This window comes from Botrytis fragariae (genome assembly GCF_013461495.1).
Source record: "Botrytis fragariae strain BVB16 chromosome Unknown tig00000797, whole genome shotgun sequence".
Lineage (NCBI taxonomy): Eukaryota > Fungi > Ascomycota > Leotiomycetes > Helotiales > Sclerotiniaceae > Botrytis > Botrytis fragariae.
Genome location: NW_023501013.1, coordinates 454,111 through 1,008,868, shown reverse-complemented (window position 1 = coordinate 1,008,868; position 554,758 = coordinate 454,111). Strand labels below are relative to the sequence as shown.

The window sequence follows — 554,758 nt, the reverse complement described above, 5'->3', positions numbered from 1 at the left end:
ATGCTGAATGTAGTTTGTTTGCCTCATAGTAGAAATGCATAAGGACGTATTCGGCCGATAGACCAGAGCTAACGTGTGAAAAAAGTTGCTAATCTGCCAGCCACTTCTCGAATGGTAAGCTTTCACGAGTTTGGCTTGACCTGATGTTCGTTCCTGCATGAGCTAACCAATATTACAACCTCAATTGACCCCTACTCACCAGTACTCGCACAAGCAACAACACAAGAGCTGCACCTGCACTTGAAAGTTTTAGACTCAACCGCCACATTCGCTCACTTATCCCACGCCATCGGGTAATGCAGTTGACGATATCAAGTTTTCTCTTCTTGAGGCCGATGTCGTTGTATGGTTTTCAAGGATCTCAGGATGAGAAGATGGACTCTGATGGAGTAGAGGTGAAGAATCCTGTCATGGAAACTCAGGGGTCTGCATTAGTTAGAAGGGTTCTATTTTCTTTAGCATATCCGTTGTCAAATGTATGCACGTAAAACTATATATTGTACCCTTCCTTTTTTCAGAAGGTGAGAAGACAGATAGACGAAGTATAAATTGTACCGACATCCCCCCCAACGGTGAGAGAGGAAGTGGGATGATCAATCATTGAAAAAGTTGTTGATCTTCTTCGTATACACGTACGTCTATTGTATATATTGCTTGAGTATTAAGGCCGAATCTTCGAATCTTCGAATCTTTGAATCCTCACATAGTCCAATTCTCTTCCTACATCTCACACCACCAGTACTCGAGTACATATCTCATATATCGGTCAGTCAAAATCTCCACTGTTGTCTTTCTTCATTTCGTTAGTTAGAAACTGTTGAGGGGAAACCTTACCACGAATGGCGTGAAGGGTGGTGAAGTGGACATGGGATTGTTTCCTCTCTAGGCCGGCTACCGATTATCGGGCTGTGTTGGCGGTGATCTAGCGGGAAATTGGGATTATTTTGTTGATACAGATAATCAAAAAATTCGATATAAAGATAATAATTCTTTATCAGAGTTTCCCCCTATTTCTCTTCGGATTTTTTACTTCTATTTCTATTTGGAAGGGAACAATCTCTTCTTTCTAATTCACTTGCGTTCCTAGTATTTTCGAACAATACTAACATCAATCTTTGTCTTCAGTCTCGTCAATTTTTCTTGACTGTACATACAAACGATATTTAAGAGCTTGCTCTCTAGATCCCTTTTTATCTTATATCTTCACATCAATCTTTTGAACTACACACACACACACACACACCGCCCCTCGCAATCATGTCTACTCGTCCTCAAAACATCGGCATCAAGGCCATTGAAATTTACTTCCCAAGCCAGGTACTTTACCAGATCTCCCTTTTCCACTCTGCTGCAAAATCCCGTTTGTTTATTCGGAAAACTGACTTGTGTGCTTTTCCCCCACCAGTGTGTTGCTCAAGAAGAACTCGAGAAATTCGATGGCGTTAGTGCAGGAAAATACACAATTGGTCTTGGTCAAACCAAGATGAGCTTCTGCGACGATAGAGAAGGTAAGAATTTGTATATCCGCAAAAGGTGTTCTGGTTTTTTACTTATGCGTGGCATCTTGCAGACATTTACTCTTTTGCCTTGACCGTTACCTCTCGCCTTCTCAGCAAGTACAACATTGATACCAAAACCATTGGACGTCTTGAGGTCGGTACAGAGACTCTTCTCGATAAATCGAAATCCGTAAAATCAGTTCTTATGCAATTGTTCGGAGATAACTCGAATATTGAGGGAATTGACACTGTTAATGCATGCTACGGTGGTACCAACGCGGTTTTCAACGCTGTCAACTGGGTAGAGTCGTCTGCGTGGGATGGAAGAGACGCCATTGTCGTTGCTGGAGATATCGCTTTATATGCTAAGGGTGCTGCGCGTCCAACTGGAGGTGCCGGAGCTGTTGCCATGTTGATTGGCCCAAATGCTCCAGTTGTTGTCGAGCCTGGTCTTCGCGGAACATACATGCAACACGCCTACGACTTCTACAAGCCAGATCTTACAAGCGAATACCCAATCGTTGATGGTCACTTCTCTTTGAGATGCTACACCGAAGCAGTTGATGCCTGCTACAAGGCATACAACAAGAGGGAACAAACTCTTAAGCCCCTAGCCAACGGACATACCAATGGTGCCGTCACTGAGGAATCAACAAAAACTCCTATTGATCGTTTCGATTATATGTCTTTCCACGCCCCCACCTGCAAGCTCGTTTCCAAATCATACGCCCGTATGCTCTACAATGATTACCTTGCCAACCCAACTGCGTCAGCTTTTGCCGATGTACCAGCTGAGTTGAGGGATATGGATTACGCCAAGTCTTTGACCGACAAGGTTGTCGAGAAGACATTCATGGGATTGACCAAGAAGCGTTTCAATGAGCGTGTTCAACCCAGTATCCAAGTCCCAACATTCTGTGGAAACATGTACACTGCCAGTGTTTATGGTGGATTGGTTGGTTTGTTGAGCAACGTTGATAGCGCTACCCTTCAAGGAAAGAGAATTGGTGTTTTCAGTTACGGAAGTGGTTTGGCTGCAAGTTTGTTCTCATTGAAGATCAACGGTTCCACTGAGACCATAGCAAAGGCCTTGAACTTGCAAGAAAGACTCGATGCTCGCAGAACCGTCGCCCCAGAAGTTTACGAAGAGGTGAGAATATGTTCTGAAATTTACTCCTTTGATTTCAATGCTAACATAAAATAGTTCTGCGCTCTCCGCAAGGAAGCCCATCTCCAAAAGTCATACACACCTAAGGGTAGCCCAGATACCATTGCCGAGGGTACCTACTACCTCAAGAGCGTTGACGACATGTTCCGCAGAGAGTATGAAATCAAGGCATAAATTCTCAAAGTCGATTTTAATTTTGCAGCGATTCTTTCTGCTTGCCACTTGCATAGATTACATGGGACGGCTACTTTCTTTCTTTGAATTGCATGTTTACGATTATCCTCTACACAGAGCGCGATATTCGCTTGCACATACTCTTCACGTCTAAATAGACCAAGAGTGTGGTAGATACAGGTTCCGGGAAATGAAGGGGAGGGACGGGGATGGAAATTTCAATGCCTGGGATGATTTCAATGAAATAGGAATTTTAATATTTTTGATACAAATGATGGAAAGATTGGGAAGGACAAAAGCAAGATTAAAGCATTGTGTGGATGCTGGTTGAATCTTCTTAGGTTTTGACCTAAATATGGATGTAGACAAGCAATGATAGATATGAGAATGATAATTTTGGATCTTGGTTCATGATTTTCATCACTTGCCCATTTGTAACAATTGATTGCGACTACTAACTACTAGGTACTAAACGGGCATTTCGCTTCAACAGAATTCTTCCCCCTCTCTTCTCTCAGCCTCTTAGCCTTAGACCTATCACGAACATTGAACGCAAACGCACAAGCTTGCGAGACGAAACATTTCATTGACCAGTCCCAATCCGTTGAATCAAATATATACAACCAATATTAATGTACACGTTCTGAAAATTGATGCATCAAACAGCCGAGGTTCATTACAAGCGTATTAGCGTCGCATGGGGAAGGTAAATTGGGATCAATTGAGTGGCGTTCCGCAATATCATGTATTTACCCTAATCTGAATTGTATTCCCGTGTTTGATGTTGGCTTGAAGATTTGGTATAAAGATTTGAGCTGAATCCAAGTGGATTCATAGTAATCTCTTCCAAAGAATCTATCATTCTGGAGACAAATATATAAGTCCAGCCCAACAGTTGGTCCATCTATATACTGTCCATTTTCTTCACATCCGTTGTTCCTGTTGTGCCATACATTTCTCAACACCTCCTCGCATTTGCCACCCAGACCAACATCAATCATGGAGACGAATTCACCCCTCTCCATAGCAAAACTTATGCTCCCAAAGATGCCTATGATAGGGAAAACCCTTGTTTCTCACACTCTAGGCATGTCCCCCCATTCCACCCACTGGGATCTCAAAACCGAACTCACAGTCAACATTCTCCGCTCTTTCCTGTACGCCGCCCCATCCCCCATTTCCAAAATCCAAGCTGTGACACTACAGGATTCTGGAATCAAAGGCCGGATCTGGATATCTAAAGTCACGCTGGCAATCCCCTCTGAAGATGATGTTCGTCAGAAGTTATTCAAAGTTATAGAGGACATGAAAGTCCCACTGAATTCCGGACAATCACCACAAGATGGAGGATTCCAAAAACCAGATTTATTCCCCGTAGAAGGCGAATGGACCGGCCATCGCGGCTATGCGCCTAAAAATGCCCCAAGACTTCGAATTTCAGAAGCTCAACAATACGTTGAGATGATGAAAGAAGTTACTTCTCCCGTGACAATCCTCTATATGCACGGGGAGCACACTGGCTTCTTGATCCCGCCAGCTATCGCGGCCCATGCAAGAAACTCGCCAAGATAACAGGCGGCCGAGTTCTCTCTCTTCGATATCGACTTGCGCCTCAGAACCCCTTTCCGGCTGCTTTGCTAGACTGTCTAGTCGCATATCTGCACCTCCTCTATCCACCCGGAGACTCATTCCACACCGCTGTCCCCGCCGAAAACATCATCCTATCCGGCGACAGCGCAGGCGGGAACCTCTCATTATCGCTTCTCCTCCTACTTCTCCATCTACACAAAACATCTACCCCCATAATTTGGAACGGTGTATCACGGCATCTTCCATTACCAGCCGGTCTAGCGCTTAATTCTCCCTGGACAGATCTCCTACGCTCCTCACCTTCCATGGAAACAAACAGTAAATACGACTACATACCCCCTCCATCTCTCTTCTCCCCCTCCCATTCCATCCCCTATCCGCGGTGTAAACTCTGGCCTGCGCCATCTCCGCGATCCAATATCTACTGCGAGGATGCGATGCTCATCCATCCACTTGTTTCGCCGCTGGCGGCGCAGGCAAGTGCGTGGGAGGGGAGCCCGCCAATTTTGTTCATGGTGGGGACGGAGTTGTTGAGCGATGAGAATAAGATACTAGCGCGGAGATTGGTGCGATCGGGGGTTAAGGTGCGATGGGAGGAGTATGAGTGGATGCCGCATTGTTTTGCGTTGGCGCTGCCGCATTTGAAGGGAACGAGGAGGTGTTTTGAGGGGTGGGCGGGGTTTTGTAAAGAGGTTGGGGGAGGAGGGAGGGGGAAAGGGAGAGGGAGAATGGAGGGATAGAGACCGGGGGGGTGATGATTAGTGGTAATGCTAAGGGGACTAAGGAGACAAGGATTGATGTGGAAGGGTTGTGGGAGGAGAGTGATGAAGCTGTGACTGAGAGGATGAAGAAACAGGCGAGGTTTTTGGAAGAGGAGGGCAAAGTGAAGGAGGAGAATGGGAGCATAAATGGTGGTGGAACTAATAGGGCACGACTCTGAGTATATGCTGATAGAAATTTATAATAGAATAGAAACTAGATGATATTCTGGTCTAAAGTGCTTGATATCAAACATAAATTGATGATAAATGTACAGGACTACATGAGAATGACCATTGTTCCTCCTGGTCTCAGACGTTTCAGTGTACAGTTAAATGAGTTCTTAAATGACTGATAAACCTAGCGCCAAATAAATAAACTTCCCTGCCGTTGACCGAAATCTAGGCACTCCCTTCGTATAATAGACCCAACACAGATACTTATGTTTCATTATATTATATTGTTAACATCCTACGCGATATATTCCAAGATCTCCGTCTCCAATCATTAACACCCTAACGCGCCGTTCCATGCAATTTCATTGACTCCAGATATGCCGATGTTGCATTTATGCCTGAGCTGACCCGCTTGCTTCTGGTGTTCCATTTGTGGTGGTAGTTGTTGGGATAGAGCTAGTGCTCTTGGTGGCAGCTGCCATTTGCCAAGCTGGAATCTTTGCTCCTCCTGCTGGCGCACCAGTACTGAAATTGAATGGAGTGACATTTCGACCTTGAACAGATGCTACGGCTTCAGTACCTGAGCTGGTACCGACTGATGCTGGTCTAGGAATGGTGGTTTCCATGGGTGAATCCGCGGCAGGAGTCGGGTTGCTAGGAGTGGTAATCGAAGTGATTGGAGAAGGGGTCGATGGTAAAGCTGAACTTTGAACTCTGTTGTATGGAGTCACATTCGAGGGTGGGTTAATTGCTGAGGTTGGATTCATTCTTTGACCCATCAATGTCTTCAGACTCTTCATTTCCACAGCCAACTCTTTCAATCTATTGTCTGTCACTTCCTTCTGCCCTTCCATGGCTCTGGGTATTAAATCCTTGAGCCCCCTGACCTCATCGCCCATACGTCGAGATTCTTCATCCCTTCTTCGGCTCGCAGATTTCAGTTCGTTAATCACAGTCTCTACTTCGGTTAAGGCTATGTCTAATCGTTCTGTTCGTTCTTGCTCGGTTGTCTTGAGAGTTTCGGTATCTTTAGCTAACTGATCAAGAAGAGAGAATGCTTTTTCAAAGGAATCGTCAATCTCCTTCTTGTCTTGCTCCAGTTGAGGAGGTGTGGGAGGAGCGATTATTGGATAGATATAACGCTGATTGTGTTAGCAGACTCGATGCCTCCGAATAAGCTGGACCTTTACCTTAGCCAGAAAATATGCCCCGTATCCTATGCCACCCGTTACCGTGGCCATGATAAACCAATCTCTCCAGTCTCGTTTTGGCACTTCGGGCGGGGGAGGCTGTTGCCAGGGATATTGTTGATAACCCCCATACCCAGGTTGAGGTTGTCTCACGAGCTGTTGTTGTGGTGCATAATTCGAATAGTTTTGTGGCGCTGGCGATTGTTCGCCGCTGGCTCTTCCTAAGGCCGCATCGACTTCTTCCTGTGTAAGATTTTTTGATTGTAAAAACGCGATTCGATTCTCTAAGGGTGATGCAGAGACACTTGGGTCCTGAAGAACTATTGACATGTTAGAAATGTTGAAGCCATCTCAGCTGGAATATTCTCACATGAAACCTAGTGAAGCATCAGTATTCGGTTTTAAACAGGAGTTAGAATAACTTACAGCAGACACCACGAGTTCCTCACGAATCGCCATGTTGAGTATAGATGAAAAGGAGAAAAGGAAAACCAAACTTCTTCTCACCGTCAAACAAATACCAAGCTGGGAAATCTGGGGAACTGAACACTAAAATATGAATGGCCGGAACCGAGGTACCGCGACCTTTGCTCCCTTTCACCTTTGTTCAGAATCCCTTGATAACACGTGATCGTCTTATCTGATTTTGAAGCTAATCCAAATTGAATTGTTTACTTTCCCCAAGCGTTGGCCCTTCGATACACCAAACTCAGAAGTTTTGTTGTCGCAAATCTGCATGTTTATGTAAATAAAAATACTTCAGATAAACAACCTTTTACGATCTTCAATATCATCTTTCATATAGAAAGAACTCATCACATATTCTTCATAAAGGGAAGCCTCATTCTGGAGGACAATTATTGAAAATGTCGCAAGACACTGGTCCTTTCTCCGTGCGCCGACCCAGAGAGGTAAGGATCCTTATACCCCCCCTTCAAATGTTTAATTTAGATTGTTCCATTGCTCATTCCGTGTAGACATTAGGAAGCATCAACTACAATTCGAGTTTACCACAACCAGCATCTGCCATGAAACGATCGAATTCAATCGGTGGTTACAACAATGCACCTTTTACCGCCAGTCATGTTCGTAGTGCTGGAGCCAGACAATCTCTTGCACCTTCGCGACCAAATCAACCTTTATTCTCACGATCATCATCGGGCACAAATTTGGCAGATATAGGAACTTCATCTGTAAAAAGGACTTCATTTCAACAAAGTGGTGGCCGAAAAAGTTATGCACCTCCTCAAATGGGTCGCGCATCTGGTGAAGGAGCAGAACGTCGAAGCAGTGTTTATCGAGCCCGAACTTCGACAAGTGGACCGATGGGACATCAAAGTTTCTTTCAAACTGGACCACAACCAGCTGGAGTACCAAAAGATCCACGTCCGTTGAGAGACCGAGCTTATCAAGGAAAGATTGGTCAAGAGTTGCTAGAGTATATGGCGAACAACAATTACGATATCGAAATGAACCACAACGTATCGGCCAATACTTTGAAATCGCCAACCCAAAAGGACTTTGTCTTTATGTTCCAATGGCTTTACCACAGGATTGATCCAAGTTATCGATTTCAAAAGGCTATCGATCAAGAGGTACCTCCAATCATGGCTCAGCTACGTTATCCATACCAGAAAAGCATAACTAAATCTGCATTATCCGCGGTTGGAGGCGCAAATTCCTGGCCACTCTTCCTTGGATTGTTACATTGGATGATGCAGCTTGCTCAGATGCTGGATGGATACGGCACCGATCGATATGATGAGGCATGCGCAGAAGCTGGTGTTGATGTTAGTGGTGATCGCATCATCTTCAACTTTCTCAGTAGTGCATACCGAGATTGGCTTTCCATGGACGAAGATGCCGGAGACGATGATCAGGACCAAGTTCTTGCTCCCCATATCCAAGCTATGGCACAGGAATTCAACAGAGGAAATTCGAAATACCTCGATGAAATGCGTGTCCTTGAAGGAGAGCACGAAAGATTGCAAAAGGAAATCGAGACCCTCGAGAAGACTGGCTCGGACATTGCCACTTTAGACCGCAACTTCAAAATTATGGAAGATGATAAAGTGAAATTTGAAGAGTTTGACAATCGGATGAATCAAAAGTCCGAGAAATATGAGTCTCGGATACAGTTCTTGCAAGAGGAGCTCGACAAAGTCTTACAAGAACTCAAAGAAGCATCTGATGAGCGATCAAGACTCCAAGAGGAAATAGATAGTCGAGGAATGAGTATGCAAGATATTGATCGTCTGAATTCTGAAATGGAACGACTTCAGAAGGGACACGAAGCTACGCAACAGAGATTGGAGGAAGCGAGAAGAAAGGTTGCCGAAAAGGAGTTGGAAGCGAGTCGCAAGTTGGAAGATCTGGAGAGAACAGTGGAAAAGTACAACAGTCTAGGATACCAAATAGGACTTATCCCATCCACTGCAATCAACGCCAAAGGAAAGAATTATGAACTCCAGGTTGTTGTTAACGAAGGACCCAATTTCTCGGCATCACAAATGGCAAGTTCTCATGCTGGAGCGAGAGACGGCGATAGACTTCTTGCCGATCCCACGACAGGTTATCAGCCAGCTCATATCTTGAACCTGGATCTTCGAGGTCATGTGAAGAACAGCTTCATTAGCCTTAGAAAAGAGATTTCCGAACGAAGGACTCAGGCCGTTGAAGAAATGGAGAAGCACAACGACTTACTCGACAACATTAAAGAAGCCATTGACGATAAGAGGAGTGAGGTGGAAGCTTTATCGCACCGTGTTAGAGCTGCGGAGGATGAGTATGAAAAGACGAAAGAGGTAAGATCACCAAAAATCACCGAGTATTCAACAGTAGTTAATATACCGTTAGGTTACGACAACTCAAAAGCTGGCTTCCGATGCACAGATTGAGAAGATGGAGAAAGAGTTAGCTAAGATGCGAGCTGGTCTCACAGAATCTGTGCAATTAATGGAGCAACGAGAGATGAATACAAACATTGAGTAAGTAAACCTAAGATAACTCGATGCCTTCTCACACTGACATGATGTAGGTATGAACAATTGACTCTCCGAGCCAATACTCTTCGCGAGGAATTGCATACAGAGATTGAGAAGATGTTAAACGACATCATCAAGTTCAAGGTTCACATTCAAAAGAATCTTGAAGACTATGAAGGATTTGTTGGGGATGAGGTTGAGCATGAGCTTGGAGGTGATGATGAAATCCGAGATGATACCCAAGATGTTGAGATGAGTGGATGAACGTGTTTATTGTATCTCTATTCTTTGATGGTTTTGTTGGAGTCTTACGTCAACGGGGTCTTTTGCATTTCAAATGGGAGCCTACTCTAGTGAATAAGGAATGGGGTTTGATGAGCAAGGAGTCAATTATGTTTTGGATGAAAGAGTATGGTGTTATTGGTTCACTCGGCTCTCTTTCTTTGGAGTTCTTGTTGGCAGAGGGTACATTGGTACTATTATGAGAAATGTTTCAAATTCAAAGGCTCACACTGTTTGAGGAGTTTTGTCTGTGGTGTTGATGGTGTTGATAGTAGTTGATATTATGGTCAGAAAAACAACTGGGGAGGGGGGCTGGGACGGGGTGGGGGATGAAAAGAAATTATGAAATTGTTGAATGTAATCTTTGCATGCAGCAATAAGGGAAATCGTGAGGGGAATCTGTTGAATGTAATTGGATGAATTTGAGGTAAGAAGCAGTAAGAGAAGTAAGGGAGAGGGAGAGATATAATGCGGTGAAAGGGACACTTGGAGACTAGGGACTGCCTTCTGCTCATGTGACTTTGACTCTTTGACTTTGCTATTTTCTTTGGGTAAAGTATTCGAGTAGAGAATGAAGACACTGGAAGAAGTACTTTATACTTTATTGGATGTTTGACATGTTGATGATACCGGTCGGTAGTTGACAATGATTTGACCTATCGCAACAATGAGCTTCTTTTGAACGATAGGCTCGATTCCTGCAATCACTCCGTGCTTGAACATCTGCTACTGCGTAAGAACAGAGATATATCCATAAACCGGCTGAGACAGGTACATAAATACTAGGGAGGCACAAGTAGATACCTGGGTGATGAACCTTAGGTCAGGAAATGGTCGAAGCGTTGAGAATCTTCTGGTTACCCAGACAATTTCTTTTACCTTGAAACGAACTGGGGTAATCGGGTAATGATTAGTCAGAGCCGGGTGTGTATGTAACAAGGCACTCAAATTGTTTCATGTGAAAATCCATAATTGAACACCCGGCCCGGTTTCTTGGAATTTCTTATCAGTCGGGTGAGGAGCGCGTTGCACACAATCATTTGCCCGCATTATTAGCTTCACCCCTGGAAACATGCTATTCTTACTCACCGCACTCCCGTACACCTATCGTACTGGGTAATTACATGGTGCGCTAGTCCTTCCTTCCAAGCCTTCTCTCCAATCTGAATCTAAACTCATTTTTCCTTAAAGCCAAATTAGCCAATTCATTCAAATCTTTGCATTCTCATTCATCATCCATCCATCCACCTTTTTCCCAAAATCCCCACTTTCTTGCGCATATCATACCCAGTACCTGATGGTTAAGGTAGCTGCAGCAAGCATTGATCAATTTACATTTACAATTAATTACACTTCGCGTTTGATCAACTGCATTTAAACATAATCCCCCGGAGTAAAAAAGAGATATTCTTCTCGTTTTGCGATCGCGACGACGGCGTTGGTCTCAATCTTATTAAGCTCCCGCTTCCCGAAGTTAAGAAAAAGTCGAACGCCGAAAGTTTTCAACTATCAACACCCTCACACTACCCAACTATCACATCCATCGACAATCAACCTCTCAAGTTTTAACAACATCAATTACATCAAGATGACAGAGGTTTCCTCGACCAGACTCTACCTGGGAAATCTCCCTCGCAGTGGTAAGCTGATTCAACATCTTCAATTGACATGCGACACCCAAACAATCCATTTACTAACCATTTCCATTTCTCAATAGCCACCAAAGCTGATGTTGAAGCTCATTTCAACACGCACGGCACTGGCGAAATCACCGAGATTAAACTTATGAATGGATTCGGTTTCATTGAATACAAAGATGCAATGGATGCGCGCGATGTCGTTCCTGGTAAGGAAATCAACAATCACACCAAATCATCCCGATCCCGAACATAATTAATAACATTTTCTTCTTCACAGCCTTCCACGGTTCCGACTTTATGGGCGAACGCTTGACTGTACAATTCGCTCGTGGTACTCGTAACAGAGATACCTTTGCCAATAACCCTGAGCGAACTGCTCCTCGTCCCAGACGTACCCCTCATCGAATGCAAATCTCTGGACTTCCAGGTGAGACCAGCTGGCAGGTCTGTTTACCCCGTTCCTTCATCCGGACTCATGGATCTCAATCATTGCTATTTGGACTATATACCACATCATAATCGTTTTGGACGCCTTCCCTCTAAACATACCGTCACTGGCCAAGTTACCATTGTAATCCTGGTCAGCGACGCGCTTGTTATGGAATTTGTATTTTTCATGCCATAACAATATGCAAGTGCATTTGCGCGGGCGACTAGGATTTCATGGACACATACAAACGTTAATCGCTATCCGCCCTTTTTATCATGTCACGACTTCCTTTTTGCTATCATTGCTTGCTATTGCCCTTGCATAACCGGATCATGGTCATTGTGGCGCTGGAAAGATGGCCTACCTCTGGAAGGTGAATCTGCGCTATCTTCATTAAAGAGAGATTCCTGGCTACTAATTCAAGGGCAACATCCATCCTTTGGCATTCATAAAGCTCAACAGTCCAGGACAACAACTTACGTGGATTTCTGGATATAGGATCTTAAAGACTTCGCTCGTCAATCCAGCCTCGACGTCGTTTATTCGGAAACTGGTCGCGACCGTGATGGTAAAGGGTAAGTGACTTCTAGATAATTTAGATTGGATGACTATTAACTTTTGACCAAACAGAAGCTTTGTCGAATTCGAAACTGCTGCAGATCTAAAGACTGCCGTCGAAAAACTCGACGGCCGTGAATTTAAAGGTGCTCGAGTCACTTGCACTGCTGATGTGAGATGCATTCCATTTCCTACTTTGCACATCTTAAATTACCATTCGCCATCGCAGGCCTTTTTTTTGATGATGATGATACTAACGAGATTAAATAGACCCAACCTGATATCCCTCGTGATCGTGCTAGATCTCGATCCCCAATGCCTCGAGGACGACCTTACCCCATTGATGATTATGATCGACGTGGTCCACCCCGAGGTTATAGTCCTCGACGTGATGCCTATCGCGATCGAAGCCCACCTCGTCGTGCTTATTATGATGATGATCGTGGTCGTTACGGTCGTTCTCCACCACCTAGACCTCGTGGTCCAATCGATGATTACCCACCACCACGTCGTGGAGGTTTTGATGATCCTTATCGTCGTGATTACCCTCCCGCTGACCCATACGTCAATGGACATGGTAGACCACCTTATGATCGTCCTCCTCCAAGAGATTACCCACCAAGAGATGCCGGATATGCTGATGACGGATACCGTCGCGGCCGCTACTGGTAAATCATCCTTTCCAAATCGGTTGCAAAAGTAACCATTTGGATTCTGCTCACATAACATAGATTTTTAACGACAACCGGGTGGGATATGAAATGTTCTTCTATTGATGATTCACAGTGAATAGGCCCAGGGGCGTTTTGAGGTAACGTCTTTAGGGCTTCTCACGTAAGGTTATGATGTGAATACACGGATTTCGCTAGTTGGCTCTATTCAATCTTGTTATTTTTCTTTTGCTCATTCAAAAGCATACCCGGGGATCGTTCTTTTATCATTTGTAACACGAGGACATGCTTTTTCTTTCAAGGGGTGGACATGACTTTGAGTTATGATTTTCACCCTTATGACATGTATTTTAGAAATCAATGGCTATTTTATTTGCGAACTTTATGTGATTTGTGCCTTTTGAATTTTCTGTGACTGTCATGTACTTGATCTATGTAAGATGTATTCAGAAGGCATGCCTATTACCGGTATGCACTTTGAAAAGATATATAAATTGTGTAGAGGAAAGGAGTTTCATCTAAACCATGATGGACACTTGCAAGTACAGAGAACTCAGGAAGAGGATTGATTGAATGAGTAGAGCAGGGGGATAACGGATGAAGGATCAGCTAACCAAGATGCATTTATTGTATTCACTCAGTGTCCAGCAGGTAGATAGGTGAGTAGACAAGTGAGTAACAAGTAAGTGTGAGTAGGTAGGTAGGTAGGTAGATAGGTAGGTGGATGGGTATGTATACTCGGAAATTGCTTAGGTGCCTAGACAGATAGGTTTTGCGAAGATTTGAGTGTTCATTGGATGGATGGATGACGTTAGATGCGATGAGCTGGATGAGTGAGTTTGATGGAATAGTATGAATGAATAAGACGAGATGGGATGGAATGGAATGGGCTATTCGTAAAAGCCAAAAGAAACTATTCAGAGATCATTCTTTCTCTCGACTTCGGGCCTCGGGAGATGGAAATCTCCATGTCCATGTCCATGATGTGCCAAAGTACCGTACCGTAACCTTACACGTGCCTTGCTCCATTTTAAAGTTTGGAAGAGACGGAGATAAGACGATAAGACTATTCCACCGTTCGCATTCGCATTTTTTTGGTGGTCCTTGCTTGTGTCTTGAGGTGATGATGTATGTACGTAAGTTATTGTAAAGTACAATCGCGTGAAGTGTAGGTATGGAATATACATACAATTTAATACCATACCATATGATACGATACATACCTGGTAGCTAGCAACGCAATTCTTGTCAGCCTATCCATCTACCTGGGTATTGAGAGTAAGATTGATTCAGATTGGGAAGTATCCTTTTCCATACATTTCGTATAAAACTCATTTACTTCTTCCCTTTGTTCATTTCTTCTCTCTCTCTCTATACATACAAATGCGCATCTCTCCTCTCCATTCCCTCCTCAAGCTTCGGCATCGTCCACGACAACTACCACGACCGCGCAAAACATCATCAACATCACCATACTCTTCTTCTTCTTCTTCTTCTTCTTCTTCTTCTTCTTCCTCAACCAATCCCAATTCATCCACACCCAATCCCAAATACACCCTTAAAGCCATGTCAGGCTCTGTCGTAGGCGCAATGCTCTTTGCAGCTAGTATGAGTAGTCCGGCTGCGCTGGATAAGATCCCGGAAAATGCGAAGGAGAAGAGACATCATTTGAAGGAGGGAGAGGGGAAGGGGTTTACGAATCCATGGGATTCGTGGAAGGAGATGGGGGTGTTAGGGATTGGGATGGCTATGGCTAGGTAGGTTTTTATTTTATTTATTTTGGCTTGGACAGTGGGAGATGGGCGGATGAATAAGTAATGGTTCAATTGGATCTATGGGAGATCAATTGAGGTGGGAGGGCTTTTGTGTTAATGGTTTTGTTGTATTGTTTCCACATCACATCCTTCTTCCATGATAATGGTCTCAGGTGGATGGACAGAATATGTTGAGGGAAGTTTCCTTGTCAATATTTCCATTACTTTTTGTGGCTCGTTCCAAAATATTCTGCCTCCACGGCAGTGGCCCCCGGAGGGCCAGCGGAGCGTCGTTTTGAGTACATGGAGAATATAGAGATTCAATTGGACTATCGAAGAATTATCCATTTACCCAAACTTTTCACCACACTCTTGCTAATCACATTGTTCTATCTTGCAGAGCCAAACTATCCGGAGAATTCGGCACACCAGATACCACTCCTCCAACGGTTCCCGTCATAAAACCTACCTTCCTACCTACTCGTACTACATCTTCCCTCCGCGCAACTTGGCTCGGACATGCCTGTTACTATGTCGAATATCCCTCCGGTCTACGTGTACTCTTCGATCCTGTCTTTGAAGAACGTTGTTCACCATTTTCATTTATGGGCCCCAAACGCTATACACCTATCCCTTGTAAATTATCCGAGATTCCAATTGTTGATTTTGTGGTTATAAGTCATAGTCATTATGATCATTTAAGCCATCCTACAGTTATGGAAATACATAAAAGTCATCCGAACGCTCAATTTATTGTAGGACTGGGATTGAAGAAATGGTTTAAGGAATGTGGAATTGAGAATTGCGTGGAGATGGATTGGTGGGAAGATATCGATGTTACTTTATCTCCTGTTACAGGAGAGAAACTTATTTCCACTTCCTCTCAAACGTCTTCCAAGAATTCTCCACCACCTTCGTCCCCTTCTTCGTCTCCCACATCCATATCTCCCATAACAGCGCGCATAAGTTGTCTTCCCTCCCAACATACATCCGCGCGTACGGCCTTTGATAAAGGACATACACTGTGGTGTTCGTTTGCTGTTACTTCCAACTCGAAATCTGTTTGGTTTGGTGGAGATACTGGTTATCGAGCTGTTCCACAAGTTCCTAAGGGAACTGATGATTATGGACCTGAGTATCAACATTTACCTGTCTGTCCCGCTTTTAAAGAGATTGGAGAATTAAGAGGTCCTTTTGATTTGGGACTTATACCTATTGGTGCTTATGGTATGTTTTGGATTTTGTGTTGTTTAACTCCTTCGCTTCTTCTTTTTGTGTGGAAGGATGACAATGTTAATCTTGCTTCCTTGTCATACTTTACACACTTTTTATGGCTTCCACCCTCCCCTCAGAGCACTAAACTAATATCCACCCCTAGAACCTCGTCACATTTTCTCTCCCATGCATGCTAATCCTTTCGATTCGGTCAATATATTCCTTGATACCAAATGTAAACGTGCTATGGGGATCCATTGGGGAACATGGGTTTTGACACCTGAAGCGGTTATGGAACCACCTCAATTATTGAAGAAAGCTTTGACATGGAAGAACATACCCGAGACGGGAGTCTTTGATGTTTGTGATATTGGGGAGAGTAGAGAGTTTTAGGTTGAATCTTGATTAGAGGGTAGATGTCGATGTTGATAGAGACGATGACGATGACGATGATGTCATTTGTAATTATCTAAATCGGCTGTAGGGCAATTATTTAATATGCAATTTAAGAAATACATTTGAATCTAAAAATTTCAATTACCTAGTATTGTAAATAGCAATAGAATTAATTCATTTTATATTCATTTTATATCCTTATTTTAAAACTTAAAGTCTCACATCATACATGATGGAACAATCATCAGGTAATTAATTACGTCGGCACCTACCTACAGCTAACAGTTGGAAACCAATCTACCCCGCATGTTCGATGATCTCCCGATCTTTCGGTATTGCCTCCAAAAGCTTGACATCATTCTTGAACGGCGATAGGCATATCACGTACTTTGTATGGACTACAAATGTGATGTTGTCATCAGATTTATCTATGTATTACTACTACCTTGCTATAAATTGACCTCATTTATTTTATTTATTTATTATTTTTATTTATTATTTTTATTTATTATTTTTATTTATTATTTTTATTTATTATTTTTATTTATTATTTTTATTTATTATTTTTATTTATTATTTTTATTTATTATTTTTATTTATTATTTTTATTTATTATTTTTATTTATTATTTTTATTTATTATTTTTATTTATTATTTTTATTGTACTTAGAATATATACGATATATACAATACCTATCCTTAATTAGTTCCTTATCAATTGAAATGACAACTCTTGCTCCATTGAAATTCGTCGCTCTTCTCCAAAACCCGAGACCGACAGACTGAGAGCTTTATTTCTAAGCAAAAGTTGCTTTGTGACCCTCTTGGATTTGTCATCGTCATCATTATACATACCTAGTAGCTACATAGTTGTTTGTATTACATAGATATTGGCATAGAACGGAATAATCCCATGGTGAGAATATCTACCTATATAAACCTACCACACTAAAGCTTTTCAATCTTTTGTTTCTTTCTCCCTCCTTCTTCCTTCCTTTCCTCATGTTCAAAACATCTTTCAATCGACTCTTCCAATCTTCTAGTAAAAATTACATTGCTTCTCCTTCTCGTTTTACAACTACATTCCACACCACCACCACCACCACCACCACACGAGCCATGTCATCCTCCGACTCCCCCAACAGACCAAGCGGTCTCATTGCCACATCCGGCATCGAGCTCCTCACGTGGGGAACCCCCAATGGACATAAAATCAGCATTTTGCTCGAAGAGCTCAAAGCCGCCTATGGAAAAGAATACACGTTTCAAGCGATTAACATTATGGAGAATATCCAAAAGGAAGAATGGTTCACGAAGATCTGCCCGAATGGCAGGATTCCGGCAATTGTGGATCATGATCGCAATGGGTTTGCGGTGTTTGAGGGAGCGGCGATTTTGGCGTATTTGACGAGGAATTATGATGTAGAGAGGAAGTTTAGTTTTGAGGAGGAGGAGGATAGGAGTAGAGTTGAGCAGTGGGTTGCTTGGCAGTGAGTTTTTGTTATTTTTATTTTTTTATCTCTTCATTCCTCTATTCATCTTCCTTCTTTAAATACGTCTTTCTTCTTGAGAAGGAGGAGGGAACGCCAGGGTAACCAGATAAAAAGAGTACAAGCAGCTAACAAAATCCAGACACGGCGGTCTAGGCCCCATGCAAGGCCAAGCAAACCACTTCTACCGTCTCGCCAAAGAACGCATCCCCTACCCAACCCAACGCTATATTGGCGAAACCGAGCGTCTCTACGGCGTCCTCGATGCCCAACTGCAGGATCGCGAGTACATCGTCGGTCCCGGAAAGGGAAAGTATAGTATTGCCGATATTGCGAATTTCAGCTGGGTCAACGTGGCTTATTTTGCGGGGGTGGATTTGGCCAAGTTTGAGCATTTGGAGAAGTGGTGGAAGAGGATTAGTGAGAGGGAAGCGGTGAAGAAGGGGATTAGTGTGCCGAGTGAGAGTAAGTTGGTTAATGAGGCGTTTAAGAAGAGACTTGGGGAAGATAAGGAGTTTAGGGAGGGGGAGGAGAAATTGAAGAAATTGGGGGAGGAGGCGAAGGAGAAGTATGGCTACAAGTATGCTTCGCCTTGATTTTGTCTTGGTCGCAGGTGGATAGATTATTCGCATGCATGGAATGTTAGATCTGGAGAGAGAAAGAGAATAAAGAGTCTATTATTATAATACCATATTATATAGATTTGATCTAACTCCTGAATGAATATCCATCGCAGAAAATCAAGCAGCGAACAAACGTGATAATCAAGTATAGAGTAGACTAGACCCATCTACCAAACCAAACTATATTAAAATTCGAATTCAAAAACGCAATCATTGTCATTATTATAATCAACTTGACTAGTGGGGGCAAGCCCCCAAACCCCCATTTGCTCGCTGCGCTCGAGAGTTGGGTGTATGGTATGTAGTGTAGTATAATGGGGTAGAATGAGGAGAACATATTGTAGAATATGGCAGGGTAGAGTAGAGTATAGTAGTAGCATTCATACATGTTATCGCATTGTAGTTGTAGTCGATAAAGATGCATTGCTAAGTGGATCTGTTATACGAGTATATATATTTTCATTTTTAGATATTAAGCGTGATGTTGTGCGGAGGTGAGGGAGTTGTTTTCTGGGTGGGATTTCTTTTGGGGGAAAAGGGAAAAGGGGGATACGGTATGATTTTTTGTGGAGGGTAGGTAGTTTCTTGACGAGGAGATAAACAGCTACTTGAGTGTTACTTTGGTAGAGAATCACATATATGAATGTATATATGGGATATTTATTTAAGTCTTCCCTCACTCTTGTGTAGAATTATGTATAGGTAGGTAGGAAAAGAACCTTGATTTGAGATTTGAGGTTTGTGCATCAGCGGAGCCTTTTTTTATTGAGACTTTAGAGGAGGGCAGATCACTCAATATTGATAAGAAAATATATAATGGAATACTCGAGCGTAGCGAGGATATGGGGGTTTGGGGGCTTGCCCCCATGAATATGGAGGGCCGATTGGTAGAGAAGTTGCAATGCTGGATGGAGAAGAGAGGGTAGATGGTTGGTTTAGGGGTACCGGTATGTTGTGTTTATCTGGATCATGAAGTCTTCATGAGGGAATTAACTACTATACTGCTAGATACACGGGTTTCTTGGTTGAGAAGTAGGATGCCAATGATGTATCCTTGTGATTATTCATCCCACCCCATTCCATCTTTTTCTTTTCTGTTCATTAACATATCCATCCTCTTTTATGTATGACTCTCATCTTTATAGAGTAAATCAGTAAATCCACCCGAGGCACCGCACCCCGTCAATTCGCGTGCTCGAGTATTTTTCGGCTAAAACACGATTCATTTATTCAAGTGCTGGGTACCCCGCAATATCAAACCCACCCACACTACTCGTGCAACAAGGTTGTAGTTCCGATGAATACTGCAGAAGAAAAGCTTATGCACACATGGCAATTGAGTGGTCATTCTCCAATTCAAATTCTCTAGACTCATGTCGACTTGCTGGGGTTTGTGTGGCTGGATTGCGAAATCCTTCACATTAGCTCCCGCAAGCATAAATGGTTCGTGCGGCATGAATCAATATTGATTTATCCCGCTCCGTGCATGGATATGATCACCCGCCATCGCGTTGTGCTCAGTCTTCATGATTGCCGAGTTCGGCAATTTTAGTTCCATGGGTCTAAAATGATATGCATGGAATGGGGATGACTTAGATTTGTCGGTGTTTCTTCTTTCCTTACGTGGAATGCACAAATCGAATGGATTGTGTAGATGTATGGGTACAGTTACATATACAGTACAAGCAAGGATTATAGCAAGTGCTACTTTAGATCTTCAGTATGATGAGAAGTGTTTTGTGCGTGTGTAGAAATTTTTGGTATAGCTAGTGGCTTGTATGTTTGATGGGATAGCGCTTGAAATGCTTTTTGGTATAGACTTTCCAAATCACCGCCCTTGAACATTTTTCATCGGTTGTATGGGGGTGGCGGTGTGAAGATTTTGAGCATTCAAGGACTTTTTGTCATAGTTCCCATCGGATTGTCGATACGAGTCTCATATTATCGCTATTCACCATTGTATATCACCCATACATACATGTCCACGTGTTCAGACTCACCTAGCAGGTGATCTCCCCTCAAACTACTCTTCTCCTTCTCGAGCCTCAAGTCTTCCTATTTGGAGAATCTTCTAAATACACCATATAACGCCCGTCTCAAATCATCTTCTCTATCCTCCACCAATCTTACGTACGTTGGCGTTCCACTACCTTTCATCTCGCTCTGGTTGGGCTCCCCTCAAACGAACATACTGAACATTCTACGTATCCGCACTTATTCAAAATGTTACTCGAACTGGCAGTCGCAGCCTGCTACCTTATCACAACCGCTATCTCATCACCAATCCAAGCTAGAATAAAACATCAAACTTCTCTTGTAGATCTAGGATATGCTCAATATCAGGGTACCTTATTAAGCTCAGGAATCACTCAATACCTAGGAATGAGATATGCATCTCCTCCTCTTGGTGATTTAAGATTCCGCGCTCCTCAACCGCCGCAAAGCTTAGATGGTGTCCAAAATGCTCAAACGGTATGAAATTGATCACATGCCAGATTCGATATTCACTAATATTCTCTTGTAGTTTGGACCGATTTGTCTCGCTACTGATAATGGACCCACCTCTTCACAATCGGAAGACTGTCTTTTCGTTAATGTATGGACGCCGAGTACTGCTACACCGGCCTCCGAACTTCCAGTATGGGTCTTCATACAAGGAGGTGGATATATATCCAATTCCAATGCCAATTTTAATGGCTCGACAGTAGTCAATACATCGAATAATGAAATTGTCTTTGTCAATTTTAACTATAGGGTTGGACCATTTGGATTTTTGACAAGCGAGAAAGTGAGAGGGAATGGTGATTTGAATGCTGGACTTCTTGATCAACGTTTCTTGCTACATTGGGTTCGAGATCACATTGCTCAGGTATGGATGTGTAAACAGCTGATTTACAGATACATGTTAATGAAAATATAGTTTGGTGGTAATCCGGATCATGTGGTGATTCACGGAGATTCTGCGGGTGGTGGATCTGTCGCACTCCACCTTACTGCATAGTGAGTCTAAACATCTACTGAGATACTCTTTTACTAACCCCATAAAAGTGGAGGAAGAAATGATAATCTCTTCATCGGTGCCATTGGCGAATCTCCTTTCTTTCCAACACAACCCCTCGTACCAGAATTAGAATGGCAATTCGATCGTTATGCAAATTCGGCTGGTTGCGGATCAGCAGGTGATGCACTCGCGTGCTTGAGAACTCAAAGTACAGCGGTTCTTCAAGCTGCTAATGTTGCATCTCCGTATCCCGGACAGAGTGGAAGTCCGCTCTTTTATTGGACGCCAACTATTGATGGAGATTTTATAAGGGATTATCCTTATGTTCTTTTTGAGAAGGGATTGTTTGTTGATTTGCCGATCATGTTTGGAGGTTTGTCGTTACATCTTCTTTAACTTTCATAAGATATATACTGATCATTTGAACATATAGACGTAACAAACGAAGGTTCAGTTTTTGCCCCCAACGCCGCTTCTCCAAACGACACGTCCACATTCTTTAAAAACAACTATCCCGGTCTCACCTCCACAGATCTCGACTCTATCAACACGCAATATCCCCTCACCACACCCCTCCCAAAACACAACGCATATTTCCCCTCTGCTTCCGCCGCCTACGGCGAAACAACCTTCTTCTGTCCCGCCCTCTTCATCTCCACCCACCTCGCCACCTTCAACACCGCAAAGCAGGTCTGGTTCTACCGCTTCAACGTCCAAGACACGGATAACATCTCCGCTGGCCTCGGCGTCCCGCACGTCTTCGAACTCCCAGCCATTTTCGGACCCGGAAATACGCAGACCGGAGACGGAGGTAGCTATCTGAGTTACAATCGACAGATTGTGGGGGTCACGATGAAGTATTGGATAGGGTTTGTGAGGGAGCTGGATCCGAATTGGGGGAAGGGAGCGGGGGCGCCGCATTGGGAAAATTTGGGAGAGGTGAGTGCGGCGGGGGCAGACTGAGGAGGTTGAAGATTGAGACGAATGGGACTGTGATGGAGGAGATTGATGGGGGGTTGGTGGAGAGGTGTAATTTTTGGAGAGGGTTGGCGGGAAGGATGGAACAGTAGTTTTGCATGGGTTATGGGGCTTGGGGTTAGGATTCCGGAGACTTTGGATGGTGATTGGATTAGAAAGAAGATTTATGGGTGATTGTGCAATGGGTTGAGGTCTTCGGAGGGGCTTCACTATCATCTGATTGGGAGATGAGATACACTGATGCTACACGAGAATAGGATCAGGGAATACGGTGGTTTTACATGGACGCTGCATTGGATTGGAGTCATTCTATGAATCGGGGACACCATTACATTACATTGCTGGCATGCATGATATTTGTACTTACATATTGATAATCAATGGTTTTGATTGTAACCACATGTGATGAGTTCGAATCAACACGGTGCGAAACGAATCGATAAGACAGATGAGACAGAGACAGAGACAGAGAACCTCTACATAAATACCCATACTGGTGATGAGCGAGCATTTAAAACGGATATGAGTCCTCAATTCTTGTAGAGATATATGAAGAGCTCACTTTCACTTACCCTGTATATTTCTTGCCCATTCCCATTCCCTCTCCTCTTTTCTCGTCTCACATTTGCAGCACGTGGGATTCCCATATATTACCGAACTTGGGATGTGTGTGGCAGGTAATATACCTGTATAGGATTTAGTGAGCCAACGAAGAGGTATAGAATATAGATGGGTTATCGTTGGGTTCTGATGATTCTGGGTGCTTTTTATGGGCTTGGGATGATGGGATAATTGTGTATTGGAATGGAGTAGGTGGCATGGTGCTTGAAGTATGTTAGAGGAATGATGACATTTGACCGTGATAACTATTATACACAGGGCTTAGTTGAACAGCAATTGTATAAGTGTCTATAGGATAACAAAGCTTTTTCATCTGAAGTGGAAGTCTTGAAATCAGTCTAATAAAGCTAGGAAAATAGTGTAGTTGTGGGAACTCCATGATCGTCTAATACTTACTCCTACATCTGAAAGTTCACCACTACAAATTCATAATTCACACTTCACAGCTTACTCCCCTCAATCTTTGCTCCAGCTTTCTTTGGTGGCCCCCCCACTCTTCTCTTCCATTCTTCGGTAAATGTCTGTTTCTCAATCAAGCCCTTTTTAGTCCATTCTATATACTCTTCCTGTTCTCTTCTCCACCTCTTCAATTCTTGTCCTATCCAGGGAGTCAAAGCATCTGCGCATTGTACCGTTGCTTCTTGCGCCACAAGATGACCTATTCCTTCCAGCACGACTTCTTTAACTTTTCCTTCTTTAGCCCCTCCGCTTCCTCCGTGTCCGGTGCCCGTCATAGACATTTTTTCAACCCGAGACTGGGGATAACAGACGTCACTTGTAGCACCGTAGATATAAAGAACCGAGGGACGGAGTTGCGGAAGTCGTAGAAGTGTATTGATGGGTTCTGGGCGATAGAAAGGATATTTTGCTGGACTGGTCTCGTGTAGATCCGGGATGAGATCTGGACGAATGATAGTTTTACCATCTTCGGAGAAAGCTTCCCAAGTGGGACGCATGAAGGAGAAGCATTCTTGGTGTTTGGTTGTGGTTAGGGTTGTGCTGCCTGATGGCTCATTGGGGTAGATGGTAGTTGGGGTTGAGCGGATGGCATATTGACACCAGCGGTCTAGGACGCGGGGATCCCATTTGGAGTATGCTTTTGATTTTCGGAAGGAAGCTTCGGCGGCGGCACGGGAAGGCCAGAGGTCACGACGGAAGGTGGAGAGTTGATTGGGTGAGGTAGTATTGGAGGGGGTAGATGCATATTGTTGGATTACGGGATCGAGCATTATCAGGGTGGTCAGAAGACGGGGGTGCATGAGGGAGAGGTTGGTCAGCATATTGGCGCCGAAAGAATGGCCGATTCCAATTATGGGAAGAGGCATTTGGGCACGGTAGGTGTTCACCATATGGAGGAGATCCCGGGCATGATCTATCCATGATGCTGGAAGGTGTTAGAGAGTACTGGATATGATAAGGACTCGTAGAATCAAGTTGAATTAAGTAAATGAAAGAGAGCCGTGATGTTAGGGACATATATGAATTGTGGTTCGGGGTTACATGTCAAGGCCCTAGTAGGGATTGCAGTCTATGCCATAAAATCGACTTCTAGGTGTGCAACTTGCAAGCCCTCCGCCCACTCTTGTAGAATTCGAAGGCTTCAATTTCTGGATCATAGCTGACACCGCCGTAATATAATAAAAAACAATCTGTCAACCAATAAAACTAGCACGTACGATCATTTCCTAATAACTGCTCATTTAGAACGCTACTAGCGCCTTCGTGAGCTAAATCTGCTATCCAAATACTTCGTATCTTAAAGCCATTGGCTTTTGCGCGTGCATGAACATCTTCCCATAATGGCTCATATAATTCCTGTACGTCTTTAGCTGGTGGGATTATTCAAACGCGTGGGGAAAATCTACCTTTGGATAACCATTTGCATGAGCACCAATTATAGTCACATCTCCTGGTTGTGGGTTGGGATTATCTCGAGGGATATATTGTTTGATTGCTAGATGTAACACATCTTCTTGGGTATTTGAAGTGGCACGAGGGTATTCCCTAATGTGTTGACATTCGAGAGAGTGTTCCTTTACCTCAAAGACTGTGGAGTGCATGATGGGGTAAATGTGGGGGATGAACCCTTATTTTGATAGGTGAAAGGGGTATATATATATATAGGTTGAAGGCACAGCAAAGAGAATGCAGTATCGATGCTCTTTGAGTTTGATTGGAAGAATAGTATGTAAAGAACTGAACATTAGGTTCTATTCATGGAGAACGAAACATACACAGATTTGAGTACCAAGCCGGTATGCATCACAAGCCTCGGCCCCAGCCCGGTAACACTAGGTTAGCGGAAAAGGGGGAAGCGGGAATTATCCTGTAGTTTTTAGTTTTTAAATTTTAGTTGTTAGTATAATTGACCAATTATCATTTGGCTGAAACATCTCGATACATCTCAAAAACAAAGTTCCATATTAATGAAGTTTTGTCGATATTGCGAAAACCAAAGGCCTGAAACGGTTCTCCCCCGAGATCCCTAGATTTGTAAAGGTTGATCGAAGTGAGGGTGCAAGCTCACACGTGATTACCTGTCAAAACCAATCAGTTGACCCCTGTCATTTTAGCGTGTTTTCTTAAAGTACGTGATTCTAGAAACGCGCATCAATCCGCGTAGGTCGATTTGGTAGATCAAACACAATTTCAACATTTCGACATTTCAACATTACATCAAGCAAACATTGTAGCAGTACTTATTAGCCAGGCCCTCGCCAATTTACTGCACTTGTTGCTACGTTTCATAAACTCTTTCTATTGTGCATGTAGATTTGTATCTCAACATGACTGAAGTAGAAAGTGGCGCCGCTCCCCTTCCCCTCTTCGATAGCTGTGCTATCACTATTATTTTGAGCGAAGAGCTTCCAATACCTCAAGCAAGACAGGTATGCCTCAAAGCAACCATCCATGATATCTTATGTGTGTACTGACACAAATCGGTAGTTAAGAGAAATTCTTGAGGACAATGGTGCTTCGGCAGAAATTAAGAAAACAGACGATAGCATGAACTTGGAGGAAGTTACCCATATTATCTCTACTACCACCGACTTCGCATGTTACGATAAAGCAGGTCTCTTGCTTGTACCAGTCATCACACCTGAATGGGTAACACAATCTCTAAGCAGACGCAGACAAGCACCAATTCGTCCATACACACCAGATGAACGATATATCTTTTCCAATGTCCACCTTACGTGCGCAGATATTCCACAGGGCGACAAAGTTGCGATAATTGGTGCTACATGTGCTATGGGTGGAATGGAAAGTAATAGCTTAACTAAATTGGTCACTCATATTTGTGCTCTTAGTATGGATCATCCAAAGTGTCAGGCGGCGAAGGACAAGGGATTGAAATGCAAAATCGTCCTTCCACAGTGGTAAGTGTTTCGACTTTGGCAGATATTCTCAACTAATCAAATGCAGGTTTGATGATTGCTTAAAATTAGGAAGACGCATAGACGAACGTCCATATTTGCTCCCAAATCCCGAGATATTTCTCCTGAATCCTGAAGATAGTCTGCCAATACCTTCCTCCTCACGACTTGAAGGTGCTACTACAGCGCACTCAGATATGCTCGAGACTCCAACTGTTTCCCCAATACAACGTAAACTGGATGTTTTTAAAGATAAGAAGGTGATGTTGTCTAAAGACCTAGACCTTGGAAGCAGACTCACCAGATTACTCTCGGATCTCGTCGAACATGGGCAAGGTACGATTACAAACTCAGTACGTCAAGCTGATATGTTTGTTTGTAATTACCGGGAGGGTAGAAATTATGTCATTGCCTCTCGGTCACCTTCAACCCACGTGGGCAATCTTTCATGGCTTTACTATATGATTGCTCATAACACATGGACAAATCCTACTCGGAGACTTCTTCACTATCCTATTCCGAAAGGAGGTTTACCAGGTTTCGAGAATTACAAGATAACTCTCTCCAATTATGGTGGTGAGGCTCGCATCTACCTTGAAAATTTGGTAAATGCCGCTGGTGGAGAATTTACAAAAAGCATGAAGCAAGATAATACGCATCTGATTACCGCTCGAAAGGCTAGTGAGAAGTGTAATGCAGCTGCTGAATGGAATATTAACATGATCAATCACCTTTGGCTTGAAGAAAGTTATGCTAAGTGCGAGGTTCAGATATTAACGAATCCTCGTTATATCCATTTCCCTCCAAGAACAAATCTTGGTGAGGTTATTGGCCAAACTCAATTTGATCAAAAGGCCTTGGAGAAGAAATACTTTCCCAAAGATCCCATACCAGGTCCGAATAGTCCAAAGCCGTCCAAAATGAAGAATTTGACAATTCGAGATCGGGATGTAGATGGAGAGGGAGATCATGATATGGATGGCGAAACTGAAGGTGAGGGAGCTGAAGTAATTGCACCTCCTCCAAAACCTAAAGCCAAAGGCAAGGGGACTTCTACAAACTCCACAGTCTCTACAAATGTTCTTTCTACACCGGTTGGCAAGAAGCGCACATCTTTGGGCAAAGAAAATGATACCCCTTCATCGACTAGTAGCCGAAGTGCTAAAAGTAAAGCAATCGATGCCCTTCATCAATTGGCCCCTGATATTGCAAAGTACGAATTAGAGAAGAAGAGAAAAGGGCATGTATTTGGGGGTGATCGGGCTGCGAATAAAATCGAGAAGGAACGAGATTTGCAACGCAATTCGAGTCCAGTGGTAAAACATCAAGAAGATGATGAGGATAGTGACAGTGGTAGCGAGGAGGTTGATGTTCGCCCATCAAAGAAGGCGAGAACTGCATCAAAACCAGAAGTCCAAGTTCGCATGCTTGTCACTGGTTACAAGGCTTGGTCCAATCCAGATGCGCCAACCAAGGAGGATACAGATACTGTAAGTTGGTTCATCTATTGTGTCACGGCCTTTACTAACCTTCATCAGAAAAAACTACGTAGTCTTGGTATCTCTCTATGGACTGGTTATGGAAAAGTCAACATCATGGCTGCGCCCAAAATGGTTCGAACTAGGAAATTTCTTGTCGGTCTCGCACATGGACCTACCGTCGTATCAGAGAAGTATATTGAGGCTTGTATCAAAGCCGGAAAGATGCTGGACGTCGAAGACTTTCCATTGGTAGATGTAGAAAACGAAAAGAAGCACAATGTCAAGTTGAAGGATGCTTTGAAACGTGCGACAATTAACAAAGGTCGACTTCTGAACACAATTCCAATATACTGTACTGTTGACATCGACAATGGCGTTGAAACTTATCGGGAAATTGCAGAAGTCAACGGCGCTACTTTTGGTACTTTCAAAGGACGTCCAACTATCAAACCTACCAAGCCGGAAGAAGATGATGGACCCCCAGAGCCAGTTTACTTAATCAGCAGCGACAAGAGATCTGAACAAGCTCTCTATTCGAAGTTCGAAGAAATGGCCAAGGCGGGAAATATGGAACCGAGGATTGTCAAGGTCGAATGGTTATTAGATGTTGCTATGTCTCAACAAATCAAGTGGGACAAAAAGTATTTGCTGAAGCGTTAATTCGACGAAGTGGGTGGTGAAGCATCAATTAATGTTCTCGCTGGCGATTAGGGATGGCGATGTATTCATATACCTTTTGGGCTTTTTGGTTGGACGGACGGGGTACAAAAGAAAAGAAGCGATGTCCTTTGCAGGCTGGAGGTATTTTGGGAGCTAGATGTAATATTGATATGTAGGGTTGTATTTTAGCTTATGAGATACGTATACCATTAATTTTGTGCAAAACGAGTGTTCTTGATGCATTGCTTCTTCTGAAAGATTTGTCTAGAGAGATGGTACAGAATCTTCAAGGGGTTTTGTTGAATTAAATGTCAATATATTTGGGGTATCATGGTTCGTATCTTTCTATGTCTGCAATCTTCATATTCCTGACTCCGTAATTTTCTCAGAGCGCTCGATGCTTAAGCCCCAAATCCTGCACCAAATGACGAGAATTGCATCGTAGCTCAAGTATGCGTGTGCCATAGAATATCAACATCACTCCTAACTCTTTTCACTCCTTTCCATCCATCAACGTCGGCGTAGGTACATCCCCCAATCCCTCCAAAAAAGCATCCGCCTGTTTCTTCGCCCTCTTCTCCCCCAATACCCTCCTCCTCTCCTCAATCTCTCTCTTCCTCTTCTCCTTTAGCCCTTCCCTCTCTTTCCTCCCCCTCTCCGTCTCCCTCCTCATCCTCTCCAAATTCTCCATCTCCTCTTTCCTCATCTCCTCATCCTTTGAAAAACTATAAAACCCTTGCCCTTTACTCCTCACCTCCTTATCCGCCTCATAATGTTTCATCTCCGGCGGCGTCGCACTCCTATCCCTCTTCTTCGCCAACTCCTCCATTTTCTCCGCGGTTTCGGAATCTAGCGTCGATGTAAACGCAGATGATTGGATAGTATCGCCGTAGATGAGTTGAGCAGGTTGAGCAGGACGCGCGGACATACGCTCGAGTTCTTCTGCGCCGAGGAGGGCATTCCTACGTTGGCGCTCGAGACGCTGCGCTTCTTTCCTGGTTACCTGACGCAAACGACCGAATTCGTCTTCATATTCGACGAGTTGGTTATCTTCTGCGTTTGAAGCGCCGCCACCAAAAGAATCATCGCTATCGGAGTCTTCGTCCTTTTCACCCCCTTCCACCCATTTGCGATCGAAATCTACAAGTCCTTCCGCTTCTTCATTTTCATCTCCATCTCCGTTTCCGCTTCCGTTTCCGAGTCTATCGTGATCACCGCGTTTTAACCGCGAATAAATCTTTGCTTTTTCAGCAAGTCGTTTTTTACTCCTGTGAAGCGTGCTATCATCTATTCTTTCTCCCTGGCCAGTCTTTCGAATCTGGGTGTATATATTTCTATCCTCATCGTCTTCTAAATCTTTTGCGGCGCGTTTCTTGGTTCCTTTGTTATGGGTTTTGAAGATGTCTTCTTTAGCTTTTGAAGGACGAGGACGACCGCGGGTAGCGGATGATGATGAAGATTCCTGTGTCTGAGAAGCGAGAAGAGATGAGAGAGTCGAGGAGAATGCGAGGTTTGTGGATGAGGATAATTCTTTAGCAGACGAGGAGTGAAGTTTAGGTTTTTTGAAATTGTAAAGATTATTAGGGTCGTTGGACATTTTGTAGGAATTATTGTTGTGGTGGTTGAAGGAGAGATGGAGGTAATGCGATCATCGATTTGATTGATGTATATTCTCGTAAGGCTGAGGGAATCTGGGGAGCTCGAAATCACGGCCTCGTCCATCTGTGATTGACCAATGGAAATTAGTAAAGTGGATATCAGAGAGAGGGGTATCAACATGTGCGAGATCGGATTAATTGTGCATGGAAACAACCCCACCACCTGCAATCCTTCCGTGATTGCTCATTATTCATAACATTTTGATTCTTCAGTACGAGCAAGACATTTAACCTTATCTAAACCCAAATAATCTGCAATTGATCAATCTTCAATCCTCAATCTTAACCATCCACAAATCAAGTCAATATGGTAGCTAAGGAAATTTACGTGGCAGTCATTGGTAGTAATCTCCAATCTTTGATGGTTTGACATGAGCTCTAATTAGCTAATACTTGGTTAGGTGCTGGTGGTGTAGGAAAATGCTTTCTATCTCAACTTGAAGCTCTTTCTCAACGATTTACCTCGTCCAAAATATCTCTCATCTTCGTTTCAAGAAGCAAGAAAGTTCTCTACAGCCCAAAATACACTCCTCTTTCATACTCCAACCTCTCAAATACCCTCGCAGACTCCACACAAGAACCACTCTCTTTGCCAAAGATCATTGAATACTTAGCAGCTGCACCTGCAAAGGTCGTCCTTGTCGACAACACGAGTTCGCAAGATGTCGCAGATGCATACCCACAAGTTTTGTCCAAGGGCATCTCGATAGTCACTCCCAACAAGAAGGCGTTTTCTGGATCATATAAATTGTGGCTGGATATCTTCTCCGCAGCTTCCTCATCCGGAGCTAAGGTGTATCATGAGAGTTCAGTTGGTGCTGGATTACCAGTTATCTCTACTTTGAAGGAATTGGTCGACACAGGTGATTCCGTAACTAAAATCGAAGGTGTCTTCAGCGGTACCATGTCCTTTTTGTTTAACTCATTCGCTCCTACCGAAGGTTCGGGAGGAAAGTGGTCTTCCGAGGTCGCTAAAGCAAAGGAGTTGGGTTATACCGAGCCAGATCCAAGAGATGATCTGAACGGTCTGGATGTCGCCAGAAAGTTGACAATCTTGGCAAGATTGGCAGGTCTCGAGGTGGAATCTCCAACTTCGTTCCCGGTCCAAAGCTTGATTCCCAAGGAATTGGAGAGTGTTTCAAGTGGAGAGGAATTCCTTCAAAAATTGCCAGAGTTCGATTCCCAAATGGAGGAAACAAAGGTTGCCGCTGAGAAGGAGGGTAAGGTTGTAAGATTTGTTGGTAGTATCGATGTCGCAAAGAAGGAGGTGAAGGTGGGTTTGGAGAAATTCGACAAATCCCACCCAATTGCTGCCCTCAAGGGAAGTGATAACATCATCAGCTTCTACACGAAGCGATATGGATCCAATCCTTTAATCATTCAAGGAGCTGGTGCTGGAGGAGATGTCACAGCAATGGGTGTCACAGGTGATCTTATTAAGGTCCTCGAAAGATTGTCTTAAAATCATGTTATAATACCATAAAAGTTGTTTGCTGTTCAATCGTCTACTATCGCGCCGCTATCTTTTCGTGGTTGCGCTGCTTCCTCTATTCCCTTCTTTATTCCCTCAGCTGTTTCCTCTAATATTCCTGCTATATTGACTGTCCCATTCACTGAGGGCATTGTTAAGATTCTCGGTCGTCCTTGGCCATTCGGTCGTTCGCTCAAGCTCGGTGCACGCGGTCGTGGTCTATCTCTTGCTCGCCCACCAAAATAAGGCATTTCATGATGTATTAAGCGGAAAAGGTAGAAAATAATATCGAAGAGGAGAGTCAATAGCCAGGGTCCTATGCACAGTATACCCAGTACAAACTATGTATGATGTTAGTTCAGTGATCGAAGTACTTAGTACCAGATACGTACAAACGTGTTTCTAGCCCACACTTCGACAAACGCTAAACTTTCAGGGAGAATTGAGAACCACGGCATGTTATATGAAAAGACTCCCAGGGAGCGAAGATAAAAACCCCCCCTCTTGACGTTAAAAGATCGAATGGGCGATAATGCTGAGAAACCGTATGCAGTTCGTGTTCCTCTCCGGAAGCTGTAAGGAAATGCTTGTTGGCCGAAATGTAGTCGCCAAGTACGATCTTCTCGAATCAGGATGATATGGGAGTGAAAAGTGAATGGTCGGTCTTTTCACATATCGATATATGGAATTTGAGAGGAATGGAGAGACAGTAATGAGGAAGAATGAAGAATGAGGGATGGAATGGCTTAAATACTTCAATGCTTATGGTACAAGCACATACCTAAAGAGATTGAGTGCAATTGTATCAGCCTCTGGCCAAGAGCTGAATTCAAGTAATGATATTGGTAACGAATGTCGATTTCATTCCTTGATGAAATTCTCGAGGTTTATTGTAATTTATTGTAATATTGTAATTTATGGAGGTCGTCTTTCATAATGTTTGGATATAATATCCTGGGGATGAATAATGTTGTTATCGCAATCAGAATACTGCGGTGGCCCAAGATGACGATTAAGGTTGCTAGGGGTAGGTATCATTGTGTCAATCATACCTACCCATGGACCTTGTAGCTTTGTATCCACAAGGGTTTAATAATTTAGTTAAAAAAAATGCTAAAAATCCATAAACTCACGGCCTCTGATTTACTAAAATGTATTAAAATGGACTAAAATAGAAATTAAATAATCCACCATCCACTAATATTTTATTTTGTGCATTTGAGGTTCCATGCGAAAAAAAAAGTTCAGCCTTGAGCTTTTCCGTCATGCTAAAGCCTCGTTTGAACTACAACCACAGCCTCCCATCTTTTCGGACATTGCTTATTCCATTATATCAAGGTAAATATCATTGACTGTCAAGAAGTTTTAGAAGTTCTACAATCAAAATGGCAGGCCCACCGAATAAAAAGCAGAAAAGGGAGGATTATAGAACTGCGAGAGAAAATGGCGAGGAGAGCAAGGAATTGCCAAAGAAGAAGTTCTACAGACAGAGAGCGCATGCAAATCCTTTCTCGGATCATCGTCTGGCATAGTACGTATGCTTGCAATTGCCATTGTAGGAGGGTTCATTGACTGGTATTAGTCCCGCTTCCCCAGCTCAGATGGATTGGGCTTCGCATTACCCCGCCTATGCAGAGTCCGCAACGGCTTCTGAAGGAACAGAAGAACCTTCAACAGGTGCAGACTCTAGCAGCGTCAAGAAGATGAAGCAAGATGTTGAAGTTGCAGACATTGGTTGTGGGTTTGGTGGTTTGACAGTAGCTTTAGCTCCCAAATTACCAAATTCTTTAATTCTTGGTATGAATCACTCCTTACAATGGCTTCACACAACTCTAATCTTTTATAACAGGTATGGAGATTCGAGCACAAGTCACAGAATATGTACAAGAACGAATTAAAGCTCTAAGAGTTCAAGAAAAAGAATCTGGTCTATTTCAAAATGCTTCGTGCATACGAGCCAATACCATGAAATTTATGCCAAATTTCTTCAAAAAACATCAACTCTCAAAGATTTTCCTTTGCTTTCCAGATCCTCATTTCAAAGCACGAAAGCATAAGGCCAGAATTGTATCGACCACATTAGCCGCTGAGTATGCTTATGTAGTTCGACCGGGAGGAATCATATATACCATTACCGATGTTGAAGACCTTCATAATTGGATGGTCACACATTTCAATGCACATCCTACTTTTGAGCGTGTTGTAGAAGAGGAGCAAGAAGCTGATGAATGTGTCAATATAATGAGAACGGAGACTGAAGAAGGAAAGAAGGTTACGAGGAATAACGGACCAAAATTTGTTGCATTATTCAAGCGTTTGGAAGATCCTCCTTGGTAAAAGAGGGGTGCAGCAGATATTACAATATCTAGAGGGGATGCCATTTACACAAAAAATGGCTATAGAAGCCAGCCAATGGGAATTTATGTTTATTCTATTCCTGACGAGGGTTGCGATTGTCGAAGGTCGAATAGAGGAAGCAAATGAAAAAATAATTCGAAATCATGCCTACATTTCAATTCATAAATTGTCCATTCTCCCATTGTGAAAAGATTGATATGCTCGTCGACCGTGACTGGTCATATTGCATGTGAAATGGAATGGAAAGATTACGCGAGGACCCTGAAAGCCGAAAGCTACAACCATTGTGAGACCTTAATAGAGCTCCCAAAAAAGTTCCCACCAAAAATGCTGTTCATAAATACAATTGCCCTTCACAGATTATGGCCCTGAGTCGTCGGGATGTGATCTTAGCTGGTATTGCCGTATTTTTTGCTTGGGGATTTGCTACCAATTGGATCCCGACCTTGCGCTGGATTGGATATGCATTTGTCGCAGGACTGATTGTACCCATCGTAGGGCTCATAGCTCTGCTACTTCTTACATCTAGAGGTTCCCAATACGGAGAAGAACATATTGTGCGCCGACCAAAAGGACCTGCATTTCTGGCAGCGGCGAAATGGAAGAAGGAAATAGCCGCGTTACGCACACGACAAATGCATGTACGAAAGCCATTGTTCCCAGACTCTTTTATGGTATCATGCGCCCTCGACGATTTCTTAGACCTTATACTTCGCGATTTTGTGGCTTCGTGGTATGGGAGTATTAGCAGGAACCCGACATTTACCAACGAGGTCGACAAGACGATAAGATTGGCTCTTGTCAATCTGCGGGATCGATTACTGGATATAGATTTGGTGGAGGTTGTGACAACCCGTTTTGTACCTATTCTGACAGGGCATTTCAAGGAGTTCCATAATGCGGAGGTTGCTATTAGAGGCAAGAATTTGAATCGAAGTGTTACGGAATCTGATGAGTTGGACCTTGCGATAGCGGCGAAATATAATGATGGGAAACTACATTCTGCGGCTTCTTTGGCTTTCTCGGATACAAAGCTGGTACAACAAGAATATCTACGGGATTTGACACAAAAACTGCTGCCGGAGATTCTACCAGAGAATGCTATCGGAAGTCGTGCGGTGGGAGTTTTGATCAGGGAATTGGTGGCTTGTGCCGTTCTTTTCCCCATAATGCAAATGCTTTCTGATCCGGATATGTGGAATCAGATAATGGAGGCATATGTACATATCCCGAATTATCATCAATTTCGAGATTTGCGCTAACACAATATAGGGACGTTCTATGCTTCAAGATAGATCAACTGTGCGAAAACTTCGAGCTGCACTAGATGAGCATGCATCACCCGCTCCTAAATCGAATCGTACTGCGCAGTTTCCGAGATTGTCACCGGGAGATCATGAAAGGAAGTTCGAAAAATTCATTCGCGCGATCAGGAAAACAAACAATTTGTCCGATGCCAGAAGGTTTCGAAGTGAGGTATCTAGCCAATTCAAGCGAGATGCTTTGAAGGATGGACAAGATCCGGTATACTTGCGACGACTTGATATTGGAAAGAGAATACTGGATGAAAGGGTTAGCCAATTGGCTGCCACAGGTGATCGCGGAGCTCTGATCTCGCAACCAGGCCGTAATGGCGTTCAAGCATCAAAGCTCGAAAATGCGTCACTTGTAGATCTCTTACATGATCCTTCTGGTCTTTCATATTTCATGGAATATATGGACAGGCAAAATTGTATGTCTCTTGTACAGTTTTGGATTGTAGTTGATGGGTTTCGAAATCCTCTCGAGGATGATGGTGCAGAAGACGAAGAAGTTCCGACTACTATTGCCCCTTGGACTGATGCCGATAGAACGGATCTTGCCCAGATAAACGATGCGTATCTTTCCAAGCCAGAACTCAAAGTCCCGGATACTTCGAAACGTATTGTCCAGGAGTTTCTCAAGGCGGGTAATAAGGCAACTTCAAAACAATACTTTATGGCTAGAAGAGCTATACTACGCGCTCAAACCTCTGCACTGGAAGTAATGCAAGATAAATTCTTCCCACATTTTAAAAGGTCAGATCTTTTCTACAAATGTCTCACATCTCAAGAAGCTTCGAAAGTTCGCCAACCTTCTCCAGCACCGTCACTTAATTTGGAGAATACAACGCGCAAACCGTCGATAGCTCCCAGATCAAATACTACCATGACAGTCAACACACGGTCCCCTTCTTTCTCAAGAGGTTCATCAAAATTGATTCCAAAGAGGTCAGATTTACGTCGGGCTGCCATGTCTTTCACTGATTTAACCACCCATCAATCAGACCCTATGTCAAATTCTCGAGCCTCTCTAGATGAGGAAAGTCCCCTATTTGAAGATGACGACCTGGATAGCGATGCAATGGCAAATTCGATAATGAGTCTTGATCAAGAGCCTGGCGTGATTGTTCCAGATAACAATGTTGTGCAAGCCATGGAAGCAGCGTTGAATACGATCATGGAGGATAAGCCTAACATTGATGATATTCGAAGCTCACTATTTGGCCCTAATGATACCCCGAACTCACCAGTTCCAAGCGTTAATTCCACGTCGAATGACATCTCAAACAGGAGTTCAAGTGATCATAAGCGAGCGGATCTATTTGGGCTTGAGAATGGTAAAGGGGCTGACAGACACGAACGAACGGAAAAGCCAAGTATAGCATCACTTGGACTTGTAAACACTTCATCTAGAATTGGTGTATTTACAGATAACGATCTATTTGGGGATGAAGAAAGGTTTCTTTCCGATGAACATGACGACCCTGAGAAAGACGACGATGAAGATAATCAAGATCAAGTCCACGAGGCAGCTCCTGGCGATTTGGGTCTAGCAGAGGCTATCACTCTTCTCACTACTGACATTGATCGCCTTATAGCTCAAGACGCTGTGGTTGATTCATTAACAAGAAAAGCCGACCTCACAAACAATACAGCCGAGCTCAGGATCCTGCGAAAGTCCAAGGCTAGTTTAGAAAGAGAGATTCGTCGTAAAGAGCTTCAGAGACAGCAATATGTTATTCAAGAGAGTGACAACAGTCTTTATGGACGTTCCACGATCAAAATCAAATCGATCATGGTTGGAAAAGAGGACGACGGTCGAGAGTATGCTGTTTACGTTATCGAAGTACAAAGAAAGGCCGGAGAACAGATGCCAGCTGCAACCTGGACCATTACTCGACGTTACAGCGAGTTTCATGAACTTCATCAACGACTGAGAATCAAGTATCCATCAGTAGGACATCTTGATTTTCCTCGTAGACGGATGGTTATGAAGCTACAAGGAGACTTTCTTCAAAAGCGACGTGCGGCATTAGAAAAATATCTCCGAGAAATTCTTCTGTTACCAGATGTGTGTCGAAGTCGAGAGTTGCGCGCATTCCTTTCTCAAAGTGCTCTGGCTCCAGAATTAGAAGACGCAGGTGCCATCGACAATAAGAAGGATATCATGACAAGATTCTACAACTCAGTAACAGATGGAATGGAAGATATTCTAGGAAATATTCCAGTTCTAGATCAACTTTCAGTCGCAGGGCAGAATCTCTTATCAGCAGCAACCAACCAGCTCATCACCATGCCCTCAACAATAAGCGAGGACCCTCTAACAGCAGCCGAAGCAGAAGCAGAACTGAACGCCTTCGAAGATAAAGAGTTAGAACCCTTCGTAAAACCTATCTGCGACATCTTCCTCGAAGTCTTCGAACTCAATCGTGGGAATAATTGGTTGCGAGGCCGTGCTGTAGTGGTTGTTCTTCACCAACTCTTAGGTGGAACGATAGAGAGAAAAGTTAGGGAGAACGTAAAGGGGTTTATCCAGGATGATATGATCGTGAAGTATATTTCAATACTTAAAGATTCCATGTGGCCTGGGGGAGAAAGGAAGGTGGAAGGGAAGACCAGAACTATGGGGGAAAAGAGCAAGAGCAGAAAAGAAACTAGTTTGATGTTGGCAACACTGATACCGGATTTGGCGGGGAGCGTGGTAGGAAGGGTGAATGCGCAGGCGGCTAGTCGGAGGATATTTGCTACGTTCAACAATCCGAGGCTGAAGTAAGTGTTTTTTTTTTTTTTTTTGCTTTCTGAAATTCGAGTTGGGGGGTGCGGGTGGTGATGAAATTGAATGAAATGATACGAAATGAAGTGAGACAAGACTAACGTATACATTTAGTGCACATCTTACGTTTACGCTGTTAGATGAAGTTATTGATGCTTTGTTTGGGGATTTGGGTTCATAGCTGACTGGTTGCATTTGAGTGTTTGACAGTTTAGCAGAGGCGTTGGGTTGATTTTACTGAATGCATCATTGGTATGGAGTTTGCAGACGAATATTATATTGTCTTGATGAATGGCAGATTCGGTGGATGAAACGATCGAGTGGCTATGTTTGGAGAGTAGAGAATGTATGATGTGATCAGTGTTGTGGTGTGATGTATATACGAGAATTAGATTGGATTCATGGATACATAGTGGACTCACAGCTTACAGTACTCACATGTGGGAATCGGTATCCGATGTAAACATGAAGTGCGAAGTGAGGAGAAGTGCAAATGAAGATTGAGATCGGAATGAAGATATGCGAACATGAAGATATTTATTTCTCTTGTTGAGAGTGTGAGACTCGTGAACAGGACAGATGAAAACCTGCGTTAATTGTGTTACTACTAGCTTTGTGCTGAAATCATCTCTTCTGGGAAGTATCGGCAGAGACGCAGGAAGAGAAGCATGGAGTAGAGGGATATCCCAAGCGCTCTTCAGGTTGAAGCTGAATAGCGAGAACTTCATGTGAAACCAAGCCCAGAGAGGTCTTCATTTATGCGTTTCTCAAACGTGCGATAAACAGCTGAGGTCACAACGGCTTGCGATTTATACAAGGGGAGAAGTGAGGGTTGAAAAGGGCAGAGTGGTTCCGGTGAAGTCTAGAGAGCTTTGTTTCCATTTATATCTTGAGCAGATACAGATATACATGCAGGAAATCATTTGAGAAACACAATGATAAAGGAGTGAGGATAGATAGTCAGTGAAGAGAACTCCTACCTGCTATTATCTCATCCCATCTCATCTCTCAGTTCCCACCAAAAAAACATCTCCATATAATATTCACTTTCTCCTTCCCTCTTCCCCAATTAAAGAAATCAAAACCCCAAAAATAATGCCCTAACTTCTCTCCCCTCTCTCAAGCCCCATAAATTATCTACCTCCATCCAATCCATCCATATCCCCCCCCTTTCTCTCCCTCTCTCTCACAAAAAAGGAACCAAAACATCAAGCCCCACTCCCCAAACCAGCAAAAGCTTGAGAGCGCGACGCTCTCAAACCCCAATGACCCGCCTAAGTACCAGCCCCAGTACACCCAATGTTGTATGTTACACAGGTGTGGCGGTACCCCAGCGTCACTGTCCGATTCGAAGCCCCGCCAATTGCGAGTAGAGAGGCGGACAAACATTTATTCGGAAATGAGTGAACTCTACCGCTGCGCCATCGAGACGTTGGGGGTGCTTGTTGTGGAAGGTGAGTTTGGGGATTATATTGGTGAGGTGAGGTTAGGAGAGGCGAGGAAGGGGACGGAGATAGGGCGGCGGGGGGTGAGGTGGGAATGGCGAGGTGGGTGGGTGTTTGCGGTTCGCACAAATGGTTCCTATGGAAGTGAATGGCTTGGTGGTGATGGAGTTGGTATGCGTCTCCTTCGAGTCGCAAGCAACTGAATTTGCTCAAGTTTGAAGGGAGAGTGTTGAATACGGCTTATTGTTGACAAATATCTAATGAAACACTGGACTGTACCACATGTCGAACCTAACATTTGTGAAAAGACGTTCATGTCATATGGCAACACAGCGACACAGCAATTTCCCTGTAAGAACAAATCAATCAATTCTTCATCTAAGATATACATTCCCTGACCTCATACCCAAATCAAAACTCCTCATCACTCGGCACCCAAATAAGTAATCCCTCCTTATCACTCTTCATTCCCTCCGTCGGCGCAATCTTTAACACCTTCTGGAAATACCTATCTCTAATCACACACCTGATAGGACCAATCCATTCCCCTCTAACCGTCGGCAATAATCTAAATTTTACCGTTCTTCTCGAAAGCGGCACTAATTGCAGCGTACTCTGTTTGACTCCTGAAAATGCAAATTGTTCACTAGGATCCATTGTGATTGCGAATGAGAGGAAATGATGTGAAGGATTTTCGATCGTGACGTCGAAGTGTATCATAGATGGGATAGTCGAAGAATAGGTTACTGCAGCTAGGACTCTTGGTTCGCTACTTGAGACGAGCAGTCTTGGAACAGGTACTATACATGTATTTATGGTGGATCCATCTTTACTTCTACGCCATTTTATGACGAGAGATAAGTCAAGAGTGGCTGTGCCTCGGTCATCCAATGAGTATTTTTGCGTGAAAGTATCGAATTGAGCTTCTTCGAGTTCATTCGGACTAATTCTTATGCCGCCTTCGGGTATTGTGGTTAGTCTCTTTGTGGAGCATTTGATGGCACCCTGTAAACCGAGGATTTCGACATCAACATCTTCGACAATTACGTCTTCTGTTGCGAATGAAGCAAAGCGAGTCGTTAGACACCATTTTTGTGCCAATCCAAACGCTTCGCGGTCATTATCTTGTCCATCTTGGCTGATTTCCAATGATTCTTCATGTGTAAAGAAGCTCGGCCAGGAGTCTGGATGAATTCGAGGAGAGAAATCATAGTTGGCCTCAAAGGGGTTCAAGATTGAAAGTTGTGCTGACATCGCTTGTGAGATAGGTGTTTCCAGATCTGTTACGAGGTTGTATGAAGCTTTGAGACTAAGATCATAGACTGCTGGTAGATCTATCGATGAGATGATCATTTCCACTGTGATAGAAGAGCCACTAGCAATAGTACCTAGTGATAGTTCATGATCTTCTTCTTCAGATTCAGTATCGCTTGGTGAACTCGTTTTATCGAGACGTCGTAAGAAAATATTTGATGGAATGTTTTCTCCAAGAAGACGGGCCTCTAGGTCTACAACAGAATCGGTTTCCTCTCCATTTTTCACTTCGAGATGTAAAGAGACAAGTTCATTTGTATAATACTGCTCCTGGAATTCGAGGATACGTAACTCCAGCTTAGGTGGTTTGGGAAGTACGTGAATGGATGATGGCCTGGTACGAACAATCTTCTTCTTTGTTCCACTATCACCATACCACATTTCAGGGAATGATGGCCTGTCAAATGAATGGACATAATCAAAATCGAAAAGCTCAGAGGCAATCGAAAAGGTGACCTTCAAAGCCTTTGCATCACCTGCTTCTCGAAGTAGATTAACAAATTCGAAGGCTTTAACCTGACCAGGACTGAAAGTAAGATCCTCATAGCTTGTCAGCGTGTGTCGAGTAGGTGGATCTTCGGGATCATGACCCTTTTCCACAGTTGATTCGTCAATCAAGGAAGTTTTCTTAAACAAGACGCTAGCTTTCAAAGTCTCGGAAGATTCAGTGTTTACTTTATGCCGTAAAAGAATGGTTTTCATACTACCTGTAAACTCTACGCGTATTTCGCTAATGGTTACAGGCGTCGACGAAGCTAGAGCAGAAGACCTGATTGCTAGTTGAGACAATGAATGCTCACCCACCTTCCCTTCAGACTTCTCGAAAGCATATGACGCAGTCAAGAAGGATTGAACTTCTTCAGCATGAAGTACAATGGCGGGCTTCACCTTGACTGTGTTTAAGCCGTCTAAAGACTTTTCGATATTGTAATGCCAGTTCGATTGACGAGCAAAGCCTATGTTGAATGTTAACAAATGATAGAATTTTATATGTCATGATATACTGACAATTATGTAGAAGTTCCCAATCCACAGCAACAACTGTGCCTCCATCGCCGACCTTAGCAGCAGCCTTTCTCAAAGTCCATGCAATCTCCTCAACTACAATCCACCACCCCTCATTCCTGTACGTCATTTTCTGCCACAGGGCACGAAGAATTCGTAATGCATCATCCCATGCTTCCCTTTTCATATGTTCTTTTCCACATTGAAATAGGAGCTCTTGCACTAGACGGTGTTGTCCTCTCGCCTGAAATTCGGTGATGGCTTTGTTCAGGACGTCAATTACAAGACTTGCATGATCAACGCCTGTCCGACCTGGTAAAGGGTTTTCCTCGTGAGGTTGAGGGCAAAGGTATGTATCATAAGTATAAACTCTACTCGCAATTTGTGAAGCGGGAGATGATCCAGGCGGAGACCTATCTTCCTCTGGTATTGCTAAGGCAAGAGCTCGACGAGCCATTAAATGTTTAGAAGCCTCGCGATACCAATAACCTGGATGATGAAGATTCTCCCATGGTTGCACCCCACTTGAAGTAACTTTGTCGAGTGGTAAATATACGGTCGAGTTAGATTGAGTAAAATCCGCGAAGTTAACTTTCTCAATCATCTCAGCCATGATAGTTGCCCAACGAGCTTCCCATGCTTGCCAGCCATATGTTGATGAACCTTTACCTCTACGATCCACAAAGTCACGTATCCTATCCCGATGTATTTGCCATCTGCGGACTGCAGTTGATGAATGTCCATTCCACAGTAGACAACGCAGTATTCTGATTGCAAATACATCGGCGATGAGACGCCCTTCGTTGAATCGAGGACTCCATGTAGCAATGGTTTCGAGGACCTCTTCACCCAACAATGCTTCGTAGCCACTTTCATATGAACGAACAGCTACATCCATTTCCTGCCTGAATTCGGCAAAGACTCCAAGCTTAAAGTCATATCTCACATTCCACCCTTGTCCAGTTAATGTTTGTGAAGTTCCTGACGTGGGCGGAGCTGTTGGAGGTGGAACCACACCTCTATTGCGCTTCCTTCTTGAGTGCTTGCTCAAGTCACGATAATATTCAACACAAAGCGGGTATATAGTAAAATAGATCGTATCGACAAATGCTTCAATTTCAACAGAGGAGCTTTGTGGAGGCAAGAAAAACAAGGAAGTTTTCGAATCAAGACCAGTTGCTTTACGAATATTAGAAAGACGCTCTTCTACATCAGGAAGTGGCACGCCGGGTGTTTCGCTCAATAATGCAACTATAAGCCGAGTTTTATAACCCGATTTGTTCAATATATTTTTTATATTGTTGATATCCGTTTTCAACTGATTATCATGTAAAGTTGCCAAGTTCGGATCAGATGTAAAGCTGTAGAATGAAAGATATGCGCTTGGTACGAGATCTTGGTGTTTGTCTAACCACTTTGTATCCAACAATCCATCTGGGAAGACCGTTGATCCAGGGTCAGTGGAGATAACGGGGAGTGCAAAATTAGTCTAGAATTAGGAACAGGGCTCCCAGAATCGGGGGAATGCGAGGTATTCGTTGGAGGTGGAGCTTTGCGACTTGGTAATATATAATCCTATGAACCCTTCAGTGAATGACTCCAAGAAGAGTGGTCCATCTTTAGCTACCCGTCCAATAACCTTCACCCTGAACTTATTCTTCTCACTATGCTCGTGTCCGTTCCATGGTAGATTTTCCGCGTCACTCTTTTTGAAATACTGTAGAATGAAGTTTGCATCCTCTGATTCCAACGGGGCAATATCAGAAGTGATTAGCACCCCTCCTTCCTTCAATCTGGCATTGGTCGACGATGGATCAGCGCCCAAGCCGGAGACTATGAGCAGTGGTAAATTATGCGCAATATATGGAGTCGCATACCCATCCATCTTGATGGTCTTGTGGTCTCAATAGCTCCATAAGACTACAGATGGAAGTAGTCCAGGATTCGTTGCTAGACAATGTTATTTCGTAAACATAGATTGGTCGATTGTGGAATGAATCGTTCGAATGTGAAGATAGGCAAGGCTGAACTCAACGATTAACTTGGATCTGAACGCAGCCTCTTGAAATATCAAAGTATTGGTGGAAGAAGATGTAGGATAAGACTGTTACTCAAATGCAATATACTGGTGTATTAATTTCAATGCTTCCATCTTACAGAAATACACAAGTTCACAACTTCAGACCATGGATACCTGCGAAAGGCTGATTATTTTGCGATGCACGGATCATTCTCTAATATAAGCACCGACATGCCGATTGATGTAGCCTCGCGCTGTACCCTCCTAGCAAGTACAAAGCTTCTTTAGATAACTTTCATCATTCTCGACTCTATTTCTATTGTACATTGTAAATTCCTCTCTGCCCATTTCTTGCCCTCCTACCTCCTTCTCGATATAAGAAACTTGGGACCCATCTTGTTTCCTATAGTCAAGGATAAGTAAACCGGCGCATACACTCGAATTTCCCACAAACTCATTGCGATCAAATACCCTCCATAACAACCCCGTACTCAAGGCACCCCAGATTCAGCTCTTGGATGCTTTTATCGAATGCGAACAATCACGGCATGCTCGTAGGACTCTAAGAATATAGCTGCCATAAAGATATTGTTCTCATTTACATATCTCGAAAATTGTCACAATGGCTTCGCAAGCTGCTATGATCGCGGATACAATCATTGCTATGAAAAGAGCAGTCAAGAGAAAAGCATATGGTATATACTGGTCTACACTAGAGCAATAAGTTGATCGATATATCTGATATAATTTGGCAGAATCAGATTCCGATGCTTCGATCGAAAGACTTACAAATCGAGGAAACAAATTACGAAAGAGGGCAAGATACGTGCAGCAAGGTCAATTGGCCCCGCCAAATGGTCGACATATATACAGAGAGGTAATGTTTGCACTTTGAGGATAGTATCGAGAATCTTTGTCTAATATTTGTCTACCAATAGACAATTGAACATGCCGGCTACACGAGAGATATTATTAGTAGGAAACCCCCGCTTATTGACGAAGACGGCGAGAATATCGATAGCGACGAAGAAGATGAAGAGAAGATTTCAATCGCGAAGGCAGCAGCAGCAGAATTCGACCCATATGCAAATATAAAACTAGAAGGTTCGTGATTCCAAAATATTGTTACTTTGGAAGTCTCTCGCTAATTCTTTCGAGTAGAACTCCTTGCACCTCTAACCTCTGCCTCCGATTTACCTGACCATCCAAAATTATCGCAGCCCTTCACATCCAAGGTTTTAACAGAATTAACAAAAAATGCGGGGGAGATGCTTCAGAAAGAAATGGCATCTTTATGGAAGATTAAACATCTCCTAACTCGACTCAGTGGCCATGATACTTGGATGCCGTGTGAAACTGTCGAAACTGATTATGACGCTTCTTTCTTTGAGACAGAAACGGAACGTCATCGGGCTCAGGTGAAGAGGATTGCAAAACAGCACGCGGATATGATGTCGAGAGTAGCTCTGGCTTCTGACGACGATAGCGTAGCTGCTTCAGGATTGATGATTATGGGTATCGAGAGCGATGCTGCCTCTGGAGTCGCTGCCCTTCAGGCTTTGAAAGGGAAAGGAAAGGCATTGGATGTTGACAAAGACATGATATCTAACTCGGTAAATGGAGAAATTGCCGACACATCTGTCGCAAACGGCACTGGCAACGATTCAGAATTGGCACATGGTTTAACACCGCCGCCAGACAATGTTGAGATGGACCAAGAGGGTTCGCAAGGGCCCGGGGATGCAATGGATATCGAGCCAATGGCTGGAGATAATGAAGACGATACGGTCATGAATGCTGTTCCTCGCCGTATGAGGACTCGCGCCCAAGCACAGGCGGTGTTCGACAATGCGACTCGTTCGAGGTCTATCACACCCGATTTGAATGGCGAGCCTTTCGTTCATCCTTATTTTTTGGCACCTGAGAACTCGTATCCTGATCGAGACCTTTATTTACCTCATGGAGAGGCTGACGAATTGAGGAGATTATTGGTACACTATATTCAAAAGCAAGAAGAGATTATCCGAGGAGCCCAGAAAGTGTACGACGGATTATTGAGAGCCGATCGTATGCGCCATTTGGTTTTGAAATGGACAAAAGCCGAAGGACATGTCGGTGACAACCGTGATATGTCAGATGGTGAGGATTGGTATGATAAAGACGAATGGGGATTGGATGAAGACTTGAAGAAAGGACAAGATGAAGAAGAGGAAGATGCTGCAACGACAGCCAAGAAAACTAGAACGAGACGACAGTGATCTGACATACCGAATCATATCATATCATGGGTAACATTATTTTGGGTCAAGGGAAGGAAGGCAGGCGTAATGGGATATGGAAATTGAACAGGAATCCAGGGGATAAACTTACTGTATGAAGATACCATGACCTTGGGGGGAAATCATGATGGCGCAATTAGGAAAGATTGCATTATATTATGCATTCTGTATTGAATGCAACAAATGGAGTGAGTGGTAGACAATGAGCAAATCGAAATTTATAGGGAAATTTAGGTATATTAGTCGGTATGAAATGCAAATTATATTATTCAACCATTCATCGGTTATTATTATGATTCCAGAGTAGGAAGGTAGGAAGGTCATGATTTTGGTGGAAATTCTACACCCAGGTATTGGTGATGTACGTGCTTATTAAGCTTCCTTTTCTGAGGTCACTCTTTTGAAACTCGCTTCCAAAAAAAAGACGTCATGAGAACAGGTAAGGGTACGAAGGGTATGTACATACATAATGATTTTGTTGAGCCTTTCACGTGAAAGATTTCCCATACCTTTTTTGACAACCACTTTTATAGAATCTCATAGAAGACAATCTGTCCATTTCTTTTCTTTTACAATATCTGTCTTTTGTGGAATAACCTCAATTATCACATCTCACATCTCTTCCTATACACTCTGCAACCATGACGAGTTTCCTAGGTAATAACAAAGGTCTGGTCGACTTTGACCAGAAAAGCCTCGCAAGTATGTCGATACGGAACGACCCCAGCAATAGCTTCATAAAATACTGACCAGAACTTCTAGTTGCCGCAGCATCTATTGCGTTCAACCCCATTTTCTGGAAGTAAGCTACACATTCCTCTCCTCTCTCACAAGAAATGACAAACTAACTCAATCTCTCAGTACCGTCGCTCGTCAAGGTACATTTGAAACAATCCCACTTATAGCCCAAAAGCACCTATTGATATAATTGCCCAATTTTCAGAATACCATAACAAAATCCTCACGAAACTCTTCAATGGAAATTCAAGATATGGATGTTACTTCCTCGCCGTCACCATCTTTTCCCTCGGTATCTTCCGCGATTTCCTCTATGAACGCGCTCTTCGCTCTCAACCTACTCATCCATTACTTCTCTCTCCTCTTGTCCAATATGCATCTTATGCACTCCTTCTTGCCGGTAACACACTTGTCTTGAGTTCGATGTGGGCTCTTGGTGTCACGGGTACATATCTCGGTGATTATTTTGGAATCTTGATGGATAAGATGGTGACGGGCTTTCCGTTCAATGTCAGTAGTGCCCCGATGTATTATGGGAGCACAATGAGTTTCTTGGGCACAGCACTTTTGTGGGGAAAGCCGGCGGGCATCTTGCTCACGGTCGAGGTGTTGGTTGTTTATCTTTTGGCACTGAGATTTGAGGATCCATTTACAGCTGAAATTTATGCCAAGAGGGAAAGAGAAAGGAGTGGAAAGAAGGGTAAGAAGGGATTGTAAATCATTTGTGGGAGTCATGAGAGACGATTTGTACAGGTGTGAACGGACATGATAGAGTGCGGGGAATTAAGGTGTGAAACCGGGGAAGTGTGGGTACGGGGTAGTAAGTGGCATGGGGTAGTGCAGGTAGATCATGGTGATGGCTAGGAGAGATAAAGTATTTTGCTATTTTTTGAAAAAAAAGAGCTGAGCGATAAATTTCAGATCAGGGGCTTATTTCATGGGTACGGATTGATGATTGAATGGAGCATATACATTTGGAAAATGGGTTATCAAAAACGGGGTTCAACAATGGACAGGATTGGTTGGCATAGATATCAACTACTTTGCATCAAAGGGCTTTATGGTAGGAAAAAAGAAAGCGGTGTACATTTTTAAGATTTGTATATTGAAATTTATATCTATTATATGTCGTCTATATTCTATTGTTAGCTGTTCATTACTGGTTGTTGACTTCGCATTTCTCACTCAAAAACATCACTAAGTCAATCTATCAGCAACCACCCAAATAAATTGGAAAACACACAAAGCACTCACGTTCTGGCCATCAACGGCATCTTTTCCCTCGCTTCCCTCACTTTTCCCAAATCAATCCTCGCAATTCCCAACTTTCCGCTTGCAAGAGTGCTCTCTTCTCCTTCGACATCCCCCTCCCCTCCCATATCCAATACAACCCTGCCCAGCGGATCAATAACCATAGAATGTCCGTAACTTTTCCGTTTGACATTATGAGAACCGACTTGCGCAGCGGCGACGACATAAGATTGGGTTTCGATTGCTCGGGCGCGGAGAAGAGTTTCCCAATGTAAGAGGCCGGTGGGAATGGTGAAGGCGGAGGGGTAGGTAAGGATTTGAGTGTTTCGAGTGCGGAGATGGAGGGAGGCAGTGGGGAAGCGGAGCTATGAATGGGGGAGGGGGGTTAATTTTGGGTTTGAGTGGAAAGGGGAGGGGAGTTTGAAGGAGGCATGGCTTAAGGAAAGGGGGGAGTGATCAGGAGAAGAGAAAGAAACGAAAGAGTCACCTTGATACTGAAGACCGTTTCAAAGGGGAATATCAACTATGATATCTCCTTTTCCAACCCTTCACTCAAAATCGTACAAACTCAAGTCCGCGAAACAACCAAAAAATCATAACTCACATCAAAACAAATCAACAATCCCACCTTCCCTACGCACGTCTCAACCGGTCCTCCAATCTTCTTTCCAGCTTCCACACTATCACTTTCCTTCAGCCCCGCAGCTGCATAATCAAATAGATGGACTTTATCATATTGTCCCACTATGTCTCCAGACTCAGAAATCCAGATCGATCGATTAAGGACCTTGTTTCCAGAAGCATTTGGAACGTGGATTCCGACGTTTATAGCTAGGGAAAATTCCTTGGCAGAGGATTGGAGACCAAGAACGAATGGGGATGTTTTCATAGGGAGAGCGAGAGAGAGGGAGGTGGGTGGTGAGCCGGGGGTGGTTATGTAGTCTGTAGCTTCAGGGAGGAAGAGTGCCTAGGGTTAGTGTGAGATAAGTTGAGATGATAGAAATTGATATTTGAGGTTCGGGTATTAGGAGCAAAGGAATGGAAGAAACAAACTTTTGCTCCTTGCTCTGATGCTTCTTTGGCAAGTTTTTGACATGTAAGAAGATTTTGTTGAATGTCTGCTGTGGAACATAATTGTCCTATTCCCTAGGGAGAGTTAGTTGTATATTGATGTGACTTGGGATGATATCTTACGATGATAGTTTCTGTGTTTTGATCTTGATCCATACTGAAAGACTTATTCGAATAATTCAAAGAGGAATTGGTGAAAGATCTCGTGTTCTTGGGAAAAGATACTCTGGGAGTGTGACGTGATATTGATATTGATATTGGTCGATACTGCTGACAAACGATGAAGCTTCTGATGGGATGGAAACGGATTTGAGCCAGGACGGGAAAGTGGGATTGTGATTTCAGATGAAACATTATCATTCAGTTCAACAATTGTTATCTGAATACATTAGACGATTATATATACGTAATATCTGTATTCTATTTCAATGATCAAGAAATTCAAATCCAACATCTTCACTTCATTTCCTCTTATCGCGTGAAACCATTGTGATATACTTCCTCACCACCCAAATTGATTGGACCCCCCCCATTCCCATGCGGAATTCCGAAAAAAAATGACGTCCATCAAAGAAATCAAAGCACCCGAACTTTTATCGAAACATTTTTTGAACAACCCCCAAATCCCTCCACTCTCACAGTACTGCAACCTGACGTGAGCAACTTTTGGATTCATAAAAGAATCCAATTCTTTCATCGATTAGCAACCGAAATGCCATTATAAATTTAGGAAAGCGAAATGTCAAATGGAGGAAATGCTGGGAAAAAATCCTCTTCTTGTATGTATTGCTCTAGCTAGGATATATTTGCCCCGCCACTTCGAGTATATTTCACCTACAATCTAATTCGATCCAATCCAATTCATTCCAGTAAGAATATAAGACTAACATCATGCTCCTCTTCCAGATTTCCACTTCGGAGCAGGATTAGGATCAGGAATTCTCTCCGCAGTTCTCCTCCAACCCGCCGATCTTCTCAAAACCCGCGTGCAACAAAGTAACCATGCCTCTCTCTACACCACCATTCGCGAGCTCTCGCGGTCACCAAATAGCATCCGGTCTTTTTGGCGGGGAACCGTTCCCTCTGCTTTACGCACCGGATTCGGTTCCGCCATTTACTTCACCAGTTTAAATGCTCTGCGACAGAATGTCGCAAGATCAAATCTCCTCCGGACAATTGGGGTCGTGGAACAGAAGACCATGATCCATTCATCCAGTCTACCCAAGTTATCGAATCTAGCGAATTTGTCAACGGGGGCGGTGGCGAGAGCTGGAGCCGGCTTTATTCTCATGCCTATGACTATTATCAAAGTAAGATATGAATCGAATTTGTATGCGTACAAATCGATTGTGGGCGCCGGACGAGATATATTTCTTACTGAAGGGTTCCGAGGATTTTTCTCTGGGTTCGGAGCCACGGCGATTAGGGATGCTCCGTATGCGGGATTATACGTGTTGTTTTATGAAGAGTTGAAGAAGAGATTGAGTCATATTGTCCATTCGTCTCCTCAAGTTGAGGGCTTGGCTGAGAAGGTCGATTTGGGGTTGAGCAAAAATATGAAGGGGAGTACCAGCGCTTCTATCAATTTTGGATCGGGCGTATTGGCAGCAGGGCTGGCGACGGCGATTACGAATCCTTTTGATGCGATTAAAACGAGGATCCAATTGCAGCCGAAAAAATATACAAATTTGGTTATGGCGGGGAAGAAGATGGTGGGGGAGGAGGGGGTAAAGAGTCTTTTTGATGGATTGGGGTTGAGGATGGGTAGAAAGGCTGTTAGTTCCGCTTTGGCTTGGACCATTTATGAAGAGCTTATTAGGAGGGCCGAGTCGGTTTTGAAGGGGGAGAAAGAGTTGATTGTTTGATGGAAGAGAGAAACATGAAGGAGTATAGACAGACTCGCTACTCACATCATTTGACTTGTATTACTACTCTGCAATACCCCCATGGAAATTGGAATCATGATACCAACTTCACTTTTGCATGTTTTGCTTGATTGTTTTTATTATCGGAAGTAAAATATCGTTGCTAACGATCCGTGTCGTGGGTATTGAAGCTCAGTACATAACATAGAAAAAGAGATGAGAGTTCATCTAAGAAAAAAAGTTTGAAAAAATCGTTAAAGCAAAACAGACTCATTAACCATTCCACTCCAGGTATTCATCAATCGTCTTTCATCGTCATCTTTCATCCAAACATCACATCATCAATTTCTTATTCCACCCCCCCCCCCCCTCACGATTTCCTTCCCTTCCATCTTACCTGCCAGCCGCCCACCTAACAAAAGGACTCGGACTTCTACTCCCGCTATGACTATGACTATGCTTATGCTTCCTCTCAATCACCAATTGCAAATCATCACCCTTGTGATGATGTTTCTTCTTGTGGCGATCTTCCACGACGTATTCCTTGACGTACTCGATGGTGTGTTGTTGATTGTGGGTGTGGGGTGGAGCACGTGTTTCGCGGAGTTGACGGGTGTGTGTCCAGAGGATGTCTTGTTCGTCTTCGGGAACCCAGCGTTTGATGAGGAGGAATTCGGGGTCCTGGTTGGAGGGAGGGGAGTTAGTGGGTGGTGTGGGTTGGGGGAGGGAGGAAGGGAAGGGGAAAGGGAAAAAGGAGAAAGGAGATAGATGGAAGGGAAAAAGAAGAAAAATGGGGTAAATACCTCTTTGTCAAATTCATACGAAATTCCATAAACCCTCAAAGTTTCAATCGACAAGTGTTTCCTCGACATTCTCGTATACGTTGGTCTCGGAGCCGCAGGTTGGATTTGATATTGCGGAGGATGTTGAACGGGTGGCGGTGGCGGAGGCATCTGAACCTGCGGAGGAGGAAGAGCCTTTCCAGCTTTCACCGCTCCGATTTGTTGTTCGTTCAAACCCGCTTTATGCAGATCTTCATGCAGACGCCTCTGGTATTCCTTTTCTCTCTCTTCCCTCTCGTGTCTCTCACGAGCCAAACGATCCGCTTCCTGCTTCTTAAACTTCTCGATGATTTCTTCCCGTTCTTTGCGTTCGCGAGCAGCTTTCTCGGCTTCTTCTCGCTTGTACTTCTCGATGGCTTCATCGCGTTCTTTTTTCTCGCGAGCGTGTCGCTCCTGTTCCATTCGCTTCATACGCTCGTATGTATCACGAATTTCCTTATCAGCCCGCTCCCTCTCTTCCTGCGTGCGCTTTTCCTTCTCCATGCGCTTCTTCTCTTCCTTGAGAGACAGCAATTCAAATTCCTCCCGTAACATGCGTTCCTTCTTCTCCATCTCTTTCTCGGATCGGATGCGCTCCAATTCTCCTTTCGTCATGCGCAGCTCCACATCTTCTCTCAACAACCTCTCGTTCTTCTCTCTCTCGCGCTCGCGCTCCCGCTCGGACTTGTACCGTTCCAATTCCCCCTTCGTCATGCGCAATTCGATATCTTCGCGCAGCAATCTTTCATTTCGCTCCCTCTCGCTCTCCGCTCTGTAGCGTGCTAACTCCCCCCCATCCCGTACCAATCTCTCACTCCGCTCTCTCTCCTTCTCCAACCTGATCCGCTCGAGCTCCGTGCGCGTACGCTCCAATTCAAAATCATCACGCGTGAAGCTCGGTCGGCCAGAGGACGACGGACTGTGACTGTGCGACAGACTCACATGACGACTGTGGCTGCGACTGCGATGTTTTCGACGCCCTCCCACTTCACCCACGCTCAAGCGGCTTCGCGCGCGTCGGGATTCGTAGGCGGAAGAGGAGTCGCTGTCGCTGTCGTAGTCGTTGTAGATGCGGCGGGAATTATCTACGATGATGGGTTGAGCGATTGGAGTGGGGGCCGCGGGGGGAGGCGGAGGAATGGGAGAGCGTTCGCCATGACTGGTTGATCTGGAGCGGCGGATTCCAGAGGAGATTTCGGGAGTGAGATAGGTGCTTGTGCCGTAGCGGTAGGCGGGGACGGGTGGGTGCTGGGGTCGTCGGTAGGGGATTGGGGCGGCGGGGTCGCGGGCCCGTGTTTCGCGGGAGATGTGGATGTCGAGTTCTTCGTCGTCGTTGTAGTAGTGTCGTGCCATTTTTGGTTTCTTTCTTTTTACTTATTTATTTTTGGGAGTTGGAAAAAAAAAAAAAAAGAAAGAAAGAAAAAGGAGTAGAATTCTCTTGATGTGGAGACAGTACTCGAAATGGTAAGATGCTATATATGCTCTGTGACTTTTGAAGAGTGATTTGACTTTTGGATAGATGGGCCGTTTGGTTTGGTTGGGTTGGTTGGTTGGTCGGTCTGACCCCGCGATGAAGCGACCGAGGGGTTGGGATATGTTGATTGCGACGTTGAGATAGGATGAAATGTGGTGCGATAAGCTTTTTGAAGACCGTCTACGTCTTGCTAGTTGAGTTGCTTGGTCCTTCAAATAGAGCTTCTCGTTTGGGGATCTTCAGTAGGATATCCCACTGTGTTATTCTGTACTGAGATACTGGATACCTAGGTAGTATGTTGAAGAGAAGTAAAGAGAAGAAGGAAGGAAGGAAGTAGTCGTAGGTAGGAAAGACAGGAAAAGAAATCAAGCGGGTGTCTTGTCAGCAGGAATGGGCATGGGCTTATTTGAGAGTCTTTTACTGGATTAGATTGGGGGGAATTACTGCATCTGCATTTATTCAAGGTGTGTCCCGAGGTGTGGTTGGAAATCCCCCCTCACTTCCCTCCGAGGAGCGGCTGAATGACTGATTTACTTGGACTTGTGGATGTGGTTGCCTTTCCCCTGTATTTATTTCTTGCGTTACTGGGCTGTTATAGATACCTAGTCTCTATCTTTGAATCATTTCCGAGTATTATTATTTACAGAGAGGTGAATGATCACGACGGGTTTGTAGAACACCCTGAGTTTATCCCAAGTATACACACCATGGTTCAAGAAGAGCAATTCTCACTCCTGTTAGTTATCCCATGTACTCTTGTACGTACAGCCCTAACGATATTAGTGGGGATGCTCTTGCGCTACTGCATCTTTGAAGTCAATTATATGCAGCTAAGCAGCTAAACCATCGAATCCAATTTAGCTTTCGTAAATTGATCCTATGGTGAAGGGGAGTTAGTGGGTAGGGATAGACGATATGCTTGGTATTGTAGGGTGTTAATAGAGAAGTAGGTACAAGTGCTCATGCTAATGTCAATGCTAATGCTTGATGTAAGATTGGATTAGGCTCATTGTAACACTATGATTGAGGAGTTTAGACTTTGATCACTTGAGGCTCTGAAGGATATTTCCCCACTGTAACGTAACCGAACGTTGAAAAAGCGTTTTAGGTTTTACGTGGAGTTGTGGTTCGTTGGTTGGTGAAGAATCTAGAAATGTATGAAGGGAAAAGTAAAGGGTGGGGTGGAGGAAAAGAGTATGGAAGACAAAAGATACACAAATTGTTGGGTTGGGAGTTTCGCGATACGCTGTGTGAGATGAGATGAGATGAGGATGGTGTATAGATTGGGCATTCGAAAAAGAGGGATCGGAAAAAGGGGAGGGGTTGGGTTAGCGCTTAGATTTCATTCGCTTGGGCTTTTTAGCCCCCAACTTTGGAGTAGGTCGGAGTAGAATCGAGTTCCATACCTTCTTTTCGGATTTTGAATTATTGGATGATGAGTTATGATGAAAGAGTAGGCAGAAATTAGTGCTGGAAAGAAAGTTGAGAACGGTTTCTATGGTAGGACCTATTCGTCCATCTATTTTGAGGACTGGGTATCTAGTAAATGCTTGATACCCGTCCGTGTATGACAATGCCAACGAATCATATTCACCAAAACTAATTTTGTGTTTTGTATCATCTCTCCACATGACATTGAATACTACCTAGTAGGTAGTTACCCGTGTGAACTCAACAACTTTATATCCCCCTTATTCAAGCACTTCCAAAATCACGTCACTCTTGTTCCCTCCTCCTAAATGATGTGAGAGAGATTCAGTCATACACCACAAACTATTATTCAATAGATAGAGAGAGTGTGATATGAAGTTTTTGAGCTTGTTTGTTTCTACGGCATGTCTCTAAAGACTCGGGAGTTCATATGACCCCTTCACACAATTCATATTCCCCCTCCCCACACCCTCCAATCCCAAATCCCACTATCAGTCAGTCAATCATCCATCCCAAGCCAAATCCTTCCAGAGAAACGACCCGGCCATTAACGAGAGCCGACTATCATACCGATCACAGCTTTTTCATAAACTCTACAATGCAAATGCCTCGAGAATGTGTCCAACATGTATGATACTTTCCATCAAGCACGACCACCACTTTGAAGAATCCTCGTAATATTCTCCGTACTCTTCTCATACGTCGTTTCTAAATATTGCAGTTTCTTGCCCAAATTATCAATATCGGATTTCAAGTCTTTAGTCTCGCGATTTAATCTCTTGTCTACATCAGCTGTAGGGCTGAAAACAAACCTGTCCAATTATTAATGCTTGTTTGTTATATCTCGTGAAGTGATCATGTGTCTAACAACCAAGAAAAAGTAAAAATGACGTGAAGTGAGAGGAAGAACCGGTGGAGATGAAAGTTGGACAGAAACGGAAGTGGAAGGAATATAAATACATTTTACCAACTCCCTCATATACATTGGTGTCAGGTGGTAACGTGGATACTTCGGTGGATGTGAGTTCGAGTTTACGGATTTCGCGTTGCTTGAGAGAAATTTGAGATTTGACGACACTGATTTGCTGCTCGGCTTGAATGGCTTGAGATTGAATCTCGTTGACTAGCTATGGGAATATTAGTGATATCCTATTTTGAGTTTGATATAGCAAGATTTGGGAGGGAACAGGAGGCCGGAATGGAATGGAGAGTGTCTTCTTGAGTTTCACCTTTTGTAAAGCTTCGTTGGAGATAGACATGTTTGTATAAGACGTGTGTGGAAGTGGGCGTCAAAGAGTTGGATCTAAGATGTGTCTGATTCTTCACCGTTTCCCTCAATATATTTGCTTCGTTGAATACTGACTGGTAGCTGTACTGTCTGCTAGTTTCAATATGCGTGGGGAACTATTTTCACCAATATCATGTGGTTTGCTGATAAGGAGTTGCGATAAGAAAGGCGGTGAGATGGGAGGCTGACGGCAGAATCGGTATAAGCTTATACTGTCTCGAGACCATTTCTATCAAGGTTTAGCACATATTGAGATTGACTGTGAGACCAACAGGTGTATACATGAGTTTGATACCTCGGTAGACAGTATAGACAGTATAGTATAGACAACATAGACAACATAGACAACATAGACAACATAGACAACATGCCCAAGTATATAGTCCGTAGCTCAAGGCATTGATGTAAATACTCCCCGGTAGACATCATAATAACCATCCTATACCTTGCTTTCCATGTCGGCGTAGCATTAGCTATAGATAGACGAATCGATTAAGAATTTACTGCTAGCATTACTTATTGCTTTCTACCTTGCTTGAGGCTGTCTCTCTCATTATTGATCCGTTGCCTATTATACACTACACATGTAATAATACGGAACATATCTTCCAATCAAGGTAATCTCAACCCTTTCTATCAATCTACTCGAGTAGTTCCCGTAGCTTCCGGTCCAGAAAGCTCGAAATCATCGTATTTGATCCACCTTGACTGGAATGACGACTTGCATTTTTAAGCGTTTCTCACATTCGACCAGGGTCGACCCTTCACTTCCTGACACACTTCAAGACCTGGGAAAATAGTTCGAAGCAGTAAAGAAGGTTACCGGTACTTTAATAAGTTCAAAGTCAAAAACTCACCCAATGTGTGTGTGTATGGGATCAATCTAGATATTTTCAATCTTTTTGAACGTTTGTCGTTCAGTATTCAAAACATATTCCGTCTATCATTATTGTCTCTCATCGCTGCAGTATCCAATCAAAGGCCCCCCCCCCCCGCCCTTGTGCGATCAACCATTGGATATTGGATATTGGATATTGAATATTGGATATATATCCTCCTCTTCACTACGGGCGATCATTGCAAAAATTCCTCCTCTCTGATTGTCACAATGGGCTTCCATCTCCCATCGATTCCATATCCTCCTGCGCGACCAGAAGAAGGTTATTGGGCTCCTGTAACCTCGACCATTAATTGGTGTGAAGGCAATACCTCCCAAACTCAGACTTTACTTACTCTCGTCTAACCTTGAATGATAGAGGATTATTATGCCACTATATACTCTGCCGAAATCGTCAATACTCTTACCAACCTACTTTTTATATGGCTGTGCATCAAGGGCAGTCGGAACTGTTTGAGATATGATCATGATAGTGTATTCTTGGTGGCCTTTCTAGGTTATGGAGCTGTAGGAACAGGTGAGCTAGTTGGTTGATCTTGACATGAAATCAAGCTGACATGGCTCCAGGTTCATTCTTGTTTCATTCAACTTTGAAGTGTAAGTTACATCTATCCTACGAAAGTGTTCAATTATTGACATGATGCTGCTTCAGATCCTATGCAACTCGTAGATGAACTTTCTATGATTTATACTACATGTTTGATGTGTTATGCGACTTTCTCCTTCTCTCAATCCCGCATCTTCAGACAAGCATTAGCATTTAGCTTGATATCTCTATCTGTATTCATAACGGTGAGCATAGCTTCGTCCTCGGAAACTTCACGCTTTTATACTAAAGTGAAAATATCAATAGCTTTACTACCATTATCTTCAAGATCCGGATTTCCATCAGAATGCATTTGCGCTTCTCACAGCTACCGTGTTATTCCGTTCCATGTATGTGATGGAAGTTAACATACGTCCTTCTCTTCGAAAGAAATATGCTACCACAGAACTTTCTCACGAACATCCGGATACTTCCCATTCCGATCGTGTAGCAAATGAGAAGAGACAATATGAAATCCTTAAAGAAATGTGGTTGATGGTCGGCTTAGGTCTTTCCATATTTCTGGGTGGTTTTGGTATATGGTCTTTGGATAATCATTATTGCTCGACCGTCAGACAATGGAGACATGAAATTGGACTTCCATGGGGCTTGTTACTCGAAGGCCATGGTTGGTGGCACTTGATGACGGGTATTGGATCATACTTCTACTTGGTCTGGGGTATTTGGCTGCGACATTGTTTGAATGACAGACAAGATGAATATGTCTTGAATTGGCCACGTTACTTCAGTCTTCCGGAAGTCACTACACGCCCTGAGCATAGCAAGATTTCGAATGGAAGAAGGAACGGACATACAAAAGATGAGTCTAGAAAATCGGTTTGAAAAAAGGTATTGGTGATGGTTGGTTATGATCCGGGCCAAGAATACTGTCTGTGTCTCTCTAATAATGTTAGAATAGAGTGTGGAATCGAGTATGAGTAGGTAGATGACTGTCTCGTTAACATTAACGGTGTAGCAGCATACATATTGATACCCTTTCCCATAGAACATGAAGATGAATATGAATATGAATCATTTTCAAGCTCAAACTTTTGCTATTGATTGATGAAAGTATATTGTTTTTGTCGTTGATGCTTCAATTCAAATATCCACCAGATCTGAGGAGACCAATCGAGCCAATGAAAGAAATAACCCCGACCCCCACGAAAAGATAGCCTCGCCTTGCCCAGAAATGTCATTGCCAGCCTTGCGCAGATCCAACAGGGTTATTTCGTAATTATGATTGGTTAGATAATCAAATCGTGTCCAGTATCAAGGGAAGAGTCTCAGCCACGGCAATACGCAAGCAAGATGCAAAAGTGAGTATACATTTTAATGAAGTATACGTACTTTTTTTTCCCACGGATAAATATGCGAAGATACCCAAGGTATATTTCGCAATACTATCCATCCAATTCAAGGGCTGCTGGAAGTTAAATTTACCAAAATCAAATTCCAGAAACCGTTTCGTCTTACGAGGCTACATCCATTTCCTATTGCGGGCTCACGAAATGCAATGTATGATCTGATCATATTCAACAATCAACGGAAGCAACGTGTTTCAATTGGGAAGATTGAGCAATCATGACGAGTCCGGCGAAACAAGGTTCCTCGAGATGGGGGTTCTTGTCACAAGCAGTAGGAGGATTGGAATCAAGGTTGGATATCTTATTGGCAGAAGGTCAGGAAGGTCAAGCAAACAAACCAACTCCTGCAGCTGGCAATACAAGTGCTGCAAAACCAGAGACGGGTATGTAAATTCATTCCAAGTCCTTGACATACGCATTGATCTAACAGTTCTAGCAATTTCTCGAAGCGCATCAAATAGTAGTAGTAGAACAAACGATCGATTACAAGAACGTCTAGCGAGGGCAGTAGCTGCAAAGAATGCACAGAAGGCTGGCGCACAGTCAACATCTTCGAATGTACCTTCGAGGACCGGAAGCCCAATTACGGTCGGCGAAAGTCCGAGACAGAGTTTAGATGCGACTTCTAATCTAGGAGGGGATGAGGCGACGAAACGAGTTTCTCAAGACCTTGGGTCTACTACAATCGCGAATACTATTGAATCGGATACACCTACGATACCTACAGTGGAGGTTCAATCGAGTACTCCAATCGTCGAACCAACTCCAGAAACGACTACAGAACCGCAGCAAGCATCACCCAATGCAGTTGTTACCTTGAAAGCCGAACCCACGTCTCGATTGTCAACAGATTCCACTACCTCTAGTATACCCCGGGAATCTCTTGACTCTATTCCACAAAATGATACGACAACCAGTTCGTCCCTTGATGAACCACCAACAACTACTCCAGTAACTGATGCGGTTCCGACATCAAAAAGTCCGGCGCAACTCGAGGCAGCTCTTAGTCAACTACAGTCAGACTATGAAACTTCAGAATTACAAAGGCAAGAGGAAGTTCATGGTTACATAGAGCGCATTGATGCGCTTCAGGCAAAACTAAAATACTTGGCAAAAGAAAGTCTAGAGTCAGCTAGCAATGCTAAGAATGCTGCACCATCTGGAAGTCTGGAGAAGAAATTGGCCGAGAAAGAACAACAAATCATTTTACTCATGGAAGAAGGTCAGGCTTTGTCTAAGAAAGAATTAACTCACATGACCACTATTAAAAAACTTCGTGCCAAAATTCTCGAGGATAATAAAGAAGTTGCGGAAATCAAAAAGAAACAAGAAAAGGCCGGAAAGGAAGCTGCATCTCTGGCAGAGCGCTTAAAACGAGCCGAGGGCGCTGAGAAGAGTCTCAGTGAAAGGAATAATGTAATCAATCGACTTAGAAAAGAACTCGATGCAGTCAAGATTGAGAGGGATACCAAGGATACCGTCATCGCCAACCTCAAAGCTCAACTCGAAAATGACGCGGCTGAAGAGAAAGAAGCAGAAGCAAAAGTTGCCAATGAGACCTTGCAAGCCGAGAAGAAACGTGTTGCTGAACTGGAGGACGATATTTCGAATCTCAAAATCGAGAAGCAACTCGTTAGTGATAGAGCACAAATACAGATTAAAGAGCTCAGAGAGAAGATGGATAGAGAGGCTGAAGATGCTCGAATTGCAGCTCTTGAAATGAAGAATGAGCAACAAATGTTGGAGAGTAAATTAGAGATGATGAGAGCGAGAGCTGAGGAAGTTTCAACTGGTGCAACTGGTGATGCACAAGCGAAATTGTTACGTCAGATCGAGACTTTACAAACACAATATGCTGTTGCCAGTGAGAATTGGCAAGGTATTGAAGCTTCATTGACGGCACGTGCGATTAGCTTAGAAAAAGAGAGGGATGAGGCGACTAAGCGAGAAGCTGATGTTAGGCGAAAAGCTCGTGAAGTGGTATGTACTAGTGTTCAATTATTGCCGTGGAATATAACTAATCAAATCTAGACACTCAAAGCGAAACGTAATGAAGATGAATTGGAAGAAACTAGGTCGAAATTACCAAACTTTCAACAAGAACTTTCCCAACGGACTGCTCAATTAGATGATCTCAAGAAGCGTGTTGAAGAAGCCGAATCTGCATTGGTTTCAGCCAAAGCCGAATTCGAGGATGAGAAACAGACATGGAACTCTGAGATGCAACAACGACTATTAGAAGAGAAACAAAAATGGTTGGAAGAAGTCTCTCTTAATGGTCGTGGAGAGTCACCTGTAGCATCAAGTCGAAGAGGGTTGACATCGGAATATCTGGGTCTACAAAACATGCAGTCAAGAAGACCATCAGCTAGATCTACAACTGGTGACTTGGTAACATCAGAAAGATTCGTAGGACGTCGTCAATCTGGACAACCGACATCGAAATCACCAGATCCGGGAACACCCGTCAGACATGACTCTACGGCTTCCTTGACACATTCTTTTTCATTAAATTCCATTGCAACTAATGGGACGGGTGGAAGTGAGTTTAAGCCACAAACTCCAAGTCTTCACACGTTGGATCACGATGACTTCTTTGATACTCATCGTTCTTCTTCTCCTCAACAAACTATTCATGACATTATTTCGACTTCGACTGCTGGTGCCGGTCCAACAGTCCAATTGGTTGAGAGAATGAGTTCCGCGGTAAGGAAATTGGAGAGTGAAAAAGTGGCGACGAAGGAGGAGGTTGCTAGATTAATTGCTCAGAGAGATGAAGCGAGAACGGAGATTGTAGCACTGATGAAGGAGGTTGAAGTTAAGAGGGGATTGGAGGAGAAAGTTGAGGCGTTGGAGGAAGAGATTAAGGGGATTAAGGAGAGGTATGAAGTTACGCTTGAGTTGTTGGGGGAGAAGAGTGAAGAGGTTAATGAGTTGAGAGGGGATGTGGAGGATATCAAGGCTATGTACAAGGAACTTGTTATTAAGAGTGTGGGGTAAAGTGGAATTGAATAGAGGAGAGGGGATTGGGTGGTGAATCCTTTGAGAGGGCCTTCATATAAATGGGATTTGTATTTCTAGTGAAACTCGGAATTCTAGTCAGTCTGTCTAGATACAAAGTTTGTGTGTGATTACGCGGTTTGATTGCGTGGTGTGATGTGGCGATGAGTGGGTGAGATGAGGTGAGGTGAATCGAATGGGAGTATCTTGGTTGTGATGCTATGCTATGCTATGCTATTCTGGGCAGGCAGGGCAGAGCAAGTAGGTATATAGGATGTATTTACTTATGTATAGTTAGAGATGAAGAATACAGTAGGGGTGATTGATATGAAGTTAGATAAATTCCGGGGAAAGGGAAAGAAAATATCGATGTGAATAGAATGTGAATAAAATGTGAATAGAATGTGAATGAGATGAGATGTGATGAGTTTTCTTCCTAGAGATTAGCATTAGAGAAAGTTGCAAATGAGCATGAGTTGTTTTTTCGCGTGTGGGATGTAAACGGATGGATGGATGGATGGATGGATGGATGGATGGATGGATGGATGGATGGATGGATGGATGGATGGATGGATGGATGGATGGATGGATGGAGAGATGGATGACGAAGTTGAGATTTGAAGTTTGGAATTGGAATTGGAATGGTTGGAAGTTGTATCTTTACATTTGAAATTGGTAAATGTAATGTGAGTGGGAGAGAGGGAGGGGGGAGGGAGTGTATGTGTATGTGTATGTGTATGTGTATTGGTAGAAGAGGGGGTAAGGATAGATGATAGATTTGATTTGGGTATTAGAGACGCATCGGTATGACGGATAGATGTACATCCTTGTGAGGATGCTGTAGATAATATGATGATCTATCTAAATCCTGGATTCTGGATTCTGGATTCTGGATTCTGGATATTGTATTATATTATGTTATGTTATGTTAATCTATTTCTTTTATTCTTAGGGTTAGAGTTGTGAATATTGAATGATCAGTTGTGTGTGTATTGAAAGATGAAAGATGAAAGTGATGAATAGTTATTTCTCTAGGGACTCATAGTTTTATGCACTGATTACATTTCATTCCGATTGTATATCATCTACTCTGATGAATGTTCTGATCGTCCTGGTTTATGGAGTGAAGTGAAGACTTGTAGGTTATAGGTATAGAGGGAGGATTATGTATCTACCTACCTACCTATGGATTTATATAGTCGCTTCCACTGCGACGTAATGCTTGTTACTTATTTGAGTAGATAGATGAATAAACAATTTTTACGTTGTATACCTGTTCTCCTGCTAAGTTCTATCATCGGGTTGGAGATTTGATTTCTCTGGCTTGATTCGATTTGATTTGATCTATTGCGTGATTGATGTGGATGGGTTGGTATATGGTGATTTAGATGTGGAGTTTTGAATTCTGTTTTGCTTCTATACCACTTCTTGTTTTGAGTTTCTTTGTAGATGCGGCTGGGATGGGATGGGATGGATTGGAACAGATTGGGAAGATACTCATGGCACGTGTGAATTGTCAATCCTGTTCAGGCTCATACGTATATGTGACAGCAGATCTTTCCATAAAAATGGAAGATGGTGATTAGTATTTGGATGATTTGATAATGCAGGGACTTGTCCGTGTATATATGGATGTAGAAATGAGGTGGGGATTTCGTTGAGGTTATTGGAGATCTGAGATTTGGGGTTTGGGTCGGAGAGGGGGGAAAGGGGAGAGAAGAGAAGAGGGGAGAGGCTAGATGCAGAATTTTGGACGCCAAACCATCTGAGATTCAAGGGATTTGTGAGAACTGATGAGAATTAGATGAAAAAATAAGATAGGGGGTACAGAAGAGGAAAAAAGATTGCAGGAAGATGGATAGATGCATTGAATTGTTGTCTAAAAGTCTAACTATTCTATTTTTCTACCTCTCTCCCTATGTCGGATTTTGATTCGGGGTTGAAACCAATTCATCACTCCCATATGTGTATGTTGATCGGGTAGGATATTGGTCGCGCTCTCTTCAATGGTTAGTATTGGTTGTATCGGCTGTATCGGTTGTACCCGCAGGCTCATGAGCTCAACATGCACAGGTTCGATACCCAGAAAAAGGAATCCAGAGCTATAGATCTAGGTCGAAGCTTGAATAAGAATAGTTTCAATCTGTGAGTCATCATGCCGTTCATTTACTAGCATGAAAAACGGCGAGGGTTAGAACGACAAATTAGCTTTCTTTCATTGTGACAGAATCTTTGGCTTGGAACTTTCTCGGAAGGAGCATAACATAGATCGCTTGAAACAGACCTGACTATCATAGGAACACTCCACTCATCATCTGACCATCTGACCATCTGACCTTCTTCATGAAATCCTGGAAAAGTAAACGCGACTAAGTGTAGGTCTCTGTAGATAAAACGAGCCATGATGAAGTAAGAAGGGAAGATAAATACCCAACACTTCCGAATTGTACTCAATCTTTAAAAACAGACTTGGATGCAAACCAAACTTTTAGAAGAATAAGTCCCTCTTCGATCTAGTTACTAAAAGCGACCAACAACTCATGGCAACAGATATTAGACCACTGGAATGACTTCTTGCCCTTCAGCTTGAGAATCTGTGTATAGCTAGTGAATAATCCTAATTCCATATTTCATCACCAGGACCAGATACAACCACTTGGTTTTACCACCATAAACACTCATCATTACATCCAGTCCAATGCTCAATCAAGTAAACGTACAGAGAAGTCTTAATCTATATTGTCGTTCAACATCCACTCACCACACCGCGGGGCACATAGCTGACTAATCACAAACCTCACCTCACAAAGCTCCATCCATCACCTCACCTCGAAATAAATAAAGTTATTTCCATCTCACCACTCATTTCGCACTTGAAGCTCTCAAACTCTACCATCTTCTATCCGCATACCTTTCCACTTTCCACTTTCGAACTTTCCCTTCCGGGCTTTCAAAAGAACCCGTAAAAATGGCGCAAAAAGGCCAACAAAGTTCGTTTCCCCTGCTCTTCTTCTCCCCTCTTCCTGCCCTCTTCCTCCCTTCTGCAATGCTCTCTCTCCCCCCTCCAAACTTCCAGCCCATAAACCTAACAAACAACAGTCGACCTCACTTCCCTCACCACCGCTCAATTATCCCAAGTCAAGAAACAACTCGACGACGAACTCGAACATCTCACCTCTTCCTTCCAACAACTTCGCGCTGCGCAGAGTAAATTTAGAGAATGTTTGAGGAGTATTAGTACGGGTGTTGGAAAGACTGTTGAGGGTAAGTTTACTTGTCATTCTCTTCATTTGTGTGTAGAGAAGAGGGAAAGAGAGAAAGGAATGGGAGGGTAGATAATGAAAAGAGGAGAGCGAGCTTATAAACGGGAGCTGTAGAGATTGAGCTTGGAGGAAGGAGATATCGGAGGGGAGAGCACAAGAGATTGAGAAATTGAGGGGCCTTCAAGGTGCCGAAGAAGCTTTACCAGTCTCATGATTCAAAAGACGGGCAGGATACCTTGCGCAGCTTCTTGTATTTCTACTCTTCTCCTCTCTACCCTCAATCGCCTCAATCATTTCTCCTCTCCGCACCCCTCGCCAACCAACCAAATACCTCAGCCCTTTCCTCTTTCTTCTTCCTCCCTCCCCTCTTCATCTCTCCCTAACCCCCAAAACTCTACAAGCCTAATTCATATCTACACTATACCCAAGCTAATCATCTCTCTCAATCCAATAGGCAAACCAATCCTCGTACCTCTTACAACATCCCTCTACGTCCCCGGCGAATTAGCAGATACAGAAAATGTAATTGTAGATGTTGGAACTGGTTTCTATGTTGAAAAGGTGCGATTATTATTTTCCTCCATTATCCTTCTTCTTTCCTTCATCCTCCCTTTGCACTTCACTTAACTTCGTTTTACACATTCATTCCTTTCCATCCTAGGAATGACATGTGCCCTATTTAAACTCACACACAAACTTACACACAAACTTTAGAGCACCAAAGATGCAATCAAATTCTACGAAGCAAAAGTTGAAGAAATTGGAACCAATCTGAAGGATTTAGAAATTATAGTCAACAACAAATCAAATAGTCTACGCGTGGTTGAAGATGGTATGCTTCACTTTATTTTTGGTTACAAAATCAATGAATTTCGACTAATCTCTAAGTACAGTTTTACGCCAGAAAGTTCTTAGCTCAACTCCAGGTGCTGCTTCAGCTTCAACATCTTGATATCTCTGCGCTATGGATGGAAAAGAAAAGAAAAGAAAAGAAAAAAGAAACGCCAAAACTCAAATAATCTCGTAAAGAATTCAATTCGTTCGAGACACCACTAAAATCGGAATGGTCATGTCGAGGAAAATACCAAGTCTGAAGAATTTGCTGCAGAGTGCAGGCTGTATTTAGGCAGAGTGAGATTCCGATGATGATTGCTCTCATTCGAATATGGCAGCAAAAAGAAATAAGAAAGAGTTGGCGTAATTAAACTTAAAAAGTGAGATCGGAGAGGTGATTCCTTCGAAGAGACTTGTCAAGTAAATTCAAAATAGTAAAATTATAAAAGCACTTGATGTGTAGTATCGATCTGGCGATTAGACTCTACTTCCGTTCATTGAATGATGGAAACTCGACAGGAGTTCATCGAGCTCTTCGACAAAAGCTTTGAATCCCCCGGCTGGAAAGAAATTACTCATATCTCTCTGCCAGTCGCGGTCCATCGTAGTGTGATCATTTGCCTCCATATCTGTATCCCAAAGATCGTGAAAAACTGTGACTCCGGCACAGATATCTGGCTCTGCTACAGTGCTCAAACCATTCCAGTTTCTGTTGATGGTGAATTCAAGGCAGTAACCACCCTTTTGAGTCTTGAACCTATAGATGCTCTGAAGTGTAACCTTCTCGACACGTAGACCAGCCTGAACACGGGGGGTAATTCTAGGATATGCGAATCCATACTTATCTTTACGCTCCTCCATTCTTCGAGTGTTCAAACCCGTGCGAACATATGGTTGCAAGCAACTTTGAACCAAGTCTTGAAATGAGCTGTCGACTACGGTGCCGGCTGACTCACTAATGATTTCAATAGTCCAATCAACTTGTCTATGGGTGTCTCTGTTAGTAGGTGATCAAGAAGTCAAGGATCATCAACTTACTCAATGTCAACAGTCACAATCTCCACGCACTTGTTGCGACGTTCTTCCTCAACAACTTTGACTACGCCACATTGGTATCCGCCATAGACCGTGTCAATGTCTGCCTCAATCTGGAACATCTGGCCTGATGAATTTTGTACGATGAGGATCGCAACGAATTTTGGTTTCACGTCCTGCAAGTCGTAGTCTGTGCTACTCCAAACCATGAACTTGTTAAGTTTTGACTTCACATCAGCCATCATGTGAATGACAGCTCGAGGATCAACACTAAGTAAATACATGTCAGCTCGTGAATAAACTTCTGGTACACCATAAACTTACGCTTTTTCGAATACGCCCCTAGTTCCTTTACGACTCATCATCTTTGCAAAAGCATCCCAATCTTGCTTGCCATCAGTCAGGACTGTTTGCCAGCGTGTAAGATGTAGCTCTCCAAAGTGTACTCGCATCTGCATACGGTCTTTGATACGAGTAAGCTCGTTAAGATACTTGCCCAACACCTTACGAAACTGCTCGACGGTGGCTTCTACTTTTAACGAGCGACGGGGGCTCTGTTTCTTCAACTCTTCATTGGAAGACGTCTTGGAAAACTTGATACCAGAGACATGCTTTTGGCCTTCAAAGCTGGTAGATGATTCGAGGAGAGTAGACTCGGTAGAAAATCGTGGCGGTACAACAATGAAAACAGTATCTTCCATATTTGCTCTAACATGAGCACTATCAGCAGCTTGTCGAATACCTTTTATTACTTCAATGATGGTGGTTTGACTGGATGGTGACGAAGCAGAGATTACTAGCCAGCGACGGACATGATTCCACTGGATAAAAACTTTCCAACTGGTCTTTAGATGGTCGAGGTCCTTCAGTTGTTCGCCAAATAAATGCTCTGGGTTTACCCCACGCACTGGCCATTGATAGAATCCCTATAGTAAATCAGTATCTACAACCAACTGAAGCAATAGATAGAAGGGGCTTACGATGGCTGAGAAAACCTCTCCGTCAGCAGGTTTCTTCAAGAAACGTGCTGTGTTGGTGCGCGAGCTACGGTCATGCTCAAGTTGCAATTTCTTGGCTTCAGTCATGAGACCAGCTGGGACGGCCCAACCAGTGCTTGAATTGAGACCTGGCTCTCGGTCTTTTTTAACCGGACGGCGAGGTAGTTCCTGGTCGGCACGATGGTTATCTGAAGGTACATGGCCAGCAGAGCCAGTACCACCGCGAGAATGACCTCCCCGAGGAGCATTCTCGACCAATCGTCCTAATAGTTGTTAGTATTCTTCATGGAAATATACTTGTCGATTGTGTGACTTACCGTTACCACGTCCCGTGGGTACGGAATGGTGCCCGCCACGGCCAGCATTGCCCCTCGAATTACCTCGAGTGACTCCGCCACCGCGGTGGCTGCCATTTCGGCCGCTAGCACGACCAATTGTTCCACGCCCGCGTCCACGAACATTGAAGTCGGTCCCACGACCACGTCCACGGGTAGCATTGTTAATGCTACGACCGCGACCACCTCCACTGGTGTCGGCTCCTCTGATTACCGAAGTCGATCTAGAGAATTCCTGTCGGATAACAGGAGGTCTAACTCCGACAATATTTGCCGGGGTAGGTACTTCTTCGGCGTCGCCCGCCTCCGATTCTGCACACCAGGCGGCGGCATTGTGGGTTTCATAACTAGGAAACATTAGCTGTCTACTCGATTGGAATAACACGATGAGAAAAAAACTATGCATACGTCGCGAGCTTGTTCGAAGACATCTTGTCGATCTGTATTCGATACTTCTTTCTTTGAGAAGAACAAATACGGCGACGAGGAGTTGTAAGAAGTGACACACGATCTAGCACACTTGAAAATTGTAAGAAGATCGGACTGGTTGTGAAATGTAAGATTAATCCAATTCAAAACAGAAAGAGGGGATTGAACTGCGTGAAGGAAAGAATTGAAGGTTAGATCGAAAGGTTGAGGTAATTTGAAGAATAGTTTGATAAGAACAGCAGTAATATCAAGATGGAATCAATTTCTCGATTGCAGAAGGAATTTAAGAATCAGAAATTGTGGTTATTGTTGTTGTCAGAAAGAAATTGAAGAAGAAAGTGGAAAGTGGAAAGTGGGAAATGGGAAAGTGGGAAATGGGAAATGGGAAATGGGAAATGAATTGAAGGTGGCGAGATTTTAGGTTGACAATAATATCCCATGGTAACCAAAGAGGAAGGAAGAAGGTCAAGCTCTTTCCAAATTTCAATGCAGAAAATTAGGCGAGTGAAGAACAAAATGATGGGAACTTCCTACTGCCTCAAATTCACCGTGAATATCTAATGTTAAAGCGGTGAAGAGCCAGAGAGGAAAGAAGAAGAAAAGTGATTCGAATTGCCATTTGTAGGTATTAATTCTGATCTTCGAATATATGACGAGACTTCAAGTAATAACATTCGTTTCAAGTTCCAAGGTGAAATGTAAATATTAAGAAGTGAAAAAGGTTGTCTATTTCTCTTACCTCAACAGTCCAATTTTCAATGGCTAAACTTCCCAATTGACCTCTACAGCGGGGGAAAACCCGGCGAGAATCCAAAAGGAAAGAGACCTATTGTACCATCAGTGAATTGTTATTGAGATGTTGGTTACTTCTCCAAGATTACGCAAGTAACAGAAATATTGCATCAACGATGTGAGTATTCTTGACTTTTGGCTTGCGTACTTCAACATGAGAACATCGATAACTATATGAAAAGGAAGTGTTTTCAGATGAGGGTCGCTCTTGAAAAGCTGTCTCGTATGAAGATCTACCGATCGAACAAACGCACATAAAGTGCTATGTGACTCCAATGCACATGCATCTATCCGCGCATAAGCACAAACGCTTAGCGTGAATCACTGAGGCCACATGCATGAAAGAGAAGTCCTGAGACATCTGGCAAAGGGTATCTTCTTTAAACCAATCATTGTGTTTGACTTTGGTCCAAGTCCACACATACGAATTCAATTTGTATACTTTGACTTCAAGCATGCATATGCAGTCCACAAGATATGAAAGTTTGATGATTGACGGTATGTTTGTTACCTGCCAGGTAGTCTGGCTTGGTAAATTGAGTACAGAGATGCATGTTTGCTGATCTCTTTGTGCAATGTTCGAATGTGACCGAAAGGAATTGTGCAAGAACCTACAACAAAAGTATTTGCTCTCTTACCTATATCTCTCGTTAGTCGATGGGTTTCATGTAGGATACCCAGATATTGTTGCTATGAATCCCAGGATTGAAAAGGTTGAGGACTTACTTAGCAATTGTCGGGAGAGAAAGTTCTCCTCCGTGGCTTGTCACAGCCAAAAGAAACCAGAGTCCAGGAGGACATCTTTCTTTGGAAAAGAAAAGTCATTGTAAGCGGTCATATAAAGAAGAATCTTTGAATGATGGGACATATTTTTGAGGCCTCAAATGTTGATACATTATTATACAATGTGGAAAAGATGCGTTCAAAAATAGCAAAATAGTAAGGATTGTGGGAAGCAGGTTCTTCGAAACGAATGTAAACTCAAGAGGAAATTGTTGTTAGCTTAGCGTCGGAGGAACACGGGAGATCGGCCGCATCTGAGCTAGAGGTTGATTCCTGGTTACATGTGATATGGACCATTCATATTGTTTGTCGCCCTTGAGATGACTCTCTCTGCCTCTGTTCTCGAGATGAGAAAGAAAAGATCAAGAACTTCAAGGTCTTTGAGTTACACGTTTAGTAGGTATGCATTGGGCATTCCGCAGTAGTTCTTACATATATGAATTATCAGTTCACAGATATCAAAAAGGCACACGTGTTGGTAGCGAGGCCGATGTGCTGGAAGATGACATTCATTTCCTACCTAGTCAGGACTTTGATGGAATACTTACGTCGCCCACCAATCGCTGGTCTGTCTGTTGTGTCGTTATTTCTCAAGAACTGATGATGTTGGACTTGATGAGATGTGACCCCTGAAAAGCCATCAATCAATACCGTAGGGATGTAGTAAGCTTTCCCCGCACTCCACTAATTTCAGGTACAAGGTTAAATAAAACATGGAATGAAATGTTCAAGCTTTACATTACATTACCTAAACTCAAAAAGGTCAATCAACAACACATGCCATATTTTTGCTAATCCGATGAAGGATACCAATATTTAAGATGTCGCCAACTCCAATACTACCTCTGCCGAAAGCAATCCTTCCTCCTTCAAAGGCAATTTTACCTACAGATGCAAAAACACGATTAAAGAAAGCCGAGAATGCTAGAAAACGTTTGGTAGCTGGTCGCACGGTGAGGGAGGATTCGGATGAAGACGAGGACTCGGACGAAGAGGCTGAATGGCAATGGATATACGACGACGAGAATTCCGAAGAAACTGCTTCGCCCTCGCAGAACAATGCTAAAGGAGGCGAAAGTTCATCAGCTAAGAGAACGCGTCGACTCTCGAAAGGTACAGGAGCTAGGAGGATTGTCGGTGCCAGGGCTGGAAAGACGGTCTGCAGGATTGCAGATTGTGTTTTAATAAATAATGATACTTCGAATACAAATTGGGTTGGAATTATCTCAGGATTTGAAGAAGATGAGGGCTATGACGAGAATGCCGAATCATACCATGATATAATGAAAGCCAATATCTGGTGGTTCTGTAGCCCAAATGATATTCACAATAAATCGAAGAAGCGATCTGATTTTCTAGAAGTAAGTAGATCCAGTGCTTGCATCTTGCTTCTTGCGGCTAACAACTATAGAATGAGCTCTACATATCTTCTGATCTCGATACAATTTCACTGGCGACCATCAATGGCGTAGCTACGATCCTATCCGAAGAAGCATTCAAAGTCAAATTCCCAACAGGGAAAATACCTAGAAATCGAAAAGAAAATGGGAAAACGTTTATATGTCGCCGAGGATTACACAGCAAATCTGTCACATATACAGCTGAATTCGTGTGGGATGATGTATACCATAATACAGAGGAAAGTGTTGAACAATTGATCGAGAAGATCGAAAATAGCGTACCAAGTAATAAGAGAAAGAAGCCTGCCCTTCCTATTCCCAAGAAGAAGAAGAAGAAGCTTGATGATGATGATGACGCAAGCGTGGCATCTGAGCATGATGATGATTATGAAGTAGATGAGGAAATCTTAGCAACACCGAGAAAAAGGCAAAAGACTACCAAAGCTATAACCCCTCGAAAACCACGCACACCCTCCAAGCTACTTACCCCCAGTCACAAACGGTTCGTCATAACAATTGGTCAAAAGCATTCCCAGCTGACAGTATTTGTAGGATTGTCGTTAAGAAGCCTCTAGAATTCACGCCCCTGGGAATGCGTATGCTCTCACCATCAGTTAATGCTTCTCCATTTCAAACAGCTCGATCACGACTTCACGTTTCATCCGTTCCTGATACCCTTCCCTGTCGTGAAGAAGAATTCTCATCGGTATATACACATCTTGCAGCTGCTATTACAGATGGTACTGGCTCATGTATATATATCTCTGGAACTCCGGGAACAGGAAAAACTGCAACGGTACGAGAAGTTGTTGCACAGCTTAATGCATCTGTTTCAGCCGATGAATTAGATCCTTTCATTTTCGTCGAGATCAACGGAATGAAAGTTACAGATCCACATCAATCATATGCATTGTTATGGGAAGCTCTAAAAGGAGACCGTGTGAGTCCAAGTCACGCATTGGATTTATTGGAGAGGGAATTCAGCAAACCATCCCCGAGAAGAGAGCCATGCGTTGTTTTGATGGACGAATTAGACCAACTAGTAACGAAGAACCAAAGCGTCATGTATAATTTTTTCAATTGGCCTGGTCTGAGGCATTCCAAACTGATCGTACTCGCTGTGGCCAATACCATGGATTTACCCGAGCGTACCCTTTCCAACAAAATCTCTTCACGTCTCGGTACGTCGAACTGTCCTTCCATCTTCGTTCAACTGCAGCTGACATTAAATTCTAGGTCTAACCCGTATAACCTTCCCCGGCTATACCCACGAGCAACTCCAAACAATCATAACTTCCCGTCTAACCGACGTTCCCGCCCACCTAATCCACCCCGACGCAATCCAATTCGCTTCTCGCAAAGTCGCCTCCGTATCCGGCGATGCTCGTCGCGCCCTTGATATTTGTCGTCGTGCCGTCGAAATCGCCGAATCGGAATCACTCTCCACTCCGGATACACCTTCTAAAACACCAGGCAAAGAAGAAAAGAGGGGGAAAGGTGTGGTTAGCATAGCGACGGTCAAGAAAGCTATCAATGAAGCGACGACGAGTCCATTACAGCAATATTTGAGGGCATTACCATTGGCGACAAAGATGTTCTTGGCTGCGTTGGTATTGAGATTGAGGAGGGCGGGGACAGGGGAGTGTCTTGTGGGAGAGGTGGTCGATGAGTGTAGGAGGATGGCGAAGCTGGATACAGGGGGCAGTGTAGTGGGGGTTTTGCTCACGGGTACTGGGGCGGCTGGAAGCGTTAATAATGGAGACAGAATCAGAGGCAAACAAGCTGGAAAAGGAGCAAGAGTTCAGGGAATGGGCGAGGCGGCAATGGAATTAATGGAGGCGGGGGTTATAGGAATAGAAGTGAGAAAGGCGGAGAGGATGGGCAAGGTTCGGTTGGGGATTGGAGAAGAAGATGTCAAGGTTGCTTTTAAGGATGATCCGGAGATTAGGGGGTTGGGGTTCGTGGGATAGGGGCAAGGGTAGGAGTAGCGAGAGTTTTGGAAAGGAAAATGTGTTAAGATAGATTGGATTGGGATATGTAGATAGATAGAAAGACGGTTAAATTGATACCCAGCGCTATCACACACAACAAATCAGCATAGCATAGTAATGACAAGAAAGAAGCAATAATCTCAAGATGGAAATTCCCCAAAAATGGGTATCATTCATGTAGCAATGGTATATGTATGCAATAAGTATCTAAACCACTACGCACGCCATTTCATAAAACGCCAAACACGCCCCCAGCTAAACTGCCTAGTCTCATCTAGCTTTCGCCCAAATACCTTTCCGATGCCTTTTTACATTTTCATATTGTACATATGTGTATTTAGAATTTTCGTCGTCCAAGCTCTGGTTTCCATTCGAGGGGGTGGGATTCGGGGGTTGCGAGCTCGTCTTGTTTCCATACTTTTACTATTGGTGAAAGGGGTGGTTAGCATTCATTCCATATGAAAGGGGGTGTAAAGGGTGCTGAGGGTAAGATGTAAGAAGAGAGGAAGGAAAGGAAATAGAGGCACATACTAGTTTTATCCGCCTCTCCCGTGATCAATCTCAACCCCGTCTTATCGAATAAACTCGTGAAAATTCCTGCCTCCGCATCCAAAGAACCCGGTTGGGCGATAGAATCCAGCGCTTGATATCTATGACCCGTTTTCCAATCCCAAAACGCCATCGATCCATTGTCTCCTCCGGAGAACAATACGTTGTCTTCGTTAACGCTGAGTGTATTGATAATAGCATTTTGTCCATCGAAGTTTTGCATAAAGGCTCCCTCGGGACATTTCCATTGTTTGATGCTTCCTGCACTGCCACTTGCAAATGTGAATTCTTTGGGATGGATGGCGAGTGCGCGAACACCTTTTTTGTGGTGGGTAAGGGCTCCCATACTTTTTCCAGCAGCTAAATCCCATAGGCGGACTGTGGAATCAAGGGAGGAAGTGATGACTTGTGGATCGGCTTCTTGGCACTTCAGATCTGATACTGTGCCTTTATGTCCAGATAATACGTGAATGTTACTCCTGGTCCTCATATCCCATACTCGTGCTACACCATCTCTTCCTCCCGTAACCAGTACATCCAGAGTAGGGTGTAAAGCCAAAGTATAAACACCACTCAAATGTCCATGATAATGTCGAATCACTTTGTTGGTTTCCAAATCCCAACACTTAACCATCTTGTCCTCTCCACAACTAAACAAATATGGATGTCGAGGACTAACTGCCAATCCTCTCACAGTCGATATGTGTCCCGTCAATGTAAGTTTCAGTCCTCCAGTCGCCAAATCCCATATCTTAATTGTACGATCTCCAGCTCCAGAAGCAAACCAGCGATTCTCGGGCTCAACAGCCAAAGCACGTACCCATCCCAAATGTCCAGATATCACGCGCATAAGTTTCCATGGAGCATGCCATTCGGGTTTTGCTTGGACGAAATTCTGTTTGCGCACTAAACTGCTAGATGGCAAATTACTCTGCGCAGTAGATATCGAAGGACCGTTCGCGTTAGGTGGTGCATCTTTGCCTCGGATTATAAGACTGGTGCTACTTCCAGCTCCAGAACTCTCAATTCGTGATGGGATTCCTTCGATCATCTTCATGGTATTATTGTCTGCAGCTGAGTCCCCATCTGTAGTTTGTAACTTGGCCTTCTTCCTCCTGTTTCCAGCAGCGGCAGCTTGTTTTGCAGCCAAGGCAGCTGGTAATTCTCGAACATGATCGTATTCGGCGTGGACTCTTCCTACCAATGCTAATTTATCTGCGGTTTCTGTAGATTTTGAATCGGGGATTGATTCTGTATCTGCGAAAAGAGAACGTGTTCGTTTGGCATTTTGTTTTATTAGAGATTTAATTTGATCGTCCGAAGGTAGTGATGCGACTGCGGTTGCCATAATGAATGGAGGTGGTTGATGTTAATAAGTTGCGCGTGTGAGGAGTTGCGATTTGGAAATTTATCGCGATAAAGCTTCAGGAACGTGAGCCACGGACCGTCAAGCCACCGTACTGGCCACCACACTAGCCACTAAGTCGTTTATTGGCTGTCGCTTTGTATTCCAGGCTCCTCCTCCACGCCATCATATGATATCCAAAATAAATTAATACAATATTTCTTCTTTCAATCAATCTTTCATCAAAATCATATTGAATACATTGAAACAAGATGGAAAAGCCTTCAGAAGATAAATACGCCATTCATCAGGCTTGTCGAGATGGTAGAAGTACGATACCCTCTCCTCTCCTCTCACCCTTTGTTACTAATAAGAATCTAGCTGCTATCGTAGAGTCCCTTCTCAATGTAGGAGATCCCCAGACTTTCTACTGTGGAAAACTTGGCTACATGCAAATATGAGTAGTACTCACAAATTGTAGGCCAACCCAAAACTCGCTTTTTTGAAAGATGAGGACGAAAGATTGCCTATTCATTGGGCAGTTTCTTATGGACACTTGGACATTGTCATATTGCTTTCCAATGTGAAGAATTTTGATCCCGATGTACAGGTGTGTATATTCCATATCGTCCCTGTTCAGGCTATGGGCAACGTTGTTGATATAAATTGTAGGATGGATCTGGATGGACACCTCTTATGATCGCTGTCAGCCTTAAAGAAGGTGATGATATTGTGAACTTGTTATTGAAGAAAGAGGCTGAAGTAAATGCCAAGAGTATGTTTCGCCCTTACCGCATTGCGATTCTGTTCAACTGATGCCCATCATTTCTTAGATTTCAGCGACCAAGTATGTCATTCAAACTCTTTTGAACACCTCTACAACCAACCATCTGACTAACATTTAGACCGCTCTCCACTTCGCTACCTCCAAAAACAACCTCCCAGTAGCCAAACTTCTACTATCGCAAACTCCGCCTGCATCCTGTCGAGTTAAGGACAAGCGTGGACAGTATGCAATTCATCGTGCGGCAGCTATTGGATCCACCCCATTAGTTGAGTTATTGTTGAAGAATAAAAGTCCATTAAATTCTACGGATGTCGCAGGACAAACACCACTTCACCATGCTGTTGCTGAAGGTCACGGTACGTTGATTTTGTTCACTTGCCTTCATATATCAGATTGAGAGATATCCCCGATTGGTTTTGATGATTTTGCTACGAATCTTTCAGCTTACTAAAACATACACACAGGTGACACTGCAGTGGCTCTTTTGAAGGCCGGTGCGGAAACAGACAAGAAGGATGTAGATGGTTGTCTTGCGTTGGACCTTGCCCCTGACAGTCAGGTTAGTGATCATTATTCCCTCATATTATGCCGTACCAAGCTCAAGACGTTTAGGTCAAGAAATATATAGTTCAATGGGCCGAGATGGAGGGCATCGATTTATAGCATGCCGCTGGCAGGAAATGAGTATGATTGATAAAAACAATGAAACCCAATTGCATCTCGTCCCCTTCTCACCTAACCTCTATAGATATTTTAGATCCGAATTCCAGATTTAGAGCCTTGGTCAAGCAGTGCCGGGGTTGAATTTGGCGTTGAACATTGGCATTTCCTTGAAATAAATGTTCGTCTAGTCTAATTCATCGCAGCATGTACTTCTGCAATTCATGTGCCATTTCCTCATTTGCAAGCAAGTCGAACGTTTTCACGACTCACTTCCTTGAGCGTACCTCTCAAATGAAGTAGACAGAAGACTGTAGGGCAAATCAAAAGTCTACGTGGCAATGGCAATGTAGTATTACTTGGTTCTTTCTTCTCAACTCAAGTAAAACGTCCTCATCTATGCTGCCTCTCTGTTTATACACATTGGCCAACTTCATATGTACCCAACAGCTGAGTGAGGATGAATCACACCGACGAAGGAATGACAGCTCGGAACCGATAGACTGTGCCCCACTCTTGCAGATCAAGCTTTTAAGTCCCCTATTAATCCGCTCACTCATTGGTTGCATATCGCCACTGTATCCCTGACTGATCAGATTGATAAGATAAAAATTAGTTTGGGAATCGCGTCGTCGTAAGCTGCGTATGCGTACCCGCAACTTTATTTTTATTACTTATTATTGCTTGTTATTGATTGTCTTGGCCCTTGAAATGATAAGTACTTGAGTGTTGTCCGTCCTCCTCTGGTTCTGAATTTATTCTTCATTTTGGTCATTGTTCTTCCTGACTTGAAGGATAGTAGCCGATATGAAATCGAGAATGCTTTCACCGTCTCTAGTTCTTGCTCCGCTATTGCCCCTATTGGTTAGCGCTAGTGCAGTACCTGATCAATCACCACTGTTACTTCAAACATCCAATGGTCCTAGTATAGAACATGCCCGCGCAAATGCACCTGAGATTTTTAACACAATTCATTCGTCAATGCGACAATGGGGATCTTCTCTAAAACATAATGGAATGTCCTTTTTCCCAGCAACAGTACCAGAAGGGACTCTCTTCTACCATGGAACCCACACACCCGAGCAGGTTGAGGGGATGGAATGGTTAGCTTTCGAAATCGAGCATGCGGAAGTATTTGCACGTCCAAGAAGAGGTCGTGGTCCTGGAGGTCCTGGAGGTCCTGGAAATCATGGTCCAGGTAAAGGGAAAGGTCCTGGTGGGAAACCTCCTGGGGGACCGGGAAGAGGTCCTCCTCCGCATGCACTAATGGACAGTCATCCCAGACCCAAATCCAAGCATGAGGATGATGTCCATGACTCAGAAGACAAAGAAGAAGATAGCCATGGCTATCTCCACACCTACCGTACCTCCAAGCCCCTCACTAAACTCATCTACATCGACGGAATGTCCGCCGGAAAAACCAGCATGGGAACCCTTGATTCTACAGATTACATTATTCGCAATCTTTCTGCCACATCAACAGAGCCAAACAATGATTGGATCCGTGCAGCTGATCTTTGTAAGATTGGCGAGGAATATGGCATCGAAGGGTTTCTTCGCATGGAAGCTGGATTTGAAATTATTCTCTGTAGTTTCAAAGATGGGCTTGAGTTTATAGGTGCCTCTCAGAGAGACGACAAATCTGGTGGGTTTGGGAATGGAGAAGATGATGTGGGACATTTTGAATATGTGAGGGCCCTGGAGTATAGGTATCAGGGTATCATGGGGGGAAGAGTAGAAGTCGATTATTCTTCTATGATTTCTGCCTTCTTTTATCCTCTCAACATTACTAACCCCGATCCTTCTCGTTCTGAACTTCCTAGATTAGTCGAACCTTCCGAATCAGGTGATTTGAAGAGAATCCGCTCTGATGTTCTAGATTTGTTCAAATCTGGAGAATACGAGAAGAGAGAAACGATCAACTGGCAAAATGTCGTGGATATGATTGTTACGAGGTATTCTGATCGTCTCAAGTTTATGGTTCAAAATGAGACGTCAGAAGCGGCGTTGTTATCGGAAATCAAAGTGCTGTTGGATGCGCATACAGATTATAAGAAGATTGATATTCCTTCCTCAATTGAGAAATGCGCGAATCACTATCTAAGGCCGGTGACACCGAAAACTGAGGCAGATCATTTCATTCATGCTGCTATTCTCAAGGTGTCTGGTGATATTTGCAGTACTTTGTTTAAAGTCAGAGAGTTAATAGGCAGTGATGGAAAGGGTGCCAAAGAGGAGGAAGGAAAACAATTGATCAGAGAATTGATCAATGAATTAGATTGGACTACTTGGCTGGAATGTGGAAAGTGTGGTTATGATGAGGTATGTTTCGTGGCAATCTGGCCCTGGGGAGGTTTGGAAGATCACGTTTCTCCTGGGTGTATTAAGAGGGGTGATATGGGTGATAGAAGGGGATACTGGGATTGGGGACATTAGCGTCGGGGGTAATTTTGGAGAAGGCTAGATAGTCGTAGAATTTTGATTATTTGACTGAAGAGAGTGGATATATGGGCAGATTTGTATTATAGTGACAAGATTCGGGATGTATACACAATTGAACTGGTATATAATATCTTGCAATTTTACAAAGATCGGAAGATTTCATGCAGTCCCTCGGTCTATTTGGCACACTACTCATTGTTCTCCGGGGTGACCGAGTAGTTTCTCCATGCAGTGAAGCCGCCGAGTTCTCAGTCCTCGCGTGAAAGCTCTCACAAACTCATCTCTCTTTAACAATCTGAACATAATCTTTCTCCCTAGATCATGCGTAGTCATTTGACAAATTTTCGACGAAAGCAGCGGCTCTCGTGTTGCAATAGGTCAATTCGCCGTCCATCCATCTGCAAGATAATATCAGCAGAATCATCGGCAAGTATAATCAATTCACGTCTTCATAGTACTGGGCTATCTGTATGACTTTCCATTTGGCATTTTGTCTGAATATCCTCTCATTTCATCTGACTTCTCTCTCTTGGGTGGGCTTGATCTGTAGTAATCGCGGTTTCAGTCAGCGCTCGAGACCACTTCGAGTGGTCTTGCAATCTTGATTGCTGAAGCAAATTTCTGCATGTGCCTTATATTGCACATGGACAATCACATCTTGATCTGTGGTTCAAACATATTTGCAATCACACCTGGAATAGGTACCTATCGTGTAGTTGCTTCTAAACGAAAGCGAATCCTGGGGATTATGGTAATATTAGGGAAAGTGTTTGTCAGGCAAATGACATAAATATGATGAAAACTGTCTTATCAGAGATCTTGTCACAAAACTAGGTTCTTTTAGTATCAATAAATGTACAAAATATAATGAGCATGCAGAGAGAAGATTGGCTGTGGAATTGGTAATGTTTTAATTCGTCGTGGACAACAATGCATCGATGCCTAATTCGGACTAGAACCTTCTTCCGTGAGTGCCCGAACTTCTTTTTTGCGTCAACTAGAATAGAGATGATAATTTTTCTAGTAACTTCGCAAGCTTTTACGACAGAACTAACTTCGAAATCGTGCCATTTCATCGACCAGGACGGAAATATCATCGGCGCTTAAATCCCTTTAATTTCAGATGTACACATCACAATTCCAAAGGGCAAATTCATCTTAGGACTCATGATCGCTAGAATACCGTGATGTTACGAGGCAAGATATTGTTGGATCAAGCCGAAATGAAGAGCTTTCGCAAATGTGATCAAACGTCTTGAGCTCCAACCTTATCGATGGCAGGAAGCGCGATCATTTTTCAAAACATCAGTGCTCTAGCGGGGCTGCAATGCCAAGGACTCGAGATGTTCTATGGAAAAGGGTTAGCGATAATCTAGGATGGTATTTGACTCCTGATACGGGTCTTGGTGGAGCTTATTCTTTTCTTTAAAGGACAATTGCGCTTAGGACTTTACTCGTGCCAAACAAGTCGTATCTTGTAATGCAATCGAGAAGGAAGCCATAAAATTGGAGAAAGGATAGAAGCGGGTGATTTTTGATCAAAGTCTCTGGTCAACTCCTGCATGGATGTCCTGTCCTTGATGACCATGAGGGAAGGCGAATGAACCCTGAGATTCTCTCATTTGCGCAATCATCTACCTCACATTGTCATTCATCTTTTTTACAGATGTTTTTCCCCATGAAAATCTCACAGACATTCTCTAAGCCATTGGCGTAGCTTAGTTGTTACGAAGTGGTTCGGAGGCTGGATCCCATCTTGCTGTTATTGAGACCAACGTCAAACAATCAGATTGACAAACACGCCATGTGCATTGCTACGACTCATGCACCGAAGATGGTATAACATCGTGTGCCGTCGCCTTGCATTTTTATTCTTCAATTTCTAACTCAGTAAGCCGAGGGCGGCACCGGTTCAAAGATCTGAGTACAAACAGTTAAAGTTCCATAATCCGCCCTAGGCGATCGCGTAGTCTTGAGATGTATATATTCGAATTCCCTTTGTTCCTCAATACTGTAACTTCTTTTATTCATGATTGCGAGCGATTCTTGAACTTCGCACTATTTATCATTTCGTATCTTGATCATCCATGATCCCACCACCCTTTCGGTGCCGAACTCCGTCCATTTTGGGTGAACACCCCAGCACAAGCATATCGGTAGTCCGGCTATATGCAACCTTTGGCACTATACCTATCTACGTGTCAATCATTCACAATAACCCCTCTATGTTCGGATCCCCATATCTGAGAAAGTCATTTCGCTTTGATGATGAACTTTCAATTTCTCAGCCTTCTCAACTCATTTTACTCACCGGCTCACCGCATGTTTATGTTTTATTTATCCATTCTACAGTCGCAGATCAGGATTGCTTATACATATGGATAACATGCAACTCCGTGCATGTATCAGGCAGCATATCCTTATTTTCTCATTCTTTTGACCTCTAGTACCTTCATATGACCATTGCACAGCCTCTATTCTCTTGTTTCGACTGCGAAACACTTCTTGCAATTTGAAAATAAGAGTTTCGCGACAAGATTCCGTCATAGGAAGTCCTCGAACTTGCCATGCTATCGTCCTTGAAAGCTATCGTTTCCTTGATATGCTAGGTCTTCGAATCCTTGGCAATTATCGGGCCAATTTGCAATCTCGGTTCCTCAGTACGGCTTGGAATCAAATTCTTGATGAGTGAGCTGTGGTGATGGTACGGGGCGCAGTGTCGTTATTCTTGTGTCACAAACGAGCAGAATATACTATGGTTCTGCCTGGATGCCCTCAAAACACCCCTTTGAGGTGGCATGTCGTCGGCCAACCATTGAATTTTGGATTCAAATCCATAAAACTTCGCCTCCTTATTAGCTTCACTGGCTTTATGTTTCCTGGAGACATACCATTGATTAACATGATCGCAAGATCTGTACCGCACATGGTCAGTCTCCAATTGTCTCATTGGCGTCGTCTTTTCTTATCTGCTTGATGCACCACCTACCCCTCAACACTACATATTGCTGAGGAGCCCCTCCCAAATCGCAACAAGCTTTTACGGGACCAGTGCGAGTTTTCTCTCCTGCCAGGCTCTTTAGAAACACACATTTCTCCCCAATAACGACCCGATTGTCCAGCTCTTATACTTATTCAGAAACGAACCTAGGCGCGTTCTTTTACTTCAAATATCACTTGTCTAATTATCACAAAATACCTATGCCGATTCCATCCAGGTTCCATTATATCAGCTCTCTACCCGCCGCGAATCCCACCGGTACCATTGCCCACTGCGAGGAGGTTATAGGATACTTTTCGAAGCTAGGACACGCAAGTAGCCTATACAAGACTGAAGGCACTGGCATGGACTTCGCGCAAGAATATTACAGCCATCCATCGGCTCAAATACCATTGCCAAAGAACAATGACAACAATGTTGGACACAAAGAGAGTTGCAATTCTGATGTAAAAGTCGAAACATATATATCTCCAAAGTCCAAGCATCCTTTTTATATTCATGGTGACGTGCCTCATGACTATTGGTCTCTACAAAATCTAGAATGGCCTTTACATAAAAGTTTACGCACTTCATTGCCTATTCGTTCCTTTCAAAACGATATGGCAAGCAGTGCATCTCCGGCCTTTCGGTCTCACGATTCAGGAGACGGTGCAAATCTAGTATCGAAATTCCAATCTTTCACACCTCCTCCTTCCGATCTTGAATCTTGTACGGATTCACTTCAAGGTGATTCTGAAGGTCGAATCGACACCAGAGTCTATCAAAAGTGGCAGTTAGCGAACAACTCGATTGCGGAAGTCAATTCAAACCGAAAAGCCTCTACGGTGGGTCAATTTAAAACCCAAAGCTTCTCACTAAGCTCATCTCCTTGTGGACCTGTAAAGTACGATCATTATGGTTCTTGCTCTGCCGTTTATTTCAGGCAAGACGGCTCTGAAAATTATCTGGCACAACCTCCTCAAGCACTTGCATCATATTATTCAATCATGAACGCGGCACCTTTGGGCATAGCACCAACCTCTTCAGGTACAAACAGATCGGATGTTTTGACTGTGCGCCCCACTGATCTGTGGAAAGAATCTCCTGAAGTCCTGGGCCCGCATTGGAGCGGGGCTATTCTGTCCAACAATTTGTCGCATCCATCGAATATGTCCGTTTCATGCCAAGAATCTCAAAGCTATAATGACGCAAATACTTCGAATGGGAACATATCCGCTTCGAGCTTTTATCCTTCTCATGCCTCTCAATTACCTTTTACTCAAATTGCGTATCAACAACATGGTTCCAATCACATAGATTCTCGTTCACCAACACCTTCTTTTCCCTCAAATGGCGTCCAAATTCAAGAAGAAGTTCATAATATGAGACGAAACAAAAGCTCAGACATTGATTATGTACGTACTGTAGCAATTGATCAACTCTGCCCGAGAAGCTTTCCAGGCGTATGTCTGCATCCTCAGTGTCAATGCAAGCGAACAAATAAGCCCAAGTTGTACAGTAGATACAAAGACTGGCAAGGCCATTTTAAACGTGCTCACCACAAGCAATATCTCTGCGGCTTACCGGGTTGTCCAGATAGCGAAAAGAGGTACGGCACAAAAGCAGAAGCCAAGCGTCATCGGCTCTCTGTTCACCATTTTGGTAAGGAAAATGCTAAACACTGGGACTGCCAGATCCCGACTTGTCAACGGAGTACCAAGGTGTTCACGAGAAGTGACAAGTACAAAGATCACCATGATAAATGGCATGGGCCATTCCCATGCCAGTATCAAGGCTGTGTAAGAGGGCTTGATCATGGATTCAAGGACCAAGATGCACTTGATAAGCATCGTCGAAAAGGGCATAGACGAGGCTGAGGTGCTTAGTTTTTGACCCTTTTGTGTATATATAAACCTGTATGAGTATATCAATCTGCTTTGCCTACCTAGCTGCGAATTCCAGATTTCTTTTCCTCGAAGTGTTTCCTGCTTTCCTTAGGGTACAATTGCATATGAATAGACTTTTTAATCTGGGGAAAATTCTGTGTGTATCGAAGCTATGATCTTACACCAGGGACAATACACCTTCAGGCGTTTACTGTATGTATTAGCAGGGAGACATACTTGAAAGTGCGTTCAATTTCTGCAGCTCTGGCTCTATCTCGCTACATACAACTTTTAACGAAAACTGAATGTGCGTGACTCCAAAATTCGAATCATCTTGCACGACTGTCTACTATTTCAGCCCCGTGAAAATAATTCGCATATTGATAAGAAGTCCGAAAGGCTCGCAGCCTCCCTATTCAGCACTTGATATCCCGTACCGTAGCACTCGGTAAGATTAGCGCCATCTCTCACCGGCCTTGCTGAAAGCGTCCTTAGACTGGGGTGTAAGCACGCCTATGTTAGTTGATTTTCTATATGTTTCCATCATGCGGCTTTTCACAAGTGCATTGGACAAAGATTCAATCGTTTTCGTAGTATTTTATGCCCCAAGCCTCATCAACCAGGACATGGATTCAGGACATGCTAGCGCCCTCTCTAGCCTCTGGTGGAATTTCAGGCTTAATCACTTTTAATTTTTAACGATACACTCATGCAATTACAGGGAGTATGACGCCCCATATGCAATATTAACAAATTTTGGAAAGAATGGCACGTTGACTGTAGGCTGGCCGGGCGAAATGTATGAAAGAGATTATGCCCCGTTTTAACGCGATAACGTTATTTGATTGCATGTCGCAAAGCTCCATTTTTGAGAAGTGTCGTTATCGAACACAATTGAGCCAAGAAATTGAGCTAAATGTTTGGGGCATTTCGTCTAGATCGCCCTGAGAAGGGCGAAAGGCCTAGTTTCGACAGATGTGGCCATCATTATATCGTTTGGTAATTGTTGGAGCCTTGGAGGACACTTGAAGTAGGCTATATTCTAGTTTCTATGCTTATTGGTGAGCCGTATTAGCCTCGGTACTACTCATCATCGCCGCCATGGTTTGCGTTCCTCCCTGTTGGGCGACTCTTTCTCAAGCACTGAGTATCCAGATGCTTCTATCCACCGAGTTGCTACGCCTTTCCAGCCCAATAAAATACGGCTTTTCGAAATATATATAAGGAATCTTGATGCTAACATAATATCACTTCTTCAGGGAAAATCATTGTTGACTCTGACACGGAGCGAGATGTTCTTGCCGCAAGTCTTTGTGTATTCTTCAACTCTCGTTTGGCTTTATGCATCTTCAAAGATACCCATAACATACACTTTCGCCTTAGAAGTCAGGTCATTCTGATTCTCGCCAGTGCTGAAACGGCAGATTTCTAAGAGTCTGTCCCCAGATTACGATACTGATTGGTGCGCTAGGCAGCTAATTGACTCAAGTATGGCTTGGACCGAAAAGACTCTGAGGGCTGTACAAACGGAAAGAGATATACCTATTGTCCGAAGATGATACAGATACAACTCCTGCACAATCTCTTACCACATATTGCAGTCCGTCTCTCGGTCCGTGTTTTTTGAAAAAACGATCATCCGAATGGGTCTACGTATATCCAGATGTGTGTCCTTTCCGGAATTTAATGTATAAGTAGCAACTTACTGTTTTGTCCAGAGTTTTGAATCATAGGCTAATCAATACACAGAAATCTTTTAGTGGGGAGAATTCGAATATTCCATTTCTTGTCGGTTGAGTTCAGGGGAAACGAGTCAGAATGGTACTGATATAGACTGCTTATGGTGAAATAACTGCAAAAAAAAGCAATACTAACCCTTTATTTTCGTTTCTTTCTGAGCTCGATGTGTTTCAAACCAGAGCCTTTTTAGGCTCAAGGCTGGCTATCTACTCTAGCGTTTTAGAGAGCCAAAATTTGGAGCAAAGCTCTCCCCTACTCCAGTTGGCTTATCTGCCTTATCTGTATTCCATTCAGTAGCTAGACTTGGACAGAATCTCAATATTACACAGTATTTCTAGAAAAGGGTTCCTCATCATACATTTTCTCCTATGTTATGAGCGATTTCCTGACAATCTGCCTTGCTTTTTGAGGCTTCTGCAATGCTCCAATCCAATAGACAAGGTATGTAGATTGCCCCAGAAGCTGCCCTATTTGCCCAAAGTATTCCCCATACCAAAGTCACGATCTTAATTGGAAGTACGAAGCACTGCTTCTTTCGGTGAGCTTAACTTACTTCAACTCACACTGTATGTTCGAAGAGCTTAATCCTCTTGGTATTATGCCCTTTGGTTACCCCAAAGATGCCCTAAATCTTCCACTTGGACCTTATGGAATATAGAATGGCCTTAATAGCTCGTCTTTCGTTGAACTAAAAGGAAGTATTTAGAATTATTCTTTCTTTGAATGACTGTGACAACATCCGGTGGTTTCTCAATTCTTGACTAAAGATAGCCAAAATGGGTGATCACGGCGACCAATTTACTAGTCCTTCTCAGGATGAAGAGTATATTGAAAACTATGACACTTTTACACCTACGATTACCGAAGCTACCATCTATCCTGAGTTCGCGGTATCTCAACCATATCCATGTGTGTACACCGACGAAGTTTTGCAGCTCGATAACCAAATTCAGCAACATAACTCCGAGTCTTCGCACTTTGTTCGCCCGACCATTTCGGCAGGCATCATGCCTCAGGGAATTTGGCAATCGGAGAATCATTACCAGCAACAGATCATTTACACACCTATATGCACACCCACGTACGCACCTGCTAGCGACATCCCTTTTGAGCAACTTGCAGTCAGTCATTTCCCGACTCATCAAACTACTACGCAAATCAATGCCTCGTATGATGCGGATGCGAGTTCAAACTTCTGGAGCCCGGGTGTCTGTCGGCAGGCAAGTTGCCTTGCAAAGCCTCTAGACAAGCAAAATAACTACCAAGAATACTCGGATTGGAGACGTCATTGGTTTCGGGTACATGAAAAGCAATACCAATGCCTGCTTGATGACGCCATGTTCGGAACGGCCAAAGATCTCGAGCGTCATGATGATGCTAAGCATCGAACGGGAGCCAAAAGACATTACTGTTACATTGCAGGATGCCAAGCTCGTGTGAGAGAGTTCAACAGGAAAGACAAGTTTAAAGAACATAACGACAGGTGGCATGGACCCTATTTCTGTCCAGTTCTTGACTGCGGTCGAGGAAATGGAAATGGATTCCAAAAAAATGGATCGTTGACGAAACATATGCGCACTTGCCATGGTTTGTGAGACTTCTTGTGAAAGATGGCCATGAGAGAAATGATTAATGACAGGTATGAAGACTTCTTTCAGATAAAGGGATGCATGGCTGACATCATATTTTCTATCTTAGAATTATATCTACGGGTCTATATATAAGGTGCCCCGGTGGCATAGCGCTAGGATTTTATTCCGTGATGGTTGATGAGGATCTCGTCACTGGCGACGGTTTTGGTTGTGTTGAAATGAGCTTTTTGTGTTATATTATAGGGAATCGTGTTTGTTGCTGACCATATCAAAATTGTACACGATGTTTAGATATCGGTCTTTTGGATTTCTCGTTGAATTATTTCGGTGGACATTGTTATTCTCTCAAACAATTACATATATAATCCTTCTCATGTATCTCCAAGATGATGTCCATCATGTCGTGAAGATTAACAGGCCCCGCCAAGAAAGCTTGTTTGCTAGGCCATTGTGTAGGGCTTCTGGCGATGACTAAACCCTAGCAGGATTTCGGGATATCAGCAGATGTTTCGAGCAGTGACCTGGTGGACGATGTATAGTGGATCAATCAAGGTATCCGACGGTACTAATAATATAATGGGACCCTACCCAGTATATGGTTCCTGAAGAGAAGCTCTTGCGGTAATATTGGTAGTGGGTTTATGTTACATTCCATATTATCGGTAAACAGCGTCAGTTCTAGACCTCAAACAGGAGAAAATTGTGTATTGGGATTGGTGACGCAGGAGACGTCGTAACAACAAAAATCGACTTATATACGGAAGACGATACTATGTCGTTGGCATTGAAACAAAAGGACAAACCTGTAGTCTTGGCAGAATAATGAGAGTAAACAAGTATACTTCAAACTTTGTCTGCCCCAAAACTTCAGATATCTGTCCGAATCATGCTGCAACACAAACTTCAATACAACCTAGATAGGCCCACGTACAAACCTTGTGAAGCCGATAAGCCACTCATGTTAATTCATTGAGTTGTCGCTCAGAATATACTTAGGTAATGTAGATTGGTGATTTTGGGAGAACTGGTGGTCCGAGACCTACTGATTGCACCTGCTAATGTAGTGCAAAAAGTAAAACTCGCGCTAGTAATTGACCTCATCCGCATCTCGAGTTTACAATATTGACGCCAGCAACACTCTGGGCACTTGCACAGCTCTCGCAGCCGCCATAATTTGGTGAATGTGTGCAAATAGTTGATTTCTTTCGCATAACTCAATATCAATTTCTCAGACGAATTGCCAGGGTTCAAAATTTCCGAGTTGCGTGTTACTTCCCCCTGCGCTGGCCAGGGTCTAGTATGATGGCTGCTGCTGGATAAAGAATTGCCTCTGGCTTCACTGACATTGATTACAATGCCTGTATAGGGCATTTTTCAGTTGCTGCGATCAGTGTCGCAGTAGTGTCAACGATCTCTGTGCTTCACACCGTTTGGGTGCTTGTGCTAGGCACGAATTTTTTGAATTTTTTGACATTTCGGGAACAAACTTCGCACCTAGCATACATTCCATTTGCCCAGATCAACTTAGACGATAGAAATTATATGCCTGGCCGATTAGAATTCACTTTATCGGACGTCTTGGATTCACTGAAAACCGAATTGCGTTGTTGCTTATGGGGAAGCACAACTTTTTATGCGTGGCTGACCTGTAAGCTCGGTGACCTAATCCTCATATAATCGCCCAAGGCGCTTTAAAACCGTGAGACAGAGAACAAAGTATGTTTCTTGAAGTTTCGCAGTACCATCTCGCCGCAAATGTATTCGCCCCAGGCGATTCAAAGAAATGAATATAGAAAGGTAGAAAATCCGCTCGTCTAGAATTGAAATGCTTCAAAACTGTCGATTATTATTGACCTCAGTCTCAAGAGTTAGAGAAGACGGATCAATTCGTAATACGCGAGCTTATCAATGGCATCGGTATTGCCAGTATCTCAGATTTGGACTCAACTAATAACCTGGGTCCATTGCCGAATCGATCGGTCGCTACAGAACTACATTCAAGGACAGTTTCCTTCAAATCGCAACGCGAATTCTTGTCATTTGACAAATTTGCCCACGAATGCCCATCATGTAGAATTACTCCAACACTTATGCACCAGCAATCACAGGGAAAACACCCTCATTCAATATGCATCAACCCATTCACTACTCCTTACAATGACTGGTTCTGATTCAAGCTTCATTAGGCCGGCGAGGAGAAAGCTACAATGCAGGAGGTATCTTCTACGATTTCCCTACGTCAGCCTCGTCATATCCTAGGATGTGCACTGGATTTTTGAGATGTACTTTATTTTAGGAGTATTTTCTATTCTATAGATGCAAATTATCGATTCCATTCTAGTTCTAGCGTCTGTCTTGTTCCATTTGATTCATTGAAGTTGCTAGATCATGCTTTATCCCGCCAGCAAATTTTTATCTTCAATGTTCCATCCTCATGACCATCAGCCTTCCCTACCAATTTCCGATAAGACGTCTTTTCTTTCTATGTTCTTCTGCCATTTTTCCCCTTGTACACATTTTGCACTGCCTAACGCTGAGAATCTTCACTATTCTCGGGATGAAAACTGCATTGACCGACTTTTAATCTGCGAGGCCCCAATTGCCCGGCTTCAGGCTACCAATTAACACCAGTCGCTGTTCAACTGAGGCGTATAGGGATGGGTTGAAGCTTTCACATTGCCTTCTAACTACAAAGTCACCCACAGCCGTAATGCCCTCTCCTCCATAGTATAATGCTCAGCCATACTTGCCCATCATCTAAAAAGCCAACATGATGTGTATAAAAATCTTTCTATTGCCTATATGATATCCATAAATAACATGTCAAGTATCTGTAAGGAATCTGAGGCCCGTCACAAATCTGTGTTTTCTCATTTTAATTTGGAAGCACACCTAGTATGACAAGCTCTGCACAAATCTTCACATTCTTCAGTCAATAAGAACTATAAGCTCTCGGTGAGTTTTCTCAATGAATGCTATTTATTTTGGGCATTTGAAAGTTGTGTCTTTACTGATGGTGAATTTCCGCAAACGTAGATATTCATTCAAGGGTGCTGAAAACTGTTTGCGAATCATTACCTCTGTTTGACAAGTCGCCCATGCTATTAATTCCACGATTTGTTTGGAAAGATCGCCTAAGGTACCATAAAGAGTCATACTGTGTAGGATGTGCCGCTTCAGGGAAGACCAATGCTGTTGTCAGCATGTCAATCGGGATTTACCTCACGAACCTGGTTACGTGACCACCAACTACATTCTTCCCTCTTATGGCTGTTCAAACTTAACCCATGAGGCCTATAATATCAATCTCTCCCATTATTCTCAGTCAGGAGAAGCGAGTCCCATTGGAAGCGAATCCACACACCAACTTCAAGAGCCAGACATCGCCTATTTCAATGGTTACGCACCACCAACTCAATCATTCTACACTTCAACTGAAAAATTACATGATTCCCCGTCTCTCTCTCCCTATCCAGGAGCCTTCACCAACAATGCGCGTTCACATGGATTAAGTGTTGGGTCGATTAAACAAAGCCATTTAGGCAATGAAGCAATTCAATCCAGCATTGCAAAGCCAGGGCAGTCAATTGAGCCAGGACTAGGATGGTCAGGCTTGGGGAATCCAGATGCGCAACGCTCGCTCAATATTACACACCCCTCAAGCATCAATCTCGCTTTGATGAAAAGCTCGCAAGCATTTCCACCTAGTGGATGTGATTTATCAGAATATGCAAACAACTTGAAGCAAGATCAAAGTCAGCAGAACAACTTTGTGGCCTCAGTAAATGAAGGAGTACAAGTCGCTCCAGAAGATAATAGCCGAATAAACCAGGCAGACATTGTTCTGAGAGTTCCTAGGCCTTCTGACACATCGGAGGCTCATTATCTTTTTGTCAATAGGGCCCCATCTCAATATTCCTCTTCATATTCGAACCATAATTCTCAAATCCAGGAACCTTTTACCGTAGTCGCCACAAATCAACAGCCAGCAGATTTGGACAACCAAAACCAATACTCACCATCAGGCGCTATAAGCGATACGCGTCAGTTTCCTTACAAGTGTCCATATGAAAAATGCAAGAGCAAGGACAAAAAGATTTTTACAGGGTATTCTGACTGGCAAGCCCACTGGTATAGAGCGCATGAAAAGCGATTCTCGTGCTCAATGTGCAATGCAATATTCGGCACAGATGCGGAAGTCAGGCGTCACTCGACGGCTATTCATCCCAATGGCCCTAAGGAATTTACTTGCAAGGTCCGACGTTGTGCTGGCCGCTCGCAGGAGTTCAACAGAAAGCATCGCTTGAAGGAACACATGGAGAAATGGCACGGCTATTACTACTGTTCTGCTATGTATTGTTCTCGGGGGCCTGGGCACGGTTTCAAGCATCAGACATTACTGAATGAACACCTAATCAAATCCCACGGTCATGGCGGATTTAGGTAAACATGTCGTCAGAAGTTTCAAGAGGCAGTGAACTTTAAAATTGACCTTTCATTGCGGAAAGAGATCAATGATGTCAAGTATCGGGCTCATACGAAATTGAAAAAACGGTACGAAATCACAGCACCACACCCTCATGAATGTTGCTAAAACTGTTTAGATTTATCTAAGTCAAACCGCAGCCTAGCCTCAACTCACGATATGAGGAACAAGATCGGATGAGTGGGTAAATAACTCGTGTTAGTCGATGTCATTATTTCGAAAGTCGGGATCGACACCGATGTCGACACCACTCAGACATTCAAATGTGCCATTGAATTAATCTCTTGCGAGAATGAAATTTGCATTAGATATTCACATACTATTTGACGAGTTTATGATGGATTATGATTAATAATTTCTTAATGATGGATTGGAAGCTTTTGGTCTTTGGTTTCTAATGTTTTGAACTTCTATGTAACTGGTTCTTTTAAATTACAAAATCTTTATTCTATTCATATCCAATCCACCTCTACCAGACTGAGAAGTTATTACGCAAAGAACGCGGCTCCAACTATTCAGTGTGGTGTGTTAGTGTAAACACGGTAAACTATGATTTACTAAGATGACTTAGATGGGGCTGGAGCAACCACTTAATCGATCCGAATTCTGAGAGTTGGCAAGTAGCCCAAATATTTAAACCCATAACTTTCCCCCTTAGCAAAACTGTTCAAGATGCAGAAAAGTTATTCATTTCTTCTTACCTTTCAGCAATTCCTCACTTGTGGCCGAGTAAAGAGCCCCCCATCGAGATTAAAAGCCGAAGATTCTGCCTCGAAGATTACCTTGAGAGCCACACAGCCATGACTCGAAGAAATTTTGATCAATCAAATTGCGACAATTCGGGACACGAATCAGCCTCGCATCGCACATACAGCACTTACAGTAGTGCATACAGCGATGGACAATGCCCCAATTCCGCCAAAGTTCCAAGGTCCTGCTTCGACAATGATGTACACGGCAACGTCGTATTGAGAGACTTTACCAGCAGTTTGCCGGATCTTATCGAATTAGATTGTGCCTACTCAAATCGGGGCATTGCTCAAATTTTGTGAGTGACCACTCCCCGAAGGACGAGCCTTGTTGTGCTGACAGGGCATTTTCGCTAGTCCCAATGAGGAATGGTTCCCGAATGCCCCAAACCTCCCCTCTTCCTCAGCCGATTGCGAATTTTCGGTGTCTAATTTTACATGCGATCCCACAATCCAAAGTTCGTTTGTTCCAACGATTTGCGATTCTCAAATATTTGAGGATTTTGATTTTGACGATTCTTGGTTGGCTGGCGACATTTCTTCACCATCGCTTCCTTATGATGAACAATTTCAATTTTGTAGCCAGACGTCGAGTTGCAAGAACCTGTCAAACATCTCAACAGGTGCTGGAACATCGGTTCAAGGTAGCAAGTATGCTGAATTTTTGGAGTCTAATTTCTGCGGACCAGCTCAGTGCCCTTGGGTCGAATGTACTTCAAGGGCAACATTTGCCACGCTTAAAGCTTTCAGCAAACATTTAAAGAATATACATTTGAGGCCCTTAGTCTGTGACCATGATGGTTGTGGCTATCAGAAACCATTTAGAAATAAGTATGACTTGGAACGGCACCGCCAAACTGCACACGTTCGTGCACGTAATCACGAGTGTCCTTTTTTGCACTGTGGAAACATCGGGTTCGCCCGCAAAGACAAACTATGGGTTCACATCCGGGAGTGTCATGATAAACCATCTACTGTCAGTACGTGTCCTGTAATTCACTGCGGGAAAGAAGTCAAGACGCCTGTTTCCGAGCACATACAGAAAGAACACGGAAGTTTTGAATGCGGGTTGAGCACGTGTGGAACAAAGCAAAGTCGCTTCACGGATATTCAACTCGAAAGTCATTTGAGAAGCGCGCATGGGTTGAATTTTGGGGAAGCTTCGAAAGCTGTTGGGGCGGCCAAGAAAGCTTCAGATAAAACGATACGAATAAGGGAGCTCTACACAAAATCAGAGATCAGAGAATGTGCCATTTGCAGTCCCTGAATGTTTGTTCGACTGGATATACAGTATATGGTGATACGTTTAGGGGTGGTGCACACTGTAAATGCAGGAGACAAGATTTTATATGGGCACGAATGTGTTTATTTCATGCATCGATTTACTAGGGCTTCTTATATCTGATCACTTTCTCATATTATAGACGACGAAGGCGCAAGGGGCGATGTTCAGCGATAGTTTTACAATTCTGCTTATATCCATAGCTTATCACATCTCAACTTTCCCAAAACTTCCCCCGTACAAAGGACCCAAATATCGGGCAATTTAGCACAGTCTTCAAGAAGATTTTACCTTATTTCTTGATAACTTGTATCTTGTGAATTTCACACTGGATCTGTAGATACCAGAAGAGCTTTTGACATCATGCAAAAGTTTGCGACCTGTCTGCAACGGGTCTCTTAGTAGTAGGTCCGCCAGTTGTTCTCCCATCCGAAGATTTCTTTTCTGAAGAGTTCTTAACATCACTATGCTTGGTAAGTTTGTCCCTAAAGTCGCTCTGCTTGGAAGGTGCGACCTTGGAATCACTCTTACGGGAAATTTTGTCGCTAGAATCACTCCGCTTGGGAGGTATATTTTTGGAGTCACTTTGGCTAGGAAGTTTGTCCCTGAAACCAGGCTGTCTGAGAGGTCTTACCTTGGAATCTCTCTTTCTGGAAACCCTTTCCCCGGAACTACTCTGCCTAGGAAGTTTGTCCTTAGAACTACCTTGGCTGTGAGGTTTGATCTCCCCACGCTTTCCTTCGGTTTTGCTAGTGTCGGAATCTCTACTCTCCGGGTTCTTCTGCAGCACTTTTGGTGCACTCATAGACCCATTCACAGGTGCAGAAGCCGTTCTGGTTGGCTTTGGCTTTCTCTTATTGAGATCATATGCCCAAATGAATTCGTCTTCCTCATTTAGCACGGGTCTACCACTCGTCGGGCAACACAGCATATGATCCTTTCTCTTGGAATCATATAGCCATCCTTTCGTAGGATCCACTATCACATCAGTCGAAGATGGAAGCTTGAAGTCCACATTTAAGCCCCTAATCTCGTGAGCAAGCCTAAATATGTCGTCTCTGAGCCCCTGCTTCGCAAAACCGGATATCCAACTGTCATAGCCTGTGTAAGTTTTTTTATTTATCCGAATTTTTGAGCAAACTTCAAAAAGTTTCAATTTCGCCGATACCTCATTGTCGGTACTGTACAGCACCCCCAGAGTTTCTTTAATCCTAATTTCGTTGAATCGTACACGAATAGGGCGATGAGCCATATCGGCATAATAACGAATGTTCTCGGTATCTCGAGATCTAATTACAGAGGCCTTCTTCCCTCTCTTTTGACCAGGTTGTTCTTTTAAGCATTCATAGAACCATACATAATCCTCGGCCTCAGTACACATAGTGACTTCGTTCGTCACAGGATCCCTAACCCTTTCAGCGCTATGGACGAGCTTAAATGCGAAAGGTGCGCATATTTCAACCAGTTCGTCGTCTACTGTTAAAACGGGTTCTATGGCGTGTTTCCCAAGATCAAGAACAAGAACTTTTGAAGTCTCTATAATCGTGGGCCCCATGTTGTATCAATCGAGATGTGTATAAATGGTAAGCTAGTTGTGGCTCGGTTTATCCAGTTACTGACGTATCAATTCTAAACCCGTACTCATCGAAAGAGTGTAGGGGATGTTTAAATATACACTCTCACGGCCTTTCTCTGATCGACATGTTGCAAAAAATTCATGCTTGTAACACAAACAAGGTCGACTATGCGGGGATTCCCCAAATTTCTATCTTGGGAGGTCATTCTTAAGGCCATAGAAAATGCTTCTTTATCGTACCACAAATCCGGAAACAAAGACACGGAAAGAAAGTGACGTTGTAGAAACTTCTAACCTATCATAAGCCTTCAAAAAAGATTCTTGTAACGTTATCTGATATTCGTGTGTTGGGGTCTAGGTTAAGCAAGCACCAGGCGCTTGCCAACGAAAATTGAACCAACTTTGGGGGCCATTCAGCAAAGATCTAGGATCTAGATCAATGGAAAGGCGCAATAAGTTCTGAAACAATAGCATGAAGAATGACGGTAATAAAATGATGATAGCAGTGGTTCTTGTTTGTTGTGATGGCCGCGGGTTATCACAAATAAGCGCTACAGCTCATCTCGGTGTTAACATATGCTGTTCAACATCTCATAAACTTAAACGAGATAATTTTCAAAGTAAAAGTAAAATGCGACGACGAGAATGTTTGGATTTTCGCTAGTGGTAAATATTCATCTGCATATCAAACCTGAAGTATCGACGTCTGTAAGACTTGCTACGGGCCTCGAAAACACGCGCGAACCTATGAAGGCGAGTATGAGATGGACTACTGACTACTATCATCTGCAAAATCGCATTCATGTGGTATTTGCAGGTCGCATGAATGAAAGTGTCATATAAATTCAACTCGCTGGATACAAGACACAAAAGTACGCGTGCACTCCCTCAAACTTTCTACATTTCGTTGAATAATACAAGCCCAAACCAAATTAAACGGAGCGAAAGGCTGGGTCTATTTCTGCGTTTGAGAAGCTGAAGCACAGTGCCTTTTTCTCAATTGCGATGTTGAGATATCTGGTTCAGACAAACAAACTAGACACAATCTTTCGATGTCTCACAGTATCTAGATTGAATGAAAAAATGCAATCCAACATTCAGCAGGTGCCAGAGGTAGGCAATGAATTCTCGATCCCGTTTCGAACTTACGCTCACTGCCTTATACTTACAGCAACTCACAAGCAGATTGAAACAGACACCAGCCCATCACACGCACATAGTCTCACTACACTACCTCGCTCCCCTCGGCACACGTAAAGCCCCGCGAACAGTCTCAGTTATATCGTTGCTTGTACCATTTCCCCCCCCCCCCCCAAAAAAAACCTGACCAAGTCATCATCACAGATGCTAACTATCCAATAACATCGTCTATAAATATCAAAAGTCCCAAAAAAATCCAAAAACAAGAGTCCGTTTAACACTGCATTGCATTCAAGATGGATTGCGCGATTAAAGCGTTCAAACCGACGATATACATTTCCTTGGTAGCGAGTCAGAACCGCCGTATCTTCTGTATCAAAATCACTCTTGTAACATCAAAGTCACTTTACTTTGCTCGACCAAACGGGATCTTCAACAGTTCAAAGTCCAATGCCTCTCCCTACGCAAACCAAAAAATCGCCCAAATTAGTAAAGATCGAACAGAAGTTCATCCGATACCGGGTACTCATTTTCGAGAGGATCTTTTTGACATTATGCTAGATTGAGATATCGATGGCCTGTGTCATCGCTTCAACCGGTATACGCATGATTTTCTCGCCCGTCTTAGATTCAAATGTACGACGGTACTCCCATCAGTGCAGGAATACCCTAGAGTTTGCACGGCTTTACCAAATGTGAGCGTCGCCCAAATATCTTTAATCTCTTGAATCTCTTTCTAACGCATCATTCTTCACTTTCCATCTTTCTTTCTATTTTCTTCTTCTTCGAGAAAGACATACCATTTAAATCCGCCATTGCTAGTGCACCGGGCAGCTCCTGTGTGAAAAAGTTTCTGTGGAGTTGTCCGTGAGAGGAGGTCTACTCAACCTCTGCTCCAGCCTCTTCGCTCCCTGGTCTCTGCCATCAAGTCTACATACATATGTCCCGGCAAGCGTGGACAGAGATACCTCGGGTGTGGTAACACCAACAGTGGGGTTACCATATTGCGTAAAATAAGTTTGATATAGAATGCGTTTGTCCTGTCGTGTTGCATAAAAGGCCAAGTCACTGGACTGATGCACCTTTAATTACTGACTCCCTGAAAGCACGGCTCAGCTATGTAAGTCAATGGCGTCTTTCCGAGAAAAGGTGAATGTTCTACATATAGCAAACAAAACTATTTACCACCTGAGTGCTGTGTTCCATGTGATGCAGTGACATTCAACAGCTCAAAGGTTAACAAGCTGATGGCTTTCACCCAACCGTCATTAATGTAGCGCCGTGTCTATGAAACGCTTTCAGCCATATATTGAAAGTAGCTTTGAGTCTTCTGGGTCTTTAAAATATCATTTATTCTATCGTACGATATTTCTTAAAAGCTTCATCAATCCACATATATTATTCACAAACACATCATCGACATGGTTGCTCCATGAACTCTATGACAACCAACTCTCACAGAAGTAACTCAACCACCACGTCTTTCCAATCAACATTCCACGCCTGCTGGTAAACACACATCCCCAGCATTCAACATCATCGAAGCATACATAAACGCAGCAGACTGCTGAATAGCCCCGAGAATCCCCGCCTGTCCCAACACAGCCTCAGCAGTGGTGAACGACGGCATATCTAACGGTCCTCTGGTCCGCGCTAGTTTCACAGCGACTTCGTAGATAGCCTTTTGACGAGGTGTCACACTTGACGGACAGTCTCCCGCTAGCATGGCTCCAACTTGTGAGGCTGTGAGGCCTGCTTTCTCAGCCAAGATCTTGTGCGCGTAAATTCCATATGTCGCTTTGGTGACTGATAAAATGCCGAGAACAGCACATTCAGCTTCGCTTGGGACTAGCAGGCCAGCCACGGCTAATTGCAGATTTACCCAAGGCTGTACAACCGTTGGCGTGTAACTGGTTTCCATATTAATTTGGGTATTTAATCAAAGCATTTCCAGGACAATACGAACAGCAACATGTTGAAGGGTCCTTGAAGTGATCCATCTGCGTCTTCTGTGACAATAGTATTTTTGTACACAGCCTTTGTGATATTTGCCAGATAATTGTATTGAACAAGTTGAGCCTCATCGAGATTATCACTTGACGGCGTGAGAGGGGGAAATCTGATGGCTCCTGTACAAGATGGAGATGTCATATTGCGGGATCGAGACGAAGCGGAACGGGGTATTTTAACGGATACGCCAAGAACTGAGGATACGCAAAGTGTATGATTGAAAGCAATACTCACATATTTTACTGGAACAAGCCAATATGTCGAAAGAGGGGGGTTATATAGACTAGAAGTAGAGAGAGAAATCTGACATGTACATAAGAAATAATTGAAGCATGGAGATCACATGTGCATACAAGTAGATAAAGAAATTGCATTGTGATTCGGTGGTCAAATAGAATCACCCCTGTTCAATATGTGCGGTCGCGGCGCAGGATCACTAGCAAATCTTTAAAAAGCTCCACATCTGATATAAGGATGCTGTCGTAATACACTGCACTAGTATGTCATGAACTCTTTAGGTCTATAAATGAGCCCAGGGGTTAGCTAAGCTGATAACGACTGTGTCAAATCGACCTCGGCTAGCATGAGATACATATTGTACCAAATACTAGAGCAACATAATTGCATTATATACAGCTATTGAATGAGAAACTAATCTTTGTGGCATTGAATGCATGATTGTTCTCAATTTTTTCATGATGGCTCACTTCAATCCAGGGGGGAAGCGTATCACTAACTTCCATCCCAGCCAATCGTACCGCCCTCGAGGCTTAAAATTAAAAAAAAACGCAGAGGGTATCGAACTTTTCCTTCAAAACAAAACACTCAAATTCATCACATCTCATATATTATCAAGGATATTTTTTCCTCCTTAATTGTGTGTAACATCCCCACTTAGATATATGCAATGCTAATGTATCACATGCTGTGTATAGTACAGCCAATACAAGCGCAGTCATCGCCACAGGGACAAGTGTCCTTCTCCCCAGGGCAAGGGATATCTGGAACGCGATGAATAGTGCAGCCTAAACATTGGCAATCATCACCGCAGGGGCAGCTTTGAGTTTCTCCTCCACAGCCATCTTCCGCGTTGAAGGGATAATTTACGAAAAAGAAATCCGACGCCGAAAGGCTCTGCTCTTCTACAGTTCCGGAAGTAGTACTAGACGGAGTAGCAGGAGGCGGAGAAGTAGGGCTCTCCTTGATAATATCCTGTGTCTGGATGGAAGTAGGTGCAATATTCCCATTCGAGTTGATACGCCCATGTGAGTGACCATTGCTGTACAGGTCCGGTTCGACCCGCATCGATTCCCAAGCTGAAAGGACGTATTGTCTTGTCGCATCGTTGTATGGATGAGCTGCACAGCCAACACATTGGCAGCCATCACCACAACCACATGTATGAACGGTTTCGGGATTTTGGGCCATTTGAGTTGGATCAAATGTCAAAGGCGCGTTAGGAATAGAAGGTTGTCCTTGAACATGTCCGTAACTCATATCGTGGACACCTTGGCGCCAGGCGGATGGCTGTAGCGGGTTTTGATAAGAACCATATGTAGCAGGGTATGTAAATACGGTAGGTGGGTATTGTGAATATATGGCATTATTCATGGGAAATCCATTTTGTGGTATTTGTGGGTTCATCATGGGAGTATTTGTTTGGGAGTTTTGAGTCGATGAAGGCTTCTTCTTTGAAGAACAACAACTTTTAGGTTTAGGTGTAGCTTGCGGAGGTTCTGACATCGTACTGGCATTCGAAGAAGTGTGACTGTGGGTATTATGTTTGGGCGCACAGCATGAACCACTACTCGTAGCGACATTATCGATATGAGGTGGGGTTTCTGGAGTCGATGGCGCACAACAAGAACCGCCGTTCATTTTAGGAGTAATCTGACCATTCTTCACTTCAGTCGGTGTTTCGAGAGGATCTTCCACAACTTGATCCAAGCTGCTGAGCCCATTCGTAAATCCACTTGTTCTTATATCTACTATGGGTCCTCCTAATCCATGCATAGGTGGAGGTAGTTGAACAGGGACGGTGCCATATTGTTGTTGCATGATGGAATATTGTGGTGGACCATACCCATAGGGTTGAGGAGCAGTCGACATATGATATGCATTTGGGGGGATGATTTGCATTCTTTGGGTATGTTGATCGAAGGGAACGATATTGACTTGGTTTAAATCCATCCGTTCCAAATTTACAGGGTCAAATGATTGTTTCCTACTCGACTGTGGCTTTGATGCTGTCTTTTGTATTTTAAACGTGAGTTGCGTCGGGGAAGTAGGGTCGGATATGGAATTGACTCGTTGTATAGGAGCCGGAGGAGTCGAGACAGGTGTGTCGGTACCACAGTGACACGCTTGCTTCCTTGGAATGGCAGCAGTAACACTCCCACAGTTACATGGTTGATCTTTCGAGTGAGGGCATGCACTGAGTGGTCTTCCGGGCTTCCTCACCGGTACCATCAGTCTCTCATTCGCGTGTGTACATTTTGTTGATCGATGGCCTCGAATACATGGCTCACTATGGTGATTTTATGTTAGCATATCGAAAACAATTGATAGATGTGTAAAGTATATATAGGTGTGTGTGTGGGGGGGGCTATATATCTTTGGTTTGTGAACCACTTCATATACATAAATTGATGAACACAGCAAGGGTGAATGGGTCTCGACATACCAGGCCATCTTCAATCCATTGATTAACGGCATCTTTATAACAATTGAATAACTCTTGTAGTAGATCCAAGACTAAGTGGGCTGACCCGAATGGATAGACTTGAAGTGTAGATAAATTCTTTCAGACAACCTTATCTCGATGTTGATTGTGTTCCGGGAATCACTATCTGCATGCGCAACGACCGCACAGAGGGGAAATCGGAAAGAGGATCAGCGTCTGACTTGTGCGACTGATACGGAAATGGCTCCTGCGTGTTTCCGAAGAATCTTGAGTCCCCAAAGTATGGTTCGCGGAGGCGGGGGGGGGGGAGGTTTCAAGATGGAGTGAATTGTGATGAATCGATATCATGAGAAAAAGTCGAGGTCCTAGTAGGTAGTATCGAGCCAGTGAAGAAAAGCTGAATTGAGCTTGATTTATTGTACTTCGGGTATAATAGGATAATAGGGTGAATTGAATATTTCTGGTCCAAAGTAGTGAGGAGAAGTGTTTGAAGCGATCCGAGCTGATGGTAGAATAGGTCAGGTAAAGTCAGGTCAGGTCAGGTCAGGTCAAGGTAAGATGTTAGTAACAATGAAGCCTTGTTTGTTCTTTTTGACCAGTTTTTATTGAGGAATTGTTAAATGATTTTTCTCGAGTTTGTTTGTTCTATTCGTAAGGACAGAAAGAGGATAAACTTGGACCGTTTGAATAATAAAGCTTCCCAAAGAATATTGAATGGAAGGAACTTGAGTTACTCATGATATCGTAAGATCTCAATATGGTAGGTAGTAGATGTCGCGTTGACGGGGTAGTATGTAGTATAGTGTGTAGTGTATAGTGTAATAAGTGTAGTATACTCGGTATGCGGTGCGTAGTGGGGTGAATATATGTGTGTGAGTGTGTGAGTGAGTGTGTGAGCGTGTGAGCGTGTGAGCGTGTGAGAGTCAATATTGAAGAGTGGAAGCGTGTGGAGGAGTGAAGGGGAGTGAAGTTTGGAAGAAGAACCTTGCAAATCAATGAGCAAGTTTTGATTGGTGGCATCTGATGGCCGTGCGTGCGTTGAATCCTTGTGAATACTCGAATACTCGAGTGTTGAGTATTGAGTATTGAGTATTGAGCATTCTACCATTGCCATCTACGTCTACTCCGTACAACATCAATACGAGATTGCTTACTACCATATCAATATCCACTCAACTAATAACCCTTCGTATCTGGGGCCAAGCCCCCAAACCCCCATAGCTCGCTTCGCTCGAAGATGTTTTCTATATAACAAGTATCTAGCTTTCAGTGTGAAAATGGCCAAATAGTCTGTCTACTAGTCTGCCTCCACGGCAGTGGCCCCCAGAGGGCCAGCGGAGCGTCATTGGTTTCATTGATGTAAGTGTAGTTCCTAAGTATCTACTGTCAAAATATGTGATTTTTAACTTCATCCCAATACGTAGATGTCTGCTATGTAGCATTCTGTACTTGAGAAATTCTGTCCATCAAGGTCATGTAGATCAACTACTGGAATTGGTAAACTGACTGATACACTAAGAGCAAGCCATCTCGGCCATCACCCGTGCCCGCATAAAAGATAGATCTAATTCAAACCTTCAAGGGACCATTTTCATTCTTCATGCAAGCCACATCCTCTTCCGTCACTCAATACAAAAAGACAATACCTGGCTCTGGGTTCGCTTATCTTATCAGAAAGTGTATCTATTGGCTGCCTCAACAAGTGGCTGGGTAGCTGGGTGGCTGGGTGGCTGGCTTTTGAATAAATGTCCCAAGTTTGCATAAATCTACTAGCCGAATCTGCATAATGATGGTGGGGTAATATGAAAATATATTTTGCAATACTCTCTGGGTATCATAAATTCCAGAATATTGGGAGAGAAAGAAAACATTCAGAAACAACGAGACGACGAGACGAAGAGACAACGAAACAACTTTAACTCAAAGTTACAGTTCTCTCCTCTTCCCAAAAGCAAGCTTTCATATATCAAGGTAAGCAAATTTGACTAAGTACACATTGGGGTTGTGGAGCGAGTCTCCTAACTCTATCTCCATCTCCATCTCTATCTCATCCATCCATTCATTCACTCATTGATTCATTCATTCATTCAAGCATCATGTTTCACTCAGAAACAGGTTGAGAAGTTGGGTTGGAATGAGTTTATTCAAGCGGATATTGTCAAACTGTAGGGATTTCACAACCCCTCTGACAAATCTTTCATCTCAAGCACTTCTTATCTTTCGCCATTCTCTCAACTGTCCCATTTCGTAACTAACACATTGACCTCGTTTCGTCTAAGAAGATTTTCGCACAAACATCATAACAAACACGTGATTACTTACTCAATTCTATAATCTATCATGGCTGATTCGGATTTCGAAGATGGTCCCGATCTATTCGCCGAGCCGGAAGATTATTATCCTCCATCACCGAAACCAACCACAGAAACCCATACGCTACTTTCCGGTCAGACACTTACTCTGCATCTGGTCGGTCACAATCCACTTTGGGGTCATCATCTTTGGAATGCGGGTCGCATAATATCCAACTATTTGGAAAAGAGTCCTTCTCTAATTACGTCCAAATCAGTATTAGAGCTTGGTGCAGGTGCAGGTCTTCCGAGTCTTACTTGTGCTTCTCTACGTGCCAGAAATGTTGTGGTTACGGATTATCCAGATTCGGACCTCATCGATAATCTCAGAAAGAACATTTCGGTATTCTATGAGCAATTCCCTGAACTGAGAGTAAATGACAAGGAAAGCCTGGTTGCTGAAGGCTATTGCTGGGGCGCTGATCCTTCTCCGTTACTCTCACTTCTACCTTTAGAAGAAAAGGAGGCTGGTTTCGACGTATTGATACTCGCGGATCTTCTTTTCAATCATTCCGAGCACGCGAAGCTGTTGGATTCTATTAAGAAGACCCTGAGAAAGAGTAAGGATTCTACGGCCTTGGTGTTCTTTACCCCATATCGACCTTGGCTATTGGAAAAAGACATGGCATTCTTTGACTTGGTACGAGAGGGAGGAATGACTGTTGAGAAGGTCTTAGAGGAGAAGATGGAGAAAGTAATGTTCGAAAAGGACAGAGGAGACGAAGAACTGAGAAGGACAGTTTTTGGTTTCGTTGTGAAGTGGGCTGAGGAAGACAGTAGTTAATCATCAGCATATAAATAATTGATTCCAACAGCTCAGCAGGAAACTTGGAAATCAGCCCGCTAAGCTGTACTTCGCTACCCAATTCGGGCGGATTAGATTTTCTCGCCGTCAATCACGGACCTGAATACTGCAGATGACAATCGATATTGCCTGCCATATGTGCGACAGTCTTTATGCCACCTACAACCTACTGTTGGCATATATTGAATCGGGTAGATCGCAGAAGTCATTGCTGCAGAGTAGATCAAAAATCGCTGGTTATTCTGCTACCATACATGAGTAGTGAAGACTCTGCATTTGCGCAACAATCATATACATATACCCAAAACCCCGTCTTCTTCAGAATGACAGTGTATTCCCACTATCGTCAAATAACAAATTTTCAACAACAACTTGACTGCTTGTATTGAAATATACACATCACGAATTACGAATGGAGGAGCATGGGTCACATAAGCATGGGTTCCTGTGACCGCCGATGTCAAGCGGATCCAAACTCGACGCAATGATTCCTTATCCCCCAAGTACATTCCTCCACTAGTCAACTTGACTACCTCCCAACTATAAACCCATTCTTCCGGCTCCCCAACATCTCTCATGAAACAAAGTTGCACCTTTAGCGCAATTTCTATAATATACTCTTACATCTTCGGTGATCAATCCGTGGGAGGTTAAAAGACGTGACGGAAAAGGCAAACGGAGTTTCCGTTTGCTGAAACACCGGTGATAATGATTCGCTCTTCCAATTTATACTTATTTCCTTCTTTGATTACAGTCACGGTCTTTTGGGTTTTGGTTCTGTATCTATAAAAACATAGAAGTGAGTCAGTCATAGTTGGACTAGAAAGTAAGCGGGGAGAGATGATCGCTTTCGTTTTTTTGGTATTCGTTCAAGTGGATGAAAGAGTGTACTAGTTTTCCAATAAAATTATTTCTATCTACTTGGACCTTGGGCAATCTTTATAACATTACCCTATGTAGTGTACGTGGTTTCTAGATATCAATACTAGAGGTTGAGTCGACAGATTGACAAGCAACTCCACCTTGGTTCCCCACGTGTGAAGATGGAGAATATTGCATACATATCAGACGTACCCCATACCAATGATTAATTTTACAGTTCATCGGTGGTCTTTTACAATATTCGTAAACAGAATTGTGCAGTACCTGGATTCGATTCAATTTCATGCCATATCCCTAGGAAATGATAAAGTGGTGTTCGCAAACGGCAAGCCAAACATCATTGAATGGGGTCTATCTGCAGTCATCAGAATCTCATGGGAGCAACAGAAACAAATGACTGAGGTTTGCTTAAAATTATTTTCAGTTAATTGTGAGAACATGGACAGTGATTATTCATTTCATCGAAGATATCGCAGGCATAGAGGGGTGACATGATGTCCGCATGCGTTTGTAACAGTGACAGTCACAGTCACATTGGAAATCTCAAAAAGACAATTTTTTCCAGGTACGTACGTGGTTTGAGTTCGTAAGGAATACAAGTGTTGGGTAACTGTTGAAACCCGATTTTGCAAGATTTTTCTCGTTAAAAGATTGACATATCTCACATTGCAAGCGTTCTCCTTGGAGTTTTTTTTATAGTTTCGAGTGAACGTTTCTTTGTTCCAAAACAAGCGGGTATCCGTACGAAAAAATGTGTTTTCGTATCAACTTTCTTAGAATGTCCAAAAATATGCTTCTTTGTCCTTGAAACTCTCGAATAGATCTTGAATACGAGTCTTACGATGTATCTTCCACGTTGGCCACTGTTCCAGTAATTGAATCCATCCACCTCGCACAAAATATGACATTCGCATGTGCTCCGTCGATGAGGAGTACGTCCAGTGATTCAATTGTTCTCGATGAAAGCATTGATAGATAATTGGACAGATGGCAAGTCTCTCAAGAGATTGCTTAGCTCGGTGTTCATTAAAGGTGCTCGATCAAAGCAGATATCTGATTCCACAGCCCAGCCTTTGCCAACAATCAATGCGGTTTTTGTTCCTGGACCAACTCAGACAGCAACAGCATCAACTTCGGCACATCAGGACTCGAGCAGAGGAGAGATCTCTTCAATCTCTACATTCGGAAGCGGATTTTGGAAAAGAATAAGAGCAAGTAGAATAAGTCCCAATGCGGATAGTCCTCTTCGAAGAGCGCCCCTATCGCCTTCCAGCGTGGTGTTAACCGATGCCACATCGCTTTCATCTCCGCATCCACAAAATCTTCGAAAATGCCGTACATGCTCCTATGAGCCGCCGGCATCAACTATTGATCAGAGAGAACCACCGGAGCGAGCACCTCTAACTGCAAGGTACCCCGTGATATTCACCTACATGGGACGAAATGGTGTCCCAAATTCTGCTCTAGCTTTGACAGATGATATTGTGAGAAACTTGAACGAAATGTTCTACCTCGAGGGACAATTCAATGATCATACGAGGATCATAAGTCGATTGGACGATGAATATGAGTGTGTTGAGATGACTTTGAAAGAACTCAATCAACTACTTTTATCATCAGGTACCACAGTTCAAAGTGATCGAGATGTGAAATCGGAAGAATCAAAATATCTTTCCAATGTTTCCACGCGTATCCAAGAAAAAAGGCTGGAGTTACAGGAAGCTGCGGAACGCGAACATGAAGAACTAAGGGAGCAAAGAAATATCTTATTGAACATGTTCAGGGACGTCTTCAGGAATCGAAATCTTCTGGATATAAAAGGAAAGAGTTCACGACCAAATCAGTTCTATCGCATGCCGACCACACAACTCGTACCTCTACACAAAACACCTCGAGTTTCCACCCACGGTGAAGAAGCTCGAGAACGAGTCGAAAGGGAACAGCGAGAAGCTGTGGATCATATGAAGGACATGGGATATCGCCTAGAAGCAACGCATCAGCGGCTCGACAATTGGAAACATTACTATGAAGACGAGTATGCCGAATATGCACGTGCGGTTAAGAATGGAACAATGGAGCCTGCGAGGAGTTTCTTCGATCTGACTCTATTGCAAGAACACCAGGGGGCAATTGAGGGAGTCATCGAGGCGGAGAATGACTATGAGAAAGCGAGGGGACGAGTAAGGGTGTTGGATGTGGTGCTTAGTGACATTTACCAGTCCAGTGGATTTGCAAGCTGTCCAGATGATGGGTACAGGATTTCGATGGAAGAGGCTATGGTCGGTGATGTGGATAGAGAGTGGATTCTAGATTGGATGGAAAGGAACGATGACTCAGTAGCATTTCAGGCTGATGAAGACGAATGGGAAGCAAAATCGATTGGTTTGGACGACAGTGTCAGCGTGGTTGCGAAAGGTAGAGAGAGAAAAAGAATTGATGGGTGGGGAAAGATGTGTATGGCAATTGGGAATGACTTTCCAAAGTTGTCGAAAGTGGTGGTGCATCATGATCCTGCGTCTGAGCCCAGCCATACGAGTTTTATTATCGCAAATCAATGTTCCAGGTAGCGGATCCTAGACTTACTGCTACTCGATCCATCGCTCTTATATATCTAGTTTTGCACATAAACCAAGGACAGCACTTCTTGAACCAGTCACAATCTGTTATCTTGTTATCTCTAATTCTGCCATGCGAAAGAATCCCGAGTTTCCAGTCTTCAATGTATTCAAACTGTGTAGTAACAATATATTCACACTATTATCGGCGGTATGAGTATCTGAGACTTGGTACATACGTTTGCCATGCGAAAAGAGTGTAGTGCGGTTTACTAGAAGACGCCGGTTTGCATTCAATACTTTCCACTGAGTAGAAAAAGGAATTAAACTTACCTAACCACGATAAGAGAACTCGAGAAGTATCAGCCATTTAAAAGAACAACTAGTGTTTGATTCTCTTTACCTAGACAATCTTCAGAGAATTTGCAACTCAATCAACCATGTTCCGATGACTGATCAGTTTCGGGGTAAAGATTGGATATCTGTCACGGTTTTCCAACTCGCTATTGATTTGGATTGTGAAAAGAAATTTTCTGAGAACATTACATAAGTGCCCACAGATGTAGACTGATATCATACTTTTACACGTACTAGTGAAATTAAGTAAAACGGGATAAAGATTTGATATCTTCTGTACTGATGTATACCTAAAGAGTTTCATCGTCCTCAGACTGAATAGCTGGTCATAGATCTAATGGATAATGGCTGATATCAATCTTATTGGGCTTCCCATTTGCTACGGTTTTTTGCATCTCGGTTAGCCCTTATGCCCAAGCTCCATCTATAAGTAGCACTCATGCGAGTAAAACCCATGCAGGTTTTGAGCGAAATAAAGAATGGTCAACTATTATCGAATTTAATATTATCGGAGGCCTAAAGATATTGGAAATTCTTGGTCATAAATCTAAATAGTGACATCCAAACCATTTCATTGCCTAATTGTTGCAGTCATATATTTCAATCACAAATTTATTGAAAACTTAGGCTAAGCATACACAAAGTCTGTTCACCTAGATTAGGCAGCATGGTCCTGGCAAGAAACCCATGGAATGGTGAGTTTTGCATCAGTGCCTTTGAATTTGATACTAGTAGAACAACCAAGTTGAATATATTAAGCAATATAACAACGACATTATGTAGAGAGCTTTCAAGGTGGGGGAGCAGCCGGGGCAGCCTCAGGTTCTTTTCCAAGTTTCTCTACTTCTTGCCAAGTTGGGCCTGGATCAACCCAAGTTCCGGCTTCTATTCCTCTGCGCCTGACCATTATGTATTTGGTAACTTCATCTGTGTATTCGAGACACTCAAAGTCTTCTCCCCTATCGAGGATATTCCCATTCTCTATCTCTCTCGGTAGCCATTCTTCGTAAAATAGCTCAAATGCTGTTGGATTTTCGTCACCCAGCAAATTTCGTGCCGCCTCTCGTTTCCTCTTTTCAGCTACTTCTTTTTTCTTGGCTGCTATTTTATTCCGTTGTAATAATTTCTCTGCTTCCAATCCACCTGGTTGAAGTAATTCCTTGAGCCTTTTCTGGGAGAAAACATGTTCTTCTGCAAAGTCATTTATCTTCCTCGGGATAATTTCGTCTCCAATCCATTCAGGCAATGCCCTGAACAAGTTCATATTGAGCCCTCTTTCTGTTGCCGGACCTTGAAGTTCTTGTAACAATTCTCTAGCGGATGGTCTTTCCTTGTGATCAAGCACTAAGGATCTTTGAAGCATAGCTTCAAATTCACCACTGTACAGATGATCGATGGGCCGGACTCTTCTGGGATCCATTGTAATCAGTTTCTGTTGTTCCTCCGTCAGATCTGCAAAACTTTTGTCTTTGGGAACACCTAGCTTAGTGGTTGTTCTGTTCCGCGAAGTTAGCGAGTATATGACTGAGCCGGCACGCCAAATATCGCTTTTGGCACTCCACCAATTTAATTCGGGGGATTATGCTTGTAATCAATGTCGGCTTTGTCGACGATGTCCTCTGAAAATCCATCTCCGAAATCAACAAAATTTGCTGCTTCAAAGTCTCCCAACTTTATGTCTGGATACACGTAACTTTGCGACCCGCCCTCGGGCCAGGAAAGATATATATTCCCGGCGTCAAAGTACGGCATGATAATCGACTTACGCCCTTTGTGTAAAGGGTCGTTCTCGTACTTCGGATGATCATTGTGAAGGAAAGCCAGAGCATCAATAACCCCGTGATAGAGTTTCCACAAGAATGCTTCGGGTGGCCGTCCTTGATGGGCGTTATAAACAGCACGAAATTGTTTCACAGTGCCAGCGTCACAAAGCCTGTAAAACTGGGCCAATATGAGTTTACCCCTTTCATTGCGGTATTGATGAAAAGCTTCAAGCTGTTTGATGGTTTCATGGCCTTTCTTAATAAACCGAAGATAGACTCTTATTTCGGTTTGGCGTTTAGCATTGTAGCTTTTACTGGCGATCTCGCTTGGTGAAGTTGCTGCGTCTTCGCTGGCTGGAGACAATGGGGGAGAAGTCCTATCGCCTGTCTCATTTGTTATGACACTCAGCTTGAGGTCGAACTGAGGTTCCTTTGGATGCCGCGTATCTGTGATTCCAAACTGAGTAGTTCTACCATAGCTGCGCAGGTGGAAATCAATTTGGATATCCTCAAGCTGCAAGGCAAGGTTTGGATTGTGGGGGTTTTTTCGAAGGTTGATCGTGGGAATGGCGCGTAAATAATTAACGGCCTTGCTCTCGATTGCAAATGGTGGAGCCATGATGTTGATAATTATTCAGGATACGAGTTATTCCATGACAAGTATAGATATTCAAGTTTGATGATTTCTACGTTCTTTGAGGATAAAGGCTATTCAATCATTGAATGAGCGATGCGCCTGTTATCAAAGAACTTTGGTGTACAAAATCCGGAAATGTCGAATGTCCTTTGTTGTTTGATCACTACCTACCTGGAAATATTCCCAAAACAATGAAACTTATACATGATAGTATTCGTCTCGATTATCTTTACCAAAGCTTTAAGTAACTATTAGTTTGAGAAGGATACGAAAAACATAGTACCTACGAATTGTAGGTTCTAATTATCTATATTGTATTCTGTCTAAAGAGCTAGCTATGTACAGAAAGTAGTAGGCCTTATATAGGCACTACTGAAAGAGCTGGTCTCTTTCGCATTCGCCTAAAGCTCAATACAGTAGCGATTGAATTGAAGTCATTCAACCACGTTCATATAGTAACATGAGATAACATTAATATTTTCTTTAATCTAGTTAATCTTTACGCATGCCCGGTGGAGTGTATATATTAATCGTATATAGCTATTCATCGATTCTAAAAACTAATTAAAAAAAAATTGCTTTATTTGTTATCATGAAAATAAGAATACTCATAGTGATTATATTAAATTGAAACTTTAATTATATTATTATAGTATAAAAGATCATTAAGAATTATTTTAGTTTTATTTATTAGAAGAAAATTAAATATATAATAAAATTAAAGATAGTAACCCTATAGAGTAATATATCATATATAAATACCTTAACTAGTGTATAACAAAACAAATTAATAATATTCTATGATATAATTGTTAGATTTATAAACTAATAACTTCTATATTTCATATACTACCTTTAAAGAATTGATAGAATAAAAAGAAAAGAGACTTTCTTATTAGTTAGAACTTTAGGAATCTATTTATATGAATTTTACTTTATTATCTCAAAATTGTAGAAGAAATTGATTATATTGAGAATTTAATTAATTAATTAGAGTAATCTGATTTCAGTATTTGTTTCTTTTAATCGAAACTATATTATATTAACTATTAATTTTAATTTTTAAGATCATTTAATAGGAATTATATGAATCGATTTCTTAAATCCGAATTAATAGTTATATTATTAATTTTCTTGTTTTATTAATCCCTATAAGATTATATATTAAATATAGAGTTTTTAGGTTGTAAATTTAATAATAGTATAACGTGATTCATATACGAGTGGATTTTAACACTAAATAGATTACTTTAAAATCATACTAAAACTAATCTTTTCTTAATATTTATATTTCAATAATTAATCAATATTTTTTGAAAAAGAAATAAAATTGAAAGATAAGAAAAATTTAGATAATTAAAAATTATAAATATTTTGATTATATTCTAAAAACAATCGAAATGGTCACGATTTTCATCAGAAAAACACTATTTTTATAATAATTAATTAGAAATTTATACTATTTATATAGATAATTGTAATATTTAGAGAAAAAAATTAAATTATAGTATATATGGAAAATCAGGTTATAATTTAAGAATTTATTAAAATAATATAATAAATTCTAAATTATTAGACTTTTAATAATTTTAATTAATTGATTTAATAATTATTAAATAATATAAAATTGAAGGTGTTAATTAAGATAAAAGTAGCCCATTTAATGATATAGCCCACTTGATGATAAACTACGTTATAGAAGAGTTTGATTCATAATAAGTTATTCGAGATTTAATTAGTATTAATTGAAAAAGCGTTTTTGTAGGATTATAAGGTATTTAAGAGATTCAAGAATCTGAATTGGGAAAAGGAGAAATAAATATATAAATTTGAATATCTAATTTAGAAAGTATTATTTTAGGATTAAATAAAACTAATCCTATTCCTTGAAATCCTGATTTCATATTCTGATTTATAAATAACCCTTGTATACTTTAGTTTTTTATTATTAAATTCTATTAGGTTGTTTATTCACAATGAAAACTTATATTTTGAATATCTATATAATTGATAATTATATAAAATTTTGAGGTATTCTTCATAGAAATTTATTTTCCTAATATAATAAATCAAGTATATAATATATCGAAGAAAACAAAAGTAGATTTATTATCATCTTGAAGAAATCAAAGATAAAATTGTTACGACGGATTAGTAACAGGCTATAGAATCACTAATGTATAGGCTATAATAGAATAAATAGATTTATTCCTTGTACTAAATTTCTATCTAATAATAATTATTTTTCGAAATTAGAAGAGGATATTATTATTTAATATATAATCGATATAGATTTGAAAGGTTTTGTACTTAAATATAAGGAGATAAAAGATATAACTAATTATATTCTTGATTTCAAAGAAAAGAAAAGAATTGGAAAATAAAAGATATATTGATTTATAAAATATAATAAAAAACTAAGAATATATTTAATTGTATTTATAACTTTCAATAAGCTTTTTATAAGGATTCTAAGCTTATTATAGATTGATTCTAGCTTTTTTCGAATATACAAAACAAATTTGGTATTTTTGATTACAATTTATAGAATTTCAATAAAATAAGCTTTATAATAAGGATTATAAATATTAGTATAATTATTATTAGCTTTAAAAGATTTAATAGAAATAAAGCTATATAATTAGATAATTGAGAATGAATAATAATAATTATATATAGAAATAATACAAAAGAAATCATATCTTTATTTCTAGTGATATAAAAACAAATATATCTTTCAAATTGATATATAGAAACTAATTTTTTTATAAATTGGATTATTAAATCTATAAGTAATAGGTGAACAAATAATAAAGTAGGCTTAGAATAATTAAAATACTTCAATAAATATATAAGAAATCGAATTAAAGATTGATATAGAATATTAATAATAAATAAATATAAAAACTGTAAATTAATACTATTCCAGATTTATTATAAAAAGAATAATATTAAATATATATATTTATTAATATATTTAAATTATTTAATTTAGCTTTTTGATATAAGCTATTTTAGTATCTTAAAATAAGAGTATAATACTCAAATTGAAAGTTTTATAAAAGCTTATATCAATTATATCTCAAAAATCAAATTCTTTATAGCTTTTAAAGTTATATATAAAAAATTAATTATAAATCAGAATATAAAAGCTGAATTTAAAAAAACTAAATTAATTCTATTTAATCCTGAAATAATACTTTCTAAATTGGATATTCAAATTTATATATTTATTCTCCTTCTTTTTAATTTAGATCTTTAGATTTCTCAAATACCTTATAATCCTATAAAAACTCTTTTTTAATTAATATTAATTGAATCTCAAATAATATATTATTAATCAAGTTTCTTTATACTTATATTTAATATTATATTAATTCTAATTAAGAATATAAAAAGATTAGTATATAAGAATACATTTTTGAATATAGAAAACTATATATTTCGAAAAGCTAATAAAATATTAAGTTAATATCGATATACAAAAAAGATATAAATACATTAAGAAAAAGTATTTACTAAATAAAAGACTATAGATATATTATTTCAATAAAAAATCGATATTCAAATTCGATATAATAAATATCAAAATAAAGAGAATTCTAATAAAAAGATATTCTCTAATTAATATTATAATAATTATGAAGAAATAGATTATAATATAAGAATTAATTAGATTAATAAAATAGATCTTAAATTACTAGATTCTTAATAGCTTTAATTAATTGAATCAATGATTATTAAATAATATAAATTTGAATATATCAATTAAGATGAAAGTGATCCACTTGATGATATGATCCACTTGTATATGAATCATGTTATCTCTTCTTTTCTTTTATTCTCGATTTTTATAAGATTACATATTAAATACAGAATTTGTCAATATATAAATTTGACAACAATACAGCAAAATGTTGCTAGTTTGCTTTGTCATATACTAGTTGAGATATTACCATGTGGGATTATTATTATAATAATGATAGGCCCACTAATAATTCATATAATAATGAAATCATTTAAATATTTTGTTTACTTTTTGTTATTACTTCGAAAAGAGAATTTGAAGAAATATTTAGTTTGAATCCTTCCGAAATTAACAAATCTAATAAATCTAATAAATCTAATAAATCTAATAAATCTAATAAATCTAATAAATCTAATGATAGATTCAATAATGATATAATATTTTGTGTGATACTTACTTCTTATCTGGGGCTCGAATAGAAGCACCGTAATCGTTATTAAGCCCAAAGTTGTAAAAGATCATAGATCTATTAAGAAATCTATTGATCGATCTATTGAATCTCTGATAAATTTCTCATAAATCTTTGATAAACCTTCAAATCTACGATATCAATAAGACCCCTCATCTCTCTCACTGTACGCACTGAACTTTTGAATCAATCAGTAGTATTTTGATTATTTTTTAATCTTTGAAAAGCTTTAGGACTTCAATTTGACATTCGAGCTGGTCTGTTTGGTAAAGAATAACTAATTGATGTAAATCTCTTTATGTTCAATTCGAAAAGGTTTCATTTTTGGTTCATTGATTAATCAGTAAAAACCCCGAATGTTATTATTTTATATATTGATATCTCAACTAGTATGTGATAAAACGAAATATCATTATTTTGTTATATTATTGCTAAATTTATAGACTAACAAATTTCGAATCTAGTATTTAATCTTTTAGGAATTAATGAAATGAAAAAAGAAAAGATAAAATTATTAATTAGAATTCAAGGAATTCAATTATATAATTTTTTCGGAATTATCTTTAAAATAAGAATTAAAATCTAATATAATAATATTTTGGTGATAAAGGGATTAATGCTAAAACTTAATTACTATAACAAAACTAGCTAGAAAATTATTAAATTGAAATTTAATTTCAGTTTTTGAGATAATTCAAAATAAATTATTTTGCTGAATTCTTTGAGCTTTAATCAATAATTATATATTTTTTTCTTTTATTTAATCAATCCCTAAAAGATTTTATATTAGATTAAAAGATTGATAAATATTATAAAATGCTAGTTGAGGTTACTTTAGTTATAAATCTGATATTTGAGGTATCAATACATGGAATGATGACATTCGGGGTTTTTATTGTTGATTAATTCATCAGCTCGATTAAGCGTTTTAATTTTATGCTTCTATGTAGACCTTGAATATCTTTTAAATCGGTTACCTAGTTTTCATTTATGAATAGTGTGTTAAAATATGTATATTAGGATGGTTGTTTTAAAGGAAGATACTTAAGTATAGAAGAATATTATAATGACTATAGTTCTTTATATTGAAAAGATATTATGAATAATTATCATCAAAGTTGTGTCGAATAGAGTAATATATTAATCGACTTGGAGATTCATTATTAATATATATCTAAATGGGAAAAACAGGCATATGTAGTAGTATAGTCATGATATTAGCATAATTCTAGTAATACTAATATTAATGAAATAGTACTTTCATTGTTTAATGATCTTTTTATAGTTCCTGAATCTCTAAACAATTTTCATAGCCCTATATAGTATTAATACCTTTGTGCAATATTAGTAATGTATTTAATTAAAGATTAAGGGTGGAAAAAAGCTTTGATTATCATTTTATACCTTCGAAAATCAATTTATAATAAATTTTTAGAGATTTTTGTTTATGATTTATGTATTTTGAATTTACTAAATTATATATCTATAAATTTACATATATATATATATATAATACTTTTCAATGTGAGAAAAATGAATTATACTTCAATTAAAACTCTGAAATAATACATACCAATTTTATTTTAAAAAAATTAATTATAAAACAATAACTAAATTGTCTATAGATTTATAAATGTAAAGTTTTTAAAAATAATTATAGGGTACATAGGATTTGATGAAAGGAATCAATTAGTAATGTTTTAACAATATTTTTACTGTATTCTATTGGAAATAGAATTTAAACACTATGTCCAGATTAGGTATTGTATAGTGTAGGGATGTTGTAGGAATACTGTTCCACATTCCCACTTGTTCCCTTGAGGTAGTTCAGATAAAGAAACTGTAGAGTTTTAGTTCTATTAGAACGCGTGATTTCTTTATGCTATCAATAAGAAAAGAAGTGATTATAGTAGTTGTATAATTCTTCCAAGAATGAAAACTAATAGACTGTTAAATATTTATAGAGAACTTTTAATATGAATAGTTATATTTTTTTTAAAGACGGAAATCAAATAATCATTAACTATTCAGAGCAAATATTTAATGTAATATATAGTTACTTTTGCTCTGATTGTTCACCCTAAAGTATGTTTTTCAAATTTAGATTTATAATCAAATTAGATTTTTAAATGTCAAAAGATTAAGTGAATATCTATAGTCTCGATAATTGTGGTTGATAAAATGAAGAGATGATCATTTATAATACAAACTAAATCTCTATTTTGCTCATTTTTGTTACAGGAGCTGCCTCTAGGGTTATATGGAAGTGGCTAGAGATCTCTCAAGGTAGTTTAGACTAGACTTCAAGTAGGAATTCAATAAAATTATAATTGATTATAATTCTTGTAATTATAATAATAAAACTAATAATTGTTTTTGAGTATAAAGTTTTATATTATAATAAAATCTATTTCTTTATACAAATCTTTATTTTATTTAAATAACTAGAATAACTAATTACTTTTAAAATACTATTATTTCTAAACTATTTATTACAGAATATTAATTCTATAATTTTTAGTATTCTAGCTTATTCTTTTATTTTAAAATTAATCTTTTAGAATATTATTAATTTTAGTAAAGCCTTTTTATTTATTATATTTTATTTTTTCTAAAATCTATTATTCTAGGAATTATATTCTAGATTTCTAGGGTATTCTATAACTAATATTATATATATACTTGAGGCTTTTTTTGAATACCTAGTGCCCCCTAGTATACTATAACTGAGTCACTAAGGCCTATAATACTATAGTATAATATTATATATAATATATTATATAGCTTGGCAGATTATTGAATACTGAGTTTTTTGTTTTTGTATATAGCCTTGATAGCTAAAAGTATTCGAGCTTTATTATTATTTGATTATATATTAATTGATTGATAAAATGCGTGTTGAATTGAGAGGTGAATATTTGAGGTGGAAGTAATCCACTTGATGATATGATCCACTTGTATATAAATCACGTTATAATGATTATTAATTCAAATTTATAAAACTGATTTAGATAATTCTTACTCGATAATTTCAAAAACTGAAATTAATATTTGAAATAACATAATTTAAGTTATAGAGAAATTGTTATTAAAGCTTGATTATTATAACTGATAAATCAATTTCTCTATTTAATTAATATTTATTTCAATTTTTGAAAAGAAAATTTGAAGAGAAACACATAAATCGATTTTTGGTAATCTAATCAATAATTGTATGTTTTTTATTTCTTCTTTATTAATTCTTCAACAAATTCTATATTGAATTAAAGATTCGCTTAATATCAAAAATACTAATTGAGATTATTTCAATCAAAAATCTGATATTACAGCTATTAATGCTTGGAATATTTTTTGTTCGAGGTTGTATTGTGGTTATTATTATTATTAAATTATTAAAAGCTTAGATTGGATCTATTTTATTTAAATGAATTTAAAGATTATTATTACAAAAAGCTGAAGAATTTTATGTAACTTTGAAAATTGATTTCTCAAAATAAAAGAAATGTTATTCATTTTAATTTTCGTGTTTAAGTATAAATATAGATTTTAAGGGATAGCAAAATCAGTAATAATAAACTCGAATATTTTTATCTCATATATTAATACTTTAATTAATATAACGTTTTTTATTAGTGGATAAATCATATTAATAAATGAATTACTTTTATCTCAATTCACTTATTCAAAATCATATTATTCAATAACAATTAAATCAATTAATTGAAATTATAAAGATTTTAATAATCTAGGATTTATTATATTATTTTAATAGATTCTTATATTATAATCTACGATAAAAACCCCGAATGTTATCATTCTATATATTAATACCTCAACTAGTATATAACAGAACTAAATATTATTATTTCGTTATACTATTACTAAATCTATAGATTAATAAATTTCAAATCTAGTATATAATTTTTCAGAAAGTAATAAAATAAAAAGAAAAGTAATACAATTATCAATTAGAATTCAAAATTTTTAATAAAACAATTTTTTTTCAATTATCCTGAAAACTGAAATTAAAATTCAATTTAATAAAATTTCAATAATAGAGGGAATAATACTAAAACTTAATTATTATAATAAAATCAATTGAAAAACTATTAAATTAATTTTAATTTTAATTTTTGAAATAATTTAAAATAAACTATTTTGTTGAATTTCTTAAGCTCTAATTAATAATTCTAACTTTTTTTATTTTATTTTATTAATTCCTGAAAGGTTTTATATTAGGTTGAAAGATCAATAAACATTATAAAATACTAGTTGAGATTATTTTAATTATAAATCTAATATTTGAGGTATTAATACATGAAATGATAATATTCGAGGTTTTTACCGTATAATCTATTTTACTATATTTACTATAATATTAATTAAAAGATATTTCCCTACTAGAATTCCTATTTTTTAATGTTTATCATATTAACTTTGAATATTAATCTTTTATTGAGATAATGTATTAAATGTTTTTTGTTTAATAAGTATTCCTTTTGATATAAACAGATTTTCTTTATATATTAAAATTTGCTTAACTTCTTATTTATTGTCTAGAATATATAAATCTCTATAGTTAAAAGTGTATTTTTATAAATTAATCTTTTTGTATCTCTAGCTAAAATTAATATAATCTTAAATATATATATATAAAAAAGCTTATTTAATAACGAATTATTTGAGTTTTATTAAAGTTAATTAAAAAGAGCTTTAATTAATTATAAGAAGTTTTAGAGATCTATAATTCTGAATTAAAAAAAAGGGGAATAGATATATAAATTCGAATATTTAATTTCAAAAGTATAGCTTTAAAATCAAAAGGTATTAAATCCACTTCTTCAAATTCTGATTTTATGTTTTGAATTATAATTAATTTTTAATATATAACTTTAAAAACTATATATTCTTTTTATAATAGTTTTGAAATAATATTGATTAATAGTTTTTATATTTATTTAGTATTAGGATTTTATGTTTATTTTTAATTCAATTTTTTACATATTTATTAAAATATTTCAATTATTCTAATTCTATCTCATTATTTATCTATCTATTACTTATAGATTTAATACCCTAATCTACAAAAAGACTAATTTTTATATATCAATTAAAAAAATATATTTATTTTTAAACCATTAGAAACAAAGATATAATATTCTCCTCATTATTACTATATATAATCACTATTACCCATTCTCGATTACCTAATTATATAACTTTATTTCTATTATATTTTTTGATATTAATAATAATTATACTAGTATTTATAATCCCTTTTATAAAGTTTGTTTTATCAAATTTTTATATATTATAATCTAATATTCTAAGTTTTGTTTTTATATTTAATATTAATTAGAATTAGTTTTTAATAAACTTAGAATTCTTATAGAAAGCTTTTTAAAAGTTATAAATAGAATTAAAATATATTCTTAATTTATTATAACACTTTATAAGTTAATATACCTAAAGCTTTTTAATATGTTTTGTATTTTTTAATTTGAAAGTATAATTTGCTATATCTTCTACACCTTTAGTTTTAAGTAGAAATTCTTTTATATTTAAATCGATTATATATATAATAATAATTTTCTTTTCTATTTTTATAAAATTATATTAATTTGCTCAAGTTTTAATATAAAAAATAAACCATTTATTTTATAACTAAATATTATATAAAATACATTATATAGTTAAAAAGCTTTTCGAATACTTAGTTTTTTATTTTTTTGAATAGTTTCAATAGCTAGAAGTAAATATGTCTTATTATTATTAAATTATATTATAAATAATCAATGAAATATATATTGAAATTGAAGGTATTAATTGAGATGAAAGTGGTCTACTCAATAATATAGCTTATTCGACGATAAACTATATTATCTTTATTTGAAATTATATTAGTTTTAACTAAAAATATAAAAAAACTAATATATAAAAATATACTTTTGAATATAAAGATTTGTATATTTCGAAAAACAATGAAATATTAAGTAAATATTAATATACAAAAAAATCTAATTATATTAAGGGGAAATATTTATTAAATAGAAAACTTGAATATATTATTTCAATAAAAGATTAATATTCAAATTTGATATAATAGGTATCAAAGTAAAAAGAATTCTAATAAGGAAATATTCTTTAATCAATACTATAATAAATATGGAAAAACAGATCATAATATAAGAATTTATTAGATTAATAAAATAGATCTTAAATTATTAGATTCTTAATAGTTTTGATTAATTAGATTAATAGTTATTGAATAATATGAATTCGAAAGTATCAATTGAGATAACAGTGGTGTACATACTGATATAATATATGTACTGATAAACCACGTTATTATAACTTTATTGAATCCCTAATATAGTATATAATAAGGGTATTAAATGGTTATTCAAAACTAAGCTGTTTCATAATATTTTGGAATTTTGTCCCCATTTCTAAGACAATAAACTTTTTTAGACCCACTATGGAGGCATCGTAATCACATAATATTATAAGCCTATTCATTTTTTAAAAATCTGTTTATAATTTTATAGCTATAGAGCTCATAAGCCTAAGTATAGTCACTATGCTTATAGATCATAACTATTAAAAATAATAAATAGTACTTTAGTTATATTTATACTATATTGAAAATATATACACTTTATCTATTCAAAAACACAACTCAAATATCATATCCCGATTGAGTAATATATAATATCTTCATACTATAGAGATATTATTTTATTTTTCTACTTATTTTCTCAAAATACATTCAATCTTGGTAATAATAATACTTTTAAAATACTTGTTTGAAGCTAAATTCTGTTAGAAAATTTATAGATCTTTTAATTGCCTGTAAGATACCTACTTAGTTTTATTGAAACTGAAAATTGTAATATTCTTTATCTTCAGAATTCAAGAATCGATTTATTCAATTAGAATATTATTTTCACTCAATTCTATCAAATTTATATGATATGATTTAGATAAATAAGTATATTCTTCCAGGTAATATTATAAGTAAAGAATATAGTTCGAAGACTAATAATATTTCTTATGATTTAAGATGGTTTATATTACTAATGAGAAATTGGATGATTAGATCTATATTCTAATAGAAAACGCATATCCCTAGTATAGCATTTTAAAAGAGGACTTACAATAATCTCTATAAAACTCACACGAATGGATTCATCATAAATCTAACAAATCTAATGTATTATCATAAGTTGGAATCATGTGGTTTCTATCTTTAAACTAACATTCATATAAATATTTGATAGAGTGATTGAACAGGAAAAGAATTTTAACACTGAATGATTCACGAGAGGATTTATTTTCAATTGTATCAAAATTAATTGAAATTTGATATATCCTGATCTTATAATTTTATGTCATTCAATCAACATTATTCATAAAAACAAATTAGATGATTTTTCGGAATTAGATTTTATATCAAAGATAAACATCTTTTGCTATCTTTTACAATCTTTGAATTCAAAGCTTTTTTTTCAATCATAAAGAACTATTTATGAATAATTTGTTCATTTTCTAAATTATTTATATAAATATCTATCAATTATGAGATGTTAGTATCGATATGAAAAAGGGCTGATCTTTTACTACATTCGGAATCAGATAAGTTTCAGTACAAAAAGACCTTGTGGGTAAACTGCATATCTTTAATTCAGAGAGATTGCAGCTAATTGAAGGTATATTCAATCAAATATTTATCTACCAACCCTGACATTACAATGGAGTTTATTCCTTTCTTTATACGAAGTTCTTAATAAATTTTCAACTTCATAGTATTATAGACTAAAACAAATCTGTAGTAGATTCTTATCTTGTATCAAAAAGTACTATTGAATTCATAGATCTGTCTTTCTATGTATAAACTATTTTCGGAATTGAGAGGTATTTTTTAGGTGTATAAAGTTCTATGAGTATATAGTGATATAACAATGTTATTTCAAGGCAATATGTAGGAAAGCTAAATAATACTCCTATGATATTCTTGTACATTTAATCCGCAATCGAGATATGATATTGTAACTATGTTTGCCAGTATGTTTAATATAATGTTAGTATCATTAGAGTTGAGTTTTGAGAGATTTATAAAGAATTTTATACATTTGATATTATTATATAAACATATTTTTTGAAATATAAATTTGTAATATTTGTTCGTCAAAACTTCAGAATTAAATGAATTAAGCATTAAAACAAAATGAATTTCATTTCATTCAAAGAAAATCGGTTTTGAGATCAGATATAACAGTATTAGACCCCTACACTAAACAACTTTAATACAAAAAATACTAATTTGCTCATTAGTTTTTTTAAAGAAAGATTAGGGCTCGAAATTTGGAGGGAACTCTCATTTTTCTGTATCATTTGCTGGATATCTCGAAGCATTAAAAAGGAATTCGGATTATAATAGAATTATCGAAATCTGGGTTTTGGGAGTGAAATTGTGCTTTACACACAGCGAGTCTCACGAGCCCGTGCACCCAATGATGGGCCATACCCCAAACATTCTTTTCCTTGCCTATAAATGTGCCTTAAAAATTTCCCTTCAAATTTGTATTAAATGATTCTGTTGACTTAATCAGCTAAACATCAGTGAACTACTCTGATATTATTAAAAATGAGTTTATTAGTTTTTGTACTATTGAAATTGACGTGAATTTACTTTTACATTATTTAGATTCTATAACGACTAGAGTTTATAGTTTTTAGATAGAAATTTAAATTATTCAATAATTAGTATGTATACTGTAAAACTGATATTTATAAACACGGCGAAAATCTATAACTAAGAAATGGAATTCAAAATTGATAAACTAGATACATAGTTGATTACTCTTAAGCTACTAACTGCCTAAAACATTGCTTTCACATTAAGAAAAAAGTTTACTATCGAATTTCTGATTTATTATATTTATGATCTGAATATAGGAACAAATTCTTGATTCTAGATTCTTTATTTTCCCATGTGAATTCTAACTCTAAGTTCCAGAATCTGTTCTATCGAATCTGGAATCTAGCTTTCAAGTACAGATTTCATATTTGAAATCTAGTTATCATACAGTTAACATCGTGTAAAAGAAAATCTAAGTCATTATTAATGATATAAAGGTGAAAAAATTAATTTATAACTATATGAAAGTAATCTATTGTAGATTCTATAATTGAAAAGTAGGATCTAGAGTAAGAAGTTAAAATTCAGAGTTGGAAGTAAAAGCTTTAAAATTTGTATATACAAATCATAACGTGATTCATCACTGAGTGGATTATAATATCAAATGAATCACTTTCGATTCAATTAATATATTCAAGTTCACAATATACAATAATTAGAATTATTAAAAATCTAATAATCTAGAATCTATTATATTAATTTGACAAGTTCTTATATTGCAATCTAGCTTTCCATAACTATTATAATATTGGTTAGAGAATATCTTTTTATCAGAATATCTTCTATTTTGACATTTAATAAATTGAATCTAGGTATCAATTGTTTATTGAAATAACATATCTATGATTTGTTGTTTAATAAATACTTCCTCTCAATACAATTGAGTGTTATATATATATATATATTTACTTTTACAAATACATGAATCTCTATATTTGAAATTAGGTATCTCTGTGATACTTTTTAAAAATTTTCAAATGAATTTACTATCATATTAAACAAAAATATAAATTAACTCAATTGATAATTGGTTATTCGAGATCCAATTAATATTAAGAGATATTCTTTCTTATAGATTATGAAGAATGTAAAAGATACACAGATTTGAAAAAAATAAAAAATAAAGAATAAAGATACAGATCTGAGTATTCATTTTTAAAGATACTTTTTCAGAATTAAATAAAACCAATACTACATCTTCCACTCCCTCATATTTTAATCTAAAACTTCTCATGTTTATATTAATTAAATGTTGAGTAATAATTATTTATTTTATCTTTAAGAATTATTATCGTTGTTTAATAAAGATTTAATATAAAATATGAAATCATTTATTTTATAGCATAATATTATAAATAATATGTTATTTAACTTAGTAGATTTTCCGATATCAAGTTTCTTGTCTTTTTGAATAATCTTAATAATTATGAATAATTGAGTTTTATTATCATTTAACCATATAATAATTGATTAACAAAGCACACATTACGATGAATTATAAATATTTGCGATGATAGTAATTGATTCGGTGATAAATTATTTTATATATATTTTAAATGCAATCAACAAACTTTTTAATAGGATGAAAATAGATATAGATTGAGTTTGGTAAAATAAAAGTGAAAATTTAGACTTCTGATGGTATAAGAGTAATTTATTATTATTTTATTATTTTGGAAAGCTTGCCCTAAAGATGACTACCTATCTATATATGTAATAAAAAAACATTCTTAATTGTTTTGATCTAATGCTCACTTTCAGCAGTTTTGATTATTCATTTAAGGTTCCAGATTGTTTTGACATAATCTGATAGATCATTTTTTCTTGCTGGATCAAAGCAACCCAACTCTAAGCAATCGAGAATTTCACACATTACTTGTAAAATCAAAAACGATGTCATAAGTCTACACCTAGGTAAACATAAAATTATTATAATTATAAGAATGTATAAATACTTAATATAAAGAACAATTGTCTCTTACTTGATTCATAAATTCATTATATTCAAAATATGAAACACTGTATATTTATTTTGTTAAATCATAGAGGCTATAATTATCGAAATAAATAAACAGAATTGTAAAATTGTAAGAGAATCAGTTGAATACTCAAAAAATAGCTAATTCATATTATCTTATCAATCTTAACATTCTTATTGAAGTATATGATTTGGATAATATTCTAGCATTCATTGATTCACTTTTGATTTTTTACAGAGGTTATTGTTTGGATAATTCCAGTTTGAAAAAAATTATAACCGTTTTTGGTATAATCTAAATATAATCTAAATGAAATTGAATTATACTATTATAATTTTGATCCAAAGAAATAAATTGAAGGATATCGATATCCTTTTATGATAAAAGAAAATTTTAAGTACATTTATCGATAACATCAATTAGTTCTCTCATTTTCATAAATACAATCACGAAAATTGAGACTTTTGAGACCTATGTTTAAAACCAATTCCTTTATAAACAAAGAATTTAAATATATCAGATATAGTTTAGAAGTTGTGTTTGCCGAATATCCTTTTATTGTTAGGTATTATACAAAACGGAATTAGAGTATCTGAAAATGTTATTGTTTATAGAGATGATATAGTTCTGATTGAAAACAATATTCTTAGTTTCGAAAATGATAATTTGAACATACAGAATTATTGATTCTTAGATTAATCATATGATACCCATAAAAGAATCGATTTCGAGATTAATACAGTTTTAACGAAATTTTAGCTAGGGAAACCATTCAATATAACAACTATAATTAGTTCAATCAAATCAGATATGATCAAACAATAAAAACCCCGAATATTATCATTTCATATATTAATACCTCAAATATCAGATTTATGACTAACGTAATCTCAATTAATATTTTATAACACTTATCAATCTTTTAATTTAATATGAAACCTTTTAGGAATTAATAAAAGAAAAGAAAAAAGTGTACGATTATTGATTAGAGCTTAAAAAATTCAATAAAACAATTTAATTTGAATTATTTAAAAAACTAAAATAAAAATTCAATTTAATAGTTTTCTAATTAGTTTTGTTATAATAATCAAGTTTTAATATTAACTACCTTATTATTAAAATATCATTATATTAATTTTAATTTTAATTTTAGAAATAATTCCGAAAAAATTATATAATTCAATTTCTTGAATTTTAATTAATAATTATATTTCTTCTATTTCTATTTCATCAATTCCTAAAAGATTATGTATTAGATTCGAAATTTGCTAATCTGTAAATTTAATAATAATATTTTGCTTTATTATACATTAATTGAAACATTAATATATAGCATAATAACATTCGGGGGTTTTACAATATATTTAATGATATAAAAATGTTATATAATAACAATATATACTAAAATCACATTAAAAGTAGCATTATTTACTTTAGAATATAAAAAACAACAAGTATCTTCACTTCTTCATCGTTTTTTTTTCTAAAAATTCATGGAGAAGAATGAAATGATCAGAAATCTTCTAATTATATAAATGATAGATAACGAAGAATGAAAAATACACTATTTAACGGTATTATTATAAAAACAATGAATGTAGTATATAAAGAGTTTTTGATGTATACTTCACTTCAATTTGAGTCTATAATAACAGATCTCATGAATTTGAAATATGGTATAAATTTCTTGAGAACATTGAGAACTTTATCCTTCAAATATCTTCTAAATGATTTACATCAATGATTAGTTTTATCCGGTTTAAAGACTCGTTGTGAAGCATGTTACAATATTATCCTTTTAAAGATATAACCCAATACTGTGGCTTGAATATTTTGTTAAATGCAATAATAAAATTTTGAATGCCTTTTTGACATATAGTAGAAGAAAATATTATGAGAAGATCTTACTTGCTATAAATGTAACTCTATTCTGTTCTTGCTATATAATCTGTTTATACAGATACAAACAGAGCATCCGGTTATTAGGTATAATAGATCGATTCTATATAATATTTGTTTGAAAACGCTGGATCTAGATTTGTGATAGCTCAGATATGAAACGGAAATTGAATAGTTTGAAAGAAACAAATAATAATGTACTTACAGAGTATATTCCATCTTTATAAAATCTATTCGTAAATGAATAGATTTTTTTGGGTTTAAAGAAAATCTAATTTTGTATAATGAACTTTGTTCTCTCATTTTAAAAGCCAATCTATGATAATCCGGATGTATTCTCCTCCTCAAAAGGTAAATTGTAGAATCAATTATTTTATTTTAGAATTTTCTCCCCTCTTATAAGGTCTATTACTTTTTCTACAATAGATTTTGAGAATTATAAAAGTAAGTTGCCTTTCGATTTCAGGGCATGCTAAGAGTTAGATTCCTTTCATAAGCTTTGAGAGTAATCTATTATGATGAATATGAAGCTTCTATCATGGTTGAAATTACGATTTTTATGTATAGGTGATGAAATCCCTTATCGGTATCAATATCATATAGAGTCATAAATCTTTTATGTGTATTTGGATTGAAAAGTCATCAACATCATTTTTTTTTAACTTACTGAATACAAATGTCTATTGTATACATTGCAAGACTTGATTAATACCTAGAAGCTAAACATTTCAGATTGTATCATCTGCATGTAAAGATGTAAGACTTCAAAATTGGAGCGAAATCTAGTAAATACGTATTTATGTTTCTATAAGAGAGTAACCTCGTTTCGTTTATTCAATATCAATCATAATAAACAAGGTGGCATCAAAAATCACCATTTATCAAATAATCTGAAACCCTAAGATATAGTAAAACTTGAAAAAATAATCAGAGAAACAGCTTGAACCAACAGTTTTAACTAATTTTCGGCTTTCAAGCAATTATAAGAATTAGAATACTAGTTGATAAAAATAAGTTTTTAGATCTGAAGATTTAAGCTTATAGGCCTATGGAGTTACAGGTTTCCAGATTTATGTATTCAACAGATTTGATAGATTCTACATATTTCACAGATTTCCCTTATACAAAACCTCAATACCTCAATACAAACTTGAATCCAAGAATTAATCAAGTAAATATGATCATTATATCATTTTTACACAAACAATCAATTTTTTCGTTGTTGATGTGTCGATGATTAATTTCTCTATTCTGTATCTCTATTTTTTTTTCATTTGTTCTTTTCAAATTGGTCCATTTTGAACTCATCATTACTCAACTTTTTAATCTCCTTCGAATGTCTCTTATCATAAAGAATGATATAGAATTCATTGATGTAGATTGATACCTATCAACATGGTCTCCCCAAAATAGTTTTATTCTTTTAATGAGTCCAAAAAGATTATATCAATAATAGAAAGGTAAGCTTTAAAGAATTACTTATCAGAATGTTTTAGTCGTAAAATCATATAGAGCTTGATTCCTATTTCTCAGGTCTAATTAACTAATCTATTGTTCTTCGCATTAAGTCGTTTTTCTTCTTGAAAATATACAATTGAATGACTTTACTAAAATGTTGATAATAAGTCAAATAGGAATTAATTGTTGACACATACAATTAGAAGATGCTAGGATTCCCATTAAAGTATAATTTTATATATCTTGTAATAATATTCAGTCAAAAAAAAAGTTTAATCATAGATCAACTTATCAATAACAATTCTTTGTATATATAGAGAATTTTTATCATAACTCTAATAATAAGCTACATTACTTATTAAAACTGGCTAAGTAGACTCTTAAATCGAAATAATATCAATATTTGATATGAATTTTTGAGATTAAAATTTCTAATCCTATATCAAAGTTTTGATTTAATCATCGTAATACAACTAAAAAAGAGATATTCTACTAGAACTCTAGTTTTAAATTCCTATGTCATATCCAATGGATATAAGTATTCAGAGAGGCTACTAATACTAATAATAAGTATTTAATAGATCACAAGATTTCTATAAAGTTATATTACTATACTCGATCAATTTCTATCTTCAAAGGAAAACTGTAGAACATACATCCCATACAAAATATAAAGTCACGATTGTATATGTTTTTTTGAATCAAAATACTATATCTCTTGTAATGTTCTAAAAACAGTTTATAAGATTAATTTTATGTATAATAGTAATTGTATACTCAAAGAAACTTACCTTGATAGAATCAATAGGGATTTATTATTATATATTTTGAAAGAATAAGTGGAAATATGAAATGATGTCCTTATAATAGTCTTCTTTTGTTTAGTACCAAATCAGAATATAGTATATTTTTGATTCAATATAATAAAATTATTGCCAAAATATTATTAACTAATCTTCAGAACTCAATACTATAAGACCTATAATTATACTTAATAAATCTTATCACTATAAATCTATGAATAATTCTCTATATTTTTTGATATTCTTTAAATATAAAGTAATCAGTAATATTCAGAATAGATTTAAACTAAAATATCCTGTTATTTCCCCGAAAAAAAGGAAAAGAAAAATATTCTAAAATATTATAATAAAGCTTATTCTATAACTAAGTTTTTTATAATGAATCGTTATTACATTAATATTTCAATATTATATAACAAATTTTATAGATTCGAGATTATCATATTAATATATTTCTATAAACCTACAACTTTTGAAGTCCAAAACAATTAAAATATAAATACAAATCCCTTGAATTGTTACATAAATTGATTTTCAAAGGTATGGAATTTTAATCAAAACGATCATCAAAATTTTCACTTTTTATATCAATATTATAAAACTTATATCATTTTAGTATAGATTTTTTATTATATTTTGAATTGAATATTAAATTTATTGAAATTTATATGAAAGCTTTTTTTTTCTAATTCTCTAATTAGATAATGAATAGAGTAATCCTTCTGGAATTCTAATAACCCTAAATAGTACCAATTTAAATAAAATAACAAATCTAAACCTCTCTTCTTTATTATCAAATTATAATCCTAAAAAGAAACAATTTGAGAATAAAACTATTCAAAGAAAAGAATTCATATATTAGAATAATATAACTTATATTATTCCTTTCATTAGAGGTTGATCATTCTTGATTAATTAGTATTAGTTATTTATGAGCCATATCTTTAACTCAAGCAGAATCGTTTCTTATTTTTTTTCAAACACCTAAAACTTCAAACGACTAATTCCCTTCAATTTGTTTCTTCAGATAATTGACTTTTTTCATGAATAAGATCTTGTCGGCGTAAGATTAACGTACAATTTCAAAGCTTTTTTTAAGTGATAATTTTATTCCTTTCGGGTTCATTTTCTATATCTCTCATTGATAGTTCATTGATATTAATCGAATCTCAAATATCAATGTTTGCACATATTAGCAATCTATGTCTTTCAGAGTAAATTAGCTTCCAGTTATGGATGCTATTTTGAAATAGATATTATAGGATATGTTAGCAGAATCTTATTTATACTCTCGCTAATGTTCTTGTTTATATTTTGTTTACTCTTTCTCTTTGATGTATCTGAATATTGATTCATATTCTAAAGTTGAAAAATATCGGAGTCGCATGAATCTTAAACATTCCCAACTCAGCTTACAAATTATTTTCGTAAGTTCATCAGTGGGTGCACAAACTCATGGGACACTCTGTGTAACTTCAAAACCCCCAAAATGAGATAATATTATGATTAAATAGCTAATAATTATTACAATTTTTATTACATATGTTTTCTTTTAATATTTTTTGTTTTTAACAAATATTAATTAAATCACTTAATATTATTATAATATTAAAGAGACTATTAATGATAAAAATAACATATTATTATTATATAAATTATAAAAGTCTAAAAATATAAGAAAAATAAGATTTAAGTCTTCATACATTATATAATTCTATTATATAATTAGATAAAGAATTCTTTATTAATTTTTTATTAAAAAGCTATAATTTGTTATTTTGAAAAATTTGATATACAACATATGAACTAATCTATATTCGGCCCGATAGACAATATAATAAATTTTTTTTATTATAATTCTGATTTTAAATCAAAATTAGATTTATAATTAGAATTGAAATCTGATTTCAAATCAAATACAATATATACACATATTAATATAAAATATACAAAGGATTGGAAAAAGTATAAACTAAGAGTTTATGTTCCTACAAAAAGGATTTATTCTAATACCTACTTTCTAATATTCAAAACATAATATATATTTAGAGATCAATTGAATCGTACTATAAATAATAATACTATTATTATATTCTACAAGCCTAAGCTTTTCTCATAGTTCCCAATCAAGCTTAGTTTATCCTATACTAAGCGCATAGCCTGCGACAATATCAATAACAGTAAAAACCCCGAATGTTATCATTCCATATATTAATATCTCAACTAGTACATAACAAAACAAAATATTATTATTATTTTGTTACACTATTACTAAATTTATAAGCTAATAAATTTCGAATCTAATATATAATCTTTTAGGAATTAATGAAATAGAAAATATTATACAAATATATATATATAGTAATAAGCTACCAGAAACCGATCCCTGATACTACGCCTTTTAGACAAATTATATACATAGTATAATAATAAAGCTCACAACTCCTATTATATCTAATTATATAATAGAGTATCAGGAATCTTATCTTGTGGATATTATTCTGGGATCTCTAATTAAAGCTACTTTGATTAAAACTAGATTAACAACCAATTGAAAAAAAGTGGGTTAATTAGAGGCGAAGATATATTTACTTAATAATTAGATATTCTAAATTTATTAATAATAGATCATTAATAATGAGAATATTGAATAATAGATGAATCTTTTATTATTATAAATCATTTGGTTGATTATATATTATAAATATAATAATCTCTTAATTAGTCTTTTTGGGATGAAAAGATTAAAAGGAAAGAGCTTTATTATAACATAACTTATGGTAAACCGAGTCATATAGGGAACCGGGTTATATTTAGCTCATCACTGACTTCAAACCCCAATAAATTTTGCTATACATATTGAATCACTTTTTATATTTTCTCAAATTAAAGAGAAAATACAAAATACTATTATTGCATTTCAATTAAAGGAATTTAAATCAATTAGAAAGATTACAAAGTATTTTGAAGTTTCTAAATTAATTTTTATAATTAAAATCGCTAAAAGGAAATTATATATTCAATTCTATAAAATAATTTAAATTCTTTTAAATATAAAAGAAAATACTTTTATATAATAAATTTCATAATTTACTATTACTAGATTCCCTATTATATCTATATTAATAAAAAAAATAACTAACAAAATTCATCTTCAATACATTCAAATCATATCATTTCGAATTCCTATCTTAATAGAAATTCCATTTATAAACTATAAATAAATCTATAAATTCCAAAAATAATATTCAGAACTTAAAATATATTACTTATATTAATTAGAATCTAATTAGATTAAAGAAATAATATCAGAGAATATTCAAGCTTAATTTAATACATTTTATATATATTTTATTAAATAAAAATATAAATTAGATAATATATATAATATAAACAAAATCAGATTTAAAATTAGAATTACTCAAAGTATATATATTATAATCAATTCTATTCAGAAATCGAATTGGAAAGTTATAGCTAATAAACAAAAATGGATAATTATATTTAAATATATCAATACAATTAAAAAGGCTCTATTACCTATAATTATTTTCAAGATTCAGAATATAAATTCTATATAGATTTTAAAGGACATATTTCAAAACTAATAGTTCTTTATTAATATAAATAAATAAACCTTAAATAATTATAGATTAGAATAATTAAAAAGAGTTTTCAAATTAGAATTCAAGAAAGTATTAAATAACCGATTTTGACTTTTAATTATAAATAATTATTTAAATTATATTACAAATAGTTTTATTGCTTTCTATATATAAAGAAGAATATCGATTTATTTATATTATCTTCTTATTATTCTTACTTATTTCAACCACTTGATATTACAATATATAGATTAATAAAATAATATTATACTTTAAAAATTAATTAATATTCTCGAATTAATATAAAGCAAATCCAAAGAATTGAATAAATAAAGCTCTTTCAAAATATTAGAAAAAAAGCATTAAATTCTTCTAATATTAAAATTAATTAAAAAGAAACTAGTTTAATATCTTTTACTCTACAAAAAGTATTTGATTTATTATTATTTAACTCCTCCTAATAATCTTCTATTCTATAAATGAAAACCTTCAATTAAGATCTAGATTTATCTATATTTAAAAGCTTTTTTCTAAATAAAATAAAATTAAGATAAACAAATCAAATCTTTAATAAAACTCTAGCAAATAATAATTCTTTTGTATTACTAATTTATTAATATATTAAAAAAATAATTAAACTTATAGAATCTCAAAATACTAAGATAACCCTATTTCGAAAATAGTTCACTAATATTTAAAAAGTAATTGAGATTTAAAAGAAAAGAATTAAAAACAAAAAATTTAAATTATAAGGTTAATTTGTTTTTAATAATAAGAAAATACTAAAAATAATATATAAGACAAAAGAAAAACCTTAAAAGAAAAAGCTACAAGAATAATCATATAAATATCCAATTAAAGAATTAGAAAAGAAAACTAAAAAAGAAAAGCTAAAGAATAATTCAAGTGATTTAGAGTTGGAATTAAATAAATGTATAGCTTGTAGAACAAGATTATATAGAGAGAATTGAATTTTATGATCCGATTCCCCATATGACCTGGTTCACCATAAGTTACGTTATAAGTATATATATATAATAGTAAGCTATTAGGAACTAATTCTTGATACTATGCCTTTTGAATAGATTATATGTATAGTGTAGTAGTAAAGCTTATAACTCCTATTGTATCCAATCACGTAATAGAAAAAAAAGAGATTTAATTATAATTAAATTCAAGAAATTCAATTATATAAATTTTTCAGAATTATCTTCAAAATTGAAATTAAAACCTAATATAGTAATATTTCAAGCATAAAAGAATTAATATTAAAGCTTGATTATCATAATAAAACTAATTAGAAAACTATTAAATCAAATTTTAATTTCAATTTTTGAAATAATTCAAAATAAATTATTATATCAAATTCCTTAAATTCTAATTAATAATTATATCTCTTCTTTTTTTTTTTTTTTCTAAAAGATTTTATATTAAATTAAAAAATTAATAAGTATTATAGAATATCAGTTAAGATTATTTTAGTTATAAATCTGATGTTTAAAGTATTAATACATAAAATAATAACATTCGGGTTTTTTATTGTATTAATAATAGTTTTATATTTCTTGAATAATTCGATATATCTTTTTTGAATTTCCTTTTGTATAATCTTACTTTATTTGTTTTGTCTAATCTTTTTTAATATTTTCTATTATCTTTTTTGAATTCATTATTTTGATATATTCCGATTATTTTTTATTTGATTCAGATCGAATAAATTAGGGTAGTGAAATAGATTTTCGAAATTGTACATATTTTTAAAATTTTATTTAAAACCATATTTAAGGAATTTATGAGAACTATTACTATTTTTTATTAAAAAAAAATTATATGTAAAATCTTTTGTTTATAGTTTTTTAATTATATTTAAATAGATTGAGAATAATTGTTCAATATAGTATTTTTGTGTTATATAATATCACTTTAAGGTTTGATATCCATAGAATAACGCTTTTTCCCTTCTTGTACACAAATTCAATTTTTATAGAAATCATAACTTTTAGTTATAAAATGTCTTTTAGATTTATCTATATATTTCTTTTTATTGTAATAGAATTCAAGATTTTCGGCTTTTTTGTTAAGAGTAATTTATACTTTACAATTCATTTCATTATTCTTTAATAAGGAGTATTTCATTATATTCTTTAACTTTTATTAAATCCCAATTTCTCTTAGAATCTTTTCTTTTCTTATAGAGATAGGATTTATATATATTTCATTTGTGTATATGATATATTTCCAGAATCCTTTTATAGTCTTATATTTATACATATTATTGAAAATAATATGTTTTCTATAGTTTTAATTATTAAGATGCTTTACTGAATAGATAGCTTTATAGTACTAGTTTTGATTTATAAATCTCTTCAAATTTTTCTATAATATTCATTGTTTTATTTTTAATTTAAAGTATTCAATTGTTACTTTATAAAATTTATTTATAGCTTATTTTGAGAAGGCAAAACAAGTATTTTGCAAATATTCTTGTTAATTAATATAGGCTCCCTTAGATTCTTTAAAAATTTACAAATCCATCTATAAACTCTTTTTTTCAACAAATCTTTTTCTTAAAGCTACTAATAAATTATAGACTTTGATATATCTAATCAAATTGAGATAGAGTATGTATTTTCTTTTACATAATATTAATCAAGTTTTCTGTAAAACTTTCATTTTTTTAGTGAATTATATTTTTATATAATTCTTTATTAACAGGGATGACCTTGTATTTGATTGATTATGTGTTGAGTAGCATTGTAAAGTTGAATCGATTATTTTGAGGGCATTTTCAAAAAATGTGTGTCCCGTAAGTCGTGCACCTATTTGTGGTTATTTCAATTAATCCTTTTTGATTGATTTATTGATTCCATTACTACTGTGAACCTTGTTCTAAACTTGATTGAAAAATTCTAATACTTTTAATTACCTTAATCTAACTATCGCTCTGTCAGTTATTTCACCGATTCTTTAAAGATTATACATTGAATCAACATACTGTGTATTAACAAAAAAATTAACGCTAAATCAGTTCTTAACTCTCTCTGATGTTTTTACTGTTCTTTAGTAATTCATGCTTTGTCATATATATCCTAACAAACATACTTTGGAATATGTGTCACAACTGGAAATTGATTGATTTAAAAAAAAGTATAAACACCTCATGTGTATAATCGATATGATAAAACTGATTTAGAACAATCAATGAACTAATAAAGTGCATACATTTTTCCAACAGAAGAAATCCCAAAGAGATATAATTATAGAATGCATTCATTTTTTTAAAGAAATATGTTTTTATCTCAATAAGTTGCTCCTTGTTAAAGGAATAATCAATGAAATAGTGAGATTGAAGGTTCCGAATTTTGAAAGCAATTAAAGAATTACAAAAATGATTTAGATGTTTGTGAGAGATTTCAGGATTGGAAGGATATACTAAAATGATGAGAAATCTTATGATTATTATAGATGTATAGATTTATTAGATTTATTGTTATCAGATGTATTGCTACTAAGTAAATTACCTACTATTAGATTTACCATTATCAAATTTGTTATTATTAGATTTATTACTATTATATTTGATTCCAAAACTTTACGGAGAATCCTATTTATATTTATCCCACTCAAGTTCAAACAACACGTAAACTACTTTCTCGAAAAGCTTTTGGTCTTCAGAGAGCTTCAAATTTCTTATTTAAATGATAAATTATGCTTTAAGTTCAGTAGTTTGTTAGCTATTTAACATAAATATAGATATAGATCCTGAATAATGTTAAAAACAACTATGAGAAGCACCAGCGATTTTGTTATCCTTTTTCGCATACTTAGGTAGAAAAGCCGAGAAAGCTCTCAAACCAACATGAAATAGGTAACTCTTTTATACGTAATGTTCAATTTCTCAGGATTCAAACGCGGTAGAGTTTAAAACTATCGTAAAAAGTATATAATTTGGGATTCTACAATCTAATAAAACACTTATCAACATTTCTATTTTTAATCGAGTTTTATTTATCACCTAACTTACGATTGTAATAATAAGAAAACCTTGTGTACGTTCTATATTTAATTATACATTTTAGAAGATTTAATGACCTTATCATATAACATACTCAATGCCAGTAACTCTAAAAATCATGGAAGCTTTATTCTCAGAACTTTAATATCTTAATAGAATAAATAGGAGCATATCATAATTTAAGCATGACTTTAATACCAATAGAATAATACTTATATATTTTCAGTATCTCTGTATAATTTTTGAACAGCATATAATAGCAATAAATCAACTAATATCCCACAGTATATAAACTTTTCATCATTCTTCTTAGATTATAGAAATGCTATATTTTATAATTATATATAAATTACTATTAGCTTGAAGTAGATTCATAGACCCTTTTTTATATGCCTTCTTAAGCTTAATATTAATTGATCATAATATAGTACTTATACTATACTCAACTGAGGATTCAAAAAGAACCCTTCAACAACTTTTAAAAATCTGATATTCAGTTTTTCATATAATATAAATGATTTATCAAGTCAATTATAGAATCACAATATTCCAAAATTCGTAATAAATAAATGAAAGATAAAACTTTAATACTCCTTTTAAGGTAGTTTTGTACCTCTAAAAATCAATCGGTAGTCTTATTTCAGGTACGATATATAGAGTTTGTAACAAAACTAAAGCTCTCTTCTTTACAATTAAATTATAACCCTAAAAAGAGACAATTTAAAAACAAAAGTTTCTAAAGAAAAAAGCTTATATATTAAAATAGTATAACTTACTACATCACCTCTTCTATTAGGGATTAATTATTTGTAGAAACAAATTAGATTATCAATAAATGCAATCTCATTCTAATTCTTTAATATCTATTTTCAAATAGGTATATTCTTTGAAGTCATTTAATATCAATGAATCTGAATCAATTTCAAACCCATTTATCAGAAATATACTTACTCCAATATAACTTATTCTAGAGATTTCAAATCCACTCATTAGAAATATATTCTTTCTAATATAAACTTTACAAAAAAAAAAAATATTGTTTAACTTCTAAATAATATAACAAGCCTAAAGCTCTCCTTTGAATCTTGAAACTATAATCTCAAAAAATATAATCTAAGAATAAGAGCTCTTAAAGAAAAGAGTCCATACGTTAAAATAATATAACTTGTCACATTGATAAGAGATAATTGATAATCTTTAAAGTAGGTCTAAAATATCATAAACTATTGTATGAAAAAGAAATAAATAGTATTTGAAAAAAACTTACAAAGCGAAGTTACTAGTTAAAGGTCTTGTGATATCATTAATTATTATGTTAGGGTTTGAACAAAAATATGGTGACTTTTATAAATTCAAAATTATTACATAAATATATAATTTACAAAAACTAAAACAATTATATTATAAATTAATTTTCAAACGTATAAAATTATAACTAAAAACTTATCGATTTTTTTACTCTTATAAAGTTTGTAATATTTAAAATACACAAATACCTTAATATAAATCTTGCGTTATATTTTCGATTTTATGTTAATTTAATTGGAATTAATATAAAAACTTTTTTTCCAAGTCCCTGATTCAGTACAGTACATGCTTTACATAAGAATATGAAATCATTTAGAGGTTTTGGAGCTATACAAGTACTTTTAGAATAATGTAAGTGCTACTTTCTTAGTACTAGTCTCATTAGAATAATAGAAGTATTATTAGAACTATCTTATAATATGCCCCTATTTGTCCCGTTAAGGTATTCTCAAAACTTCATTACAATATTGTTTTAGAGATTGTTATTTGTATCATAAGTTCTTCAAATCTCATAAATTGTATACTTATAACACTCTATTTATACAATAGTTTCGAATTTATAATGTATTATGACTTTATTTAAATTTCAATATGCTGAATAGTAATATTAATGAATATTAAAGTACTATATAAATGTCACTAGATAACATTAACCCTGGCCTATATCCTATCCTACTATCCTACTATATATATAAGAGTAAAATGGACTTTCTATTTCTACCTCCTTGTCTTTTGATTATTTTAACTCAGCTGTAAAGCTTCTTGATACTCCTAAAAGTAATCTTATAACAATATATAAAATTACTCTCAATTATATATATAAATATATAAGTGGCTTATTAATAGCTTATAGGCCTTTACTGATCTAATGATTAGTATATATAGATTCTATATGTCTATCTACTCAACCAAGCCCTTATCAAACATAGATATAGAGATTATACCTTAAGCAAGGGGGTAATATTATAAAATAATATTAGTCTTAGTCTATACCCTATTCTACGATTTTACTATATACAAAAGAGTAAGGTATAATCTCTAATTATATTTTTGTATTTTTTAGATTATTTAGCTTAACGATAAGACTTTTGAATACTACCAGAAGTGATTCTGAAATTTTTGTGTTTCTTCGAATAATAATTCTTTTTATGAATTTACTTCAAACATTATTAATTACTTTACGCCAAAAGGCGCTTAGATTTATTCAAAAATTTATTCATAAACCTATAATTATAAAACTTATATAGTATAATCAAAGGATTTGGGAAGTATAGTTATAAAAACTGATAAATAATACTTTGACATGGTTCATTAGTACATGTATTATATTGGTACATACACCACTTTTACTTTAATTAACACTTTCAAATCCATATTACTTAATAACTATTAAATTAATCAATTAAAACTGTTAAAAATCTAGTAATCTAGGGTTTATTCAATTATTTTAATAAATTCTTATATTATGATCCCGTTTTTTAATTTCATTATAATACTAACTAAAGATTATCTTTTTATCAAAATTCCTTTCATATTGATATTTATCATATTGAATTTAAATATTAATATTTTATAAAAATAATATATGTATAGCTTTTTATTTAACCTTTTTTTTAATCTTATTAAGTTTTTCTTGTATATTAATATTTATTTAATTTTCTATTTACTTTCTAAAATATATAAGTCTCCATATTTAACAGTATATTTTTATGTATTGATTTCTTTATATTTTTAGTTACAATTAATACGATATCAAATAAGAGTTTAGAAAAAAATAAATCAACAAGAAGTTATTCGAAATTTAATTGGTATTAATTAAGAGAGAATTTCTATAGAATTATAAAAAATTCAAGAGATTTAGAAATCTAAATTAAAAAAAAAGTTGGTATATTAAATCGAATATTCAATTTCAGAATCAAATAAAATTGATTTTGTTTTTCAAAATTCCAATTACGTGTTTTGATTTGTAATTGATTATTATTTTATAACTTTGAAAACTATATAGAATTCGATTTTTGAGATAAAGTCAATTTATATACTATAATTTTATTTTAAAATATCAAAATATTTAATATTCAATGTTAAAAAATTCAATTAAATATTCAAATGTATTAATAACCATATATATAAAATATGATTCTTTTTATGGTAAAACCCCTAAATATCATTATTCTATATATTGATACCTTAATTAGTATATGATAGAATAAAATATCATTGTTTTGTTATACTATTACTAAATTTATAGGCTAACAAGTTTTGAATCTAATATATAATCTTTCAGAAATCAGTGAAATAAAAAAAGCAAAAATATAATTATTAAATTGAATTTCAATTTTAGTTTTTGAAATAATCCAAAACAATTTATTTTGTTAAATTCCTTAAGCTTTAATCAATAATTGTATCTCTTTTTTTTTTAATTCCTAAAAGATTTTGTATTAGATTGAAAGATTAATAAGCATTACAAAATACTAATTAAGATTATTTTAATCACAAATCTAATATTTGAGGTATTAATATATGGAATAATAATATTCGGGGTTTTTACTGTTCTTTTTATAATAGTTTCCAAACAAAATAGATTTAATAACTCAATCTATAAAAAGATATATTTTTACATATTAAATTGAAAGCTATGTTTATTTTTAAATTAATACAAACAGAGATATAGTTATTTCCATTATATAATATTTTATAATCTCATAAACTTAGAATTTTTGAATTCTTTTTGTATTTAAAAATCAAAAATGTAATTCATTATATTTTCTACCTTCTCAATTTTATAATTGAATTCTTAGTTATTATTCATATTAATTATATATTATATGAAAATATTCTTTTCTAATTGGATAAGTCTCTATTACATTAATTAAATTTTGATTATAGAAAATACGTCATTTATTTTTTAGATAAATATTATACAAATAACACTGTATAATTAAATGAGTTTTTTAAAGGATAGCTTTTTGTTTTATTAAACAATATTATCACATGGTGGTACTAGCCCTAGCCTATACCCTGTCTTATTGTCCCGTTCTATTATATATATAAGAGTAAAATGAAACTACTAGTTTTATCTTATAGTCTTTTAGATTGTTTAGTTTAGTGATATAACTTCTAGATGCTTCTAGAAATGATTCTGTGACAAATATTAATAACTAAAAGTATTCAAGTTTCTTTATAAGTCAATCATATGTTAGTTGATTAATATATCATATATTATAATTAAATAATATTGATTAAGGTAAAAGTAGTGTACATGCTAATATAATACATATACTAATAAACCATGTTATTTATATTTTAATTATACTTAATTAGCAATACAATCTAGATATTACATTCTGATCGAATATTATATAGTATAGTGATACTATAGGAGTATTATTCAGCTTTTCTACTTGTCCCCTCAAGATAATTTAATTATCCTTACAGTATATTAGTAATTTATTAATATTCTTTCAATGAAAGAAACAATTTTTATGTAAATAAGATGAGATTTCTTTTCAAAAATTAAGCAATTTTTCAACTTTTATTTTTAAGATTAAGTTATTTTATTATTGATTATTATCATTTATCGATGTTAATGAACAAATAAACACATTTAGTTTCATAACCATTTTTCATTTTCATAACTTCATATTTGTATTTTTAAAAGAAAATTATTACATCGAATACTGATTCATTTTTTAAAAAAAATAATAATCATATATCAAGAAGAAAAATAATCAGTTTATAATTTTATATTTAAATCTATTATTGAAATATTTAAATTAGATTAATTGATTATTAAATATTGAATTAATAAATGATAATAAGGAGACTTATAGTTATATTGAATAAAATAAAATAAATATTTATTTGAATAATAAAAAATAATTGTATAGAGAATTCTTTTGTATTTTTGTATTTCAAATAATATTATTTTGAAGAAATAACAATTTCTTAATAAGTTCTCAATATTATATAAAAAGATTCATATTTATTTATTTATTTCTAACTTTATTATTGATAGGAAAGATATATTCTTTATTTTTATTTTTTAATAATGAATTTATAACTCGTTATTTGTTTTTTCAATATAACTTAATATTCTTTCGAAAAGTTTATTCAAAATAGGCATTTAATATTATAATAATTATTATTATTAAAATATATAATATTTCTTTAATAAAAGAATTATATTTATTCTTTAAATTAATTAGATACCCTAGAACACTTCTTTTACCCATATCTTCAATTCTATATTTTATTTATGTGTTAGATTATAAAAATTTAAAGTTTATATAGTTTTAGAATTTTCATATTTAAAATTCCAGTTCATGTTTCAAAAAATTCTTTTGTAACATGATTATTATAATTAAATTTTTTGATTAGTTGTCGATGGAAAATTTCAAGTTATCCAATAAATTAGTATTTTGCTTCAAAATGGTTTCTTGGAATTTATTGTTTCTTTTGAACAAATTTTCATAAGCATAGATTTATAGGATTTTAAAAATTGTTTGTCCTTATTATGAGAACTATACTATTCAAGATATAAAGTTATTCACTTATGTCAAGTACATATAAAATATGATTTCCCTATAATATATATACTGTGTTTGTTTCTACCAGAAAATCACGAATGCTTTTATTATTTATATGATTGAATCTTATCTGATGTATCTTTATATAAAAAAAACCAACTTCTCTTTGAGAATACTATTATTTAAATATATTTTATCTAGTATATGTTTTTGTCATTAATATAATCGATCGAAAAATTTGATATTAAAAGAAAATATACACAAATTATTTGAGAATAGTTCGTCGGTATCATCATATAATAATAGTATGTAAATCATATATAAAAAGTCTATAACAAAACAAAAGAAAAACTGTGATATAATAAAAAACAAGATTGAAACTATTCAATACAATTTATACGATTATATTATTCGGCAAATTACTCTAATACCCCTCAAACATCATTTGATTATTTTTATATTTTAAAATACCATATATATTTACTTCCATGCTTTTTAGAATCTATATAGATGTCATGGTAAAATCTATTTAAAACGTACAGATTCTGATTGATAATAATAATAATAATAATAATAATAATAATAATAATAATAATAATAATAATAATAATAATAATAATAATAATAATAATAATAATAATAATAATAATAATAATAATGATAATAAAAGACAAAGAAGTCTTAACGAAAAGAAGTAATATATTTATAAAATCTATTTTTTCTTTTATAATTCTTTTTATGTATAAAATCTCTTTTTCCTCCAGAATCCATTCCTCTTTTATAGAATTTATTCTTTCTTTACTACGGAATTTAATTCAAGATGATTAGAATATAATTTAAAATGGATAGATTTTCTCATCCAAAAGATACAAAAGTGAATCATTCATTGATTTTGAGACCAAAAAAAGTAATTGAATCAAAAATGCAAAAAAGTAATTTATTGTATATAAGCACTCTATGATTCATTGTATTTGATGAGAGCCTTTTTTTGACCTGTCGTAACTAAAAATAATAACAAATTTGTTAGTACTACTTATAGTTATTTTTAGTATCATTCAAAAAATCTATTTATACTCATATTCTACAGCTTTCAAAGTATTAAATTTGAAAACTTTTTTCATTATTTAGATGAGAATTTTAGATGTATTTGAAACTTTGAAGCTTTTTGAAAAACTAACTTTTATATTGACTAGGATAAGTTAATGTTGATTCAATCCTTTGTTAATTTAATTGAAACGATTTTAAATTGAATAATAGTAATTCGAATTACAATAAACATAAATATAATATGATAATTCATATATTTCACTTGTTTTTCGCCTTCAAATCAAATAGGGGGCCGAAAGTGCTATCAATTGTAAAAAAATCAAGTACGTCTAATAAGTCAACTATTAGTACTTTGAGCAATATAAAATCCGATGTAGTCTTTAATAAACATTTTAATAAACTCCTCAATGGATCTTCCAATAGATCTCCTAAATCTATAAATCTATAAATCTATTAATCCAATTGATTTCCTATCTTTTGAGGGTTATAAATTAGCTGTTTCTATTTTTTATACCAATCAACTTTTAATCACAAAACATTTTCTGAACCATCTGCATTAAATTTTAAGGTTTATCTTAATAAAAATGTTCAAACAATAGTCATGAAAATCATACTCATCAAACTTCTTTTTAATAATACGAGACCTGAAATTATTTTTTATTATATATTAAGCAATCATGTGATGAATTCATCATGAATTTTTTTTGTTTCATATCTATAATAGTATTCAATAATCTCTTGATTAATAGGATTATTTTATTCAAATACTATAACATAATATTTAATTATAATCTTAGAAAGAAGAAACCATTCAAATAATTCTTATTATTTTGTAATTGAAAAATTGAATTCTGACATTGAATTCCTTCAAAACGGTCAGTCTAAAATACTTTTCTTCCAAAAAATAAGTAATTTATTTGTTCAAGAAATATTTATCATTCAATTTCAAATTATCATGATTACATAGAAAAGAATTATTAACAACAATTTACATGTTCTATAGAATATGCATAGATTTTTCTTCTATTATATTAATATTCAAAAAACCAAATCCAAGATTCAAAAGTTAAAAATAGAACTTTTCTCAATACAGATTCATTTGGTATTTAATAAATTATAGTCTCAATTCTCATTATTGATAATCTTAATATAGTATTGTTATATTATAATTGAAGCAGAAATTATATAAAGAAGTATTCTATATAAAAGAAACGACAATCTCAAGCTATATTTAACAGTATGTTATTGGTAAGCTTATCATAATAATATTGTAATTAAAAAATCGATGATGTATAAGAATGTTTGTTCATAAAACAAGAAGGAAACGGTTTAAAATCATTTTAAATTATATAGAAATCACATTTTGTTCAAGGCTTTTATAAGCTTTAGTATTTATGTCACAAATATAATTATTAAAATTAAATGGGTTTGAAATTCTGAGTAACTTTTTAATTAAATTTCGAAAAGTATCTTAACCTTAAAATAATCATTCTGAGAGGCTTATTAAGAAATAAACTCTGATTTTTAAATAATTCTAATACCATGTTTTATGGTTTTTATTTCGAGCGGATTATTAAATTAATCTTCTTAGTTGAAAATATCGAATATTACTCAGAGATTCATGATGTATTCCTTATGATTCTAAATCTTACTTATCTTATTTATCTTATTCTCTATAGATATAGAAAGGCTAGTGGATTAAGCAAATTGACGATTTTATTACTGATTTCTATTATTTTAATATATTTAATCATGGAAATATTAATTAATGTTTAATAACCGTCAAGAATATTTCAATTTATTAAATAAATAGAAAATACAATAATGACCACATATAATAACATTCCATAAATTGATACCCCAATTACCGTGTGATAAAATGAACTATTATTATTTTATTTTTTGTTATTAAATTTATAGGTTAATAAATCTTACGTTTATTTTGCAACTTTAAAATAAAGAAAAAAGAGATTGAAATTTCAATTGTTGAAAGCTTTCAGACCTCCAATTAAAGATCAATTCTATACTATGGATCATACTTTGAATTAAGTTTTTGGATAATATTATCATGATTGTTGAGACTTTGAATTTGAAATATTATAGATTTAATGTTAGGATTTCCAATTTTAAACGTCGTAGATTCTAGCCTAAGTGTATAGATTCTAGTTTTCATGAATTCAAATAGTAGAAGAGTAAACTCATAGTCATTTTAGTAGTATGAGAGTGGATAACTTCACTTTTCACAGCATCAGGTTATTATACTGAGAAATACAATGAAACCAATAAAGTAAATTTTTTAGTTTATAAATTAAGAATGAAAATCGTATCTCGTACGGTCGAAAAGATAGATTTGTTTTCTGAATTAATGTTCTCTTAGTTGTAAACTCTTAGGGTTTTTAGAATCGAAGAGAAATATCAAATAATTCGAACAGTACTAGAACTTGTAGATGTAACATAAATAGCTAGAAAACTAAAGTTTAATATATAAATGTATCTGTAGATACAGCGAAAAATAATCAGACCATTCAAATCCCTTGGATCTTTTGGATTTTTTAAGATTTCTCAAATTTCTTAGGTTTCTTGAATTTCTTGTATTCCTTACGTTTTATGTTTTTGTAGCCTTTCCCCCAACTACTAATATTATCACTAATATGACCGTATATTAATCGAAATTTAATGAAAAACATAACAAAACTAGGAACTGGCTCTCAAACCTTTGATCTTCATTATGCTCCGGCTTATCATTTTTACTATCAATTATTTATTATAACAATATAGAAGATTACTACACTTTATATTATTCTTATTCATTCTATTTGCTATTTTTATTTATATTCCGACAAGCTATTTCCTGATTCTTCATAGCTAAAAATAGTCGGAAGCTGGTAGATTAAACCTTTTCATAATTATTTTTAATGTTATTCAGAACTGAAATATATATTATTTTATATAAACTTTGACATATTAAATTTTCAGAAGATTTCTATTATTTGTACTGGAATTTCGAAGTTATTCGGTTACCTAATTTACATAAAATAAACCTGCTCCACTTTTTCAATAATAAATCTAATAATAATGGATTTGAATGTAAAATATCATTTTATACACTTTATGTTCGATTTAAATCAAAATAGTTAAATTTTTTTCAAATTTTAAAAACCCCAAAAAATCTAAGGAATCAGAGAAATCTAAGAAGTTTCAAGAAATATGAAAAGATTTCTCATTTCATAACAACTACTCTAACATATAAATTAGCTACCTTTATTTTTGATTTAAATATAAATACTAAAAATGTTATTCAATCTAAAATCTAATCAATCTAATAGCTCTAATAACTCTATCAAATCCACAAAATCTATCAACGTAAATCTAACATTAAATCTAATATTAAATCTCCTAAATCACTCTTCAATCTATATAAACCTATAGGTCTATCAAGATATGAATTTACAATAATAAGGTTTCTCATTTCTCTCATTACACACTCAAATTAATCAGAAACATTCAAACAACTTTTTTAATCCTCGAAAGCTTTACAACTGTTGAATCAATTGTTCATGAACATATATTGCTAAGCTCTTGATTTATATGATATTAACAACTCTTTCAATATTGTCTTATCGGGAAATTTTTTTCAGTTTATTGATTCGTTGAATCTCCTCAATCAAGGTTTATAATTCGATTGTATTTACAAAGCTTTTAGAGAAGTTCCTCAGATTTCGCTTATTTTACTATTAAATCCTAAATCACTATATTTCGAATCCATACAACATACTCGACAAATCTTTCAAAAATCAACGATTCATTCTTTTGAAATCCACAATGAAGATACAATCGGATTATGTAGATACATGTCACAAACTTACATTCAATTCTATCAAAACGTATTAGTTCTGATGATGATTTTTGTTGTGATTTAGGTGGTCAGCTGTTATCTGTACACTGTGACTGTAGCACATGTGTAGGCAGCTTAAGTTCTAAAGAAGATCAAAGCTATTCTATTCAAAGCTATATTCGAATTACTTTTTCCTGTCATTCGAAAGGCATCGCATCTAATTACAACTGATACTGACTTGACTCTCTCACCCAACCAACTCTTTATTCCTCTCCCTCTTCTACTTTCACTTTTCCTTCCTCCACTTTTACTTACTCTGACAGACGAGAAGAAGGACCAAGCAAAGCCAATTTTCAATCGTTTCAATCCCAAGTCGAAGACGCCACTATAGCTTAATCGGCATCAATTCCATTCCCAACTCCCCATTATACATCCCCAATCCAACTTTCACCCGCAACCGAAATTCCATCAAAAGCAAGCACAAATTTAGCCCCTCCCCCAACCAACTGAACTCCCCATCCTACCCCAGCAATCCCTACCCGGAGTTCTCACACATACACAACCACACCCACTTCAACCTCAGGGTTTGAGGTTCTCAACTCATTCGTTAAATCAATCTTGGGACTCAATGTGAACACAACCCGCACCGCTTTCCTTGCCGTCCATTAGAACCCGCTTCTGGAAGAGATCTCTCGCATACCATGGGTCCGTTCGATAGCTGGAGGGTGGGCTTAGGAGGCAATGCATAAATACACGCTTATCAACATGCATAATCTTACACCTCACGGATCTCTCAGTACCCCAATGTCAAGTAGTGGGCCCTCAAAAAAAGGAGGGGTAAAAAGGCGACGGACGAAGAAAAATGAAACTGCAAACAAAGAATCATGTAGGAAATCCATAGAGTGGGGTGCATTTCGTATATTTCATTTGTTGATAAGCAACTTGTGAATATTTCCTGAAATCCAATCTTCCAGAAGGGTAGAAAAGATGACAAGTACTAACTAAGCTAGCTAATGTATTGTGCGGGGGTTAAAAGAAAATATGTAGCAAATCAAATGCTGGAAAAAGAGCCCCGTTCAATCCTGTCGATCCAGTCCATATACTCGTAATCCCATTTAGTCGTGAATCCATCCAGTCGTCAAGTAACATAGGAAAAACAACAGGCAAACATCGGTATCCCGATGCACAGGTATCATGTGAAGGAGCCCAGACCGCAAAGATAGATGCAAGTAGATAGTAAAACCAAAACCAAATAAAAAAGTGATGCATGCAAGTGAACCCAATATCCATCTCCAACAAATTATAAATTCCAACCCTTATCGTCAAAGCCATTATCGTCAAAGCCATTAGTATCCATATTCCATCCACATGGTTGACTCGCCTTCTGCGAGCAATGTTCAAACCGCAAGCAACACCAAGCCAAATCAAGCCCCATAACTACCATTAAATGCAAAGATAAAAACACCAGTAATTAAAAACACAAATGCGAAGCGAAAAAGTGCATGCAAACTGGTAACCAATTCCTTGTTGCTTTGCCTTAAAAACTGTAAGAAATTCTCCCACACTTGAACAACAAATTGCCCATAGAACAACAGTATGGATTCCTCATTGTCCGAGATCCATGTTGTATTCATCCTCTTCTTTGAAGCCACCAATAGAGCCAGGACCGCTACCTCCACTGTTGTGTCCACTCCAGTATTGACCTGGACCACCCATACCAGTTTGACCAACATCTGTACTGCTATGGTTGTCTGGGCTCAGAGAGTTATCGAGCTGAGAGAAGTTGGAGCCACGGTCTGGTTCACCTCTATAATCGGTATGTTTAGGTACCCTTAAACCTGTGCCTGGACGTCGGGTGTATTCGAAACTAGCTTCACCATTCTTCGTCATAGCATCCATCAATTCGGTATGCATGCGCTTCTCATCTTCAGTTTTCTCGTATGGCCATGTTCCTCCCAATTCAGCGATGAGATTGGCTAGATCTTCCATTTGTTGAGCCTGATGATGACACATCCACATAAGATCTCTGGTCCAGCTTACGGCACCATTGAGAATGTCGCCCTTATTTGGACCCTTGTCTTTTTCCTCGATCGGAATACCGGTAGTAATATTACCTGTGGCCCTCCTGGCACCAGGGCCGGCAAGACCCGAAGTAGCTTGGGGAGGGCTTATTCCATTTGGTGGTTGCGATACAGCCGTGAGGCTTGGAGACAAAGGAGAGTTGTTCATAATGGCCTTGCGTACTTTCTCATCCTCAAGTCGATGCAAGGGAACAAGATGACTCAATTCCTGAATGCGCTCGTTGATGTTATCTCGCCTTCTTCTCTCCACAAGGTTGTGTGATTCCCGTCGGCGTCTTCTCTTCATTTCTTGGGATTGTAAACCAGGTGCATTCGCTGCCCCGTGACCATTGTTGAGTTTGGTTGGCATCGAAGTACCCTTGAGAATGTCGGAAATTTGAGGGTTGGGATGAACTCCTTGGATAGGCGAACCGAACTCAGAACCTGGGAAGGAACCAAGGCTATTCGGTGGCTGATCCCATTGATTGGACGAGGTTTTTTGGTGTCGGTGGGCATGATTGGTGCGAATTGGCTGAGAAGGAAAGCTCGAGTGATCCGTCGATCCAATATTGAGAGATGATATCACAGGGGTTTTCGGAGTCAGTGGACTTCTAGTGCTCGATTGCCTTCTTCCAGATCCCACTTGACTCAGTCTGGGCCGTTGTTGCTTGGTAAAGTTGCTGTCTCCAGCTCCATTATGCAAATCCGCGCCGCTCAATGGCGAACCTGCGTAAGAAGCAGGGGACTGCAGCGACGAGCTAAAGTTGTGCTGGGATTGCATATGCCTAAATTGCGCGTGGTTGAAATTGTGAACAAAGGGACTCTGGATAGGATCGCCATCTGGAGTATTCGAATAGCCATTCATGTTTGGGTCAACAGCCAAGCCATTTCCATTATTGCTTGCATAGATATTGTGTCCGTTGTTGAAGTCGAATTCCATGCCAAAGTCTTGACCTCCGTTCTGCATACCACCATGGGTGTTCAAGGTGTCTAGACTATCTAGCAATTCGTCATCGCCAAAAGTCGAGATGCCCTTTGAGAAGCTTGCGCTTGGGTTCGATGGCTGAGTTGTGAAGTTGTTCTGGAACGAGGTACCGTATCCACTGTTTGGAATGGACATGGCATTACTACCGACATTCAAGTCATTGGGATTGATGCTGCCTCCATGTGAGCCGAATTGATTGAAGTGTGTCTGCGTAAGACCGAAGCTTTGTGGGTTCGACATGAATCTTTGGTTGTGGGAGGAGAAGAATTGATCATCCGGCTCGTCTTTGATAAACGGGCTTAATGCACCCGTGCCAGCCATTTTAGCTATTTTGACGCCTGACTATAAGGTCTTTGAGGAAGTTATATGTCTTGTACGTGGTTGTTGGTTTGTATTTGTACCTCTTTTTAACAAAAGGTGATCGTTATCTATGTGTGTGACAAACGTTAGCCATTGTCAAAGGCTCAAAAAAGCCAATTTCGAATGAGAAACAAGCATAAACCCAGATTTGCCACGGAATTGACAAAATATTTGTTCGCATAACCAATGATCATGCTATATGACCACAATGCAGAGTATTTTATTTGCCAAGTCGTCATAGGGGGAGGGGTGAACATGCATATATGGAAAAAGGATGCGCACTTACATGCGGGCAGACGGTTGTCGAGTTTCGAAGATGTAAGCGGCAATGAAGCTGATGCTGACTCCTGAGTAAATCAATCGTATCGCTCTTCTTGCAATCCTTTGAGCTTTGTTGTTGGATAAACAAGGGCCACGACGGTTATGTGGTCTTTGATTTGGCTGATAAGGCAGGTAGGGCGAAGTGATAAATTTATTATCGCGAGGGGCCTTGTCCGATAGATTGTTAGTATTCTATCTTTCTTCTTCCTTTGATGAGTCCTAGCAAAGTAAAAAAAAGATGGGAGAAGGATGAGTGAAGGATAGTTGAGTTGTCAACCCAAGAGGTGAAGGAAGGTTACCTTTTCTAGAGTGCGCTAGAAAAAGGCGGAGAAGTTATGATTGGGGAGAGGAATTTCCCAAAAATGTGTGCCAAAACAGCCGTTGTGTGGGATAACTCACGATATTTCGTTGAAAGGCGGTGGGGGAGGGAGGGATAACCTTTTCTTTCTAGCTCTCGGTAGTGACGGCCGAGGGTTGCACGGGGTGATTTCTCTTGACTGATTGATTTAATAATGAGTCGAAGAACATTTAAATTCTTTCGTTGAGAATGAGAAAGAGAATGATTTTGTGTGACGAGACCAAAAATCGATAGGAAAGAAGTTCTTGTAAAATATCGAACGAGGAAGAGGGCGAGCGAGGAGGATTGTTTCTGTACGAGGGCAGGAAATAATTAAAATATCCTTTATTGAATGAAATCCTTTTTAGCGCAGCGCAACGCAAGGCAGTGTGAGAGAAAAAAGACTAAGATGGAATAATTGTTTTGAGTTTTTTTCCCTGAAATTTCCCTAAATGTTCAAGTGTGAAGGTTAGAATTGAATAGTACTAGGTTGAGGTTGAGGCGTACATTGATTGCGAAATTAGATGTGCAGTGGAGTGCAGTGCAGTTGTAGGAGGGAGGGAGGTAACAAGACTTGGGGATTTTATTTACCTAGGTATGGTATTCTGTCGTCTGTATTCTGTACTGTACCGTGCTGTACTGTACCGCACCAAGTATTAATTCACTAGATTCGAATCCTTTCTTTTTCTTTTCTTGACCGGATTCCTCTTCTTGGCCTCTTTTCCCGTTTCTGAATGGATTTATTGGTTCGGATTCTTCGATAGTGAGCGAAATGAGATTTTCCTTCCTTTCCTTCCCTTGTTCTTTGGAAATCCGGGGTGGGATGGTCGGTCAATTCGGGACTTGGCGTAATGTAATGACGAATGAACCGCGTCTAGCGATGTCAAATCTGGAAATGGAAGAATTGTTCGGTGAATTTATTGATTGAAGAAGGGAAAGAAGCTGTAAGTTGTCCGAGAGGTATCGGATTGCTGTCGGATTACTTTTTGATTCGATCTCCCTTGATGTTTCGCAGAAGTGTAGGTGGTAAGTGGCGAGTGGTAAGTGGTACCTTGCTGTATGTATGTATATGTGAATAATGGTAGGAGCGTGGTGTAAGGTGGAATGAATTATGTTGTTATATGCACATGTGTGTGGATGTGTGTATATGTGTGTATCTGTATATGTTGTAGATGTGACTACATGAGTCAAGCAAGTATTGATAGGTTGAGAGGAGGTTGATCGGGTCGGGTCCCAAGCTTCTTCTTTATAGATACCTAGCAGAACCAATCGAGGGGCGATTTCGGTGGAATCAATGGCATAGAATTCTTAACTTAATACGGAATAGATACCAGCCTTATTATTATCGGTCATATAGAATCGCAGAAATGAATAAATAGCATAAGGGTAACTCGTCAGTACCAAGGCGATCAAATGCTCGCGTGTAATAATTTGACCGACCGAGAGTGAAAGATGGATGGACTTTCTAACATGCAGGACAATCTTTTTTTCAATTAGTTTTCTGATTGGGTCAAGAAGAGAGAGGGCGGGCTTCTTGATCACTTCTTGTCAAACGTGGTACTGGTTATATACTTTTTTGCTTTTGCCAATGCAACGAATGAAATAGCTGGGAAGCTAAGGAAAGAGAGAAACGCAAGCAAGCAAGGGGAAGGAAATTGGGAGTCAAGTACCGTATTTACCAAGAATATGGAGCTCTTTGCGAATCAAAATGGCAAAGAAGGAATGCAATTTATTATTCCGTCGCCAAAATGCTTCCAAGGAGCGTGTTTTGAATGGCGGGGTAGATAATTGATAAGGATTAGATAGATAGATACCCAGTCGATAGAGAGATAGATAGATAGATAGATAAATAAAGCTGATAAATATCTTCTCCGCAAAATCCGATAATGTTGTAGTAAAGGTTCGTAGCGGAAGAAAAGGGTCGAAGGATCGGTTGTTTCCTTGTTTCCGTGAAAGAGTAGGAGTGAGATCCAGAAAATCCAATAATCTGATATGTCGCCGACAAGACCGGCAAGACGTGTATTAGAATGGAGTTCAGCCTGTCCGGTGAAACGGGTGCAAGCTTCCACTTCTGAAAACCTCGAGGAACTCGGCCGTTGATACAAGCAAATGAGATGAGATGGTACAACCGACAGTCTTACACGATTGGGTAAGACGGGATAAAATAGGTAGGTAGTCCAATCCAATATCGAAGAGAGGAGTGAAGCGAAGTAGGGTCGATAGTATGTGTGTAGTGCGTAGTATGTAGCTTGTAGTTTGTAGCTTGTCGTACCAAGACCTCGGCTTGAAAGGTAGCGAAGGATGGTTGATATCAAAGTTGAGTTTGAGGTTATTGATCTTGTAGCTGTTTGTGCAAGTGTACACAAAGGTTATGCAGCCAGTATAGAAGGACTTCAGGCTGAATACCTAGGGTCGTAAGTAGGTAGAAGAAGTAGACGGTGGCTCAAACTTCGGTAATTTGGTTGGAAGAAGTTGAGAGGTTCAGGAGGCGAGGATATCCTTTTATGTTCTTCACTCGTGCATACAACCTCAAGTCACTTGACTTCGCAGAAAGGTTTGAAAGTAGTCTCTACCAGGTTTTCCAAGATTTTAATAAAAGGTTGGGGAGGTTTCACTCAATAATCAGAAGTAAATGGTATCGAAGACTCATACTTTCCCATCCTCTCGAACCTAGCGAACCACCATCCACACCTTTTCATGCCTCTTCACACCCTCTCGCTCCTACATTCGCATCTTTACAACCTTAATCAGATCTATTGATCCATGTCCGGTATTTGCTACCTTGCCCAAAAAGATTGCAATGGAGGGTTGAATGTCTCAAAGTTGAACCACACGCTAATACGCAAGCTCGATAAGATATGTGAGGTAGGGAATCATGCAAGACTTGCGGGATTCCTATGGCCTTGAAGAGGAATAGGCTACTATGCATTGTACTGTATGTAGGTAGACATCTACTCTAAGACTGTGCCACAATACTATTTTCGGATACAGATATTTCGTACTCCTCCTGCGCGTAAATGTATAATAGAATACAGTTGCGTCTTTCCACTTAGTTCTAATTTCATGGATTCAGATTTCACCAGATCTGACTACACTATACGCGACTAGGTGAATTAAATACTGTGTGACCTGATTATAGTAGTGAAATCGTTCTTGTCACTCATTGACTGGACTGGCTGGTTCGTCAAGGGCGTCTGTGTACCGGTACATTTCCAAACCCCCTACCGACTAGCGGCATATTATGTGAGATATTTTAGCGTCAAAGCAACAACTTCCCATCATCATAAGCTTTCGCATGATTGCCTATCAACAATACCACCTACACCCAAACCTGACTCTTCCACCACCATCAGCGATAAAAAGAACCCACCATAATAATTCCAAAGCAAAATACAAGGGCTTATCGCATACAACTTGAGCTCAACGCTAAAAGAGCGCTTATTGCTCTTCATTCCGATCAATCCTTAGAAGCTATACCACCACACCCCATTCCTGCTGACTGCGACAAACCGTCCTCAGATCCCACCTTCATCAGACATCCATTATTCGATTTCATCATCAAGAGCCTCTAGAGTGATCACGAGGAGATCTTTCATTGCATAGCGATATTCCATTCAACCAAAACCCTGTCCGTTGAATAGGTCATTGGACACCCCTTTTCAACATTTGCAAAGAAACCAGTCGCATTCTTTCCACGAGGTCGATTAACGCACGACATACCTGCAGACAATTTATACTGAGTAGGACACAAACGGCCGTATTTTCTTCAACAAAATACCCCGAATCGATCGCATCTCTTCGGTCCATCTCTAAACTAGGTTCTTAAACTCGGATCAATTGCCTACCTTATCTTGAACATTCACGGCATCTGCGAAAGAAACGACAGGGGTGGGGAAACAACATCAGTACTACATACAGCCATAACTACCGAAAGATCATCGCGACCATGGCTTCCTCCTCTTTCAGAGATTCCATGAATTCCTTAGGCTGGTCGCGTCGCGACCCGGACCTACCCGTAAACACTGCTCAGCAGACCGGTGGCCTATTATCCTCGATAAAATCGCTGAATCCATTTGGAGATAGTGGCTATGTTCGACTGCCTACCACAGAGGGTGCGGGTGCGCCTCTACCTGGTCGAAATCGCCGCGAAGAAGAAGAAGGATGGTTTGCCTGTAAGTCAACCTCCCTAACTTTCTCACTTCCCCACACGTTGCACTGTCCCTGCATCCGCCGCCACCTGGTGCGACGTACAGTGGCGTCGTTTACCAGTGTGGCTTGACTGTCTTTTCGTGTTACTTCCAAAAATTGCTTATTCGAAGGCTGACTGACTATTGATTTTCTTATACTCAGTGAGTAGGTGGGATCGACTTTTATTATTTGCTGGGTTTAATATCGGTGCATTGGCCTGTTTTGTTATTTGTTTCGTCTTATTCCCGTACTTGATCGTTCTTCCAACCAAGTTTGCGATTTTGTAAGTCTCACTTTCCTTGCCATCTGAAACACATGTCCTGCAAGTTTCGTCAAATACGAGTCGCAGTACTCCAAACTTTTAGCAATATCGCGTCCATGCAACTACGCGTCGGGCATTGCGTATGGAGCTTAAAGTTTGTCGATCAGTCATGATACTACTCAAGCATCGATGAATGGTTTAAGACTTTGAAGGATTACGAAGTTACGATATATACATCTACACCCTCAAAACTAACTTGGAGCGTGTGACATCTAGATGGACCCTAGGTTCAATGTTATTCCTCGCATCATGGGCCGCGATGATGGGCCCGTGGACGTACATGAACCACCTGATATCAGCGCCACGCCTTCCGTTTACCGCGACTTATTTTGGATCTATTGCGTTGACCCTATATTTCAGTCTAGGCGTAAGTATTTACATAGATGTTTCTTCCCACCATCTTCCAATAATCTAATCTTGTGTGTAGCTTCGAAGCAAGCCATTGACCTTGATCTCGGCGATTATCCAAATAATCTGCTTGACTTGGTATCTGGTCAGCTATTTCCCAATGGGTTCTAGTGGTCTTCGACTGGCGACAAACTTTGGAGTTAATAGAGCAGCGGCGTGGATGTCAGGTTAAAGCAGCGGAATCACATCAGGCATTCCTTTGAAGCGGCAATTTTGTAGATCTAGCACATACCCATTTTCATGCCATAGTAATTATTTTGACGTCTCTTTCTATGAGGTTTGTATCAGCGTGTCAATGTACGTATCAAATGACGCGGATATGTCGGAAGTTATCCGTGAACGAAGAGAAGCTTTTGTAACCTTTCACTTGCGTGCAGCATCTCGTTTGAAGGACGTGACATAATACGTTCTCCCGAGTTATGTAGTGGTACCGACCTTCTCTCTGCGTATATGCAGGAAGAGGAGTGGTTGCAGACAATGGTGACACAAGATCTTCTCATATGCTTGCAAGTGTATGCGAGTCGACCGAAAGGACATGTATCGCTGGCGCGGAGGTGACATTTCAGGAAAAGCGCTCATTACATAGGGATCTCAGATGTCGTCATTTGCAGATTAGATAGTTGGCTTTCACGAAAACGGGGAATGAGAGATATCGTGAAGAGAGTGTGGGGTTCGGTAACCCGGTGATTGGGATTTGCACTTTACGAATGAATATCTCGGAGCTGGCTCCTTCGTCTGAAGATTCGATAGAATTGCGGTCTGGATTTTGGTAATGTGATGTTGCTTCATGATAGGTAGGTAACTAATGTAAGATAACTTTAAAGTTTGAACCTTAAAGCACGGATGGATATAAATATCATCATCGTGGAGATGTTACTTCACATTAAATGAGATGGCTTGACATCTTTGAATCAGAAAGAAATGAGATGGCTCTGGGACTCTGAATCATAGAGTACAAAAATAAATGTAGTCATCATAGGTGTATGTGCTTTCACCATCGTATAAGTTGAAGAAGATGTTATCACCTCAAAGATCTACTTGCAATCTTTTTCCACCATAGATCTACCAAGGACATTCACCGCTTGTATAGTGGGTAGCCTTTATTTCTTTCCATAGGGCTGCTGAACTCTTTTGATGAGACAATCAGATGCAGAGATAGGTCATCATAATTCGACAGCATGAAATTTTCACATTGGTAAGATGGGCCAGAATGAGGGGGCGGGCGTGGGCATGATGATTGCCAGATACGATCAATGATACGGTGGCGATGACCAGGTGGATACGATACCATTATCTCGATAATGGAGGGGTAATTTTTTGGTGTGGATACACTGACTTACGCCCGCACACCTTTCCTCCATTTTCTTCGGATGCGATGTTTCTTTTATTGTGGTAGGCGCGAGATCCAGCTTGATCGATTACAATGTGGTCATTTCGATACCGAATTCCAGGTCCAGATACTCCGCGCTGTATGTAAGTAAGTAAGTAAGCAAGTATGGAGTAAGTACGTATGTAAGACTTGCTTTGGGTTTCAGAATTCTCGGGGAAGGGATGTACGGCATGTGTGTGTGTTTTTTGTGGGGGAATGAAGAATGGGAGATGGTCAGTGGAAGTTCATGAATGTGAGGTTAAAAGAGAAATGGGAAGGTTTAGAGCGTCGCCAAACCTCTCCAATGGCAAGGCGGGAAAGTAGATCCACTCTGTATGCAGGTGAGAGAAAGAGGAAATCACCTAGGTTGACATTGACAAAATTGAATGAAGATTTTCAACCCCTCATTACATTGTGGCTGGATTTGAAGATGGGGACGAGGGCAGGGAAAAGAAGGGAAGGAAGTATTTACCAGGTTATCTTCGGCTACCTACCAAAGAGTTGTTGTGAAGGGATGGCTTTGGATGTTTATTGATGAATAGCCAGAGCAATAGCAAGGGCAGCAATGTAATTTAATACACTAAAGAGAATGACTTCATTCATGCACGGAGTAGGCACATATATTGTGACAGCGTGATACTCGAGTACAACTCTTGGAAGTTTGTAGAAAAGAGTGAAGATATAAAACCATTGTTCGCACGCCCATCTAAATTTAAACGAATGTGAGTACTTCGGCCACGGCAATGAAACACGACAACATTGATGCAGGTGTTTCATGTGTTAACACTCGCAGTAATCGTGATGAACTTATGTCATGTTGGAAGGGCCATATTTGTGTTGTTGACTGGTCATTATATTGAAGGTAGACACTTGATATTGTTAACACTGGGTTTACAGCTGGGTTTACAGCCCTGATGACTGAAGTGCCCTAGGTAGTACCGGGTATATAGACAGGTAATGTGGTAATGTGGTAATGTACCTGAGTGATGTAATGGAATGGAATGATATGTGTGATATGTGTGATATGTATGATATGTATGATATGTATGATATGTATGATATGTATGATATGTATGATATGTATGATATGTATGATATGTATGATATGTATGATATGTATGATATGTATGATAGATATGATAGATATGATTGATGATTGATCCATGTTTCACCCAAGACCGAGGTTTGCATGTGTACCTAGTGTACTCGTATATATATACACACACATATATAACCAAATATAACATGCCTCGAGGCAGTACCTAGATCTGGTAGGTACGCACTTATTTCTGGATGAATGGACTGTTGTCGGTTACCCAAAGATCTGGGTAGGTGGTAGCTAACTCACACACATACTTACACACAGGACCCGAAGTGTCTACAGTAGTAATGTCACCTTAATTCGAGGAACAATCATCTTCATCATAGATCGTCTGTATAATTGATTTTCTAATCGTCCAAATAAAATCGGTCTCAATGTACCAAGTCTCTTTTGCTGTGACTTTTTCTCTCCAAATCCAAAATCATACCAACGGAACTTTCACACCAGGACCTTCCGTGAAGCCGTTCACTTCATTCAGCCTTCATCAGAGAAATTTATTCTGACTTAACACTTAAATTTCTCAGCCGAGAAAATAAAAATCCACTAAATACTGAATCTAACAAAAAATTATTCCCTTCCATTCAACCCTAAAGAATCTGCCTTCACAATTTTAATCTCCATTTTTTTTTCTTCCTTCAACATCTTCTTCCCTTCCGACCCCATTTGGTACCTCTTCTCATAAAAGTGGTGAAGAGAACAAAAGGTCTTCTCTCATTCGAATACTTACTTTTCTATTCCAAAGAGAAAATTCTTTACTCTGAGTTCAGAACGACAACTCCAAGATAAGATTTCAGAGGCGAAGAAGACAGTAACTGACTGTAATAAATTCGTCAAACACTGGGGATTTTACAACACTGCTGGCTCATTTTCTCCGAATTTGAATAGTAAAAGACTGATCTTACAGCATTGATCTTCTGCTATTTCTATTCTCTTCGAAAGGTGCGTGGGGGAATTTCGATGTTCTATTTATGACATTTACTTTTGTGCGGCTTTACATCTGCGCCATTGCAGATCGGAATACTACTCGAAGAAGCTGCGTCCCATGTCATATTGATTCACAGAATTGGTCATATCATGTTGGAATCATACAGCTAACATCCTACAATAGATCATAGTTTCCATTCAGTTGTTCGAGCTTACTTTCGCGTCGCCGCCAGCACCACCTGTGCCATCAAACAAATCTTCCGTTTCGTTCCACGACGTACTGCCCACAGTTCATAAAACGTCGAAACTTGTCGAAACGTCGGTCCTTGATTTCCTTCTTACATCTTCAAGTAGTTTCTTGGACTTCGATATTTTGCGAAACTTGCGCGACGAAATAAGTCTTCACATTCACGCAGATACCCCTCATATCCACCACAAACCAAGTTTCAGCAGCGATCTTCCCAATCCCCATTTTCGCGGTCTGTACTGAGTCGCTTCGATATTTCTTGAGACGTGATATCTGATCAGCGCATCGGGATAGAAGTGCGGAGAGGTCGAGTCAACCTCTCCGGACGTCCATACTGAGGGTGAAATTTTAGTCACCTCTGTATCTACTTCAAGAATTACAGGTACCCATTCGCAAGAATTGGACTTGCTTGATTGAACGAAAGAGTCATACTTTGTGTGATACAATTCATAATGTCATCGGCAACATCGAAATCCGAGGGCACCCCTACCCCGCCTACATTTTCATATGCGATGGCCGCAAAAGGTCGCGTAACTTCAACTGCAAATTCCGCTATGCAATCCAGCCAGGCATCAGCTTCTGGTGTCAGCACACCTGCTAAGGAGTCGAATTCCGTATCGAATACGCCTTCAGCGTCGGTGAATGGGGCAGCAGCATCTGAAAACGGAGATCGAAATACCAATGGTTCCACCGAAGTTCCTAGTAAGAGCGATCCGCTAGGAGTTGGATTAAGCACAGATGCGAACCCAACATCACAAGTAAGCGCAGGTTCCATTCCAGAATCGCCAAGTGTGGTTGCTACTTCAACTGCAACAATACCAAAGGAGGAGGAGCTCGCTTTGAATGTAGCTGCAGATGATTCTGAGCAAGGATGGGAGAAAGCTGGGCGAAATAGAGAAGAAAAGCCTTCCCCGGAGGCGATCGAGGGCAGAAAGTCTAAAAAGTCCAAGAAGCAAAAGAAGGACGACAAGGAGGCAGAAAAGGAGAAAGAGAAAGAGAAAGAAAAGGAAGAAGTGAAGGTGCCAGAGGTTCCTCTGGTGCCAGCTCCGCCTCCGGCTGTAAATTTCTGGGATCAGCGCAAGGAGGCACAAGCCGCAAAGACAAAGTCGAGCCCATCAATACCTCAAACAGCAAACTCCTTCGGCGAAACCTCAAGTTCCACTTCAACTCCAAAGGGTATCGAATCTAGACGAAAGGGAAAGGCTTCTGTTGAAGATGAAAAGGCATCGCAGACTGGCAAAGATACCGTCTCTAAGCAGGGCCAAAAGAAAGGTACAGATAGTCTGACTAAGGGAAAGGAGGATTCAGCCAAACGACCTGCAAGAGGCAGTAGGAGCTCTGAAGACAAAGACAGGAGTGCTGCCAGTTCATTACCCCCTCCAGTCGAGGACTCTCTGGCATGGCCAACACCGGAAACTGCACTGGAAGAGGAGAAGCGAAAGCTTCAAGAGGAAGATAAAGTAAAGAAAGATGAAAAGGATGAGAACCCCTCCAACAAACCAAGGACGAAGGAGAAGTGGGTCCCAGTACCATACACTCCATCAGTCACATTCAATACCCCGCTACCTGTTCGAGGTGGTCGAGGACGAGGTGGTGCTCGTGTAGGTCGTGAGGGTGGACGTACCAGTCATGTACCAAATGGTACTGCGGGAGAGAAGTTGCCAGGAGGTGCCACTAAGCCTGCCGAGTCTGGTGAAGAACCCGAAAAACGTGGGGTCAGATCATCATCACTTCCACCAAACTCTTCTAAGAGACTTTCAAATGAAGATGAAGTCAGTCGTGATGCACGCAAGCATACATCAAATGCAGAGAAATCAAAGGGGGGTGCCAACAAGAATGAACCTGTATCACCAACTGACAATGGGCGAACTTCAACTTCTCCGCAAACCGATAAGGATAATCAAACCAGCCAGAAAGGACAAGGTGTTGGCGAAGGACAATTCCCAGCAAGATCTGGCTTTGGTGACCGCAGAAACGATGGCTCCGGAAGCTCTGACTTCAAGAACGGAAGCAAGGATCAGAGAGCTGAGGGTCGAGCAGAAAGAGGCCGTGGAGGTTATCGTGGCAGAGGCTCTCACAATACTTTTGCCAATGGTCATGCTTTTGCCAATGGCCATAACACGATTCCTCCTTACCAAGGGCGTCAAAACTCAACACCATACAGTCCCCCACCTCAAGGACCCTTTAGCCACCAATACGCACAAGCTTCTTCCCGTGGCCGCGGTAGCTCGAGATCACAATCTATTCCAAATGTTGCCATGTATCCAAGAGGTGGCTTTACGAATGGTAATCAACAGATGCCAGCTCTTCAAACAATGTACGACTATGTACCAATGCAGGCCATGAGCGCTATGCCATACGGTCCTTTTGACGGCCAGTCTGCTACTGTTTTGTCAATGGTGAAGATGCAATTGGAATATTATTTCTCGATAGACAATCTTTGCAAAGACGTCTTCTTACGGAAACACATGGACTCTCAAGGATTTGTGTTCCTACAATTTGTGGCCGGGTTCAAGAGAATCCAGTCTCTTACATCAGACATTGACATGTTGAGATACGCTTGTCAACAGTCTACTGAGATAGAGATAGTCAAGGGCGAGGATGGTGTGGATAGAATTAGAAGACGCGATGGTTGGGATCAGTGGGTCATGCCATCTGAGGAAAGAGAAGAGTCAATGAAGCACAATGATGGGCCAACTACACTTATTCGCGATAACCATGGACCACCAAGCCATATGGGCCAAATGATGATGCCAGGTCAAGAGATAGGCTCACCAGCCTTCAGCCCCGGTGGAAATGACTTTATGAGATATGGAAACGGAACCACCCAAGCGCCTTTGGCCAATGGCAACAATAACCACTATCACGAAGAAACACCACTTTCAGCTGCCGTCCCTAACTTCACTCCTGGCTTGTTACCATTAAACGGAAATACCGTCCCTTCGCCCGATCCTTTAGCACCAGAAACCACGTTCACGGATGAACAGATCGAGGATCTAAATTTAGTGTTTGCACAATCTTCCCGTAAGACGAGCGATCAAAAACCCGCTAGGCACCCATACCACAACTCATCTTCAAGAACTTTCTCCAATGGGTCAATCGATGGTAGGTCCATTAATGAGGAGTTGTCCGAAGAGCGCCAAGGTCGACCCTTGGTCAATGGGTCAAATCCACAAGAAAGGTAAATAATTATATGCCACCCTGATTTCCACGTTGATTTGCCATTCTGACTCGTGTCATTTTAGCTCCTTAGAAGGCAACTTGAGGGCAATGTCTCCCCATTCAAACTACAGCAATGCCCCAACAGTCATGTGGGTCAAGGATCAAAGACGACAAGCAGCCATCTCCGAATCCAACACCATTGAAAAATATGCCATCTTCCGTGAGAGAGCAACCAGACTCCGAGAAGCCAGCCAGCCTGGCGAGACTCATACTGACATGGAGCTTCTTTACAAATTCTGGGCCCACTTTTTGTGCAGAAATTTCAATCCAGGCATGTACTACGAGTTCCGCAAATTGGCACTTGAGGATAGCCATAACAACGCCTCTACCGGAATGGAGCAATTGATTCTTTATTACGATGAAACTCTCAACAACAAAAAGAAAACTATCAACGAGGTCTTAGCCGGTCATTATGTTGATGTTGTCAAGGGCGACGATTCTCCAATCCAGCGATCCGCATTTGCGAAACTTCGAACTTCTTTACGCAACGGTGCTCTCGATTTGAAGAGCCGAAAGAGGATCGACAATCTACTGGATGCTAAGTTGAAGGAACTACTTGAGCAATAAATTCCTTCGTAATCTTCTCGATTTCTGTCTCGATACCCTCGTAGCTTGGAGTCATGCTTGGCCACCGACCTTGAAGTTACGTACGTGGTTTAACATCTATGTTCTACCTATATCACTTTTACCAAATAGCCCCATATCTTCTGAATCGCTTTAACGTGGCACGACTGTTCATCGCTCCAATTCTGCAACGTTGGCTTTCGCTCGTATGACATGTAGCGATACAGATATTATGATCTGAACAACTTACGTTGACTGTATTTACGAGTTTTGACATGTGGTTTCTACGGCGTTTAATAGGAGCTATCAGAGGATTGGAGATCTCTGGGCATCAACTACAACTTGAGCTACGAAGCTTCAACCTTCCTTTTTTTCTCGGCAGAGTATTGGGTGGGTATGACGAATGATATGGCTTTCTCCTTCATTCATGTTTTGCTTTTTACATGTTCATATTCTGGCATAGCCACGGCATACTTTTTAGTTTCACCACCACCAAAAGTCTTCGACAGAAACGCTGTCAGTCGGGCGTATTGCTTTTTACGAGGAAAATTTGGGTTTTATGCATGCGATTAATGGTTACAGAAAATGGCTTTTACACTTTTGGCATGTGCATTTGGCAAATACAAATTACATGTTGCATCCTCTTCTTTTGAATGATAGGAGTGAGGTAACCAACCAATTGTTTGTTACATAAGATAGAAAACACAAAATTTGCTGCTACTTTGTATCATAGAAAATTTGACAGCAGCTCTATCTTATATTTGATTGCAGTGCTGACATAGCATAATGTCGTGTGTTCTTGTGATATGATATGATATGTTGAACACTCGAAATGGCAGCAGCAATGGTGCACTGAGGTTAGTGAGTTGGTTGGTTGTTGATGTGCCTTCCATGTTTGTCAAATCTTGATGGGAAACTTTTTATGAACTTTGTTTGATCTCAGTGTAATACATTAACCATTCATCTCCCCCCGTCAAGAACCTCACAAGAATAATCGGTTTTTACAAGCTGTCCCTTAGTACACCAGTTAAGTTCATGTATAAACAAGACCATCACATTGGATGCTCACTACCTTTTCAACAATCTCAAACAATCTCGAGTGGTCTTGCTCTCTTTTTGAACCATCTTAACATCTCTTCCTACATGTTCTCACTAATTCAACCTCACAATATACAGAATTTATACTACTGATCTGATTCCAAAAAAGAAGACGGAATCCGGATAAAGCTATTCATCTTCCAGGAGGGTCCTCCCCCTCGAACTTTCAGTTTCTTTTCGTTTATTTGGTCAACTAAAGACAAAATAAAAGAATAAATCTTTGCCATTGAAACAAGAGCACCTTGAGGTTCACCTTATTCTCTTGTATAATCCAGTTTCCAATTTTCACACTCCTTTTTTTCTCTTCCAAACATCAACGTCCTTTCAAATATTTGTCTCACCAGCAACAACTACGCCAGTTGTTGATATCTATCAACAATCTCCTTTCAATCATGAATCCTTCGACCAACGATGGCTTTCTCCTTTCTGGTGATCTTGATAGCTTCAAGAATAAACTAGCTACTTTGAAGAACAATGGTAAAAATCTGAACATCGAGGATCTCTCAAAAGAACTGTTCGGTCTCGCCCTGGAAGACGCATCAAATGATTTGGGCATTCGTGATGGTACGAACGGAGAGAGACCCACGAAGGCATCACAAATGTTGAAGGTTTATTTGATTTTGTCAGATGAGGAGTGCAAGAGAGTTGTGGAGCTCCGCAGCAGGGTAAGATATTTTTCGTTGGCTTTTTAAGGTTCATTGCTTCAGTGCTGTCTTGTGCCGTGTTAATTACACACATGCGTTGACTCACAGACTATTGACTTGAGCCTTTCTACTATTCTTCTTCACCTCGTTGATTCAAGTTGATGTGCGGCCACTGATTAGCGTGTATAGGGATGGCATGACAACAAAGAAGACGGCGATGCGCATTTCAAACAACAACGAGAGCGTGCCGACTCAACCACACCAGAGGGTGAACGTGGCTTTTACAAGATGATGCAACAAATCGGAGAGGAAATGCACAACGCTTACAGCATCTTCAACATACCTTTCGTTCCAGATGGTCAGGTCAACATACTCGATCTCTGCATGGCACCTGGAGGTTACACTGCAGCAGCTCTCGATTACCGCAATAGCTTCAAAGCATATGCCATCACATTGAATCCTGAATCTGGTGGGCACAACGTTATAATCGACACGAACCGCCTCCAGGGTCTTAGATACCATGATATCACAATGTTCAAGGAGTTTTGTCCAAACGGCAAAGACATCCCTGAAGATTTCAAGTCGAAATTTAGTGATATCAAGCCCTTCACGTTTATAAAATATCATCTTGTATTTGCCGATGGCAAGACTCTTCGTACGCATGATCGCATTAAAGACACCTACAATGCCAACCTTAGTAAAGAAACAGTGCGATTGCAAACTTCGCAACTGATTCTTGCCATGAATAGGATGCACAATGGAGGTACTTTGGTCATGTTATTACATAAGATTGATACATGGCACTCAGCATTCATATTGTATACATTTTCGAAATTTGCTAAGGTTGAAGTCTTCAAGCCTGTTAAGAAGCATGCTACAAGAAGTAGTTTCTACATGATTGCGAAAGATATTAAAATCAATCATCCAGAGACAATCAAGGCTATTGAGGAATGGAAGGAAGACTGGGTGAGTCCATCAAATTTCTGGATATCATACTACGCTATCTTGCCCATAAATTCGCGAGATGACCCTTTGTGGAATCTTATTATATCAACACGACTAACAAATTACCCACAGTTTTATGCCACATTTGGAGGTCCAGATAACATGGGTTTAGCCAAGGAGGAGCCAACAAACGAAATAGTTCAAGAACTACTGACGGAATTCGGACCAACGCTGATCGAATTGGGACACAAGGCTTGGATGATCCAGGCGAATGCATTGAGTCACACTAGTTACGCAGGCTCAACGACTGATGGTAAGCTTGAGAGAGTTTCTGGTGAAATTAATGAGATAAACGAGAAGCTTAAACTGGAAGTGAAGGTCGAGGAGATTACCGTGAGCTTGGAGAATTTGATGGACAGTGAAAACGCAGCGAGGCTTGGGAGATTGATTGAATGATATTAGTCGGTTTTAGCATTGCTTTCACGTTGCTTTGTTTGTTATCCCGGGAATATTTACTAAGATTACTCTGCGTTGCCTTAGGAGTCAAACAAGGGTTCAGGAAGCGAATTTGGTGCGGAATAAAGGGCGTTTTTAGGGACCATCATGAGGGGTTCAAAATGGAGCGTGGTGTGGGATATGCTCCAATTGGCGGTAGGGGAGCTGGCTGCTGGTCAGTGGCCAGCGATGGTCAAGTTATTCCTGGTGGGAAAGCAAAAATCGATGATGATGAGGCTACCGCTCGTTGCAACACCGGTACATATGGGGACAATCGAGCCATTTTCATGATGGGAGCTTAGTGCGTTGCCATAATTGTGATCGATTGACTTGTTCTGGGGTGGTTGAATCTCATTTGTGTGTCAAGATGACTGGGATCATAATAGGACGGACGAGTAGTTGGTAATAATCTGTTCAGCTGATGTTCACATCAGCCTCGCATGTACTCGAGCAATACTGTTAACTAATATGAGACTATGGGATGGTGATTGCTATGCCATGTTGCTTTGTAAACTAGTAAGCTCAATTCAAGTGTATGTTGTAATTGCACTTGTATCTATTAATTGCAGTGAGGAGGTCATTCTCTGAAATATCCAGATATCTGGAAACTACACTTCGATCCCTAATACCATCAAAATATATCACCCCTCTCATCCCATAGGAACGCTATACCTGAGTACTGTTGTCCCTGCAGGATTGATGAGCATGCAAACAGTCTATTCTCTGCCAGTTAGACTTGGTCTGGAAATGACGTAATGCATATGAGTGCATTCGAAGAGACTTATTCGTTTCAGGCGTTACACAAATGATTCTACAGCATTGAGAATGGCTCTCAATCTGGGCTGGTTATTATCCAGTGATACTCCGATTCTTGATTATTAGATGCTCTATCATTAACACAACCTTGATGGGTAAATTTGCACCCCTTCAGCGAGGTGCATGCACTCTCAATACTGAAATCAAGCATGCACTTGATGCAGATATATTGTATGTTATGTTTTATTAGGAATGTCTTGGTCTTTGCGATTAGGTTTCGTTCGTTATCATCATCGATTGCCACTTTGTTTAATTGGAGTTATGGAAGTGCGACACTGCACCCTTATTTTACTTTGGTTGTCCAACCAAGTGGTGAGTTCTCTGAGAGTTAGGGACTTCCCTTTAATGCTTATGTGTGACGGAAGTGCGGGGGAGAATTGTAGTCGGATTAGTACATGTCTATCCTACAAACCATGCGAATCTTACCCTGAGCAAACATAACGCCCTCTCGATACAACGAAGTGCGCGAGAAACTATACATTCACCGTCATGAATATCGGTAGTGAGGCAGAGATATTCTCGTTAACTGATGATCCCGCTATCAACGTCTATGTCTCCACTGCTGACGAGATAATCGCTTTGCTTATCTTTTCACTCTGTAAATTGGTAACTGGGAAATCCTCCAGCGCGATCATCACATCTTCATTCTTCTCTCCCCTCAAACGAACAGACGAAGACCCTTCTCTCTATTACCCTACCCTATCATCTAGTATCCTCAACGTCCAAATCCCTCTCTATAGCGGGTCTATGAAAATAATCTCTTCCGCCAGCACAAACGGAATGAGATTTACCAAGTTCCTCCGGCCGGGGTAGCGCACTCTCTTCTCTCCTCCCCCTACAATGTTGTTTCCAACTTCGCAGCTCTCACATTCCTGTACTTGGATCCCATCGACTCGGAAGATGTAATACCGATTGATACTTTTGCGTATTTCATGGACAACAGCCTATGATGCAAGGACAGATTTCACATCACCAGTGTTCACAGCTCTAACATAGTGAACTTGAAGAATTTGACTTGATTTCGAAGTTGGCTGGGGATATGTGAGTGTAGTGGGTGTTGATGAAATTGTGGCTAGGGTTGAGAAACAGGGACGGGTGTTTAAGGTGGGGAATGGGAGGTGTGTAGTTCAAGTAGTTTCCAGATGGGACGAGATCAGGAAAGAATGATTTGTTGGCGAGATGCAAGGACTCACTATTATTAACTGATAGTGAAAGGAATGTTGGGTTTGAGCTGTTCTCTCAATTTTTGAGAACAATCGTACACTCGTACAAATTGGATGTCCCGTTCTTGGCAGAATGGATATGCGTTTGTTAAGCGAAGCGAAAAGGAACAAAAGTCCTTCTTCAAGCTGATGACAAAATTTTCTCAGAGGCAAATATCACATAGACATAATATAGATTATTCAAGATTGTCTGATTGAATGTTGCTTTGGCCAACCCGATGCTATTGAACAAATATCCTATTTTATGAACAGATACAGAGAGGAATAAAACAACTCGATCGATATTCTCGAGAGTGTATTTTTCTTGAACGCCGCCGTCCAAACCCATTTTCTTCCCATAATCAATTACCCAATCCATCCCCATTGAACGCCATCATCAATTCGTAAATTCGTTCAACCATATCCCGTTCGCCTATCCATAATTTCGACCGACAGATTCCTTCTAGCATCTACACTCCAGGTTGAAATAATGTCACTAATCCCATCGCCGCCGCCGCCGCTACACCCCCAATGAGAACCATTTCAGCAGCACCCCAGCAATTGCCTCCTATACATTTCGCTTGGAAACCTGTTATCATGCCCGTCTTGACATATCCAAAGATAAATAGTGTTATCACCATGACCCCGACAGAGATATACAATCCCTCGGCAACTGTAGATACGAAAAAGTAAGGCAGTAAAGGCAATAAACCACCGAGGAAATATCCCATCGAGATTGTAAGAGCAGATGTAAAAGCGCGGGATGTAGCGGGTTCTTCTTCACAATGTTGGAATTGCATTACGTAGTCGGTGAGAAGCTCTGGGTGCATTTGAGCAAGATGAGTTGATTGACCGGTGATAACTTCCTTGGGAAAGTCGTATGGTTCGTATTCTTCCATAAGATCGTTTAAGACGCCTTGAAGATCGGTTTCTATTCGTTCTAGAGTCTTTTCTCGTGTAGCATGATATGATGCACTAATGTAATTATTAGTCAGTCTGATCTTGAATTTGATGACACTCCGTTGGCCCTCCGGGGGCCACTGCCGTGGAGGCAGGCCCATTGATGAAGACAACTTCATTCCTTCACTGGATGCAATTGTGGGGTACACTCACAGTTCACTCTTAGCAGCAAGATATCCACCCAAACCCATAGAAATGGCCCCTGCAATCAACTCGGCCATTCCTCCCCCTATAACGATTTTCGAATCGTTGAAAGCCGATAATCCAGCCGTCAATGCAAATGGGACTGTCAACCCATCACTTAAACCAATGGTTGCATCCGAAATAACTCTCGCATCGATTCTCCATCCCTTCTTCTTCGAGGACTTCTCTGATCTGGAATCTTGAGATTCTAAATCTAAAGTACTTTCATCATCATCGTGAGTCCCGTCGACCGATTCGGAGTTGTGGCTTGTGTTGCTATTTGGTAAGAGAGGTTGTCTAGATGTAACGAAATCGATTTCTGGTACTCCTCGTTCTCGATTTGATTTGGGCGATTTGGGAGTGACGGATTGATAGAAAAAGATATTTTTAAGGACAGCTAGAACCATGATTTCGGTTGGTGTTGGTGGTGGTGGTGTGTGGCTTTAAGTTATGTTGGGTTTCTTCTTAGGAGACGTTGTACTTGACTTGTGATGTCATTCAACGAAGAGATGTAGTAATTACTATCTCTCACAATTGTACTTTTAAGGGAAACGAGGTTGATGGGGGTTTGATATCAAGATGGAGTCGAATTGACTGATTTTCTGGTTAAGTTTTGGCTTATGAATGAGAAGTGAAATGGGAGGACTTCTTGGATCTTTATATGTGTTGGATGGTATGGTGGTAGTTATATTCTAGATGCCATTCCCTACCTATTTGGAAGCTGCTAGGTATTTAGGACAACATTTCCATTTATATTCAAGGATTATCTCAGTTGGTTTGATAGTTAACCACGGGCTTCATTCAAAGGTTTCCAAGCTTGTTTGAATATTTTAGGATCTTGCTGACCATCAATTACCTTGATTTTGATTCGTCCAACGTGGGTAATATGACAACAATGATTGGCCGATTGGTTGATGGATTGATTCAATGTCGATATTCATTCGATGGGGCTAATCAATTGTTGGTTAGTTCCTTCCTAGTTCCTTCCTAGTTTCTTCCTAGTTTCTTTGTGTATGGAGTATTTCCGTCATATGGCGCTTACCCTGAAGGAGTTAAGAGCACACAATCTTCCAATAGCGGGGAATTCGGCGATAGCGATACCAATACCCGTACAATCAATCTGTGTACTCGTTTTCTCACTGAAAAAATGTAGATGTGGAGGTATGAAAAAGCCTCAATGGGAGATTGTGATATCTCCTATATCTCTTTGGGATTATCGGGAACGGGAACCGGATTTGACATTGTTTTCTTCCTTTCCATGTTCAAGTGATCATTGCTATCCAAACTTTTTCTGCTCTGGTTCCTTGACTCCATGGTTCATGGTCCAAGATACTACACCAGCAATGTCCACCCTTAACACAAACGCTTTGATCAATCCGGAGCTTCAAATCAGAACACAAACTTCAGGGTTTTCAGACGTCTAGCAGCTAGCTTCTCTGAAGCCCCGTCTTGGTTGCTAATATCTGTGGTTTCATTGGCCGTTTCAACGGCTTTATTACAACGTCGGTGACTGGATTGGTTGAAAACATTCACGCACACAACCTCAAGCTTTCTATGTCGTAAATAAGGGAGGGACGGGCTCGAAAATTGGCCGAGAGGGCTGACACATCCGTGCTTTCTAGAACATTTTTATTATGAATTGAATTTTTTATATCCTTACCGCTGCAATGCTATAGCAAGACTAAAAGTACGGTCCCGAGATAGATGCTAGGGGTGTCACTCCGTAACTCCGAAAGGCCGGAAGTCATGAGGGGGAGCAATTATTCGGATTTCACTTGTAAGATGACGGAGATGCATAAAGAGAGAGGGGTGATATCATTAATGCTATATCTATGCAAGATCCTCGAGACATCTTAATCCTCCAATATCGTTGCTTGCCTCTCGATAGTTCCCCGATGCCACTTCATTCCTGATTTGCCACTGAAGAAACGTGGCAGAGAAGTCTCTCCATGTTGACGTCTTCCTGTTCATCCTAAGCACCACCTTCTCTCTTAGCATACTCCTCCTCGATTCTTTCCTCGTACAGTCTATCCGCCTCTAGTTGAGCCTCGGTCTTCTGTACTGTCTCGGTAGATTGATTGGAGGTGTCGACCGTAGTGGTGTTTGGGGCCGTATTGGCTGTGGTTGAGGGGGTTTCGGTGAAGGATGGCATTTTGTATGAGGGGTGGTGAATGATTGAGAGTGTCTTTTCTGTCTCTCTGTCTGCTAATGATCTCTTGTAATATTAGAGAATGAATGAAGTGGCTGTATGATAGATAAATTGGGCTTGAGTTCTCCATGAAGAGCACTTCTTATGTGTTGGGTGTGGCGGTGGCTGTGCACTGTGGCACGAGAATCATTATGTAATAACGAATGATATTTTCATTCCACGTGCTTCTTTTCGAGTGAAGTCGACAATCTCGCTCTCCATGAGTCACCGATCTCTCCCGCGGGTATCATATGATGGTGCATTAGTTGACTTCATTTGATCCTGTTGCCTATAGCTATCAGACCCATGTTAAATAGAGTTACATGTACATTTCGCAAGCAGGAGATGAGGAAAGCGTTTGCGTTTTATATCTTGCGAGAGGAATGTTTAATTGTATGTACCCAAGCTTCTCCTATAAACAGCCGTATAACGCCAATAATGCGGTACTATATGTACAAATGCCACCAAACATCGTGCTCTCATTCTTGCTCTCACCCTAATATTAGCCTGAAGTATTGTCTGCGTATCCTTCCTTTCCTTCTATTCGATGCTGAGGAGTGACCTCTCCATCTTGTATATGATTGACTTGACTCCTTCTCGCCATTCTGTATATGATTGACTCGACTCACCCAGCCCAGGCCTGCTTAGTGCTGCTCCGTCGTGCAGTTCTTGTCATTCACATCTGGAAGTGGCGTAGCGGCAGCGTTCCCCATCTCCTTATGGTAAACCTTCAAGAGCTTCTTGTGGAAGTAACTTCGCCTTGATGAAACTCCCAGTACCAGAGACCAGGTTAAATGTCAGCCCATGTTGTGGAGACACTGAGCGATATCTCTTTGCCTGGAGGGCGAGGGTCTCTTCTTCGATATTGTGATCTTTTCGCACTACCTTCAGGCTTCAGTATCGAAGCAACAAGTTTTTCGAGATCACCTGAACGAGTCGATATAATTCTGCTGTCAAGACTGGTATATTCTCTCCTACAAGATGATATAAATATGGTGAATATCAAGATTGAGATTGGTCACGTCCCGTTGAAGACACAAGACAAATAAAACTAAGTCATTATAGCTTGTTGAGATAGTCTATCGGGATGATAGAGTCCAGTCTTTCTTCTAATATAGTCTGTGTAGTAGATTCTTAATAGCAATAATACACCTTGATGAATATATTTCATCAAAAGATTCGCGTTTGAGAAATGTGTGTTAAGCTATTTCATGATTACTTTTGAAGCAACGTAGTAATATATTAGGTATTGTGGAAGAAACAGATTTACGGCTAATTGTGACTGGACTTGTAGTTTTCTAGAATTATTAAGAGTATTCTAATAACGAACTAAATGGAAAAGAACTAGAGAGAGAGAGTTGCAGGTTTATTATGAGTTCAACGAGATTGCTCTAGGGCATAGAAAGTATGATGGTAGCAGATCCTCATATCTACAAACAGTTAATTGTCTAGTGTGACGGCTCATTTTCTCGTCTGTGTCACAGCAAACGACGAGCATTGTGTAACATTCAGTCTAGCAAACAGGTCTGAACGCGCAAGGTTACAGCTAATAGTCCAAACCAAAGCCACCTCCTACTTGGGCAAAGATAGGTAACTTGATGTAATCTTCAGACTGCTGCTATTATATTTCAGATCGAAAACTTACGAGAAGCTAACTTACTGATCATTAGGATCATTGTATCGAGGATGATGGAGGATGGTAGGAAATCATGCCTGAGATCCGTACGTTCTGAATACCACAATGAGGAATGTTATCCTTGGCCAGTAGTTTTTGCTGCATATTTCAAAGTAACTTCCCGTGAGTTGACTTTTTCCAAATTCCTCGTCATACAGCTTAAGGGTTGCCTTCCGTTCGATTTGTGATGGATGACGCTCGCGTGTCTGTAATCTGTAAAACAAATGACCCAGGTATCTATGACCTGTTCTGTCTTAATCGCATAAGGTATAGCTTTAGTCGTGTAGCCCTTCGATTGCATTTAATGTACCGACTCATATAGTCAAAGCTAGGTAGATGTATAGATAAGAATTAGATTATACGATCGTAAGAACCAATCCAGGTCTGGGAATGCACATAACCACTGAGAGGCAACTAGTGGATGGAAAGAGCGATGACACAGCTGGCAGGTTGCAATCAACAAAGAGGTCCGAGGACCTTCTTAGTTGTATGGGCGGAGACTTATAAGCGAGTCTGAAAATTTGAAGGATTTATGATATGTCATACAGAAAAGGTGATTAAAGTAAAACCACCTATTCGAAAACATTTTCTTGAGATGAACTATCCAATGTCTAGATGGCAAAAAGAGAACCTCATCCCGTCCTGATATCCCAGGATGAGAGACTGCAAGAACAAATGTATGCATACAAACAGCCCGGATCCAGCAAGAAGTACCACGGTAGACATCACTATAAGCTTTAACTAATTATTTGAAAGGTAAGCACCCTTATTGGGTAGAGCTCCAGGCGGGTAAATCGGCATGCTCTAACTCTGGATGAGTGACTTGCAAAAGTGTATACTCGATGATTGTTTGTCGAGGAGTTGATGTTGGGATAATATCTGTACTTCGAGACAAGAGATAGGGAGACCAATCTCCCACGTCTCAAGTTCCCTCTTGTGATCTTCAAAAAGTCCAAAGTGTTATACGGATTCTTGTCTTTCTCATCGACCGATTTTGGATACACAGGATCCCCTCTATCACCTGACTTCCTTCTCATTCTCCATTTTAACCCGTGCAACGCCCTTGGATATCAAAACACGACTTTTCTAGGAGAGGAAAGAAGGAACGAGAAGCTACAACAATTAGACCTTTCATGATAGCTCCCCTCAATCCATTGCACAAATGTGAGTAACAGAATACAAGATGTGGATCCCTTCCATTTCGATGAGCTTCCACCCATACTAGTATCACACCCCTCCAAGAAAAATTCTAAATTCACATCTGTGCTCAACTAACCGCAAACACTTGGGAGTAAACCATATCTACAAATCTCAGAGGGATTTGAGATTCTTGACTATCACTTAATCTTACTAGTATGTCAAAGATGGCTTCTAATGATGGTTCACTTCCAGTCCAAGAATCCGTACCACTATGTTCCTCTCCTTCTTCTCACTCTTCACGACATTACTGCCCACAACATCTGTGCCTACTTAAGCTCTCTCAATACAATTACAATGAGCAATAACACGAGTGATGAACTACATATTCTCCGGTTTGTACTCACAATTCACCAACTTCCAAGTGTGTCAAGTGAGCAGGACGAATCATAAGCGAGGAAAGAGATGCGAGGAATCACAACGATATTCCAAGCACGAGATAAAATCATCATGACTATCAACTATTTATCTGATCTCGTCTTTAGCTTCTTAAAATAGGTACAACCATCCCGCTTCATTCCTATAGCAAATATACTCTTTCATTCCTTGCAACGTTTGTATCTTTTCCCTCCACTTCAACCTCCCCCCCCCTGAACACCCGAACATAATACTCTCCCGTAGCCACCACCCAAATTATGACTCACAATCACCCATTCCACCGAATCGGAGTAAACCACCCATATGCAAAAGTCGATGCATTCTCCTCGCGCTCGCTCATCACACATGTAAGAAACAATTAAGCAAGCAACCGCATGCGCTCGAATCCACCAATATATGTATGTGAGTTGGTTTGCAAACACAAGCCGTATGATAACCATAAAAGCCAAACCATCTACTGTATCATCCATCCATCGCCGCGACGATAAAAAGCACCTAAACGCCCCTACGTCCACCTCTCTGTCTTTTCATTCAAGGTTATGCTACGAGAAAATCTCTCCGTTGGCTTCTACGCTCATAGGGCTACCTCCGTTGTTTGCCACTGCTCTTGGATTCCTCCTCCGTGGCTTGAGTCGAGCACTCGCACTGGCGCCACCAGGTGCAACATCAATACCCTCATCACTATCCTCGGCATGCTCCAGCGCATATGCGGTCGCTTCATCCAACTCTCTAACCTCATCTGGTCGTTTCCTCAACCAGCCCATTCGAGGACCGCTTCGCGCTCTCTCAGAAACCTTGAATCCGTAAATTTTAGGTTCGTAGACTTTGCCTTTGCCGAGACCAGGTGCAAGGTTTGATGCATTCATGCCGTTGATCTTTTCCTTTTCTTCATCGTTGGAATGTTGTAAACTTCTGCCTCCATGCCCACTTAATGCTTCTAATCCCTTCTTGCTAATGTCGTAATCGGGGAATGTGAGGAGAAAGAGCGCCCCAAAAGTTCGTCCAAAGTAGGCACCATCGACCGTTTGAAATCGGGAATTTGGAGGAACGTATACATCGAGACAGGAAGGACAGAATAATTTGACGGTATCTTCGCCTGGTACATCAGATAGTCCTACAGGTAAAGTACGGACTTGTTCGCAATGTGTTCGTGGACAGACACCAAAATGGGCTAGGTCGTACTTCTCGGACATTTGTTGTATACCAGCTCGAGAACAGATAAATCGTTGATGGATAAGACCATATAGCATCTCTGCGGAGGATTCTATAATTGATAGATCGCTTGCCATTCGTTGATGTCTTCTTTCGGCTGCAGCTTTACGTCCTGATCGATCCTCGCCCTCAATAGATGCATCCTCATCCTCATCCTCGTCCTCGTCATCTTCGTCCTCATCTTCTTCTGGCTCGACATCTAAGATCATCTAATAATAGGTTCCCGTTAGCATGTTGTCAAGATACATGAGTCATGTATTGAATTACCTCGAGTGCTTCCTTATACATAGCTACTTGTGTTTGTAAACCTGTCAAATTGAAGTCATCTTCTATGAATTCCTCCGATATTTCTGCAAAGTATTCATGTCCCAATAATGCGCAGAAAGAAGAGATCCAGGATTCTGGAGTACCAGAGGAGGAAGACATCTTGTGGGGGGTAGCTGGGTAACCTCGAGTAAGTTAGGTTTAAGTTCCAAACCCAACCTGATGTTGAATGTCTGTTGACAAACCGTGGCAACTAGTATCAAGATTGACGCAGCAGGCTTGCCAGTTGAGTGAAACTGAAAAAGATGTGACGTGAAGCTTATGATCGCTCCAATATACCAAAGCTCGAATGTTTCGTAGGAAAGGCACTCTTAATGACGCGCTTGAATATATCGCACTTCCTATATTGATCCAGAAAACAGTCGTGTATACTGGCAGAGACTATCCAGTAGGAGGTATCAACGTGGAGCTGTGGGTGTGCGAGTTGCAGATTACTTGGTACTTTAATTAGGTATCCCACTCGAGAGAATTCGTTGTATTGCGCTGGTCCGTCTTTGCGCACGGTATGTTGTTGAACTGGTTTGATAGGGGGTAAATGCTATGTATTCTGATGATAGAATTTCTTCAAATTACTCTCGATCACAATTTGAAGATTCGTGGTTTGATACGGTTGTGAGGAAAGTCCTTTCAGCTAGTATCTTCCAAAGTGGAAATCAACTTTCGTCCGCTGTTGACCTTTTTATCAAAAGCCTCGTCTTCGAGATTAAACTTCCGCTTCAGGCATCTATAACCCCGCTAGGCAATAATTTCTGAGCTTTTGCAAACCGAGGTCAGCCCGATCACGTGATTTTGCCCAAATAAGACATGCATTTGATACCTATTTTCGTCGAAGTATTCTCTTCCTGAGGAGCTTTTTGGTTTGCCTTCAATCACTTTAACAGGTAAGAAATCATTCAAAGTTTAAAATACAGTAGTCTGATTGTATCTAGAAACAGTTTCGCGGATTCGAACGTCGAGAGCTATTTTCATATGGAGTCTTCATATTCCCAAACTCCGTCCTTTCATGCCATTTTTCAGCGCTAGAACTCCAAGACAATGCATCAAATGCTTCATAGCCACAACCTCTCAATGATACGACACTTCAAGTAGCATATCATCATTATAATTCACCAAGCAATAATAGATTCTCTTTCCTCTCTTGTACCATCTTTGTTCTGTAAGGATCTCTTACACTTGACCATAATATAACGATCTGGCATATGGAAATCCACAACTACCAATTGAAAGCGCTTATCTTCTGGTACCATCCAGACCCTTTTTTCTTGTCGAGGCATTGAGAAGTGTTCTCTGATGGGCGGTGTATGAGCTTGGGTATATGGCGAAGGAATTCGTGGCACTGAACTTTGCCTTTGTGATGAATAGGGTGCAAAGTGTTCCTGGACCAAGTCTCTATCCTTAATTATTTCGCCATTGTTCCAGTATCCTGGCGATAGAACACCGTCGTGAAATTGTACCGATTCCCCATATTGGAAGCTCTGGTTGCCGTAGTCTGGCTGTGTGTTGGGAGGTTCGAGTATCTCGGATACATCCAATCCATCTTCTTCGCAGCTCATTATCCACCGGCCAATCCTAGCACTTAGTACACCATCCCACATTCCTTCCTGCCTTGGACTTCTGAAAAGCAGATCAATTGCTTTTCTTCTGATGTTTGGTTCCCTACATTTGGTCGCTACTACATGTAATGGCGGAACAATCCCGATATCAAAGCTAAATCGTGATGAACTGATAGCCGAAGGATTTGCCTCGCATGTTGTAACGAGCTTTTCCGCAGCTCGAACTATGTATCGAAAGTCATTCAGGAAAGAGTCATAAACCATTTCTGAGGTAGACGTCACAGCCGATAGTGTTATGGCTGTGGCTTTGAGATGTGTTATGAGGACAATAGCGGCCTGATTAAGCACCCTTCCTTCGGGGATATTGACAATCTTAATATGGGTTGGAAGGCTTGCTCGAATTCATCTAGCCCGGTGACATAATCCGCATATTGCTGTGCTATTTCGCTGGGAGTATCACTTTTCGCACTAGCAAATTTCCTGTCGAACAGCGTTCTTCGATAGTATTGAAGTGTTCTGTCCATTAAAAAGTCCCAACAGTGCTGAGCTTCAGAAAAACTTGTGAATACTTTTGGAATGGGAATGTGATGTGCAGAATGGATGTCCCAAAGTAAGGGGGGAATACCCGGTGTCATACCGAAGAATACTACAATAAGAAGACAGTCAGCATGTGGCAAAGTATAAAGTTAAGTAGAAAAAAGAGTTGTCCAGATCTGTTCAATCTTGGTTGAACTGAATTCTGGGAAAATATTGTGAACACGGAAGCATACTTACATCCTTGCCCATCCAGACGGACGAATGCTTGTATGATATTTTCCTCCAGCGTAAAGTCGTTGTTTAAAATGGGAGGAGTAGGACTTCTCGATTGAAGAGGCCGCTTTCGAGGATTTGTGAGCACAGGTGGGGATTGGGAAGATCTATAGGTTGTAGGCGGTGGTGTATTACCCATCGAAGGGGGTGTATGAAGTGACTCTGGAGTGCGGATACTGGTAATTGAATGATCGGATGACGGTCTTCTGCCAGTGATTGCAATTGGCATCGCAATATTGGGCTTTTGTTGTTCGTTCGGGGATATATATTCACTAGGGGTATGGTACGCACTCGGATAATCTTGAACCGGTGTACCTGATAGAGAACGTTGCTGTTCCAATGTCAAGCTTGACTTGTAATGTGATGGAATGGTCATGACATCGAGTCGTGGACTGTAATCCCTTTGTGGTGGTGTAGGTGTCCTATCTATCGTGGGGGTATGCGCAGATTGAAGTGGCGGCTTTTCGGTTTCCAGATACTCTTCGATATGTGATGAGATAGTTGCTGATTTGGAGGAACTATCCATACCTGGACGACTGTGAACTTTGGCTATAACCTTATCAGTCTGGGTGTTCGTATTGAACCCTGCTGAGATCCGCCGCGGAATCCAAGGTTTCGATCCAGGCTTTCCAGCATAATAACTCCTTAGTAGCTTCAGGCCTCCATAAGTTTGCTGCACCGACGAAGCATAGCTTCCTTGGATGGTTTCAAAGCAAACAAAAAGTAAACATGTCATAAGCGCTGTTCTCAACTGAGGACCATTAGAGCTAGATATGTACTGGTTCAAAGCTTGAATGGCCTTGAGATGTTGTATGACGGCAAATTCAAGATGTTTTTGGTTTATGTCTTGAATGACGTTAACTTTCAAATGTGGTCCAGGGGCTTCTTCAATGGCTTTGTTAAGAGCTGCAATAGCGATTACTGCATGTCGAATTGGAGTGACATTGTGGCTCTCTCGAAGAATAATATGACTCCAAAAGGTGGGATCAAAGAAACCAGGCAATTGATACGCTGTTCGATCACAGAAATATTGGAAGTACCGGCCTTCCTGCTCTGTTGCTGCAAGAGAAATACTAGGAGTATAAATATCTGCCGTTAGAATTCTAGGTTGGATTGGCATCATGTTCCCTCGTGATCGAATCTCGTGAGCGTAACCATCGCATATTCGTCCGAACTTTTGACATCGAAGACATTGTGGTTTCGTTTCTGTTGATTATTCGGAAGGATTAGACGTAAATTATGTAAAATTCTAGTAGCTTAGGAGGAAAAATTAAGATGCTGCTCAATTCTGGTACCTTGGAGGAAATTGTGAAAAGTCCATTGAATTTAGAACTGCGAAACAACTCACCGTCACATTTAACACGACGAGCCCTGAGAGATCAGTGTCAGATATCTGCGAATATATGCCCAAAAAGTAGAAACGTAGATCAGAAAGCACTTACTTGCATGTAATGCAGCCTGACTTAACTTTAGGTTTGCTCGCTCTAGCTCTTTTGGACGGCCGTAGTCCATCATCCCAAGCCGATTGCCGTTCAAAGTCGTCGGGGCTGGTATCCATGAATGAGACTTTGGAATCCCGTTTCATCGAAACCGGTGCAATCGAAGATCTAGAAAGCGCCATCACAAGGCAAAAACCAGTCTGGAGTGATGTGTTTGATGGGATGTCTAATTGGGTATAGGCGAGAAAATGACATTGGGTTTGAGAACTGAATATACATGGAATAATTGTTAATGTTTCTTGAAGTAGTACCTTTATCTTCCATGACGATATTCAAGAATGAATATAAGGAAGAAATGATGTCCATGATGAACTGTTGGGGTCCTAATTTGATGTATCCGAAGGGTCGCTAGTTCATCGGACCCACCGATAATCTATTGCAGAACTGACCACTGAAGAGTAAGATCCGAAGCCCTGTAATGATCGTTAGTAGACCCGAATTCCAGACAGAGCATAGACCACAACGTGGAAAATGCAAACAAGCCCCGCGCTCCAGACTGCCGAACGTCACCCTACACATGCACGATCCGGGCGGAGCAATGCTCTCTGTGGCTGGGTGAAGTAGTTCTCACATATTTGCAAGGCTTCTATGGTATAAAGGGAGCGTTCATCATCAGCCCTGTGGGATAAGTAATCGTCTTTTGTGGCTTTGAAAGCTACTAAGGCAGCTACAAAGTAGGCACATGTGTAACATTCATGGGGTCTGGGATCAAATAGCATATTTCGATTGAAGCACCGAAGAATCACCCTGGAATTTGTGCCAGTTGTCATGTCTGATTTATGAATTTCATAAAATCGCCAATATTGGAACGAGCTTCCCCGCTCGCCCATACCCTGGTGTTAACAAATAAATGCACTGATATCGAAATCGAGAATGCTCTAATTGGCCCTTTATACGGCATCGCACGCTCATTCGTGGAAAAGGGGCGCCCCGGTAATTTAATCACCCTATCATGCTTCATACCTGCCGTTATTAGATCCGAAGAATAGTTGCTAAAATTGAGCCGCAGGTTATAACGAGCCTGATCCGATGTGCATGGTAATCGTGACGATATTATAATAACGATCGATATCATGATGATGTCTGAGAGTTCGTTTACCTTCCAATCCAAGGCGTCCATACCCGATGGTAATATTTCTGGAAAAGTAACTGGAAACTACTTTTTGCGTATAGTTGCCAATCAGAACGCTGACATCAGATTTTCTGTACATAAATGTACGGTAATATGCCCGATGCTGTGCAAGCCCTCTTGATCGGTATAAACCAGCCACAAGCGGGTAACCATAATCATATATAAGGACCAAGGCCGAAATTTCAAAAACTATGGATAGGGATTGGTAAGGCTGATGATATTCCGGAGTGATCGAAAGTTTCGAGAGGGAAAATGGCTCCTATTGGCAGATATGACGGAAACGGCTTCCAGAATCGTGTCAGACCTCCGCGTTTCATCACCACATTTTACCCCAAAGAGAAGTATTGAAATCTGACAGTGGGATGCCTATGAATCCTTCATGCACGTCGTTCTTAAAATCTGACATTACCGAAGAACCAAGGAAATCTGGTAAGCTGTAAGGATATCATAAATAAAAATAGTATGGCACACCTTCGCACTCAGTCACTGACGTATGTAAGCATAAGTCGAGCAAAGCGACATCAAAACCTTTAATTCTTATGTGTTTTGACTGAAGTATAGAAACTCCCAACTTTGCTGTGCAAATTCAATTGACAATTGGAACTATCGAAGACCCACGTCGATGCAAATGACGAATCGGGGATCAGCCAGCACGGGCTCAGCCGTTGTATATCCAAGCCCTTGATCAATAAGTGTTGTGGAGTCGTGGTCCCATTCAAGTCAATAACGAACAGGCCTTGGAATGTCACATTCGTTGATAAGGTAGCAATGCTTCAGGATTGCAATGAGACAGAATTTCCCGGCTACAGTTGCCTCCAAGTAACGTTCTCAAAACTTTGAAGAGATGGCAAGTATTTTAAGATTACTTCCAGGAGGATATTAGATCGGGTAATTGAGGAATTTACTCTCCTCTGAATACGAAATGGCAGTAGTATCAAGAGGAACACACGCAAGTAGTAAGGTTACTTTCAAGGCTCGAGCAGTGTGTATAACCTCCCGAGAGAGTTCTGGCGGAGACAAGTGTGGACAAGTGTGTTCCGTTCCCGAAAAGCGGAAGATACCTTGCTTAATAATCTCCGAATGTGTGAGCAGAGGTCAATTGATACTTTTGAGAAGCCATATTGATTTGCAAATGCTGGTATTGGTAATCTCAGATTAAAATGGTGCGAGGAAGCAAAGAACGAATCTTTCTAATGATTGGTGATTGATTACCGAATTCTTCTACCGGCTGACATATCATAATTGGTCACCAAACTTGCACCATTTTTGTGGGACCACTGCCCCTCACTAAAGGTATTAATTATAGCCTCATCGTCTAGATTGATATTGAAAAAGTATACTTTCTGCATTTACCAGCCACTCAATCATCTTTTCACACATTGACTTTAGAGAACAAAAGTCTATCAAATTCTATACTGAAATCGTTACAAACAGCTCGTAATCATGGCTGACCCCTCTCTCTACACCTATCCTTCACCTCTTGAAGGCTATGAGAACTTGGCTCCTCTTGGAACTGAGGTATCACCTGACGGAAAAAGCCTTTTAAACCCGGAGACTGGAATTAAGAGCAAGAGTTATGAGAAGTTCACAGAGCCTTTGGATAGTGGAATCCGGGGTGCGTTGTAGGTTTTCGCTAATGACCATGCGCAATAAGAACGAAGGCTAAGAGGATCTAGCGATGTACATATCTATTATTTCCAGAAGAACAAGGAGCAAGCCAAGTTTGCTAGAGAGTTATGGGAGAGAACAAGAAGAGAATGTGGGATTCTATCTCTATAGTCAGTCCCGTGGATTGTTGCGTTCGTACTGACTCAGGATATAGTTCCGGAGCTTCGCATCTACAGATTCTGGGAAGAACCAATTGGGCCTCATCCTGTTGCGATGTTCGAAGTGAATCTCTTCACTCCAGAACAATTTGGCGCTTTCATACCTTGGCTGGTGATTAACAGGGGCCCGTTGAGTGCGTTAGTCCACCCTAACACGGTTGATGAGAAAGGAGAGCCGTTAGATGAAGAGAGAGACCATACGCAGAGAGCGATTTGGATGGGGGAACAACTTCCACTGGATTTGAGTCTGTTTAAGAGGCTAAAGCAGCGGAATGCAGCACCATAGGAAGATATTGGTGGTCAGAGATAATAGGTAACAGGAAATATCTGTGCAACTGAAGGTTAATCTGCAAAAGGGGAATGCGAAAAGCATTAGCGACAGAAAGGAAAATGTATTTGGATACCATATACTTCACCTAAACCACCAGTTCACCGATGCATTAATTCCACTCTCTGAACTTCTTATGCTATGCCACCATCCTTTTGGTATGAACAACGCATCCCCGGGGCCAACCTCGACCTCGAAACCCTGGTCTATGACCTTTTCTCCCCAAACACGATCCTCGAGTAGAGACCTTTCTGGACCTTCCATCATCTCCTCACCTCTCATACTGGCAATTCCCGATGCACCAATACTTTGTTGTACGTTATGATATATTCCTACACCAACAGCTGGTGGAAACAACCGGACCATTTTCTTGCTCACTAACTGTACAAAGAGATTTGGATTAGGATCTTTGTGTAATGGTGTATAACTTGTTGATATGCCCATCCATATATTAGCATCGTAAACATCGCCTTTCCCGGCTTCTTTCACCAATTTGGGTGTAGGCAAGTCTCGTTGTAATTCTGTCGGCAGATCCGCTATTTGAGCCTGTGCAATGTAGAGCGGGAGAGAGCATGCCGGATGAGTGGCTGAAAGAAAGAGAGAAAATGGTGCGTAGAAATGATAGAATGACTTTTTGGAATCGTAAGGCTCTAGTGATTGGCGTAGTTGCTCCGAAAACATCATGTGGTATTGATTGCTAGGCTGTATAAGCCGCTCGAGTCGCTTTCGTAAGGCGTCAGAGTCGACTGTCAATTCGTAAGGGAGGACAGTGTCTGCGAAGCTATGGAGGTATTGCGATGGCAGAAGAGTGCTAATCTTAGGAGGTGGAAGCACTTTTGCAAATTGTGTCGAAGGAACGTGCTTGAACCATTTTGCCATTACATCTATAGACTTTTCTCTCCCTGAGCTCGTCGATGCTTTGTCTTCCAAGGATTTCATGAATATAGGCTTCATGGGAGTGAAGGCTTCTTGTCTGAATTCGTCGAGATTGACATCGTCAAAAGAGGAGTTGATTGTCTGAACAGACGGTAGACTGTGGTATTTGCGCATAGCAATTGATGAAGAGGGCCCTCGTTTGCATTTTGTTGTTTGACATATTGTACCAACTAGACGCAATCGCATATTGTGTGGTTGAGAGTCTAATTGTGACAATGCAGTTGAAGATTGTCGTTTTGTTCGTAGGGATGATCATCCATCTCAGCACGGCACTGCAAGTTTGTGGCCAATGCACAAGCTAAGTGACAGGTTGCACAGACCATTTGATTTAGCACAACTGGTTGGCTCGGGCCGGTAATAACATAATTACTAGGAGACCAGGTAATCAATATAACGTTGAGTCTTCCTTCTATCAAAATAAATATCTCTCTTCATAACCTATGTGATTTGAACCTTTCCACTCATCAGAAAATGAAGTTTTGTGTTCCCAGAAGCCTGTGTGCCTTTATCATAATTAATTCTCTAAGGTCTTGTCGTGAACTTGAAAACACATTTACTAAATGGCTTCTGCTTCTCCAAAGTGATGGTTTTGCACATGTGCTGTTGAAGTATCCATATATGCATGCGGTGCTGACACCTCGGCCCGCACACTAAACAGAGACAGGAAGGTCGTATCAAGTGGCTGGCTGAATGCCGAAGCTTTCTCGCAGACCCCGCGCGAGAGCCTTTCTGTTTCCTCTTTTACCCTTAAATTAAAATGCTTCTTCGTTATTGTGTCAATTAGGACCTTCCACAAACTCAGCTCCTACTTCTCATCGATTTTAACATACTTTGGGAGATCGCCCGATCTACTTGTGCCAGTGAAATCCTTCGTCTACTCCTCACTGAAGCTCTGGAAGAGCCATTCACTAAACTTTCGGAAGTAAGCCTAATTGATACGGATATTTAGGTCAAAATGTCTACTCAGAGTAAAGGAAATGTTAGTCCTGTCGTAATGACCCCTGCTTGTCTTCTTCTTGCCAACGTTGAAATACAATAATAGCTAACCTATATTGCATCCATATCTAGTATGGGAATGTTGTCCGAATCAATCACGAAGCCCACGAGTATACATATTACCCCATTGCTATCATTGGTGCCGGTGAATCGGGTATTGCGATGGGATGTCGTTTGAAGGAAGTCCTAGGTTTTGATCAGTTTCGCATATTTGATAGGCAGTCGGGAATTGGAGGGACATGGTGGATCAATCGCTACCCCGGAGTTGCTTGTGATATGTTAGTTTCTCGCCTAATGAGATTATATTTGGCAATAGATTCATGTTGACACTTTATGATAGACCCTCAACATTCTATTCATTCTCGTTCTGTCCAAAGTACGATTGGTCATGTTTTCACCCAGGAGGCGCAGAGATGGCCGAATATCTCCAGAGTGTTTGCGAAAAGTATGCAATTGTGGATAAAATACAAGTCAATACCGACGCCAAAGAAGCACGCTGGCTCGAGAACGAACAAGTTTGGGAAGTAACATTACAACACTTGATGGCTGGTGCTGGAGATTTGAGTGAAGAAGATCGAGCACTCAAGGTCAAAGAGCAAGGCCACAGTGCCGTTTATACCTATGAAGAGAAGATTCGATGCAAAATCTTAATAAGTGCTGTTGGAGGTCTCGTCCAACCAAAATCGTGGCCCGAGAGTATTCCTGGAAAAGAAAGCTTCAAAGGAGAAATCTTTCACTCCGCTCGTTGGCGATTTGACGTCAATCTTAAGGACAAAAATGTGGTGGTTATAGGAACTGGTTGCAGTGCAGCACAATTCGTGCCGAAACTCGTGACCGAGTATGGTGCAAAGTCTGTCACTCAACTAATGCAATCTCCACCGTGGGTTTTGCCCAAAGTCATACCGCCATTGGGAGAGAAATTGTGGAACAAGTGGTCACCAGCACTGAACACATACATACCTGGCTTCAATAAAGCCATGCGTTATTCATTAGGCGCAGTACTTGAATATGATTTTCGAATATTTCGATCCGGCTCTTTCGGCGAGAGGGAGCGTAGAAAGGCGGAGGCTGATTGCTTGGCCTACATGAAAAGTAAAGCGCCTGAGAAGTATCACGAGATTTTGACTCCAAACTATGGAATTGGTTGTAAGAGGAGAATTTGGGATCCGGATTGGTACGCATCTCTGAATGACCCAAAAATTCATCTGACAACGCTCCCACTGAAGAGCCTTGAAGAAGATACTGTGACTCTAGGACCTGGTCGTAACTATCCACCTGAGGACGTAGCAAGCTCCGTACCAACTGACAAAATTACCATTCCTGCTGATGTTATCGTTCTTGCAAATGGGTTCCAAACAACGAAATGGTTCCATCCATTCAATGTCTACGGCAGGGAAGGGCAAACATTACAAGATGTGTTTGAAGAACGGGGTGGTCCTCAAATGTACATGGGGACTGCCATGGATGGGTTTCCAAACTTCTTCACTTTGCTCGGCCCGAATTGCTTCACTGGCCATACATCCGTTATTTATACGACGGAAAGTGCGGTAACTCAAACACTTAAATTTATCAAGCCTTTGCTCAATGGTGATATTACCAAGATAGAGGTCAAACAAGAATCTCAAATGAATTGGACTACTCAAATACAGTCTGCTTTGAGAAAGATGGTGTGGGCAGATACTCGTACGAAGAATTGGTACCTCCGCGATGATGGATGGAATTCCAACACTTACCCGTATGACTCTTATTTTTCTTACTCCTATCCATGAGCTAATCGATTACAGATACACTCAACTCGATTTTTTCTATCGCTGTTCATTTCCAACTTGGAGACACTGGAACATTGCATATACGCGGAAAGGTTTCCTCAAGAAATGGACGAAGAGAACGTTTGTTCTTTTGGCTTGGACCGTAGCTTTTATCGATATTTATAAGAAAAGGATGTCAGGCGGTGGGTTGGGGTTGAATGAATTAATAAACAGATGGTTCAAGAAAGGGCTTCTGGTGACAGCTTCTACGCTGACAAAATTAGCAAAGAATATACAGTAGTAGGCTGTAATAAATTCTATCACATATCGTGGTAGAAGTATTCATTTTGAACGCATCAAGCATATGCCAAATTTAATTCCATCAAGATGAGCCTACTCAGGTGACGAATATGAGATATATATATTTCTATACTGCCATCACCTCAATTCTCATATATTCTGGATTTTGCAACTTCGGACTGATTTAATTAATAAAATTGAAACCGTTCTTGTGGAATGCAAACCAGCCAGTGCCTATGATTATCCTTGAACATCTAAACTCTACACTACTACATTTCTTGCTGAATGGATCGTAGAGGAATCTTCGATGCACTGCTCCAGAGAATAAACACGTACAGACCACTGGACGTGAACCATCGTTGTTATCGAAATCTTAAAGGTATTTGACCGCTCAATCTTCCCTATTAGGGTGAAGCATTACTTCGGCACCTAGATATCTCGATATGTGCTTCTAAGCGCTCACTTAATCATGAACACTCAACAAATGCTTGGGTCAAGACTTGAATCAAACCGTACAAATCATCAGCGAATAATTGATTTGCATCATATCCTGCCACACTCTCACTTTGCATGGCCTCTACGGCTCAACGTGAAAGTTTAATATCTTGCAATGCAACAAGTTCCGGTTATCGTGTACGGAATCGTTTATTCTCGATTGTTTAAGTACTCAACTCAACAACTGTCTGAGATTACTTGTCCTTCATATTAGGAACAACAACATCTTGAATAAGAATTTTATCTGCAACTTAAACCATATTCTTTACCGAACTCAGGAATCTAATTGCTAAAAGATCATCCCACACCAGAAGAGAATCTTTACTACTGTCTCTCATATCAACCAATAAATATGTCAGATATCCAACGCCTCTGTGAGGCCCTACAACGCTTGGGTGATCTACGAAGACGTAACCGACCCAATCAACGGCGAATTTACAGTCTTAGACACACTTCTGAAGCTCGCGACGTTAACATATCTTCGCGTGCAATCACCGCTTCTGGAATTAGAAGATTTTCTCTCACTACCTCCAATGAGACTAAATGGATACGCGAATGTCGAATAGTGCGTGAGGTTGTGTATGCTAGAACGCAAACGCTACTCCGACAAGAATTATCGGCATTACAGCGAGACCAGGCTGAGACGCCGGAACCAGGGGCCGCTACAAACGATGACCCTACACCATTCACCGGCTACCCTCCCCAAAATCGAGAAAGTCTCGATTCTGATACAAGCCAGGATACTCATGTCAACAGTTTAGAGTGGTATTTTCGCAAAGCTTTCGTTGATGCATCTCTTCGTCCTACTCAGAAACCCTTGGAGGAAATAGACCCGTGCTTTTGCAGTGGCCCCTACGCGGTCGAAACTGCCAATGGGGAGTGTCATGAAGCTGTCAAAATGCCAAGGTGCTCGCATATTTTTGGACGCTCTTGTATTGCAATGTGGCTCCAGGTGAAAGATACTTGTCCGATGTGTAGGCAGAAGGTTGTGATAATACCTTTGATATGATCATCTTGTAATCGACTGAGTACCGGTGTTAAAGGGGACCTTGACTATTCACGTCAGTCACTTGATAGAAAAGGAGGAATGGATACAAAATTGGAAGTGGACCTTGTAGCGCAGGCTTGTGTGGAAAATTGGGATTTCAGTGTTAAGTCACATGGCAAGGATTGAATGCACAAAATCATACTGAACAGTGATTAGAAAAAGGAGGAACAACATCTACTAGAGTTATTAGATTTGGTAAAGGTTTAGGCGTTACCAGACGTAAGGAACTGGGGAAAACACATCTTGTATATAGGGTATTGTTTAGGAAACCTTATTTGTTGGCTATCAGCAGGGAAATATTTGGATTTGATTATTGAGAGAATGTTTAGAATTCCAACATCACATGGAGATTTTGAAACTGAATTAGCATGAGAAACCAGTGAGAATATTTACAATGGGCAAGGCCAAAGCCTAATAACTGTCAAGTACTTCTTCTAATGAGCCAGATTCACGAGTCTGATATTCTCGCTTCTTAAATATTTCTTTCTATGGTTCCTTTTGATTGTTACAAACTAAAGTAGATACTAGAGCATGATCCGGTTCCCTGTTTCCATCAAAAGATAGTTATTATCTGGCTCTTACTTTGGAAATTCTTGGCATTTGAATTAATGATGAAAGAATAGAGTTGGAAATAGAAGCGCAATTTCCATCATTGTTCGCGATACGAATGGTACGACGACAAAAAGGTTGTTCGTACGCTTCAAAGTTGGTGACTGAAGCTGTATGGATGATGCCGCACCTCAATACACTGTATTGCAAAACCGCCGTATTGATGAGTGATGTACTGATTTGATTACTATCGTCTATATTATTACTATATATATTATTCTCTAGCTCGTCACATCCTCCTTTATTAGGATTGAATCAACTGTTCGAAAGACCTCTCAATCAAAATCATTACGAATATCTCCATAAATTAGACAATTCACAACAACATCAACATCACCTACAAAGATCTGTCTTCTCGACCGCACCAGCTTTGTACAAGTTTCGTGGTGTATCTTGTTACTTTTCCAAAGCACGAGGCTCAATAAGAGAAACCGGTGAACACGTCAGCGACTGAAAAATCAAAAAGTATCAGTCAATTCAGAAAAATACTCCCAAGAGACGCGATCCACGCTAGCAGTCCAGTACAGATATTTCCACCGGATTAAAACCCATATTACCTCCATATAACACTACCAATGGATCCACTTGACGTAGCACAAGCGGAAGGCACAGCTCCTATCTTCGTCATCGCAGAACGCGAAGAAGGAAACGCGGCGGTCCATCTGGATCGATATTATCTTCTTGGTGATGATTTAAGAATACAATTGTCAAATACAGGAGTACTGCCAGACCGCATCCCAATTTTCTCTCTCCCAGCAGACGTCGCTAATCGCATGCGACAAGAAGAAGAAGAAATCCAAGACGAGGATATCCCCGCCCTCGAGGAGGAAAGAAGCCTCGAATCTACAAATATGAAAAAAGATGCAATCAGAGCAGTCCTGAAGCCAGTCGAGAGGAGTACAGACGAACTAAGCCCTTGTTTCTGCAACGAACCATACGCAGATTCAACGGCAAAAATCGACAACGACTCGCACGAACCGGTTAAGATGCCAGATTGTCCACACATTTTCGGAAAATGTTGCATCGTACAATGGCTGGGCGATAACAACCCCTCGACTTGCCCGATGTGTAGGAGAGTGGTTAATTTACCGAGGGATAGGCCGGTAACGCGAAATGAGACCGATGATGTTTATAGCATCATTGACTACCATTACTGAGTCAGAAAGGCATGGTGGGTAGGAATTCAGGCAGTAGATAGTCATTGAATAGATCAATTGATGAAATGGCGGATTGTATCAAGTTTGGGGCCAGCGGGTGAAGGTGCTCCCAATCATCCAATTCTAAATAATCAAAACTATGTCGACAGTCTACTGTAATACTCAATAAACTTCAAAAAAGAGCCCTCTTTTGCTGTTTTCCTGCTTACGTAATTATGATGCTTGAGAACTTGCAACTTGAGCCAATATAGCTATTAGAAAATGTGTCTAGCTTTCTTGGCACCATTGATGATATGACTCGTTACCCCGTTTAAAAATTGTTAGCGAGTGAAAACGATAGCAAGTTAGCACAAAGAATTTCAAGAGTTACGGCGGGGAAGCAGAGCACAATGAAAATTTAGGTACGGTTATAATACGTCAAAATTAAATTATGGGTACGGCTATGCTACATTAAAAGTAAATTTTGTGCCGTAGCAATTCCTAACTGCTATGCTGTACGAACAGCACCATGAACAGTACTATATTGAAGGATTTCAGAACGGCTTCTGACGCTAGCACACTAGTACTGGCCATCATAGAGCTTTATTTCACATATAGGGAACAGAATGTTCCTCCCAAAAACATCCATTCTCTTTCCCTATCTTTCTTCTACAGATTAACATCTACAATAATATCTTGACCACCTCCATTTATCTGGCCTTGACTTATACAAGAAACTTTTAATCTTTAAAAACCTTCCAAAAATTTCCACTTTAACTTTTTTACTTAAACGAATTTTACAACAAACTCGTTCACCATGACTAAATTCTCGAATTTCTTTCGTGACGTCGGCGGATCCATCACTGGCGCTTTCTACCACAAGGGTGCCAAACGCAGCCGCAAATCTAACCAAATCCCTCGCCCAGACACTCCTCCCAGCTATGAAAATCTTTTCGGACCACTAACACAGCTTTCAACAGGCTTGGACGAAACTGCAGAGCATGAAGCCTTCTTGATGCGAATGGCACGCGATCCATCAATCCTTGAACACAGTTCAGACTCTGATGAAGATTTCCCACAAGACACATTGTTGGACCGAATGGCACACGACCCATCGACCAGAGAACGCCGTGTACGCTCGAACCAAATCACAAACCATGTTCCTGTCGTTTCTCGCATCTACTCAATGTCACCACAGGTAATCATTCCTGTTTCACGAGCTGAGGTAGAGCCGCGCGAAGCCATTCCTCCACCATATGACCATAGTGACAACTTGGTTATTCCAGAGCCACAAGTTGATACTGCTGAGCCATTTCTACATCTTGTCGAGGAAGCTATCGCAGCTTCATCTCCCCAAGCCAGAGTAGTTACTCCTGAGCAAGAAATCACTCGTCAGGAAAACTCAATTGCTGCCAATTCCGGCCATCAATCAAGAGGTGATACTCATCGTTCATCCCAAGGTCGCTGTATGAGCTCGAATAACACCGAAGATACCCAGTTACCGTCAAGAGTCGTCAGTAACCCAGAGCCACGCGCCTCAGTATCCAGGCTTCCAGTTGCAATTAGATCCACCTCATTGCAAGATAAATCCACTGTTCCTAGTCACCCAAGCTCGCGACCAAAACTTTCTGAATCACGCCGCGTTGGAGGTCAATCAGCTGCTTGTGAACATGGTCAGTCGTCTTCCGTAGAGCCAAGAGCTGTAAGTGCTCCTCAACCAGCCACACAATCATCTACTTCAGTTGCTGTTAGACAATCTTCAACGCAACCAAGAAGTGCCCTGGATTATGGAGATATCATTCAACGTCATGCGCGTGTATCGGATCATCATACTAGCTTGGTAAGATCCACAGAAGATACAGCACAGCAACTGCCAATGCCTAGACAGCGACCACATCCTGTTGTTGATCAAGATGAGTCGGATGAATTGACAGGGGAAGAAAATCCTGTTGAAATTCAAGATTTCCTGGCTCGCGATCGATCCGGCTCTAGTGATGGCAACCAAAATTCTCAGGGAGCTTCATCTTCAGGAGATCTTACTACTTTGAGATCACAACATGAATCTCATCGGGATACCGCATCTGGTACTCAAGTTGCTCATCAGCGAAGCGCACGCAGCAATGAAGCCGCCTCAAGAACTGAAGGTGGCAACCAATCATCGAATAGTCACCGTCACGAAAACAGCGATTGCGATGGATCCAATACTAGATCAAGACACGCACCTGCTAATTCTAACAGATCCGGAAGCTCGAATGTCGGAACGAATGCACAGACTAGAGAGACCACTCCGAACTTGTCTAGGCCTAGCTCTTCTGAAACTTTAAGACCTCAGCCTGAGCAACGCGATCCCGTCCACCCAGAAATCACTTCTCCCTTGTTGATCGCAGAGCTTCACCATGGTCGAGCCAACGGCGCAACTAGGCCACCAGTTATTGGCCAACATCTTGCTGAGCGACTTGACGCTGCACGAGCTGCACGTGGTCTACCTAGGTCGCCACGTATGTGGGATATCCCTACACCAAATGATGAAATCAACAATCCCATTCATCCAGCCGACTTCCGCGAAAATGGATACCATCCAACTAATAGGGACCCAGACTTGCGCGAGGGACGTCCACCAGCTCGGGCAAACAGCACAGTCCATGGCGACCACAGACAACGCCGTGCGAGAAATCAAGGCGCTGTTGATAGTATGCGCAGTCGAGAGATGGAACTTGATCGAGAGCTCCAAGAGATCCGTGAGCAGGAGAGACAGAGAGCCAGCCGAGAGGTTGAGGAGAGAAGACAAGAAGAGCGAGAGAGACGACACAGAGAGAGAGCGCGCAGAGCAAGAGAGAAGAGAGAGCGCCAACAGAGAGAAAGAGAGGATTTAGAGAGAAAGAGATCAGAGGCCGTTGATAGTATCCTCCAACCAATCCACATCGATCGTTGTTTCTGTCTTGAGAAATTCGGAGATGGTGGCTCGCCGCATGAGCGTGTAAAGCTGGCGCAGTGTACACACGTCTTTGGAAGAAGTTGCATCAAGAAGTGGTTGATGAAAAGTGATACCTGCCCACAATGCGTGGCTGCGCATGCTGCTCTGAGTGCTTTGTCGCAACAGGCACGAGAATTGAGTATCCGTCAAGAGGACTGGTAAAGGTTGGGGGAGGATCATTCGACGGACGCACTATGGGCGGGGTTGAAAATGACGATTTTGAGGCAGATGGGTTTGATAGGAGAGGATTAAAATTCTGGGAAGGTAGCTTGCGATGGCTTCTCACCAGTGGTTCTCTATTGAGTTAGCGCTTGCTAGAAACCAGCAGTTACCATTTTATTCACAGTGGGGAATTGTGATGGGGATGGTAACAACGCGCAATTAAGCACATGGGAACAAGATCGGCGAAATATCTTCTTTGATATATGGACATAGCTTCTGGATCATGAAGGTGAAAATCGGTATGGATGTTGACACCGATTTTAACAGCACATTATGGCTTCACTGGGCCTACAACAGTTTCTTTGCACTACCTCCATTCTAACTTAGGATAATATAACAGCATCTTTAGAAAAATTGACTTATGTGCATGTGCATGAGGCACAATGACTACATAGAATTACAAAGCCGCTCGTGTCTATGAATCTGTGAATTACAACTGCTTCCCCACTTTGTCGAATCAATAAACAAAGTGAATACTTCGTATCACAATCACGAGAGAGTGCATTATGATAAATATACAAAGCAAAACAGCTTTCAAGTAGGGAAACTCAAAGCATGAATACAAAGTAGAAAACAATGTTGCGAAGACCAACCGATGTGACTTTGTGCAACAAAGATTAGGATTAGCAAAGCAACAACTGGATTGGGTAATGAAAGGTACTATTTTTTTTATCTTGAGTATAAAATGAATTTTAGGTATAAAAAGCTTACAGTCGCTGAGGATAGTGGGATGTTATTATTGAATGTATTTCATAAATATATAGAGAACTTATCACTCAAATTGCATGACTGCATGACTGATATCTTCCATATATGTTCTTTGTGGTCTCAAAATCGAGACTGCCAGCAACTGGCATTGCCCATACCTTCTTATTGTTCTCATATTAGCTACCCAAGATACCGTGACTTCAGTACTACTTGAGCATCTTGCAATCGTAAGGTGAGGTCTACAATGTTTTAAGCCTACCTAGACAGTTGCCTGTTTAGTAGGATATTCCCAGAGGTTATTTTCTCAAAGATTTAAGTCTACTACCTAGGTAATTTTGACATTATCCAGATGAACTTTCCTAGTGAAGTTGTCAGATTCATAAGTGCTTGACCAGCAACTTGTAGTCTTTGAGATACTCAATTCTTGTACAAACATTCACGTGATTATTTCAAGCTTTAAGCAGATCAACTTCAGAAATAAATGACTTTGTGAATATCGAAACTTTATCGTATTGAATACTTCGTATATAACGTTAATGATCATCCAAAGTATCGCTGGAAATCTAAAATCTTCTTTGTGGGCTATATTCAAATCTTTGATCACTAATCTCCAAGCCGCCTTAAGTATTCACTTTTATCTATTCATTTTATCAGCAACCAATATAAACCCTTGTATACGTGTTTCGAACCTAAAATTTGATCAATATATGGCATAAGAAATTTAGTAGACTGCTGTACTAAAAGTCGCTTGTTGTATATCGAATTCTTTTTGCGACATTTACGGATCGTTTGTTATGAGCGTGGTACTTTCATCTTCTTTACAAATATCTCTCGTCATAACATTGTCTCGGACTTCAAGTATCTGAACCATCGATTGAACACTTCAGACTCTCCTGGCAGCTCAAGAACTGTTCGAGATCAATAAATCTACAATAAAACCAGGAAACTAAACTTTTTTTACTCTTCAACTTTTGATACTCCACATACAGAAAATTCCCATCATCATGTCTTCTGGACAGAGTAATATTTCGGCGACCGAGGAGCTAGAAAGATCTAGGCAACAAAACACTTCTGGAAATGCTGGATCTCCTGTTGCTGAATCACTGGCACTTCACCCTCGTCACCAAGTCACTGTTCTGGTGGACGGCACACCGCAAGTTACAGCTTCGCAAGGTACATTTCGACAAGACGTAAATTCTCAAGAGTTTGCTGAAAATATCGGTCCTGTTGATATTCTTGAAGGGGAAGGGCATCCTGGTAATCTCACAGAGGCAGGAAGCCAGCTGAACAACCACGCTCTCACTCTGCAGGAAGATATTCTGCAAGATGAAGTTCCAGCAGACATCACTTCTTATAACACCCCTGGAGATACCGAGCGTAGTGCCCCTGCCGACAACGAAGAGCTTTCGGGTGGCCTTACCGATGACGAACGCTCAGGGACCCCTCCACAAAATGTTGTGCCACAAGATGCTGCTGTTGAGGATATAGAGTCCATTCATGCTGAGATCCGGACCCGATTCAACCAGTATATTCAAATCAGGTTCCCAGAAGGTCTCATGGATAGTCGGCATGTAGTGGAAGCTCTCGTATTCTACACGCAACAGTTGAACGAACGTAATGGCAGCGGCACCGCTCTAGCTTCGACAATTGAGATTCACGACGGAATCCCGGTCCAAACGACGTCTATAGAAACAATGGATTCTTTCCACGATTTCTATGCGAGCATTAGACCACGTCAGTCGCACGCAAATATCCAAGAGAACCACAGAAACCAGGCCATCGACGAGCTTTTGACTCCAGTACTGATCGATGAAACTCAAACGGAATCGATACTATGCCCAATCTGCAACGAGAAATACGACTCAAGCACAGCAAATGGTATTTCTCATGGCGCTTGCATGGTACCAGGATGTAAGCATGTCTTCGGGCGGGAATGTATCAACATGTGGCTTAAGGAAGAGAAAAAGAGCACTTGTCCGATGTGCCGCGCTGAAATCGACATTCCCACTGACTCTTCGGATGATGATGATGATGATTGATTGGACGTAATACCTCATAGTTGGAGGAGGTGGAGAAGTTATTGAGGAAGGATAATCGAGGATGATAGCCATCTCACAAAATTGACAAGCATTGGTAATCTCAGTGGTCACTTGTAGCATTCTGGTGGGACGGAAGCGAATGTTCTTCTTTTCGCATGCATAATTGAGGGATTGAGCGAAGGCATCTCAAGATAGTTAGATAAAAGAAATACTATTCAGTAAAAAAAAGCCATATGAGACAGACTTGATTTTCAAACTAACCTTACTTGGCAAAGTGAAATTTTAACCGTCGATCCGGAAAATGACTTCTTTCACTACTCTGACAGCTTCTTGAACCAGACTAAGACTGGCCACTTCAAGGATTCAATTATTTGACAGTGAACCTGGAATCTAACGTCACAACCTCGCATCATATGCTAAGAAGTAGTATGAGACCTCGTTGCATTAAACGGATATTGTGATTACCCCTATTTGAAACTCTTTCCGTACTTTTTGTGGATCTATTGTTAGCTCTTTGGGTTTTGGCGTTCGAAAGTAATGTATATATATCATTATCGCCAGATATTGAAGATATACTACATATTCCGATCGATGTATTGAATGTAAAAGGGGAAGGGTGAGGGGGAAAGCGAACAGAAAAAGAAAGAACCTTCAAAGCTTATCTCGACCCCTTCCATGATAAAATTCAGAATGGGAATGGAATGAAACATAATTTTATTGAAGCTATGTAGCTTCTCTTCCAGACTCTCGAATTGAAAAAGCTAAAGAGAACCAAATATAACTAGTAGCCCATGTAGTAGTCTCTTGGCGCCTGTGATCTTCCACCCTAGGATATGACTAGAGAACATTTTCACGGGACTACCACATCATCACAAATTTAATAAAATCAATATGAGTATAACCAAAAGTTATGGTAGAACAATCATAATACATTGTATCATTTTGGGACATCACACGAAATGGCGAAAACCAAAGCAGCTTCCCGATCTCGTTCACTACTCGATTGATAAACTTAGTGTGCGCCCTTAAAATAAAGAATTCGAAGAGACTGGATCATCGTGTCAAACTAAACTTTAAACAATATGTAGATTACTCTAGTGCTTAAGTCATTGGTTTGAGCCACGCTGGTCATTTTCGAACAATATAAAAAGATTAAGTATATTCTACAAAATTTTCACACAAATCATCTCTGTAATAAGTTGGAGAAACATTAACACAGGTCAAAGAACCTCAAATTCTATTCATTGCCACTTCTCATATTCAAAGAATACAGGAAAAACTCCCCCAAAAACGCACTCGACTCAATTACGAGTATCTTTTATCAACACACAAAAATCATGGCAGATAATCCCTCCCCGGAAATCCGGTCATGGTCAGACGCCCAGCAAAATGTATTTGATCACCACTCTGCTTGGTTTGATAGCTTCATACAATCACAACAAATGGCTAATATTTCACAGAATTCAGTACATGGTGTCAACGGAGCAACTCGAAGACCGACGTTAGGATGGTTTAGAACACGTCGAGAAGCATGGCAGTCATCTGAAAACCACGCGGAAATAGAAGTGGGTTCTCAAACCGAGGGTGAAGAAGCACGGCAGTCATCTGAAAATCACGCGGAAACAGTAGTGAACTCTCAAGCCGAGGGCGGAGAAGTTCGACTCCTGGAGGATGAGGGTCAACCTAATCCTCCGCCCTCGATCTTTGAAGATGACACGATGATCAAACGCAATTGTTATGAGGATTTTAGACTTGAAAATATTGAAAACAAACTTCTTCCAGTATCTGACTGCCACTCAGACCACTGTCCTATTTGCCAGGAAAAGTACAATACAACCTTAGATGCTTCTACTGTGGTCAAGGACATACGTTATTGCGATGATTGCCAGAGATCGTTTACTATGAAGCCCGACACCAGCAACTCTCACAAGGCTTGTACAATGCCAAAATGCTCGCACGTATTTGGCAGATACTGTATTATTCAGTGGTTGAAGGACAACTCGACCTGCCCTCTGTGCCGTGATGAGGTAGATTTCCAATAGAGAAATTTCATCCATGGAGGTCTCCAAACGGGCCGGAATATGTATTTTAGCGGGGGCTTTTCTTTGACCGAAATGGCTCAGTGAGATTTCGGACATTTGTAATGGTTCAGTTGCGTGCGCAGGCGCAATGGAACATCAAATCAGCGTTTGGTTGGTGCACTTGGCGATGGATTCTTAGCGATCAAGCGGGATATTATCCAAGGGTAATTAAAATGCGTAGAGAATTAGAAACCTACAAAATTCAAATTTTTTTACTTATAGAGACATCAAAAATTACAACAAGTTACTGTCATGCCCCTGGGATTCGTAGATTCTATCATAAAATCCGAATAGAGTTTATCCTAGACGCCATGTAAAAATTATAAGTTCTTGGTGTTCCAATAATCATAGGCTAGAATCTAAGTGTTAAGAAAGAAGGAAGAAAGGAAGACACATGATCATCGATTTTACCGTGGAATCTATTCTCTTGACATGGAACCTACCCCTATAGAATCTAGCGCCCCACCACGTAATATGAAATACATTCTTTCACTACATGATCTAGCCTCTCATTATATAATGTGGCCTAGCGACCTAGATTCGCATCGTAGAATCTTAACTAATGTAGTTAGATCAGACTTAAGTGGGTCACAAGCTATCAATGAGACACGCTACAACAGCAACTAGTAATTTGAGATATAGGGCTGAACGAATTAACCATCATTTGAATTGTAAGGACGCACGGATCTATAGTATACGTGACCGGATACAGTTAGCTCCTTTAGCCTAGTTGATCGGATGAGTTCGAAGCTAACCTTCGAACTTTCTTTTAGAACCATCAGTAACTAGCATTGCTCCTGCTAAACTCGCTTCAATTATCGTTCTTCGCATGAATTATCAAAATTGGAGCTCTCTGGCTCTTAGTAGGCCTGACAAACACTCTAGTTCCATTAGAACCAGAGACCACGTGGCGATACCCATATATATATGTATGTATATCATCCCCCATGATCCGACTCGGTCTCGGCGTGTGTGATCCAAGAAGCAGGTACACGAAAGTAATAGATTTCCCTTGATAAACTCACCACTTTTCCATCCCACTGATTCAAAGTGCAAGATCATTTGACCTTTCTTTATCTCAAAGTAAGTAGTAGAATTCATATTTTGTCCCCTGAGGTGCATGCACAACATGATGGACCGTATCTGCACTTACCATTTCCTGCATTAGACAGACCGTATCGTTGATAATAGTGGAACCGTATGAACATAGTTGCCAACTTATTAACAAGTCTTGTAACTTGGTTTCCTCGTTTCTCTCTTCCTATTAGTTCATCAACAACAAGTAACGTTTTCCAACCACCTCACAACACTTTCTCGACATTGGATCTTAGAAAATCATATAGCCGATCTCTTTTGGAAACATAAACACTCACCTAATACCAACCTGCAAGAAAGATATAACGAATATCATTCCAACCTCCAACAAACCGGATGCGCCATGCCTCCTCAAAGACTTGATTCGCGCCCGCACGGCATCCCACCCCGTGATTTCAGAATTTCTGAGAACACGACAAGACCGCACACACCAATGACACCATTGACTTCGACCTCCACAATGATATCAACTATGGTTGCGACACGTGGAGTCACAATCGAAGTCATTTCGCTCAATGGCGACATGAGCCGTACAAATCCAGAGTTCGAGAACATCGTAAGAGCCGCCGTTGATATCGCACATGGCGACGACCCGAGGATATCTTCTGGCGAACTTCTCATTGAACACGATTTGGATGAAGATAATCGATTCAATGCAGCTCTACACTATCACGATAGGAGCATGAGATCGCTGAGTGTAAAAATAATATTCGATTACACGTATCGAATCAAAGCTATCAACGAAATGATCGAGTTGGTGGATATTGAAACTCTTGATTGGGATACTTGCAGCATTTGTATTGAGTCATATACCACGGCTACCACTCTAAGTGAGCGCGATACAGTGGTGACTACTCCAGAAGAGCCTGATACTTCTGACAATACAAACGGTTTCGAAGATTCGATCGATATTTCAAACGATACTAAAGATTCGATCACTATTTCAAATGAGCCGCATCACGCTGCAGTGAAAATGAAGATATGTGGGCATGTCTTCGGTAGGCGTTGTATTACACAATGGTTAAAAGACAACAATACATGCCCAATGTGTCGTCGGAAAGTGTTACTACCTATTCCATTTCACCTACAGATGTGGGTAGCTTAGAGTTCAAGAATGGTGAGCATGAGGAACATTAGGCCAGGGACTGATAGGGATGGATATTGAAACGTCATATAACCCATTTAAAGAGATTAAAAGGCCTCAATATCAGGACGATTAGTTGGGAATACTTTCAGCCCATTTTGAACTTCTGCCTATGAAGCTACTATGAATAATAGAGCTCAGTCAGTTTAGTTCGAGCTGTAATGTAGAAGATAGATATTTTCGAATGTATTAATAAACTTAAAGAAATTATTTGACAACATCGAACAGTGAAATCCTATCTCAGATACATGAGTGAAAATGACAGCTTATGCAAGTGATCCATAAATATAGGCGAGCAAACGCATTTGCGAATAGTCATGCAATTGAATGTTCAGATGAATATCAAAATTGTGAATGCAAATCCTTAGTCAATGTCTCCCTTAACATTTGAATGGCTTGAAAATAAACTATAAAGCTTTGAATTAAATTCAAGTAATCTTCTACTAAATCAATATCAATGCTGACCCGAAGTCTGTATTAGACTGCGCAGGGTCCCCGATAGCCCGGAAAACAGTCTAATAATAAAGATTATCGAACCCCCAAACGAATCAAAACATTTAATCATTTGAGATATTGAGTTTTATTGGAATATTGAAATATTTGAAGATTTCTACTTGCTTTTAGATATTCAACCCTCATATTGTTGGACTGCAGTCTAGACTATTGGATATACTGATTGTCTGTGAACTCCCATATCTCTTTTACAATATCATATTTATTTAAACCCGATATAAAGTTAAGCTTGAATCAATAATAGATTGTGAAATTATTTGTGTTGAATCTGTTGGAATTTCTCAATTGTTTGCTCTGTAGGCGGACAGGACAATCCGCGGATTATCTGTAAAGTCAACAATCTACTCTACATGTACTTGTCACGCAGTCTAGTCTGTATACGAAATTCAAATAGGGTTCAATTTCTAACTCACCAATACGGCGACATTGTCGTCGCATCTCACGCGAGTGAATAGACAAAATTAACAAGAAAGATAATGGTGAAGTCAAACAACAACATGAAAAACCGTAATGGAAACATATCTTGCACCGTAGCAGCCGTAACATTTCCAATATCATGTTCCAACGACAGTAATAAAACTTTGTCACAGAGTGTCCAAATGATGCCGTAAGAATGATATATCCAGCTTATAAGGAACATCTGTGCCAGACAATAGGAGTTTCTATCTTTCTATAGATTCATCACAATAACCTCCATCATCCAATAAGTTCAAGAAGTCGACAGATAACAACTTTCAGAACAGTAACCAGCCAACCTGATCAAACTCTCAAAACGAGCCGAGTTTTCAGAAAAGTCAATCTACTATGTCTTTAATGGAAATCATGCTTTCACGATTCCGCAACATTCGCTCTTCGTCATCGACCAAAAACACCTTCTCACAGAACATATTCAATCATCTTAACCTTACAAGACCACGAAGACACATGGATTGGCTAAATCTTCCTGCTCAATACGAAGAGTCTGGCATGACCCTCGATATTGTGTCTACTGGAAATTTATCATTTACGGGAGACGATTTCGATAGTCTTGAGGATATAGTAGATATTGAACCGGAGGCAGTCCCATTACTTTCAACTGAAGAACTTCGGAAGAATCCCAATTTGGATAGGCAGAAGCGATTTGCTCTTCTAGGCAGTGCAGATGGCACGATGAAGTTCATTGTGGTGGAGATTAGGAAGAACTACCACGATCGAACCAGAGCCATCAAGGATATGCTGCCACCAGTCGACGCTGCGACATTAGACTTTGAACAATGCGGTATCTGTATTGAGTCATACGCTGAGGCTACCATTCCCCTTGAGCCCAATCATGAGCCTTCAAAGATGCCAAAATGTGGACACGTATTTGGCCGAGATTGTATCGTTGAATGGTTGAAGAAGCATGATACATGCCCCATGTGTCGGGATGAATTGACGCTTCCAGTTGCGTATAGACTACGGGTGAAGACGAATCAGAATCGGGAACAAGCTAGATCCAATGCTTGATATTTCTGTCGCCCATATATCGAGGAAGATATGAGCGGCTTTTGAGTACCCTGTATCTAGGTGCGAGGATCAGAGGGTTTCAGATAAACGGAGGCATACAGTAATTTGAACTATCAGGAAGAAACAACTGCAGACGTTTGTAGTCTCTTTTGTAGATTGATTTTGGGAGCTAGTGTAAAGCACGGGGTATATCCACTCGTCGCAACCGTTCGAGAAGGCGATCTCAATTGTAGTATGAGAACGCCAATTGAGGGCTAAATCTAGAACCTAGTTATACATTAAGAACTCTGTAATTTAATCCTGGTATATCTTGGTGATTTTATCTTGACTAAAATTTGAAAACAACCTCTTGAATTCTTTGAAATCGCTATGTGAGAATGAGGAATTAATATGTAACCATAGTTTAGATGGTAGGGTAGCTACCCCCCCGAGTATGAGAAATATCTTTTAATGTACTCTAGAATCTGATCCTAAACTATAATATAACTAGAAAATAACATAATTCAATTGCGGAGCTTTATATATATCAATCGTATGTATTTTTCTCTCGATATAAAGATTAGTATGCCACTCCAAGCCTAAACCCTCCGATTCGACTTCTCCAGCATAAATCTCTGACTTGCTTACATGAATCGCTCACACAACACAGCTACTTCTTTGAATAAGCTTCTTCATCTCAATACTTACGTGTAGAAGCTTGAGATTTATGCGTTATCGTATAGAAGACGTTTGCTATTTACAAATTAGTACTGACCGTATGCAATGGATCATGTCGATAATGCCCATTGTTCTCAAATAATTTATAAGAAGCCGTATCATACTTGCTTGTATCGTCTGTTAGTATCGGGCTATCGCTGGAGCCTAATTCCTCTAAAGAATAAGAAAATTGGCATGAAATCAGAGCAAAGACTTTGTCGATAACATTTCCATCAAACCTTTCATCAAACCACCAAAGAGTACCTATCAATATGCATTTACTAGATCGTATTCAACACAGTTTCAAAGATCGGGTCAAGCAGAGGCGTCAAAGCCTGAATGAAAGCAAAATCTTTGGAGATGGAGCGCCTTCCACAGGGGGAGTTCAAGAAAGAACTCCCTCTTTTTTCGGAACCGTCAGGCTATTCGAGGCGCACGCATCCGAAAATCTTAGGCCTTATCCATATGAAACATTAGATGATGTCAATGATGATGTTGACGATGACGGCGATAGCGTAGAGAGCGGTTTTACCAATTTTTTATCAGAGAACTCTGAAGTTCGTTTTGTTTCAGATAGTATATCTCCTGGTTTTTCAACCGCTTTGTCTCCTCGTCTGCGATCTCTGAGTCATCGTATTCAACAGGAGACTACTTTTGGCGATCAATGTGTGAGCGACTCTCAGCGAAATGATGATCATATTCGCTTAGATAGCGACAGCCGTACCTCGGCAGAAGACCTAGAAATATTTGGTTCCCCTCTAGAGAGAATTAAAGCTGGGAGCTCTTATCCAAGCTCGGGCTGGGGAATACAAGATCAGATTGATCTCCAGATGAGAGAAGATGTTGAACAATCAACTCCTAGCTCCAGACCCAGGAATTTGCATTCCAAAGATAAGTTCGTTGCCGTTAACTCTACTAGAACGGATAACCTACATCTGCTCTTTAAATTGCAAGAAGTTCAAATGCCACATCGACATAGAAAATCTAAGCGTATGATGATACCCAAATCTTGGTGTCTTCCATCCGAAAATCCTCATCGTCAGGTCGGTTTCTACAATGGCATATTCTTCAATCATGCTTCTAAGAATCTTCATTTCAAAGACAATGTTCGAGATAGTGCGATTAAGGGAATCTAGTGGATAAGTGCCTCCAAGAGACCCTCGAACTATAAGGTTGGATTAAGCGAACCTTCATTCCAACAACCGCCACGAAGAGCAGTTTAGGTATTATATGCCAAGACCGCTGCAGTATGGGAGAACACTGTATCAATCAATTCCAGATATGATGGAATATTGTCGAGATTGCATTTGTTTGAATGTCATGATCATGTCACGCTTAGGACAAAAGGGCGAGGTTTTGATTTAAGTAGCTGGATCAGAGGAGAACGATTGGAGCAGACCGAAAAGAGTGTCTCTCAAAATACTCTATTAAACTTGGAGAATCAAGCTTTCGTGATATTAAAATCTTACACGACTTAGCGCGTTCAAGTCCTTCGTTCTGATGCAGCGTCAAAGCTATTCAGAGACTAAGAATCTTAAGACCTATCAATAATGTTTAAACGAGACCCTGTAGGGTTTCCAAAACCATGTCAACAAGTACGAGAACACGTAAATAGTAACTTGAATGATGCAAAGTGGAACAAAAGAGAGTGAGGATTGCAATGGATCGTCCCGAGAACACATTCTCCGGCTTCGATAGAAAAAAGAAGACCATCAAACTATCGTCAACCGTGGCCAGGTTGAAATAGAATCACACCAGTACAAGACGATCTGGCATGCAGTAGGACTGTGAGATCATTTATGATCATTAATAAAGTTCGCGTGACCCGTAGAAGCTCAACTCCCACTAGAGCGTTTGGGGAAGCCTGGAATCGAAGCCGTAAACTTTCAATTAGACGAGAAACTATTTCAGACATTGATGGCTGTGGATGTAAAAATCAGGTTACGGTCATCATAAAATAGAAGATCTATGATCGTATGAGGATTTAAAATAGCTGATTATTACGTCTTAGAGAGCAGTGAATCACTTGATACTTGATAGGAATCATTGCGCCCAATCATTCTACGCTGAAGAGATCTGTTAAAAAGTCTACCCCATGGACTCGGATTACAAGTCACGTTATTCGGCACCGCCTGGATAGACCTTTCCTAATATAGGTATGCAAATGAACGACCGATATAAAAAGCATAATTTGCACATGAACGTATTTTGTACTTCACTGACCCTCAAACAATGACTGTCTCAATACTGTCACCCGATCACTAACCGATCACTAAAATCCAGCAGCGAGGTACGGTTCAGCCGTATTGAACCCGTACTGAACCGCACCACTCAGTATCTACTTAAGCTATCACCTTTGCAAAATCCTCAACTTCCATATTCCTTCTTCCATTTACAATAACTTCTCCTACAAAGTTACCTCACAGTCAAGGTCAAGAAACATCAAATCTTGATATCCGAATTTCAACCACAATTTCAACCACACAAATCTTTCCACCACAAGAACCTCAAACTTATTTTCTACTACAATCAACTTCCAAAAATTCAGGCCGATTCTCTACAACAATCTTAATCATGCCGCGAATGCTTGACTTGCCGGTTTATTACACCGACGTTCAATGGCGCGCATTGAAATCCAGTACGTTTAAACTACTTCAATCACTAATCCTCCATCTCAATTCCACAAGACCCAGTGAAGCAGTTCATCTAACGTGAAATTAGAAGCCAGAAACAACCATCCATCTATCTCACCTAGGAATGCGGAGATCATCATGGAGACTACTAGAGTCTACGATGCTATTTGTATGTTGCCCTGCCAATGCTTTCGTCGCATATCTGTTGCAACCTCTGTTTTTTGCGGGCAGAAATAAAATTGCCAGTCCGAAATAACTTTTGTGCGAAATTCTAGTGAAAGATGAGGATCCGACACCTCTTCCTCAATTTGCGGATTCTATCACTTATAACAAGAGACAAGTCAACAAGTTTGTACTCTATGATAGACGTATGTATCTCCTTTAGTTCATTTCAATATTCCGCGTACAGTCTAGCATTCTACCTTGCCCCGTTGTTTCAATCAGTCAAGATATCCGATAGTTTGGATTAGCAGACTTAATACGATTGCTCAGTGTTTGAAAAGAGCACATCATTCAAAATGAATCCAGCTTTTCAGACTTTCAACCATGATATTGCCTTGAAAGATTTTCATTATTGGACTGTAATCTAAACTATCGGTGGTCCTATTTCTGGCCTAGATGAATCTCGCACGTCTTGCCTAGTCTCCTACTAACTCAATAATAGATGCAAAACATGGTCATATCACCGTCATGAGTCCTTGCTACCTTCCTAAACGTCGCCCTGAAGCTCGCGTTGGCAAAGCTCCGAAGCAGGTTGGCACGATTATCAAACCAACAAGAGATCCTAGAGGATCCACATTTGGCTTTATTAGAGGTCCCGAAGTTGCCGTAATCGAAGAAGAAAAAGAAGCAGAGGAATTGACTGTAGGGGAAGATAAGGCTATCGGTGGGAAAAAGGTTTCGACCAAGAAAAGCGGCCCGGCTGGGAAGAAAACTCTTGCTGAGAAGAAGAGGAGTTCACGTTTGAAGTCGAAATTGGGCGCCAGCGACGATTTCGTTAGAAGAAGCTCGAGAAGAATCGGTGGTGCCGTCGCCGCGAGTGCTGATATCGACATTGTTGCGGGGACTCCCGAAGCAGAAATTGTGACTCGGGAGATGAGAAAGCTTGCGGATTATAACTCTCCGGGGTCAAGAGAAGGTTCCTCTGAAGGCGATGAGTTGGCCAGTAACTTGAATTTCATAAACGGTCCTCCCATTCCGTACAAATCGCCATACAGTCATCCTAAGCTCGTCTACCAGTCTCCATATGCACCCATCCCAGACGCCTACGAAAACGTCGCAAGCCGCGAAGCCAACATATCAGCTCCACGCACCATTACTCCCGACGCCGAAGACAATTTCTCAAGTCGCCAAACATCCACATCAACCCCACGCGTAGTCATTCCATACGCCGCCAAAAACTTTCCAAGTCGGGATACAACTGTCTCGTATCCACATGTAGTTATTCCAGATGCTAGCGACCAGTTTTCAAGTCGCCAAACTACCATATCAGCTCCACGGTCAGTCATCTCAGATGCCGAAGACAACTTGGCAAGTGGCGATACCACCATATCGTATATATCCCAATAGTGCTAGTTCCATGATTCTAGAATCGTGATAGAAAACCCGTCCTAGATAGTTTACTTGGCTCATATGCAGAGAGGTGGGCAGTTAGTCGTAGGTTAAGAAGATCAGTCACTTTATGTAGTCACTGAATCTTGGGTGCATCAGATATCCTGGAGAAGCTCGAGTCAAATCTTGAGCACATACTATGCAGACTATTATTAGATAGCTAAGCATCAATAACCAAAATATAATTTGAATATCAGTCATTAAAATTCCACTTCGAGTTGAAGACCTTGAAATTGAACTGCCCCTTCCCTGTTGATTTTGTGACTTGTTCGTTGATGTTATCTTACCTCTCATAAATCCTTTAGCAAACCACAATATTTCGCTTCCCATAGAATTCTAAAGAGTCAATAAAATGGCACCATCTCACCCCTCAATGATTGGATATATCCCAGAGCAAAGACGAAGAGCACCTGTTAAGAGAGAATCAAGGCAAGACAAACCGACTCTTCAATTATCTTACCCATGTCCATGAATTTCTGACGAAAACCCGGAATTGTTTTCACTGACGTATGTATATTACAATATCCGCATAGAATAGCGACAACAAATATATTCTGAGAACTTACGGCTCCATCAAGAAAACAGCAGCGAGAAAAGATAATTTGACAATAAGTACCCAAATTTCTAGTACACAGCAAACCTACCAAGGCTGAAACCTGACGCACAAGGCAGTAGAATTGCAAGTGAACGAGCAAATAGCTTCACAATCCCATAAGAAATTTTGATGTATCATGTACTGCTATCCCCCTAGTTCAAGTACAGCACCAGAGCGAGGTATCTATACAAAAGCATTTCTCCATCATCCAGTAAATAGCTGAGAGATGCATGATCCAACAACCTCAAAACGATTCTCACATGAAAGAATACCTTACAAATCTCACCCGACTCACTATCTGAACATCTCACGCGGACTGGATATCATACCGTAAACAAACCTTGGTCAAATGGATTCCAAGACCACGTGTGGTTTCTTAAACCATGAAGTCCCTAGTAACTACTTACCAAATCAGTGATTTGGTAAAATGACCTTCACCCCCAAGACAGATAGTTCGTTGTCTTTCTTGATCGTTGAGAGGTCGTCAAATCTACTGATAATAAACCGAGGCGAAAATCCAACATGACAGTGAGAAATACGCTGAAATGATGAGAAGACACCCACCGAATCAAGGCATGACGAAAAGAAAGCGCAGCGACAGCGAGAAAAGAAAGTCAAGCGAGCAAAGTTACCAAAGAGCTTTGATGGACTCCCCTTAAATAGCCTACGTGAAAAACAGTAAATGGAAGAGTAAATGAGATAGTTTTTAGACCAGTAGACCTAGCCCTTTTTATTTGGTGAAATTGTAGCTCGTAACTCTTGAGGATTTTGAAAGGAATGTGTGGCGTATTTATATAACGAGAGCTCAACATTGACCGTCCGTAAATAAGCGGTATGTCACCCGGCCTGGGTCAGCATCACATAGAAACCATCTGTGTATAGTGTAAATAGGTGTACATATTGTTTTCATGCGCTTGGATATCTAAGTCATATAATATTTTGGTCCCCCTGAACCTTCCGGGACACTCCAATTGATATCCTGATCCGGCACCTTAATATCACATGTTTTACAATGAATACAACTAAGAGGGATTAGTATCAAGGCAACATATTGAGATGAGAAACTTACTTTTGCGCATTGATTTGAAACCTCACTCCGATATCCTTTGTTGAATCCTCAACATACTCGTACACACCAGCCGGGCAGAATCTGTTTTCAATACCCTTGTACTTTGGGTATTCCATCTCCGCATGCTTATCCCAATCCTTGACCTGCAAATGAACTGGTTGATCTTCCTCGTGATTTGTACCGGTACGACTAACACTTGTCAAGATATCAAATGAGATCTTACCATCGGGTTTCTCATATTCAATCTTTGTACATTGGTCGGCAAGCTTGGTAGCCGCAGCATCAGTGGATTTATGCTTCAATGTCCAGGGAACTTTACCCTTGAGAACATATGCTTCGAGTCCAGAGTACATAATACCACCATATAGCTTTAGTGGTGAATGGAATGAAGGCCGCATATTTCGTACCTCCTTCAATTCTTTCCAGATATAGGATTTGCGCAATGAATCTTCATAATCATACAAGAAAACCGACGCGTCGTCGTTTTTCTCCAATGCAGTCCATGTTGCCTCTGCAGCAAGCATTCCAGATTTCATAGCGGTGTGGGTACCCTTGATTTTTGGAACGTTGAGGAAGCCTGCAGTGTCACCAATCAAGGCGCCACCAGGAAAGGCGCATTTCGGTATCGATTGGAAGCCTCCTTCATTAAGAGCACGAGCTCCATATGATATGCATTTGCCGCCTTCTAGAACATCTTTATAAAGTGGATGATGCTTCATCTTTTGAAACTCTTGATATGGTGACATCCAAGGATTTGGATAATCGAGTCCTACCACAAGTCCAATACTCACCAGATTGTCACCAAAGTGATACATCCAGCCACCACCATATGTGTCTGCTGGGAGAGGGTAGCCCAGGGAGTGAACAACTTGGCCCTTCTTGAACTTTTCAGGTTGGATTTCCCAGACCTCCTTTATGCCGAGGCCATAAGTTTGTGGTTGACTATCTCTACGGAGGTCAAATTTCTTGATGACTTGCTTTGTGAGACTTCCATGGCAACCTTCTGCGAACAGGGTTATTCTTGCGTGAAATTCCATTCCTCTCTCGAAACTATCCTTGGGTTTGCCACTTCTCGAAATACCTAGATCATTGGTAGCGACACCTTTGACAGATCCATCCGACTTGTATAAAACTTCTGCTCCTGCAAAACCAGGATATACTTCAACTCCAACCTCTTCTGCTCGATCTCCAAGCCATTTTGTGAATTGATTAAGACTGACGATGTAATTGCCGTGATTGTTCATCTGGGGCGGGGCAGGTATAGGAATCGCGCTACCTTTGGTAAGGAAACGCATCTTGTCACCCGAGACGGGAGTAACATTTTCGAATCTATTCTCATTGTCCTCCGCGAGCCAATCTGGGAATAATTCGTTGATAGCCGTAGGTTCAATGACCGCGCCAGAAAGGATATGTGCCCCAATTTCACCCGCCTTTTCTAAGAGTATCACCCTAAAATCTTCATTCCCTGCTTCGTTTGCGAGTTGCTTTAATCGAATGGCAGCACTTAAACCAGAAGGACCTGTGAATGTTAATAAAATCCCTTGGCATGTGATAATATTCTTACCTCCTCCAACTATACATACATCAACCTCATCCGACTCTCTCTCCACCGATTTTGGATCAAAATCATCTTCGACATCTGCCAATCGTCGAGGGACTGTAAGAGAGAAAGCGCGTCGTTGACCAGCAATTAATGATGAAGCAATGCGGGGTCGCGACGTGGGATGTATGAATGATTGTTGAAGAATTCGCGGACATTGAGTCGCAATCCTGGAAGCATTTTGTCGCGCGACGTTACGCTGCAGACATGCCGTGACAGCCCTTGAAGAAGACATGATTATTGTCACCTCATATCAATTGTTCTTGCTTATGTTTAAAGTACAATTCATTTGCCTCTTGACTCACGAATGCGCTCAGAGTTCGAGTTCGGGTTCGGCGAAATTCTTCAAAGCTTCTCGTCTCGGCAATACTGTAAAGCTAGAACCTCGGACCAATCATGTGTCACCCGATTGAAAGCCATTTCAGCTGTAAGCAGCCAATTGAAAGCAGTAAATTGATTCAACAACATCAACATTATCACGAAAGCGACAACATTGTTATCGTTGCAAGAGTCAGGGAATTGTCTATCATTACTATTCGGAGATTGGGTACTTGACAATCTGGTGGATGCGGAAAGACTAAAGTGTTATTTTTGGTAACGAACGAAGATACCTAGCCATTCTCGGTATTGTACTGTACTTTGTGCTATATCCTCGGAAGCGGTTCAGCGGGGTCGCAATCGGATCGGAACGATAGCCCCTCACAAATATGTGCTAGTGCTTCACGAATAGTCTCATCTCCAATGTCAGCATTGTTTACCACTGGTTGCCTTTCTTCAAAGAGTACCGCTTCGTCCATCATACATCGGACTCATGCCAAGACATTAGAACTGTGGGTGTAACTTACGAACGTTGTCTTGTTTGCTCCGCGGTACTGATACATGTCGTGGAGAAGATCGTGATAAACAGAGTCCAAGCATAGATGTTATCTCCTAAGACTGGATCTTTAAGTCAACTGGGTATTTTCATTTACTTACTCAACCATAATATCAATGTTCTGGAAGAACTTGCGATGCGTGGTCGAATGGTCCATTGGCACAAAGCCGCAGAGAGATCGGTTTGAAGGACCCGTCAAGTAAATTTGCTCAATTCACCATCCGTTCAACGACTCCAGTGCACTTCCGTATTCTTTTTCGAATTGAACAAATTACGACTTCCATCAAGACTTCCATTAACCTGAGAACTTGGCGAAATATACGTGCCAAGGTATGTTTCTCATATACAAGACTTGGGATGAGAGCTTTTCCATTATTCAGATGATACCAAGCAATTGAAGATGATACAAACAACAGTTTACGTCTCTTAAAATAGGACACTTGATACTGTGCTACCGTTACACTTTCATTTTTTTGGCGCGGTAGTTCACACATCCGATGATCTTTGCTGGGGCCCACCCGTCTCGGAAGCATTTGACACCTCCTTTTCGTTTGACGCTGTAGCCGAATTGGTTTAATCGACAGTTTGAAACCCCGGTTTCTACACTACCGAATTGAGAACTATCTCAATTTGGTACAATTGTCCACCCCGATTTCCATTTCATTTTTACGAGAGATCCTCAGATTTGGTTGCAAAGATACATCCCATTTGAGACGATTGATGCTTAAGAAGCTTATTTTTCGTCTGGAACTATATTCCCGACGAAGCTAACCTGAATTCTTTTGTAGTTCACTCCCCATGGGCGTGGGCGTGGGTACCAGAGAATCAGGGGTTTGTAGAATAAACTTTACATCATACAACATCTACTGATTCCCAGATTCTAATTATGGTGCCTTTCATGGTTCTTGCGTGAAGACCGATACTCGTAAAAGGTACGATGGGGTGTCTGTCAGCATACGATCAACAAACTAAACTTTCAAATAAAGTAAAGATCAGACGGGCTAAGCATGAGCTGATTATCTTCCTTTCCATGGCGTCTTATGGTTTCAAGAAGTTCGAGATTCTATGAGGTCCAGATCAGCCATTGTTGTCGAACTTGAAGATAAAAGCCTCGAAAGCCTCATGAATTATATCTTTATTCTACATCAACACTTTATCTCTTCATCTCTTTGTGTGTCTGTTTTATTTCCCTTTACATTTGCATTCTATCAAGAGGTAAGTCTCCCTATTTTCATATAGAATTGGAAAATAATAACAATTTATAGCTGTGCTTTCTTACTTCATTACTTTTTCTTACATAACTTGACAGCTTGACGCTTATTACCGTACACATTTCATCATGAAGGGTTTCGGATCTATCTTAGCATTTATTGCTATCTCTGCCACGCTCGTTTCTTCTCGAGCTTTGCCAGAGAGCGAGTCTGATCTCATTGCTAGAGCACCAGTTCCAAATGGTTAGTCAATAGCACCTCACAGGGAATAGGCATAGCTAACAAGATCAGTATTTGAGTTCTATGCGCGATCACCAAAAAATCAGCAAAATAACGGTGGCGATGACGAAGATGACAATGATGACAACAATACCGACGACAACGACAGTGCTGGTTAGTCCTTTGGTTTCATCTTATGTCTTTCATTTATACTGACTACCACTTCTAGCTAATGCAACAACCAATGCTGCCGCAGATAATCCAAAGGCAAAGGGAACTGCCAGTCTCAATGTGAACGCCGCAGCTTCAACCGGAACCGGAAAGAAAGGCAAGGCAAGCAAGGTTTGTCCTACCATATACTTATCCATATGTCTCACAATACTAACTCATCCCAGGGAAGTGCAAAGGCAACAGGTGGCGTAGCACAAGCAAGTGGTGCAGCAAAAGCAACTGGCGCAGCAAAAGCAACCGGCGCACAAGCAGCCGCCGCTACCTCTACCACAACCGCCTCAACCGCCAAGGCAGGCAAAGGGGATGCCGATCCCGCTGCAGCCGGAACTAGCACCGGCGACCAATCTCTCGCCGGTGAGATCCAGAGCGAGCTCAGCTCACTAGGTCTCCGTGGTCTTCCTATTCTTGAATCAAGAAAAAAGAACAAGAACGGTACCGCTAATGCCACTGGTACTACTGGTGGTAACAAAGCTGCTTCGACCGGTACTGGAGGCAAGAAGGGTAAAGGTGCTAAAGGGGCTGCTAAGCCTACGGGTTCTAGTGTAGCTTCGAGTGCTGCTGCGTCTGCGACCAACTAGTTTTTATTTCATTTTAAATATAGTTTGGGGTGTTTGAAATGGATTTGGGAGGGCTCGGTTGGACAATAAAAATTGGACCAGGCGGTTTGATACCAGTCAACTGGATTGATGTCCACATGTTATACTTTAGATGATATGGAGTTCTGAGCTATAGACTGAATGAAAAGCAATTTTAATTAAATATGTTCTGTTCGTTGAGTGAAAAGTTCTAGTCTTGGATCATCCATTTCTTCTCATCATATTGCACTCAATTTCTGTTCAAGTCGAGTTTGAGTTTGAGCTTGAGCTCGAGCTTGAATAGCTTCACCATGTGATAATAATGAACTTTCTACTGTTTTTTATACTCCAGTCGTGGTAGTCTTCTTACAATAGGAATTACCCTCGTGCTTTACTCCATGTATCACAATTATTACACAGTACTGAGCCAGTATAATGATACGTCACCATGATGAAAACCCATTTCTCATCTACCGCACATATTGACAAGAGTCACCAGCCACATCCCCTGGGGAATATAAAATAATCCTTTCATCCAACGATCACACTCCAAGCTCTATACGCATCGCGCTTGGGAGAAATTTTATGTGACTTTGGATATGGATTGCTAGATGCGACTTCCACACACAGTCATATCAGTGAACATCGCTCGAAATCCAGCGAGTGCAAAAGAATCGGCAGATACTATCTGATTTTATATTCCTTGTCGATGATACATATTTTTCTGCTTACTGCAGGTCAAATCCACCACTCTTAGTAGCTACTACTGCTTATCACGACTGATACCAGAAGAGTATAGCCAAAAATGCATTTAAAGAAGGGCCACAGAATATTATAAACCAAGCAGAATAAACTGTTCTAAACGGCACACCTAGCTTCCATTCTAGTGCTGATTAGAATAACTTGTTAAACCTGTTTCTGGGGAGTCATCGGGGGAACCAAATACTCATCTTCACTACTAGACTTCAAGCAATGACACCCCAGCTTTCCATCAGAGCTTTAGAGGCTGGGGGTTTCAAAACTAAATGCCTAAAGTGACTCCAGATCTCTGGACTATTGCCTTTTCGTTTTTTTCCTGTCTGCAGCAACTGAGCCGAATTAAAGCTGCGAACTAGTCTCCCGATCGTAAGTTGCTTGTATGTTTTTCTTATTTGCGTATTCAACAAGGCCTAACAAAGATTCACTCACTTCCAGTACTCAAGAAACACAAAATCCGAAAGAAGCTTACAGCTCAGACCGATGTATTTTCATTCTCTCGCTGTATAAAGTACCATCTCTACTGATTCTGACCTTGTCAACTGAATGGAAAAGGCTCCTGGTAACGATGTCCTATGGAGACTTTGGTGACTGATTGGAAGTACGATATCTTCTAGTTGTAGATCGTCTGCCTGATATGGACTCAAAAATTTGGCACTGGTGGTTTGGGGCGTGAAATTTGTTCTATTTGTTCGTATGGTTCTATTGTCGTTCAATTCACTCTTGTTGTCACCGCATTTCTTCTTGTTCCTCTAAGCTGCGATATTGAATGTCGAAAAAACATCGATAATGTTACCGGGTGAATCTCATACCTAAATAATCAACGGCAAATCCACAACGCAGTTTAAGAACCAGATTACAAAAAGAAGCTCTCTGAAACTGAGCATGTTTTTGACAACGGTCATTTTTCTTTAATTTTCAAAACTATGGGACCCTGCTGTCTTTGAAAGGTCTCTACATAGATTATTCTCAGCCTCCAAGTTCGAGCTTCTTCACCAGCATATCATCATCTCCTACTGGCCCCACGCTCTTTCTTCGTCTAGTTCCTTATTCACACTGCCACATTCACTTACTACTTCGATTCAAAGTTCGTGTTATATAAATCTTTTTACATCCTCATATACCGACAAGCAAGCATCTACCTTGATACTTTTCGACTAATGTACACTTGCAGGACAAGAAAAGCCCTGGAAACCGCTAGTCAAGAGTCATTAAAATTGCTTAAAATACGACGTGTATCGTGTGTGAGATACTTGGGAAAATACCCCGAAGTAAGTTATTACCATAGGTGTCGAATGTCTTTCGCCGGTATTGGGTATTACTGTCATCGAATGCTCAACTGAGTTGTCGTTGTCACTGAAAGATTATCGATTTCCATTTATCAAGCAGACGCTTGCCCAGCCACCTTGCTCATGGCCGCAGGTACAAGCTGTGTGAAGGATGGGTAATGCTGTGGTATGGCATATTGCTTTCAAATCGACAAAACTGCTCCTTGCTTACGTCGTACTTGTTCCTTTGTCCGCATTTTGTGCTAGAGCACTATTTAACCAAGTCTCATATATTTAAACCAAGGAATATGAAAACTTTTCATGGGATTCACTCCATTGAAGAAGATATAGACATCAGCTCTGATCATTGCCCCCTCTTTCGAGTTTTGGCTCATGCGTGGACAGTATCCACTCCTAGCCCGTGGATTTTATCAAACTCATCAGGTCCGGTTTCTCTCTAGCTTTACATAAAAGGCTCTCTGTGGTTGATTCTTCAGCGACAAAATTGCTCAAGAATCAATTTACAAGGAACTCAAGAACTAGATGAGTCTACTGCCGGTTGCGCTGTTTGTCAATTCTGGGGAAATCCTTCTCCAGACACAAAATTACTGTGGAGTTTCCCCCGAAAATAGCTTAAATACAGTGGATAAATGACGGTGATTCTCGCTCCGACAGTCAATTTCCTAGGAGATAGCTTTTATTATTTTCATTGATTGGGCAAAGTTATTTCTCTTGTAACTATAGCTACACGACAACTGCATCGAAAGTTCAGACCAAGATTATTGGAGTCACATTGAATGATGAACGAGAAGCATGCCGAGATGTGTCTCTTGTTGTACACTAAATTATGGCTTGTAAATTGAGGAGCAATGATGATATAAATACCGGGAGAACATAACTTCATCACCTCGCGACATTAAAAGTTGATCTAGAAGCCTCGTCTATTCTTGGAAAGATGTCTTCTCCGTTGATTGGTCGATCTTACACGTAGGTACTCATGCTTGCTCCATGGTTATTGACTGCATCTCGAGTCTTCGTATAGTATCTTCACGACTATCACCAACGACAGAAACCAATGGCTAAGCCTTCAACTCGGTGCAAAAGAGGGTTTTTTAGGATACCACCAGAAAATGTCCAAGGATTTATCCTATTGCTGCCTACTACTCGCAACTTACACTTGGCGGCTTCACATCACTGGAGCATGATACTTTCATCCTTGACAGGTAAATATCGTCGAACGTAAATCTTATCGTTGAATATTGTTATCACTGTCATAGAAATCGATTCTCCAAACTTTCTTCTTCCACCATACTAGTGTTAAATATCAAAAATCCAATTGCATCGACATAGACACTTTCAGATTAACTTAGGCTCCATTATAGTGCGCCTCCTTGTTGGGTGGACTAAGGCTTGCTGGTGCTTTGAGTTTGGCATTTTATGCAGTGAGAGAGACTCTTTCATAAGGAACCCATGATTCGGTAGCCCATTGTCCATCTTATCTAAGTATTGAATTCTTCGCCATGCTAAGCCTTGTGCTCACCTCTTTGTTCCCGCTGTTGTTTAACAAGGTCTCACAAATAAACTATAAAAGCCCCATTCGAGTGACCAACTCAGTTATTTCTCAAGCAAGGGAATATGGACGGCCGCCACTGCTTCACGAAGTAGTTGGTCAACTTTCCACCTATCATTGAGCATAAAGTGGGTTTATATTCACCTGCGGCTCGTCAGCAACTTTCCATCTCTTGTCATGTAGATCCGAATCAATTTATCAGATGTACTCTTCTCATTTTTTGTCGTTGTGTGAAAATATATCGGCGCTGTCACGAAAAAGCGTCAAGAAAACAAGAGTAGTGAGTTCAAGAAAATATATAGTTGCTGTTAATTTATCACAACGACATTGGGTTAGATCTTTAGAAGCCATCTTTTAATATTAGGATGAATTACCTAGTCTGGCTCATTCTCCAATATGAACCGGGGCACATATACCAATTTCTGGGAAATCGTTGCATAATGAATGGTTGTTTCTCCCCCTATTCTTTTTCCGTGGTACGCTTTTACACATATCTGTTACCCTTACTTGGAAGATCTAAAGGCTCCTTATATATCGAATAATGAAAGAAAAGTATTCAAGACACCCAACGAGACCCTGAAATTCACCATATTCAAAAAATTAGAAAACTATCAAGGTATCCAATGATTCACACATCCAAATCACTCAGCCGTTTTAAGAAAAGGCAATCAATGCACATCGCGCTTCGGCGTCCTGAATCTTGATTCCAGCTTCGGATATAGAAACTGTCAATGTAGCAATTCTATACAATTCAAAACAACAAAGAACGACGATATGAGGAGGCCCGAGGGAACATGTCGTTTTTCTTGAGATGTTAAGTACCTCCCCAGAAAGTTGGTATATAAACATTTTGAACAATGAATCCTATGAGCTAGTCCCCGCTATATACGACAAGAAAATAAGGGGAATATTTCGTTTGAGATATGAGAATGAGTGTTGACTTTATGTATGGGAATATGACAACAATACGACTAATTTGTCAATCTTGGGATAGAATAGCAATGCTATGTTATGGGAATCACGGTGGAACAATTTTATTGGAGTATACATTATAGGATAACTTGCGTTTTCGTAGTCTATTCAATATTGCTATTGGTATCTACTGCCGCTGAAAGATACTTTCATGGTCAAGTGCAACTAGATCTTATATTCGGGAACAGCCCCCTAATGTGTACCCCCAGAACCACAAATCTGGAAAATCGTGATTTTTTTCAGATTCCGGGCAAGAGTTACGTGCCATCCTCTGACTAGTCTTAGAAATTTCCTTCTCCTCGACTCGGTTGTATCTAGAATTTCAACTACACTAGATCTAGATTCTTATATAGAAGGTAGCTATGTAAAATTCTCAGCTCTTGGATCTTCGGAACCACTGCAATGAATTGTCAATCTACACAAAAATGTACACCCTCAACTTCTCTACCCTTTCCATTTTTAGTACTCATCACTCAGCCCACTCACATTACACTTCTGATACTGTATTATAGATAGTACACTTGATACCATTGCATAAATAGCAGTATCAAAGCTATTCGTCTTCTCTCATCTCAAGCACCAAACCATTAAAGGAGAAAAAGCGGGAATCAGGCCCGTCTGACTCTTAAGATAGCAAGTGGCAATGGATTGCCTTCAACGCTTGTTATTCTGAAAGCGAAGAGCTAGGTATGATCAAGAGGTTCTCGTTGCTTGGAATTTTGAGTTGTCATTTATGATCAAAACGTGCATGGGCAACAAAACTTTTCACTGCCAATACTTTCCCAAGCATTGTTATCAACAACTCATATCCCACTTCATATGTCACACCGCACCAGGGAAGATGCTGCCTTACAAAACTTCCCAGAAATAGCGTAGAATGATTTCGGTAGTAGCACTTCTTTGACAACATCCTCAAAGGACTTTGAGACAGTTCAGTATGTGTTCACGATACCGAAAAAGAATACCAGAAGTCTATTTTATGGACCCAGCCACTGAGATCTAAATAACCTACATCAGTCAAGCTGTTATTCACTTCCTTAACCACTTTTTCTTTCCACAAAACCACGATAGCGAATGTAAAAATTGTCAGATGTTCCTAGCCTTTCCAAGCGGGCGCCAAAGTAACAAGTAACTTGACGATGTCACAAGTTGAGTCATTATCTGGTAGGAGATGTAGCGACCGCCAGCTTTCTTCAAGATATTGCACACTCGCTATCAACACTGATCTTGGTGGTCTTACTGTCCTGCTCGATTATGACCCAGATTAAGTTTGATTGTCGCTTCTGCTGTAACTTCTGTCATTGCCATCTTTGTTATTGTCGATTGTCCTAGATGTAAAAGAAACTCTACCTCCTCCTCAACATTGAATCATTAATGTGGTCAAATGGAAACACAACGTACGGCTAGACACAGGGACTACCGGCCTTTTACAAGCGATTTTCACTCCCTATGAATCTTGGAATATTTATTCTACAGCCACAGTATATACCCAGCTACAGCTAGATGGTTTATCGCACAGAATTCAAGTCACAATCTGACTGTAAACGCTTGATCAGTAAGTACTGTATGATCCTCAGGTACAATTTCTGACCAAAATTTCGAGTCACCAGCATTCCTTGTCCCCATGTAGGGCATTACTTACACCTCCTTACTTCTCCTCCTTCTCTTCCCATTTACGACATTTTATAGAACTTGATTATCTTCACAACTAGATTCATTGCATCCCATCATCGAACGTAGAGACAAATAAACGCACAATTATCAATCTGGACCAAGAAGAAAAGCGCCTTGCTTTGCGGCTTCGTTCTCCCCAAAGATTGTAAGTATTGCACTTTTGATTCTCTTCCAAGCGATAACTGATGTAATTATACGCGGAGGTTTAAGGCCCACTACATCGAAACTCTATTCAACTTTCAATTATCGAAAATCCATACTTACTACTCCCAAGAAATTCCCAACGCTCAAAAGCTAATACACTACCATCATCATCAGCCACTGGCACGATGGTATCCTTTTCCAAACAAAAAGGCAGATTCGTGAGATCCAGGTACTTTTCAAGTGGGTAAGGCAGAGTTCAATAACGGAAATGCAGGACATATACTCTCGAGGGAGCAAGGTGTACCTTGAACTCCGCAGACAAAATGCCCAGCGCGCATGAAGTCAATGTAACCAAGAGACTCTTCCCCCAATAGCTAGAGTTCATGGGCTGGAGAGATAGTAAATTTTGAGCTGTGTCTCCGCGATTTTGTCGCGAAAGTTGTTTCAACGGGAAGTTGTAAACGTGTGACACGCGAGAAAGATGACACTTTGTTGTAAGTCCAGCAAAGTCGGCCTTTGTAAGTTATGAGGCGAACGAATCCATTGATTTACAGACGCGTCTTTGGGATCAGGATCGGCCTGGATTTTGATTTCCTAGGCTCCTTATTATGGAACTGCGGGTAGACAGTGGTATGATACCGATTGTGTCGTCGGATTCATTGTCACTGAAAGAAATTCGGTCGCGAAGTGGTACCTTTGCTTGGAATCAAAGAACTTAGCATTCAAGTGGCTCACTAACCAGATGCTCAAGGCATTTGGTAGTATCAGTATGCTTACTATCATTGATATGGCGTTTAAACCAGTGGTCGATGAGTGTTGCCGGAAAGGTCGTGCGCGGGAGCATAAGTAATGGCGCAAAGCGATTCGAAACTCTATGCAGCATGCTTTGTGAAATTTTGGTTTAGACTAGCAAATCTTAAAGAGATCTTCCTAAGAATACAAACCCGTTGATGCTCGACATTTCATGCGAACTCCAAACAATGAACGATGAATAGGCGTTATAGCACTGGAGTCAATCAAAAATACAATGGCACGGAAGTCCGATGTCCATGTCTTTGCCCATGGGAGGACACAAAATCACGAGCTGCTAGAAAATCAGACTGTTAATGTGGGTAATCATTCATACAGTTTACCGATATCTACCTTGATGTCCATGTGACAGCAATGCGAGAATTGATGATGAAATCTAAAGGTCTTGCGACATCTGCGGAGCTACACAGCTTTTTTTGTCAAACTCAAGATCAACCTGCAATGATCCAGAGAACTCCAGAGGCGGCAAGAGAAAGGTCCTGAAATTACTACCTAGAAAGACTAGACAACATGGAGGTAGGTGTACGCTGAATCATAGCAACATTGAAGACTGTACTTTAAGTAGTTCTGCGTCGCAGAAAGACTGAGAGAATTGAGCGAAATATGCATTGAAGTGTGCGATACATCCACCGAAATGCAGCAGTTGCACATTCGGTATTATATCCAGCAACACTGTTGAGATAGTGTCTGGCTTCAAAGGCAAGACATACCAACAGAGAAGTAAGCATGATTTGAAGGCTGAAGCTAAGACCATGGACAGTCGTTCCCGAGAACCATCACCATATCACAGTCTGTGAAGGTGATTATCTCGGCGCGCCGAGAAGTACTAAGGATTTCTCCCACAGATAAATTTCCAGATCAGTTCCAGAAATGTCCTCCCAAAAACAATCTCAGATCAACAACCTTGAACGAACCCAATTGGACTCTTTTCACAACCATTCCTTACAAATACCTCTCATCACATTATTTCAAAGAAGTCATATACAAAACCATCATGAGCGCTCCAAATGAAATTGTTTGGTTGGGCAAACTCTTTTTGTTCAGATTGAACAACAAAGTCGTCGACACCTATGAATCTTGCAAGAAGAAGATTTTGGACAAGGTCAATAACAAGAAAGTTAAGAAGGTTGAAGTTGTTGAAGAGGTTGAGGTTCAGCAGCCTACCAGAATCATTCATGTAAGAATGCAGATTACTAAGACAACCTGTCCAATTTGTGGAGATCGTTTTGAAGTTGTGGCTCAATTTCGGGAGAGACTTCAAGCAACCGGCGGAGCGGAAAATTAGCGTCTTGGCTAAATATTACCGACCATCCCTCACAACCTCATCATCACCACCATCGCATCAACAACTCCACCAGCACTCTCTCTTTTTCTCGCAAATCGTCACATCGCAATCCGTTTTTCCAATTATCGCGAGTCTTTCCAAAATGTCTTTTACACGCGCCATTCCTCGCGCTACCAGCACCATCGTCCGCACACAATCAGCAGTTCTCAACCAAGCACGAAATTTGTCCATCACCGCAGCCCGAAAATCAGCAGATCATGGTGACCACTATGAGCCACCGAGCGGATGGTTATTTGGAGTGAAACCTGGAGAGAAGGCGGAGAAGGAGGGATGGGAGAATTTATGGGTGTACGGGTTTTTTGGAACTTGTGCTTTTGGAATTGTGGGTTATGCAGTTAAGCCAGATACCTCGTAGGTCTTTTATTTCTTTATTTTTGTGGGATCTTGGTACAGGTGAAACTTTGAAGGTGAAGTGGTTGGCTCCGGGGAAAAAATCGGTATGGGCTGAAAGATTAGGGATTTTAAGAAGAGGGGTGGAGGGGTTGTGGCAAGAATGGAGCAAGAGAAATTTGGACAACGGGTTTCTACTGATACAGAATCACGCACAAGGTACAAACAGCTGCTAACCATCATTCGCAGGATACAAACATGGGCATTAGAAGAAGCACGCAGAAGGCTAGAAGCCGAGGGGATCTTGAAGGAGCCAGAAGACAAATCATAAACCATTATACTATTGGGCAAGCAATTCACAATGGAGAATCTGGAACTGGATGGAACGCTCAAGGACGAAGGCTGATGGAGCAGGGGAGTTGTACATACGAAGGATTGATGATGGAAGGCTATGAACATCTTGCGCAGAATTCCAAGATGTACGGGTTGCACGGAATATTATGCGTGCTAATAGAACGAAGGAATGTTATTGAGTTTCTTTTCTTTTCTTTCTTAAGGAACTTGGTACCAGCATGAGCTTACTGTGAATTTTGTTCGGTATGTGGTGAATAAAAAGTGAAAATTCTGGAACTCGATGAAAGACCCGCGTACCGCTCTTGAGAGCAGGATTGTTATCTAGTCATCATTGGATCTGATGATTCTTCAACTTCGATCATGTGTCCGTTCATCTGTTCAAACTCCGGCAAAAGATGGTATTTCACAATGGGAATTTGAAAGTTCAAAGTATGACTAATATATATCCCATTTTTCGCTTTTCCATCCATCCGACTCTATGAATACATACACATATATAGCTCGTTAATTAGGTACAACATAACTCCACTCATGCTCTTCATCACCATATTGTCTAGCCTCGATCCATTCCTTCATCTTCAATGCGATCTCACCAGCTTCTTGATCTGGTCTCAATCCACACTCGACCAAATTGCCCTTCCATGAGATGTTTCTCACTGGACTGACGACTGCTGCGGTTCCTGCTCCGAACGCCTCTAATAATCTACCTTCTTTTGATGCATCTGCTAACTCACTCATAGTGTATTTACGTTCAGAAATGATCCATCCATCCTTAGTCAGCTTCTCGCGAGCTAAAGATAGAACAGAGTCTCTTGTGACACCTTCCAAAATTGTACCGTCTAATGGAGCGGTAACCAATTCCTTTTGGCCTTCCTTATTCTTAATAGCCACAAACATGTTCATGGTTCCAACCTCGGTAACATACTCCTCCTCGCCGAATAACCATAAGTTTTGGTGGAACCCTCTCTTGGCGGCCTCTAATTGTGGCAAGATACACGGAGCATAGTTCGCACCCAATTTCTTGTCTCCAACTCCTCCAGGCCATGCTCTTACGGCATAATCTGTAGCTTCCAAGGATACAGCCTTGAATCCAGTAGGGTAATATGGCCCAACTGGAGAAGCAATAACATATAGTAAAGCGGAACCTGGTGGTCCAACACCCAATGTTCTTTGTGTTCCAATCATAGTCGGTCTCAGATATAATGAATATCCTCTTTCTTCTGGAATGAATCTTTTCTCCATAGCAACGAATTTTGAGATCAATTCAATCATAGCGGATTGATCAAAAGTCGGCAGAGCAATACGAGCGGAAGATTTGTTCATTCGTTCCATATTCTTGGTAGGTCTGAAGAGCCGTACCTTTCCGCTTTTATCCTTGTATGCCTTCATTCCTTCGAAACACTCAAACGCATAGTGGAAAACGCAAGACGCGGGATCGAGGGAAAGGTTCTGGTAAGGTGTTATGCGTGCGGGTAACCATCCATCTGAAGCTGTCCATTCAATGCTAAGCATATGATCTATGGGCGGTCAGCAATTAGCAATGTTGTGAGATCTCCGAGGAGCTTGCCTGTAAACGATCTTCCAAATACCAATTCAGTGGGGGGAAGTAGTTCACTAGGAGTAGTGTTCTTCGTTATAGTCAATTTGGTAGGGTCGATATCTTGTAGCTTCGTCGTAGAAGCAGCTTCTGCTTGTACGCTGTATAATCTCGAAGAAGCCTCCCATCGCCTCAACACTCTGGAGCTTGGCTTTGCGAAAGCTGCCCCTCTTGGGAACAATTGACGGAGCATTTTGACCAATTTCGAAGAATAAAAAGTTGGGATGAACTTTGAAATGTGAATTGGGAAACTTGAGCTTCTTAAATGTGTAAGATCCCACCTATGCTTTGAAATGGTCCTCGGAGTCAGTCATTCAACTCTCAATGTCCAAAATAAATTTAAATGTTGTGACCACTTCCCGGCTCCGAATTGCGGAGTGTCAGCATAATCTTGTCCCATCCGATTGCAAGGATTAAGAAGATAACATTCAAATCTTATGCAGACTTATGTAAGCAGTATGTCCCTGAAATCACAAGCTTAACACTAGATGTGAGAGGTCAAATTCCAGAGTAGACGTCCCTTTATTATTTTGACAAGGCTTACGGTTTTTGTACACCTAGAGGGAGAGAACAATTGCGAAACCACAACAAAATCATTCCACCGCCTATGGAAAGTCTAGGGGGAAATCAACAACAATCACTAACGAGATCATACCAGTCTAGATAAGCTTCCTTACAATATAATTATCAAGGGTTTAAGGTTTATGCGCCAGAAGTTCGGACAATCCTTTGATACTCTAGTGTTGGTGGGAGGAGAGTTGCGAAGATGTTCAGTTCCGCGTTGAAATCCTTCACTTCGAATATCAACTCGAACTACTCTGTCTCGTCTACGCCCAGTTCATACTCGGGACCATGGAAAATATACGATGCGAAGAAGAAATCGACAGGAAAGACTGCTTCAGTCTTTGTCCTCGATCGCAAAGCCTTAGACGCACATGCAGGATCCTTGGGACGATCGAGTGCTACCTCGATGAAGCGTGCGACTGAGGAGGTAATTGAAAGATTAAAGAAAGAAGCTTCGTCTTTGGCAAGGCTGCGGCATCCTAGTATTCTGGAACTGGTAGAGCCGGTGGAAGAATTGAGGGGTGGAGGACTGCAATTTGCGACAGAAACCGTAACGGCTTCGTTATCTGGCCTACTACAGGAAAAAGATGAACAAGAAAGAGCTGGTGGAATTGGCGGACGCTCAAGTCGATATGTCACCGAGGATTCGGAAGGTGGCAGAAGGAGGAAAGAAGTTGAGATAGACGAATTGGAAATACAAAAGGGTCTTTTGCAGATTAGCAAAGCATTGGAGTTTTTACACGATAATGCTGGCCTCGTACATGGGAACCTGACTCCTGATGCTGTGTTTGTGAATGCTAAGGTGAGTTTCTTAAGCATGTTTATATTTACTGCGACTAATTATTGTAGTCTGATTGGAAACTTAGTGGACTTAGCTTTTGCAGTCCGCCAGACAATTCGACTAAAGCATCTTCAGTGCAACCCATTAACCTCTCCGAGGTTCTGAATATCGATCCTCGACTACCCCGTTCTGTCCAGATCAACCTTGACTACTGTTCCCCAGATTTTGTCCTAGACTCGAATCTAAATGTTTCAGCAGATATGTTCTCACTAGGTCTTCTCATCGTCGCTCTCTATAATTCGCCTCACACATCACCACTGGAGTCTAACAATAGCGTATCTGGTTACAAAAGACTATTTACCTCATCTTCCACCATCCCCTCATCTAGCAATACCTTCTTATGTAAAAAGCCATTGCCGAGAGATATGACTGGCGAGGTACTACCGCGATTGATTACTAGACGTCCAGCGCAACGTATGACCGCGAAAGAGTTCCAGGACAGCGCTTATTTTAATAACATTCTGATATCTACAATTCGGTTCTTGGACTCTCTACCTGCTAAAACTCCTAATGAGAAGGCCCAGTTCATGCGCGGTCTATCCAGGGTGCTGCCATCATTCCCAAAGAGTGTCATGGAAAAGAAGGTTTTGCCGGCTTTGTTAGAAGAAATGAAGGACCGAGAGCTGATATCATTGATTTTACAAAATATTTTCAAGATAATCGAATTGTTACCCTCCGGAAGAAGGCCCTTTACCGAAAAGATCATGCCTAGGCTTAAAGAGATATTTCTGAACAACCCCAAACCTCCTGCCGAGCGTGATGCTGCGAAGGAAGCTGGGCTGATGGTATTGTTGGAGCACATTCAAGTAATATCTGTCAATTGTTCGGGTAAAGAGTTTAAAGATGGTAAGATGTTCGCCAAAGACCAGATGTATTGTGCTAATTGCCATAGATATCTTGCCCATTGTAGCGATATCGATAGATTCGCCAACGCATGCACTTGTAGACGCTGCTTTGCGAAGCTTGAATGTAGTTCTTCCTATCCTTGATTTTTCTACTATCAAGAATGAATTATTCCCAGTCATCTCTTCGGTGTTCACAAAGACCAGTAGTCTAGGAATAAAGGTCCGAGGGCTAGAGGCTTTTGTTGTTCTTTGTGGTGGCTCAAATGATCCAGCTTCTGGCAATGATGGTCTCGATGGCATTGGGGGCGCTAAGAAAAACACATCCACCCCCCTCGACAAATATACCATGCAGGAGAAGATAGTACCTTTAATTAGGGCAATCAAGACGAAGGAACCTGCTGTTGCAGTCGCTGCTCTAAACGTTCTGAGACAGATAGGTAATATAGCTGACGCAGAATTCGTTGCTATGGATATTCTCCCGATATTATGGAATATGAGTTTGGGGCCACTCCTGAATTTACAGCAATTCCAATCTTTCATGGAACTCATCAAAAGCTTATCCGTTCGAGTGGAATCTGAGCAAACAAAGAAGTTGCAAGAGCTATCCGGTACTAACGGTGCAGGTGTAAGGGCAAATGGTACCGATGATTTTATGTCGTTTGGCGCCGCCTCAGCCTTCCCATCCGCCGTGGGATCAGATGATCCTGAAATGGATTTCGAACGACTTGTTAAGGGTGGAACTGGTGCACCTTCATCAAACAACGCCTTAGATTCCAGCTGGGATGCCAATCCCACAAGCCCCCATGCACAACAACCACAGTCGGCGCAACCAAAACCATCTTTTGCATGGTCTACTCCATCACCAACAGCGCCTACGTACCCTTCCAACTCAATTAATAATGTCCTTCGACCACAACAAGCGACGTCACGAACAGTCACTCCAGACCTCTCAAGCTTTGGTGCCCTAACACCATCAGCTACCCAATTCTCACAGCCGCTTCAGCCGCAACCTTCATTTTCTCAACCCCAACCCTCCTTCTCACAACCCCAATCCGCGTTTCCTCCACCCAAACCTTCAACCTCGACTTTGAATTGGAACAGTGCAACTGCATCCTCAACTCCCAACCCATGGGGCTCTACGCCTACAACTTCGACCCTATCACCCATCTCACCACCTCCTTTGAACTCTTTCTCTTCAATGAGCAACTCAATGTCTTCACTTTCTATGAATCAAATGAACCAAGCTAGACCCGCCTTGAGCAGTTCGCAGAGCGCCTCGAGTGCGTTCTCAGGATTTTCATTACCTCCACCACCCAGTGCGGGGACTGGGGGCGCAGGGAACTACAGTTCCTTTGGGGGTACTAGTGGAAATGGGCTGGGAAGTGGCGGAATGGGCATGGGTATGGGAATGGGACAGCAAAGGCCGGTTGTGCAGCAGCAGCAGCAACCACAGAAGAAGAGCGGCTTGGATGCATACGAGAGTTTATTGTGAGGTGGTGCGACTTCATATCGGATATGAGGTTAGAACTGGAAAGTATGGAGGCATAGATCAAACAGGGATCTGGAATCAGCAGACATACACGGTGGGCACAGGATGCGACGTTCAATTGATGGATTGAATGAAAATGGTTGATGGGAAGTTTGGAAGCGCCTCAAAATTGGGTGGTGATGGAGTTATGAGTGTAATAGTAAATATATACCTAGCGGGCAGGAAAATGGATAGATATCGAGCGAGCATGAAGTTGTTTCGGCGAGTTGTAGTCAAATATCTAATCTTTCTGAGTAATGTGAATTTTCGTGATAAGTATTTCGTTTACATCGAATGATATCTCTTGAATCTTAAATTCTTTGTAATGCCCTCTAAATCTTTCCTGTGCTTCTATTCAAATGATATAGATACCTATACAAGGGTAAAATGGCCCACTCATTTTTTTCATTCTCCGTCCCACCTTCACAACCGGGCGAACGGATCTATAGTCCCTTCTCTGCGCGCATCTTTCTGAAGAAATCTGTTACTCCGGTGAACACGACAAGTAAAATACCTCCACCAGGTCCTAATCTGAGGACCTTTGGTAAGAATCCCTTGTATAATGCCGCGAAACCTTCCTCCTTCATCACCGTACCGAGAGCTGGCCATGCCCAGTTGTATTTTGGTGCTAATCCGGCAACCTTGGGACTATTTTGAATACGCGATTTGACGACATCCATTGGTGTGTTGAGAATTGTACCGGTGGTACCACCGATTGCTCCGGAAATCATGTTGACCATCATTTCTTGCTTCTTGTTCTCGGGCTTGGGCATTAATGCCTTGACTTGGAAGATACATCCAAAGTATCCGGCGTTCCATAAGATATGTCTCCACATTGTACTTTCCAGTCCGTTGTAGAGAGCCAATGGACCCTCGGCCTTTACAATCTTGCTAACGCAATCAACCATTCCGCTGTATTTTCCGGCAGAGGCGCGATCTTGCAGACGGATCTTGACGAGTTCGAAGGGGACGACTACGAAGGATTCAGTAGCTCCAGCGGTAGCTCCAGTGAGAATGGAGAGAGATTGGTTCATTTTGGCGACACCGAATATATCACGGTAAAACTTTCCCCAGGATTCGTTGGCTGCAAATTTAGTGGCACGTTTAGGAGCTTCCATTAGAATTGGGGCTTCGATTCCGCGGTATAGTCGTGAGACACTTTGAATGAGATATCAGTACCTATCTTGAGATTAATGGGGTAGTATTATTGGGGATTTTATACCCTTCATTCTTAATGATCTTTCTGAAGCAATCCACCATGCCATTGTAGCCATCTGGCCCTGCGGAGCTGGTTTGCAACTGTCTATCCTTCCATCAACATTCTGTCTGACATCTGCTCAATGTACTGGCGCAGAGGGACTCAATACTTACACTCTAGTCTTTACGACATCTAACGGGTACCTGCATGAGTCAGTAAGATGCGGTAGCAAATGCTTGTCTTCTGTTGAGGGGCACTTACATAATAAGAATCTATCGCAATGGCACATAATTTAGTTCCGTGGTTCTGTAAGTTTCGTACGATATGCAACAGAAAGAACTTACTTCAGATACACCGGCGATCGCACCTATATTGTCTCTGTAAGTCTCAATTTCATGATATGGGGTGAGGGGTAAAACGTACCAGCAGCGAACTGGTAAACGAAGGGAAGAGGCTTTTCGGTCGACATGATTGCGATTGGGGCTATAAAATGGTTAGAGATGGATATAATGTCCTTTGTAGAGGGTTGTATTGAATATGATGAGTTATCGGTACAACATACCTTAATCTAATCACCTATTATCTGAGCTGAGCTGTCGCTGTTGAGAAATTATTTTGATCTCGTGTAATCTGTGCGATGACAATCTTATCAACCCCAGGGGTTCTAAGCTCTTCCGCTACTTCTCCACCTTTAGCCGATAGTCGGAGGGTCAGAGATAAAATCACCGAATACTGTAAAGACAGGGGTAGAATGATAAGATGGTTCAAAACACGCGCTAAGACTAGGAATATACACATAAAAATGGAAAGCGCGTCTCTAAGTCGCGAAGTCGCGTATTCTACTCCACAAAGTGCAAGAACTATCAATCAATCTACATCCCAGCTACATTTAACACTTTACATATTGCTTTATGATTCAGATTGCTTTTGATATTGCTATATTTCCATAACATAACATCATCTTTCATGTACTTTACCAATTCATATTTTGTGAAAATATAATGCCTCTTCAAAAGTCCTTCTCTGAGACTAATCATTCAGGAAAAGAGAATCACGTACGTATACATTCTAATTACTGTGAAATTACACTACAAACAAATGTTCATCATATAAACTAATTTGGAAACTAATTGAATCACAGTCTCGACAGCCATGGCAGAGGAATAAGAATTACCAGAACCAACAACAAAAGCCTAACGTTCCCGCGAAACCATTAGCAGAGAAACCGCCGGTACCCGTTTCTACAACTACGAAGAATATACTTAGCAACTTTCAATATCGAGAACAACCTGGGAAAGGAGATGATTCGAAAGAAGTTATAAACTTAGTATCATCGGAGACAGATAGTAGAATTGCCACGCCTTCAAAGAGGCGGCGGCAAGGCTCATCAAAAGATGAGAAGAGTTTTGTGGAAGAAGATGTCTTTCTTGACGACTCCAATTCGGCAGATGTACCTTTAACGCCATCAATGGGGTTTGATCCCACACAGAATGCCGATTTCAGACGACCATTTAAAGCAGTATCACCTGACGATCGTATAATTTGGGATACAAATAAGGATAGTCAACAGCTACCCGAGCCAGAGAGCGGCAAATTGGGGAAGAGGAAGAGGGGCGATAATGACATTGGCAGAGCACAGAGTTCTTCACCTATACTAGGTCATTCTTCGCAAGCAGATTCTTTTCCTAGGCCGGGGCCGGAAGTCGAAGTATGGATGAAATTGGGTCAGACTAAGGACATTAAACTCTCGCGAATTATGGAAAACGCATCTCCGCAATCATCGAGGGAAGGAAACACACCTAGAGGATTGATCAGATCAAGAAGTCTTGGCAATCCATTGAAACCCAAGAGACACCAACCAACCAGGATAGGAAATAGTAGAAATATCGATACGCCGGGTTTGATGAGGAGATTGCAGGAAGATTACAAGCCCAATGAGATTTCTAGTGGTCCTTCGAGCTCATCACCTCTTCCTGATAAAGGTCAATTTCAATTTGAAGGACCTAGTTCTCCATTATGCACAAAAGGAACTAAGAAGAGGACATCGCCCTTAAAAAGGAGACTCGAGTCGCCCTCTTCACCAAGTACGAATGTCGAATCTAATGTTGCTTTACCGAGTCCAAAAAGACCTTCCACTGCCGATTCAGATTATGGTTCCGATGATGGTCTAGACGAAATTGGTGGAATGATACTTTCGGCTATCGAATCACAATCGCAAGCTCCTGCAGCTTCAATGTCACGACCAACGTCACGACCACGACCACTACCACTCAAAACATATGAATCGCCAATTAAGCCCAGAGCTCACTCTACGAATAAACCTCAGATTATGTCCAAAAGCCCTGATCCGTCGAAAGCATTGGAGGACGATAGTAGCGACGAATTTGGTGAAGGTTTGGACGATGATGACTTCGATGCCGCATTTGCAGGATCAGCTCCGGTCGATGATGTGGAGCTTCCGCCGTCAAGGCCGAGAGGTGCAGCAGCTAAAAAGGAGGAGTCCGATGATGAATATGGCGACGATATAGACGATTCAGATTTTGCGGCTGCAGAGATAGCAGCAACGCAGTCACTAAAACAATCAACAAATAGCTTAATGCCTGTACGTCCGAGAAATCCATAGCAATATATTTTTAATTCAATGCTAAGAAATGTCTAGTCTATGGAAAAAGTTCGCGCAATTCAAAGATATCTTGTCACCATGATAGATGATAATCAGTATGAAGGTGTTAATGGTAGAATGCAACCAGAAAAGGTAAACTCTTATGAACTCTTGTCATGATTTAGCTAACCACCCACAAGATACTCTATCTTCAACCTGAACGCTCAAAAATCAAAAGAATGGTGTATCTAAGAGGCACCTGGATTGATACTCCTGTGACTACAAAAGCTTTTGTTCATGTCATTGGCAAGTTTGATACACAGGGAATTTGTGTCATAGATGATAACTCTGGCTTGATCATTCTTCACCCGGATCATCTTATCTCTGCGCTTGTAGTAGCGGATTCCTTTGGGTGTACTCGTCGTGCAGTTCTTCAAGATAGAGTCAAAGCTACTGGTGAAGCATCTCCAGCTATGCTTTATGGAACAATTCTTCACGAGATATTTCAAGCTGCAATGCTTGTCAATCGCTGGGATAGAATGTTTCTTGGCGAGCTTATTGATAAGCTTGCTCAAAGACATCTTGAAGACTTGTATGTTATCAAAGTTGAAATACCCCAGGCTGTAGAATATCTGCATAGTAAAATGGGAGAATTACAAGCATGGGCAGAATTGTTTGTGTCGTCCCAACCAAAGGTATGTGAAGCAATCCATTTTTCGTACTGAATACTAACCTGGTTGATCAGCCTGGAGCTCTAGTAAAAGCTGGAAATGGTGATGCTGTGGCTATGTGTGTCAGTAATCTTCTCGATGTTGAGGAGCATGTTTGGTCTCCAATGTATGGTCTCAAAGGTAACATTGATGCTACGGTACAAATCACAATGAGAGACGAAAAAGGGCAAAGAACTCTCACTGCACCCTTTGAGGTCAAGACCGGCAAGAATCCCAGTGTTGCCAACCGTGCTCAAACAGCACTTTACAATCTTCTCATATCTGATCGATATGATGTTGAGATTGCTTATGGAATTTTGTACTACATGGAAACTTCGGAGACCATTAGAATTCCTGCCATTCGTCATGAACTTCGCCACATGATCATGCAGCGGAATGAGCTCGCGTGTTTTGTCCGTGAGAAAAATGCTCAACTCCCACCCATGCTCAAAAAAGATAACATGTGTGGAAGATGTTATGCGAAGAATACATGTTTCATCTATCATAAGCTGGCTGATGATGGAACTGGAGAGACAAGCGGTATGAAGGAGAAGTTTGATGAAGTGGTAAAGCATCTTACTCCAAGGCACAAAGAATTCTTCCTCAAATGGGATGATCTTCTTACAAAAGAAGAGAAAGACTCCTTGAAATTTCGTCGAGAACTATGGACTATGTTGAGCCCCGAGCGAGAGAAGCTTGGTCGATGTTTTTCAAACGTTATAATTGAGGAAGGTTCAGCATATGAAGATCAGAATAATGAGAAGATCAATCGATATCGATACACCATGATCAAACCAAAACATACCGCAGCTCCAGGGTTCTCCTTCATGGACTCTCAGATTATAGTAGGAGAACCAATTGTTATCTCAGATGAAAAGGGCCATTTTGCTCTCGCCAAAGGTTATGTTACGAACGTGCGCAAAAACAGGATCACAGTCGCTGTTGATCGACGTTTACACAATGCTCGCATCAGACAGCCCGGATTCGATGAGGTTAATAACCAGGTCTTTGCTAGTATCATGGAAGTCGCCGCAGAAGGATCCACGCAAGCTGACTCTATTGGCAAAATTAAAGAGGATCCTATCCTGTATAGGCTCGATAAAGATGAATTCAGTAATGGTCTTGCTACCGTTCGGAACAATCTCATCCAGATCATGACCGAAGGTCCATTTGGATCACGCGAAATTCGAAGTCTAGTCGTTGATCTCAATCCTCCTCGGTTCAAACCGCATTCCACTCAGTACACACTCAAAGATCGATCTTGTATCAATGTGGATCAACGCCGTGCTATCGAAAAAGTCATGTCCGCACAGGATTATGCTTTAGTACTTGGTATGCCTGGTACTGGAAAGACTACAACCATTGCTCATATTATCCGAGCTCTTGTTTCGCAAGGGAAATCCGTTCTCCTCACTTCTTATACTCATACAGCTGTAGACAATATTCTTCTGAAACTTCGCGATGACTCAATCCCGATCCTACGTCTAGGCACTAAAGCTAAGATCCACCCTGACGTTCAAGAATTTGCCAAACTCGCTGTCGATCCTAAAGAGACCATGGAAGAAATTCGAAGTGTTTGGCATGATACACCAATTATTGCCACTAGCTGCCTCGGTATCAACCATCCCATCTTCAACGAACGTACATTCGACTACTGCATAGTAGATGAAGCTTCTCAAATTACACTACCCGTCTGTGTTGGTCCAATTCGCCTCGCTCGCACATTCATCCTTGTCGGAGACCATAACCAACTTCCCCCCTTGGTTAAAGACGAAGAAGCCCGCAAAGGAGGTCTAGATATCTCTCTCTTCAAATATCTCTCCGACGCCCATCCTCAAAGCGTCGTCTACCTCGAACATCAATACCGCATGAATGCCGACGTAATGGCTCTCTCCAATACACTCATTTACAATGGCCGTCTTAAATGCGGTAGCACTTCTGTCGCTAATCGTAAGATAGTTATTCCCGATATGGACGCTTTGAAAGTAAATCATCACACACCCAGTAGTATCTTACACAGTACACAAAAATTCATTTGTCTCGAACCGAAGAAGGGAAGATGCTGGTTACGAGATCTCTTAGACCCGGATGTTACTGTAGCATTTGTAGATACTGATGGCCTCGGCGATATGGCACGAGAAAGTGAAAAAGGGAATCGAACGGTAAATGATGTGGAAGCTAGAATCGTAACACAACTTGTTACTTCTCTCATAGCGGTCGGTATCGATCCTACGGAAATAGGAGTCATGACACATTACCGCTCCCAGCTAGCTTTACTTAAAGATAGTCTCCGTACTGCTAAAGGTGTAGAGATGCATACTGCAGATAGGTTTCAAGGGAGAGACAAGGAGGTTATCGTTTTAAGCCTGGTGAGAAGTAACGAAGCGGGAAGCATTGGGGAGTTGTTGAAAGATTGGAGGAGGATTAACGTGGCGTTCACGAGGGCGAAGACGAAGTTGTTAGTTGTGGGGAGTAGAGGGACGTTGAAAGGGAAGGGAGAGAAGGATGGAGGAGATAGGAAGGAAGAAATGGTGAGCAGATTTGTAAGGCTGATGGAGGAGAAGAAGTGGGTTTATGAGTTGAAGGAAGAGCAGTTGATGGGACATTGGTGGGAGGTGTCGGGGACTGCGACGCAAGGAAGTGTAGGATTATCGCAGTGGGTCAAAGTCGAGAGTAATATCGGGAAGAGGAAGAACACTGATGTGATGGATATCGAGGGAGACGAAGATGGAGACAAGGAGAATGTGCGAACGAGCGTGATACCCACCAAGAAAGAGCCGATGGCTGTGAAGAGCAGCAAAGGAAAACACCAGCCTAAAAGGATTAAAGGAGGATTAGCTATGAATGATGGGAATATAAGGCAAGGAAGCGTTTTGATGGATTTGGTTAACGATATGTCATGATCCATTGGAATTGGGAATAGGAAATTGTAGGATCATTATGATTAGGTGTTCTAGGATGGGGATGGTCTTATGGTTCATGTTTTCGTCTTGAGAGCATAGCGTTAAAGTGGGAAATAAGTTTTAGTATACCTTTTGTATGGATAGGGATGATGTTTTTAGGGAATAGGTTATTGCGCAGGAAACGGTATGGTGGTGCTTGGGTATATTCACAGGGTAGAAGAGAGAACGGACTTGATTTCCCTCATAGCATGTACGAGATGGCGTTTGCATTGTTTGGTCAATATGATACCTATTTCCATTTGCAGATGTAATTGAAGGGAAAGATACCTAGTTTTGAGTGATTAATGTGGAAATCATGTATGAACATCTAGGAGCCAAAACTTCAAGATTGCCAGTCGTGAGCAATCTACGATGTTTCGCTGCTTGTTACTTCTCTGGATATAGGCACTGGGTCAGCAAATGTGATTTGTGAAGTGTGTGAGAGAAGAGCCAATATAGAAATCATGTATGACCATCTGGGATTTCAAACTCCAATATTACGAGTATTGAGCAATCCACAATCCCTCCATTGTGCATTGATTTTCTAAATTTAGGTATTGGGTCTGTAAAAACGATATGTGAAGTGCGAGGAAAACCGAACCTTGAGTATATAGCGCTTGTCTTGTCTTGAGTTGGTGTTGGCGTTGATGTTGGTTGTTAATGTGTTAGTGACTGGAAGGGAAGAAATTGTACTTGGATGTCTGGTACGTATCATGTCTATGCCCTCTCAATTTTCTGGATTACTTTGGATAGTAGGTCTTTGATGGTAGATTGGGTGTTTGGATTTACTGCAGAGGGTAGGTGACACTTCGGTGAGTCGAGTGGAAGCTGTTTGTTTGTTCTTATTTATCTTGGATAACTAGGGGAAGAAATTTTTGATCCTCTCTTCTTGCTTTAATGAATGTACTTCACAAGATGCACGCAGAAGTTTGTTGTTGCGGGGGTGCTAATCGTAATCCAACATCGTGTTGCAAGAAGAGACAAATAGGAATTATGAATTATGTGAAGCACATTCATTCAGTTCACATGAATCGATGATATTTCAAGATACAAATCCTACGTAAGTTATAACTCCATCTAGGAGAGAATGAAATTTGCATTTTGCAATATCTCTATTCTCCAAGTTTCTCCAGAGGTAGACCACAAGAAGAAGACTGCACGGCCTACTATCTCCCTACAAGCGAACCCCTTTTCTCTTTCTCTCTCAACGCCCTTGGACATCTTCATGCCACCCCACCAGGACCAAGAACAAGAACAAGAACAAGAACAAGAACAAAAAGAAACAATCGCTATCCAATCCTCAACTCCAACTCCAAATCCAAAATCGAAACCATCCTCTAAAATTATACTTCAAGCCCCAACCATCCTCCCTCCCCTCCTTCCTAACTTCTCACTACCAAAACAAACTCAAGCATCCCATCCCCTACATCCAATATACACAAGCCGGGCGCGAACAGACGTGATACTCATTGCTACTGCGAGACCGAGTTCTGCTTCTCCTTCTCCGTCGCTATATGTGTCGGCATCTTCCTCGCCGTTGATCGCAGTATTCGTTTTGGGCTTGAGCTGAGAGGAGGTGCGGAGGGATGCAGTATTGGATGTGGTGGTGAATGTAGATGTTGATGTTGATGTCGATCTGGGTGTCATCTCTAGATTCGTTGTTGTTTCCGGTATCGTGGGATTCTCAAATCCTAATTCAACGATTCCATTCCACGTGTTAATTTTTCATCTCTCATTTTTGTCAAATTTAAGAATTGAAAGGAGGTATCGAAAAGCTTCTCGAAACCCCAGGAGAAAGAAAAATACATACCACCCGCTCTCAAACTATGTCGCCTCACCCTCTCAATTCCCCAATTCACTACTCTCGGAAGCACAATTGAATCTCATCTCCGCGGTAGAAGACGTCGCAGTACCCCGGTTGATGTCTTGGACGCCGCAGGAAGAGGTTTTTTTTCTAGTGAGGAAATTTCGGTGAGGTGTTGAGGAAGATGACTGGTAGAGCGAGTGGTGCGATGGCTTTTTCTTTGGGGGGGGGGGTTAGTTGTTGTGTTGGATTTGGATTTGTAGTTGATAATTGTAGGAAAAAGGATAAAGGGTAGAACTCACGACCTCCTGAGACCCATGGGAGATGTCAATAGTCTGGAAGACATTTTTTGATAGTGGGTGCTTGTGCACTATATGTCTCGAGTTTGTTAATCTTGGGGGTTGAAAGTCGAGAATAATTGAAAGGGAAAGTAGAAAATAATTGAATATTCCGGCAGGATAGAGATTGATTGGCGAAGGGAGAAAAAATTTCATTTTCTTTCGTGTGTGTGAAGGGCGAGTAGTGAATTGTGAAAAGAAATTTGTAGCTGAAATTGTGGGAAGAAAGCAATATTGCATGAATAGAATTGTATTGGTAACATCTTGAGAGAGATTGTGAGTATATCCCCTTCTCTACTGAGTTATTAGAGTAAACAGTAGCAATGACTTTTGTTCAAAACGCGTTCCCCATTCTGGAAGTTCCGATTTCTCTGCATCAAACTAATAGATGAAGGTAAATGATCATCAACTCATTGCGCTGCCAAAAGTCTAATCGATCGAAAAGGCGACCAGCCAAGACAACTAGACCTTCGGAATCCAAAGTACCCAAATGTAAGAAAAGAAAATCCACCAAAATCACACAAACAATACGTATAAAGCAAAAGCAAGAGAACCACCTAGTAGATAGAATATAATATAATTTTACTCGAGATAGCATCCGGATCTCCAACCTCCAACCCCCCACAGCACCCACCCCTAATAAACAACCGCACTAACCACCTTCCCCCTACACTCACCAAAGCCCACCTTCTCCCCCTCCTCCACCCCACAAGTACCCCTCAAAGTAATCTCATCCCCATCCTTCAAAAATTTCCTCGTCTCCATCCCCACCAACCAAATATCCTTACTTCCACCCCACGTCATCTCCAACAAACTTCCCATTTCCTGATCGCCCTCCCCAGTAATCGTCCCACTACCCAACAGATCACCCGTCCTCATATTACATCCTCCACTACTATGATGCGCGAGCATTTGTTCAAAACTCCATATCAAATTCTTCGCATTCACTTTCCCAATCGTAGTTGTACTTCCATCTGGAGTCGTGAGATCAATCTCTAAATTAATATCGAGACCAGTATTATTACTCTCTTCTCTCAGATAATCCAACAACTCTCCCGATTTCGAGGCCTCCGTCTCTAATTTAGCGGTTCGGAAAGGCGCAATAGCGTCTTGGAGAACAACCCACGGACTAATACTTGTAGAGAAATTCTTTCCATTAAAGGGACCCAATGGGACATATTCCCAGTTCTGAATATCTCTTGCAGACCAATCATTCATGAGAACATATCCAAAGATATTTTCTCCAGCCTTGTTGACCTTAATAGGTTCTCCGAGTTCATTTCCCGTGCACAAGAAACATCCCAGCTCAAGTTCAATATCGAGTCTTCTAGAGGGTCCAAATACAGGTTTCTTAGGGCCAGCAGCTTTTGGATCCAGAATTATTTGACCGTTGGGACGTGTAATTTGCGTTCCAGAGACGACGACCGAGGAAGCCCGACCATGATACCCAATTGGAACATGTGTGTAATTTGGCTGTAGTGCATTTTCCGCTCCCTAGACGTATCTATCAGAACACAGCATCAAAAACACTCTGATACACCACAGGTGAACTCACTCTAAACATAGTTCCCGCATTCCTAGCATGGTTGATACCCGCAAAAAAATCCGTATAATCTCCAATCCTCATCGGCAGATGATTCTTCCAATCTCCCTCCTTCAGCAAACACACTTTTTGTACTTCTTCATTATCCTTCAATAATTCCGGATATGGTGTATCCTCCTTGAGAACCTCTTGTATATATTTTCTAACTTCTCGATGAACAGGTTGACCCAAAGCTGCAAATGCATTAAGCGTTGGTTCTTCGAAAACAGAGAGATGATCTTTAAATGAAGGGAGTTTCTGGAATCCGGACGATTTAGAAAAGGCGAGGAGATCTAAGACATGGTCGCCGATTCGGATAGCTGGACGGTGAGTAACCTGCGAATTGCGAGAGGTAATAATACCAAAGGGGATATTGAGGATGGAGAAATCGCTATGAGGAGGAATTCTCAGCCAAGACTTCAGAGGAGGCATGTTGACAGTAGCTAGCGAGGAATCTGTACACTAAAGAATTTGATGTGAGGTTAGAATTGAGATTTGTTAATGAACGTAGAGGAGAAAGGGACAATAGCTGTAAGTAGAAAGTCGATTACAATTCACAAGTTCTTCAATCCGAATTCAATAAACATCAACCAAAGCCGATAATTCTACAAGCCGACGTCAAGCTCAAGCTATTTCGAATGGAGGGGTAGTGAGTGCAAAGCTTCCACATTGTGGGGTCATCCATACATAGCCTTCGCGGAATGAACATTTTGTGGAGCTGAAGTTCGTCACTCTGCCGCACGGTATTAATTCCGTCCTGAACCTCTCCATAAAAATTGTAGCATTTCCGCTGTCAGATATTAACGATGGTCAAAGATCGTGGCAGTGATGTATCAGATGTGATTCAATTTGTATTAAATTGTGTAATGATCGAGGGAGTGTAATTCTGGATCAAGATACCGGTCTATTCAGTAATACGTCAACCCCGGCGAGACTGATCCATCTGTCAGTGGGATTCTGACGTATTAGTCTCGGACAATGAGAAAGGTCAATTGCTTACACAGTGCTCGACACTCGTAATCATAAGGTAGAACAGACTATGGTGTTCGATTAATAACGGAAGAGGATATGTAAACTAACAGCGAAGCTGTGGGTTTTCAGCCCTATGTTCAAACCACCCAATATCAACAAGATCCGCAATATTTTGTCGCTTCAATATACACAGTAATACAGGCTCCTTATATTACAAACACAACCGTGAGCTTGATCACCCTTAAAACAAATCCCTTAACTGCCTAAACAATTCATCACCTTCTCCAAAAGCCGGACCAACCCCTCCCACATCATCCCCCACTCCCGGTGTCCCATCCATCCCATTCCCAACTCCATATCCATTATGTCCATTTCCCATTCCCAACGCCGCCTCAAATAGATGCGTCATCTCATAACTCATTTGATTTCCTGTCATTGGACTACTCCCTGATCCCGTACCTATTCCTTGTCCATGTCCGTTTGTATCGTATCCTCCTCCCATCCCCGCAATTTCATGACCTGCCAATCCAGCCATTGCAAGTGCCGCACTACTATGTGCATCATCCGCTCCCAATGCACCATTATGATGATTATTTGAAGTGGGGGACAGCCCAAGTTTTGGTGCTACTTGTTTTAGACTTTTGATTGTTTTCCAAAGACGCTTCGATACGAAAGATTTATTCGAGAAACCCTTCACTAAATCGAGTGCCATATAGAATTCGTCGCGACAAATCGAGCTGAAAGTAACTGGAGCATGACAACTGGCTAGAAAAATGACAGCCAACGCTGAGATGAGGAAATAATTGAAGCAAACTTGTTGTACGCGGTAAATGTCTGTGGTTTGATTAAGATGTGTGAGGGCGCGAATTGTATCTTTCGCAAATTCGACAACTGTTGACGCATGTTGAATGTGTTCTTGTATAGAAGATGCGGAGTGTAAAACAGGGCGATAAATCAGGATACGCATTTGGTTGGCACGAAGGTAGAGAAGTATTTGTAGTCGATGAATTGCGCGAGAGGAGGCTTGAGGGGCAGCAGCAGTTGGAAGTTGTAAATGAGGTGGTATCGTTTTTTGCCATTGTGTGATCTGGTAATCTAGATAACTCAACTCCTCGGTGATTATATTCGTTGAGGGTGTTGGGGAGAAGGAGCAGATTGACTTCCAAACTTTAGAACCTATTCTTGAATATGATATCATGACGTGTAGATAAGGGACCGTATTATCCTAAAAGAATTAGCAGAGTCATCGGGGAAAGTATGAGATTACATACAGGTTCTGGTAAAGAAGGATCGATATCTGAATCTTGTATAGCAAAAGGCATGCCTGTACCGAAACTCCATCTTCGATCAAGTACATAGATTGACCAGAAAAGTTTGGTAACAGCAACCCGTTCTCGTTCATCAGTCACAACTTTGAAAAAAGAATCACGTCTATGCAGACCTAACTCAATTGACATTCGTACGACCTGCCCAATTATGCGCCAGGCTAATGCTTCTTCGTCACAATGAAAATGGAATATTGCCTAAGGGTTATGTTAGTTTGTTGCAAAGAAGTAAATTGTCTCTCAGTTCGCAGATAAGAAGAAAAGCGAACAAGTTAGAATTTGAAGAAACCCGAGAGTAGAACACAATGTAAACTTTGACGTAGAAAATGAAAAGACCAATCGCGACATGGTTAATTAATTCGAGACAGCTGAGGGACAAAACGTCGAACCACGGCTCTGACGCATAATATATACATCAATCAGAAGGTCCACAAGTAGAGACGGAACGAAACAATATTACTCTGAACAAGTCATCTCAACCAACAAAAACAAAAGGGCCTTTGGTGTAATTGGTTAACACACTGTGTACCTTCCCGGTGAAGCATTCCAGAGAAGCGGGATCGAAACCTGCGAGGTCCAAATCATATTTTTGGAATTTCTTTTGCCTTCTTCCTCGCTCAGTCCGTAAGACACAACTCCTCCTTAAAGTTGGTGTTCGATTTTGATTCTCGGGACAACCGAATAGCCAGCACTGCCTTTGATGAGATGAGGTTTTTATGGTTCTTCGCTTATCCTCGATAATGAAGAACCACAAATGTTATGGAATCTATAAGGGATGAGAACTCATGAAAGAGTCGCATACTTTAGAATCCATAAAGATCGATATCAACACGACTATAGTCTGCATGGTATGATACCCAATGAACGAATGGATGAATCAGATAAAGTTTGTGATTGAACGTTGGAGTCGCAAAGTTCCAACTGGAGGTGGTATTGTGTGGGCTGATTCCTTCCCAGTAGCAAGTATTATTCCGACTTTGATCCCTTGGGCCAGAAGCAGATATCGATTGGGTATTTTTCGTGATTTTTCCGACCTCCAATTCAACCAAGCATAGCAAGATATCATTGTTGTGGCTTTTTGGATCCGCAATACAGATAATAGCATGGGTCGCATGTATTTGAAGCCGATGACAAATGCAATAAGTGGCCAAATGCAAGAATACATAGTATAGGCCTTGCAAGTGAATAATAAAATACGACATCCTCGGCTTTCATGTAAGATGTAGAAGTAGGTTTGGTCCCTTACGAAGTCAATGATCGTTTTGAGATTTTTACCTGAGCCAACGTGCCAAGGCTATGCAGTTTCTTCCATCCTTCGTGGACTCCTAAACTCAGCGATAGGTAGGTTGTTTGTGCTTCAACTATCATATGATCGATCCATAATCGGATTTCTAATATGATAATCGTACCAGTGCAACAATAAATCATATAGGCCTTGTAGTTTAATGGTAAAACATGCCACGCTCTTAAATGAGCGGAAGCAAGAAGGTTGTTCGATTCCTCCCAAGCCCAACTTTCTTTTTTTAAACATTTTCCTCATTGTGGTGGCCTTCCTCTCCAGATATCCTTTTACAGAGTTGTACCTCTTTTGTGCCATATAAAGTTGAATGCGTCCATGATACCAACCACATGTGCTCGGCGTCCCGCATGAGTCCCACTTGGCCAAATGCAACATTATAAGTTGAATTTATTTCCACTTACTCACATGGCAACAGTAACTCATGAGTCTCGAAACGACCAGTACCAAACTGGGGGAACCAAGAGAAACTTCTCTCAAATCCCGACTCACTAGAGTTTGTGATTTCCTTTATTCTCCACAACATTCAAGCAAACATAACATACAACAATAAATAAGGGGTAAGAAACAAAAATCCATAACTCACCACAAGTACCAAGAATGGCAAGCTTTTAACCTCCACAAATTCATCATGCAATGCACGATCCGCAGGCTCTCTAACACTCTCAAATAATCTGAAGGCCAAGTCACTTTGCCCACTTCCCTCTGTGATCATTGAGATAGCCATGATAGTCTTCAACATACAAGAATTGATATCATTAATACCTTGAGGGTTATTGGATGTGGCAAGGCCATTCCTCACTGCGGCATCGATGAATTCAAAAAGATTGGAACCATGGGTGATTAATTCCTCTATATCCACAACAGGATACATCAGACCCATTTCTTCTTCATATACCCTACACAGTCGAATCATTTCTTCTCGATTTACACTTCTCAATGGATCTGGAGCTCGAACGCCATTCATATTGATGGATGGTAATGCTCTTGGCCGTATTGGAGGTGGTGATGGTACCGGAGTAGGATCCTGAGTAGCGATGCCTTCATCTGCCAATGATTGATATCCCATGTTATGAAGTGTGTTTTTAGCCACATCTAGACCAAAAGCGGAACTGGTCGGTCCACGAAATGAAGGATGCCTGGGTATAGGTTTATGGTGAAAACTCAAGGGAGAAAGTCCTTGTACTGCGGATTGTTGTGATATTGACAGTGATCTTTCTGATGATGCGCCATACGATACGCTACCATCACCACCTCCACTGACGCCACTATGGCGCATGGCATTTAGCGTCGAATACAGATTATCCACTTGTTCTTGCAATAAGGCGAGCTGTGAATTCATTCGACGAAACTCCTCCGATTCCTTGAAGCCATTGGTACAACAATTCGGAGCATATTGACATTCGAGGTTGAGGTTTCCGCATCTTTGACATGGTGTATTTCCATTACATTTGATTTTCCTTCGTTTGCATTCGTTACTATATCAATAGATGAATTAGTATCATTCAATGGAGATTCCGTCCTCAAATTAGCAACTGTGTGGGATTGATTGTCTGCAGGCAGAGTCGGGTTTCTGACCCCCTTCGGATTTCCTCGGGCGCATTTCCATCAAATCAACCAAGAGGCAATTGAACATCAACCAGGATCCCAAGCAACCACATCAAGACATACACATACACATGCACACAAAGACAAATAAAAAAAGGAAAGAAATCAACTTACCAAGCAATAGATATATATCTATTTCTCTTTGCCCTTGTATGTGCAGTGCCTTCCTTATTTCCATTCAACGTTGCGTCGCCTCCTTCACCCGAATCATTTTTTCTCTTCTTTCCGCTCTGAGCCCCAGTATCCGCGGGTGATTCCGAAGACTGTAGTTGCTGTTGCTGTTGTTGACCATTCATGTTATCAAAGACCGGGATGGCAATGGGAGACTCTGCGATATAATTTAGATCATTAACTTGTGATTCGAGTATGTTCATTATCACATTGAAAATCAGAAGGGTGGATATATGTCTTTGCGCATGTGGCCGGAGATGTTGGAAGTAGTTTTTATTAAGTTTTAGATGAATCGATGAGGTTTTTTTTAAAAAGGTTAATTGACTCGGACCAAATAGAAAATGGCAATCCAGTCCAGTCGATTGACACTTTCTAACAAATGAGAGATGACGGATTTCCCTTGACCGGATTTTTTATCGCATGCGGGGAAATTTAGTGTGAAGAGAGGTAAGAAGTTATGAACCAACAAGACAAGGCGGACAAGGGTGATTTGGGTATTGGGTAGGACTGGGTAAGACTGGGTACGTACTTGGTAAGGGACGGACAGGAAAGGGAAGGGAATGATGGAAGATGGTTGTACACGTGATGTTGAAGATGGGGAATTGTTACATGCACCATTATCCAATTCTGGGACAATCCAGATGATATAACTACATCTATAACTACATTTATAACTACATTTATATATACATCTATATATACATCTATATATACATCTACATCTACATCTACATCTGCATCTGCATCTACATCTACACCTAGTCGTCAAACATATCCCTACACGTCAATTGATATCACTTCCTCCTCCTCTTCCTCTTCCCCTTCTCATGCCTACAGTCCCCTTTCTCGAGTCAACGAGGTCAACCAAGACTACTAGATACGATAGTACGAGAGCACAAGAGCACAAGAGCACGGTAAAAGATCCGGAGAACTCCTCATCACTATCCCTTATAAACTACCGGGACCTTATCTACCCGTGTTCATCTACCGGCCACTCCATCAATCCGTAACTCATCTACCGAGTCCTCAAATCCAATACTTGACAAGTGACTCTTGATCGATTCCCTCGAACGATCAGCCAACAATCTTCTCTCCTCGGAAAATCCCCATCCATCATCGTGAGGTTATCCGAAGCGGTGAACATTGCGAGTTTCAGTGGGCTCGTGGGCTCAGAATGTGGGTACCAACTATCGTTAGATGCCTACAGGTAATTGTTTATTTTTCAGCTTCCCGAGTGTCCTTCGCACACCCACCACCAACATGTATTGAGCAGTATGATGATCGTTATTTAAATCATATCTTAGTAATTAATCTCCTATAAGATCTTCTCCAAGCTTTCAATAGCTTCACGGTGGCTAGTTTGAAAATCATGGTCTAGTTTTGGTCTAATGTGATAAGAACGTCAAAGCATTCACGTTATCGTATCATATTCACGTATTGTATCATATTCACGTATTCATGGAAATTCGATCTCATGCCCTTTTGAGATCTATAACCTTTCATGCTACTTGTCCAACTCTCATTCTGTAGACAGAATCAATCTTACTAATCTTGTAATCTTATAAAGTAGACATCAACAATACTTCATCACACACAAGATCACCAAATGTCCACTTACACACAGACAGAAACGCCCGAGTTTCCATCTATCCCCCTCCACACCATAAATTTATAGATCACTGGTCAGCAATCCCATCTCCAATCCCAACAAAGAAAACAAAATCCGACCAACAATCACCAACTGCCACCTACCATCTCCAATAACACTCCCAAATATACATCAAAGAATCTACCCGGCTCTTCCGATCGTTCCGAAATCAATAAATACAAAGTACAATCCCCCAATTATCCCTCTCGTGTGATACTCTCCCTGCTCATTCATTCCTTATCTTATTCCTCTTCCCCCTTCTCACTTCCGAGTACGTATATATCGCTCGCACTATAGATTGCAATATCAATATCAATATACCAATCCTCAATCCTCAGCTAGCATAGAGTGCGGGAAGGAAGGCAGAGAGTGGAGTCTTCATACATCATACATGCCAGTGTCGTATCATACAGTGGGTTTTCACACCGACCCACTACCGGTAGTTCGAGAACCCCCTTTATATGGATTTTATCCGGGGATGGAATCTTCCATCTTTTGTCGAGAATTTCGAGTATAAGTCATAATGGATAGAGTGCTACACATGTATAGATCTAGAATTGCGAAAAGCAATATCATCTTTATCATATCAATATAAATCTTCCAATCTACATTCATCTACCATAGCACCCCTTACCGAGTTCACATACCCATCTCGATTCTCCCATGTTTTCGTCATCTCTTCACATATTCAATCCTCATTACAAACACCCATCGAAGTACGATGACATAAATATCAAGAAATAACAACAAATACTCACTCACCCTTTACATTCTATATTCACCATTTCTTCCAGCACGAATTCGCCCTTCGCAATAAGAACGGAAACCGTGTTAATATATAAAATAAACCCTCCCAAAAAGTTTAAGAAATTTATACTTCACATACTATTACCATCACTCGGATCATCATGACTTAAGAGTCATTTAACATTTCTTGTGATATTATTAACAAAATCTAAAAAGAGATGGTAAATTCGAGATGTATATCTATTTCCTATCCTTACTTTCATTCCATTCCTTTTCTCATACTCCGCCGGAAGATTAAAAAAAGGGGAGAGGGAAACTCAACCGAAAACACACCTTCTCCTTGTCAATTTCCTCTGCAAGGTCCAGATTGACACAGAAGTACGCATAATATCTCAAAGAATCTCGAATCTCGAATCTCGAGTCTCGGATCTCTATATCTCACAATTCCAAAGTAACCATAAGTTCCTATTCCTATCTATACAAATATATTCATTCATTTTTGTTGATACACCATGCTGTGCTATGCCATTGTGTTGCTTAATATGCGATTTGATTTCTTCTTCTTTTTTGCTTCCCTTTCTACGTATTATATATCTGGTTGGATTTTGATATGTGTGGTTGGGTTGGGATTGGGATTGGAATTGAACTTGTGAGGGATATCTAAGTATGAATTGAATGATAAGAATAACAATAACAATCATAAAATCAAACCAGCAATTTAAAAATCAAATCAAACTCCCAAACTTTTGTCCCAATTTCAAATCCAAACCCCATAAAGATATAAAGAAATCCCAATAAACCATCTCAAGACCCGTTCATAACATATAATCTCTACCTCTACATTTCAGTCTCCCGATTCCGAATATCCATTATATCTAGTATCAAAATCTCTCCGATCTGTACTTGGAAGGAAATCTTACCAATAGACTGCTAGTCTGCTAGTCTGCTAGTCTGCTAGTCTATCAAAAGGAAATTCGGAAGAGATTACGAGATGAATATGAATATGAATATGAATATGTAGACTTTAGAGTAGGGATTAGGCATATTGTACTTTTCTGTGACGATGATGATAATAATAATAACAATAGAAGTATATACAATCTACACTCTCAAGACTCATCTATAACGCGAAAGATGAGGAGGAAAGTAAGGAAGAAGAGGAAAGAAGTAAGGAATCTTTCCTTTTTTACTTCCTCACTTGTGAATACTCACACACTCACTCTTATTTTCCCACAACAATTCTTTCTGATCCACCCCGCCCCTTTCCCCTCCTCGCGTATTCAACTCAGATCCATTCCATCAACATCATTCATATCATCATCCATCCATAACGTATACAAATATCCAGAGTCTCATCCTCCCATCTTTCACATGTCGCTTATGACTTATAATATCTTATTCTCTTCTCTTCTCTCATATCTCCATATGGGTATCCTTACTCGCAATCTTTCATACATAGGATTCTCTTGTTTTTGGGGCGCCGTTGTTTGCGTATTTCTCTCCGTTAATCTATCTCAAATTTTCTGATCCTCTATTCATATCATGACCATTCCCATTTCTTACCTACCATCTCCCACAGCCCTAACCCACCTCCATCTCCTCAGCAGCTTTACCATCTCCAGTAGAATAGAAAATGCAATTCTAATCCTAAACCCTATCCCAATCTCGATCTCACTCCTACCCTTCAGTATCATCAACAGATGAATAAACCACTAAGATACCACTCACCATACCCATTACCCAACACCCATCCCTATTCCAAATCCAATAGATTTCAATGAAGCAATCATCTCTCCTCATCACCTCCCCATTATTCAAATCTCCATTCAAATCTTCAAATCTACATTTCCTCCCTCTCATCACTCATCACTCAAATCATCCACCCCATCCCATTCACTCATCTCTTCCACTTCCCTTCCCTTATACTATTCCCATTTTTCTTCTTTTCATCATCCAAATCTTCAAATCTACATTTTCTAACTCGCATCCCTCAAACTACTCAAAATAATCTACCCCATCCGCTCCATCCATTTACTCTATCCACTTACTCCATCCATTTACTCCATCCACTTACTCCCTTCCATCTCCTTTTCTCCAACCCCTCTCCTCTATCTCTTCCCTTCCAAAACATATACATCCACCCCTTCCTCATACCAATTACTCATACTAATTCTCCTTTCCCTTTTTTCAATTCCCAATTCCCTATACCCAATCCTCCACCCCCCCGCTTAATCAACTCCCCCATCTAAAAATACTAAATATACTAATTTCTCAAATCCTCTATCTTTCCATCCTTCTCATCCCTTTTATCAATCCCCTCAGCCTCTTCTCCTCTCCATCTTCCTCTCTCCATCTTCCCACGATCTTCCCACGACCTTCCCACTATCCCCTTTCCCTCTTCTCCTCTTTATCCCCTCTCCATCTCCATCTCCATCTCCATCTCCATCCCCATCTCCACATCCACATCCACATCCACCACCTTCCCACTCCACCACCAATCCAAACCAAATATCCATCCCCCATTCCCCATTCCCCATTTTCTCTTTCCTCAACTTCCCACCCTCTCCTCCCATTCCCCCTCACCATTCCCCCTCAAATCCAATCCCCTTTCATACACACTCAACCCCCTTATTTTATAACATCCCAACAATCTCAAATTCGCAAATTCCCAAACTCCCAAACTCCCAACTCATTAAACCCCCTCCCTCTCCCTCCACAAACACTAAACACTAAATCCTAAAAACTAAATCCTAAATCCTAAAAATGATAATAACATCCCATGAACAATCCAACAAATAAACACCAAACTACAAATAAATCCCATTCCCACCACAAAATCAATCCAATTTTCTTCTCCACAAACTCTAAGAACTTCACAATTGCTTACTTACTTTCACTGATCCATTCACCCACCCACCACTCACCAGATAGATACTTCCTGACTCACCATTTACTTACCCCACCAACTCCCAAGCGAAAATTTCCCTCCAACAACCTCAGAACCAAAGAGAAGTTAGTAAATTTACACACTTCACACACCAAAAATCAACTCATCCTCAGAAAACACACACCAAAAAAATGAGTCGAAATATTGAATTCTTAACTAGTATACAAATCTACCAGCCAGTCAACCAGCTTCCAGACTCTGATTATCTCTTGAAAATCTCATAATAGCATAGCATGCCAGCTAGCTCAATAAATATCACGTCATGTGTTGTAAAGCCATGTGTGGCGAGAGAGAAAAGAATATCATGGTAAGCACCTAGTACCATATCCGAAGCCATCCATCCATCCTACCATCCAGATCCCAAGCAAAAATTCATCAATTCCGTAAATAGCAAGAAAGCAAAGCAAAATCCATCCATAATCACGCACGCCATCCATGCTCTATTCGAACAACAAGTGTAGTCTACGAGTAGTGCAGAAAGGGAGGTGTAGCTGAAGGGAATTGTAGTGTGAGGAAACTACAATTCTTCTCCTTCTTTACCGGCCTTCTTACTCTTCTTCTTGGGTTGTGGTGCACCTTCTTTCTTGCAGTGAACAACGAGACGAGTCCACGATTCATCTTTATCCCATTCAAATCCTGCGAGGACGGGAGTTTCTAGTTCGTCATCGGCCTGGTGGTAAAGATATGTTAGTGTATTGATTTCGAGAAGATGGCAGATGGAGAGCATGAGGTTTTGGCGGCTGAGCGGGGAAGTGAGGGGAAAATGCAAAGGGATAATATACCTTCTTACGGAATTGCTTGTAAATAGCATCTACGGCATCCTTAATTGTAACACCCTTCATGTTCCTCGCGGTGACTTCCAACCCCAGTGGGAAATGTAAATCAATCTTCTTGACTGGTGGTGTGGTGAGAGATTTCTTAAGGTAACCCTTTTCTGGATCATCAAGAGTCATTGGTGATTTATTTATACGCCTACATGGTAAAGATATCATCAGCCATCATTCACAAGGAACATGTAAATATGACGTGATAGGTGATGAAGTGGACAAGAGTACATACCAGTTCAGCTTTTGGGTTTCTTTCGCAATCTCTAGTTCTTTTCCCTCTTTCTCTGTTGAGATTGTTAGTATTTCTTCGTTGCATCAAGGAAGATTGAATGTGGTATCCATAAACCAAAGAAAAGATTACATACCCAAGTCATTAATATTCCATACGCCAGGAGCACTTGAACTTGTTCTCCGATGACCCATGGTCTTCTTTTCATCAGTAGGACTACTCGATAATCCTTGAACTGCAGAATCAACCTTGGTTAAAGGTATGGGATCAGCATCATTACCAGCGTTTGCTGTATTGATGGGTTGAGTTGCTGTATCGGCAGACATGATTGGAAGGTAGGGTTGTTTGTTTTACTTGATGGAGTGAAAGGGTAGTTAATACGATATCTCACGATATTGATCGAGAGACAAAGACAGCGTTGGAATGTTGGGATCAAATAACCCAGATAGTTACTTGGAAGTTGTGTAGCGGGGAAGAGAGACTTTCTTTGATGAATTGATGATCAAGAAAGATGGAGTGATGTAGATTGTCAATTGTTTGATGTGATGGATTCAGGTACGAACAGATTGATGTGTAGATATTTGAGTGATTTGAAAGTGTGAGAGAGTTTTGATGGTGAATGAAGAACAAAGGAGGGAGGAAGGAGGAGGTCATTAGATTTTCCAAATGAGGGGAAATGGACAAGAAGTCACACAACAGACAGGTGATTGGTTGAGGTTATCCGAATCAAAAAGAGGTAATAATTGTATTTACGACCATCAGGTATTAATTTGAATAGTAAACCATGCAGCTTGGACATCATTAGGTGTTTTGGTAATTTCCATTTGTCAAGATTGTTTTTGATTCTTCTGTTACTTCAATTGTATTTCAATTGTATTTCCATTGGCTTCAGATCATGCGTCAAATCACACTTCACATTACACCTTCATATCTTAAATCATACCTCACCTTGTACCTCACCTCGTACCTCACCTCATACCTCACCTCATACCTCACCCCATACTTCAAACCACACTTTGAGAGAAATCAATCAAACATACAACCTTAACAAATCCTCAATCTTCAATCTTCAATCTTCAATCCTCAATCTTCAATCCTCAATCCTCAACCCTCAACCATCCGACATCCTATCCCTTCCACTTCACATCACTCCTCCATTCCATACTAAAATCTCATATCAATATATCACTCCATTCCCCATGTAGTATCTTCCCCTGAAATTTCACACCCAAAGAAGCCTAGTCTCCGCAACTACTCCCTTGTCCGGTAAAGCGAAGGTCCGACCCTCTCTGCCCTCAAAACTGGGGAAGTGGGTCATACCCCAGGTTTCGCCCATGGTATCTGCTGACTTACCACGTCATGTATGTTTTGGAACATCCGTTCATTCCTTTGTTGCGTCGTCATACTGTTGATACAATTCATTTCATCACGTGTGCGGACAATGAGATGGAGATTGTAAATGTGAATTGAGGATATACTTTATTAAATGACGATCATATATTTGCACTGCATCGATACAAAAACCCAAAAGAAAGAAGAATCAATTGACTGAAATCCAATCCAATCCAATCCAATCTCACACAAGTCACCCAATCAATCACTCCATCAATCACTCCATCCCTTCAATCAAAAGAGGGGGTGTACAATCATTCCATTGGCCTCTTCGTGAGGGGTAAATGCCACTAACGACGTACCTACGTATCATCACCACCACCACACACCCCATCAAATCATCCAACCACACCACATAACCCAGACCATCATTCTCCAATTCCAATTCTGAATATCTAACCTCAGGATATCCTTCATTCTCTCCTCCTCATTCGTATTTATACTTTTCCCCATCCCAGCACACGCAAGCCAGCAGGTAAACCATGGAAAGTAAGAAGATGATCATTCTTGATCGAGTTAGGGAATTCACGCAATGCACCTTCTCTGTAATGTTAGTTGAGGCATTTAATTCATTTGTTCCTTGCACGGGGGATGAGATGATGACGAAAGGAGAATGGATAATGGATGGATGGCCTGAGGTATGAGTACCGCATGTAGGACCTGGGAGGGAGGGAGGTACGCTTCCTTTGATTTGCTAATTATGTCGTGCCAATGGGAAAGCTACAATAGATGTACCGGTATGTATGTATGTATGTATGTATGTATGTATGTATATATGTATACATCACACCATACCAAAACATCAAGGCATACAATACAACACACCATATCAATAATGTCCACCCCAATGCTATCCCATCTCCTTTTACCACCCAGCAGGAAACAAAAGGGAAATCCACAACAGAATATCATACCCTCTCTCCGCACGATTCGTCTCTCTCTCTATCTCCATCTATCCATTTTCCCATCCCCATCCCCACCCCCCCTCTCTCAATCCCACACACACATAAACATCAAACCTCCCTATTCATCAATCCACACCTTTCCACATCTCTCCTACCCCCCTCCCCAAACTCACTCCCAGATACCCAAAATCACACAATCACACACCTTCTTTCTCCCCCAATTTCCGCTTTCACAAAATCCAAATCAGATCAGATCAAATCACCCGATATTCATTATCTTGAGATAAAATACATACATACATACCCAGATACCTCTTTATATATCTATCTCTATCTATCGTGATACTCTTACGAGATAGTTTATATATTATATATTATATTTGTATCTGTATGATTTTCTGTTTATATGTATATATATAACATATGTTGATGATATGTTGATGATATATTGATGATATAATATGATATGATTTTAAACAATTCACATTATCCACCTCTCTACCTACCGACCCCTCCCTATCTACCTACCCCCTCCCTATCCACCTACCCCTCCCCTCAACCCCCAAACCACCACAAAAGTTTCGGAACTCCAACTATCTAGAAATCACCGAATGATCTAAGAGATTAAATCAAATGAGACTAGTGAATGAAGTCGGGATTGATATAATCCGGATGGTCTGGATCAGATCAGATCATTTCGATCATGGTTGTATTGATTGGCTGATCGATTGCATGATATGATATGGTATGGTATGATTTGGGATGGCACGATATGATGACACGACGATAAGTCATAACATGAGATTGGTATATTCATAAACTCGTGATGAAGCGCATGTAAGAATGCCGTTTCGAAACTATCTACTCCCTCACGCTCAAGTATAATGCGGCAATGCCCCTTCATTAATTTCCTTCTTTGCTCCCTCGCCACCAATACTCTTTCCAATGTCAATAACGCCCTCAATCTCCCCCGAGACTAAATGACTAATTTTCTTTACTCCTTCTGGGATCTTAAAATGGGCCGGTAACGGAGTCCAACTTTCTTCGTTATAATTTTCCTGAACCTTCCTACATTGTTTTAATCCCCACTCCGTAACCCCCACCATCAAACAACTCTCAAACATAAACGCCATGCTTCCTTCTCCAACCTTTGCCGGTTTGAGCGGGGCATTCGATGCTTTGTCGTGAGTACCTGCATCAGGACCATGAGCTGACATGATATTATGTAGAGAAGCGCCTGCGGGTTGGAAACCTCCTCCTGTCTTTGCATCATATTCGCCGCCGATGAGACCCATGAATTCAGACATGGTGTTGCGATGATACCAGGGCGGTCGGAATGTATCTTCGCCTACGAGCCAGCGTGGAGGAAAGATGACGAAATCCGCAATGGCGGTACCGACATGATCGGAAGGAGCAGTGAGGACGGTAAAGATACTGGGATCGGGATGATCAAATGATATACTACCGATGGTGTTGAAGCGACCGAGATCGTATTTGTAGGGGTAGTAGAGACCGTGCCACGCTACAACATCGAATGGTGTGTGTGTTTGAGTAGCTTCAAAGAGGTGTCCATTGAACTTTGACAAGATCTTAAATTCGCCATTGGTGTTTTGTTCAAAATTAGCTACTGGAGCTTGGAAGTCCCTCGCGTTGGCTAAACAATTCGAACCAATGGGTCCCAATTCTGGAAGTTGGAAATGTCCTGAATATAATTCCAATATGTATCCTCGAACAGGTCCTTCTGGAAGTTCAACTCGATATCTAATTCCTCGAGGAATAACACAAATTTCATTTGGTCGAACGAGGAGGTTTCCGAGCTCGGTCTGGATGTCCAGAACTCCATGTTGTGCCACGATCAAGAAGTCTCCATCGGCACTATAAAATGCTTGGTTCATGTCCATGCTCTTTCCGGCAGCGAAAATAAAGATTCCAATCCCATGTTTCAATGTTGGATCACCGGCTCCAGCTACCAGTTTCAGACTGTGTACCCAATCCACGGTCTCATCTAGATCGAATGGATCCCATCTCAATTGATTTGGTATCTGATGTAATTTGTTGCCTTCTGGATTTGTGTTGTAGGAAGAGGTCTCGCGAGGAGTAAAAGGTTGATGCGATGCTGCTGGTAGAATGCGGTAGAGCCATGATTGTTGATTCTCATGTCGGGGTGCGGTAAATGCTGTACCGGACAGTTTTTCGGCGTACAGGCCATAAGGAGGCTTTTGAGGAGAGTTGGCACCTATAGGAAGAGCACCTTCGACAGCTTCGGATCTGCGAAAGGATTAGGAAAATTGGGAAAAGTGATGAAGGGGTTGTGGAAATACGCTTACTCATGATATGAGCCGAAGCCATTTTGATATTTGTACTTCTCCGGTGTATGAAACTTTGTAACAGGCATTTCGAAATGCCTAGGGATGATATGTATGGAATTGTCTTAATGTATGGAATCCTTTGAACTGATCAAGAAGATATGAGAGATATTAAATTTAAAATTAAGTTTGCGAAATCCTTTTTGAATATTTATCGATCAAGTAACTCATGAATTGTTATACCGCTCATGACGAAGTGATTTTCCCCGCGTACAACCGATAGGATTCTAAAAAGTCGGGGTCACCAAATCATTTCATTCCGCATGCGGGGGTGAATGTGAACCACCAAAATTAGTCATCACATTTCATCATTTTCTTCAAGCGGAATTTATTCCGTCACATCCAGATCTGTGCAAGATGCAGGACAAAGTCAAATCGGATAATTCTAGACTAACTCAAACTTCACTCCATACAAACTTCACGATTGATCATCATGCTTTCAATTCTTTCTTCACTCTGGATCTCATCCCCATATTTTCAGGTACGGAAGGGAACCCGCGCGGAATATAAATGTCTGGGGCTGTACGATCGGGTCCCATTTCTCCACACATTCTCCCTACGAACCAATCACAATCCATTATTCTCAAACTTGAAGATGCATTCACGATTTTCTTCACGATTTCCCGATTACCTAGGTAATATCTCACAGCTCGTACGGTCAAGCCTGGGAAATGGGACTCATATCTCGCAAGGACAAGTTTGAAAAAATGGACTCGCAGATGAGACATGGAATAGAATCTGATTGCTTGGACTTCATTATATATCCACCATTTCTTCTACAATCTTACCTCCATTCAAACTGACTTTCTTACTTCACTCTTCTTCCACCTTCTCCTGCTCCTCAACAACATCTATATTATCACAATGTCTCCTCAAACCATAGGCATTGCGATTATCGCCACGGTTTTCTTCATTGTGCGATACCTCAATCGTACCGATACTCCAAAGATTAAGAATTTGCCGGAAATTCCTGGATATCCTCTCTTTGGAAGTCTGCTAGAATTTGGTGTCTCTCATGCATTGGTAGCCAAAAGATTGGCTGAGAAGTATGGTGCTGTCTTCCAAGTAAGATTAGGAAACAGGGTAAGACATGTCACTATCTCCGCGGAAATACCATACTAATTGTAAATAGCGAATTGTATTCGTCAACACTTTCGATGCTGTCCGCCATTTCTGGGTTACCAATCAATCGGCTTTGATTTCCCGTCCTACTCTTCATACTTTCCACAGTGTCGTATCTACTTCTCAAGGTTTCACCATTGGCACTTCTCCTTGGGATGAATCTTGCAAGCAACGAAGAAAGGCTGCAGCTACTGCTTTGAATCGTCCCGCTGTTCAATCTTATATGCCAATCATCGATCTTGAATCTAAGGTTTCCATCAGGGAATTACTCAACGATAGTAAGAATGGTCAAGTTGATATCGATCCTATCTCTTACTTTCAAAGATTTGCTCTCAACACCTCTTTGACATTGAACTATGGATCAAGACTTCACGAAGTTAAGGATAGAGATTTACTTCAGGAAATTTGTGATGTGGAAAGAGCTGTTAGCAACTTCAGATCTACGAGCAATAACTGGCAGGATTACATTCCATTGTTGAGATTGTTACCAAAGTCGAACACTGAGGCTATCGAATATCGCGAAAGAAGAGACAAATACTTGAATTTCTTATTGAACAAACTCAAGAAACAAATCGATGAAGGAACAGATAATCCTTGTATTACCGGAAACATTATCAAGGATCCTGACGCGAAGTTGAATGAGAGTAAGTTTATTGGGACCTGTCTATTGCGTAATATGCTAACCCGCTTTAGATGAACTCAAATCCATCTGTCTGACAATGGTTTCTGCTGGTCTCGATACAGTTCCTGGTAACTTGATCATGGGTATTGCATATCTTTCTTCTGAACACGGTCAAGAAATCCAACAACGAGCATATGAAGAAATCATGAAAGTTTACCCAGATGGAGATGCATGGGAACGTTGTCTTGTTGAAGAAAAAATTCCATATGTTACTGCTTTCGTTCGCGAAGTTCTTCGATTCTTCACTGTTATTCCTATTTGTCTCCCAAGAACCAGTATCAAAGATATTGAATACAACGGGGCTACTGTTCCAGCTGGTACTACTTTTTACATGGTAAGCTTCCTCTCTAAGTTCATAGGCTTCCAACTCATACTAACAACTATCTAGAACGCATGGGCTGCTGACTACGACTCCACCCACTTCAAATCCCCCAATACCTTCTCCGTTGAACGATACCTTGATAACCTCGAAGGAGGCGGAACACCTCACTATGCTTACGGTGCCGGCTCCCGTATGTGTGCAGGCTCACATCTTGCGAATAGAGAACTCTTCACTGCATTTATTAGATTGATCACAGCCTTTCAAATTGTGGCTCCGAAAGACCCAAAGGATAGACCGATCCTAGATGCTTTGGAATGTAATGCGGTTAAAACTGGTTTGACAACAGATCCTTATCCATTTAAGGTCGGCTTCAAGGTCAGGGATCAAGGGAAGTTAGAGAGGTGGATGAGTGAGGCGGAGGAGAGGACGAAAGATCTTCATTGAGAAAAAAGAAGTGGTAATAATTTTTGGGAAAGATGAGCCTGGCTGGAACGATGCATAATTTATCGATTTACGATGGGGGACATTATATCATGATTCATGACACGGAACGAAGCGTCATAGATATTAGCATGGCTTGGTCTTTTGTATTGCATACTGCATAGCGAGTTTTTTTTTTGGTTTTTTTTTCCGGCATCCAGTTTTAGAAAATTCAAGAGATAAAATAAATATGAGAAAGATATTATGAACCTTTTCGCCTGCGGTTGATATCATGTAAATGTTCATATTCATTGGATGGTAGTTCTACAATGTTTATTTTTTTATTCTTTTACAAGTTGGTATGAAATCAGCGAAAATCGTCGATCTTTATTTAATTTTCTTCTTTGAATTTTGGAATTGGAACATCAATTGATGGCAATTTTTAGCAAATCGTGGAGGTTAGAGAAGCAGATATCTAGCAGAAATTTGATGGATCGTAGAGATTATCGATGGTGGGTAGTTGTTGTTGTTGTTGTTGTTAGTCGGGGACGATGTGATGGTTGTGAGATGAGATTTAGAGATCGATGCTCTTATTTTTTGGAGGGGATCTGTTGGCATTACTCTTTCTCATACCTCGCGTATCATGGGTCATTCAGCATAGCAGAAGATGATGTGTGGATATATGTAAATCAATAAATCACGCTTGGCTTTCTTTTGATATCCTCCCGTTTCTCTAGTGAGGGTGAGGGTGGAGGGAACGGGATGGTCTGGTTAGGAGTGTTGTAGCTTGTGCTCTGGATTTGAAGGTTGGATGGCGGGGGGAATGAGAAGGAGTGGTTGGATGGGTTTTTGGGGGTGTGAGATGGGGGGATGGGAGTATGTTTTGTGTTTTATGTTTGCAGGGAGGTGATGAGGAGGGGGGTTGCTGTCTTATTTGGGGTTTGGGTTTGGGGTTTGTGGTTGATTTTGATTTTGATTTCGAGAATCTGAGTCGGGGTTTAGTCTTAGGATGGGAATGTCTTTTCTTAGGAAAGAGTTCTGTGGTTGCTGGTTTAGCGTTGTATTAATGTTACTTGTGGTTCTTAGGGTTTTTGTGGGATTTGTGAACATTAGGTACCTCGTTTGATCTACTAGGTTTCTTGGATGCATGTCTGTGTTGCATACACTTTTTGGGGGGGATTCATGTCATGGTTCTCGTACACTTATCGCGTGGATGATGGGTACCTAGGTAGATGATGTGCATTTGTAAGTTGATCAGTGAGCCAACTGCGCAGAATGTATGTAGTTCATGGAAATCGGGCCAGAAAAAGGGGGTTTCTATGCGGGGCAATGACGGTGACGGTAAAATATATTGGGAGTCGATATGATGCTAATAGGATATCTGTGATAGATTAATCTACCAACTGCGGTTGCGGAAGAACACAAGAATTTCTGATGCTGGATGTGAAAAGTATGGGGTTTTGGTTATTTTGGAATGTCGTCTCTACTTGGAACATCGAACATCCTGAAATCATGGGGGTATATTCGAAATGCGAGATTTGAGAATATGGAGTGCGTATTCATGTATGTAAGGTTACTTAGTTGTAGTATCTTTTCCTCATCTTCATCATTATTTTGAATAGTCACCATCGAGTCGACTCTACCTTTGTTGACTGCCATTGTTGATGGGGATGAACTCCTACTGTCACTATTCTATTATCTTATCGAAGGATATACATATGCACTGTATCTCGGATGATTAGACTTTGTGGTGAAATTCACCCCTTCTCTTAGACCTGAGAGTGGAATAGTATAGAAGCGGAAGAAAATCCTGAGAGGCTTGGTTGATGTCATATGTTAATTTGTAGTAGATCCAAAAAGCTGAGCTGGGAAGCGGGAATTATATGTACGCTTCCGGGAGGGTCATATTGGGAAATAGAGAGAGAACGAGAGCTGTGTAGATAAATTATCACTGACTTGCGGATTGGAGACAAGTGTTGATCTTACATGCAAATTACTCTTGACGCGAGATGCGGGGAGGGAAGGAAATGGAGGGAGTTATGGAGAAATAGCCGAAGAACTCTGAGTACAAAAATGAATGGATCTTGCATGGTTTTAGAGCTTCAATTGTTTCAATGGTCGTAGCCATAGAACAAATAACCATGAATGGGGAATTCGAAATGAAGAATTGTAGTCACTGGAGTGGTAACTGCCTCTTGCTTAGATTCTCGCACTAAGGCTCTGAATATGAGATATCTGAATACTTTAGAATCATGTTGTCGTTCACACGGAGCTACTGACAGTAAGTATGGAACGATATCACGACAATGATGTTTGCCGGTGGCAACGAATCTCCATTCTCCAACGCCTCGTATTGTATCCCCTCTGTCGAGAATTACAATTATCATGCATACTCGGGGAGTTGCGATTCAGTAAATAATTCCATTTCCAATCCTTGCAATCTTTTGTGCTTGGCTCTCGTTTGGCCCTTCCCACATAGAGGTTTCAGTCCATTCTTAAAAGGAAGTATCATTGTGGTTGAAGTTGGTTTGGATTTAGATTTATATACATATCCAGAGGGAATGGATGTATGCGCTTGCATTTGCATTAGATGGGTTCCAAGTGAATGGGTATCTTGGGTATAGTCTTGTATGTATGCTCATAACTATCTAAAATTTGGAGTAAACTCATCTTGACCATACATTGAGCCTTTGACCTAATTTAGATGAGATAAATGAGACTAATATGATTTGCTGGTGAGAAATTTCAAGTTATTAAATTCCAACACCGCCGCTACATATGTTTTAAAATAGTCCGACACATACGAAAGCAGGATGTATATGAGAAGAAAATCTCTTCGATTCACAATTTTCCGGTAACGGCGATCATGGATAATCCCGTAAATTCTTCTGAAAAAATGTTCAAGGTTACCAAACAACCGCTACTTCAAAATCAAAAGATCGCGATCCCAAGAATCTGAACCTTCAAAACAAATACTCCAAAACATCATCTCAGTTCCTTCTTGGCACGGGAATCGTAGCATAATAAGCCATGGCTGCCATATTAATCTCTGGCGTCAATTCCTTTCCATCTTCTATCATCTTAGCGAGGAGTTTGAAGTAATGGATGTAAAATGCCTGGGATATCGCTCTTGTTAGTCGAACTCTCTACCCATATAATTCCCGTCTCTTTTTGTGTCTTCCTATGATTTTTCATGTCCTCTCTTTTCTACTCTTTTGAGCTTCCAATGACCGTCCATCATTCTCCCCCGTTCAAGCCCATCCCCAAAACAAGAATCCCAGCTGAGGATGTGACACAAGCAAAAAAAATAAAACATACCGGAGTAAAAGTATTAACAAATTTCGCTTCCTCGTCCGTCTCATTGCTAAATGTATGAGGAGCTTTAGTAGGTACAACCACATAATCACCTACTCCTGCATCGATCCTCTTCTCGGATTCGCCGGTTGAGGGATTGGCGGGAACTTGGAAGGTTATTACTTGAGGGTGTCAGTAAAGCTGGAATGGAAGTAGTGGGTTCTGGGGAGGTGATGATTGGAAGAGAGAAGATTTAGGGAGAAAGTGGGAACAAAAGAAGTGGAAGGGAATGAGTGAGCAAGTAAACAAGAAAGCTTACCACCTTGCGTTACCAAAAAGCATTCATCATGCATCTCGTGCCAGTGCGCTGGAGGTCCCTTTAAACCCGCAGGAAGAGTGCCCTCAACGGTTGAAATTCGGTTATCTATCATTTCAGTTAATATTTCATGATGATCCTCTATCACTCTATTGACCATCTCCACATGTCTCCCATACCAATTCCCTATACGTTGAATATAAGAAAGAAAACCCAGGTAAACCGAGAAGGAACAAAAAGAATAAACACATACCAGTCCTACTTCCATCCTCCAAAATTCTCAATTTGACATTTCCCAGTGTGATAACCTCTCCTGTCTCTGCTTTGACATAGTGAACTGGAACATTTGGTTGAGGGGTAATTGGTGCTGGAGGACTCATTTTGGCAGTGATATATGTTTTCTGATGGTGTTTGTGAGAACAATTGCGATTTTCGTCGATTTGAGCGCGGTTTGTGCGTTTGCGAAATGTGATGAGTGCGTAGAAAGGATCAATGGAGGAAGTATGAGTGAATTGCGATATAAAGTGCAACGAAGAGAATCTGAAGAGGCACTGGCACTACATCTTTATATCTTCAATCTTTACTCCGACCTCTTCGAAGGATTCATTATCAGCTACTATAATAATACAAAAATAAAGCACAAGTCGGGTAATATCTCTCCGATTTTTCTGGCCTTCCAATCTTCATAGTTTGATCTGATTGGTTCGCTCGCACCAACGGGCATGAACGAACACCCTGAAAGATTTCGGAGTAAGCAGAGGACCGAAGTGCGCTTGCGAATTCTGCGCTTAGTAATGACTGCAGGATGCGGACTCTGACACTTGATCAATATGCCGAATATTAAATCCGTAGTATTGAATGCTTTATTGTATGAATATACTAATATCTCCGTCTAGTGCGGAGATAATAGATGAGAGTGATACGGGTGTATTAGTGGAAAGGCTTGCCAAAGGCGTGTGCTCTCAATGAAGTCTGTATAGATAGATAAGAGACTATGTATTCTCTTAGTTAACTAGCTATAATTAAAGTTCCCAGATGATTGTTCGAATTAGATTTAATAGTCTCCATTTCCTGATCGAGTTAAATAGAAACACACTTGACCTCCTTCATTCAAAGATACAAAGAAATATCTATTGAATCATTCCCAATCAATTCTCCAAAGATCCCCCCGCGTTTCTGAATCAACCCTGCCATTGAACCTTTCCACTTCTAACTAAATTGACCATCCCAGTGGGCAACAACCCCTTGTCCACAACAGCCAATCCACCAAATCTCTCTATCATTTCTTCCCCATAAAGCTTCACAACCCATTTCCAATATCCCATGTCCATCCCCTCAAACGCCGAAGAAAGGCCACCTTCAATTGCCTTTGCCTGAATCATATCAGACTCATCCCAATCCGCCGATTCTTTGCTTGGTTGCTTGAGTAGATTCTCAAAGACTTCAAATAGGTTTCCTTCATGAAAACTACCAGCTTTTTCTCTGTATCGGGTGAACTCTTCGAAAGACATAAAGTCTTGTAGATCAGAGAGATCGCGACCGTCGTATTGCCAATGACGCGCCATTGCCACATTGACTTGAGGAGCTCTCTTTTCGAATTTATCTTTAGCCACTCTATATGCTTCAATCTCCGACTCGAAGAAATTATCCATCAACGTTTCCGGAGCTTCATATACCCCATCTCGTAATTGTAAAAGCCCAATGAAGGGATTGTGTAACTCAAGACCGCCAAGACTAGTCGGGAAATAAAGGTATCCATCCGGGACGTTATCGATCCCAAATCTCTCTTTCAAAGTATCTTTGAGATATGAAACCACGTTTGTATTAGTGAAAATGAGATTTTGAATGTGTCGGAAACTTGATAGCATGGCGTCAACGTGTGCACGACCAAAGGAATTCGATGGTTTTCCAAAGTTCGAGGTGAAGAAGCGACCGGCATAAGTATTCCAAGCTTGGATCCACGAGAAGACACTTTTCTTATCGCGGAGCTGGGATTGAAGTTCTGAAACGTGTTGATCGACCATAGGTTGATCGATGGTAAAGTGGCCGGTGGTAGGATCTAGTTTAAGAAAGCCCCAGCGAATGTCTCCGACAGGAAGAGAAGGGTCTATGGGCTGCTTGGAATCACTAGATGTGATGCGTACAGAGCCGGTTTTACCTTTGTTAAGCGTAACTCCCATGATTTCCGAGAATTGGAGAATCGAGTTCCATCCTTTGACAACAGATTGGTGAGAAGGCGACCAAATCCAAAAGTCATCATGCATTCTGTAGAGTTGAACTCCATCTGTGCTTTGATTTACAGCGTAGTCAAGACAGAAAAGAATTGTTTCCCCGCAAACAGCAGATAAAGCGTGAGCACTGGGAACACCACGCTTCCGAATGCGAGCTTCCGCGGATATATCATCATCGACAAATCTCAGTGGAGCTTCAAGAAACTTTTGAAAGAATCTCGACCACTTTACCGACAAACCAAAGAAACCAAGAACACAGAAAATCGTGGAATGTGGCAATGATGGACCAAATGACTCAAATTCGGAGCGAGCACAGCTTATCTCGCCATGAAGCTTTGTATTAATGTTAATCTCGGTTGACAGTAAATGAAGTATGAATTGCTTGATCTCCATTGGCGTTTTCGGCAAATTATCGGAATCCCCTTCATCGGCGGTTAGAAATGAATCGAAATCAAAATCTGCAAGTGAATTTGCAGTACAATCGAATCCAGTTGCCTGTGCCTGCACCTTTGCCCTCTTTCGCTTGGGTGCAGGAGGCGGAGCTTGCTGTGTTTGCTGTGTTTGCTGTGGTTGCTGTGGTTGCTGTGGTTGCATGACGTTACGGTGAGACATAGCTGGTCCCCGCCTTAGACTCAAGCGCTGTCCGGGTAATTCAAGCATATCATAATTAGCTTCTTCGACTCCGTCCTGATCTGCTTGCTCATCTTGTTCCGAATCAGGAAGCTGAGACATGAAGTATATGGATTTGTAAAGTTCCTCTCGCTTCTTCATAACACTTCCCTGACGGTTGTATGATGGTCCCAGGTAGAATTCTCTTCTTATCAGATCAATTGGGGGAATAGGTTTGTTCATTTTTGACCATGCTCCATCGAAATTGGAGAAATCTATGAAGGCTTTTTTGAAGAAAACAGACCATTTAACGCCAATGTATTGAAGGAACAGTGCTTCTAGGAGATCTTCGTCAATGAACATATGATGCGTACCATTAAGGTGACGTCTTTGCTCAACAGCAATGTCCCTGTTCCATTCCCAGATATCAATGGATGCAAGACGCATGTTCAGAACATCTGCAACTTCTGTAAGAATGACGGGACTGGCAAGAAAATCCTTCAGCGCTGCACGCTTTTCATCTGATAAAAGACCGGAAGATATAAGGCCATCGATAGTCCAACGTAAAACAGTAGGATTAAATTGACCTGGGGCAGACAAGGTATTGCCGAATGTCTCAACTTCTTTTCGTAGAGCAATTAAGGCTTTCTTGGCTTGCCCATTCTTCCCATCCATTCCAAACAAGGTAGCCAGGTATGCCGTGATCACCTTATCATCGGTTTCGAATGGTTGAAAGACCAAATCTTCCCAATTTGCTCGACCCTCAGTCCTAGCAACACTCTCCTTCTTGACTTTTTGAAATTCTTCATGAATTTCCGAAGTGTCATTGGCAACATCGACGGCTTTCTGTTGCTGCTCTGCTGAAAGCCATTCTGTAACCAACTCTCCATACAAAGTCGCATACTGGTGTTTTGATGATTGCACATCAATGTGACGCACCAGATATTTTTCCCATTGCTCTAGAGTCTTATCAGAGATGGATGGGTCATATTCAGCTTGTGCAATAAACTTCTCGAGATTCTTGACAAGTAGTTCAAGCGGAGATAATTTAATGTCATTGTCGTGACTACGCTTCTTCGTGATTGATGTCGTAATTGCAAAGCTTTGTTTCACACCTTCCAATAATAGCTTTAGTCTTTTTCGTTGATCGAGTTCATTGCTTAATTTATTGGAGAGAGCATCCTTTTGGCTTTCAAAATGATGGCGCTTTTTGGAAAGTTCGGTAAGCTTTGTAGTAGTGATGGATTGAAGTGTCTCGGAGAAGACACCTCCAGACATGATGAAGATGGGAAGTTATGGAAGATAAGGCGTTCTTTGGAGGATAGGAGAATATGGAAGGTGCGGCCTAGGAAATCCAAAAACGAGGAAAATTTTGGAGAATGAGTAAAAGTACTGTGAGTGATGGGTATTTGAATAACGGGGGATCATGCAGTGATATTTATAATCGAAAAGCGAAGGCGACGAGGCAGTGCAGGCAGCAGTGCAAACCACCCCACGTCACGTGTTTTATGTTACACTCAAAACAAGAACCACGTGCACAAAGAAAACTTCATATCAACCAAAGCATGAAATAGAGTAGGAAAGCTCGACGGTCATGATAATCGAGTGAGCGAGCAAAAATAAATTTTGACAGAAGCAAGTTTAGAGCCAGAATCGCACCAAGCAAGGCGGGAATAAAATGCGTCACATCCAAAGGACATCTTTGCATCTACCATTCGTACGTACATCTGTGAAGTCCGACGGCTTATATGGACGTAATGGATGCGTAAATTTGCACTGGTAGTGAAACCCTCCAAATTACCACAATCCAGAACTGTACTGATGGCATATGTATGGATATATCCACAGACTTGATGACGTACACGGAAACCTTCGAAAGTCTTTACTACAATGACTTGATTTATTATCGCGTCCCCTACTCGACGGTGAAAACAATGTCTTTAAATCAGTCTGCGAAACTATTGCGCATGGCTGGTAGACGATGATGCCAGGCATGATTGGCGCAAACAATATACCATGAAATTCATACTCAAAGGCAACAGCTGGAGCCCAACTCTTTGATCACATTACACCACCTCCCGGTAAGTCTGTCATGTAACTTTATATATTGACATTAGAGAAGAGGTGTACCTAGGATTCATTCGCCTATCCGCAGCTTAACAAGTCAGAGATCGCAATACATGAGATATGAAAATGTATGTTTTCGCAGCAGGAATTCACTAAGATCTTGGAAAAGACATGAGTAGCCTGGAGGAAGAAAGTATAACATTGGGCTCCTTGCGAACATTCAAGGGGTGGCCGTGGTATTTGAGCTCAAAAGATTCGATTTGAATTTTGAGTAATTAATGTGCCAATTACAATCTTCCAGGGGGATTCTGCGTTGAGGTTTTGTCTTAGTCATCCATCTTCTTTCAATCACGAAGTGTCATATTCGGCACAACTTCGGTGATAGACAGCTCATGTCTCCAAGACCAATCAATAACCAGTATTTGAAATTTCTCGTGACCTGCTCTTTTGTTGCATATCTCATTTTTCGATTAGTATAAAAATGCTAGCCACCAAGGCAGGAAGTAGAAAGCAATGCCAGAAACACAAAGCAGGGCTTTTTCAATAAACACGAAACTTTGTACTTGGTAGATCAAGCCATCTTCGATTGCTCAATCTGGCAGCTGGAAGACAATGAGCATATACCAATAAGACGTCGCAGACTCTAAATGAGTTGAAGCAGTATATCGTATGAATGTTTCTCCTGATCTGCTTTAATATTCAATTTCCCGGCTTCCCTCGATTCATACCTCTCAGAACTAAACCAAACCAAACCGAACCGCAAACCGAACCGCAAGCCAAGTCAAGCAATCGTACATTAAATGTAATTTTCCCAATTTCCCAGGACGAGGTCATTGCACACGGCAAACCTCTGTACAGGTTTCTTCAACGCATTAACATTTATTTCACTGCAAGCTTCGAAAAAACATCGCCAACAGATTCCATGTACAGATCAGAATATAAAGACAGGCGAAAATAACAAACAATGGTCTCCAAAATGGTCCTCTTAACTTTCCACCTGGTGTAAGACCCCTCGAATACAAGAAGAACAACATCCCTATCTCATCCCCAAACATGTCTTTAAAGGTATCTAAACCATACTGATAGAAGTCTGATCCCCGGCCATATACCCAATAAGACGCGATCTCATTCGCGTCCTTAACATCACACTGGTGGTTTTGAACAAGGAGGCTCGCCAGATACTGGCGGATATCGGAAGGCGACATATTTTTGGGTCTTTTACGATGAGTTAGTCGACTTTGCCTGCCAATTTCCGTATTTGGAATGATACAAAACAAAGGGAAACACTATTTCTAGATAACCTGAACTAACATTGTGAGATATTTATCCGGGCTTGATTGGCCCCTATACTGAGGTAACGTCGCTACCATGTTGATGTCTGAAAATTGGGGGATTGTCTTTTGCTTTGGAAATTGTGGGTGCGCTATTCCCTTGAATTTGATCCAGGTAGACTAATCATTGAAGTCAATGATGAATGCTGATATACTCACATATGAACCAGCCGAGAAAAGTGTCGATATCAAAGACCTCTATTTCTTTCTCCAGCCTACAAAGAATTCACGCGCCTAAGATTTTCGCTAACAATGCCAGAAACGGCGTTCCACCTTTGTCTTTAGTTTCGTCCAATTGTGTATTCGAGCGGAATAATAGTCTATGCTAGTTTATGTCCCTCTACACAAGAGAATCTTGTCCTTCTAGATTGCTTTGTCGAATCAAATCGGGATCTCTTGAGTGATACTGGGACCCTGGCTGTCCAAACTTTATACCACTAATAAGCATCAAAGCCAGAAGGCGAAAGATATGGTCATCTAGATAATGGGGTTCCGTTTGATGAGATACGAATTGAACATTCGTGAAGTCGGTTCTCTCTGGGAAAGGGAATCTAGAATTGCCTGACATCGAGTGAAAATGCTCAACCATTTGAATGCCGAATGTCGTCCTGGATTCCCCCCATCCTGCCCCATCCCGCTTTTGTTAACCCCAGCTCTTGAAACATTCTTACACCAATATACTCATTCAGCTTATAGGCCTGATGCCCACAAACTTCGCCAATCAGAACTAACTCTATTAGTCAGGATTCATTGTTCCCTCTTAACCTCGGCTGATATATCTAACATGGCCAGTCATCTCCCACTTAGAGCCAATGAAGTTGAATTCTATGAGTTTGTTGCATACCTATGAATGCAATTTACAGGATTCATTCTGACAAGCGCAATTACCAGTTCCAGACCCATTTTCCGGAACAGGTTGCCGTTTTCATCGCTTTAGTAAAGTGGACTTTAAAAGAAAGAATGCAGATGCTTGTTGGTATCACAGTTCCTATTCAATACTATACGTAATCCAATGCCTTTTTTATACCTTCGTTCATTCTCAATCTGAGGTCTCGAACTCGAAGAAATATATTCATTCTACACATCTACCCGAGAAACTCATCAAAGTCCTCTGGTAGCAGCCGTTCTAGCCAAGCTCATGTAATGTAGATGTTGCTATGGCGATAACGAGCATTCGTCTTACTGTGATATGCCACTGATCATAACCACATAGCAGAAGGTTTTGGGTTGCTTTTGAATCCTCCCAAGCTTGGTCACCAGATTTTGCTGCAGGTATTACATATTGAGTTGTCTATTCGAATCAAGCGTTTCTCAATACTTCTCAAAATTTCCGCGTTGAGATTATGCGGAGAGAGTTAGGCTCTAGGGCATTCTGGGGTATTTGTACCCAACTATACCGTTTGAGTTTCTGCCGTTATGATCCATTATCCGCTTTTGTCTTACTATCATCAATTTCATTTCAAATCCTATCGAAGCTGTCTTTTGAACTGATACTGACTGTTTCTTCGTTGATCAGGGAGCATCTCTTGCATCTTGATACGAAGTTTATGAGCAGTGATTGTTCATTTTCCAGATCTTCGGTCTTCTTCCTCTACGTGTGAAATTTTTGTTTTTTCCACGTTATCGATCACATTCATCGTTCTAGGAGTAATCTTAGAAGACGCATCTCTACAGTAATGAACAATGAGAATCACTTCAAAAGACGTAATCAAAAATTATCATTAACTGTCTTCAATCTAGAGAATAAAACGATCTCTAATTTGAATAAACTATTTTACCATACCCTCCTTTTCATAGCCTTCATGAAATATTACATATGTCATAGCGAGCAACACTCTATAGATTTAAGTCTCGCATGCATCATCATCATCAGCACTCTCATCGCTAGTGTCCCCATCAACCGCTCTGTCCACTGCACTCGATTTTCCAGTCTCAATCGTAATAGCGGACTCAGAGGTAGTGCTCGTGGAAGCAATGCTGGTTGATGTGGAGGTGGCGTTGCTCAATGGATAGCTGGCGGAAATAGTAGCTACTGGCAGAGAATATCCAGAACTGACACCGGTAGAGATTGCGGCAATGGATACTGATGTGACTTGTGTGTAATGTCCAGTACCGTTTGTCGCACTCGATGGAGCCCCACTAATGTATGCACTCGCAGTCGCAGTGCTCGCTTTACTAACAATCGTCGAGTATGCGCCGGTCAAATTGAAGAAAGCGGATTTGGTAGGTAAGACATAAGTTGCTGTAGCATTAATAGCAACAGTCGCATTCGTGGTAATATTGCTGCTCATAACAGGATCCAAGCAGCCGTTATACAAACTATCACACATGCTCACGAGAGATTCGTCCCCGGAACTGCGGCACGTGTCGAGAATGACTCCGCAGTCATTTTTGCAGGTCGCGTAGTCAGAATTGCAGACATTTGGGGCTTCGAGACCAGCGAGTGAACAGGCGTAGTATTTCGAAGAGCAATCTTGACCGGTAGGAGTGGTATCGTTGGAGGAGAAAGATACGAGACAGGAGTCATAGAGTCGAAGGGCTTGGGATGCAGTAGTGGTTGAGTTGTCGGCAGAAGTACCAGTAATATCGTAAACGGAGCTGCACTTGTTTTTGCAGCTGGCCATTTCCTATGTTCATGTTAGTGATATTCCATAATCAAGATTTCTCACGAGAATTATTCGTACCGAAGAACAAGTATTGTCGGCCCCTCCATTATTTCTACATTCAGTGAACGAAGCCACACAATCCTCTCCAATGGCAGCAGTTGCAGATGTGAAAGAAACAAGGCAAGACTGATATTGTTTTTGACAACCTGCGGTGAGAGCTGGATCTCCAGAACTTTGACAAATATCGAGTGCCACGGAGCACGTGTTTTTGCAACTGGCTGCATCGGCAGCGCAGGAGTTTGAAGCATCGTCGCAAGAAAGGAGACTAGTAGCACAATCAGGGGTCGTAATGGTGGACTCGAAGTTGACGAGGCACGAATTATATTGCATAAGACATGGCGCTTCGAGGGATTTGTCACCGGAGCTCAGACAGGTTGAATAACTTGTAGAGCACGCACTAAGGACCAGAGAGTCAGTAACCAGAGACTTAAGATAGGCTGCCAAATAAAGTTTAGACTTACGATTTGCATTGAGCTGCCTCAGCATTGCGAGCATTGTCCTCTCCGGTAGATGACATATATTTGGAAACACAATCCTGGCCAGTAGTGGTAGTGGTTGTTTCCCAGGCAAAAGTCACAAGGCAGAAATTGTACTGTTCCAAGCAAGGAGCGTAAAGAGCTGGGTCACCTGAACTGAGACAAGTGGAATATGATGTGGAACAATCGGTCTGCATTAAGATTTTGGTGTCAGTAAGAGCCTCGGTTTATATCGAAGAATAGAAGGATTTTCAAAGAGCAAAGGGTAAGGAGCTATACAAACCTTGCAATTGGCGTTATTGCTTTGACATAAGCTGTCTTCATTTCCCTCATTTTCACATTCGGTGAATCTGGAAACACAGTCGGTATTGTTCAACAAGGTGGTAGTGTTGAATTGGACAAGAGCTGAATTGTATTGTTCTAGGCATGCCGATTCATCAGCCTGACCGCTAGAAAGACATGTGGAATAGTTGATGCTGGCCTCGTTCTTGCAAGTTGCTGATTCAGAAGCACATGTATTCGATTCGCCGCCTTCATTTCGACATGCTGTAAAATTGTAGAGTTAGCAATTGCCTATCCGGAAGAGTTGTGTTGCTAGGGCAGGAGGAAAGGATGTATGTTTGGAAGTAGAATGAATATACAAGATGTGATTTCAAAACATCTATCAGACCGGGGAATAGGTGAGTATCATGAAAGCAATAAACAGTTTAGCTTACATGTAAAGCTGCTGACACAATCCAGGGCAGTTGAAGGCGTGAAGGAGTCTAAGCAGTTATTGTACTGATTCATGCATAATGAATCATCAGCGCTTCCACTACTAAGGCAAATCCCATAAATCCCACTACACTTGTCCTATAAAAACGTAAAGTTAGTCATTGGCCATCAAAAACGTCGATTCTCAATAAGGGAGCGGCCGGGGTGAATGGAAGAGGTCATGGAACTGCTAAATTCTAATAGTTTCTCGAAATGAGAATGGAAGGGGCGTTGGCTTAAAAAACAAGAAAGGATGAGGGGTGCGAGGAGGACAACTGCCTGTGCCGCATGATTTTCCGCGATGACCGGTACCCTTCACGTCCGCACTTGATGTGAATCTTCAAATGAGATTTCTAAATAACAAGATGAAAGAACAGGAAGAAGAAGAAGATGAGGAGAACAATCAAATGTGTATTGGAATGAGAGTTTTGAGATACGCGAGGATACACAAGACTGAGAGAGAAAGAGAGTTCGCGGTAGACATCGCTCACGTAAAAGAAATGATGGTACTCACTTTACACTGTGCTGTGTAAGAATTGCATGTGTTATCGGCGGTGCCATTGGCTCTGCAAGCCGAAAATTGGGAGACACTATAAGATGAAGGAATTAGTTTTTTCTGCATACAGATTTTTTTTTAGAAACCCAAAGCCATGAGTTACGCGGCAAGATACCAAAACGTAACATGCAAGGTGGAAAATAGTCGCAAAGTCTGAAAAGGGGAATCGAAGAAGCGAGGAGAACTTTATGATGTCTGATCTGATATCACTTACCAGTCGAGGTTGGATGAAGATTCTCTAGTAGAGAATACACTGAAAGAATCGAGACAATTGTTATATTGCGTGCTGGCTGCCGAGGAGTCTGGGGATCCACTAGTAAGGGCCGTGGCATAAATTGTGCTGCATTTGTCCTTGCCTGGTTCCATTAGTCTTTTATTCCAACTACAACCTTATCATATGAAGGCACCCTACATTGAGCTGCATAGCTATTGCAAGTATTATCTGCCTCTCCCGAGTCGTGACAAGCCGAGAAAAGAGATGCACAATCCTTTCCAGCCGAATCCTCTGGTGTGGTGAATATGGTGAAGTCGTTCAAGCAAAGATTATAGGTATTCATGCATGATGATGTATCTGACGACGAAAGACAAGATCCATAGCTGTCGGCACATGAATTTTTACACCTTGCATTGTTAGATTGGCATGTGTTGTCTGCTCCGCCCTCATCCAAACACAGTTGATAAGAGGAGACACAAGATTTAGCACTGGAACTCGAGCTTTGAGCGGCAACCAGAGTCAAGAAACCCAGGTTGATAATGGAAGAGACAGTAGTCCTCATTTTGGCAAGGAACGCCGGATTATGTTAACGAAAGTAGTTGTTTTAGTTGCAATGTTCGACTGGAAACGACAGACTAGATAAGTTGGATGGAAAAAAAAAGATATAGACAGAATGACAAGAATGGACATGGGAATATTAAATAAAAATAAGAAAGTTGATGGCACTAACCACTTGAACAGGCCATCGTTGACATCGTGTATACTTTGTTTGGTGGAGCTGGTGGATATACGATAAATTCTTAAAGTTATGGAGTAACCATGCAAAATGATCATCCATAAATAGATATGTGGTCCACAACAAACCCAATCTTTTCATGTCGCCCTCAATATTGGCTATTGAGAACGATTGAGCGTTAAAGGGAAGTTCAATTACATTACTAGTTACAATTCGAAGACATCTTCAGTGCTTCATTGCAATTGAAGTTGCGGAGTTGTATAGTCGTGATCAATGAACGATGTGGGTTTGAAGTTTCAACGGTTCATCCGATCTCTCCGCTCGTGTCGTTCAATCTCCTTAATTTCCGACAACCGCCAAGATTCGCGTCCTCTTCGGCTTGGATAACCAATCTCGGGAAACTAAGCGGAGCAAGGTGTTTCCTAGAGAGAATCTCTAAGGGGAAGTGGATTCCAAATATACGAAGCCAACAAAGAAAACATGTGTTGGTGTGTGCATCAGTCCCAGGCTTGTAGTTGCTCCATTGAAACATGCCAAATATAGTTTTTTAGATAGTGTACCTGCCATGCGATTATCAATTACTGAACAGTCGAATGACGATGAGAATTGACTTGACTTCCGAGTTTCCGAGAGGCATGAAAAGCTTATCATGAATCTTATGATCCACTTGAGCAGAGAATTTCTTACAACCTCACTGTTGCATTTCCAATTCCCAAATTTCAAGGGAAACATGAATTGGGAATTTCTCTCCCATGTATATTGCACTTGCGTGTGGCTTAGATGATTTTTGATGGAGCTAAGAAGATCGCTCAAGGACTGTGAGATTTTCGTATGTGCTAGCACTATTATCACGTGTATATCACGTGAAATAATGATTCAATCGATCTCAACGCAAGAACTTGCTGGTATCTAGATATCGCCGCAAGGGGTTCTAAATCTGCACTCACGCACCTCAATCATGACTGGCATCTAAATTGTTCTTAAAAGCTCGCGACTATTCCTGCCACCAAGATTTTTACCTCTAGACGTGTAGCAAGTAAGATAACCTTGACCAAGGTTGATGGCAAGCAACATTCTCAAGAACAGAAGTTCTCAATCCAACACCATTGAAAAGTACAAGACGAAGAATGACATGTGTCTTCTCTTATAATTTCCAGATTATGGTTTAAGACATGTAAACGCACGGGCCAATTCTCAACTTAATTTCGTGAGTTAAAAGATACGTTTCTCTGTACTCTGGTAAAATTGTACGTGTCGGCAATAGATATATTGGTTTATATGAGATACACTCACGCCAACTATCCCTCCTTGCTTATTCAACACTGTCGTTGTTATATTTTGCAGTTCTAAACTTCCACTCAAAAAGTTTCTCAATGAATAACAGACTATTACATCATTAGCTCATCTCAACATCCCCAACAAAATGTCTCTTTCGAAACTTATCGGCTTCACATACTCAAAGTCTCTCATCTACTTTCTTCTTTTTACTGTCACATTCTCGATTTTTTCTTTTTCGCAACAATCTTTTGTTCTCGGAGGGAGATTCCGTCCCAGATTTTCACTCGAGTTCATAGACTTTAGAGATCAGGGGATGAGGTTGGCGAAGGAAGTTCATCTATGGAGTGTTTTACGTATGCCTGATTGACAACATTTCTTTCTTCCATGATGCAGATTGTATAATGTGTGAGGCTTGAGGTGTACAATTAATTGTATAATATTGCTACAAACATTGCAGAAGCAACTCGGATATCAAAGTGGTTGCAGCTAACATTGAATCTAGCTGCTGGAACCCTTCTCCCACTTCAGTTTCTTCCGATAGTGAGGAGAAAGTACGTGGGCTTGCATAGATATTTGGGAAGAGCCTTGTTTTTGATGCTACTGGTTGGCAACACATGTTGATGAAACCCCTATCCTTATTGTCTACTTCTGCTAATCACACAAGAAGGTGCTTTTGGGATTGCTCATAATTCCTTCGGAGGGACTCTCGAAACTAGAATCTGGGTATATACCCTTGGTGTCATGGTATCTTTTGCATTACTTAAATCCTGGGTTGCGATTAGACAGAAAAGAATTGCAGAGCATCGAGTTTGGGCTATTAGGACTTGGGGGTGGACAGGCTGTGTAAGTCAAGACTATTATTCCCTCCTCTCTGCGCTCGTTCTCAATTATGGCCGAAAATTCAATCGAGCTCATGTCTTTTATCAATCTTATATCATTGTCAGGAACTAAAAGTTCTTCAGATCTTCACTATGCGCTTGTTCATGTTCTTCCTTGCTCGATTTATTCTTTCACCACACACCCGCGATTTTTATTCCGTCACCACTTGTTCCATTCTCCATCAATTATACACCACTCATTCGCACCCCCTTGAGCTTATTTCACAAAACTATCCTGCATGTGAGAATACATTGTTGGGGCTATCAACACATGAAGTACACATTCCAGTTCAACTTGGATACTATCCACCAGAACGTATGTCGATGACTTTCGTTATGGTATTTGGGACGTCAGGATGGCTGGCAATGGTACTACATATGGTGATCGTGGAGTGGTGGTTGCACTGGAGTGCTAATGAGAGCAAGAAAGATGCCATGAAGGTGAAGAAATGACGAAACAGTGGGCAATGGAAGTTCAGTAAATTTGAAGTCTGATAACACATCTGTACTTTGAAAATGAACCTTTGGATGATTGACACGAATAATCGCTTGTTTTTAGCTATCTGCCGATAAGTTCTGCCTTCGAAGGGTTGCTGGGCTAATTGTTACCTACGGTTGAAGTGAAAGGAGGAAGTAACGCTTCACTTTGAATGTTCTTTCTTTCCACAGTCAATAGAGTGTAAAAATAACAAATTTTCTACATGAGGACCTTTTATCATGAAACACATCTCCTTCTCGACGCCAATCTTAACGAGTTAACACTGATAAAAACATTCTTCCATTGTTTCAAATACAACCATCAATTACTCTGTCATCGACTAAAGATAGCAGCCATATCAATTTCAAGACTACAAAGTCAGGCAAAGCGCTTGAATCAGAATGTAGGCCTTGATTTCTTTCATAGAACAATGTTTTCTGCTTGACCCAAGACAGAGTCTGATTTGTGTACAACGTGTCCAGGCCTCATTTTACGACTGGAAATCTAGAGAAAATCGACTCCCAGGATGGATTCTTGGGAACCGTAATGGGAAACGAAGCAGCTATCAAAAAGGTATATAGACTCGCGATACTCCAAGCCAATATACCGATACATTTCTAGAGAAAACCTAGCAAAAAACATGTTTCGGAGAATGGTCTGGATAATTCAGTGAAATTCAAAGAATTGGAAGTGAAGGAGGAAGCCCAGAGTGTAAGTTGTCATTCATTTGTTTCGAAAAGGAGGATTCAACTAATTACTTTAGTAAAGAACGGAAACACATCGATTGACTTTCATCCACCAAAACATGGACCAGAATCCATTGAATCTAAACGTGAGCGTGGGCGTTCTTCGAGCACAACGCAGCGAGCCTTACCTACAGTACGTCGTCACTCACCTGCAACACATCCTTGCTTTGAGGATTATGAAAATCATATGGCCTATCAGCCGAACCTCCCTCGCTTGCAGAAAACTCAGTTCATCTGTTTTGACTCCATAATGGAGTGGCGTGAGTCAGTGCTCGATGACTACAATACCTTCACTGAAAATAGTTTGAGGTGGGGCGTAAATGAATTGAAGGTTGGACGAATCCCAGACGATCAGTCACAGAGTCTAAATGGTGGTGCATCTGCAAAGAATCTCGAAACTATCAATCATTACGGCACTGTATTCTATTTGAATATTTACGAAGAGGAGATGATGGCGGCGTGTCTTACATTAGTTGAGTTGAGCCAGCCTAATAAAGAGAAATATTTGAATATTTCATCAGAACACGATCGAGATTTGATCTTATCGACGGAACAAGAATTGGATGCATGTTTTACATTAATCGGATTCAAAAGGGAGCGTTGCTTCTTTACTTCGGATAAAAGGGCAGACCTGTTTGGTAGAGCAAAAAAACTGCGGGGGTTTCAACGTGGATTTTGTGAGTTTATCTCTGGATGGATTTGTGATACAATGACTTACATTTTTCTAGTCGAACATACATGCGAACAGCACTCTATGAGTAATCCAAAAGCAAAGGAAACCGTCATATCTGACACCCGGTAAATGTCAAGTGATCTAGTTATTAGGAAAGAGGACGAGGAAAGGAAAAAAAATGTGGCTTGGGAGAAACAGTTGATCAATGTGATCATGAAGAACTGAGTTGACGAATTGGAGCAAAAGTCCAAGGGAGTAAACGAGGGTAGGATAATTTTACGAATGATTGAGCCTGAGGTAATTGGGCATGCGTACGACTCGCAGGATACTCACAGTGCAGTGATTATAGTCCAGGCATAAGATGTCTTGATGACCTACATCTCTCGAGGTCTTGACTTCATTGAAAGCATTCAATCTATTGTTAGCAACAAAACAGGCATAATCATGATGATATCTCTGAATGGTTTCTTTGACTTTCCCGACATTGACAATGATCGAAGCTTTGAGAAATTAGATCGGTTTGAGTTAAGATCTAGATGCGAATGTGGGCAGGTCGCAATGCCTCCTTTTTTGCATAAGAAAGAATGGGCGAGTGGAGAGATGAGTCTGTGGTACTTCCCAGAAAGTTCTGATAAATATCATATTTAAAACAAAGGAATTCATAGTGATTTGAGATGGACAATAATAATGCAGTATTGTGTCATTCAGTATATTCCTAGATTGATGTGCCCCGAAGCATCATCATGTAGTATCTCGTAATCATTAACCAGTAGCTAAATGTAACCCAGAGACCGTATGCTCCGTGTTGATAAAGAAATCGAAATGAATCAGTGTACCGTTGCTGTTCCTCCGTTGTACTACGCCATCAAAGAGAACTCCAAGGTGTACAACTACCAGAGTTGTCCACGTTATATTACTCGATTATCGATGGGTGACCTTCGTCGTCGTTGAGATCGAATTCTAGTTTGAAGAGTCAGCTGAGAGCGCAAGTAGAGGAAGATGATGTGAAATACTTCGTAGTGCGTTTTGTTTCACCTGCTGTCCCTCACTTGGCCTGGCCATCTAGAGCCCTTCCATTGTATTCATCATCATCATCATCATCATCATTAGGAAAGACAAATTCGGGATTTTGAGTAGCTTCTGCTAAAGCAACGGCCTCCTTTTCAGCCTCAATGACTACACATAATCCGTGATAGCATGAATAGGCGCGGGCGGAGAGCCCATTTCTGCTCTTGGGGACGTGCTTGTCGGGGAAATGCTCCACGTGAATAGCCTGAATAGCGTTCCATGTCATGTTCTTCGTCTTCTTTAATTCTTGAAGTGGTGCGTAATCTACATGGAAAAGAAAAATTGTATTTAGTAAATTTCTACCGATCGAGTGCCGCCAAGTAACTTTGACATGAATAGGAAAGAGGATGACTTGACAAGAAGTCATTTGACACTTACAGTTGCGGTAATAATTATAATATTCCAAAGTCTTCTCATCTTGATATAGGAAGGTTTCGGGCTCGGGAGGCTCAATCCAAGCAAGATCGCCACCTTTTGAGGATTCCTTTCCAAGAGATTCGACGGTCGTATAACTGGACTTGATTTTCTTGTTGGCGTCTTTCTTAAACTGTACCCTGACTCTGCTAATAATTGTTTGTTTACAAATATCGATGATTCTTCGAGAAGCAGCGCTCTGTGTGTATTTGCGAGGTTTGGCGGGTCTCTTGGTAGTGGCCATTCTTTGATCGGGTAGCGGGGTGCGCTTCATTGTAGTTTTAGCTTTGACTCTTGTCGTTGTGTTATTTTTTTCAGAGAATTTTGGTATTGTTTGCTTGGTGACCTAGATAAATGGGTTTCTTGTAGGGTGGAGGTGGGGTGTAAAGCTTGCTTTGGTATTCAGGGGTCGGCTAGAGAACCAATTAAAATTGGGCCTGTTTTAAAGTTATGTCTAGCTGGTTACTAGCGAAATGATTTCAATACTCTCTATTGTGCGAAACGTTAGGAGCTAAAATTCCAGTATATTTTTATTTACATGGTGAGAAGCATTCTATCACGGGGAAGAATCACAATTAAACAGGCAAAATCGGGATTCACTCACAGATTTAATCAAGATGAAGCTTCGGAAGTATTCAATACATCCAGTAGTCATTAAAAACCGTATTGTAGAGTCAGAAAGAACCATAAGTTCATTGATTTGAAGATTGTTTGCGCATTAAAACTACTCGCGATGCTCTAAACTAAACACCATGGAACCCCATTGCAACAAGATTCATATAGCGCATCGAGATATCTAAGTTGTGTTGAATCATCCTCGGCGAGCACTCTAGCCCAGCTATCATATACCATATCAACTTTGAGCTTAATATCGACGATTGCCAGTATTATTTTGTCATAACGCTATTTAGGATGAAAGATCCGTTGTCAATATCATTAAGGGCTAGGTTGCCAGTCAGTTCAGAGCTGCAGAACTGAAGCATATTATGATATTAAACTTACTTGATATCTGTATCAACCTCCAAATTGAGACGCGAGCGCACGCAACTGAGCCTCAGCAGCAAGGAGTTCGGCAGCCATAGTTTTGCATTGATCAGCAACGCTATGTAAATAAACGACAACAGCTCTAGTAGTGAACTCTTCAACAGTAATACCTTCAGCCGCAGCAGCCGCAGCAGTTTCCTCCATTTTGTTCAACTTGGCAATTACCTGAAAGAATCTGGCATATTTTAATTGAATTCCTCCGAAGCTTTGACTTGATTCTTCTGCAAAGTGAGATCTGTGGTGTTCAAGGATCTCTTCCCATTCGAGATTGTCTACGTGACGTAGATACTGGATTAGCTGAAACCCTATATTTCGAGCAAATGGAAGATTTGCTTAGCTTTGATCCCGTCAATGATGATTTGTAGCGTGTAGATTAAATTGATAAGGATTTGCTATTTTATAAGGATTTGCTATGATGAATGGCCACTTATAATCGCTGATCAATCTATAGCACTCTCTATGGTCCTCAATCAAATGTTTGATGTCTTCGGGGTCGCAATTAATGAATAGGAATGTGCTGCTGGGCTGATGAAGTTTGGATTTCGGCTCGACGTCTCCGAAGATAACAGTGCAGAGTTTCTCGATACGCTTGTTTCTGCTTTTGGTGTTGATGCTCTTAGGCTTGGGTTTCTTCACTCCAGCTTTGGGAGCCATCTTCTTTTCAAATCCAGGAAAAGATATGCCACCACTTCCTGTGGCCTTTTGCTTGCCTTTGTCCTTGGCCATGATATTTTTGCTTTGATGTTGTTGAATGATTGAGTTATTATTTGTTTTTCTGTAGAATTGCTGTGTTGTTCAACTATTTTGTGAAGTGAGGTGGAAAGGAGCTAAACGAAAAGAGCTAGGTCATTTAGGGGGACCAAAAGAGAACCACCCAGCCGTAGTAACCTGAGAACTGTCTCTTATTGATTGCTTAGAAGAGAATAAAGAGATTTAATCTATTGAATTCAAAAAATTCCAGGAACTTTTTTCGGGATGCTCACTCATTCTAAAATACAAAAAGCAAAAAGCGGAAAGTATCATTACAATTAAACACTCAGGCAGGAATCGTTCATCGTATTATTCCAGAGCTTCCTACGATAAATAACCATGATCTCTACTAGCAGACTTATCGAAGTCATGGAAAGTAACAATTTGAATTTGACTATGAAAAAAACAACTACTATCAATCGCCCATTCTGGTCATTTTTGCAATGGACGAACTAGATGGGTAACCGAAGCTGACATGTAGTTATGGCTCATCTTCTAATATGCAGTATTTTGCGAAGCTGCCTGCAAGAGCGCAGACCAAAGTCGCAGTAGTTCAGTTGAAGTTGTGACTCCTACAAGGTGAGAGCTCAGAGTTGGTGAAGAACCTACTTAACAGACATGATAGCTACTGAGAGCGGTCATCTCTATATCAACGACTGGACCACCCAAGGTTTCTTTGAAAACTTATGCCCAGACTTTCTCTAAGCATCACCCCATAAGAGATCAATAAAGTTGATTTTTCCTCCGCCAGTAGCAGCAGGCGCTGCGTTGGTCCGCGTAGTCAAACCCGTGTTTTCCTTTCTCGCAGACCTCGATTTCTCCTCCTTACACTTCTCTTCACTTTTGCGTAGTGCTTCCCGAATTCCTTGCTGATACCGTGTATTTGCGTGAGCAAAAAATGCGGCATCTTCTGCGCCCTCGTATGGATCAAGAATTCCTCTATAACGGCGTGGAGCTGGTACGTATCGTTTTTGGGGAGCCTGAACTGGAGCGTAGCTTTTCACAGGAGCTGTTACCTGGGGCGCAAGACCAGAAGATGGACGATAGATCGTGGTGTCGCCGGTGTGAGTCCCATCTGTGTAATAGTCATCGTCCATATATGTGTCTTCACTCTCAGTTATATAGCTCCAATTCTCATCAGACATAATCAAATCTTCTCCAGAGAAAGTTTTCTCTTGTTCACGGAGAATATCTCGAGAACCCGATCCGCTTTTGTGCACTTTTTCTGGAGGTAAATTTTTTGGATTGGAAATGCTTCTCGAATCGTATTTTGGTAGCTCCATTGAAGTGAAGTAAGGTATTTTATTATAAATCGACGGTACGTGAAAATTAATTCGTGGGTTACGAAGGGATCAGATCGGAGAGAAACAAGAAATCCTTGCAAAATATTTGTGAGTGCGAAGCTTATTCTTTTCGTATGAAGTCGAAAGAATGTTCATGTGCTTTTCTAGCTGAAGGAGACAGAAATGGTACAAAGAACTTCTATGAAGACCGTATGAATGCCATTATCTATCCTTGTTTTGAGGCAACTATTTTTGGAAACACCCTTTTGGCTTTTTGGTGAATTGTGAGTGAAAAAAGTGAGTGAATTTTTTGGCGTGAAATTGATAACGCACTCTCGATCTGTCGCGCCAAAGCTATCTTACCTCACCTTATCATGGGATATATGCGAGTAATTGCGTATTTCTAATGTCGAAGGTATGGAAGACGCTCTAGATAAGTTTCACAATACAGGTGTTTCTACGTTTTTGATATCGCTGTTTTCTCAAACAGCTCTAGTTGATCTCATGAATTCTTGTGAGTAATTCTTGAACGTGAGCTTACTACAATGTCACATATTCAGAAGTTCAAATGCATATGAAGCAATCCTTTGGGTGAAAGATTTGATTGAATGTTGATCATGAAACACCTACAGCATGTAATTGTAATTGCTACATGGAATATTCTTCAGGAACAATTAGAAACGGGTCATCATCCAACTTAGTTAAATTAACACCATAGAGTCTCCATCTACTCCTTCATGTGCAAAACGCACAAATATTGTAGCACTAAGAATGGAGATTCTTCGGATATCATAGAATGTACCGGCGGAAACTCAAGATTGTGCCCCGTCTCTACAGCACAACACCATAAGATTCTCATACAAAAGCAACCCAGGAACAGCAAAGAACTAATTTATCACGAACTACAACAAGACAAAAGTGACACGGTGTCTTTCTGGATACCATATCCTCATATGACTTCCCAGATCAGTGTTTCTCTGTCAAAAGCAAGGAACAGAATGTTAAAAGCTATCACGATCTTCCTGTTATCCAGCATGATTGGGCCACGGATGATAATTTGTCGATTTCAATTCTACCCATTCCTACGTACTGTTAGTTAGGTCAAATAGATCCATGATGAAACACTTTTATCATATCTGTTGTCTCACAGTATGTGGTTACTTTGAAGATTTCTTTGCCCAGAATCTATCCTCCTCGTCACTGGAATCCTCGGATGACTTTTTAAAGCTACCTGATTCTATCTCTTTAGACTTTGTGTGCAAGCTCTTGCTGCTTGGTAGTCCAGAAATTTTACTCCTAGTAGCTTGCTCCTTGCGCTCTGTGTCTGCAAGGGATAGCACACTCTGAAATCGCTCATTCATATCGTGTGAGCTGGAAGGCTGTACGTTGTTCATAACTGTGTCTTTCTCAATGGATTCGATCAAGAAAGGTCCCAGTGATGATCGTTGAGTCGCTCGTCCGCCAAACAGACGGTCATTTACCAGGGATCGGTTCCGGTATACAGGCACACGGTCTCTTGGGGGTGAACGAGAGCGTATGTTTCTGCTATTCTGTCCTTGACGTGGTCTTGGAATGCACATTCTGCCAGTTGATCTACCCCTTAGGTTATGGGAAGTTCTGAATGCTCCGTCTGATTGCGGGGCTACTTCTGGGCGAAGGAATCGGCGTTGATGTGGAGCTCCCGGTGGAGATAGCATGCGTACGCTCGGAAGGGTGTTCGGTGTGCTATTCTGCGACATCTCCTTGCGCAGAGCGATCTTTGGAGATGAAATAGGACCGGGGGTGGAGAAACTCTGCGTCTTCATGATCGCTGATCCTTTCTTGATAGGATTTTTGAGATGTTGAGAGGTTGTCAACTTGGAATCTTGATGATGCTTAATTGATGAAAGTTTATCGGCGGAAAGATTCACAAATGAAAGTTTTGTAAGGAGAATAGATAGGAGGAGAGGAGTTTCTCATTATTATATATCTACCTGGTGTCTACCAATACGATCACGGTTATGTGCGCAAGTTCATGAACGCGATCAATGATAATCAGAACACCGTAATGATTATTCTGTTGTCTTATGTCTTGTTACTATTCTTTGAATTATAAATGTTACGGTTTTTGTCATAAGAAAAAAAAAAGTGCTCCGGAAAGAGATGAGCAGAGCAGATAGACTCAAGTTTCGAGGTGGAGAGCAGATTTTGTGATTTCAAAAGAGTTTTCACAATCTTCAAAGTCACCTCAAATTCAAGGTTTTAAAGTAAAAGCTGAGTAGTGGAATTGGATTAATTGAAATGCTACATTAGAATATTGTTACAAGGTTATTTTGTGCCTGATATTATATACAGAGAGTTCCGCACCCTCAAAGAATACTAAACTTGGTATAGCGCTTTTGCAATACAAATCATTTTATGAAATTAAGCTGATTCCGTGGGAAAGAACAACTTCATTCGCTATCTTCACATGCATGGTAATCATTGATGTGATTCACTATACACCGAATTTCGACTTTGTGAAGATTGCCGAATTGACATGAGATAGGTCATAAATTAATGAGAGCAGACTTTGACTAATTCATTTATTTTATACTATTGTCAATTTTTTTGGATTTTTTTGAATTCGACATCAAATTGAGTTTAAGGCTCCCGTTGTGACATGAAAAATGAGTTTCAAATAATCAGGGATATCATCCCACGCAGCATAACAAAGGCTACGAAGTGCATTCCTGTAGACTTTAATTGAATAACGCTATAAATTGGATGATCGTTGTGATACTAGAGAGGGTAAACTGAAATGTAATGAGACCATAAAGATATATTGCATACAATTTTGATGTCCACAGATCGGTTAATCCTCCATGTATACGCATCATTGAAACATCTCTGTAACTATCACTACCAAAAGACGAATCTTCTCTATTCCATGAGACATATAGTCAGTCACTACTTAAATTAAATAGTTCTGTTTTTTCTTTGTTTCGCACGGAATCTTGAGAGAACTCTTGCACAGCTGGCTAGTAATAGCTCGTATACCTCCACAATTGTGACCGCATTGTGACGAGAAACTTTTGGTGCGATGTTAGACTCTGGAGAATGTAGAGGCTCGGCTCCAAAGCCAACTTTACCGAGTTTCTCTCCCGAGCTTACATTGCTAAGCGTGTTGCGCTTTCTCATTTCGTTGTCTGTAAGATGTGTCTCTGATTCAGCCTTTTGATTACTCGCACATTCGGATCTTTGAAGATTCTCGCTTACTCTGTTAACAGAACGATTGCGACGGGAGGTGGCGAGTATTCCCCAAAATCGTGCATTTGGATCATCAGGTCCGTAGTAAAGGGCACTCCTGTCTGCATGAATTGTGTTAGATTAGACGATACTAAATGAATTTTCTATACTTCCGGTGTAGCTTACGATGTGCGATATCTTCTTCCAGCCGATCTTTTGCTGGCTTTTCCTTTTCGATGGGACCAGACTGAGGGGTCTGTGGTGATTCCTGGGGTGCATTAGACGCACCTGAGACGCGTTTTTTGTCGTTTTCTACCCCCTGTGATGCCCTCGGCTCCGTATTATCATTGGAAATATTACTGTCTGTCATTTCGGAAATCTTTGTAACTAAAAATTTAAAAGCACTGTAGTTGCCGAATGGGTTTCAGTGGAGAATAAAGTGAGGAATTGAAGATCGACTTTATAAAGTTATGTAGTTGTGATGGCTCTGGTGTAATATCCTGTGAGCTAAAAAATCAATATAATTTATAGCATATTCTCTTCTTCTAAGGCCACAATCAGTACGGCAAGATTCCGAGGATCATGAAGGAACCGAACAAGTAATGAACAGTTCTTCAAGCTTCGCTTCATTCTTCTATTTTATGATACCGTACCCAAAAGGTAAACAGATGAGAGGCCGATAACTCAACTAGTTATAACTTTAAGATGCTTGGTAGTTTCACGTAGTAGTAAGTAGGCTACTAAAGCTTCGGGTGTCTCCATGGCAATTACCTTTGGATTTTGGAACTGTTAAATGATCGCATTATTTTTCTGCTCTCCCTCTCACCCAATATGTTATGGAAAGGATTCGAACCCCATCATTTTCGAGTAGCTACCTATCAAACACCGTTTATGAAATTATGTGATACAGCCAACTGGGACTTTGCGCCGACTATCCTTTCCAATGTTTCAAAAGACAACTAATCCCAAATCCCTGTATACCTCATACAATGGAAATTGTCAATGCCACAAGATAAAGTAATACTTAACTTGGACCGTCGGGAAATATAAATTATACTATATAGAAATAGTACTAGATGATATAGATCTCATTGAAATAACCAAAAATTAGTCTAACAGTCAGCGAGGCGTAGGTTTATCAGCGGCTAGATGGCATAGCTAGCTAATTCGGTGGTGAATTCAATAAAGCTACACTTAGCAGAGAATGAAACCTCTGATCAGGAAAGCAATCTTTTTTTAATGCAAGGATTGAGAGGAGTTTAAATACTTCGGCTGATGAAGAGTTGTTTTCGAAATTGCCACTTGCTTTTTGCAGACATTAAACTGAGTGATCATGAGGCATCAATGTCACCCTCCATCGGCGAGTTGAATTGATGATTATGTAAGAGTCTGCACATAAGTAATCTGCTGCCATCTTACCTCCTTGTATTTATTTTGTTTTCACATTCGTATTTCATTAATTTCAAATTTTGTTCTGGATATTCTGTTGTTATTTTTTTGTTTTATTATTTGCCAATGAGAGTGAGATGCAACTTCAAACTAGAGAATCATGTCCAATTCTAATTGCTTGATGAGCACCAGTGCTTCCTATCAAGATATCTATTAGCTGTCAGTACTCAAGGGAGGTAGAGAAGAGGAAGAAAATTGGAGAAGACTTAGTGTAGGCACTTTCTTATCTCGTTTTGTGAAGTTCAGTTCTCAAACTTCTTCATCAAGCCTTTCACTCTTTCACTGACTTTTCGGCTGACTTTGGTTGTACCTGCTCTGGTAAGAGGTGTGGCTGCCGTGGTGTTTGACTTGGCCAATGCGACGATTCTTTCACGGGCGGTTGGTCTTCTCTGAATTTTGATTGGTGAGTCTTCATTCAGTTCAAGCACCAAAGTGCCTTCGTTGGTTTCTGTAAACGGATAGAAGATGTGAATCTTTTCAATCTGTTTCTTGCCCAGCGTCTGAGCATGGTCCGCGCATAGCATGCCAAATGGTCTGCCATTAGCAGTTCCCATCAAGATCTTGAGCTCGAGACTCATCGATGAATCGACCGTGAACCTGGATTTCTGGCCTGCTGCAAACTCGGGAACTTCCTGGGATGTAAGTACGTCGCGGATTGTCCAAAGAGTTCCAAGATTGACAATAGGACCGCAGATGATATACTTGAGTTTTCGGAGTTGCGACTCATTCGTGGTACCATTTGCCAACTGCGCAGTGCATGCATCGCGCCATCCTTGGTAGAGGAGCTCGCTGTTATACAAACGCTGTGTATCGACGTCGGGGATATCAATATCAGCCGCTGCATTTGAGAATGTCATGATGGCAGTTCCAGCTTTCGGAGAAACGAACATCTGTGCAACACTATCATAGTCTATCAACTTATTCACATCATCTGCAGCATCGGTAGCTGCTCTAGAAAAAAACGTGAAGAAGGACCAATGAGCACCTGCGCTTTCAATTTGCAATTGTGGATCTGAGAAAACTCGGTTGAATCCTGCGAGATCTGGAAGCACTTGATTGTGAAGCCTGTGGACGTTTACGTAGCGGGTACTCCAATCTGGATATGGAACATCTCTCGCTGGGTTATTATTGATTGCTGTTTGTATAGCGTTAAGAATTGCGGTACCGCGCTCGAGGTATGTTTCTGGGGAGAGAATTTGAAACATTCCGGAGTAGTCGTTTGTCGCTGCGAGGCGAGATGGTCGGTTAATCTTGTCCATTTTGGGACAGAAACAAAGAACTTACTGGTTAAGATACTTTTACTTGAACTAGATAGGTTGGAATCTGGTTAGAGTGATGAATTCTTTGATGGATTACTACTGCAGATGCAAGAGGATGGGAAATAAAAGAGTTTACAAAGGCTTTGAGGACAGCTTTTTATAGCCGAGTGTCTTCTTTGTTTTACCTTTATTCAGTAGCTGTCCTGTGTTTATGATGTGTTTAGTTGTTGTTCTACTGGTCTTTCCTAAGACATAATAAAGGAAATCTCGAATAATATCAAATTCTCAACTTCAAGAAGAATGGGGTCTCAAAAGAGAGAAGAAGCTTCATCAATACCCTGTGGTGGCAGAATCCGTGGTTGACGAAGTGATCCTTTTGTAATTGTCATAAATTCTACAATATCTTTATTATATATTGAATAAATCGTTTTTAAAATATTAATATAATTAATCTGATTATTGTATGTAACAAAAGTTTTTTATTTTAAAGGTATTTCATCATTTTCGATAGAATTTATTATCCTTTTTTATATTCAAATTCAAATATTATTATTTTTTATTATATTTGAAATATATATTTATATATAAATCGATTATTATATTTTGAATTATATATTTATATAAAAATTTGAAAATGTATAAATTAAGATCTTATATAAATCGTAAGATTACAAATAAAAAATATGTAAAAATAGTACTATAAGTTCTATAATTAGTTTATCCCTATTTCTTCTTATTCCTTTTTATTTTTGAGATTATGATATCTTTATTATCAAATTTCTAGATTATATATTTACTCGATTTCTTTTTTGTATTTTAATATAATTATTCTTCCTTTATTTGATATCTAGGATTATCAAAATATTCTTTTGAATCTCCTTATTCTTTTAAATCAAACTTCTACTTTGATTATTTTAATTAAATATTTTAAATAAAGAAAGCTCTAATATATTATAATTTTCTTTTATTATATTATAATAACAAAAGTATATTATTCTTTAATCTCTCTTTATTCTTTTCAAGTACAAATTATTATATTCTTTTTGTATATATTTCCCTTCATTTTCAAAAGGCTTTTTATTAATACTATTTTATTCATTAATACTCTTTTATTTATTAATACTATTCTATTCATTAATACTAAATTGTTCATTAATACTCTTTTATTTATTAATATTTTCTTATCCATCAATATTATCTTGCCTTTTGATATCTAATAGATTCTTAATTTCTAGATTGCTTTCTTTGAGATTGTAAATAAGTTAGGGTTATAATAGTAAAGTCTTTAATAAAATTGGTATTGCTTTTATTAAGCTTAATATTATATTTGATTCTTGAATATTTATATTATTAATATCAAAAAGAAATGATAATTCTGTTTTAATAGAATATATAATATTTCTTCGAATATTTTGATATTGTTGATCTTTGAAATTAAGTATTAAATCTTTATTCTGTTTAAATGTTTTTATAGGATATTAGATTAAATAAAATCTGATTTCTTTTAATACAAAACTTACTTTTTGAGAAGCTTATAGAGTCTTGATTTTAATATCTTTTTTTCTTTAATATTATAAGTCTTTTCTTATTACTTTGTTTATTTTATATAATAATATTACAAATAGTATTTATAAATTATAAATTCTTGAAATTATTTAAATTAGGGAATTTATTTAGAATATTATTTCAAATATATTATTGAAAAGTAAATAATAATATTTTTTAATTATAGAAATCGTTTTGTTTTTATATATACTTTAATTGATTTTATATATAAATCTAGAAGTATATAAATATACTAAAATTATAATTATCTTTAAAATATTAAATTAGATATCCCTTTACTATATTAAAAATCACCTTGAAATCTATTATTATTCTTTTTTTATATTTAGATATTATTATATTCAATATCAAAACAATAAATAATTTATTAATAATAATTATATAAATTGAAGAATTTTATTACTCAAATTGATCTTTTCGAATTAGGGTTTGAGATAGGATTTTATTATACTTTATTAAGGTAATAGAAAATTGTAGTATATTGAATATAACTTTGTTTGATAATCTTTAAATAGATTAATAATATAAATAATATCAAACTATTATTTGAAAGAATATCTAATATTTTTAAATATATTTAGAATTATTATCATTTTGTATCTATATTCTAATACTTATTCTAATTTTATTAATATTCTTTTAATAATACTTTTGCTTATATTTAATATTCTTAATTTACAAAAATAAATAAATGAAAACAAATAAAAACAAATAAAAACAAGTAAAAACAAATAAAAACAAATAAAAATGAATTTAAAAAAAAATCAGTTTTTATATCCTCAAAAACCTTTTTGTATTATAGCAAGATTAATATTATCAATTCCTATAGCTTTTTTTAATATTTATTATAATAACCTAGTATCCCTCCCCATAATAATAATTCGTTTTGTATATTGTATTATATCCTATAAAACTATATATTTTAATATATATTTATATAAAAGAAATAAAGATTTATTATTAAAACAAATAGCTAATATTATTTTTATAACCTTTTATAGTACTTTGATTATTGAAGATTGAAATTAAAGGTTTATTCTAATTGTTTGAACTACTTATCATATAAGCCTTGTAAATACTACTCAGAATATAAGATTTGTTTAAGTATTGATATAAAACTTAATCTCTTTTAATAAAAATTTTATATAAAGTTAATTTGATAATTCAATATCTAAATTTAATAAACAATTTCTATTCACTTAAATCACAAACTTTCTTTTTATTGAATAAAACCTTTCTTAACTTATATTTGAAAATGAGTATTTTAGATTTCTTAATGTTTTTTTTAGCCTTAGGCTTTTTATTAATAATAAACTTTCTTACTCCAATATTTTTGATTGTTTTATTGCTATATTAGTCTCTTATATTATTTATATAATCTTTAGATTTAATAGAGGAGGAAAATAAAGCAAAGGAATTTTAATAAAATAGAGTAAAAGATTACTTTTGAGAATGTTTTAAAAAGTGAAGGGAAAAAGAATCTGACCTATAGATTAGAGTATTCTGAAGTTTTTATAAAACTTTTTGATTTATTATATTCTTTAATTATCTAATAATCTCTATCCTTTTTAATCTAATAAATTCCTATAAATATTATTTTTGTATTAATATTATAAAATCTCTTATATTATTAAAAAAAATTAAAACATTTTATATATAATCTTAAACCTTTCAATAAATAAAAATATTAATAGTATTATTATAATAAAGTTGGGAGTTATATATACCAAAAAAAGTGATTATAATTATAATCTTTTTATTATAATATTATTTCAAATCAGAAAAGAAAAGTATTTATATAAAGAATTCCAAAATTTTATTTGTAAAACAAATAAAGTAAATATGATTATATAATTTAGTATATTATTTATACCCTTTTTGCTTTTTAATATTAATCAAGATTAATATCTATAACCAATTACTATTTCTTAAATCTTTTTATAGCAAAAACTTATTCTTTCTTTTAGTTTAACTTATATTTCAAATATTAATTTAATTAAATCAAAACAATTGAAAAATACTTATATTTTCTATCTAAGATTATATCTTTTAGAAAATTAAAGATATTATAATAATCAAAAAGTGTTAATAATAAAGCTTCTAATAAATATTATAAAAGTATAAATGAATATTTATTTAATTTTTATTTTATTTATAAACAAAAAAAGTAATAGAATTTTCCTTTTAATATATATATAATATATAAAACCAAAAAGAATATAAAAGTTAAAGTTATTTATTATATTAATAAACTAAAAAAATCTTTATTATATTAAAATGCAAATGAAAATAATTGAAAAGTATTAGAAAAGAAAAAGAAGAAAGAAATTCTTGATTTAATAAAAATTGAAAAGTAGATATCAAATTGTAATAATTATTAATTTATTTATTAACTTTTAATAATTTTAAATCTAATTCAAAAGTGAATGAGCTTATTCTAGGTGGGGTTGATTTGTTTAATCCTTTAATTGAAATTGGTAATAATATTGATTTGTAATTTGAAATAAGTAAATAAAAGAAAGATAATGATCTTTTTGATTTTGAGATTATTAATAATAATAATAGGGATGAGCTTAGTAATAATAATTGTTTAAATAAGAAAAAGGAAAAGGAAGAAATAGATAAAAAAAAGGAAGGAAAAAAAGATAATAAAATAGAAATGGATATTAATGATTTTGATAAAAAGGAGGTAAAACGATTAAAGGAAGAAATAAGATTTGAAATTTCTAATAAATAAAAAAAGTATATTGATAATAGTATTTAAAGAAAACTAAATAAAATAAATTATCTTTCTATAGATTTTTAAACTTTAATAATTTAAACTAATAGTAAAATAGATTATAGTATAGATTTATAATCTTTTATATTAAAAGGATTATTGGAGTAAAGCATATTATAGATTGGAAGCTATTTTATAGACTTTGATCTTTGGTGTACTATTATTAGGTTATAACTAGATGGTTTGTTAAGGGATAAGGTCAATTATTAATAATAATTTTTGCTTTTAAACTTGATAATCTTTTTACTTATACTTTTTATTTGCGTTTTTTATTTATACTTTTTATTTACATTTTTTATTTGCATTTTTTATTTGTATTTTTTTATCTACCAGACAGATATTTTGGAATTTTTATTAATATGCTTAGGTACTCCAAGAAATTACCATATTAATTATTCGATTGCTCGCAAAAAGCTGTTTGGTGGAATCTTTTTATATAAACCCCAGAAAAATTAAATCAATTAATAAACTAACCAAATTCTAATTATCTTTCCCTTCCTAGCCCATATAGATAATAGATCTATTTATGGAAAAAGTATAAATATAATATAAAACAATATGGGTTCTAGTAATTAAAGCAAATTATAATCCAAAGAAATAAGGATATATAGAATTTACTTTTTTTCCCAAAAGAGGGTGAGAATTCTAAAGAGTATACTAAGCTTCTATACATTTTTTTAAAGTATAATATAAAAAAACCGAACAATTATTTTCATTTATAATTTTCAAAATAAGAGGAATATATAGTAATAATAGTAATAATAATAATAATAGTAACAACAGTAATAATAGTAACAATAGTAATAATAATAACAATAATAATAATAACAACAACAGCAATAATATTATTATTAATTATAATATAGATTCGAGAATTATTTATACAGGTATTGTTATAGTAAAACATAATCTTTAAGGATTATCAAAAAATATATTAATAAAGAATATTATATTGATATATAAATAAATAAAAATAATTAAAATATTTGTTTTTTTAAATCAAAGAAAGTATCTAGTTATTAAAGATATTCAACTAATAAATTAATTAATTGAATTACCTTTTATAAATATAATCAAAAGGAGCAGTCTTTTAGTATTTATATTATCAATAATAATAATTGATATTCAAAAGAGGTATCTAGTTTTAATACAAATAATAAAAAAAATAATAATATTATTTGAGAATATATAAAGAATAAAATCAAGAAAATATTAAATGAAATTTAGATAATGGAGAACTTTTTAAATAAAAGGGAAGGGGAGATATAAGAAGGTAGTAAATTAAACTGGATGTAAATTTAGAATTTATAATTCAAGAGTTAAATTGTATATAATATAATTCAAATAAGGGTCTGGATAATGATAATATGGATGGTAGTAATAGATTTAATAGTAGTAATAAATTAAATCAAATAAACTAAAGTAATCTAAATATTTATATTCTATTTAATAATAAATTAATCTTTAATAAATATCGAAATATTAATTAATTGGATTATACTCAAAACACAAACTATATATATTGGATAATAAAAAATAATTGAATTTATTATAAAATATAGGAATTATATTATTAATACCTTTAATTCTTTTTTAAGTATTTGAAGGAAGAATATATAACTTCAAAATAAGATGGGTTTATAATCTGAGTGAATTAATTACTATATTAAAAGCTGTATAATTTATACTAAAAGTAAGAGTGTAGATGATTCCTATAGCTATAGATTATATAGGGAATTCAAATAATATAAAGGAATAAATAAGAGAGAAGAAAAATATTTAAGAAAATAATATCTCTTTTTTCCTCTAAAAGAAAATTAAATATATAATTTAGGTTTTCTAAAGCTAAATATTTAACAACTTATAGAGCCAATTTTAATAGAATCAAAAATCGAAATAGAAATAAAGAATAGGGGATATCTTTGATAACAATTTATATTAGAATTACTATAGAAAGAAACTTAATCTATTTTAAAAATAAAATACCCCTATATTTTGCTTTTATAGATTAATATTAATTAGAAATATAGTAAAAAATATAGCTCTAATGTTATTATAAGATAGTGTTTAGATAATCAAAATCAATAATTATTATATATATTTTATTATTCTATTCAATCTTAATCTTTTTTTAAATAAATAAATAAAGAAATAGAACTTTTTATTATTTTATTTAATATTAGAATCAAGAAAAATTAATGATTTAGATTCTTTTCTGTAATTTATAATAAATGAAATACTGATTCTAAATAAAAGTATTTATAATTTAAATAAATATAATAATTCTAAATATCGGCTATATAATTCCTTTATAAAAAAGCTGTTTATATTATATATATAAATTATTATTATATTTAGAAATAGTTTTAGAAAAACTAAGATTATAGGATTAAAGAAACTTAGTAATATGTATTGTTTATATTATTATTATATAATCTATAATATTTATAAATCTAATAGTAGTTTTTATTATATTTTATATACTATAGCTCAATTATGAGATAAGGGTTTAGAATTAAGGAATAATGTTTGATTTTAATTGAGAAAATAGGAAGGAATATAAGTGAATAAAATAATAAAAAATAAATATTAGAGGTTTATATATAATTCTATATTATTCAAATTTGAATTAATTTATTTTATAAAAGTATTAGGATTAATATAATATATTGTATTTTATAGAATATAATATAGGATTTTTATTTTTTATAGGAAGATAAATGGTTTAATTTGGATAATAAGAAATTCTATAAAAAAAGGATTAAAGAATTAAAAAAAAAATAGAAATAATAAGAAGATAAGATATTATTATTAATATTATAAGGAGGAAATCTTTTATTATATAGAGTAAGAAATATGATTATATTATAGATATTAGATTTAGAAAATATTAAATACAATTTAGAGAATTAAAAAAAGAATAAATTGAATAAAAAAATGTTTTTAATATTATATATTATATTAAAAAAAGAATAATATTGATTAGGTACTATTTAAGAAGAGATAAGATATATAATTCCCTTATAATTTGGATAAAATACTAAATATATAAATAAATATTGAAAGAAATATAAAACTGTAGAATAAAAGAAATTCCTAATATAAAATAGAATTATTTTTTAATAAATCTATTAGGATTTGAATCCTATTTAAAAAACTTTATTCTACTAAAAAATATATATATTTTATATTACAAAAGATTAATATCAAAAAAAGATATAAATAATTTTGAATAGAAATCAAAGGAATTCATATAAATATTTCAAGAGTTATATTATCAAAACAAAGAAAATCATATAAAAGTATATAAGATTAATTAATACTTTTTGTTTTATTTAAATATAAAAATTCAATTTCTCGAATTTTTATTTATATACAAATAGAAAAATTCTAATACAAAATAATAATACAAATTAAAGATTTAAATCTAGGATAGGTATTTTAAATATAACTAATAAAAAGATATATTAGTATTTATAAAAGTATAGTAATTAATATGATTAATATGAATAAGGTTTTATTAAATCAATTAATACAAATAGAATATATAAATTACTTATTAGAATCCAAAAATCGCTATAAATAGAAGAAAAGCTATTTAGAGTAAAACCTAAAATTCCTAATAATATTTAGGGTATTTTTTGATATAAATCTAAGTTGTGTATAATTCAATCTAATTAAATAGTATTTTAGAGAGGAAGATTTAAAACAATAATTAATTAATAAGGATTCTATAAAGCTCTTCAAAAAAGCAAGAATTAATATCAATATAACAATAAGAACGAAAATTGGGTAAGGTATTTCAATAAAAAATCATAATAATTTATATATACAATAATATTTAAAAAAAAGAAACCAGAGAGTGATATAGAAAAATACAAATTATTATATAAAACTACAATTAGAAAGAGATTATAATAATATAGAAGTTTTACTCTATACAAAAATATAGGAAATAGAACTTTTTAATAATTGATAAATCTACTAATAAAAGATTTGATAAATTGAAGACTATAAAATTGAGAGAAATAAGGGATATTATTAAAAGAATAGAAATAATAAAAAATTGTGAAAATTATTAGAATAGATTTATAACATTGATTTTATAGAATAAGCTTTATTTTGATTAGAAAATAGAAAATATTTTATATTACAATAATATTACTTTTATATTTATTTATAATTGGATTCCAAAATAATCAACTTTATAACTATATTTTCATTTTTTCTATCAAAATTCAATAATAAACAGGTTACAAAAAGAACCGATTTGATTCGTTAATGATAAAGAGCTTTATTCATTATTAACGAATATATATATCAATATTGTAATATACGAAATAGAAATTTGTATAGAGGTTTATATTGAATTTCTCTTTGTCCGGAATATTAACTTTGCCACCACAGGGATAGTGCGGGCATCTACAAAAACTTGTGGTTTTATTGAAAGGATTTAGAGATCCTTGAGGCTAGCCAACATAAACAACTGAGCCCTCATTGACCAGAGGTATCATCGAAAGATTTGTTTACCCATAAGATATCAACTAATGCAACGCAACAAATCTATCCATGCTGAGCTTTTTACTATCATGTAATGAATCAATTTCTTGGTGACCAAGCTTCTTTGAAGTTTGAGCAGCCTGCTTGATTTTCGTACCAGCTATTTCATACGAAGGAAGCTATACCGTCCTATCTCTCATATGCACTTATCCCCACCTTAGTGCCAAGCCTCTTAGCTGCTATGGGATGATCTTCCTCGGATTTCATCAGCGCTAATCTCATTATGAAGTAATGGGAGTTATTGTTCAAAGAGTTGATTTATTTATCACCTGGAAAAACAAAATGTTTTGATATCTTGTCGTTTCGGAGGCGTGGTCGGCGTGATGCGCCTGATTCCGAAGGCGCAAATAAGGTAATTTATGCTCCCTATATTGATTGCAATAATTATTAGATTTCATTTGCGAGGCTCTCCTCATAATTCTGACTATTGGTAACTATTTTTGTGTTGCATTTTATTGCGGGTCACATCCGTTCTCTGGGGAGGCTCGATGGAATCGCAAAGAGATGGATGGGTGGATAGTTGGAAAATATATTCGCCGCAACTATTACTAGAACTGCACCTTAGTTTTCGTGAATGAGAAGGCCATTATATGTAGTGGACTTTAATCTGTATTTTTTGGCGTTACTGGCCATTTGCCATCTTGAATTAAAAGGACATTATGCTAACACGAGGTCGAGTGAAACTTTCCTTCAGCGCTCCGACAGAATCCACATAGAATGTCAAAAGCTAGACTTTGCGTGCCTATGAAGGTAGAAAAGTGATTCGATAGAAGGAAATGAAATTGAAAGAAAGATTTGGGTCGCGATCGGCACCTGATAGACTGGCGTAGATCAGCTCTCATAGAGCTGCGAAAAATGACTGTGCAGGCTTTCTTTCTTTTCATCGTGTAATGACATGTCATAAGATATTGTCTACCTGCTAGTTGTCACTAGCCAATATTATGACCGATAATTTAGTTTTTCTGATTCTTTTTTTGGGTTTCTAAGCATAAAAATACCCGCGAAGCCCCTTTTGATATCAACAAAACTATAGACTAATAAGCACGGTAAGTTAAGGGAAGTTTCAAGTCATATCATTGGTCATACACTACAAATAAATTGACACTTCAGAGGTTGAAAACAGAAAGTGCAAATTATACACAATCATATTGCTTGAGCTCAAGTCAACTTGTTCACGCATGAAGTTATCACATACTCAGCAATTTGCATTTCATTATCTAACTTATATTTTAGAAGAAGTAAAATCTAGATATCGCGAGAGTACCAAATCATCAAATCGATCTCTCATTTAGTTAATCACGCTGTTATCTGCTGATCAAGAGATTTTAAAGGGAGTATGGCCCAGATCCCCAGAGTCTGATAGTTTGTTTGATTCACCAAAACGCAATCGATTCTGCTTGTTCAGGCTGGCTCAAAATCACGAGTTGGCGCGCTTCCTTGTCATACCCATTGACTCGTCCGTGGAAATGTCTTGGCCCAGCTCAAAAAAATCTTATTGGGCTTCATCTCAGCACTAGTAGGGGATATAGCACAGGTGCTTTCATTCTAGATTTCTGGTTCTCTATTTCGAGATTGAAAATGGTTGGCTTCGATGGGAGACATTTCATCTTCACTCGTATCATCTGCATTGCCCTGCGTATTATCACCGCCCTCGATCCAGATTTTGGTTTCCAACTTCACCATTCGATCGTAGAGTTGATTTTTGGCGTTATTCTTGTGAGGTTTGATGCTGTTATGTGATGATTGCGAGACGCTGTCTTGGAATTTAACCCGGCGTTGGGAATCATAAGGGGCTTCTTCTAACATTCCTGCTCCCGCTTGTTCTCCAACATTCGCCTCCTTCCACATCTTCGATTCAATTGCGACCATGCGATGATAGTATGCTTCCGTCTTGGATTTGTGAGTGACCTCAGCGCTCTTACAAGCAGAGGTCTTAAGAGCGTCAGAAAATATAACATGATTCTGCGCACCGTGAGATTCCTCGTCCGACAGATCTATCTCAACATTCGCATCGTGTCGGATTTTTGTTTCGATTGCTACCATTCGTTGGTAGTATTCTGCGTTCATATGATGATGTTGATGAACAGTCTTCGTCTCGGGTTCGAATTGGATATGGCGTTGTGCTTCACAACGCTCCTCTTGATCTGACATCTCCGACTCATCCTGTGATGTCATGCTAGATTTGATCCACATTTTCTTCTCTGCAAATACCATTCGAAGGTAATACTCGTCGTTTACATGCTTGCGGGTAACCGTTGGTCTATTGCAGGGAGACTCGGTGATACTGGTGTCAAAATGGACTCGACGCGAAGCGCCAAAGTGAGAAGAGGCAGGCATTTTGATAGTGATTTCGTATGTTCTCAAGATATGATTGAAATCAGAGATCACTCCCTGCAATAGATTTTAGATCACGTCTCTGACTATTGATGTTCAAACTAATGGACCAAGAATGTAGATTTTGAGTGGCAGACTGAATGGTTTTATCTATAAATGGATGCACTGAATTTAAGTTTCCATCAAACCCGATACGGCCGATTGAGTAACTTCTAATAAGACATAGACGTATTGCAATAATAAGAGCCGTAATATTACATAATTACTGGGAAAATAAGCCTTCTTGATTCAATCGGATGTGTAGTAAAACAACAAAAGCTCATGGCTGCCTGACTCAGTAATTTACGGCAAAAAAAGGTAACTGTACAAATTCAAAACCGTACTAGGAATCTGGAGATCTGGAGTAATCTACAACGCTTAGCTATTAGCCGAAACCCACACGCACCCACACGCAACCAGATATTCGGATATGCGGATTCAGAAAATGCGGAGAAAACAAATACCCAAGTCATAGGCACGCCCTAATCAAAATTTTATGTACTTTGGGCTAGATTAGAAGATTCTTCGCGTCTGAATTTGACTAAATAATAGAGATTCAAAGACCACCAAGAAATGTTGGTAACTGGCACCTAAATTTTGATTTCCGCATGCAACAAGATCGGTAATTTGAAATTGAACCAAAAAAGTCACAATATGTCTCAATGGTGATAGTAAAAATTTCAATTCCTAGCCTAAAATTTGGATTACTCAGGTATTACGACCATAATGGAATAAGTGAATAGAAATCCCATCAAGTTCTCGAACCATCCCTTCGCGCCCCTCCCCGCCTCCCCCCAAAAAGATCTAGTCATTCGCTAAATCCGCTAGATCCACTAATCGAAACGCCTTTCGAAGATTCCCTCACATATATGTGTAGGCAGATCCTTTGCCCATTATTCTCAGCCCAATCACATGATGCCACATGAGTTGATGCATAACTAGTATTCCCTTGATCCTGTCTCTCTACCACCAGTCAGGATGCTTTCTATTCCCAGAGAAACAGCTCCTGAGCATTGGTATTTTGGTGTGACTTGACAGGATTTCACTCCTCAGGAGTGAGCGATCCAAAACACAAAGCTTTTTTCGCAACCGCAACGCCCTTGGATACCTTGTCTTGGTGAATTTTTTTCACTGGAGAAATAGGACGTTTAAGGCCGCTGCGTTTATTGTCCGAGGTTTCTTTAATTGTTTCTTCACTCCATTCAATATGGACTGAGTCGACGTCATCTTCGGAAGGCTCATCGTATGTCCTGTTTTCATCTTTATAGCTTGCCTCCCATCTGAGTTTGTTCCATTGCCTAGGATACTTTTTCTTGTATTGTTCGAAAGCACCCTCGACCAAGTTGTCGCGTTCCATTTTCTCTATGAAATAGAGTCTATCCTCGGCATTTTGATAAGTGTTGTCGAGATTTTCTGTGAACCTGCTTGGGCGCTGGGCACGAGGAGTCTTCTTGGCGGAAGAAGTGCTCTTCGAAGTGTTGAATAGGTCTCTGAGTGTCATTTTGGATGCCATTTTGGATAAAGAAGACATCGTGGAAATAAAATCAGGTAACGATGAAAGTTGATTCTTAAAGGGAGTTGTTTGGAGATGTGCTGGGTTGGTGTTCAAGTATTGAAATCTTCAAGTCTTCAAGTCTCTATATTCGTGCTGAATGTTGATGTCTTTCTGGATTTGTAGATGAGCGAAAGACTTTCTTTTATCTCTCGTCTACGCCCCGTCTTGAATACAGAAACTATGATTCTACCGTACTGCCCGTACTGTCTGTAATCTCAAAGACGCAACCCTACCCTAGTTTGTGTATCATTAAAAGATGCTCCTATCATCAATGAGAACCAGCCGTACGCCGTTATGGCTGTGTGAATATAGATTCAAGATCTTGAGTCTAGCATTGACCGTAGCAGATCCATGTGGAGACCGCATACTAAGCGATCAAAATAAGACGTCACTGAGGTGAAAATATACGGAAAAGGCCTTGTTTCCACTATCATACTTCACAATCTGTCTCAATAAAAATGCAAAAGAGTTCCACGGCAGTCCTGGTTGAGAAGATGTGTTTACTAACAACACATGTAATTGTATCAATGTCCATGAGTTCTGCAGCTTCCGCTCACGTAGCTGACACTGTAGGGGCCGTCAAGTGTAGTAGAGGACCAGACCATCATTAACTAAGTTATCGGCAAAATAAGCCTAAACGAATGTTATCTCTAATTGAATGCAATCAAAAATATTGCGGAAGCACAATAATGCTCTGTGGAATGCCCATAATATCATGAAACTATCAAAAGTACAGAAAATAACGGGCTCAAGGCTAGTTTGTCTGCTCTTGTTTTAATTGGTAGTTTATCCACCTCCCCAATATATGTCGGAGCATCTCAATTTGCAGCTCGATAGTGAAGATAACATCGCAATATTTCACATGAACTCTTTGAGTGACTTTGGTCTTAAATGTGATTCTATCAGCTTCCAATTGACGTAAAAGCAGATTAGGACAAACTTAGTACCTGACAAGTTTCTCGCCTTTTCTAGTTCTTAATTCCTCATCGGCGAGAAAACCAATTTCCTCGGGTGGATATTTCCAGAGAATATAAATCCAATCGTCTAACATCTCTACCCACTATTTTACACATCTCTACTCAAGCTGGCTAAAGCTTGCCGCAAAAGATCAGGAGAACAAATCAAGACCAAAACCTCCTCTCCGCTTCCTTCTCAGCCTCACTCATCTCGACAAACCCATCATTCGCCGCGTGCCACTCTATCGATCCATAGATTACCTGTCGCCTACAGGTAGACGACTTCTCGCGTCGATTTTTAGGCTTCGCAGTGACTGAAGAGACACTGACCGATGTCTGGCTATCTGTCGAGACTGCAGTTTTTGGTCCCTGTTTCACATTAAACTTGTGCCCAGTTTTCTTCTCAAAATCTTGCGCGACGAGGGTAATGATACTACCACGATAGCGATCAATAGATCCTCTGATATTTTGCTCCGTTTCGACAGAAGCTCGAATGGCATCTCGAAATTTTTGGGGACGAGGCGCACTTGGTGGTGAGGGGGGTGATCGAGGAGATGAAGAGATCGGAGTCGACGGAGGCGACATTCTTGTGAATCGTATGTCTTTGTAAGGTTGCAAAGGTAGTGGATACTCTTGGATGATTACGAAAGATTGTGAAATGAATTTTTGAAATTTTCACCGACTGGCTTCGATGATTCCGATCTTCTTGATCACTGAAATTAGAGTATTATGTCGACTGAACTCTTACGACTTTCGAAACCAATGGCCCATATATATTAGCAATCTGAGCTTCTTCATTTTATACAGCTTCACTCTTGCGAGTGAAGCTAAACGCCCACGATACAACACCTTCGCCGTACACGAAGATTTACAATATGCGATCGTATTCACCACCTCTTTCGAGACTTTTACTGACCATTGTCCCCTGTGTGACAATCAATCATCAATGTAGAACATCGTTGAAAAGAGAACCGTTAGTATGTGGAACGATTGGAATAAGATGATTTATGCTACGGGCTGTATCAATAGACCAAAGAATTGGAACAATTGAGCTATACTATGATGTATCTCGGCAGAGAAGACAGAGTGCTTCAGATTGGAAGGTTAGACCTGTTATGATCTTACATATCGGTCTCAAATGCGCCTTTGCCGGCAGTCTTATCCAAATTGTGATATTTTCATCTTGTAAAACTATGACACGCTTATGTTGAACATCTGACAGGAATGCAAGCTTTTTGCATAAAAGCATGTGATAAGAAAAAGAAAAAGAAAGAGAGTTGAAATGCAAAACGGGGAAGAGATATTACAATATCACAAGCTGCATGTAATCTGTGATCACAGCTCTTTTCTCAGAATACCCAGTATACATATATCAGTTGAGTAGAAATAATGTAATAAAAAAAAGGCCGTCCGAGATCGTCTAAACAAACATTTCCCTTGAGCTTTTCCTGCCCAGTCTATCCCAAAATCCATCCCAATCCTCATATATAATCAATTCGCCACAAATGGGTATACTACCAGCATATAATTCAAACACAACCCTCTGGTGCCTCCCAAGCTTAGGCGTTGTTTTCCGTCAAAAAATCTCTCGAATTTACTGCTGATGAAGAAGCCTTGGTGCTCTTCGACTCACTCGTTGACGTTGACGCAACGCTCACACATTCCGAGTCCAATTCATCGGCTCTTACAAGTCCCCAACCTCTTTCTAGAAAGCTTTCCCTTTCCATAATTGATTCCTCGTCGGCATGCTCAAGCTTTCCATCACTAATATGATGCGGTATCTCGTTGGGCGATAATAATCCACCGACATCTCTCGTCTCACCTCTCGCGCCATAAAGTTCCTTCTTCCTGCCTTTGGTTCCTTCAACCCACCCCAAAGCATTCTTCAGTACTCGTTCCCTACAGTATTCTTTGAACTTGTTGTCTCCAAAATATACAAGATTCTGAAGGAATGCACTTCTTTGTCGTTCCCGGTGTCGACGTTTGACATTCTCCACTGCAAACGCTCGGAGCGCTGGCCTAAGCTCCATTGTGCCGGCTAGCTTGCGCCTAGGTCTATGAATACTTTCTGAGGTGAGCTGAATATTTTCGCTTTGTGATGTTGACGGTGGAGATACCGGAGGTGAAATTGTTTCGGCGAGGGAGACAGCGTCAAGAAGAGCACAGTTGGCGCCCTTCCCTAAGGTCGTCATAATGCTTGAATCCAATGTCAGTCACATGTCACCGATATTCCTGATGTCTGGAGGTAAAAGGTACGTACTTAAAGACTGCATCCCCTATTAACGTTACACTGGTTGAGTCCCATGGCTTTACCGAATCACACTTCTTCACCATATGTAGATACGCCGTGCTTGTCAAACACATCTCAGCCAATTGTAGAAAGTTGGGGTGTACATTTCGATCGGTTTTTGAACGAGCAATGATCTCCGTCTTCAGTTCCACGGGAGTAAATTCCTCGGGCGGTTTTGTCTTGTTGATGAAGGCGCTAGCTGGGCTGCCGTAACCATACATGATAAATGATTCAGAAGGCTCGATCTCATCCGCTGTATATTCTGTTGCCCAAGGCTTCATTGGATTCTGCCAAGAATGCACCAATATATTCTGATTTCCAGGACAAAAGGCCTGTATTTGGGTCAGTACTCTGTAGAAAGTTGCTTTTCAGAGGCTTGGAAAGACTATACCATAACTCCACTATGCGAACCTGCTAATTTGAATGTTTCCCTTGTCAATGGGATTTTGAAATATATGACTGTGACATCCGTGGGTCGTATTCTAGAGAGCGGGAACATTTGCTTTCTTACTTGAGAATTAATACCGTCTGCGCCAACTAATAAATCGCATTCGTCTATCGACCCATCTGTGAAATGTACTCTTACTACTCCATTTGGTAATTTCTCATATCTGTCGAACTTCTTCCCGAAACGCGCAAAAGATTCGCTCCAATGCAATAGTCCTTCCCGGAGGCGCCAGCGCGATACAGAAAACTGATCTTGTATTTCCTCTGGCAGCCACGTGAATATCGGATCGCCATTGCTTTTCACAAAGTTCATCTCCTGGCCCCCACCAGGTTGAATACCAATACTAGGCGCAATTTCCTGCCACACATCATGCTGCAGTTTTCCCTTAAGATTTCGGAGAACAAATGAAGATAACATAACACGATATCCCGAAAGCCTGTCAGTCGGACCTATGCTACGCTCATAGAGCGTGACTTTGATACTCGGCACATCTGTAAGAAGTTGTCCTAATGTTAGACCACTTAGTCCACCACCGATGATGATGACTCTAAGTGGCGCGCTGTTTTCGGTTGTGGTCATTGTTGATAATTGAAGTGTAAGTTAATCTTGTAAGAGGATTGAAATTAGAGGAAAACAGAAATTTAGTAAAGGAATTCTGGGGCAAAGATGTATTGAGAATAAATATCAAACCATTGTAAATGCATCAATTGCTTGAATATGCATCGGCTTCACTACCGAATTCCCCTGTCTAACATCATACTATCATACAGACACTTCCATATTACATCACGGAACGCTCAACAAAAGTAAAGCATTGTCAAAAAAAAGTATGCATAAGTAGATTCAGATGTTTGAAATCGTATGGAATTCGTTCATTGTAAGAGTGTCCGAAATAATTATGAGACGATAAATCATGCGATTTTAAAAACAGACGACCCATTCAGTGGACTGCCAAGATGTAAACGAACCAGACTAATGAAACGCAAAAAACATGTGTCAGATTTCAAATCCCTGAACAAAAACTTCCGATAATTAGCGGCAATTTTTTTCTTCATGTCGGTAATATAAATGTTGGTGTTGTAGATTTCCCATTCTGCAATGTTCTTTCAGCGGACGTGGAATGAAGGCCCTATGGGACATTGCCGGAGATGCCCGGCCGGTTAAATTGCAAATCCAGATAGTATGATAATGAAATTGAAAAGTTGCTTTATGTTGTCGGGTCCAAATAATTTTCATTTATTACGAGTCAGTAATGCTAATTTGCGGGATGTCGGATGAGTTGAAAATGATTCCGCGTGATTTCCAAATGACTAGTATGACAGTACTAGCATTATGGGTCAATCATTCTAGAAGAAATCACGACACCCATGCATACACCTCGGAATTCTGTGACTTTTCTAGGTAAGGCCTGGTGGGTCTCAAAGACATCCGCTCCCGAGTTTGCCATGCAGGGACCTACGTCAGACCTGTGTCCGTCTTAAATGCTTGAACGGAGCATGTGATAAAGTTACAGACATCATGTTTCATACCACGAAGAACGCTATTCTGGAAAAAGTGTGTTATATCTAATTTCCTTTGGACGTGTGCAACATATTAATCGTATCAAAAGAGCGAATGCATCTCAGTCCGCGGACATTTCATAGAAGATTTGATGTAGACTTTCGGAGGGTAATCCTGTCTCCGTTGTACTTTGTTCAGGTGTAAGGTATTGTTGCAATTGCCGTATCTCTGTTTGCCTTTGTGCAATGAGTGCAGCAACATCTTTCGAAACCGTGGGTGGAGGGTAAGAGTTTTCTGAGGGAACTTGTGGGTTATCAATAAGAGCTTCGAGCTTGGGTGTAGTCGTATTTGCAGATTCGGTCACAAGTGGGGAAACTTGAGATTTGCTTCTTTCAGCGCCTCCATCATCTTGGCGTGGAGAGAGAAGTAGGCCTGGCGAAAACTCTAAGGTGTTTTGAAGTAGAATATCAGTTCCACTTAGCTCAATGGGTCTGAGGCCCCTGAATATAGATCCTCCAAGCTCCTGCCGCGGAATCGATGAATCGCTTCTGTATACGGTACCCTTCTGCCCACGGCCGAGTTCTGCTGCAGTACTTGATCTGTATTCATTGTCTTTACTGTCCTCACGCTCATGATAACGTCTCTCCATCTCATCAAGCAGCTTGCGAACGCGGTGTTTGCGTTCTTCTGATATATCAGTGGTGTCAGAAAACCCAATTGTTGCAGGCATCAATAAGAATCCCCAGCCATGTGAGTCTTCGCCTTCATCATAAAGTTCTGCTCCTGCTTCCATGAGTATCTCTAAAATTTCCGGGTGCCCATAGTAAGCAGCATATCTTAAAGGTATGTAACCAAATTCGTCACGTTCCTTAACAGATGCGCCCTTCTTCATCAGTAGTTTAACAAGGTCGAGATGACCAGCTCTAGCAGCAATACACAAAGGCGAGTCTTTATTTGGTCGATCTCTGAAACGCATTCTGAGAGGCTCATTGTACGATAATAACTTCTCCACAATTTGGACATGCCCTTGACGACAAGCAATGCAGAGTGGTCGATCACCACCAAAGTCCCGCTGATCAATCGCAATTCCCTTACCATGCAGAATTTCCACGATACGCACTGATCCCTTCGCAGCCGCAATATGAATTGGCCGTCGACTCTCGCCCTTAGTCTCTTCCTCAGCATTTGCCCCAGCACTGAGTAGCAGACTCACAATATCGGGGCTATCGGACCCGCAGGCATAATGAAGAGGCGTTCGGCCTTCTCTGCACCGACGGTCTAAGTTTGCTTTTCTTCGAAGTAGCAACTCAACAACGCCAAAATGTTGGCCGATAACAGCAAGATGAAGCGGTGTCAAGCCATCAATATCACTTTCATATATTGACAGTTTCCATTCAAGCAGGTAATTCACTACTTCAACATGGCCGTTGCGAGCAGCATAGTGTAGAGCATTAGCCCTCTTTCCATCGGTGCTCTTCGGATTAACCTTTCTCTTCGAGAGATATTCTACTATTTGTAATTGACCTGTTGCGGATGCGCAAAGAAGTGGGGTTTTGGAATTGTTGCCCGGGACTTCAATGTTCGCGCCTTTCTGGAATAGGTAGTCAACCACATTTTGGTGACCATTCTCACAAGCATAATGTAATGCAGTCATGAATTGATTTTCTCTGGCTTCCATGTCAGCGCCATTACGAAGTAGAATTTCAATCATCTGCTTGTCTCCCTTCTTCGCTGCTGTATGCAGAGCCGTGCATTGATCATTGGATCTTGAGTTGATTTTTGCACCTCTTTTTGCCAATAGCTCGACAGATTTGACGTGCCCATTATATGCAGCTGTCCATAAAGGAGACCATCCGTCTTTATTCCTTGATTCTATGTCAATGTTTTCATTGAGAAGGAGTTGTAAAGTAGAATAGTGATCCCGAGATGCTGCTAGATGTAATGGAGAGTCTAGATTGACATCTCGAGTAGTCAAATCTGCATTGAATTGAAGAAGAAGATCAACTGATTGAGTGTTACCGCAATGGGAAGCGACTGCTAGAGCAGTTCTTCTGGTACCACCATGATAGGCTTCTATATTATCTCCATTTGACAACAAGGCCTGGATTTCTACACCAGATCCTGCCTGGGCTGCTCGGACAATCGTGGGCGTTTGGAGTCCATTTTGTGAGCTAAAATCAATGCTTTGTTTGAAGTTTATGTCTTGTCCTCGTTTCAATCGATTGACAGTAGGGAAACTCGGGCTGGTGGACTTCACTCGATCGGGGCTTGATAATAAACTAGCAGCACTGAAAGTGTTGATCTTTCCAAGCCGAGTAGGCCAGAACCTCTTCCTTCGAGAACCATCTGATTTATCTTCTTGCGGTAATGATTCTCCGGAAGAAGAAGATGAGGATAACCATCGTTTGACCATAGGCTCTGACTTGGCAGAATCGGACGCAACGCTGCGACTACGATATATGTTGAAATTATTGAATTCCGGTAAAAGATTTGTTTGACCAAGGTAGGGACGATTGTCCAAACTGGGGCGATGGCTTGAAGATACTGGGGATCGTGGTTCAGACAGCATTATTCCTGCTTCATAGCCTTCGTCAGTCGCCGCAGTATTGTTTGTTTCTTCTGGAAGCTGATTTATTTTGTGTGCGAGAGCTCGAGTTCCCTTCACTGAATCTGTGTTGTTGTATGGTCGAGAATCTTGTAGTGTGGGATCAAATTCAAAAACCGTTCCGCCAATACTACTCCCCAATATAGATTGACGTGCGCTTCTCGAAATTTGTGATCCGGCTGAACTCTCACGTAGTGATCTTGTATCGTCGGCAACTTTTTGTATCAATCTTCGGTTCTCTTTGAGTGCTAATAGAGACTTTTGAGTTACTGCATCACGACTAATACCATGAGCATATTAGCTAGAATATTGGAATTTGGACGATTGTGATCTTACCATTGTCCTGCCATGAGAAGAAGTTGTAATGCCTGCACTTGGCCATGTAATCTATCTTCGTGAGCCTTCATGGTATCCTCGCTCCATACTGCTGCCACTTTTCCTCTGACTCCAAGTACAATTGGCATTCCATCGTTTGAGTCCCTCGTAGCCACTGTGAGATCTTTGACTTCTTCGGAAAGTACATCAATTGCAGCCTGGCATCCATCGAGTGCGACATGAAGTCCATCCATGAACTGCCTTTCCATTGGGGAATCATGCGAATTGAATTCCGCCCAATCTCTAATTTGGAAAACAGCAGCTTTTATTGTGGAAAGTTTGCTGATTATGAGGCGAATTGTTATATCTGCGTCTTTAAACTTTCCCCGCAGAGTGTGAAGGCCTTGAATCGTCGACCCAATGAATTGAGCAATCTGCAGGGCCGATGCCGCGACACCAAGAACAGTAACGGGATCCATTAAGTATAGGATAACTTATCGCGATGGCGAGTCCCAGGCGGAATGAAGATGTTCATTGAATACTGCGACAAATGAAACCGTAGAGCATGAAGAATATTAGTAGTAAGAGTGGTGGATGTTGCACTGCATGCTTGTTCTCTCGACATGCTCAGGAACACTGCAAGAAACACAAGCTGAGCCCCAAGACCCATAAGATGGAATAACGACAAGGATTGAACACAAACACATCCAATTACTTTTCAGATGTGTCCTGAAAGGCCCTGCAGCTTACATATGAAATCAGCCTTAACCTCAAACTGCGCCCACCCTTGTGGAAAATCACGATAACGATGGCAAACATTTCACGAAGGAATTGAGTTCAACGGAAAGAAACTTCATTGGCATAACTTTCCGAGTTGAACCTGTGCCGATGGATTCACACTTGGATGAAGGATTCCACCAAGGCGGCCAGCTGTGTGACTTTGATATACATTATCCTGGGAAGATGTGTACCGTTCACGATTGCTGCACGGGGTTCCTCCAAGCCTCTTGAAGCAATCATGGTAACTACCCGTATCGCTATACTACTCACCATAGAATTTTGAGGTAAAACATCTAGTAATAACAAAGAAAACAAAAAAGCTGTCAAAGTATGGGTTTTATGAAGTAATTCGTATTTCGGTGACTACAAAAGTAAATTTAAACATTGACGGGCTAGGCCGAATTCCCCGGCGCTAAATTTTGATAAGCTCACCGATACACCGCACTTCATCGTGTTAGACACAACTCGATATAACGTCAAATATTACCGCAACCTGGTCCACTAGAGCTTCAATGACGACTTTCAAAACACAACCTATGATATCGAATGAATGCCAGTGACATGCATGAATTGCCGTTGGTCATTGGATACTTTCCCTGCAAGACAAATCTCAAATGTCTCTCCACCAAGCGGTGGAGGATAAGTTAGATGCTCATGTCGTTATCTATCTAGGTAGCCAAGCAAATAATCCGATTTGCTATCAAGGTCTCTCTTCTGGATCCTGTACCATGAGCTCGAGTGAGGTGGAGAGAATTAGTAAATTATCATTCGGTCGAAAACTTCGGTCAAATGAATATCAAATCGTCTCTACATTTCATTAATGATCAAGATCGTTGTGACTGGAAATTTTGACTACCTACCCAAACACAATCGATCTGATCTTCGTCCACGCGAGGGTGCATCAAATGCCAAAATACCAAATTTCTTCACTTCATACAGAAACTAGTAGCATCTTTCCAGCTCGATCCCCTGTGGTTTTCCAAACAAGACCAGACCAGTGTCTGACGCCGGAACTGATCGTTGAACTAGATCCCTATTGACATTAACAACTGGACACCTGCTTCACTGATTTGCGTGTTTCATATCTTTCCTTTTGCAAAGAACTTGCAGATTAATGGAGAGATAAAGTTACAGAATTGAAATGAAAAACACAGACAACTTGATTGCCGATGCGTACATTGTATACCATCTGTCAGGGTGATATCTGACCCGTATTTTGCAGAGACTTCAACATTCTTCTTCCTGCATCAGTTTAAAGCCTGTCTTATCTCTTCTCAGTATAGCATCACGAAAAATACAGTTATATCGAATTCAATGAAGATACGGAACCAGGATTACCATCTACGGGCTATACAAGTAATATAGACCTTTGCAGTATACTATGGGGATCAGATGATCTAGTCCATTTGTTTGAGTTCTTTCTTTCTTCATTCCATGTACGATGATTTTTAAATACTCCACCGCATTGAACACTAATCGTATCCAAGTATAGCCCCATCATCCTCCAAACTGCTCAACAATAGTATTCGTTTCTTGGCAACTCGACTACCCATTCACTCTCCATCTGCTCCCTTTCCAAAATTCCCTCTACTGGCTTTCTTTGAAGCCATTCAAACCCATGGTTAAAACCGACTCCAAAATACACAAATTCGCTTAAGTGGCCTTTTTCTTCGAAGAATTCCTGCATCGCTTTGTTCCAGCAGCCTATGTTCACGCCGCCTGGCATCTCGAATCTTCCTAGGTAAACGATCTCTTGACCATCTGCGTTCTTGAAAGGCAACGCTGCCATAATCTGTTCGTAGAGCTTTGCCCAAAAGCCGGCAGTTGCTGAATCATCATTGTATGTCCAAGCAAATACAAGGGCAGCAAGCAAATTGCTCACATCTCCAGTCTTGTCGTACATCAAGTCGAGACAGCGTTGAATGTAGGGAATAGCGTTCTTTGTGTGACTATAGTTCGGATTGTAGTAAAAAAACTCGGGCCAAAAGGTTGGATCCTGGGTAAGATCAAAGTATGGGTCGCGATGCGTCAGGGGTATTTGGAAATCTAGATAATATGTCTTGCTGAATCTGATGGTACAAAAATTCATGACATATCCCTTGGGGGTCATCGTACTCGCTATTTCAGTTGGTTCTTCGAACATGCTGGTATCGGTAGAGGTAGAGCTGAGTGACGAAAGTGGAGAGGGGGACCTTGATAGATCGAAAAGGTCGACCAAAGGTGTATCATCTGTACATGTGATTATCGAAGAGAAAGCAACGCTTTCCATTGGGTCAGGAGGCGGTATTGTGGTTGAAGTAGAGACTGGCAGGGGGGAATTAGGACTTGAGCCAGCATGTGATTTAGATTGTTTGGTTCTTAGTTCTCTGAAATCCGCTCCTAACTCGGACCATACATCATCAGTATCGATGAAAAGCCGTTTAACCATGGCGAGGATATACCGAAGTCTCGAGCTTGTGTGCATGTTTGTTAGAAGAAGTCATGAATAACTTTGTGATGAGGGGATAAAGTGAACTCTTACAGTAACAATTTAAAGATAGTGCCTGGAACTTGCTGGAATTGGGTAAATCTTGTTCAACGGCCCGAATACTTATGTAATCCAATCATGAACCAACCGATTGTCGAAATATATCCAAAGATGAATGTAAAGTTTGGGCAGCATACGAAGCATGCTATCAAATTCGAGAAGGAGGCAGAATTCTCTTTGAAACCTTTGTATGATTGTTGTGAAATTTTGCGGAGGGAAAAATTGTTATTTCAAGTGCTGACCGAATGTTGGGCTATGCCATTGTCCTTCAGCTAAAGAACAGTCATCGTTGGTACTGTCTATTTATTAGTCTGTTATTTTATTGATGATAAGCGAGTTTCTAAAAGCCACTAAGGTGAACTTTATGCCGTACTTTAAAATTTGACCACTCAGGAAGTCCCAAGAACTGGCGATGCTAGACTTTCAGTTCGTCTTAACCCTGGCTTTCGAGTTGGTGCTATTGGTCTCTGCAGATTTTGTTACAGAATCTTTCACATGATCTTTGTCCTATTTATTCACCAGCACTAACTGTAACAACTGCTGTAGGCAGATAATATTGGTATACATCATAGAAGCGACCATGTGTAAGAGTCAATAATAATATTTTTGTTCCACTTATGCTCCATAGACTAAATAGTGAATAGCCCAGCAACCATTAAGGAAAAAAGAACATATACCATTATTATTACCCTTGGTTTTTTGCAGTGGTCGTCACAAATCCATAAGCTTCCCCCACTTTCCTTTTTTGATATTGACGCAAGCATTCACTAGACTGTCAACACCACAGCACATGAAACTTGACTCTATTTAAGAGAACAGATCTAGAACATCTATTACAACTTCTGATATCCAAAGAGCTTTTTCTGCTGCTTTGAAGATCTTTCATCGCATATCTCTTTAGTATTAGTACTGATGTTCCTAGATCCTTTGTTATGATGTAGTTTATACAATCTTCTTAACATCATCATTTCAACTTCTGCAAAGTAAGTTCAATAACAACAATAGACTCCATGCGCTTGACTTAAGTCAACAACAATAGATTATTTGTACTAATGACGGTAACCAATCCTACCGTAACCATTCCTATCTAGCTCCCTCGACGTTTCTCCTCTTCCAAAGCTTATTTCCTTACAAAATTCAATCTCAGAATGTGCTCCAAATGTAATACCCGCAGAGCATCTGCAAGCTTCTTATACCTGGTATGCCTGAGCTGCCGTCTCCAGAACTTCCGAAGATGCAGTTCATATATGCGCTGCTTATTGATGTTCTAGTGGGGCTCGAGAAAGAAGACACAGAAATTTTAGGTTGGTATGCATGCGATGGTGAATGTGAATATGGAATTCACTGCCTCCGGGCTGTTTGTAAGGTATTATTCAACAGCCTCATTTGACTGGCAGGCCATCTTATTTACTCCTCCTCTAGTAGGCAGTGATAATTGTTTGCTATTGCACTAATATCTGTCCATAAAAGTTATTCACCATTCAAACTTAACCTTCAAATTTTTTCATAAGAGAAATAATCAAATCATGAAATAAAGCCAAAATTCGAAAGAATATCGCCCTCTGAGTTCACCGTAGATCTTTACTAAAGAACGAGACGAATGCTCAAGACCGGTTATATGGAACTACTAGCTACCAAATCTATTTCTACTGTCTCAACAAATGGTACTCCTATCGCTAAAATTTTCACCATCAATAAAAACTTTGGTTATCACCTGATATGGCTTCCAATCCCATACCGTCACCTCCTCTGTCTTTCAGAAATGACAGCACTTGATGATCTGTCTCAAAGCTCTTCTGGTTGTTGATATCATTGAGGTCTAGAATGAACTCCACCTATTCTCAAAGTTACAGCAGTGTACTCAAGCGTACCCTTACAATATGCCCTCCAAGATTTACAAACACTCCTGCAAGAGTGTTTGTTCTCAAGTAAACGAGTCCCTTGAAATTTCAATTACCAAGCTGTATCCACTGATCAAAACGCAGACAATTCGTTCATTTAACTCCATGAACTGACATTCACCAACCCAAATTATCCCTTCTGAGCCTTCTCACCTTGTTTCTTTACTCTCTAAGCATAAAACCACACCAATCCATCCTATTCTTGCTCTCTTCAACTCGAGGAAAGCGGCGTCGACACAATCTAAGGAACTTCTCACCTCCCTCCTCCCAAGACCTAACGCATGTCGAACAAGGAAATTTTGCAATTCAAAGCCTGGATATTGGGTTTCCACATCTAGAATCTTCTGGAAAAAATGTTTCTTTTATATTCCTTACTATGCCCCATCGATAAACTTCAAAATCAACAGTGATAGCACATAAAAACGCCAACACGAACTCCTCCCATGCCTGAGTATCTTGCCAACTCAACATCAATACAAGTCGTTGAGAATCGCGAAAATTTTGAGAGAACAAGTGGAAACTCGCGACTACCTACTGACGACAATACTCGTGAAATCCAAGAAACCAAGGATGTGTTCAAAACAAGAAGTTCATAGCGTCGGTCAAGAAAAACTTTTCCATTTAACCAAACGATGTCGCCAAGCCTTTCTGGATAGTGGAGAATGAGGGGGTGGAGAAGAACACTTCACTTAATACGAGAAGTGGCTCCTGATCGGAACTCCACTTAGAGGATCAAGGATAACAGACCTGGGACACGAGAATGACGCAAGGCAAAATACTGTGAGCCCCTCCGTCTCGCTCATCATATTGTTTTTGAATAATATTCTATTGTTAAGAAGTGGCTCTTTGTAATTTTCTAACATTCCGATTCTATCCCATCCCATCCGCTTCCAGCTTCTACTACTCCCATATATGCAAAAATACCATTGACTCGCCTCCTCGTATCTATGTTGACCAATCCCAGTGATTCCACTCATTAAACTCCATATCATTACCTAACCCATCCATAAGTATTCAAAGCTTTCTAAGCATGCGCCTGTTCCGTGTAACCAGGAGTACCTGCCTCGTCCCTCTCGTCTGTTTACTCCTCCCTAGCGAGATTCTTTGCCCAAGACCTGTGGTGTTCCATGGCCTGCTGATCCCCAGAAATATGTGGTTTCGTTATCGGCCGACAAGCGAAATGACAATTTTCATTTCCATTTGACCCGAAATCAAGGTTCCAGATATATTGCTTATCTGCCCCCCATTTCCTCTTACTACAACTCCAATCCTTTATTTGATCACCACTTTTTCGTATCCCGATCTTTCTAGTCCGCCAACAGCCTTCTCAACCCTCACATAAGCACCACCGAGTTCGGTCACTCTTCCCTCCACAAATCCCACAAATCTCCTTAGACAAAGTCTCTCACTTCTACTCGGCAACCCCATCATTAATCTTTCATCCCCACAACTTCCTACGATCCCCGCTCTGAGAACTTCATCTAACCTCCTTTGCATTGCAATATCATCTCTGAGAATTTGTAAAGCTTCTCTCATTTTAGCCTGGACTTCCAATTTCGTCTGTGTTCTCGAAGTTCCAATAATTTCAGGGCTGAGGGCTGGCTCGCTTGTTTCGGAGGGGGTTTCCAAAGCGGTTTCCGAATGGGTTTCCGAAGGGGTTTCCGCAGTTGGTGTCTCTGTCTCCACACCAGAATCCCGTCTTCGACTTGAGATAATAGCTTCCACAGCCTCCCCCAATACACTTCTGCTCCTCCTCACCAATCCCATCTTGTGAACCATTGTTTTCCCAACCAATTCCCTCAACTTTGTCAATGTAATAATTATTAACTCCTTAGTATCATCACTCAACTTTCTTGTCCGCCATATTGCCATTTCTTTCTTACCAAATAAGAAGGCCAAGTTTGTTGAGAAACGGGTAGTCAACAATTCTTGATATTCGAGTAAGAGTATAGCTTTATTGATGCGGCGGATGAGATGTAAAGTTAGTGATGGAAGGGCAGGCGATAGGGAGGATGAAGAGGTACAGGCTAGAGAAAAGTAACCGGAATCGGAGCAATTGAGTTTTTGGTCGGCATTGAGAGATCTTCGAAGAGGCGATGCAAGTTCTGGGAAAGGAAAAGGAAGGGAGGAGATTTGAATTCTGGTGTAATCTATTGGTTCATGGATGTCGAGAGGTGGGACATCAGTTGTGGTTGTGAGAGCGGGTAAATTCGGTGGGGTTTCCACCATAAAGACATGGTGGACTTGCGATAAGTTACGAGATGCAGGTGTAGAGTCTTTAGGAGGTGACTGAAAAGAGAATCTACGGAAGATTTTTCTTATCGTTTTTCGTCGAGGTCTTTTGGTTGATTGGGGCAACTGCTCAACGGATACATGACTTGACTCCTTGTTGTCCTCGTTTTCCTCAGTAATCGTGCTCGTAATAATGACTTCTTCCGATATAGAAGGTGGTAAAGAAATAGGCTTAGAAGAATCGATATCAACAGTATGCATGTCTTTCTCAGGCAGCGGCAACGAAGGTGATGAGGAAAAGAATTGGGAAAGACGGCGTGTGAAAGGCATCTTCGGGAAGGATTCGGCCTTTCTTTTGACTCTTTCAATCAAATGGTGAGTGGGTATCCCTCCACAAACTTTGACAACAGGTTCGTATGGAAAAAAAAAATGGGTGCCCAAGGTAACTCGTGATGGACAAACGACGAAAATAGAAGGTACGAAGAAGGTATCAATCAGTATAAATCATAAATATAAAAACACAAAAGAAAACAACGTATATGAAAACTTTAAAGCGAGAGTATGAAATGTGTCAGTGAGCGAGCGCAGCAAGCAGGTAAAAATAGAGAAACGGTCAACGATTGAGATAAATGATTTTCCAACAGTGAGTGAGCAATAAGAGGAAAAAGCAACGATTAAGATCAACCCTATCCCGAAAGTAATGTGGCCAAGTCAAAGACTCGGTGAAAAAAGGGAGTGCGGGTCAAGGAGATAATAAAGCCCCTCTTAAAGTTATGTTTTCTTCAAACAACAACAAAGACAGGACAGCCAAACCGTGGAACACGGCAGGTGGGATTGTGGATCGAGGAATTGCCCTAAAACTGGGGACTGTGAAGGAAGCACAAAAGAAGTGGTGACGTGAGCGATCGTTATAGAGGAAAAGAATGACGGAGAAGACAGGGAATGAATGAATGTTAAGAATAACAACGTCTGCTAACCGCCAGGGTACGTTTTGGCTGAATGGAAGTAAAGATTGTCGTTGTAAAAGATTTTATGAGGATTTCCTAGGCAAATAAAAAGTGTTTGGTTGGGTAGTGAATGCACAGGTACATCAACAGATAGATGGAATTGGTGGATATAGAGTCGTGGGGGGGCTGTTTCGACTAGGGTTCTTTCTCACTGTCGATCTATATCTTAATCGTAGGGTTATAAATCCCTGTATCGATTGTGATAAACGACTTGATAGGCTTTTTGTATAGCTCAAGAGGAAGTGAAATAGATGATTGGAGATTCGCCGCGGTAATCATATGATGCGATACGATGTTTTATTACTCGAGCAGGTCGTAAGGAATTATGATCAATAGATGGAATAGACGGAAGGAAAAAAGATATACAGGCACCGACCCAAGTGAGGGAGGAACCAAAGCACGGAGTGGGAAAAAAAGAAATAATACCAGATCTATTCAGCCGTCTTGCATAAAAACGACGCCATTAGCATCCAGTAGGGACTTTCTCGATTACTAATATGGGGAAATTTGAAACAGATAGTCATCCATGATAGATTTGGTAGTCTCGGATGAAAATCTGTTCCTTTCGCATGCTCTTCTTAATCCAAGAGTGCAAATTGCGGTGGCTATCAGGTATACGGAGTTATCGTGAAGGAGTAATCAAGCTAAGGACTTAAAAAGTTACCTCGCAATATAAATAACATAAAAAACGCACCAAACCATTTCATGCCGTGTCTTTAAAGTTTAGACATGCTTTGCACGCAGGCTACAACCCTATCAAACAGACACAAAACGCGGTAGTAAAGATTAAATTCTCCACTCTAGCGATAGTGGTACAAGTGGTGCAAATTTCCCATGTGCTTGGACGATGGTAGCGATAAATGAAATTGCTGGGTCGGTTCGAGCATGTCCTGGCTGACCAATGGTGGAGTCCACTAATTATGATAACAGATCACTGAGGGAAACAAGAATATAACAAGAAAAGCATCATTAACTGAGATGATGAGATGAAATGAGGTGTAAGTTCGGATTTCGGTTAAGATGAAGGGGTCAAACAGGCTTCAGCAGGACGGAAACCCCGGGAGATCAAATCGCTCAAATGAAATTATATATTGAAAATATAAACATTTTATTTGCATTGTACCAGTATGATGATACCAATTTCTGATTTGATATCAAATGTGGAAAATAGTGTGTGTATTTGATCTCTCGGTGTTCCATCCTACTCGACATAGGTTTCTTTTCTTGGGGCTCAATCACCGCCTGAATTAAATCGAAGAGACATTGTTATTAGGTAGTTGACAATGGATGTCAACAATTATAAGTGCGGTCAAAATTAAGATTGCAAGTAGGATACCGCTATTTCGAGTGGCTAGAAGTGCGACTTGGCTCCAAAACTATCTATTTGTACTATCGGCGCTCTATCTAGTTGCAGCCGTAGGAATACGCCAACGATACGTGGTGCTCGTACTCATTTGCTCAAATGTCGCCAGTGCATGGACTTGACGTCAATGACAAAAATTCGTGCTTTTGTGGGTTGGGATCACTGTTGAAGACCAAAAATTCAATGGCGACATCATGACAATTGATGGGGTTAAGAAGAGAATATATAGAAGTTCTGAAGAACTAGGTCGACTTAGAACAAGAGAATAAAGAAAACAACTACATCCACACAACAATTTTCATTTCGCCCCCTTTTGTTCCCTATTACATCTATCCAAACCAACTAGATTGCCAACTTCCTGTTGTTCTTCGGCAGCCCATAAATTACCGTCCAAAAATCCATCACTCATCTCATCCATTCATTTCTTATTTCGCATCCCGCACGGTCTCTAACTTGAGGTGGATACACCGCGCATCGTAAAAATGATATGACGATAAGCAAGCTTATCTACTCATCATCTTCATCATCAGCAACAGCTTCTGGAACTTCATCCAGATTTTCCTCTTCAGGAACAACTCCTCCCTTTATTTCAGCAGCTTTACTGGTAGGTCCAGAACCGCCAACTGAATCCTCGGCAGCGGAATCTTCTTCATCTTCTACTCCATCATCATCGGGTTCGACTTCGGCTTCGGCTTCGTTGTCATCGCCATCTTCGTCGTCGTCGATAGGAACAATTTCATTTTCATCGACAGATACGTCGTTGGTGATGACTTTGCGCTTTTTCGATGGTGGTGCCGTTTCTATACAAGTATTCGTTAGTATGTTTGTAAGAGTTAATGGCTATGAAGGGATGAATTTTTGCAACTTGTCGCATCGCCCCGCATACCTTGAACTTCCTCTTCTTCTAATCCTTCTTCGTCCTCGTCACTATCGTCCTCATCTGATGCAGCAGATACTGCTGCTGCGGCTTCAGCGTCGGAGTCTTCATACCTGTCAAAATGCGCCAATTAGTTACGATTTCATCAATGAAAGAATGAGCAACCAAGTATATCCAATCAAGCGATGCGATGATCCGTAAATTGATACCAAACGAAAAATACAATGTCCAAATGTAACTCATGTATGATCCAATCAACTAACACGCAGCTGACGACTAGATATCATGGATAGAGCTCATTGAGAGTTCTATGGGAAATCAATGAATCGAGGAGAGGTGCAACACTTACTCCTCTTCCTCCTCGCTCTCATCCGAGGGAAGAGCGACGAGCTCCTCGTCTTCAGCCTTTCTCTTTCTTGTACTCATATTGAAGTTGATATATTTCGATGTTTTGTGACAAAAATACTTTAATAAATATATGGATGAGTGTACAAATATATGATGATTGTTTGATAGGTATAAAATTGATAGAGATGAGATGGAAAGCGAATTGAAACCTGTAGAACCCGAACTTGGGGGGGGCAGGAGCTTCAGCTGGGGAAAGAGGAGGCGCTTACTGGCTAAGACTACATTTACACTCACCCCCAGAATTTCATATCACACTTGTTCTCTTGTTCCTGTAAGCAGGAAAGAAGCTTGGACTTGAGCTTCTCAAGACAAGCTTTTTGAGGAAAGTTAATGATTGGGTGTTTACTTGAATAGCATTGAAGCTAGTAGATATAGGGATTAGATATATGCATGTATCCATAGTCGGACTAAGATGATGCAAGGAATGCATATATAATTGGAAAGCAGGGGAAGAGTAGTGATTGGTTCAAGGGGAAATCCGATAGTACACATTGTATGTAAGGAAAAGAGTACATATCATCATTGGGTCAACGGCGGCTGTTGAGAAATCAAGAAATACTGGTAGAGTGTCTGTCGCAAGAGAGTTGCGATATCTTAGGTAAGCATGTGGAGACTAGACCCGAGTTGAGAAGTTTCAGTTCATTTTGTTGTCAACATAGATGTCGAAATTGGGATTTCACTAGCTGGTGTCAAGAGATAGGAGCTTTTAAAATGCTCGATGATCATTCAAAAGAAATTTCGCGACTATCAGCCTACTAACTAGACGTGGAATGACAACGTCCACTATCATAAAACATTTACAAAACAGAACATCAATCGCAATTTCGATCCTTCAATCTTGTTACTGTTAATAGATAAAATGTTCCGGTTCATAGGGTCTTCTTATTGTTAGTGCTTTTCTCTTGATTCCACAAATTATATCTTGATTGACATCTACGCACACGACATTCTTTAGAACTGACAGATTCACGAAATCTTCCAGAAAATGATTACCATGATAGCAACAGCGAGCGCAACAGCATGACTCCTTCTTTCATTACATGTCAAAGAATTGTTAGAACACGTCCTCGAATTGTTGTACACGCAAATTTTTCCTTTTGCATACATTCTGGGACGAGTGTCCGATAGTTCGGGCCAAGAGATAAGATGTGAACTAGCAATTTCTAGAAACATTTCACCATTATAATTTTTATCAAGAAGTTGAAGGATTTCAGCGTTCTAGCGAGTCTCAATAATAGAATATCAATTGTTCTCGAACTAGACTATTGGAGACCCTAGTCTGAGACCAATAGCTTTAGATGCATCTTTCCGTGACGGTTCCCGCCTCCTTCATTTCCAGTTCACATAGACATATCATATTGAGATAGAACACAATCGATTGTGCAATGAATCTAGCGGTATAGCGATGTTTAAGTTGTAGCGTGAATCCATTTCATACTATGTAGACCCTGGACATAGTTAACTCATATTCTGTAATCCACAATGCACTCCGTCGATCATTATCTTTCATTATATCCCTCTGCCTTCTCTCTCAATCGATAATTTGGTTGATTGCTGAACTGTAACTTGCAAACGAACGGTCAGTAACCTGGAACAAATCATGAGACAATTACTTCTGATGGAATCAACAGGCTGAACTCTATGTTTCCCCCATGATATAATATTTGCAATCATCTATTCATACATGGGATCTATTCAACTACATAATGGAATTGTCGGGCTCTTCGCGGATAACTTGTTGTTAGCAATACAGAGCAGAGCTATATCAGTGGCAGCGGCAGGTACAAACTTCAATGGAAATCATTAGAAATAGTCGACTATTCTACCTCCTTGACTTATCACAATTTGGAATGGGTATATGCCCTTCACTCCATCAGGGATGAGTCATACCTCTACTCGTCGGGACGCACAGCCAAGATAAACTCGATGTCGTAGACATAGCTAGGTATGGATAAATTGCAAGAAAGAGACAGTATAATCTACATCTTGGCTAGGAACGGGAGGTTTGAGGAAGAATACGGGTATCAAATCTCGCAAAACTTATGATTTAGAACGTCCGTTAGGTCTGTATATGTATCTTTTATTCTGAGCCTGAGTATATTGAATCCGTTGAAATCCAACGCAAATAATTTGGGAGTTCAATGGTATTATTCTATCTCTTTACTGTATATCTTTGGCGCTTATCGCAGCAGAGGGAAACGTCGGGACTAGCAGTATCTAAAACTTGAATAGGCGGTGGCAGAATTTCGAGACTTGCAACATTGGAGTTCTTGAAGCTAGCAATACCGAGCTAGGAAGGAACTTTTTGAAACACCCAGAAGCACTTAGAAGCCCTACAATGATATTCGACAGTAATTTTAAACTGATGAAGTGCAGAATGGATATCATTCCTATACCAATCAACTTGCTAGGTAGCCCAACCTCGAGTTCCAAGGTTGCCATTCTATATCTATTTAATCACTGAAACCTGCTAGAGGAACAGCTTTCTTACTTATAAGACTTATATAATTTTGCCTCAGGTGGTTACATTGAATCATTATATAATGTGTAGTAACGTAGAAAGATGACTTCCGTTGACTGTACGTAACCCGAAAGTAACATGGCGAGTCATGCATGAACAGAACTATCTACTAATTTCCAATAACATATGATTCATCATGGGTTAGGTCAGGAACTGATTCACTAGTGATACCATAAGCAACTCTAGCACATGTAAATATACCCACATTACCCCAGATTTTCCCATTCCTGATGTAGAATAGAGGAAAAGATGAAGATCAAATGAAAACTCGTTATCACACAGATAAAGTATTCATATTACAAGAACTGCTATCAGATATTTTGATACCTCATCCAAGGTATGAGAGGGCCAAGGAAGAGAAATAGTCACTCCTTAATCGTTGGCCAATTTCCATCCCAATATCTACTCCATAAGTTTTCGTTCATGGCCAAAATCAATCACCGAAACTAGCGGCTCTAGTGCAAAGAAACCAGTTCAAATTCACCTGTCTAGCCCTAGATACTGTTCATAGCACGACTTAAGCGTGAAGGTCCACACTCTTTCAGGTTAGCGAGTTTCCGAGTTCAGCCAAGCGCCGTGTTTTAAATCCAAGATATCAGCACATGACGCGATGTTGGGGATGTAGAAACATCAGATGAAGAAGCGAATATGTTTAGCGCAGCAGTAGTACATGCCTAGCGTGCAATAACGTAGCTTTCACACCAGTTTTACAGTATACAAATTCTTCTCTCTTGCCAATTCCACTCTCTCAATTATACATTCAAGAAATAAATTGATCTTCATAAAGCCACATTACCATCGGATATCACAACTCGAAATCCTGAACAAAAATACATTAGAAAAAATCTGCAAGCAAAGGTAAGCCATTCTATAAAATTCTGCTTATTCAGATAATTTCGAAGTAATTTGAACTACTTAGGTGTTTCAAAGACTCACTTTCTTTGAATGTCTTACAGTCTTTCTTTATTAGACTGCAAACCAAAAAGTAAGTAAAAAGGATTTTGCTAAATACCAACACAGACAAGACTTTCTTCACCATGGCTCCATCAGCGATCGATCCTCGAGAGGAACAAAAGAGAAATGTTACCAGCGCACGAGTTCGTACCAACGGTATCACAAAGAACACAGCAACCAAGCCGAAGATGAACAAAACCACAGAAGATTTAGTCAGGCCGATTGAAGGATTGGTAATAGAGAAGACCGCCAATTCATCATCGACAATAGAAACCACGAATACAGTTTACAACGATGTATTCTCCAACCTTCGCGGTCATTTCCAGAAAGCAGATATCGTCAAGTCTGACGTCGCCAAGTCTGACGTCGCCAAGTCTGGTAGTACAACAACTGCTGTTAAGAATAAACTTGCAAAAAAAATCATTGATCAGGATGAGGATGCCGCCTACAATATGATCAAAGCCCACTTTAGTTCCATGAGCTCGGGAGGCAAGGGGCGCGCTAACAAATGGAGCTTTCTGATGTAATGGCATGCTAACATTTATTTGTCGCTATCCCAGGCCTTTATGAATATTTCTGATAAGCATTTTCAGTCAAGAATCTATGATTGGAAAAAATGTTTCAAGTATCTAATTGATAACACCCCGATAACTCTTCCAGCGAGGACATTGATAATTCTACATATATTTATTGGCATTGTTAATGGCAAAGTTATTCACTTTCAGCATAAGCTGTACCTGCACTTTGCTATGGGACTGGATTCTATTCTGACTTTGTTCACCGTTTTGACGAATCAGTTTTGAACAACCATGGAATTTTTTGTGAGAAGTTTGGAATAATATCTGAACAACGTGTCTATTAGACACTTAAATAGGTGGCCAATCTGTGTCTCTGTACTAGTTCCTTATCCACAGACAACTTTCAGAAGCAATTACCTACACTAATATCACATCTAGCCAGATAAAAGCTTCAAATACACACTTCACAGCCTAATCAATCACCGCAAACATGCCAACAGAAATAACAAAGCAATCTCGCTGGGGCCATAGCGAGACGGCTTATCTTGCAAGTATCATTATGCACACAGTTGATGGGCAAGAGGAGAGACTAAGAATTAAGTCAGTTATTTTTCAAATGACAATTGAACAAGCGAAACATCACATTGGTGGTGTCGCGTTTGCGCAGGACCCATGGCCTATCAGAACTTATACCATTGAAACCATCAGGCAACGGCGGAGACGCATTTTCAAGGCACGCAAAGCAGCTGATCGTCCTGGTGTCGAAAGACCCGCTCAGAAACCCGCTCAGAAACCCGCTCAGAAACCAGCTAGGAAACCAGCTCAGAAATTACAGCCGCAAATCGAACGATTTATCGTACCTTCTGGTGACTCAATAGCATCTCATGACTTTAACATAGAAATGCCTGTAGAATGGCAACAAGAAATCGAAGAAATGATGGCTCCCTTGAAACAGATATGGGCTGAAGAGGACCGCGCTAAAGCCTCCGAATACCAAGCAGCAGTAATGGCCGCAGACCAAGTTCTAGGAGCTGACTTCTGGACTCAGTACGAGGAAGGTGTTGATATGGAGTGATCATCCTCGGATATGGTGGCGGAGGATATGTATACACACATATCAGCATGAACTAGTAAGTAAGTGCTAAAGCGAGATTTAGCTCGAGGCTGGCCCTCGCTATTCAAATTGACATACATTTCCTAAATTAAATCTTATATAAACCCCAAAAAAATTTCCCCGTCTTTCTTTGTGATACAGTGAGTGACTGTGAGTGAATAATTCCTTGTAATAACAAAGGATTCGTCTTAGATAATCTTTATTCCCTTGAAAGATAAACTCTTGTAGGTTTACCGAGGCTTGCATTGTAATGACTATCGTATTAAAGACTATCGAATAAAGAGAAGATACATCTCTTGATGACTAATACTAGGCTAGTATAAATAAGGACAGTCAATCCATTCAACATAAACGAGCAGAGATTACTTTGTTAAATACCATTGTTCTTAACCCTTTCTCAGTCTTCATCGCTCGTCTAATAACTGAACAAAGAAAAGTATTTTTAGAGCAGGTTAACATAAACAATGTAGTCCTACTAAGTGAGCACCAGGCACAGGATCCGTTTGGCTACCGATATTCATCTTGTGAATTAACAAGGCACATCACTTATGCCGTCCTGACTATTATCATTCCGACTACCATCCTAACTGCAATCCTCAACTCACCATAACAGTAAAAGACTATAACCACCAGAAAGAAACGACATACTTCCCCTTTCCAACCCAACAATCTCCAAACTCAACACAAAAAGTTTCAACCGACCCACCAAAATCATCTTTTCACGCCATTATCCATCAGGTATACCAACCTCACAGCGGATCTTCAACGCATACAGTATCTCCCTTGAAAATCAATAAAAAAACATCTACAAGAAATTCAAAGACATCATATTTCGAATGATCCTCTACTAATGGGTATACAAACCGACAGGATACCGCAAAAATTGACTTGACAACATCTTTTGAAACATCAATCCGAACCCTTTGAAAATTGTATTCATGAATTATCATAGACTAAGAAAAAGAACGATGAATCCCAATATCAAACAACCTGAGAATCAATATCTTGCAACTTTAGAAACTTGAGAAGTATCCCGTTAGTTCATGTATCCATATATGATTCCACCTCCCGATGATTGGCGAGAGAGTGCTTTTATGCTTCCCATACAATTCATATTCAACCTATACATATCCTTCATCTGCACAAGATAGACACCTACTCTAATCCCGACCAACAACTAACATCTCAGTTCAATCCCCTTTTCTCAGATTCCTTAGATTCCATAGTAATAACAAAAATATACAAATCATCCAACCATTAGCATCATACAATTCCATCATTTCCCATACTGAACATACTATCCCATACTCCCCCATTCCATCATATCATTTTCAAAAATCCTCATCCTCATATAAACCCCAAAGCAACTATCAACTATCTCCACACCCGCCTCCCCCTTCTTCCTCAGCACTTTCCCCAAAATCCAATCCCAAACTCAAACTCACCACCTCCCCGTATATCCCCGCATATCCGTTCTTTCCATTTTCCATCTATCGTCAATTCATTCAACACCCAGACAATATGAAAAAACATGAGAAAGAGTCATCCAGTCAGCAAAAAAGTCAATCGTTCCTATCTCCTCTTTCCCCTACCTCCAGGATAATATAACATTAGATACTACAATCTCAACTCATCATTATATAATCCCAAGTGCTGAAATTCGTCGAGAAATTCATTTTGATATCTTCAAGTGTTTTTTTTTGGCAAAAGAATTCCAGGTTATCATTAGAGTGATTTTTCTTCTTCTTCTTATCATATTTTTCTCAAATTCCTCGTCGGTGGTGGTAATCGATCCAACCCCTTTCAAACATCGCTGGAGCTAAGCCCGCAGGATCGGATGTTCAGAATCCTCAACCATTCATAGATCGATTCATCATCTATCCACCCAAAATCTCACCAATCCCAAGCTCACCATGGCGCACATCCTAACCTACCACACCCACGGCTCGACCCGCACATTCTCTCCCGCCATCTCAAACCCCTCTCCCCCTCCCTCTCCCTCTGCCTCCCCCACCCAACACCCCCCCAAACCTACGCCGCCTACGCCGCCCGCTACACGCACGTCTACCCCTCCCAGTCCAAAATCTACTCGGGGATCCTCCCACCCACCTCCCGCCACCCAGTAACCCCCATTCGCGCCACGTTCTCCTCCATCCTCCTCGCGCAGCGCTCCGCCCTCAAGCGAATCGAAACCCTCAAAGCCACCAATTCCGATCCAGACACCTATTATCTCCCCATCAACGCCGAGCCAAAATTCCGGGCCGAGCTCAACGACGGAGCAGGTTTTTATCTGGACATCTATTCTTCCTCCGAAGAAGTAATTTCGCTTCTGCACAAATGGCCATTTGACGATGCGACGAAAGGGATGATTCCGAGTAAACGCTTGCCGTATGTAGATTTAATCTTGCAGTTTGACCAGTTGAATGAGAAGTTGCATAAATTGGGACAGGCGAGTTTGGGATATCATGTGAAGTATCATTGTATCCCGAGGAGTGAGAATCGAGCGGTGGAAGTGGATGTCATGGCGGAGCTGGATAGATATGCTGCTAAGCTGGAGAGAATCATGAAAGAGGTGGTGGAAGATGATGAAACGGAGGAAGAACTGGAGGAACTCCCAATCTTGAAGACAACGCCGATATCGAAATCAGGGGGAAAGTCAACACCAACCCCGGTATCGAAATCAGGGGGAAAATCAATACTAACCCCGGTATCGACCCCGGTACAAAAGCCAAAGCTAAAGCTGAAGCTAACATCTCGAGACTCCCGGCTTCGTCAAAATTCCGCACCGAAGGCTCCCGAATGATGATCTGGAGATGAAAAGCCGGCTGTTTGTCCACAGAATCAGGACACACTACTTTTGCACCCATCTCGACTCAGCCATTCACAACCCGGTTCTGTGGTCTGATATTTTATATCCTCCGTTCACGCTATACATCCAGAAACACAATCAAGAACCATAGCAAATTACCAGATACACATTTTAAGGAGACACTGCGCGGGTACCCGGAGTGAGGCGAGTGGCACACCGAAAAACACAACGAGCCACACAGCAAATCCTCAAACCAACACTCGTCAAATCAACACCTCACTCCTCGCCTCAAACCGCACATATCCCCAAAGCTAAGCAAATATTTCCCCCAACTCCCAGCGTACCAAGGACTTTTTCCTTTTTCAATTTCCCATAGTCATAGCTAGGAAGCTATCAGCAATCAAGACAAACAACAACCAGACCTCTCCTCTCTTGACCATTCTATTCCATTATGCAGCTGTGCGCCATCCTATCCCCGTAAAATATTCATATTCACATACCTTGCTCACAACCCATAACCCATAACCCCATACCCAGCGATGCGAAACAGATAAAAGGTAGAAAATGTCAGAGTTGAAAACTATACCATTATTCGATATATCCATTCACTAACATAGGTATGTAAACTCTACACATTATACTTAATGTATCCACCATAAACTCTCCATCTCCATCTCTATTTATATTGCCACTCACATTTTCCCCAATATTCAAAAAAAAAGACAAAAATTACATCTCACAACTGATTAAAAACCTATCAAATAAACTACAGGAATGAACCTATCAACAAAATCTATATTGCTACGACTTACCCATGCTTCGCGGACAAAGCAGCTAGAAGAAGGAGGAAGAAACCTACCACCTACCTTTGATTTCTAATCCGACTCCACCTCTGAGAAATCCGCATCATCCCCAGGAAAATCTCTCGCATGTTGCGCTCTCCTCATCCTCTCTTCCAACCTTGTCTTTGTCAACACCGCCAGCGCCCGACTAACCTGTTCCACCTTCTCATCCTCTCGTATACGATATTTGAGGCCCTCGGGATCTGATACTAGGGGAGCACCATAGAAGTACGCCTGCGCCGGACAGCCCAGCCACATGAGAAAATCAACCGTACTACAGTCATCTCCGGCGGTGCCAATGGGCTTTTCGACATCGCGCCTGAGTAGCTCGTAGAGTTCGTCTTCGTCTTTGATAAGACATGCTTTCTCCGTGACTTTGATGCAGAAGTGGACCCAATTGAGCATGACCTCTGGATCTAGAGTTCCGGGATGGAGACGGAATTCGATGGTGCGTTTTTCAGACTCGTACGGGAGTTTCAAGTTGACCAAGTTGAATGCAAGTCGTCCTCCAACGCCCGCTGTCATGTCAGTCCAAAATTGTTTCCAGTGGTCTTGGTTTTGGTAGGAAAGAATGTGGTTGAGGAATTCGAGACGCGTGACATCTGGGACATTCGTGGCGAAAGTGCACCAGGTAAATGATCGGCAATATTCTTGTGAAGTCTGCACCCGCTCGGCGGAGACCATAAGCCGAATCTGCCGTTCGTAAGTATACAAAATTGCAACCAGGTTGCGGAATACAGGGAAAGAAAACCCATCATACTCGTTGCCAACGTGAACGTGGAAGCCTGCACTGTCATTAACTCGAACTAGATAGTTATTTCTTAACGTCTCTAAGACTACTGGAATAAGTTCTCGCGAAGCCTGATCGTAATAGTAGGGTGGAGATGATATTTCCATACCAAATTCTCTATAATTTGGGTGAATTCGCTCTTTTGGGCTGACACTCGAATCAGATTTAAATTGCCATTTAGTTCTTAATTCTGCATCACTCGGCGATGTATCTGCATTTCCCCACACAGTTACTGCTACTGGTATACCCTTAGCCTTGAGTCTTTCGCCAATGTTATCATTAGCTTCGTCTATGCTACTTAATTTCTTTCCATCTTTCTCACGTGGATCCTTTGGATGAGGAGCAGGATGAACGGGATGAACAGTAGCTAAGAGATATTCGATCTCGATACCAAATGTGAGCCTAGTCTCAGACTTGACTGCTATCTCTTTGGTACTTTCTATTGTCGAGCTCGGAGACATCTTGGTCAAAGGCTAAGGGTTGTGATTGTGCTACAGTAGTCAAAATGTGTTTAGGGTATTCTGGGAAGAAGTTGAGTTATCTAGAAAATGTGTGAGCGATACGAGCTAAAGAAATGCCTACATATAAGAACTACAATGCCATTGTTCCTTGATGATGTTAGAAGTGTATGAGAGAAATCATCTTCCTTTTCAAAAGTTCAAAAGTCCTTTGAGCCCGAATAATTCTTTGTACTCGAACAATAAGCTGTTGAAGGATTGTTTAAGAACATAGAAGCTCCACAAAGTTGATACAACAAGTTTGAGAACCAATGCTAGAAAGTAAGATTTCAACATAAAATCAAAATGGAAATGCTACGTTCGTGATGGTGTTGAAAACACTCACTTGATCCATGTGTAGCATGAATGAAACTTTCATCCCCATTGAAAAGGACGGCTAGAACAAAATGGTGTATATTCCTATGGTATTTTATGTAACTTCATATGAGATCCAAAATTTCTCCAATTTCATGATTTTCCCCAATTAGTGCTGATTCCTTATTTGTTGTCGCGAATGAATGAAACGAACTCCTCATCTAAAAGAACAGAATCTCGTTAGTAATTGTGCAAGTCTGGAGAGGTTTGAAGAGTATTTCAAGAGGGGGTTTCGTACAATCTATGCTTCCGTCACCATTCTTATCCACCTCCTTCACCATACTCTTGATCTCTTCTTCTGACAAATTCTCCCCCAAAGATGCCATCAACTTGTAGATTTCTTCTGGGGAAATTGTGCCACTTCCATCAACATCGAATACTTGGAAAGCGCTGCGCATTTCTTGTTCGAAGTCAACGCCCTTTGTTTCGGCAGTCATCATCTTGAGGAATTCTGTATTTCGAACAAAATATGGTTAGAAGAGTTCGAATGAAAGTGTTGACGATGTGAAGATGTGGGGTATTCGTGGTGTATCGCGGTGTAACAAACCGTCAAAATCGACTGTTCCAGATTGATCAACATCAACCTCATTAATCATATCTTGAATTTCCGCATCTGATGGATTTTGTCCCAAAGATTTCATTGCTTCTGCGAGCTCGGCGGTGGAAATGGTTCCTGGTTAAAGGTAGGATTGTTAGAAAAGGATTGCGAAGAGCAAGTGCGGGGTTGAATTGCGCATACCATCACCGTCTTTATCCTGTATATGAGAGTAAGCATTTTGCGCGAACATTCAAATCAGAAGTTTGACTTACGAAAATAGAGAAAGCATCTCTATATGCTTGAATCTCCTCATTGCTGAGACCCTAGAACAGAGGAGGAGTCAGCACTGGTGAGTACGCGTAAAGTATGCATATCAAGACATCTCTCGTGAAGCTTTCAATTTTTGAAACTTACTTTGGCATTCTTTAACTCCGACATTCTGGTGTAGTATGTATGGTGCAAATACTTTAGATACTTGGCAGATGTAAATGATTTGGCGCAAACAATAAATATCGATTTCAGATGAACGACTAAAAGGGGTTGAAGGGGTTTGACCGTTTGAGAGGGGTGATGATATAAAGTGGCTCGAGATGTTTTTTGCTAGAACCGTTTCATAAGGCGAGATCTTTATTTTGGACCTTTACCCGCAACGAATCGAGCAAATCAAGCAACGCGGCCTAGAATCCCAAAAATTGAGTGGCAGCTCAAAATTCTCCACAAATGACAATCCTTTCCATTGGTAGAGAGAACCTTTCGGTAAAAATGGGTGATCACTGATAAGAGCTCCAGTTCCGTCTCATTCCATTCCCACACCCAAAAAGAAGTTTGGAATATTGACCAATTTGTTGCTTCAATAGCTTCAGTATCCTCAACACACACACAGAAAATCGAAATCAAGGGTCCTGTTTCATGATAATGTTGATCTATTTTTGGAACATGAAAGATTTCTCATCATGTCCCAAAAAGCTGGGGAATATTTATCATGCATGGAAGCCATGCCTTTAATTGATGATGTCGTGGCTGTGTTAATCATTGAGTGGAACCTTAAGAAGCAATCCCGCCGCATGGCAATATAATAAATACGTGAGGAAACGATGGATTGGATCAAGCTGAGGTCTTTTCTCTTTTGGGAATAAGTTACGCTGTACGGAGTGTGAGATGCCAAGAACAAACGAGTCCCTTACTCATCATTAGATGAACAGACTTCATATTTCTATCGACCTAAGGTCAGTATCTCTGTACGTACACATGAAAGATTTTGTGGCTGTGCAAAGTCCAAAGCGAGTGTCTTCCATAGGCAACAACCGACCTCACCTCACTTCACGACTACATTGAAAAATACCACGTCGCCTCAAACTCACAGGTTTTGTCCATCCATTGGAACGATAATCTCGCTGGTGATCTCAAAGGAATAACGATATCATCAGTCGACGAGATCCGCGGCCCTACATCGGGCACGACGAATCTGCAATATGGGGAAAGAAACGCCACAGCCCTACAAGGCTGATGCTCATAGAGATCTCATAGAAGTTGGCAATGCTGCTACTTCTTCGGCAAGCTTTCTTAACAATATTGATCAAGAATACCCCGAAGAGGATCTTCCAACTTATGAAGAAACATCCTCATCGGCACCTCTTCTTTCGCGAGCCGATGGCCCATCTGCCAGCAATTCCCACTCTACCTCTGGTGTAGGTTGGTATATGTAAGAATCCCTTATCAAGTGTGCCGTGCAATTTAAACTAACTTACTCTGCTCTAGCCCTCCTCCCGATCTTCCTTTCTCTTCGCACGACTACAGTTCAGCCGATTTCTGGACGAGATTCCCAAATTATTCCACAGATCCTGATGCTCTTCGTCAAATGATTCTCGAACAAGCTCAATATGCTCCGACCTATTATGTGGAAGTATCAGGGACTCATAGAGAAACCGAGCGTCGACACAAAAAAGACTCAACGGAAACTATTACGGATTTCCACATCCGACTGAATCTAACACATCTGCTCACGACCGGAATAAGAACTGGAGGAAAACTAGAGATCTTGCCGGATAATCAGAAAGGATATCGAGGAGGAATAATCAAGTCTCTCGAGCCCTCCCTCTCAAACTGTGATATTGAGTCCGGCTCAACAGGGGATGAATTACAAGCCTGGTGTGAAAAATTCGTTTCCGATCCATCCAGCATGAAATGCTTCATATTCGAACGCAAGATCATAAATCACGATAAAAGTCATCTGGAGTATCTCTTACGACGTATTGTTACATCTACAAATTACCGTGGTCAAGTGCATGTCAACTTCCCCACGTCGCATAAACGAGTAATCGTTTATTCGCCACATGTGATCAACGGATGGCGAATGACTACTTGGATTCGTTGGTTCTTTTATCTCACATTCCTCTGGGTAGTTTCCTGGCCAATTCTCTTCTTGGTTACTCGTCGCTATGAGGTTGTGAGGTGTATATATCAATATGCAGACAGACGTGCGGGAACCGGTGTCTCCCCCCGAAAACCAACTGTGCAAAGCGAAGATGATTTTGTCAATCATTGGGAAGCTGCCTTGAGATCTGCAATTATGGGACGAATGATCCGAACAGATTCTTGTCTGGATGAGGATTATAGGGTACAAATATTGCAAACGGAAGTTGCGAGAGGTCAAGCGGCTGCACGTGCTTTAAGTGGTACGGGTAATGCTTTGGCGGATGGAGCGATTGGAGTTATCGCAGCAGCGACGAGTTTCGTGAGCGAGTATAATGATGCGAGAGGATGGGGTTATGATTCTTGAATATCATTTTCATATAGATGCGACGAGTAATACGAGTCAGCGTGGAGTTTGAATAATTTGTATGCTTAGAATAGCGAGTCAGTATACCAATTTAGCAAGAATGAGCGTTTATTTGGTAAGAATTACACCTATTTGAGACGGAGACTTTTGTCTCTCTTAACTACCACGATCAATGAAAACATCAATTGGTCATTCCCAACTCCTTCAAAAAGAGTCTATTATTTGTGAAATTGTACCTCGTGCTGGTTACATTAATGCACACACCCAGGATTTGACACCAGAAACTCGAATTTCTCGCTAGCGAAGATCAATTTTACGTTGAAGACAACTCCTTCGTTTCATCGACTTGTTTTCTTTACCCGAGAGTTCCCACAAGTGTCATGATTCAATTCGCATTTTTTCCGATTTGAATCTGACTCTCAAGACGATGACACGGATCTAAAAACCTCGAAATTGATAGGTTTTGCAATCTAAGACTCGTGACGAGTGTTGATTCTCTTGTGAGTTGTCAACAGCACTTGATGGAGATGGAGATGCAGATGGGATATCAATCTCATAGAATCGTTCCGTAGGAATTTCGTCTGTGTGCACCGTTTCGATCACTTGGCAACCGTAACCATGTCATGTATGGTATGTATGTGTGGATGGAGAGAGGGAGGGAGGTTCTTGAGAATGCTGGTATTTTGGGGGAGCGGGTTTTGATGTGTTGGATGCTTCATACTTGATAGTGTTCCTCACACAATGGACTCAGCTGGGATTCTGAATGATGGATATGGAGGTGAATGATTGTGCTGATTGATAGACGCAAGTGTGCTTTTTGGGAATTATGTATGTAATCTCATGAATGATTTTTGTTACCTAGTAACTTCTTTGATTTTGGTTTGTAGATATAGGATGGTATGGAGGTTTTTTGGAAACATAGGTCAGTGGAACTATACACCTAGATAAGTCATGTAAGTTGGAGAACGATTGGAAAGAGTGCAGATGTTCTTTGACTTCAAGGAATCTTTGATCTTCTGAACTTGTAGTTTCTGGTAATAAAGGGGTTTATTGCGATTGTTCTTCTTCTATATGCGGGGAGTTGGCAGTTGGCTTATACACTGAATTATACTTCGCGAGAAGAGAAGCTTCGAAATGAGACTTTGTGGGATGGGATACCGCCAGCAGGAAATAATCGGAGACTGACGTTTCGAGAGATTATTGGAGAAGATACTTTACAAAAAGATACAACTCAGAGTGAACACCAAGAGAACACTTATCAAGGTGAAAACCACGCTTTTTCAAGAATGGATTTCGAGAAAGCTCATGAGAATCTTGCTTCGAATAAAGACTCACCCAACAAAACACTCCTCAAGAGAGCACTCAACAAATAGATTTAGTTGATTCCCAACTTTTCATCTGTAATAACTGTGAGTTTCATCCCGCGGAATATTGCTATCACGAAAGCTAACAGAGCCAAGAAAGTGATGGTTGAACCACAATTTTAACACCAAATTCAACATTCGAGGTGGATATACTCACTTGAAGTTCCTATACTTGGTGTCGGCGGGGCAGATCAATGCATGCGTGGACCATGGGGGTAGATATATGGAGCGGCCACTTGTGCTCTAAATAATTTTTGTGATGGCGAGAGATTGCCTTGCAGAAAGTCTCAGTTCATTCAGGAACTCATTATCAAAACCACATGCTTTACTGAGAATTGCCTGCAGTGGGTACTGAATGTCCAACTAACGAGAAAGATTCGAGAGGGCACGAATTGGAGACTACACCATTCTGTATCCCGAAATTTTCATTCCTTCCACAGCAGTTCAATGTTCTAAGTTTGCATTCCTCAAAAAACATTCTACGTTTCTATTCCGATGTCATTTTGCAACTTTCTCGTAGTTGGAAAGCTAAAATAAAGTTTACAGGTATCTACCTTATTCTGTGCCGCACAAACGTTGTTAGCAAGTTCTAGGCGCTTCAGAGCGATGATTGGTTCAGACTTACTTCACCCTCTGTCGTATTGAATCTGACGCTATAACCTTAAATACTTACCTACGTAATTATCTACTTTATTTATATGATATAAAGTCCTTTTCTTCCTCCACCTCTTATCTTAAGCTTCGACAAACAGTTTGCATGTCGCTTGTGAGTGAAGCTATATATCCTGACACAATCGCTTCGTCATCTTTTGGCAAGAACCTCATCATCATTCTGAAAGCTTTGTGCCCATGAAAAGTTTCAGAGTACTGCCCAACTTCAACATTAGTACTTGTATTATTCACAACTTTACCTTTCAAATTTCACGATCACGATGCATGCAGGAAGGGAGTTGAACCAACGCTCGAAGCTACATTTCTTTGATCTTGCCATTGAGATCCGACTTAAGATCTACAATGAACTACTCATCGCCTCGGAATCTCAACCTATTGAGATAAAATCCTCCGAAACAAGTCCATCGCATTTAATCCTAAGCAAAGAATATCATCTCTGTCCCGCAATTCTACGAATCAACAAACAAATCCACTTGGAGGCATCTCCAATTCTCTACTCCAGCAACAAATTTGTGTTATGCCGTCTCCAATTCTTCTATGTACCAGGTTATAGGATTATCACTGGGTTTCTAGCACAAATCGGAGAGCGGAATGCTCTTTTTATTCGTTATTTAGATATCTATTTCCCACTGTTTCCAAATTCGATTTTTGGACCCGGCCAGCCATGGCCAGCTGGAAGAGATATTCAAGTTATCGATTTTGTTATTAATAAATTCACAAATCTTGTAACATTTAAGATATCTCCATGGGACAACTTACGATTTGGTGGTGGCAGTATAAGGCTGGCAGTTAATTCCTCGAGAAACTCCGGAAGCATTGATTCCTTTGAGTCTATTGGTTTGGGATTGAACGCATTCGATGAAAGATTCAAAGCCATGCCAGCTTTGAAGGAGACCATGGTAGATTTCCATGTGTCGAATGCGTGGCCAGATGATTTAGTGGATAGATTTTTGAGGAAGAAGATACACGGTAATAGATGGATGTGTCAAGTTACCAGAGAAGACAGTCTGTCTGAGTCGGACACAGTTGGCTGTTACTTTGGATTATTCGCCTAGTCCCAAGTTAAGGTCAAAGATGGAAGAGTCAAAATTGACTTCTTGTGAGAAGTTGGCTGAGACATTGGTCACCATGCTCAATTAAGGAGAATGAAAAAAGCGCAATATCGAATCCATTGGAAAGCTACCAAGAAAAAAAACGTTTCGCAAGGCATGACCGAAGAATTAAAATCATATGGGTAAAGACCGAAAACAAGCATATTTCGTAGATCCTGAGATTGCGATGCTTGAATACAATTTTTGGTCCAGGTCAAAATAAGGTTTCGCAAAAAACCTTAAATATTCATACCGACCACATCGAACCATAATTTCCCCCTATAATCCTAGCTACACGAGAAATAGACTTCTTCAGATATTAAATCGAATTATAAATCGACCGCAGCGCATGGAATTTGAACCAAAGGACATTCATTTTTTTTGAATGCAAAGTCCGCATCTTGGTACAACCCAGCAATGGAGAAATTGTAACATACAATTGTCCGATATAAATGTTAGACAAGGTAATGTATGGTACTTCTCTTGTAAGTAGAAGCAATCACTTTCATTGAACCGTCACTCTCTTAGAATTTTCATTCATTTCATCAAAATGCCTTCCGTTGGCAAGATTCTACTTGCCGCTGTCAACTTGTCAGTCCTTGTTAATGGATTAACGTGGACCTCATGTGGCACCGGCGTAGAATGCGCAACCCTTGAAGTTCCGCTCGAATATGGCGATGCGAAGTCAACAGCAAAAGCAAATGTCGCGCTTGCTCGTTATCCTGCCACTGTAGCAGCGAGCAAGAAGCTCGGGTCTCTCTTGATCAATCCCGGTGGACCCGGTGCCAGTGGTGTTGGATTTGTACAGTCTGGGGCCGGTGCCGCCGTCTCGGCACTGAGCGGCGGATTGTACGATGTTATTGGATGGGATCCGCGTGGAACTGGTGCTTCGGCTCCTATCTTGGAATGCTTTCCAAATGCCAGTGCGGAGTATGATTTCAATAACGCACTTCCATCCGCTCCAAATCTTTGGCTTGGACAATTTGCGAATGCTAGCGCCAGTGCTGCTGTTAGCTCTGCTATCACATCTTTTGACACCTCTGTCGCAGCTCTCGCAAAAGCTTGTGTAGCTCAGAAATCTCCCGCTCTTTACACCTCAACAGCGGCATATGTTGTCCGAGACATGGCAGCGATAGTTGACGCATTGGATGGAACTTCTGCAAAACTCAACTACTGGGGTTTCTCATATGGAACCATATTCCTCGCCGAGTTTATCCAAACTTTCCCAGGCCGTGTAGGAAGAGTTGTTGCCGATGGTGTCTTTGACGCAAAGGCAAACGCCCTTACATACGTCAGCCAACTACCGAACGATCAAGTCAGTGTTCGTGCTTCGTTAAACGATTTCGCAGCTTTCTGCACCACCGCCGGCAGTAAAGGATGCTCTTTTGCTACCGCTCCTACTGGAGTCACAGGTACTGTGGCCACCAGACTTGACAATATAATGGAGAACATATTCAAGAATCCTATTGTTGCTTCTGGCTTAAGCATTAGCTTAGATATCCTCAGTCCCACTCTTGCTTCTCTTCTTAGAGTTCCAACAACATGGAAAACACTTGCATCTATCTTATCCGGTCTCGAAACCCGTGACGCAACTGCTCTTATCTCACTACTTGGATCCTTAGCAGCGAGTGCACCAACCGATGGCTCCGCAGCAGGTGTCGGAACTCTTGCTACTTACCCACTTAATTGTGTTGATAATGCAGCGTCAAATGGAATTACATTGAACACTGTCATTTCTCTCACAAAAAGCATTTCAATCTCTGAAAATACTCCAATTCTAAATGCTGATCTTATCCCCATCACATTTTGCCGCAACTTTCCCTCCACACGTCCGATCGTTCCAAACGTAGGAGCAAGTTTAATGGCAAAAACAGATACTCTTCTCGCAACAGCCAAAACACCAATCCTCATTGTCTCAGCCGAGAATGATCCGACAACACCTCTCAAGTCCGCAAAAGCACTCCGCAGTCTACTCCCTACTTCATCCACTCTCGTATACCGCGGAGGAAGTGGACATACCACTATCTCACATACATCTCTCGGAATGGCTAAAGCGATCTCCAATTTTTTCGTAAGCGGTACAATGCCCAAGGATGGAGCTCGATTCGCAGTGGATCAGAATATTTTCCCCACCGCTGCAGCAAGTGGTTTAGTCACACCAGCAGCTTTTAACGGAACCTATACTACGCAAGAGCAGAGTATCCTAACCGCAACATACAACATTGGCCTTGCATTTTTAGCAATCGCATAAAAACATCTCCATATAATCATAGACCATTAGATAATAATACATTGTAATCAAAAATGCTTACCATAAAACCCCATCCCGTGCAATCGGACCGTATGCGTGAATAAATTTTTAGTGATACCCAACGGATCTTCAATGTAGAGCCAAGACCACAACATATTAAATGTCATTCTTACATGCATGATATTGTTCCACAGTACCATTACCCCAGAATGCACCCCAGAAACCCTGCACCAGGTCAGCGATCACAGGGCACACCACGGGAATTTAACCGACTCGTCCCCCCTTTATCCGATAAGCATGTTGGTTCCACAAATTGTGTTTTCAAAGGGAGTGACGGGCGGAATCTGTGCGTCCTATCAGCACTTCCGGAGAAATTACCCTTAGGTTCATCTCCCGGATTCTGCGGTTTTCGCGGAATGGGGTATGGGAGTGCCAAGAAAAATGATGTATCATGATGAATAGGAAATGGGAAGGGATGAAAGTGTTGATAGATTAATATATCATCGACTCCATATAATGGATACGGGATGATATAAGAGTCATGAATTCAAGGTCACCAGAACTGAGCTAGAATGATTGGAATAAGAGTTTAAGATGTCGTAATACCCGCGCTGGTACGTCTGTATTGAAACAGTTCCCACTTCAATACATACCATATCGGAGCACAAATTTTGTATCTACTAGTCGTGTTGCTCTCGACAAAAAATAGATCTCTAACTAAAACTCCAAAATGTTCAAATATCTCACTGTGCTCCCCATCTTCCTCGCACAGCTCTTGGCCTCTCCAACTCCACTACCTCTAACAGAGACCACTCTCTCCACTGATTACACATCCCAAGGTTATCTCCTAGCCCTCAACGCATCAGCGCCTTATTTTGCAGGAGCCGGTCCTGTCACTGGCTGCGTAACCTCGACTTTCACTTGGACAATCGACACTACCGCCTGTGGTCGCTTTGATGGCACTCGCACTGTATATAACCAAAGTATCGCCATGTGGATGTATGCATTTAGAAGTGAACAGGGTACATGCGGTTTAGTTGAGGGTGGTCGGGTAACATGTTCGGAAACTGTAGTCAAGAACCAGGGAAAGTGGAGCGCGGTACGTTTGTTTCTGTATGAATCAGATGTGACTCAGTCAGAAAGCTGTTGGAAAAGAGAGGGGACAAAAAGCTAACGTAATATGCGAATAGCCCAACTCTACGATATCGGGTGTGCCGTTATACATGATGGGCTGGGCAAATTGGCCGGTTCAAAGATGGCCGAGCAGTGGAGTAGATGTTGATGTTTGGAATACTTTAATGGATAATCCTGTGCCAGGAGTTTCTTTGGATGGGTTCGCCAGATCTTTTAGTGTGAGATGGCAGGCTGCATGATCTTTAAAGGAGTTGAACATTTGGATTTGGCGTTGGTATGGAAGGGTCAAGGTGAGAGATAACACAGTCTGCATGAATACTTCATTTCAGGAAAAGCAAAACTGGTCTCTTGTTTGGATTTATGAATTGTTTTCTTACAAATGGGACAGAAAAAGAAGCAATGAACAAGGGTGGAGGAACTGTATTCATCGCTGTATCCATCATAGATATAGGGAGTACAAATCTGTCAAGCATTCCATAGAATGATTCAAAATACTTTCGATAACGTTAAACAAAATGAGAACTAACCGCAAGACTGTGCTGGCAAGGAAATATTACAAATTCTTCAACTGAAAGGCTTTTGTATGGAAAATTAAGGAGAGTTCCTACCGAAATATGCTGCCCCTGAAGTTCGCGTTGATATCTGAATTGAGGTTTATGTTTGTTGAAGAAAACACGGCAGGTATATAATACAACAAAATTCGAAGTTTGTGCGTCTTAAGCACTCTGAGATCTTGGTTGTTACCCGCAGATTACCCTTCCACACAACAAAAGCTTTTTGAAATCGGAGATTATTTTTCAAGTGGCGAAAAATGGGTATAGCCCTTGATTTATTTTTGGGTGTCCTACGGCGCGAAGAGAACACATTAATTTCCGGAAAGCTTTGCTAGCTTTGCCTCAACAATGCGCTCCACCATTTTTTCCAAGATGGCAATATCTCCACCAGTTCCTTGGGCGAAATATCCCTCCACAGCTCTCTCGACGTATTTGCCAATTTGATCCACTTCGACGTTGATATATTCTCCTTCTTTCTTGAGAGCTGTGACTATTTTCGTTTGGGTATATGCGATCAACATAATCTCGAACCACTCCTCATCAACCTTGGTGATCGTCAAGCTGGCTCCGTCAAGCGTGACATATCCTTTCTCTACAATATATCTCATGACCTGCTTGTCTCTAGGCTTCAATCTCAGGGTCAATGCCTCTCCATCCTCTTCTCTCTTGATCAACTCTGCGACAGTATCCACATGTCCTTGTACGAAATGTCCTCCCATACGTGTGTTCGCAGAAACGGCGCGTTCGAGATTGACTTCGGAGTTGACTTGTAGAGAACCGACATTTGTGCGGCGAAGAGTTTCTGGTGCGCAACCAACTGTGAAACTATCCTCCGTGAAGGTTGTGACTGTAAGGCAAATACCGTTTACGGAAATGCTGTCGCCAAGTCCGCAGTCTCCGAGGATTGAGGAGGCATTGCTGATGGTGAGAGTGGCACCATATTGACTGTCGAGTTTGATGTCGGAGACAACTGAAATTGTTAGTGAGGTGACATTGTGTGTTGGAGATTAATTACGAACCTCCTTTGATCTCAACAAGGCCTGTGAACATCGCGACGGCTTTGAAGAATTGAATGAGATTGAAGGTTGAGCTAGGCTGATAGCAATAAATTACCCCGCCATGACCAATGATATCAGATACTACACCACGCTAAGCTCCTTTTGATACCTTACATAATACACATTGATTTCTTTCGAACCTCATCTCAAAACTTCGTATTCGAATTCGGGAAACAGGAAAATATGTTCTGCCCCTTATTAATCACTGCTATTACTCTAGGTACGATCCACATCCACATTGTCGTCCCAAGGTCTAGTATCGGAAGAAAATACCCCCCCCACCCGAAAAAGAAAAAAATCGTTTCTCATGATATCCCATTTGTATGTAGAACAAGAACCCTCCATGATTGAATATCAACCATCTCATATTTCTGTTTCTTCTGTGGCGTGAAGTGCGAGGCATTTGGGAAATCTTACTAGTCTCCCAAGTAGTCCAGTGTTAATGCTTGATCGAAGCCATTAGACACATCTGCTTTCCCGTCGATGAGATCCGATTTCTGAAATTGTACATCCAACCGATGCATCGGGAGACGGGAAGCCACAGACGGGAGAAGGTCCCTAACAAACCACTAGGTAGCTCATGCTTAGCATTCGAACTAATGCAATGCGTCACATTTTATAGCATGGACTGTGGATGTTCTACGAAGTATTTGGTGTGATTATCGAATTAGATTTCTTGTCACAAACCGATTATCCGAGGTCATTCCAATGATTACATCCTACAGATCTCTCATCTACACTCAATAAAATCCAGAATCTGTATGCAAACACTTACAATCAGGAAGACCTTTAGAGTGTCTCGTGTAAAGCGTTATAAACGTCATGACAAGCAATCGTACCTTGATATGTCAATCTACCGGGGGAGCTACTGCAAGGCGGCTTTAGCGACGCTCGATGCTAACATAGCGTTATTCCTGGGGAAGTTTATGATGTATTGTCGTTTGAAATGATGATTTAATTGCTGATGATTTGCTCAAGAGTCTGGAAATGTCTTGGAAAGTTCCAATGATTCAAGATACTTGGGGATTTATTAAAATATTCATGATATCACCGTCTTCCAGCCTCTTTTCTACATTTCGTCACACAGAGCTCTTCTATTTCAAGCTATAGCTGAGGTAACTACAAGTAGAGCGTTCTTCCACACAGTTTCTCTCAACAAACAAACGAACTCAAGTCTCTGCAAAGAAACCAGTCCAGAAAATCGCCAAATCCATCATGTCATCCTCAGAAATTCCCCAAGGAAACCCCACAGACAACGATTATGTCTCCCGTCCTGGCCACAAGCAGGATCCAATTCCAGTTCTAAGTGACGAAGCTCCCATTGAAGAGGGTAAGTTTTGTCTGTGTTCTTGATGATTGACTTGAGCTAATAGCAGCGTGTAGAAACCGCTGACAACGTCGCTGTCGACAAAAGCAACATCATCGATGATAAAACCAGACATGCTGCTAAGTCTGCTGAGACTTACCGAGAGCCGGGGGACAATGAGGGTTTACCTGAGGATGATGGGAGGAGTGCTGTTGCCCAGTAAATTTGGTTGAATGCATTAAAACAACTTGTGCGAAGGAACGAATTAAATGTAATATTGAGGGACCATGGCAATGCAACTGATTTCCATGGCGCCTTTCTCGGACGGATATATTGTTGGTGCTGACGTTATTCAAATACAAATACAATAATGACACCATACTACTACCTGGAATCTCTTTCCAAGCTCAAGCTGCTACCTTGATCCCATTTTCGAGAGTGTGAGGCTCATATATTCTAGGTATTAATCCCTCAACCATATCAATGGCTCCTTCCATGCTGTCTTTGTTGAACACAAAAAGTCCCTGTATAGCAGCCATACTGGTATGGAGCTCTGGCTCTACAGCCTTACCTTCTTCATTAGCAACAAGTCCAAGACTTTCTAGCTTTGTCAAAAATCGCAATTTTCCATGTCCATCCTTGTCAATATCACCGTAAAATCTATCCCACATCTCCGCAGCTTGATATCTCGTAGCTTCACCAATTCTCTCGATCATATCAACTCGTCCGGGCCGTATTAGTGCAGCGTCAAGTCTGTCAATATGGTTTGTAGTGAGGAAAGCAATTCTTTCTTCCCCAGCTGCCACTCCATCCAGTGCATTCAATAATCCCGAAAATGTTACTGTTGCGCCTGAATATCCTTCGGAATCTACCTGTTTCCGGTTTACAAACGCAGCATCTGCATCTTCAAGCAGTACTAGGGTTCTCGGAGGTAACTTTGTGAGGAAATGCGCCAGTTTGTCATCTGTCATTCCCCGCTCGCTCAAATTTATCATTGCGACTCCAAAGTTCAGTTCTCCAGCTAAGGCCTGTATAAAAGAAGTTTTACCACTCCCAGGCGGGCCATATAGAAGATAACCTCTGCGATAAGGTATTCCTCGATCCACATACCATTGTTGCCGACCCAGAAAATCTGTCACATCATCCAGAATTCGCTCCTTGACTCCTTCGTCTAGTATTACAGAACTTAATGGCCTTTTTCGTCGCGCATCTCCGAATTGTCTCCATTCCATTCCGGAACTCTTGTAAACAACAGTTTTCCCTTCTCGCTGTGTCGCAGCTAATACATGCGCTTCTGCAAAGATATCTGCGAATATATGTCGATGAGCGTATAATGTTCGCAGAGTAATTGTCTCGTGCGGTACACCAGTATTCATATTGTGACTACTTTGCTTTTCCCGCTGGACTAAAATAAAAGCATTCTTATGCTGAACAACATGCCTACCATATCCCGGCTGCGCAAGAAATGTCGCAGATGATGGACCGCCCTCAAGTTGTTCGCCAGACGTTCGCATAGAATAGTCATGAACACGGGTGATTCTGGATGCGATAAATCCTCCAGGCGGTCGAGGAAGACATAGCCATGCTAAGATCCATTGATATGATGGATCCTCCTTACTGATTTCGAGATTCACCAAAAGACGTCGTTTGATGGTGGAAGCTCCCAGTATCATGAAACGTCGACCGATGGCGGCAGAAGCTCCGAGACCTGCAAGACCAATGCCTCCGGCAAAAACGGGATTATTGAAGAGCGCATCGAGAGTTGTCAGTGACGTTGTTGATGGGTCAGGCATTTTTTGGTGATGGGAGTAATTTTAGGATTATCGAGTCGCCTGAAAAAAGTTCTGGAAGACCCGATAGTAACCGATGTTTGCGGGGGGATAAGCTTATCAAGCTTATATCATATCAACTCGATAAGAAGAAATAAAAACTTATTACAACAAAAAACTAGCCATCTTACATTCACATCCTACATTGTCATCAACATGTGAGATACCCCCGAGACAAAGAAACACAGATCGCAATAACGTTGGTTTAAAGCAACATAGCAGGTCGTTGATGGCTGGGGCATCCAGAGTGCCAAAATCTGGATTACACTACAAGACCAAATCCCACTCAAGGAATGCCTGAATTCTTCTGTACAAAATGATAACCCAAGTTCTATCAATTTTGTTCCCCGGGTTATCAGTACTTCATTCACGACCCTGATACATGTCAAACGAGCTTCCTCTAATGGGCTAACCTGCGTCGAGGCAGTCGAGTGATTGGGCCACTTTGATTGCTTAGGGGAGGGATCCCATTCACTGATTTCAGCTACACATTCAGGGGAAAGTTGGCGCAGTTGCCGATGTTGTTTACAATATATTGTCAAATTCCTGCATCGCTCCTCATTTTCTACATGCGAGAAACCTTATAATCTGCTCATGATAAGTATTCAAAACTCAAAGTTGAGTGTGTTTGATGTGTAGTATTCCTGAAGCAATTGTTAGTACAAAGTTTCACGAAGTTCTCTATCTGCTTGTTGGAGTGCGATGATAACCCTGTGAGGGTTTTTTTTTCGCGACATAGGACTAGTAGATGGTATTAACATTTATCGTCTCTAACCAGCCTCGAGCCAGCAAAGCGAGGTTTGTATGGGACTTCGAGAAAGGAATAAAGTGCACTAGTTAGGAGGCGTTCAAGACTGGACAATACAGGTTAGAGTCAAATCTGACGATCTCCCTGAACCAAAAATATCAATATTCAAAACTGCATGGAATCTATAAGGCTATTCTAATATCAGATCATCGATTCTGTTGCTTCACTTCTTTACGAAATCATAAAACATCGGTAAAACCAGTGAAGCTCCGTGCGAGTATCTACTAAAGAGGGTATTCCCAGGTTCACACGTGTTTCAATGTTCCATCCATGTACGCATTTTTAGAATATTTGTTACCCCGGACTTTATTACAAGTCCGTATTTCAATTATCGGCTGTAGTTGTTTCTGTACGTGAGGAAGGCCTCCTTGAGATGTTGAGGTTGTACCTGTGTGATTGAGCCACACCAAGTGATGAACGGCTGCTGCTGAATTCTTATCTCCATACGAGTACGAGAGTTTATATACGTTCTCAAATCTACCTCAGCTCTACCTCAGCTCTACCAATATTGTACTTTGCAACTTAGTGTGGTTACTCTCTCCATGTATGGGATCTCTCAAACACATCGAAGGTCCTGGTCAAAAACTGCCACGCTCAGACTATTGTGTCCGTTCCTGAAACTCCGGTGCTACTTGGCAGACTTTTTGTTCTATAGTTGTTAAGGCGACCAATCGTTTTCATTTTATGATAGTTTTATTCCCTTACACCTATCTATTCTAGACTTTATCCAAGTTCAGTTGCCTGACCCAGCCACGTTTCCCGTCCCGAAAGTCAAAATTTCATCAACATGATAAGATGAGAACAAAACCAGTTGTGGATCTGGCCACACAATGCAAAAAAGTCCGAACCTTAAACGGCTCTAACAAAACCTCATCGACTCCCATCATCATGATGTTATTCGTAATTTTCTTGTATAAAAGTTTGCGAGGCCGGCCCCCTCATGATTCACTTATTCAGTTAAACTAGACTCTTCTTCTGCAGTGACTGCGGGCAGTCTGAACCATGGGAAAGATAGCAACAAAACTACGGGAGATCAAGGAAGGACTCAGAAACGATGATAACTTAACTCGAGGAAGAAAGGGCTTTGTTCGAGGAATGAAAGCATTACCGTCATCGTCAGGAAAATATTTGGTCCGGAAGATTCCTTTCATACATTGGTTCCCGAACTATGCTCCAAGATGGCTTGTGGATGATATGATTGCTGGAGTAACAGTTGCATTGGTCTTGATTCCACAGGCCCTGGCATCTGCAGCGTTAGCTGGCATACCATTGCAGCAAGGACTCTTTGCTAGCTGGCTGCCATCAGTTATATATTTCTTCATGGGTACATCGAAAGGTATTACTTCAACATGATTCAAGATTGCTTAATGCTAAGAATTGTAGATATTGCTACAGGCCCTACAACATCTTTAAGTCTACTTACCAACGCCGTTGTGTTATCGATTACTGCCCAAGATCTTCCCATACCGCCAGCTCTCATTGCCTCCGGTCTCTCTTTCTCGATAGGCGCCTTTTCTCTATTATTCGGACTCCTGAACCTTGGATGGATCCTGAATTTCGTCACTATTCCTATGCTAGTTGGATTCCAAATGTCGGCAGCGTTGATTATCATTCAAGGCCAGATTCCATTGATACTAGGAGAATCGGGTGTGGGCCAAAACTTTACGCAACAAGGAACGCAAATTCTCAAAAACATTGCAACTACTCAACCTTTATCTTTGGCTGTTGGCGTAGCCTCAATAGTGATTATCATTTTATTGAAGCTCATGGGTAAAAGGTGGGGGAACAAGAGTAGCATCATCAGGATCTTGTCAAATCTACGGAACGCTTTCGTTATTATGATTTCCACTGCGATATCCTTCATTATCAACAAAGATCTGATCATTCCACAATTTCCCGTCGCTGGGACGGTAGCGCTAGCCCTACAATCTCCACAACTTCCGACTAAAATTGTTCTGCTTGTCGCCCAGAAATCATTCCCCGTGAGTCAGTCTAAGATCAATGCTTAAAGAGCCGGATGCTAATCTTCTAATCTTTACCTAGGTTTTTATAGCTGCCGTAGCTGAGCATTTGATATTCGCCAAGTCATTTGCTCGTGAACACAACTATGAAATTGATGAATCGCAAGAACTTGTCTTCCTGGGGACCGCAAACATTGTAAATGGGTTTTTTGGTGGGATGCCAGTATCTGGATCTCTTTCTCTGTCGGCAGTAAATTCAACAACTGGAGTGAGATCACCACTCAGTGGACTTTTCTCTGCCGGATTTGTTTTTCTAGCCATCAATGTATTGGCGGAAACATTCCAATGGATACCAACTGCAGCAACCAGTGCGATTATACTAATCTCTGTAGGAGAAACATTACCTCCGAATACCATTCCAATCACATACTGGAAAGGTTCATTTGCCGATTTCATAGGCTTTTTTGTCGTCATGAACGTGGCGTTGGTTGCAGGCCTAGAGTCTGCACTTGGGCTTGGAGTAGTCTATATAGCGCTCTACACTCTTTTACGCACATTATTCTCCTCGATTAGTCCACCAAAGCCCCATGATCTCGAAAACAGATACAGTTTCGAAAGCGTAGACAGAATGAGTATACCTCTTCAGGGAGGACGCCTAGTACCTCAAGGCACGCAACTCATTACGTTAGAAACTCCCCTGATTTACTTGAACGCGGAGAGGATAAAGAAAGATATCCTAGAAGCTATTTGGACCTATCATGAGCCGACTCCGTACGGGCCAACCGAACGAAATGGATGGAGCGACTATCGAGTTCGAAGAACTGCCGCTCTCCGTCGCAGGAGTAACGTTAATACACCAATCAGATTCCTTCCAAGGCTTGAAGTCGTCGTATTCAATTTCACGCGAGTCACATTTATTGATACTACCGGCCTCACCTATCTTCAAGACCTCAAAGACGAAATTATGGCCTACAGTGGTGACGCTGTTGAATTACGTTTCGTAGGTATGATTGACGCTGTACAGAAGAAATTCAAAAGAGTGGGATGGCCGTTGGGCACTTATCAAGAATCACAAATCGGTCTAGTCGCGGGAATCGACATCGTATTTGAAGATCTACATGATGCTGTTGCAGCACCTAGAAGTGTTAGAGCATCTATGAATGGACTGGATTTTGAGTTTGTGAATTCGAGGAATGACATGGAACAATTTACGGATGAGGAGGCTTTCAAAAAGGGTGGGGTGAATATCATAGTTACAAATGTTGTGACAAAGGATGGGAGGGCGTATAAGGAGGAAATGTAACTATACCTTTGGGTGCTTTGGAGTGTTTTGTGAGCGATGATTGCCGTATTCATGAATAGAATAAGAACTATATAAAATATATATATATGTGGAGAATCATTGCGGGAGAATGCTTTTCTGAACTATATAGTCAAAACCATGGAAGACGTTCAGAAAATCACCATATCAACTCATAAGTCTCAAGCGAAACATGATCTCCATTCTGATTTCCTTGTCCTTTCAACGGGGCCAATTCATTCACTCGTATCATTGCTATTTCGGAAGAAGAGTTGATTGAATGGTCCGTGCGTCATTTCAATTTCCCCCAACTGTGGTGAGGACTTTCCCCGCATTTGAAATTCCCAACAAACACAACGACAACGCGATGCGAAGCAGCGAAGGGCATCTATCCTTCCCAAGCTGTCAGGCGTGGCTACCCCAGAAATTCAAACTATTACGACGATTTATCATTGGATTCAGTTGATTGATCGAAAGACTTTGTGCCAACTGCTGTACCCATCATGATGAGTTTCTTCGCGACACGATGCATGCTCGAGCAACTGTGCCCAAATACTATGATGATATAATCATAAATACACCAAACATGGCATTGCATGATATGCAATATCTGTCCAAGTATACATGGATTGTTCGATGCACAATGGCGCAGCAATACCTTCCACGCACATTAATCGCGCGATATTAGGATGTTGGGATGAGGACAATTACATCAGAACAACTTGACTCAGGCTTTTTGGTTTCTAAGGCTTTGGTTATCATCGGGCCATTGATAAGAGACGCTAATGGGAGGTTAAACTCCGGCAACTGTGACGAGCATTGAGTGTAGGTGTAACTCCTTGGACACCATCCGAAGAATCGAAAGAATTCTTTCCAGATTGGGACAATGTTCCTGGTTTGATTTTGACAGCTTTGCCACTTCGGCACTTTCATCCTGAGAGCAAGGATTCGAATGATCGAATTTTCATTAATGTTATTGTTGCAGTCCATGGTTTTCTCGGAACACTAACCTGGCTTGACTTTAACGTCATTTCTGACATACCACATAAATCATTCTTTTGCAGTTGTTGGTGCCTGGAAAGGGCCAGCATCCCAACTGTGTGCCATGTGAGCAATTACATGGTCAGAGTAAAGGTTCAGGGAACATCAGAAGAGGAAGAAAAGCCGTCACTCCGAAAGTCAATCTTTCTCTGGGTCGTGTTAGACACAAAGTGGCCTCATCTCTACGTCTAGCCTTCACATCATTCCGTCAATTGGTAACAGAATAACAGGCTGGACATCAAGCGCTGAACTGAGATTCATCTCGTCTCGGTCAGTGATAATCGAATCAACGGCGCACTGCTACCTCATTGGGTCGCTTTGGGACCGATTTTGACATCCCCGGCTAGGCGATAACTCACTCTCTTCTTACCCGGTCGATCAAGGACGATTTAAAACTTTCAATGTGCGAAAGGCGCCGTCTCTTCGCATCGGGCCGTGTAACCAATTACATCATTTTTTGGATAGAATACAACGCATGTTCCGCGGAACTGACTCGGGAGGCTTTTCATGTAAGTATGAAGCAACAAATGAAGAGATTCATTTATCATTGTGGAAATGAATCTTCGGGTCGTTAGCCCACTTTGCGACATCTTCATTGATCTTACTGGGGACATTCCCTCCTAGGCTTACGATATTTTCATTCAGCACGGCCTCGGTCTAAATGAAAATATGTCTCAGAGCTCTCTTTAAATTTGCATATGCAGATTGTTATTAGCGGAAATTGCAAAGTCCTTCGGCTCTTGAGGCTCCGATGAACACACCAATGGATTTCCGATTTTTCATGTAGATTGGAACCGAGGCCAAATTATCAAAGAAAAAAGAGAAAAGGCAAAAAGCCTGCGTGTGGTGGAATGTGATCTGGTAGAATTCTCGCGTTCTACAAAATTTACTTGCCTCAAGGATTAAAAGCCAATGATGTTCAGATTCGGGAATTTCATATCCTGGTATACTGATGTTTCTTTGGCTTCTATGGCTTTCAGGGCAGGCTGGAGAAGATTGGCGACATCTCACGAATCTTGTCAAACCTTGTAGCTGCATCTTTAATATTACTTTGGTTGTAACCCAATTACGGCATAGTTGTCATTCTGGGGTGATCACGAGCTTCCCCACAAGCCACCACCCCCAACATCCCCAGATTCTTACCCCGCCATAAAGAGCATGCAGAATATGCAGAACTTGCAGAGAAAATATGCAGAGTCTACAGATTACATGCGAACCACAAGTTTAGCCAGGCCCGTGGTAGTTTGTACGACTATAGGTCGGACCGGAGAACGGCCGTTACCAAATTCAGAAAATCTTGCTATGTAGGAACATCCTTAACTTTATCTTACACGTGGTAAACTTGAAACCTCCTTCCGTCTTTGTATGGGCTCGCTCGTGGCTTTAATTGTCAGAATTGCCTTAAATTCTCTTGTCGTGGTAAATCTAGATTTTTGTTGTTTGGGATTGATTTTCTGCTTGGCCGAATTCTGCTCACAAGGCCACTTTTCGGCAGTGATTCGGAGCATTTTATCCAGAATACCACATCACTGGGCCCGCTTGTTGGATTATTCCGAATCCCAGATTCTCTTAATCCGCATTGAGCACAAGCTAATATCAACCACATCTCATGTTAAATGATCATGAGGCTGGAAACCCTCACATGTTACTGATGGGGTCCGAAATTGTACAAGACGCTCCCGTCGTACAGAAAGTCTTGTAAGGAAGCTCGTGATAATGCCCTTGAGAAAGGTCGGAAAATATACAGAAGTGTCTCAATAATGCTTTAACTAATACAGATTAAACTAAGCTCTTACTCTTGCAGCGGCTTCATCTTCTCCTTTTGGACAAAACACAAAAATGGTGCATGTAAGCACAGTGAATATTTTGCACATAAATGATCGGTGATTTCCCATTGATTACCCTCTACATCCTCTTTCAGTCTCAATCTTTTCACCACACAATTCAAGTCTTCATCATGGTGAACGTGATTAGAAGCGTAGTCTTACTTTCCCTGGTGCTTCAGTCATCATGTATGCAGTTCAAGATACCTCAGGTTGAAAAGGTAGTGGCGAAGGTTATGAACAAGTTCGCACCATATGTGCACAACAAAGGACAGCACTCCGATACCGCAGTCATCTCAGCAAAGGAAGACATGTCCCAGATCATTCCTCGTGCGACCCCTTATTGGTACGAACAAATCTCACATCAAGGAAAATCCGCATGGGGTCCTTCAGGATACCAAGTTTACCGCAACGTGAAAGATTATGGAGCAAAAGGCAAGTCAATCCATATACCGAGGGTCCTTGCTAACAATATCTAGGTGATGGCGTTACCGATGATACTGCAGCTATCAATGCGGCTATTAGTGCCGGTGGAAGATGTGGTCAAGGATGTTCCTCGACATCAACTACACCCGCAGTTGTCTATTTTCCATCTGGAACCTACGTGATATCATCATCGATAGTAGACTACTACTTCACTCAAATCATTGGTAACCCAAACAGCTTACCGACTCTTAAAGCCACACCTAATTTTGTTGGTTTCGGTTTGATCGATGCAAATCCATACTACTCCCCTGTCCTTAATTGGGGCTCCACCAATGTATTTCTGAGGCAAATTCGCAACATAATCTTTGATATGACTAGCATTCCAGCTGGAACCACGGCTACAGGTCTGCATTGGCCAACTTCCCAAGCAACAAGTTTACAAAATGTTGTATTTCAGATGAGTTCTGCTCCAGGAACTCAACATACTGGTCTTTTCTGTGAAAGTGGTAAGTACAAACGAAAATCTAGAGAGTTCCATGCTAACGTTGAGAAAAGGTTCTGCTGGACTTATAGTTGATGTTACCTTTAACGGCGGTCTTGTTGGTGCTGCTATTGGAAACCAGCAATTTACCATGCGAAATCTGGTTTTTAATAACTGTGTTACGGCAATCAGCATGTTCTGGGATTGGGGATGGTTGTTCCACGGCATCAGCATCAACAATTGTCAAAAAGGAATTGATATCTCGGCAGGAGGTTCAAGTGCTCAAACTGTGGGATCTGTCATCTTGATCGACAGCTCAATCACCAATACCCCGATCGGAATCATAACTGCTTACACACCTAATGCGACACCGGATACAGCTGGTAGTCTCATACTTGAAAATGTGGTACTCAGTAATGTTCCCACAGCTGTTACTTTGAGTGGTGGATCGACGATATTAGCTGGTACAAGTGGAAGCACGACCATTGCTGGGTGGGGTCAAGGCCGCCAATATGTTCCTAGTGGTCACTCTGATTTCCAAGGCGCCATCACTCCAAACAGTCGGCCTGCATCTCTACTCAGTGGAAACAGATATTACACTCAATCGAAACCTCAGTACAATGGCTTGTCAGTCTCATCATTCACGAGCGCAAGGACAAATGGTGCAGTAGGAGATGGTACGACCGATGACACCGTTGCATTGCAACGCGGAATCAACAATGCAGCAAGCGCTGGGAACGTGTTTTTCATAGATGCAGGTACTTACAAAGTGACAAGCACAATAACAATCCCTCCTGGTTCAAGAATTGTAGGCGAATCATATTCAACCATCTTGTCAAGTGGCAGTTTCTTCAATAATATGAATAGTCCACAACCTGTCGTACGAGTTGGAACGGCTGGTCAGACGGGACATGTCGAATGGAGTGATTGTTTGGTTTCAACACAAGGTCAACAAGCTGGTGCAACGTTAATCGAATGGAACCTCGCAAATTCCGGTTCGACGCCATCTGGAATGTGGGACGTGCACACACGAATTGGTGGTTTCACGGGATCGAACCTACAAGTTGCTCAATGCGAGAAAAATCCAGCCACTACCACGATCAATTCGAACTGCATTGCTGCTTATATGGGCATGCATATTACAGCAGGTGCCAGTGGCTTGTACATGGAAAATTCGTGGATTTGGACTGCTGATCATGATTTTGATGATCAAGCTTTGAGACAACTCGACATCTATGCAGGAAGAGGTCTATATATCGAGAGTACTGCAGGACAAATCTGGCTGTAAGTTTATCTTCCTGAAAATATCATGGAGACGTTCTAACAATTGGCAGTTGGGGTACTGGAGTTGAGCATTTCACTTTTTACCAGTATCAATTCGCCAATACAAAGAACATATTTGCGGGCTTTCTCCAGACCGAAACACCGTAAGATCCTTGATCCATTGTTCTTATGTAATCTTAACTGATGATCTTTAGATACTATCAACCACAACCGCTTGCCCCAACACCCTTCGGCGTTGTCTCATCTCTCAATGATCCTAACTTTAGTACTTCTTGTGCAGGTTATTCCGGCAACTGTGCTGCAGCTTGGGGGTTGAGAATCATCAATTCTCATGATATTCTTATATACGGAGCGGGACTGTACTCATTCTTTGATAATTATTCTACCAGTATGTCTTCCACTGAATTTTATGCTCAACTCCCATGAACCATATAGAATATGTACTAAAACCTCACAGCTTGTTCCAACGCTGGTGGCCCCGAAAACTGTCAAACCAATATCTTCAGTCTCGAAGGTACAATCTCAAACGTCAACATCTACACCCTCGCTACTGTTGGCACCACAAATATGATTACGAGAAACGGACAGAGTCAAGCGGTGTATAGTACGAATATCAATGTCTATCCTACTTTGATTACATTGTATAAGTCTGGTTAGAGTATCTGGCGTTTTTGATGGAGATTCTTTGCGCGTTGATATGCGAACATGCAGATTGTATGGGTGTAGGTGTAGGTTATTGAAATTGGAATTGGAATGGATACTTTAAAGTGAGTAGATTGTAGTTGGAGTCTGGCAGTTAGGTGTGGATTCGGAGGAAGCGATGCTTTATTCTTGCTGCAGCTTTATGTCTATCTATCTTTCTTTTTTGGATAACATGAACATATATATATTCCTTCCCTGCGCGATATTTTATGACTTGCACATATCAAATACTGAACTTACTAAATGGATGATTTGAATTCGTGAATAGCTAATGCTTTTGTGGAAATCATCATGAGTGATTTAGTCAATTGTTCATCTCATCCTCCACATCTACATTCATTATAACAATCCATCCAGAGAGAACTAATATCCTAAACATTCAAAATCTACCTAGCGCTTCGTCTATCGCTAGCCTATCACCTTATCGATCTTTCATAAGTGGTGGAAATAACCTTAAATTCCATCACATGTAGATCCCTACATTCAATTCAATCCCTGTCTTGCGAGCCTCCTCCGTCATTCCTCATTTGAACCTTGTAATCGCGATGAGGGGTGTGACACAGCAAGGCTTGGAATTGATATTCATGGTGGATGATTCTGGGGTCAGAATGGATAGCACTTAAGGGAAGGGGATTTCATTGTTGAAGCGTAAGTGTAGAAATCTTTTATTTGTGGTTATTGAGAGGATAGGGAGAAATTTTGATGAGGGGAATGAATTTTAATCTGGAGAGGAAGGAAATGGTTTGGGGTCTGAGGAGCAACGCGAGTAGCAAGCCTAGGTGCCTGTGATAGATGTTAAAGTTTGGCTCTTAACATATCACTCTCATTGTTTGTTTCACTCTCCACAATACTACAAACCAAGGTTTTACAGTATCTAATAGTGGTCGTTTATCTTAACTTACGTCTTCGCTGTAAATCACTTCTTCTTCTGGACTGTTTGCAAAATCAACAGACACAAATTAATCATTCTTGAAGACGCTCAAACTCGACTCTAGTACCGCTCATGGCTTTCTCGTAATGCCTTCCACAACTTTCCTGCAATCTATGATCTATGACTAGTCAAACCACCCAAATCGACCGAGCTCACACTCATATTCCTCTTCCTCCTTCGTAACCTGAACCTTCCAACCACAATCATGTATCAATTGTCTCACCTTGTCATCAATTTCCGATATTTCCCATGGACCCCAAATACAAAAGTCGAGGCTGATTTCTCTCAGCGAAGAAGTCCTCTTCAATTGCGCATCTATTCTCTTCAAATCTTCTGCAAAGAGGCTGCTACTACCAGCCTCGTCCAATTTAACTCCCCTAGAACTTCGATCCAGATTACAACTGTTCCACAGCAAGATTCTCACAGTTGTAAGACTAGTACACTTGTCGTGAATGAAGTCCAGAGCTTGAGTCTTCACCGGGTCCGGGTCGGAATCGTTCCTAGTCAATGGAAAATAGATTCCCAGATGCCGAATCAAGCTTGCGTTATAATTTCCCACCTGGGTGAGAAATTTAACAATGCCTTCATTGCACGGCATCAGGCGATCTCCGAATTCTTTATGCAAACGTGATAAGTGAAATCGATTATTGCCATATAGAAGAGGAGTCGCTTCGTGATGGAATTGCTTACTGACTCGCAGTATTTGGGGAGAGAAACAATCGCTATCTTCTCTGATGGCGATTAATTGTGCTGGATCATCTGGGCTTGAAGTAAAAATAACTGATAATGGTTCTGGGGCCACTAGAAGTTCCTCGTATATCTTTAGTCGAATCTCGATAGTAAAGTCGAGAAAGTTGAGTTTCGAGGTTTGCGATTGAGGGAGTGGTGGGGATCTGGGCTCATTCTCGACTTCCATTGTAAGAGTACAATCTTGGGAGATAGAAGGTGGGAAAGATTTGTATCACGATGAAAATCTTTGGAGGAAGTTACTTTGATAGTGAAGCTTGCAGTTATCAGTAATTAAATATTGTGTGGAAGGGGGTTTTTGACATACAGACAACTTTTGCGCGCACGAATCTTTAGAAATTTTGAAGAGGGAGAAAAGATAAGGATATAAAACTAGGTAGTTAGATGGAAAATACGACTGACTTTTTGAGATTTGATGATATACGATGAGTGAGGGGTAAAGATTTAAGATTATATGGAGATGCATAAATGGAAGCACATATTCTTCTTCGCCACCGGGAGGGACCCTTGCACCTGATCAGCTGTCAAAATTTCTCGTCAGTGGTTCTTGTGTTGGTGACTCGAACGGTGTATACTTATTCCTAAGAGTCATGAAGTAAAGGATCGATATAATTCAATCCGCTGATATCTATCTCTTACACATATTCAATCCGATATTGAGCGTACAAAGAGATACCTACATGAGTACCTACTAGTCGAAGAGTGCTTATATAATCAGAGCCTATACGATCGATGTTAGTCTGAAATTCAAACTACAAGAATAAGTTTCGCTCATTCAATACATAGACTTAATACTTGATTATAATCACATTGTCAACTCTCTTTAGATAAGCATACTCAAAACACAACATTCTATACTCGAGTAGACTTTCGAAATATGAAATATAAAATCGTGAAGAAGCTACCTAGGTAGGTATACATAGATGGTATCTAGCTAGCGAGACGCTACGCTCCGAGATCTTATCTATATCATGCATAGGTACTACCAGCTTTTTATAAGTTCAACTATCACAAGAATAGTAATAATCATAGAATTATAAACTGGAGTACCTACTCAATATACTTTCAATCCTCAAGTTGGCTTTGATGTATATATCAGAGTGAGATTAAGAATGATATCGATATCTAGATACAATATCATAACGAACGGACAGATTTTAAGGGGGAGCTTTATATCCATTGACTGTCTAATTACTTACTATATTTGATATTCATTTCATCACGAATACCCTTCCTTCCTTAGATACACAATAACAAAGCAATAAAATCACAAAGAAACAAAGCAACATCGAAACCCAAACATAAGTACAAAAACCATCAACACAATAAAATCCTCACAAATTGCTCGCAAACTTCTCATGTCAATAAACACAGAGATCTATATAGTATACACTATATCTAGGCTTCTAGAGAAGAAGACCCTATCACACGTCACATATCACATATTCTACTATTACTTGTCACTATCACCTTCATGATTTTTCAGGTCACGATCTCAACAAGAATCACATTAATTAATTAATTGATTGTATTTTTTATTTTTATTATAATTTTATTATAAGGAGATTTGATATGAGGAAACTTGACACAAGGAGATTGAATGTAAGGAAATTGAATGTAAAGAGATTCGAAGTAAGGAAATTCAAGTGCGGATAAAATAGACAGACAAGAAATAAGAAACCTACCTCCCACCTACCTACTCTCTAAACCGTCCCAAACCCCCCTCATCACCCCTGTCCCAACTATTATCCGGTGCCGGCGCCGCTCCAGTTGTATTTTTCTCTTTCTCTTCCTCTTCCTCTTCCTCTTCCTCTTCCTCCTCATTCTTCTTCTTCTCCTTCTCCGCAGCCTCAGCTCTCGCCTTCAAAATCAGCGCAATACCAAATTCCATCCTCCTCTTCTTCTCCGCTTCTACACGTGCCATTTCCTCCTCCAGCTCCCTATCCTCCTGATCCTCCATTTCCTTCCTCGCTCTCAGATCCGCCAAGAATATATCCCTAAACCCCCTTCTCTCCTCAACCCTCGGATCTCTCGGCACCATCGGCGCATTCGGGTCCGTCTCCGGACCAAAAACCACCGCTCCAGGACTAATATCCTCCTCGGCCTGGGCCTGTGTTCTCGGACCCGCAGCAAACGGATTCTGTACACCCTCAGGTTCGTAGAGATACTGACGATCACCTATGCTCCACGCCTCCAGCGTTTCCAGCGCAGTCAGCGCAACATCCTCATTGGAATTCGCCGCTTGACGTTCCAGTTTCACAATCTCCCCTTCGGCGATTTGTCCGCGCCACCAGCGATCCTCGGCCGCTTCGAATCCCTCGACATTATGTGCGCGCGCGGGAAAAAGTCCATGGAGTTTCTTCCCACGAGTGTGATGTTCGAGAAGGAAATTGTACCCCAAGAGACGCTTTTTGATAGTGGGCGAGACTTCGTAGAGTTGGTGGCCGCGCAGCATGTGTGCGAGGCCTGCGGAGCGGGTCCGGAGACCGTGGTCCCAGGTCCAGGGCTCACCGAGGGTGCTGGTGAGGGCGTCTTCGAGACCGGCGGCGAAGTATTCGTTCATGAAGGGGCTGGGGCCCGGGTACGGGTTGCGCTTGGGATCCATGCCGGCGCCTGAGGGCGCGTGTTCGAGCCAGGGGGTGGAGGGTGCGCGAAAGGCGCGGTGGAAGGGTCGTCCGAGGAAGTTGGATGTGTTGGGGGCGAGGGCTTCGATTTCGGCACGAGTGGTGCCTTGAAGAAGATGCGAGTGTTGGTTCTTATTGCGTTTGGTGAATTTTATAGGGCCGGGGAGAGTACGGAGAGGGGGATGACGAACCGGTCTTAGATACCCGATCCCGGGTCTGAGATTACGGATGCTTTCTTCCCGACGTTCTTGCTCTTCGGCGCGTCTCTTTTCTTCTTCGAAGATTTTCGTCTCTTCGCTTACCTCTTCTCCCTCTACACCTCTCCATCCCTGTGGCTCCCATACTTCTTCTTCCTGCGCCCCCAAGTCCTCAAAATCGGGTGTTGAGCCTGCGCTTCTTTCGCTCGTGGCTCTCTCGCTTCCGATATCCATGCTACTCTTTTTTCTATTTTTTTCTGTCTTCTCCTCAACTGCTCTCTTTCTCTCCTCTGACTTCTTCTCCGCCTCTTCCTTCTCTCTCTTCCGTTCTTCCTCCCAATATTTCGCCATAACCGCGCGAGCCTTGACGGCTTCGCGTTCATAGTGAGATAGAGTGAGGGAAACTGATTCGGTGCTAGAATCAGTAGTTGAAGAGGAAGAATCAGAAGGAACTTGGAACCCGGTGCGTGGGGTGGGAGTAGGTTTAGGTTCCGAGGTATTTGTATCTGGCTCCGCAACATCTGGTTTCTCGGAAGAAATATCAGAAGCGGCGGGATGTACCTCGATAGCTACTCCAGCGTCTGGACGCATAGGAAAAGAATCGGAAGAATCGGATTTTTCGCTAGATGGTTTCGCCGATGAGGGTTGAGGTTGGGGGTGGGGGTGACTTACCTTTGTTGAAGGGGAAGAAGAAGGATCGGAAAATCCGACATCGATGCCGAATTGTGATAGATCAACCGGTGTTGTTACCTCACCTTCCGGTTTCTTCTCGCCAGGATTCTCATCCGGTTTCGCAGGAGTAATAGGATTAGGACTAAAAGGATCGAAACGACCGGATTTCGAACCCGAAGATGTTTTTGATGAAGGTGAAGACTTGTCATCTTCTCCATTATCATTATCATTATCATCATGATCCTCATCAACAAGTATAACAACATACTCGCTCGGAGCCTGCGTATACCAATGATTATAAACTCCATTTTCCAACCACCTACCTTTTCTTTGCTCATAGTACAGAGCCGGACCCTCTAGTTTCAAAACTCGAAGTAAATCAACCAAGCGGCACCACTCCTCTCCAAAAACAGGTCTATACATAACCCCACCGGGTTCATATCTGCCGCTCCCCGCAATCCTCTGATTCCTCTCCCCTCTCTCCCACTTCTCCTCCTTAGCTCTCGAAAGCAACTCCCCAAACCCCCAAGGTTCAGGACTCCTCGAGTACTCGACCAACCTCACCAAAACCTTCACCCAATTCCCCACCACCTCCGCATCCAACGACGCCTCGTGTCCCCGAAACTCAACCGTATCCGGTAAACACTTCTCGTGCGGTCGCGTCTCCGTCCCCATCCGATCAAAATTCCACGCCATTTTATGTCCCACAAACGAATACGCACCTGCGGCCCCCTCACTCGCTACACACGTGCGAAAAGCATCTCTGCTTTCGCACGCTAGCAGCGTCGCGATGGTTTCGAGTACGCGCGGGGATCTTCCATGATCCTGCTGGTATTTCCACTGGAAATACGTGTTTCCGCGGAAAGAAACACAATAATCGTTACGGGAATCGATGCGATGTTCAGGATGAATGGAATCGAATTGCGGTTCGAAGGCTTGGATCATAGCGGCCAGACGACGAAGATGCGGGAGAGTAAATCCCTGAGTTCCGTAGCCGACGTGGACGTGGAGACCGCATGATTCGTTGACGGTGACGAGGTAATTTCTGCGCATGATTTTACAGAAATCGGCGACGTCTCGGAGCGCATCTTCGCAGTAGTAGTATGCGGGAGTGCGGATTTCGATGGGGTAATAGGTGTAAGCTTGCCAATCGGCGTAGGCTTTTTTGTTGCGACGGCGAGGGGGTTTGGGAGGCTGGATGGAGCCGTCTCTAGTGACTTCCCACATGGCGAAATTGGAATTGGCCTTTTCGGGTTCGGTGGGGAGACCAATGGAGGCGAGACTGCGTTTGATGTGTGCGTAGATGGACCATTCGTTGGCCCAGTCTTCTTTTCCGACGGGGATTTGGAAGTAGGCTGGGGCGTTATCTTCCGGGGTGGGGGGGAAGTAGACGGTTCGCGGATCGGAGGGGTTGGGGTTTTCGATGGAGGGTTGAGCGAGAACCGCGATGAGGAATTCGAATTCGATTCCGAAGGAGGGGGTATCTGGTGAGACCGGAGTCTTCTTGGGGACGTGTACGATATTCATCTTTGCTTTGTTTATATATCTCTATATATGTGTTTGTTTTGTAGTGATCAACCTATTGATCGTGTATATCTATGTGTAATGTGAGTCGATGAAACTCGAATTTGAACTTACTAGTACGAATTATAAAATGTAGAATAGCCAACTACTTGTAATTTTAGCTATAGTGTTTAGATATTTAGTTCAATTGATAGAAGGATATGATAGAATGACTGTTGTGAAGTTTTCTTGGATTTTTGAGTGAAGGATGGGGACGGTAAGAGTTTAAGTACTCGAATGAAGATGATGAAGACAATAGGTTTGTGAGGAGAGGATAAAGAGACGAATGAAGGTTGAAAGAGAGAGGAAATAAGATGAAAGATGGAGATATTCATTGTTGATAGACAAAGGTACTATAGGAAGAAGAGATCCATCACTCACTGGAGGGAAGATGGATAGCTTTCCATTGTCAATGGACAAAGACATTAACACAAAGAATCAATCCTGTCCATCGATTCCCTTCAAAGAACAAGAAACCCGGGAAGAAAACTCTCACGGCAATCACTATCTCTCATCCCTCATACCTCACCCCAAGTATCAAAAATAAAACTACTCCAACAAGCCCTTATCATTCCTCACAAACAACTCCCTCATCTTCCCTTCTCATCTTCCCTTCCCTTAATCCACGTCCCTCCCTCCTTCCCTTCCAAGTCCACCTAATTCCTAGCCCTATCGCTCAAAATAAAACTCACAACTCACAACTCACAACTCCACAACTCCCCTCTCCAACAACCAACCCCAAACCCACCCCCAAACCCACCCCCACCTCTCTCAAATATCAATTCATCCCTCCATATCCGCCATTTACCCGCTATCAACCACCATCAACCACCATCAACCACCATTCCCCCTTCACAGCCCTAGAATAGCATATCCACCCCTCCTCCTCTTCATACCCCAACACCCTACCACTCCAACTCCCCCCCTCCAACACCACAACACAATACACCCACATCACCAAATCCCAATATCACAATACCAGACTCCCCACGAAAGAAGCATCAGAACCCTCTCAAAACATAGTAGATCCAATTCACTCCCTACCTGCAGAGTCATAGATACACATACATCACATCTTCAATTGTAGCGGTGATTGGACACCCCATTAACCTTCCTTCCTCCCCCTTCACGCCCGTGAGAACTTGCGGAATACAACAACTCTTAGAGGAAGACAGTGGAGTCGATGAGAACAAAGAGATCAATAGAAAGCATATCTCGAGATTCCACCGAGATTTTGCTGAACACTTGTTTGCCGTCATCATCACAATCCCAGGCTTGATCCCTCGTAGAGTGAACAAAACACAATCTCACTCAAGTCAAAAGGTAATCAAAAGTTTCTGACACGCACATTCGCATTATTATATATACTATGCTATGCTACGCCAGTATATGAATGTGGTATGTATTGAAGTCGAGCTCAATCAGCTACCATCCTCCAATCTCATCTCAATCATTAATCATCCCCCTTGACCGTTATTAAAATATCTGCTATGATAAAACTAGCAGCTCAGCCACTTCTTACATGCCTTCAAAGACATTTAATGGATATAGATCGATGTAGAAACGTGAAAACCACGAGCCATAAACACCAATGCTAATCAGAAAAAGAAAAAAAACCACAAAAACACGCGCTAAAAACATAAACAATGAGGTGGAAGCGTAAAAATTATACACATAATCATCATCGGATGATTCAAAAAAAAATCTCATGCTCTTTGTAGAGATACAAAGATCATTGTAATTATTCCCAAATCCATCGTCCGAACTTCCTGTTTAAAGCATCAAACCAAAGACAGCAGCAACACCTGCCGCGAAGATGCCGGTACCATATTCACGACCAATGTTCAAAGCTGAAGCGGCAGCAGAAGAGGTAGCAGCGGCAGAAGCGCTGGTAGCGGATGCAGCGGAAGTACCAGTGGCGGTTGCGGAGGCGGTCGAACTTGCGGAGGTGGTGGCAGGAGCGGTGTAGTTATCTGGATCCAATTGACCGCAGTCCTTTGCTTCGGTCTCCTTGCAAAGCTTTTGAGCGGCGGCATCGTTCTCACCTGCGGCAATGCAGTTTGCGTAAACGGTTTCGCAGATATAGGTTGGCAAGGTTTGTTTGTAGTATTCAAGACCTGGAGTGGATCCGTTTGAAGAACATGTGCAGGTGTAGTTCAAGGAATCCTGAAAAGAATATGAGGTCAGCATGTGTACGCTGTCCAACTGGATATCGAGCAAGAACTCTAGTGAGAACGGATTTTACTTACAGTGTCACAGGAATTGGCGTCGACTGCACCACTGCACAGAGTACCGCAAGTGTTGATCTCGGCGGTGCACCATTGGGCTGTGATTTGTTATCAGTACACATGTATCATGAATGTCACAGATTCAAAAGAGAACGTACATCTTGTGGGGGCGTCGATAGTGCTTGGATCAATGGTATCGTTGGACGATTGAGCTGCAACCAGAGCAACAATGCTAAGACCGACGATTGACTTGATGAACATCATGGTGGAAGGTGGTGGGATGTTGTTGAGAGTGAACAAGGTTGATTATTAAGTATTCCTGGAAAGGATGAAGGTCGAGAGATGGAAGAGAAGTTGTTCGGAGATCTTTGGATTTGACGATTGAGAGAGAATATGGATTGTTGAGATTTATTAGAAAAGATGGAGGAGGAGGAAGGGAACAGGAACGGGAATTGGCGATGGAATTTATTATTTATTTATTAAACAATTAGAGAAGGTGGTTGGGGTGCAGTATTAGATTTTATCGTGAAAATGTATTGGCACTGGTGGTAGATAAAAAGAGGTGAACGTGAACAAATGGTAATAAATAGTAATAAATAGTAATAAATACTAATAAATACTAGCATGAGGCAAGTCCCAATGGCAAAATTCAAAGGTGAAAAGCGACTAAAGAGGTTACCATCGGAGAATACTAGGGATGAGAGAGGTGGAAAGCGGGAAAGCCATGATCGCATTGGGTTAGACCATGGATCCAGCAGCAGCGTGAAGACGAATCAATGAATTCTAACAGGGGAGCTAACGGAGATAAGGTTAGCTCGTCAATCTATCTGGATTTCCTCCACGTCAATCCTTGCTCATGTATTGCATTAGTTTGAGTGGTTTGAGTGTTTTGAGTGTTTTTGGTGGTGACTTTGATAACTTGGATGTCTTTTGGTACCTGGCGCACCAGATGTCCTGCCAAGCTTATCATATCTACTAGCTACGGTCACACGTTCTTCAACTTTGATCCAATCAACCAATGAGAGATGAAACTCGCATTGTTGTCATTGTCGTCGCTGGCGTTTTGTTGTCGATATTACTGGTACGACTGGTATACACTTTCTTGACTTGTTAGTCTCTCTGCTCGTGTTTTCTTTAAGCTTACTCTCGTCGTCGTCGTCGTCGTCGTCCTCACTATTACTAATAATTATATCTTCTTTTTCGGTACCGACTGATGCAACGACTGTACCGACCTACCAAAGTAATAGATAAAGTACACAATCATATGTAATACTCCCCCTCATTTCATTCCTTTTTTTTCCATCAAGGGGGTTCATTCTCGGGACTAACTTAAATAAGTATTGCCTTCGGAGCAAAATGGGAAAATGGAGTCTTGAGATCCGTGACCTGGTCAAAAATAAAATTACTTTGCAACTTTTTCTTCCCTTTCTTCCCGGTCTTCCCTGTCTTCCCTTTCTTCCCTTTCTCCCTTCACTTCATCCACCCTTCTCTATCCTTCCCTCCCCTTCCTCCTTTCTTATCGCTTTTTTATCACTCAAAATTCCCATCACAAACCAAATCGTTCCTGATTTGAGACGCTAAAAAGCTTGTTATGTTCATTCGACAAGGATTCAATTGATTACTGGTATTGGTTAAAGTGGACTGGTTTGAGCATGAACAACGTAAGTCGATCCAGTTTCTACCTAATAAGTCATTTTCCTTTCCATTCTTATCGGATATGATTAATCGTCGGCCCTAAAAAGCGTTTTGTCTTATTCCTTCCTCTATCGAAGTCGTTGGTGTTTGATGTTTGATGAATGTGAAATAGTAAGTGAGTAAGTAATCAGTCTGATGACGCTCCGCTGGGCCACTGCCGTGGAGGCTTCTTCGCTTCGCTCTGCTCTGATGATCGGATCTGATAGAATCTGCGTTCAGCATCTCCTCAGCATCTACTCAGCATCCATCGTAATTGGTTCAAGAGTGATACCTTGACTACATTTTCACTGAAGCAACCGGGAAGCTGCTCACGGCAATTGTGGCGACTCGGAGCTAATATAGATCTGGTTAGATTGAAAATATCCACTTCTTCGCGACAGTTACACCTTTTCCTCTGTTTACATCCGAGATCTCTTCAAGGTACAACACAAGACTCAAGTAAGTGCAAAGTCACAGTCACAAAGGGTACAAATAAATGCACAAAGGGATGCAATATCTTCAAATACGACCCGTCCTTATTTTATTATCAAGGAATGTGAATTCTTTACATATATCTACAGTATGCACAGCATCATACACATGATATAATTCATTGTCCTCTGCTGTCTTCTCTCCATTTGAAGCCACCCTAGTACCCATTGTTACATTATGAATCTTCGCTTCTTTGAACTCCTTCCCTTTGAAGCTCCTACTGCTCCACTCAACCTTCACTTCTTCACAAAGATCATGCTTTCCTTCATTTCTAGCCAATACCCGTTGCTCCTTTTCCTTACACTGTCAACCTAACGCTCACCAAATCTACACCGATCGTCAAACAATCTGCATAACAATATCATTCATCTCAAACCATCCAAGCTAACCTAAGAAACCCTCTTTCAAGTTCACGGACTACGATTTTCTTTTTCTTCGAATCAAGAAGCTCGTCCCAATTGACTAATGAGCTAGCTCAACGGACTATTTCCGTTTAGCTGGATACCATCTTAGTTTCGTCGGGCTCTTCCTCAAGACTTATAGTCACAGACTCACCACTGACCACTTTACTGTGTCTCTATGACAGAAAAATTATGGTAACGACTAAAAATTAGCGACACTTGGGGGGTTTTTTTTCGGGACCGGTAGCTCCGGATGTTCGGCGTAATCTTCGTTCATTCGTCAACGGTGAGTCAAAAATGTTGAACTCCTCGATAGAGACGAACGAGTGCCAAGACCCACATGTGATCTACGAACACATGATTAGGAGGTTTTCGAAATTGAAATTGCATTTGGCGATGAGGAAAGCTCTTGGGCATCATTTCAATTTTGAAAGTGTTTTGGAATTGGAGACTTTGTTCTTCTCATTCATCTTGACTTTCCTTCAATTATACCTCGGGCTCGTGTGGACCTGAGTACGAGATATTAATTTGAGTGAACTCAATTTCTAGCGAGGCCTCTTTCTTAGACAAGTTCAAGTATCAAGGGGGAGTCTCCTGAATTTTTACAAATTATCCCATCGACCGACTTAGGGTCATGTATGAATGAGAGCACCAAATTGAGAAGTTTCGCCTGAAATGACTCAAGCACAGATCAAGGTCCCCTTATTGTCCGAAAAGTTAACAGCCAAGGGTAATCAATTATGAAGTCCCCTGAGCCATTGGTTAAAATAAGTTTATATACTCAGATCGCTTTGCTTCCACTCCTATTCGTCGCTTTCTCCTATCAAGTCATATTTTCGGTACACCTCCTGTATTCGCAGTCTCTTTTCACAAAGTTACTCCCATACCCTTCAAATTACACACCACACCCTCTTGACGCCTCTCCCAACAATTTCCAGCAAGATGTCATTCAGAGATGTCTATTCGAAGATTTCTGAATCAAATTTGTCTTCGGCTAAATCATCTTATTTGACCTGATGAATACATTCGGCTTTGTGGTATTGTTCCCAACTTTGTTATTCACTGCTACACTAATTTTGGTTTCAATATCACTTGCAAGATTTGTCAAAGTCTATTCTATCTTGCTGTCCGGAGATAGCGGTCGTATGAGTGGGCGTGGGGGGTGAACAGCAGAGAAACCCGGAGACGTAGAGGAAAGGGAAATTTTTAGAAGAGGGATTTGGGACTGCACGATGAATTCATTGCTGGGAGGGATGCGCGATCGTTGGTTTGCTTTCACTCAAATCGACATCTGAAGAAAGCTTGATTGAGACCGATGATGTGTAGTTCACCTCCTTGGTGTGATTGTTGCGAACGAGTGTTTCACTCTGCATCTCAACGTCTATTGCTTTTGTGCCCCAATTGTATTGTCTTATCTTTTGTTGTCAATCATGGGACGATCGTCCTTGATTTGTCGAGAGTTGTTGAGATTGTCAATTGTGATATTCATTGAGTTTATCATGATTCAATCCTTTAAAACCGTCATTTCAATATCCGCCTCGCAATCCGAACCACAACTCCTTTTGTCCGCCGCGATATAATTATCTTCCATTGGCGCGAAACAGTCGCTAGATTCAGATATTATGTTATTGGTCACATTTGGAACCTCCATTCCGAGAGACCTTCATTGTGAAGTCATCGTATTCTTCGTGGGCAATGAAGTCTACCATCTCGATATCAGGTGAGGCCAATGTTGTGATTGTTTCGTGATCCATGATTTTCCTCAAAGATGAAGAATTGGGCTCCTCTCTCAACGTGCGACAGAAACCCACTTCTTTCCTTTTCGTCATTATACGACGATGAGAAAATCATCAAACCGATATCTTTTCGGTAATCCTGCACATCATTTATCTTTTTTTGTTAATCGCAAATTCTCTATTTAATAGGAAGATAATGTGATGATTTTCGTCAGGACATGGAAATACTGGTCGGATAAGAATTGCGACCAATTCAATGAAAAGAAGTCTACCACGTGTGCCACGACTCACAAGTTTATGCATCATTGAGCCGCTATCTAGCACTAGGTGAGATTCCCCACACGCTAACATTCTTTCCCCAGATTGGCACAATTGAAACATGTTTATATCAACACATGCCGCGTGTGTACTAACCCTTTTGTTCTTAATATATGAAAGATCATGTTGCCTAGGGGATTATGGACAAGGGTTGAGGAGGAGAAGAAGGAAAGGTAAGGTGAAAGAGACAGACCAAGAGCAAAGCTCTGATCCTAGTTGAAGTGCCAAACTCTAAGTAGGTTTTAGCACTAACTAAAATCACTTACAAGTTACCCACTTCGAATAATTTGACATTTTGACAGTTGCCCAATGACGATACTGCGGAGAAAACTTGCCATTACTTTCATATCGCAGCGCATGCTATCTAGAGTATGATGAGCAGGAGGAGGTGGAAGAAAAGAGACGAAAATAGGAAAGAGAGAGAAAGGTTTTGGTTAAAGAGGGCGTGATGCTTTTCATTAACTATTTGGGGGAAAATAATTCCCCCTAGGTTGATGAAATTTCGAAGTATGTTCACATCTATGTTGCCTCTCCTCTGATCAAATCAACATATTTGACAGCTTTTCAATAGCTTATACGATTTGACAGTCTTCTCTTCTGATTGATTGAATGGTGTCGCTTCTGACAGGGGGGTTTATAACCCGTGATTTTCAAACGATCAAACGCTCAAACGCTCAAACGCAAATCGGAAGCCGACTTCCGTCTTCAATACCAACCGCCAATGAAGATGCAAGAATTTAAGCTTAATGCATCAATCCATGTTCATCATAGTTTTGCACCGATAACACACAGACTGACTTTACGATTTCTTTGGTACTCGTATTGAAACTCTACTTCATAATTAGACAACAGTATTTCTTACTCTCATGAGCTTCTTCATACAATTATTTCGGTGCTAATATAGTTAGTCACTAGTTCAATTGATAGAATTTTGATATCATCAACGAGTATCGCTATGAAGATGATATAATACTTCTCTCTTCGACTATCTTATCTTCACATTTAAACAGAAAACATGATTCGGACCTCCGATCTCATCATTGAACGGACCCCGCCATTACCACAAACGAACAATAATGAGATGGTGAAAGATGGGAAAGAAATGGATTATTCTCAAGAATCCACTTCAATCAATTACACCATTGAAGTAGAAAAGAACCAGAGATTTTCTATGATAAAGGAGAATAAGATTATACAGTTTTGTTGGAGTGTGGTTACTTATACGCCGAAGAGATGTCGATATGATGTAGATAACCCGCCAAAATTCAGTTTGTGGATGAATTTGCTATTTGCTTTTGTAAGTCTACTTCTTGATTTCTCTATGAGAGTTTATGATCTTGTAATTTTGCTAATACATATTTCATAGGCTGGTACTTTCACGGTGGCAAATCTTTATTATAGTCACCCTATTCTCAATATCCTAGCGGCAGAATTCAATGTCACCAATGAACGTGCATCAATCATTCCTACTGTAATGCAAGCAGGCTATGCGTCTGGACTGTTGCTTTTATGTCCTCTGGGAGATATCTTCAAGAGACGTGCATTCGTATTAGTATTGGTATTTTTTACTGCGACTATGGTACGTTTACTTGGAAAGACTTTTATAAATAATCTTCATGATGAGGAGTTCTCAATGTGCTCTTTTACTGAGTGAGGCTAACCATCATAGTGGCTTGGTTTATGCCTCACAAACTCGTTTTCAGTGTTTGTTGGAATATCTTTCATCACAGCACTTACCACGGTTACTCCACAACTTATGCTTCCTTTAGTGGGGGATTTAGCACCGCCAAATCGTAGAGCAACTTGTTTGGCTATTGTTTCTTCTGGTCTACTACTTGGTTTGCTGATTGCTCGTTTGCTTTCGGGTATTCTGACACAATATACTACTTGGCGAACAATCTACGTAGGATCCTCCCCCCATATCGCTTATTATATTCACTGACAATTTTTCAGTGGTTTTCCTTCGGTGTCCAATATCTCATCTTCATCCTTCTCTACCTATTTATGCCGGATTACCCAAGCACCAACCCCGGATCTTTCAACTATTTCTCCCATCTACTCAGTATCCTCCGCTTGCTCTTCAAACACCCCCTCCTAGTCCAAGCATCTCTAATCGGCTTCTGCACCTCCACAATCTTCACCTCCTACTGGACAACCCTCACATTCCTCCTCTCCTCCCCTCCCTACTCCTTCTCCCCAGTCCCCATCGGTCTCTTCGCTCTCATCGGCATCGCGACTTTCATCCTCGGCCCCATCTACTCCCGTCTCATCATCGATAAGTTCATCCCCCTCTTCAGCGTCATCCTCGGTCTCCTTTACTGTCTCATCGGCGTCGTCATCGGTACCTATACTGGGGAATTCACCCTCGCGGGTCCGATTCTCCAAGCCGTTTTCATGGATCTTGGGATCCAGACAGCGCAGATTGCAAATCGTAGCGCCATTTATGGGATTGATACGAAGGCCAGGAATAGAGTTAATACGGCGTATATGGTGTTGGTTTTTTTGGGGCAGTTGACGGGGACGGCGGTGGGGAATCGGTTGTATGCGAGGGGAGGCTGGGTGGTGAGTGGGAGTGCGGGGGTAGGGTTTGTGGGGGCGGGGTTGGGTTTTTGTTTTTTGAGGGGGCCGTGGGAAAAGGGGTGGGTGGGATGGGGAGGAGGGTGGGGGGTTAGGAGGAGGAATTTGGGGATGGGGGGAGAGAAGAAGCGAGGGGGAGGAGAGGGGGAGGAAAGGATGGGAATGCTGATGGGGGGGTTTTGGAGATGGGGATTGGCGAAAGGAATGGAGAAGTTGAAGTTGTACCTTCTCGTGTTGGTTCTATACGGGAATCGAAGGTTGAGAGTCTGGGAGATGAGGCGAAATCGGATAGAAGCCCAGGGTCTTCATCGCGAGTATCTTGAGTATCAAGATACTCGAAGTCGCGAAACTGGATTATATATATTTTTCATTTCGATACGATATTAGATTCGAGAGAAAAGCATAAGCCAGAGGATAGGAAGAGGGATGAGGAGAGACAAAGCAGAGTATACAAGTCTGCGATGTTGAGGAGATTTATATATGATGTATTATGATATCAATATATACATAGTCGAATAATACTATAATTCCCACAGTCGATGCGAAGAACAAGTTTGTGAGTTTCGAAAGAAAAATGGATTAGTGGAGGGGATGGAGAAGTACATAGATTGAATTAATCATGTGAAAGCAAACAAGATAGGACAAAATGAAATAAAAGAGAAGAGAAGAAGATGTAATCAAAGATGTAAAACGTATAAAATAGAATACCATCTAAACACTCAACCCTATCAATTTCTTTCTTGTATAGCATTGAATAAGTGAGAAAGATTTTTGATATCACTTGTGCCTTTTTCGATTTGGGGATGGATATTCTGACCGGGGAATGGGAAATGGGAAACTTCATGATTGGTGATGAGAGCTGGGGTGGGAGATAAGATTTATATGGGTTTACATATATCCGTGATCAGATGTGGATGGTGATTTTGATGCCTTTTGCTACATATTTAAGGGGGGAGGGGAAAATGTTGATGCGGGTTGGGGAATTGGATAAAGTGAAGTTTGAAATCGAGATTTTCTACATTTGATACGTTCCTGTGCCGAAGTACTTTGAGGCTCTCGATTTGCGCCCAGACCTCATACTGTCAAATCTTCCAAGGTCGTTCGATTGAATATCGGTATGAAGGACACTTCACCCCATCTTCATCCCATCTTCATCAATCTTCCACCAGCGATCAGTTTTGATAGACTGCTTATCGTTGGTTCAACGGGATGGACTGGTGCAAGTCGATGCTTGTCGAAAAGTCCGCCCACTCTTGGGGATTATCGACACTGGAAAGCTTACACACACCTCACAACTCACCCTGTGGTTCTGACAAGATACCTGTTAATCTAGCTCGATTTGATATCCATCCACGAATGATGGTCATCCACAGTTGAGATCGGTCGAGCCGATTGATTTAAGCCGATACCTATAGTCAGTACCGAATCTCGTTGGTTGAAATGTTGTCAGCATGAATACTAGAATTTGTGCCTCGTAACTCTCGTCAGCCATAAACCAGTGAATGTCTTTGAAATTGAGTAACATCTACAAATGTCAGAACCTTTCCAACAAGTGTTGGTGTTATTCTTACATATATTAGAAGCCCACGTCTGAGGCTGAGTACAATGTGAGCAATTTTCCCCGCACTGGAATTAGTGAGATTCTTCTATTGAGATTCTTGTTTCTTCGTCTCGTCTTCCATTTCTTATTTAATCTGTCCCCGAATCCACAAGTAAACAGTGGTTTGCTTACACGCAACTATCTACTGTATCTTATTCTTCATTTTTGAACCCTATTTATATCGAAATAATCATTTGGCCCAACCAACATGGCAAGAACTTTCGAAGGAGCAGAACCTACCACCTCCAGTACGAAGGAACTTTTGCCCAATCTTGTCGATGCAATCGCTGCAACGGAACCTGAAGCTATCTTCGCCGAATATCCTGTGAATCTCGTCAGTTATGAATCTGGCTATCAAAAGTTTTCATATGGGTCGTTGGCAAATGCCGTTAATGGTATAGCATGGTGGCTTCAAGAAAAACTTGGACCTGGGGAAGACTTTCCTACCTTGGCTTACATTGGTCCCAATGATATTGTCGTTAACGCTTTCTTATTGGGAGCTGTCAAGACTGGATACAAGGTGCGTAGTCTGATGACTCCGAGACCATGTTTTGAACAAGCAATTGATATCTGCCACTTATCTAGGCCCTTCTTATATCACCAAGAAACAGTATACGTGCGCAGGAAAATCTGCTCAATTTCACCAAATGCAAAACTCTGGTCACAACAAGCCCCCAATCAACCCAGCTACAACCCATGATAGCTGCCCTATCTTCAATGGGTATTCAAATACTCGAATTACCTAACATTCTAAACCTGATCGGAAAACCTCACGAAAATTTCCCATTCAAGAAAACTTTCGAAGCCGCTAAAGATGAGCCTTTCATGGTTCTACACACTTCTGGGACCACTGAGCTACCGAAGCCCATCGTGTGGACTCATGATTATATTGCTACGGGCACAGCGCGGATTGAAGCTCCTACCGGCTATGTTAATCAAATGGACTTATATGCTGGGTAAGATAGCGCGCTGACTTTTTGATTCTGTGGTTTTAAGCTAACTTCGGCTCAGAGTCCGTATCTTTAATACATTTCCAAGTTTCCATGTAAGTTATGTTGGATTCCGTAGCCATGGATTAATACTGATTAGAATAGGCAGCCGGTGTCTTCTTCGGTTTAATCAACGGAATCTCCAGACGGAGTATTTCAATATATCCAATAGCTGGTCTTCCTTCAGCTAGTCTTTTGATTGACGGCCTCAAGCATAATAATGCTGATATCGCGGTTCTCGTCCCACCCTACGTTGTTGACCTTGCCCAAAGTACGGAAAGTCTAGATTTCGTTGCCAAAAATCTAAACCGTATCTTTTATCTTGGAGGTGCTATTCCACCGGCCGCTGGAGATGTCATCTCTTCTAAAATTGAACTTATCGGCCACGTGGGAGCCACAGAGACGGGGCTTTACCCTTCCCTGAAGCCAGTCAACACACGATCCAACTTTTGGGGTCACCACCAATTTGATACCTGCGCAAATATATCCTTTGAGCATCAGGCTGATGACCTTTATGAAGCTGTCTGGAATAGAAACCTTGAGCCGGAAAAATTACAACCTATCTTCAAAACATTTCCAACGCTCCAACAGTGGAGATCCAAAGATCTCTACTCGCCACATCCTACGGAACCAGATCTCTGGCTTTATCGCGGTCGAGGAGATGACATTATCGTTTTCCTCACCGGAGAAAAAACGAATCCCATTTCCATGGAACATCGACTCAATCAACACCCAGAGATTCGTCAAGCAATGATTATTGGTACATTGAGATTTCAAGCTGCTCTCTTAATCGAACTTGTCGATCAAAGGCCAATGACTGCGACAGAAAGAGCAGAGATTATTGAACGTATTTGGCCTGCTATAGAAGATGCTAATTTGACATGTCCGGCACACGCCAGAGTTGCAAAATCTCATATTCTTTTCACGGAGCCAGGGCATCCAATCCTAATGTCCGCGAAAGGAACTATACAACGAAGTCCCACATTACGAGAATATGCTTCTGAGATAGAGAAGTTATATGTTGATGCTGACAGGATGTCTGCATACATTGCGGGTGAGAATGACGAAAATGAGGAGCATGTCGATATCCACGATATCGAGGCAGTACATAAACTCTTACGTCAGACTGTTCTCAAAGTCTCTAAATGGGATGAGGTCAAAGTACGAAATGAAGATAATCTTTTCGTTCAAGGAATGGATTCTCTGCAGGCATTGCAACTCATACGAAATTTAAGAAAAGCTCTAAATAAGCCCGATCTCGCCATCTCTATCTTATACACCAATCCTTCGATTGTCCAATTGCTCCAATCGATTATGGCTATGTCTAAGGACGATTCGAACACAAATACAGTAAATGCATCGAATCGTCGTCATAAGATTGAGGAAACCCTCCAACAATACGTTCAACTTGTTGACAGAATCTCTAGTGAGCATGAGTTTGGAAAAAAGTTATCCCCGGTCAATGAACATGTAGTTGTCTTGACAGGCTCAACTGGTTCTCTTGGATCATGTATCCTAAGGACATTGATGCAAGATAAATCTGTATCGCATATTTACTGTTTAAATCGAGCCTCCTCTGCCCATTCCCGTCATCTGGAAAATAATAAAAAGAACAACGAATCCACGGATTTCCCAAACTCAAAAGTCACATTTCTCAAGATAGATCTCTCTAAAGCTGACTTGGATCTCGACGACGAAACATACAAACGAATTCAAAATTCTGCAACAGATGTCATTCACAGTGCATGGCCAGTAAACTTCAATCTCTCTCTCGAAACATTCAAGCCACAACTCGATGGAATAATCAATCTTCTGTCTTTCGTCTCCACGATTCCACATCGTGTCTCTCTTCTATTCATATCATCCATCAGTTCAATTCTGGGTCTCGAATCAACACCCATACCCGAGGCAATTATTGACGATGTATCGGCACCTCTTCCAATGGGCTACGCAGAGAGTAAATTCATTTCCGAACGTATTTTCGACCATGCTGCTAGGAAGTTGCCCGTCGATGTAAAGATTGCTCGTGTAGGTCAGATTGCAGGTCCTGCTTACACATTTGGTGTATGGAATAAATCTGAGTGGATGCCTAGTCTAGTGGTTACTTCTTACAATATGGGCTTCTTACCAGAAAACCTTGGTAGTGATGAGATGAAATTAGATTGGGTACCAATCGATATCCTCTCATCTTCACTACTGGATATCGCATTTAATCACGAATCTAAAGCCTCCGATTCCGGTGCTAGAGTATTTCATCCGTTGAACCAGGCGCCTACGACGTGGAATAATCTACTCCCCATCATCTTGGATACCTTGAATTCTTCGAACCCTAAATTCACTGTTACAACAATTCCATACACAGTCTGGCTTCAAAAATTGAAAGACACGACAAGAGAAAATGCATCTAGCACTACGGAGTTGGAAGAGATGTTGGAAAAGTATCCAGCGATTAAATTGCTTGAATTTTTTGAGACGTTGCCAGAGACGAAATGGTCTGATAAAGATGTGGGGAAGTCGATTGAAGCTAGTGTACATTTGAAGGGTTTGAAGGGGATTGAGGGGGCGTGGATGAAAAGATGGGTTGAGGGGTGGATTTAGAGTTCATGTTGAGTGATGGGTGGTGTGGTTTTGGAGTGGGTGATTTGTGGGGAGATGAGATGGGGTGTTTGATGTGATATGCGAGAGAAAAGCACGGCGTATTTAACAAATTTATTAAGCTCATCAAAATTCTTGTCTCAAAGGCTCCCAGAATTTATTTGGAATATCTTGATTTGACGATTACATGACATAAACCACCAATGTAAAGAATTTTTCTCACGATTGATATCATAAATCCCATTATTATTCATGAAAAGCTATTACATTAACCCCGAAGTTCATTTCCAACAACTACCCCTCCTATTTAAACAATGCAACCGACTTTCTACTATAACCTACGGTAGTAGGCCACGCACTATAGTCCGGCGCAAATAAGATCGCATCATTGCAATCACTTCCCAGACTAGTATTATTCAACCACGCCGGTTCCCAATAATGCACTCCTCTACCCAATCCATGAGGTACATTTCTCACAATACTAATCACATCTTCCGTCCACTCAAGCTGACCCGCAACCGTATACGGAATTTCCGGCTCGCTGCTCTCAGGAATAGGATTGTATTGCCCATCACAAATTGCCGGGTAATCCGTCTCAGCCACGTGAACCGGCTTACGATAAGTTTCCGCAACCCAATGCAAAGTCGTGCGCAGATTGGCCAAGGTCGCTGCAGTGCCGTAGAAAGGATAGAAGGAAAATCCAAAAACGTCCCACGCGGAGAGCGGTACGCCATTAGCGGTCAGCGCATCGAACCAGCGCTGTTGAAGCGTCACGTTCCAGCCATCATCGATGTGGATCATGATCTGTGGTTTTGACACGCCGGCCGCAAGCGCATCGTCGACTCCTGCGCGTGCGGATTTCCAGAGCGTGGCGAAGGAGGAAAAATTCTTGTGCAGTGCGCTGGTGGGTTGGATGTCCACGTCTACGTAGCCGACGGGCCATAACATGCCGTGACGGATTTCATTCCCCAAGGCCACGATGTCGAGTTTGATGCCGGCGTTTTTGAAGGATACGAGTGTATCCTTTACATAACCTCTCAGAGTTTTCGCAAGAGGTTTTAATTCTGTGGGCCACGCGGCGGGAGGAGGTTGTTTGTTTGGATCGGCCCAGGAATCGGAAAAGTGGAAATCGAGATAGATTTTGTATCCTTGTTTTTGCATGCGCTTGGCGAGATTGAGATTGTATGCTAGACCGTAGGTGCCATCGACGGGGTCAACCCATTGACGAAGTCGCACGCTGTTCATGCCGCCGTCGCCGAGAATGGCTTCGGCGGGTCGGGTGGCGTTGTGTTTGAGGGTGTCTTTGAAGATGGAACCGCCTTGTTCCAGCATGAGGAGGGAGGATAAATCATGTCCTTTGAAAAAATATGAGGAATCTCTAGAGTTTTTGTGAGTATTTGGTGAGGGGGAATAGAGATTTGCGTTCGTACCTTGAATGGTTTTCTGGTCTTGCCAATGCTAATGGCAAGACAGTAGTTAAAAGACCCCAGAATTTCATGATTTCTCTTGTACGTATTCCACACAATGAAAAAACTCAGATGTTTCTCACAAGAAAACAATCTCACAATCATCGACAGACCCAGCTCAATTTATACAAAATCCCCTCCCCATCCGGATTAAACCCATCTCCCACAAACCACACGATACATACCAACCATGTCCAGCAACCCCACAAACACGGCCCAGCGCCGACACGCTACCAGAATCCACCCCCTGTTCTCCGCGATCCGAAATCTCGGGGAACGGATTTTCCACCATACAGATGGATGCTGTGAAAAAATACGATGTGCTCATTTATCCATTCTCCACGTTCTCCGAAATCTAGATGAAGGTGTGGGGTATATTTAATCTGCGTTTAATCTGCGTGGAGTCTGCACCCCTCAATTGGAATCTAGCGGGCCAATTAGGAGATGGGATGAAATGGGTGGGGATCTCTTTCCGGGGAAGCGAGGGTGCTCCGATGCAGGCGCGGAGGTGTCGGATACTTGGGGTTTGGATTGGAGGTGGTGGTACCGAGTTAGTAGTCATGTGGTGTGTATGGTGAAGAAATAAAATTGACATTGATGTTCGGAGATTTTGGAAAGGAAGTTGGATGCTGATTTGGTGTGGTGGGTGGCGGTCAGAACAAAGTTGGCGAGGCGAGGGGGCCGAGTTTTCGGGATTGTACCTCGTGGTGTGGGTGTGGATGGTCAAATAAGCGTATTTTACCCACTCTTGGTAATCTTCATCATTGATTTCTTATTTCTATTTTATGCTCTTTAGTTGTCGAGCCGAGGTCATTTCTCATCCGGCATGAGTTCATGGATTTAATGTCTCTGTGATTAAATACTTACATCATTGAATACCGTCTATTTGCGAAAATCTATATCGGTGGTGCGGATACTGCTTATGAAGTACCGTTTGGAATTAGGTGGCGAGGTCGCGGCTCCGCTTTCGTAGCCTGCTCTAGACCTCGTACGAATATTTGAAAATGTCGATATATGTTGTTGTTGATGTTAGTGTTGGCTTCTGCTTTGTGATAAGAGAAAGGTTGTTGGACTTCTTGTGGGTTGATTGAGACCTTCTAGAGTTTGGCTTGTTCTGATATATTGTTAGGTATCATTCCATGCTACTCTGGTATACTTCGATTTATGAACGCTAGGCTTCATATTGGGACAAGGCGTTTTCGTCGTGCAAAAACATTAGACATTTTGCGCGTTCCAAAGCAGATTTGTTGCTGTAGCTGGTGGATTTTCTCTGTCTGGAAGAGGTCTTCGTGGAAAAGTAGTCTCGTGTACGAAGATACTATTTTACGCAAATGATTCAAGAAGCTCACATAAGCCGAAGTGAATGTTTCTTTTGGCAGCTCAAGCATGCCAATATTTGGGTCCGTGGTCGAAGTGCTAATCAATCAGATTTTTATAATTTAGGTAGATTTAATCCAAAATTCGCAATAGATTGACAGTTCGAATCTCTCAACTATGGAAACCAGGTCAGACCTGCTTGCAAACGGATGCCTATACCTGTATCAGGTCGGCGCACCTGATTTCGCAATTTTGTTTCATGTGTAAGGAGGGACGCTCTCTCCAATAATTGATGAATCATACAACAACCATCACATCTGAGAATCGTTGGAATTGCAAGGATACCATCGGATTAAACTAGAGAGGGCGGCAACGAGCCAAATTGTTGCCTCATAGTAAACAATCTATTTCAGTTAAAACCCTCAAAGTTATCACAGAATGTCTGAACTTGAAGGAAAATCTGCTCACAGTAGCAAACAAACACCCTCAAGGCCAAGTTGGTCAGCCAAGGATACAGAAACCATCAAAAGTTTGGTGGCTGATCATCCCAAGGCAGATTGGGAGGCACTTCAAAAAATAATCAAGAATGGAGGTTACAATTTCACAGCAAAATATAATTTGATGATTATCCATGACGAAGTGAAGGCTAGATGGGAAAAATATCGCCGATAGGGAAACATTCACTGGTGAACAATGGATGGCCTTGTGTGCAGAACGAGCTTCCAAAGACCCGTCTCGAAGAACCTACGATGCCATTTGTACAAGACATTTTCCAAAACTTGTGAAGAAACCTCTCGAAGTAAAGTATGGAGAATTGACTGCCGAGGATAAAAGAAAGTGGGTGGAGAAATATAAGTCGCAATCTAGTGAAACACAGCCACCGGGGGATATGCTTTGGATTTGAAGGACTCAAAGACTTCCGAATATGTCTATGCCACTTAAATCGAAGGGAAGGTGAAGCAACGAATGAATGATGATCAATGCATAAACACATATTTTCTGCAACATAAGTTCATGGATCTCAACATAGACGCCCTAAGTCGATTCATCAAGAAGATGAAGGATAAAAATAAATCGGCGCCTGGCTCTGTCCCTGCTCCTCCCACCCATAAATCTATTTGGTGGAATCATAAAACCCTCGATTATCTTAAGGAGATTGTGGAAAACAAATCAGACAGCATTTTTTACGGGAACTGGGAAAATATGTCTGACTTTCGCTTTCAAGGCTTAAGGCTAAGTTGTCTTGCTCTCTCGCATAGGTACGATGCTCTACTTTATGGCAAATACAATTTAGCGGTTGAAGTGGAGGTAGATCCCGCAAATCTCAATCCGGCGACACGAAAGAAATTTTTTGTTTGGCCCGATGGGCGGAAAAAAAATTGTGTGGGAATCTCCGAATGAGAATTTTGCCCTAGCATACTACTCTCATCGTACGAGACCAAATTCTGGCAAATGTGCAGGGTCAGTCGAGGATGTGTTTTTGAAAAATCATGGGTCTGCAAATAATTTACATAGCCTAAACAGTCGTATCAGTCAACTTAGAACAAAAGGAGTAGCGCAAAGTGCAGAGATAGACCTAAGAGCTGGACCACTGGGACAATATAAGATAAATTTGGAGGATGAGAACTTCGGCAAATACCTGTGTGACACCTCAAGAGTAATCCGGGCGAAATCACAGACTTAATAAAGAATCATGTACCAGGATCTGCGAATGATCAAGCTCAATTACACGAATTCGGGCTACAATTATGGAAGAAGAACAGACCTGATGATGGAGAATTTCCTTTGAAACACAATAAGAAATCGACTACTAAGAACAGAAAAGATACGACTAAGATACCGAGTAGTAAGAAGTCATCGGATGATAAAACACAATCGTCGAGGAACAAGGCACAAGCATCAAGTAGTAGGACAAAACCATCTAGTAGTCGAGAAACACCACAACGAACCGATAGTCGAGATAATCGAGACTTATATGGAGTCATTCCCCCTCTAGCTACAAAATCATCCCGCCCAAAGCAACCTAGTACAAGACTACCTCAAGAAAGGGGATATCCATCAGGATGGAGCATCATGAACAATCCAGCCCCAGAGCAGCGACGTCGTTCACCATCGGAATCTAGAGAACACCGATTACGAAGAAGTGAATCTCTTGCATTTCGACCAAGCCCTTCATCTAGTGTAGATCATTATCATGAGCCTCCACGTAGCAGAAGAGAACCTGATCAGAGAGACCGACAAGATACCCCTCGTAAGAGCGCTACTAGTAACTCAGCGACGAAACGACCTGCTAGATCGCCTGGAAGAAAAGATGGTAGTAAGCGAACGAGAGATGGAATTGATCCAATAAGGTAAAGAAAGATAGGAATTTCATGGTAGTAATTTTCTCACAGAAGCAAAGATACCCTCGTTTTGTAACCCTAAGATTTCCACGATTTCAAATTGATATATCAAAAAAATAAAAATCATTATCATATAAAGCATGTTGAGCAGCACTTTAGACTGTCCTCCGCTATCGCTATTGCTCACAATTTCAATTACATATAGTGATTAAATTCTACTTCATGAAGGTCACATTTTGAGTTTAAATGTTGGAACAGTCTAGACTGCCCGCTCTGTATATAAGAAATAACGAATTGTATTTTCTGGTTGCTAATCTGGTACTACTTCCTATCCCATACTGACTTTGCTCGCATGATTCAAACACGTTGTACATTGTGTGTCTAAAGGGGACGAAACAAAATCAAGAAGCCAAATAAAATATCAACAATCAATGTCCATCTTCACAACTCCTTCATATATACCACGATAAATAAGAATCCAGACGCAAGTCAATCTTAAGCTCAAGGGTTTTTCCAATCTGTGAAACCCAAAGATCCTCGAGATCAAGATCAGGCGCAAGGATAGAGAATCTCGCGAATTCTCTATGAACCACTTGGAGAAGAGCAAATAAGACCTTGGTCCAACTATTCGAGTGATTAGTATCCGCACCTAGACAGAAAAGCAGGACAACTCACGATAGGAAGATCGCAGCACATGTCGATTTTTCCAACGTCGGCGCAGACTTTGTTGAAAGATACTGCATCGGTATATGCAGCGGGTGCTGTTTGGTATAAAGTTAGTAATCTGCTCTGGCTATGAAAAAGAGCTACATACGAGTCTCGCAGTCTAGATCAGCTACCCCAAGGACATCAGTGTCGCAGCATTGGGGATTACCGCTGCTGCAGATAGCATCTTGTCGAGATACAAGGGTTGCAGGCATTGCAAGAGCAGATGCGAAGAGGGCAGTCATGCTGACTATGATGCTGATTCTTGAGGAATACATATTGAAGAAGGATTCTGTATGATTGATTTGGTGAAAGTAAAGGTTATTTTCTTAAAGCTTATTGTGATGATGAGACTGAGAATGAACTGATGATGATTGTGAGGAGGAAACTTCTTGCACTTTATAGATTTTTCTGAGCTTATTCCTGCTACTCTCATGGTGGCCAACATAGCTCAGCCATACCTTAGTTCAAGTACATGATGTCAGTCCATGAAATTTCTTGATATTTAGCACAAGGTGACGATACAATAGAGCATGCTCTATCCTATCGTTGGAGGTGATATTGATAAGAATAGAAAAAGTAATGATATCCAGGGAACTCACATGGTGATCACTGGATAACCCGATTATGTGAAGAGGGATATCGACTTGGATGCTGGTTGCCAAAGACCAATCCAATGGACTACCATCGGTTCCTGACACACAGTATCACCAAGTATGAGCCACTTTTCGGAATGCCGGATTCAGCTTTCCAAGGATAGAGGGGCCGGAAGAATTGCTTTAGAACCCAAAGATCAGCGAATTGCGCATGATATATTGGTTGGGATTGTTCAGGTTGAACGAAATCATATGCAGACCAAAATCACATACTTTTGAAAAATCCAATTGTTAATCAATCAATCAACATTTGTATTTCGAATCTGAATTGATTATCCGAAGCATATGATTGCTGGAACTTGCCAATTTTACTCCATTTCAAGCATATCTGTAGCTATCATATCACACATAGACAAGTGTTTTTTTTAGAATTATCTTTTTATATAGTGTGCACCGTGCACATGAGTTCGTTCAGCTCGAAGACGGGACGTAGCCGTTGTGGAGAATTTATGACACTACAGCAGCTAAGCTTCAGGGATCGACTAGCCCCATATCTCCACGCTTGGCGCGATCATCGTGATATATCGTTGGGATTGAAGTGTCAATCGGCCAATTTTATATTGTTATACGACGTGCATCCGAACGATGAATTTCGAGGCAGCTATAGCCGCGTGGGCGATTGATGAATGATGATACATCACGACTTAATTTCGATCCATTTTTTGCAATATAATCGTATGATAATGAGCAGGCTTCCTATATCAACATAACATATTATACCATAACAAGTATTCATGGCCTGGCTAGGCGGAGCTTCAATGATGTTATATCAAGACTATTTTTGGTATGCAGATAAACAACCGGTTTTGTCAGAATGGAAACCATGCCTGCTGTCAAACAAGGAAAGATCCGAATTTAAAATCCAACCATGTGGCAAACATGCAATAGCATGTTGAATTATGGGAAAGGTCATCAAATTGCATTTTTTGGTCGGCATGTGGCAAAGGTCTTGCTACGGTATTTCCAATGCAAGCCAATATAAGAACCGTAGCGATACCCCCGATTGGTCAAATGGAGCGAGTTGAGCATTCCAAAACGGTAGCTTTGTCCGAAAGATCGGCATTTTCTCCTTTCTTTCGCTTGCTCAGGTACAGAATTCTTGACAATGAATAGGATTTGTTGGTTCTAATTGAAATGGGATATATCGTCCGCGTTAAAGGTTCGTCATAGATGACAAGGTTGTAAAAAAACGACTTGATAAGTCAAATCTTCTCATTTTATTCATATTCGTGTGGTTAAGATATTTTCTAGAAGAAGTAACGACCAAGATTTCAATTTTTCGTTGAGAAGCATTTGACGTCGACGCTAGTCGCACTTTCGCATGCAATGGGTAGCTTAGTTAAAAAGTCACGCATACATCACGTGCAAGATGTTCTTTCCTCTGTATGCTAATCACCATCTCAAATTTCTTTTATCTTCAATCATATACCAAAGGAAATACTAGGTCAACTTAGCAAGCTTTGAAAGAATGAATACAAAAGGAAGTTTTGATGTTAAAGTCTAGATTAACAGGCGCTTTTATGAACAACCTCAAACGGCAACGGCCTAACCTCACTTCACCCATTCAGTATCACAGAGTCCGAAGTCTAATGCAGTGTCTATTCTCTACGTAACGATTTCCCAGTCCTTCATTATCACTTGATGAGGAGGTTCGTCTCCATTGCCTGCAATGAACTTGATAGTGCTTGGCTGAATGAATCATAGAACCGATGACCTTCAATGTTCATATAGTCGAACAATTTTCTTTCTTACCGCCTAACCAATACTCCAATCACAGAAAGTCTGATCTGAGAGCCCTATCTACCCGTAGCACTTCTTCGCATGCTACAAAAATATTGACTTTTATTCCCAGCTCTAGCTATCTAGGCAAAGAATACAGAAGTTAGTGATGGGTTTGGAAAAACATGCCAAGGTTATTGAATGCACGAGAAACAAGAAAATCATAAGACACTACCGTTTGACATCGTACAGGTACTCTCAGAAATCCCCTTCATACAAAACTTTGTGCACTTGCATCTGCTTCGCCATCATATCTTTATGTTTTATTTCCTCGACTTCTCATTGCCCGTTCTCCTTATCGATATCACAGAGTTCGCGGTGTAGTCTTTCGACCTCGAAGTGTGTTTGCTCCTTCAGCAAGGCTTGCTCCTCCTGTCGTAGTGTTGCAATGTGTTGTACATGTTTCTGAATCTTTATCTGGAATTCTTCGATTTGCTTTTGGCGTTCGCGAATGGCATGTTGAGTTTGCGCAAGTGTATCTTTGGATTGTGTAGACTGTTGGGTGACAGTCTTGAGGATTTTGAAGCCGGACTGCACGTCCTTATATCAGTCAAATGCGGGCTTTGTTCCAAGTAATGAAAGAGGAAGATTATAAAGCGCAAAGGGTGGTTTGCATAATTGGGTTGAGCTTACCATCTGTCCGGCATTTTTGCCTGTCACTTCGTTTTTGTTGGGCTTCATGGTTGTAGCTTGGAAGTTTGAGTTGTAAGTTGTAATTCGAGGTGCACGACTTTCAAATTATTAAAGTATTTGAGATCAGACAAGCTTTTGATGTTAAAGGCGCATGAGATGAAGGTCGAGGAAGAATAAAAGAAGGATAGAAGGTAAGGAAGTAGGAGAACATTGAAGTCAGGATCGGTGAATGTTCCCATGTTAGAGATGTGAGTTGTATATTGGGAGTGATTATTCCTTATTCAAAGTCTTCTTGTCTGGATACTTTTTTGGTCTGGGTTTCCAAAATAGACAACACAGTGAATGATTTCCCGATGTTGCACCCAGCCATTGACCCACATTTTGTAAAATATCGTCTAAGCGAGGGCAGTGAATGAAGTATGTATGAAGTGAAGATATACTCCCAAACCAATCACCACCAGACTTCACCCGCCCATTCAAAAAAAATCACAAACACCACCAAAAGATAAATGAGCTTCCTTAAAAAAATTAAAACAAAAAGGTGGTTGTAACCGCATCATCCCCTGATTAAGAGACTCTTGATGATGAAGTCAGGCGCTCAGACTAATGGACGCTGGCCGAAGAGTGAGAACCATTGGCAGAACACATCGTTAGAAACGCTTTTGTGAAGGCTTTTCGCGTACTTGGAATACATATTAGAGTAACTTCACGCCGCTATACTAATGGATGATGATAGCACTGGAAGGAAATTACCGTCACTGCATCAATGTGGGAAGTCAGAGAATATTCTAGGCAGATTAATTTCATTTGATGTCACAACCTGTAAGGTAATAAATCGTGAGATATTCTCATGACTCTGACCATCTTAATTCTCCATATTTCAAACCACTTCCGTGCTCTAGCATTCGGTTTACATATACTGACTTTCGAATTGATCACTGAGGTCTTGAGATGTGGTAATGTTAGTATTGCTTCACTGAATTGAAGGCACAGATGGAGCAAAGCTAGATTTTAAATGCATACATCATAAGCTATGATCTGGGTTGGTTTCCTTTTGATAAACTCTCATGAATCTTCCTCGCGCTTTATCCGCTGCAACATATTTTGCTGCAAATTCATCTTAGTCTTTGCCTCCTGAAGCATATCCTGCATCTTTTCCGCGAACTCCTTCTTGGCAATATCTAACAATGCTTTTTCGAGTTCCTCCCCTCGCTTTTTTATAGCCTTGAGCTCTCTGCCTTCTTCATAAGCCTCTCTAACGAATTCCTTCGCCTCTGCATGCTCGTCTCTCAATTTGATATTCAATTTATTGAGTTCTTCGATCTTGCTTTGATGTTCCTCAATCTTCAGCTGATTTCGTAGGATAGATTTTTTTGCTTTTTGAATGGCTTGATTTTTGTGTCTCATTATCTTCGCATGGACTTCAATGGTCTGTTTTATCTGTAATAGAATTATTCTGATTAGTATACCTCTTTGTCTACACATGAGAGATATTAGAACTCTGATGGGAACCTACCAAGTCAAGAGGATGAGCCTCGGTCTTTGCGGCATCTCCAGACATCTCGCAGAAGGTTCTTTTTGGTGGCATGGTTATAATCTTGGTAATATCGAGTTTTTCTTGGAAGTTGATGGTGCTTTAGAGGAGGGGATATCGTGGAGGCCCTAAGACCGAGGAAGACTGAATGAAGTTTGGATTAATGAGGAAGACTGGGGAAGATTTAATAGGTTTTGGGAAGGTCTAGTAAATATCGCGAAAGGTCAAAGACAGCCTGGGCAATAAATTTCACTTTCTAAATTTGAAGTGTTGATTTCCGCTGAAGTCAAGTCAAGTCTAGCTGATAGATGTAACATTCTCTTGTGTCCCGCACTCCCCGCTCCCGCACATGGTTTCTAGATCTAACCTCGTTTGGAGATCTGTAAAGAAGATGGTATTAGCATCTGATTGTGAAGGCAAAACAAATGATGTATCGGAGAGGAAATACATGACTTACACCATCAGAAATTGTCTTCAGTCTCCTTGCTTTCCATCTTCATCTTTTTCTTAGATGATGATTCTGCCTCACTCAATGCCTCCTTAATTACTCCTCCAATTCGTCCTTTCCAGCCTTCAGAAGCGTCTTCAAAAATTCCTCCCCTCGTTCTTGAGCCTGTCTTGGTATTTTTTCTTCTTTCTCGAATCCTTCTAGTTCAACTCTGGACATTTGAGCTTTATTTTCCAACAATCGCAGTTCTTCTCGCTTTCTATCCATCTCAAATTCGACTTTTTGGATCTTCATTTCGTGAAATCGGAGTTCCGCCTCGTCCTCTTCAATTTCACGTTTTTTTAATCAACATCTTCTTGCGCTGGATACACATCCCATGATCTTGTGGTGATAGATTCCTGACATTTTCTGAGCGCCTGTTCGACCTAATAAAGTAACTTAGCGTTAGTTACCGCCGCAGAATGACGTGCTTATGAGAACAATAAAGATTTGATTTTGCTAACCTCTTGGAAAAGGTCATCTAGCTTAGTCTCGCAGACTGCTTGAAGAGCGGTTCGCTTACGGCGCATTCTTTGATAGGGCAAATGCTCAAATTTGTGCTTGGGGGTTGAGGATCTTTGAAGTTTTAGTATCTGTAACACTGAAGAGATTATGGACCTCCAAGAAAATAGTCTGCGAATAGGGCCAGCTAAGTGAATTATTATGGGAAATTTGATCAAGAAACCACGCTAACAAATATTTTGCTTCCGAAGATTGAAGTGAGTGATAAGAAGAGCTTTTGTTATCATTGAATAGATTCTAGTGATATGAGAACTTCATTGCCGGATATATCGCTCTAATAACCGCAAGCTTTTCCCATGTCCCAGATCCCATTTCCACACAGCCTGTCTTCCGCTTCAAATTTGGATATCTAAAAGCAGAACATTATTATTAGTCTTGATAATATGTAAACCCAATAGCTCATGCAAATGGAGGAATAGTAACTTACATTGCATAACATACCCCTAAATCTCATTTTTGACCATCTTCTTCTCTCCATCGCCCGCAATCTTCTCATCCTGACCTCCCTCGCTCTCCTTCTCTAGCGATAAGCCTACCTTCTTTAATTCTCCTTCTAGAAACCTCGTTATGTCCCGCTGAATAAATTTCTGAAGAGCCTTTTCACGAGCGTTCTCTTGCTTTTGAATTGCCAGAATCACTTCCTCTTCTTGCTCCAACTTCACAGTTTCTTGTCTATTCTTCTCGATATCTTCCTTGTACTCTCTATTTGTTTCCTCGAGCTCTCGTATCAATTTTTCAGAATCCTGGATGTATTTTTCCCATCTCTTAATATTGGATCTATGAGATTCGATGTCTTTCTTATTCACCAAGACGAGACACTCAAACTGGCTGGTTTCTCTGTTGCTAAAGGTGACTTTGTCTACATTCTCTTTGAGAATCTCTTTCATCTGAACAGAGAGTAAGTAAATAGATCTATGGAATATATAAAATTTAGGAAAGTTAATTGTAGATTACTCACTCTCTTGAGTGGACCATCTTCGGCCTTTCCAGAGCTTCCCGTCATTTCGCAGGCAGTTCTTTTTGGGAGCATCTTGAAACTCGGAGATAATAATAAGCTGAGACTTTGGTGTGAGATGGATCTTTGTGAAAAGTTTGAATGCTTTAGAAATTATTCTCTGCTTGGACGTCGGAGAAGTTCAAGGTTGGGGATTTTGTGAGAAAGAGATAGAGATTGTGTGTGTGACTTTAAGTGGGTACAACCAGAGGCACGTAAAGGAGGGGATTTTATTTCACTTTCAGGATCGAAGCTAAATTTTATGGGAGTATTGGTGTGCATTTAAAGAAGTCTAGTTATGTTTTGATTCTTGGGAGGCAATGTGTCCGATCGTTAACTTTGACCACCCCGCGTTCAATGTAATGACCATGACCTCCACCCGCAAATTGAATTACTAACCCGCATTTAATATCGTTGAGTCTATATGTCCTGTTTAAAAAAAACATTAGTACCCGATGCTAGAAGCGAAGACAGTAAACTCATAACCAGAAGGAAAATGATTCCACACAACATACCCTCATGCATTTTGTTCAGCGGCCTCTTCATCCAACAAACTCTTCAAATGCTTTCTTATCATCTCATCAGCAGCAATGCAACGCATTTCTGCTGCCTCAAGATCTGTTTGACACTGCTTGAACTCCAGCAATGCTCGTTCCCCGCTTTTCAACCCTTCACGGAGATTCGGCTCCAATATCTGCTTTTTCTTCTGAGAAGCTCGCTGATAGTTTTCGATGCAACATCGAGCTTGCTCTTCGATATCAAGAATGATTCTCCTGATTATCTGGAGATCCATCGCGACTGCGTCGCTATTTGCTTTGATGATTGGCATTTTGTGAAGTGTTTGGGCCTACAAGCGCGGGTTAGTAGTGTATTATGTAGACGAAGAGGAGACCCGTTCGCTGGAGAGACCAGCGCCTGTATTTACTCACGAGATCATATTTGCTGATATTTGCAACTAGTTCGGCGAGAGTCATTTCTTCCATGTTTGCGAAGTGAAGTTCGAAGATGGGATTTTGGGTGGAGAATTCGAGAGGTGTACAGATATTGAAATCTTGGTGTAAAAAGCATTTAAAGATAGGTACCGAGTAGAATATTATTTAGCGAAAGGTCAAAAGTTAAAGATTCACTACAGACAGTATGAAACGAAGAATTCTTAAGATTATGTTATCTTTGAGAAGCTACTGACATCCAGAAAATGATGGAAATTCACTTCTTTGTGCTAAAAAGGTACTTTCAAATATTCTTTCCAATCTCTCCCTTCTTCATCAAATCCTTAACCCGCTTCATACATGCCTTCTCCATGCTGATAGACTCCTTTATGAACCCATGCATATCCTTTTCACCCTTCGTCCGACAAGCAATCAATTCATCGAGTAATTCCCACAAGGAGTCTAAAAGGTGTTGATGTTGTCTTTGACGTTCTGCAGAGAAGGACTCATACAACGCGATTGTAGAGCGAGCATTTTCTTCTTCACGACGAGCACTTGCTGTGGATTTTGCGAGTATACCGATATATTCTTGAGTCTTTCTCTTTGCTACTGGTAAGAACTCAATTATTTCGTCCTAAGTAGATGATATTAATTAGAATCCAGGTGATTACACAGGGAAAATGACGAGTAGTACCTGGATTCACTTACAAAGGTGAGTGTTCCGATATTTGCGATCATTTCAGATGCCTCAGGTGATGCCATTTGTGATTTGCGATGGTAGTCAGAATTTGCGTGGTGTCTTTGCGAAGGTGGAAAGATGTTGAAGGACTGATGTTGATTGATGATCTCAATCTGGTATGTCGAGGGTGTAAGTAGTTGAGTTGTTTTTTGAGTCAGTTGTTGCATGTAACGATCTCTGATTATCGAAGAGATTGAAACACATATAAGGATAGTAGGACCTTCAGCGACTCTTTAGCTAGTGAACTATTTCTGTCACATGAGTGCGCCGACGTGCGGAGTACAGTGAATTATGGCGAGAGAGTTAAGATAAGCTACCAAGCTATACATGCTGGTCCGTCAGAACATTGGGAATCGATGCCATATTTTTATTATGATAGGGGAAAGTCTGTAAGAAAAAATGATAGATAAAGGCATATAATGTTTCAATAGTCTACAGTTTGTGTGAAAACCTTTACGAAATACTTTCTGCTATGAGCTCCAGAACATATAGAAATCAAGAATTCACTCGAAAAAAGTGGAGTCTATATAGGTACTTGTAGATGGCTCCTCATATAGAAGCTATAGACCGTCATTCAGAAGATGATTAAAATGCATTATTGTAATCCCCACACCAATCCCGAAACCCCGCAAGAGGGCCATAGAATCTGCCTACCAACACCCCTAATTAACCCGAATAGGCTGTAAAGCCGATTAATAATTTTCTGATAATCTACCTGGCAGAAAGGGACATCTTCCAAGAAACCATGCAAAATTGTGAATAAGTTTTAGCACCTTAAAATTCAACACATGGCTTTAACTCCCCCTATTTCTCTTCACACCTTAGACGACACCCCTCCTAACGGTCAGACCCCTAGTTCTTCCCACATCACTACGCCCACTACATCTTCCATCCAATAACTTACAGAAAATCAATATCTTTCAACTACCACTCCTACTTTGAGGTTGAAGTACCGATCAAGCTAATCTACGCCTACTTACTAGCCTAAGATAAGCGAGTTCTTGGCGCTTCAAGCCTCACGATTGAGGAAAATGATGGGAATTTATTGGTCTAGTCTTGTGTCTGAGGGATACTGAAGCTCGGCTTGAAAGCTAAGCACTGATTCCATGAGTAGTATCGCTGGTGAGAATCCCAGAAACAGGAGCGTCAGTCTTGTTATTTGGAGATAATAGTTTGGGGTGAAGTATTACCATTCAATAGAGGTGCATTCCATGACAAGTGAAACAGACATAAACTGCTGACCATAATCTCAAGCACAATCTTCAGTTCTTTTCTTATAAACTTATATAATCTATGTAATACATCATTCGTGTGAAATATGAGCGGCTCTCTTTCTGTGCTCTCTCCCGCTCGCTTTTTCTTCACTCATCATTCCTTTTCCCCATGTTCAGAATCGACCAATAGTTTCATAGATTGTAAGTAAACGTAGAAGATACACTGAGCCTATGATGTATTCCGGAGATTTAGAACTACCCCCTCAAGATACTTGACACCCACTAGCGTACTTTAAGCGATCTATCCGCGTCTGAGAATAAAGATTGATGTTGATTCTACACAAGCCAGCTCTAGTTTTCTCAAAGGTCTCGACGAACGATTTTGCAAATAGGCTTCATACATATCATACTTGTCACTGATATATTAGTAAATTTCTCTTAGTCGAATGAATGATAAATATCACCCAAATGAGTTTCTTGACCTGTCTGTCACGTGCGAAGAAATTTGACAGTTTTTGGTTGCATGTCTGCTACAGGCTGTTGGAGCCCATAAGCCCCCTGTAACTTTTAGGAAGTGACAGGAAAGATCTTCTTAGGAACTCTTCTTCTTTTTTCCCTCCCATGTCGAATCACATCCCGCGATTCCCATCTCCCCTGCCACTTGCCTGCCACTTGCCTGCGATCTGCCATTCCATCTACGCACATTTTTATCACAACTGCATTCTCAGAAAAAGAGGCCTTTCCGCACGTAATTAAGACATTTCAAAAGCAAGCTATTTCATACGATGAAAACTATCCAGCACCAGTAACTTGATTCTAGCCCCAGCCTCCAAGCCATGTCTTGTTTCGCAGCCTCAGCAGATCTCCAGCCTTCTCTCCAGCACTTCTCTAGATCCCATCATATTGCAAGATTGCCTCCTCAACAACACTTCGCAGATATTCAAGAGCTAAACTTTCTCCCGCAATTGCCATTCGTTGGCGCCAACGACGGACTGTTTCTTTCATCCATATTCGAAGTTGTTCCTTGACTTGTTTAAATTCCTCATCCTGTGGAAATTTGTCAATTATTCGTTCTGAATGAGAGAATCGAAAGAACAGGAATTAAAACTTACCTGCTCTGCTAGCTAAAGTTCTTGCTCATGAAGATTAGGATCCATTTTCGAAAATTGCAGTAGATTTGTTGTTTTAAAGTTGCTTATACTTTCTGGCTGTAGAAGAACTCGCATTTGTATTACGATGTGTAAATGTTGAGAAAGAAAACCGGATCTTGTAAGAGAAGCAAGAGCTTATGTGGTTGTTGAACGGGCAACAGTCGATCGTAGTATGGGGGTATTCGAGCCAATACACATTCTTTCAATCAATAATATCGCATCATTCCCTAGCTTCTCTGACGAGATTGCGCAAGTTTTCCAGAGCTCTGATTGCCGATATCAAAGCCAGTTCTCTCTCTATTTCTGCGACTCTTCGAATAATCTCGCGCGCCATTTCTTCAACCTGTCTTATAATTTCGATCAATGATTCATTGGGCGTTTCAGTTGTTGAGTCTTGAAGATCTCCAACCGCATGATTCTGAGAGAAATTGGTTAGGTTTAGTTATGAGGTGAAGGAGGGGGGTGGAAGACAAGGCTTAAACTTACAAGTCTCGTAACCTGATCATTTAACCTAGATGTATTGAGATCTGCCATTTTGCATGGGAACGGGCTTTACTTAATCGAAGACAGCGTGCGTAAAGTTTGGGTTGTAAAAGGTTGAAGTTGCTTTTGAATATACATAAGAGTCCGATGAGGTTGTATGGCTTTCGAGAAATTGTGGGGTGCAAATATCATCCAAGAGTAGAAAGTTTGACGTCACGTTCTGTGCTGGAGAAAGCAGACACATGCATGTGCATTCACTTTCCAAAACTGAGTTTGCTTTCGGAAAAGATTGTTAAGGCAGATCATTTATCACCTATTATGGATTGGAATGCACATAAATTTCCTCGAATATCAAATCCATCATCCCAGAGCCAAATCACTGCAAGCTCAACGATGTTGTGTCCCGTTTTCCGTATATCCTTCCCCTTGACAAACGACTCGAATTGACTATCCTCATTCTGAGTTTAGATGGGTTCTATTGAAAGATTATGTTAGTGATATGTGTGAGAAATTGTCCCTCATCGAAATCTGACGGGGTAGGGTCGAATAAGAAATGAGGTATCTTACCTTGCAAGCAAGCCCAAGCAGCTTGATGAAGCAAATACGCTTTTCTTTCCGCCTCGAGTCTCTCTTCATCACTTATTCCCTCCGCACACGTACATCACGCTAAGTAATACTTATGGCAAGCGAGTTGACCATTCGAAAATTCGATCAATCTCCTGCAAGTTCTGACCGTATAGTCTTCTTTTTGAGTGATGACACCAGAGGCTAGGATTTGTTGGATTTGGAGTGTATTTTCTTTGATTTCATTTCCCCGGCACTGTTGATTCTGACAAGCAGCTGGGAGAGGGATAGGATTAGAATGACTTTATCGATCTGGGAGAGATTCTAGTGTGAGCCAACTTACATCCATGATTTCGTATTTGTTTTCCTCGATTCTAGAAGACATCTTGAGGTTGTCGTAGCGGGTTACGTTTAAGGGAAGTTGTATCTTGATACGAGAGGTTTGGTAAAAATCAAGGTGAGATCTTGGACTTGAGGTGAGAAATTAAAGTATCTGGGCAGCTTCGAGACTTGATAGGTAATGTAGCTCGCTAATTTAAAGATTCGCTTGACCAGAGTTACGAACAATATACATGAATCTAGGCGCTGATCTTGATGAAAGATGGGAAAGTGCTCGATAATGATTTTCATTCTTTAAAGCCCCCTCCCCAAGCGCGATTATCATTGTTGTGGCCCATGAACCTTTAGATCAATGCAAAATGCTCACATCAGATAGATACTGACACACTACTCGGCGCAAATCATTAATTCGCCCCAGTCTGCTGTTCTCAGGATCAAGGTTTGAGTAGTGCAAGAGAGTCTTTTCCACTTCATCCAATTGAGCAACACATTCCAGATCCATCTCATTGGGCTTTTCTACCTGCTCCTCCTTCCCGTCGAGACGATTTTTCCATGCGTGCAAAAGAGTGATATACTGAAGTTGTTGCCAGCAGGTTCCCGTCATCTCTGTTTCTATTCTCTCCAACTTAAGAATTTCTATATCCCGTTTGTGCTCTTGTATATCTCATTAAACCCAAGCGAAAAGTATAGCGAGCTTGTTCCGGATCCTGGCATATTTAGAGCGCTGGTTTTTCTATAGGTATCTTGTTAGTATAGAGGAAACGAAAAGGTTCTTATTTTAACCTATAGCCCTTTGGAGGGTTGTTGGAGGCATTCCCGATGCTTGGTAACAAATCAAAGTTTGTCCTGAAGAGGTTTTATGAAGTTGCCAATAGCTTCGGGACTTGGGGTTTGAATGGGGTTTGTGTGCTTATAGATTTGTGATCAACAAGTTCTCTACAGTAAGAAAGTGGACCGTGAAAAGTTCACTGACAAAGATCGGACCCAATCATCAGGGTAGATTTTCTCCAATGTTGAGATGATTTATAGTTCACCGTTTGTCCACAAAGATCTATCAGCGCTACATTCAACCTCGTTGTGATTTTGCTTCTCTGTAATCCTAGCATGAGTATGGCCATTGGTAACTTTTGCTATAAATTTCATGGGCGTCTTGAATACTAGATGTCCTTTCCCCTAGATGTCCCATAAAGTGACGTCTAATACGTAGATCTGGCCCCTGCGTCGTCCACCAAGCCTTGTATCCAGCCTTTTTAATATATCCACCAATTCTGTGACCCGACGATACTATATTTCCATCACTTGGACACGGAGTTATTAGCAGCTGTCTTCACACCCAGTGCCTGGTAATGTATGGAAACAACCAGAAGCTCGCTGGTCGAAAATCAAGGCGTCAACCTAGTACTTACATAGATCACGACCCTTCCACCTTCCCATCCTTGTCCCTATCTGCATCTTCATGTTCATTTCCATCTCTCTCTTCATCTCCACTGCTGGAATCAATCAAACCACAACAATTCTTGTGCTTAGCACGCGTCTCCTGTAACTTCTTTGTGATATTCTTCAGTCGCTCTTGAATCCCCTCCAACTCTGCGATGCGCCCGTCGTTCTTTTTCTTATGCTGCTGAAGCTCTTCTTGTGTTGCTTTGATTTGGTGGTTCAATTCAAGAGCGTTCTGATCGAAGTCCGCGCAGGATTTTTTCTTCATTGAAATTGTCAGTGAAATTTCAAGCAAGCGTGAAAGAGACAGAATAGATGTTGGAATTAAACTAACGAAGCCATCTTCAAGCTCTAGCGACTTGGACATTTTTGTAGATCTGTAGAATTAGGACTGGCTTGAGTCGTGGAACTATCTCTTGGGTGGTTTATGTGTATATTGAATTCGAAAGATTCGTGGGATGGCTTCATTGTGACGAGAAAGAGAGGTGAATACTTATGGAGCGAAAAGCATCGTTTATTCATGCAAGCCGTAGAAAAAATATTATTGCTCGGAATATTTAGCATAGTAGTATGGATGAATCTGACAATAATATTCACAAAGAACATCAGAGGACAAAGTAAACTTTGAGGCCTTTCATGTACATCTTGAGCTCCTATCCTTCCATTATTCTGCAAATCTTCTCCCAACATATGATACTGCATACTACCACATGCTCCCATCTGGACTCCAAAGCCAAGAGCATATTAGGAGATATTGATCCATTATTGTTAGCTTCTTTTCTAGAAAGAGAGAAGACGTTAGCACAACTAGAATTTGAGACGACTCAGCGCTTTGTATCCTTCTCGGACATTTCATACTTCACTCTAGCCAAGAAAATTACCGATTAGGAAAGCACGAAATTCTTCTCATACACCCAACGCAAAATATACATCAAACTTCTCAAAGAATAAACTTATTGCCATCCCATCTCCTCGCTAACCTACCATTCTTTACCAAGCCTCACTTAGATCAGATCTTGTCTCCCCCAAGAGATGAAAATCGCATATTTTCAAGGGCGCGACACTCTTTATTGTAGGGGTCTTTGCATATGAATGTCTGCATTATATTGCTTGTGTCAGTCTCTTGGTTTTCCGCTCTGTTACATGTTACATATTCAACCACTGAATCGGACAGCGACTTAAGTGTACATATCTTAGAGGCATTACTTGCGCTCCAGATGAATGCAGTTCATAGGGCCTTATGAAACTGCTTGTGAAGAGTTCGCAGAATATGATTTGTTTAGTGTTGAAGAGGTCCTCCATAAAGAAAGAAAGACGAAAACTTCAAAGCCTAGCATTCTGTCCCCCCTCTTCGTTAGTAACGCAAACACATAGTTGCAGTCATGAGGTGAGTCTCGACTTTACATCAAAAAGACCTATCCATCGCAGCCCCATCAACGAAATCTCATACTTCCCGAGGTTCCTTTTCTAACTCCATCTTCGTAATGAATCGAATCTTCAATTCTGCCATACACCAGATCAAATTTCTTGAGGGCTCTTGTAAATTGAACACCATCGGGAATAGGATCATCTTTGCCTATCTTGCCTATCCAGCCTTGTTCATTATTCACCATTGCCGCTTTCAAGCGTCCTGGCCACGTCTGTTGTCGCCTAGGTTGTTCACTATTTAACGTGTTACTTGAACTGTTTAAATCATGTTCAAGACCCAGCCAGTCGAAAGTCCAAATCGCTTTCATGTGTATACTTTCTCCTTCTTTCAGGAGCGATCGGTCCTGGTATGTCGTTAAAGAAGCTGCATCGTGGAATGTGACGTTTATGTTTCCGCCGTAGACTACATGATTCGCGACACCTCGCAGGGTCTTCTAGAGGCTCGTGTGGTCAATTTCCAGGTTGCATTTTTCCACAATCATTCTTGTAGCATTAGTAAACATATAGCTCATAAAGACCAGCAATGAGCGTACCCCTTGTAACATCCTTTGTTTGCTAGGTCAACAACTGCTTTGCATGATTTTTGTATCACTTCTTCACCGAAGATGCTCGAATTTTCGTCTCTCTTGTCCATCGGAATCGCTTCCAGATCGTCACCTTCGTCACCTCTCAGTTCTAATCGAAGAAGTCGTGCATTTGGGCCTTTAGTCTTCACTGCGAAGTCAGTGACCTGCTCACGTTGCGAAGTTTCTGGGTTTGTGATGCTGTGGGAACCTTGTATCATCATCCATGGCTCGGAAGCTGCTTAAAGTTTCAAAGGCAGGAATCTAGATAAAGACTCAGAATTGTTCAGTTTAATATGCAAAGTTTCGTTCTTGGCGAGAACAGATATGTCTGAAGCCATGCTTTTAGATGTGTATATAAAATTGATTGCAAATAACTTATGGTAGCATCTCCAAAGCGATTAACCTGCCTTAAAATCCACCATTCAGGAGCTTTCTCTTATGAATGATAAGATACAATTTCGCTACAGAATGATACCGGACTGATGCTTCCGTATATGTGTGTGACTGTCATTGCTCAAGTGATATTTTAAATTCGATAATGACGTCATCTGACATGAACAAGTATTGTCAAAAGTCTTATCATAAAACGATTGATTGAGAATGATTGACGATATTTCGTGATCTTTTTCCCTTGGCATTGAAGTATAGAGGTCTCGGTGCCATCCCTGAGCACCTCTAGCATCGACGATGTTTGGAAACACGATCAAAATTTGAACAGTGATATCAAGCCCGGCTATGACCTTTCAAGATTAGACAGAGAGAGTTCTAGTCTATCGCCGGCAAGAATGACATTGCAGTGACCGAAAGAATTCCAAGTACAGCATTGAGAGGGCATAGCTTACTTTCAGGAACAACAAACTTCTTGGCAACATCTTCGTAGCTCAGCGGAGCGTCGCGAGCGGTGTCTTCAGGCCTTCCATCTCCGCTCTCCTAGCCGTCAGAGTCCGCAGGATTCCTCGGCAACGAATACCGTCTGCAAAATCTACAGTATAATCAGCATCATTCATTATGTCTTGGGTTATATGACTCAATCGGTACTATTCTCAGTGTATTCTTCAAGGGAGCTGTCGAGATCAGCTATGTTTATCTCGTCAACAGCTCAATACTAGCGATCAAGAAATTCCCCACAAAGTCACGACACCATTGATTCACTTGAAAATCCGTCATATAGTCTAGCTAACAATAGCTAACCAGATGAATAAATAGGTACTTCAGGAATCATTCGACCTCATCCAATTCCACCAAAATAGTGCTTTCAGTCTCCATACCATGTTTCTTCTTTCCAACTTCAACAAAGTGAGCCCTTTCTGCTGTCTAATCTTTAAGATTAGGTAAACGTGAATGTTCGGACTTCGCAGTTGCTGTAACCAGTACTTATTGGTTATATGACAACTTTCCAAGGAGGTAGGATATGTTTGAGAAAATACCTTTTTTTCGGATCGCTGGCTGTCCCATCCTCGGTCAAGTAATGAAGGAGACCTCCATGTGTCACTAGAACAATACGCTGTGCTTCAATCACATAGAGCTATGCTCGAAGAGCAGCAGCCCGTGCTTTGACGGCTTCATGATTAGGTGCATAGAAGTCTTTCTGGAAGATAACACGAACTTTTGAGAACGTCATGTATGATACAGCTTCGCTTGAAGGCTTACCACAAGCATTTGTCTAGAGATATCCGTTCAAAGGTAATCAATTTGGCAATATACTCGAATACAAGGAGTTAAAGGAGTCGGTATGTTCGAAAGAGCTACATGCGACGTGAAGCAAACGATGGTGGAAGATTTGTGCACGGACCATTTTACTGGTCTTACCACTTAAATCTCTTTTTCCTCATGATGATAATATCTTTGCTCTTAGCGATAAATGACTGTCATTCCATGAATAAGATGGATAATTCTCGACTGCATGTGTATCCCTAGATATTCTTCTTCTAGATTCAAGACGGAACTTCGATCCTACATATACTAAAGTCATCCTAAATTATCTAATTAGTTTCTCCACGCGACACGAGATACGAGACGAAATGACTAGTATGTATGCGAGGTATGCGAGGTACACATCTCCTATTCCAGCAAGCACTTCTATCATACTATTAAGATGGCCGATCAATCCATCAAGACCTGTGTCAGAAAGCTTGTTTCCAATTCCTTTCAGCAATTGATAAGGACCTGCATAAATTGGAACTCTTTCTTCCCACAAATCTTACCAATTAGTTGGTCAGACCCTTCTTTGTGTCCCCTGTCGATATGACGTTATGCACATTGGACAACATTGGCACCAAGATTTTACAAACGTATCAGCCGCGTCGGTGGGCTTGGAACGCGTATTGAAGCTACTCGTACAGGTAATGTATTATTAGATAAGTTGAATGTTCCTTATGTTTTGTAACAGTTCCCCTGATCTCTATTACCTTTCCTTACCTTCTCGTCCAATTCAAAAGCATCAGGAAAACTATGGGAGATTCGGATTCTGCAACCGAAGGAATTCTTCCTGTCTTTCTAGGAGCCCTTCAAGCTTCATTAACAGTCCTCTTAACAATAAGTTATGGAGTTATTGCATCGAGATTTAATTTGTTGAAGGAGTCTTCCACAAGGGATATCTCAAAAACGGCTGTCAGATTGTTTCTACCAGCGCTTTTAATCACAAATGTTGGAGAGGAATTGAAATATGATACTGCATATAGATATTTACCAGTGTTACGTGAGTTTTTCTCAATTATCTGTGTATTCATAAAGCTAACTATTGTGGAGTATGGGCTCTGATATATACTTTATCATCGATGGCATTGGGAATGCTTCTCAAAAGAGCTTTCAAATTTCCCGCTTGGTGTGTACCAGCCAGTAAGCACCCCTTCCTTTCCTTTTTGTTTTCCCTATTTTCCAAACCACTAACTATTCACCAGTATGTTTCAACAACACTACCGCGCTCCCCCTCCTCTTGATCCAAGCTCTCGACACAGCCGGTATCCTCACCAGCCTAACCATGTCCGAATCCGACACCCCCTCCGCAGCCCTTAGCCGCGCAAAATCCTATTTCCTCGTCTCTTCCATGGTAGGAAACAGTCTTACATTCGCCCTAGGTCCCAGACTTCTAGATGACGAAGAAGTACCCGACAAACCTGACGAAGACTCAAAACCAAGCCATACCCACAGTCCAACTGAAAGCGACGAGGAATATGCGCATCCCACCAACTCCGCCGGACGAACCGCAGAAGAAGAAGAAGAATATTCAAACGAAACATCCACTCTTCTTCCGCGCAGCGTCGCCCGAAGCAGAACTACTGCCGCCAAAAAATCAAAGCAAGAATGGAAGAAAATCCCTCTCAAAATTCAAAATGTGATATCGACTCTCTATAGTTTCATCAACGCACCTCTCCTGGGCGCTCTTCTCGGTGCTCTCCTAGGCCTCACTCCCCCTCTCCACCGCATCTTTTTCGCCTCACCCTCATCCGGCGGTATCTTCAAAGCCTGGCTCACCACCTCCCTCAAAAACATCGGCGAGCTATTCGCCGCCCTCCAACTCGTCGTCGTAGGCGCCAAACTCTCCTCTTCCCTCTTACGCATGAAGAAAGGTGAATCGAGCGGGAAAGTCCCCTCACTTGTCGTCCTCACCATCTGTTTCATCCGCTTCATTTTATGGCCTATAATCAGCATCGGAGTCATCTATCTCATTGCTTCCCGTACAGGATGGTTGGATAACGATCCCATACTATGGTTCGTATTGATGTTGATGCCAACGGGACCACCGGCTACAAAGCTCACAGCGCTAGCGGATGTGAGTGGTGCGGACGAGGAGGAGAAGATGGCGATTGCGAAGTTTGTGACGGTGGCTTATGCCGTTAGTCCGTTGATCTGTTTTGCGGTCGTGGGGAGTTTGAAGGCGTCTTTGGCGATTAAGGGGTGAGAAGCGAGGGGGTACAATGTTGGGCGCTTTTCGTTGGGGACAAGATTAGACGTGGAGGTGATATGCAATTCGAGATGGAGTCAATTTGGGTACATAGTGGGTATTGCAAGATATTGGATATATACCTTGAGGACTTTTCGATAGACATAGAATTTGATAAAGCAAATCAAAAGTCTATTTACATACAAAAATGATCCCATCCCCCCTGCCCCCTCCAAACATTTAAACCCAAAGTTCCGATCCTTCATTGTCCCCTCGTAACTTAGATGAATGATTATTTGATAATTGAAAGTGCATATAAGATCCTTGCTATTTTTATACAAAGCCACAATTTAAATGCTCTTTCTTTCACATCTCCCATTCGACATCATTTGTACTGGTGCTCAAGAAATCCCCGGACGGAGCTTGAATTTAATATCCATATTCCATCAACTCTCACCCGCCCAACTGCATTCGACAATCAAAAGAACGTAATTTGTTATGCAACATTATATTGAGTACATTGGATACTAAGGTAAAGCATCCAGGTATCTATAGACTATGGATCACTTTTTAACACAACGCCGAGACTCCTACAATGCACTCGTTCTAACATCCGTGCCCTTATGTGTCTTCAAATCTTCATTCCCTTCCTCCATTTCATCCACTTATCTCCATGTCACATGCTCAGATCATGCTCAAGATCAGATTCGAGCCCATATTACCCACCATCTTTTCCTTTCCGCCCTTTGCTTTCTTTGCAGCACCCTTTCCACTGGCCTTCTTGTCCTTCTCCTTTGCCTCAATCTCTTCTCTCTTACTCTTCTGTTCCGCCGTCTCTTCCTTTGCCGCTTTCTCCAACTTCTTCTTGTTCTTAATCAAAACTTTCTTAACTTCATCTTTCTTTCCAAAAGATTCGGATTCTAATAATGCAACTACCACGAAAGAACTGGATCCAGTTGCCCATTCGACAATAAATTCCTTGATATGGGGATACAAGATATCCGCAAAGTTCAATGCTGGTTCGATTGGCACGACGGACTTGGTAGCCGGGTCGTAACGACCGCCTGCAATGAGAGCTTTAATCATTTTTCCACCGAAAGGTGTGCTTGCGATGTGGGAAGGTGGCTCTGCACTCATTGCGCCTTCCTCGACAGGAGGTTGAATATATGTTGGGTCTCCGGATACAGCTTCGGCGAGTGCTTCAAGAGCTGCTGATTTATCTCCTTCGGCGCCGAAGAGAACCTCAGTTACGAATTGGCAACCGAAAGATGTGGCGATGAGTTCTCTAGCTGCAGAGGCGATAGCCTTGAGGAGATAGGGGGAGAGAGACTTGACTAACTCTTGGCGACGAATTTCTGGGTCTTTTTTGGAGGTAGTAGTTTTGATTGTGTCAACTTCAGCGAGAATTTCGAGATCGGAGTTGTGGCTTGCTGGGAATAAAGATTTTGAGCGACCTTGGAAAAGGTAGAGAAGTGTAGTACGGGCGTTGAGATCGTTGGCGGAGAATGCAATGTTCTCGACTTGCTTCTCTTCATCCTTGCTAAGCAATTCTGGGAAAATAGATTTTGCAGTCAAGACAGTATCATCAATGACTTCGTATGCGGTGAGGATGATGATATGTCCATTTGGATCTCCTGCCATCAATTGTAATGTATCCTTGTACATCTTAAGGATATGTTTACGATCCTTGGCACCTCCATATGCTAAAGCAAGACAAACGACTCTTGCTCCAGACTTAGTAAATGCCAAATTCTTCATCAAGTCGCCTTCCTCGTCTCCCTTCAACAATTCGATAAAGTCGGTGATCTCCTCAGTACCTGGCTTAGCATTGAGGAAGTACTGCAACATAGCATCGTGAAGGAGAGTGAAACCGTTGGTCTTCTTCTGTAAGAGATGGTTGATCATTTCTTGTAGATATCGCATGATAGGTGCTCGCTTTCCAGGTTCAGCAGCCAAAATCTCTGAGAGTTCTCCAGTCAAAAATGTAGAGGTATCTCTCTCCATGACAGCGAATTCAGCGCCATACCATTCTCGAAGAATAATAGCTCTCTGTTGCTTGGTAGCGACTCCACGGTAGATATCATCGAGAATCCATCCAGCTTCAGGGTGCTTGATAAGTCGACGAACGTGTCCATAAAACTCAGGAACAATAAGGTCTCTAATTTCATCGTCTCCCTGGACCAACAGTTTTCCGATCAAGAATTTGGCGTATCTACTCTCGGCTAATTGACGATATGTTCCCGCAAGCTCCTTTGCGATCAATCGTTTTTGCTCTGGGTTGGAATATTTGATTGCGGTTTGGACAACTCTTACACTGTCATGCTTAAGAACAAAGTCCTTGATTCTGCCAGTGATGAGCTCGAAAAGTTCCTCGACCAATTGTTTTCTCTCCTCCTTTGGGACATGCGACTTTCGGCGTAAACGTTCCCAAATCTTCTTCGTGCGTGCCAATTGATCTGCTAATGGTTTTGCGGCTTTTCTCTCATTTGCCAATTGCTTTTGCTTCGCATGTGCTTCTTTCGATGATTGACCTGTAATGTGTAAGTATGAAAAGCCTTTAACATACTGCTAGGAGGGAGCTCACTGTTTGCGGCAACAGCCTTAACTCTATCTGGATGTAGACCTTCAATGTCTTTCATTTCCGTATCTCCATCCTCGCTATCCCCAGAAGCAGAATCCAAAGCAGCTCCTCCATCATCAGATTCCGAATCCTCTTCACTCTCAGATTCGACCTTCTTCACAGGCTTAGCCTTAGATTTCGAGTCCTTTCCCTTTTTCCCCGAATCAATTTTCGCTTTTTTATTTTCCTTTACATAAACATCTTTCGCAGGTGCCGACTTTCTCTTCATACCTGTCACCATTGTCTTCGATGTTGTTACTGGAGCCATTTTGGTACAATTGTTGATTTTATTTCCACGGATGGGCTTGCCTCGTGGTTTACTTGGGGAACTTTTTTTTGTCTGATAAAAGATAAACTTTTTCAAATCGGCGCTAAGCTAATCTTGGATAGCATAACTTTAACCCACCACCCCACGAAATATCGAAGGCTTTTGTTTACAGGGAAATAGTAAAGCGATTGTACAAGATGGGAAGAGAAGATCAAATTGAGGAGAGAGAGGTTCTCGACAGTATTTTCCCAGAGGAAATTCATGGTATGTTTGTTCTGGCGACAATTTTCAGCGCCGGGTTTTAGATTCTTGTCCTCCCCGCAGCGAACCCTCCTAACACTCTTCACAGATATATCTGAGACAGAATATCGAGTTTCGATTTTACTCGATGTGACAAACCAAGATGGCGATGATTCGGAACCTCCGACGATGCTTCTACAAGTCAAATATCCAGAGGAATATCCCGAAGAACCACCTATCCTAGATTTACTGCCAACGCCTAATGCGCCTATTCATCCATTTTTCAGTGTCGCAAATGATAAACAAATCCTCCTTGATGGACTGGCCGAGACAATTGAGGAGAATATGGGAATGGCTATGATATTCACATTAGTCTCTACATTGAAAGAAAACGCAGAGCAGCTTATTGCGCAAAGACAAGAAGCAAAGGAAAAAGAACAGGAGCAGAAATTGTTGGCGGTAGAGGCCGAGGAAAATAAGAAGTTTCATGGAGAGCCGGTGACGAGAGAGTCATTTATGAAGTGGAGAGAGGGGTTTCAAAAGGAGATGGAGGAAATTAAGGTTAAGGAGGAAGCAGAGGAAGAAGCGGCGGAGAAAAAGAAGAATAAGGGGAAGGAAGCTGTCATTGCGCTCACTGGAAGACAACTTTGGGAGAGAGGTATGGCTGGAAAGGTTGAAGAGGATGAGGACTATGATGATGTACCTATTGAGGGTGTGGATAAGTTGAAGGTTGAAGCATGATTAGATGGTGACATATTATTCCCAGGTATGGAGTTGCATTGCTGGCGTTGGTTTGGGACAATCTACAAAGAGATTTTGTCCATAAAAGTAAATATAACACGGAGTGAAGTGAGAGGAAGATTAAGAAATGTCAAATCTCGCCATTTGTATTGGATGCACAATGATCATTGCCATAAGTCTTTTCATTATCTATCATTCATCGCAGGATAGTTCATTCGTTGCGCTCGCCCTATACAAACGCCGTGATATAATTCCATATCCCTTGGAATCAAGCACTTTTGGACCCTTCTACCTAAATAGTCTAGTTTATGATTCGGCCATTTCTTCGTCATCGTCACTATCCTCCTCCCAACCCTCTCCATCGTCTCCAAATTCAAGCTTAGCGTTTGTGACCTCCTCTCCCAATTCAGCATTCAAAATCGAAATGAGCTCCTTAGCGTGGGCACCTAAGCGCTCATCTTCATATTCTTGTTGCTCGAAGAGTCGAAGACAATGGTTCAACCACTGTTGACTTGAAATCCAAGAGACCCTCCAACTCTCTCCATCGCCGTTACTCTCTTGTTGTTTGTTCTCTCCGTTCTTCTGTTTCTCTCCCATAATATATAATCCCCAACCACCCAAGTACCAAACCTCGACACTAGTGTCGTCTTCACCAACCAAGCGTTCTAGGACTTCAATGGCCTCGGTATCCATGTCCGCCTCCATCAATAATCTCGCTAGACTGACTTTCGTAGGAAAATCCGGGACGACATCACTCTCAGGAGGTAAATCTTTCCACAAATCTAAGCTCCTCTTCAATGCTGCTTGCGCATCTTCCACTCTCGTTTGTGATATCCTGACATTTGCCAATGTTTGCCATGGTTCAGGATAATTCGGTGCGACCATAGTAGCTTCTGTGACCAATGCCTCGCATTTCTGTTCTGCATCCTCTTCCCACGACAAATCCGTCATATAAACTTCGACGACACCGCAGAGTGCCACAGCCAACTTCCTCCTCTTCTCCTCCAAAGTAGCGAGCCCCGCCTCATCCAACTTATTCTTTTCTGCCTTCTCCAACAAAGCTCCAATCTGTGCCTTCAAACTAATGGCTCCCCTTTCATACCATCCAACACTATCATCTCCACCCTCCTCACTCAACTGTGCCAGCCATAAAAACTTCTCAGCTCCACCTCCAACTTCCTCACTCACCTCTCCATCCTCATCGATTCCAGCTGCTTGCATAAAATATTGTCTCGCCGAATCGACATCTCCCAATTCTACATGAATTTCTCCTAACAAATTTAAGACTGGCAGTGCTTCAATTGCTTGGACATCCACCAATTCCAAAGCTTTCTTCGCAAAAGGCACAGCACCTTCAATGTCGCCTTCTTGTAGACGATTCGTTGCTTTTAGTATTAAATCCATTGGGTTTGCGGGCGGTGAAGAAGCTTTTGTAGATTTTGCGGAGTTGCGATTGAGGGCTGCTTTTTCGCTTTTGTTGTTTTTCTTATTTCCTGGCTTTGTCTTCGCCATCTGAAGAGTTTTGAGACTGTAGAAAAAGGTTCGATGGTTGGAGGGGTGATTGATTGACGCTGAAAAAAAGTTTCTGGGGAATGGGCAGAAAACAGCTTTTTTTCTGACGATAAGCTAGTCGATAACGCTAATCCTCGAATCTGCCCCGCCAAATTCCATCATAGGCACCCGACCTAGTAGGTCTTGCATTTTCGACATTCTAGACAACCTGAAGATTGTAATTCCAGACGGTTGGATTTCAAACTTGTGCTTGATCTGTTACCATAATTCAGAATCCCTCTATTAATGGTTGTGAAAATATGAGACGATATAGAACAATTGTTTCACATGATTCTTTAAGTAGTGTAGAAACCGATGTCTCCTAAGCAGGCTTGCCATACCTCACTACTAGTGATGGTCATACCCTCTAGCTTCGATTATCACCTGTACTCGTTAGACGTCACAGAATAAGCCTTGTGTTATTAAAGTTTTACATTATCATTATACCAGCAGCTTTGCGGCATCTGGAATTGATGTACGGCCCTCGCCACAATATTTCCAGGACCAGTTCCTGAGCGATTGTAGGTATACTGGTGCAGCATATACAAAGATTTAATCCAAACGCCTATTAATTTCTCCTGTCCAAAAAATTCATACTCATCATTACGCCCTAACGAGCCTCATCTATCTCGACCTTTGGAGTCGTGTTGCTTGGCTTCGGGATATTCCCAAGCTCTTCTCCTGTTCCACTTTGACCACGCTTTCTACCTGGGATATGGAATGATGGGAGCGCTTCATCGCCGAATTTCGAAAAGAATCCCTTCTTTTTGACCTGTTTGGCGGGGTCATTGGCGCCATCATTTAGCCCTACATCTTCGAATCCTTCTTCAGCCGTTGGTGGCTGTCTATCGAATCGTCTATCACCAATAGCAGATCGCTGCATTCGAGGTATTCTTGCTGAATCAAGACTTTGTCGTCCAGCGTGTCCATCGATGGGGCTTATGGGCGATCTAGCTGAGATATCCTTGCAAAGATCAGAGACCTACTTGCATCACGATTTTGGAAAGTCTAAACTTACAAATGATCTTCTATATGAATCAAACGACTCTCTTGAAATTGGGAAAGGATCAATCGCATCATTCGAGGCCGTTCGGGTATTGATTGAGGTTGCAGAAAGATTGCTCTTGCTGCGAGGCCAGAAACTTTTCTTTTCCGGCGGGGACGGCTTTGGGACTAGTTAGTTATATTGACATGCCGTGAGTTTGCCCATACTTACAGGAAGATAGACGCCACTATCATTTACAACTATACAATTCTCCCATTAGCCAAGTTTTCCCATTGCTTCCGGGCGACCCTGGCTGCATCTAAACAAAGGCATCATACCACTCATTTTATACTCCGGAGGTTCTTCGCTCTTCACCGTTTTGATACTCATCGAAGATGCTCGAGAAGCTTGTGTAGAAACTCGTTCGAAGGAAGGGCGGGGAGATACATTTTGGTCTTGAGATGGCTGCAACCCGGCATCCTGTTTCCTCGCGAATGGATTTCGAATAATCGGCATTTTTAGGTCTTGTATAATGAACAACAGAATTGAGCAATTACGAGATATAAATCAATTGTCTTTAGAACTCAAACTTGGAAACAAAGTGGGCTGGGGAATTTGAACCATGCGAGGACTGAACTTTAAGACTCGAGAGTTTAGCATTGACGTCTTCGTTGCAAGAACTGGTTGATTGGTTGTTTATCTAAAATCGATTTTTCCCTAAGCCACTCGGACTCTCAGTGCTCCGTTTTCTGGGCTGATCACGAGAGAGGGTCGGTCTCCATTGTTTGTATTGATCTCTCGTTGGCCGAACCGAGGTCGATCATTCCAAGGCATTGTCGATAATTTGGAATAATCCCCTACCGTGGATGCCAAAGATTTTGGTGAAGAGAGTTGGGTTCTTATTGTAGTAGATGTAGAAAGTTGGCATTTTTAAGGTTTATCACAAAACCGACGACGGCATGGTATTGACTATAAGGCGTATAAATGTATCTACTCGGGGCCCTAGCCAATCCTTCGAGATGAGCTCTAAAATTGTATGACGTATCGCTAGCTGCCACCAACGATAATTTTGAAGGGATTTAAAAAAGGCGATACGAATAGACATTGCATAACATGAGTCTTACTGTTTGCTGCGATTCCCATATCCTCAGCAGCTGAATTGACATCTCAAATTCAAATGAACAGCAGTTATAATCGTGATTCCTACCTTGCTTCTCGTACCGATCCATGCAGTAGTCGGAATGTCCTTGATAGCTGAGTAGTTGACAGCAAATTTTCCCAAGCAACTTTGTTGAACATGTAACACGTATGGTCAAGGAAGCCAAGGAGCTGGATGAATCCCATTACTTCCAGCACCAAACACCAAACCTTGAGTGTAGTAACTCTTCTGATTTTCTTCCCTTCTTGATCTTTTATGGTACCTCGTAGTCTGGTAACATTGATCTGCTGCGGTTGTCAGATCAAGGGTCCATAATTTCGAATACTTCTCGAAGCTCCCACTAAACCCAAGGAACCATCCTTCCGATTCTTGATTTTGTCAAAAATGCATCCTTTCTCTCGCGATGGCACAACTCCCGTTAATTGATCTGTTAAGAATGCTTGGCAAACGTTTGAGGCGTTCTCAACATGTCAAGCAATAAACAAAATGGCGGTTCGAATACGGGCACGAACATCTAAAGTCGAAAGGGAAAAGCTTGTATTTTAAGCTGAGCAGCTCTCCAACTTCTCTCCATTTTGCCCGGCCTCCCAATTGTGTGATGATTACCAACATGGAGATATCTTCAACAGATCATGGCACCACTCCCATTGTGTTCCCTGTGCCACTTGACTACCGAAGCAAAAGCTGGTCAAAACTCTTATCTAGAATAGCCTAATGGGCAAATTCTTCCAACGACGACTTCTGATTGATGAACTTCGGGTTTACCTGCATGATATGCATCTAGTGGAAAGAAGCAAACGGATATCTCAGCCAACCCGATCTCGCTGGTGTTATGCGCGTTTTCAATATGCATATCCTCCTAAAAATAAATTTTCTTTTTTGTTAGAGATGCTCCTAGACACTGAGACCTGCAGGCACAGACAAGGTTTTGAGAAACTCAAATGTGATGGTATTCATGTGTGCGTTCCATTGAACCTCGTATCTGTATATCAAGTTCCATCCTCCTCCCAATTGTGAGAGACTTGTCTCCAAATGTTAGAAAAAGTCTTCTGATCCATCCCTGAGAACGGAACCAAGGGTTTTCTCTCTTATCATTCGTCTTCGTGGATATTAGTTTGAAATAAATATACTTGGGTTGCTTTCCAGTATTTGGAGTTGTACTGCTTTTCGAGGGTCCTTCGGAATAATTTCTACCATATCAAAGAGGTGTTAAGGTACGCATGCATGATTGCAGTACCGCAAATTTCCGAATATTTAGATTGGAAATACCACGTTCATTCGAAGTTCAACAGTGTAGCATAATCTGCAGCTTTCCGAGGAGCCAGCACACAAGGAAATTATATGTCAAAAGCTTTCCCGGTGTTCTTCTCCCAAGTGAGAGAGCAGATAGAGAACATTCACTTTCTCAACCGACCTTCCCAAAGCGACTACCTTTCTTTCTTGGAGTAACAACCACAACATCAACCACATGCAAAAACATTTACTTTGATCAACGTCGGACACGCACCTAATAAATCTGAATAGTATATTCACTCCCTTTCACAAAGCATTTACCTTATCGGTCGCAAAATTTCCAAGCCTCTTCATCAAACATCAGGACTTTGAAGAGAGGCTTAGCAGCGAGGACAAAGGAACTCTTCAATTTATAATCGAAGCCAGCTACTTTGATAAATCAAAAGAAGTTTGGTGCGAAAACAAATTTAAGAGTAACTCTTACTCTTGCTGGGAATATATTTCAATAAGCCAACGATTGAGCACGTTTCTTTTTGGATGGGAATCATTCTTGCTTAATCAGAGAACACTTTATAAGAGAGTGACTTCCGAATCTGGCGACAGCAAATTCACAGACATACAAAAATTTCTCAGCCGCGTCTTTTCATTTCCTTCAATTCATACTGCGATATCTACCTTCCACACAGATTTTTCAGAGTCTGTAGAAGCTCCCTAGTTGTAGGAAGCATTTGCTTTATATGAAATTGGACAAAAAGATCTCAAACCCCTCTTTGAAATTACTTTGCAGAATTCGAATAGACTCAAGAATTCATATTCAATATGGCAATATCATTTTTCGTTTCCTGGCAATTGTGGGAAAAGATGACATTTGTAAGTTCTCTTCATCTCACTCATCTGCAATTAATCCATTAATATATATCAGGTTTTGGGATGTGCTATTGTGGCTGTTTTTTGCGCGGGATATATCAAGTTATTATGGACAAACAGAATAATTGCTAGACAGGAAGTCATCGATGAGGAGAAGCGTATGAAGATTCAAGAATTACGACAAAGTGGACAATTTGTCGAACCCATGAAAGGCATCGAGATCCCTTTCGGAGTTCGTGCCATTCAAAGTGGCATTCAAGTGGATGGAATATGGATATCCGGAACCAATACTCCTGTGCCTAGCATCAAACTTCAGCGCCATTCATCTTTTGAACTCTCTTCTCTAGATTCAAACTCCAACGCACATGCATCTCCCGATAGTTATAACCATCCAACACCTCCCAAAGCCGGTCAGCCAAACTTCCGATATAGCGAATCTGCACTGCTCTCAAGCCACAGAAGTATCAGCGATGATGATACTCTTATCACCGATCCTCGTAGTTCATCTCGTCAACGAGCAACCTACAAGCCAACAAAGTCGTCGCAATTACGTTTTGGAACAGTCGGAGAACATCAATATGATGAAGAGACACTTGGTCATCTCGTAGGAAATTCAGAAACTGGTAGAGTTTATACTCATAAACCTCGTGGAGGTCGTCGATCAGATGCATCGATTTCGCCATCACTCTCCGATGCTGCCGCCGCTGCTGATAATGAACGCTCATCTGGTACTTCTGATGATTCTGATGAGACTTTTTCTCGTGTTAGACATCCACAACCGAATCGACCTTTCAATTACCCTACCCGAACTCCTTCTCCAGAAATCTTGATCCCCGCATTTCCATCATTCTCTCACCAACCAACAACTAAAGGCAAGGGTCAATATTCTTCAATTCCTCTTTTCTCTGAAGATGATGAAATGGATCCATTTGCATCGCCTCATCTACGTGGTATGGACAGAGCACATGGATCTAATCTTCAAACAGTTGAAGATCAACGATACACTGACAACACCACCGAGTCCAAGGTCCCACTTCTCAAGAGCCGCTCTCCGTCTTCGCAATTTATACCTGGAGAACTTCATCAGAATAAGGCAATCAGGAGAGTCAATTCTGGGTTCGAGATTTTACCTGCAGGCACATTCGGTACTCAACCACCTATAGATATCAAAGGAAAAGGTGGCAACCGTCACGAGAGCTGGAATGTCAATAACTCTGATTCATTGGCACCACTACACCGAAACAAGTTACAGAAAAAGACAAGATTTTCAGTAGTTTGAATATTGTCAAAAAAATACGATGGAGTAGTCAAAAGGGGTGCTGACCAGATTTGACTCGAAGATTTTACGAATGAACGATACATAATGGGCAGGCAGAGCAATTCAAGCATCAATGGCGTTACATATTACGGGGGGGGTGTTACATCAAATTTGGCTGGTGGGGATTAAAATAGTTTTCAATATTTCATAGCTGAATATTATTGGTGTCTGAAGGGAATGGGGACAATCGTACATTTGCTTCGTGAGAAGGGAAATTTGGAAAGGAAATGAATCATATTGCTTAGGTAGTCTAGCTTAATGAGTAATGATGAGATGTATGATGATAGATAATAATTACAGATTCAGATCCTTTTTTTTTGGTTTATGTTGGGTTGCATTTGTTCCCTATCGATCTCGAAATAGGAATTTTGGTGCTTGTGTTTCCTTCAAACAAACCTCCCTTCACCCCGTGTCTGATCATGATCAGGACAGCATGAATACTATTTTATACAGCAGAAACAACAATCTCGTATTCGCACTCTCAACTTGGACAACTCTTTACCTCGCCAGCACTAGCATCCTCCCCAAATCCTACGCCCCCTACACTCCTGGGACTATGAACCAAAGAGTTTGAGACAACAACAATGATCTTTGTTCTATTCTCACTTGGCCTGCAGTCACACTGCTGAAGCTTTCTTGCCTGTTTGCTGCTACCGCGAAGTGTGGTACAGATGTGTTATAAGTAGACGTCGGATCCTCGAACAATGATTCTTGAACAAGTCATCGTTATTAGAAAGGAGATAATGTGTGTGTTGTTTTGTGTGTAGAGCATAGGATACATTGAGAAGTTGAGATTGAGAGGGGATTTTTCGTGCATGTTTAAAGGAGGCGAGGTACTCGAGAAGTTGGGTGCATAGAGTGCATTTGGCGGGGATTTGTAAGGGGTTTAATCACATGAATTAAGAGCTTGTATTGAATAGAGTGAGGATGCTAATTGTATTCAAGAATTTATATATTCAAGTTGATTTTCCGCAGGAAAACTTCAAAGAGATGAAGGATGCTTGGATGTTGGACTAACTACTGCTATAGCATCTGTGTGAGAAACTTTCAAAGGTACATCGTCATTACTATTAGCAACTTTCTTGTTAAAGACAGTCTTTGAACTCAGAGAGCTTATTATATGCTATCATCATGCAAATGGGGTTTTTGAACGAAGGATGATATCTATTCTATAAGTAACTCGAGAATAATTTTAGGGGTGAATGGACCTAGAAAGGTACTTAGGTGTGAGGCTAAGGAAAAGCTAACTTGAAAAGTTATCAAAGAAGAATTGCAGAGTTTTGTTTTCGGAGGACTTGGGAGAAAGAGACAGAAGAGACTATAGAATATACAGCTCATGAACTTACATCTTTGACTTGCCTATACCATGACATCAAGGGTTGGCCGATGACTAATACAACTGTTCAAATCATGTGAAATCGTGATTTTGGCTAATCTTCGGGTGCACGTCAACAACGCGTCCATTCCTTCCAAGAATTAATCTTCACACTTTCAACAACATAAAAGCATACTCAATACATTCATTTCAATCTGTTCGTTCTGGAAATTCACCAAACTAATTTCATTATAATTCAAAAATCTCGTCCATAAAATGACTTCAGAAGAAATCGAAGCCTCTCAATCTGGGGACGATGGAGGAATGGGAGGTCCTGGTGCACCAACGCCACTCTCTGCCTTAGAGGTAAGCCAATTCTTTTTCTTCATTTCGCACATTTTCTAACAATCATCTCAGGGTGTTGCAGGTCTAACTAAGAGAGACATTCAAATGATCGTAGATGGTGGTTACAATACTGTAGAGTCTGTCGCATACACGCCGCGGCGAATTCTAGAACAAATTAAGGGTATCTCTGAGCAGAAGGCCACAAAGATTCTTACGGAAGGTCAGTTATATATGATGACTTGAAGGTGCTCGCAGAATTTCTGACATCTTAATAGCATCGAAACTGGTTCCCATGGGTTTCACAACCGCCACCGAAATGCATCAACGAAGAAGCGAATTGATATCTATCACGACCGGTTCTAAGCAATTAGATACACTTCTGGCAGGAGGAGTGGAAACGGGATCTGTTACTGAAATATTTGGAGAGTTCCGCACTGGAAAGAGTCAAATTTGCCATACTCTAGCAGTTACCTGTCAATTGCCATTTGATATGGGTGGCGGAGAAGGCAAATGTCTGTACATCGACACGGAAGGCACATTTCGTCCCGTACGTTTACTTGCGGTAGCCAATCGATACGGCCTATCCGGAGAAGAAGTTTTGGACAATGTTGCATATGCAAGAGCCTACAACTCCGATCATCAATTGCAACTTCTTAATCAAGCAGCACAAATGATGTGCGAAACTCGATTCTCCCTACTTATTGTTGACAGTGCCACCGCACTCTACCGCACAGATTTCACAGGAAGAGGTGAATTATCCTCTCGCCAAATGCATCTAGCAAAATTCATGCGCATGCTTCAACGTCTAGCCGATGAATTTGGTATCGCTGTTGTAATTACAAATCAAGTTGTTGCACAAGTTGATGGAGGGCCAAGTGCCATGTTCAATCCAGACCCCAAGAAACCTATCGGAGGTAATATTATTGCACATGCAAGTACTACTAGATTAAGTCTCAAAAAGGGTCGTGGAGAGACTAGAATCTGCAAAATCTATGATAGTCCTTGTTTACCAGAGAGCGATTGTCTTTTCGCTATCAATGAAGATGGTATCGGAGATCCAAGTCCAAAAGATCTTGAGAAGGATTAGAGGGCGGTACTTGATTGGGGTAGATGCATCATGATTTTATGGGGTTCTAATGGTTATTTGATTTTCTTTGCTCTTTAGCGGTCATGGGTGACAAATGGAGCTTTTAGGGTGAACTTTGGGAGGAAACGGCTCTATCATTTTCAACAATGCGAAACCTTTATAAATAGAATTGTTTGTATTCAGTAATTTAGTAGTACATATCAATTTCTATACCTATGGGTAACACCTACTTTGATAGGAAGTTTGCATTAAGTCAGAGCTTACAATGAAATATATACAGTAACTGGAAAAGCGCGCTAGCGGCCGCCTACCTAAAAAGTGAAGCTCGCCGCGATCTCTAGAAAGAACCGCGTCAAAACAAAGCATGCGCCAACCTCTCAACACTCACCAAAACTCTTCATGAGACTAGCGATTGATGGGGATAAGATGGCTGATAAGGGACATTTCTATTCCTATAAGGAGATACGACTAAACCTCGATTCATCCATTCAAAATTCTACAATTGCGATTCGTTTACCTGCACATGGTACTCCAGCCTCAAGAATAGTACAAAAGCGACCTCATATTACAGAATCACCTATCGCAGAGGATGAGAAAACTTTCAAACAAAAATACTTAGCTACTGCTGGATCTATTTACCATCGTATACAAGATGTCTTTCCCCGAAGCTATTTATGGAGAGTGTTGGAGGATGGAAAGGTGCTATCAGTTCAAGCGGTCGATGTATCGAAACAACAAAATACGACAGATGCACATCTTACTTTGAGATTACAATTTCCAAGTGCTATCAAGCCCGGGTGCATTGCTTTCGCGGATTGTAAGGAGCACGACTATGTCAGCGCATTTGTTTTGACGGAAACACATCACCTTTATACCTTGAGACTTTGGCCAGATTTCTTTCGCAATCCTTCGAGCACTGAAAATAATGTTGGAAATTGGTGCAAGTCATATATATCATCGGTATTCAGCTTCAAGAAGCCTCATAGAATGGTTGCGCTGAGTGCGAATGAGTTATTGATCTCTAATTTCGATGGGGGGCTTCTTAAGTTAGACAGAAAATCTGGTGGAGATGGTATGTCAAAGCTACTTTCTGGAAATGATGTGAATAACTGACAGGTAAAATAGGCTCCGAGTGGAAAGAACTACATTACAATCCAGGTGGATGGAGAGATGGGTTAAAGGCCCTGATGCCTTTCCAAGGAAGCAACACTATTCGATACGCAAACAGCAACATTGAATTATCCGCAGTGACTTCTATATCTTCACCATCAGCTAGCATCGATGGGCAATCCTATGCTTTCACGGTATCTTTGGATCACAATCTTCGAATTTGGAACTTGTCTACCGGACGAATCGCATACGTTGGTGATATTCTCGGCCAGGAAATAGATCCCAAGAACCCTAGAAAATCCGTGATCGACCCTTCATATTCACAATTGGTCAAGGTTTATGGCCATAATAATGAAAGCGCTCTATGTGTTACATACTCCCCAATTGGTGAAGGACAATTCAAATTTTGGCATGTTACTCCGGCCGCTCAAAATGGAGATCTCGTCGTATCAGATTCTTTCCCCAATAATACCTTGGTCCCTCAAGCGCCTACGTTAGACCTTTGGACTATGGCAGATTTTTCAGTCATTCCGGACAGAACAAGAAATTCCTTGAGTTTGTGGACTTTGTGGAAAAATAATACAACCTACCGAGTTCAAAAGCTTTACTTTGGGAGTGGGGGTGAAGAGGAAGTTGAGCAATCGTGGGATGAGGGCTGGGAAGCTATGGTAGGCGAAAGTTTGGCTCAAACGCCCATACCTACCGTCTACCCTGGCGATGCTTTAGATTCGACCGACAAATGGTTAGCGTACATATTGTATCCTGGTAAATTCACCCATGCAACCATCGAGACTGGGTTGGCCATCTACGAAAGAGGTCTAGGAACATCGAGAGATACATCGCGGAGATCCGCACCTTTGCCTGAACGTTTATGTTCAAGCATTGCAACTACTGCCACGTTAGGTAGAGCATCAGACGGAGGTATCGATTTTGAACAATTTCGCCTTGCCACTGATGCGCAGTGGAGACGATTCTACCGGCTACTCGTTGAGTTAGACAAACAAAGAGGTGAAGCCCTATCTTTAACCATTGATCCTATGGGAGAGATGCCTTGGGTTGTATCAGCAGATGGAATATCAGCAGTCCGAGGTTGTAGCGAGTTAGAACGCATATGGCATAACCCTGAACAAACTATTGCTGGGATGGAGTATGTATCCACTCTTCTCACAGCTGGTTCCCTATTCGGCGAGGCAGTTCCAGACGTTCTTTATCATGGCTTCCGCTCTGCCTTATTGGGTCAACTTTACGAGGAGCCAACTTTTCTGCCATCAGCGAGGATGAAGACCTTATATGATAATTGTGATTACTCGAATCAAATTGGTGATGAAGAGTATCATCAATTGGTGACAAATTTGGGAGGTACATTCAGGGATGTCAATTCGCACGTGTACGAAGCTCTTCTTGAATCCATGATTACTTCTATTGGAAAAGATTCGAAGCATCCTTTACCTTTAGCCAACGCCGGCAATCGACTGATCGTCAGAGGAGTTCAAGAGACTATTGAGCTACACAAGAGCATTTGTCTTGATCAACTTCTCTTATTAATACTTATTGAGGTTGAAATTAACCATGGAGAAGAAGGTATTCAATTTGAGACTGGCGCGGTCTTCAATCAACTTTTGATTCTGCTCAAAAGGCTCGAACTTGTTTCTTGGTTGGCCAAAACCCAGATCGATATACCCCTTCCCACTCGCGAAAACTCAAAATCATTGGATGATTCGACATCTAGTTTGTCTAGAAGTCCAATATCTTATGAGACTGTGACTGTTCTAGAAGGTGTTCATAGACATTTATTCGGGTTAGACAAGGCAGTATCGATGCCTACAGCCTTGACAGACTTTATTACTGAACTATGCAAACCTGATAGCAAATACGAATCTTCACCTGCTATCATTCAATGTTTCTTATTGAAGCATAATCAGTCCGATTTAGCAATGGAGTTTTCACGCTTCACTGAGCACGATTCGTTCTCTACATACATTCAAGGAAGAGCATACCTGGCTGCTAATGACCCACGTACAGCAGCATTGCACTTTAAGAAGGCTGCATTCGGAATGGGTAAGCTACAACTTCCATTAAATTGTTTTGGGCCTGTCAAAACTAACCATGATTTCCAGCATTTCCATTATACGGCAGGCATGCAACACACAGTGCAGGCCTCTTAGACGAGACAGAAAAGAATCTTCTGAACGCAGGTCTTCCAGAATATTATTCCCACATTGTTTCTCTATACGACAACGAAAAAATGTACTCCTTCGTTATTGATTTCTCCCGCCTAGCCCTCCAATTTATCAAACCCAACCAACATGATCCCCAACTCGGTACCGAAATGCACAGTCGTCTCTTTCACGCTGCTCTTCAAACCTCTCGCTACGAACTCGCTTACTCAGCCCTCTCCCTCTTCACCAATACCGCTCTACAAACATCCTCCCTCAGATTGCTCATTACCAAAATGTGTGAATCTTCCCACGCTACTCAACTCATTTCTTTCCCTTTCCTTGGTCTCCAAGATCTTGTCGATGACATCCTTTCCCAGAAATGCGCAAATATCGTAGAAGTTACAAATGGTGTTCCGTACCATAAAATTCTTTACGCGTGGCGAATTCAACGTTCTGATTTCCGTGGTGCGGCAGCTATCTCGTTGGAGAGACTATATCGCCTTCAAGCTTCGTCGGAAAGTGATAGTAAAATAGGAAGTGGAGAGATAGGAGAGGAAGGAGAGACACTGGTCACGAAACAATATGTCGCAGTTATCAATGCGTTGAGTTGTGTGGATCCGAAACATGCGTGGATTTTATGTGAAGGTGGGAAAGGAAAAGAAGGGGGGAATGGGGGAAGAGGTGCTGGTAGAGGTCTTTTGAAGGGGGGCAAAGAGTATGCGAATGGGGGTGTTAAGAGAAGAGTGGTTACATTGGCGGATGTTAGGAGAGGATACCAGGAGGAGTTGGATCGTGTGGCCGCGATTGAAAATGGGAGGTTTAGTCTAGGTGGTGGTGGAGGTGGTGAGGATATGATGGAGATGTGAGATGGAATAGGAAAATGAGCGAGGAGAAATGCGAGCGAGGAGATGAGAAAGCCGGAATGACGTGGATAAAATGAATAAGGAGTAATGTAAGCCTGGTGACAAACGAAATAAGCAGAGCAAAGCAATGGGGGGGGCGTAAATTATCGGATTGGTTTTGAATTTGGTAGGCATTTCTTTGATGGATCATGAATGAGATTGATCACTTTCAGAGTGTGGTTTTTTGGTATCTTTAAGGCAAATGTTGTGAGGATAGAAAATTTACATGAAATGATAGAAATTCACCAAGATGACGTGAAGCTTTTCTTAGCTCCGGTTCGGGAGTTTGATGTTGGTGCTGGTGCAGTCATCTTTCATTCGACCTGTGCATCCCAGGACGTGAAGGCGAGGAATCACACATAAATGGGCACATAATTCCAAAGCACGAGTCATGATCTTAATGTCTTTATTCATAATACGCAGACGCGATTCCTAATCTCTGAGCATTTTTCGTCCTTACTCCTGAGAGGAAAAGTAACAGTATGCATGTGAGTAAAGAAGAACCTCGCCATATCTATCTATCTATCAAAGCCTACTACCTTGAGACTCGTATTGTACATCCATGAAAATGCCCCTCATATGAAAATTTTCTTGTCATCAGATAGGTATCTCCTCATGTCTTAATATCTTTACTGGACTGGCTTTTCCTCCGCAAATGATCAGATTGATTGATTTATCTGCCTTTGCCCATTATGTAAACCTCATGAAACGCGCACGCAAAAAGGAAAAAAGGAGAAAGAAGAGGAAAGGAAAACGGGCTGTTGGTATCAACGTAGTAAGAAGAAAAGAAATTAGTTGAGAATCGACGAGGGATATTTATTGAGCAGAAAGCCGTTTTTGTGCCGCTGGACTAGGAGCAGAATGTGCCCCAGCAATCTTAGTCTGTTGACCAAGTGCTAAAGCATCTTCTGGTTGTTGACGGTAAAGAACGATTTCGGATTGCTTGAAATAACGTCGGGCATCTGTTTGATTATTAGCTTAGTTGTGAGAAAGAGTTAAAATGGAGAGGAAACTTACCCTCATCGATGAGAACTAAACTCAAATAGTAGCGGGTGGAGTATTTCTTGTTGACCTCGCGGAAAGTAGGAGTCAAATCAAAGCCGCCTAAGAAAAGTCTAATAGGAATAGTTTCTCCTCTTGATGGCGAACCATCCATAATCTCAAATCGAACCAAAGTTTCACTCTCATTGTATTGGTTGGGAGGCGTTCCAGTAGTTTCGCGTCGAATGATAGACAATTCCATATGTTTGATCTTGAGACGAACGAGTAAAAAGTAAATGCGGCCAACAATAACATCTTTGAGGTGGTATTTCGATTTCGAGTATTCAAATTCGATATGCAAGCAATCCTCAATACCAACATCCATTTTGATAGAACTATTCATCTCCGGAGGAATTCTGTAAGAAAATACCCAAAGGTCTTTTTCGCGGATCACATCTGCCATTCGTCTAGAAACGGTGACCTTGATGAAATAACGTAACTTGACATTAATGCCGTTGTAAGATTCGTATTGTTTTTCGACATTTTTAAAATTGAAGTCGTAAGCTTGCGGGTGTTGTAAATCACCAGGAGCAGCAAGCTCTTGTCCTAATGACAGAAATTCGTAGTGGTTGCCTCGATCGTAAAACATCTCTGTTAGGTTTCGTGTTAGTAAGTTGATGAGATGTAGGCCAGATCTTTCCTGAAAGATGAGACTTACCAATCATTCCAATGAACTGCACTTTAATACCCGTGTGCTCTAACCTTTTCCCATCCTTAGGTCTAATGGTGACAGCTCCTCTAACTGATTCGCCATCTTTGTAAAGCGGTACCCTTTCCTTACTACTCTTATTCTTAACCTCTACTGTCTCCCGACTATCTCCATCTTCCAGAACGATATCAATATCGACTGGGGCAGAAAATAGGAACGACATATCAATAGTTGTTGGAAAGAAGGGCGTTGTATCGATCTTCGTCAAGCTGGGACTGATGAATATCGCACACTTGTTTGAGCCAATTTTCCTCGAGCTCCCAACGATTTCTGCCTTCTTGTGACAAGTCTAAAACGAACTGGTCGGTAAGTTTGTCAATATTGGCTTTTCGATGAAGACGACCGGTTTCTTGAAAGTCACTATCAAAGCCGCGGCAGACCTCAATACCTAGGGAACTGTTTATCTTTGAAAGACTAGGTTGGAATTGTCCAATTACAACTTGCTTGTCAGAAGCTTGGTAAATATGAGCAGCTTGTAAGGAATCGATGTAGGTGAGATCCTGGTGTTCTGCCTGCTCGTCCTCAAAAATTGTTCTGCTTGCGGCCACTTGATCTCTCTTTAATTTTCGATCGAGCTCATCAACAATCACTCCGTGGAAGTTGGATGTGGCTGTTGCGACCGAATTGTCGGGTTCAGTGCCTGGTGCGAATTCGGAATTGATGGGTGTGAATGGTGCGATGCGATCTTTTTTAAATTGGAAATTACCAGAGACAGATCGTCCAGAAGTACCTGTTTGCTCTGACAAGTAGTATTCGGTGCCGTAAGTTGGGATATCTCTTGTGCGAGGAGTTCTGGTTGATTTGCCAGAATAGCTCTCATGGAGCAACTCTGGGGGTTCCTGACAGTTGATGGAGGACCGTGCTTCGGATCTTTGTTCTCCCGAACTCCGTCAAGCGGATTTCTATATGCCATCACTTTTTGGTTATTGAATTGTAAGTGTGGAATTGTTGAAGTTTCCAAAACAATAACAACCTTTACCAGTCCAAATTGCAGACGCAGCAAAGCTCACATTCACCTTATCAAAAGTGATCTGATTACATAAGCCGTAATCAACCGCACAGTGACATCTCGTGATATCATTTCTCACAGCAGAGTTGCACCTGCAGCTCCAGCTCAAAATGTCACTCTCTAGCTATGTAAACAGTAAGTTTACCCTTTTTTGGCCCTCTTTCTTTCCTTTCCTCTTTGGATTGTTCATTTTATCACTCCTGTTTTACGCGCAAACTATAAAAACAAGCAAGACTTACAACCGCATCCTAACAGCTCCTTAGAGAAAGTTCTAATCTTAACTGCGGATTCAAGAACACTGGTTGGTACACTTTTGAGTTGTGATCAACAGACTAATTTGGTATTTATTCCTTTCCACTTTCCCTAAACTTTCCAATTTCTCTATCCCTCTTCCTCCCTACGTTACCATTTCCCTCTACCCCTCCAATTACTAATACAAACCACAGGTCCTATCCCAAACCATCGAGCGCATAATCCGACCTCCAGAGGATATCGAAGCTTCCAGTGAAGTCCCACACGGTCTCTATCTAATCCGTGGTGACAATGTGGTTGTAGTTGGATTGGTGGATGAGGAATTGGATGATAGTATTAATTGGGTGGAGGTTAGGGGAGCTGTCATTGGAGGGACGAAACATTCATAATTGAATGTTCTTGATTGAGGACTCGCGATTATGGGCCAGTGTCTAAGGGCATGGTATTGGGTGGACGACTGGGAATGAAGGAATTCAAAGGGCCAAGGAAAGAAGGAGAATGCGCGGGGAGAGATACCAGAATTTGGCATATACAAAATTACGGACGAGCGTGGGTGCGTACAAGATGGGTGGAGTGTTCTTTATGCTGCATTATTTGGCGTTGAATGGAGTGCCATTAGAAGGGTCCTTTTTACAACCATCCTTTTGATTTTGTGTTGGCCATGAAGACAGCCCGAGCGAAATCGGATAACAAGAGAAATCTACCAAATTCGAGATTATATCATGGGATCACTGAGATGTAACTAAAAAGCATGTCAAGACAGTTTTCAGATAGCTCAAATTTTCATTTACCAAATTAAGCTTCTAAGTAGAACACATCTTTATCCAACGTGATGGCATGTACTGTAATCCAAAAGTACTAGGTATTCAAATCATAGAGTTTATCCAAAAACTCTTTCCAAAAGGTAAGGTCCAAAAGCTTCCTCTCCAGGAGTACCAACAATTCTGTTGACTCTGTTACCCTTATGAACGCTAAGCCAGCCACCATTGTCTCCAGGCTCCTCGGCTGTAACATCACCAATATCGTTGTTAATATGAACGACGGAAGCAATGCTCTCCATTGGATCTCTAATATCAATAGCTCCAGGGCTCTTGACTTGTTCAACTCCTGCCTTCTTTCTCATACGTCTATCAACGATATGCATACCTCTAGTCCATTGACCAGATGTTTCAACTCGAATATCTTCTGGTCCTCTTGGGAAAGTCATCCAAGTAGGAGATGAACGAGTCAACATATACCAAATACAAAGTGGATCATGTAACTCGAGACCTGGGTTTGATGTTGCATTTCTACCAAGAGAATTCATTTTCTCATAAGTCTTGTGTACAAATACAGATACCCATTCTGCAAGAGGACTTCCAGCTTTGATGAGGGGTTTCAACTTCGCTTGGAAGTCTGACTTCATTAACTGATGTGGAGTTGTAATATCCAGGGGGAATAATGTTAAGTTAAGTTTCCTGGAGAGGTTCGTAGGATATGGCGGAAGAGTTGACTTATTCAAAGGTACCGGTGGCATGGTGGTAATTGGGTTTGGACCTGTAAGGGCAAATACTCTGGCAGTTGCGACCGCATCTGCATAAGTATTGAATTCAGCGACAGGGGTAATATTACCCTCTACGTCAATCGCACCACCCATTACTACAACTTCCTTGACTCTTAAAAATGTTTCAGTATCTTCCGCAGCAGCCAAAGCAATATTGGTCAAAGGTCCAACACAAACAATTGTAATTGTATCTTTAGGGTTTTCTCGAAGTAAGCGAAGCATTTCCTTATGAGCAGGAACATGAGAAGCTGTGAATGATGGAGATGGAGAAGCGAGTAGGCGGGCTTCAGCAATTCCTTCAGCGGTAGCATTTTCGGGAGGAGGTTGGAAAAGTGTCTTCCAAGTATCGGCGGGAGATAGATGTGGATGCTACAAAGAAATATGTCAGGTGGCAGTCCCAAGAAGAGCGAAATATGAAGGGGCATGTTTATCTTACACTAGTATGAACACCACCAAGACCATCAACGCCATCTGTTGCTAGGATTAGTTGACACTTCATGTGGAGTTATTAATAAAGCTCTTACGGAAGTAATCTGCCATGAGCATCTCATCCTCAAGTGGATGATCTGCTCCAACAGCCACGATAGGCTTGGACTTCTTCATTGCATCAAAGCCCTCAAGTTGACCACGCCCCTGTCTCCATTTCAATTCTTGTTCAAGGACATGAAATAAAGCTACGCAATTCTTCAAACAACTTTTTGTTTCATTAGCAAAGTTAATGCCAACAACATCGATATGATTTTCTGAATATACCTATCAACTTCAACATTTCCATAAGTTATAGAAATCATCATGACATCTAACTCTTCTGGCTTTGCAGCCAAGGCTAAGAGAATGGCGAGAACATCATCGATACCTTTGGGGAAATTCCTAATCAGCTTTATGATCTTTCAAATAACAATGAATCCAAGATCTCACCAGGATCAGTATCAATAATGATACGATTAAGAGACATCTTGATTGAGGTTGTAGTTTCTTCTTGTTCTTCCTAAACTCTCTCTCTGATAGTCCCCCTCCTAAGAAGACTTGATGATTGATAGTAGAGATAGAAAGGAATTGTTAGAATGGAAGTAGAGGAAAGAAAAGAATGATAAAGATAATGACAAGGGAGTGATCTAACACTCTAGACAGTCTAGCTGAGTAATGATTAGCTGGATTGGTTGTTAACCAGATGTGTTGTAGACAGGTAGTTACCATGAGTTCAAAGATGTATGTATGTGTGACGTCCAAAAATGCATATGTATCTCTTATCCCCTCGGTTTACTCTAGTAGGTAGTCGACTCTAACAGTCTAGCACAGCAATCAAGCAATCAGTTACGAAAGTATCTTTATGATTCAGACACCCCACCTTTTGTCATTATGTAATCCACTCAGACAGCTCACCAGTGGCTCATCCAAATTCACCACCTCGAGACCATCAAAAGAAATCATTTAGCTGTGTCGGCGATTCGGATCTAATTGATCCGATACAGCTCTTACCCAATTAGGCTCCCCTGCATACACTTAGAAGCAACGCTAGAAAACATGGGGAGCTCCAATAATGATTAGGATTTGATCCGAATACTTTTTTAGGGTCGACCTGGTCTGTACTTAATCTTAAAGGCCACATCTCGATACTGTTTCTCCTCAAAACACATACGGCGAAATAGGGTTAATAACCCCCATCCATCTTCTTTTGCTCTCCTACTTACAAGGACTTTCATTTTCTCTTTCGAATATCATAAATATTCACATCCTTCTTCAAAAAATTGTCATCTCGACAATTAATTGAATATCTTTGATTCAATTCCGCAAGAAACAGAAAACCTATTCGTCAGAACATCTCCTGATGTCCCAATAAGTCGATCGATCGATCCCCAATTCGAGAGAGCTCTAGAGCTTGATTACGACATCACTTCGTCATCTAACTATCTGCGGTTTATTCATCATGAGTAGCACAAGTTTACTCACCACTGTCATCGGCTGGACTGTTGTCCTCGGTGCAGCAGGATACTACTACGTTAACAACAAATCTAAGGTCAAGGCTAAAGCTCAAACTGCGGTCAAACAAGTCAATAAGGTTGTCGAAGAGCGCAAGGAACCAAAGCCCAAGAAATCCAAGAAGGATGGCTTGAGCAGTGGTGAACAAGATAAAAAGTCTTCTGCCAAAGCTGAAAAGAAGAAAACTCCCGCTCCTCAAAAACCCGAACCCAAACAAGAACCTGTTAAGCCTGTCGCCAATGATTCCGATGATGATGATAATGATGCGGAAAACAACCGTAAATTCGCTCTTCAATTCGCCAAAACTCAAGCTGGTACTCAATTCTCTGGTAACTCCTCTTCATCTACAAATCGTCAAAAGTCTGTCAAACAATCTCGTGCACAAGAAAAGGAGATTAAGGACTCTGGAAACATGACCGCTGGCGATGCTGATGATGATCAATCCTTCACTGATTCTCCTGAAGTTGGCCCAACCAAGGGTACTTCTACTGTCGCAAGTGGTATCGCCGATATGCTTGAACCTGCCGCTCCTGGTCCATCCGTCTTGAAAGTTACTGAACCTACCAACCCTAAGCCAGCCAAGAAAGAAAAGGCCAAGGCCGCTCCTCAACCTGCCGAAACCAAGAAGCAAAGACAAAACCGCGCCAAGATTGAAGCTGCCAAGGTTGCGAGAGAGCAAGAGGAAAAGGAACGTAAGATCAAGGAAGAACAGCAACGTCGTACCGCCAGAGAAGCTGAAGGTAGAGCTGCTAAGGATGGTAGTCAATTCATGGCCTCCCAAGCTGCTAACTCTGCTTGGACTGCCTCCGCCGCCGCCAACGCATCAAACGCTCCCATCAACAAATTCGATTTACTCGACACCGCCGAAAACAAGACAAATGAGAAGGTCAAGGTTGTTGTTCCAGCTGAAAACTTCTCTGAGAGCGAGGTTACTGGTACTCAATGGCAAGGATATGGTGACGACGATGAGCGTGTCAAGACCATCATTGAAGATTCTCGTGAATGGGAGCAAGTTTCAAGCAAAAAGAAGAAGGCAAAGAAGGATAAGAAGGAGATTACTGGTGCAGAGGGAGCTGGAACCACCAGTTCAACCGATGAGAAAGAGTACACCATTCCACCAAAGACTGAAAGAAGTCTTCCAGGACAAAAGTGGACATCAGACCTCACTTACGTCGACAGTGATTATAATGTTCATGACGTTCAAAAAGACCTTCAGGACTCTGAATGGGTTGTTTCATAATCATCATGACTTCTCGACATCATGTTTTTATCTCAAGATTAAACTTTTAGTCTTGATTTTTATCTGTCACCACCAAATTCGAATTTCCCATTCTTGTATTCTCATGGCGTTTGAGCCTTCCTTCACATGTACATTGTGATATTCGGGGAGGAAAGGTTACTTTTGACTGCATAGGATCTCCAATGACTTTTCTAAGAGTCTTTGCGTTGGTATCATGGATGGTGGGCATATTGCATAGGATGATGCACACGCTTTGATTGACGTTTTCGAATTATCTTAATTTGATTGGCGTCTATGGTCAAACTCTATCTGATTCGTATGACAACTGGGTGTCAAAACAAAATTTCAATTTGTTTACGTTTGCGGTCTTTTACTTTTAATTTATTTTCAAGATCATGATCATGATTATAAACAATGTACTATCAAATGATATTCATGTATTTGACACGATGGTTTTACGGATTCAGAATTTCATAGGCAAAAAAATTGATCATGATCTTAATTGCTATTCTAGTCTCTAAGTGATGGTGATCGTGATGTACGTGCAAATGATATGAACTCATGATATGTATCAACTTAGATGTAGGTATGCATTTCTATCTAATTGTTGTGCATCTTCTGCATATTCATTGTAGACAATGGGAAGGATAAGAAATAGACGCACTTTCTGGACCAAAGACTGTTAATGAAGGAGGTCTCTGATTTTCAAATCATTTGTAATGAATTCTTACCAAATACTCAAATGTTAGTTCACATCCGTGCTTGCACTCCACACTCAATGAGTTCGTCTATCAACATCAGATGATTCGATACTGAATTGGTATCAAAAACTTACATATTTCGAAAAATGATTTGAACTGCACCTCTTCCTTCAAGCTGACATGCAGCACAGGGTACATTCGTGGCTCAGTGGCTTGGCAAGCAGCAAAACCATTCAGAACCCATGGATTCTTCAGCCTCACCCATTTCCATGCGTGATAGATACACAAGGTTGGGGGGCTCAGGTAAGTTTTTCGTGTCGCTGTTGATGATGTTCATGTTGTGCAATATTAATAGACGTTGTGTATATATCTTGAGACCGCGCCGTTTTGTTTTTATTCTTTTCTGCATGTCTTTTCCATTTGATTTTGATTTTGAGCGATTTTGAGCGATGTTTTGATTGCAAAGGGATTTTATTTTATATATTTACGAACCTGCCTGCGAAACGAAAGGAAATTTGAGAGAAGACGAGGCTGAGAGCCAAGAAATATGTCGGCTTTGGATAACCTCAACCAAAATGTGTTTGGGCTTGTAGCATTGCTTGTTGCGGTAATAGCACTTTTGACAACTTGTTTGCAGGTGGCACAGCAATATTTCTCGAGTGCGGAGGGGTATAGACGATGTGCCGAGTCAGTGATGGGGCTTTGGTCCGCGGGAACTCATCGACAGTTGAGGATAAGGGAGTTTCGAGTCGAGGTTGTTTTTGAAGTTCCAGTTATACTCGTTGCACCGCCGGATAATCTAAGGGGTCCAATTATGAATAAGCCAATTCATTATATCGATGGCACTCCTGAATCATACAAGAATACCAAAGTACGCGAACCGGATGATCAACTGAAGAAAGATAAGGAAACCATTCAGCGGATTCATACGGCGGATGATGAGCGGGCTTCTTGGGTTACGTTGTTATCGAGTCTACAAACTGAGGAATCAGAATCGCGAAAATGGGACGAACTCATTCGATTGAAGAGGCCAACTGGGGTTTCGATAAAACGTCCAGAGTACGAATTAGCTGTGGGGTTACAGGTCAAAACTCGGTCTTGGGATTTCGTTCCAGCTAGTATGACTAAACCATATGCTACATCTGCTATATGTCACCTGGTGGAAATGATGGCATTTTTAGGAATGTATTGGAAGGTGTTTGATCAAATACAATGGAACCTCAGAGCTGAAGGTAATGGTTTTATTCTTACCTCGACGACGGTTCATGGTTTAGGTGTTATGGTTGTGTTTACTGTTACGGGAAAATCTAAATTTGAGCAAGATCGTGTCATTCCATCGAATGATGTCAAGGCATTATGCTTTGGAACAGTCCCCAATATATTCGAGGAAAAGGAATACTTGGAAAAGCTGGATGCAGAATCTCAAAGTTTGGAATTGAAGTTTGGAAGTCAAGATGATGTGGACTTGACATTGGAGTCACTTGGCTGTACACCTCAGATATTAAAGAGATACAGAAAAGATCACAGGCATATCTTCTCTGGTAGGTTCCACTTTCACTCTTCTTACCAATTGATATCTGATTGTTTGCATAGTATCTTTCGAAATCATCGGCATGCTCGGGAAGGTTACTCGAATTCGTGGAAGCAATTTCAGAATGATTCCCAACCCAACTCAAGATCCTTGGTTGAAAAAAGTCGGTTCAAAACCCGCTTGGAAAGTCTCGAAACTCATGACCATCTTTCAGGAGAAGCTTAGGGACATTCACGAACAGGAAAGTGATATTGATGAAACTTCCAAACTTCATCCCTTCGCCAAAATTATCACAAAATGGCAGGAAATCCAATCTCTTCATTACGGAGAAGAAATTGATGAATATAATCTCAGCATTGAAATGCGCGAAATGATCCATGATGCCATAGACGATCAAACAGAGTACCTCTTCCACGATCTCAGACAAAAAGATGTTCTTCAAGTCGTCGTTGCTCATTTGGATAAAGTGACGAAAATCCTCGACAATCCTGATTCCTCTTTAAATTCCATCGTTTCTGTCCAAAAGGAAGAACCTCTGTTGAAAATATATTTCGAGGAGATTCGACCCGCGGTCGCAAAACGTGATATTGATGGGAAGGAGTTGAGTTCCTTGGAAATGGAACAGAGAAATATCATCTGGGTTTCGCTAATGTTCAGAATGTTGTGTTGGCTTTTATTGCATGATTGGAATAAAGATGACAAGTGTGGTGTTCCACCTGATTTGAAGGGGAGTAGAATGCCAGTCTTTATTGGATGATGCTGGAAATTCGTATGGTGTGGTGAAGATTGGTTGTTTTGAGGACACTTATGAGTGGAGATCCAAGGTTGGATCGAACTATTTGAAGAGATGGATAATTTGGGGACTGCAGGACTGATGATGACATTAAAAGATTGCTTGATGTTCTTGCAAGCGTATGCCTCTGGCGCTGGAAACATATCATTATTATGGGGTTTGGATGTTTACGGCGCGATGCAAAATAGAGGATCATAGTACTCTTCTCATCTTTTTGTAGATATACCCATAGAGCGTAGCGTAGCGTGCATGGCATTGTAGTTTTCTATTTTTATTCTCAAAAAAAATTGATTTTGATTTGCTTTCTACCTTTCTTGTTTTCCTTTTCTCCATTGATTCATTCATTCGCTTGACTCTGTTGGATATTTTATGGCTTCATTACTTCACAGTCCACTTCTCAATGTTCGCAGCGCACAATCATTCCACTCGATTCCCCTCATCTCATCGCATCGCATCTAATCTCATTCCCCAAAAAGTCCCTCATCAACCACACAATGCCTCGCCATCTCAAATTGTTCATCTGTCTTACACACCAACATACGATGCTTCGCACCCTCCTTCCCAATCTCCTGCACCGTCCCCTCTATCTCCCTTGCATTCCTCTCCCCATCAATCTCAAACCCCAAGCACCTAATTTCCTCACCCACCCTCTCTCTCAAAACCTCACTCTTCTCTCCAATCCCCCTGCAAAAACTAACGCGTCGATATTGCCATGCAGAGATATGTAATAATGTCCGATATAGGAGAGGATCCGATCGACGAAGATATCGAATGCGAGTTTCATGGTAGGATCGGAGGAGGAGGAGGATGTAATGGTGCCGAAATCGGTGGTGCCCGTGAGGGATTTCCAGCCGGATTCTTTGTTGAGGATTTCTTCGGCGCGGGAAATGTGCAGGGAGGAGGTGGAGTTGGGGGAGAGCTTGCCGACGTTGGTGGCATAGTGGAAGACGAGACTAGTGGGGGGAAGAGGGTTAGCTAGGAAGTGATGAGGAGGGGGAATTGGAGAGGGGGGTTTGGGAAAGGGGGAATGTCGGGAGGAATAAATGAATAGTCAGATAGATATAGATAGGAAAAGAGAAATACACACCTCGGATCCAAACTCCCACTCCTCGTCGCCCCCGGCAATCCCGCCAACGGCGTCAACCCCATACTCGTATCCCAACTCTTTCCATTCTTGACCACGCACGCGCTCGCTCCACTCCCCAAATGCAACGCAATAATATTCGTCTCCTCTTCCTTCTTCCCCAAAAACTCCGCTACACTGCGCGTGATAAACGCATAGGAAATCCCGTGGAATCCATATTTTCTCAATCCGTTCTTCTTTGCGATTTCCTGATCAATCGGATACGTACTAATGTGTTCTGGAATCGTCGCGTGGAATTGCGAGTCGAAGACTGCGATGTTGCGGGTCGAGGGCAGATGGGTAATGCAGTGTTGGATGATGGAGAGTGCGGAGGCGTTGTGCAGAGGAGCGAGATCGGTGAGGGTTTCGAGATGGTGGAGGGTTTCCCGGGTGATGAGTTGGCTGGTTTGGTAGTCTCCGCCGTGCACGACGCGGTGGCTGGCGAGGGAGATGTCGGTGAGTTGGGAGATCTGGGGGAAGGAGGAGTCGTTGATTAGGTGGGTGAGAATGTATTGGAATGCGGAGTTTTGGTCGGTGATGTTGGAATCTAGTTTTTGGTTCTTGGTTATGGACTTTCCGCCGCGAGAGTATTTGAGAGTTGGGGGTGGGGAGGTGAGACCGGAGATTTGGGCTTCGGCGAGAGGTTTGGGGGAGGGGTCGCCTTGCGAGGCGGAGAAGATGGAGATTTTGACGGAGGAGGATCCGGCGTTTATGGAGAGGATGATTTTGGACATTGTGGATGGGGGGGGAGGGGTGGTTTTGTGGTAGGTATTGTGTTTTGTATATTGTTGTATGTTGAGGTTCGAAGATCACCAATGGATGATGGAGATCGCAGATGAGTGAGTAGGTAGATATCCTAGAAATTCATGAATTAAATTCCCAATCGTCTTCTTCCTTTGAGACTGACACTGGCACACAATTTTCGATATCGATGGATCCGATAGAGAGAAACAATCCAAATATATGAACCAGAGTAAAGTACCAAGCTTGATATTTCGAAGTATACCTATACCTAGATAAACAAACACATCCGCGAAATAAAATCATCCCACAATCAATCCCTTTCCATCTCTCATCCCATCCATAATCGTATCATGCCAAAGCAAAGCAGCACAGATGACGTTCCAGAAATTCCCCACCATGCGTCGTACGTGAATTCCTTATCGAAGCCGAGAATTGGTACTTATCGATTGGTTTACGTTTAGTGATTTACCAAAGCTACAGGGTAAAAGCTCTCGAGAAGCTTTTCCGGATTATCGGGAACGGGCGGGAATTTACAAGGGGGGTGGCCTGGTTATTTTATCACAGGGGAAGGGGAATTAGATGCTGCAAATCTTGGATGGTGGATTCTCTTGATTCTTTCAATTCTTACCTCATGCTGTGAAATGTTGATGGTTGGGTTGGGTTGGGTTGGGGTTCTTCGTCGTTTCGTCCGGGGAGGAAATAGAGTCGATATATCCTTTCTTCTTTCGATTGAGTGACTGCGATTGTGATGGAAAATTGATTTACTACCATATATAAAGATGGTCGGATCTCAATCAAATCCCAAATGTTGTAACAATTTGCCATATCCTTTCTCCACCCATTAGAGAGGGGTATGACGTTAATACAACCGGCAAGCTTTCTTTCTACCTAATACGAGACTTTCTAGTAAGCTTCCATCACAAACTAATTACATCAAATAGCATCAAAACTCATGGAGTGAATGGGAATGTCGGTGTTTCTCATAATCCATACCTTCTAGAACCTTTTAATACTGGAAAGAGATATCTAGTTGGGCCTTGGCCTTGGCTGTGGATGGTGGATGCATGGAAGTCGATGTGTATAATGCATCGTATCGGATTTATCGGCATCGTTAGTTTGTTGATATGTACATACCCAGCATGTATGATGGATGATGATGATGGATGAATGATAGATGTGACGCAGTTGTTCCTTTGTTGATGGAAGAAGTGGAGAGCTCGAGAGCTTGTTTTGTGTTTGGAGAAATAGTAGGAGGGTAGTGGTCTCTTGTTTATCTTTTCAATTGATCTTTACTTTACTCAAGTGTATTCTATATTTGAAATCATCAATTGTCTCTCTTCTTCCTCTCAATACTTTGCTCGTCTTTCTTCTAACTCTTTGCTTTTGGAGATATCGAAATTGTCTGCTTGATATCAAGGTATACGATATATATTGACGCGAATAACGAAATCAAGATATCACGACCACGACCACGACCACAACTACAACTACAACTACAACGACAATTACAATCACAATAACCTCAAACCACCCCTCAAAATCAATCCACAACAAACTCAAATATGCCTGGAGAAATCATAGATAGACCAAATCCTCAAGCTTTAGATTCCAACATACCTGGTTCAGCAACGGTCAATGATTTAGCAGTCAAATTGGAAAAGTTACAAATCCCCGATGATGATTTAAGAGGACTTGAGGAATTCCGTAGAGCTAGCAATTATATTGCTGCTGGTAAGTAATAGAAAAGGAAGATCACTGTACCCAGGCTAACATCTCATAGCTATGATTTTCCTTTCTGATAATGCTTATTTGGAAAGAGATCTCACATTTGATGATATAAAACCAAGACTTTTGGGTCATTGGGGAACATGTCCCGGTCTTACTTTGGTTTACGCTCATCTCAACTATCTCACGAAAAAGAATGATCTTGACATGATCTATGTTGTTGGACCTGGTCATGGAGCTCCAGCAATTCTTTCTTCCCTTTGGTTAGAAGGCACTTTGGCAAAATTCTATCCCAAATATTCCAACAACAAGCAAGGTCTTCATAGCCTCATTACTGGTTTCAGTACCCCATCTGGATTTCCTTCTCACATCAGTGCCGAAGTTCCAGGTTCTATCCATGAAGGTGGAGAACTTGGATATGCTCTTTCGGTGGCTTTTGGTGCGGTGATGGATAATCCAGATTTGGTGGTTGCTTGTGTAGTTGGTGATGGCGAAGCGGAATCGGGTCCAACAGCTACTGCATGGCATGCAGCTAAATATATCGATCCAGCGGAATCTGGTGCGGTTATTCCAATTGTTCATGTGAATGGTTTCAAAATTTCTGAGAGAACTATTTATGGTTGTATGGATGATAAGGAATTGGCATCTTTATTTACTGGTTATGGATATCAATGTCGATTTGTTGAGGATTTGGAAGACATCGTAAGTTGATTGCTTGAAAGTTGGGAGAATTGTGTTGGTGTTGAGGAAATCATACTAACAATATCTTAGGATCGTGATATGGCAACAAGTATGCAATGGGCTCTTGATGAAATTCGTAAAATTCAAAAAGCTGCCAGATCTGGAAAGCCAATTATGAAGCCAAGAGTAATTCTCCCAATTCATAGATGAGATCTTACATGCTAACACTAAATAGTGGCCAGTAATCATCATGAGAACTCCCAAGGGATGGAGTGGTCCAAAGATTGTTGATGGAGAATATGTTGAAGGGTCATTCCATGCCCATCAAGTTCCTCTCATGGCCGTTAAATCAAACAAAGATCAACTTGCTGACCTCCAAAAATGGCTTTTATCATACGGACCAGCCAAATTATTTACGGAATCTGGTGATGTTGTTGACTCTGTCAAGGCAATCATCCCACCCGAGCATAAAAAACTCGGTCAGAGACCAGAAACATACAAAAACCATGAAGCATTGAAAGTACCAGATTGGAAAAAGTATGGTGTTGAAAAAGGAACAGAAGTTTCTTGCATGAAAGCTATTGGTGATCTTATCGATCAAACTTTGGTTGACAATCCAAAATCCCTTCGTCTTTTCTCTCCAGATGAACTTGTCAGTAATAAACTTGACGCAGTATTCAAACATACAGGACGTGATTTTCAATGGGATGAATTTTCACATGCTCAAGGTGGAAGGGTTATTGAAATTCTTAGTGAACATACATGTCAAGGTTTCCTTCAAGGTATGATGATATATTCTTCTCATCTTTCTTATGCATCCATACTCACAATTTCTAGGGTATACTCTCACAGGACGTACTGGAATTTTCCCATCTTATGAATCCTTCCTTGGTATAATCCATACCATGATGGTTCAATATAGTAAATTCAACAAAATGGCTCGAGAAACCCGTTTCAGGGCAGATCTCTCATCTCTCAATTATATCGAAACCAGTACATGGACTCGTCAAGAACATAATGGATTCTCGCATCAAAATCCTTCATTCATCGGTGCAGTCCTCAATCTCAAACCAACAGCTGCAAGAGTCTACTTACCACCCGATGCAAATACTTTCCTCTCAACAATCTCTCATTGTCTCAAATCAACCAACTACATAAACCTAATGGTTGGATCCAAGCAACCTCAACCCGTCTTCCTCAGTCCTGAAGAAGCAGACAAACATTGTCAAGCCGGTGCTTCGATTTGGAAATTCTGCAGTACAGATGATGGACTCGATCCTGATGTTGTTCTCGTAGGAATCGGTTCCGAACTCATGTTTGAAGTTGTGGTTGCTGCTGCCTTACTCCGTAAGAAGTGTCCAGAATTGAGAATCAGAGTGGTTAATGTAACGGATTTGATGATTCTGGAAGCGGAAACTCTACATCCGCATAGTTTGACACAGGAGGAGTTTAATAGTTTGTTCACGGAGGATAAACCGATTCATTTCAATTATCATGGGTATAGTAATGAGATTAAGGGATTACTTTTCGGAAGACCAAATTTGGAGAGAATGAGTATTGCGTGTTATAAGGAGGAGGGATCGACGACTACGCCGTTTGATATGATGTTGAGGAATGAGGTTAGTAGGTATCATGTTATGGAAGCGGCGATTAAGGGGGGAGCGAGAGGGAATAAGAAAGTGGCGTTGGAGATGACGGAGTGGTTGGGGGAGATTAGAGGGAGTAGGAGTAGAGTGGGAGAATATATTTTGAGGGAAGGGAGGGATCCGGAGGGAACTTTTGATGTGCCGAGGTTTGAGGGGACGGTGTTTGGGAAGGATGTTGGGGGAGAGACGAAGGAGGGGGGAAGGAAGATGGGTTTTTCGTTAATTGAGGGGCAGGTGATGGTGAGATGAGGATGAGATGGGTATGATAAATCTTCGCTTAATACTATGTATAATCCTATAAAACAGAGATCAAAAATAAGAATTATAACATCTCTTCTCTTAATATATTGCTTTCTCATTTCAATATTCTATTCTATAATGCATACATACATCATTTAAACTTAAATTCCAATTCAATGCCACTATCCTTCCCTTCCATATAGTACATACAAAGAAGAACCCTTATAACTCACTAACAATATCAGTTCCTCACTCACTCTCTCTCTCAGAAAACCAAGCACACCCCATCCTATTTCATTCTATCAATCTCTATACATCTACTTCCTACCCAGATAGCCAAACTTTAAGTTAAATATAGATATAAATATAAACATAAACATAAACTCAAAATTTCAAAGCTGAGCTATACAATACAATACAACTAGATATTCACAACAACATATATCCCACTTCTATACTTCATTCTACTTTACTCTACTTCTCCATTCCATAATTCTTAAAGTTATCAAGTTATTAGTATCCCAATACTCAGATTAGATCATATAGCTCACGTCGCTCTTTGTTAATATATTTGTAAGGTTTATCATTATTCGAGATAGAGATAAATTATGCGGGAGAGAATGAGAGGGATATGTGGGAAATTATGATTGAGGGTTCAATCTGTGGTTTGAGGAGTGGAAAGGGGAGATAAGGAGGGGGGGTTGTAGAGAGAAGATTTTGAGATTGGGTTGGGGATATATTGTGTTTTATTTTATTTTTATTTCATCTGACTCGATTCGATTGGCCCTTCTTTCCTCGGATATCCTACTACGTTCCATTTTTCATTCTTCATTACACTCTTAAACAATTAGAGAGCCGGGGGAGAGGGGCTTCCGCTTCCCTTCTTCGCTTCTTCCCTGTTCTTTTTGCCCTCTGTATCAACTTCCTTATAAAAGTCCTCTAGGATCGGAATTTCGAATCCGTCAGAGATCAAATAACCTCACCAAATAATCCCAAATTGTAACTTTGTTCTCGATCCGCTTCAACAAGGATTTCACTTACAACAAGCACTACCTCCAAATATTCAAAAATCCGTTTCTATCACTCAAAATTTACAAGCAAAGTTCCGCAAAGAACATTACTCCAGCCTCACCACCTCAATATTCCCCAGCCCAACCAGTCTCTCAAAAAGACTCCTCGACAACTGCGCACCAAACTCATTACCTCCTAAAGATCTAACCCACGGCAGCACCCTCTTCTTCTCCGCATTTCCATACAGAACAACATGAGCTTGCTCAAATATAAGTGGAATAATACCATCCGGTTCTCTCGCCGAAGATGCACCATCAATCACCACCACCTGTGGTTGAAACCCCATATCGCGAAGCGCTGCAGAATTGTTGCAAGTTGAGATGATGATTTTGGTATGGGTATCCCTAACAACTTCCTCTATTTCGTTGATTTCTTCTTTAACGAATCGTTCTGCTGCTACGGGGTTTCCTTCTCGAACTCGTTGGAGTGTTGCGAGCCAGTTGCGTGCTTTGGTGCGGAGAGTGTTGCTTAATTCCGAATTGTTGGCTTTACGCTGGAAAGATTTTATGAAGTGATTTGAGATTCAGTAGGGTTCGAGGGGATTATCTTCTTCGTCATCTTTTCTTTCGTCGTCTCGCTTCATAAAGTTATCTTCTGTGGATGCGTTAGCCGGGAAGTGGATTATACCGAAGTTCTCTTTTGATTCTTTGATCTCGGCTGGAAGTTCGGGCGCTGGATTCACTCGAATTGTTTGGTTATCGACAGTTTCAAATAGTTTCTGAGTTGCGTTGAAGATTGATAATAATACGGTTTCTGCATCTGCCTTGGTGAGTGTGGCATGTAGCACTTTGTAGCCAAGTTGTGCTATTCCAACACATGTAACAGCGGCAGTGAAGCTTTTACCAGTTCCGGGTTGGCCTTGACTAATTGTAGCTGGTAAAGCATCTTCGATGACTGCGTCGTATGCCTCTCGTTGCATAGGGTCAAGGGCACAGTTTTAAAGCCACTGGTCGTATACCTTTTGATTGAGAAGTGGTAGTTGGTTGTATGTGATTTCTTTTAGAGAAAGAAGGTGATCCTCAATATCATCCGTAACATCAGCTATACCTTCACCGAGGATAATTCTCTGAAGAATTCGTCCGTAAGTATCGTCCCTAGCTTTATTTTCGACAATCATACCAATGGCTTTAAGTTGTCGTGTTGTAGCAAGGCGGTTGCTCAAGACCTTTAGTTGAACATCGACTTTGCTTCCTACGTTATCTTTTCTTACCTTCAGGCATAATGAAAGAAATGACAAATTGTCTATTCTTCTCGGCCATGAGAACTTGAGCGATCTATTCTATGTTGTTGATACCGTCAATGAAGACGTCTTGGATGGCAGCTTCATCTTCGCTGGAACCATAGATGGCTTGCTCGCCGTTGCCCTCGTCTATCACGTTGGTTTCAGAACTTTCTTGGCTATAAGTGATGTTAGTAGCACCTGATGAGGCTTCAATCTCTACTTCCTCTGGAGTTTTACCATTTTCAATCTTGTCTTCCTCATTCTCTAACTCGGCATTAGAGTCTTCGGCTGTCATGCATCTCCCATATCTGACGAGAAATCGAGCTCCCGCACTGATTGAAGGAAAGGACAATCCCTCGCGACTTTGGACATCAAACTCAAGTTGAACATAATCATTCTTTACGCACCTTACAATTGCTTCATATGTTCGATCCCAATTGTAGTATTGTTCATTAAGCTTGACTAAGGCTGCGATATCATGAATAACAGTCGCGCCGAGAACAATTTCCCACTCTGCCATTGACCCAAAGTTGTTTCTTGCGTCGTGTGTAACATACCTTCGAATCCCATTCTCGTTCTCTTCACCGGAAGCCTCAGCAATTCAAGGTTCATGGGGAAGAAATTTTGTTGGATTCGTGTACTAATCCTTGAATCGTCGGCCTATTATCTCTGTTACATGGTCATTGAAAATCGGCCATAACCCTTGTTGTGAACGAACTGCGATCCCATCTTTTCAATATGCATCCAGCTCATCGTTATAGTTTCCGAAGTTGCGGACCAGTGTGAACACGAAGATACCATTTTTCAAGATTCTTTAAACCTTCAAAGCTCTAAATCCACTGTCGTCGTTAGGTACACAATTATCTCGAAGTCTTGGTGGTGATACGCGACCCTTTATTGTAAAGTTTAACGCGAAGAACCCTGCTCTAGCTTTTCCATTAACATTCTCGTCAGCTTCTTCATCCAAAATACCTCTTCCAAATTTGTACAACTCTACCGCTTGATCATAGGTAAGACCAGGCGTTTACAATGCATCAGCAAACTCAGATTGAATACCAGCTACGCTCCAGTTGGCAGGATTGTCACCTCCAAATTTTAAATGTTTGAAGATGCAGTCATCGGGTGTTTAGACGGTAGAATCAACATTAGCTAGAGCGAAGTTATGCACATGAAAACTGACGACATATTCATCCATGTGAATAATGAGCTTTGGAACCTGGGATGACAAATCAAAGTTGGTGGAAAGTTTGTCAAAAAGTATTGGAGTTGTACTCTCTTCCATACTATCAGTAGATTTAATCGGACGAATAGCTACCATTGCCTTTTTGGGCCTGTTCTGTTGACGAATACAGGGACCAGAAGATTTGTCCTTGCCACTTACTGGTCTAGTTGAATCTTCTTTGAAGAGAATCAGCTCTTCCAAAACTCTGCTCAAAAAGGAAGACCCTTTAGTACCTTTGGATACGTTAGAATTCTTTGCAGGTCCAACATTAGGTCCAGCGCTGGCAGGAGTTTTGATTCTCCAAGAAAGTCCTTTTCTGGGACCCTTTTTAGGGGTCTAATTGTTCTTTGGAGGAGGTGGGGGAGGGAGATTTAAGATTTTGTAGTGTCAACACGACGCTATAGAAGTGAGAAACTCAATAAAGAGAATTTCGGAAAAAAGAACTTACTTAAGAGCTCCTCTCGTCGGCTTGTGGACTCGAAAGACGACAGGCGAGACTACTACCGAAGTAAGTAGACTCTAAATCTTTTTTGTAATTTGCACACGCAAACACAACTGACCATAGATCAGAGGGGGGGAGTGTGCACCAACTTATGCCCCCGAAGAAGCACAAGTGGTGTATTGTAAGTAGAAGGGTATGAGTCGAGGAACAGCTATTAGAGGATTGGTTAGCAAATATTCATCATGGAACTGCGCGAAATGCATGAGATGATGAGAGATGTATTAGGTATCTTGATGGACGAAAGAGACCTCGCATCATAATCAAGTTCTTCGCTCGAAGCACCTTCATTGTCCCATTTGAGCTAGAGAATCGAAAAGGGTATGAAGCTCGTGCATAGTAGTGGTTGATGTCCATCATCCATCATATGGGAGACAAAATCAAGATTGTCGCATTTTTTGATTCTGGTCGCAATCGATCTGAAAACGACATCGACTCTCAAAATCAACGAAAGCCACCAACATCGAAGAAGACGTCGAATGCTTTCAAATAGAGCATCGCGCACCACTCATAGAAAATCAGCGAAGAAGAAGGAATAAACAAAACACTTACAGTTTTTACTTGCAAAGGCGGGCCAGTTCAAGATAATATCGTGTTTGTTGCGGAGTAAAAGATCTTTTCGCAAAACTGAAATTTTGTGAATACTAGGTAAGCATGGTGAAATCGAAACGATATGTGTGCGCCATGTGGTGTTTATTTTCTGAAGCAGTAATCTACTTAGCATTTGCTGACTTTTGTTGAAGTGATTCATTCATGTTTGAAGGTCATCGCCCTCTTGAGGAAAGATGAGAGACACGACGTGATAAAATGCCCTTTGCATATCGTTTTATATCGTTTGTAAGTATGTATTTACACTTCTCGTGTTGTCGCCTGTTATGAAGTGGAGTGAAGTCTGTTCATTGGAATAACCACCTAGTATATTTCACTTCTGTCTTCACTTATCATCTAGCAGAGCACTTGACATGATCTACCATATGTATATTCCAGCATCGAGAATGTTCGCTATAGAACTACCTAGGCTTTGCTAAAATGCTTGAATGATATGACTTCATATCACAACAATGTTGCCTTTCTCCTCTCCCCTGATTCACTTTCTCCCATCTCATTCTTCTCACAATCTCATAATCTCATTAAATCACCAGACCACCACCATTACTACCACAAACTACATGATTCAATCTCTCCAATCTCCAACCTCACAACCTCCACTCCCCTCACACTCATCGCAAGAATAAAACATCTCACTAAGACATTAATACCCTCACCCTCACCCTCTTCCCCCCCTTCCCCTTCCCTCTCTTCCCCTTTCCTCCCCCTCAATTCTTCCTTCCTTCCTCCCCAACCCTTCCTCCCCAATCCAAAACCTCGAAATCCAAAATCCAAATAGCCGAACATATAAACAACCCCAGACAACCCCAAGAATCCCCAAACAAAACAACAGTACAAACTCTAATAAAACAAAACAGCACAAAACAAAACAGACGAGAAAGAGATACCTACCTCAGCAGAGATACCTAGACAGGGGAGGAAGAAATGATACAACCTACACAACCTACACAACCTACACAATCTATCCATCACATTACATCACATCAACCAATACAAGCTGATATGTTATCCCTAGATATACGATACTTTGTTCTTGATATCTACTATCTATCATCTATTTATCATCTATTTATCATCTATCTATCTACTATCTATCTACTATCTATCTACTATCTATCATCCATCATCTAGTGCTTAGTGCCTCCTAGATAGTCATCAGCTGTGTTTAATAGATAATTAGCATCTTTATATTTGATGGAAAATATAACATATAACATATAACACATGCTATATAATAGGTGGGTTGAGTTACCTAGGTAGGTACTTACTTTTGTTACCCGCACTCACATTTACACTCTGTATTCATCATCCTATCCCCTCCCATCCCCCTGCACTCACAATCACACTTCACAACAAATCACTCACTCACTTGAAACTCACTCTTACACTCATCTCATCACATCACATCAAAAAGTATTTAAAAATATTTTCTTTTTTATATTGATATTTATATTTCATAATCGCTGATACCTAACGCTGGTACCAACACAGCCAACTCAGCTAGTAATATATAACTAGCTCTGGCTAACTTTCCTCCCTTACACACACAAACACAATACCTCAACTTCATGTTCTCAATCCCATCTTTCATCCTATTCATCTCATCTCATCCAATATCCCCCCCTCCATCTGAAACAGACAAGCTTATGCTCATATACATACACGACTTGTGTAACCTGGTATCATTGCCATTGCCACGAGTAAGTGAGGTACAAAAAGTACCACTCAAAACAGACCTCAAAAAAACAAATGAAAAATAAAAACCTCAACTCCTTTATATCATATTTTCCCCTAATCCCCGGCCAAGCCATCCATTCCATAATTTCCCATTCCCAATCCAGATCATCCAGCCTTGGTATAAAATTTCCCCCTTGATTCTCCTTCCCACCCACAACAAACAAATCACATAATTACTTCCGATCCATTCCGTTCCATCTCATCAACTGATCATCCATAATGAATCGATCCAAGTCAATCCATCGAATCAGAAAATCGTATTCATCTCTATCCTTCCATCCAAGCCATACAAAAAAAACATCGTGAACCCGCATCATCATGGTATATAATGTAAAAAAGAAAAAGAACCTTTAGAAAAGAAATACCGCCCACACACACACACATCTGAAAGAAAAAATGGTATATACTTGAAGAGGATAAAAGTCAAGTAACTTTTTGCATCACCATCTCATCCATCATCCAAGCCGAATACCCGATAAGTATTGAAAGAATCAGACAAATATGTAGCCCAAGACCATCCGAAAAAATGGTACCACGACGGCAAACAAATTAACCGACGGGAGAAAAACGCCAAAACCAGAACCAAATACAGTTTTAAATGCATTCGATATATATTTGTCACTATTCTTCTTTTTCATCCAATGACAACCATTTTGAAGTCAAGAACTGCCAAAAGAATCGAGATACGATGAGATGTGGAGAAGAATTTCATGCAGTACTCAAAAATTGTAATATAACCTGCATATGCTGAAAGGATATATCAGTGCGGGGAGAGGAAATCGGTGATCCAAGCGCAAAAGTTATGGTTCTGTACAACTCTGGTTTGTTCTGAATAACTCGTAATTGGTAAGATATTAAGAATTGCCGATTAAACCATGTTTTCCGATGCTGCTTGAGCTAGTATATCCAAACGATTGGGACTCTTGGGTCTGGTAGGTAGACCTTGGAAATCTGTTTGGGTAGGCGAAGGACCCGATCCCATTTGAGTGTAGAAAGGATCCTGTTGGGGTTGAAATTGTCGTTGATCCCTTAAATCGAATGGAGGAATTTCAGATGTTAAGATTCGAGATGGCATCCTAGGTCTTGGAGATTGCAAGTTGTTGGTTGAAGGAGAAGCTTTCTTTTGTACTCTGGCAGGCATGGTCAGTGTCGACTTTCCATTCAATCTACCACTCGATGATGCGCTGCTCGATGCAGATCTAGGCTTGTCCTTGTAATGAGTATCAAGATGTTGCTTCATGTTGTCCGCTCGGGTAAACTTCTTCATACATCCAGTAAATGTGCAGCACACCATTTTTTCGGCAGTATGAATTTTGGCATGCCGAGATGCGTGACCGGAGGTAGTGAAGGTTTTATTGCAGTTGTGAAGCTCCTTGTATCGGCATGAGTAACGTTTTCCAGGTCCACGTTCAGTAACTCCTGGGTAAGAATCTTCATGATAATATTGTTCCTCGGAATATTGTTGCACGTTTGTTGATTGATAAGGTTTTTGTGTGGAGTAAGGACGATATTCGTCCATGGAGTTACGCTCATAAAATGGATTTTCCTTTCCATATTGTTCGGTGAAAGAATGATTTCTTCCATGAGAATTTGGGGTAAAGGTTGGTGTAAGTGGTGATCGAGCTTCATATGAATCGTAAGAATCCGAGCGTAATAAACTTGGTACCGACGTAAGACTTGTAATTGAAGCGTTGGAGTTTGTTCGAACCATATGTGGAGAGCTTGGCGAGTAAGATTTTTGCGGGAATCTTTGCGATCCATATGAATCGTACGAAGGTTGTCTGAATGGTAATTGTGGTAATTGTGATTGAGATTGTGATAGAGGAGATGGAGACATCTCCGTCGTGGAGGAATTCAATAAGGAAACTTCGCGACCCGAGGAATCTCTACCCTTCATGCTAGGTCTTCTTGAGGAAGACATTGTGGTGGATCTGGGGGAATGCGAATTGAATTGGAATTCGTATTATTAATTAGAGAAGAATTACAAAAATTCTACTATTTATTAGAGGAGATCAAAGATTGAAGCTACTTTATTGAACAATGATATTCAAATTTGAAGTAGACAATCTCGAGGACATGTGAAAGTGGGAGGTGAGAGGATATCGATGATGGGTGTGTTGAGTTGAATTGATAAGTTTCAACTTCTCAATTACAAGCATGAAAATATGATTGATTGATTGATTGATTGATTGATTGATTGATTGACGAGTAAAGATATAGGATTGTGTCAATATATCTATTTCGAAGGAGGTTGATAGTAAGAACTCTTCAATAGTTTGAGTAGACGTCCTATGAAGGAGGTGGATAGATAGATAGCGAGGTAGCGAGGTAGTGACTATCAGCGATGATGGAATGGTACCGTATATAAGTTTGACGGTAGTGAGGTGACGAGAAGTCGAGATAATCTTCTGACGATAGGTACGGTGTGTGTTGATAAAAAGTATATCTTTTATATCGGAAGCAAAGAATTAAAAGATCTCTCGTCGGCTTTATTTTCTTTTCAATATGAATTGAATTGAACGTACGCACAAGAAGAGATAATGAGTAAATTTCTCAGAGATATATTTTTTGGAATATAAAGAGGTGAGGGGATGGTTGGGTCATTGACAAGATGGGATTCTTAAGAAAGATATGGGATTTGGCTTTGGGACGTATTACACATGGGTCCCTTTCCTTAGAGTCAAATGTGCCTGAGCAGTTGATGAATTATATTTTTTTTTGACTTTAGTTTCTTTTTATTTTTTTGAATTTAATGTGGATAAATGGGAGTGGAAACTGGGATTAAGTGACGACTAGGGATGACTAGGGATGAATAATGAAGGGTCAAATCAAAAAGGGTTCAAGGAAGGGGAAGGGTTCAAAAATCGAAAAAAATGTTGGAAATATTGGTGGGGCACAGAAATGGGAAAGTGGGAATCTGATGAATATCCCTAAAGAATACAAGGGGGAAAAAAGAAATCCAAAGAATGGTTTGTATTATGTGGTATTGGGTGGTGTATGTGGTATAGTATGTGATATACGGCAGCATGATTACTAGATACCTAGGTAATAATATAAATAAGTGTCCCAAGTTAAGTATCGCCTATTTCGTATATTGTGTCTTTTTTCCGTGAAGGTTTCGACCGGGGTGTTGGGATACAAGAGTATACGGTACATAGATGACAATCTTTACCCAAGCCAGCGGATGAAGAACGCCCACTTGACTGACTTGGGTTTAATCGCAAAATTAGAAGCCATGAGATAGGCAGGTAGGTCGATGAGTTGGATCTAAGCCCGACAGCAACTTCGATGCATCGGAAACCCTATTATGGATGTGAGATGTAGGTGAATGTAGGTACTTGACTGCTGCTTAACTAGCAACGTGAAAGACTTATCATATGTCGTCCTTCTTGGTACAGTATCGACTTGCAACCTTAACCGTCAAACGAATCCATACACACGCACCTGGATGCATGCCCTTCCTGCACGAATACTGTGTATGTTCAATCAGATGCAGAAGAAGGAACCTACATGATTTTCATTTTCCCATGCTACACATCACGATCCATCTACCCAGTCACTCAGTCTGCCTGAGTGCCCGGGCAGGCACAGACGGACTGGCGGACGGAAGAAGTATAACAATCAAGCCGTCTAAATCCCGACCGATGATTATTTGATCCGAGCTATTTAGCTATTTAGCTATTTAGCTATCTAGCTATCTAGCTATCTAGCATCTAGCATCTAGTCATCGTTGTTAAATCGGTCTTAATCGTTGTTAATCGTTAATCGTTGCTGACCATCCTACCTAGCAATCATGCTAAATCGTTGCTAATCGGACTAAATCCATTTGACATATCGTAACCATTGCAACTTACCACTTGATCCCCAACCCAAAACCTCTTCCCTTCCCAGTTCCAACTTTTCATCATCCATCCATCCATCTATCCCCAAGCAGCTAACCCCCAACGAAACGAATTTTAATTCCCAAGAACCTTTTTAATCTTTCTGCTTCACACACCACTCACGACCTAGGTATACTACGCTATCACCCATTGGTCTCGTGCTCTCTCGTCACCACATTTAAACTCTCATCTAAGATCTCCCAAGTCAATAGTAAGAAAACTTAACTTTTGAACACAGTGTTATGATAATAATAATTGCAACAGATATTTTCCCTAGGAAGTATCTAATATCTAGTATCTCGTAAAATTTCCCCAAAAACCAAAAAACCGGGGTCATATCACAATTACAATTTACCAATTTCCAATGCCGAAATATCCATCATATTATCTTTTCTCCCCAAAGACAGATAGATGGAAGGCGATGTCCCACTCCACTTTGTTCCTAAAACATTGCGTCTACGCCGTACAAAGCACATGTTGTACAGCATCATATTTTCTTCTTTCCCATCTTGAAAGTCTAATGGTTAGGCAGGTACCTAGCATTTAGGTTAGATACATTGTATATATAGTAAAAGTAAGTATATGGAGATCTGTAGATATACATTTTGCTGCTTGGATATTTTCACGGCGTTTTGATAATACCTTACAGCACACATACACGTATAACGAAGGATACTTTTCATTACGAAGCGCAATCCATTCTCTTCACGAGCGTAACAGAGAATGAAGAGTTAAGCCATGAAGAATGAAGTCATCATTGTTTCAGCGTGTTGTCCCCGTCATAGATACATATGAGCCAAGGGATAAAAATAAGATTTTTTGCCTCTAAGAACCATCCGTCCATCCATCCATTCATTCACCCATAGTAAAAAATCTCTAGTGCCCGTATACTAAATCCAAACCAGACTATCGGAAAATTTGAAATTCAATCATCATTAACCTAACGTATTCGTATCCCCCAGTTGAACCATCAGCTAGTCGAACCGCACGAAACTTTCCCATCTTAATCTCTCTCTTCCATAGGTAAGTAACCAGGTATCTAACTTTCCACCATCCCCCTCCCAGACACTTTTTCCAAAGATCTCACAGGCTGACATGGTAGATCTCTGTATTTATCTCAGCCAGACCCCTAGATCTACCTCGCCAACGTACCGGTACACCATACCTAGGTGCCAATTTTCTTTTCCTCATTCCTTCCTTCCTTCCTTTCCGCCTGCTTCTATTCCTCGGGCCCCACTTTCTCAGAATTCATTCTTCGCTCGTCTCGTTGATCCGTTTGGTTGCTTCCGTTACGCTCCCTCACCTCACCCTCGTACCAGTATCTCAGAAAGGGTCCTGAAGACGGGAGGGTCTCCGTACTCACATTCCCGATTCTCTATCAGATATCACATTGATCACGGTTTCTCTGTACAACCCTACAAAATTCACCTACTTGCACACACACACACACATACATACATACATACATTGAAATCTGTACTGCATAAGGCTCTCGGGATCATTATCTCACCTCCTCTCACCCCTATCCATATTCCTCCGTGCTCAATCCTCACTACCTACCTACCCACGCACCACACCCTTTTTCTTTTTCCACAAGAATGGGAGAAGATGGGAATCCGCATCCGCTTTCATACATATGCATGCAACACTCATCCTCTTTACCGTGCGAGCCAGCCAGCGCGCGGAGATATCTCCTTCGTCATATCGTATTCCGTGTGACCTGTAAAGTACAGGCTGGATGAAACTGTGAGTTTGAAAATATCGGTTTGTGGAGTGCTTTTGTTACACAGTCTTTTTTTTTCCCTCGTCGATCCGAGGATGCATATGCTATGCTCTGCTCTCATTGCCTATTATTTGAAAGACAGATAGATGATATCGCGTTGGTTTTATCAGTAACCTAGACCCCTCTTTTTTTGGGTTTGGTTCTTAGGTACATATATATACATCACATTCAGTATGGATTGGATAAATAACTAAAGCCGATTCCTTGTAATTGATATCACGAAAAGTCATTTCAGGATCATCTACAAAATATTGATTTCACCTCGTCGTCGCAAAAGCATCGTGACTTTTTCTTCCTACCTATAATTATATCTTGCGAATCTTGACGTTGAAGTTGATGTTTCTCGCCCGCCTTCAATTAAAAAAACTCCGATAGGTAGATAGGAGCGACGGACTCATCTCCGCCTCTACCCCACGCCAGATAATCGTAGAACTGATGCTTTCTACTGTACACCACGATTGTGTAACTCGTGCGGACCACAACTTTTGCCAACTTTTCTGAATTTTGGAAAGAAACTTTCTCTTCACACATATGCGTTCCACACTCAACCATTGTCATACAAAGTCAGACCCTACCGTACATGTTTGAATTTATCTGTCCTATGCTTTGGGTAATATTCCAGGATGAGGTCACTTGTAGCGGAGAGATTCCTCCGTTTGATTTTGGTGATTTGATCTCTCTCTCTCTCTCTCCCAATCTCGAAGAATTTATCGACAGCCTGTACAAACACAACAGCTTGTACAACATACACATCTCAAAAGAACAGGAATCCCAAATCCCGGTAGAAAACCCCCGAGCGGGAACGTACTTCCAGTGTGACAACCTCCCCAACCCAAAGTAGGAAATGCTACTTGAAATGGTATAGAATCAAAATACTTACGTACGGATGACTGCCTGTTCATTCATCCGCAGTCAGTTTGGGGGACCCGTTGCTCCATCAGCCAGGAACAAGAAGCTTGGACTTTGACATGGTATGAGAGGTATCTGCTGCAAAGATAGATAACTAAGCCGATGATGCCGAAACGCGCACGCACTCGTTAACTTTAGCTTAGGGATTGAGGTTTCTGGGCAGCGGACCCTTTAAAGTTTTTTTAATGAAAAGGGAAGAGGTGTGTGTATGTATGTGTGTTTGTGTGTGTGATGGATTGTCTGTCTCTGTGTGTGTGTGTGTGTGTATGTGTGTGTGTGTTGTTGTATTGTTGGTGTGTGTATCTGGATGTTATGATTTTCCTCGAGTGGTCTGAAAATTGTATACTTAGCTATTCTCCAGACGCCACCCAAAAAGGGTAAATAATTCATCAATAACTGCCGTAGATCTTGGGGGGGTTGTGATGAGAATGATTTGAATCAAGATGAATCCAGATCAAAGCAATTTCCATAGATATTGGGCACGGCGTACGGAGATGAAAGTATCAAAGTTAAAATGTTATGTAAGAAATGAAGTTATCCATAAAGTGATTTATGTGATCTCCCTCTCCGCCTGCGACGCAAAGAGTCAAAACAAAAAGAGTCGAGACAACAAGAGTCACCATCATGTCTCTCATTATACTCTCCACCCCAAGCCCAAGATGGAGGTACCCAGATATTCAAACATGGGATTCTGTAATTCCCTGACGTCACACGGACAAAAGTTGATCGGGAAAACGGGTGTATCATCGTGGATATGGAGAAGCTTAACACACTCGCATACATATGAGCAATGAGCATAGATAGCATGCATATGAGGGGTTTCGTTTTGAATCAGGGTACAAGGATCTGTTTATCCCTAGTCGGGGTCCTCTGCGACCAGGAAGATAACTTGGGCACCTACTCACAGCTCCTGTGAGTCCTATCCTAGATGAGCCCTTCCCTTTGAAAGCGGTTGGAGAGCGGATCATGGAGTGGAGCACTGCTTATCCCGGTCGCTTCTCATCCTCTAAACGTGATCTTGTGGAAATCGGTGGAGCATGGGCCCTGGAGTCTCCTAGCAGAGACAAGGTATAGTGGATATTTAAACTTCGCATCCTAGTCAGAGTGCGGTCTAGATGATGCTAAAGCTGACAGGGCAGGGCAGAGTTAAACCTAATGCGAACCTCATCGTCGATGCATCTTGAAAATAAGGGTATGATACTCGGAAACTGGTCAGGAAGTCATCGAGATTCAGTGGAGTCAACTCAGTCAATATTGGCTTTATAATAAGATCTACCGTTAATTTTCTGATCAAAAGAACATTTTCGTGAGGACCCAAGTACCATGTTTCTAACTCTGCTTGATAACGTGGCATAGTTGGAACTCTGAAGGAGATTCGGAGTGGGTTCGATTAAAAAAATGCGAGGGGAACATTTATTTTATATAGTGGAAAGATTTTTCTAGAAGCTTGTTTGGAGAGATCGAGATCCCCTATGACGATGATCTGAGTCAAATTCGATTTAAGAGGAGGACCCGCTGGAGGAAAAAAAGTATTAAAATGATGTGATTTATTGGGCGGAACGGATGTTTCATATGATTTTTTCAATCATCGACGATAAGGGAGAGAAGCTCACCTTCGTGGCGTCGATGCGTCGATGCGTCGATGAGATATGGTCACATGATTGATGAATAATATATGACTAATACAGGATGGTTGATAGAAATCACCTCAGATATCGTATGATGAATCTGACGAGTCTGATTGATCCCATACTTCTAAGTTCTAGTTGATTTGACTGATACGAAGTTCCAACATCCATTAACCTCAATCAGTCTGAGCGTTTCCATGGTCCCAGTTGAACCGAGTACAATACTGGTACCTGGATATCACACAGATACGATATTTAAGGTTAAAGTGATCTTACTTATCAATCAAGTGTATGTGTACTTGATATCAACAACAAGGTATGTTTTGCGCAAAACGTGCAAAAGCATTCAGTTCAATTCATTGTTCTCAAGCATTTCATACAATATCTAAATCACACTCTCACACCTGGTCCTCTCCAACCAATCTACAAACGGTTCTCAAACTCTGCCGTCAACAATCGCGCACACAAAGCCGAGTGGCACAACCTATAGCGGCTGGAAATTCTTCACGTGTGTATCCCGCAAGATCGCCAGTCACCAATGCCTATTTAAAACAAATTTATAAGTATACAACATCTACGTACACAACATCTACCACATGCATTTCTGTCACATTTCCATCAATTCTTCTAACGTTTCCCACGTGTGACACTACTCTGCGGAAGTATCTCGGAGGAGATGTGATCGATGTATGGATATGAAATTTGGAGTCGCGATAAACTTTGAGGGCGTTGTACGTGAGTGCTGGGTGAATAGACCCTTTATGTATATTGGACCCTTGGAGTTTAAATGGGCGGGATGATATGGACGGGTGGTTTAATTTCATCAATAGGTCGCTCATTCACAAGTATGAATATCTAGGTTTGCAGATCTATCACCAGTCAAGCTTGTAATGTCTTTCTTATCGATATCACATCCCAAAAGTATCATGAAATCTAAACTCTCTCGAGCCTCTATCATTCAATGGTTCAATGTCTCAGAAAAGAAAAGTTTCTTTCGCAATTTCCCAACAGCTCTTCCTCTCCCCTTCTGTCAATAGAATTAAAAAGAAACATATAATTATCAATGAGAATACCAACTAGTGTTGTACGAATAATACTACTCAATCTAACATAATTACCCCTCATTTATCCTATTACAACATCCTCCAAACAACTGGTTACATCACACAATACTACAATTTTATTACGAAGCTACCATTTCCCGCCAATCTGAAGGGTCTTTTAGAGTGACTTGACTAAAGTTCCTTTCCGATCCAAATCGGTACCGAATACCAGGGATTATGGTAGAGTGTTAGGGTGAGGATGCCGTTCAACATGAATTTACGAACGTGATGTCAAGAAGTTGTGTTGCAACGTTGCAACAAGCGGAATGGAGATTTGCTTCCGTCAAGAATTGACATTGGAAGTCATGAACTTATGCGCGTCGATAATAGGTTGTATGTCAAAGTTCTTGGAAAATATACCTTTCGGGTTACAACATAAACTCTGTTTATGTAGTTTGAACAATTTTTTGACTAAATTTTCATGGAATCATTCAACGGCGTGAACCGTCAAGCATTAGAACAGTGGCGTACTTCATGATGTACATGAAATCGGATGTTGAATATCCAATCATTCTTTTCTCATTGTAACGCTTGATATGTACGCGTAAACAACCCGGCGAAATTGTTTTGATGCTGTGCATGAACGAATTATCACCATGAATTTTATCGGTCAACTCCGATTTCCAAGGGACTCGACTAACTAAAGTCGAGGTCCCTTTCAATAGTTTGAACTGGTGGCCTGGCCCGGGTTTGAGGTAGTTCCATTGATCCTGTTGCTCTTGTCAGGTGTACATATTTAGTATTGTGCTAGTTGCTTTCATCCTTCCACACCATACTGCATGATATCTTTGATTTTAAATATTTATTTGGCTTCCCAATATCGGTAAGAGGGAACATTTAAAGGTATGCCGAAAACTTTTACGGAAGTTGTACTTTCTTCAGGCGTTCTTGGCTTGCATTGGTATGCAAATTGGGCTTCGGATTCGGGAGAAACACTACAGAATCATCCATGTTCGTTTCTCTTGTCTCGAGGTATGAATGGATGTGCCTTTTCTATCTGCAGGCGGCGAATAACCAATCCATTATTGCCATTTCAGAAAAGCTAATAACAAGTGCGAATGCATGTGAATTGCAGGTTTAATTGACCGAGGTTGACTTCTGTTTACCTACTTGCTTGTGGTATCACGTCATATCGCGCCGTGCAAATAGGTGATAGCCAAGGCAGAATTTTCACTTTTAAAAGTTTGGATGCATATTTGTCCAGTGTTCGTTTCAATAATGTGTATCAAGTACTCGTCAGCGCACCCATATTTACGGTAGAGCTTACCTCGATACTCCCAATTATGTTCAAAGCATCGATACGACTGTCAAGGCTCATTTACAAATTCATCAATGTTATAAAAGTACATCAAGTAAAGTTACAGATTAAAGTAAAATAGGTTAATTAATTTGAAGTTCTGGGCCAATTTGTGATCAGTGGTCTCCCCCACAGTGGCTCGATCTCTAATTCTTGGCTTAAACTCTATTTTGTCCACTTCCCAACCTCTAATCACCAATCACCATCCATCAACTCCACGATCCACACAATCAAACTTCAATTTATACTTTGTTGTTCTTTATCGGCTTCTTATTTATCTTCACTTTATCTGTTATTGACACAATTTCGGTACACATCGTAACATAAAGTCTGACCTCACGGTCCGTCCGACCGGTACAATACGTATGTGAAGCTTAAAAAAACTAAGTTATATCGGTGCATCACTCTCTCTGGCCTATTAATGGTGCGTGCGGTATGCATGGCATTGCATGAGTATCACCGAACCAATAGTCTCGAGTCGGAGTCAGCGTCGGAGTCGGCGTCGGAGTTGGAGTCGGAGTCTAAGAGAAATCGGGCTCGCAGGAGGGGCTTTCTTAGTATCGTGGGCGGAGGTAAGTCTAGATGGCGCAGGGACTATGGGGGGTGTAAGCTTCCGGTAATGCACGGATGAGGGGATGTGCGGGTGTTTAGGTGAAGATGGTGGTGGTGGTGGTGGCGCGGAGGATGTGGTGATGGGGATTGGTTTGGAGCTTGTAGGTTGGAGTTGCTGGATTGGGGTTGGTCGGTGGGTAGTGTTGGGGGTCTGAGCGGGTTGGGGAATGGGGATTGGGATGGCAATCTAGGTGTGGATGATGATGGAGAGGAGGAGAGAGCTCGAAAGGTAAATCAAGAGGTAGATGCGGAGATTGAGATTCGGAAAGAGAAGAAGAAGAGGAAGATGAGAGAGATGAGAAAGTATGGAAAGCTCCGTGGATCAGAGGGGAGGGTGCCGCACACATGCTACGTTATGGTGCCTAGTGGAAGATCAATGATCAACCACTACCGGTACTTTCTTCCCGACTAACTAATTCTTTGACATTTCAAGTGATTAGGGTTGGGTGATTGCTGATTAGTGTGTTGGTTACAAACTTACTAGGTAAGTAAGTACCGTATCTCTCCATTATTTTCTCCATTTTTTTTCTCTTCCGGTTTTTTTTTTTTTTTTTTTTTTTTTTTTTTCAGGGCTTCGCGCGCTTCGGAATAATAAAATGATAAAAATATTTATTTCCGTGGTTCGGTCTGGTTTGGTCTGGTTTGGTTATGTGATGTGATGTGATTCGTGTTGTGATTCGTGTTGTGTTGATCGCGTCGTATTCTCAAGTCATTAGGTTGGTGGGTTGGTGAGGTTTGGAGCTAGATGTCAGTATATCGCAAGTCATATTGCGACGCTTGCTTCGGAAACAGAAATCATGGAGGGTGTATCGTGCGTCTGTGAGTTGGTTGTGTGATTGAGTTTTGCTTTGGGAGTGGTGTTGGGGTGGTAGTGGGATGGTAGTGGGATGGTAGTGGGATGGTAGTGTTGGAGGTTTAAGTCGTTAGGTTGGTATGGTGGGTTGGGGAGCTAGTTGTTGGTAGGTTGTGGGTTGTGGGTTGTATGTCGTATGTCTTACTTGTTTATGGATGGGGAATGGTGGAGGGGTTTACGGTTTAGGGTTTGATGGAGATGGAGATAGGATGAGGTGTAGGGTGTGATGAAGAGGGTATAGGATGTGATGAAAAAGGTTGGAGGTATAACGAAAGAGGTATATTACTGGAATAGGAAGGTGAGAGATAGATCGAATGGAATAGGATAGGATGGCAAAGAATGGATCCGTGAAGTTAGTTGATGAAGTTAGTTGAGGTAGTTAGTTGGTTAGTGAACTAGATAATTCATGATTTTTCATGGAAATAATGGGGAATAGTGAGGGGAGATGGTGAGAGATGGTGGGAGAAGGTGTGAAGGGCGAGGGCCGAGGTGTGCGGGTGAGGTGGGTAGAGTGGGTAGAATCGGGTTGAGGTGCGGGATGTGTGCGGATTGGAGTGGGTTGAAGATGGTGAACTTAGGGTGAGGCTAGAGTGAGGAAATAGTGAGGTAAGATCTACGGTTTGTGTAGTTACTTTGAGGGGGGTGTGGGGGTGAGGAAGATAGAGGAGGAGAAGGAGGGGGAAGTGGGAAGTGGCAAGAACGAAGAAGAAAGGGAAGAGTGATCAGGAGGAAAGAGGTGATTAGATGGGGATAAGCGAGATGAGATATACCTCTATTTTGGACATCGGGTTGAAAGCGTGTTTATGGATATGTAGATAGAGAGAAGACGTCCAACTAAATTCTGTGATATGATAAAATGCGATATAACATTATGTTAAGGAGAATCAAGAATTAAGGGGAAATTTGAGATGAGCTTGTAGTGGCTAGTAGCTGCGCGATGGAAATTGAGATATAAATGTAAACAGGAGTCTCATTTGTAGAAGTAAAGCTGGGAGATTGCTGATCTCTTTAAATTTTAGAAGTGCGGATTGGCAATCATGTGGTTGTGTTTATTGCAAATCGCTGGATGATGTATAAGATGTGATGTAAAGATGTAAGATCTCAGATGTAAGATGGCCAAGGAACGTTGGAGGATAATTTTTGTTGTTGTTGGGGGAAATATGAAATACAATATATGAGGGAAGTATGAGACGATAAATATACTGTATGCGCATCAAGTAACTACGCGACTACGCAACTGCGCAACTCATTCTTCCACACTTATCGAAATCGACTAGGTGGAGATGAGAGTGAGATATCTCATCCATTCGGTATAGTGAGACAACTGGACCGAGAGACAGGATAAGTAAGTAGCATGAGTGGGATGACATTGTTATCTCTCTTTTTTTCAGAGCATAGTGCGATTCAAGCAGACATCACATATCTGATTCCTGCAAAAATTAACTCCATGATAGATTGGTATATTTGCATCACTTTTAATATGAAAGTCTTCGACAAAAATGGTTTGGAATATGTTAGGCTGGCGCACTTGGATTTCTTCCTCGCATTTCTCGTCTAAGTTCTCATCTCATCTCCATCTCTGTCTCCTGCGATGACACCCAATTTTAGTCTAATATTCGCAATTTCGACAGAGCGATGAGGTGAGGAAACCTCTGAATGAACGCCACCTGCTCCCCGTTTCCCCTCAAATGTCCTTCCTTTTCATACAAGCATCTTTCTTTCTCTACAATTGATTGTTGGAATAGCCGATGCGGCTTGGGCTTGGATTGATAATCTCACATCAGTCAAATCTGACTGATGATCAAGTATATACAGAGATAAGGAAATAACATACGTCGTTGATTTATTAATTATGTGTTTCCTCGGAAAAGAAGAAACTGTAATCTCTAGTCAGCATGGCCAGTTTTCTATTAGTAGATCTAGATCTAGATCTAGATTTTAAACTTCTAGATGAGAATTTCGCTGATACCTTCGAAATTTTTTGAATAATATTAGGGGTAATTGGCTGATGACTATTTCAGTCTACTGGTATTATGTTCATGTAAGGCTTCCTTCTTGGATTGATGAATGTTGATGTCTTTTGACTAGATTCTGTGGTGACTAAATAGTAACACAGTTTATGGCTCTTCATTCACTTCAAGAGTTAGATGGGGGTTTCATTTGCATTCATTTTGATATAATTATTACACTATACATGGGAGATACGAATGACTGCTACCTCATCACCATCATCTCAAACATGAAATGAAAGAAATGAAATGTTGTTTCCTGAGATGTAGAGTAATATCTCTTATCATGCTCCTGATCATATTCGAGTCGAGTATTTATAATACTTTGTCTGCAAACTCATCGTTAGTTCTTTATTCTAATTCCTGCAACTGCAAGAGAAAGTAAGTACCTAGGGGAAAAAACAAGAAAAACGACATGGAAAAACTATCTGGCGTTGTAGGAAACGACATAATTCCGTCGGTAGGAAAGGGTGAAAAGTGATTCGTATGAATGGCTTGGTTTGATGATTGCAGTGAATATTTCGGGACTTTACTATCGCCATTTTCTGCGATCGAGGCGAATAAAGGGGCGAATCCTAGTTCTTATCCCCATCCATCTTCAAGGCATCTTCCGAAGTCCAAGAAAGATTTCCCTCAGACCACGATATACCTGAAGAGGACCCTTTTCCCGACTCACTTATCAGGTTCGCTTTTAAAATTTGAGAACCGGTCGCCCTCGTACAGAACAGCATGACCTGAGAATAATGATATCTTCATCATGCATTCGCTTAATCGTAGTTAGGTGAGCTTACTCGGCGAGCTCGGCTTCCAGAGCTACGCTCGCTTAAATTGCGGGGCTTCTCAAAGTCTCACCTCTCCTGTGTAATGTGAAAATGTAAGAGCATAAACTTGTGGATATTTTTGGTGTTGCTAGAGTACTGGAGTACATTTATGAAGGTGTACAAAATATATTATAGGATTGGAAGATAAGGAGAAGGGAATCAAGGAGTAGTAGAAGTGAGAAGGGAAAGAGGAACTCATGTATAGTGTATATGTAATCCTAGTACAAACAGCTTCTGGTTATCATGGTAGGATCATGAAATGTATCTTCAGTGTAGACTTTAACTCTAGTTAATTATGAATGTCTAATCTAATATTGATATGTTCTTATGATAGGACTTACAATCTGCCGATATTCATTAGCGAGTAGTATCTGAAGTAACTGAAGTGTCTGAAGTACCGGTCTGAAAGTTATCTAAGAACAGGTAATAATTGTATAACATAGACAGAATACATATGTTAAGGATTTTATTTGTATTTCATCACAAGATAATGTATTTCTGTAGTAATCATAAATTGTAGGTGAGAATTTCAACTGTTGTTATCTGAAGCTTGGCGTTCGTAGTAGACGATTGTCTCACAGTAGCTTTGTAGATATGTTAATAATATCGTCTAAAGATACAAACATCTAAAGCTAAAGTCATCCAGTGGATTATGAAACTTTAGATGCGTCTTTTAGATTTCACTCGAGACGAATAGTAGCTTTATATAATTAAATAAAAGGCACTAACAAGCTCGCGGCTCGTAAGATACAGCCTAGAGACGGTAGAAAGTTGTTAAATAATCAAATTTTGAAATGATAAGGGACCAAATCTATGGCCAAATGCTAACAGAGTAAACTAAAACGACAACCTGTTGTGAAAGTTCTAATATCTATCGTCAAAAGACGTGCAGTAATTCTTTAGCTGTTATGAAGGCATTTGAGACATTATGACCAAAGTTTGAGGCATACAAGAGAATCTTTGTCTAGTTTTAAGCATGATAAAGACATAATAATTAGTTTCCATAGGATTAGGAGACGAATAGACTCATTGTTTTGTTTGAGAGATTAGATATATGAATCAAAGCCATTAGATGAACACAACCACCAAGTAACAAGATGACTCAAAGACGTTAGACACAATTAGACAACTATTATCTCAGACTCTCAGAACTAGATTATCCATAAATATCAAAAATCGATTAGTTGTTTCCAAGTCACATGATTGATAAACTTCCCATCAACTTAATGTTCCCCCCTCGAGGGGCATTTCTACTAAGCGACTAAGTAAAACCTCTTATTGGTGTAATAGTTGAGTTAATCCAAACACGTGCTAATTTAAGTTTCTTATTACTTTACTGCCTTTCTTGACCTCTTTTGAACTCTTTAGCAACAACAAAGATTAAGAAATTCGAGTATTTACTCGAAATTCGACGTTTTCCCACGCAATCTTTGATTCTTGCTTCGCTGCTTCCTTTCGCTGTTTCTACCTTGCGCCTCTGCCATCAACCTTCTTCTTCGTCGCCGCATTAACTTCCTGGTTCTTTCGGTGCTTCGTCCTCCTGCTACGATGGCAGATATTCAACCGTAAGAGCGAATGCTTGATTTGTTCGATTTATGCGACCTTCTATACTACGTTCAACGTTTGATAATAGCCTAGATACTGAGCTAATAATTTTAAATCATCTAGTCAATCACCTGATAGTGGTGATGATTCTGGTTCCGATACAGGGTACGTATTATATCCTACTGCTTCTTCTTCTTCTTCTTCTTCTTCTTCTTCTTCTTCTTCAATGCGTGCCGTCTATCTACCAAGTTCTACAAGCTAGACCTAATTTGTTCATTGATTTCGACCGATTCTATACAATTAAACTAACTATTATCTCTAAATAGATCCCCGACACCCATCGAGCCCACCCCAACTTGTTCGCGCTGCGTGATCCGACTGGTCCTCGATCCTACCGAGCGCTGTGTGCTTCATCAACCAACCCAGCATGCTCTCACCATGGGAGCCGATACGAAGTGCACATACTGCCAAGCCCAACGGGCAAGATGTTACAAGTGCCCTTCAGCGCTAAAGCCGGAGATTTTGGAGCTCCAACAACGAGCCCAGGACTACAATACCTGGGTAAATGGGCAAAGTCTACTTCCGCCTGCTCAGCGTAGCACTTGGGTCTTGCCAACGACCGTCCCGGCTGTAAGTCCCAGCAACGCACCTGATGTTTACAAGGAGCTACTTAGGGCTCATAAAGTAGTCGCAATTGGGATTAACAGAGCCCAGAGGGGTATCTCTGGGTGGAAAACTATGAGGAACGTTACGAGGAACTCCATCATGAGACTGGATCCTGTGGTTAGGAATGGTGACAACCGTGGTTACTGGTGGTAAACGGGGGCAGATAGGGCTTGGGAACCTGTTTGAAAGTTACCTAAATGGATGGGTAGATAGAGGCTTGGGAACCTGTAAGTTACCCAAGGGGACGGTTGAGTGGAGCAGAGGTAGACTGGCTTGGGAACCGTAAGTACCTGTAGAACAGACGAAGGAGATGGATGGATAGATGGATGGATATGGGCATCGTATGGATGCGGCGGGGGAGGCCAGCAAAGACGAATCTCTACCTGTACGTGGTGCTGGCTACGAACCTGAGTATGAGCTACTTGTACTTATCAACTTTGTTCTCGGACTACTGTTGCTTGCATGTATAAGTGGTCATTATTTAGAGCCAAAGAGATAGCATAAGGTAGTGTATATGGGTAAGTTAAGACGAATGGGAGAGAGAATTGATATCGTTTTGTAAGGGGGGTAACGATTGAGTGAGGAGACAATGTTCGAAATGAACAGCACTGAGCTTAACATCGCAAGACATTCAAATCAATGAAGAGAAAAAGCAATTGAGTACGTGATAGAAGTCTGGTAACATTTTCATTCCGTAACATCCGTCTGCTATAAAACCCCACACATTCCACTTTTGTGATCCTACAAGTACAGCTCGTCTTTTAGTCAATCGATCTGGTATTCAAAAGACATTTGGGGATGAAGATTTGGCTATCCTTGAAAATCAGGTTATGGCCATAAAAGATCCGATTCGAGAAATCCGGATTGGTGGCATGTTGTTGGATCGATCACGGCGGGCAAATAAACTAAACGAGCTTGACTTCATAATGGTAGCTCATTGATGCAAGGCGAAACATAGGCATGATAGACAAGGTCTGTATTCAATGTCCATTCAATGGATAGACAACATTACATATAGAATCCAGATGGTAAATGAGCCAGTGAAAGATGTCATTTGAGTGAGTTTGGAGATTGATTGGAACTCTTGCTTGAAAATGGAATGAATGTTCATGGTAGAGAAACTTTTAGAGGAGCATGTCAACGCATTAACAGCAAAGCAACAGTATGAAGCTAGGCGGGATTGAGTATGGTCGTGGAGTAGGCTTGAGATTGATTGCAAGATGAACATTTGGGCGAAAAAATAATGTGAACTGCTGTCAACATTGTCATCAGGTGATGAATACAGGATCAATTTATTGGGAAGCATTTGGTGATTTGAAACAATCTTGCATTCTTCAATTCTCTGCCAGTCATTGGATAAGCAAAAGCTCTGCTTGCTATGGTATTGTAAAACACCTGTCCGCCCCCAAAACGCCATAATGATGCTCCCTTCCCGTCAAACTCCCTTTTCCATCTTACAGGATCCGACCCACCTTCTTTAAGCTTTCTTCGGCAAAGCAGGTGGACCCATTTTACCAGCACCAGAATCTACTTTCTTGGGAGGAGGTCCCATACTGCTATCACCACCACCATTTCCGACTTGAGTAAAAGTTCCACCTTTGAACCATTTATCTTCTTCTGCTGCCCTCTTTCTCTTCATTTCTGCTACTCTCTTTGGATCTACCAATTCTAATCCTTGAACTGGTGTAAATGCCAAACTACTAGCAGTTCCTGCACTAGCTCCAGTACTAGTACTCAATCCTCCTACACCTGATGCTCTTAAGCCTTTACCCCGTAAATCTATATTACCAGCTGATTGACCAAATCCTCGAAGTGATGATGCGGAACCACTCATAGGAGTCGAAGTACCCCACCCTTTGTTCTTTGCGGAAAGTTTGGCTTTTGTACGTTGATCGATTTGAATATTTCGAATACGTCCGTCGTTGCCTTGTCCAATCATACCCATACCCTTAGTTCCATCACCAGTGCCATAACCAACTTCTTTCTCTTCCTTTCCAAATGCCATTCTATTTTGTGCTTTTCTCAAATCGGTCATAGCAGTTGCCGCCTTGGCCAATCGAGCACGTCGACCACCACGTTTGCGTGCAGGTTTATCATCTGGAGCTGGCAATGCGCGAGCTCCTTTATTTGGAGGGGGCTCAGTGAGCTTTTCGAGTCGAGTGATACATTGTTCTTTCAATTCTTCACCTGTAGAACCATCTGGACTATTATGAACGCGGTCAACTCTTGCGGCTAGGACAACTTTAGCGGAGACAATACGCATAGCCTGTTTCTTGAGATCATTAGGAATGCCTTGAATGATAGGAGAATGATAAAGGAATCCTTGTTGGCGAACTCCAACATTAGTAGCGAAACCTGTTCCGGATGATTTATTGGATCCTAGAGGAGGAAGATTGCATGCAGGTGTCTTTGCTAAGCCTGTCAAACCTCCAGCGAAATTGAGTAGTTGTGCCGCTGTAAGAGATCCAATGAGGGCTGTAAGATTTGGAGCGAATAAGTTCATGCGTGATTGAACATAATCAGTTAAAGTCTTTTTCGCTTTGTCCAATGCAAGGGTCATGTCACAAGCACGAAGTACTCTTTCAAGTTCATGCGGTGACATTTCTCGACCCTTTGTAGTGGTTGCCTCGACCGTAACAATCATAACAGATGGACCATCCAAAACGGATCTTAGTGTAGCACCAAGTCGATTATCCTTCGATGTTTGAAGCGTCTTGATATTTTCTGAGTCCATAGGTCCATTCCCAATGATAGTGACAACTTTAGCATAGTCCAATGGATTGGTGACCAATGTTTCCAATTCCGGAAATCGAATAGAATAATGATCTCGTATGAACTTGTGTACTAGGATGATTTCACTATCAATAGATGTCGACAAAGTGTTTGCTTGCGTTAAGAGATGATATTCTGGGTTGTCTTCGACCGAGCCTACGAAGGTTGTTTGTTTATCGGGAGGTAATGATTGAAAATGTGCGATTTTCTGTCAAATCGAGGAAAGAGTCAGGGCTAAGACACGGAAGAGTAGATGTAAACCATAGGTCTCCAAGTTGAGAAAGGGAAAAACAAAATACTACTGACCTCTAAAACTGGTTCCAACGTTTTCATCAAACCTGCTACACTCCGCACATCATCTACTCCACCAAGTTGCATCTTTTCAACTTTCGCTTTGGTCGCCTCCTCATCTTCTGCAGTATCGATAGCACCACTAGTCATTCCTGCCATCTCATCATCCTCATCGACTGCTTCTTCATCGCCATCGAGCTCCATTTCGCTTGCGCCTGAAAGTCCTGTCGCGTTCCCATTCATGCTTAGGGCGACCTCGTCAGGGTCGGCAAAAAGATGTGCATTATCCTCCCCTTCACCTTCGGATCCAGAATCCTCAAAATCTTGCAATAATTCATCTGCGAGAGTCGACATCTTAAATGTAATGTTGTTTGTTGTAGTTGGCGCGTGAAGGTATAGAAAATCGATTAGAGAAGAGCTCGAGCCGGAATGGCGGCCGCTAGCGTAGGTGCGGATTATATTACTAATCAATCTTTTTGACTATCGCGACACCTTCAAGCCTTGAACGCGAACCAGAATTACATCAACTGTTTCGTCAAGAAATTAAACTCTACCGCCACCATGGAGTCTGAATATGAGAAAGCTCGAGGGCCCCCAAAGGTCAAAAACAAGGCCGCCAGTGCCATCCAAATCTCAGCAGAACAACTTCTACGAGAAGCTGTTGACCGTCAAGAACCAGGACTTCAAGCACCAACTCAGCGGTTTGCTGATCTCGAAGAGCTTCATGAATTCCAAGGGAGGAAAAGAAAAGAGTTCGAGGATTACGTGAGGAGGAATAGGATTAATATGAATAATTGGATGAGGTACGCGCAATGGGAATTGGAACAGAAAGAATTCAAACGAGCACGATCCGTTTTTGAACGAGCATTAGATGTCGACTCTACATCTGTCACATTATGGATTCGATATATCGAGGCGGAGATGAAATCGCGGAATATAAATCATGCCAGAAATTTGTTGGATCGCGCCGTCACTATTCTACCAAGAATTGATAAATTGTGGTACAAATATTGTTACATGGAGGAAATGCTTGGTAACATTCCCGGCACACGACAAGTTTTCGAGAGATGGATGTCTTGGGAACCGGATGAGGCAGCTTGGAGCAGTTATATCAAATTGGAGAAAAGATATGGCGAGTTTCAAAGAGCTAGGGAAATCTTCCAAAGATTTACTATGGTACATCCCGAACCAAGAAATTGGATCAAATGGGCCAGATTCGAAGAAGAGTATGGAACTAGTGATTTGGTTAGAGAGGTATTTGGCACAGCTGTTGAAGCTTTGGGTGAAGACTTTATGGATGAGAGACTCTTTATTGCATATGCGAGATTTGAGGCAAAGTTAAAGGAGTACGAACGCGCAAGAGCCATTTACAAATATGCCCTCGACCGTATGGCACGATCAAAGTCTATTTCCCTGCATAAAGCTTATACGACTTTCGAGAAACAATTCGGTGATCGTGAAGGTGTGGAAGATGTAATTATCTCGAAGCGTCGAGTTCAATATGAGGAGCAGGTAAAAGAGAATCCCAAAAATTACGATGCGTGGTTCGACTATGCCAGATTAGAGGAAACTTCAGGGGATGTCGATCGAGTTCGGGATGTTTATGAGAGGGCCATTGCTCAAATTCCACCAACTCAGGAGAAGAGGCATTGGAGGCGTTATATTTATTTGTGGATTTTTTATGCTATTTGGGAAGAAATGGAGTCGAAAGATGTTGAGCGAGCGAGACAGATCTATCAAGAGTGTCTGAAATTGATACCCCACAAGAAATTTACATTTGCCAAGATTTGGCTCATGAAGGCTCAATTCGAGATTCGACAACAGCAATTACAAGCCGCCAGAAAGACTTTAGGTCAAGCCATCGGAATGTGTCCTAAAGATAAGCTTTTCAAAGGTTATGTTGAGCTAGAGATCAAACTTTTCGAATTCGTCAGATGTCGTACCCTTTATGAGAAACATATCGAATGGAATCCAGCTAATTGTCAAGCCTGGATCAAATTTGCTGAACTGGAACGAGGTTTAGATGATCTGGAACGTACTCGCGCGATATTCGAGTTGGCAATCAGTCAACAAGTTCTTGATATGCCCGAATTATTATGGAAAGCCTATATCGACTTTGAGGAGGAAGAAGGAGAGTACGATCGCACTAGACACCTTTACGAGCGATTGTTGGAGAAGACAGATCACGTGAAGGTCTGGATCAGTTATGCACATTTCGAAATTAACGTTCCAGATGATGATGAGGAAGAGACAGAGGAGGATGAGGAGAAACCAGTTAGTGAGGCTGCAAAAACACGTGCAAGGAAGATCTTCGAACGTGCCCTTAAGAGCATGAAAGATAAGGATCTTAAGGAAGAGGTATGTCACACACTTGATTTAAATCTTCTCACACAATATCTAACAAATTCACAGCGTGTTTCTCTCCTCAATGCTCATCTTTCCTTTGAACGTACCCATGGTACAGAGGAAGATATTGAGAAAGTACAGAAACAAATGCCGAGAAAGACGAAGAGAAGAAGAAAGCTTGATGACGATAGTTATGAGGAATATGTTGATTACGTTTTCCCTGCCGATGATGAACAAACGAAGAAATTATCGAATTTCTTGGCAATGGCTCAAAGTTGGAAACAAGCCGGTGGGACGATCAGCGGTGGCGGAGATTAAAATACATTTTAATGACAAGGTTGGAAGAGTCGAACAAAATTGTGTACGTATACCTAGGCTGTCATCAAATGAACTGATGATATTTAATTTATGGTACGTTTGAGAATATTACCCAGAACGTTTTCTGCATCAGTGTATGTTCCCACGGTTTCTGCTTGTTTGGTCGCTTTTAGTTTAATTTCATTGAAGCCTTAGCATTACCTATTTCGGGTTCAGAGCGAGTAGACATTCGCGTTGGGTGGACTCATCTGCATCATACATAGAAGCCCTTGCGATATTTTAAGACCGACAGCATCTGGAAGAATCTTCAGGAAGGATTCCGGTTTCTCTCTGGAATTCAAATCGTCAAGACCATTTCGGCCCAACAGTAATACGATCATTCAAAACTGACATCATTATTCAACGGCTTCCGAGAGAGAAAGATTCGGGCCATCAGAAAGTTGGTGTCATTTTGTAGGATAGAGTTGGAGAATTAAGTGATGACTGTTTAAGTAGACGGAAAGAATGAGTGAGTGAGATTTGTTTGGATATTCCCAGCAAAATTCCAATATTTGTTGGGTTAAAAAGTGTGGTAAGTAATGAAGAGACGGATCTACAATTATTCATGTTCACAGCTTGTTTTCGATGTTATTTCCCATAAATATCATTTCGATAAAGCGTCCTAATGTATTCTCCATTCGCCTCTCAATAACTCGACAAAGCCTTCGCCCTTAATCTCGGACCGTACCGCCATATACCCAACGGCGCTGGTATGCCAATGGCAATAGCAACAAATGCCAAAGTGCTATTTCCCCACCCATGCCCCAACAATTGATACATTCTCGGCGCAAACAAAGGAAAACCAAAAGCAGTTAAGCTGCGCAGAAATTGTGATGCAGCAGATGCTGAACTTGTATGGTCTGGGTATGAATCGATAACGTATGCTTGCAATGCTTGTCCACCAATCTGCATACCAAAACATAATACAAAAGCTCCAAGGTCGATGATGATCCAAGGTGCATGCTTTTGAGCTGCCCACCCATACACTAAAAGTCCAAGTGGTATGAGGACGAATGCTGGTATCATGATCGGAACCCGAAATTCCGGCATCTCGACACCATCTGCGCGTTGTTTCATTCTGCGGAAGACGAGATCTAATAATGGCCCTCCAATTTGGGCTCCCACTATTTCACCCAGGCACATGGCAAGATAGTGAAGGCTACTTTTGGAGATAGACTCGTGGTATTCTACAGTCCAGATATCGGAGTAGGTGGAAAGAGTAATATAGGTGATGCCATAATCGAAAGCCGAAAGACAAGCCTGGACCTGAATGATTGGATGGAATAGAAGTAAACGAATGGGTCTAGAAAAACTTCTCATCAATACCCAGGACACTGATCTCCCTTTTCCAAGTGCCTCATCCTCTGTGTAATGACGCGAATTCCCGGTACTATGTCTGAGCTCTTCAGCTTTATGCCGAAGAATTGTTGGACCATGGGTTTCTCGAAATAAAGGGATCGATATCACGATCATTATTGCCTGAAAAATTGATGTTGACCAAAACATCCATCTCCAGGTCGTATATTCCGTGATATAACCTCCGATGATAGGACCAGCAGCTGCACCAAACAGTGGCAACAAAGAATAAATTCCCAATGATCTACCTCTCTCATCGGATCTCCAAACATCACCTAGAACTCCACTTCCTAACGCATAAATGGCACTAGCACCAAGACCAGCCATCAATCGTGCAGCAATCAATAACGCCTTCGTGTGCGCAAATCCACATGCAATATTCCAAATCAGAAACCATATATTGGTCGTATGTAACACAACGCGTCGTCCATATAATTCAGATAGCGGACCAATAAGTAAGGGACCAAAGGCTGTTGCAAGTAAGTAAACGGACATAGCCATAACGGACTCAAGGGAAGTCATATGGAGCTCAGATGCGACTATGGGAAGTGCAGGTGCCATAATCGTGGATACAGCAATTCGATTGAAGCCGGTAGATGAGAGAACGAGCGTAGTGAGCCATTTCTGGTACGTAGGCCAGCATTTTGGGTTGGTGGGATCTTGGGGGACGGTGAATGCTACGAGATATTCGGCATCAGCGTTAGCGTAGTTCGTGGCAATAGGTGTAGAAGTCTTCTCGGAATCTTTCTCGGGGTGATTCTCAGGGTCCATTTTTGAAAGCCCGCGTTATGAAAATCGAGGCTAGCCGTCGTGGTAAGCTTTAGTATGGGGTTGCTCGGAATGAATACAAAGCCAAACTGATGATTCTTTATCTATGTGATGGTTCATCTCATTGTATACATGCATCTGATGATACTCCGGGAACAAGCTGCTGGGCCTACCTATTCCGTTATCATAGATTCGTGAGTCTTACACCGGTCTCTGCAAGGGGTTTGACAGCCAACTTAGATGAAGAGTTGCATGTTTGATATTCTTATCCTAGGGAAACTGTCTGTGATGCAGAAATTGCCATGTCCACAATGCAATAGTTTCCATGGGAAATCATTCATTTTCTTGAAGGAGTTTTTTCGGCCAAAAAGCTCTCCTACAAAACTACCATGCAATTCTATATTCGGTTATCATGCTTTAACCCTTTCAAGACATATGCTTTAGCTCAGAATTCAAAGTTCAAGGGTAAATTACACACCAAAACTTCCCGAGGAGATTTCGTGCTCATGCATCGCGCTTTTGCTCACACGGAATAAGCGGAATAGCATAACGGACTACGGAATAACAATGAGGTGCTAGGATCCACACATGTATCGCATCACGAGAAGGATGCTTGATATGGCAAGCAATATATCGATCACCAGTGTTCAAGAAAAATGATTGGATCGTGACCCTCTGATTGATAAGATATGATTAGATTAGGTTGTAAAGTTATCTGATCTTTTCCTTGCATTAACGCTAGGCAAACATGAAGCAGCCCAGCTCTAGACTCCAATTCGACTACCAGCAGCGACAGCACCTTACTTTATTGTGGACAGTTCCGAAAACAGAAAGATTTTCGTTGTCAAAATCTCATTGAAAGATATGTCAGGTTTCAACGTTTGTAGATGGACTGATTCAAAAGCCATTGACCAATCCTACAGCAATGTACATTAGCTAGTGCTATCATAAGATATGTCGATTTGAGTGAGCTCACCAAAGATTAATATCAAGCATTCATCATACCCGGTAAGCTCGGTGTTTTTTATATCTAATCAATCGCCTTTTCTGGGGCGGCGCGAGTGATGGACTTTCTGGTACTTGGCCCTCTTCTCGTCGTCTTTTCAATTCCTCTTCTCGTTGTCTTCTCAGTTGCACTTCTCGTTGTCTTTTCAACTCCTCTTCTTGCTGTCTTTCCAATTCCTTTTGTTGCTCTCTGGCTAAGTGTTCTGTAGCTTGCTGCACTCTGGCTAATTGCTCTCTGGCCTGCTGCTCTCTGAGTCGCTGCTCTCTAACAAATTGCTTTTTGCCTATCCGCCCTGTGGTTAAGTGCTTTTCGGCCAATTGCTTTTGGGTTAAGTGCTCTTTGGCTAAATGCTCTGTGGTTTGCTGCTCCTTGGCTAACTGCTCTATCGCTTGCTGCACCCTGGCTTGCTGCTCTCTGGCCTCCTTCTCTCTGGCCTCCTTCTCTTTGGCTTCCTGCTCTTTGGTTCTCTTTTCTCCAGAGTCTGGAGTACCAGGTGGGCGCGGGGGTCGAATTTCCACTTCTACTTCTACCCCACCAATAGCTCCCCCTTCTCCTCCCCCAGAAGGTTCATTGACTATCTCATCGCCACCATCATCATCACCATCATCACTACCATCATCATCATCATCATCATCACTATCATCATAATCATCATCATAACTACTTTCTGAAATCTCACTGAGCGCTCCTCCCCCTTCAACCCGTTCAATAATACCTTCCTCGAATGTTACCTGTAACTCCGGTCGTGCCCAATTTTGCAAACGTCTATACGTCAAACGTATCGTTTCTTCAGCTATTGGTCTTATATGGTCTAAGATTTGGGCTGCAGTCCATCTCTTTTCTACTTCCATTTCTCTTGGCTTTTCAAGCTCGTTAGCCAAAACTTTAGAAAGATGTGGATCGCATAAACCCCATTTCGGCTTATCCTTTTGATCTTGCTCTCCGTCTACTTCAGGTCTCTTTGGTCGTCTACCCGAGTGCGACAAAATGTACAATGACATCCCGACACACCAAACGTCATATTTGGCACTTAAATAAGGTTCCTCGGGCGCCTTGCATATCGTGTTTCCCGTGTCATGCCAGCGGAGTTCTCCATATGGCACATAGGTAGCTTCTCCAAAATCCCCAATTTTTACAATCGGATACGTGTTTGGTTTCCCAGGGTCCTTCAAAAATATGTTGTCCAACTTGATATCAAGGCAAATAACTTGATTGCGTGAGTGGAACTCTGGCTTCTTATTGAGTTCGTGGTCACCATGAAGGAAACTAAGAGCTTCCATTGTCTGCATATAGACATGCCAAATGAACGCTTCTGGTATTGCTGCGTGCTTGTATATTGTTGGCATATCTTTTGGTTTGTGAGCCCAGAAAGACCCCTCGGGCTCTCCTGAGCCCCAGCGTGGTGTATCATAGTACTGCGTTACGATATTTTCCAAAGTCCCCCATTGACAATACTCAAAGATATGGCAGTGGCCGTTATCTTCTGGTTGTTCTAAGTCGAAAAAAGCTTCCAAGTTGCAGATAGAAGGATGACTAGAACGTATATATTGCAAATAACATTTAGTTTCATTGAACCGTTTAGTCATTAAATGCCGCTCTTTCATTGCTTTCGCGGATCTCTTCGAAGCCTCAGAAGAAGGTGTGACAGGAGGAGTTTCGGCTCCCCTCCATGCTGGGGGTGACATCATTGGTACATCGTCATTTTCTCTCACAAGCCTGCAGGATTTGGGAGTCAGTATTGCCTCTGAACACTAGGCTTTGGAGGGAAAATGAGGTATTCGTGTTGTGCAGGGCATTAGAAGAGGTGTACAAGATGAAATATAAATGTGCTATTTGGAATCGAAGAACAAAAAGATATAACAAAACCAAAGGGATTAGTAATTGCGTTAAGCTTACTGGGTCTTCATTGCATACTGAACCTTAGTCTCAATATTCTCAATAAGGTATACTGCTCCAAAACCGCCCTGGCCGATCTTGCCTATGATTCTGATATTTTTGTTTGTGAACCCTGCGTTTGGCTTTCGCCATTTATTGTGACGAAGAGGCGCAGTTGTTTGATGTATAGCACGTATAACTTCCACGGCAGCCTCGGTATCTTCATGAGTTAATCTTCTCTCGGCTCTTTCCTCTCGTCTTTCCTGAGCTTCAGCACTTTCTGCCTTCGCTTTCGCTTCTGCTCTCGCCTCCGCCCTCTCTTCTTCCTTTATTGCTTTTTCATATTCCGCCATAAGATTGATTCCATCAGCCTCTACATCAGCGTCTATCTGAACAAAAATGTCCCGTATTTTTTGTACAATTGACTCATCAGCGACATCTTGGCCTCTAATTATCTCCAAGACCTTGTCGGTATAATCGAACTTATTCGTAGGGTCTGGTGCTTGCATTTTGTACGATAGTTTGTTCTCTGTCGCATATATGAGGGTTGAAAGGACCAGAGCGAGTCTCTAAATAGTCTTGGAAACGATTGTAGACTTGGTGCACAAAATGGAATGCACAATATTCGTTTTAAATTCATTCACTATGAAATACCTAATGTACCGGCCGAAATTTCGAGGAGATCACGTTCGGGTTTCGATTTATTGTCAGAACTTTGGTCAGATCCAGCAAGATGATAGAAAAACCAACCTAGAATGCAACAGATATTCAAGAAGTGTAACAAAGCCACAAAGGAAGATATATGCCCTCCGTCCAAAGTCTTTACGGATCAGCTTCATTGTGCTTTTGTGTGGTCTTTGTTATTCAAAAAAATCGATGCTCATGGCATAGTGTTGCTGTTAAGGATTAATGTCTTTGTCAGTTTTGCAGTTGCATAAGAATATGCAAATGGTAAAAATATTCAATTCCTAAGCCAGAGTAACCAAGGTAATGCCAGCATCCAGAAATTCATAATTGCAATGCCAGAGAACAATTTGTGGGTCTGGATGAGAAGTGTTGCCTAACGTTTTTCCATGAACTTTGACAATCCTAACCTGTTGTTTATCATTGAGTGGTAGAACCAACCTAATAGCTCGGATTAAGAGCTGCGGAATAAGAGAGATGTAGTAGTAACCAGCGTGTTAGCACCAAGAGCACGAGCGCCACGAGAACCGAGATATTCCGCTGGCTTCCTCAAATACTCAAAGTCGGTGCTCATAGATTTATTAAGAATCTGCTTCATTCTGGGCAACTTCATCATGAGCAATGCAATTGCATCAGCGACTTCCTTCCATTTCATCTCCTGATTCATGAAACCTACCTGGAGCTACTTACCTGATAAAACCGTGTGAGAGATTTCGGTGCGATCGTGGAATGGAGAGAGATACCTCCATTCACATACCTGGCCGTACCAGGAGTCGAGCAGAAGTGGCGAGATGTGTTGAAAGTGTTGAAACACTGCATATGAAATTTAAAATGTGAGTTTGAGAGCAATGAGAGCCTCAATTGTCTTTTCGAAATACTTCGATCCGTCGATAAAGTGGAAGAAGTGCTGACAGAATTAAGTAAAACTTTCAGGATGATCTCGAGAAGGAAGTTTGACTGTGAAGAAGTTGGAGGAAATTGAACAGGCCGCTCTCCGCCTTCTCAATACCCAGCTGCCCTATCCACCGCAACATATAAATGTCCTGCTTACCACAAATATCATTGATTAGTAGAAGTAGAACCCAGCAGCTCAGGAAGCCCCGATTCTGTTTGACTGGTAATGGATTTACCCTCAAATTGTTTTCTTTGTCCATATTCATCCCGCTCTCGTGTCTGTGCCATACTCGGATAATACTCGGGGAATACCTTTCTGGCTTATTTACACTATGTTCTGACTACTAGATCGATGAAAACATCCCACCTCCATCCGACAAAGCACTCATCTCTCTTCTCTCCCTTCCTCCATTCACGATCGGCAACAAAATCCAGATGAACGGTGAAATCAACCATATGCCCCAGCCCATCCACGACTTTCCCCTAGGCTACATCACTCGAGGCGACTACATCCTCCACTTTTCCTAGTTTCTAGCCATAAATCTTTCACAATTTCTTCCCACAAACTGCCTTTGGTATCAGGACGAAATTTGCCGGCCTCCGATTCCAAGATCTCATGTGCGGTTGGTACACTGGAAACCTCTATCCTTCCTAGGAAATGGAAGAAAAGCATACTTTTTCGCATTCAATATAACATCGAGTACTTCATTAGGAATCGCAATACTCATTTGTGATGTCCCAAATAGATGCCTGAAAAAAGATGCCATTGATATAGACCACCACCAATACTAATAGAAGTAAAACTCTATGAACCCGCCCAAAAATACATGAAAATTTTGAACGAGACCGTAACTAATCCTGTTCCAACTCTGACAAGTCTGAAAACATGGAGTGAACAGGTAGCCATAGGTAGAAACACGCTGCAGGCTGCTCATATATGTGTAGGATAACCGAAGATAGGCCGGACTTACAAGATCTATTTCGAATCCCACTTTAGATGATGAAATTGGAGCAAATAATCGTGTAACAGTCCGTTAGAAACTGTTGCTGCAAATTTAGATATGGTCGTTGACGCTCTATGCTCCGGTGGTAGAAGCCTCGTACTACCTTGAGGGCTTTCTCTTCCGGACGAGCATGTATATTGTATCATTTTGCTATAATTAGAGCTTATACATACAATGAAAGAAGGAGAGAGTCTTCCATTTATGCGTGTCGATGCACAGTCAGGCTTGAGGGGTGCCACGGTATCAGCCACCCATCGCCCAAATATTGCGATTCCCAAACGAGTAATGATCAAAATTCAGACATGCAACAAGACAAAAAAATACACCCTCAACATCATTCATCAATCTCGCATCCACTCGAATAGGAAATGATTGATTTTCAGAGACGCAACAAAATAACAATATTACCTCAAATTTCGGGCCTAGACCCCCTCAGAATGGGAACACGGAAGGCCCGTGATCCAAATGGGTAATCTCCACAGCCGATCGATTTCAGAAGATCTGCAACAAACTTCACTCGCAGCCGAGCACAGGCGACCCGTCCCGAAATTGGATTGAATAGAGAAGATCAAGCGATTAGACGTGCAACAAACTTCAAAGGGTGGAGGTTTAAGCAGCAATGATTTGATGGCTCTAAGCGAGCTGTGCAAAACAGGAAAACAACTGATTAGGTTGGATGCACAGCCAAGGCGAATTTCATGTCAAGAATTCGATGGTTTCGTACTTGTGTAGGCGAGCTGTAGCAGAAAGAGAAAATATCCGGAAAAATCAAGCGATGAGATTTGCAACAAAGGAAAGAGTATACAAGCTGAGGTATGCAATTTGACTGGATTGGGTGACACGGAGACGATCATGATTTTTTAGATGTGCAACAAAGGACTCGCACTCAATATTCGGACAATCTAGTATTGAAATCGTCGGAATCAAACCCTGGTTGGCTTTGACCAAGAAAGGGTTGTAAGATTGCAATAAAAATATGCCTCCGTTCCAGATGAAGAATCTCCGGACGTATCTAGATTGGGTGATTGAAAAAGACGATCTTAAGATTTCAGATGTGCAACAAAAAGTCGTGTAGTATTTTTCTTCTTCGGAGAAGATCTAAATGAGGAGAGGAATGAGGAACATCAAGCCATCAGGTCGGCAACAAAACGATGTGGTGTGGAAACTCATTTCGGACACTGACCAAATCCGGCCATGTTCGAAGATGATCAAGATTTTTCAGACTTGCAACAAAAACCTGAGAAAGATCTTCCTCATACTATACAGTAGTGATTAGAAAAATAGCAGTGGCGATCAATACAAGATGTGCAACAAACATTCCAACATTTTAATCTCGGAGTTGGCTGTCGCGAGATTGTAAGAATGTTCTCCTTAAAAGGGAATTCACGATAGACGATCGTATATTTCAGATGTGCAACAAAGGGGAATATATCGCTCTAGATTATTAAAGACCCTTAATACCAAGAAGCAATGTAAGCCAGAAAGAGGAGTGAGTATCGTTGATCTTTCCGTAAGATGTGCAACAATCTCCAATTTGTGTCCCTTTCTTCTCTCTAGACTACAGTCTTTTCCATTGACGATCTCCATCCCAAGCCTATAGATATTGCACCCCGGAGTTCTCCAATCCAAATAGGAAATAAACCATAGCTGATCACTTCATAAGATATGCAACAATAGAATTTTCTTGCTCGCCTGGCTTAAAATTTGTCCAAAATGGGAGTTTTCAATTAAAAGCGTGGTTCCAATGATCTGCCAATGTGGCCTGATTTCTTGGACGAATGGGGAATACGGATTTCATGATTTAGACGAGTCTAGATCTTTCGCTAGCTCTTGCTTATTTTGTACATGAGGCGTCTGATCCCTTCTTTCGGATTCGTTTAAAAGTGGCTTGGTACTGCACGTTCCTTTACCGTCGGGTTAACACCAATCAAACGTTGTTATTCTTGATAGAAAGCTGGTTTTCTAGTTCAAATAGCAATTCTTGTCGATATGCAACAAATGCCATGCCCACCACCAAGAATGTCAAAATTCCATGCTTTAGGTCATATGGAAGCTTGATTCTTCTAGTGCACGTGGTCAATTGTTTGTTTTAGGCGCCTTTAACGAATGTACGGGATAGCCCGTGGCCCACGGGCTGTGGCTCGTTTGAAACTAATGTAGTCACATTCAAAATATTTGGAATTTGAAAGTATAAATCTAAGTTCAATCAATTCGAAATTTCGAATTGTTGATCACAACTTCCCTTTATTTGCTCCCCTCCTTCATTGTGCGTTCCGTGTGTTGATCATTTGCCTCTTCATAACACCCGTGTTTGCCGAAGGATGTGCAGTTTTACAAAAAGAAAATTGATTGATCGGCGGAGACCCCGCCAAAGGATGGACAACTCTCGGATAATCGGATTTGAAGCATAACCCTTTGGACGAGTGTGGCTAACTTGCATAACAACCAATTAGATTTTATATATTAGCTATCAAACCCTTCAGCACGGGTGGTTAGATGTAGTATTTATTCAGCCAATTAGAGTGGATTAGACGTCGAAATTAGCATACGATGCTTTCTAGCTACAATGTTGAAATAGGACAGCTAAACGATCAACGATGGGACGTATTCATATTATCATCGTTCAACGACGAGTTAATCCTATTATTTAAAATGTTTGTCATTCGTAGATTGGATATCAAAATTTCATTTTCTAGTGATGATATACCTTTCGTGAGTATTTATCAATCTCTCAAGTTTGTTGTGATACTTCATATCAATCTCCATCTTTCGGATAATATCATCGGAAGGTTTCCTTTACAACCTCACGAAATAAGAACGTGAAATATTTGATATTCACGTCGTACCAGAATCATGGGATCGTAGCCTACGATCAAAGGATGATCAACGAACACATGTGTTCTGTTGTCGCGACAAATGACGTTCATGTCGTACTGATTAGGATCCTGTATTGCGACCACAAAGAGGTAATGGTAGTGTGCAAATCCAGCTTGACCTCTCTTGCGTACACCGCGCGGAGATTCTTGAATCTCCAGTTCATGCTGATAATGACCATAGCTCATCAATAGTCATGATCATGAACAGAATCAACTCTGACCTGATGTGAATTGTCAGAAATTAGCCTATCGACAATGCTCATTGCAGATCAGCATACCTATAACATATAATTTGGTATATTCCAGAAATCGAATAAAAGTAATGACATCGTGGAGGTATATGTGCTTTCAACGTGGCTTTGGTTTTCGAATTACAACCTTTGTCCCTTCTAGTTGCCATCCCACGCTATACGCCTCAGTCAAAACGCTCCAACTAGAATCGGTAAGTTGCTCCAGGGAATCTAATTCGATACTGAGGTACGTTTTCCCAATCGACTTTAAAGCATGCAGCTTCATCTCCTCCCCCGCGAATTCCATGATCTTTGCCTTATAACCATCAACCTCCCTCTTTACCTTCCAGAATAGAAAGTAATTATCGTGAGCAATCGCTTTCAAAACTTCGTCGACTTTAGGGTCTCGCAACCCAAGTGCGAGTCTGATGGAGTATGCCTTTGCCAGGTCCGATTGCCTGCAAGCCAAATCTAGCACTTGGTATGCTGCAAACTCCTGGAGTTCGGTGCTTGATAGTGGATGTTTTGGGTGCATTACTTGAAGTAGATGGCGCATTGCTGGATGATACGATTCCCAATGTTTCAGCAATATTGACAGGCGTATGCAAAATATATATGCTTGAATGGAGAAATCATCTATTCTTTTTGATGCCACGATTCCCTCTCGAAGTTTCCTCATTCCCATTGTTATAGCATCGAGTTCGTTTGTATCGGGTTTGCCATTGATGAGGTCTGCGGGGTTCGGCACTGTTAGTGTTGTTGGAGCAGCATCGCGATTCGCATTATCTTGTGCAATATTCAGACGTGCAAGTTTCCGGTCTAGTTCGTCTCCTCTGCGAGCATCGGCTGCGAATATCAAGTATCGTTCGACTATCTTGTTGTAGAAACTTTCCTGGGTTTTATAGTCAAGGAGCCTGGCGGGGCAGTAAGTAAACAAAGGCGGAGGATAAGATTGGCTGCAAGGACGTACTGTTTATCTCCCTTGGATCTTAAGCCCATCTCCTCGAAAATATCCTGCTTGACGGGCTTTAGCCGACTCCATGATGAGTTACGTCCACCTTTGGTCGACATCGAGAAAGAGAACAAATATCGAAAATGATGCTTGTTTGATGTGATGCCTCTATTTCATATGCATGAGTGAAAATGAACATTCTCGAGCTTAGCTTCAATGCCCTTCGTCATCAATTGCTGCTTTAAGAAGGAACTCCCAACATTATTTTTGATGAATCTGATAAGAATTTCAGTACCTGGGTAATTATCATCCCAGCTTTATCCATAAAATGATGGATTTATTATGTCAAACCGGTCGTTTGCTCCTTCAGTCGTGATTTTACTTGTAGCGATTGACTTCATTTCATTTCAAGGTAATCAATCGTAAGCACAAGCTCACTCACTGGCATTAAGATGTCGACCCGTCAACGAAGACCATCGACGACATCGACCACAGAACTTCTTTTCGAAACAGTCAAAAATATTGAAAAGAAAGTCGAAAATTCTCTTACAGTACTTTGGGATGATCTTCCCTCGTGGCAACAAGACAATCATTACATTAGATCTGGTTATCGACCTGCAACATCATCTTTCCAAAAGTCCTTTGCATCTCTGGGTTACATTCACAATGAATCAGTCAACATCTATTCGCATTTGGTTGGAGCCGTAGTATTCACACTTTCGGGATTTCTCCTATATGCAATCATTAAGCCTAGATATGCGTCCGCTGAAAACGCTGATGTTCTAGCATTTAGTTGCTTTTTTGCAGGAGCTGCATTATGCCTTGGGATGTCGGGGACTTACCATACTATCTCTAATCATTCTCCCACTGTTGCTAAGTTTGGCAATAAGTTAGATTATTTGGGGATCGTTTCTCTCATCACTGGGAGTGTTATACCTGGGATCTATTATGGTTTGTATTGTCATCCACATCTATTCGAATTTTACTCCACAATTGTAAGTCGTTTCTACAAGATGCGTTCAATTTTCATTTGGCTCATGATACATTCAGACGGGTGTCCTTGGAGGTATTTGTGCAGTTGTAGTCATGCTTGAAAGGTTTAGAACTCCTGCCTGGAGACCTTATCGAGCAGGCATCTTTGTGGCTCTGGCGCTTTGCGGAGCCGTCATTCCAATACTGAATGGGATACAACTTTATGGATTCCATGCAATGCGTGAACGAGCGGGCTTGACATGGTTGCTACTCGAAGGATTTTTTTACATTCTTGGTGCTTCATTATATGCGGTAAGTATCCCAAAGGTGTTTAAGGGAACAATTATCTGATATTAACTAGGCTCGATGGCCTGAACGGACCTCACCAGGTTCTTACGATATTTGGGGAAGTTCCCATCAAATATTTCATATGCTTGTCCTTGCGGCAGCTGCTTCACATTTGTACGGCTTGACTATAGGTTTTGATTATTATCACAATGGTCTTGGACTGAAATGCTGAATCTCGAAACGTTGGTTGCGAGATCTATATGTTTGGATGCTACGGAATATTTCATTCACCGGTCGATTGAATCTAAGTCTTCAAGTTGAATGCGTGGTAGGTATTTAGACGCGACAAAGAACGCGAATGGGGGCTTCGGCATGTAAAGAAGACGACTTAGCGCGGTACCTTTTAGATGGTCAAGAAATCCGCCACATCGACAGACGCAAATACTTAGTTAGAATGGGACTAGAGAATCATACAATACAAGACATCATCCTCAAGTAATTGAAATTGGAGGCGGGTATTTCGAACGGCTGTGAGGACAAAATAGTTCATTATCCAAAAATAGAAATTCAGCATGCCTCGGTCCGGCAATCAAAAATCCGGGGAAGCTGTCATTCCCCGCCTTAATTCATACACTAGGAAACCTCACAAATACAAACAAATGCCACCGCTCTTGCTACCTCTAACTTCAATCTCCTATCAATCAGAGAACTATACAATGGCGTCTCGTATTGCACAAATTGCTGGCCATCTCAATTATCCCAAGGGATTACTTGCTGGTCAAGTAGCTATAATCACCGGTTCTGGCCAAGGTATTGGTGCGGAAACCGCGAAACTTTTCGCGAATGAAGGAGCCAAAGTGATTATATCTGATATCGATGGCGGTCCGTACCTTTCAACTCGCTATTTATCTCAATGCTACCGATACTGACCCAATCCCCCTCTCAGCCAAAGCAAAATCCGTCGCCGACGAAATTAATTCCGCAGCAAGCGGCCGCGCAATTGCAGTTCCAGGCGACATGCTTGATGCCGAATATCTCAAAGTGCTTGTGAAGAAAGCTGCAGAATTTGGAAACGGAAAAATCCATATAATAGTAAATAATGCGGGATATACATGGGATGGGGTAATCCACAAAATGACCGACAAACAATGGGAAAACATCTTGGCTCTTCACAACACCGCCCCTTTTAAACTTATTCGCGAAGCCGCGCCATATTTTCGCGTCACAGATGGTGAGCCCCGATGTATAGTAAATATATCTTCTACATCTGGTGTTCATGGCAATGCCGGCCAGGCCAATTACGGAGTTGCAAAATCGGGGATTAATGGACTTACGAAAGTGATTGCGAAGGAATGGGGTCCAAAGTTTGGAGTAAGATGTAATAGTATAGCTTTTGGACATATATTGACGAGATTGACTGCTGCGAAGGAGGAGGGCGCTTTTGTGACGACGCCGGATGGAGAGAAAATTGCACTGGGAATACCGAAGGGTCAGGGGAGTCAGGGGAAAGATGCGAATTTGGATATCCCGTTGAGGAGGGCGGGTACAGCTGGGGAAGCGGCGAGAAGTATCTTGGCAGTCGCGAGTCCGTTGTTTGGATATGTGACGGGGCAGGTTATTATGGTGACGGGAGGGAGAAATATGTAGCTGTGTTTATATACAATGGAGATGATGGATTGTCTTGCTCCGGGGTATATTTGCTCTGCTCATGTTTAGGTGAACACACCTTTTAAAATTGAGTCCTCATTTTCCGAATGTTTCAAAGACTCTCCCATCAATTCAGTTGATTTTCCGATTCGATGTCTCTGGATAAGTATGAGATTTTCAAATTTAATCGCACATCAGTACCATATCATAAATCGCGTAATACGCATTTTTCTTCGTGATCAGCTATATAGTGTTGAATGAATTCACCGTCCTCATGTATACTAGCTTAGCGTTAGTCATCACAATGCAAGCCTCCACATACCTACAATACATAGTCTATGTGAGAGCACAGCTCAAAACGGAGGCTATAAGCAAAAAAACTTGCATCAGTCTCTGAACTATTTCTTTGCATATTTGACATGATAAGATTCTGCTAAAAAGACTGCATACAAGTCATACAACAAGACTATTGATATCCTATCCAACGCCAAAGCACTACCACTAAATGATATTGTCATTGTTACACTATGACCTCAAGTCATAATTTCGCCAGGAACTTGTCAATAGTAAATCCTTATCTTTCTATCCAGGTATTCATCTTTGGCTCTAGTGATTAAAGTCTAGCTAGCGACTGGTCCAGCAGTCGTTCCAGGCCATCGCAAATGGGTTTCTAATAAACTGTATATGCGTTAGTCAATCTTGTAGGTCTTGGGTGAGGATTTGACCGCAGGTAGTATACCTCGGACTATTGAGTAGAAAATGTCGTCGGACCAGAGTATGGACGTACGAAACTGCCTTGGAGGAGAAGACAGAGAGCGATATTGTCGCTAAAATTTGTTGTAAATTTTCGATATCAATTTATTAAACCAGCGGAACCATGATCCATGGTCTAACCCCATCAACTTTATTCCCTTCTTAAAGCACCGGAGTATAACATAGATTGGGAAATAACAATACCTAAGATTGCGCGATCTTCGGAATACCCATAGAAATGTAAGAAACCCTAAGCCACAAAGTATTCCCGCAGCTATGAAAAATGCTTTCCATGATGCGCCACTTCCGGTCAATTCATTTATATTCATACCGAAAAACGATGTAACCAAGGTGATGGGGAGAAAAATGAATGCTAGGACCGACAATTTTCCCAAAGTTTTGGATTGCTGAATCGATTTTTTCGATTCGTATAGTGCAACATTTCCAACTCTCCATGAAAGTGAGTCTCGAGCACATTGCTCAAGTTCGCGGGCCCTTTTTAGCCTTTTGCGATGACGTTCAATCACATTTTGTATTTTGTCGTTTCCACGAATGCCTAATGCACCTTCTTGATAGTCTTCAAGGTTCTGAGTGATCAATTCAAAGTCTTCAATCGCACCACGAGACTGTATCCATGCTAAGGTGAGATCTGCATCTCTGGCTTCTTGCGTTTCAGCCTCTGAAAACCGAGGATTCTTAAAATCTGGATTAAGCCAACATTAAAGCTCAGATTTCAGATTTCCAAGTTCAGAGAGAAAATACGCTTCCAACTCTCGGATTAAGGGAAAGACACACTCGATTGGACTTGATTCCATAGATTGAGTATCCAGGTCCGTAAAATCGTTCCAGTTGTTGATAAGGGACTGCGCAACGGTATCTGCACTCTGCCGAATGGCATCTACTCGCGACTTTCTAACCGAGTCATATTTGTCTGATTGTTCCGTCCATATGCGATAATATACGACCACTATATATGTGAGAATCCTGAAATGACCTTCTCCAGATATACTGACTAGTTTTACGATTCCCACACTCATTAATTGTCCAGAGCAGTTCAGGCCTGGCTTCGAATCTCCTGAGTATACCAAAATCAAAAACAAGTTGTGAAGTTCCCGCTACCGTAGGGTCAGACCCGTAAGAACTCGAGTCAAATTTGACATTCGCGTTGTATTTAGCTTCTAGAATTTCGTGTGCTGTGCTATAAGCTGAGCGGAGGGCTACTTCATCAAAACCATGATATACACCAGAGATCGTTGTAGGAGGAAGTATGAGAAAGATGACTCTAGTGCTAATTTCGGATGGTAATATAGCTAGTTGTTCATTAAATAAAGAGGGTGTTGAAACAAAGTTAATGAAATTGGTGGAATCAACACAGCTCGAGTTAGGTTTTTCGATCTGCCAATTGAACTTTTGGTAAGAGAAAGATTTAGCATCCGATACTTGTACAGAATTTATGTCAGCAATAAGAGTAAATAACGGAATATCATCCTTCTCCATTGAGAATCGGGGTTCGCTGAGACCTCCCATATTGATATGGATGGATAATCTTGAAGCATGCAGTTGTCTTGCTTTGATACAGTGAAATAGTAACGAGGGAGCGATCTTTAAATTCAAGAGATGACATATGATTATAAGTTTTCAACACATACGCGTAGATATTTCAATAGAGGTATGGAATGTTTTGCGCGCTTAATAAGTATCATTGTTCCGCATAGACACCCCTAATTTGATATTTTTTATTCTGTTTTATACCATTCGATTGATGAAGACGTGCATCTTTGAACAAGGCAAGCATGGAAGACTAGGCCATGGCGGGTACAGCGATGACTGCATGATATTAACCGCCCTTAGGGGGGGGGGCAAGGGTTGTAACCCAATAAAGCCGATGCTGGACTCTGGATTTGAATCTGCATTTTAGTTTTCCAATACGCATCTGACTGCATGGTTTTTCTTTGGGAATGTCGATCAGACAAAGAAGCGCTTAATGTCCATTTTATCGAGACACTTGTACGATTTTGGCTACCATATCTGCTCAAATATGTTACACGAATTAATAGTCGGCTCATTCATTAAGTGTATCTACCCAAAAGCTACTGCGCCATGCGAATCAAAAGAGCCTCGATGTTACTTGTCCAAAATGAGACCTCCAATGAGCTACACTGAAAAGTGAACTACAATATTTCGCGGATATAGTGCATAAGTAGGATATCAAGCCCAACGTCGGTATTGTCGCAATATGAACCATCGTGATAGTCAAGGGTGACAGTATCTTATCAAGGATAAATGCACACGACTAAGATGCTTTACAACGCGAGAGCAAGTTGCACCCATAACTTGAACGATTACATGCTGACTTCCTGAGCCATCACGATCAAATACAGACATTCTTGTAGAGTCAAACTGAAAATGCTCGAATGGAGAGCTGGCACTTGCCAAATAATATTCTAACTCTCGCCATTTCAGACCTTATATACGCCAAAGACTAGGAGCATCTAGTTTCAGCTGATACGGGTGAATTGAGACGATCTTGAGGGAAAGTCGCCGGTTCCAACTTTGCTGAAATGAAACCAGGAAGAGTCACAGCTTCTCAAAGTCAGTCCGTTAGTCTTGTTGATCTCAGAGGGAAAGTTATTGTTCATTCACAATATTGTAACCCTTGAAATCCTGAAAGGCTTGGGATACATGCAATTGGTTCTATATCCCACTTCCACCCATCGACTTGATGGTAACCTGATAGCGACGCGGCCGGTGTGATTACTAAGCGAGCCATGTCGGATTGCCAATTTTGTGGACACGGTGCACCTGAACCCCATCGAGCTCCACGAGAAGTCAACAACCACACTCCTTTAACAACTTAGACTTTTAATTGAATAGTCCCGATTGATTCTCGACACTTACCTTCCTTTACCTACAATAATAATCATCCAAAATGGCACCAAAAGCAACCAAAGACAAATACTCCGTAATCCTTCCTACCTACAATGAACGTCGCAACCTTCCCATCATTACATGGCTTCTTAATCGCACATTCACCGAGCAGTAAGTTTGCGCCAATGGCTCGCACTTTTGTGCGCATTGATTCTTTTCAGACGGCAGCTAATTGAATTACAGAGGACTCGATTGGGAGCTCATCATCGTTGACGACGGTTCCCCGACGGAACTCAAGTCGTTGCCAATCAACTTGCCAAAGCTTACTCCCCTCACGTTCTCCTCAAAGCTCGCGCCGGCAAGCTTGGTCTTGGAACGGCATATGTTCACGGTCTTCAATTCGTAACTGGAAACTATGTTATTATTATGGACGCGGATTTCTCTCACCACCCTAAATTCATCTCCCAAATGATCGCGAAACAAAAGACGCTTTCTACAAATGGTGGATATGATATTGTTACCGGCACAAGATATGCCGGTGATGGAGGTGTATTTGGATGGGATTTGAAGAGAAAGTTGGTTTCCAGGGGCGCCAATTTGTTTGCCGACACCGTCTTGAGACCTGGGGTTAGCGATTTGACGGGAAGTTTCAGACTATACAAGAAAGCGGTTTTACAGAAGGTTATTGAAAGTACGGAAAGTAAGGGATATACTTTCCAGATGGAAATGATGGTTAGAGCTAAGGCTATGGGATGCACGGTGGCCGAAGTACCAATCAGTTTCGTGGATCGTGTTTATGGAGAGAGTAAATTGGGTGGTGATGAGATTGTGGAATATGCAAAGGGTGTCTTGAATTTGTGGATGAAGGTTTAGGTTAAGTGTGTACATGGATATATTGTATGCATGGTGGATGGAGTTGGTGGTTTTATTGGGATCTATAATGGTCGGATCTTAGTTCTTGGAATTCGATGATGTATACTATCATATGGTTGGACTGGTGCAATTTTGACAATGAAACTTCCTTTGCACTCAGCAGTCGAGTGGTTGCATCTTGTTTATATTATGGGGTGACATCTCACTCTTCTTGCCGTCATTCATGGGTCTCTACCGACCTCTTTCACCGCTGGTTTAGTATTGAATGATCAAATAGTGGCATATCGCGACGACCGATATAAATCATTTCTCAGTTATTATATCATCCGCAATTTTCTCGGCAATCATATAAACAGAAGCTTGAGGATGTCCAGGAAGCGCAAAAGGAAAGATCGAAGCATCAACGACTCTTAGGCCCTCTACTCCAAACACCCTTCCCTCGAATCTACAACCGCATTCGTATCGCCAGTTTTGCCCATTGCGCATGTGGCACTAGCATGCCACATTGGAGCCGAATTCTGTTGAATATACTCCAAAATTTCTTGGTCTGTTTGTACTGCTACTCCTGGGAGAATTTCAGGCCCTGTCTTAATAGATTTAGCTGGGTCGCTGTCCCATATTTGTCGGATACGTTTGAATATTGCTACTGCTACTTCGGAATCTGCAGGATCACTAAACCAACCAAGATCGATTACAGGTGGGTCCAACATGCTAGCGCTCTTGATAGTGATATTGCCTCGGGAAAGAGGAGCTGTAAGTACTCCGCCAAAAACACCAATTGTAGAGAAATTGTCACCTCCAAAACCTGCTCCTACATATTCTGCTTCTGGCCAGTCAGATGGGAAATATTCTAGTGATGATGTTGTCTGTTGCGAAAAATTTTCTCGTAGTTCTTCTGGGATTCTTTCGAAAGATAGGTAACCGGCTGCTGAGCTGTATGGCCCACCAGCATCTTCGTAATATCGTTGCAATATCTCGGCAGAGTTGTTCAGATTTGCAACAATACTTCCAGCACTGGGTGTGTTGATTTGGTTGAGTACAGTGAATGAGACTTGATCCCATAGATTTTGTCCTACTCCTTGAAGTTCCGAAATTAGCGGGATGTTTTGTTCCTCAAGTGTAGGGCGTGGACCGATTCCTTCTCCAAATTAGCAATGACATTCTTGATCTTGAGAGTAGCTTCTCACCAGATACCATGAGTAATTGTGGCGAGTGAAAAACTCCTGCGGATACGATGACTTCTTTATTCGCATGAATGGTGTATTGAAATCCTGCTGTCGATACTTGAACCGCATTTGCTCTTTTTGGTGAATCAGAAGCGAAAAGGATCTTTAGGGCTTGAGTATGGGCATGCACCATGATATCGGTATTCTCAATAGCTTCTTCTAAGAAACTTGACTGCGAAGATGATCGTACAGCTTTCTTGGGTTCAATAGTCGAAGGGACCCAAGCACCATGACCAGATAAAGAACCACTACTGAAGCCAACTGAACTTACTGGAAGACCAATAGACTGTACAGCTTTCGCAAGTGCATTTATCGTGGGATCAACCCAATTGTTCCAGGAAACTTGTAGAGGCCCACCAAAAGAGTTATCAAAAGCTGTGGTGTTATACACTACTGTTGCAGATGTCGAGTTTCTTTTTACAATATCAGGTGGAGTCAAATGACAAGACTTCTTGTAATATGGAAGAAGATTCTCAAAAGTGAAACTCTCATCTCCTACAAGTTCAGCCCATTTCTGATACGTACCAGAAGTAGCACGGTGGTATGATAACGCATTCAGTGCTGAAGATCCTCCCAGCGTTTTTCCTCGAGCATAGTGTATTCGCCGGTTCCCAGCATTTACCTGTGGTACAGAAAATAGATCCCAGTCAATGAGCGGTTGTTTAGGATAATCTTCAGTTGAGTAAACCAAGGGCATTTGTAGGCTTCCATATGGGACGATGCTATAGTTTCCATTGTCTTGTTCGTAAAAACCACCTGCCTCGATTACGCAAACAGATGCTATTTCTGCGAGCCTTGATGCAATGACCAACCCTGCTGTTCCACCTCCAACCACTGAATCTATTAACTCAGATTCTCCAGGTACTCAAAGATCTCACGTACCAACATAATCATAAGTAGCATTTCCAGGAACCGCAAAAGCACTCGAACGAAGTCGATGTTGAGTTTTTGCAGTACCAGCTACAGATTGTATGAGCGCAGGCAATATCGATATCCAAGCACGAATCATTGATGTTGTTTATCGTATTGTGAATGATCTATCGAGTGTCAATCGTGAAGTTCATGAGTTTGTATGTTCTGTTTGCTGTCTCGGGGGATACTTTGACCCAGGCAAAATCTCCCCACTGCCAAGTGTCAGCAGTACATCCGGATAAAACCCTGGGACGAATCACGTCACTGAGGAGTGCTTTAATACCGCAGTGTTAAGATTATCTGAAGTATTAAGAACGGAGATGCTCCACAGTTTATGCTGTATATACGTGGCTTGCAAGCCGTCTACAATATATCAAATATATCACAATGTCAACAAGGAGACTTCACAAGATGACAAAATTTATCTCACTGAATTATTCTCTAGCCTCTGGCTTGATAATTCCTCTCTCTGTGATGTCATGGACATACGCTTTGCCCACGTATGAGTACCCGCCTGCGCTTGTTCGTAGCACGAGCGGGATGTGGGATCCAAAAGCAACAGCAATGATATCTCATTGTCGAGCATTTTGACAGCTAAGTCTATGGATTCTCGTTCTGTGGTCACTGAACTTCGTCCAAAAGATACTACCAGGGCACGCATCGCGCAGAAGCATTAAAACAATACCCAGACGATATCACATTTCTCCATTTCCAGCACGCTGCAACCTCCGCATGCGAAAGGGATCGAACTTCCATATACGAACAGTCCTTATCCGATGATGTCAAGTGGATGAAGGCAGAGATGGGAACAGTATAGAACAAACCATATACATGGGCCTCAGGACTCCACTCCATGCCAGAACCAAAAGGTCCATCAAAGCCGCTGATGTAGCTATGAAAGAATGCTCAAAGGTGCTCCAAATCCGGTCTTCTACTGTAGCTGTATCAGACTCAGGTGAAATATCTTAAAGTATGTTCGCAAGTCGAGATATACATAAAGGTGATATCATTATCGAGCGCAGCCCAGTCTTATCAACCAGTAGCTTACAACTAAGAAAGCATTTAAATTTGATAGATTCACTACTAGGAGAAGCGAAGACTGGATCGCAAACTTCTCCAGGGAACTGTTTCAATTGTTGCAGACTCCTAAATAACTCCGGGCCAAAATATGGATTTGCATGTTGTTCCCATTTCTACTTTTGCAGTCTCGACTGCAAAAATCTCGCTAAACAGTATTACCACGATGCATTATGTGGCACCAATATACTCCCCATCTATACGTTCTCGAAAAATAAAAAAGTGTTACGTATGTGGGCCCGAGATAGCTGGAATGATATAGTTACGGCTTTCAGCGACATGCAAACAAGGAGGTGGACATCCGCTTCAACACCCTCTTATAGCCAATCGAAGTAGTCACGAGGCAGCTGCACAGGATCCCTGGTCCTGAGATATTCGTATCATTCGGCCTCTTAAAACTCTGGAGCTGCTTGTGATAGATATTTTCGCGAATCAGTGATATGATTCGTGGGTATTGGAAACTCTGTGGTATATCTATCTTTGCCATAACAGCTATCCCAACAATAACAACATAACTGATGACATTCTCACAGACAAACATTCAGAGTCATCTCGGCTGGAGAGTATAATGCAGAAGACGAGTACCTATGCTAGGTTGATAGCTTATACGCAATGTTTAACCATAGTTGCGAAGATCCGCGAATGCTGGGTACACACATCCAGGACTTTGATCGGGAGGGCTCGAAGTTTCAATACTGCGCCGAGAGGGAAGTTAAGAAGGGGGAAGAGGTTTGTCTCAGTTACATTGAAGTACCATCGCGATCAAAGATGAAAAGACGACACGCCCTTGCGAGATGGCTCTCCGGTGATTGTAGGTGCAAGAGATGTTTGGCTGAATAGCATGTAATAGTCCCTCTGACTATCTAGAACTATCTTTCACAGCACTGAAATATTCAAATAAATCGAAATCATGTCTTATTAGACTAGTCTAAGCCTTTATATTTATGTTTTGATTTGCATTGCTAACAATTATTACAATTGAAGCTATCAGTGATTTCTACCATGGAGGTTCAAAAAGATACCTCCTGTCCCCGCCCCCATGTAAGATCCCAAACAGAAATCGAGGTGTCGGATGAAATTTTGATGAACGATTGATGGCCTTTAGCAATGTGCAGAAGATGAGATATTCTTTTTTTGTAAGAGGGAGATTTTTGTAACTGTTGACTTTGGAAATGTTGAAGGTGCGACTGAGTCAATATATACAAGCTAGATCGAAATCATTGAAAATTCCACACCTTCCACACCCACAAGAACGATTTCTCTAAAGTCAATCCTGAAAGACTCACCATGTCAATGTACGTAGAATACAGAAAGTCCGCACCCTAGTGTACAAACTCGCCCATGTGCTCTTTCCTTACGAACAGTGAAAACAGCGAAAACTATTACCATGGTGGGCACTTCCTCACAAAAATACCCTCTCTGGTGTTGATATATTCGTCCTCTAGGTTGCCTGAATCGTCTAGACATTCGCTCCTGAAGGAAAAGACTCGATGGAGTTCAAAGCTAGCAAGTCATGCATACACATGTAGTAAGAACAGTAGTGATGAAGATTGATCATTCTTCCATCCAAGGAAAGCAAATGAATTCTTGTCGGGGTGAAAGATAATGTAACTGCTATACATTTTCCAGATGAGATTGTAGGCTAGAGTATCAAGATAATGCGTTGGTCTTGACAATCTTCAGGTTAGTTGCGCAACTGAACAATCACCACGGTAGCCGGTGTCAAATTTTGGAGACCATTGCGATACAACATAGCTTTTGGACCTTCTGAAATTCGTCTAAGCCGTCAATGATTCGGAACCTCGGGTTGCCGTCAAAAATCGAGACGGTGAGGGACAAACTTGATGGGGAATTTCAAGAAGTCACAACGAAGTAACCATCATGCATTCCAAACCCCCAGGTAAAAATCAAGATATGTCTTATTCGAACGAAGTGATGTCGTCGTATCGATACATACACAAGTTGGCGCTTTGATGTTTACTAAACCTGGTGAAGTCACGTTTGTGGGTGCTTTTGATTCACAGGTGTATCTTACATCACTTGCATGGATGTTATAGCTATCATGGAGTTGAAGAATTCTTTGGGGAGAGAATTCTTTTTCTTAGGAATAATGAAAGATTACTCTATCAAAGACTGTAATGCCGTGGAATCTTATCAGCGATTGAGGCGTGCTCTTCTTCTTCTCTGTTGACTCGGCGAGGGAAGAAGCGTCTTCATAATAAGTATCCCCATTTTCCGAATCCAAAAACAACACCACCAAAATCCATTCACATCACAAATAAGTACCAAGGTATCTAACTATCTCCAACCTCCAACATCCCCCCTCAAACCCAAACCCTATCCAACCCGCTCTCCTCAAAAAGCTTCAAAATCACCACCTCCTTCTTTTCCCTAACCACCCTCACCAACCCCGCACTCCTCTTATCCTTCGCATCCGCCCTCCTCTCCCTCCCCCTCTTCCACGTCTCCATCTTCCACTTCGTACCATGCGAAATACTATTCCTTGCATGTTTCTTAATATCCAACCACGGATCTCTCGGATCATCCAGCTTGTTGTATTTCCAATACGGGATATCCGGATTCGGGTCGCGTGGGAGCTGAGTCGGACGTTGCATAATAAGCACTGTCGAATCCCGACTTGTTTTCTCACTAGTCTCACCATCGCCATTCCAGCGCTGCGCTCTCTGCGCTAAGTTCTCTGCGTCGGTTTCAAATTCGCTGAGTGTGCGTTCGTCGGTAATTACGTGACGGAATCCTTTGCGGGGTTGTGCACAGTTCATGAATGAACCATCGCAGGTATTGAAGATCAAGGTCAAATTTTCCGCAGGACAGTAGCGGAGAAAATATGTGATGTGACGGTATGAGAAACTTTGGTGAGAGTTAAAGAGGTTGGAGACATCGAAGATCCATTCGTTTATACCATGATATTTTGGTAAGAGGATCTCATCGAGTAAGAAATTTTGTCTCGTGTACAGCACCTGAGGAGAATCTTTGTAGCGGTGGGAATCCGGGGTCTCGTAGAATTGAATATGGACTGATCGGAGGAGGACTTGTTCTGCGCGAGTATATAAAGGGGCGCATTTGAGAAAGGATTCCAGGGTTTGGAAAGTGAAAGTTTGGTTTTGCAAATATTCTTTTGGAAATTCTGATTCGAGATCGTTGTAAATTGTGCGACAGGTTAATCGCAGAGATTGAAGTATCGATTTTTTAGATGACTGTATGTATCGAGATTGCTTGATGGATAGAGCCTCGGTCCAGATGATATTTCGGAGTTCGGTGGAAAGTTTCATAATTCCCACCTTCTCCGGAGGTAAATGTGTTAGTGACATGGTAACTAGATAACTCAACTTGTGAGATTCGGGTTGAGAAAAGTCTGAGTGTTTCGAAGTAGAGAGACTTTGTTGAGGAAGAAGGTGAGCTTCGGAGATTGGTATGGACTAAACTAGTATTATCTGCAGATGACACGTCGAACTCATTTCTTCCACAGTGCAGATTAATAAAAGTTGATAAATTTATTGCATGACTGATCGAATAGGTGGAAAACAAAGTTGCATTGTTGAGGGAGGTCTCAATGCTTAAATAGATCTACAGTACAAAACTTCCTAGGTAGATACCACGCCATAGACCGATCAAAGAACAACCCAAGCCGTGAAATGTATTGAATACTCGGATAGACACGTCGTATCCAAACCTGTAGTGAATTGAACTCTTTTCACCTCGATTATGTTAATCTCTACCTAGGTAGTTAGACGTCAATATTTTCTTCGTCTATTCTATTCACTTTCTCTTCTGTCCTTCTTTCATTCAAAATATACTTCAAGTGTTCAGATAGCCATACCGCCACTAATACCAATTACCTTGATCTTGATGAACCCCTAAGTATCAGTGTCGAACCTATGATGTGTTAATTGTCCAACCTCACACAACACATCGAGGGGTCCTCCATCTGCAGAATACTTCGCGCACTTTGGAAATAATTATGTAGACGAACTCAACAATTGAGTCATGGTGTTCTAGGCCAAGAGAGATTACTGAATCAATCATAAAGATGCCGTCGTGAGCCTTCGGGCACAAAATGCAAATTGAGTAATCAAGTCCACTCTCCACCAAGGTATACACTACATGCGCTACTCACGCCATTCAAACTAAGATATCCAAGTGCCGGTACAGTACCGAAAGGCATATTTTTGAGGCTGGTACCATGTGGCTGAAAATCAGACATGCAACAAATTAGAACATGGAACGCTTCGATTCCCTTCGATTGCATTATGTGGAAGCAATGATTCTTCTAGAACATTAAATCAGAATTTTGATTGCATGATATCGTCCTCCTCCCTATCATGACTAACAAGCAAAATTTAACCCATTTGACAGTCATGAGGTCGGGAATAGAAACATCATCCCAAAGCATTTACTGATGTTTTCAATGATTCGAATGACACGCAGCATTTCCGCGTAGGAAAGGGGTGCTGGAATCCCTCATGTGGTGATTCTTTACCGTGGTGTGTCCTTTGTTACTCCTTTCAGCAGAAAGAATCAACAAGTGCCTTCTTGTGCTCAACGCAAAACGATCTACTCCTTCACGCTTGTGAAGAGAACATGCTGCTTTCGAAGAAACGAGCAAAAACATGAAGCGAAGATATTGAGTAACTTCGTTGGAGAAAGATGATACAAATATCCAAGGAAATGATAAAAACATAGCCCCAAAGCTCGTCGACTTGGTAGAATAAAACATACTGAAGATCAGACAGAGTATCAAAGTAAAGAGGAAAGATGTCTTTCTTGCAAACAGAAAGAGAAGTATGCCCTTAGGCCATTAGAGCCCAGAATAGTGAGTGTTGCTAGTTTTTATAAATGAAACATCTTGACGTCTAAACCATTTAACATCACCCTATATCCCAAGTTATCTAAAAGTTGGATGGCATCTATATCTAATTCGAATTAATGATGTATGCCTCTAGGTCTGAGGATGTTGAGTCCTTGAACAATTCGTATCAAATCGAGTTGTAGCTGGTGACCAGGACATAGAAACTTTCACAGCTTTTCTCTCAGCTTTTTCCTATCCATCGTAATAAATAAAGCTTCCCCAGTGGCCAACACCACGCCCTCACCATCCTCGATCGTGGCTTTCCCAAATATCTTCCTCCCCTCTTTCCTGTCTACCCAACTTCTCCCCAACACAACCCCTGGTGTCCCGATTGGTTTTTTATACGTAATGTGTAGATAAGCGGTCACGGTAGTTTTATCCCTTGGCCTGGCGATTGACGCTGCACAACCGATCATATCATCCAACATGACTCCAGTGAATCCGCCATGCGCAGTATCAATATGGCCATTAACGTGCGGACCTAAACTCATCAACGCTAGAACTTCGCCAAACGAACGCGAGGAGTTAGGCGGAGAGTAGAAAAATTGACAATGCGAGATGGTGTCTGGTGTCTGAAGGGTAATGGCCGTAAATGTATCACAGGTATGATGTTCCTTGCGCATTCGCGACCGAGGTGAAAAGGGGTGCATAGAGCTGTCCTCGAGAATTGGTTTACACCATGGTGTTAAGGAGAAATGTTCCGCGGTTTCCTTTGGTATAGGCGCAAATGGGAACAGATCCTGAGGGAAACTCATGGTGGAAGATGGCTGAGTGTGTCCATTGTGAGATGCAACTGAAGTTGTTGATAGTAGTACATGCTGTGTTGCACCTCAGACAAATGTTAGACGTTGTGGATCTGATAAGTATTCCACTTTGGATGTGTGGTCAGGTTTGATAAGATAAGTGGATTCGGACTTCGGAACGATGAAACTAAAGCGCTTGAGAGTTGAAACATGAAACTAAAAAGGAAGAGCTACTCTCCAGCTATTGGAGCTGTGACCCTTGGAACTTGGAAGCTAGTTAGTTCAAGGGAAAGGGCACAAAAAGGTACAGGACTAGTCACTTCAATGTCAGCAAAAAAATAGTAATAAAATCTGATGTTTGAGGGAGCTTTCAGAATCATTAACGATGTTTGAATATTAAACTTTTGCGAAGACAAACATTCAGGAGATTCATGAAATTAAGGTTCAACACGATATTGAGTTCTAGATCTAGTACGAGAAAAAGGAGGAAGGGAAAAGCTAAATGAAGGTTGGAAGGATTATTATTGATATTGGTATTGATTATTGATACCGGAATACTTATTTGTAACTATCCAAAAATTATCCGTCCTCCTCATCCTTCATATATGAATCATTCTGCATACAGCTACCGGCCTAGATAGATACTTGATATATGTATGTATGTATATATCAATATTGTAGAATATCCTCGTAACATAAGATAGCCGCAAGATTAATGATGGAGTTTTATGGATCCCTAATATAGAATTTCATCACGGTTCACGAACACTTGCTTGGGTATAAGTTTTGATTAATGCTCTCCTGGCTAAAAATAAGGCTGGCTCGGCTGGGAAGTTCCATTTACCTTGGCTGAGCTTGCGAGCTTGCTTCTCTACCCTCCCTCGCCTCCTTCCTAGGTCACTTTGATGATTAGATGTCACTTAAACACTTTGGCCCCCCCTCAGAAGAATATGTCACTTCTATAATTATGATAGTTACCCGGTAGAACCTAGGTAGTATACCCCCATTATACCAGGCTCATTCCACTACCGATGACCCTTTCGAGTTATGAAACGAAAGTTTGCTTATGAACTCGAATGCACCCCTCCACCCCCTGAACACTGCAATCTTACCAAGACGACAATTGACCACTAACGAGGAAGAATGCGAGAGAGACGTTCCTTTTGTGTACGAGGTAGTATCAAATTGAATGATGTCTTTCATAAACATTGGCCGATATTCAGACGGTTTGTGGGAACGGTATTGATACACAGACCTGATTCTGGTCAAAACTCACTCAGAACAATTTTTATATATGCTCTGGACCTCTACCTCGACAATGAACTTACGATCTGAGCTCTGATTTTGGTTCGATCTCTTCTCGTCCAAGTATTCCACTCCCTCCATCATATTCTCACTCTTTTCAAGCTTTACTTCAAAATTGTTATTAGGCTGGTCCTTCATTGGTTGTCACAACCGGTTATTCATGTTGGGAGGTCATCGATAGGTAGCCACTCACTCATCACACTCACTCCTCACACACTCCTCGCACTCATTGCCACCAGTATACTCAATTCGTTTTACTCGTTGCCAGTCATTTGAAACTGCATGGTTTTGCTTGCGTCAACCACGAATTTCATTCCTTGAATCACCCACCACTCATCGTTCTTCAATCAGTTCAATCAGTTTATGCTATTTCATTTGTACATAACAGTACTATTCAGAGCGCAATCCATTCACAGCACAATTATCTTGATTCGCCGTACCCACCTCCTTATTCACACGACTTCTGTATTTACCTGTATAACAGTACACACTTTCACTTCTTACACTTTATCAATTAAACTCAACGACAATTAATAGCATCCACCAAGTTTGCACAGCCTTCGGCATCCTGTGAAGATCCTTCCAATTATTTACGAGAACACGAGATACATATCAAAAAAAAAGTTGTGTGTGTGGAGGACACCTGAAATCCCCCAGCTACAAAAGTCTAGAAGCTTTCAAGTAAAATAAAAGGTACAATACGTCTGGATCTGTCCATTCAAAGATTTCCCTCCGGATCGTTTTGCAACAAAGATCTTCCGAGAGCACCTCCATACCTCCACGATCCCTAGCGAAGATCATACAGGACTGGTACACAAGAATACATCATGTGGAAACGTCTCAATGCCCCAAGGAGTAGTGGTACTACAGCTCGTCAATCATCAATCAGTGAACCTGTACTTGTCGAGACAACTATTTTTGAGAAATCTTACGGAGCGGCTGGTGGAATAAACGTTGATATAAATATGTCATCTTCGGATAGAAATGCTCCTCATCCGTCAAGACCGACGAGAAATAATACTCCCAAAGGATTACCACTTTTACCATTGTAGGTCACAAGGTTTATCTATTTACTCTGAGAGTGGGGGCGTTGAAGTTCGAGGGGAATTATTAAGAGGGACAATGGATGTTGGGCTTATGTTTCAGCTTAATGATATCGCTGTCAATTCTACATTCTCATGCAATTACCAAACATTTGCTAATGTTTACATCAGTGAAGCAGTTCCTCCCATGCATTCTCGCCAGAATTCCGATAATTTCAGACCGGTTTCTTCTGTCTACTCACAGCCTTCTCCAGGCGCTTTGAATGATCAGTTTCCATATAATACATATGCGAAACCCATGACTCCAAGTTCAGCAGAGGTATCGCCTCCAAGCTCCCCTGAGTTTGATGGAACGCGACGGTAGGTCAAGTATTCTATTAGTTTTGAAAAAGTTCTCTTGGGGTTGGCTCGATTCAAAGTGCTGGACAACAATCTGTGAATGTTTGACGTCGCTTCATGCTTCATAATTCATTAGCGCAATAATAGGGATAGAAACTAATGAAAGTTCAAACAGAAACCCAAATAGATATCAAGATCATGAGGTCTCTCCAATCGATGAAATACCCGATATTTCGCAACTTGGATTCGGGAAGTCAAAAGAAAGGACGGATTCCAGGTTGAAGCCACCATCGAGCAATATTCCTGTTATGCGAAGAGAAAAAAGGCGAAATCAAGTCGCAGCAGTAGCAGCCAACTTATTAAACCGCAAAGATGTCGATGGGCCAAAGGGTAGAAGAACGGCAGATTTGAAATGGGATCCATATTCTACTGAACAAACTACAGGCGAAAAGGGAAAATCGCAATTCGTCAAGCCAGGAGAATATTCACCACCTCACTTGGGAAATGTTAGACAAATGGGGAATACTTCAATCATTAGCGCCGGTCCGCAGAAACCTCAAAATCAACCATCTTTTGGAGAGCGTGTTCGCAAATTGAAGAATAATGCGCCGGTAGAGAAACCAGAATGGAAGGGGCCAACAGGACGTTCAAAAATTGTACCCGCGCCGTCAGATGATTATACTATACCTCCACTTAATATTCCAATTCCAGCGAGGAGCGAAAAACGCATTACATCAGGCACAAGTACCCCTGTATCTTCCATCCGAAGTGCAAATAGTGAAACGGCGGCGGCACCAAGCTTCATGGATCTACCCGACCCAGTATCTATCAATGCAGGACCATTGTTCAGCGGTCAAAACAATCCACAGACCTATAACGAACCCTTAATTCAAAACCCCGAACCCATTCATGCGACGCACCTTACAAATTTCACCAACGATATTACTACAGAATCCCCTACCGCATATTATCCTTCTCATTCTAAGAACGATTCCACAGGAACTATTGAACGAAATTTTCGAGAAGCTCTTAAGAATTCTTTTCCTTCCATCGATCCAAACGAACCATACGTCCAACCACCTTCGCGCTTTAGTGTCAGTACAAAGGCTACTTCAGAAGCTACCCAATCTACCAGAGCACCCTCACTTGACATACAAAACGAGATGCATCCTCCACTCCCAATTCAATCCTATACCATGACAACTCAAGGACCTACTTCAATACTATCTCGAAAACGTCCTAAGGTCATCGCTGATGATAGCGCATCTATTTATTCTACGAAGAGCATTACTCGCAAAGCTATCAACTCAAATAGTCCAATAACAATCTCTATGACTTCTTCTCTTCCTCGCGAACACAATCACCCACCTCGCTCTTCATCCACTGTCACAAAATCTCTCCCCAGTACTCCTGCCGAAAGCGCATCGTCTGATCCTATATCTACTCTGGAGGCGCGTCTCGAAGCTCTTACACATCGTCGACAGAATATTGAAAAATCGATTAAACAGATGACGGAACTTATGCCAGCGGATCGAATGATTGTTACGGAAGAAGTGAGGAGGAAGAGGGAGGTGGAGAAGAAGCAAATTGAGAGATTGAGAGAGGAGGAAGCGGAGATTAGGAAGGAGGAACATGAGTGTGGCTTGAAACTACACAGAGCGTGGAAGAGGAAGGATAAGCAAGCGGGGTATGAGGAGACAGGATTATGGGTTAGGAGGGTTACTGGTTAGGCTGTGGACTCAGACCTAGCAGAGAGATGGAAAGAGGATAATTGGGCTTTTTGGCGCAGAAAATACGCAATGGTAAAGCAAGGCAATTAGGAGTTCGGTAGGCGCACACGTAGGAAATTTTTTGAGGGGTTGGATGGATCGATTTGGAGTTAAGGAAAATTCCGCCCATTGCATTGGATTTACATGTCCAATAGGTTGCGCGGACTTTTCTTTTATGGCGCATCACATCATGTTTCATTTTATTTCGTAAATCGGATTTGGAGATGTAGATCTATTCAGCTTCTCGTTGATCTCAAACTCTTGGTCTTGAGGAGAATTTATCTCGGAATCTCGGATTTGTATTATAGAATACCAGGTGATTTGGTTGATCAAACTATCAATGAATTTTAATCTTTATGAAATCGAATTGCATATTCATTAATTTCCTACACTTTGCAATTGAAGAGGCTGTGTATTCTTGCTGTACATGGATTTGTGTCAAAAATATATCATTGCGTTCTTGGCACAGATAGATCACTTACTCACGCAGTCACAGAGTTGCGTTGCGATCGCTCACTCGTCATTCAAACTACCGGTCTGGTGAGCTTCCGCGTGCCGGAGATCTTCACGTGATACACGGACGACCACCTATCATATTCCCCGCGATTTCCGAGCTGATGTGAGCTTGAAGCTTCGACTCTCTAATTCCTCATTTGAAATTTGAATTCATTATTTGGGTGTTCAACGTCAATAAATATTGTGTTTTGTTGGTTTCAATCTTGTCTTTGAGATTTTGTTTGGGATTTTGTTTGAGATTTTGAGGAAGAGTTTCAATTATCTGTGAAAGTTTCCATTTGCTTTCACGGCTATTTATCGTATTGCGGTGAACGACTGAGATATACAGCGGCAGCAAGAGAGAATATTACGATTACTGGTTCTTGAAGAGAGAGAGAATATTAGGAGGAATTATGGAGTACGTTGAGAAGAGAATGGCTGCTGGTATGTTCTTCGTGGATTTTATTTTGTGTGCTGCGATGGGGGAGAGGGGAAGGATGGGTCTTGAGATTGTTTGAGATTGGGCTGGATTAATTGAATCGGATCATTCATGTCATATCATATCAGTATGGAATCAAACCGCTAATCATCACATCAATACAGAAGCCCAAAGACCTGCCGGCGCAGAAGTGTATGTTACTCCCCCCTTCCAATTCCACCCCATCAACTCAGGCCTCGAAACAAACCCCAAACCCTCACTAACACCCCCCCCAGCGCCAGCCTAGCCACCCCAATCAACCTCCTCCTCCTCAGTCTCCTCGCCCTCCTCACCTACACCACCTTCCGCCCTAAGAAAGCCGTCCCCATCCCCAGCGCTCCCTCCCCCATCGTCTTCCGCACCTTCACACCCCCGGAGCTCGTCCCCTTCTCTGGCCTCAACAACACACCTGTGTATCTCTCTGTACGCGGCCGCGTTTTCGATGTGAGCAATGGAAGGAATTTTTACGGACCAGGTGGACCGTATGAGAATTTTGCAGGGAGAGATGCCAGTCGGGGGTTGGCGAAGGGCAGTTTTGATCCGGAGATGTTGACGGAGGATTTGCAGGCGGAGTTGGATACGTTGGAGGATTTGGATGCGGAGGAGTTGGAGGCGTTGAGAGGGTGGGAGGAGAGGTTTGAGGAGAAGTATTTGGTGGTTGGACGGTTGATTAGTTGCAAGGAGAAGGAAAGGGAGGACAGGGAAAAGGCGGAAAAGGCTTAGGAGGGTTTGGGATAGTGAGTATAGAGTGAGGGGTGAGGGGTGGATATATGGGGCTAGGTTTTGTGGTGGGATATATGAAATGTGGATGTTTCTTAGAATGGGATCTCGAAGAAAAACATCACAAGCCAACCTTTCAATAATGATTGGATGGGAGTTGGGGATGTGGTTCATTCATACATACATGCGGGTGGTGGTATATTTACCCCTCGAAGCGAGAATGATGACCCGGTTTCTATATTATGATTGCTGCATCCATTTCATTTATCCATCCATCCATCCATCCGTCCATCGATGAGATTGTGATATCCCTAGCTAGAGTATTTCAAACTCGATTATGCATACCTCGATCACTCTATCCATTTCTCCATTCATTCATTCATTCATTCATTCACCCCCTTCCCCCTCTCCCCAAAAGGAGAATCCAAGTGCACTAAGCGTATCAATTCTTTCTGCCTACCACACTATACACTACTAATAATACAACTAGACATCTATACATCTAGACATATTAACTATTAACCTACTCAGTATCTAAATATCATTAATCATATTACTTGATTGTTTGTGAAATTCTCTTCTCTTTCTCTGTCTTTTTTCTTCTTGTTTCTTTGCTTGTGATTAGATTTTAGATTTTAGATTTAAATTTTAAATTTTAAATTTGTGTTGTAGAGTTTTGAGAGGGGGTTGAAAATCGATGAGATGTAGGATGGGTGCGTTTGAAGGTTGGGGAGTTAAAGATGGGGATTGGAGATTACGATTGAAAGTAGAGATAATATCTCAAGATTTCTCAAAATCTCCTGAACGATCTTCTTTCAAGAGAGTGGAGGAGAAATTTGTCAGTGAGAGTGCTCGTAAAGAGGAAAGAGAGGAAGAAAGAAATGTAATTATATCATAAAATAGATGGATTTGGTAGATTTGATAGAATGTGTTTAAAGGTTGAGGAATACTTTTATTATCTTACTGTGGAGTATACTATCAGAAGCGAGGGGGTTCAAGGAGGGAGCTTAACGCGGGAGTTTGAAAGGGGAATGATTGTATGTTGTATGTTGTATATTATTGTATATTGAATATTGAATATTGGGTATTGGATGTTCACTTACTTATTCAGTTGGTGGAGGAGAATGGACAAGGAAGAATTGATGAGGAATAGGGGAGGGGGAGTGGATAGGAAGAGGAGAGGGGTAAAATTGTAGGGGGGGGATTGGAAAGGTATAATCGGTGGGTGTTTGCGAGATAGGGATCATGAGTGAGGAGGAGAGAATGTGACCATGTGATTATGTGATTATGTGATTATCAAGTGAAGTGTGAGATTTTAGCTTTTGGAATCTGAAATAATGATTGGACTTGAACTTGGGATTGGAACAAGATTGGAATAGGAATTGAAGGTGTTGTGGCATTGCTTGTGGTTTTGGCTTTTGATACCTTCAGGGTTTCTAGATAGTATAGGTATGATTTGTAAATGGTATTCGTATGTGCATGGAGTGTTGGATTTTGAATGCGTTTCGAGTGTGATATAATAGATATAGTTTGGAACTCTAGATGATATCTTTATTTTCTAGTCTTGGGCTAGGAGAATAGGCCGAGCTTTGGATATGGATATAGATCTAGAATGAGCCGGATATATATATATATACAAAGAAATTGGCCTGTGAAAAGAAAAAAGTGGTATATGATGGTATATTATATACATTGAAACCTAATAACATCAATCTTACACCAAGACGATAGGTACATCTCATAATTCTCTGCTCCTCGTCTAACGACATCAATTCCCACCCCCATTCCAAACCAACACATCCTGAACCACCTCCCCCTCTCTAACCATCTCCTCCATCAACGACCGACTCTCCAACATCCACTTCGCCCAAGAACTTTTCACCTCCTCTCTAAACCCCCAACACGTCACTTTCGCACTCCTCAGCCCTTCATGTGCGAGTAATTCCTTCATATACTCCCGATCGCGCAACGTCCACATCTCCCTCGATTTCATTGCCGATTTCCGTACTTCTCTCACATCATCCCCATCTAACGACATCTCGTCTCCCATCTCGATAACTTCAGAACTATTCAACGATTCTTCTACCCACGGGTTTCCCCAAACCGTCAAATCCAAATTTTTCAATCCCAATAATTCACATGTAATGAATCTACAAAAATTTCCCCATACCATATCAACACTAGCACCAGCACTAGCGTCCACCCCCAACTCAAGAACCTCCCTTGCAATCTTCAAATTTTGAGCCCATCGTCGCGCACCCTGGCTTCTGTCCGTCCAAAAAGGTTGTACAGCTTCGATATGCATACCGAAATCCCAAATACTATTTCCATTTCCATAAAGCACTTCTTCGGCTTCTAATTTGGTTTGTTTGCATACACTTAGAATACGCGTGTGGATACTTGGATTAGGATGGTCGGTGTGGGAATTAGCCGAGAGGACTTTGTAAGTGGTGAGCCTTTCGGGGGTATCTGGGGATATGGGATAGAATGATTGGGCTGCGCAAAGAGGAAGGCATTTGGGTGGAAAGTAGTAACCATTGTGGGGAATTTGTGTTGTAATTTTATGATGGCGAGGTGGGAGGAGGAGAAGATAGATTTTCAGACGGATTTCTATAGGTAAAGATAGAAAGGGGAATGATGGATTGGCCATTGAATTGATATTGTTGATTGGCGAGGAAAAATCATGTGATGAATACTCAGATAGAGCTAGTGTATCCACAGGGCTGAACGACATGGATTCTCTCAATTCTGTATCCCTGTTTGATTGTTTCGAAGAATCACAATTGAAAGGATAAGAAGTAGGATAAAGAATATCGACATCGATGTTTCGACAATTACTTTTACATTGCTTTATAGCTTTATTCTTTTGAGCGTAGAAAATATTCATGGATAAGGTGGATAACTCCGGATACCTTGATGGGTTCTCGAGAAGATAGGACTTGGATGTCATTTTCGGGTAATGCAGGGGCGGAATACCGGTGAAGTTGACAAGGGGTATGATGTCCGGACTGTCGGGTTTTGGAATGTTGAGTGTTTTGAGTTGTCGGTGTATCTAAAGTGGAATTATATTGAAGTGTTGATTTCGAAGATATGTGATACGCTCAGTGTTTCATTACTACTGATAAAAGTCTCGAGCCTATGTGAGATTCGCATTTATATATTAGGAAACTTTAAACTAATATTGCACAATAATATTAATGAACATGCGCGTAATCGTTTAGTAAATAGGGGTGCCAATTTGACGTCCTAAAATGTTATCTCTTATGTGTGTTGAGATAGAGAATAAAGATGATATGAATAAGTGAAGAGAGGTAAATTAACAGAAGTGAGGAATGTTCTATATTAATGAAAATCAGACTGTTTATATAGAGGCACAGCCGAGCCTGGACACTACGTAAGGGATATACATTTCTCTGATGCATAACACGAAGAGACGAGTAAGAAACCAATAGTTTGTTTGTACCTCGAGAGACGGAAGTATGACCAGCTCATCCGGAGTGATATCTTACAGCATGCGGCCGAGGATGACACTGCATGACTGTATTGACTGTATCAAAGTGCCCAGAGATCAACGTCAAAATATGACCTCCTTCGTACAATAATGCTTACACCGTACCAGGGACATACATATAGTAATTATACACCAATGAGTTCTCGTCGCAAGTACTCGGCAAATCCATTCATGATTGAAGCAGAAAATGCGACAAAAAGAGCCATAGATGAAGAGTGATTTGACGAGGGCATAGATTGCATCTCAGAGGTGATATCCAATTTCTGAATACCTTTGATTTCTAGCAATTGGGAAACCCATACCAAGTGTTCATTTGAATGAGTTGTTAAAGTCTCAAACTCCGACGATGTGTATTGTCTCGTTTCCCGTTCGCCTCTTGGTTGTCCTCCCTCGACGATTAATTTCAATCCCTTTAATTGCATATGATCTCTCAAGAATTTACAAAGATTGTTCCAATCGCATCGATTCGATTCGAGAGAAAAGATGAAACCTTGTTTGAAAAGAGATATCTCTTGTACTAAAGGTCGTGTACCAGAATTTAGGTCGGAAAAGAAGGGAACGATGGCCTCAATGTCTTTATGAAAACTGAATGCTCGATTGCAATACAACATTGGTAAAGTTTCCTCGTATATCTTGCGATTCACTCTCATTATAGAGGTGTGTATATCGACAGCAGTGCATAGTTCATATGTCGTCTGGAGTCGTTGTCGCAAAGGAGAGAAATCGACACTGTAAGAAGACCGTAGGGAACGACAAGGTCCATCATGACGTTGGCCATAGGTGTATGGCTTTTGGTTGCGGATTTCGAATATTTTGTTGTTGTAATCGTTGAAAAGGTATTCATATATCATAACCCTGATTTCTGATGGCATACTCATGAGCGCCGAATAAGGTTTGACGTCTGCCATGGCTAATTCAATACGTCTCCGTGAAGCTAGAGAGAATGCCGATTTTTTTTTTTGAAATCGAGAAGTGTTGTTTGCATATCCTGAACAAAAAACTATTTTCCCAACTAAAGATTAGAGTGGTTGTTGGAAAAACTAGGAATATCCATCAAGGTTCTTCTGCTTTTTGTCCAACGGCAGAATCTGGAAACACTGATTAATATGATCAATATGGCTGCGTTAAATGTTAATAAATTTGAAAGAAAATGTGCTTTGAAACGAAATACTGAATCGTGTATGCAGTGGTTCTTTATTAGCATAGCAACTCGTAGGTAGACCCGAGTGGACTCAAACCATATCGCCGAAAAAGAAACTAAATTTGGGAGACAAATCTATCACTTAGCATGATGCCATGATGCCATGATGGCGATTCATGCTGCTAACAACTTGGGCAGTTTTTCGGCGAAATCATCAACGGATTGGTGAATTGGTTTGGATTGTTATGAACCTGGTGCAGTATCCTCGAATCCCCCTTGTAGGGGTAGCAGTTGCGATAACATACCGCCAACGCTTTGAACACTCCTGCACGAATAATCAGTGTGTATGGAGGTCCTTGTAAAGAGTTTTCGTGCGTTCAAACTTCGGTGCAAAAAGTATCAATTACATCAAAATGCCGAGAAAATTTTGGGATTGAAAATTCGCATGCGTTTATCGGAAAATCATCGGGTCCTTTTTCATGAGTCGGTGTCGGTTACTTGATTAATAGCCAACCATCATTTCAGGGGTTAACCACTCAACAACTCATGATCGATAGACGAGTAAATGTCTTTTCAAAGCTCTTCTACATTGCATTTGCAATCAACGGATACTACAATACTTTTACCTTGTCAATTTGCCAAAGATATCGTTAACTTTCTTGATCGCTAAACAAGTCACACAAATTTGAGAATATTTCGTTTACTATTTCGATTACTAATCTACCCCTCCATCAATGGAAAACTCCACTTCAATTTTTGACATCAACCTCGAAGTCCAAGGTCACTGTTCGCAATTGCACAGTATCCATATATACTAGAATCTCATCTTATCTACCTGACTGTCCCCAGAATCTTTTCAACGGCTTTTTCTATTAAAAGATAAACATGCTCACATGCTTGCTATTTAGTTTTAGCGATGTTACCTCCCAGCCACTTCAATTATCAATTATCACGGGAACATGGTAAAGAAAAGAAATCCCAGCCCTCTCCACGTGTAATTAAAAAAAATCCTTCCCAGCCTCCATAAACAAATTGCATGAGGTATGTATAATATGATGCATCTCATTATTCCATGTAAGTCTTTCTAATCTCAGATATCAAATAATTGTTCTCGAGTCCATTCCTATATATTTACAAATTGATGCAACCACCATGCGTCTGAATACTTCCACTTCCAATCTTTTCGCGCTATCCACACTCTTTTTGCTATCATCAGGGCTCCCAGTCATCCAAAAAGATGTTATTTCGGTGGAACATGTAAAGAGGGCTACGTACTCCGTTGTTAATGTTGAGGGAGGTTCTTCAACTTCCGCAAGTAGTGGAAATGGGAAAGCAACTACTGTTATAGAAACAGTCACCAGAACCGAGGAGCCGGCCACAAAAACAGTAATCGAGACCGATTTAACCACAACTACGAACCAAGTTGTCTCAACTCAGACTGTGAAAGGTTCTGATGCAACTGAGACTACTTCAATTACTGTTACACCATCTCCGACCACAGTCGTTAGCGTTAGTTATTCAGTTGTGGATATCTCGGCAGTGACTACCTCCAAATCTTCATCAAAAGAAGTCTCCACCTCTTCAAGTTCCACTACTTCGGTATCCTTATCTACTTCATCAAAAACAGCAGCTACTAGTTCGGCAACCATCATATCTAGTGCGTCCGAATCATCAAAATCGTCCGAGCCATTGACACAATCCATATCATCTTCCCAATCTGCATCCTCAATAACAGCCACGGCGTCAACTTCAACCACACAATCAACCGTATCGACTTTGACTTCTAGCGCTTCTGAATCATCCACTGCAGTCGGATCTTCCCCATCGCTGTCCTCAATTGTCCCCAGCGTCACCAGCTTGATCACTTCCGAAGCATCTAGTCCTATTCCAACTCTCGAGTCACGGTCAAGCACATTCACCGACGAAACTTCATTCGTATCACTCCCCACAACTACTCCATCTTCCTTGTGGGTTCCTTCATATACAGGAATACTATCTAGTTGGCCTGCTATTACAGCTTCGCCTTCAGCTACTACTACTTCCTATGATAGTGAGAACTCGTTCACTAGCTATCCTTCTTGGAATTCCACGACTGCTATACCTAGAAATTGAGCACATTTTGACTCGTTACATTGAATGCTCGACCACTCTTTAGTTTTGGAGGGATGCCACACCGCAGGGGAGACCTCTCTTATAACGAGAATTTCATGTTGAAACCACGTTACCTCGCTGGCATTCAGCGAGTAGTGGAATAAAATCGTTGAGTTGAGAACCAAGTTTGTGATCCAAACTAGCAGCGCGAAAAATGTGCTTGGTTCTGTATTCATGTATACATCTTGGGGTGATGACATTTATTTGGAGTTAAGGAATCATATGGCGCCAAGAGCTGGCAAGCCTTTTATGTTATTGATGACACGAGGACACGAAGAGACACGGTGGTGTTGTATAAGATGTCGAAATTTTTAGATACACAATAATGAAGATAATTTAAGATCAGTTATTCACATGTTAAGAGCTACCCTTGATTGTTCTCTTGGCGTAATAGAATCATTTGATTGAGAATGATAAGTATAGTACAGTTGTGCAGTTGACTAATAACAACGCTCCATTATCCTACCTAGGTAGGTATTCCATCTTGAAGATTGAACCTTTTTATCACAGAGTATACTACATTATCTTATCAAACCTGGAGTTCCGCCCAAGACTGGTGACGCTTTTCGGAGTTCGGATAAACTCTTCATCCGTTAATACATGATTGGACAAAAACAATCCTTGTCAATCAATTGTACATTGGGAGGCTTATTAGCGTTCCTTCCCCCGGAAACTGGTCGTCACCAGTTAATCTTCGAATCCTATACGAATATCTGATATCTACACTAATCGCTCAACCACTCACGAATTATTGTTTGCTTGGGCTACGAATAATTTCTGCTGCGCAAGCAACTGTACCTGAAAGTCTGCCATAATGGCTTCTCCGCCTCAAGTCGTGGAGGATCAGGCACGACTCCTCGAAGATGCCTTGAATGTTGTTCGTCAACAAACACAACTTATGCGACGATGTTTAGAAAGTCCAGGGAAGCTTATGGATGCTTTGAAGTGCAGGTATGTCAATGAATTTGGGTTATTTGAAGCTGATCTATGTGGTTGCAATGATTATAATAAATGCGCCAGATGAAAATGATCTTGTGCTGATTTGTCCCTTTCAAAACTTATAGTTCAACACTTGTCTCCGAGCTTCGAACGAGCAGTTTAGGGCCGAAGCAGTACTATGAGCTATACATGGCAGTATTTGATGCCTTGCGACACCTATCCTCTCACCTCAAAGATTCCCATCCCACTCATCATCTCGCCGACCTGTACGAGCTTGTTCAATATGCTGGAAACATTGTTCCTCGACTTTACTTGATGGTAACAGTCGGTACAGTCTATATGGGGGTGCCAGAAGCGCCAGTTAAGGAAATCATGAAGGATATGATGGAAATGAGTCGTGGAGTACAACATCCCACTAGAGGATTATTCCTCAGATATTACCTATCCGGACAAGCTCGCGAACATCTACCCCAAGGGGATGGTGATGGACCAGAAGGAAATCTGACGGATTCGATAAGTTTTGTTCTTACAAATTTTGTGGAAATGAACAAGCTATGGGTACGGCTACAACATCAAGGCCATTCCCGAGAAAGAGAGATGAGGACACAAGAGAGGAAAGAACTTCAGTTACTGGTCGGAAGTAATCTAGTTCGATTAAGTCAATTGGTGGATCTGGAAGTCTACAAGAATACGATTCTCCAGCCACTGCTTGAACAAGTAGTGCAATGTCGGGATGTTCTAGCCCAAGAATATTTGCTAGAAGTAATCACACAGGTCTTCCCTGATGAATATCACCTACACACCTTGGATCAATTCTTAGCGGCTGTATCGAGATTGAATCCTCATGTAAACATGAAAGTCATTGTCATAGCTATGATGGATAGACTTTCTGCATATGCTGCACGAGAATCAGAATCGACTTCTGGAGTAGACCGCGAGAAGTTAGAGCAGGAGGCTGTTACTAAGTTGCTCGAAACAACCCGGCTGAATAAGGAGAGCAAGGCTGCTGAGTCGAAGCCAGACTCAACTCCGGCACCGGAGTCCTCAGAGTCAAACGGTGATGGCCCGTCGACTGAGACAAATGGAGCCGACACAGACTCGAAACCCAATGAACAAACTGATGATAGTCTCAGCTTAGCTCCAACTGAAGTTGATACTCAGTCTGTTGCTGAGACAACTGTTAATGATGGTGCCAATGACAGACCAAATGTCGTTCCTGAGAACATCAAGCTGTATGAGATCTTCTTTGACCAAGTAATGCATCTTGTTGCTTCTCAGCGCTTGTCCGTACAAGATACCTTAGCATTGTTGGTGTCTTTAGTCAATTTGGCACTAAAAGTTCATCCCGATCGTCTAGATTACGTCGACCAGGTACTGAACTATGCCTCAGAAAGGGTTAAAGCATATGCCAACACCCCTGAGTTACATTCTCCAGAGGCACAGAAAAATATTCTAAACTTGCTTCTAACACCAATCAACTCCTACGCTTCTATTTTTACAGCCTTGTCGCTTCCAACTTATATCCCACTACTACAGCTTCAAACATATCCAACACGTCGAGCTGTCGCTGGCGAGGTCGCTCGCACTTTACAAGCCAATTCAACCAAAATCTCTACTATCGCCTCGCTAGAGGGAGTTCTCGAAGTTCTAAAGGTTCTGATCAAGGAAGGATCTCAACCCCCAGCTAGTTACGCTGGCGTACAGCGCAAATCCGTTGAGACTGATGAAACGATAGAAGAGCAGGGATGGTTGGCTAGAATCGTTCATCTTATCCATAACGATGACAACGATACACAGTTTAAGCTTCTGCAAACTACCAAGGCCGCTTATTCGGAAGGGAATGAGCGTGTGAAGTTTACAACTCCAGCTCTCATAACTTCAGCCATGAAGCTTGCAAGACGTTTCAAGACCAGAGAACACTATGATGATAACTGGGAGTCACAAATATCGGCTCTCTTCAAGTTTATGCATTCAGCTCTTTCAACTATGTATACACGAGTGTCTGGGTCTGCTGAGCTTTGTTTGAGGCTCTTTGTGGCTTGTGGACAAATTGCTGATCAAACAAATTTTGAAGAGGTTAGCTACGAGTTCTTCGCCCAAGCATTCACTATCTACGAAGAGAGTGTCAGCGACTCTAGGGCTCAATTCCAAGCAGTTTGTGTTATTGCGTCTGCTCTGCATGAAACACGAAATTTCAGCAAGGAGAACTATGATACTCTCATTACCAAATGTGCTCTACATGGTAGTAAGCTATTGAAGAAGCCTGATCAATGTCGTGCTGTATTCTTAGCAAGTCACCTTTGGTGGGCTGTACCCATCGCAGCAAAGGGGGAGACAGACGAAAAGAATGTAAGTTTCAATCATGACTATCACATTTAGGACAGCAGCTAACACATTATAGCTCTATCGTGATGGAAAGCGTGTTCTTGAGTGCCTTCAACGTGCGCTCCGCGTTGCAGATGCATGTATGGATACTGCTGTCTCGGTGGAACTTTTTGTTGAAATTCTCAATCGTTATGTATATTATTTCGAGCAAGAGAATGAAGCCGTAAGTACCTCGCTCATGAATAGTCACATAAACATCAATTTAACACAATCGATAGGTTACAACCAAATATTTAAACGGTCTTATTGAATTGATCCATTCAAACCTTCAGGGCAATCAAGATTCTGCCACAATTAACGAACCAAGAAAGCATTTCCAACGTACTTTGGATAATATTACTTCTCGAAACTATGAAGGTGTAGTAACAGCAGCTGCACCTTAAAGCACAAGCAAATACCATCTTCTTTCTTCTATTAATAGCTTTCTAAGAGCATGAAATGGATCATACTCGATGTAAATTTATGTGAGATGGCTTGGGGTTATTTGCTTTGATGGTGACAAGAGGGAAAGAGAGAGACCCTGGGTATGATTTTTTTTTTTGGAAGCCAGCACTTATGTTTACGAAGATCAAAATAATGCAGCGAATGTACTTAGATTTTACTTGGCTCGTTTTTAAGCAAAAAAGTGATGGGTTTGATTTAATTGGCAAACATCAATATAGCTATAGGCTATGTATGTAAGAAGAGATGATAATCGAAATAACTCTGAATATGTGCAATATATATTTCTAAACCCCATCGAGACTTTAGACGCAATCTTGTGAAAGATTTGCTTGAGTTATGATGTGCTTGGCTAAACAGAATATAGTAACTAAGTTTATTCACAATTCAAGGCATAGAGACCGTCTCTTCAACATCTAGATCTTGAATCTTGAATTGTAATGCTTCATTAGTCCTTTTGCATAGATATATTGCTAGGTTCTTATCATAAACCGTTTCATAATCTTACATATGCCCTTCTCCGTATTCTTGCAGATCTAAATCACTGGTGGATTTATCGACAGGGGAAGGTTACCGAAGACGCGAATCCCTTGATAATGAGAGTCCGTGATTGTCTGTGTCGCAGATAACCCATTGACTTTCGAATATGCTTCAACTTTCAAGCCACCAAAGAAATTCACAATACTTTGAAACTTCGAGATCATACAATAAGTATTGAAACAACAGCTGGCCTGAAATTAAAAAGAACCACTGGAGGGATTCATAATTCTTTTGGAGAACTTTGTGAATCAAGGAGTTCGAAAGGACATTAATATTTAGAGATCTATCAAGACGTCCATTGTCCTTCTATACGGCCGCCCTTCGTATTCGCAACCTTATCAATTGACAACATTATCAATCGCTAGCACACAAACTCAACCACCAAGAGAAGTGGTATCTTCCTCTTCCATATCTAACAAATTGGCACAACTTTCACAATGCCGGACGAAAAGCACATCTACGAATCTCTCCCCATACCCACCTACTCCGAAGCCATCGGCGAATCCTCTCAGAGCTCAACACCCATAATCTCCCGTTCCGATTCCTCGAATGAAACTGCACATCCCACCGAAAGAGAAGGTCTGTTGGGCCCTGATATCGGTGCCAGAATTCCAGTTCCTACTCGCAGAGCTGGTTATCGCCCTCCTCCCACCGAAGATGGCATTTCAAATCGAGGCAGTACGGAACAAGATACGTTTCTAAATCAACATGGAGAACGCGAAAGTGACGATGATGATGAAGTGCGTAGAGAGATGGAAGAAATGGAAATACAAGATCCGCAAACCGAACAATCGACGTGGGGGAAACGAATGTCGAGTCTTTCTGCATCATTATCGTCGCGAATACCTTGGATACGGAGGATTGGTTGGCCAAAGATCGATGCGAATTTTTGTATAGTGATTGGGAGGATTTTCGCAATACTGCTCGTTATGGCAGTGGTTTACTTGCTGTTTATGAGTGATCTGTTTTCGAATGCGGCGAATAGGATTGGAGGACAGATGTTCCCTGCGGAGAGCGTAAGGATATTTGTGCAGGAAAGTGTTTCGGAAGAGAGAATTATGAGATGGATGAATAGAATTACGGAGACGGATCATTTGGCAGGTACGGAGGGAGATTATATTTTGGCAGAGATCGTTCAAGAACTTATGGTGAAGAATGGATTGGAGGACGTAAAGATGGATGAATATGGAGTTTATCTGAATTATCCAAAGGAGGGAGGAAGAAAAATCGAATTACTTGGCGAAGATGGGAATCCGATTTGGCAGGCAAAGATTGATGAGCCGCAACTTTATACAAACCCACCGAGACAACAAACACCGGTTTTTCATGGACATTCGAAAGCAGGAGATGTTACAGGTCCATTGATATACTGTAATTATGGTTCACAAGCCGATTACAAAACCTTTTACGACGGTGGAATTGATACGAGAGGGGCAATTGCTTTGGTCAGATATTATGGTACACAAGGAGACAGAGCTTTGAAGGTCAAGGCTGCGGAGCCTTGGGGTTTCAAAGCTGTGATAATGTACAGTGATCCTGCAGATGATGGATTTACTTTAGGTGATACCGCCCCCAATGGTCGATATATGCCCAAAGATGGAGTTCAACGAGGCGCAGTCAGCTTAATGAGCTGGGTAGTTGGAGATGTTCTCACACCTGGATGGGCAAGCGTAAAAGGAGCGAAACGGGTATCGAAAGAGAACAATCCAGGATTGACTAGTATCCCTAGTATTCCAATCTCGTGGGGAGATGCACAAAGGCTTTTACAATCCATTCAGGGATTTGGGATAGAATGTCCTCCAGATTGGCAGGGTGCAGTTCCTGATGTTAAATATTGGTCTGGAAATCTTTCAACTCCCAAAGTTCATCTTGTTAATGAACAGGATGAAGTTGAGCAACAACCAATTTGGAATGTTTTGGGAAAAATCACCGGTGTTGAACAAAAGGAGAAATCTATCATTGTTGGTAATCATCGTGATGCTTGGGTTTTTGGTGCAACAGATCCCGGTTCAGGTACAGCGGTTTTCCTCGAAGTTATGCATATCTTTGGTGATCTTGTTTCACGAGGTTGGCGTCCACAACGTACTATCGAATTCGCATCTTGGGATGGTGAGGAATACAATCTCATCGGATCTACGGAACATGTTGAAAAGAACATGGAGAAATTACGTAAAGATGCATTTGTTTACTTGAACGTTGATGTAGCAGTTGGTGGCGACACATTCAGAGCCGCTGGAAGTCCAGTTTTCAAGAAAGCACTTCTTAGAGTTCTAGATCGCACAACTGATCCTGTTAAAAACGCAACACTAAGACAACTCTGGGATGAAAGGAAAGCCCAATTAGATGGTCTAGGTGCCGGAAGTGATTATGTCGCGTTCCAAGATATGGCAGGAACTTCTTCTTTGGATTTTGGATTCGAGGGACCGGCTTATCCTTATCATTCTGCGTATGATAACTTTGAATGGATGGCCAGTCAAGGAGATCCTGGTTTTCAGTACCATAAACTTTTAGCTCAAGTATGGGCCCTTCTTATTCTTGAATTCTGCGATAGAGCGGTTCTGCCGTTTGATATTAGAGCATATTCTGCGTCGGTTACTAAATGGGTAATGGAATTGGAAAATTGGGCAGAATCAAAAGGACCAAATCAAGCTGGTAATGTACCTTGGTCAACAGAACCATTAAGGGAAGCAGCATTACAATTTGCGCAAGATTCGAGACGGTTTGAAAAGTTTGAATTGGAATGGGATGGATTGGTATTGGGAAGTGGAGGATTTGAAAGTCCGGGATTGGCAAGTCATAGGAAGAGTCATAATACTCGAATGGCGAATTTCGAAACGCATCTTTTGGATTTGGAGGAAGGTGGTGGGGTATGTTTTTTCTTTGCTTTGGGTTTCCTCTTTGTCCCTTCTTATCTCCTCTCGAGTTCCCCCTCTTCCCCGTATCCTCTCATCGATATCATCTACTAACATCTTCACATAGATTCCCAACCGAACACAATTCAAACATGTAATCTTTGGCCCACAACTCTGGTCTGGATACGATGAGGCATTTTTCCCTGCTATCCGCGATGCTGTCGAGGTGGGAGATTGGGGGCTAGCAAAGGAATTGGTGGAGAAGACAGCGAACATTATTAAAAAAGCTAGTAGGAAGATGGCGGATGGGAAATAGGGGACTGAGGAGGCGAAGGAAAGAGAAATGGTTTAGTGGGAAATACAAATATTATATCAATGTTTGAATCGAGAATCAGGATAATGATGATTCGAGATTCAACATTTCAGGATTCGGAATGGCAAAATTTTGTGTATGCGTTTGTTTCATACAGCGAGCGTTTGGCGTTATTCTTTTTGTCTTTGATTTTTTAGTATCGATTTATATGCCATCGTTGGATGGGATGGGATTGAATCTGATTGGATTGCTGGGGCCGGAGGTAGAACAATAAGCAGAGAAGTAGAGGTGTGAGAGAGGGCTTGTGTATACATTGTATAAGAAGACAGGATAGCATGCGTGATTTGTATACCTATCTATCTACCTACCTATCTGTGGATTGGGCTGGGTTGGGAGTTGCGATGTGGGATGTGGGAGGTTGAATGTGAATCCGCTTGAAGAGAGTTGGAGATAAGAATGGGAATTGGGGTAGAGAATATCAGTGGAGAATAAATATATCAATGGAGTCTTTCTGTTACGAATGTCTGTTAAGAGTATTGGATATTGAGATGGAAATAAGAGTGAGAATGCGAGTGTCTGAACTATTTACTTATGAGAGAAATCGGATATATTGTTGTAATTTTATATCGTGAGAGGGATTCATTGGGGTTTCTCCTCTTTTCTGATGGGGTGGTGGGTGATGGTGATAGTGATATTGTGAGGGTGATATTGTGAGGGTGATGCTGTAAGGGTGATACTATGAGGGAGGTATTAAAGAGATAGATGGAATCTGGATTGAGCTTTAAACTTTGAAGTAGATTGAAATGGATTGGATGGGTATGTGCAGAAGGTGTGTGGTGGAAATACTAAGCGGGTCGGTGAAATGAGTACTGAACTTCGAAGCGGATTGGATGGGTGAAGTACTATGTAGGCTAGGTAGGTACGTGGGCGTGTAGGTATTTGACTTTTTCATTTCTTTCATTCTTTCTGGAGGAACTTCAGGGATGTTTGAGGGGAGGAGGAAGAGTAGAAAAAGAAGGGGAAGGAGAATAGGCGAGGGAAGTGAAGAAGATGAAGAGAAGAATAGGCGAGGGAAGGAGAAAGGAGAAAAGTGTAGAAGAGAATAGGATAAACGATGTTTCTTTTGGGAATCTGGGGATGAGGTATATAGGTAGGTGGGTGGGTATTTGAGGTGGGTATTTGAGGTGAGTATTTGAGGTGAGTATTTGAGGTGGGTATTTGAGGTGAGTATTTGAGGTGGGTATTTGAGGTGAGTATTTGATAATATACACTCGATAATACACACTCGATAATATACACTCGATAATACACACTCCAATATCTTAAGTTTACATCTCCCTGGTTACTTAAATCCCCCAATCCCCCAATCCCCAAATACACATTCTATATTCCATCCATATTCCATCCATAAGTATCCTCTACGACTTGAATACTAGAACCGAATTAACTTATAACCTATAACCTACGATCTATGACTTATAACCTATAACATCCAACTCACAAAACTAATAACACTTTATTTATACATTCATTCACTCACTCACTCACTCATCCACCAGAAAAGCAACAGACTATCTGTGCATGTACCTGTCTGTACTCGTGGAGATAGGTGGATACACACATACACATACATATACACACACACATACACAAACACACACACACACACATATATATATATATATATATATAGACTCTATATATTTCATCATTGGTAACTTATATTATTTATCTGGGTTAATATCAATTCAATTCAATTCCATTGTATTCTAGTCAATGTACTTAATGTACTTAATGTACTCAATCTACTTAATGTACTCAATCTACTTAATCTACTCAATCTAGTCAATCTACTTAATCTACTCAATCTACTCAATCTACTCAATTTACTCAATTTACTCAATCTACTCAATCTACTCAATCTACTCAATCTACTTAATCTACTTAATCTACTAAACTAATCAATTATTAAAATTCACATCGACTTTACATTGAGATTTGAATTCACATATATGATACAGATGGATAAAACAATGTAATATGATTTGAATTGTTTTGTTTTCATTTGTTTTGATTTTCTTGATTTAATGTAATTTGATTTGCGTTGAATTTCTTCGGCTCCCCTATTCCCCTGTTCTCCTATTCTCCTTTATCCTCTCGTACCTTCCCTCCTTTTCTTTTATTCTTCCTTCGTTTTTCTTCCTCCTCATTCTTTTACTCAACTCAACTCAACTCAAACAAACTCATCATTCCCCTTTCCTCTTTCACCCTCTTCTCCTTCCTCTTCCCCCTCCCCTTCCCCTTATCAATCCAGTTCCTCAGATCTTCTCAAAAGCACATCTCACAAATCATAACCACATCAAAATGCATATACACATCCCTCCCCTCCCCACAGCCCCTCCAAACCTCATGAAAAACACCAATACCATCCATCCATAAACTCCCAAAACCCCTTTTCAACGCCCATCCTCACTCCCACCCCAAACCGACCAAGTCCGCTTGCCGCCCGCCAGAATGCTAAACGCCATCCTATCTCCAAGAAAGTGAAAAGAAAGACGAAGAGAAAACTCCCCATAAACAAACACAAATATAAACACAGAAAGAAAACAATCAAGTAAACAAATCTTCAAATCCCCAAACACCTATACACCATTCTTTTCGCTACCAAGCCCAAGACGTATGTATTCCCTGGCCGAAAATTTTATAACGCCTTTTCCCTTGTCCAATACTCAAACCAATGCCAATCAAGACCAATGATTTCGATATGCTAAATCCAACAATTATGAAATCGGATGAAAACGGACAAAATTTGGCTTGAAAAGTGGAACCACTATCCCCCAAGCATAGAAACAAAGTAAAACAAAAAGAGAACATAAGAAATTAACGCTGGAGTGAGGCGACAATCATAATCATGTATGGGTTTCCCATCATGTCCCCAAGAAAGTGACATTTATGCCTGTAAATCACCATGCCTAGGACATCCCTCCACATGTTCCGGCTTTGACGATTTCCCCTCATTCATTGTCATAGCCACCTCTCTCTTCGTTTCCGGAAGCGGTTCACTAGCAGCCGCAGCTCTGTATTCTCTTGCATTCATCCACGAATTCCCACTTCCATTTCCATTTCCAGTAGTCGATCCCAACAATTCTCTCAATGGCAAATCCGTACTTTGACTCTTATGTAACTGAGGAACCACATTTGACGAGCTAACAATGGTCGCTAGAAGAGGTCTCCCATTCGCATTTGTTTCCCGCATTTCTGTTGCCACTTCCGAGTCTCGTATAGGGATGTGCTCTGCTTTTCCACGGGGTTTACTACTTCCAGCTTTGGGAACCGTGATTGGAGATGGTTTTCTCGATCGTCTCGTTGTGTATCCATCTGAAGAGCTGCAGGAATCTATCGATGAACTTCTGTTTCGATCGTGTTGACCTCTGTTTGTGAAAGATCGGATTTCTAATTTGGAAGGAGTTTCTCCACGTTGGACTTTGGCATCGATGAGTTTTTCCGTGACGATTCGTCCTAGTGGTTGACCTTCTGTACCTCTTCGACTACTCCCATGACTGCCCGCTCGATTCCTACTAGTACTGACTACTCTCTCCTTACCCTCCATTACTTTGGCCGAAGGAGGTGGTTGTATCATCCATCTTGTTTCCTCTCTACTCCTTGGTGCGGTACTGACAATTGGTGGGTGTAAGTCGTTAACTGGCGGGTTCCTCGCAATATAATACGACTCTGGATTTCCATCCGATCCATGTTTACTACTAGGTCTCCCATCCATATTGAACATTCTCCCCGCAGATTCTGAAGCTCTTGTAATTGCATCCATAATTCTATGACCCGGTCCATAAGTTTCCCTCCCCCAAAGTTGCTCATCTTCTCGTTGATATCGTTTCCTATTCCACCCCTCTCCGGATATTCGAGATCCTTCTTCCACAACCGTAGGACTACTACCTGTATCCGTACTCATCCCTGCACTACTCGCATAACTACTTCCTTGACCTGCTGTATTCAATCCTCTCTGACTTCCATTCTTATCCTTCTTGTTTCCTTTTTTATTCGGTGGACCGGGCCCCATCATGATTTCCTCTGTCCAATACGGATTCGTCGAGAATGGGGAAGGATGCCTATACAGGCCCGGTTGTTCGGTTTCCAATGCATGTTTTTCGACTCGTTCTCGTTTCGCTTGTTCTTTGGCTTTCCTTCTATGGCTAATCTTGGCGCACGTAGCGCAGGACAACACATAGAATGCAACGGATTGTAGAGCAACATCTATAGACATGATTTCTCAATTCTTTGATATGGTGAAAGGAGAAAAAGCGTCTATAGAATTGTGAAATGAGGAGATGATGGTAGGAAAAGTTTAACGCATAAAGGTGACGTTGCGCAGTTCACTCATTCTGTGGTTGCGGCTTGTTTCGAATGGGAGGATCCTCAACTAGGAAAATGCTGGTCTGAAATATGCGGGATGGGATGGATCCTTTTCGATGATACCCTGAGAAGTATTGCTTAAAGTGAGTTTTGGGGATTGAATATGCAAGTAAATATTGAGTTTGAGTTAAGATTCCCAAGAAATGGAGACTCGTATGAACGGTATAGAGGGATGAAAGGTATGATTGGTGGCTTTCGTGGCTGGTAGGTTGATGAAGTAGCCAATCTTAATCCACAGTCATCAATTGAATTTTCCAGCACCAATTGAATGGGAACCTTGGTAACAAATATAGAATTGTAGGAAGTTATAGTTTGAAGGATCGACAATGACAATGGTGTAACAAATGATTAGACTGGCTAATTATAAGTACTTGGGTAGTTTGAATTCTTTTGTTGTACTCGGTGATTTCTATTTTGATATTTCTTCGAGTCCAAGCGGAAGGGATGAGATGGGATGGGATGGGATGTGGTGCTGGTGATGGTGATGGTGATGGTGATGTTGATGGTCTCTATTCCAGATAGTCTCCAAGTTTGGGTTTGAATGGGGTATGATAAGACTTTCGTGGTATGTGTCTTTTCGATATTGGTTTAATTGATTGGAAGTGAAGAACAAGTAAGAAGACAGAAGGATAATATGAAGGAATCGTATTGGAAGTGATGTCAGAGATTCAATTGACAAGACCAAGTTCGTATTTTGTATGCACTTCTTAATTGAGGTTTGGATGAAAGGTCGGTATGGATGGTATGGATGGATGGTATGATATGTAAAAGGATTCCAATATCTTTTTAGTCACACATACTACCTTGGGCATATCATAATACGAATGAATGAATGAATGAATGATTGATTGATTGATTGATTGAATAAATGATTGAGTTGATGAATCCCTTTATCGATAACCAGGGGTTGATTAAACGGCCCAGCGATTGAGATCTAGTTTAGTACGGAGAAACGAGATGCAATCTAGGAGATACCTACCTAGGTAGTTATGTTTCTCAGCATATTTTATCGCTCTGATGATCAATTGTGAAATGTATCTCATTTCACTGGGGATAATCAAACTCATATCATCAAATCAATCAATCGATCAGTCAATCAATCCACCCTTCTTGAGCATGAAGGATGGGGAAACAACCACATACAACCACGCTCAGAACGTCTCCTCCATACAAGACGGGAAATTGGTTTCAACTCGCCCGTCCGATTAGGTGCGGTATATACTTGGTACTCCATCGCAAGGAATGAACTGGGGTACATTATTCTCAATTCTCAAATTCCCCCTTGCTTATCCCCCTTGCTGCCCCATATAATGTTACCATCGCCACGAGGGAGGGGGCAAAGGTCTGCTGTGTTTTTATGAATGAGAGGTGAGATCCGAGGCTAAATTTGAGTTGTTGCTGTGTGTAGTGTTGTATATTGTGTTGTATGGCGTTGAGAAACAAAATGAGAATTATAACATTCAATTCTTTCGTATTGATACCTACTTCTCCTGCTCTACCGGTACATATCTGACATATCTCCATTCCCATCATCACTCTGCCCAAACAATCGAGATGATCAATCCCCCCATTCCTCAACCCTTCAGACGAGGATTCAAAACGCAATCCCCCACCTACCCATCCCCCGACCCATCTATCCCCACAGAATCCCGCCCATCCACCGACCTACAGCCTAGCCAGATGTTTGCTCAGAAAACATACCGAGTAGCAAGTACCCATCTCCGTATCACGTCCCTCCCAAGCCCGCGCAATGCATACTCCGTAGTCCGTACGCACACTCACCTGCCCTTTTCCTCCATCTCAAACTCCCAGCGCAGAGACCCCTAATCAATAATCAGCAATCAAGAAATGAATGAAAATATGGAGTGGACCCTGAACAGGTTCCTCTCCATATTTGTATCCGCTTTTGAAACTCGAAACTCGAAACTCTCGAAACTCGAAACTAAACACAGGATGAAGATCTTTTAAGGGTTTGGGTTCATCTTTACTAGGAGGTGCTGTTTGAGGGTACCTAGAGATGGATAGACAGATGGGTTTCTTATTGCGCTTATGATATTATAGATAGATAGACAGATGGGTAAGATATGCCACCAGCACCTAGAGATAAAATCCAATTTTCTGCCCACAATCTGTCCGCAATTGCAATTGATGATCCGCATATCATACCTACAAAAGCGGTATCGATTCCAAATCACAACCTCCCACACCTTCTATTCCAGTACCTCTCTACCTCTCTACCTCTCTACCTCTCTACCCAGACTCGAGCCGGGTTGTCACAACACATGCCGTGTAACCACACACAATCCGGAGTTCTGGTTTGGAACCGTTGCATTTTGATCGGCTGACTTGAGTCCCAGTCCCCGCCAGTCCCAGCCAGTCCCAGCCGGTACCTAGTATGTATGTATATGTACACGAGCGAGTTCCGTTCATTTAGTTCCATGCCGTCTAGGTTGTTAATTTCTTTCCTAAACATCTTTTGGCTATCTAGTCAATCCATGATGATTGGTCTGATCGTATAGAGGTGTGAGTAATGGTTTCAATCACCCTCATAATAAGGTATCTGAACGGGATACTAGGGAGTCAGGTACCTCAAGTGAGTACTAGCTAGTTTTTGAATTTTTGATGTTGAAACTTCAGGAACTTACACCTAAACACCTGCTAATAATTTTCATTCTTACTTTCCTCTACTCAGATACCTACCTAGGATTATTAAAATTTATTTTTGATAATGTTTTTTTTTGGTTATTATGATATGAAATGATGATACAACTACTCTGTTGTATTTCTGAGATCTTAATCGGATTCTATTAGATACCTAGGTATCATTAATTGTGAAGAGGATTGATGGGATTTGGTGGTGTTTTTTGAGGGAGGGGGAGAGGTTTATTTTGTTATTATTTGATGATGATAATGATAATGATGATGATGATGGTGATGTTGATGAATAAGGGTGTGAGGATTCGGTATAGATGGATGTGTATTTATATAGATAGATGATCATAATTGAAATCATGGAATCGCCGAATTAATATATGATGGACTCGGGCGAAGAAATAGTATTGGGATTGTGAGTACCTAGTAGTGTTGATTTATCTATGAACTTGGATGAAGATCATGGGAGATCACGATTGTTGCGAGGAAGAGATATAATGATGTGCTTTTACTGTGCTAGAACATGGACATCTTTAATATCGCGAACAAGCAATGGGAGTAATCATTCACGTGTGATTAATACTCTATATATGTTCTTTCATGATGAATCTCTCTTGCATATTTTTGGAAATTCGTTTTCATCTCAGAATTCTTTGATGATTAGCTATGTTATGGAGGGCTACTCATAAAAGTATCTTTCATCACCAAGTGTATCGCCATCTGATATATTAGTGATCGAGAGAAAAAATCATGACTACATACCCATCACAGAATCCTACCGTCAGTCAAACTCACAACATACCTTGTAACTATTCTTCCCATCCTACCCCAATTCCAACCATGTCAACAATTCCCACCATGTCCCTCACTACCCTCCAACCCAACGCACTCTACATCTCTTCAACCGCGGATACTCCAACTAGCCCGACGGCTTCCACTGGGCACTCTACCTCCACCACAGCGCTCAAAAAGGCCGCCCTAAATACCATGTCCGAAATCTCGGTGCAGGCTGGACTGTAGACCATGGAAACACAAAAGGGATTCTGAAAGAAGCGCTTCTTGTTTGTCTTGTTCACATTGCGCTGATTCCGAACGGGGAAGAGGGGTATGTGAATGAGGCTTTTAAAAGTCTGGATGGGACGCTGAATGAAGGGAAATTTACTTGTCGGACGTGGATTTTGAGGGTGTTGGAATTGTTGATGAGGGGTGGGAAAGGGTAGGGGGAGGGGGAGGGGGATGGAGTGAAGATACTGGGATGTGAGAGTATGGAGGGATTGGAGAGGGAGGTGAAGGATTTGGGGAATAGGTATATGGATGAGGCGAATGAGAATGTGCAACCGAGACCGGTGGAGGTTTCGAGGGTTTGTGGTTTGTGAGGATGAGGGTGAGTTAGACTTGACTCGACTCGATTCGTATCGATTGAAGCGCGCAACGTTTACAGTCAAAATTGTGCTTGAGATGTTTCAATACCATTTTGCTTGAGTTCTACTCGCACTACTGATTCAAAATAGAGATTTGTGGGATGGCTAATATGCGGGTTGATTTTTGGGATCCATGATTATGATTGCAGTGTGGTATGTGCGAATATCGAACAGACTGACGGTGAAGAGGTCTGAACAAGCACTAACAAGCTCACAATGCCCAGGAACGATGTCCATAATCATTAGAATGATAAACCATGAACCATCAACCACCAACCCACCGCGATTCATAATCATTAACAATCCCAATAGTACAATACATACATACATATATACATACATACATACATACATACCCAAGTATAAATCCGAATACGATATTATGTAGTTCATGGAATTCTCTTCATAAGGCTACTTTCATCCGTGCCAAGGAGACTACCTCATCGACTGCGTCAGCTAATCGATCGTTGACTTGGAACTAGTGAACTACAGGTGAGAATAGCGTATGCGCTACTTTTCGGCTTGTTATTAGATCTTTGAAGATGGCGGGTGTGATGGCTGGTGTGATGGCTGGTGTCGTGGCTGGTGTGAGCATCTCAGCTGGTATGATTGTATGGGTGATGGTGCATTTATTGATGATGAGGTGGATTGAATTGTGATATTGCGATTTGTCACCAATGAAATGACTCGGTGGTTTTGCAGGTTTCAGGAAAGTCCTAGTATGTAGGTACGGTGTGAAGACTCTGGCAGGTGGATGCAATGAGTATCTAGGTACGTGACTATATTAGATCCCGAGTATAGTGTAGTATAGCAAGTCCCTCATGCGATTTGATGTAGCCGCTTCAAGGGAAAGAAGAGGAGTATGTATTGGCAAACTTTAAACAATAAACCACTTCCAATTGGCCAATCGAGGAAATGCATCTCCTACTCTAATCAAATTCGTACTCATACAAGGATTCTTACATACTTCACTCGTTACTTCATACATAAATGATCGCCCTTTCCCTGCTGGTCCGTGATTCTTATGGAGAACTTTAAGCCCCACCAGATGCGATAGGTACACCATATAATTTCTTTGTATTTGATTACATTCTTGGCGTTGTATAAGCCAAGAGAAATTGGGGAAAGTGAGAATTTAACTTGTTTTTGATAGAAATGAATGATAATTGTTGTTGTCATTGCCACGGTGACATTCGCTTTCCAGGAAGCAGAAACTTCTATCTTGTTTTCGATTCTATGTCCTGTGAGAGAGTGAATTGACATTCCTACACCTACCTAATTGCGATCAGAGGGAAGCTACTCAGTGAGTAATTCGAGGTTGCACAGAGCATTATATTGCGCATTTGGGTCAACTGGTAGGAACGCAGACGGGCTGTACCATTTACTGTAAGAAAGGTTCAACAATTTAATCTTCTACTTCTTCCTCGCGCACATCACCGACAGAAAACACGCATACTCCACCGCTTCTGAAGTCCCAGCTCCCATAAACAATGGCAGCTCACTACCGTGACGATCTCCTTCACGGAAAAGAGCATATCGATACTCACGCATCCTCGAATCCATGGCGCCACCAGGAATCCACCGCATTTTCCAATCATGCAAACATTGGAGCTCGAGAAGCAGACGGCAGAAATGAAAAAGAGGATTTGACTAGTTTTCTCAATAAATCGCGAGTCCAAGGCAAAGGCTCACCTAGTCCGCATCGACCAATTGTACTAGCTGGAAATGCGCAGTCCGAGGAACTTGAAGCTGCGAGGAGGGAACAAGAGGAATTGGAACACAAAGATGCCGTGAATGGGGTGCAGAGAACTGGCGCGGGAGCAACAGTTAAGTGTGGTCCGTTGCTAAATTATAGACGGATGGAAAACGATGTTTGGTTTGGGAGTGTGTTAATTGTGGTTGATTCGCATACGGTTAGGGAAGACGCGGTACCGGAATTGAGATTACGGGTTCAAGAGAGAAGAGAGGCCCCACAAAATGGTAACGGAGCGGGTATTGCCACTGGGAATGAGCAATTGAATGGTCATGATCAAGCGCCTGGAGTTATTAACGGGGTAGATTATTCTGAGAACGTAAACCCGACACCGGCATCAAATGGCAATATTCCACCACAGAACGGAGTGTCCAATACTTCCAGCGATTTGGAAGAAATCAAAATCAGAGGAGTTAAGCTTTACGCAGATGTTGCGAATACTTTCTGGAGATTCCATATCCAAGTCCCAATGCTACAAGAAGAACTTCGATGCGAATACACAATTCCCGGTCTCACATTTGCTGAAGGAGGAAAAACGGATAGACAAACCTTTTTCGTACCAGCGGTTACCGAGAGTATGAGAATAATGTTTCATTCTTGTAATGGATTTAGTGTGGGAACAGATGAGGACGCTTATAGTGGTGCTTGTCTCTGGAGAGATGTTGCACGACAACATGAGGAAGCTCCTTTCCATGTTATGTAGGAATATCCTCGATTTTGAGATTGGTACAGACTAACATTTGATAGGCTTGGTGGTGGAGACCAAATTTACAATGATGGAATTAGAGTCAATGGTCCTCTGAGACCTTGGACTGATATTGGTAATCCTATCAAGAGAAGGGAATATCCTTTTCCCGAACAGCTGAGGAGAGATTGCGATGATTATTATGTCAAGAATTATATTCGCTGGTAAGTCAATGGTTGGAGTGGAAGATTTAGGCTACGAAAGTTAACAAGGATGCAGGTATTCCACAGAACCTTTTGCTGCGATGAATGGAAAGATCCCTCAAGTCAATCTTTGGGATGATCATGATGTAGGTGTCTTTTGTCTCATGATAAATTTAATTACTAATCAATTATTACAGATCATTGATGGCTTTGGTTCATACGTTGATGAATTTATGCGTTGTCCCGTTTTCCGCGGTATTGGTGGTGTCGCTCATAAATACTATTTACTCTTCCAGCATCATCTTGCACCTCCTGCATCTACATTTACAACTGGTGCGTTGTCCTCCTGATCATTGTTTTGTCCTATACTAACATTTTTCAGATGCACCTCAGACCATGTCTGCGAATGGAGGCGGAATTGATCCACGTCAAATAGAAAACACATATGTATTGGAGAATGACGTTTCTGATCCAAGTTATATTATTGGTGATAGCCCTGGCGTAAGTACTTCCACGTTGTCTTATAGATAAAGCTAATTTTTTGCAGCCATATGTAGCAGAGCGCTCCCGTAGCATCTATGCAAGATTGGGCGCAAGAGTTGCTTTCTTTGGTATTGATGCTAGAACAGAAGTAAGTAGTCAGAATTGTCAACAACGGTAACATATTGATCTTTAATCTAGCGTACACGCCATCAAGTAAACTATCCAGAGACATACAAGAAAATCTTCGATCGTCTGAGAGAAGAACTTGCAGCCGCAAAAGATTCTCCAAATTCTATTCAACATCTTATTATCTTACTCGGAATTCCTATCGCTTACCCAGTAAGTCTGAGATCGCAATCTAAACATGCTCTAATGCTAATATTTGTAGCGTTTGACATGGCTAGAGAATATTTTTTCGAGCCCCTTAATGGGCCCACTGAAATTTATGAATAAGCGATTTGGATTTGGTTAGCGATATTTTACACACCGATTTATCTATATTAATTACTAACTTATATTGTCAGGCGGAAGTTTCTTCAATCATTTCGATGGCAGTGTAGATCTTCTCGATGACCTCGATGATCATTACACAGCACATACCCACAAAAAAGAACGTCACTACATTGTCAAACAACTTCAATCTCTCGCATCCGAGTTCTCAGTCCGTATTACCATTCTTGGTGGTGATGTACATCTCGCTGCCGTTGGACGCTTCTACTCAAATCCCCATTTGAAAATTCCAGTTTCAACAGATTACAAGTATATGGCAAATATCATTTCTTCAGCAATTGTCAACAAGCCTCCTCCGCAAGCGGTCGCGAATCTATTGGCCAAGAGAAATAAAATCCATCATTTAGATAAAGAGACTGATGAGACACTGTTGAGTTTCTTTGATAGAGATCCAGGAGATGAAAGGAAAAGTAGTAAGAGTAATACCGTTACGATGCCAAGTCGAAATTGGGCGGTTCTTACAGAAAATTCACCTTCCTCGGCATCATCTTCCATTCCGCACCCTAATGGAAACGGAGAAACACCAATCGACTCCTCCTCGGGACCCTATGATCTCCCCGCCTCCGAAATACCAAAAGATGGACACTCCCCCCTCCACAAGGGAGAACAGGGCGCAGGGAGCGCATATAAAGCAGCGGATCCGCAATATCACGGCAAGAGCGCAGATGGAAGTTTAGATGTGGTGGTCAGAGTGGAGATTGATCAGCATGATGCAGAGGGCAAAACGAGGGCGTATGGAATGAGCGTGCCGGTTTTGAGATATAAGGGGGTGCCGTTGGTGGTGGAGGAGGGGAGGAAGAGTTGGGCTGGGGAAGGAGAAGCTTGAGGGAGAGGAAGAGTAAGACTTCTGTTGCGGGGAGGGGGGGAGTGCGGGGAGAGAGGAGGCTTAGAGGGTTTGGGTGTGGTTTTATGTGGGTTGGGAGTTGGGGAGGGAAGGGGGAGGGTGAGTGGGTAGGGAATTGATTAATAGTGAGCATGCTGGGAAAATGGATTGTTGAGTAGATGAGCGAGGGTTACGATGTGTTTTCAGAAAGGCGGATGCGGACGTTGTTAATAGTATATCCATGTCCATGGACTGGATGGGACGGGTTGGGGATTCTTCGATACCAGGATTGCGATTCTTTCCTCTCTCTCTTCTCTCTTGATCATTGTATCTGTAATTAGTTAATATTGTATCGTTATCATTATTGTTATTGTTGTTGTCATTGGTATTGATTGGTATTGCATAAATCGTGATGCTCAATTGATCATCTACTACGGATTACTTGTCACGTCTTTGCACCTTTGTATCTTTGTATTTGCACATTTCCAAATCAATTCAAGCTTTTATTGAAAGAGATTTTATGGTAGCCAACTAATTAACTCGCTAGATCTTGAGATTGAAATTTTGATACTTCTATAAGGCTATTATAATGAAGACGTGAGAGAGGAGAGGAAATGGTATCTACAACGCCGCCGATGCAAAAAAACTAGAGCAAGAACTTTTGTGAGATTTGAGATTTGGATTTTGTGAGTGTGGGCTAATTTTGTGATGTGATGGGTTGTAAGTGAGAAGTTGTGCAGAAATCAGGGGGTGTGTAGATCGACTTTGCTGTTTCTTCTCGCGCGGATGGATTCGGAGCAAGTTGAGTTTCTATGGTAGACTTGATCTATCTCGTTTCTCATCTCATCGGGTAGGGGATGAATACCATGAATAGATATCCCGTCTTAGATACTACAAGTGACTCCTTTGAATTGCAATAGTTTTCTTTCTTTGCTTTGTTATTTTATGGCGAGTTTCGACTCGACTCGCAGTATTGAGGGGATTGATTGTTGAGTATGAGGTCGTCAAGATCGTGTTAGTTTGAATTATGGATAATTGTTGAGTAAATAGATGTTCCGGTCGTTGAGACTCCTTAATTGATCTTGCGGTGTTGAGAGGTGTAGAAATGTGCCAAAACGAGTCGAAGGTAGTCGGCAGGGCCTCCGAGGATTATTCTTAGAGCTTTCCTCATAGCCGATGGTTTTGATGCCCTTCTCGAACAAATATCTTCACAAGAATACCAAAAGGTATAATGTGAGACGAGATGTGATTTTCCCTCTCACAAATGCATACCTTCCTCCTCATCCGCACCAGCATCTTCGCGCATCCGTAATTCCATTGCTCGACGTAAAGCTTCATCGTCCAATCTGCCTCCTGTATTCGTAGTTGCTGTGGTTCCGTTTGTTGTGACTCCATTCGCCGCCGAGACTCCATTCGCTGTTGTAGGTGCGGCTGTAGCCGCAGGTGTTGGATCCATCACAACTTCACCTCCCACAATTCGTCCTGTAGTAAATGTTCCATCGGCCCAAGGGTTACTCCTACTTTCTTCATTCACAGTGGTTGTACCGTTTGTCGCAGGAGCGGGAGATGATACATCTTCTTCTGGCTTAGGTTCGGCGCCAGCTTCATATTCGCCCCATACTCCGCCTCGAGCTTCGATTTCTGTGCGAAGAAGTGAGATGCGGGTTTCCATGCGGGCTATTACAATTTCGTTTTCGCGAATCGCGTCAATACTATTAGAGCCAATTAGTAGCTAATTCTAATAGGATCACCTTCTTCTTTTTGTAAATTTTGGGAAATAAATCAAAGGAGCACAACATACCAATCTTCATCTGCCTTTCCATCTACACATTCGGGAGCTCTCCCTTCAGCGAAAGGTTTCAATTCTTCGTTAGAATAATCGAGATGTGCGATGGAATTACGTAGTTCCGCAGCTTTGAGATGGAGGGTAGACATGGGGAGATCTTTGAGAGCTTCCGCGAAGGCGGCAGGGGAGATTGGGAGGGCGTCGGCGGACATCTTGATATTTGGGTAGATTTGAGAATTATTTGTTAAATTTGTGGATGGTGTTAGAGGGGTTGTCTGTAGCTGTTGCGGCTGTACCTAAAGTTTGAAGTCGTGAACTCTGGGATTGCTTTAGCGATAAACAAGAGAATTGAACACTCTTCAGATCCTTGAGGTTTAAAGTAACTATTCGTAATGTCGTGAATTGGTGAATGTGTCTGAGAGATTGTAATAAGTGATAGGAATGGAGGGGTTGAAGTCGAGGCAACAGCTGCCCGCGCGGAATTATCGCATATTGGTCCGTGCGCATATATTTTCTATGATCTCCAAATCCAATCTCCAGGAAATTCGATGGCGAACAGGAGCACCATAGCGGGGTTCCCTCATCCAATGATTCAGAACAAGGTATGACATTATAGTAAGAAGTTGAAGATGAATAGTCTTTGGCCTGCAGCACGCAGTTCGTGCTTACAAACTTGGGTCACTCTACAAACATGTAGTACAATTGATGGTTTAGCCTCGAGGCTCGCTCATGGAGCTATACGACCATATTCGATATCCTCGACGCCTTTTCGAAGGAGGGGTATAGGCGCAGGGAGACTAGAAATTGAAAACCGTGGCTGGTCAGGAGCACTAGGGTTACGATGCTCGAAGAGGTTTTATGCCTCGAAACGAAGGGCTTCAAGGATTCCAAAGAATTCGACATTGTCCAGGGAATTGCCTTCGAAGAAATTATCTCCAAAAGCTACGCTTGGAAAGCCAATATATACAAGATATGAGCAACTACCAGCAGACTATGAAGATCAAATGGGTCTTGATTATCGAGAGGATCCAATTACAGAGGAGGAAATCCAGGCGATTTTCGGACGTGTAATGGATATAGATTCGGCAGAACGATTTTTGAGAGTTATACATGGACGAAGAGTAGCGGGAACGCTACCAGATCCGGAAGAACCTAGTTCCTTAGCATACTGGGAGGAAGTTGCACAGAAAAACGCATTAGCATGGTTAAGAAAGAATGTTCCAGTGGATGAGGACGAGAACGCAACATTGCGAGCCGAACAAGAACTAGCCGAGATTGAGGGGGAAATCGTTTCAGACTCTAAAAGAATTGGGATATATGTGCCTAATGTTGGAGGTGGTGTGACGAGAGGGGGAAGAATCAATCTCAATATGTACAAGCCAAATGATTCGAATGCGCCAGCAGAAGAGAAAAAAAGTGTATATGGTGATAGTGGATTAGATGCCATCAGGAAAGCCAATCAAGCAAAAGCTGCCGCTTTAGAAAAGAAGAAGAAGCAAGAAGAGTTGAGCCAAGCAGATGAGATACGATACAATACTGGCACATTAGATCACGTCAAACCAAGATCACGAGTAGAACTTCGTCGAAAAGGTGAACATCCTTGGCTCAAACACTTTGAGAAAAAGGCTCAAGAAACTGTACCTGAGGTTATTCCCGAATTTTCTGCCTTTACTCGTCTTTGGCCTTCGGCTCTAGTTGTTCTCTTGACAGTGGGTGTCTCGTGTACATTGGCACATTTCTACATACCCCCTCTCCGAGACTCTCGCATGTTTCCAGAAATTCCACCCGCGGTTGTCACAGTCTCTGCACTCATCCTGGCTAACACTATGGTGCTTTTCCTCTGGCGTGTGCCACCTTGTTGGACAATGCTCAACAAATACTTTATGATTATCCCCGCCTACCCTCGAGCATTATCAATGATTGGGGGTGTCTTTTCTCATCAAGCCTTCACTCATTTCCTCCCGAACATGGTTTTTCTTGCCATTTTTGGAGTTGATCTTCATGATGAAGTTGGTCGCGCCAATTTTCTCGCCCTGTATTTCTCGATAGGTGCTGTATGTTCTTTTGCTTCAATGGCAGGATGGGTATGGAAAAGTGCTTTTATTTCATCAGGTCTTGGTGCTTCCGGTGCGGTATGTGGTGTTATGGCTGCAGACTTGTGGTATAAAAGAGACAAGGGTATCAGCTTTTTTGGGCTCACTCCATCGATCCCCTCATGGGTAGCACTAGTAATGCTATTTGGGTCGGAAGTCTTGGCTTGGAGGAGAGCGAGCAGCGCTGCGGGCAAACAAATCTTGGATTATCAATCGCATGTTACGGGATATGTTGGGGGCATGGCTGGTGCAGAAGTGATTCGATGGAGGGATAGAATCAGGAAGAGACAAGCTGAGGAGAGGAAGATGCAGATTGAGAAGGTGTTGAAGTGACGACTGAGAGGTAGAGAAGCAGAGTGTAAGATACCGAAATGTAATTCTATTTGAAAACTGGCTTGAGATGACTCTTCGAATGTCCTTGGAAGAGAAGCAAAACTCATAGAATATAGATCGGGTAATAGAAAAGTGTATATAGAATAGAAAAATGGAACCCCGCAACTCTATGTAAATGCTCGTCGGCAACATCGTCTAGCTCCTTACATTTCCAGCCATACCCCGCTGAAAACTTTATGAATATACGTCAAGATTACTTTTCAAATTTCTATTCAGCTTGTTTCGACGCAGTATTAGTTTCCATTTGAGCTTTGGATTCGAATTCATTGAGAGGGTAAGTTCGCAACATGCCGGACATTGACACCGTACACATGATCAAGTCCTTCTCTAAGAATGTGAACCATAGAGATTATGGTCTGCTCTTGTATAACCCAAGACATTGTGATTTTACAGAAGGAGAGGATATCGCATTGCCACATTTCACAACTGGGCGTTTGGTAATGCGGAAATTAATCATTGGGCTGAAAGACTAATGGGAGGTGTGTTTTCCTCAACATAGATAATCCAGGTCTTGATGAAATGAAATTCCTGGACTAGCGACCAGTTTACCCCGTGGATATGAACATGTATACAAGAAACTCAACGTCTTTGTACAATTACAGCCTTCTAAATATTTTGTATTTGAATTATCTTCAGATATTAATAATGTATGGTCGAATGTACAGGGCAATGCTGATGGTATCATTGTGATTGTGCTAGTCCTAAAATAGTAGGTGGGCTGGTTTGATGACTAAGATTTCTTTCGACGTCAAACGTCGAAAAAGAAAGGGCGAAGAAAGGAGAAAGGAAGGAACGGGAATGAGAAAAGAGTCAAGAGACAGGAATATTTGCTGGTAAATTGCTCGATACGGTAGCTGCGTATTTTGATTGGTCGGGGTGAGGAAAAATGTAATCTCAAGATAAATTTTTCCTCACCCCAAGATAAAGAGGAAAGAAAGAAGATATGACTAACTGACTGATTTTGTAACATATATTGTGTAGGATGTTAAGACCTTAGTTGGTAAGTCCAATAAACCTTTTCTATCGAGATAATGCACTGGTGTGGATGATGAGGCTTGCGTTTGTAAGAATTTGGGAGGGCGAATGCTGTAAGGTCTTCATTGGTAAAGTTTGATAGACTTTTCCATCACAATGTTGGTTTTAGCAAGGAGTGTTTCGTTTGTAAGTTGGATGAACGAATTAGAAGATACTTGGTGATGGATATCTGCAGCAGCCATCAATACCTTCAAGTGGCTCGGTTAGGCTCGGTGTCGTATTGCAGGCAGGCTGCATATGGCGAGGTCGTTTGTTTGTTGGTCGTCTCGGGTTGGCAGGGACAGTTCCAGTAAATATATGGATTTGATAATTCGATGATCGTAGGTTGAGTTTCCTGTGTTTTCCTTTTCTTCGTTGGAAAGAGATGCTGCAAGGTGGTGTCTCGGCCATCATACTTAGTGAGATGTCCACTGGTTCTTCTTCATATTAGAGTCGAATGTCAAGCATGATAATCAAGTGGTATATCCTATAGAAGTAATGAAGGTATCTCGATTGGTATCTCTTGAATCTTGACGGTAAAAGTATCGCTCGTCATATTTGCTGGGCTACTGTTGAGCCTAAGCTTGTGAATGATAATATATGACTTCATTTTGCTCAGTAATCTCTGCTTCTTGAAAAGCTTTAGCCGTTGTTAAACTCGGAGCGGAAGCGGGAGTGGAAGACGGGTATAGGCAGATATAAATCAAATGGAGATAAAAATCGACTCGTACATTAGCATCCAAGTCAATATGCCATAGTTGGCGGGAGAATGCATAAAATGATTTGAATAGCTGAGTATGCATGATATCGTACTCGAATGGATCCTCACCCAGGAAGTAAACTTACCAGGTGGGTAGTAACCTGTTCAAAGATGAAAGGCGTGATGGACGAAATGAATCAGTAAGTTTCCCTAAAAAAAGCCTCATTTATTGATAGGTATTGGGTATTCAGATACCCAAACGCCCATTTGCTTATAAAGTTCTAATTGGAAGATTGAAAAGTGATATGGGGTACATATCCCGTGCAAGGCAGATTTAATTGTTATTTTGGTTTCGCGCTAGTGGGGCGGGGGGTGTTGAGACTTCACCTCCATCTTACAAAATTATTTTCACTTTAAATTTGAATTTCTATAAGATCCATTCCATCTTCTCAAAATTTTCGTTTGATTTGTCTAACAACTTCGTCACACTTCCTTATACTGTGGAAACAATTACTTTTCTACATTGTTCCAACTTCACCACTCGATCAACGACTACACCATATCGTGTTAGTCGCCATGGCGACAACGAATTCCGTTGTCGAATCGTTGGTCAACCACATTGTCCTCCCTCCACGGCTCCCAGGGAGGGATGACAGAAACGAAGGATTGGAAGGTGCTATATTTGACCATTTCATCACGGCTTCCAGGTCGATGAGAGGCATCACGAGGGGAAAATTGTCCGAGAATTGGGATTGGATTCGTCGATCATTGGAAACGGCGAGAGTGTTAAATACTAGAGGAAGACTGTCAAGAGATACGCTCTTGTCTGAGTTCCAATCTCTCCAGAAAAATGTCTATTTAATTCTCAACATTGCGGAGCAGAACGCAGCTCTACTAATTTATCGGTATGTCTCAAGCCATTAGAATCACAATCTAAGCCAGCAGCCTGTTTTCTAACTCGATCTAAAAGTACTGAGGAACGTGTAGTCTTCGAGTCTTTCGAGACATCGGCATCCGCACAGGATGTCATGGCTGCTGAGAATGCCTTAGAATGGAGTTTCCCTGGGTATGCCGTCGACCTCCCTTTGTCGACATTCAGCGAATCCAGTTTTTTAAAAGAGTTGGCCGTTTTCTTAGAGCAATCCAGCACCGAGTCAGTCAAACGATTCGCTGCGAGAACATCTAAAGCTGGTTCTCTGGTCATTGAGGAACGAGACACTGCTTCGTGCGCCCTCATATCTCAAATGCTCATGACGCTATTGGAAGGAAATGGCCGGAGAATATATCCTACAATTCTGAAGAAGCGCATTCGAGACGATGTACTATGGTTCAATGCTGCAAAGCCATGGAGACGAAATCCCTTATATCTCGTATTGCGAGTCGCCATACAAAGACAACTATACTCAATGTCAGATTCTGGCCGGACACAGTACAAATTCATGAGATGTCTAGCAATGGCACAACTTCTTGAGCTTCACATGTACAACATCAGTCTCGAATCACTATCATACTTGAAAACCAAACTTTGTCGACGCCTTGCCAAGCTCGAAAACGATGACGTCAAAGCATCAACTTCTCTGGGAGCTGTGTACGAACACACCTTCAAGGCTTTGAGGCCTAATTTCCAAAATGCAATTCAGCGGGCCTTAGAACGGATTGAATCAGAGTGGCTAGCATTCAAGCGGTCTAATCAACGACCAGTTATGACACTTCCAAAACGCGCTGCGGATCGTGATTTATACTTAACACTTCCCAACAGTGGCCGTTACCTACAGCGCATCATGGATGAAGCTCTTCGCCCACCTCCACAGTTTCATAATTCCAAGAAGAAAATCGACGTATCTGCAGCTGCTTCCAGGAAGATTGGCAGTTTCGGAGACCGATATATTGCTCTTTGCGATATGGAGATTGGTATTGAGTCGAGACATCATTCTCCATCTGCCATCAACCTCGACAATCAATCACGATGCAGGGAGATCTCAAGAGAAATACATAGGTACATCAAGGAATCCGAAGGCGCTTATTCTGTCAACTCCGAAGAACGTTCCATAATGTTGTTGAGCATCATGGAGCTTTGGATCTTTATGGATGAATATGAATGCATTCTCTATCCATTACTTAAGAATTATCATCCTCTCTTCACGCCCGAGATGATGGATGTTTTGCAAATATCTCTGAAAAAAGACATGTATAGACTACAAAAAGTTCAGAAGTATATACAAAATCGCTGCAGAGCTGCGGTCGGTAACGGAGGACACAGAACCATATTCGAGGATCCAACACAAGGATGCTTTGCCGACCGCTACTTTTTCGAGTCCGATGAAGCTCCAAGGCTGCAAGAGCTTCTTGAAGCTATAGAGCTTGATGCTGAGCAATCACGCGAGAGAAAATTAGCAGAGTGGTTGAAGGAGAGTGAAAAGTATGACAATATTATTAAAATGATCAACGAAAGCACCTGCATATACACAATCGACGGACACAGCCCAAGTTGTCCAAAATGCTTAATGGAGAATCGGGCCAAGTCCTTTAGGATCAAGGTGAGAGAAACCCCACTGCGATATGTTGCATCTTTGGATTTAGTAATTAATAGGACATTGATGATTTATAAAACTATAGGTATACGAGCATCCTTTACCCTCAGATCCCATTCAAAAAAGAGCGGTGATCTTCGAGCTATCTTGCCCTTCGGCATTTTCAGTTTATCGAGACACAACCTGGAAAGTCCTGATCGCTTTGGCTTTTCCAAAAAATCAAGGTGTTTTCACGGAACCTAGAGTAAGCTCTTTCCACATAGTCTCCAATGAATTGAATTATACCATGAGTGAACAAGATTAATTGTAACCCAGGTCCTTTTAAAAGATTATCCGGGACTCTCGGGATATATGAGGAACACAGAACATGGGATTTCATTAGGATCAACTAGGAAAATATTTCACAATACTCAGTTAGTTGGCTCTTCCATGGCACAAGCCCACGCGCAAACTTGGACAGCAATCACTGACCCGTGTCTAGTTATCGCACCGTTTTATTCCCTGTTGGTATTGATGATGTGTGTCCCTCCAATACCCTGAGATTATCCTACTACGATTTTCGTTCTCAACGATGGCTAAGTCGAGACTTTAAAAATCAACGACCATCATTTTCGCATCATTTCAACTTCACGTTGCCTCAAAGCTCACCATTTTCGGTGCTTACGCAAGGCGTGTCTGTCAATACGGATGGCATTTCGTCGTACGAAGTCATTGCAAGTCAATCAAAATGCCCCAGAGGTCTCAATGTTCACGAGTTCATGGCCTACCAAGCACTAATCTCAGGCAAGACCCGCCGTCTTACACAATTGTTGGTAGAGCTTGGTTCTCAGAATTTGAACTTCAGTACCGAATCAATGGCTATCTTAGTTTCGCGTTTAATACTCGAAGCTGGACCTAATACTGAGAGTGATTATTTACGTGTCATTCATCAATCATTCCGAGATAACAATTTCTGTTGTAGGATGTTGGAGCAGTTAGATCGGAGACTGAAGAATATCAGGACAAACTATCGTGAGAATTATTCCATGCAGACGATATTGACCATAGTTCTACGCATCAAGGAGCTGGCGGCACCCAGTATTGTCAAACTAGCCTCCGAGTTACTCGAAACTGCTCGGTCAATCACTTCATCTTGGGTGAAGATCCTCAGAGAAGAAATCAAGCAAGCAGTTGATTCTGATGCTGCTTCCAGATGCCAAACATACTGCCTATGGGCTGCTCTTCTCTGCCGACGAACACTTTTCAACCATGACAACAAAACATTAGAGCCTGCTGCACTTCGTTGCTTTATCGAATGCTCAATTACGCTACAAGACAACCTTTCCAATGACCCTGCGCTGGCCCCAATCGGGCTCAGGAATGCTATCATTCAAGACTTGAAGGCTGTTTATCACATGCGACATGCTTTACGCGAATCTCTAATTGCAAGCCCTGAGTCCCTGCTACTAGCAGTGGGTATTGTATGGCCTTTACCAGAAGGAAGTCAGCCGCGTGTATCATCATCTTTGGTTTTTGATTGCCCTGAAAAGTGGTGGGTTTATGCGAAAGTCATTGGCTCGTCTTTCATGAAGGAACAGACACTGAGTTTTCATCTATTCTACGGCTACCTCTTGATAGACGGCCAACCGCTAGGGATGCTCCCTGCCGAGTATAGAGCCTCGGCTGTTCTTCGAGACCTCTTTGGTGATGTTAACCTTCTCACTTTTCCTTCTTCTTTGCCTGGCTCCCAGTTTCAATTGACAAATGATCAATTCGGTCATACCATCCATCTTGGTTCCCGCGACGGAAAGGTCGTTGTGCGAGCCTGTTCGGGAAAGACTGTTCTGGAACTAGTACCCAGCAGAGTATTTCACACCGATAACAACTTTGATTTACCAAAATCCCTAGTGCTTGATTGTATTCAGTAAGTTACTTGACGTTCCATGCGTAAATTTATTAAAACTAACATAAACAAGCTGGCTCGACTTAACCACGGGGATTGTCGAAATTCGACAGAAACCACATATTTGGAGGTTCAAAGATGCCAACTGGCAGCTGAATGTACGAACTCGCAATGCTTGGCGTCGATCCTCCTGTTTAGTCGATCCATTTAGCACAACATTCAGACGCGTTCACAGGATCCTTGAGTATTTTGAGGAGCCTGGTCACTTGACAGTTTACCAACCGTCGAGAAATAATCTCACCGTCGAGCTCAAACGTCTCTCCTTATCTTTCACAGTCAATCAAAAGAAGTATCTTGCATCGTCACAGCTACATGCAGAAATAGACGCGGATCAAGACTGTGGAACTTGGTATGGACTACGAAGTAAAATTGTACTGCGCGATACTATCAATCCACGAGTGCGTAGTATTCTTGTACCAATGCCTGGTAATGATCCTAACAGTGTGAAATCTCGATGCCATGGAATACATGTTCAAGTACACATTGAGAACAATGGAGATTATGGTCGCTTCTTCGTTAATGATACCTTGGGGCGTATCGATTGTCCAGCCGAGCCTTGGCAGCTTTACACCAAAGCCTTACTGCACAGTATGACATCTTTCCTCCTACCAGATATTCTGACCAAGCGTACCGGAACAGAGGAGGCTGTTGCCTGTTTGAAATCCGGTCTTTACCAGCCTTGGGCGCCTCTCAAACTAACATCGCGCTTGTGTCTTTTGAAAATCGCGAGGCTCAGCCCAGCCAGGGGTATTACCCGGAAGACGGAAAATCTATGCAGAAAGTAGAATGGAATGATAAATGGACAACTACTATTCAATACGACGGCTACGAATCGATAGTTCAAGAATTGATGGACAAAAGTGACAACTTAGAAAAGTTTTCTCAAGAGAAAACACAAGGAATTCTGGAGCTGAAGGGAGCGCGACGACAACATCTTGACAATCGAAGTTATACCCGCTTGAGACTTTTCAAGCGCCACGATGGGTTTCTTGAGAACCACATGATAGCTCCTGATCTTGTGTATGATTCAAGAGACAAGTACTGCGCTAGCCAAAGACGCAAAAATGTCTTAGAATGTGTTGACCATATCATACAATGGCCTCAAAAAACACATGCCTTGGCAGATTTGGGTGGAATGCTGCAAAAATATCCCAATTTGAAAGGTTTCCACACAGAGCCTAGGAGAGTTCTATTGTCAGATCGTTTAGATGTTGATTTTAGTATATCGTTCGGCCCATTGTATCAATTTTGTCGACAAGCTTCCGTCGACGACAAGTTTCGACTTCAGTTCCAATTTTCTTTGATGTCATTTCGTGATGATATCGATATGGATCTGGTTAGGGTATTGCTGGCGTGCTCTGTATTGGAAGACCTGAAAAAATTGGATCCTCCAACCTATCGGAATTATGTCCACTTTCGTCTAAATCAAATCCCGCACCTTGCATACATCATACAATTGCTAAAGCCGTGCCGCATACCCTACCCGCAAGACTTCCGTAATACTTTTGGCGGATTCAAGTTACACACAAAACAGCGCAAGAATCTCGAACGTCAAGAACATCAGTACGAAGCCCAGACAGATACTGATTGTGAGCTATTTGCGAAGTTTTTGCTTGCTCAATGGCCGTGCCTAGAACCTTCCATTGTCGAATTTTCGACTCCTGTGAATGTAGATATCACCAAAGCTATGAGCATTATCCTCGACGATTGGGCAAGAATCTTCCAGAATATGGAGCTCTCTAAGTATCTTGAGGAAGTTCAAAAAGTGCTTTTTCGAGCTTATAGTGGGACCAAATTTCAGTTGCCAAATATGGAGGTTCAAAAACAAATAGTACATGGATCAAGAGTTCGAGGCAGTGAATTTCCCATGCTATCAAGAAATTTAATGCGAATGCCATGCAAGGTCATGATGTCATCTATGGTAATAGCTCCGCCTAACATACAAGCCGAAATATCGAGTCACAATGGCCATATAATCTCTCAAGAAGCGTCTCTTCTCGAGCGCATTGTTTTAAGTAAGTCATATAAGAAATCACATTTTTTCTTGATCGAAATCCATGATGTACACATGGAATCTTACTGATGTTAGTTATCTTAGATCTCATGGGCAATGAAGCCTCGTTGGTGCGCCAAAAATATGGACAGGGACTGCTGCAAAGCCTGTCTTCATTCAAATTGTTTGAGCAGATTCCGAAAGGCGGTAGAAAATTTGTCGACTCTCTGAAGCTTTCTAGTGATATAGACAAGACTAGAAGCGCGATAAGAGAAATTTTCATGGAAATATGTCGATCATTTGACAGCCCGAGTGCTGCATGGTTACGACCAGGAGGGTTATACCCATGTGTTTCAACAATAACACTGCTTGAAAATCTACGTTCTACCTGGAGCACCGAAATCAACTTTGGGAGTGGCATGAGAGAGTCTTTGATAAACTATGCTTTACATATCACAGAACTTCAAAGACTACTCAGAATTGAAGAAGCATTCTCAAAGGGTGACACACAACGCTTGATTGAAGAACAGAATAATCCGGGTCATTCAAATTGGCAGCCGATCGAAGAGCCTGATTGGCTTTTGATCGAGGTGGAAGCGAATGTTCTTATTCGGCCTGATCAAGTTGACGTGGCCAGAGCTACAATTTCTCCGAATTCTAAATCAAATTCTGTTTTACAAATGAATATGGGACAAGGAAAGACTTCAATTATTGTACCTATGGTGGCTTGTAAGCTAGCCAATGCCGAACGTCTCGTGCGAATCATTGTGCCAAAGCCATTATTGGTGCCAACTGCACAGTTGCTGCAAGCACGTCTCGGATCTCTCTTGGGCAGAGGCACCGTCCACGTACCATTCTCAAGAAAGACTCCTACAGATACAGTGAAGACTTATTTCAATTTACACAAGGCAACTCTTCAAAACTCAGGTATCATTATTGCTTTGCCGGAGCATTTACTATCATTCCGATTATCTGGGCTTCAACGTCTTTCGGATGGCCATGTAAATGAGGGGAATTCAATGGTGAAAGTGCAGCAATGGCTAAATAATCGTTGCCGAGATGTGATGGATGAAAGCGATCAAATTCTCTCATTGCGCACACAGCTAATATATCCAAGTGGTGCTCAGAACTCGGTTGACAATTATCCTCATCGCTGGGAGACAGCTCAAGCTTTGCTAGCTCTGGTAGAAGGTCATCTATACAATCTCGAGAAAGCTTATCCTCATAGTATAGAAGTTGTTCGAAGAGATTCTGGAGGCTATCCTATGCCATTTTTCCTCCGAAGAGATGTTGAAGAGGAGCTACTGAGTAGGCTTGTTGCAGATATATGTATTGGACGAACATCAATTCTGGATATGTCTCGATGCTCCAGATTGGATCGCATAGCCATTAGGGATTTCATAACAAAGCCCAAGGTTACGACAGGGGTATCTAAGATTGTGAAAGAGATATTTTCGGATAAACCCGCAATGAAACGCAATCTCTTAAACGTCCGCGGTCTGTTAGTACACCGAATATTGTTGTTAGCGCTAAAAAAGAGGTGGCACGTACAGTATGGTCTTCACCCCAATAGAGACCCTATTGCGGTTCCATTCCATGGCAAAGGTGTACCCTCAGATCAAGCTGAGTGGGGCCACCCAGACGTCGCAATACTTCTTACTTGTCTAGCATTTTATTATGATGGACTAAGTAACAAGCAATTGCATCAAGCCCTTGAGCATGTTCTCAAATCAGACGACCCGGCGTCGATATATGACCAATGGTCCATGAGCTGTTCTGTACTACCTGATACGCTGCGGGATTGGAACAGTATTAATCTTGAGGACGAACAACAAATGCTTGAGCTATGGACGTATTTCAATCTATCTCCAGTAATTATCGACTACTACTGTAACAATTTTGTATTTCCGGCACACGCCAAATCTTTCAGTTTCAAACTACAAGCCAGCGGCTGGGAGATCCCTTTATCATCAGCGGACAATCCAAATTCCATTACGACAGGCTTTAGTGGCACCAACGACAATAGAAACTTACTACCGCTCACCCTCAAACAGCAAGACTTGGAGAGACTTGCCCATACCAACTCTGAGGTTCTTACCTACTTGCTTCAGCATAGAAATCGGCGATATGTAGTTGCGGCTGACGAACGCGGCCGGCATCTTTCCGAGATTGATTTATTACGCAAGATCTCAAATCTGAACATCCGAGTGCTCATCGATGCTGGAGCACAGATTCTCGAGTTAAGCAATGAGTCGCTTGCAAGAACATGGCTTGAGATTGACACACAAGCAAAAGCCGCCGTTTACTTTGATGAAGCAGGAAAGCCGATGGTGATCCATAAGAAGTACAGACCGGTGCCGTTATCAGCTTCACCATATTCCGATGACTTAAGAAATGTCGTTGTTTATCTTGATGAAGCCCATTGTCGTGGAATTGATTTGAAAATGCCTGCTAATGCTTGTGGAGCGCTAACCCTAAGTGAGTTCATAATTTTCGAAAAAGAAATGACGCCGACACTAATTTCCAATAGGTCTTGGACAAAGCAAAGACAATACTGTGCAGGCAGCAATGAGATTGAGGCAACTCGCGACTACTCAATCTGTTATATTCTTCGCACCGCCTGAGGTTAATCAAAGCATATTGGACTGTGTTAAAAAGACCCATGGCAATCACCTGGACTCGTACGACGTCATTTGTTGGCTTCTGGAGCAGACATGCATAGGTATCGAGCTTATGCAGCCACTTTATTATTCTCAAGGCATTGATTACTGCCGCAGAGTTCAGGCTGCTGCTGATAATGTAGATTTCCTCACCAACGCAGAACATCGAAAGCAGTATTTAGATACCCTCAGGCAAAAGGAGCAGCTTTCTTTACATCAACTTTACGGAATTAAAACAAAAACTAAGGCTGTGATTGGTACTAGCGAATTGGCCCCCAAACAGCCAGTTCTGTCAAAGAGCTCAATACGATGCGTAGAAGCTTTCGAGATACAGGCGATGCTGTTCATCATACCGCTCTACAAGAAGTTGAGCAAGAGAGAGAAGTTGCCTACGAAGTCGAAACTGTGCGTGAGGTTCAGAGACCTATTCACTATACCGCTTGGTCATTCCCTGGCCTGGAAAAGGACATTGTAACCTTTGTCAGAACCGGCCGAATTCCAGCAGGCTCCGCAGTAAGTTCAATCAACTCGCCGATTGGCTTTACCCTACTATCTACTTCTGTTCCCCGATGTCAAACTCCCAATTTTGTATTCCATTCCATGTACCCATTTTGATACCTGACTAATCTATTGCTTTCTAATTATCCCCCCAAAAAACTTCATTGACAAGCAATACTGACTGACCGGCCCTACAGTGTTGTGAATACGCTTTTATAGCTCTGAGCAAAACCGGCATTGGTAGGAAGTTTGAAATCAACGCTGAAGCTCTCAATTCTCGACTACTTGTGTCTAAAGAATTCATGCGTTCTGTTAAAGTGATTCAACCACATGACAATTTTCTGGTAAGTTGGCTCTATGTCTGTGACAGTCTGTTTGGAGAACAATTCCTTCTGCAAAATTCGTTTTGAATCTTAGATGACCTTAGGGGTTTCAACGGATATGAGAGACTATTACACTTTCAAAGTTTATTTGAGTTCGGAAAATGTTTTATCTTTACAAGTTTGCTAACATTTATTGTTTAGCGTCAAGTTAATTGGGTTCTGTGGAGTCCTGTAACCGAAACCGCATTAGTGGTAATACCTGAAGAAACGGAGCTCCTCATTCCAATTCTTCGTGACTGCCTAGCTCCTGCGTGTTTTCTCTTGACTTATGCAGCTCCTACGACCCGCAAGATGCTTATTAACTTCAATGATCTCCAATATTATGCTATACCCTCACTTTTAAAGGACTGGGCTGCGCCGACATGGTTATCAATACAGTTGGGTATTTTTTCGGGAGCTCTTTACTTTGAATACCCTCAGTATGAGTATCTTCGTGGATTCTTGGGATTTGGAACAGAGAAGACTATGGAGGAGTTACAAGAAGGCTGCTTGGAAGATGAATGCCCTGTTGTTGATGGGAAAGCTACTCAAAATGACAACGGAAAACATCATACCTCCGTCGGCTTTACATCCAGACCTCTAACATTCCTGCAAGAATGGTTGAGTGTTAGGCGGAAAGGCCAGGACTTTTCCCATACTCCCATGGGATATGTTTGTCAAGGCAAGGCCCTTACCGAAACTCATCCATTTTTCAGTAAGAACGAACTGGGCGCCACCGCAAAGCTCACCCAGCCCAATCGCAGAGGATTATCCAGCTCAAAGGGAGCTCTAGCGAGCACTACTTATGACGATGACCTTAACGATGATTGGGCAGACATGAACGTCGATGAGAATGGAGTAGCAGTGGGCAATGACAATAATTCTGAGGACGATGATCAGTATGAGGATGAGGAGACTAGTAGTGGAAGTGTGTTTACTGATTCAGAGGGTGGATTTTAAGAGATCGAATACTTCAATATTTATTTTTCGTCGGCATATTGAGCGGGTCTAGAATATTTTATGTATTAAACATCATTGCTTTAGTGTCTTAAAAATATAAAGTGTTTTGATAATGTGGCTATGTGTGACCTAAACGTACTCGACGTATTCCAAATAATGAAACGCTTCTTCACAATGTTGCTCACTCCATTTAAAATGTGCGCGAAATTCTTCCGGTCATGTAAGATTACTTTGCATGGGATAACAACCACAACCACAACCACAATTCATAGCAGATTCCTTTTTCCGCTCCATACCTTCCTCAACCATTACATAGAAATCCCCTCCTCACATGACAACACAACTTTTCTGACCTTTCGCCAAATATTCTCTCAAACTGGTAAACATCCAATTTCGTTCCTCCCATGCAAGCACCCCCATCTTCTTCCAATCAACCTGCCCTGCAAGACTTTCTTTCTCCTCTCCAGCCTTCCCGTCTTTCCCATCACCATGTTCATGATAAGTTTCCTTTGCCGACACCCACGTAAGCCAAATACTCCAGACCCTGCATTTTCGACCCTCATAATGCATTTCTGAAGAGAATACTAGAGATGAAGAAGGCATAACAATTTCACCCTGTCGCATCCCACTTACTTTCCCCTCTCGCTCAAGTTGAATTGATTTTACATCAAATATTGTCTTCAATTTCTGGATTTTTGTTTCCCCACCATCTTCATTCGCATTCCCATCGACATTAGCATTATCATCAGACTCAAAATCCAGCGGTACATGGATCAAAAGTTGCTGTACGGGATATCCAGCAGGATCATAGACTCCTTTCTCAGACGTCTGAGTAATTTTTGGCGCGATGGGGAAGTAAGGGAGGTGGGGTTCTAGGATCTTGGTGAGGGTTGCTAGGGTGTGGGAGTCTGGATTTGTTAATATTATTATCATTTAAGTATTTTATTCTCTCATCAGAAGATTCTTTTCTCCCAAAATGATGGGGAAAATTATATAAAGTCGGGAATAGTGGGAGATGTAAGTAGAGCATTACTCACGAATGACGACAAGTCCACTGTCCACGGGATCATGCGTAAGGCCTACGGAATCAGCTTCTGATAATTCAGAATGGGTGTCGGAATCAGGCGGAGTGTTGGAGAGAGCTTTGATGACTTGGGTAAAGTGTTTGAAGGTGTCTTTGGTGGAAAGATCTATTTCAAGGAGGTAGGTTGGCATGGTGGGTGGTGAGTGGCGGGGTTGTGGGGTGAGAAGTGGTGAGACCTGAATGGGTTAGAGAAGGAAACGTTTATCACTTTCTTTCTTGCGTTTCCAGATCAATAATTTGGTTGTAGGAATGGTATTTGGAGGTTTGAGTTTGGTGAGAGAGATTCTTTTATATCGATATCGTGATGATTTCTGGGTGCTGTAGGCAGGCGAATGAAATGAGGCTGGTGCTTATGGAGTGGGGGATTGGGATGAAGGATTATGTACAGTCAGCAGGTACGCAATTATCAAGATTAATGAAGGGATAGATGTATTATTGTCATTGTCGGATTTTTGAATGCAAAACATAAGTGAATTAAGATCTTCTTGAAGGGGGTGCGTTTGTTTCTTGGTGGGGCATGGTGTTTACAGGTGCAGTATCGCTAATCAAGCGCTAAGATTTTGAAAGGGGTACTGTTTCCCCAGCGAAGAAATTCCTATATGATGATGATTGAATATGCTTATTATCGTTGACCTAAAAACAAATGGAACAGTACAAGCAGTGAGTAGTATCCCATTCAGTAGGCCCAATTAAACCTTTCATCCGATGTCCATGAACACCAACCGTTGATTCGCCTTCCCTGACCTTGTGGTATACCCTATGTTTAGCCTGTTGCAACTCCTCGTCCATATTTCATTCGGTGTGAACTTTTTTATCTCCATTCCAGATGCCCAACGCCGCCATCTAGCCAGAATAATGTGTACCTCTGTCCCCCCAAGCTTCATCATCCCTCCTCTCCATACTAGCCTTATGTATCTCATAATCCTCTTCATCTCTACCTCTATCTCCAGAATGAGTCCTTCTTCCCCTAATGCTCTCAAAATCTTCTCGCACGTCCCATTCAGTGGTACGTCTAATAATCATCTTATCACTTCCAAGTGTACTCCTTTCCGCGGCATCATCTGGCGTTGAACGTCTAATATGCGCAAATGTCATTGCTCCGTCAGGTCTCAATGTGCCAAGTTCCTCACCTTCATGACTCAGCTTCCCATTCACATTTGTATTATTGAATCTAATGTTAAACATAGGTGACGACCTCTTGAGATTTGAATTTGGAGATGTGGTAGTAGGAGTAGAGATCTCGTCATCTTCATCGTAGTCTTGAAACGTTGATACGGTGCGAAGCTCTTGTGGTGGCCTGGAAGAATTCTTTTTGGAGGCTTTCCAACCAGATCGTGAAGAGATCAAGGTGCTTAATTTCGAATTGGAGGGAGATTGCTTGTTGCTGTAAGATGAATCCATTGGATTTACAGATGCGGCAAGAGCACCGGACGACATTGATTCCATAAATGGTTTGAGGAACGATAAGCATGCGAAGAAAATGGCAGAGTTTAGTTGGACGGAGGTCCAGAGGTAATTGCGATATGAAACGAGTGTTTGATTTGGAAGCGTGGGAGATCCAGAAGAAGAAATCACGACGAGTCGCACTATTGATAAGGGTAAAATGCTGCCAGATCATTAAATTATCTACCTCGAATAAGGATACCAAATTTCCACTTACAAAATTCTGGTTCCAAATGCTATGAAAACAAGGGCTTTACGCCTCAATGGCATCTGAAGTTTCCAAACGAGAAATATCGGCAACAATATGATGTCAAAATCAGTTGCTATTTCAAGGGCCCCGGTAGCTTTCCAGAATGCTCCCTGTTGTCGTTAGCCTTTTGCGCCCAGGCAGACACGGTGACTCAACTTACGATATTGAAACATTTATCGGTAGAAAGAACAGCCCAAGGGTTCGGCATGTCGCACTGGAACACGATTGAAAGCTCGGCGCTTAAAGCCCATAGTATCACGCACATCTCGGTAATTCGGTTGAATATTGCGTAATTGGAGTCCGGCGTTAAAGCTCGTAAGTAGAACAATGTACTTAGTTTCGCAAAGCAGAGGGTTGGAATATAAACCAATTGAGATATGTAAGCATACTGTCCCAAAGTCAGAAAGAATGCACAAATATTTTGAGTAGAGAATAGAATTTCAACAGGATATTAAACATCCTGAGAGGAACGAACCTTTTGGTAGTTTTCCAGCTCCTTCTTGTCGAGATTATCTTGATCCCGCCCAAGTCCATTATTAACCATCATTGAAAGAAAAACACTATGACAGATCCCAAAGAACTATATCGTTAGCACTGCTCTCAATATGTGACGTGCTGTTGTATGCTAACCATCGCAACGATGATCAAACTATCGTCTGTACTCCATCGCCTCACAACCATAAATTTACTCCCAAGCCTCGCTCCAACACTCAGTATCATTGTACTCAACCCTATCCATGATACAAGATTGACCGCAGGACCTTCGTTATGACTGGATATAATGATTTGCCGTGAGAATATGGATATCGATGTCATTGTCAAAATAATCCAGAGATGGTAAAGAATGTGGATGAATGGCAATGGAATGAGATATACATCTCTCCAATGTCAATAATTGCATATGTTTGTCGATCGCAAAAGAACTTGTAAGTTTCTGAGTCACGGAGTTGAAAAAAGAACTTTGCTGGAACAATGCAAGGGAGCGCAGCTTCGTGGTACATGTGGATGGCATTTGGAAAAAGTAATTCTGTAATCCTGACTTTTTGGGACTTACTCCTGGTCACTGCCAACTGTTGAAATGAGAATTATGCCCATAGCAGTGAGATCTATGACAAATCCGTTGATAAAAATGATAATCAACAAAACTTCAATCACTGGATCAGATATTCCATTCAATTCTATTCGGAAATTTGGTAACAGCTATTCGGAACTCCGTAGAGCCCGAGTTTTGAGAGCTTCTGAGGCGTCGCAACTGCAATAAGATCCCCTTGAGCACTTGCTCGCTCCTTGATCCCAGAAAGCAACACCACATTTTTTTCAAGCTGTGCCGCGAAATGACGATCATGCACGACAGAGTTGAGATCCAAGCAAATTTCTCCTTCTTAATTATCACCTTGGATGAAACGATTCAGGGTCCTCAACAGCGCCATGCGCGCTGATCAGGTTACACAAGATTGTCAACTGGGAAATAAATCGTGATGTTTGGTAACAGTAAGTCTAGATGCTTGACCTAATTTATCGTACGACTCTGGTTATACAGGATCTGTCATGTGATAATCAAGTGAAGATACAGAGCATAGTCTTGTACTTAGAATATGGAATATTGACATTTGCTTGCTCAGTCTGCGATCGGACAAGCCGATAAAAAGACGAGATAATTTCCAGACAGCCGGGAATCTTGTATTGAGATGTGAGAGATGATTTAATCAGTTCGTTAATTCGAGGAACAATAGTGGATGCATAGATTTAGCTTTGTGTCAGCCAAGTTCAAGAACATTCCGATATCACATTCAAAAAGCCGCCTAAGTGGCTTTATGCTCGTCGTTATAATAAGGTGAAATAGTAATAAATGTTGGACAGTTGGATGTGTATTACGGCGGCGATGAGGCGTCTATCAAATTAACCCTCCGCATGAACTAGCATTTACCGAACCCACGTGAAACGCTAACTTTGATAGGAAAGGCTTCCCCGCTCAGCCCGTTACCATTATGACTACCTAGTAGAAAGCCGAGAAAGCTAACATTGCTCCAGATTCTACGATTTGTTTCCTTCCAAGCTGGAGCGGAATATGATCAAAATGTATACTCGTATATCCCTTGCATCAGTCAACGTATCATAATATACAGACCATTTCGCTACTATCCGATGCATCGAATATTTACTAAAATGCTTGCAATGAGACAGTTTATCCTGTAGGTGGTGTCAAGGATTTGTTTTCTCCTATCTGCCACTCGGTGATCCATGCAAGGGTTTTGTTCTGCAGACTGCAGTGTATCTTGAAGAAGGGCAAATAACTCTCAATCCCCGTTATGATTTCCTTTTGCTTTATTTCTCTTCATTTCCATTGCTATTGTTTGTTGTTCACGAGCTCGCTCGGCGATTGGTATTTCCCCCGATAAAATCCTTTGATATTAATCATGGAAGACAAACATGTGGAATTGGGTGTGATGGCTAGGTCAACATCTTCTGATGAGATACCTCATGCCCGGTCGAAAGGTAACACCAGCAGAGATGACCAGGAAATGGCGTATTTTGGCAAACGTCAACAATTAAAGGTATGTGCTAAAGAGGAATACCATCATCAGAAGCTGACATAATGTAGCGTAACTTTGGATTTCTGTCGATTGCGGGGTTTGTCTGTAGTCTACTTTCAACATGGGAAGGAATGTTTGCTGTCTTCCTGTACGGGTTTCAAAATGGAGGACCGGCAGGCTTAGTTGTAAGTTTCCATCTTAGTCTCACCTCGACTCAAACTTTAGTAGCATATAGTAACCTTAGATGTCCAGTACGGTTATGTCTTTTGCTTCTTTGGTACATTATGTACCGTCGCAAGTTTAGCAGAGATGTCCTCCATGTGCGTATAGCCTTCCCTCGCGAGTTCATGAACCTGACAGACGGGCTCAGGATGCCATTGAGTGGCGGTCAATATCACTGGGTTTCGATTCTTGCACCCAAGTCCCACGCAAAATTCCTCTCATATATGACAGGCTGGCTTACAGTTATTGGCTGGCAAGCAGGTCAAGCAAGTGTGGCTTTCCTCTGCGCAACATTGATCCAGGCTTTAGTGATATTGAACCATCCAACTTATGTGCCTGAGAGATGGCAAGCAACCCTAATATTCTATGCTGTTCTGGCCTTTATTCTGTTCGTCAATACGTATCTGGCCCGTTGGTTGCCAAAGATCGAAGGATTTGTTCTTTGCGTCCATATTCTTGGATTTTTCGGTATCCTCATTCCTCTAGTTTACCTTGCTCCTCATGGTAAACCAAGCGATGTTTTTGCTACATTTATCAACGGTGGGGGTTGGTCGTCAAATGGGACGTCTTTCTTCATTGGTTTGATTACTTCCGTTTTCTCGTTTCTCGGTAAGATCAACTTCTTCATTCATCTCCACCACGTTCGCTGTCAGGACAGAGCTAACATTGCCTCAGGAGCCGATTCTGCTTGCCACATGAGTGAAGAAGTTCACAATGCCTCTACAGTCATACCCTGGGCGATGATCAGTAGTATTGTCTTGAATGGAGTTCTGGGTTTCGCATTGCTTATAGCTCTTCTATTCTGTCTCGGGGACATCGATGATGCACTGAATTCTGCTACTGGCTTTCCATTCATCGAGATATTTAGGGGAGCTACTAATAGCAACGCTGCTGCAACTGGTATGACATTAATCATCTTATTCATCCTCCTCGCCGCGGCAATTGGTATCATGGCGACTGCTTCCCGTTTATTATGGTCTTTCGCAAGAGACAATGGAGTACCAGGTAGCTCATATATATCTCGCGTAAGTATAATTATTCAAAGGATCTTGTCACTTTTGCCTAACTTTCCGACTACAGGTTCATGAACCAACGGCATTGCCCATATACTCCATTCTTGTCAGCGCAGTAATTTCACTCCTGTTGGCACTCATCAATATTGGAAGTACTGCAGCATTCAACTCAATCGTCTCTGTTAATGTCGCAGCATTTTTTACCAGCTATATGATCCCAAGTGAGTGAACCGTCCACTAATTCTTTTGCTTCTAATGCACCTACTTCTTTCCCCGATTGACCCTCCACTATTCTGTTTCATCCAAGATATTCTATCCACTTCAATACTTTATTGGTTCAGACTTGCAGGCTGTATGGAGTATCTCGAAGTTCAAAAGTAATTCAGTTCAATCTTTGAAACGATTCCAGTGATTCGAACCACTTGAAAGTTCTGATTGAATTCAAAGATTGAAAGCATCTGAATGCTCTGATTAGATTCAGGGATTCGGAGCCTCCCATTGTGGAACTGCATGCAGTCCAGGCTATCGGAAACCCTGTTTTATTTTCCAACACAAGTTCAGGTCTTGATTTTCCTCATATTGCTCCAAAATCTGTTCTTAATAGGCAATGTTAACAATCTGATCTTACAGTCATCTTGATCCTCAAGAAACGCCTTCGAAAAGACCCAATCAAAGACAAAATACATTGGGGACCATGGAAACTGGGCCCAATTCTTGGTCCAATTGCCAACATCGCTGGACTGATTTATTCGACGATTACCATGTTTTTCAGCTTCTGGCCTAATACACAAGTCGTTACTCCGGTTACCATGAATTGGTCTTGCGTCATTTTTGTTGCTGCTATCCTTTACAGCGTGGTTTTTTACATGATCTGGGGTAAGCATGCTTACAAGTGGCCAATTGTCGATCCTATCAGAAGACGGCAGTAGGTCTCTTAATTGCGGATGTCATTATATAGTACATCACATTGTTTTTATTTGGCGGATTTATCGATCATTTATTGGCTACTTGCATTAGATTATAGATCTTGTAGTTCTCATTAGACAATGGAAAGTTCGGCGCACTCGCAGACCAGCTTTTTCTATCTATCATAATTCACATTTTTCGTCGTTTATGCAATTTTCATGCAAGCCAGCTCTCACAGCACGCCACATCATTCAAATCCTTGAAAGAACTTCATACATCACAGAACACCGGACCAAAAAACACAGAAAGTTTCTATCTTTACACTTTATAAAATTAGGGCCCCATTTGATCCAGCATTTTGTATTATCGCGATCTGCCGATTGGGTTCCAAACTGTCGGAACCAATTCAATCATCTCTTTTAAAGCAAGCGAATTTGATGAAAGAAGAGTCCTTCGTATGATCAGAGCTTTCTGGGGCCTGGATAAATCGTTTTGCTTGGGAGTTCAAATAATCCAATCAGCAAATATTACATCACATTTGCAGCCACGCGTTCAATAGATAGTCGTCCTGGAACTATTATATGTCCGTACATGGCCCACACTAATTTACTTCCCCCTCTTTCATAAGCAAATTCACAGGGGTCACGATCTCATTGGCCTTGTCATAGTTCAACGGCTTATCCGTGCCAACAGGCTTGTTGATCCTCCCGCTCAGAATTATGCTTGTCCAATTTTTGCCTACTTCTTTTCTGTCTTGGTGACATCGCT

At 40.8% G+C, this 554,758-nt stretch overlaps 187 protein-coding genes across 187 annotated transcripts; 92 read left to right on the top strand and 95 right to left on the bottom strand.

Moving 5' to 3' along the window:
* Positions 1–1,257: 1,257 nt before the first annotated feature.
* Positions 1,258–2,841, top strand: Bfra_010690 (putative hydroxymethylglutaryl- synthase protein; the record flags this gene model as incomplete). The annotated part of the gene is made up of 4 exons (XM_037341027.1): positions 1,258–1,317; positions 1,406–1,508; positions 1,571–2,649; positions 2,704–2,841. 4 exons carry the CDS (start codon positions 1,258–1,260, stop codon positions 2,839–2,841), a joined length of 1,380 nt encoding a protein of 459 aa, XP_037186670.1.
* A 999-nt stretch (positions 2,842–3,840) lies between these two features.
* Bfra_010689 (putative lipase esterase protein) lies at positions 3,841–4,413 on the top strand (the record flags this gene model as incomplete). Its single annotated transcript, XM_037341026.1, has 1 exon — positions 3,841–4,413. One exon carries the CDS (start codon positions 3,841–3,843, stop codon positions 4,411–4,413), a length of 573 nt encoding a protein of 190 aa, XP_037186669.1.
* A 1,345-nt stretch (positions 4,414–5,758) lies between these two features.
* Positions 5,759–7,015, bottom strand: Bfra_010688 (putative peroxisomal membrane anchor protein; the record flags this gene model as incomplete). The annotated part of the gene is made up of 4 exons (XM_037341025.1): positions 5,759–6,508; positions 6,557–6,876; positions 6,927–6,933; positions 6,983–7,015. 4 exons carry the CDS (start codon positions 7,013–7,015, stop codon positions 5,759–5,761), a joined length of 1,110 nt encoding a protein of 369 aa, XP_037186668.1.
* Positions 7,016–7,422: 407 nt separating this feature from the next.
* On the top strand, positions 7,423–9,804 carry Bfra_010687 (putative hec ndc80p family protein; the record flags this gene model as incomplete). The annotated part of the gene is made up of 4 exons (XM_037341024.1): positions 7,423–7,467; positions 7,534–9,360; positions 9,413–9,543; positions 9,594–9,804. The coding sequence occupies 4 exons, from the start codon at positions 7,423–7,425 to the stop codon at positions 9,802–9,804; spliced, it is 2,214 nt and encodes a 737-aa protein (XP_037186667.1).
* A 1,606-nt stretch (positions 9,805–11,410) lies between these two features.
* On the top strand, positions 11,411–13,243 carry Bfra_010686 (putative pre-mrna splicing factor protein; the record flags this gene model as incomplete). The annotated part of the gene is made up of 7 exons (XM_037341023.1): positions 11,411–11,462; positions 11,540–11,668; positions 11,740–11,906; positions 12,391–12,467; positions 12,523–12,622; positions 12,721–13,118; positions 13,237–13,243. 7 exons carry the CDS (start codon positions 11,411–11,413, stop codon positions 13,241–13,243), a joined length of 930 nt encoding a protein of 309 aa, XP_037186666.1.
* Positions 13,244–14,504: 1,261 nt separating this feature from the next.
* Positions 14,505–16,600, top strand: Bfra_010685 (putative zn-dependent hydrolase oxidoreductase family protein; the record flags this gene model as incomplete). The annotated part of the gene is made up of 3 exons (XM_037341022.1): positions 14,505–14,878; positions 15,276–16,102; positions 16,254–16,600. 3 exons carry the CDS (start codon positions 14,505–14,507, stop codon positions 16,481–16,483), a joined length of 1,431 nt encoding a protein of 476 aa, XP_037186665.1. The 3' UTR covers positions 16,484–16,600.
* An 866-nt stretch (positions 16,601–17,466) lies between these two features.
* Bfra_010684 (putative glutathione s-transferase ii protein) lies at positions 17,467–18,572 on the top strand (the record flags this gene model as incomplete). Its single annotated transcript, XM_037341021.1, has 2 exons — positions 17,467–17,976; positions 18,119–18,572. Exons 1-2 carry the CDS (start codon positions 17,489–17,491, stop codon positions 18,570–18,572), a joined length of 942 nt encoding a protein of 313 aa, XP_037186664.1. The 5' UTR covers positions 17,467–17,488.
* Positions 18,573–20,822: 2,250 nt separating this feature from the next.
* Positions 20,823–22,563, top strand: Bfra_010683 (putative triacylglycerol lipase protein; the record flags this gene model as incomplete). Its single annotated transcript, XM_037341020.1, has 5 exons — positions 20,823–21,071; positions 21,124–21,468; positions 21,520–21,599; positions 21,648–21,973; positions 22,034–22,563. 5 exons carry the CDS (start codon positions 20,823–20,825, stop codon positions 22,561–22,563), a joined length of 1,530 nt encoding a protein of 509 aa, XP_037186663.1.
* A 1,076-nt stretch (positions 22,564–23,639) lies between these two features.
* Positions 23,640–25,259, bottom strand: Bfra_010682 (putative toxin biosynthesis protein; the record flags this gene model as incomplete). Its single annotated transcript, XM_037341019.1, has 3 exons — positions 23,640–24,583; positions 24,876–25,014; positions 25,065–25,259. The coding sequence occupies 3 exons, from the start codon at positions 25,257–25,259 to the stop codon at positions 23,640–23,642; spliced, it is 1,278 nt and encodes a 425-aa protein (XP_037186662.1).
* Positions 25,260–25,985: 726 nt separating this feature from the next.
* Positions 25,986–28,717, top strand: Bfra_010681 (putative brct domain-containing protein; the record flags this gene model as incomplete). The annotated part of the gene is made up of 4 exons (XM_037341018.1): positions 25,986–26,087; positions 26,146–26,579; positions 26,626–28,066; positions 28,115–28,717. 4 exons carry the CDS (start codon positions 25,986–25,988, stop codon positions 28,715–28,717), a joined length of 2,580 nt encoding a protein of 859 aa, XP_037186661.1.
* Positions 28,718–29,210: 493 nt separating this feature from the next.
* Bfra_010680 (uncharacterized protein) lies at positions 29,211–30,314 on the bottom strand (the record flags this gene model as incomplete). The annotated part of the gene is made up of 1 exon (XM_037341017.1): positions 29,211–30,314. One exon carries the CDS (start codon positions 30,312–30,314, stop codon positions 29,211–29,213), a length of 1,104 nt encoding a protein of 367 aa, XP_037186660.1.
* Positions 30,315–30,682: 368 nt separating this feature from the next.
* On the top strand, positions 30,683–31,837 carry Bfra_010679oa (putative homoserine dehydrogenase protein; the record flags this gene model as incomplete). The annotated part of the gene is made up of 2 exons (XM_037341016.1): positions 30,683–30,716; positions 30,777–31,837. The coding sequence occupies 2 exons, from the start codon at positions 30,683–30,685 to the stop codon at positions 31,835–31,837; spliced, it is 1,095 nt and encodes a 364-aa protein (XP_037186659.1).
* A 35-nt stretch (positions 31,838–31,872) lies between these two features.
* Bfra_010678 (uncharacterized protein) lies at positions 31,873–32,304 on the bottom strand (the record flags this gene model as incomplete). The annotated part of the gene is made up of 2 exons (XM_037341015.1): positions 31,873–32,187; positions 32,239–32,304. 2 exons carry the CDS (start codon positions 32,302–32,304, stop codon positions 31,873–31,875), a joined length of 381 nt encoding a protein of 126 aa, XP_037186658.1.
* Positions 32,305–33,231: 927 nt separating this feature from the next.
* On the top strand, positions 33,232–34,183 carry Bfra_010677 (putative trna (guanine-n -)-methyltransferase protein; the record flags this gene model as incomplete). The annotated part of the gene is made up of 3 exons (XM_037341014.1): positions 33,232–33,377; positions 33,429–33,643; positions 33,696–34,183. The coding sequence occupies 3 exons, from the start codon at positions 33,232–33,234 to the stop codon at positions 34,181–34,183; spliced, it is 849 nt and encodes a 282-aa protein (XP_037186657.1).
* A 383-nt stretch (positions 34,184–34,566) lies between these two features.
* Bfra_010676 (putative intermediate filament protein) lies at positions 34,567–38,459 on the top strand (the record flags this gene model as incomplete). The annotated part of the gene is made up of 3 exons (XM_037341013.1): positions 34,567–35,424; positions 35,477–38,274; positions 38,393–38,459. 3 exons carry the CDS (start codon positions 34,567–34,569, stop codon positions 38,457–38,459), a joined length of 3,723 nt encoding a protein of 1,240 aa, XP_037186656.1.
* Positions 38,460–40,134: 1,675 nt separating this feature from the next.
* On the bottom strand, positions 40,135–43,927 carry Bfra_010675 (putative glutathione transferase omega-1 protein; the record flags this gene model as incomplete). The annotated part of the gene is made up of 3 exons (XM_037341012.1): positions 40,135–41,993; positions 42,046–43,531; positions 43,670–43,927. The coding sequence occupies 3 exons, from the start codon at positions 43,925–43,927 to the stop codon at positions 40,135–40,137; spliced, it is 3,603 nt and encodes a 1,200-aa protein (XP_037186655.1).
* A 757-nt stretch (positions 43,928–44,684) lies between these two features.
* Positions 44,685–46,320, top strand: Bfra_010674 (putative rxt2-like protein; the record flags this gene model as incomplete). Its single annotated transcript, XM_037341011.1, has 4 exons — positions 44,685–44,757; positions 44,818–44,939; positions 45,001–45,166; positions 45,224–46,320. The coding sequence occupies 4 exons, from the start codon at positions 44,685–44,687 to the stop codon at positions 46,318–46,320; spliced, it is 1,458 nt and encodes a 485-aa protein (XP_037186654.1).
* A 662-nt stretch (positions 46,321–46,982) lies between these two features.
* Bfra_010673 (putative methylene-fatty-acyl-phospholipid synthase protein) lies at positions 46,983–47,796 on the top strand (the record flags this gene model as incomplete). The annotated part of the gene is made up of 4 exons (XM_037341010.1): positions 46,983–47,043; positions 47,095–47,143; positions 47,203–47,219; positions 47,285–47,796. 4 exons carry the CDS (start codon positions 46,983–46,985, stop codon positions 47,794–47,796), a joined length of 639 nt encoding a protein of 212 aa, XP_037186653.1.
* Positions 47,797–48,329: 533 nt separating this feature from the next.
* Positions 48,330–49,761, bottom strand: Bfra_010672 (putative nitrilase protein; the record flags this gene model as incomplete). The annotated part of the gene is made up of 4 exons (XM_037341009.1): positions 48,330–48,695; positions 48,935–49,297; positions 49,384–49,476; positions 49,525–49,761. The coding sequence occupies 4 exons, from the start codon at positions 49,759–49,761 to the stop codon at positions 48,330–48,332; spliced, it is 1,059 nt and encodes a 352-aa protein (XP_037186652.1).
* Positions 49,762–50,140: 379 nt separating this feature from the next.
* Bfra_010671 (putative solute carrier family 25 member 38 protein) lies at positions 50,141–51,266 on the top strand (the record flags this gene model as incomplete). Its single annotated transcript, XM_037341008.1, has 2 exons — positions 50,141–50,180; positions 50,308–51,266. 2 exons carry the CDS (start codon positions 50,141–50,143, stop codon positions 51,264–51,266), a joined length of 999 nt encoding a protein of 332 aa, XP_037186651.1.
* A 393-nt stretch (positions 51,267–51,659) lies between these two features.
* On the bottom strand, positions 51,660–53,440 carry Bfra_010670 (uncharacterized protein; the record flags this gene model as incomplete). Its single annotated transcript, XM_037341007.1, has 2 exons — positions 51,660–51,947; positions 52,070–53,440. The coding sequence occupies 2 exons, from the start codon at positions 53,438–53,440 to the stop codon at positions 51,660–51,662; spliced, it is 1,659 nt and encodes a 552-aa protein (XP_037186650.1).
* Positions 53,441–55,635: 2,195 nt separating this feature from the next.
* On the bottom strand, positions 55,636–56,251 carry Bfra_010669 (putative prefoldin subunit 1 protein; the record flags this gene model as incomplete). Its single annotated transcript, XM_037341006.1, has 3 exons — positions 55,636–55,804; positions 55,953–56,119; positions 56,222–56,251. 3 exons carry the CDS (start codon positions 56,249–56,251, stop codon positions 55,636–55,638), a joined length of 366 nt encoding a protein of 121 aa, XP_037186649.1.
* Positions 56,252–57,388: 1,137 nt separating this feature from the next.
* Bfra_010668 (putative alkaline ceramidase protein) lies at positions 57,389–58,607 on the top strand (the record flags this gene model as incomplete). Its single annotated transcript, XM_037341005.1, has 5 exons — positions 57,389–57,440; positions 57,537–57,695; positions 57,746–57,775; positions 57,831–57,970; positions 58,032–58,607. The coding sequence occupies 5 exons, from the start codon at positions 57,389–57,391 to the stop codon at positions 58,605–58,607; spliced, it is 957 nt and encodes a 318-aa protein (XP_037186648.1).
* A 741-nt stretch (positions 58,608–59,348) lies between these two features.
* Bfra_010667 (putative m protein repeat protein) lies at positions 59,349–62,131 on the top strand (the record flags this gene model as incomplete). Its single annotated transcript, XM_037341004.1, has 3 exons — positions 59,349–59,514; positions 59,568–61,111; positions 61,163–62,131. 3 exons carry the CDS (start codon positions 59,349–59,351, stop codon positions 62,129–62,131), a joined length of 2,679 nt encoding a protein of 892 aa, XP_037186647.1.
* Positions 62,132–65,099: 2,968 nt separating this feature from the next.
* Bfra_010666 (putative prefoldin subunit protein) lies at positions 65,100–66,346 on the top strand (the record flags this gene model as incomplete). Its single annotated transcript, XM_037341003.1, has 5 exons — positions 65,100–65,121; positions 65,231–65,395; positions 65,849–65,955; positions 66,109–66,226; positions 66,288–66,346. 5 exons carry the CDS (start codon positions 65,100–65,102, stop codon positions 66,344–66,346), a joined length of 471 nt encoding a protein of 156 aa, XP_037186646.1.
* Positions 66,347–66,705: 359 nt separating this feature from the next.
* On the bottom strand, positions 66,706–69,027 carry Bfra_010665 (uncharacterized protein; the record flags this gene model as incomplete). Its single annotated transcript, XM_037341002.1, has 6 exons — positions 66,706–67,213; positions 67,267–67,533; positions 67,588–68,189; positions 68,244–68,524; positions 68,579–68,943; positions 69,005–69,027. The coding sequence occupies 6 exons, from the start codon at positions 69,025–69,027 to the stop codon at positions 66,706–66,708; spliced, it is 2,046 nt and encodes a 681-aa protein (XP_037186645.1).
* A 2,394-nt stretch (positions 69,028–71,421) lies between these two features.
* Positions 71,422–73,970, top strand: Bfra_010664 (putative origin recognition complex subunit 1 protein; the record flags this gene model as incomplete). Its single annotated transcript, XM_037341001.1, has 4 exons — positions 71,422–71,961; positions 72,012–72,502; positions 72,553–73,181; positions 73,237–73,970. 4 exons carry the CDS (start codon positions 71,422–71,424, stop codon positions 73,968–73,970), a joined length of 2,394 nt encoding a protein of 797 aa, XP_037186644.1.
* A 358-nt stretch (positions 73,971–74,328) lies between these two features.
* On the bottom strand, positions 74,329–75,888 carry Bfra_010663 (putative pre-mrna splicing factor prp46 protein; the record flags this gene model as incomplete). Its single annotated transcript, XM_037341000.1, has 2 exons — positions 74,329–74,414; positions 74,523–75,888. 2 exons carry the CDS (start codon positions 75,886–75,888, stop codon positions 74,329–74,331), a joined length of 1,452 nt encoding a protein of 483 aa, XP_037186643.1.
* A 269-nt stretch (positions 75,889–76,157) lies between these two features.
* Bfra_010662 (uncharacterized protein) lies at positions 76,158–79,768 on the top strand (the record flags this gene model as incomplete). Its single annotated transcript, XM_037340999.1, has 8 exons — positions 76,158–76,215; positions 76,267–76,292; positions 76,367–76,495; positions 76,558–76,647; positions 76,791–77,028; positions 77,137–77,231; positions 77,821–77,947; positions 78,171–79,768. The coding sequence occupies 8 exons, from the start codon at positions 76,158–76,160 to the stop codon at positions 79,766–79,768; spliced, it is 2,361 nt and encodes a 786-aa protein (XP_037186642.1).
* A 531-nt stretch (positions 79,769–80,299) lies between these two features.
* Bfra_010661 (uncharacterized protein) lies at positions 80,300–80,720 on the top strand (the record flags this gene model as incomplete). Its single annotated transcript, XM_037340998.1, has 2 exons — positions 80,300–80,542; positions 80,654–80,720. Exons 1-2 carry the CDS (start codon positions 80,400–80,402, stop codon positions 80,718–80,720), a joined length of 210 nt encoding a protein of 69 aa, XP_037186641.1. The 5' UTR covers positions 80,300–80,399.
* A 2,255-nt stretch (positions 80,721–82,975) lies between these two features.
* Bfra_010660 (putative transcription factor c2h2 protein) lies at positions 82,976–84,631 on the top strand (the record flags this gene model as incomplete). The annotated part of the gene is made up of 1 exon (XM_037340997.1): positions 82,976–84,631. One exon carries the CDS (start codon positions 82,976–82,978, stop codon positions 84,629–84,631), a length of 1,656 nt encoding a protein of 551 aa, XP_037186640.1.
* A 1,110-nt stretch (positions 84,632–85,741) lies between these two features.
* Positions 85,742–86,072, top strand: Bfra_010659 (uncharacterized protein; the record flags this gene model as incomplete). Its single annotated transcript, XM_037340996.1, has 2 exons — positions 85,742–85,787; positions 85,900–86,072. 2 exons carry the CDS (start codon positions 85,742–85,744, stop codon positions 86,070–86,072), a joined length of 219 nt encoding a protein of 72 aa, XP_037186639.1.
* Positions 86,073–87,156: 1,084 nt separating this feature from the next.
* On the top strand, positions 87,157–87,975 carry Bfra_010658 (putative transcription factor c2h2 protein; the record flags this gene model as incomplete). The annotated part of the gene is made up of 1 exon (XM_037340995.1): positions 87,157–87,975. One exon carries the CDS (start codon positions 87,157–87,159, stop codon positions 87,973–87,975), a length of 819 nt encoding a protein of 272 aa, XP_037186638.1.
* A 3,163-nt stretch (positions 87,976–91,138) lies between these two features.
* Bfra_010657 (putative transcription factor c2h2 protein) lies at positions 91,139–94,474 on the top strand (the record flags this gene model as incomplete). The annotated part of the gene is made up of 3 exons (XM_037340994.1): positions 91,139–92,415; positions 93,117–93,506; positions 93,565–94,474. The coding sequence occupies 3 exons, from the start codon at positions 91,139–91,141 to the stop codon at positions 94,472–94,474; spliced, it is 2,577 nt and encodes an 858-aa protein (XP_037186637.1).
* A 376-nt stretch (positions 94,475–94,850) lies between these two features.
* Bfra_010656 (uncharacterized protein) lies at positions 94,851–96,044 on the bottom strand (the record flags this gene model as incomplete). The annotated part of the gene is made up of 1 exon (XM_037340993.1): positions 94,851–96,044. The coding sequence occupies one exon, from the start codon at positions 96,042–96,044 to the stop codon at positions 94,851–94,853; it is 1,194 nt and encodes a 397-aa protein (XP_037186636.1).
* A 2,650-nt stretch (positions 96,045–98,694) lies between these two features.
* Bfra_010655 (putative carboxymuconolactone decarboxylase protein) lies at positions 98,695–99,356 on the bottom strand (the record flags this gene model as incomplete). The annotated part of the gene is made up of 2 exons (XM_037340992.1): positions 98,695–99,115; positions 99,172–99,356. 2 exons carry the CDS (start codon positions 99,354–99,356, stop codon positions 98,695–98,697), a joined length of 606 nt encoding a protein of 201 aa, XP_037186635.1.
* Positions 99,357–100,133: 777 nt separating this feature from the next.
* On the bottom strand, positions 100,134–101,930 carry Bfra_010654 (putative copper fist dna binding domain-containing protein; the record flags this gene model as incomplete). The annotated part of the gene is made up of 2 exons (XM_037340991.1): positions 100,134–101,742; positions 101,899–101,930. 2 exons carry the CDS (start codon positions 101,928–101,930, stop codon positions 100,134–100,136), a joined length of 1,641 nt encoding a protein of 546 aa, XP_037186634.1.
* A 2,308-nt stretch (positions 101,931–104,238) lies between these two features.
* On the top strand, positions 104,239–105,033 carry Bfra_010653 (putative nicotinamide n-methyltransferase nnt1 protein; the record flags this gene model as incomplete). Its single annotated transcript, XM_037340990.1, has 1 exon — positions 104,239–105,033. One exon carries the CDS (start codon positions 104,239–104,241, stop codon positions 105,031–105,033), a length of 795 nt encoding a protein of 264 aa, XP_037186633.1.
* A 1,804-nt stretch (positions 105,034–106,837) lies between these two features.
* On the top strand, positions 106,838–108,503 carry Bfra_010652 (uncharacterized protein; the record flags this gene model as incomplete). Its single annotated transcript, XM_037340989.1, has 2 exons — positions 106,838–106,868; positions 106,912–108,503. 2 exons carry the CDS (start codon positions 106,838–106,840, stop codon positions 108,501–108,503), a joined length of 1,623 nt encoding a protein of 540 aa, XP_037186632.1.
* A 1,135-nt stretch (positions 108,504–109,638) lies between these two features.
* Bfra_010651 (uncharacterized protein) lies at positions 109,639–111,230 on the bottom strand (the record flags this gene model as incomplete). Its single annotated transcript, XM_037340988.1, has 2 exons — positions 109,639–110,344; positions 110,644–111,230. 2 exons carry the CDS (start codon positions 111,228–111,230, stop codon positions 109,639–109,641), a joined length of 1,293 nt encoding a protein of 430 aa, XP_037186631.1.
* Positions 111,231–150,246: 39,016 nt separating this feature from the next.
* On the bottom strand, positions 150,247–152,007 carry Bfra_010650 (putative bhlh family transcription factor protein; the record flags this gene model as incomplete). The annotated part of the gene is made up of 1 exon (XM_037340987.1): positions 150,247–152,007. The coding sequence occupies one exon, from the start codon at positions 152,005–152,007 to the stop codon at positions 150,247–150,249; it is 1,761 nt and encodes a 586-aa protein (XP_037186630.1).
* A 4,643-nt stretch (positions 152,008–156,650) lies between these two features.
* On the top strand, positions 156,651–157,794 carry Bfra_010649 (putative sft2 domain protein; the record flags this gene model as incomplete). Its single annotated transcript, XM_037340986.1, has 4 exons — positions 156,651–156,876; positions 157,055–157,175; positions 157,431–157,581; positions 157,642–157,794. The coding sequence occupies 4 exons, from the start codon at positions 156,651–156,653 to the stop codon at positions 157,792–157,794; spliced, it is 651 nt and encodes a 216-aa protein (XP_037186629.1).
* A 1,078-nt stretch (positions 157,795–158,872) lies between these two features.
* On the bottom strand, positions 158,873–159,184 carry Bfra_010648 (uncharacterized protein; the record flags this gene model as incomplete). Its single annotated transcript, XM_037340985.1, has 3 exons — positions 158,873–158,916; positions 158,963–159,089; positions 159,131–159,184. The coding sequence occupies 3 exons, from the start codon at positions 159,182–159,184 to the stop codon at positions 158,873–158,875; spliced, it is 225 nt and encodes a 74-aa protein (XP_037186628.1).
* A 2,532-nt stretch (positions 159,185–161,716) lies between these two features.
* Bfra_010647 (putative la domain family protein) lies at positions 161,717–165,053 on the top strand (the record flags this gene model as incomplete). Its single annotated transcript, XM_037340984.1, has 2 exons — positions 161,717–164,445; positions 164,510–165,053. The coding sequence occupies 2 exons, from the start codon at positions 161,717–161,719 to the stop codon at positions 165,051–165,053; spliced, it is 3,273 nt and encodes a 1,090-aa protein (XP_037186627.1).
* A 1,487-nt stretch (positions 165,054–166,540) lies between these two features.
* Positions 166,541–168,534, top strand: Bfra_010646 (putative methyltransferase family protein; the record flags this gene model as incomplete). The annotated part of the gene is made up of 4 exons (XM_037340983.1): positions 166,541–166,813; positions 166,982–167,758; positions 167,870–168,050; positions 168,278–168,534. 4 exons carry the CDS (start codon positions 166,541–166,543, stop codon positions 168,532–168,534), a joined length of 1,488 nt encoding a protein of 495 aa, XP_037186626.1.
* A 2,186-nt stretch (positions 168,535–170,720) lies between these two features.
* Bfra_010645 (putative vacuolar iron transporter protein) lies at positions 170,721–171,800 on the bottom strand (the record flags this gene model as incomplete). The annotated part of the gene is made up of 2 exons (XM_037340982.1): positions 170,721–171,225; positions 171,364–171,800. The coding sequence occupies 2 exons, from the start codon at positions 171,798–171,800 to the stop codon at positions 170,721–170,723; spliced, it is 942 nt and encodes a 313-aa protein (XP_037186625.1).
* A 1,565-nt stretch (positions 171,801–173,365) lies between these two features.
* Positions 173,366–174,185, bottom strand: Bfra_010644 (uncharacterized protein; the record flags this gene model as incomplete). Its single annotated transcript, XM_037340981.1, has 2 exons — positions 173,366–173,608; positions 174,144–174,185. The coding sequence occupies 2 exons, from the start codon at positions 174,183–174,185 to the stop codon at positions 173,366–173,368; spliced, it is 285 nt and encodes a 94-aa protein (XP_037186624.1).
* A 40-nt stretch (positions 174,186–174,225) lies between these two features.
* On the bottom strand, positions 174,226–174,852 carry Bfra_010643 (putative gtp-binding nuclear protein gsp1 ran protein; the record flags this gene model as incomplete). Its single annotated transcript, XM_037340980.1, is given in 4 exon segments — positions 174,226–174,334; positions 174,399–174,453; positions 174,467–174,540; positions 174,634–174,852. The coding sequence occupies 4 exon segments, from the start codon at positions 174,750–174,752 to the stop codon at positions 174,226–174,228; spliced, it is 357 nt and encodes a 118-aa protein (XP_037186623.1). The 5' UTR covers positions 174,753–174,852.
* Positions 174,853–177,373: 2,521 nt separating this feature from the next.
* On the bottom strand, positions 177,374–178,469 carry Bfra_010642 (putative casein kinase ii beta subunit protein; the record flags this gene model as incomplete). The annotated part of the gene is made up of 2 exons (XM_037340979.1): positions 177,374–178,252; positions 178,311–178,469. The coding sequence occupies 2 exons, from the start codon at positions 178,467–178,469 to the stop codon at positions 177,374–177,376; spliced, it is 1,038 nt and encodes a 345-aa protein (XP_037186622.1).
* A 1,004-nt stretch (positions 178,470–179,473) lies between these two features.
* On the bottom strand, positions 179,474–182,351 carry Bfra_010641 (putative transcription factor cys6 protein; the record flags this gene model as incomplete). Its single annotated transcript, XM_037340978.1, has 5 exons — positions 179,474–180,292; positions 180,340–180,566; positions 180,695–181,936; positions 182,079–182,101; positions 182,173–182,351. The coding sequence occupies 5 exons, from the start codon at positions 182,349–182,351 to the stop codon at positions 179,474–179,476; spliced, it is 2,490 nt and encodes an 829-aa protein (XP_037186621.1).
* A 296-nt stretch (positions 182,352–182,647) lies between these two features.
* On the top strand, positions 182,648–183,079 carry Bfra_010640 (uncharacterized protein; the record flags this gene model as incomplete). The annotated part of the gene is made up of 2 exons (XM_037340977.1): positions 182,648–182,784; positions 182,962–183,079. 2 exons carry the CDS (start codon positions 182,648–182,650, stop codon positions 183,077–183,079), a joined length of 255 nt encoding a protein of 84 aa, XP_037186620.1.
* Positions 183,080–183,613: 534 nt separating this feature from the next.
* On the top strand, positions 183,614–184,201 carry Bfra_010639 (uncharacterized protein; the record flags this gene model as incomplete). Its single annotated transcript, XM_037340976.1, has 3 exons — positions 183,614–183,658; positions 183,823–183,852; positions 183,974–184,201. The coding sequence occupies 3 exons, from the start codon at positions 183,614–183,616 to the stop codon at positions 184,199–184,201; spliced, it is 303 nt and encodes a 100-aa protein (XP_037186619.1).
* Positions 184,202–184,804: 603 nt separating this feature from the next.
* Positions 184,805–185,473, top strand: Bfra_010638 (uncharacterized protein; the record flags this gene model as incomplete). Its single annotated transcript, XM_037340975.1, has 3 exons — positions 184,805–184,983; positions 185,038–185,120; positions 185,184–185,473. 3 exons carry the CDS (start codon positions 184,805–184,807, stop codon positions 185,471–185,473), a joined length of 552 nt encoding a protein of 183 aa, XP_037186618.1.
* A 126-nt stretch (positions 185,474–185,599) lies between these two features.
* Positions 185,600–186,637, bottom strand: Bfra_010637 (uncharacterized protein; the record flags this gene model as incomplete). The annotated part of the gene is made up of 1 exon (XM_037340974.1): positions 185,600–186,637. The coding sequence occupies one exon, from the start codon at positions 186,635–186,637 to the stop codon at positions 185,600–185,602; it is 1,038 nt and encodes a 345-aa protein (XP_037186617.1).
* A 769-nt stretch (positions 186,638–187,406) lies between these two features.
* Positions 187,407–189,496, top strand: Bfra_010636 (putative flavin-binding protein; the record flags this gene model as incomplete). Its single annotated transcript, XM_037340973.1, has 4 exons — positions 187,407–187,430; positions 187,520–187,725; positions 187,788–189,182; positions 189,232–189,496. 4 exons carry the CDS (start codon positions 187,407–187,409, stop codon positions 189,494–189,496), a joined length of 1,890 nt encoding a protein of 629 aa, XP_037186616.1.
* An 846-nt stretch (positions 189,497–190,342) lies between these two features.
* Positions 190,343–190,999, top strand: Bfra_010635lg (uncharacterized protein; the record flags this gene model as incomplete). Its single annotated transcript, XM_037340972.1, has 1 exon — positions 190,343–190,999. The coding sequence occupies one exon, from the start codon at positions 190,343–190,345 to the stop codon at positions 190,997–190,999; it is 657 nt and encodes a 218-aa protein (XP_037186615.1).
* Positions 191,000–192,222: 1,223 nt separating this feature from the next.
* Bfra_010635lf (uncharacterized protein) lies at positions 192,223–192,804 on the top strand (the record flags this gene model as incomplete). Its single annotated transcript, XM_037340971.1, has 1 exon — positions 192,223–192,804. The coding sequence occupies one exon, from the start codon at positions 192,223–192,225 to the stop codon at positions 192,802–192,804; it is 582 nt and encodes a 193-aa protein (XP_037186614.1).
* Positions 192,805–193,600: 796 nt separating this feature from the next.
* Positions 193,601–195,919, top strand: Bfra_010635le (uncharacterized protein; the record flags this gene model as incomplete). The annotated part of the gene is made up of 1 exon (XM_037340970.1): positions 193,601–195,919. The coding sequence occupies one exon, from the start codon at positions 193,601–193,603 to the stop codon at positions 195,917–195,919; it is 2,319 nt and encodes a 772-aa protein (XP_037186613.1).
* A 1,772-nt stretch (positions 195,920–197,691) lies between these two features.
* Positions 197,692–198,726, top strand: Bfra_010635ld (uncharacterized protein; the record flags this gene model as incomplete). The annotated part of the gene is made up of 1 exon (XM_037340969.1): positions 197,692–198,726. One exon carries the CDS (start codon positions 197,692–197,694, stop codon positions 198,724–198,726), a length of 1,035 nt encoding a protein of 344 aa, XP_037186612.1.
* Positions 198,727–200,063: 1,337 nt separating this feature from the next.
* Positions 200,064–200,768, top strand: Bfra_010635lc (putative ring finger protein; the record flags this gene model as incomplete). Its single annotated transcript, XM_037340968.1, has 1 exon — positions 200,064–200,768. The coding sequence occupies one exon, from the start codon at positions 200,064–200,066 to the stop codon at positions 200,766–200,768; it is 705 nt and encodes a 234-aa protein (XP_037186611.1).
* Positions 200,769–202,245: 1,477 nt separating this feature from the next.
* On the top strand, positions 202,246–203,007 carry Bfra_010635lb (uncharacterized protein; the record flags this gene model as incomplete). The annotated part of the gene is made up of 1 exon (XM_037340967.1): positions 202,246–203,007. The coding sequence occupies one exon, from the start codon at positions 202,246–202,248 to the stop codon at positions 203,005–203,007; it is 762 nt and encodes a 253-aa protein (XP_037186610.1).
* A 1,374-nt stretch (positions 203,008–204,381) lies between these two features.
* Bfra_010635la (uncharacterized protein) lies at positions 204,382–205,044 on the top strand (the record flags this gene model as incomplete). Its single annotated transcript, XM_037340966.1, has 1 exon — positions 204,382–205,044. The coding sequence occupies one exon, from the start codon at positions 204,382–204,384 to the stop codon at positions 205,042–205,044; it is 663 nt and encodes a 220-aa protein (XP_037186609.1).
* Positions 205,045–206,012: 968 nt separating this feature from the next.
* On the top strand, positions 206,013–206,876 carry Bfra_010634 (uncharacterized protein; the record flags this gene model as incomplete). The annotated part of the gene is made up of 1 exon (XM_037340965.1): positions 206,013–206,876. One exon carries the CDS (start codon positions 206,013–206,015, stop codon positions 206,874–206,876), a length of 864 nt encoding a protein of 287 aa, XP_037186608.1.
* A 1,438-nt stretch (positions 206,877–208,314) lies between these two features.
* On the top strand, positions 208,315–209,942 carry Bfra_010633 (uncharacterized protein; the record flags this gene model as incomplete). Its single annotated transcript, XM_037340964.1, has 4 exons — positions 208,315–208,378; positions 208,462–208,542; positions 208,649–208,741; positions 209,038–209,942. 4 exons carry the CDS (start codon positions 208,315–208,317, stop codon positions 209,940–209,942), a joined length of 1,143 nt encoding a protein of 380 aa, XP_037186607.1.
* A 1,555-nt stretch (positions 209,943–211,497) lies between these two features.
* Positions 211,498–213,483, bottom strand: Bfra_010632 (putative electron transfer flavoprotein-ubiquinone oxidoreductase protein; the record flags this gene model as incomplete). Its single annotated transcript, XM_037340963.1, has 3 exons — positions 211,498–211,601; positions 211,649–213,167; positions 213,213–213,483. The coding sequence occupies 3 exons, from the start codon at positions 213,481–213,483 to the stop codon at positions 211,502–211,504; spliced, it is 1,890 nt and encodes a 629-aa protein (XP_037186606.1). The 3' UTR covers positions 211,498–211,501.
* A 110-nt stretch (positions 213,484–213,593) lies between these two features.
* On the bottom strand, positions 213,594–214,129 carry Bfra_010631 (uncharacterized protein; the record flags this gene model as incomplete). The annotated part of the gene is made up of 2 exons (XM_037340962.1): positions 213,594–213,780; positions 214,098–214,129. The coding sequence occupies 2 exons, from the start codon at positions 214,127–214,129 to the stop codon at positions 213,594–213,596; spliced, it is 219 nt and encodes a 72-aa protein (XP_037186605.1).
* Positions 214,130–215,461: 1,332 nt separating this feature from the next.
* Positions 215,462–216,361, top strand: Bfra_010630 (uncharacterized protein; the record flags this gene model as incomplete). Its single annotated transcript, XM_037340961.1, has 4 exons — positions 215,462–215,576; positions 215,625–215,726; positions 215,782–215,894; positions 215,948–216,361. 4 exons carry the CDS (start codon positions 215,462–215,464, stop codon positions 216,359–216,361), a joined length of 744 nt encoding a protein of 247 aa, XP_037186604.1.
* Positions 216,362–222,685: 6,324 nt separating this feature from the next.
* On the bottom strand, positions 222,686–223,402 carry Bfra_010629 (uncharacterized protein; the record flags this gene model as incomplete). The annotated part of the gene is made up of 5 exons (XM_037340960.1): positions 222,686–222,780; positions 222,863–222,974; positions 223,026–223,130; positions 223,295–223,321; positions 223,382–223,402. 5 exons carry the CDS (start codon positions 223,400–223,402, stop codon positions 222,686–222,688), a joined length of 360 nt encoding a protein of 119 aa, XP_037186603.1.
* A 367-nt stretch (positions 223,403–223,769) lies between these two features.
* On the top strand, positions 223,770–224,035 carry Bfra_010628 (uncharacterized protein; the record flags this gene model as incomplete). The annotated part of the gene is made up of 2 exons (XM_037340959.1): positions 223,770–223,850; positions 223,871–224,035. 2 exons carry the CDS (start codon positions 223,770–223,772, stop codon positions 224,033–224,035), a joined length of 246 nt encoding a protein of 81 aa, XP_037186602.1.
* Positions 224,036–224,546: 511 nt separating this feature from the next.
* Positions 224,547–225,748, top strand: Bfra_010627 (putative nadh:ubiquinone oxidoreductase subunit protein; the record flags this gene model as incomplete). Its single annotated transcript, XM_037340958.1, has 3 exons — positions 224,547–224,729; positions 224,785–225,248; positions 225,477–225,748. 3 exons carry the CDS (start codon positions 224,547–224,549, stop codon positions 225,556–225,558), a joined length of 729 nt encoding a protein of 242 aa, XP_037186601.1. The 3' UTR covers positions 225,559–225,748.
* A 337-nt stretch (positions 225,749–226,085) lies between these two features.
* Positions 226,086–227,371, bottom strand: Bfra_010626 (putative branched-chain-amino-acid aminotransferase protein; the record flags this gene model as incomplete). The annotated part of the gene is made up of 2 exons (XM_037340957.1): positions 226,086–227,098; positions 227,149–227,371. The coding sequence occupies 2 exons, from the start codon at positions 227,369–227,371 to the stop codon at positions 226,086–226,088; spliced, it is 1,236 nt and encodes a 411-aa protein (XP_037186600.1).
* A 573-nt stretch (positions 227,372–227,944) lies between these two features.
* Positions 227,945–230,920, top strand: Bfra_010625 (putative protein kinase domain-containing protein ppk32 protein; the record flags this gene model as incomplete). Its single annotated transcript, XM_037340956.1, has 3 exons — positions 227,945–228,544; positions 228,592–229,429; positions 229,476–230,920. 3 exons carry the CDS (start codon positions 227,945–227,947, stop codon positions 230,918–230,920), a joined length of 2,883 nt encoding a protein of 960 aa, XP_037186599.1.
* A 479-nt stretch (positions 230,921–231,399) lies between these two features.
* Bfra_010624 (putative mitochondrial 2-oxodicarboxylate carrier protein) lies at positions 231,400–232,745 on the bottom strand (the record flags this gene model as incomplete). Its single annotated transcript, XM_037340955.1, has 7 exons — positions 232,717–232,745; positions 232,578–232,637; positions 232,499–232,521; positions 232,416–232,426; positions 232,328–232,357; positions 232,179–232,259; positions 231,400–232,114 (listed from the first exon to the last, which is right to left on the bottom strand). The coding sequence occupies exons 2-7, from the start codon at positions 232,621–232,623 to the stop codon at positions 231,400–231,402; spliced, it is 906 nt and encodes a 301-aa protein (XP_037186598.1). The 5' UTR covers positions 232,624–232,637; positions 232,717–232,745.
* Positions 232,746–233,155: 410 nt separating this feature from the next.
* Bfra_010623 (putative dna replication atp-dependent helicase dna2 protein) lies at positions 233,156–238,369 on the top strand (the record flags this gene model as incomplete). The annotated part of the gene is made up of 5 exons (XM_037340954.1): positions 233,156–233,209; positions 233,296–234,756; positions 234,814–234,909; positions 234,957–235,451; positions 235,502–238,369. The coding sequence occupies 5 exons, from the start codon at positions 233,156–233,158 to the stop codon at positions 238,367–238,369; spliced, it is 4,974 nt and encodes a 1,657-aa protein (XP_037186597.1).
* Positions 238,370–239,815: 1,446 nt separating this feature from the next.
* Bfra_010622 (uncharacterized protein) lies at positions 239,816–240,055 on the bottom strand (the record flags this gene model as incomplete). The annotated part of the gene is made up of 1 exon (XM_037340953.1): positions 239,816–240,055. The coding sequence occupies one exon, from the start codon at positions 240,053–240,055 to the stop codon at positions 239,816–239,818; it is 240 nt and encodes a 79-aa protein (XP_037186596.1).
* Positions 240,056–241,186: 1,131 nt separating this feature from the next.
* Positions 241,187–242,564, bottom strand: Bfra_010621 (putative fumarylacetoacetase protein; the record flags this gene model as incomplete). The annotated part of the gene is made up of 2 exons (XM_037340952.1): positions 241,187–242,044; positions 242,106–242,564. The coding sequence occupies 2 exons, from the start codon at positions 242,562–242,564 to the stop codon at positions 241,187–241,189; spliced, it is 1,317 nt and encodes a 438-aa protein (XP_037186595.1).
* A 781-nt stretch (positions 242,565–243,345) lies between these two features.
* Bfra_010620 (putative fungal specific transcription factor domain-containing protein) lies at positions 243,346–247,708 on the bottom strand (the record flags this gene model as incomplete). The annotated part of the gene is made up of 4 exons (XM_037340951.1): positions 243,346–244,329; positions 244,376–244,627; positions 246,313–247,204; positions 247,449–247,708. The coding sequence occupies 4 exons, from the start codon at positions 247,706–247,708 to the stop codon at positions 243,346–243,348; spliced, it is 2,388 nt and encodes a 795-aa protein (XP_037186594.1).
* A 5,656-nt stretch (positions 247,709–253,364) lies between these two features.
* On the bottom strand, positions 253,365–254,229 carry Bfra_010619 (uncharacterized protein; the record flags this gene model as incomplete). Its single annotated transcript, XM_037340950.1, has 4 exons — positions 253,365–253,517; positions 253,630–253,819; positions 253,907–253,958; positions 254,040–254,229. The coding sequence occupies 4 exons, from the start codon at positions 254,227–254,229 to the stop codon at positions 253,365–253,367; spliced, it is 585 nt and encodes a 194-aa protein (XP_037186593.1).
* A 2,846-nt stretch (positions 254,230–257,075) lies between these two features.
* Positions 257,076–258,595, bottom strand: Bfra_010618 (putative homogentisate -dioxygenase protein; the record flags this gene model as incomplete). The annotated part of the gene is made up of 2 exons (XM_037340949.1): positions 257,076–258,468; positions 258,528–258,595. The coding sequence occupies 2 exons, from the start codon at positions 258,593–258,595 to the stop codon at positions 257,076–257,078; spliced, it is 1,461 nt and encodes a 486-aa protein (XP_037186592.1).
* Positions 258,596–259,430: 835 nt separating this feature from the next.
* Positions 259,431–261,136, top strand: Bfra_010617 (putative cytochrome p450 phenylacetate 2-hydroxylase protein; the record flags this gene model as incomplete). The annotated part of the gene is made up of 4 exons (XM_037340948.1): positions 259,431–259,649; positions 259,699–260,332; positions 260,382–260,704; positions 260,759–261,136. 4 exons carry the CDS (start codon positions 259,431–259,433, stop codon positions 261,134–261,136), a joined length of 1,554 nt encoding a protein of 517 aa, XP_037186591.1.
* A 1,367-nt stretch (positions 261,137–262,503) lies between these two features.
* Bfra_010616 (uncharacterized protein) lies at positions 262,504–262,771 on the bottom strand (the record flags this gene model as incomplete). The annotated part of the gene is made up of 2 exons (XM_037340947.1): positions 262,504–262,616; positions 262,690–262,771. 2 exons carry the CDS (start codon positions 262,769–262,771, stop codon positions 262,504–262,506), a joined length of 195 nt encoding a protein of 64 aa, XP_037186590.1.
* A 992-nt stretch (positions 262,772–263,763) lies between these two features.
* Bfra_010615 (putative cupin 2 conserved barrel domain protein) lies at positions 263,764–265,102 on the bottom strand (the record flags this gene model as incomplete). Its single annotated transcript, XM_037340946.1, has 4 exons — positions 263,764–264,228; positions 264,431–264,588; positions 264,726–264,830; positions 264,976–265,102. The coding sequence occupies 4 exons, from the start codon at positions 265,100–265,102 to the stop codon at positions 264,103–264,105; spliced, it is 516 nt and encodes a 171-aa protein (XP_037186589.1). The 3' UTR covers positions 263,764–264,102.
* An 801-nt stretch (positions 265,103–265,903) lies between these two features.
* Positions 265,904–268,840, bottom strand: Bfra_010614 (uncharacterized protein; the record flags this gene model as incomplete). The annotated part of the gene is made up of 1 exon (XM_037340945.1): positions 265,904–268,840. One exon carries the CDS (start codon positions 268,838–268,840, stop codon positions 265,904–265,906), a length of 2,937 nt encoding a protein of 978 aa, XP_037186588.1.
* A 3,964-nt stretch (positions 268,841–272,804) lies between these two features.
* Bfra_010613 (uncharacterized protein) lies at positions 272,805–276,187 on the bottom strand (the record flags this gene model as incomplete). The annotated part of the gene is made up of 8 exons (XM_037340944.1): positions 272,805–273,587; positions 273,645–274,023; positions 274,088–274,293; positions 274,386–274,648; positions 274,819–274,954; positions 275,370–275,445; positions 275,626–275,767; positions 275,824–276,187. 8 exons carry the CDS (start codon positions 276,185–276,187, stop codon positions 272,805–272,807), a joined length of 2,349 nt encoding a protein of 782 aa, XP_037186587.1.
* Positions 276,188–277,784: 1,597 nt separating this feature from the next.
* Positions 277,785–278,590, top strand: Bfra_010612 (putative microtubule associated protein; the record flags this gene model as incomplete). Its single annotated transcript, XM_037340943.1, has 2 exons — positions 277,785–277,992; positions 278,304–278,590. The coding sequence occupies 2 exons, from the start codon at positions 277,785–277,787 to the stop codon at positions 278,588–278,590; spliced, it is 495 nt and encodes a 164-aa protein (XP_037186586.1).
* A 628-nt stretch (positions 278,591–279,218) lies between these two features.
* Bfra_010611 (uncharacterized protein) lies at positions 279,219–280,543 on the top strand (the record flags this gene model as incomplete). Its single annotated transcript, XM_037340942.1, has 5 exons — positions 279,219–279,271; positions 279,478–279,568; positions 279,617–279,706; positions 279,764–280,418; positions 280,470–280,543. The coding sequence occupies 5 exons, from the start codon at positions 279,219–279,221 to the stop codon at positions 280,541–280,543; spliced, it is 963 nt and encodes a 320-aa protein (XP_037186585.1).
* Positions 280,544–281,459: 916 nt separating this feature from the next.
* On the bottom strand, positions 281,460–283,084 carry Bfra_010610 (uncharacterized protein; the record flags this gene model as incomplete). The annotated part of the gene is made up of 4 exons (XM_037340941.1): positions 281,460–281,746; positions 281,861–282,242; positions 282,363–282,385; positions 282,940–283,084. The coding sequence occupies 4 exons, from the start codon at positions 283,082–283,084 to the stop codon at positions 281,460–281,462; spliced, it is 837 nt and encodes a 278-aa protein (XP_037186584.1).
* A 204-nt stretch (positions 283,085–283,288) lies between these two features.
* Bfra_010609 (uncharacterized protein) lies at positions 283,289–284,973 on the bottom strand (the record flags this gene model as incomplete). Its single annotated transcript, XM_037340940.1, has 2 exons — positions 283,289–283,650; positions 284,403–284,973. 2 exons carry the CDS (start codon positions 284,971–284,973, stop codon positions 283,289–283,291), a joined length of 933 nt encoding a protein of 310 aa, XP_037186583.1.
* A 1,157-nt stretch (positions 284,974–286,130) lies between these two features.
* Positions 286,131–286,778, bottom strand: Bfra_010608 (uncharacterized protein; the record flags this gene model as incomplete). The annotated part of the gene is made up of 1 exon (XM_037340939.1): positions 286,131–286,778. The coding sequence occupies one exon, from the start codon at positions 286,776–286,778 to the stop codon at positions 286,131–286,133; it is 648 nt and encodes a 215-aa protein (XP_037186582.1).
* A 1,132-nt stretch (positions 286,779–287,910) lies between these two features.
* On the bottom strand, positions 287,911–288,550 carry Bfra_010607 (uncharacterized protein; the record flags this gene model as incomplete). Its single annotated transcript, XM_037340938.1, has 2 exons — positions 287,911–288,302; positions 288,367–288,550. The coding sequence occupies 2 exons, from the start codon at positions 288,548–288,550 to the stop codon at positions 287,911–287,913; spliced, it is 576 nt and encodes a 191-aa protein (XP_037186581.1).
* A 1,321-nt stretch (positions 288,551–289,871) lies between these two features.
* On the bottom strand, positions 289,872–290,888 carry Bfra_010606 (uncharacterized protein; the record flags this gene model as incomplete). The annotated part of the gene is made up of 1 exon (XM_037340937.1): positions 289,872–290,888. The coding sequence occupies one exon, from the start codon at positions 290,886–290,888 to the stop codon at positions 289,872–289,874; it is 1,017 nt and encodes a 338-aa protein (XP_037186580.1).
* A 10,450-nt stretch (positions 290,889–301,338) lies between these two features.
* Bfra_010605 (uncharacterized protein) lies at positions 301,339–302,130 on the bottom strand (the record flags this gene model as incomplete). Its single annotated transcript, XM_037340936.1, has 1 exon — positions 301,339–302,130. One exon carries the CDS (start codon positions 302,128–302,130, stop codon positions 301,339–301,341), a length of 792 nt encoding a protein of 263 aa, XP_037186579.1.
* Positions 302,131–303,208: 1,078 nt separating this feature from the next.
* On the bottom strand, positions 303,209–303,679 carry Bfra_010604 (uncharacterized protein; the record flags this gene model as incomplete). Its single annotated transcript, XM_037340935.1, has 1 exon — positions 303,209–303,679. One exon carries the CDS (start codon positions 303,677–303,679, stop codon positions 303,209–303,211), a length of 471 nt encoding a protein of 156 aa, XP_037186578.1.
* Positions 303,680–304,842: 1,163 nt separating this feature from the next.
* Positions 304,843–305,262, bottom strand: Bfra_010603 (uncharacterized protein; the record flags this gene model as incomplete). The annotated part of the gene is made up of 1 exon (XM_037340934.1): positions 304,843–305,262. One exon carries the CDS (start codon positions 305,260–305,262, stop codon positions 304,843–304,845), a length of 420 nt encoding a protein of 139 aa, XP_037186577.1.
* A 974-nt stretch (positions 305,263–306,236) lies between these two features.
* Positions 306,237–307,994, bottom strand: Bfra_010602 (putative fad dependent oxidoreductase protein; the record flags this gene model as incomplete). Its single annotated transcript, XM_037340933.1, has 3 exons — positions 306,237–306,873; positions 306,938–307,299; positions 307,359–307,994. 3 exons carry the CDS (start codon positions 307,992–307,994, stop codon positions 306,237–306,239), a joined length of 1,635 nt encoding a protein of 544 aa, XP_037186576.1.
* A 1,042-nt stretch (positions 307,995–309,036) lies between these two features.
* Positions 309,037–312,314, bottom strand: Bfra_010601 (putative ankyrin repeat protein; the record flags this gene model as incomplete). The annotated part of the gene is made up of 2 exons (XM_037340932.1): positions 309,037–311,800; positions 311,857–312,314. The coding sequence occupies 2 exons, from the start codon at positions 312,312–312,314 to the stop codon at positions 309,037–309,039; spliced, it is 3,222 nt and encodes a 1,073-aa protein (XP_037186575.1).
* Positions 312,315–314,128: 1,814 nt separating this feature from the next.
* On the bottom strand, positions 314,129–315,079 carry Bfra_010600 (uncharacterized protein; the record flags this gene model as incomplete). The annotated part of the gene is made up of 1 exon (XM_037340931.1): positions 314,129–315,079. The coding sequence occupies one exon, from the start codon at positions 315,077–315,079 to the stop codon at positions 314,129–314,131; it is 951 nt and encodes a 316-aa protein (XP_037186574.1).
* A 3,236-nt stretch (positions 315,080–318,315) lies between these two features.
* Bfra_010599 (uncharacterized protein) lies at positions 318,316–319,605 on the bottom strand (the record flags this gene model as incomplete). The annotated part of the gene is made up of 1 exon (XM_037340930.1): positions 318,316–319,605. One exon carries the CDS (start codon positions 319,603–319,605, stop codon positions 318,316–318,318), a length of 1,290 nt encoding a protein of 429 aa, XP_037186573.1.
* Positions 319,606–322,152: 2,547 nt separating this feature from the next.
* On the bottom strand, positions 322,153–322,948 carry Bfra_010598 (uncharacterized protein; the record flags this gene model as incomplete). Its single annotated transcript, XM_037340929.1, has 3 exons — positions 322,153–322,445; positions 322,532–322,635; positions 322,872–322,948. 3 exons carry the CDS (start codon positions 322,946–322,948, stop codon positions 322,153–322,155), a joined length of 474 nt encoding a protein of 157 aa, XP_037186572.1.
* Positions 322,949–326,488: 3,540 nt separating this feature from the next.
* Positions 326,489–327,398, top strand: Bfra_010597 (uncharacterized protein; the record flags this gene model as incomplete). The annotated part of the gene is made up of 2 exons (XM_037340928.1): positions 326,489–326,928; positions 327,320–327,398. The coding sequence occupies 2 exons, from the start codon at positions 326,489–326,491 to the stop codon at positions 327,396–327,398; spliced, it is 519 nt and encodes a 172-aa protein (XP_037186571.1).
* Positions 327,399–327,413: 15 nt separating this feature from the next.
* Bfra_010596 (uncharacterized protein) lies at positions 327,414–327,998 on the top strand (the record flags this gene model as incomplete). Its single annotated transcript, XM_037340927.1, has 1 exon — positions 327,414–327,998. The coding sequence occupies one exon, from the start codon at positions 327,414–327,416 to the stop codon at positions 327,996–327,998; it is 585 nt and encodes a 194-aa protein (XP_037186570.1).
* Positions 327,999–329,568: 1,570 nt separating this feature from the next.
* Positions 329,569–330,840, top strand: Bfra_010595 (uncharacterized protein; the record flags this gene model as incomplete). Its single annotated transcript, XM_037340926.1, has 2 exons — positions 329,569–329,586; positions 329,902–330,840. The coding sequence occupies 2 exons, from the start codon at positions 329,569–329,571 to the stop codon at positions 330,838–330,840; spliced, it is 957 nt and encodes a 318-aa protein (XP_037186569.1).
* Positions 330,841–331,721: 881 nt separating this feature from the next.
* On the bottom strand, positions 331,722–332,939 carry Bfra_010594 (uncharacterized protein; the record flags this gene model as incomplete). Its single annotated transcript, XM_037340925.1, has 1 exon — positions 331,722–332,939. One exon carries the CDS (start codon positions 332,937–332,939, stop codon positions 331,722–331,724), a length of 1,218 nt encoding a protein of 405 aa, XP_037186568.1.
* A 463-nt stretch (positions 332,940–333,402) lies between these two features.
* Positions 333,403–334,326, bottom strand: Bfra_010593 (putative calmodulin protein; the record flags this gene model as incomplete). Its single annotated transcript, XM_037340924.1, has 6 exons — positions 333,403–333,511; positions 333,589–333,801; positions 333,898–334,023; positions 334,090–334,105; positions 334,161–334,211; positions 334,303–334,326. The coding sequence occupies 6 exons, from the start codon at positions 334,324–334,326 to the stop codon at positions 333,474–333,476; spliced, it is 468 nt and encodes a 155-aa protein (XP_037186567.1). The 3' UTR covers positions 333,403–333,473.
* Positions 334,327–335,360: 1,034 nt separating this feature from the next.
* Positions 335,361–336,667, top strand: Bfra_010592 (uncharacterized protein; the record flags this gene model as incomplete). Its single annotated transcript, XM_037340923.1, has 2 exons — positions 335,361–335,590; positions 335,647–336,667. The coding sequence occupies 2 exons, from the start codon at positions 335,361–335,363 to the stop codon at positions 336,665–336,667; spliced, it is 1,251 nt and encodes a 416-aa protein (XP_037186566.1).
* A 2,296-nt stretch (positions 336,668–338,963) lies between these two features.
* On the top strand, positions 338,964–339,758 carry Bfra_010591 (uncharacterized protein; the record flags this gene model as incomplete). Its single annotated transcript, XM_037340922.1, has 1 exon — positions 338,964–339,758. The coding sequence occupies one exon, from the start codon at positions 338,964–338,966 to the stop codon at positions 339,756–339,758; it is 795 nt and encodes a 264-aa protein (XP_037186565.1).
* Positions 339,759–340,344: 586 nt separating this feature from the next.
* Bfra_010590 (putative alpha beta-hydrolase protein) lies at positions 340,345–342,045 on the top strand (the record flags this gene model as incomplete). The annotated part of the gene is made up of 1 exon (XM_037340921.1): positions 340,345–342,045. The coding sequence occupies one exon, from the start codon at positions 340,345–340,347 to the stop codon at positions 342,043–342,045; it is 1,701 nt and encodes a 566-aa protein (XP_037186564.1).
* Positions 342,046–342,775: 730 nt separating this feature from the next.
* On the top strand, positions 342,776–343,418 carry Bfra_010589 (uncharacterized protein; the record flags this gene model as incomplete). The annotated part of the gene is made up of 2 exons (XM_037340920.1): positions 342,776–343,144; positions 343,236–343,418. 2 exons carry the CDS (start codon positions 342,776–342,778, stop codon positions 343,416–343,418), a joined length of 552 nt encoding a protein of 183 aa, XP_037186563.1.
* Positions 343,419–344,044: 626 nt separating this feature from the next.
* Positions 344,045–344,783, bottom strand: Bfra_010588 (putative riboflavin synthase alpha chain protein; the record flags this gene model as incomplete). The annotated part of the gene is made up of 2 exons (XM_037340919.1): positions 344,045–344,703; positions 344,753–344,783. The coding sequence occupies 2 exons, from the start codon at positions 344,781–344,783 to the stop codon at positions 344,045–344,047; spliced, it is 690 nt and encodes a 229-aa protein (XP_037186562.1).
* Positions 344,784–345,813: 1,030 nt separating this feature from the next.
* Bfra_010587 (uncharacterized protein) lies at positions 345,814–346,320 on the top strand (the record flags this gene model as incomplete). The annotated part of the gene is made up of 2 exons (XM_037340918.1): positions 345,814–346,121; positions 346,175–346,320. The coding sequence occupies exons 1-2, from the start codon at positions 346,007–346,009 to the stop codon at positions 346,318–346,320; spliced, it is 261 nt and encodes an 86-aa protein (XP_037186561.1). The 5' UTR covers positions 345,814–346,006.
* A 184-nt stretch (positions 346,321–346,504) lies between these two features.
* Positions 346,505–347,890, bottom strand: Bfra_010586 (putative mitochondrial chaperone bcs1 protein; the record flags this gene model as incomplete). Its single annotated transcript, XM_037340917.1, has 1 exon — positions 346,505–347,890. One exon carries the CDS (start codon positions 347,888–347,890, stop codon positions 346,505–346,507), a length of 1,386 nt encoding a protein of 461 aa, XP_037186560.1.
* Positions 347,891–349,736: 1,846 nt separating this feature from the next.
* Bfra_010585 (putative sulfate permease protein) lies at positions 349,737–351,998 on the top strand (the record flags this gene model as incomplete). Its single annotated transcript, XM_037340916.1, has 3 exons — positions 349,737–350,070; positions 350,118–350,716; positions 350,778–351,998. The coding sequence occupies 3 exons, from the start codon at positions 349,737–349,739 to the stop codon at positions 351,996–351,998; spliced, it is 2,154 nt and encodes a 717-aa protein (XP_037186559.1).
* A 523-nt stretch (positions 351,999–352,521) lies between these two features.
* Bfra_010584 (uncharacterized protein) lies at positions 352,522–353,263 on the top strand (the record flags this gene model as incomplete). Its single annotated transcript, XM_037340915.1, has 4 exons — positions 352,522–352,626; positions 352,684–352,804; positions 352,825–353,021; positions 353,060–353,263. The coding sequence occupies 4 exons, from the start codon at positions 352,522–352,524 to the stop codon at positions 353,261–353,263; spliced, it is 627 nt and encodes a 208-aa protein (XP_037186558.1).
* A 1,730-nt stretch (positions 353,264–354,993) lies between these two features.
* On the top strand, positions 354,994–357,707 carry Bfra_010583 (putative glycoside hydrolase family 55 protein; the record flags this gene model as incomplete). Its single annotated transcript, XM_037340914.1, has 6 exons — positions 354,994–355,294; positions 355,339–355,791; positions 355,841–357,050; positions 357,101–357,193; positions 357,245–357,438; positions 357,508–357,707. 6 exons carry the CDS (start codon positions 354,994–354,996, stop codon positions 357,705–357,707), a joined length of 2,451 nt encoding a protein of 816 aa, XP_037186557.1.
* A 1,100-nt stretch (positions 357,708–358,807) lies between these two features.
* Positions 358,808–359,599, bottom strand: Bfra_010582 (uncharacterized protein; the record flags this gene model as incomplete). The annotated part of the gene is made up of 1 exon (XM_037340913.1): positions 358,808–359,599. One exon carries the CDS (start codon positions 359,597–359,599, stop codon positions 358,808–358,810), a length of 792 nt encoding a protein of 263 aa, XP_037186556.1.
* A 1,527-nt stretch (positions 359,600–361,126) lies between these two features.
* Bfra_010581 (uncharacterized protein) lies at positions 361,127–364,450 on the bottom strand (the record flags this gene model as incomplete). The annotated part of the gene is made up of 1 exon (XM_037340912.1): positions 361,127–364,450. The coding sequence occupies one exon, from the start codon at positions 364,448–364,450 to the stop codon at positions 361,127–361,129; it is 3,324 nt and encodes a 1,107-aa protein (XP_037186555.1).
* A 1,809-nt stretch (positions 364,451–366,259) lies between these two features.
* Positions 366,260–366,975, bottom strand: Bfra_010580 (putative pci domain-containing protein; the record flags this gene model as incomplete). The annotated part of the gene is made up of 3 exons (XM_037340911.1): positions 366,260–366,652; positions 366,736–366,812; positions 366,873–366,975. The coding sequence occupies 3 exons, from the start codon at positions 366,973–366,975 to the stop codon at positions 366,260–366,262; spliced, it is 573 nt and encodes a 190-aa protein (XP_037186554.1).
* Positions 366,976–370,519: 3,544 nt separating this feature from the next.
* Bfra_010579 (uncharacterized protein) lies at positions 370,520–370,872 on the bottom strand (the record flags this gene model as incomplete). Its single annotated transcript, XM_037340910.1, has 2 exons — positions 370,520–370,696; positions 370,801–370,872. 2 exons carry the CDS (start codon positions 370,870–370,872, stop codon positions 370,520–370,522), a joined length of 249 nt encoding a protein of 82 aa, XP_037186553.1.
* A 1,478-nt stretch (positions 370,873–372,350) lies between these two features.
* On the top strand, positions 372,351–374,299 carry Bfra_010578 (putative major facilitator superfamily transporter protein; the record flags this gene model as incomplete). Its single annotated transcript, XM_037340909.1, has 4 exons — positions 372,351–372,632; positions 372,702–372,914; positions 373,005–373,238; positions 373,289–374,299. 4 exons carry the CDS (start codon positions 372,351–372,353, stop codon positions 374,297–374,299), a joined length of 1,740 nt encoding a protein of 579 aa, XP_037186552.1.
* A 1,421-nt stretch (positions 374,300–375,720) lies between these two features.
* Positions 375,721–379,099, top strand: Bfra_010577 (putative nrps-like enzyme protein; the record flags this gene model as incomplete). Its single annotated transcript, XM_037340908.1, has 4 exons — positions 375,721–376,032; positions 376,098–376,468; positions 376,524–376,557; positions 376,607–379,099. 4 exons carry the CDS (start codon positions 375,721–375,723, stop codon positions 379,097–379,099), a joined length of 3,210 nt encoding a protein of 1,069 aa, XP_037186551.1.
* A 300-nt stretch (positions 379,100–379,399) lies between these two features.
* On the bottom strand, positions 379,400–380,594 carry Bfra_010576 (putative glycosyl hydrolase 53 protein; the record flags this gene model as incomplete). The annotated part of the gene is made up of 2 exons (XM_037340907.1): positions 379,400–380,474; positions 380,527–380,594. The coding sequence occupies 2 exons, from the start codon at positions 380,592–380,594 to the stop codon at positions 379,400–379,402; spliced, it is 1,143 nt and encodes a 380-aa protein (XP_037186550.1).
* A 1,723-nt stretch (positions 380,595–382,317) lies between these two features.
* Bfra_010575 (uncharacterized protein) lies at positions 382,318–382,821 on the top strand (the record flags this gene model as incomplete). The annotated part of the gene is given in 3 exon segments (XM_037340906.1): positions 382,318–382,471; positions 382,530–382,745; positions 382,757–382,821. 3 exon segments carry the CDS (start codon positions 382,318–382,320, stop codon positions 382,819–382,821), a joined length of 435 nt encoding a protein of 144 aa, XP_037186549.1.
* A 72-nt stretch (positions 382,822–382,893) lies between these two features.
* On the top strand, positions 382,894–384,234 carry Bfra_010574 (uncharacterized protein; the record flags this gene model as incomplete). Its single annotated transcript, XM_037340905.1, has 4 exons — positions 382,894–383,260; positions 383,295–383,340; positions 383,395–383,536; positions 383,569–384,234. The coding sequence occupies 4 exons, from the start codon at positions 382,894–382,896 to the stop codon at positions 384,232–384,234; spliced, it is 1,221 nt and encodes a 406-aa protein (XP_037186548.1).
* A 569-nt stretch (positions 384,235–384,803) lies between these two features.
* On the bottom strand, positions 384,804–385,204 carry Bfra_010573 (putative hydrophobin protein; the record flags this gene model as incomplete). The annotated part of the gene is made up of 3 exons (XM_037340904.1): positions 384,804–384,845; positions 384,897–384,982; positions 385,036–385,204. 3 exons carry the CDS (start codon positions 385,202–385,204, stop codon positions 384,804–384,806), a joined length of 297 nt encoding a protein of 98 aa, XP_037186547.1.
* A 2,436-nt stretch (positions 385,205–387,640) lies between these two features.
* On the bottom strand, positions 387,641–390,270 carry Bfra_010572 (uncharacterized protein; the record flags this gene model as incomplete). The annotated part of the gene is made up of 5 exons (XM_037340903.1): positions 387,641–387,892; positions 387,995–388,091; positions 389,094–389,434; positions 389,511–389,628; positions 390,077–390,270. 5 exons carry the CDS (start codon positions 390,268–390,270, stop codon positions 387,641–387,643), a joined length of 1,002 nt encoding a protein of 333 aa, XP_037186546.1.
* A 710-nt stretch (positions 390,271–390,980) lies between these two features.
* On the bottom strand, positions 390,981–392,514 carry Bfra_010571 (uncharacterized protein; the record flags this gene model as incomplete). The annotated part of the gene is made up of 5 exons (XM_037340902.1): positions 390,981–391,424; positions 391,496–391,636; positions 391,879–391,960; positions 392,083–392,378; positions 392,461–392,514. 5 exons carry the CDS (start codon positions 392,512–392,514, stop codon positions 390,981–390,983), a joined length of 1,017 nt encoding a protein of 338 aa, XP_037186545.1.
* A 250-nt stretch (positions 392,515–392,764) lies between these two features.
* On the bottom strand, positions 392,765–393,222 carry Bfra_010570 (uncharacterized protein; the record flags this gene model as incomplete). The annotated part of the gene is made up of 2 exons (XM_037340901.1): positions 392,765–393,094; positions 393,169–393,222. The coding sequence occupies 2 exons, from the start codon at positions 393,220–393,222 to the stop codon at positions 392,765–392,767; spliced, it is 384 nt and encodes a 127-aa protein (XP_037186544.1).
* Positions 393,223–395,301: 2,079 nt separating this feature from the next.
* Positions 395,302–395,639, bottom strand: Bfra_010569 (uncharacterized protein; the record flags this gene model as incomplete). The annotated part of the gene is made up of 3 exons (XM_037340900.1): positions 395,302–395,460; positions 395,526–395,533; positions 395,615–395,639. The coding sequence occupies 3 exons, from the start codon at positions 395,637–395,639 to the stop codon at positions 395,302–395,304; spliced, it is 192 nt and encodes a 63-aa protein (XP_037186543.1).
* Positions 395,640–395,784: 145 nt separating this feature from the next.
* On the bottom strand, positions 395,785–396,683 carry Bfra_010568 (uncharacterized protein; the record flags this gene model as incomplete). Its single annotated transcript, XM_037340899.1, has 4 exons — positions 395,785–395,982; positions 396,051–396,091; positions 396,382–396,505; positions 396,615–396,683. 4 exons carry the CDS (start codon positions 396,681–396,683, stop codon positions 395,785–395,787), a joined length of 432 nt encoding a protein of 143 aa, XP_037186542.1.
* A 25-nt stretch (positions 396,684–396,708) lies between these two features.
* Positions 396,709–396,996, bottom strand: Bfra_010567 (uncharacterized protein; the record flags this gene model as incomplete). Its single annotated transcript, XM_037340898.1, has 2 exons — positions 396,709–396,867; positions 396,955–396,996. 2 exons carry the CDS (start codon positions 396,994–396,996, stop codon positions 396,709–396,711), a joined length of 201 nt encoding a protein of 66 aa, XP_037186541.1.
* A 26-nt stretch (positions 396,997–397,022) lies between these two features.
* Bfra_010566 (uncharacterized protein) lies at positions 397,023–397,554 on the bottom strand (the record flags this gene model as incomplete). The annotated part of the gene is made up of 2 exons (XM_037340897.1): positions 397,023–397,112; positions 397,420–397,554. 2 exons carry the CDS (start codon positions 397,552–397,554, stop codon positions 397,023–397,025), a joined length of 225 nt encoding a protein of 74 aa, XP_037186540.1.
* Positions 397,555–398,361: 807 nt separating this feature from the next.
* On the bottom strand, positions 398,362–398,754 carry Bfra_010565 (uncharacterized protein; the record flags this gene model as incomplete). The annotated part of the gene is made up of 2 exons (XM_037340896.1): positions 398,362–398,649; positions 398,722–398,754. 2 exons carry the CDS (start codon positions 398,752–398,754, stop codon positions 398,362–398,364), a joined length of 321 nt encoding a protein of 106 aa, XP_037186539.1.
* A 1,066-nt stretch (positions 398,755–399,820) lies between these two features.
* Positions 399,821–400,599, bottom strand: Bfra_010564ca (uncharacterized protein; the record flags this gene model as incomplete). The annotated part of the gene is made up of 2 exons (XM_037340895.1): positions 399,821–400,249; positions 400,408–400,599. 2 exons carry the CDS (start codon positions 400,597–400,599, stop codon positions 399,821–399,823), a joined length of 621 nt encoding a protein of 206 aa, XP_037186538.1.
* Positions 400,600–400,620: 21 nt separating this feature from the next.
* On the bottom strand, positions 400,621–401,388 carry Bfra_010563 (uncharacterized protein; the record flags this gene model as incomplete). Its single annotated transcript, XM_037340894.1, has 3 exons — positions 400,621–400,720; positions 401,172–401,311; positions 401,368–401,388. The coding sequence occupies 3 exons, from the start codon at positions 401,386–401,388 to the stop codon at positions 400,621–400,623; spliced, it is 261 nt and encodes an 86-aa protein (XP_037186537.1).
* Positions 401,389–401,592: 204 nt separating this feature from the next.
* Bfra_010562 (uncharacterized protein) lies at positions 401,593–401,947 on the bottom strand (the record flags this gene model as incomplete). The annotated part of the gene is made up of 2 exons (XM_037340893.1): positions 401,593–401,872; positions 401,901–401,947. 2 exons carry the CDS (start codon positions 401,945–401,947, stop codon positions 401,593–401,595), a joined length of 327 nt encoding a protein of 108 aa, XP_037186536.1.
* An 885-nt stretch (positions 401,948–402,832) lies between these two features.
* Bfra_010561 (putative auxin efflux carrier superfamily protein) lies at positions 402,833–404,282 on the top strand (the record flags this gene model as incomplete). The annotated part of the gene is made up of 3 exons (XM_037340892.1): positions 402,833–403,079; positions 403,130–403,219; positions 403,282–404,282. 3 exons carry the CDS (start codon positions 402,833–402,835, stop codon positions 404,280–404,282), a joined length of 1,338 nt encoding a protein of 445 aa, XP_037186535.1.
* Positions 404,283–404,948: 666 nt separating this feature from the next.
* Positions 404,949–407,152, bottom strand: Bfra_010560 (putative pumilio domain-containing protein; the record flags this gene model as incomplete). Its single annotated transcript, XM_037340891.1, has 2 exons — positions 404,949–406,795; positions 406,849–407,152. 2 exons carry the CDS (start codon positions 407,150–407,152, stop codon positions 404,949–404,951), a joined length of 2,151 nt encoding a protein of 716 aa, XP_037186534.1.
* A 197-nt stretch (positions 407,153–407,349) lies between these two features.
* Positions 407,350–408,133, top strand: Bfra_010559 (putative rwd domain-containing protein; the record flags this gene model as incomplete). The annotated part of the gene is made up of 2 exons (XM_037340890.1): positions 407,350–407,416; positions 407,502–408,133. The coding sequence occupies 2 exons, from the start codon at positions 407,350–407,352 to the stop codon at positions 408,131–408,133; spliced, it is 699 nt and encodes a 232-aa protein (XP_037186533.1).
* Positions 408,134–408,439: 306 nt separating this feature from the next.
* On the bottom strand, positions 408,440–409,645 carry Bfra_010558 (putative tpr domain-containing protein; the record flags this gene model as incomplete). Its single annotated transcript, XM_037340889.1, has 1 exon — positions 408,440–409,645. The coding sequence occupies one exon, from the start codon at positions 409,643–409,645 to the stop codon at positions 408,440–408,442; it is 1,206 nt and encodes a 401-aa protein (XP_037186532.1).
* Positions 409,646–410,294: 649 nt separating this feature from the next.
* Bfra_010557 (uncharacterized protein) lies at positions 410,295–411,185 on the bottom strand (the record flags this gene model as incomplete). Its single annotated transcript, XM_037340888.1, has 4 exons — positions 410,295–410,648; positions 410,703–410,849; positions 410,901–410,929; positions 411,008–411,185. 4 exons carry the CDS (start codon positions 411,183–411,185, stop codon positions 410,295–410,297), a joined length of 708 nt encoding a protein of 235 aa, XP_037186531.1.
* A 2,695-nt stretch (positions 411,186–413,880) lies between these two features.
* Positions 413,881–415,207, top strand: Bfra_010556 (uncharacterized protein; the record flags this gene model as incomplete). The annotated part of the gene is made up of 2 exons (XM_037340887.1): positions 413,881–413,931; positions 413,984–415,207. The coding sequence occupies 2 exons, from the start codon at positions 413,881–413,883 to the stop codon at positions 415,205–415,207; spliced, it is 1,275 nt and encodes a 424-aa protein (XP_037186530.1).
* Positions 415,208–416,837: 1,630 nt separating this feature from the next.
* Positions 416,838–417,993, top strand: Bfra_010555 (putative dna repair protein rhp51 protein; the record flags this gene model as incomplete). Its single annotated transcript, XM_037340886.1, has 3 exons — positions 416,838–416,927; positions 416,979–417,126; positions 417,182–417,993. The coding sequence occupies 3 exons, from the start codon at positions 416,838–416,840 to the stop codon at positions 417,991–417,993; spliced, it is 1,050 nt and encodes a 349-aa protein (XP_037186529.1).
* A 399-nt stretch (positions 417,994–418,392) lies between these two features.
* Positions 418,393–422,128, top strand: Bfra_010554 (putative dna repair protein rad51 protein; the record flags this gene model as incomplete). The annotated part of the gene is made up of 3 exons (XM_037340885.1): positions 418,393–419,065; positions 419,119–421,161; positions 421,221–422,128. 3 exons carry the CDS (start codon positions 418,393–418,395, stop codon positions 422,126–422,128), a joined length of 3,624 nt encoding a protein of 1,207 aa, XP_037186528.1.
* An 852-nt stretch (positions 422,129–422,980) lies between these two features.
* On the bottom strand, positions 422,981–424,827 carry Bfra_010553 (putative vacuolar protein sorting-associated protein 26 protein; the record flags this gene model as incomplete). The annotated part of the gene is made up of 5 exons (XM_037340884.1): positions 422,981–423,126; positions 423,182–423,796; positions 423,864–424,129; positions 424,215–424,753; positions 424,801–424,827. 5 exons carry the CDS (start codon positions 424,825–424,827, stop codon positions 422,981–422,983), a joined length of 1,593 nt encoding a protein of 530 aa, XP_037186527.1.
* Positions 424,828–425,033: 206 nt separating this feature from the next.
* Positions 425,034–425,564, top strand: Bfra_010552 (putative small nuclear ribonucleoprotein lsm8 protein; the record flags this gene model as incomplete). Its single annotated transcript, XM_037340883.1, has 3 exons — positions 425,034–425,058; positions 425,187–425,263; positions 425,370–425,564. 3 exons carry the CDS (start codon positions 425,034–425,036, stop codon positions 425,562–425,564), a joined length of 297 nt encoding a protein of 98 aa, XP_037186526.1.
* Positions 425,565–425,594: 30 nt separating this feature from the next.
* Positions 425,595–425,840, top strand: Bfra_010551 (uncharacterized protein; the record flags this gene model as incomplete). Its single annotated transcript, XM_037340882.1, has 2 exons — positions 425,595–425,624; positions 425,655–425,840. 2 exons carry the CDS (start codon positions 425,595–425,597, stop codon positions 425,838–425,840), a joined length of 216 nt encoding a protein of 71 aa, XP_037186525.1.
* Positions 425,841–426,055: 215 nt separating this feature from the next.
* Positions 426,056–427,673, bottom strand: Bfra_010550 (putative inosine-uridine preferring nucleoside hydrolase protein; the record flags this gene model as incomplete). Its single annotated transcript, XM_037340881.1, has 5 exons — positions 426,056–427,087; positions 427,155–427,189; positions 427,243–427,412; positions 427,472–427,574; positions 427,637–427,673. 5 exons carry the CDS (start codon positions 427,671–427,673, stop codon positions 426,056–426,058), a joined length of 1,377 nt encoding a protein of 458 aa, XP_037186524.1.
* A 972-nt stretch (positions 427,674–428,645) lies between these two features.
* Positions 428,646–429,938, top strand: Bfra_010549 (uncharacterized protein; the record flags this gene model as incomplete). The annotated part of the gene is made up of 1 exon (XM_037340880.1): positions 428,646–429,938. One exon carries the CDS (start codon positions 428,646–428,648, stop codon positions 429,936–429,938), a length of 1,293 nt encoding a protein of 430 aa, XP_037186523.1.
* A 1,248-nt stretch (positions 429,939–431,186) lies between these two features.
* Positions 431,187–432,927, top strand: Bfra_010548 (uncharacterized protein; the record flags this gene model as incomplete). The annotated part of the gene is made up of 2 exons (XM_037340879.1): positions 431,187–432,180; positions 432,233–432,927. 2 exons carry the CDS (start codon positions 431,187–431,189, stop codon positions 432,925–432,927), a joined length of 1,689 nt encoding a protein of 562 aa, XP_037186522.1.
* Positions 432,928–433,424: 497 nt separating this feature from the next.
* On the bottom strand, positions 433,425–434,820 carry Bfra_010547 (putative acetate kinase protein; the record flags this gene model as incomplete). The annotated part of the gene is given in 3 exon segments (XM_037340878.1): positions 433,425–433,647; positions 433,662–433,916; positions 434,051–434,820. The coding sequence occupies 3 exon segments, from the start codon at positions 434,818–434,820 to the stop codon at positions 433,425–433,427; spliced, it is 1,248 nt and encodes a 415-aa protein (XP_037186521.1).
* A 1,572-nt stretch (positions 434,821–436,392) lies between these two features.
* Positions 436,393–439,131, top strand: Bfra_010546 (putative d-xylulose 5-phosphate d-fructose 6-phosphate protein; the record flags this gene model as incomplete). Its single annotated transcript, XM_037340877.1, has 5 exons — positions 436,393–436,561; positions 436,611–437,257; positions 437,327–437,422; positions 437,472–438,018; positions 438,074–439,131. The coding sequence occupies 5 exons, from the start codon at positions 436,393–436,395 to the stop codon at positions 439,129–439,131; spliced, it is 2,517 nt and encodes an 838-aa protein (XP_037186520.1).
* Positions 439,132–440,239: 1,108 nt separating this feature from the next.
* On the bottom strand, positions 440,240–443,860 carry Bfra_010545 (putative upf1 regulator of nonsense protein; the record flags this gene model as incomplete). The annotated part of the gene is made up of 8 exons (XM_037340876.1): positions 440,240–440,686; positions 440,876–441,087; positions 441,241–441,384; positions 441,488–441,928; positions 441,973–442,075; positions 442,596–442,953; positions 443,086–443,134; positions 443,689–443,860. The coding sequence occupies 8 exons, from the start codon at positions 443,858–443,860 to the stop codon at positions 440,240–440,242; spliced, it is 1,926 nt and encodes a 641-aa protein (XP_037186519.1).
* A 2,490-nt stretch (positions 443,861–446,350) lies between these two features.
* On the bottom strand, positions 446,351–447,403 carry Bfra_010544 (putative c2h2 transcription factor protein; the record flags this gene model as incomplete). Its single annotated transcript, XM_037340875.1, has 1 exon — positions 446,351–447,403. One exon carries the CDS (start codon positions 447,401–447,403, stop codon positions 446,351–446,353), a length of 1,053 nt encoding a protein of 350 aa, XP_037186518.1.
* Positions 447,404–453,054: 5,651 nt separating this feature from the next.
* Positions 453,055–453,409, bottom strand: Bfra_010543 (uncharacterized protein; the record flags this gene model as incomplete). Its single annotated transcript, XM_037340874.1, has 2 exons — positions 453,055–453,150; positions 453,188–453,409. The coding sequence occupies 2 exons, from the start codon at positions 453,407–453,409 to the stop codon at positions 453,055–453,057; spliced, it is 318 nt and encodes a 105-aa protein (XP_037186517.1).
* Positions 453,410–461,926: 8,517 nt separating this feature from the next.
* Bfra_010542 (uncharacterized protein) lies at positions 461,927–463,088 on the top strand (the record flags this gene model as incomplete). Its single annotated transcript, XM_037340873.1, has 4 exons — positions 461,927–461,943; positions 462,047–462,088; positions 462,250–462,706; positions 462,912–463,088. The coding sequence occupies 4 exons, from the start codon at positions 461,927–461,929 to the stop codon at positions 463,086–463,088; spliced, it is 693 nt and encodes a 230-aa protein (XP_037186516.1).
* Positions 463,089–463,103: 15 nt separating this feature from the next.
* On the top strand, positions 463,104–463,530 carry Bfra_010541 (uncharacterized protein; the record flags this gene model as incomplete). Its single annotated transcript, XM_037340872.1, has 2 exons — positions 463,104–463,107; positions 463,343–463,530. The coding sequence occupies 2 exons, from the start codon at positions 463,104–463,106 to the stop codon at positions 463,528–463,530; spliced, it is 192 nt and encodes a 63-aa protein (XP_037186515.1).
* Positions 463,531–464,066: 536 nt separating this feature from the next.
* Positions 464,067–466,006, bottom strand: Bfra_010540 (putative pre-mrna splicing factor protein; the record flags this gene model as incomplete). The annotated part of the gene is made up of 2 exons (XM_037340871.1): positions 464,067–465,569; positions 465,668–466,006. The coding sequence occupies 2 exons, from the start codon at positions 466,004–466,006 to the stop codon at positions 464,067–464,069; spliced, it is 1,842 nt and encodes a 613-aa protein (XP_037186514.1).
* Positions 466,007–466,213: 207 nt separating this feature from the next.
* Positions 466,214–468,316, top strand: Bfra_010539 (putative cell cycle control protein; the record flags this gene model as incomplete). Its single annotated transcript, XM_037340870.1, has 2 exons — positions 466,214–468,010; positions 468,065–468,316. 2 exons carry the CDS (start codon positions 466,214–466,216, stop codon positions 468,314–468,316), a joined length of 2,049 nt encoding a protein of 682 aa, XP_037186513.1.
* Positions 468,317–468,399: 83 nt separating this feature from the next.
* Bfra_010538 (uncharacterized protein) lies at positions 468,400–468,696 on the bottom strand (the record flags this gene model as incomplete). Its single annotated transcript, XM_037340869.1, has 2 exons — positions 468,400–468,482; positions 468,576–468,696. 2 exons carry the CDS (start codon positions 468,694–468,696, stop codon positions 468,400–468,402), a joined length of 204 nt encoding a protein of 67 aa, XP_037186512.1.
* A 304-nt stretch (positions 468,697–469,000) lies between these two features.
* Positions 469,001–470,482, bottom strand: Bfra_010537 (putative efflux pump antibiotic resistance protein; the record flags this gene model as incomplete). Its single annotated transcript, XM_037340868.1, has 1 exon — positions 469,001–470,482. The coding sequence occupies one exon, from the start codon at positions 470,480–470,482 to the stop codon at positions 469,001–469,003; it is 1,482 nt and encodes a 493-aa protein (XP_037186511.1).
* A 797-nt stretch (positions 470,483–471,279) lies between these two features.
* On the bottom strand, positions 471,280–473,869 carry Bfra_010536 (uncharacterized protein; the record flags this gene model as incomplete). Its single annotated transcript, XM_037340867.1, has 3 exons — positions 471,280–471,396; positions 471,485–473,201; positions 473,382–473,869. 3 exons carry the CDS (start codon positions 473,867–473,869, stop codon positions 471,280–471,282), a joined length of 2,322 nt encoding a protein of 773 aa, XP_037186510.1.
* Positions 473,870–474,328: 459 nt separating this feature from the next.
* Positions 474,329–474,857, bottom strand: Bfra_010535 (uncharacterized protein; the record flags this gene model as incomplete). The annotated part of the gene is made up of 3 exons (XM_037340866.1): positions 474,802–474,857; positions 474,535–474,720; positions 474,329–474,505 (listed from the first exon to the last, which is right to left on the bottom strand). The coding sequence occupies exons 2-3, from the start codon at positions 474,709–474,711 to the stop codon at positions 474,329–474,331; spliced, it is 354 nt and encodes a 117-aa protein (XP_037186509.1). The 5' UTR covers positions 474,712–474,720; positions 474,802–474,857.
* Positions 474,858–478,978: 4,121 nt separating this feature from the next.
* On the bottom strand, positions 478,979–480,119 carry Bfra_010534 (uncharacterized protein; the record flags this gene model as incomplete). The annotated part of the gene is made up of 3 exons (XM_037340865.1): positions 478,979–479,039; positions 479,231–479,962; positions 480,019–480,119. The coding sequence occupies 3 exons, from the start codon at positions 480,117–480,119 to the stop codon at positions 478,979–478,981; spliced, it is 894 nt and encodes a 297-aa protein (XP_037186508.1).
* Positions 480,120–480,452: 333 nt separating this feature from the next.
* Positions 480,453–481,492, top strand: Bfra_010533 (putative hemolysin-iii channel protein izh2 protein; the record flags this gene model as incomplete). Its single annotated transcript, XM_037340864.1, has 3 exons — positions 480,453–480,995; positions 481,051–481,284; positions 481,334–481,492. The coding sequence occupies 3 exons, from the start codon at positions 480,453–480,455 to the stop codon at positions 481,490–481,492; spliced, it is 936 nt and encodes a 311-aa protein (XP_037186507.1).
* A 484-nt stretch (positions 481,493–481,976) lies between these two features.
* On the top strand, positions 481,977–482,907 carry Bfra_010532 (putative 3-oxoacyl-(acyl-carrier-protein) reductase protein; the record flags this gene model as incomplete). Its single annotated transcript, XM_037340863.1, has 2 exons — positions 481,977–482,142; positions 482,207–482,907. 2 exons carry the CDS (start codon positions 481,977–481,979, stop codon positions 482,905–482,907), a joined length of 867 nt encoding a protein of 288 aa, XP_037186506.1.
* A 620-nt stretch (positions 482,908–483,527) lies between these two features.
* On the bottom strand, positions 483,528–485,187 carry Bfra_010531 (putative mg2+ co2+ transporter protein; the record flags this gene model as incomplete). Its single annotated transcript, XM_037340862.1, has 4 exons — positions 483,528–483,585; positions 483,865–484,363; positions 484,466–484,627; positions 484,674–485,187. 4 exons carry the CDS (start codon positions 485,185–485,187, stop codon positions 483,528–483,530), a joined length of 1,233 nt encoding a protein of 410 aa, XP_037186505.1.
* A 1,375-nt stretch (positions 485,188–486,562) lies between these two features.
* On the top strand, positions 486,563–487,401 carry Bfra_010530 (putative mannose phospho-dolichol synthase protein; the record flags this gene model as incomplete). The annotated part of the gene is made up of 3 exons (XM_037340861.1): positions 486,563–486,699; positions 486,772–486,806; positions 486,827–487,401. The coding sequence occupies exons 1-3, from the start codon at positions 486,590–486,592 to the stop codon at positions 487,399–487,401; spliced, it is 720 nt and encodes a 239-aa protein (XP_037186504.1). The 5' UTR covers positions 486,563–486,589.
* Positions 487,402–487,820: 419 nt separating this feature from the next.
* Positions 487,821–489,636, bottom strand: Bfra_010529 (putative gmc oxidoreductase protein; the record flags this gene model as incomplete). The annotated part of the gene is made up of 3 exons (XM_037340860.1): positions 487,821–488,539; positions 488,589–489,461; positions 489,510–489,636. The coding sequence occupies 3 exons, from the start codon at positions 489,634–489,636 to the stop codon at positions 487,821–487,823; spliced, it is 1,719 nt and encodes a 572-aa protein (XP_037186503.1).
* A 734-nt stretch (positions 489,637–490,370) lies between these two features.
* Positions 490,371–490,986, top strand: Bfra_010528 (uncharacterized protein; the record flags this gene model as incomplete). The annotated part of the gene is made up of 3 exons (XM_037340859.1): positions 490,371–490,494; positions 490,540–490,845; positions 490,892–490,986. 3 exons carry the CDS (start codon positions 490,371–490,373, stop codon positions 490,984–490,986), a joined length of 525 nt encoding a protein of 174 aa, XP_037186502.1.
* Positions 490,987–491,056: 70 nt separating this feature from the next.
* On the top strand, positions 491,057–491,456 carry Bfra_010527 (putative mynd domain protein; the record flags this gene model as incomplete). Its single annotated transcript, XM_037340858.1, has 3 exons — positions 491,057–491,084; positions 491,150–491,210; positions 491,243–491,456. 3 exons carry the CDS (start codon positions 491,057–491,059, stop codon positions 491,454–491,456), a joined length of 303 nt encoding a protein of 100 aa, XP_037186501.1.
* A 1,484-nt stretch (positions 491,457–492,940) lies between these two features.
* Positions 492,941–493,945, bottom strand: Bfra_010526 (uncharacterized protein; the record flags this gene model as incomplete). The annotated part of the gene is made up of 1 exon (XM_037340857.1): positions 492,941–493,945. The coding sequence occupies one exon, from the start codon at positions 493,943–493,945 to the stop codon at positions 492,941–492,943; it is 1,005 nt and encodes a 334-aa protein (XP_037186500.1).
* A 1,705-nt stretch (positions 493,946–495,650) lies between these two features.
* Bfra_010525 (putative thioesterase superfamily protein) lies at positions 495,651–496,238 on the bottom strand (the record flags this gene model as incomplete). Its single annotated transcript, XM_037340856.1, has 1 exon — positions 495,651–496,238. One exon carries the CDS (start codon positions 496,236–496,238, stop codon positions 495,651–495,653), a length of 588 nt encoding a protein of 195 aa, XP_037186499.1.
* Positions 496,239–498,358: 2,120 nt separating this feature from the next.
* On the top strand, positions 498,359–500,643 carry Bfra_010524 (uncharacterized protein; the record flags this gene model as incomplete). The annotated part of the gene is made up of 3 exons (XM_037340855.1): positions 498,359–498,579; positions 498,746–498,934; positions 499,089–500,643. 3 exons carry the CDS (start codon positions 498,359–498,361, stop codon positions 500,641–500,643), a joined length of 1,965 nt encoding a protein of 654 aa, XP_037186498.1.
* A 947-nt stretch (positions 500,644–501,590) lies between these two features.
* Positions 501,591–502,378, top strand: Bfra_010523 (putative dna damage response protein; the record flags this gene model as incomplete). The annotated part of the gene is made up of 3 exons (XM_037340854.1): positions 501,591–501,621; positions 501,781–501,808; positions 501,892–502,378. 3 exons carry the CDS (start codon positions 501,591–501,593, stop codon positions 502,376–502,378), a joined length of 546 nt encoding a protein of 181 aa, XP_037186497.1.
* Positions 502,379–504,143: 1,765 nt separating this feature from the next.
* Bfra_010522 (uncharacterized protein) lies at positions 504,144–505,325 on the bottom strand (the record flags this gene model as incomplete). The annotated part of the gene is made up of 1 exon (XM_037340853.1): positions 504,144–505,325. The coding sequence occupies one exon, from the start codon at positions 505,323–505,325 to the stop codon at positions 504,144–504,146; it is 1,182 nt and encodes a 393-aa protein (XP_037186496.1).
* A 686-nt stretch (positions 505,326–506,011) lies between these two features.
* Bfra_010521 (uncharacterized protein) lies at positions 506,012–506,794 on the bottom strand (the record flags this gene model as incomplete). Its single annotated transcript, XM_037340852.1, has 1 exon — positions 506,012–506,794. One exon carries the CDS (start codon positions 506,792–506,794, stop codon positions 506,012–506,014), a length of 783 nt encoding a protein of 260 aa, XP_037186495.1.
* A 1,385-nt stretch (positions 506,795–508,179) lies between these two features.
* On the top strand, positions 508,180–509,139 carry Bfra_010520 (uncharacterized protein; the record flags this gene model as incomplete). The annotated part of the gene is made up of 1 exon (XM_037340851.1): positions 508,180–509,139. One exon carries the CDS (start codon positions 508,180–508,182, stop codon positions 509,137–509,139), a length of 960 nt encoding a protein of 319 aa, XP_037186494.1.
* An 853-nt stretch (positions 509,140–509,992) lies between these two features.
* Positions 509,993–512,885, top strand: Bfra_010519 (putative vacuolar protein sorting-associated protein 35 protein; the record flags this gene model as incomplete). Its single annotated transcript, XM_037340850.1, has 4 exons — positions 509,993–510,129; positions 510,243–512,466; positions 512,519–512,665; positions 512,721–512,885. The coding sequence occupies 4 exons, from the start codon at positions 509,993–509,995 to the stop codon at positions 512,883–512,885; spliced, it is 2,673 nt and encodes an 890-aa protein (XP_037186493.1).
* A 1,035-nt stretch (positions 512,886–513,920) lies between these two features.
* On the top strand, positions 513,921–516,651 carry Bfra_010518 (putative glutamate carboxypeptidase protein; the record flags this gene model as incomplete). The annotated part of the gene is made up of 2 exons (XM_037340849.1): positions 513,921–516,350; positions 516,463–516,651. 2 exons carry the CDS (start codon positions 513,921–513,923, stop codon positions 516,649–516,651), a joined length of 2,619 nt encoding a protein of 872 aa, XP_037186492.1.
* A 2,947-nt stretch (positions 516,652–519,598) lies between these two features.
* Bfra_010517 (uncharacterized protein) lies at positions 519,599–520,927 on the bottom strand (the record flags this gene model as incomplete). Its single annotated transcript, XM_037340848.1, has 1 exon — positions 519,599–520,927. One exon carries the CDS (start codon positions 520,925–520,927, stop codon positions 519,599–519,601), a length of 1,329 nt encoding a protein of 442 aa, XP_037186491.1.
* Positions 520,928–526,639: 5,712 nt separating this feature from the next.
* Positions 526,640–529,609, top strand: Bfra_010516 (putative transcription factor protein; the record flags this gene model as incomplete). Its single annotated transcript, XM_037340847.1, has 9 exons — positions 526,640–527,601; positions 527,650–527,811; positions 527,867–527,936; positions 527,988–528,123; positions 528,173–528,291; positions 528,338–528,421; positions 528,472–528,612; positions 528,662–528,740; positions 528,798–529,609. The coding sequence occupies 9 exons, from the start codon at positions 526,640–526,642 to the stop codon at positions 529,607–529,609; spliced, it is 2,565 nt and encodes an 854-aa protein (XP_037186490.1).
* Positions 529,610–530,864: 1,255 nt separating this feature from the next.
* On the bottom strand, positions 530,865–531,604 carry Bfra_010515 (uncharacterized protein; the record flags this gene model as incomplete). Its single annotated transcript, XM_037340846.1, has 2 exons — positions 530,865–531,318; positions 531,408–531,604. The coding sequence occupies 2 exons, from the start codon at positions 531,602–531,604 to the stop codon at positions 530,865–530,867; spliced, it is 651 nt and encodes a 216-aa protein (XP_037186489.1).
* A 417-nt stretch (positions 531,605–532,021) lies between these two features.
* Bfra_010514 (putative rhomboid family protein) lies at positions 532,022–533,818 on the top strand (the record flags this gene model as incomplete). The annotated part of the gene is made up of 1 exon (XM_037340845.1): positions 532,022–533,818. One exon carries the CDS (start codon positions 532,022–532,024, stop codon positions 533,816–533,818), a length of 1,797 nt encoding a protein of 598 aa, XP_037186488.1.
* Positions 533,819–536,168: 2,350 nt separating this feature from the next.
* Positions 536,169–546,538, top strand: Bfra_010513 (uncharacterized protein; the record flags this gene model as incomplete). Its single annotated transcript, XM_037340844.1, is given in 12 exon segments — positions 536,169–536,497; positions 536,563–538,129; positions 538,209–538,367; positions 538,439–538,536; positions 538,605–540,026; positions 540,079–540,731; positions 540,743–542,080; positions 542,164–544,536; positions 544,589–544,968; positions 544,983–545,231; positions 545,414–545,560; positions 545,741–546,538. 12 exon segments carry the CDS (start codon positions 536,169–536,171, stop codon positions 546,536–546,538), a joined length of 9,513 nt encoding a protein of 3,170 aa, XP_037186487.1.
* Positions 546,539–546,865: 327 nt separating this feature from the next.
* Positions 546,866–547,753, bottom strand: Bfra_010512 (uncharacterized protein; the record flags this gene model as incomplete). Its single annotated transcript, XM_037340843.1, has 2 exons — positions 546,866–547,446; positions 547,576–547,753. The coding sequence occupies 2 exons, from the start codon at positions 547,751–547,753 to the stop codon at positions 546,866–546,868; spliced, it is 759 nt and encodes a 252-aa protein (XP_037186486.1).
* A 712-nt stretch (positions 547,754–548,465) lies between these two features.
* On the bottom strand, positions 548,466–550,131 carry Bfra_010511sa (uncharacterized protein; the record flags this gene model as incomplete). The annotated part of the gene is made up of 5 exons (XM_037340842.1): positions 548,466–549,228; positions 549,283–549,425; positions 549,476–549,703; positions 549,791–549,895; positions 549,946–550,131. The coding sequence occupies 5 exons, from the start codon at positions 550,129–550,131 to the stop codon at positions 548,466–548,468; spliced, it is 1,425 nt and encodes a 474-aa protein (XP_037186485.1).
* A 1,601-nt stretch (positions 550,132–551,732) lies between these two features.
* Positions 551,733–554,013, top strand: Bfra_010510 (putative gaba permease protein; the record flags this gene model as incomplete). Its single annotated transcript, XM_037340841.1, has 7 exons — positions 551,733–551,870; positions 551,918–552,034; positions 552,102–552,169; positions 552,220–552,680; positions 552,747–553,096; positions 553,152–553,305; positions 553,715–554,013. The coding sequence occupies 7 exons, from the start codon at positions 551,733–551,735 to the stop codon at positions 554,011–554,013; spliced, it is 1,587 nt and encodes a 528-aa protein (XP_037186484.1).
* Between the last annotated feature and the right edge of the window lie 745 nt (positions 554,014–554,758).